Source organism: Eublepharis macularius, chromosome 9, assembly GCF_028583425.1.
Source record: "Eublepharis macularius isolate TG4126 chromosome 9, MPM_Emac_v1.0, whole genome shotgun sequence".
NCBI classification, from domain to species: Eukaryota; Metazoa; Chordata; class Lepidosauria; order Squamata; family Eublepharidae; genus Eublepharis; species Eublepharis macularius.
The window spans coordinates 8,101,592-8,678,307 of NC_072798.1; the positions used below are offsets into that span (position 1 = coordinate 8,101,592).

Here is a 576,716-nt window from a genome sequence, read left to right on the forward strand (position 1 = left end):
ACGGCAGTTAATATCAGTGACTTCAGTTACCCTCAATGTGGTGCCTGCACTCCATTTTATGTCAATGCTACCATTTTGAAGTAACTTCACTACTGCTTTTCTTTATCCCCATCATGCAAGTATGCCAGAGAGAAGCTGAAAGCTCTATGTTATTCATCACCTCAGCAGAGATGCAAATTAATGGAACATGCTGAGTGTTTCCCGAAGGTGGGAGAAATCATTAATTCCTTTCAAAAACAGCCTCAGAATAAACAATCTTTGGAGAATAGAGAAATATTTTAAAATAAGAGGAATATGAGGAAGCATGGGTCATTTCGAGGGGGAATGCACAGGAACGCAGTTCCGGTAGTTCCCCAAAGAGGTCACATGACAGGTGGCCCCACCCACCTGACTCTCGGTCATTTTGGGCCCGTTTCAGCCTGGATTGGGGCTGAAATGGCCCGGATCAGGCCTCTGACGGTGGATCACTCTCCCCCTGAGCAGCGGCCTGATCCTGACCATTTTGGGGTCCTTTTTGGCCATTTTCAGCCCCTTTTTGCCATTTTGGGCCCAATTTCAGCCAATGTACCAATATAACTACAGGGCTCCTGAAACTATATTAGCTTTTCATCTATCAATGCGGCTTGATGGACAAATGAGGATTAAAGACTTCAGGCAAACTTACATAAAGATGAAACCTTGAATTCTAATGGATGTTCTTCAAAGAATATCGTAAGAGACACTCCCTCAGTTGCAGCTGATGGGAATTAGTCCATTATGTAGTAAATCCTTCCCCTCCCCATAGATTTTAATTTTTAGTTAAAATATATAGTTATCTATGATAATGGGAATTATTAAGAGTGCTCTAGTTAGCCATATGCTCAGAAAAAGGCAAGGCAAATATAATTTTGAAAGGGAAGGGAGGGCATTGCCTCAGTTTGCTTACTATATTTACCAGCTTCTTATTCTGCTTAAATAATTACTTCCCCCGTTAAAATTATTTTCGCTGAAATCTGTCTAAATATTTTCATTCATACAAATCTATAAATATCTCTAAAGAAATTATAAGGTTGAAATGCTGAGTTGGTGTTAAATAATTCACTTTTAGAAATTAAAAACAAAAATAATGCTACCATTTTAAAACATGAAGAGAACCCTAAACATATTTACTGGGAAGTCCTATTGGGCAGATACTTTCTCACATGCTCGGGTCATTATTACCAGGTCGAAAAAGCAAATGAACAGAAGGCAAGGTGGTCGTGAGATTGGGCTATAAGTAGCAGCACTGGTATTCTAGGGCCCCAATGTGACAAACATTTTTTAAAAAAAGTTTCTCTGGACTGGTCTGTCATGCTACCATCTCTAACTAAGCTTTGAGCAAGTCAGGGAGGAAGCAATATATGGTCACTCAAAGGGGGCCTAATGCCACAGGTGGGATATGCGGTGGGATTCACACCCCAAAGCCAAGGTGTTCTTGAAGTAAAAAGCCTGGTTAAAGGAGAGAATACAGGGAACTCTTTTATGTGTGGAGGAAGAAAGAGCAATGCTTGTGACCAGAAACCTCCTGAGGTAACTTTTTAAGATAATGCATGTAAGGAGGAGCGGTAATAAAGATCAAAGATAAGCTGAACAGAAACCCCGCTCATGTTTATACAGATTTCCTTCACTTCAAAAAAGATGGGGACAAAGGTGCAGAGGAGAGAGACCAGGATGATCAGGGCCTGGAGACCAAGCCCTACAAAAGGGAAGACTGAGGCGCCTGGGAATGTTCAGCTTGCAGAAGAGGAAGTTGAGGGGAGACATGATTGCTCTCTGCAAGTATTTAAAAGGCTGTCACTTAGGGGAGGGGAGGGAGCTGTTCCTATTGGCAACAGAGGATAGGACTCAAAACAATGGGTTTAAACTACAGGAGGGAAGGTACTGGCTGGACGTTAGGAAAAACTTCTTCATGTTTAATCCAGCAGTGGATGTGGTGGGATCCCCTTCCTTGGCAGTCTTCAAGGAGCAGAAGCATGTGCTGTGAATAACTAACTACACAACATTTCCTAACCTGTACTATACAGTAAGTAATAATGAACAACAATAAATCAAAATAGATATACCAAAGTATGTTATGTACTTTCACTGTTGTTGAATACGCCCACCTTCCGACCACCCTGTTCCCAAAGCAGCAGGAGTCTAGATGCCTGGGTGCTGGGTTGAATCTACAGGCATGCGCACTCTTCCCCGCCTTTCACTACACACACTGGGCTAATGAATTATTCAATTTGTGGACTGAAGGCCATGTGTGACTTTGGCACGGAGTCCAAACCAAAAGCTATGGGTCTGTGCCTTCCCTAAAAACCAGGCTCTTACTCAGAAGCCTAATAGCAGGGAAGAGCACAAACTGTTGTTTCTGTTTAGCAAAGAAGAGGATGCCTCTTAAAAGCTTGTAAGAGAGGGCAAATCCACCCCCACTCCTGACCGACATCTTCCTTCCCACCTCCAGTGGGCACTAAAAAAGGAGCAGGGAAGCAACCAAAGAGATCTAAGTCTTATTTATCTTCCTCCTCCTAACATACTACATGTTTTCAGACACATTGGCCAACTAGCATTGGATGCAATAAAAGCTATTCATAGGAGAACAGACACGAGCAAAGAGACCACTAATTGCCATAGGACAATTGTGTTGGGATGGGGTGGGGAGGGGGGTCACACAGCAATACCTTGTAATATGCTTCATCCTCAGTCTTCTGTCCTGAGACTCATAAATGATTAAAATACCATAAACAACACGAAGGAAAACATACCAAGCTTAAAACTGAAAATATGAACGTTTATTTCATTTCCCCCCCAGAAAACTGATCATATGGACACATTATAAAGTTCTTTTTCATAAAGACATGGGCATTGGAACCCCTCAGTAAGTTTCCCCATACCATGTCTTAAATCACTAATGAATTAAGTTTATAATTAATACACATCTTTTTCCCAGATGCTTCCAAAACTTGTAAACAGTTATCTTTGCTTTTAGACCTGAAGTAACTTTAAGAACACTATACTGCGGCCACTGCCAAGTCTTATTTTAAAAAAAAATAATTCACGTATTCTTCTTTTGCAAAAAGGGAGAGTTAACGTTGTCTCCCTGAGGCGTGGGAGAGTGAGAGCAGCTCCGGTTGTTTGTGCAAGCAGGCGGAGGTGGGACTGGCCCGGGCAGGGCGGCGAGGAAATGCTTGCGCTGCCAGGAGTTGCAGCCTCCTTCCTTAAGCGACAACTTTTTGAGCAAACCGCTGCTGACGAGGAAGTGCCTGTGGGAGGGCTTTGTCCTGGGGATAGAGAAGAGGAAGGGACGGAGGTGAAGGGGAGGGAAAAGAGGGTGTGTTCTTCCTTGATTTTGGCTGCCTGTTTGCCTCCAGGAAGGAGATCCTGAGAAACTGCACCCTGCCAACTCAGCCGCAGGAATCGGAACTGTCTTGGCTGAGCTCGCGATGAGGACGCGACTGGCCAGACGCTGGTCCTGGATTGGTAGAGTGTGCCTCTTCCTCGGGCTCCTGACAGCTGCCGCTTTTGTACTGGAGCTGTCCATCTCCACTTTTCAGGCTGCTTCCTCTGGGAGCGGTGTCACCAGCAGGAGATGGGAGAGGCGCTTCTCTGACAGGGCTGAGAACCCTGAGGAACTAGCCCGGCCCGTGTACGAGAAATCTCCCCCAGATTCCTACAGTCTAGGAGAGTGGGGGAAGCCCGCCCATTTGCAACTGAACCCTGAGGAGAAAAAGTTAGAAGAGGAGCTTATAGAAAAGTACGCCATCAACATCTACCTGAGCGACAAAATCTCTCTGCATCGCCACATCCAAGACAGTCGGATGTCGGAGTGCAAGTCCAAGGCCTACGACTATCGGAAGCTGCCCACCACCTCGGTTGTCATCGCGTTCTATAACGAGGCCTGGTCGACGCTGCTGCGCACGATTCACAGTGTTTTGGAGACGTCGCCTGCGATTCTGCTGAAGGAAATAATACTGGTGGATGACTTGAGCGACAAGGTGTATCTAAAGGCGGAACTGGAGCGGTACATCAGCAATCTGAAAAGGGTGCGTTTGATAAGAACGAACAAGCGTGAAGGGCTGGTTCGGGCCCGCTTAGTTGGCGCTACTTATGCCACCGGGGACGTCCTCACCTTTCTTGACTGCCATTGTGAATGTGTTCCTGGGTGGCTGGAGCCCCTTCTGCAAAGGATTTCTGAGAACGAGAGCGTGGTTGTTTGCCCAGTTATTGATACAATTGATTGGAATACGTTTGAGTTCTACATGCAGTCGGGAGAGCCGATGATTGGGGGATTTGATTGGCGGTTGACGTTTCAGTGGCACTCTGTGCCAGAGTATGAACGGCAAAGGCGGAAATCCAGAATTGATCCAATAAGATCCCCAACAATGGCCGGGGGGTTGTTTGCAGTGAGCAAAAAATATTTTGAGTACCTTGGAACGTATGATATGGGGATGGATGTCTGGGGAGGGGAGAATCTGGAACTGTCCTTTCGGGTGTGGCAGTGTGGAGGCATCTTGGAGATCCATCCTTGTTCCCACGTGGGCCACGTGTTTCCTAAGCGGGCGCCGTATGCCAGGCCAAATTTCCTTCAGAACACTGCCCGGGCCGCTGAAGTGTGGATGGATAACTATAAAGAACATTTCTACAACAGAAATCCTCCAGCACGGAAAGAAAATTATGGAGATCTTTCTGAAAGGAAGCTCCTAAGGGAGCGTTTGCAGTGCAAAAACTTCGACTGGTATTTGAAAACTATATTTCCAAATTTGCACGTGCCGGAGGATCGGCCCGGCTGGCATGGCGCTGTCCGCAGTATGGGTATCTCCTCAGAATGTCTAGACTACAACTCACCTGAACACAATCCTACCGGGGCCCATCTTTCTCTCTTTGGATGTCACGGCCAAGGAGGAAATCAGTTCTTTGAGTACACCTCCAATAAAGAAATCAGGTTTAACTCTGTGACTGAACTCTGCGCTGAAGTTCTAGAGTCAAAGGACTTTGTGGGCATGAGAAACTGCCCCAAAGATGGATCTGCGATCCCAGAAAGCATAATATGGCAGTTTAAAGATGATGGAACTATTTATCATCCTTACTCAGGCAACTGCCTTAGTGCTTACCGTACTCCTGAGGGAAGGCCTGGTGTACAAATGAGGACCTGTAATTCTGCAGATAAAAATCACCTGTGGAGGTTTGAGAAATAGAAAGGGCTGTGATCGGGGAACTGTGCCTTCTGAGGAGTATGTGTCACCACAGACATAACTTCTTGCCAGGTCTAAAATGACTTTATCAATTGTCAACATGAGAACTTCGGGGAACTGTTTATTTTTTTTAGAAGAAATTTTGGGGACATGCCAGTTAAGTGCCTTTTATTCTAAACTATGGTGTTCACTTTAAAAATACCTTTTGCCTTTCAGTAGATTTGGGAGCCTCGGCATCTTGGCTGAAATTTCTTAAGATTAAGTGCAAAGAAGTCACTCCAAGGGGAACAATTTGCACACTGTTGTGGGGGGCGTTACAGAGCCTTGCCGTAAATCTTTAATATTTTTAAAGCAATATTCATAATATATGCCTTTGTCACGTTTTGTTCCAGTGCTGAGGCTGTGGACTCTGGGGAAAGGAAATTTTTTAAAGGTTTAAAATTAGGGTTAATTGTTCTTAACTCACTACTTATGGTGACACTGCAATTAATTCATCATAGGTTTCTTTGATCTGTAATTAAGGTGCCCAATGGGAAGAGCAATTGTATGTTAACCTGGGTGAGAGGGCTGAGTAAACCAGTTGTGGCTCACAGCTGAGGCCTAGTAATTACAAGCAGTGACATTGAAAAGAGAATGAAAAAATCTGCTGCTTGTACCAAAAGCATCTGAGCTGAGACTAATTCAGCCACTCTTTTTTCACGTTGGCAGTTGTTCATGATTCTCTGTATGATCACTCTTGCAGCATTGTTTACATAATTTCCTGCGAAAACTGACTTAAAACCTGTATTGGGGGGAGCAGAAAAGTATTTTGGGAGCAATCTTCAACATGTGCCTTATTTGGAATAGAATTCTGATTTCTTTTTTTCCTGAAACAACTTGAAAACTGTAATTCAGCCTTAGCAAAGGTGATGCTGTACTTCCTCCAATGTCACGCACATGATAAACGTTGGTTTCTTTTACACGGCAATTAAGTGTTGCGTTCCAAATTTGGACCTTGAACTGGCAGGTAATGCAGCTGCAGTTATGTGACAGGAAATAGTCTACAAAAAGGGACAAAGCTTTTGCAGCAAACTTGCAGCCAAATGTCTGCAAGTTTCTGAATTTTGAGTGTTTTAAATAACCGAGTTCCCACTGACATGCAAACTAGCATTGCTTGACTGGCAGAAATTGAGGGATGCAGATGTGCAGCTGGTGGCCTTGGGAGGTGTCACTTGTCTAGGCTTTTGATCTTTGATACATGACTGTCCACCAAATACCTTAACATTATCATTGATCGCTCCCTTTCTAAGCAAAAAAAGTCAGGGTATAAAAGCAGCTTTTCAGATAGGCGGTGTTGTTAGACGAATCTGACAGGGATCTCCATTCAAAGTTCTCCCTGATGTTCATCAGCCGGTTCCTTACCGTTCGATGTGATTTCTTGTGGTTGTGTACCCCTTAAAAGGCTGAGGTAGAAATGTAGGACACGGGATTTTATCCTCAGGGATGGGGAAAGCAGTATAAGAGAGATCGTCTGTTCCAGTTGCCAAAACTTATACTGCGAGTGGAGAGGAGAAGCTGCCTAAAAAAACCCAAAGACTTTTAGATCCCGCCCCCTCCTCCAATCACTGGACTAGATATAAATGGACTTGCAGAATAAACCAAGTGTTGTCATGGGGGGGGGGGGGACTTGTCTGCGTATATTGGATCGCAGTCCAGCTGTACGTTGCTTGTGGCTACAGCCAACTACATCAGTAGAAATGAAGTATACAAATGTCTAGTGATTCTCTCTCTCTCACACACACACACACACGCGCGCACGCCCCAAATTGGTTTTGTTTCGACTTAATTGTTACATCTTGGACAAGTCAGGGTGTTGCATTTTTGTGAATGTTTTCGATACATGGGATCGTCCCTCACTGGGTTCAGAAGAGATGCAGGAGTATCACCAGCTGGCAGTTTCATGTTTTCTAAGGCTTTGTGTGCAAGCAAGTCCTATCACATGTATATGTAAAAGTGAAAGCAAGTTTTGTGCCCCACCCCAGTCCTTGTGTCCAGCAAAAATTCTGGGTTGTTGGTGTGTTACTGGAAGAGCCCTGCTCTTCATTGTAACACTGTGTTTCTCAGATTTCTATATTCCATTTTTGCATAAGTAATTACTCAAAGGGGCCTGGCTTAGGCCGTTGGTTATTATTCTGATAAGCAACAGGATTTTGATAAAGTCGAAATGAGCTCACTTTCAGTGTACAGGGATCCAATCTGGCAGCAGGATTAGAGCCTGGTAGAGCCACCAGGGTAACTCCCCTAAACATTGTGTACTGGGTGCTCCATTTCTGGGAGCAAGTAGGTCAGTACTCTGTAGGGTTGCCAACCTCCAGGTAGTGGCTGGAGATCTCCCGGAATTACAACCAATCTCCAGGCCACAGAGATCAGTTCACCTGGAGAAAATGGCTACTTTTGGGGAGGACTCTATGGAATTATGCCATGCCAAGGTCCCCAGATCTCCAGGAATTTTGCAACTTGGAGCTGGCAACCCTAGTACTCTGTGAATACATAGGCTCTAGTTTCTACTTTAAAATTCCCCAGTCCAATGCCACTTTTTTCCAAGTTTTTTTTTTAATGGGAAAGCTGACATATCTAATCTTTGTAGCCCTTGGAATGCTAATTTCATTGTTTTGTCCTGAGAAGATTAGAAGACTGTCTGATCAATGGTCCATCTAGTCCAGCATTGTTTCCCGCAGTGGTCCTTCAGATGAAGGAGCATAGCAACCGTTAATGTAGAGATATACTGCTTCTGGACATGGAGGCTTCATTCAGCTATCATGCCTCATCACTTTTGGATTGGTCCTGATTTTAACTGCCTTGATCTTAACTGAAAACCCACCTTTTTTGTATTTAAGTTGGGTCCATGCATGTTGTAGCACTGGTATTGGGAGAAGTCTTTTATCCACATCATACATAAGCCCATAAACTTTGATCATAAACTCTCTTGTCCCTCTCCCCAGTCCTAAATGTGGTCCAATGTGGATTATCTACTTTATGAAAAGCCATTGGCTGTCTCTGGACGTAGGCCACAAACAGGTGGGGTTTCGGATGATCCAAAAGACGCAGTTTCCCTGCTGTTTTCTTTCCTGTCACTGTTACTCCGTTTCTAATTTAGCTTGCCATAATTCCTTCGCTGACACGTCACCATGGTGCCTTGAGTAAACCTAGTATTGCCAAAAAAAAAAATCACCTTTACAAGTGTGAATTATTGTAGTCTCATCATCAAGGAAGATAAATACACCTATATATAATTTAGCTATGTAGCCTGAGCGCAAATTTCCATGAGATAGAATTGAAATGATATGTATGCTATGTGCCATGTGACAGTGGGGGAAACAGAACCAAATTGGGGATAGTGGAAAGAGGGCTAATATAGACGGGGATTGCTTTGAATTACAACTGGAACGAAATAGAACGTGCAAGACGTAGAGTAAAAATGAATTCATTTTCTTAATTTTGCCTTAAAAGCACTATGCTAGAAATTTTAAGCAGATGGTACCAGATAGCAATTGGTATCTTTTAGGTTGGTGACCATTCACCAGTTCAAGCGAACGTTTTGCACCTTGTGGGGTTGCAGGTTTCCAATTGTGGCCTAAAATGCCGTGCCTCTTCTGAAGTTGTCTATCTTGCCGTGGGCTCTGTGGACTTCATGCTTGCTCAGAGATCCACTGGACCTTCTTCAGGCTTGCCTAGTTCCACTGTGTATCCTTTGCTTGTCATCTGTCCATGTGTGTTATGGAATAATGATTTAAATCTGTCTTTTGGAAACTATTTTGTAATGTAACATGCCACAAATCAAAGCTGTTATGGAGATAGAATTGTCTTGAAATATTCCAGTTGGTGGTTTTTTGTATCAAGAATGCCCATGAAATCCCATACATCCCATGATCGGTTGGAAGGAACCAGCATGGTTCCAGCTGGGAATCAGAGATCCACGGAATTTGTAACAGAGCAACACCAAGACGCATGACAATCCTTAAAGAAGGTAAAAGCTGGAATGGGCATTAAATAAATACTAGTACCACAAAAAATAGTGGGATGTGTTAAACACACTCCAGAACAATTATTGAGAAATGAAAATTCTGAACTGGCATGCTTTTATTAACACTTTCCCTCCCCCAGCCCATTTCAAATGAATCAATTTTCTTCCTGTCAGCTTTCTTCACTGTCCTACTTTCACATCCATACATCGTCACGGGGAATACCACAGTGTGGATTACCTTTACCCCTAGTGATACATCCTCATCCTTAAGGATCGTTTCCAATTCCTTCATGACTGCCCTTCTAAGTCTCAATCTCCTTCTGATATCTTGGTCGACATCTCCATTTTCGTTGAAGATTGAGCCAAGGAATAGAAAATCTTTAACAATTCCCATTTTTGTCAATCTTAAAATTGTGTAATTCCCCAGTAGTCTTTACGTTTTTCTTCTTGATGTTCAGCTCTAATCCTACTTTGGCACTGTATCCCTTAACTTTCATCAGTAATCATTTCAAGTCTTCACTATTTTCTGCCAGTAATGTGGTGTCATCTGCATATCTCAAATAGTTAATGTTCCTTCCAACAGTTTTAACTCCAGCTTCTTCTACATCTAATCCAGCTTTCATTATTGTATGTTCTACACATAGGTTTAACAGATGAGGAAACCATTCTGTTTCCCCATATTCTGTCCTAACAGCCCTAACTCTTGTACAGAGTGCAGGTTGTGCATCAACACAATCAGACATTGTGGCACATCCATTTCTTTTACCACCAGAATGCTTCCTGCCTAATTATCCAAAGTAGTTTGAACTTATATGTAGCCATAGCAGATGCATCTTTCCTAAATACACTACATAACAAGGCTGATGAAAGATTATTTCCCACTGCTGACTACTCCAGTGCCATAGTGTTTGTCAACTTCCTCCTCCTTTTTCTACCAAAGATCAATTAACAGCTTTCTTTTGTAGGACACCTAATACTGTAGGTTTTCAGCATTCCATTCTTACTATTCAGAGTCACTTTTCAAGCAGCTGCTTCTGTGTAGCTTTCTTAATTTTTCAGCCTTCCCTCCCTGACCCTGTAACGTTCAAGATACAAATACACTCCATTCAAATTTATCTGATCTTTAACCCAGCAGTCTTTAAGCTTTCCAGACTTGAGATCCATTGAGTGGTAAACACAAGAGGGTTATACGACAGGGAGTATAGTAGCTTTGCTCTCTATTAAGGCAAACTAGAAGCAGATCCTTCAATAGAGGATTGCAACCCCATGGAGTCCACTCGGCCAGAGGCAGGGTTTTTTTCAGAGGATTTGGAAGGTCAAAGGAAACCAGAGTCTGGCACAATAAACAGGTTTTTAAATTGTGAAAAACAGGCAATCCACATTACAGCAATGTCTTAAAAGAGGGGGAAAACAAAACATCAATCTCGGGGGGGGGGGTCCATACAGCAGCCAGCACACTTCTGAGCACCTCGCACCCTTCCGTGCAGGCTCTGCCTCCAAGCTCTGCCTCCTGCTCTTTTATACTGGGCCTTTGTTTATTAGGCACAGCTTTGTAGGACCAGGAACACTACGCAATCTGTTAAGTCATGCAGGTCTAGTGCTACCGGCTGCACCTGGCAGTTCCCTTAACCCTTCTCTGGATGGTTACAGGAGCAGGTAATCTTGCAACGATTTACAGCCATGGAATCTAGATACCCACATGCCGGCAGCCAGAATACAGATCACCTGACAACACCTTCTTGGGTGTTCTTCTGCATTTGCACTACTGGTTTCCAAGCCATGGGGTTGAATGTTATCTAAGAACTGAAGAGGTTTTCAAGGAGAATTTGGAATAGACAACAGGAGAGCCATATGGGGATCTAATATGAGCTGTTTTATGCCACAAAAATGCTTTCTATAGGGTGCATTTAAGAAGAACAAGTGAAACAAAAATAAAAGCCTGGGTTTGGTTTTCACAATATACTTCACATAAGCAGTTGTAGCTAAATTGTACTTTGCATCAGCGATAGCATCTAGTTTAGGCAACTGCCCGTGCCAGAAAGTTCTTATTTCACAAATGACAATATTAAGATTTCAAGCTTCAGAATTTTATTAAGCTCAACAAGCTTTTTCCAAAACATGATTGAAGAGCCACGTGCAACAAAATTCAGTATTTCCTGGATGATTAAACATATGAGTTGTGCGGACAGCTTCTGGAAGACCTAAGGACCTTCTTCATTTTGTGCAGCTTGTAAATGGAGCAAGTTTGTTCTTCAGTAGTCTGGGCCTTCTTTTTTCAGCTTACTGTAGTCCACACTGACTGCGTAGAACTAGAAAAAGGAAAGATGTTAAAACAGAAATCATGCTAGTATAAAAGTTACATCTGGTTTTGTGAATATGTGCCATTTCACGCTGCCTTGCAAAGCCACAGGCTGCAGTTACAGATTCATCATTGTGGACCCACTGCAAAAATCCTGCTTTGTTTCCATTTATTTCTAAAGCTTCAATTCTTCTTTAAGTTTGAAAACTGTGGATTATTATGCAGTGAAAGGGCCTTTTGTGAAGGTACTATAACCACTCTCCCTTCAAATTGTCCAATTTCAATGATTTAGACAATGTGCCTCTGTTGGCCCACGGTGGAAGATGGCGAGGACAGCAGCTGCTGCCATGCAAGCCAGATGGATGAAGGGGGGCTGCACAATCATCTCGGCCCCCATACGAGTCACAGTGTGAACTGTAATGACCATTCCTCCCCGCCCCCCGCCCCCCCGGTGTACTATCGGCAGGAGTAGGTTGTATTAATCGCCATCTGGGGGCTGTGTTTTATGAAAATGTGGTTTTATTGTGATTTTAAAATGTGACTTCTACTTGCTGTAACCAGGTCTGAGCCCGCTTTGGGGGAGGGCAAGCTAAAAGCCTAACAAACAAACAAACAAACAAACAAAGAGACACTGCAAGTGGGCAGGTGAAGTTGCCACTGCTGCCATCACTCCCCACAGTCTGGGGGAGAGTCGGCTGGATAAACGGGCAGGCAGGCAGACTGAAGACAGGGACACAGCGGGGTGTGCAGAGCAACGGGGCGGGGGGGGTGAGATTCTACCTCAAATTTCTCACTAGTCCCCAGTAGGCGGGGGCAGGGCTCATTTCGAGGGGGAACACACAGGAACGCAGTTCTGGCAGTTCCCCAAAGAAGTCACGTCAGGTGGCCCCGCCCACCTGACTCTCGGTCATTTGGGGCCCATTTCAGCCTGGATTGGGGCTGAAACGGCCCAGATCGGGCCTCTGATGGGTGGTGGATCACTCTCCCACTCAGCAGCGGCCTGATCCTGACCATTTTCGGCTCTTTTTCAGTCCCTTTTTGCCATGTAGGGCCCAATTTCGGCCCTGAATGGCCAGGATTGGGTCCAAAACAGCCAGGATAGGTGATGTCAGGGGGTGTGGCATATGCAAATCATTTATGCCAATGACACACTTCCGGCGATGGCAAGGGGTGTCGTATATGCGAATGAGTTATGCGAGGGATTCCAAAGGTGGATGGGTAAACAAACTGGGGGGGGGGTGGCTTTCCTGTCCCCCCCCATGAGTCTCATTGGATCCTGCTTGTATATTATATTCCCAATACTTCTGAATGCTAAAAAGCACTGGTATGATCCAGTACAGCAGTGTTTAAACACGAATGCTAACAGCACAATACCAAATGCTAGAAACATTTGCCACATGTTCTAGCAGTCATACAATTTCACGGGGTGCAGATACCATCACAGTGATGTAAAATTCAAGCCACCTAAAAGCAAAATCCATTTCAGCTCAAAAAACGGAAGAAACCTTTTTGCATTTCTTTATAAGATATGTACTATGTCAGTAAAGTTTAAAATGTGCTGTGTTAATGGCCCTGTTCTCCAGAGTGCAGAAAAAATTATATCTATGCTAAGACACTTTGAGGCAGAATCAGAAGAATTAAACAACTAGCTAATAACTGTCTAAGTTTTAACCAATTGTATTAGCATACAACTGCACATAAAAGCTTTGAAGAAATGCACACTAAGTTGACTGTGTCACGGCAGGCATGTTCTCAGGAGACAATCCCTTCTCCCTCACACAAGAAAGCCTTTTTTAAGAGTGCCCACTAACTACAGTTTTTATCAGTACTTTTAAAAGTGTGCCAATTTTTAACATCGTGCGTTGTCTAATTAACTGGGCCACCTTCATAATCAACTAAACACTGTGGCCCTATTAAAAATGCATAATAATATTACCTCACTGTTTCAGTATCTGAAATTAGTTATGTTCTACAGATATTGGAATAATGTTTCCGATCGTGTGATTTCATATATTTGCCAAGAAAGTGTTACTAAAACAACTGAAGCTATTTTAAATCAAGTGTACAGCTTTATTCTTTCCACAAGCCTTGACAGTCCTTTTTAGAAACGCAGCTGGAGGACATCTTTTATACAAAACCAAATAAGGGAGAAAGAGCCGTCTTTGGCAGTGAAGCTAAGATTGCCCTAACTGATAAGCTGTTACACAAGGGCAGCCAGTTTACACTGAATCTGCTTACAAGACATTTTAGTGTGGCTGCAAATCATCTCCTTAGATAATAAATAACCCAAGAAAACATTTTCAGATTAAAGAAACTAGCCCAGTAGATAGAAACTCCACATGAAGTTAGTATTTTTCTGGGTCTTACTATAACTAATGATTAGTTTATATTTGCTTTCACACTGAATACATTTCAACTGTTTTTGCTTCTCTTTCAAGTAAGATTACAGCTGACCCAAACTATGTTAATTCACAAACCGGAAAATCGGTAACAGACCAGAATCAGCTTGGCTAGAAATGCTTATAGTTCAACATGGTGCCAAAGAGATGTCTGACATTGCGAGTTTGACTGAAACATTTTGTCATCTGAGGGTTCTGCCATCTACATTTTTAAACTGGTTCTGATACCAGATGAAATTGAAGAAAATCATGCCAGTTATGTATCAAAGCATGGCATCTACTATTTACTGCTTTGTCTCCAAAAGTGCTTTTTGTAACCCAAATCCCATCAGCAAGACTTAACCACTTGTAATCTAATCTGAAGCAATGTCTGGAAACTGGCCAAAAGAATGAGCATCAACCGGCTGAAGCTAAAGCCAGACATGACAGAAGGGATGTTAATAGGAAATCTACTACTCTAGGAATCAAATGAGCTATCAAAGATGAAACCTGGGGATATTCCAGAAAAGGCAAATGTAATAGCACCTTCTAATATAATGCCAATGTAACAGCAACATTGAGGGAGGGGGATTAGAACTTTGCCACTGTAATCAATGCACCTGTATCCTCTAGCACTGACTATCAAAATGAATTCTGCACACAGAAGATATGCTACTGGTACACACGGTAATGACCACCGAGGAACTACACAATTTTAAAGTTGACAATGAGGGAATTGAAGTTGAAGATTTTCTATTCCTTGGCTCAATCATCAACCGACAAGGAGACTGCAATGAAGAAATCAGAAGAAGACTGAGACTCGGAAGAGCAGCTGTGAGGGAGCTAGAGAAGATCCTTAAAGATAAAGATGTCTCTCTGGGAACCAAGATCAAGATAATCCAAACTATGGTATTCCCCATTGCCATGTATGGATGTGAAAGTTGGACGGTAAAGAAAGCTGACAGGAAAAAAATTGACTCATTTGAAATGTGGTGCTGGAGGAGAGTTTTGCGGATACCATGGACAGTCAGAAAAGACTAATAAGTGGGTACTCGATCAAATCAAGCCGGAATTCTTCTTAGAAGCTAAAATGACAAGACAAAAGCTATTGTACTTTGGCCACATGAGAAGACGAGTCTCTGGAAAAGTCAATAATTCTAGGAAAAGTGGAAGGCAGCAGGAAAAGAGGAAGACCTAAAACGAAGTGGCTTGACTCAATAAAAGAAGCCACATCCTCCAGTTTGCAGGATCTGAGTAGGTCTGTTAGAGTTAGAATGTTTTGGAGGTCTTTCATTCATAGGGTCGCCATAGGTTGCAGGCGACTTGACAGCACATAACACACACACACTAAGCAGGTTTTTCTTATGGACACTGATCTCATGAAGTGGGGGGTTTGGAGGCATCAAGGAACAGAAAAGGCAAGGAGCCTCTCTGTATATATTGTACTTACGAAAGCAGCAGCCCTCCCCTCAGCTCTCTGTCACAGACTTATGCAAGAACAGCGAAGCATAAAATGGGGAGCAGCAGTAAGCTACATTGCTACAGTAGAAAAAGTGGTTTTGTTTTCTAGCCTAACAATTTCCTTTCAGACTAGAGGAGTCATAGGCCTACAAGACAACCAGTCACAAGCTCTGATAGATACTTTGCATCATACCTTGTACTGGTCATTGGGTCCCAGCTTGTTCCAAGGCTCTGGATTATTCTTCTTGTCCCAACTACGTAGAAAAATATGACAAAGTACAGCTACCACTACATCCTCATAAAGAAAGACAGCACAATGTATGGCATAACACTTAGTTGTATGTGGCCTTGGAGACTCGCTAACATAGAGTCCTGTCCACCACCCCTTAAAAGCACGAGATCTCCTGTAATCCAGGCTCTTATGATGAATAGGCCATCTTAGCCACAGTTTAAGATGCCATTCAACAGGAAAACAGTATTTTCACAGATATATTCAATGTTACACTACTTTGTATGAATGGTGGCAGTTTTGACAAAATAAAGCATGATGCTTGAAACTCAATCCTTGTAAGCAGTAAATTGGCTCAAAGGTCCTGTTTAACCTCTATACTTTCTTAATTGGTTATTCCATTTTAAACTGTACATATTTTAGAAAAACATAACGTTTGTTAGTTAATGTATTCTTTACTATACACAAAACATAACTTTTTTACAACTCCGGTACTGCCACAATGAGAATGCTAACCGGTAAGTTTTATGCTACAGCAGACCACCTTCATCTACATCATTAAACAGGAACACCACTTAAAAATCGTATTTACCAAACATCAGGATTGAAAATTGCCAGACGCATGGTGTACAGGGCAGCACCAGTCCCTCCCGCTCCAATGAACAAGAAGAGCGGGATCAACTGCAAGAAATAAAAAGTTGTGATGTTAAAAAGCACATCGGAAAGTTATTGTGTAGCTGTCAATCTGGGAACCATACAATAATACATAATAGTCAACGCATAGGAAATGAATAAATGGAAGCATATAGAAGAATATGGAAAATAGTTAAATGGAAAAGAGCAGCAAAAAAAAATGCCACTCCTGTGCTAGCCAACAATTTGCTAAACCTACCAGCAATCTCAAAGAAGACAGGTAAGAGAAATGAGTTCTGCAGGATTCAGAAGGGTTTCCACACCATTGTTTTCTGCCGGAGGCCTTCCTAATCCGTTGCCATAGATATTTTAGAGATGCCAAACCCTCTAGAGGTAAGGCACCTCACCTACATTTGCATTAAAACAAAGCTTCAGGCTAAAACGTTCAAAGAAATACAGCCATTGTAGTTTTGAGAGAGGGTGGCATCAATAACTCTCCAACAAACCCCAGTTCATAAAATACTTTTGGACACTGAGACCAGCCACCTCAAACTAGTTTGCATTTGCAGCAGAAAAACATGGGGGGGGGGGGGGGACGGTATTTAGACAAAGGCATGTGAGGGAGCTTCCGTCAAGTCAGTCTTCCCTCTTCCACGGGTTTTAGCTAAAGAGTAGAGTGCCCTTAACACACCAGGCCAGCAGCAACGCCTCCTGTTATGGCGGCGTGAGAAGAGTTAACACGTTTTTAAAAGCACGTTTGCTTAGGCGAACTCCAAACGCACGATGATCCGCCACGCTTCCCCCTCAAAAAAGAAAATGACGACAGCAAAGGAAGGGAGAGTGGGAAATCACAAACAGCTTAGGGACTGACTCATTTTCAAGCTGCTTCGGATACGGTTAAGCCGTCCACGTACTGCAGGGAATACAGTGAGCAAAGCCGCCTGCACGGACAACGCAGCACTTCACCAGCCTCCTTCCTCTTCACCTCAGTTAAAGGAGAAGAAATGGAAGGTGCTGGAGCTTCACTGCCCCACAGGGCGGTCGACTTCTTTCCTCTACGGGAGGGGAAGGGTCCAAATCGTTCTAGTTTTCTTTGTATTTCCCTTGGACTAAAAAAGGGAGGGGAGGGTCGTGGGGAGTGCTACAAGAGGACGGTGCCCGCTTCCGCCAGCCCCGCCAACACTCACGCTTGGGTGCTTTTTAGCCTGGCTCATCATGAGGCGGAACATGGCGGCAAAACGACCCGACGCCCCCCAGGCGCTCTTCTCTTCTGCTTCAGTCCCTTTCTGCTATTCTTGAAGGAAGCCCAATGTCACTTGAGGGCCCCTCAAACCTTTACAAGGAAGGCATGTGGGTTGTCTAACGCAGCGCCTGGTTACGCCTTTCCATTACGAAAGCACTCGCTGCCCTGACTCATGCGCACAGACGAATGATATTGTCAGCCTAGGAGCAGGTCGTGAGATATTCGATCCCTAATTAGCCCTGTAAGCCGCTGTTCCCCTTACAACGCGCAGAGAAAACAGGCACTAAGTTAGACGCTCGCAAAGGACACCCGCAACAGGGGACAGCGCATGCTCAATGCAATAGCAAACAAGCAGAAGGAGGCGAGGCGGTGCTGTTTTCCCAGTGCCTTGAGATTGGTGGATTTGTCGCCATGGTGATGGTGGAAGCCAGCGGCCATGTGTATGAGGTGGGTGTTTGCTGAGGAAAGTTGTGACTGGATGATGCTCGGCATGTTGTTAATACCACTTTTGAGTACTTCCAGACGGGTCGCTGTCTTAAGTTAGTCTGTAGCAGTGGGTAAAAGCCAGATCGAGATGATTTTAGACGGATCCTCATGAATTCATATGGTTTTTATATTGAAACAAAGCAAAAAGGCTGTCATTTTATAGATCATGTCCTAGTCTACAGAGAGAAACCAAACAATCACGCATCCACCAATCCATGGCACCGCCACGGTGCAAAAACATGCTTTAAAAGCACAGGTCCTTATGGATCCTCTGGATTTTTACATAGGGCCACCCAAAACCCACCATACAATCTCAGATCATGTCTATTGCCACAAATGGCACCAAAAAAATCGGGACGGGGTAAAAGCCGGAACGGGCCGGAACGGGCACTAAAGAAATGCCAGTGCCACAAAAAACAGTGGGATGTGTTAGAGACACTCCAGAACGATATTTTAGAAATGAAAACTCTGGACTGCCCTGGTTTTATTAACCCGTTCCATGCCAAAAAGCTCCCGGAACATCACAAAACAGCCTGGAACGGGCACTAAAGAAATGCCAGTCCCACCAAAAACAGTGGGATGTGTTAGAGACACTCCAGAACAATATTTTAGAAATGAAAACTCTGGACTGGCACCCTTTTATTAACCCGTTCCATGCCAAAAAGCTCCCGGAACAGCACAAAACAGCCCGGAACAGGCACTGAAGAAATGCCAGTGCCACAAAAAACAGTGGGATGTGTTAGAGACACTCCAGAACGATATTTTAGAAATGAAAACTCTGGACTGCCCTGGTTTTATTAACCCGTTCCATGCCAAAAAGCTCCCGGAACAGCACAAAACAGCCCGGAACGGGCACTAAAGAAATGCCAGTCCCACCAAAAACAGTGGGATGTGTTAGAGACACTCCAGAACAATATTTTAGAAATGAAAACTCTGGACTGGCACCCTTTTATTAACCCGTTCCATGCCAAAAAGCTCCCGGAACAGCACAAAACAGCCCGGAACAGGCACTGAAGAAATGCCAGTGCCACAAAAAACAGTGGGATGTGTTAGAGACACTCCAGAACGATATTTTAGAAATGAAAACTCTGGACTGCCCTGGTTTTATTAACCCGTTCCATGCCAAAAAGCTCCCGGAACAGCACAAAACAGCCCGGAACGGGCACTAAAGAAATGCCAGTGCCACAAAAAACAGTGGGATGTGTTAGAGACACTCCAGATAAATATTTTAGAAATGAAAACTCTGAACTGCCCTGCTTTTATTAACCCGTTCCATGCCAAAATGCTCCTGGAACAGCACAAAACAAGCTGGAACAGGCATGAAATTCCAGTGCCACAAAAAACAGTGGGAAGCAATACAGAGGCTGCTGGAAAAGTTTTTAAACCTGAAATCACTGGTAGTGGCATGCTTTCATTAACTGTTTGCCTGCCAAAATGCTCCTGGAGCAGCATAAAACAGGCCGTAATCAGTTTTGCATGAATGAGTGCAGCAAACAATTAAACAGACAAACAAACAAAGTGGTGGTAACCCTTAAGGAAACTGGAGCTCGATATTTTAGAAATGAAAACACTGTAGTATCATGTTTTTATTAACTCCCTGTTTCAGTTTTATTAACTTTTTTCATATTGAGGTTTTCAAGAAAAAAGATAACACCAATCTCTAAGGCACACCAACCAGCCTAATTGTCAGTCCTTGGCAAGGAGATATCCAAGTTCTCCACAGCAAACACACAGGTGATTTGGTTGAAGTAACTTTTATTAGAGATCTATCAGGTTCACGGTGGTCAGACAGTGGAATTGGCAGAAGTGATGTGTTAAGGGAAAGGAGTGTTAGATACAGGCTAATGTCCCACCCTCAGGGAAGAGGCCCATTGAAAGCCTGGCGAGAAACCCAGATACAAAAAGTACCATAGTTAGACTATAGTGACAGATTGAGCATGAACTCATTCCCGTTCCCAGAGAAGACATTGTTTAGGCTAGGTGCAGCCACAATAGCAGGTGCCACAGGACTCTTCACATACATTTAAGTTTCATCCACAGCTTTTTTGGATGGAAAGGAGAGAGAAAGTTGTGTGTCATCCACATATTGGTGACCCTCATCCAAAATCCCAAGATAATCTCTTTCAGTGGTTTTGTGTAGATCTTTAAAAGCATTCGAGACAAGATGGAAACTTATAGATGCTTGTGTATTTTCTCTTTTTAATTTTTTTAAAATGTATTTTAACACTAGCAACAAAGTCTGTTTTAATAAAATGGGCTCTAAAAATGAAGCACGTTCCGGAAGGACAGGCCACCTTGCCTGGTCTTCTCACCACAGCACGCCCTCCAGAGGGACGTGCCACCTTGCCTGAGTTGCATGCCGTGGCAACACCCTTTGGTGGTGCACCAGGATAAAAAGTGAGTTGTCACCAATACAGCTTGCCTTTTATATAATAGGACTAGCAACAAAGCTCGTTGAGGGAAAAAATACAATGAACTCTAGAAAGGGGAGGGCTGGCAGGTGGGAATTCTCTCCTCCATCACTGATTCCGGCTGGATGAAGATGGGGGGGGGGCAGGCATGGCCACCTCCTCTGCGCCTGATCCTAGCTGAGTGAAGGGGGGCGGGCATCGCCACCTGCTCCACACCTGATCTGGGCTGTGTGAAGGGAGGTGGGCACTGTCACCTGCTCCACTCCTGATCACTGCTGGCTGAAGGGGCGGGCATTGCCACCTGCTCCGTGCCTGATCCTGGCTGGGTGAAAAAGGGGCAGGCATTGCCTCCTGCTCTGCGCCTGATTACACCTGCTCCATGTCTGATCCTGTCCCGGGCTTCCCGCCATGGCATGCTCTCTGGAGGTCTGGCTGCCTCATCTGGGCTTCCTCCACAGAAGTGCCCGCTGGAGGGTAGGAAGTGAGTTGTCTTGAAAACGCTTAGCCTTTTACATAGTAGGATTTGTTTTAATGTACTTCAATGTTTGTTTTTAATGTTTTTCTCTGTTGGCTGCCTCGGGAACCCTATGTTTGGTAGAAAGACAACATTGAAATGTTTTAAATAAATAAGTAATAGTACCCCATAGACCAGTGGCCAGAGGCCAAGGATACATCTCCCAACAGCATCTGTTGAAACCTCTCTTCCCGAAAGGACTTGAATCAGTCTAGCATAGCACCAATCAGGCCCATCTCTGCCAAGTGGTTTGGGAAGATTGTTACCCAAAAGGCTACCTGTGTCTGTACCCCTTAATGAAAGCAGTCAGAGCATGTCTAGGGTGCCGACTAGAACCCACGGGTTTACATAAAGTGGGGATCTATTCTTATATATGCTGCTGTCCTGTGGAGGGTGTTGTTCTTGCTACTGATGGAAACAACAACAGGAATGGGAAGTGGAGGGGAGGGAGAACCCTGGTCTTACTGCCTCCTGGTAACCCCGCTTACACAGTGGGGAATTAACCAAACAGAAGCGTTTATGATGGAGAATGAATCAGACACCACACTGAAAGATCCCCTGGTGATGCAGTAGAGTAATTGCTTGACAGCTGTGGTTAAATCGCTGAAAGGAAACAAATTGAAATAGAACCCAGATAAGATGGAAGTGATGCTGGTTCGGAAGGCAGAGATATTGAAAAAACATTGTGCTTCTCACCTTCAAAGGGGTTCAGTTGGCCCTAATCGACTCAGTTAAGAGAAAATGAATCCAGCCCTGCTGCTTGAAAAGCAAGTTAATGCAGCTGCAAAAGAGGCCTTCTCCCAACTCAGACTATCCTGGACACACAGTAGCCAACCCTGACAGAGCCAATCTGACCACCTGGATTCATGCCACAGTTACACCAAGACTAAAGTATTGCAATGCACTCTACATAGGAGACTCCCGCTGCTGCAGAACAATGCCTCTCTTCAACTACCAAGATCTAGGCAGAGCGTGCATATTACTCCCATTCTGCGGTCACTCCACCAGTTACCCATCAGTTATCAAACTCAGTTCAAGGTCTCTCTTGACTGTGACATGGCCTTGACCTGGCATGTCGGTAGGACTACCTCTTCCTCTATGATCCACCAGAGCAGCTTTGCTCACCTGATCAGGGCTGTCTTCAGATACCATGGGGGAGGGAGGGAGGAAGCTGCCAGGTGTCTACTGAATGTAAAGTCTGAATGCCTTTGTCCTTCACGTATGTGAGAAGCTTTTGTCTTCCACATAAGTGACAGGGGGAGGTAAGAAAACCCTCCAAACCTTGCCTTTGGTGCGCTGAAATCTACAACAGATCCCCTGGCTCCATTTTTTGGGGTTCACTGACCCACAGTTTGCAAACCAAGTGGTTGAAGAAGACCCCATTTGTGCATGTTACCTACCTACCTCTTTGTGGCTGCATGGCAGACAGATGTTTGGGATATAAACTTCCCTGTGTCCCAAATACCTGATTCCAGGTCACAGCATTAGCAAATATGAATGCTGTGCTGTCACAGGAAGGCATTGTCAATGATATCAGAAGGCACTAAGAAGTCCAGGAAAACAAACAAGGATGCAGTTTCCAAATTAGAGGATCAGTGTAGGGCATTCATCAGGGCAACAAAGGATATTAGTCTGCCATGATGAGGGCAACAATCAGACTGAAATGGATCATCTTTATGACGTAGCAACGGGGGTGGACAGGGTTGCCAAAGAAGCCATGGAAAAGGGTTCTTCACCTCCATTGGTCCCATCCCTCTTCCATCAACACTGCCTCATCTGGAGGAGATCCACCAGACAATGGGCTAATATGCAAGTACAAGCCAGCAGCAGGAGGCAGCACCACAGGGAAGCCAAGGACCCTTGCGGCCTGTCTCCCTCGGCTCGTCTTTGCCTCACTTGCCTCATCATTGGTCATCTGTGACTTGTGTCTCTGGTCAAGAGGGATCACAGATGGGGCAAGTGAGGCAAAGGCAAGCCAAGTGAGGAGGATAGGCAGCAGCTGCAGCACCAGGCTTTTCTGCACCACTAGACCACTGGCCGATTCTTGCCTAGCCAGCCTTATTGGCCCTCCTGGCTGCCTGGACACTGACGTGTGTGTGTGTTGTGTGCAGACAAGTGGTACCCCAGGCCACCATCCCATAGGAAATTTTCTCCTAGAGGTCATAATGGCAAACGTGATCTTGCTTAGAAGCCCTTTATCTGTTACATTCTAGAGTATGACATTTGCTGCTTCACCATCCTCAGCCTCCCCAGTCTTACAGTTGCTGACTCCTGCTTGTGCCAGCAGATTTAGGGGTAACCTATATAAACTGTGATAAGGGATTTAATTGTTTTTTAGTCAATGTTTAGTGGATTGTGACAGCCTATGGCTATAGACAATAAATTCTTTTGATACTTGATACAGTAGATTTAGGCTGGCATCAGAGGAAGGCGTGGTTTAGGAAGGGAAGGAACCTCAGAAGGGTTTAATGTCATAGAGTCCCCCCTGTAAAGCAGCTATTCCAGGGGAGCTGATCTCTCTTATCTGGAGATCAGTGGTAATTCCCGGAGAACTCCAGGCTCTGTCTGGAGGTTGCAACTTTACCCAGTCTCCTTCTCTTCAAATCAGCTCTGCTGTTCCCTCCTGTATGCTTGAACCGTCTCTCCAAGCACCTGCTGACACTTTAGTCAAATCCCTCTTCAGATACTAATAATTCATGCAGCTTTCCAACCAAGGTGTCACGAATTTTTGCATCACCAATTCTGTTCACATTAATCCACTGTTCAAACACACACTGTCATGGGCAGGGCCGGCCCAAGCAGGGTGGTTCAAGTCCAAACCTTAATGCCAGAGTCTGAGGGGAGTTCCAAGAGCAAAAGCCAGGTCAAACCGGTGGTCAGAGCACGAGATAATGCCAGGAGTGGGTTCAGAGTCCAAGAGCAAGGTCAGGCACAGTCCAAGGTCAGTTACCAATTGTGTCAGGTCCAAAACCGGGCATGGGCATGGTTCATGGAACACAGAGTGATTGCAGGCAGCAGACACGTTGCTTCCATGCCTGGATGTTGTTTCTGACTGGCTTTTCTAGCCAGGCGTGGTTTTCAGCCAGCTGCTGGTGCTCCATCCTGAAGCTACTCATCGTCGCTCTCCAGCAGCTGGCATTGGCTCAGGAGATGAGCACTGCGCCATCTCTCCTGCAGTTCCAGTCTCTGGCGCTGTCTCCGGTGCCCTCTGGGCATGGGTGAACCTGGGGGGGTGGGGGTGGAAGGCCCTGGCTGTGCTTCCCCTGTGGTGCTGGCAGTCCCTGACTGAGCTTCCCCTGTGGAAGTTCCTGGCTGAGCTTCCCCTGTAGTATTGGGGCTAGAGGGTGCTGGTGTCTCAGCTGCTAGCTGTGAGCTTTGATCAGCCAGCAGCTGCTGCTCCTGATTACCGGCTTCTGCTGAGTCAGGGCTGGCTACTTGGAGCTCCTCTTCTCCTGGGGAATCCTGGCTGGCTACACGAGCCCCTCTCCTCCTGAGGAGGAGTCCTCGCTCTCACTGAGCCCAGACTGGGCCATGACACACACACCCTTCCCATCATTTTTGCACTCACCTTCATTTTGACCCTCTAACTGAATTGGTCTATGGGAAGCAATCCTTAAAGTGAATTCCTTTTTTTGGTTTATTATATATATTAATAGGACATCTCTTAAATATTTCTTTAAAAAATAAAAAACGACTGAAAAAAATAGGACTTTTTTTTATTGTTACTTGGAGCATCCAGCCAGGTAACTCCTACTCACCTGAGGCTAAGTCCCAGGCTACCACCAGATAATTGTTGGGGGGGGAGAAAACCAAAAACATGGTCTGGGTGTGCTTTCAGTCCCGAGTCTGCAGAAAACTCGGCAGTCTGTTTTTTGTGACACTGGAATTTCCTTAGTGCCCGTTCCGGGCTGTTTTGTACTGTTCCCGGAGCCTTTTGGCATGGAACAGTTAATAAAAGGGTGCCAGTCCAGAGTTTTCATTTCTAAAATATTGTTCTAGAGTGTCTCTAACGCATCCCACTGTTTTTTGTGGCACCCGATGTGCCCGATGGAAGGTGGAGTAAGCCTTTGGTAAGAAGGACTGATCAGTCCGTAACACCACCTTCTCCTTGTGGAAGATGCGCAGATCTGGCCTAATAGACAGAGCGCCAAGCTCCGATATCCTGCGCGCCGAAGTTATCGCCACCAGGAAAATGGTTTTAAGTCTCAGCCATTTCAGAGCGATGTCCTTGATAGGCTCAAATGGTGGCTTGGTGAGTGCTGATAACACGACGTTCAGACGCCAGGTCGGGAAACGATGCACCACTGGAGGGTTGAGCAGGGTGGCCCCTCTGAGAAATCTCTTGTTGATGAGACGCGATGGGGATACCGTCAATCTCCTGAACGACAGTACCAATTGCCGCTATTTGTTTTCTCAGTGTCGCTGGTCGTAGTCCCCTGTCTAGCCCCTCCTGCAGAAAACTCTCAAAGTAGTTGAGAGAGCAATCGCTGAAAAACTCCAGGCCTTCTTGGACAATTCTGGTGCTTTGGACCCTTTTCAGTCTAGTTTTAGACCAGGCTATGGGACAGAGACAGTTGTGGTGGCTCTAGTTGATTACCTCCGCCTGAATGTAGACAAAGGCCATACTTCATAGTTGCTCCTCCTGCATCTATCTGCAGCCTTTGAAAAAACTAGACCACACCATAATGCTGAGGTGTTTGGAGGCACAAGAAGGTATCAGGGGATGTGCCTTGGACTGGTTTAAATCATTTCTCATGGGACAAAGTGTTACTATTGGAGGCCAGCTACCCTCAGTATGGGAATTATCTTGTGGGGTTCCAAAAGGCGCAAACTTATCCGCTATGTTATTCAACCTCTACAAAGGCAACCTCTTCTTGGGCAACTGAAGACAATGGGCTTAGAAGGGTGTAAGTCTGTTTAATAACATAAGAGCCCTGCTGTATCAGACCAGTGGTCTATCTTGTCCAGCATCCTGTTTCACACAATGACCAAACGAGTTGCCCCGGAGAGCCAACAAATGGACATGGATTACTAGCCCTTCCTCTGACACTGCCTGCTAGCACTGATATTCAGAAGTTTGCTACCTCCGTATATGGAGGTTCCCTTTACTCACCATGGCTAAGAGCCATTGATATATCTATCTTCCTTGAATCTGCCTAATTCTTTTAAAGCCATCTATGCTTGGGGCTATCACTATACTCATTGGCGATTTTCTTTCCCTTTTTCATCACATGGGATTTGGCCCTAGGTTTCTCGGTACTCTGCAAGCTCTTTATTCATCTACTCAAGCCCAAGTTAAGGCTAACAATCTGAAATCTGGTTTATTTAATATAAATAGATGTACCCGTCACGGTTATCCACTTCCCCCCTCCTTTTAGCACTTGCTGTGGAGCCGCTGGCAGAAGCCCTAAGGCAAAATCCTCAGATCCACGGTATTAAAGTGGGGAACTATGAACATAAGGTTTCACTTTACACTGATGATATTTTAATTTTTACCTCTTTACCAGTTGATTCTTTAGAATCAGTCTCACAAACCCTACCCTTGTTTAGTTCGATTTCAGGTTTAACAGTTAATAAATCCAAATCAGAGTTGTTTCCCATTAATATGACCCCTAGTTCAGTAGCTAGGTTATGAACATGATTTACATTCAAATAGGTTACGAAGAAGGTGAGATATCTAGGAGTTTATATCCCCATACGCTTGAATGATGTCGTTCGGGTAATTTTTGATGAACTTTTCAAATCAGTGCTGATCCTTTTTTCTAAAAAGAAAAAACAAACTTACTCATGGTTTGATAGGATCTCACTGGTTATATCTCTTATTCTCCCTAAGTTTTGTTTCTATTCTGATCCCTCCCAGTTAAAATACTTCCAAGAAAATGACAGCTTTGGGAAAGGGCTCTCAATGAGTTTATTTGGTCTGGCCGCAAACCAAGAGTTGGGTTCCGGACGTTACGTCAGAGGATTAGGTGGTCTGAATGTCCCAGACCGGTCTTTATATCATGCTGCCTCTTCTTTGGCTCCATTGATTCAGGCTTTAAAATGGAATCCAACGGAAGCCTGGATCTCTGTAGAAAGTTTCTTTTCTTTACCACTTTCCTTACCAGTAACCATCTGGTCCTCAGCTAAAAACAGGCCAGCTGTGACTTCCTCCAATTCCCTGTTAGACAACATGCTGAAAACCTGAGATAAATATAGGAAAATCTTAGTTCCAGGTATTTCTCCCCTAACACCTTTCATTAACCAAGATTGGTTTCCCCCAGGAAAGGATTTAAGTGAGTTTAGGGAATGGAAAGACTCTGGGTTATTGTTTATTATTAATTGGATTAAAAATGGGCCAATTCTAGATAAATCTATAGTGAAAGAAAGATTCAGAATTAAGATATCAGGCCTGCCTGCCTGCAAGCCGGGCTGCTGGTGTAAACGAGGGCAATCTGCTTTGATTTCACTTGCTTTAGTTTCATTCGTGAGTCGTGAGTGAGTGAGTGACTGCCTGCAAGCTGGGCTGCTGGTGTGAAGGAGGGCAATCTGCTTTGCTTTCACTTGCTTTAGTTTCATTCGTGAGTCGTGAGTGAGTGCCTGCCTGCCTGCAAGCCAGGCTGCTAGTGTGAAAGAGGGTAAGCTGCTTTGATTTTACTTGCTTTACTTTTATTTGTGACTCCTGAGTGAGTGATTGCCTGCCTGTAAGCCAGGCTGCTGGGGTTGGCTTTCTAAAGGAGGGTACACTGCTTTGATTTCATTTGCTTTATTTTCATTTTTGACTCCTGAGAGTGTGTGGACTGGAGGGGGGGAGAGTGGGGGGGGGTAGAGAGAGAGAGAAAGTGTGTGGGGGGGTGGACTGGAAGGAGAGAGATAGCGGGGGTGGTATAGAGAGAGAAAAATCAATCCACAGATCATGAATACAAATCTCCACAGATCTCCATTTCATCTGAGGCTCAGCTCTACTGCTTTGGTTATCTGCCTAGCATGCCATTTTCCTTCTTGAGTTGCCCAGGAGATGCAGTTGAGGTCTGAACTGTGTTAGAAAGCTCTGTGCTGGCCTAGCAAGTGCACAAGGCAGCCACTTAGAGAGGATTGTAAAGTTAAGTGACTTACAGTGCAATTTTAAGCAGAGTTACTGCAGTCTAAGCCCATCGAAGGGACCTCTCTTTCAGTTTGATCTTTGACACTGCAAGGACAGGGTTGTTCCTTAGTGTGTACTACACTGTGTAGTGACTTTTTTCCTCTGAAGTTATTTTTTGTCATCTTTTGATTGTTATCTGTTGATTGTCATCTTCCAGAAGGGCCCTAGGAATACATATCTGTATTTCTCTGGAGGGAGAAAAAGGGCACTCTGGAGGGTGATAAAGCCTCCCCCAGTGATGTTAGGGGGTGTGGCATATGCAAATCAGTTATGCCAATGACACACGTCTGGTGATGGCAAGGGGTGTGGCATATGCTAATGAGTTATGCTAATGAGTTCCTGCAGTTCTTTTTCTACGAAATGACCCCTGCAAATTATTATTAAGGGTGACACATAAAGACCCTCTGCCATACCAAAAAAACTGGTCTGATTCTTTAAAATGGATTTTCTTGGAATCAGATTGGCAACAGATATGGAACTCCCCTTCCAATAAATCTAGTTGTTGGAATATTAAACTCCAATTTTACAAGCTTTTGTCCAATTGGTATTTAACGCCACATAAACTGAATCAGATGAATAGGTCGTTGAGCCCTCTGTGCTGGAGATCTTGTAAGCAGGAAGGCACGGCCCTACGTATGTGGTGGGAATGCCATTTTGTTCAGGAATTTTGGAGAGTGGTTCACTAAGAGATATCCAACATGGTGGGTCTTTTGTTGCCATACTCCCCAGAATTTCTCCTGTTGGATTTTTGGCCCAACTCTATGCTAGATAGGAATACCAGATCTCTTGTTTCGACATTGGTTGCCTCTGCTCGTTTGGTCATTGCTAGGAATTGGAAATCCCTGGTAGGTCCATTGCTAAAAAATGGTATCAGAAAATCTGGGAGCAATATTTGATGGGTAGGATTATGCATAATCCGTTTTTTGGGAACTTGCATATGGTAGTCCCCTTATTTGAATATGATGAAATATAGAAACCAGTTTTAGATGTTTTAAATGCCAAAGATGTAATCCCCTCAATGCAACAAAGTTTAAATGCCTGTTTATTGTAATTGTTTTTTTAACAATTTGCCAAGAGTTGTTTTGATCATTTCTTTTATGGTTTAATTTTAATTCTTTTCTTTTTTGTATTGTATGGTTTTATCATTTCTTGTATTAAATCTTTTAAAAAAACTATACTCATTGGCAGTGGATTCTACATGTTTTCTTCTGTCCTGAGAATGTTCTCCTGATTATTTCCTCTCTGCACCAAATTTAAGAGTTGATCTGAAGTTGGTTTCTTTGTAGCCATAAGCCTTTTTTAAAGACTAACCAACTTTATTGTAGCATAAGCTTTCAAGAACCACAGCTCTCTTCATCAGATGCATCATCAGCTTTCAAGAACCACAGCTCTCTTCATCAGATGCATCGTCAGCTTTCGCGAACCACAGCTCTCTTTGTCAGATGCATCGTCAGCTTTCGCAAACTACAGCTCTCTTCATCAGATGCATCGTCAGCTTTCGAGAACCACGGTTCTCTTCGTCAGATGCATTGTTAGCTCTCAGAGAACCACAGCTCTCTTATGCTACAATAAAGTTGGTCAGTCTTTTTTTTAAGTGACTTTTATTATTTATATATAACAATATAACGTTTATAACTCTCCAGTAATACAAAATATCAACAGTCTCTTAATACAGAGATATCATTATGTTTATAAAAGTGGTTTGTCGATTACAGAAATATAAAGTTAAAAGATAACCCGTAAAATAAAAGCATTATCGTCAAAATAAAGTTCCACTAAAGCTCACCATAACCCCCACATTTCTACGTCTACAATATATTTTAACTTTGTTAATAAAAGTTTGTTTTTAAATAAAAATTCTAAAAAAGGTTCCCATTTAACATAGAAGTTTGAGGTACCTGTTGGATTAGTTTGAAGATGTAATTTTTCAGTTATTTTCTCCATCAATAGTAGATCCCAGACTTTGTTAAACCGTGTATTAAATGTGGGGACTGATTTAGATTTCCAGCGCAAAGCCAATGATGTTTTAGCTGCATGAAGTGTTGTTATTAAACCCTTTCTAATGGACGGTATTTCCCGAGTTCCCCAAATATCCAAAAAGATAATTTCTGGTTTCATAGGCATCTCTTGGTTGGTTATTAATGCAATTTGAACTAAAACCTTATTCCAGAACTCTGTTACATACTGGCACTTCCACCAACAATGAGCATTATCGCTTATTTGTCCACATTGTTTCCAGCATAAAGGTGGACTTTTAGAGTATATTTTAGCTAATTTCTGTAGTGTAAGATACCAAAAATTAAGTATTTTATATGATTATAGATTAATGTTAATGGGTTGAGATCTAAATAATCTCGAATTCCAGATCTGATTCCATTCAGCTTTTATTGGCTTTAAGGATTCTGTTATCAGCAGTAAGAACAATAGGGAAGTCGCACTGCTCCTTTAAGGGCCATTTACACCTTAAGGTTCCATACCTTAAAAAAGAAAATACATCATATCTCTCTAGCAACCTTTTCTTTGTATTCTATTGATAAATCTACCAGTCCCCCAACACAGTTTTCTTGGACCATCCTAAAAGTGCTCGCTTTTCAAAGGCAGATATACTGCTTTACTGATCACTATGTTGATCTTGCCATGGGATGCAGTGTTAGGACTTTTGATAACATTTGTCAAATTCCTGCCATAATACTGGGAGGTGCTCATGTGGCGGTCTCCCACCAGCACTTCAAAATCTTAAATATCCTAGGCAGTCGCATCTTCAGAGTATTGCACCCGTGGTTAGAATTCTTCTTACAGCTTCAACTCCTATAACAACCAGTCTATATTTTTATATAATAATTGTGTGTGTGTTATGTGCCATCAAGTCGCCTCTGACCTATGGCGATCCCATGCATGAAAGACCTCCAGAATGTCTTATCATTAACAGACTTGCTCAGATCCTGCAAACTGGATATAATAATTAGCAATTCAGAAATAATGGAGGCCAATTTACAAGTTATCTCTCATGGTTGTTTCTAGAAAGCCCTCCCCTCTTCTCAGATTTTACGCTTGTTTGGAGCCCTCTAAGTCATATGGTATTTAAAAGTATAAACACCTTAATTTTTTACAAGCAAATTTGCAAATGTGCCCAGCGTTGGAATATAGGCTGCAGGGGGATTAATGTGTTTACCCAGTGTGACCTGGAAGGGAAACCTGGCAGAGAGCCAATAGCCCACTCTAACTCAAAGCTTGGGAAACTAAGATGTGTTTATAAACTGCTATTGATCAATTGATCAGGTGATTTCTTTTCTAGGCTCAAAAAAAGATTGCCATAACTGGCATAGCCTCTCAGTCTAAGAGTGATTCCGCACACGTTGGATAATGCACTTCCAATCCTCTTTATAGATCGTTCGGAATGGATTTTTTCATGTGCGGAACAAAAAATCCACCTCAAACGATACAATAGGCATAGGAATTATCAGTATGTCTCATTTTCAACATGGCCCCATCTGTGGATACATAAATCTGGAGACTATAGCCATGAACAGACAAAACATATTTTCCTACAAACCTGAAAAATAACCCAGGTTTGCAGAAAAATCTGAAACCTAAAAAAAAGAAACCAAAGCTTGAATGTAATATTATTAGCAGAAGCAGCACTTGCACCTTTAAGAAATGAATGCCCTCTAAAGTGGCCATTGTGGGGGTTGCTAGGCAACCAAATAATATTGCCAGCCTTGGTTTCTGTTCATAAAGGGTGTTTTCCAGGCCTGTTTTGGCCTTTGAAAGAGGACTCATTGGACCTAGGCCTGGCAGCAGCCACTGACAGATCCAGCTATTCACTACTATTCAATAGCAGCCACTGCAATGGTTACTGCATCATTGTGGTGTGGTTACTGTTTCAGACTAGGATCTAGGAGATCCAGGATAAAATGGAGAAAAAAAGAATGATGTAAAGCTGCTTTGGGTCCCCATTAAGGATGGTATATAGGAAGTCAATAAGTAAATATAATTGAAGATGAGGGCAGATAAAAGGTTGGTTAGTGGGTAGGAAGGAGAAGGAAGTAAAAATTATTTTAAAACTAAACAAGGCACAAAATGAAATAAATTGTTGAAACAAGATGAATAAAGCCACCAAACAAATCAATTAATCAAAAGTGGAATGATTGTTGCATGTCCTTAATAGGCAAGAGTGTATGAAAAGGAAAGCAGCTATGGGGACTCGGTGGGATACCGCCACTGCTTGCCAAGGGCTTTTGGTGCCCTTTCCAATGTTGTCATTGTGTGCGTCATGGTATTTAATCCCGTTCTTTCCTGCTGTGCCAAATCCTATACAGCCTCATACTTGTTGTTTTACTCCCTTGTGCATTCCTCATTATTTCATAACTTCTTCCCACTTACAGTCCCAAAGAAGCAGCTCCAGTGTATTCCTTCACAGACACTTAATGGTATAGTAGGATTTATTTCATAACTGCAAGGGACATTCCTTTTCATTAATTTCAACAAATAAGCTAACTCTTTCTTTAAAAACATACATAGCAGAGATGCCTTGAACCTGCAGAGGGAAAACAACAGTTGAAAGGCCAAGGCAACATGCAGGTGTAATCAAGACACACAGAGATGTCAGCAAGCACCATACAAGAGACTGTCATGTTTTCTTTCTTACATACACCCCATTTAATGGTTCCATGTTTTTTTAAACATGAGTTATTTTGTAAAAGCCTTAGCTCTTAAACTGAACAGGTATTATTCCTAGAATTTTATACCCTCATACAATTCATACATGATTTATATCATACCTTTTAACAAAGCTCTCAAATCAATTGCAGTTACTTTATATCCTGATTCTAGATATATTGATGCAGAAGCCCCATTAATTTAAATTGAATGTTCTTCCAAACAAGAACTCTTGGAATCAGGCTGTTAATAATTTGGCTGTATATGAAAACAGCCACTTCAACCATCACTAAAAGAGATGAGCATATTTACTTCCTGATTAATCTGTGTGCAGCAGAAACAAATTGCCAGAGGCTGGGAATAAAACCAATCAGTGGAGACCCTTATTAGGATTCTACTAGTATACTGCTACCTTGTTCTTGGAAGAATATGGCTGCAGTTGGAGAAAGGATATACCTATTCTGTCAAGACTAGGTGTTTCTTCAGGCTTCATACTTAAACTGTATTCAGACACGAACTTCCTTTGTTACTCTGTTTAGGCTTTGGCGTTGATCCCACCTACAATTTTTACAGGCACAGAGTGGTGTTGATTTTAGCCAATTCCTCCACCACCACCCCCAAACTATTCCTGGGGGATCTCCTGTCTCCCAGGAGCAACATTTTGGGGAGGATACTGTAGGAGGGAAGCAACTCACTTCCCCTCCTTGCACACACACAAATTCTATGAGGGATCCGCCCTTTATCTGGCTATACTATATTTCCATGTACTATGGAAAGCACTTTGGGCTGCATTCAAGAAGTTAAAAAGAAAGACTAATATATAAAGAATGAGGCTAATTTGACCATGTTTTCTACATGTAGTGATATTTTTAAAAGTGTTAGAGCATTCAAACATGAAAAAGATCCTCTCCACTGCCAAAACCAGTAGTCCAAAAATAGCTTTGCTGATTGATTCTGCTGAAATATGAACAGCCACAAGCCACTATTTCTTAGATGATCCACTAAGACTTCATCATGTCAAGGAAACGTAGAACAAAAGGTTGGATCCCATGGAAAAGATTCCACAGGAACAAGGCCGGGAAGTAATTTTAGCTGATTCTTTCCCTGCTGCAGCAGCCCTTCAACTCCCCCCTCCGTAGTCCCCTGATCCCCAGGAGCAGCATTTGGGGGGACATTCCAAGCTGCAGTTGGAGAGGGAAGCCACATTTCCATGCATAGAATTTAAATGAGACCCAACCCGAGGGTTTGATAAAAGATACTTTGTGGGCTTTCTTCATTTCCTTAATACATTTTTTTAAGAAGCAGATACTGTTAATCTAAATTTGATATATCTGAATGATACTGCAAATATAATGAAAAAAACCCCACACATCTATATATGTTATTTATTAAAATATTTTATGAAGTAATCATAAAATCTAAGAAAATATATTTAACATTGCTGTAGATCATTGAACTATATATACACTGAGCTCACAGTACAGGATTTCTAGGCAGTATTATGAATTTTAAAATACTATTTCAAGGTATCTTTAAAAATCCTCAGACCTTAACTTTTTGTATACCATTCTTTATGCTATTACCATGAGCTATGGTAGCAGATTCCTAAAAAGAATATCATTACCACTAGTATGAAGTAATGTAAAGAAGGAGTGTCCTTATACAAAGATTTTTAATAGCTGTGTATGTGCTGGATGAATTTTGTTGAATGAATTTGCCATTTGAAAAGGAAGTATTATTATGCTGACATATAATACATTTCATAACTAGTTTACTTTACCTTCTTTCAAGCAGCAGCTAAGAAAAACAACTAAAAGTAGGGTTTTTTTCTGTAAGACTATCATATATGCATTGTTAACATTCACCTGCAAATCCGAAACACATCATACAACTCAGTGAAACTTATTGCTGAGTGTACATACTGTAAAGCTGTAAAATGGTCACTAGAAAACAGAAAAAAGAGTTGAAAATCAGTAGTCACTGATGCGTGTCACCCAATAGTTTTGTCCAAAGGTATCTTCTTATTTTTTTTTAATTAAAGAGGGCCAAAAAGAGAATAGAATGAACTGCAGATCATTTATTTGTAAAACTGATGGAATATAAACATTCCAAGGTGGAAGAAAATGTCAAGCAGAGATTCTTCCTCTAAGGAACTGTACCCTTTTCCTTCTACCTTTGGAAACTCAGCCTTTGGTCTGCATAACAGCTCTTGAAGTAAAAATATCAGGGTTCACATTCCAGACCATCCATTTCTCTTGGCCTAGTGCAAATAATAGTGACCTATGAAATACATGAGATAACCATGACCATTTTTTTTGCCACTTGCTCTTGAATTTCGATTAAAAAGCTCAGGACATCAGGTAGAAATTTAGGGCAGCACTAGGTGTGAAGTTGTTTAATTAAAACTGTCATGCTTTCCTTTTAGCAACTTTACTCTCAAAACAACAGCTTCCCAATTAAATGATTGCTTAGAATGAAACTGCAAGTGTAGCCAAATTTAGTGTTACAGTGCCATCCTAAGCAGAGTTGATCATTTCTAAGCCCACTGACATCAGTGGATTTGGAAGGGTGCAGCTCTACTTAGGCTGGCACTGTTAGCTACACACACCAGTACATGAGAACCTCCTTTGCTAAACAGGTGGTTGGTACTGTCAGGTTTGACACCCATTACTTTTTCATAGTAGTAGTAGTAGTAGTAATGTCCTCCCCCAGTCTTATGATTGGGATTGTCAGCCTGACACCCAACCATTTATTTAGTAAGCCATACATATACCTGTGAACATTAGGTATCATTATCCAGGTAATAGTATTTTGTGTCCTCGGAACACATCTAAACAGGCAATCTTTATGTGAAAGCCTGTTTTTATGTACAGATTGGCTTCACTGTGTCAGGAAGAATATTAAATTATACACAGTATAGTTGAACATAAACTTTACACAGAAGTTTATGTAGAGATTTAAGAGTCTGGGGTGTGGACCAATATGAAATCGAGTACATGAATTATAGAAAACATAATTAGCTATTTTACAGATATTTTTAAAAAGAGTGTTTGATACAACTGATTTCATCCAAACCTATTTTTGCTTCTTACACATCAGTAGCATCTAAATTCACTATGACCCACACTTTAATTCCCAATAAATGCATGCTCTCTTCTTGCTTCATAATAGCCTCACTGAGGCCTTGAATGGAAAACAAGAAAAAAAGGATGCTGCAAAGTGAACATAATTACACTTAAACATAATTTGCTATGATACAGAGAAGAAATTAATAAAGAGAGGAGAAATCTTGACACCAAACGTAGTATCAGTTTTCTTTCCTCCTTGCAATCAAGAGCAGTATCTGGAGATGGTTTCTTTAGTTGTGAAGTTGTTTTAACACATTTCATAACAATAATCCAAGAGGTCTGTAGCAATACATATCAGTCCAAATCTAAACATTTTGAAACATACGACAAGCCAAAATAATGAGAGAAATTCATTTAAGACCCGGTTGCAATTTCTTTGATGCTTCATGATCCTCCAATCAACATGATGTAGCAATATGCAAATGAGTTAGTCAGATCAAAGAAAAACAGTCTATACATATCAACATAAGACTGTCCAATCAAGAACAAGTTTAAACATTTACTAAATAATACTGCTTATATGATTTATAGGGTGCAGGGGATTAAATGTTTAAAACTGTTTACATCTTCTCTAGTTACACTGTTTGCATTGTATCTATTACATTATCAAACAATACTACCAAGTTCAATGTTTTACTAAAAATAACTTTAGTGTCCATATTATGAGTCAACTTTTCCACTTCAAAACATGCAGTTCATGCATCTTACAGTTTTACTGCCATAGTCGATACACTCTGGTCCAATACACTCGCAGCAGGCATTATGAAACCATCGGTATTTTGATGCACCCATAGATTCACAAGAGATCTTGCACTGATGTACTGACATGCAATCATCAAAGTAAACCACTGTACACATGCGTTCTAAATGAAGAAAGTGGAAAAGGGCCTTTAGTTTGCTAAACAAAGTTTAACCATAGATCATTCAAACAACGTCATATTTACAACCCTGTTGTTTAATTCACAGTGAATTCCCAGAATCCCTTTGGTAGCTTCACTCCACTGCCCCAAAGACTGTGCAGTAGTGCAACTATTGTGCACCAATTGTAGTTTGTCTCCTTGTATCACTGCATTATGCATCATCTTGTCTACATATGCTCCAAGCCTTGTTGATTTCAAAGGTTGGACAAAGTCATGTTACAGACCTGATAACTGTCCCTGGCCCTCTAGTTGACCATCTCTGCTCTGACTTAACAAGGGTAAAGATAGATGATGTTATGGTTGCTCCCAGTTGCCGAAAAGCGGCCTCTTCAAGGCTTTAGGCATACCGGGCTTCATTCCAATCCCAGCAACCTCATACCGAGTGCTACAAGGCTCCTTATCTTCCTCTTTCGGCCTGCCATTTTAAAGATGGATATGGCTTGGCTTCCCTTCTGCCTCTCCCTGCTAAAGTATTTAAGTAATATCATGCAGACATAAAACGTTTCTGAACATGCATTTGAGGATCTGGAATAAATTTATATACTTTCAGTGCAATCCTATGGAGAGTTACACTGGAGTAACTCTCCATAGGATTGCACTGTAAATCTAGAGGAAACTAGAAATGCCCAACTTCTGAGTTTCATTTAATGAAGAGTACTCTTGCTGAGAAACATAATTAGGTCAAAGTTCAACATTGGTATAAAAACGGGATGTGTCTGAAGCAATTAGGATTCAGTTTATTCATTACATAAAAAGGGCCAACACACTGTGAATAGCACAAAGAATTATGAACATTTTAATTAGCTAACAGAAAAAGCAGCATAGTACTTTTTTTTTAAAAAAAATGTGTGTTTAATTTTTTTAATTTGGAAAAAATTCTAGCTAAGGGAGAATCTTAAAAGTTATTTAAATCTTGTTAGAATGGAAATTGCGTGAAGAAATATTCCATACCATTTGTCACCTATTCATATAAAAATAAACAATACAAACCTGAAATGTATAGTTCAATAATTAAAACATTTTCTGCTCCCAGGTAAAAATAAACCAAAGATCAAGGTGATTTTTTCCTCTTTCTTGGCATCAAGGTTGTCTTTCAAGAGACGCCTCAGACTACTGCACAATGAATTACAAAATACTAAAGGAGACTGGCAATACCATCCTAAAACTCCTTTCTTAAATCTTACAGAATAGACCCAAGTTGGAGACTGGGTTGCTCTGAAGGAACAAGCCTAAGAAAGTTTACTCAAAAGTATCTCATGGTTTGTTCAATGGTATTTACTCTCAAGAAAGTGTTTTAAAAATTACAATCTAAATGCCAAATTCAGTGTGAGAGAAATTGCTTTACCAAATGTGTTCATCAATTTCTGAGATAACCTTAAAAAGGAAGTGCTCTCTTTCTAACAAGGAATAATGAAACGGTGATATCCATCTTTTTGGTATAATTCCCACCTTTTTTGTTGGTTTTGGTTTCCTGTCACATTATATCAAGAGTACCTATCCCAAAACTCTGGAATAGGGAATCACACTTTAAACCCCTCTTCCCCACATATAAATCACTCTTTTCTCCTCTTGATTTTTTAAAGGCACAGGCCCATTTTAACTTCAATAACATTACCTTTGTCATTGGAGTATGGTATGTGGACATTGTTGTTTGGAACAGAGACATTTTGATGTTGGGGATGGTTCACGGATTCTAAAAATGAGACTAAGTTTTCGTGATGTGATAATTCTTCTGTAATAGGGAAGGAAACAATGTTCCAGTTCAACTGAGTGTCACCTTCCGTGAGCGCCCGAAAGAGGGACGGGATTGGCTCATGCAGTTCTTCAACAGTACTTTTGGAAGTTGGAGGTGTGTCACTGTAATTGCGAGGGTTGCACATCCCTGCAGACAAATTAACATTAAACAAAAATTTAATGGAGAAAAAGCACACAAAAAGCAGCTCTTTAAAAATTATGAGACACTGACTAACATCCTCTCACAGGGATTTACAGAAGCAGTTTCTGAGATGGAAATGTGCGGCAACGTAAATGTACAAATGAGATCCATCACATTTTGTCCCGTTTATATTTTCTCTTAGAATTGACATAACATTTTCCTGTGCAGCTGGTGGGAAGATTCATATCCCACACCCCATATTCAGATGTGTACAATTCTTAACACAGATAGAGAGGCATTCAGAGGGCTAAAGCAAACACTTCCTTCCACTCATTAAGTCTCAGGGTATTCTACAGAAAAGGAGCTTTGTTTGTGTGATTGCTTGTTTTTGCTACTATTTGTAACATTTAGGGTTGGGGCGGGGACAGAAAAACACTTGCATTAAGTCAATTCATCCCATGTACTTTCCTGAATTCCTCTTGTGCTTTTCTGGATTTATTTATAAACAATGTTTGCAAGAAGAAATGCCAAGGCATTGGTCACCTATTTAATCTGGCAAAAAGTAAGGGATACCTTGGGAAGCGGGATGCAGAGTGAACTTAAAAAATATTTCCTTCAAGTGTAGAGTCACTCAACCCTCGTTTTCTTGTGAGAAGATCAATAATAAATACCTTTCTCTTAGATATAAATCAGAATATAATAGGCATAACACTTGTGTTCTGCCTATCAAGATTGTATTTACACAAAGCTTATTTGATCACAATTCAAGAATCTGCCCATCTGCTTCACTAACTAATTTAACCCCCTGCCAGAATTACAAAGATTAACATCACAAGTCACAAAAGAGTAGTAAACCTACATTCAGACATACTAGAGACTGCATATATTTTATGGCATAACTGAACATTGCCGCTTGGGTGCTTCTGTGTTGTATTAGTGATGTCTGCCAATTCACCAAAACCTTGTCCCAAGGGGTCAACCATGTCATGTAGATTCTTTTCTTAAGCAAAACGTGTTCACGTGCACATACCTAGCCTACACTGACAACTGTGGAAACTAAAGGCTAAAGAAGCCGTTCACTTCATTCAAAGACACTGGGCAGAAAAATGTCCAGAGTTTTGTTCTTCTGTGGAAAACTTCCATTTGTAAAGATTAGTTGTTTCATAAAATTAATAAAAATGTATCACACTGCCAGCACAATGTCAGGCAAGTTTAGCATTTTCAGGGTTATAATTAATGTTTTTCAGGTGGAGTATCCTTAGAAACGGTGTGGAACAGTACATGTATGGTTTACTGATTTGTAAATGGGGTGGGGGAATAAAACCCCAAGCACAAATAATAAGCAAAATTTTAAAAATTAAGTTATGACTTAGCCAACACTTCTTAACCAAAGCTTCTGCCTCTCACATGGCAAAAGGGATACTATGATGATCACCAATCTGACGTGGAACTAAAAAGTGATGCTACTAAGAGCAACAGGGAAACTGAGGTGCACCAGTTACTTCCATAGATGAGATAAATTCTCTTGAAATAGATGAGTGTACAACAATGTCTGTGGCTATTATACAGAGCTCTTTGGGTATCCTGAAATTGTCGCCTCAGTAGTTTTCAGTGCTTTCCCCCCGCTTTAAATGTATAGATGGTTAATAAAGTACATTTTATGTTGTCTATAGATTTTTGCAGATGTCATCCCAATAAAAATAATTTCCACATAAAGCTTTGAATTTGTTTAAACAACTTTCAAATTTTAAGTACTGTGGGAAGATACAGCCTTCCTCACAACCTGGAGAGAAGGGTACCTTGTACTACAAGATAGAAAACTTGTTAGAAATTAATTTTAGATTCCCCCCTCCTTGAATATTTATTCAAGTTTTTTAGTGTCTAAGATCTTAGGTTCAAAACATATTTGTTGTTTCAAATTTTAAAAAATTATAACTTCATAAAAATCATACCAATATGAGTTATCTAATATGCAAAAGGGACTGTTAGATCTACACAAAGAAACATTCTGCTTTCTGTCAAAGTATTGGCTGTTTTCAGACTGTGGGTCTACTCAGAGTAGAAATATATCCCCAAGTAATATGTATAAGTTTTTTGAAGGTTGGTTTAAAATATTTCAGGCAACAAATATTTCAGTATTTCAGTATTTCAGTACTGGAACATAAAACTGACACAGAATACTTGTAACATTTTGTTTACTATCTGTATCAAAATAAATACACTAAATCAGATCATACTCATTTAGAGCACTTGAAAGTTTTGCAGTTCATATTTTTCCAGAAAAGCTGCATCACTTTTATTTGATCCAAGACTACATAAGACAGTATCAGTCTATTTATTCTACAGGCTACACATCAGATAACAGTTTAGTAAATGAATTAGCTGCATCTGTGACATTTCTAAATTTTTGAAAGGAACTTCATTATTTTAATAATTTGTCTATCCACTAAAGGAAGTAATATTTTTAGTGCAATCCTAAAAATAGTTACTCCAGTCTAAGCCCATTGAAGTCAATGGGCTTAGACTGGAGTAACTCTGCTTAGGATTGCACTGTTTGTAGGAAAATGCATGTTCATGGGATCTGAGGGCCAAGCTACACATGACGAATGACACTTGAACGGCAAGTGGATTGAGTGGAAGGCAAGTGAACAGGGAGAAATACACTTGCCATTCAAGTGTCATTCGTCATGTGTAGCTTGGCCCTAAGTAAGCATAGTCTATGGAACAGGATCTGTAGCTGCACCGAGTGACAAATTTTATGGTGGCCATTCCAATTAGGCGCAAATGTACAACATTATATTTTTCATTTATATCTTAATCACATGTATTGCATATTTTAAACTTTTAAACCAAGTATAAACAAGCCCATTGTTTGTTTTTAAAACATTCTCCATCATGTTTTGACTCTCACTGTAAAATTCAGTTCTTTAATACACATTTCTGTTTTGCATATTTTGAAGCTATTCTTGTTTTGTGCATGCCTACTAATGTATCACCACCAAAATATACCCAGTGGCAAACTGCTAATTTGCAAACTGCTAGTTTGCCACTGGCTAGGGAGGTGGTGAGCTGCCCTTCAGCTGCCTAGGGAGGTGGTGAGCTCCCCTTCACTGACAGTTTTCAAGAAGAGGCTGGACGAATATTTGTCAGAGATGCTTTAGGCTGATCCTGCACTGGGCAGGGGGTTGGACTAGATGGTCTGTATGGCCGCTTCCAACTCTGTGATTCTATGTGTGACTGGTCATCTAATGCTCATGTAAAAAGGATTGTGTTTTATGGAGATTTGTTCCTATAGCTTCTCCCATCAGTCTGCTGTGCCCTTCTAGTCTCCTTATAGAACTCTGAAATACACTATTCAGATGCTCATCAGAAAATGTGGGGAAATTATAGGTATGAACAGATCCATTGGAGCTTTGGAGATATATATATGGTTCGTTAAGGAACCATTTCACAACAAAATTGAGGGACAAACAGTGCCTCTGCTCCCACACCTGGTTTATTGTTCTATCCTTGGTCTTCTGCAGAAACAAAAATCCAAAATGCACTATGGTTATCACGGTCCTTGTGTCCATCTTTTGCTCTTATCCAAGTGACTTTTGTCCAATCTGATTGACGTAAATGCAGTGAGAGCCTGTGTAGCGTAGTGGTTAAGAGTGTCAGACTAGGATCTGGGAAACCCAGGCTCAAATCCCCACTCTGGCATTGGTAGCTTTGGCCAGTCACACGGTCTCAGCCTCTTAGCTCAGAGGGTAGTTATGAGGATAAAATGGAAGAGTGTCGAATGATGTAAGCTGCTTTGTTTCTCTAAATGAGGGGTCTCCTTGTTAGTTGGGGAAACTAGCATTCAAGGAGACACAGTGAGAGGAGTTAACTGCCGGATTGCCACCAATATATACCAAGCTCAAACCAGGTTACATGAGGAACGGGCTTATGATATTCTTATGATATTTTATATTCACAATCTGCTCTTTCAGTAAGGAGAAGGGATATGGTTGCTAACAGTTCCCGCCCCCGCAATGAAGGAGTCACGACTCCAGCGTGTAAGTTCATTGAACTTACATGGAGAGGCAGAAGGCATAGAGGTTCTAGTCAGGGAGGAAAGTGAAGAAGGGGGTGAGGGAAGAGGATTAGGGAGGCAGAGTCATCAACTACCCCCCCAAAAGTGTTTTGGACAAAAATGAAAAAAAATGAATATATATATATATTTTCCTATCTAGCACCATGGTTGCTTTTTCCGTGGACTAGAGCAAGGAAAGGGAATGGGGGGGTCCTATATCCCCCGCAGGGTCTTGCACCCTGACGATAAACAGCTCTTGGTGGTCCCCGGCCCACAGGACAGTCATCTGGCCTTGACCAGAGCCAGGGTGTTTTCAGCCCTGGCGGAACATGCTCCCAGTTGAGATCCGGGCCCTGTGGGACTTGTTACAGTTCTGCAGGGCTTGTAAAATGGACATGTTCGGCCGGGCCTTTGGTGAGAATGGGCCTTTGGACACTTGCTGTGAAGGGTCCTTCTCCTCTGAGGACAGGAGGACATCTGTGGGTGTTTCCCACCGTCCTATCGGGGAGGCAGGAAGTTGAAACTTCTTCCTCTTGTAGGTGGGACCACCCCCTGGTCTTCAGTTCGGGTGACTCCCCTCAGCAGTGTTGACTCCTTCATATAAACTGTAATCTATAACTATATCAACTTGTTAATAACTGAAAACAGAGAAGATAAAACACAACGTGCCGAAGAGTGGCAACTAGGAACAGATGAAAAATCACACATATAGAGAATCAAAGTGGAATCAGAAAATACTGGTATGAGGTCGGTGGTCTTGATAGTAGACGAAGATCCTGGGAGGGCCAGATGTCCTCCTGTCCTCAGAGGAGAAGGACCCTTCACGGTAAGTGTCCAAAGGCCCGTTCTCCCTCTGAGGCAGGACATCTGTGGGTGCTCCCAAAGCAGTCCTTCATCGACCGGGTGGGATCGCATCTTCGTCTTCGACCACATGTTGTAGAACTCTCCTACTGAAGGCCGCGTCCGCCGACGCGTACGTGTGCAGTTGATAGTGTTTAATGAACGTGGATATAGTTGTCCAGGTGGCAGCTTTGCAGATGTCGTCAATCGATGCGTTACGTCTGAGCGCTGTGTTGGTGGCTGCACTCCTAGCTGAATGTGCTGTAATTCCCGGAGGAATGTCCAGCTTGAGGGCTTTGTAGGCTTCCCGAATGCACAACTTGATGTTATAGGCGATGGCCGAGGATGACATGCGTTGACCTAGTTTTGGCGGTGACACATTTATGAACAAGGAATCCGTCTGGAGCATCTTTTCAGTCCGTATTATGTAAGACTTAATGGCCCGACGGACATCCAAATTGTGCCACTCTCTTTCCCTGGGATGACTAGGGTTGGGGCAAAAGGACGGCAGGTTGATCTCCTGTGCCCGATGGAAGGTGGACTAAGCCTTTGGTAAGAAGGACTGATCAGTCCGTAACACCACCTTCTCCTTGTGGAAGATGCACAGATCTGGCCTAATAGACAGAGCGCCAAGCTCCGACATCCTGCGCGCCGAAGTTATTGCCACCAGGAAAATGGTTTTAAGTCTCAGCCATTTCAGAGCGATATCTTTGATAGGCTCAAATGGTGGCTTGGTGAGTGCTGATAACACGACGTTCAGACGCCAGGTCGGGAAACGATGCACCACTGGAGGGTTGAGCAGGGTGGCCCCTCTGAGAAATCTCTTGATGTGTTGATGAGACGCGAGGGGGATACCGTCAATCTCCTGAACGACAGTACCAATTGCCGCTATTTGTTTTCTCAGTGTCGCTGGTCGTAGTCCCCTGTCTAGCCCCTCCTGCAGAAAACCCAGGACGGAATTTAGAGAGGGACCTAGGGAATCCACCCCCTTACGTCGGCACCATCTGTGGAAAGCTTTCCATGCACAATTGCAGACCCTGATTGTGGAGCCTTTTCTGGAAGCCAGGATGGTATCTATGATCTTTGGCGCGTAGCCCTGTCGCTGGAGACGTTGCCTCTCAATTTCCACCCTGTCAGTGACCACCATTCTGGGTGGGGATGACAGATAGGGCCCTGGTGCAACAGATCCGTGGATATTGGCAGACGTACCGGGGATGCCACTGACATCAATCGTAGATCGGAAAACCAGGGACGCCTGGGCCACCACGGTGCCACTAGAATCACAGTTGCCCCTTGCTCCCGGATCCGTTGAAGTAGCTTGGGTATCGTCGGTAACGGCGGGAAGGCGTATAGAAGGGTCCTTGGCCATGGGCATGTGAGAGCGTCTACTCTCTCTGCTCTGGGATGGAAGAACCTTGAGTAAAATCTCGGTAACTGAGCGTTCTGATGAGAAGCGAACAAGTCTACTTTCGGATTTCTGAAGTAGTCCGTCAGTAGGAGAAAGACGTTCCTCTTGAGGGTCCACTCGCCTGGGTGCAGGGTCTCCCTGCTCAGCCAGTCTGCCCGGGTGTTAAGAATTCCCCGGATGTTCTCTGCTCAAATGGAAGAGAGGTTGCTCTCCGCCCATATCAGGATCTGGTTGGCTTCTCTTTGGAGACCTGACGACCTGGTCCCTCCCTGTTTGTTGATGTATGCTTTGGTAGCTATATTGTCCGTACGGATCAAGACGTGGCAGCGAAAGATCCGTCCGCCGAAGTGATGCAATGCCCTCAGGACAGCCTTCATCTCCAGGACATTTATAGGGAGTTTCCTCTCCTTCTCTGACCAGCGTCCTTGGACTGGGATCCCGTCTAAGATCGCGCCCCATCCCGACAGGCTGGCGTCCGTGAAAATCTGCGTTGGATGATGCAATAGAAAACTCTTGCGCTGGCCGAGGTTTGAGTCTTTGGTCCACCAGAGAAGACTTTCTTTTACCGTCCGTGGAACCTGGAGTTTGGTATTTGCTTTCTGTGCAATGTGGAATTGAAACGGTCGCAGCAGGGATTGCAGAGGTCTGGTGTGGAACCGTCCCCAGTACATAGCCTCCAAGTTTGCCACTAGGAGACCCAGCAGTTTGGATAATTCCATTATCGGGGAAGACAGAGATTTGACTACATCCATTACTAGTGCCATGGTCTTGGTTCTCTTTTTCTCTGGAAGAAAGAGACAGCCCTTCCTCGTGTCTATCGTCAGACCTAAGTGTTCTAGCCGTTGCGAGGGCGTTAGAGAGCATTTTGCCCAGTTGACAAGGAACCCATGCCTTTCCAGGAACTGGATGGTGAATGCTGTCTCTTCCCGTGAGGCTTCTGCCCAAGTCGATCTCAGGAGGATGTCGTCCAGATACGGGTGCACATGGATGCCCCTCTCTCTGAGCTTCATTACCGGAACAACTAGCAGCTTGGTAAAGACTCTCGGACCTGTCGCGAGGCCGAAGGGCATTGACCTGAACTGCAGGTGAGTGTCCCCCACGCAGAATCTGAGGAACCTGCGATGGGTGGGAGCAATGGGTACATGCAAATAGGCTTCTGTTAAGTCTATTGAAGTCAAGAACTCTCCCTGCTGTAGGGCTTCCGCGATGGACCGGAGAGTTTCCATCCTGAAGTGTCTCAACTTGATGAACCTGTTTACGTACTTCAGGTCCAGGATGGAGCGCAAATCCCCATTCTTCTTGGGAACAGTAAAGAAGATCGAGTAGACGCCCCGCCCCTTCTCGTCCAAGGGAACCGGCTCGACGGCTCTTATGTCTATCAGGTGTTGTATAGCCTGGGAAGTTATAGCGTGCCTGAGAGGGTCTTTCTTGAGAGGTGAGTGGAGGAACCGTTCCGGTGGGAGGGAGAAGAACTCTATTAAGTAACCGCTTGAGACAATTTCCGAAACCCAGGCATCCGCCTCGGAGTCCATCCACGCCTGCTGGAATAGAAGCAGACCGGAACGTTCAAGGAGTCAGGGCCAGGGTCCCTTGTCATCAGCATCCTGTCTGTTGCCACGAAGACCCTGAGATTTCCCAAATTTTGCGTGGAAGTTTCCTCATCTCGGTTGTCCTCTGGATGAGCCCCAACCGCGCTTGTGTTCTTGTCTGTTCCTAGGTAAAGTGTGTTGGGTTCTGAATGGCTGGTAAGAATATGAATGTCTCGGAGTGTATTTCAGCGAACGTGGGAGGGACTTCTTCTTGTCCTTGGTCTCCACCAGGACCTTCTCGAGGGGGTCCCCAAAGAGTTTTCCCCCTTGAAATGGGTAGGCTAAGAGAATCAGTTTTGCTTGTAGATCTGCAGGCCAGGTTCTAATCCAGAGGAGACGTCTGACTGCGGTGGTGGAGGCCATGGCCCTGGAGGTAAGGGACAGAGAGTCCAGAGTGGCGTCCGCCGTGAAGGTACAGGCCTTGAGAATCCTGTTGGCACCCTCCAGCAGTCGTCTATTGTTGTTGGGGAGCAATTGGATGAGTCTCCTTGTCCATACCACTGCAGCCCGCGACACCGTGGAGGCGATGGCTGACGCTTTGATGGAGGTGGCTAAGGCCTCGTGAGCTCTCTTGAGTATGGCTTCACCTTTCTTGTCCAGTCCATCCTTAATGTTGCCATGTCCATCTTCGGAAAGCAGACCTTGAGACTGCAACGCTGCCACTGGGGCGTCTACGATGGGTACCTGTAACAGCTCATCAGCAAAGTTAGAAACAACGTAGATCTTTTTTAAGGCATGCGGGACCTGCTTACATGCTGCCGGCATGGACCATTCAGCCTTTAGCTGACGCTCAAAAAATTCAGGGAACGGGAACACTCCAGCTTTGCTTTCTGACCTGGGGAAGAATTCCCTGTTCCCTTTGGGTCTAGCCTTGTGTCCCTTAGTCTTTGCCTCCTCCGCCTCCTCGGCTTCATTTAAGTCCAGAGCTGAGAGGGTTTTTGATAGCAGATATTGGAAATCTTCCATCTGAAAAAGTCTATTGGGCTGGTCAGGAATATCACTATCAGCCTCCTGATCATCTTCTGATAAAAATTCCCCACCCTCAGATTCCTCACTGAGGGACTGCTCTTCCTCCCTCCACCTGGGGGATGGGTCTGGCACTTTACTCTGGGGCTGTTTTCTGGCCGCCTTGGTGGGCCACGAGCCCCCCTGGGGAGTTCTACTAGGAGCCTGGGGCACCACAGCGGCTCTGGAGGAGGATGGGCCAGGCTGGTCTGAATTGCAGAGGTCCAATATTGCAGCTCTGACGGAGTCCCTAATAGCCACCAGCATCTCTGGGGATAAGGGAGAGGAAGAGGCAGCAGCACTTACTTGGTCTTCAGGAGTGTCAGCGCTGAGACTCTGTGCAGGAGTTGCTGTCCCGTGTTGCCTATCTCCCGCCGGGAGGTTGGCAAGCACGTCTTTGCGTTTTGGCGGGAAAGCACCGTCTGCGGCTTTTCCTGCCGATTCTGAGTCCCGCGCCACCGCGCCGCTGTCCTCTCTCTTCCTCCTGCGTCCCGCGGCTTTCTCCGGCTCCCGGTCAGTTGTTCGGGGCCGTTTTCTGGCAGGCTGATCTGTAGGTGACACTCCTCCACCGGGGGTCCGATCATGCCTGCGCGGCAAGTCGGAGCCGGTCGGGTCTGCTCCCGCCGCCGGCAGGACGGCTCCAGGGAGGCAGCCCTCAGCCCTCTCCATGAAGGAATCTTCGGAGTCCGATGACTCCCTTGTCTCCATGGAAGCTCTTCTTGAACGAGAAAGCTCTCTCTCTCCAAGATATGGACAGAAGTAAGGTAAGGGATAGAAAAAGAAAGTGAAAGTATAGGTAGCAGAGCTAACCTAAACTAGAACTGCTCTCCCCTGAGGCAGGAAAAGAACTGAAGACCAGGGGGTGGTCCCACCTACAAGAGGAAGAAGTTTCAACTTCCTGCCTCCCCGATAGGACGGTGGGAAACACCCACAGATGTCCTCCTGCCTCAGAGGGAGACCCAGCAAATTGTCCCCTACTGACCCCTCTCATGTACTCTATCATTGGCTGCCCTAGGTTTGCACCATAGCTGTACCCGTGTTATTTAGATAATCTGATGTAGCCTGTATTGTTTATGGCGCCAGTTTTGTACTCTGTATTGTACTGAGCTTTTAAATATTTTTTTAAGATAATTGTTTGTTATTTTAATACATAATGTTTTCCTTTGTTGTTAGCCACCCTGAGCCCATTTGCAGGGAGGGCGGGGTATAAATTTAATAAATAAATGCAATATAAAATAAAACACACTAGCAATAAAATAAATTAATGGAGCAAAATCAAGTAAGATAAACGAGAAGCCACTAATCAAAATCAACTGCAATCAGTCAAAACAATTAAGCAAATGAGTAAGGGCAAAGGATTAGAATGATGAGTACAAATGGATACACACACACACACACAAAATCACAAATGCTAATTGACTTTTTAGTGGAGGCTTCAATGATCACTCCCCCCCCCCCCGCCAGTGTCCAACAACTGGCACTATGAGATTGTAGTCAGAGTTCATGACAAGTAGTTGGTATAAACAGTCCATGCCGAAATCTTGAGGTCCCCACCCAGAGTCCAAATTAAACGGCAGCATGCCAGAGTCTTGCAGCCACCCCCCTAGAAACCAAGAAAACATCTGGAGTGCTGAGGAGAGGGGTGGTGGCTTGCCATGGAAGACTAGGCTCTGCAAGGCAAAGTTCTGAAATCAGGAGGCGGCAAATGGCAGCTTCCTCTCTCTTGGTGCAGGAATGGGAGGGGGCTAACAGAGGGGCTCCGTGCAACAGAAGCTGTGTGATTTTGGCAGGGATCTGTTGGTGAAGATTGGAGACAGTTGGGCTGCCAGTATCCAAAGAAGTAAAAGAAAATCAGTAAAAAGATTGAAAAGGAAAAGTTTTCAAAGGGGACACAAACGGAATGTGAAATGTATTGTTGGGAAAACCCCCAACAACCATCGGAATGTGAAATGTCATGTGAAAAGCTATCCAAAAAGTGGGGCACAGAAATGGATCGCCATGACTGCTCGAGCAAAGGAAAAAGAGGAGGGTCCCAGGAAAAAGCTGGATTTCTTCATGTGGGGGCTCCCAAAAATAAAAGTTAAGGAATAGGAGAAAAAAGCAAAAAGAAAAACAAAATTGGGAGCAGCCGAGGTGGGCAGCCTTGGTTGATTCAAATGGGCAATCTGGCGTTGCACTTGCTGGGTGAAAAAAGATAAGAAAGAAAACTGAGAGTGCCTGAAAAGCAATGATAAACAAAGCTTACACAAGATTAACTTACAACTCCTGGTCTTCTGAAACAACAAACAAAAAATATTAGAAGGGGTGTAGCACCTCTTTCTCTTTAGAAGGCAGGAGTGATCTGGGCGAAGGAAGTTTCCCTGGCAAGGCAGCCTAGGCTAATTGTGGCTTGCTGTGCTATGCCAGATCACGCAGGGTCTCTAACCTGGTGAAATTTTGTGTTGGCAAAGCAAAATGACAAAACTCAGACAGTGTCTTAAAAAACTAGATGAACAAAAGGTGCAAGGGGACAAAAAGAATAAAATAAAGATTTCTGTGTAAGTGGAAGAACCACCTGGTGAAACGCACTCATGTTTTAAGGGGGGAAAAGAGAGTGAAAAATCATAACAAACCATAGTAAAAGGAGTTAATGCAAAAGGGGGGGGGGAAACCTCTTCCTGCTATTTGGGTCAGTGTAAAGGCAAAATGCACGAGTTTACTAGGACAGGAGCTATTCCTCTATCACAGTTCATCATTACACATACTTCTATCTATCTTCATACATACTAAAACCTGATTAATTAACAGTCCCTAGAATACCTTCCTAAATATACAACATTCCTCCATAGTTCCTTTTGCTTAATTCCTCACTCTTACACACATTGTCTGATTCCTTCTTAAGCATCCAATACTAACTCTTCCATGTTCCAACCCAGTCCATGTACTGTCATCCCAGTGTTCCAGGATTTATTGCTGGCATTACATACACAAACAAAAAGAGTAACGGTGGGTGTAGATATGCGCATTTCCCATACAGCTAGCCAACTCAAGAGGTACCACTATTCTTGCAAGGAAGGTCATTGGGAAATAGGGGGGGGAGGGGGGAACAATTCCATGTTTGATGTATTGTCGAAGACTTTCACGGCCGGAGAACGATGGTTTTTGTGGGTTTTCCGGGCTGTATTGCCGTGGTCTTGGCATTGTAGTTCCTGATGTTTCGCCAGCAGCTGTGGCTGGCATCTTCAGAGGTGTAGCACCAAAAGACAGAGATCTTACAGGATGACTCAGCCCAAACCCACCTTCCTGAGTAGATATAAATTACCTGCCAACATCTTCTCCACACTGTGACACTGAGAGATCTCTGTCTTTTGGTGCTACACCTCTGAAGATGCCAGCCACAGCTGCTGGCGAAACGTCAGGAACTACAATGCCAAGACCATGGCAATACAGCCCAGAAAACCCACAACAACCATAATTCCATGTTTCTCCACCAGCCGTGTGAGGTAGACCAGTGGTGAATGCAGAAAATGAAATGGGCAAAAGGAGAAAAAAGGGTCAAAGTTCCATCTGTTCCGCCCCTCTGAATAACAAAACTGAGCAGAGGTAGGGTAAGGGGAGGAGCAATTATGCAAGAGAGCAGAGTGCTCTAAAAAAGCAGAGGAACACATACAAACAAAAAAAGACAACAATTTTACAAATAAAGAGGAGGAGGTTGGGAGAACTCAAACCTAAGTTACTTCAGGGGGGCTTTTCCACCCCAAGGTTGGGTCCATGAGTTGGGACCAACAGGAATACTTCTTACCATATTTCCTATTCGGGTTTATCTCAGCCTCAGAGAGAACAAAAGGAAGAGGCTTTGTCTGGCTTGCAATATCATTGCAAGTGGGCACAGTCACAGTGGGCTGTGTATAACTTGGCTCGACATAGGTCCAGAGATTTGTAGTGGGGGCTTAAGTGATGGGTTCTAAACTCTGTGCATGCTGAGAGGCTAGAATGAATTCCTGGTTTGGTGACAGGGAGGCAGAAACTGAGAGCCAAGCTACAAGTGACAAATGACACTTGCCTGGCAAGTGAACAAACTCACGTGTATTCCTCCCTGTTCACTTGCGCTCCACTTGATTACATAGTGATCAAGTGGAGAGCAAGTGAGTGGCAAGTGAACAGGGAGGAATACACGTGAGTCTGTTCACTTGCCAAGCAAGTGTCATTCGTCACTTGTAGCTTGGTCCATAGGGTGGAAAAACTTGATCATTCACTCCACTGCATTTAACCCTGTTTAGTTCTGTGTCCTGTGCTGAGGGGACATCCAAAGTTTTTGCAGCCCAATGTGGGGCTGCACAGAAGGACGAAGACGATATTGCCCCTCCTCTCTTAATGACTAACTTCTTAGGACTATTTGAGAGCGCCAAGAAGCATGTAAACAGGATAACCCCCCAGATAATATACATTTGGGAGTTCTGAAGAACATGTGACCAGTTGCCACACTGAAGATCTGAGCAATCTTAACGGGTTCATCAGGAAAGGGATTAAAAATTAAACTGCCAGTATAGTCATGCCCTTATATATAAGCCCTTGGTGTGGCCGTGTTTTGAACACCGTGTACAGTTCTGGTGGCCACATCTCTATCAGGGCATTGGAGAACCGGGAAAAATGAGGAAAAGGGAAACAAAAATTTCAACTGTTATTGTTTTTATTATGTGTTACTTCATAAATCAACTCAAGTAGGCGTATGTTGCTTAAGGCTTAAAAATAATCTAAATCAATTGATCAATCCAGCATGGTTACTCTTGCAAGCTTAAATTCATTTTGAAATTAGCAAGAATCAAGGAGGCAAGGTAGGACAGTACAAAGAAAGAAAACATAATTTAAAAAGATGATGTGTATATAGTTCTTGACAGTTGATTTAAAAGGTAAGGATACTGGCAAGTGTGTGCCTGGAATGACTTTAAGTGACAGGAGAGAGAGAGAGAGAGAGAGAGAGAGAGAGAGAGAGAGAGAGAGAGAGAGCGTGCTTGAAGTGGAGTGTTCTGACTGGATGAGACAGTGTGACTCAGGGCCAAGCTACACATGACGAATGACACTTGAACGGCAAGTGTATTTCTCCCTGTTCACTTGCCCTCCACTCAATCCACTTGCCGTTCAAGTGTCATTCGTCATGTGTAGCTTGGCCCTGAGGGGAGAAATTAAGAAGGGCAGAGAGTTTAAATCGTTTTAGGTAGGGCTGGGCTAGGTTGGTAGGGACTTTTTATAAAGTGAGGCAGTTAGGAAAGGAAGTATTAACAACAGGATTAGGAAAGGTGAAGTTTATCGTGTATTTTGAGCTCTGTATGTTTCTTTAAACAAAGTTTGTTCTTATTCGTTTTACTTTATGAATATCATACCCTTAACAGTTCTTCTGTGCTCTTAGTGGTTCTGCTGAAACTTAATGGCTTCAGGGGTAATGCTCATAGTGTCTGGCCTTCGTGACCCAAAGATTTAACTGAACGTGGATCCAGTGATCCAGTGTGACCCTGGTGGCAGGATAATTTGTGGGAATTGAAAGAGACGGGAAAACGGACTGCACTTCAGTGAGGGAAATGTCATACCTTCTTCTCACATGATATCCAGAGATACCAGGAATGACCAAAGAGTTGCAACTTTTTCAGCATTTTTTTTAGCCCTACAAAAGTTCCTGTAGCCTTTCCTTTTTTAAAAAAAGGGAAATATATATGCTGCTATAGGCTCCCGGGGTGATTAATCAATAAATATAAAAATGTTGTAATAATTATTAACAAATTATAACATTAGCAGCATGCCTACAACATGTAAAATAAGTAGATCATAATAAAAACGTATGTTGTCAGTATCTAAAAGAAAGAGCAAAAAAACCTCAACATAGTCTGTTAAATGCCTGGGTGAATAAAATGATTTATGGAATGTGGTGGCACCTACTGTATGAAACCTGAGTTTAAATATAATACTGAAAGTTACCTAACTCATAATTTTCTTTTGACTTGCGTGAAATTAACTCAGTTTTATTCCAGAGACATCAAAATGAAAGAGTCACACATCTAAACTTAATAATGGCACTGGCATGAATTTTAAACATTCAAGATTCCCAAAGATGAAGGTTACTATTTGAAGCAGCTTTGAGAGACAGTATTAAGTGATGAAGAATGAACTTACCAACACAGTCACAGCATTCATCCCAAAGCGTGCCTAGACAAAGCATGCACTCCTTACAACAGGAACAGTTTCCTTCACCTGGTCGGCATTGACAGAGCTCCTAGAAACACACCACAGCATGTCAGAACATTCTGTGTGTTAAATACCAATCAAGACGACAGTTCAAATCATCCAACCAATGCATTAATCAAGTCTTAATAAAGACTGATCTTGCACAAGAAATTCCAAATGGAGTAATGGTAAACGTGCATTTTTACACATACACACTTAAAAATGAAGAGATTTTTTTAAAGATTAATAATTTAATCCACAAATTCTGTTGCTGTGCAGAGCTACAGGAAGATACCTATCATATTCCACATATTCGGGAGAATTAGCTGTATTCTCAATTGCAGCCTGGAATTGGTGCATACTCAATTCTATATCCATGATACCTCATTTCATCCATGCCACAGTGATCTTCTTGTACATGCACCCCAAGAGAAGAGGAGCAGGTTGTACTGCTATATTAATTCACCAATTCTGACCTGCACTATAATAAATTTACAGTGCAATCCTAAGAACACTTTCCTGAGAGTAAGCCCCATTGAACAGACCTGACTAGGATTCTGAGTAGACCTGCTTAGGATTGTTCTCTTAGTTGGGAAAAAACACATATTGCTGGCATTACCGGGCTACCCATTTTAGTTCTCATACATTGCATTACTGACCAAGGCTACAATTCTATTCATACTTATTCAGGAGTAAATACCACAAAACTGTGAGAGAATTAGTTCTGAGCAAACGTGGAAAATGCTGAACATTGTGCCTTGCAAACACTGTGCTCATCAAGCAGCTATGACAAATATTTGCTTACATTTTTCAAAAGATGATAGTAAGGGGGGGGGGGAAGTGAGAGAATAGCCACATACCATGAAGAGACACTGATTTAAGAACCGTTATTTTTACTGGTGCATTGGTTAGTGAACTGTGTTGGTTCAGAGACCATTCATGGAACTTTTTTTTAAAACAGGACTGCCTCAACTCTGCTACATTAGGCACCACAGAGAATTGGCTGTTGTTGCTGTGAAACTCTTGATCATTATTGTTTAGTTATATGCCTACAAATAGAGGCATTATCAAAATCTCCATTTAAAATAAAATAGATTGCCATAATCTATATTTTATAGCTTGGGTTTTTCCATTTGCAATACTAGCTGTATCTTAACATGCAGATTTCCAAGAATATTATGGAAATCAAAGATATCAGGAAAGACACAACAAATAGGATAGCTGAAGACCCACTGAACAAGGCAGTACAAGTGAAGCAAGACATTAAACTGTTGATCTCATTCACATCTGCTGCAGAGTTGCTAAAATAAATATTTATGTATGTTCCACCCGTCTGAATTCTGTAAGGAAAAGCATAATGCATATATGCGGGTGAAAAAATTTAAGAGCAAATAAAGTTGCTTAACTTCCACTTTTCAAGCAGTTCGCTATTGTCTTACAATCTTTAAATAAATATCAGTCTTGTTCTACACGGCTACCCACCCGAAACTACTAACAGAGTTCATTTTGCTTAAGTGCCACTGAAATCAATAGAAAAGTAAATCATGACTAAACTTAAGTTCCATCAATTTCAGCAAGACTTGAGGCCAGTAAGTATACCTAGCAATACATTTCATAAGTGTCATTTTCACAAGTAGCAGCATTCCTGTCTACATATCCAGTACTCAAATTAAATACACACCAGCATGGATAGTGTGTACACTACACTACACTACACCTACATTACTTGTGAGCATTCCTGCAGCTGCTTATTAACGCCTGGACACCTTAACGTTCTGTTCCTCCTCTCAAGGGATGCCTTTATGTTTTAAAAATAAATTTATGAAGTGTATTGCTATCCATACTTCCACAGCCACTTCCTCTTACTTCCGAAAAGTACAGAAAATTATGGTAATGAACTAAAACATTTGGATTTAAAAGGGGAAGAGTGAGGCTGAAAGTGTCGATGCAAGAATTCAAGCGCGATCCTCGTGATCGCTGGAGCTTCTCATGCTCCGCAGAACGAGCCAGGCCACCCCACAAGACCCTTTCTGGCTCACAGACACAGCAAAGGACGTCCACTGACGTTACAAAACTGCGGTTCCGAACTCCCGACCTCAAGCGATCCGCCGGCCTCAGCCTCCCATGTTCAGGCTGGGATTACAGGCGCGCGACACCGCGCCCAGCTAGAATGTAACGTATCTGTATTCAGTGTGGTTCTGTAATGGTTAAACTAGATATGGTATTAGCAGATCAATGTGTTTGGGGGAAATCCTGGTTTAACCACATAGAAACTGGGAAGAGAATCCAAATTAAACCACAACAGGGGCATGCTGGTGACGTGACGAACTTTTCTCCCATCTGTGCTTTACTTCCGTGCAGACTGTTATCTGCCATGATTTTTCCCTACTCAGGCTTGATATAGGAAGTGAGCCCTGGAGGCAGACTTCAGAAAGATATCATCTGGAGGGAGGAATCAGTCCCCCTTACATTCCTGTGTTTAAAACTCTATCCCACCTTTCTATGTGATTGAAGCAAATCTGGGTTAAACACAGAGGTCTACTGTGACTCAGGACAAAGATTATCTGTGCATACTTACATATTTTTACTTAACCTTTGCTATCACTATTGAAATTCCTGCTGGAATTTAACACTTCTGAAACTCACCGTGACAGTCTAAGGAGAATTAAAACCTTCTAAGCCCATTGGGCTTGTGATGGCATTATAAGGTCCAGAAGTAGCAGAAACTTCGGTACTGATTGTAATGGTTCAGTAAAAAGTATGCAAAAACCTCTCCCTTTTACATCTCAAGATGACTCTGCCATGTATAGGAATTAAGCCGAAATTTTCCATTATAACAGGTTTATATATGAGGTTAGTTAACATGGAAATTCCTGATGCAATTTTTAGAGTTACTTTCTAAACATAGAACAAAGAAAAACAAGATGTGTCACAGACAGGTTATTTTTGCTGTTACTCCTCAGCATCACAAATGAAATCTTGAAGATGCTTAGTCTCTCGTATTGGTTAATGACCTTAAAAACTGTTCAAAAAGTAGAATGGACTGAGAGAGAGTTCTTTACTGAAAGAACAGTAATTAAATTATAGTAAAATCAAAAAGAGTCCAGTAGCACCTTTAAGACTAACCAATTTTATTGTAGCATAAGCTTTCGAGAATCAAGTTCTCTTCTTCAGATCATGCATCTGAAGAAGAGAACTTGATTCTCGAAAGCTTATGCTACAATAAAATTGGTTAGTCTTAAAGGTGCTACTGGACTCTTTTTGATTTTGCTACTACAGACTAACACGGCTAACTCCTCTAAATTATAGTAATAATTCTTGGCAAACTTGGCATGGACTTAGGATAGTAAGGTTCAGTCAGGCTTCTGGGTACTATGCTGAGAACAGAGTAAATCTTCAATTCTTTGATGCCCATGAAGATAAAATATCAAAATTCAGAATTGGAGGCTATTGTTCTTTCAGAAACTAATTCTGATTACAGAAAGAAACTTGAATGTCGTATTTTGAAGGATATAGGATTTACAGTGAAAAATGTGTTAACCAGAATGGTTGGGGAACTGTGGCTTATAGTGAACCAAACACAGTGGTTAACCAAGCAGGAACTACTTGCTCCTCCATGCCTGAAAGCAGGCTGAAGAGGAACAGGCAGGTATCTTAGTGGGCTTCTGACCATGGACACCACCATAGGCAACGGCAGGAATGATGCCCATGGGTAGTACACCCAGCTCCCCATCCTGTCAATCATCTGTGTGGCAGGCAGTGATATAAAAGGCAGGGATCCAGTCCTCTAACCCCCCCCCCCCAGTGCACAGCTAATTGGCAATATGAGTGGGTGGCAGGAGAAGTGGTTTGACCATGGCTGGAATGTTCCCACCCACATCTTCTACCCATCCCAAATGCTTTGGGACGGCAGGAGGTGCGTTCTAGCCATGGCCAGAATGCACCTCTCATGGCCCCCACCTGTGTGGCAGGCAATTATTTAAAGGAGCAGGATGAATTCTGGCCCTTTAAATCCCTGTCTACTGCCTCACTGATCTGCAGCACAGAGACAGGGAATGAGGGATATTAGCTATGGGATTATGAGTCCATTCCACTGCTGTTTCTTGAGAGCATGCAGCAGTGTCTGGTGTACCAGTTAACTGGGCTTTTAATGGACTATTTAAATGGCATACTAAAGAATTTCAAAGATCCAGAGGAGTTAGCCGTGTTAGTCTGTAGTAGCAAAATCAAAAAGAGTCCAGTAGCACCTTTAAGACTAACCAATTTTATTGTAGCATAAGCTTTCGAGAATCAAGTTCTCTTCGTCAGATGCATGATACAAACTGTATCATGCATCTGACGAAGAGAACTTGATTCTCGAAAGCTTATGCTACAATAAAATTGGTTAGTCTTAAAGGTGCTACTGGACTCTTTTTGATTAAAGAATTTCAGGTAGCTAATTTTGTCTACAATGTGTAATTATGATATATTAAGACAAGTAGGGGGTTCTGCATACTTGTGGGATTCCTCAGATATATTGAAAAAACGTCACGGTAAATTAACCAAAAAGAGGATCTTCCCCCATAGTTTGATAACGACTGAATACACACCAAGAACATAAAACATCAAGAGCAGCTGAGCATCATTTAAGGGGAGGGAGGAGTGTAGAGGAGAAGGGCACAGACACCCATGAATTCAGATTGATACCACAGAAGAAGAGGAAAGGGAATTTAATGCTTCGACTCTCTCTCAGTTTCATTAAAGCAAAGTTCCAAAATGTCTAGAAATTGTCTCTTATCTGAATGTTCTTAAGATACTAGTTACTCTAATTATGCTTGACTCCCTAAATCTCTGCATGTTGCACAAGCACAATTTGCAAATAAAAGAATACATATAAAGACCTACCTGATGGAGGGCTGAGAAGAATTACTACTCATCTGTGAGATATTTTTCTTTATCAGGCAACAACTCATGTTAAAAATCTAATTAGGCTGTTTATCATAGTGAAATGGGAGGCTGGAGATAGTTCCATACTGCAGAGGGACCCAGCCCCTTCCTCCAGATCCCAAGCTGTTTTATTCCCCCACTCAGGCTCTCCCCCCAGACAAATGCCTCATTTCAACAATAGGCAAGAGCAATTATCCATGAAGTAGACAGGGTGCAAGAACACAGAAGATCCAAGTCATTCTCAGTAAGATCGCTAGAATCTCCCCACGCCTTTTACCATTATGAGACACAATTATGGCTCCATACCAGGATGTCCCTTCTTTAATTATTCTTCTCATACATGTTTTACGAAGAGCACAAGTGAAACAAGTTTTCCCAGTTTCTACTTGCCAGTATCTACTTGCATATAAATATAAGTAAAGGCGCCAGTCAATATATTTTCACACATGAGCAAGCTTTTTGCCTGCTGTTGTGCACAAACATTTCCCCACCTCCCACCATATTACAGTACTGATGTTTTCAGCTTTGTTGTCCTACAGTGAAACGAAGTGAAGATCCCTGGATTCAGTCTTCCCCCTCCCCCTCCTACAGTTATCAGGGTTAATTATATGCAATAGTGTTGTATAGATTGCTCAAAGGAGATGGAAAATTCAGAACAGCACTCATTCAAATTCTTATCTCTAGTTCTCTCAAGTTAGTGACTCCAAAGGATGCCAGGTGAATTCGTTTTATCCATGCAACTCGTCCATCTATCCATGTAGCTCATGCACCATTCATGTACCTTGTCCAAGCACTATATTGCTCCAGTATTATTGAAGTTATAAGTCCTGCCCCCCTCGCCGCCAAACCCTCAAATATCAGGCACAAGATAAAATACAACTTTTTGCATAGTTTATATTTTTACACGGTTTCAGCATCTTGTCAGACAGCGCATAAATTTACTTGAAACAGAGTACTAACAGCTCCAATTATAGTGTCAGTTTTATGAAAAGTCCTGTGGAAGTTAGTCATCATGTGAGGAACATCACAACTGCTAATCAAGCCAACAATGTTTACATCTAATATCTGTATTATATTCAACAGGCACATTGCCAGGCTGATAAAACAGACATTTCTCATTTAGCCCTATATTATGGAAAGCATTCATCTCATACATTACTAGCCCATCATCAACTGAGCAGAATATTCAAGAGTTTTAGTTATATCCTGCTTCCCACAGGCAACATTTAAACTTTCGTCCGAGAGGTCTAGAGATACAGTGCACATTGTTTTCCAGAGGAAAATATGCCATAGATGAAAGCTGATAATATATCAGTGATAACCTAAGAACACTTTCCTGAAAGTAAACCCCACTGAGTAGATCTGAGTAGGATTCCAAGTAGACTGGCGCGGGATTACTCTCTTTGTCTCATGAGCTTCTTATTAAGCTGCATCAGATGCAGAACATACATAATTATTAAGAGTTGCATATTGCTTTACTTTAAAAGAAAGATGAAGTCACAATTTCTTCAGCATATAAATATCTATGCAAAACTATTTACTATTCACTTCAGGACCACTGATTGTTCACGTAAACTGATGCTGCAAAAGCCTGTCCTTGATTTTCTTACTGGTTAATTGCTTATACCAATAGCAAGTACATTTCCTCATACCTGTATTAGGCATTTACTGACATCACTAGCACACAGAGCCTTGTTGCAGCACACTGATGGATGGAGCAAGAAACACAACATCATGCTGACTAGTGCTAGCACGGTGATGTACCACAACCTCATATTCTTTGCGAGCAGGAAATTTCTGGGACCGCCAGACAGCACTGAAATAAGAAGCATCACATGGAGACATTGAGATAGAAGTCTCTTTCATTTGTAGCACACAGTTTTTCTAGAAGAGTTTTTGTTTCTGTGAGTCTTCTATATTCAGCAATATATATGGCAAAAACATATGAAGAGGTAAGTTTACTACTTTTCTGTAGATTTTAAGCTTAAATAATGCATAACAATTTAAATTTTAATCAGAGTACCTGTGCATCACTTGAGTGAGAATTAGCAGTAGCTAAAATAAACGCATTGTGGTTAAATAAAATATTTTGATAGGTTAGCAAGAGAGAGAAAGCCAACAAGGGCCGATTCCAGACGGCCCTCTGCCTCCCGAAACGTTGCGCGTCGTCGCGCGGAAAACGCGAAATATCGCGTTTTCTCGCGCGAGTTTTGCGCGACCTCGCGCAAAACTTGCGCGAGAAAACGCGATATTTCGCGTTTTCCGCACGACAACGCGCGACGACGCGCAACGTTTCGGGAGGCAGAGGGCCGTCTGGAATCGGCCAAGGAAGCAGATGCAAAGATTACTTTGATATATAAATAAATGAGAACATGTTTTAACACAACCCAAATGTATTTCAACACCAGCTGTCTAGATGTATTAATTTACACACAAGGCTTTTGAACGAAGAACTGGATGGGTGTCATGTGATTATAAACTGAGTACTAAGAGCTTATATTAATACAATACACATATATGTGAAGGAATAATTTGATAATGTCCATTTTCTGCATCTGCCAGTTATCCATTTATACTGCAAACTCAGTCCTATCACTCCATCTGCTCCCAAAACTCTGCCACCAATTGATACAGTAAAAACAGCAGAGTACTGAGAGGCACCAAGGAAGTCTTTCCTTGGCAACTGACCAGTAGTTTCTACTGTTCATATTTGATAACTCCCTAACACTGGTAACATTTCATTGGTCAAAACTATGTAGCATTTGGAGCTCACTGAAGAGATCTGGAACATCCAGAAAGGACCTATGCCTTTTGAGATGCTCCCCACTGCTTATAAACACAGCTTTTCTGAGCCAAAGGAATTTTGTCTAAATCAAATAGCAGCATCCAGATACTTTAGAAGAGCATTAAGAAACGTCAAAGAATGTACAGCCTGATAATCTTTGCCAACAACCATTTCAAGCCAGCGTGGTATAGTGGTTAAGAGTTCTGGACTAGGATCTGGGAGGCTGAGGTTCAAATCCCTACTCTGCCAAGGAAGTTTGCTGGGCGATCTTGGGTCAGGTACGCACTCTGAGTCTAGCCTACCTCACAGGATTGTTGTGAGGGGAAATGGAGGAATGGAGGATGATGTAAACCTCTTTGGGCCTCCACTGGAGAGAAAAGTGGAATATAAAGTGAATGAAAAATAGAATTGTGTTCAGATTTGACAATCTACTTATACTGTTGGCTCTGACACACTACTTCCATGAGGGCTTGAGTAGTCCGGTCTCATCTCCTTAGAGAGGCTAAAGACTTTTTACGGTCTGGCAAGAAGGCCAGAAAGTCTTCAATTAAATATAGCACAAAAAAAAAAACCAAGCTGCAATCATAAAAGTCTACTAAAATGCTTCAAATTTCATAACACAGGTAAGTAGGTGTTCCCTTGTCATTAAAAAAAATTCATAAGACACTGTCCCTATTTGAAAATTATTTTCACATCTTTTCACCCATAATAAGAAACCCTACCTACCTTTCACTCACTTCATAGCAGACAGAATGAATCAAATGCGTTCCAAGGGCTTAAGTTTACAGGTTGAAAACATCAAATTTCACCTGAATGTTCACTTTTCCACCATCACCACCCCACTCCCGTGCTAATGATCCTTGGACTATTTTTTTAATGCTGAAGCTTTTTCCAGAGGAGCCTCCAAAGGAAGGGCAGCTGCTGCACTGGCCCAAAGGTACGAACCAGAAACAAGAAAGACGAATACAGCTCCCTACCCCCGGCGAAAGTAGCAAAGGCAGGTCCGCCTAGATGAGAAGTGAAGAAAAGAGAGAAAGGTTCGGCACTAACCCTCCACTGTTACCCTCAACATGGACCAGCATGAAGCACGGACTGGAAGTCAGCCGTTCCCGCACCAAGGGGTTTTTCTCCAAAACAAGAGGATCGACCTAAAACAGAATCCCATTTCACACAAGCCCGAGAACATCAAAAGTCCACAGCATTTCCACGTTCACCGCTTCTTCGCGTTTTCACGAGAGACTCCCCTCCCCATCCCCGCCTTCGGGCTGCTAACTCAGCCCTTCCTCCTCGCTACGAAGGCCTGGACTACTCCAAGTTTTCAGGCGCCCTCTTACTCTGCACTGTAGACAGCCTGGTCCCCAGTTTTGGCTTGCGCGACGACCACAACTGCAGGACCTCAGCAGCCCCTCTGCTCGGCTGCACTCGCCAGGAGGCGGGCGACCTACAGGCACCTTACAGGGACAGGCCCCGGCCCCCGCCTCGCAGCAGCTCCAACCGAAAAGGGAGGCGGGAAAAAAGATGGCCAAACTGTCTCCTCCTTCCTGGCCTCGCATGCACCTCAAGGCGTCTGAAGGGCTCGCCTACGCGGCCGCTTTCCCCAAGCTCTCAGTGCGTACATGGCTGAGACCTGTATTTTAATATTTTGGGGCGGGAAAGTGGGGAGGGAACGCCATGGGGAAGTCCTGCCCCCCTAACTAAAAGAAACTCCTACTAACTTCATCGGCGCCATGGAGCAGCACCTTTTGCGTCCGCGAGGCGGACGGGAAAGGTGGCTCATTTTCCCCGAGACTCCAGCAAAGATGCTCAGGACAGGAGGACTCCACACGTTCGGATCCAGCCGAATTACGTCTTTTAGTATGAATGCTGCTACTCCTGTTCCTTCATACCTCCGCCAAATAAATACTAGAACCTGTTGTAGGGCCAGTGAAGGTGTTTCTTTTCTCCTTCCATTTTCCTGCCTCGTTAGATGCTGGACAACACAAAATATGATACAGAGTGGAATTTAAAATCGCGCATATTTCACGCACTAAAATATATATTCACTCTTCACACAAGATCACGCTTTATAGGATTCTGCTGCACAAGCTTTAGACCCCACAGCAGAACGAGGTGGCAGAATTCTCGGAACGGGCCGGAACGGGCACTAAAGAAATGCCAGTGCCACCAAAAACAGTGGGATGTGTTAGAGACACTCCAGAACAATATTTTAGAAATGAAAACTCTGGACTGCCCCGCTTTTATTAACCCGTTCCATGCCAAAAAGCTCCCGGAACAACACAAAACAACCTGGGAGCTTTTTGGCATGGAACGGGTTAATAAAAGGGTGCCAGTCCAGAGTTTTCATTTCTAAAATATTGATCTGGAGTGTCTCTAACACATCCCACTGTTTTTTGTGGCACTGCCATTTCTTTAGTGCCCGTTCCGGCCCGTTCCGGCTTTTACCCCGTCCCAAAAAAATCAGCTATTCAAGCTTCATAGCGCCGCCACGGTGCAAATACATGCTTTAAAAGCACGGATCCTCATGGATCCTCTTGATTTTTACACGGGGCAACCTAAAATCCACCATACTATCCCAGATCATGTCCATTGCCACACAAATGGTACCACAAATATCAGCGAGCCACTGCTTCGTGGCACCGCCATGACGCAAGAACTTGGTTCAAAAAAACAGATCCTCATAGAGGACTGACAACATCCTCATCTGGATTTGGGCAATCCAAAATCCAACAAGAAAGAAAAAAGGTGTGTGTGTGGGGGGGGGGGAGATCGCAGATCATGTCCATTGCCACAAATGGCACCAAAAAATTCTGCGATCCATCGCTTTGTGGCACTGCCACAGAGCAAAATCTTGGTTCAAAAGCACGGATCCTCATGGATCTTCTTGATTGTTACACGAGGCCACCCAAAATTCACCATACAATCCCAGATCAAGTCCATTGCCATAAATGGCACCAAAAAAATCAGCGATCCACTGCTTCGTGGCACCACCATGGTGCAAAAACTTGGTTCAAAAACACAGATCCTCATAGAGGATTGCCAAAATCCTCATCTGGATTTTGGCAATCCAAAATCAAACAAGAAAGAAAAAAGTGTGCGTGTGTGGGGGGGGGGAATCGCAATTCATGTCCATTGCCACAAATGGCACCAAAAAATTCTGTGATCCCTCGCTTTGTGGCACCGCCACAGAGCAAAAACTTGGTTCAAAAGCACGGATCCTCATAGATCTTCTTGGTTGTTACATCAGGCCACCCAAAATCCACCATACAATCCCAGATCAAGTCCATTGCCACAAATGGCACCAAAAAAATCACCCATTCACTGTTCCGTGGCACCACCATGGCACAAAAACTTGGTTGAAAAGCACAGATCCTCGGGTGGCAGCTTTAAACATGAATTCCAGTTTAAAAAGAAAAGAAGACAAAGGAAACAAATGTTCTGTATATGCCAATGTCTCCATTGGTAAATGAAATCTAGCCTTGACACTCATTTAAGAAAAACCATATAAATGCTTACAAGCTTCAGGGAAAATAAACTTCTGTCTTCCTGTAAGACAGATGATCCGCCAGGCGTATGGCTGAGACGAGCCTAAGGTTTCTTTGGGAATGCCTCCTGACTGGTAACCTATTAGGAGGGAGGCTACATAACCACCAGCACACCCCCTCATATGCGAAATCATAGCGATAACACCAATTGCACCCCCTCTCCTTCCCTTGTCTTTATGATGTTAGGAAGAGTGGAAGAGGCGGCCATCTGGGGTTTGATTGTACATATTGGTGATTCTGACTTTAATGTATTTTAATGTATTTAAATATTCTATTCTTGTATTATTATGCTGTTGTCACCCGCCCTGAGCCCGCTTGCAGGGCGGGCGGGCTATAAATCAAATAATAGTAATAATAATAATAATTGCCGTAACAGAATTCACACTGAGAAACTGTACAAACGCTCACCACATTTTAAGAGCTGTAGTGACCTTTGAGGTCTTCCCACCAGCAAATCTACAACCATATAAATGCCCAGTGTGAGAAGAGCTTCAAGGAAGTCTCATGACTTCCCACATCACCCAATTTCTGTGTATCCAAAAAGGGGTGTGGTGCAGCAGAGCAAGTGGGAAAATCTCTGCCTCTGGTGGAAACCGTCTCTGCCCAAGTTTCAGTGAGAGTCAGCATAGCATAATGGCTAGAGCGTTGGACTAGGGTATGGGAGACGCAAGTCCGAATCCCTACACTGCCATGGAAGTTTGCTGGGTGATCTTGGGTCAGTTAGGCACTTAGCCTAACCTACCTCACAAGGTTGTTGTGAAAATAAGGTGGAGAAGGGGAGGATGTAAACCGTTTTGGATCCCAACGAGAACAAAAATGAGGCATAAACAAAGTAAATAAAAATTAAGAAGTTATTATAATAAAGCTGTACTGTGTCCTGGACAGAGAAAATGCATTTTGGCTGCCTCCTCTTATGAGATTCTAAACATCGCAAGAATCCCACTGAACAGCTCAATTACATGGAAGGAAAATGGCAGCTTATAAACAACTGCATACTTTTTAGAGTTGTGGATCATGTTCCAGAGTCACATGAAGTACATAAAGACATTGTAGAACAGGAATAGAACTATTTTAAAAGAGGTAAATGATGCCTTTACAACAAGAGAGATGACAAGAATGCTGTAATGACTAACAGATTTGGAGAGGTACAATGTGAAGGCTTTGATGCAGTGCTAGGGAGCTAAACAAAGACTTCTACTAGTTCAACCACCATCCCTTAAAACATGCAAGATGGAAAACTCAGCAACTTTGATTCTCTAGGAATGACTTACAGTATGGGATATTTTACTTCCATAATCTTGAAAACATAGGTGGTTAATCTCTGTAATGTTGTATAAAGTAGCTAGAAGTCATGACCTGGAGCTAGGATGGGGCCTGGAGTTCTCCCAAAATGACAACTGATGTCCAGACTACACAGAGGTTTGCCTGGAGAAAAATGATGCTTTGGAGGGTGCAGTCTACGCCCTTATACCACTCAAGGGTATCTCCCCCAAAACCTGCCCTCCAGGCTCCACCCCCAGTAGGGTTGCCAGCTCCAAGTTGGAAATTCCTGGAGATCGGGGGGGGGGGGGGGTGTGAAACCTGGAGAAAGTGGGGTTTGGGGAGGGAAAGGACCTTGGCATGGCAAAATTCCATAGAATCCGCCCCCCAAAGTAGCCATTTTCTCCAGGTGAACTGATCTCTGTGGCCTGGAGACCAGTTGTAATTCCGGGAGATCTCCAGCCACTACCTGGAAACTGGCAACCCTAACCCCCAGGAATTCCCCAACCTGGAATTGGCAACTCTGCTGGGAGCATAATTATTATAACATTAATTCTCCATCAGCAGGAGAAAGTGGCAATTTTCTTTGGCGAGTGACAATTTTACACAAACTGATTTTCTAGTGCACATTTTAATGTAGTATCTCATCATTAGGAAGAAAATAAATACACAAGTATTTAATCTTAATTCTGTTTGGCAAAACAGGTGGACTCCTGTTCACTGTGCTTTACAACCGGTGACTGGGACAAGATTCCCTTCTTTTTCTCAGGAGTAGCAACTATAACGAAAGATTACATCCTGCTTCTAAAGCCCCCTCCCCACCCCAATAAACTGGTAGACAGAGTTAAACAATAGGGGAAGTCCAACCACTGGCATTGCCACAGACTGCCTTTGTGAAAAAATGAGATCATGTACAACTAGCAAAGAACTATCTAGAGTTATCCCTCGTGACTACGTTAGTTGGAAATCAGAAAATAAAACTCTAGTCAGTGGCTTGAGGTAATTTGAGAATGACATTCATCTCAAAAGGCAGGGAAATGTTTTTTTCACCCATGTTTGCTTTTTTGGTTGAGCCACCATCTGCTAATCAACTGAACTGGAAGATCCTGCATGTATGCGTGCGGCACAAACCCACAGAAGTCTGAGGATATTTTTGCCTCTAATTAATCATCCTAGTCCTCAAGCAAATCCAATGCAGTGCTGTAAGAAGTGGCTGTTTGGTTGTGAGCAGCAGACATAATGAGGGGGACAATAGTAAATGGAAATAGTGTTTTTAAAAGTTTCGATTTCCAAACCATTCTGCCAGGTTATAAAAAGGTAAAGGTAGTCCCCTGTGCAAGCAACGAGTCATTTCTGACCCATGGGGGGACGTCACATCATGGCATTTTCTTGGCAGACTTTTTACGGGGTGGTTTGCCGTTGCCTTCCCCAGTCATCTACACTTTACCCCCAGGAAACTGGGTACTCATTTTACCGACCTCGGAAGGATGGAAGGCTGAGTCATATAAAGGAGTGTAAATTAATTGCTGCTTAAAATTTAAAGATGGTGCATAGAGAGCCCTGAGCTGTCCCCCTGCAGCTCAGCTTCCTCCCCACCCCCCAATATGGTTGGATCTGTGGACTCTCGCAATAAATTATATGGTCAAGGAAGCAAGCTGCAGTTTCATGTCCACCAAAAACATAACCAGTTTTTTTTTTTAAAAATCACAACCCATGCCTCCAAAAACACAGACACGTTAAATTAGATGGTGGGGTTGAATCAATAATCCTCACAGTATAAACTTAAGTCCAGCAATGCATGTCTAGATTCTGGAGCAAAAGGCCATACGCACACTCCCATCCATCCCCCTCATTTTCCAAAGTTACCAGCCTGACTTTAAAGGATTAAAAGAAACTGCATTCTAACCAGAAATTACTTTTTCCAATGTCCACTAGAGGGCAACAAGCACACAGAATGTTTCTGTAATTTAAAAAAGAGCATTTGTTCAGATGCTTTTTGCTCATAACACCTGCCTTAAACAATTAACAACCACCTTTACTTATTCCCTTGAAGTACACTTAAATGCTTGCCAGCATGGCACCCAAGGGGGTATTTGTTAGCAGGCAGAAGAGCTATTTGGCCTGGGGACTCATGTTTATAGAGGGCCTCAAATTTAGACTTTTTGTTATCTCCAAATGAGGTTAAATATACCGTCACAGAGATACACTGATAGGATTGAAGGAACAAAATGTTCACCATACAGCTTCAAACTTGTGTCTCACTACCAGGCCACAACACCTGTATACAACATCATATATTAAAATAGCCCGGTGTGTCTTCATTGAGATGGTGCTTGACCCTGGAGATCTTGAACCTAGTGAAAATACAATCTTGTTGCCAAATTGGTTAACATTTCAACCTTAAGTCTTTGCTTCTTTTAAACACAGAACAGATTCCTATTTCATAAACCTCATTAACGGAAACAAATGGTAATTTTGACATGTCTAATGTTTTGGCTAAACCAGAGAGCAGTATCTTTAATTTACAAGGTTGCCTGATAAATATGGTAATGCTTACTTGCCTCTGTTGCATGTTTCTACACCATCTTCTCAAAGCTAAAAAGCCAGCATATCTATTTAAATGCCTAGATAAAAGACATTCTGCTTTTTCTATACTGGGGGTTTTTCAATCTAAGTTACAGAAAAGGAAATAAAGAGGATTGGGAGGCGTCCCAGTTGAAATTGTATCGCTCCATTATTTAATCAGGCAGAGGAACAAAATTGTGACGGTTCCCTGAACTAAAGAGGACTGTACGCACACCCAGTATACAACTACTTATTTTCAACGTGCCCAAATTTTATTGTCTGCCCAAAGCCATCATACAATCCTGTCAGGCAAAGCAGATGACAACCAATGTTTCCATAATACTGCTCAAAATTAGGATGCCTAGTTTAGAGAACTGCAATCTAGACTTTGGCTTCTTTTTTTCCAGATGCCCGTTCCTGAAGTCTGAAATGTGGCATTGGAGCCCTTCACTGGCAAAACTTCATTCCCCCCCCCCCCAGTAACTGTAGTGCGGTATCCAGAGGAATATGATTGCCGCCTTGAGTTTCCTCGTCACCTCTTTTTCTTCTCTTCAGAGGAGTGTAACTTAACCTATCTTCTCTTTCACTTTTGACAGCTACAACAGTTGTATCTTTTTAAGGAAGCTTCTTTGTATCAGAAATTTTTTCAGAGACCAGATTTCTAAATACTTGCTCTGAACTTAATAGGTTTCACCACTTCAGGGTTTTTTGGGGGGGTCTTTGGGGGATTCTGAACTACTGCTCCTTTTCACATGCCAGGCTGATTTTGAAAGTGATTGTTCTATATTTATCAAGCAAATTTACTTTGACCAGTTTGCCTGAAGGCAACTTTGTTCAAATAATTTCTTTTTCTCTCTCTGAAATGTAAAGTATATTACTTTTTCTACTGCAAGACGATTCATCAGAAAGTTTTCTCAAAGCACTTGTCTCTTATGAGTACCCCATACTGTCTCTTTGCCAGAAGAATGAGTTTTGTACATTTTGAGAAACTGCCCCTAAGTGTTTGCGCTTAAGATGTTTTGCACTTAAGATCTTCTGTGTTTCCATGCAATTCCTTTCTCTTCTGGATATGCAAATTTCTCCAGATTTGACTTGCAAAGCTTCCTTCATTCTGCAGGATGGGCTCAGAACATTGGTTTAATTAATTTCTGTTCTCGCGCTTGGTTATTCTTGTCAGTTACTGGCAGGTAGATCCCTAGTTCCCTCACAGCAAACACTCAGATGCATTGGTTGAAGTTTTATTAGAGATCTATACAGTTCATGTTAACTACACAAACTCAAACCATCAGTGCAGTATACATATTATGATCAGTGCAGTATACATATTATCAGAACAGAGCCCCCAGTACACATTAATGGCAGATATGCAATTAGGCAGATATGACAGAGATGCCAGAAAGTTATGTTTATTGTTTGATGTGAGCGACAACTGTCATGAATATTGAGTGGGGGGGGGGCCTATCTGGCGCTGGCTCATAAGCTCAGATTTCGTCTGTCACTTCCTCAGGGGCATTGTTTTCCGCTATAACATGAGATCATGTTATATATGTTATATATATCATGTACAATCTAATTACCAAACAACACAAATATCAGTTACAGACCTGTAGTTCTGATAGAGACAATGATATTTCCATGCTACAAACCATGAAACCTGCAGATTTAAACAATGAGTTGTGTCTAAGTTGCTTCCTTTAACGCATACTGCCCCTCTGAGATAGCTGCAACGTTGCCCTTTTAAGATAGCTGCAACGTTGCCCCTTTAAGATGAACGTAATGTCCAGGGCAAAGGGGATAAAAGCAATTTGCAAGTGTTTTTGGGGCCCGCAAGAGAATGCACAGCCGCCACTATCCGGGTTTTTGGAAATATGACAGGGCGTGGAATTGAATTGGGCGAGGAACTGTTTTCCATCCGTTCTGCTTTTCGCTGCTAACAAGGAGAACCAAAGGATAAAAGAAGATACAATATTGTTCACATGCCCATGGAGAGAGACTTTATGTTGGGACTCTGTTCTTTCCCGGTTTGGTCATTCATACATATGTGGAATTGTTAATTTGCATTGTTGTATAATTGTCACAAGCTAGTAGCACATTGCACTTTGAAAATACTTTTTGATAATTTGTAAGAGTGTGCCTTTCTTTCTCCCGGGAGTTTCTACTCTATTTGCACTTCAGCGCTGTTACGGGAGAAGCCATTGCACTTATCCCCACTGAGACGCACTCTGGCAGAAGGCTGCGGTGTCCCACCAGGCAGCCAGTTTGATGTAAAAAAAATGGGAGGGCGTTTTTCTCCCTTCCCTTCCTCTTGTTTAGTTTGAGGTGCTAAGCGAAGAGTTTTCAGTTCAGCAGGTACTACGGAGCTCTTCTCCGACCAGCCCTGCCCGTCTACTAGCCAGCGGCGAGCTCCAGAGGCGCCGGCAGTGCTAGTGGGGCTTCTCATCTCTCTCCTAGCCCTACCTGACAACCCCCTGGTCAAGGAGAGCCCCAGAGAGGCATGGGCCCTTCCCAGCCCTGCTGTGCTGCCACCACAGCGAAAGCGAGCTAAGTCAGGAGCACCCGGGCGCCCCCGAGCTCTCGTCTCTCTCAGCCGGCAGTGATACAGGAAAAGGCGCCTGTCATGTTTGGGATGATGAAGCCTTGTCAGCCACCCTGGCTCGTTCTAGCAGAGTAACACAAAGCCTCTCACAACTACCCTTCACTTCAGGCCGCCAGCGGAGCGTTACTCCGTCTTGGCAGGCACCGCCTCGCTGCGTCACTCCGCAGGGCCGGCAGTACCTGACCTGAGCAAGATGGCGGCACCCGGCGGTCCCTGAATGATGCGGCTGACTCGGAAGCGGGTCTGCTCCGTGCTGCTCGCTGCCTACTTGCTGTTCTCCCTCTATGCCGCTTACTGCTTGTTTCTGAAACCGCGCCGCGCTGCTGCTTCGTGGGCGAGCCAGAGAGAGAAGCTCGGGCGAGGTAACACCGCTGCGAAGCATCTTCTCGTCTCTCCCCCACGGGATTCCCTTCCGCCCATACACAGAAGCGTGCGGCTGTCCCCGTCTCCGCTCTACCACGGGCGCCGGCTGCTTTTCCGCTCCCTTGCTATTTCCTGGGGGTTAATTCGAGGCGTGAGCGCCAAAAGCAAATTGCTGTTGAGAATATCAGTGCAAAACTTTTCGGGATATTCACTGTAACATTCTAGCGTGTAATATTCTAGTTTATTATACAATGACTGCTTGCTGATATTTAGCTGTTTGATTAATGCTGGTATTGTCAAGGGGCTGCTTTGATGTTTAGATGGCAAGAGAAAGGACTACTGCTATTAGCCAGAAAGAGTAAAATTCCATGAGAAGTCTGTGTATGTCCATTTCCTGCTACATCCAAAATGTTTAATTGGTATTATTTTGGAATCTCTTGCCCCGATTTGCAAGTCGAGTAGGTTTTTATAATCAAGATAAAACCTCTTTTTCTGGGCTTTATCCCATTTGCTATCATTCTTGTGTGAGGTGGATGTGCAGCACCCAAATCTCTGGAAGTCAAAATAAAGGAAATATTTCTATAAATGAAAAAGACACCCAGGTTATGTAGGGAAATCATGTTTAATAGTAATCCAGCCAACCACTGGCTCCTTCAAAGGATGATGGGTAAATTTAGATGAAAGTCTAAAAGCATATCTGAGGGTAATGCAGCCTGTCTTTTCTGAATTACATAACCATAGACATAAGACTGGAATGTGCATCTGAGATTCCAGATGAGTAGCTAATCATATTAGTCTGTGTTAGTTTGTAGCAGCAAAATAAACCAGGAATCTAGTGGCACTTTAAAGGCTAACAAAAATTCTTGCAGCTGATTTCTTAGCATAATCTGAGAGTATTCGTTTTAAAAGCAGAGCCATGTTTTTGCATCTGCACTTGAATGGACACTTGAATATTCATCTAATTTAGGTTAATGGCCTCTGGATATGCAGAAAGCTGTTTCTCTACACAGAAATTATTAATTGTATTAGACAAGAAAATTAAAGGCAGGAAAACAAAATTTGGAATAACAATGCACTGATTTTACAGGTTTCCAGTTTCTTACATGCAATAGAAACTAATACTAGAAAGCGAATGTTTCTATAAACATGTTTTAAAAGCTTGAAAACTTTTGCCAACAGGCAAAGTAAGCAAGTTAGCTCAAACAAACTGATATGTGAGGGCAAAACACATTCTGTAACCCTAATAGCGTCTTTTTTAATTTAAAAAAAATCAGTATTGGCAGAGATTTTTGTATGACAGGATAATGTTCCAAGCAGGGGTTTAATCTTATACACAATTTGCAGCATTTTTCACTTCTCTGCCATATTTTGTGTATAAGGTGAGGCAAAAGAGAAGCCATGTTTTATGTGCTTACCAAATTAGCATTATGAACTGGGTAACTTTAGTACCATTAGAAAGGGCCACATTTCAGCTGCTGCCAACATGTGTTGGAACCAGCCCAATCATTTTCCAACAATGTGAAGTAAACAGGGGCAAGAGACTATGGATAAGAGGGAGAGAGGATAAGATGGAAAGTCTGGGGAGGGGAAGAGATTGCTGAAGAAACACTTTACAGGGAACCATGATTGACCCTGACTTCTTTCTATGTGTTTTTAAAAGCAATATTCCTAACACTTTTAGTAGGTATACTCTGTCTGTAATCTGAAATGTTTAGGGTTCATACTTTACAGAAATCTATGCAAAGTAAACCATGTCTCTTATATCTAGAGCATTTTATTTTGGAAATGGAAGAATGGAACCCTTGGGAAGCTGATGAGCAAAATAGTTTACAACAGAAGTCTGCAAGTAGTCTGCAACTTTTAAAAGAGAAGAAACTGCCGCAGGAACAAACAGATCTCAGAGTACAAATCTGGGGGAAAGCTGCTATTGGTATGTATTTGTATTTTTTAAAAGATGGCGACCAGACCAGACACGTAATCTGGAGCTCCGTGGCTTTTATCTCAGTATATTTTTATTTTACTATTTTACTGTTTTAATTGAGTTTTATCTGAGTCTCCTGGATATATAAGTCTAACTGCACGTTCCTGGGAGCTAACTTGGATAGCTGACAGGGCAGCTATGTGTGAACTCTGAATTTATTGTCAGCTTGACTGCTAGACTTTAAAGGTCTTTTAAGGTATGTATTTGTAATTGATAATGTGAATGTTCTTTCTAAATGTTTGCTTATGCTTTCAGCGAAAACATGCTTACTCTCAAGGTGCTTACATAGAATTTACTTCCTAATAAGTATGTTTGGAATTTAACATCTTGAGATGTGATCCTAAGCACAGTTACTTAGAAGGATATCCTGCTAACATCCATTGCGAAAGTTAATTATCACTTTCTCTTGTGCAATAGGGTATGTTATACATGTTTAAAATTTAATTATATTGGATACCATATGCAGAAATGCTGCTGTATCTGTTATTATGAATCTAACTGATATGAGTTAAAGCTACATATAAAAACACAAGGGATTTCAATTGTATGAAATTGTCTTCGTCTGGTAATGTGTTAGTATCCAATTTTGTTTTAAACTGACTGGATCTTTTTAGGAAAATTTTGCTCCCTGCTTTATGCCATTTCATGTTGTATATATTTCAAATATGCAATTCAGGTATGTATTTCAAACTCCTCAGAAATAAAATGCCACTTGGGGAGATGATTTGGATAGGGAAGAAGCTAAACACATCTACTTCTCCTTTCTCTCAGTTGCCCGAACTTTTCCTGTTCTAAAATAAACAACATTTGATTTATATACCTTCCTTTAGGACAAATCTGTGCCACATTTGAAACAGTTTACAAAGTGTGTTATCACCCTGGGAGGTGGGTGGGGCTGAGAGAGCTCCGAGAAGCTGTGACTGAACCAAGGTCACCCAGCTGGCTTCAAACGGAGGAGTGGGGAATCTAACCCGGTTCTCCAGATTAGAGTCCTGCTACTCTTAACCACTGACCAAACGGACTTAACCACCAAGCTGACTGTCAGCCACCATTACACGTTTGCATGTAATGTAACATTTCTTATGCTTTCAGCGAAAACATGCTTACTCTCAAGGTACTTACACAGAATTTACTTCCTATTAAGTATGTTTGGAATGTGTACATTATTCAAAAGAAATTTTATTTATATTATGTGCCAGCATTCCAGAGATCTGTGTAATTTCCCTACATATCTAGCACAGCATCTAAAAATTGAAAGCAAATCTTTAGAGAGCTGCTTCCTAGAAAAAGGTAGTATTCATCCATCTGACCTTTTAGGAATAGTAGAATGCGCCTTACCGTATAATCTCAAACAACTAGTGCAATCCTAAAAAGAGTTACTCCAGTCTAAGCCCATTGAAATCAAAGGGCTTAGACTGGGGTAACTCTTGTTAGGATTGCACTGTAACTCTTCTGTGCCATCTTCAATACAACTTATTTTCTTGAGAATAAAAGACTTTCTTGTCCTGAAATAATTTTTCTACATGTATGGTGTTATTATGGCTAGACTTGAATATTGTGAAGGAGAAAGAATAGGTATGCCTGTGAATGTGACAAGTTTGTTCTTTTGTAAGAGAATTACAGAAAGCATTTCATTCAGCCAACTGAATATTTCGAGTCATGAAATAGGGTGAAATGGACTCTCCAGCTGGTCTACCCTGTTGACTTGCGATAACTCTGTTTGGGCGCATTGCTGTACGCAAGAAACAGCCCAGCTAGCCACCCCTCAGACGTTTTCTCAGAGCTGTGAAATGCCTGAAGGCTCCTTAGAGGCCTCCAGGATTCTGTCCCTTCAGCACTGGAAGGGTTTGGGTTGTGGCCCACCTTAGAAATGGCATGCAGCTTCTAAGCACTGTGTTAAACATGATGTGTGCAGCCTTCTGAGCAAGGCATAAGTTTAACATGATGTGCCTGAAAGTTGGGTTGCACCTTTTCTTGCTCAGGAAAGGTCTCAGCACAAGCTTAGTGCAGCATTTGAGATTTGTGTGCCAGTCCAACCCACATCCATCCTGATACTGCCCTGTGATAACACAGAGGCTTCTGGGTGGTCTCTTCATTCACTACTGGGTGAGGTAGCTGTGAACTGAGGAGAAAAGCCTGAGACAAGGCAAGCCAATTCTGCCGACAGGTTTCCTGTCCAGTTGTCAACCACTCCTCTTAGAACTAAAGGAGAGGATGCCCCAGAGGCTTCTGTGTTATTTCTGAAGGCTTCAGGGTGACTTCTTCTTTAGATCCAAGATAGACCTTTTCATCCTAGACCTGTAGTGGGAAGAGGCAGCAGTAATGTCCATTGTCTGAGTGGCTTTGCTGAGAAGTAGCTGCCCTCCTGGCTGAAGGAGATGTTCTGCATTGCCAGTTTGTGCAGCCTTCTATATTCCTGGATTCAGGTTCCTTTAGTTGGCTTTACCTTTTCACAGACTTTTTTGTTGACATGAAAATTGTGTTATGAAGGAATCGCTGTGTGTACCTAATTCTTAAATTGTCCGTAATGTTTTCATAGGCCTTTACTTGTGGCAGCATATATTTGAAGGTCTGCTTGAGCCTGCAGATGTGTCTGCCCAGTGGAGAGAAGGAAGCCTAAAAGCAGAAAAATCATTCTTCAGGTACCAGCAGTGCGACACCGCTTGTCAGCTTAGATCATAGTACCTTACAGCCTTCTGAATGTTAATTCTGTGCATGGATGGATAGAATTTACAAACAGAATGTTCATTTAATAGCAAATATGGTAAATAAGACTCTTTATTGTTCGCCTTGCCAAGTCCTGCGGGATATGGGAAGAGCAGATGTTTTATGGAAAGTATGCCATATTCTAAATAGCATAGTATTAGGAAGGAGCGCATGAGAGGAATTGCAGAGGAATGAATAGTGCTATGGACATCTAGGGTTGGTTCCTGTTGAGAAGATCCACACATGAAAGAAGGGAGACAATTTCAGTCAATTCCTCTCAGAATTCGGCTCTCCTAGCCGCGGCTCGCCGCGTAAGCTGGGAGCCGGCAATTGGAGCCCTTGGACGGAGAAGGAGGCAGACTCCCTCCCTCTCCATCCGGGTTCTGGGAAGGGGCGGAGCTTAGCGCTTTTGTGCGCGTTCTGCCCCTTCCCGGCGTCAGAACGTCCAAGCGCTCGGCCCACCCACCTCACCCTGTTTTTAGTGCAGGAATAGCCGGCTGCTATTTATGAGCCAGGTAGGAATTTTTTCCCTCCTTCCCTGATTGGTGTTGAGGAAGGGGTTTTTTTCGCCTACCTTGCACTAATGGCGGTGGTATAAGTATTGTTGGGTTTAGCCGGTCAGTGGTAGCGGCAGGAGCTTTTGGGAATAGGGTGCGGGCTGGTGAGCCCCTGTGGCATTCCCCAAGGTTGGGGAACAGGGTCTGCTGTTAGGGCGGTATGCATGGGCGGCTACCGTCAGGGAGGGCAGACGCCTGAGGGGATCCCCGGGAACAAGACCTAACCTCATGCTTGGCGGCTGGGGCGCAACAGGTGCTTGAGTGGGATCCCAGGGCCTAGCTGGCCGGGTTGCAGCCATTCAGGAGATGGCATACACCCGGGGCATTGGGGGCTCGCCCAGACAGGCAAGGCGGTGGTCAGGTGCTGACCCCAGAGCTTGACCTGTACCGCTCAGTTAGCCCTTGCCGTACGTTATTGTTATGGTCATTTAATAAACGGCCCTTTTATCCAAGCCTGTGTCTGTCTCTTACTTCCAACTGGGGGTACAATGTTTGGCTTGCAGTATTGTATGTAAGTGCTCAGGCAGTATTTGGTACATATCCATGCCCACACTGTGCATTTATTGACTGCATAGCAAATAGGATTAGGCCATTAAGAATTGACATTGGCAGACCACATTTCTGTAGGAGAAATTATATTATGCTTTTGTGTTTCAGAGAACAAGAAATAGCACACAACCCCTGGACACAAGTGAAAGAACAATCAAACAATGGCAGCATTTATATGAAATCTCTCTCTTCTATTCTGTCCTGTCGTATTTTTATAACTGTGCTTATGTTTTTCACAGCTTTATCACAGGTCCATCTGTACTCCCCGGGTACTTCTCAGTAGAATCTCCCAATGTGGTTCTTGTGCTGAACGGCAGAGAAGAAGGGAAGATCTCTTACGCCGCTCAGTGGCTGCATTATGTACAGACATTAGTACAAACTCGCAAGCTGCAGCATGTTGCTGTTGTTTTGCTTGGAAACGAACAGTGTAGAAATGAATGGATTTACCCTTACTTAAAAAACTACGGAGGATTTGTGGAATTACTTTTCTTAATATATGACAGTCCCATGGTGAATGAAGAAGATATTTTCCAGTGGCCTTTGGGAGTAGCTACGTAAGTGTTTTACAATTAAGGAATTGTTTTTAAAAGTAACGTATTACATTTATATATTGCTTTTTTGCCAACTGGTATATGACCTATTTGTTGTGTCTGTTTATTCAGAGATTCAATTAAGATGGAATGTAGTTGGAAAGCTTTGTGCAGTTTCTACTTTATTAAAACACATATCAAACGGTACTAAATTATAGTTAATACTGCCGGTTTTCTCTATAGCTTCTGTGGCAGAGTAGGGATTTGAACTTTGAGTTTCCTAGTTCCTAGTCTGACATTCTAGCCCAGGAATCTCCAATCTTTTTGAGCCTTTGAAATTCTGACACAGTGGTGGGCACAACCACAAAATGGCTGCCACAGGAGGCAGAGCCAACCATAAAATGTCAGAGATTGAGGTTGTTCATAACTGATAGTAACTCTTCAATGTTTTAGGCAGCAGTTTTGTTTACCAGGATGCCTTTTAAAATGAATATATTGTTTTTTAAATTTTTTTTGCATATGCATAGGTTACCTTCAGAGACACAGTGAGCTTCCTTATGTTGCGAGGGCAGCTGCTGCTAAAGCTATTTTTTAAAAATCTGCACAGCCAATCTGAAGCTCTTCCCCACTCACTTTCTAAAAACAGTTGGCAGGTACCAGGAAAGCTGTTGGAGAGTGCCATGATACCCATGGGAGTCACATTGGAGACCCCAATCCACAGTGGCTCTTTTTTACTTGGATGGTTGGTTGTATTATATGCCATAGTAGTAGATGTAACAGTTTATGCTGTACTACTGGATATCAAACAGATGAAGGTGACATGGGTGCTGCTTAATTCTTACTATCTTACTATCTTATAAAAATCTTATAAAAATGTAAGACAAACATACTGAAACAACATTTTGTTTTTTAAAGGAGCCAAGAAAGAATTGGGAGAGGAGGAGGCACGGTATAGCCTGATCTTGTTGGATTTCAGAGGCTAAGCAGGGCCAGTACTTGGATGGGAAACCACCAAGGAAGACTCTGCAGAATAAGGCAATGACAATGGCAAAACCACCTCTGCTTCTCACTCGCCTTGAAAGCCTCCTTGCTGGGGCCACCATAAGTCAAGTGCAACTTGAGTGCACTTTACACACACACAAAAGAAATTTGAGCAGGTCGCCACATCCTTTAAACAGGCACGCTTACAGACAACTGCAAAGAAGTGAAAGCTAAAATCATTTCACCCAACTGCATAAGATTACAAGAAAATGAATGTGGATGAGTCACGGGATTTGCAAAAAGATACAGTGGGAAAATGTGGAGAATGGTAGAAGCAGGTGGGAAGAGGGAAGCATCCTCCTAGGCCCACTGACTTCAATACATTTAGAGGTGTGTAACCTTGTTTAGGGTTTCACTGTAAATCGAGTCTAGCACATTGTAAACTTGCAGCACCAAATTAGAATATTCACTACATTTTTACATGCTGTTTTTCTTTATAATTACAGTTACAGAAATTTTCCTGTAGTTGAACCAAGCTGGTCAATGCTTCACACTCCACGCTTGTACCTGTGTAATTTTTTAGGAACAGTTTATAAAAACTCATCAAGAGAGACCCTAATGGAAGTGCTGAGGCAAAATGAGCTTAATAAGGTCTGTTGGATTTCCACCAGAGAAGAGTAAGTAGTATAGTTTGTAACAAAAAAGTCTACTGTTGAAAATATTTTTATTTACAAAGTTTATACACAGCTTTACCAGTAGTTAGCAGAACCCTGGGTGGCTTACACTAATGATAATTAAACTGATCAATTAAAAACACAACAATATAAACAAACAGCAACACCAAAGTCAATTTTAACATTGCACTGATTTCAAAATAACCAAAAAGAAGTAAAAACAGATCCAATAAAAATCTTGCCTGTTCACAATAATAGGGAAGAGACTTTTTCTCATGCATACTTTTCTTGTCTCCATGAAAATGAGCATGAAGAGAGGGGCCCCAGTAAAAGCTGAATGATCATAGCCAGGTATGGGATAGATGTAGTCTTTCAAGTAGGAATTGTAAGAGTTGATACTGGCACTTGGAATTGTGTCCAGAAACAAATTGTAAGCCAGTGAAGCCGATGCAATACTGAGGTTGTATGTACTGTATATTGTATCTTCTTTGTGGCCTGGATCAACATTATGATTATCTACCTATTTATGTTTATTGTGAATCAGTAAGAAGTGTGAGTAGAGATGGGCACGAACCGAAATACGAACCAAAGTTCAGCATGAACTATGCTGGTTCATGGTTCACGAATCGGCGGTTTGTCAAAACCCCTTTCTGACAAACCGCCACGAACTTTAGGGCAGTTTGTTTGGTTCATTTTTCAGTTTGTCACTACAGACAACTTGGTGCCGATCAATTTCCTAGGCAACAGGGGATGGGCTTTCTGCAAACCTTCTGCTGACCCAGAAATGACCTCCTGCTGACCCGGAAGTGGTGAATTGCTGACCCAGAAGTGACGTTTTCATGAACCAAACGAACCGGTTCACGAAAGTTGGTGGTTCGTGAAATGTGACAAACCATGAACCGCATGGTTGTTGTTTTTTTTCCTGGTTCGTGCCCATCTCTAAGTGTGAGTACACAAACAATGGAAAAATAATTGAGGATGAGAGCAGTGCTTTTCATAGCATGTTTTTAGACACTGGCACCTTAGCATATTCTGCGAGCACTCTAATACCCAGATGAAGCTTTCAGCATTGCTCTTACCTTCAGGGGCACTTTACCAGATTCAGCCAATATTAGAACCTATAGAGAGTCTCTTTTGGACAACAAAACTCTGTATGGGAGTTTCCTAGTGACTCTCCAGGGCCGTTTCCAGTTGGCTTACCTGCCTCCGGAACGTTGCGCCATCTTGCGGGGAAAACGCGAAATATTGCGTTTTCTCGTGCAAGTTTTGCGCGACGTCACACGACGTCGCACAAAACTCGCGTGAGAAAACGCAATATTTCACGTTTTCCCCGCAAGGTGGTGCAACGTTCCGGAGGCAGGTAAGCCGTCTGGAAACGGCCCTGGGTTGGGTTGATCATACATCTTTAAATGTCATACACTGAGAAGAATATTCAGCCTACAAATGCATATACGTTTAACCTGTTTCACTTATGTCTAACATTATCCTGTGTCTATTATCGTTAAGACTGAGCTCCAACTGAGTGCTGTAAAAATTATTTATTGTTTTACGCTAGAGAACGGAGTCCATTTCGGTACTTTTCTCTATTCGCCTGTAGCAGATGCTTTTCTAAGCCCTTTTTTTTAACCTTGATGGGATTAGACAGTGACCTTGTGAAAAGGTTTTCTTGCTGCTTGTAATTCCCTTTTAGAAAACCCTACAGGCATCCCATCTGCCTCTGTACTTTCTTCAGGAAATAACTTGGCCTATTTCACGGATTGTGCTCTTGAATCTCTTATTTTAAACAAAATCAAATTTTTAAAAATTACAGAAATTAATCATAAAGTGATTAACAGCAGAAGAAAAGTGGCTTGAAGGGCAATTATTACTATAGAAAGTATGTGGCTGCTGGTAGTATCTGCAAAGAAATTATTTTCTTGGCAAGTAAAGTTTGAAATGGTAAATATAAACTTTGTTTTTGCATCCTAAAAATGCTAAATGGTGCTTAATTTAAAAAGTGGTGACCTAAATAATGAGATAACGTAGGCCTGTATTTTTTCCAACTTTTCTAAAAGTAGTTACAATGACTTTCTGCTTTCGTTTTAGATCATCCCCTGAAAAGTAAAAGTTGAAAATGTGTTAAGCAGAGAATGTTCTGTAAGCAATTAGAAATTCTGTTCCAAAAATCTCCAACTCCAAAAATCATATAATAAAAAGATGATGATAATACTATGATTTAGAAGATAGCTTCTCAGAACTAGTTTCAGGAAATAAAAAGATAAAGTATAAAATCAAATCTAAAAACTACCATAGTCCATTCTAATATATAGGCAGCAACCAACATAGTTAAATATCAGAGTTTTTCAGAATTGAATGAGTGAGTCTGTAAAGTCACCTTAGAAGCAATCAAGAAATAGTTCCTGAGGAACCAAAGGCACTTAATTTCATAACCAAAGGGTTGTAATGGAAAAGGCCCATTCATAGGTGACCGCCAGTGGCCACCATTCTAGTACAGAGCAACAACAAATTATATGGGATAAAATTCAGCAAGCGAATGGAACATGCGGTAGAAGAACTTTCACAGATATCTTGAGCCAAGAACAAAAATCAAATACGCGCACAGTTTGACATCATGTGCATTCAGACTGAATGAAATCTCTTTGTCTTGTAGCGTGCTCTTCTGTAAATATTGGGAAATATGAGATATTCATTACAGAAATTCAAAGCAGTGTTAGTCTTATGTTTGAATCCTGAGAGTAATATGGATCTTTTGCTGTATTAATCATTTGCCTTTGAAGAAAAGTACATTTTAAGTCCTGTCTTCTGTTTCTAGGTGGTGGCCACAAGAAACCAATGAAAGCCTTCGGAACTATCAAGACGCTTTGCTCCAGAGTGACCTCACGTTATGCCCTTTGGGTGTAAACACAGAATGTTACAGAATTTATGAGGCTTGTTCGTTTGGTTCTGTTCCTGTTGTAGAAGATGTAATGACCCCAGGCAATTGTGGAAATTCATCTATGTACTACAATGCTCCATTGCAATTATTAAAGACCATGGGAGCTCCCTTTATCTTTATTAAAAACTGGAGAGAGCTTTCTGCTCTTTTAGAAAAAGAGCAACGCATGACTTTGCAACAAAAGATTCAAAGAAGAAAAAAGCTCATGGAATGGTATCGGTATTTCAAAGAACAAATGAGACAAAAATTTATTAGTACATTGGAAAGTTCATTTTTACCTAAAGATAAAGGCGGTTAGTTATAATTTTTATGACTTTTCAGTGAGTTTGTGCCAGCTTAAAGAAACAATACAGGTAATTAGAAAACAGTTTCTTCTCAGCAGTTTATCTAACTGCAGGGATGCTCTGTCAATGGAGACCCGGGCCCAGCGGGACATATTATTGTTCCACCGGGCCTGTAAGACAGAGCTGTTCCACCAGGCGTTCGGTGGTTGAAGGGGGCGCTGCCATGTCAGCCTCCCACCTTTGGGGTGGGGGGGTCCTCCCCACCATTGCACTTGGTTAATTTATTTCATTATTGTTTTGTATATTGATTTTAGTATTTTTTTTTGTTTTTATCGATTTTAAACTGTTCACCGCCCAGAGCCCCTGGGATGGGCGGTATATAAATTGAAATATAAATAAAAATAAAAAATAAAATAAGTGTGAAAACATCGGTGACTGAATTGCTGGAATGCTGTGAGAGTGCCAGCTTCCTCTGCCCCATTGTGAAACACCTGTTTATGGATACACTTTTGGGAAATACTACCTTTTCCTGTATTTTTTATTTACTATTTTGTGGTGGAGAGGGATATTTTGCCCTATAAATCTAGTACCATTTAAATAGCAGTTAATGATGGTGTTTATCCCATGCTAAAAACAAGGTCAAACACAATAATCATAAACTGAATTAAGGCAATTTTAGAAGGTCAGGTACTGCTGCTGAGGAATACTTAAGTGTAACTTAAATTTCTTCCATGAGATTTCAGTACCTGAGGCAAATGATGGAACAGTTGAATTGTTTTTCTTAGTAAGGAAGTATTTCCGTATACCTTTCAGTATTTCAAGTATATCCTGAGATATCTGGGTGTTACATCTCTAAAACTGCATATTTATTTGGAGAAGTAAGGTTTGAAAGGTCACTTACTGCCTCAGTCCATGAGATGAGATCATCCAAACAAAGTTGTTTGGCTGATTTAGTTGGAGAGCAGGGGTCTGAGAGCACTCTTTGAAGTTTTTTCCTCCCCAAGGGAGTTTACCACTTCAGGCCTCATTCAAGGGAGGGGGGGTATAAAAATCTAATAAATGAATAAAATAGGGACGATAATAGAAAACTAGAGGAGAAGATGTTGTACTAATTAAGCCAATGGTTCATATTTGGGGATAAGACCTATATTTATTGACACAACTCTCAAACACATATTTAATGCTTTCAGTCTCACAGAACTTGACAGAACTTGTCACCATTCTTGAGTGGACCTACAGTGATAATTGAAATGAACCTTGCCAGGAAATACTGAACAAGGAAAAGTATCAGCAGCCACTTGACAAAGCGGTTGGATGATTGCGTACATCAGGCAAAAGAGAAGATGGGAGTTTACACTCTTTCTTCGGATTCCAAGGACGTCTTTCTGAGCAGAGCTGTAAAACTTCTTCTCAGGAACTTCAGGCCAGCTGTGCTTATCAAATCTCGGTTCTCAGGGTAGAGTAAATAGTGTAACCACAGCAAAGACAGGATCCGTTTTAGACCTCCATCTTGGTTCCGGGATCAGTTTATCTTTGCATGTCACATTACTCAACAAAAGGCAGCCATGAGTAGGTTCACCTAAGTTCTTCATTCTAATGTGAAGCTTAAAGATGCCTCCAGTATCATCAGATCATTAAGGCATCCTAGTAATTAGAATGCTTCTAGCTAAATTAAAGGTCCGGTCACAATAATATTTCCCGAAGAAAAATCTCCTCACTTCATATCGTACTACTATTTGGAATTGCTTATGCAGGAAACTCTGCATATGTGAGTACTGCTGTACTTTATACTATTTAGGTTCCAAGCCATAGTGGATTTCTGAGAATCTGTCTACACAAGACACCTCGGAGCATGTTCATCAAGTGCTGGGAGACGCAATGTTAGCCGGGAAGCACAGTTTTTGAATGACAGTGGAGATCAGTCCTCAGAGGGGTTGTTAATTTTATCTGCCTCCTCGAAGATGGTCAATTTCACCTCTCCAGCCTAAAACTCTGTGGGATTGCAACCAGAGGGCAGTGAGGAATGGAAATGGACTGGAGTCGCCTTCTGCAGCTGACAGAACTACCAGAGAGAAAACTCTCGGGAGAAATCAACCACAACCTTGTAACTTATCACAATTATTTCAAAAGTGCAATGTGCTATAATCATACATCAAATTCATATCCAACAAATTTATATCCATATACAATCATTCATATACATATACAAGAATAACCCAATCAAGAAGAGTAATAAAGTCCAAAGAGAATCTCCTTCAGTATATAACTTCTTTTGCCTTCTTGTAAACGCTCATATGCATGTATAGAAGTAACCCAACCGGAAGCGGCAATAAAGGCCAGAGAAAGATCTTGTTCAATAATGTATCTTCTTTCCCCTTTTTCTTATCCTTTAAACGGCAGAAAATGGAACGGATGGAATACAGTTCCACGCCCTATCTGGGGCCGGCTCAAAAACTCAGATTTCGTGCCTCCACTTCCTCAGGAAAATCAAAAAGAGTCCGGCAGTAGCACCTTTAAGACTAACCAATTTTATTGTAGCATAAGCTTTCGAGAATCAAGTTCTCTTCGTCAGATGCATGATACAGAGACTGATCTCTGTATTTGACCAGTCTCTGTACCAAGCATCTGACGAAGAGAACTTGATTCTCGAAAGCTTATGCTACAATAAAATTGGTTAGCCTTAAAGGTGCTACTGGACTCTTTTTGATTTTGCTACCACAGACTAACACGGCTAACTCCTCTGCATCTATGACCATGGAAAGCACCACTTCCTCAGGGGCATCATTTTCCGCTTTGATTCTTATAAAGTGCTCCTTTCCTCCATCACCCGGACTGTCAGCGGCTGTGCATTCACTTGGGTAGAGGGGCGTTACAGTCCTCCTGACACAGGTCAGCACACATGAGAGCTCAGCACCAGCAATCGGTTGCGGAGAAAGGAGAAACATCGCCAGAGGAGACGCGAGGCAGCTGTTGCAGGTATGATGTATGTTGTGTGCTGCGCTGAGTTGGCCGAGCAAGGCCTCTAAGGTATTTACTGTATTGATTGTAATGCACTATACTGTGTGGAGCTTAAGGTTCAGTCAAGGCTCCCAATGCCTGTGTTCTCATTGGTCCATAATCCCTGCAATATCACTGGTTACGTTCTCAAGGCAGCAGCCAATCGGTCCTCTATAATAAAGACCAATCAGTGGCCTGCCTACTTCATACATTGTATATAGTTTATGCAAATGATGGTATTGTAAAGTATGTGTTCTCATTGGCTATCAGTTATTCTTGGGGTGGAGCTGCTGTATATATATTGAGGGTTTCTGTTCACTCTGTCTATGTGTTCTGTGTTTCTGCGGAATGAAGAGCGGTTGAACTACATGGTGTCTGGACCCACTATTTTACAATGTATAAAATTATGGCTTCAACAGCGTGGCTTCAACACCCTTAGACGCTGACCTGCTGCCGCTGTACTGGACTTACTTCTCTGGCCTGCTTAGACAACTCTGTACAATGTGTGGACTCTGTTTATTAAACTCCGGCATCCTGCCTCTGATAACCGGCCCCTGTTAACTGCCTGAGTTAACTCTGCGTGTGCCGGCCCCTGCCTGAAGCAGAACAGTGGTGCTGACGTAGCCGCAGAGCATCATCACGTCACTGCAGCGCACTGACTGGTCAATCAAATCTCCCTGACTTGCTAGGCCTGAGGGCATAAAAATGGAGTAAAGGGGTTTGCTGTCACTGCTATTGGCATTCTTTTGTTCCTTCTGGTCTTGCTTTGGTTATGGGTGGGATTACAAATTGATCTGAAGATGCCTTGGAGTTTGAACCTGAACACTGACTAAGAATGCTGTGTGATACCTGCAAGTTACCATCATGGGTTGAATTGGCCAAGTCTCTGTCAGTAAGTATAGTCTATTCGCTAGCTTTGTTTTATCAATTCTTTGTTGCTCACTTTATGCACAATTTTAATAAAGTAAAATATTCTTCATAACGGTGTGCTTTTTAAGGGTTGCCAGTTCCCCTTACCTGTAAACCAGGGGGGGGGTGCCTGGTGGGGTGCTTTGTGTACCCAGTTTACCTGAAATAGAACTGGTAAGCAGGTGGGACAGACTTTGGAATTCCCTTCCTCAAGGAAACTCCTTATTAGGAAACTCCCCCCCCCCCCGCAACGTCGACTTACACAATATGCAAGTGTGGATGTCTACAGGAATGTTTGCCTGGGCATGTCTTGATCATGTCTTAGATGTCACCGTGTCTGTTCTATTTACTTGCTTTGGTGTACAGCCGTTTTTTAATATTGATTTTCTTGGATTACTGTATGCATTTTAAACATTATTTTATTGCTTCTTGATACTTAGTATTTGTAATTGCTTTCAGGAGTTGGTAGCATTAATTACTGGTTTAATAGTGGTTGTTTTGTTTTCATTACATCCATAGTCTGACAGAAAAGCAGCACTATTTTTAAAATAAATATTATGATGCCTATACATTGACCTGGGGGCTATCTATACTGGAACGCTGCCTCACTTTCACCTTATTCTATTGAACTTTATACACATTTTATCTGCAGCACTAAAAAAAGGAACTGGGAATCACCCTCAGTGTAAGTTTGTCAAAATTAAATACTAATTTATATCTCTCATTCAGGACACGGGATACTTTAGTGGCTTCCATCACTGCAATACACTGCTTTTTAAATAATGTTTTAATGTAGATGTATTTTTATTATATTTTAATATGTTGTTATCTGCCCTGAGCCCGCCTGTGGGGAGGGTGGAATAGAAATTTTAAAATAAAATATACACAGGCAGGGAATTTCAACTTTATGGCCTGCGACTACCTCTCCATCAGGGGTATGTAATGCTTCATTCTCCCACTATAAAAGTGCTATAAGAACCCCGATCAGAATGTTTATTATTTATTTAGTACATTTCTATCCCAGTCTTCCTCCAAGGAGCTCAGTATTGGATAAAATTTTAAAACAATTTCAAAATTTTGGTTTTTTTAAAAGGCCAGTGTAGGAGTACTAAGAGATAAAAACATTATGAGAACAATAAAAATGACATACATTAGATCCATGAAAGCAGATTTGGAGATATTATTTAAAACAGTCTTAGCAGCATTCTTTGTGAAAAACTTCCCCAGCATTCTATAAATTAGTAACACATTTCAAAAAGCAGCAACATTAAAAAAATCGTGCATAGCCGTATCATAGCATAATAAAATTAGAACAGTGACACCATAAGTAGTTAAGGACATATATAATACTCTTTAAAATAGGAGCAAGAAAGGGTGTCAATAAATTTCGCAACAGCAGTAAAGCAAATGGGGGTGGATTCTGCTTTATTCTTTATTACAAACTGTCAATTTGCTACAAGTTACTAAGGCCCATGCAGGAATCGCTAATAATTATTGTTTGCATAGCTGCCAGGCTACACTGAACTAAGTACAGGAAGCAATAGCGTTTTTGCTATTTGTAAGCCAAACTGCCTTTATCCTATATAAAGAAACCAAATCTAAATGCTGTACTCGGGAAAAAAATATTGCACCATAAAGGGTTATTGACTGACAGTTACAGGTTAACCATCTAGTTTTACTCTAGTTTATGACCTAAGAGAGCAACAATAATGCTGAAGGACCTGTTTTGTCAGGTTTATTGTAGTGGTATCACATTGTGGGAGAGAAAATGCAGAAGGGAATAATGTTGTTCAGCTGTGGCAAAATATACAGTAACAGAGTTATAAATCTCCATTTCTATACCTTGGCAGAATAGTTCTGTAGATGGAAATGGACCCTGAGAAACATACATAAACTTCCATTCACACAATGGGCTTTCCTGTCTTCTTCTTTCCCACTATTGAAGCAACTCCCACGGGTCAATAATCTCTGGAATTCTGACATGCAGGGCTTTTTTTCAGCTGGAACGCGGTGGAATGGAGTTCCAGCACCTCTTGAAAATAGTAGCACGGCCGGTAGCCCCACCCCCTGATCTCCAGACAGAGGGGAGCTAAGATTGCCACTGGTGGAGGGGGCGGGGCCACCGGCCATGTAACCATTTTCGTCGAGGGTGATTTAAACTTTAAAAAACTCCCCTCTTGTTCCAGCTGACCCAAAGTAACATCATTGTGTGGTCCTGGGAGCGTGCACACACTTTGCGCATGTGGTGCCAGTGGTAACACCTCCCACCAGAAGTTGCGCCCAGTGCTGGCAACCCACTGAGTTCCACCACCTCTTTTCCTAGAAAAAAAGCCCTGGTGAGAGGTTACATGAAACGTTGCAAGTGGGTGTGGGGGAGTAATGAGCAGAATCCAGGCACATTCCCCGCTTGCGTGAACCGAAGTATCTCACTCAAGAACTGGATTCAATGGATATTGTACAGTTGCGATCATTCACCCACTGGATTTCCAACATGTGGACTCTACCAAGTACTCCTGCAGATACAAGCTATGAACTACCTCTACATTTTTGTTGTTAAGACAGCCATCTCATGTCCTTCTAAACGTTGGGGAGTGTTTTGTTTACTCACCAGTGTCATTTGGATTTTGGTGCAAATGCAGAAATGTAGTAATTTCGCTTTATCAGTTGGTTTACCAAGTGGTTAAATGCTCACCATGTAAGTCGCCACGTAAGTGGTAAATGAACTGGATTCAACCTTTATGTTAAGCTTATATAGGTATGTAGTAGAAGTCCTCTCTTCGCTAAGGTTTTAGACTCTGGATGCCATATACCACTGAAAGTATTACACTGTATCTTTGATTCACATAAATGAGAAATGTTGCCTCATTCAGAGCTGTATTAAAATGCTGTGGCACTTCAGAATAAAATGCAGCTTAGAAACCTGCCAACTTCGAGCTCTTTATCCTAATGACATCAGATGCAGTATTTCAGAATTCCCCAAAACGGCACCCCTGGGTGCTGTGGTGCTAGGGTTGCAAGGTCCCCCTACCCCCAGGCAAGAGGTTGGAGGCCTGACACCTACCGTCTGATGCCCCTCGCGTGCGCACTCCCAGCCTGCACAATGACATCACTTCTGGGAAGTGACATCTTTGCACAGGCAACATGCCGCCCCAGGAGTGCTCCTGTGCTCCACAGGGGACCAAATCAGCCCAATCGGGCCACTGCGGAATGCGCCCTGCTGTTACACAAAAGTGTTTTCCCCTTGCCCCTCCAATCCGCTGAGCAAAGAGGAGATGAGACAGATAAGGGCTGTTGTGAAAAAAAGTATATTTGCAAATATAAGGTACAGGCTACAAGATGAGCTCAGAATGTACCCCAGAACAAAGGAGCAAATGTTACTTTTAAGGGCTTGTGACATCATTTTGGAGAAACGAAAGTCACATTCAGAATAAGGCACCTGATCTCTTTTACACCTTTAGATTGGACTATTGTCCACCTTTCAGTCTCGCGACAACATCATTTGCCATCCTATTCTTGGTCTCCATAGCAGCATCTTCCTTCATTCCACAATTGGTTACTTTTCTACACAAACTCTCTTCTCCAAAGGGGGAAGGGGGTGGAAATTATAATTCTCCCTTTGTTTCTGGCTTTGCCCTTTTCAGATGCCCTCAGGAATGTTCAGTTATCTATCTTTCCATGTACAGCTAGGGAGAAGAAGGGGAGGTGGCTAAAAGCAAAGACCAGTTACTTTAAAACATAAAGAATCCATCTTATGCTTCTTGCTAGCTTAATATTATTGCTATATGATTAATCCATAGTCTTTACTAATATTTGCTAATCCCACACTGCCACCCAGGAGCAAGCCCTGGGAGGCACATCACACACACACACACACCCCACTGACCAGGTAACGAGGGTGGAAGGTGGGAGTAGGGGATCCGCTGCCCCCAGCAGGGGACTGGAAACCCTACATGGCACCTACCAGACTTTTCAGAAAATGGGAAGGGCCATTGTAAGGCACCCCTTATTATTGGCTGCCCTCGTTCAAAGGAAAGGGGTTTTCCACAAAAAACAAGCAGCAGCAGCAGCCACCGCCAGAGGAAAATCGAGAGGACTGGCTTTCCTTCATTTTGTTTTACTCTCCGATATCTCTCTACTCCCTTGGGCTTTCCTTCCTTTCTATTTCTCCTTATCCCTCTCTCTGGCTTTCCTTCATTTCTTTTTATTTCCTTCTGAAATTCGTTTGCAAAGTGAGGAGCGAGGTATTTAATTCCTTGGCAACTCTACCCAAATGGTAGAAGCCATTTGAGTAGAGTTGCCAACCTCCATGTGGTAAACCTGTCAGGGTCTGTTTGTATGTTGCCTGACAGAACTAACACCATGCTTAATTCTTTAGTTGTTTAGTATTCTTTTCCCTCTAGGCCCCACCTGCGAGGAGCCGTTTCCATGGGAGAAGACACTGTCTTATCTTTTCTACAAGCCGAGTCGACCTTGACTAGTGTTCCCACAGAGAACTCTCCTGCTATGTGAACTCTGGGAGGAGGCTGGGCTCTGAAAGTGTGAAATGTAACAACTTCTAATCTGTACCTCATTCCTAACAAAGCTTGTGTTCAGCTAGGACTGTCTTGGTTCTAGAGTGTGGACCTCTGGGCTTGAATGCTGTCTTTCTAATAAACCTTTTGAAATCAAGAGACTTTGGCTTCTTGCAGAAGGGAAGAAGGCAGACTCTGGCTAACTGGGATGCCACAGCCTGACAAAACCAACAGTGGAAACCACACTGGAGGGTCCAAATAAATAATTACAACAATAAAGTAAATATATGTTTCAGGTGGCTGAGAAGGTATCAAAGCCCATGTCTAGCATGGACTCCTGAAACAGACGACAGGACTTTATGAATAGCGTTGTGTACACCAGCAAAAATTATTAGCCTTGTGTGAACTAGCAAATATTATGCTGCATTCTCTTAAGGCCTAAACCCCATTGATGAGACTTTTATACATCAGAGAGGGGGGTTTGAGCTGTTAAAAATATTTAATTTTGGAGCTGTTGCTACTATAGCTGTGTAAGAATTGTTTTTGTGAAAATTACTAATATATGTATTATTCACTGTATGGAATATAAATTATCGTTCTGTATTTTGGATTAGATTGTTTAATATTTATATTAAGGTTAAAGCTTTGTCATTTGATGAAGGTCACACCATTTTAACAAAATTGTACTGAATGATGAATGTGTCATGATTACCTTCACATTTCCCAGCATATATGCAATTAAGTACATTTGCAGTTATGGTATTGCATCCTACAAAGGCATGCAATTAAAGATAGGTTTTTACACTCTGTTTGTGTACATAGTTCAGGATACCACGTTGTCCTTCAAACACCATATTCGTCTCAGAAACACCTATCGAGTCAGTAGTTTATTAAGCAGCAGCAGTGTGTGGTGCTTGTTAATCAACATTCATGAAATCTCTGAGTGCAGTTCATGGCTCACACCCATTGGCGTTTTTTCTTGACTCAGTTTGAAACTGGGTGAGGACTATGTTTGCATTGCTGTCGTGTTTATAAAAAAATACTTCTCCCATAGACGTAAGACAGATCAAATGTTTACTTGTTCTTAAGGCTCGATTGAAAAATAAAGTTGTCCTTAAGCAAAGATGATAAGATACATATCATCAGGGCTTTTTTTCTAGGAAAAGAGATAGTGGAACTCAGTGGTGGAACTCAGGACTGCACAATGACGTCACGTTGGGTCAGCTGGAACAAGGGGGGAGTTTTTTAAAGTTTAAATCGCCCTCGGCGAAAATGGCCACATGGCCAGTGGCCCCGCCCCCTGATCTCCAGACAGAGGGGAGTTTAGATTGCCCTCCGCACCATGCGGTGCACCATGCGGTGTGGAGGGCAATCTAAACTCCCTTCTGTCTGGAGATCAGGGGGCGGCACCACCAGTCACATGACCATTTTCTAGAGGTGCCAGAACTCTATTCCACCACGTTCCAGCTGAAAAAAAGCCCCGCATACGATCAGAAAAGTGCTTTGACAAATTGTTAGAACCTTGTCAACTGGCATAACGTTCTTGAGAAATCACTTTGTTCTTCAATGGAAAATGTCTTTAAACAAGACCTAAAGAGTCAAGCTCTACGGATTTCTCATCATTGGAAATCGCTGCTGATTCAAGTATGTAGTCACAACACAACCTCTTATCTTGCTCCATTTCTTACTTTCAGATTGCTTTACAGCTGTATTGCACTTTTAGACAAGCAGAGAATTTGCAGATCTACAATGGCCGTCGTCACACGGGCTTTTATTTAGCGCTAAAATGGCGCTATTTCCCGGCAAACACCCACCTTATTCCAACACTGTAGTGATTTTCTCTCTTCTGCTTTGTGCTTGATAGTCGCGCTATTTTGTGCCTCAGTGTGAATGCCTCACATCGATGTATTTCGCCTCGCAACGTCCTATGCCCTCCCTTCAATCCCAGAATCCATTTCTTCCTGCGACTCCCCTTTTTTATTTTATTATGTCCTTATAACGCCATAACGACATAACACAGTGCAAACTTTCTGCTGAAGTAAAAATGACTCAATCGCCATGGCAGAGTCGTCAGCATTGGGGATCACGTCAGACAGGGAGTTTTCTGTGGGCAAAGGGCTATTTATATAATTTCAAAGTTGGAAAAACAAAAGGGTCATAATGTTTTGCTCTAACGGAATGTTTATATGCTGTTATTCCGTTATAGCGGAATTAAACGCCAGAATAATAAAAAAGGGGGGGGGAGCTGCTTCTGCGCAGTTAGAGAGAACAGAACAGAGTGCTTCGGTGTGGACAGCTGGTGGCGCGAAGAGCCGTTAGGTGACCCAAAGAAACGTTACTGTGCCGATAACAGGTAAGACGCTATATGCTGTAAATTTAACGGAAGAGATGCCCGTGTGACGATGGCCAATCTGTGCTATAAATAATCTACAACTTGTGCTTGAACTTGCATATATCATTGTGGCTGCAGTTGCTGTATCCACTGCAGCAGAGAATTTTCTGTTAATGTTTGAATGGCTATTATGGTGAAGGTAACTTTGCTACACTATCATACAAGTCTTCATTGTTGACATTCGTCAAATCCTTAAGACATAATTGTACCCCGTTTACTTGAAAAAGGACTAGGGGTTTTTTTGGGTGGGGAGGTTGGATTGTTGTCATAAAAATGGTGAGTGGGTCATCTTAAATTTGCAAGGGCTATAAACTTCCCTTGGGGGGAAGTTGACATCCAGGGCTCTCTTCTCTTTGGTTAAATACAGTATGTATGTATAAATAAACGCCTATGTTTTTATTTTGGATTGCTTTCAAGGGATGGACTAAGGGCCAAGCTAGAAGTGACGAGGGAAGATTATATGTGATCGAGTGGAGTGTGAGTGGAGCACAAGTGAACAGGGAGGAATACACCTGAGTCTGTTCACTTGCCATTCAAGTGTAACTCGTCACTTCTAGCTTGGCCCTAACTGAAGTGGAAGTCTTTACTGAACTTGAAAAAACATGTTTTAGACCCATTTATTCAGATCTCTTTATCTGTGTCATTCTTTGTACAAATAGATGTGGCCAATATGACTTCCCAGTTTGGCACGCTGTAATTGGATAAGACCACTTGGGATGTGAGATGACTGTCTTCTCCCACAATATTGTAACACTTTTTAAGCCCTTATTTATGAGAGCTACTGCTCAGTTTTGTTCATTTCTGGGGCTGTTAAGCAGGATGCCATGTGAGCGGGAAGCAGAAATAATGGCGGGCTACTGCTGCTTACATAAAAAAAATTGAAAAGACCAGGCAATCGGATCAGACTAATGATGTATCTTGTCAAGCATCCTGTTTCCATCAGTGGTCAAACACATGCAGTGCTTTAAGGAAAAATCCCTCCCCTACCACCCACCCACCCCTCAGCAATTGATATTCAGAAGCACACTTCCTCTGAACTTGGATGCTCTATTTAGCTGGTACAGCTAATTAACAGGCTATCCTCCACAAATTGGTCCAAGCTCCCTTTAAATAGTCCAACATGAGGGTTAGCTCATCAGACTGCTGACATTTCAGAAAGAGTAAGCCCTGGTAACCAGCTCTTCAATAATATTTCAATTGGGATAAGGCTAACTAATAATTAAAAGGTAGAAGCAGTCCCCTGTGGAAGCAGAGTCATTACTGACCCAGGGGGGATGTCGCATCACGACGTTTTCTTGGCAGACTTTTTACGGGGTGGTTTGCCATTGCCTTCCCCAGTCATCTACACTTTACTCCCAGGAAACTGGGTACTCATTTTACCAACTTCGGAAGGATGGAAGGCTGAGTCAACCTTGAGCCGGCTATGTGAACCCGGCTTCCGCCAGGATCGAACTCAGGTCGTGAGCAGAGCAGTACTGCAAGCTTACCACTCTGCACCATGGGGATCCTAATAACTAGGTAGTTTTAAAGTCTCCAAATACCCTTATTTTCATATTTTAAAACTTTTGTTTACACTGAGATGGCAAGAATGGATCTGTTCCCACCTCCATGAATAATATGGCAGAATTTGGGTGCATTGTGTTGTTCACTCCTTGACCTGGGAAAGTCTCTGTGGAATTGTCAGGAGATCTACTTCACATCAAGAGCTGCTCCCAGCACTTTGGGGGCATATAGATTGTCCATTAGGAGGCCTTTTGTACAGAGGAGCCCCGTGGGCAAGCTCTCAGAATTAGTTCCTTAATAAGAAAAGTTAGTATGTATAAAATACCATCCATTCCCAGCCATTAAAGTTGTTACAGGTATAAATGTAAACAAATTCAAGCTCTCCCCTCTTGATTCATTTAAAAAAAAATTTTTTGTAAAAACTGGAACCAGTTTTATTGACACCATATCACAAGGGTCAAGAAAGAAAATCAACCTTGATGTACACAGTTGTAAGTTACACATGTTAAAAGTTCAAGTTCTACTCATATGAACAACATTATTTCACTATTGCCGGATTTATTCTTTTTAAGTAGTTTCCTGAAAAGCTTGCAAACTGCCTGGAATCCAGAGCCCTGCATCTCCATGGGACAGCTACTGCCATATATGTTCCCACCTGGCATAGCTAAGAAGCAGAGGGGGGAATCTCTTGCATTCTGTAAGGCTGTATCACTGGAATGCAGTCCAACTATGTTAAATGGCATACGATACTTAATTCAGGATTTTAAAGTTTAGGTTTAATATACTAATGGTAACACAGCTGAATTCCATGTATCCCCAACAGCTCAAGAAGACGCCAAAGCATTCTATTCTCTGCTGCCAGGTACACAGAACTGATCATTTTAGCTCCCTGTCAGAAAAGTTCATATACAGGTAAGAGTTGCTCTCACTCTAGCAACATGATGTATAAGATAGCATTATTGTATCACATCCGTGTAAGGAAGCAAGTCCCAGACTACCAGCACTGGTGGCTACCACAACAGTGATGAACTGGTTAGGTTAACCCTAGCAACTCTAAAGGCACCAATTTTACTGATCTGAGCACCAATTTTACTAATCATTTTCTTTTTCTTGACAGTTTGTGCTTTCAATAACTACTATTACATTTATAGGGAACATAAACGTTATTCTAAAGAACACTCATATCTACTTTGTTTTCCATTCTTCTTGGGCCATGACTAATCTGTTTCACTACAGACTGTTCTGGACTTTGGCAGTTTAAAAGAAGCAAATAGTATTTGATCATTTGCATACTTCAAATACAACAACTCATAAGAAGATCAACCCACATTAAGAGACGCTCAGGTCATAAAATATGATTAATCAGAATGGCATCTGTACAACAAAAATGTAATCTAAAAATACAAATTGAGATATTCTTTAAAAAGAGTAAATATATTTACATGTAGTTTCACATTGCAATGATTGTAATATACTCGATGAGCAACATTGGCAGAATTTACATCACCTTTTTGCCATTCAAAAATATATTTTCTATTACTTTGACATTCACAGATGTCCTGGTTACAAAAAAAGGGTTATGTTTTCAAAACTTGGGCAAGCTGTAAAATCAGAATGTCAGAAAAAGCACCAAACCCTCAGGGTAAATGGCATTTGGAAAGATACAATGCAACAACATCACACACACACACATAGTAAAAAAGGAACTGGGAGACAATGTACAGTCTCTCTCCACTGCTTTTCAAAGGCACATTGCAACATGTCAAGGGATACGGAGAACAAGTCGTGACAGAAAAGGAAGGTAAGCAATTCAAAAAGTTGTCCGTTATATTGCAGGCCAACATGAAGTAAAGATGTTCGGAACAAAATTCCTGGACTCAGTGAAAAGTATAAAAGGCCCCACATATGCAATGCCAACATTCAGGCTTCGTATTAACATGGCACAAATGTGTGCAGTTGAAAAGTTTTAAAAAAAGAAGAAACAAAGGCTCTCTCTTCCATTAATGGTGATCCAAAGCAACTGTATCCCACCTTTAAGAAAACGTACATACTAAAACTTTCTTTTCCCTCCTCTCGTTATGACTTTCGACTATCATAGTCGGTGACCATTCTTTTGATGTGTGACAGCTTGCTCTTCAGCATCTTGCAGCGCTCCTTTCGGTTCTTATAGTCTGCTGACTACAGGAAAAAAAATGCAATGCAGAGTTACTATGGAGGAGGAAGAAATCATCTTCAGTACTAGGAATGCTAGGGTAAGAATTAGATCCAAGCTACAAGTGACGAATGACACTTGCCTGGCAAGTGAACAGACTCACGTGTATTCTTCCCGCAAGTGGAGGGCAAATGAACAGGGAGGAATACACGTGAGTCTGTTCACTTGCCAGGCAAGTGTCATTCGTCACTTGTAGCTTGGCTCTGAAAGGGATCTATAGCAGCATTTAGGCCCAACAAGCTCAAGCGACCCACATGACCAGAGCTTTGCTACCCTTTCCGTAACAGCTTCCACAGTTAAAGAAACAAGCCTCAATGTTTTTGTAAAAGCCATCTGTGCCTTTAGAATTTTGAGATTGCTGTGGCAAAATATACCAATGCAGAGCCTGATGCATACATGGACTATTTCAGCAAATGTGATGCCGTGTCAGCAGTACAATTGCTGAATAAAGACTAAGGTATTAAAAACAGAGGCTACCCTGCCTGCCTATGAATGCAAACAAGCTTTCAGATCTCAAATGTAATGGGAGAAAAAGCGAAACTTCAGAAGCAACGTTCTTCCTCAGACCTTTAAAAAAATGTGGTGGCTTGTAAAGACATTGATGGGATGAGACTGATGAGGAAAATAAGTATGTCCTTAGTGGAGTAACATTACTGAGGATGGACCTGTTAGATTAGCTGTCACATTACACAGCCCTGCCGTAGCACAATCTCTGTAGGTATTAAGAGCAGAATTTGTACCATACATCTAACATGCTGGAGACACTGACATTGCTATACTAAAGGGTAAGTAGGGGGAAAGACATTTTCCTGACTCTTGTTGTGCCTATGGAATAGCCAAGATCAGAGACTTCATTAGTTTCATTTGTTATATTCTCATCCATCCAAGGACAGTTTATCATAACCACCATAATAGGTTATAGCAGTTTGCACAAGGCAACCCATTAGGCTCAGCAGTTAAGCAGAAACTTGATGCCGTTACCCACATCTAGTATGGGGCTGCCCTTGAGCCTGACCCGGAGATTACAGCTGGCACAAAATGCAGCGGTGCGTGTTATTACAAGAATGCCAAAGAAGGCGCATATAACACCGTTCTTACGCGAGCTCCATTGGTTGCCAGTGGCGTACCGGATCAGATTGAAGGTTCTGGTACTGACCTATAAGGCCCTGTGAGGACTGGGACCAGAGTATCTACGGGACTGTCTCTCCCCATATATTCCCCAGAGGACACTCCGATCAGGGGACAAACAGCTGTTGGTGGTCCCTGGCCCCAAGGAGGTCCGCATAGCCTCGACTAGGGTCAGAGCCTTTTCGGTCCTGGCTCCCACCTGGTGGAACGCTCTGTCTGCTGAAATCAGGGCCGGGCAGGACCTATCTTTTTGCTGGGCCTGCGAGACAGAGTTTTTCCGCCAGGCATATGGCTGAGGCTGGGCCTCCGCCAGCCTGGAAAAAAGGGGTGTATAAATCTTAACCCTCCCTGTGAAGGCTGTCCACCATCCTGTTTTAAATGTGTTGTTTTTAATGAACATACATTTTTAATTTTATTTTTAATATGTTGTTATCCGCCCTGAGCCCGCTCGCGGGGAGGGCGGAATACAAATTTGAAATAAATAAATACTCTAGCCACTAATGCACCATACTGGCCCTCTAATACTGGCCTTAAATACTTAGGGAATTACATGTGCCACTAAAGTGGTACTGGACTAATTCTGCCCAAAAGTGTGAAGTACATTCCAACTGAAGGACTCCAAGACATTCCAAAAGGAATTAGCATCTTGGTTAGACACAATCCATTCTTTCTGAATGAATTCGTCAAGGTGGACCTGAGGTAAATGTTGTTAGATATTGGCCTACAAATCTCCTGTCTAGGGATTATCTCAAAATGCCTAGGGCAATTTTATCCCAATCATATTGTATATGCCTGTAAAAGGTTTATCATCACCTGATAAAGAATAGAAACTTTTAAAACGTTGGGAAGTCAAGACTATAATGTAATGGCGGGATACTGGAATAAGTAATTGCTGTAGTTCTAAAAAACAGAAACTATATAGGTTGGCGTACCACTGGCACAGAGGGAATACCTGTTCAAATGTACATTTCAAGCAAGCATTAAGCCAACTTACTGCTTTTATGTCCTTCAATCTGTTGTATTCTTCAGCAGCAGCCTGACAGAAAAAGGTTTACGTTAGACAGACACACACACTTGCCCAAATCTATTTTGAGGCTAAATTACGAAGACTGTAAAGAGCCACTGCCAGCTCTGGAGACAAGAAGAAGGGGTTATTTGATTAAAATTAAGCAGCAGAGCTGGAGAAACTGCCAGATTCTATACCTGATTGCTGACATGGGCAGAGTATCCGTCTACAGGGATCTGTAGGAAAAGTCCCCTACCCGCTAGCATAAAATTTACTAGCATAAGATTTGGAGATGCCATTACTAGAAGACCTGATGACTCCGTTTCCACACGGCTTACCTTTTGCCGGGATGCAGTGTGTTCTCGCGCAAAATCGCGCGATAACAGCATCTTCCTGGCGCGATTTTGCACGCGAAGACGCTGTATCCCAACAAAAGGTAAGCTGTGTGGAAACGGCCAATCATACATGGTAAGAAAGAGGATTGATATTTGGAGTTAGACGCCTAGAGCTTCCACAACAGAGGTCATCAACAGCAACAAATACTAATTTCTACATGGTTAACTCCCACTCAACCTTCTTATTGACTGCACTAGCTTAGTAAATTCCATCATTAATGATGTCACTTCCTTTATAATTGCAGGTTTGTTATATCAAAGTGCAGCACTCTTTCCTCATTAATACAGAACTTCTCACAACTATATAGCCTAAGAGAAGATTTTACAAACCAGAGCCGTTGAGAATGCTTTATTTCTAGTTGTTGTTTTCAGTGGCAACAACAAAAAGTATTATGAGGGCTCCTGATCCTCAATCCTTATTTTAAACTTTTGGACAGAAGCGTATACAAAAAGGATCACATCCATCATCGTAATTTTCCATCCTACAGCAATTCATTTTACATTTGCATAGAGCCGGTCCCCTCAATATATCAAGCTGTCATTCTACCCCAAGGCAGAATGTTTGTCTGTCCAATGATATTTATTTTTTTGTGCATCGGCAAATGTCCAAACCAGAGGTTTTCCTCTCACCACTGCTAAGAATTTTTTTTAAAGTGGAGACACGAGAGATGGAACCTTGGACTTTCTGTATGAAAAATGTGTGTTCCTCCCTCCTTCATATCAGATTGGAATTATGGATTCATAGCCCTTAATGGGTTCGTTGCAATTAATTATGGATTCATAGGTTTTCACTTGCTAAGTAATCAGTAAGACAAAGCTGAAAAATAAGTAGCCATTTATTTTCATTTACAGAAATTAAAGATCTTTTTTGCCAGGAGAAGCCTGGTTTTAAAAGTAGGTGATAGTTTTAAACATAGGCCGTTTCCACACGGCTTACCTTTGCTCACAGCAACCTGGAACATGGCGCAAAAAACACGGAAGATCACATTTTCTTGCATGAGATTTGTGCGACGTCATGCAAATCTCGCGAAAGAAAACGCGATCGTCAGCATTTTTTGCACGATGTTCCGGGTCGTTACGAGCAAAGGTAAGCCGTGTGGAAACGGCCAATGTCTTAGCTCTTTAAAACCAGCATTTAATACTGCCACACAGACATACCAATGGTCAGTATTTAGCACAATTTTTTCAATGAATTCCAAGATTCCTCGTACTTCCAATCAACAGAATTACCTTATATTCCTCACTGTCCTCACGGTAGTCATCCAATGCTCTATCAAGGCGAGAGAGTTCTTTACTGATCTCGTCAAGCTCTGCTTGCAAGCGTTTGTATTCTTGCAGCCCTGCGTCAAAGTCTCGTTTGTATGTTTGTCTTTGATGGTCTGATGATACAGCTGGATATTCCCTGGATAAAGAGTAATGCAAAATATCATTTTTGTATAAAGGAAATGAAAAATGATAGAACTTTGCTGATTTACAGAGAAATAATATATAATTCAATTGGGAGGTAAATTCATCGCTCAGTTTGTGCCATCGTTTAGGTATAAAATTTAGATGCAAACCTTTTGCTACCCAAACTATCCTATGTCTAGTGTTTATTTATGTCATTTATATCCCACTGTTCTCCCCAGAGGGGACCCAAAGCGCTTTACATCATTCTGTTGTGATGTTGTGAGCTAGCTTAGGCTGAGGATGTATGACTGGCCCAAGGTCGCTTCGTGAGCTTCCATGGTAGAGCGAGGATTAGAACCTGGGTCTCCCAAATCCTAGTCCAACCACTACACCACACTTTCTCTAGCCATAGGAGTCTTCTGTAAAGAAATGTGACTTTAACTTTTGTGCAACTATTTTTTCCATTTAAACATAAAGAGATCCTTTCTTAATAGAAAGGGGTCATTGGCTCCAACTCAAAGCATACAAAAATATGGAAAAATACGGTCAGAGTATTTTTAACTCTGGGAATACGGTTAGCACCCAAAATTGTCTCAGCAACATACTGTTCTGCTCTGTTCTCAGACTGCACTTTGTCTCAGCGTACAGCACCCACTGTATGCTTTTTAAGTGAATCTTATATTCTACATAATCTGATTTGATCAAATGGACTGCAGTTGTATTTCAGGCACACTGTTCTTTCTTAGTGTGGTTACATATTTGAAATACTAGTACAGATGATATTGTTTCAAATCTGTGAATAAGAAGATACTGGAAAGCCAGCTCAGCAATCTAATTACAGGTGTGCATGATGGTTGCAGTTTCTATATTGAGTAACTACTCTATATAGTTATGCATTATTATTTATGACACCTCAAAGAAATATTGAGAATGCTAGGCTTTTCCTTTAGGAAGACTGCCACTTCTAGAGGTTAAAATTAGCACTTTCCGTGTATGAATATAGCTATCCAAAACCACAAATACGTTATGCATTTCAAAGGCGCTTGCTTTTCTTAACTCATCTGAGTAGGGACTGCCAGTGTTTGTTTAATAAGCAATACCAGTTTTGTTTGTGTTGACTGACTGCAACAAGCTGTTGCAGCTCTCTTAACACACAACTGAGTTTCTCAGTCAGTTTCTATAATATGAAGAGTAGGATCTCAGTTCAGTGGCACGTTTGAGACCAAGATTTTCAGGATATAAACTTTCAAGTGTCAAAGCAGCTTTATTCTGTAGATTTTATTACGGACTGCTGATTTTATGACAAGTAACAATTATATTTATTTAAATACTAGGAACAGAGCCTGTTGTAAAAATACAATGGGCTCTAGCAGCGGGACCAAGATCCCGTCACGCCTACAGAGGCAGTGGGAAGGCCAGGTGGGGGGGGGAGGGCTCCCCATGCTGCACCTCAGTCCTTGGTGGCTCCATGGCCCTGCAGCTGCTGTGGAGGTGGCAGGAAGGCCGTGGGGGGCTCCCCTGCACTGCACCTCCCCGCCAGCTCTGCAGGCAGGCCTCTAAGGGGCCGCAGAGGTGACAGGGAGACACAGCACAGTTGCCCTTCCCTGCCAGCTCCACAATTCTCCTTTTATCCTTGCACAGGCACACCTCAGGGTCCTTAGTACGCCTGCGCCAGTATAAGAGGTGAGTCGTCAGGAGTCGGACTACGGCTCACCTTTTATGTTTAAGGATATTGTTGTATTCAATTCCTAGATTTGCTAGATATGCAATTAATGTATCTTTCCTATGTTACTGTATACTGACTTAGAGCGGGACCACAAGTGACGCCTGACACAGGTTGGACACTAGTCAGCTTCCCTCAAGTTTTGATGGGAAATGTAGGCATCCTGGTCTTGCAGCTTGGCTCTCTGACTGCTGTCCAATGGACTTTTTAACTGTCACTTATCCAACATTCCGCCAAGCTGCCTACATTTCCCATCAAAACTTGAGGGAAGCTGGCAAGTGTCCAACCTGCGTCAGGCGTCACTTGTGGTCCCGCTCTTAGATTCTGATCCTGGATTATAATAATAATAAACTGAAGCTGAAACTAACAAGTACCACTTCTTCCTCTTTTATCTCTCCTGTATTTTAAAACTGTCTTGCCAGTTTCAGGATTGATTTTATTACGCTACTGAGTGTTATTTTAGATTTTTTCAAATCTGTTTTATAGTTCTGTAGGGTTAGAGGTTACCACCCCATTTTGCTTCTTGTGCTTGAGGGAAGAGCCACCATTTTGAAGAATGCTGTCGTAGGGGGCAACCCACAGAGTTTTGATTTCTTGTTGTGAGCGTTTTTTTTTACGCAAGCAACATTAGAGAAAACAGATATAGACTTAACAATGCATTCACAGTCCCATCTTGGTTCAATTGGTTTATATTTGTATGTACTAACCTATATGAAAAAAAACTTGTAACTTTGGCTCAGTAGTCGTAACTGTGTTTCCCTTTCATCACCACAGCACTAGGTTCCAATTAACAAGTGGGAAAGGACGCTGTTCTGGATCAAATCTCTTTTAAATGAGAAACTAGGCATGAGGCTACTAGGGGCCTGGATTCCAATGCCTATACTTACCAGTCCCTTTTTATACTTTCCTCTCACCCAGACTTCTGCTACACATAGTGGCAACCCACATGTGGTGAAGCCAGAACCAGGGTCTGATTTTATTTAGGCAGACTGCACACTATCGCTGTGCTAATTCCCCACTTTATGAAGTTGGCCATACCCAGTGCTTTTTTTCTGGGGGGACGCAGGGGGACACGTACCCCTAAACATTTTGTGAATCTAACAGTAGAAAGTAAAAATTTTAAAATGTTGGAATTCCTGCTAAACCAGCTCCAAACATTTAATGGCTATTTATGTGATTTGTTAAGTTTTATGTAGCGCAAGTTGACAACAAAGATGTTTAGTTATATTTAAACTCACTAGGAGCGCTATTTGTCTTACAAAAAATGGAACGTATTTGAGCATCGAACACGCCATCGATATTGCTGGCATAATCGGTGATCGTTAGTGTGCAGACAAATAAAAACAAGTTTTCTCTAAGCCACTTGGAGCTCTGGTAGTTGGAATCTAGCACGGTGATTGGTCAGTCTTGTTGCTACCCCCGATGGCGGTGACCAATATGTGTATTTGTGTATGTAAATTCATGCTTTTTGAAAGGACGACATCTGGCGACGGACACCAAAAGCAAGCATAGGAATCGGGAAGATGTTAGTGAACACAGCCTCATGCCAATCTGGAAGTTCTTGTGAACTGTGTCCTATGAGGTAATGCATGTTCTTGGTAATTTTGTCCATTGACTGCATTTATTTTTTCCGATTTGAACTATAAAATGGTGATTTTCTTGAGTCAAACTGAGAGTACCCCTAAACATTTTTTTTTTAGAAAAAAAGCACTGGCCATACCTGTCCCAGTCTTCTTCCAGTTCATCACAGGATTCCCCTCCAGTGGTATAATCGGCATCATAGCTGTCCGTGTTGATTCTTTTTTGTCTTCCTGCTTGTCTTTTTTGTGCTGGATCCTTAGCTGACCCATTGTAACTGCTGGTATTAGCATACTGAGACTGTTTGGTTAAGGGATCGGGCATCCTATTACAAAATCAGAGTAACAGTTTCTAGTTTCATGTCAAGTCATCACGAATACATAAAACAGTTATTAAAAGAGAAAATGAAGGTTCTTAATTTGTTGGTGCTGAGTTCCTTCTCTGAAGAGTACAAGACCAAAGGAAAGACATCAACACACAGCAATTGCTCTGTGGAATCTGACTAACTGAAGCAATGGCAGCCCAGAAGGCGACGCTAGACAGACCCAAAACTCACATTTTGAAATTCCAATCAACTGATTATTTGGAAGAGTTACTCCGTTTTGATTGCCTCCTAATAAAATGATCTAGTTTAATGACTTGTTGCAAAGATGAATTAAATAAAGATCAGGATTTGCATACTAGAAATACTTGAAGAGAAAACCGGCAGAGAAGGAAACCCAGATGCCTTGTTGCCTATACATCTACAAAATTGAAAACATGTGTTGGGTCACATAATAGTGCAGGTCTAAAATGTGGCTATCCAAGGTTTAGGAACCGTTGCAACACAAATCTGTAAGCCCCAATTACACAAATGATTGGATCCTATGACTCCATTCCATTTTCTTCCTGCACAAGGAGTTGTCTCATCTACTTACAAGAGCGGAAGACACCTTATGATAGAGTAAAGGGTTTCCACTGCTGGAAAATAGGATCCAACCCCAGTTACCAATAAACTTATCCTTCGTTAATACTGGTAACAGAGAAGGCGCTTTCATGTAGAATTATAGGCTTTATCAGGAAACTTGGCCCGGTTACCCAACATGAAGCTCCCTGAAAGACATACAATGCCTGCATTCATTGGTTAGGAATAATGTCCACAGGACAAGTTGTTTGGCACCATTTGCACTTCACTTCCTCACCCCACCCAGCATACCTACAGACAATTCAAGGAGTTGCTTTTGAATATGATCTTTAACTTGCAAGATCCGTTTCAACAAGACTAGTGCGTTAAATCTTTCTGAAATCAGACCTACTCCCAGGTGACTGAAGGTCCTTTCATAAGAATGCATTTTCATTTGTCCTATTTTTATCCCACTCTGCTTCCAAGGCAGCATATAATGTTCACTTTACTCTCAAAACCCTAGGAGGGAGGTCAGACTGAGACGAAAGCTCGGTTAAGATATGAAGTGAAACCAGCAAGTAAACACTAACTATTGTTAGGCTATTCTAACCATCACAGTCCATCAAGCTGATACCTGAAATTATAGTTTGAAGTTGGCCCATGGTTTCAAGTTAAACTGTGGTTAACTATAGTTGTATGTGACATACGAATGCAGACACTGACTTGTTTCCTGATGCCAGCGTCATTCATTCCTTGGCTACAGAGATGCCTAGCTGAAGCAAACTGAGCCAGAATTTCTGGCCCAATATCATCCATTAAGCTTCATGAATGACCCCAGATTTTCCTAGTCCCACATTCTTCTATCAGACTCTCAAAGGACTGCACATACTGGTTGTCACTACAAAAATCTGGAGTTCTGTTAATGTGGTACAGCCATTGTTCAACTGAATATATATTCTAGTTTGTTCATTCAATACAAGGACCCAGAAAATGTAATTGTTACAAACACATAAATCTTACCTGTAAAAAAAACCCTAATTATTCTTGAGAAACTGAAAATTTGTAACCAGAGGGGATGCATATTACCCCATCTCTCAAAGTATGTGGCTGATAACCCCTCATTAGTGCACATCTTTATATAATGCATAGGAGCCGCGTGGCACAGAGTGGTAAGCTGTAGTACTGCAGTCCAAGCTCTGCTCATGACCTGAGTTCGATCCCGGCAGAAGCTGTGTTCAAGTAGCCGGCTCAAGGTTGACTCAGCCTTACATCCTTGCGAGGTCAGTAAAATGAATACCCAGTTTCCTGGGGGTAAAGTGTAGATAACTGGGGAAGGCAATGGTAAACCACCCCGTAAAAAGTCTGCCAAGAAAATGTCATGATGCAACATCCCCCTATGGGTCAGTAATGACTCGGTGCTTGCGCAGGGGACTACCTTTATTTTTACTTATATAATGCATTAAAAGCATAGAACAGGTGAACTATAACATATTCTAGATTTGTATAGAATATAGCCGTAACGACCATAGGCAAAACGTAGGATCCACATACTTGCAGATTATTACCTCTACTAACCAAATAGACACTGGGAAAACTCCTATTGCACACAAGCCATATAGCTGTAGGGCACAATGAACGATATCACACCCAAGGAAAACCAGATGAACCAGTGAGACATTGGAAAACCAAGAATGGTAAACCAGCTTTCTAAATAAAGCTAGACGTCACAAAGGCAGAAACCTGAAATGCATATCTGAAGCATATTGTGGGTCAGATCCAGAACAAGTTTTCCCACCAACAGCACAGATTTTTTTCTGTCCGTTCTGTCCCATTGCCACCTGCTGATCTTCGCAAAGCGATGCTCCTGGGCATAGGGGACCTTGAACAACATGGTAGGGGGCTTGCAGCAGGAAAGGGGAATTGGTAGAAATTGTTCCTTCACTGCATGAAAATTTTGGCCCGTTTCCAACCCCATTTCCTTCTAATGTACCTAAGCTGATCTTAGCTCTCATTCTGACATTCTTCCAAAAACGAACACACACACTTACACACACAAACCAAACTCAGAAAATGAACAAGACCTTAAGTTTTAAAAAGCTGTTTCTTAAAGATGAAATAAGATCTTTTAAAGCCTAAGTCCGCTGAAGTCAATAGGCTTATAAGGGTATATAACTCTGCTTAAGACTGTAAAGCTATTCTATGTTTTATACAATTTGAAAGCATTTGCATACCTTAGAAAGTTCACTATATCATTCAGAATAAAAATAAGCAAGATCCCACATTTCTTTGAGGAAGCTAAATGAATTCTGTATGAGGAAACCAACCACTTAAATGAGATTTATTATGGATTGGCTGGATTTTAAAAAATCCTAATTATTCCACTTACTCCATAGCCAGTGCAGAAACACCAGCAATGTGGTTAAACAATTGTAAACAGGTGGCAGAACTGTGCACTCTAGAGGCAACAGGTCCCCCATATTGCCCCATTAATGAAGTCATTCCTGGTGTGACACGGAAGCAAATTCAGAAAAACTGTTGCCAAATGAAGTGTCTGGGGCCAATTTTCACTGCATCAGCCCCTTGTCACACAACCCATCGCTTCCACATCGTACCAGGAATGAATCTCAATCCCAACACAACATGGAAGAGTCCTGGAGCATGCTCCTGAATTACCAGCCCTGTTCTCACACCTTTCCTTCCCCGCCAGCCAAATGAGAGGGGTGAGGGGTGGAGGCTAGGAGGTAGTTCTCCCTGGGTGACCTGCTCCCACTGGGTGACCTGTAACCCTAGTGCACTTCCCTGTGTCAGCCTTTCTGGCATTCAAATTCCTCACACAAGGCCTAACCTTAATTAAAATAACAACGTAATCAGTGCTGATTCTGTGAACCGAGGCAGATCATGAGAGGGAGGGCAGGAAGGGTTACATCAGTGCTTAGTTCTTGTGGCCCTTTCTGACACGCCCAGGGTAATGCCAATCACCACCTTGGGGTCAGGCAGAAATTGGCCAGAGATCCTGGAGGTTTTTTGCCATCTTCTGGGCATAGAACGGGGTAGCTGAGAATTTCCTGCATGGAGCAGAGGATTGGATTAGAAAACCACAGAGGTCCCTTCCAACTCTAAGGCCTGACCAGTTTCTGTTAAACTCACAATCTGAAAGCGTCCTTTCTTCAGATCTTAGGTTAAGCAGAAACTCTGCTTCACCTTTACTACAGAAAATCATCTTCGCCTGGCCGTCCACCGCCAGCAGCGCTCTCTGGAGGCAGGGTCCGACCACTCACTCGCGCAGGCGCACCGGGATAAATGTGAGTCGGCGGAAAGACGCTAAGAGAATTATGTTATAGGATTATTAGTCTTCTGCTAGATCCCTACCATGTGAAAAAACAGGAGGAGTTTACTTACGGAGTAGATCTGTAGTTATTGTCAGGATAGCCACGTTGCGCAGGAACATCAGAAGTTGAGTAAGCCGCAGAACTAGCAACTCTGTCAGGATAGTCATTTACTGGCATGGGTGATGAAGGCTCTGCATTTATATTTTTCACCTGGAAAGTGGTGCAAAACTACATTAAAATGTGTAGAACAGAACAGGATACCACCATTTCAGGACTTAATGTTTTGACCTAGTAAAGTATTAGACTCTATAAAAGACGGCTGAAATGACAAAAAAATCTCTTAAGAGTAAAAATTGCCTGCCAGCTGTTCACTCTCAGGAACCACATTAAGAAACTGCACCCCAGAAGGAATGATGACTTTTTCAACTGCCAACATTCAGCACCAAAACCGAGGTGCCTGGTACTGCAGAGGCCAAACCTGGGGGAGGGGGCTGGGGGCAGTTGGTACTTACTGCTTCTGCACAGACCTGTTGTGCCAGAAAATGACATTTTCTGGTGCAATGTGGAAGCTACAGGTTGCATCAGGAGACAATTCACTAAAAACTGCTCCCAAAAATTGCTTCCATGCCACACCAGAAAATATTTTCCAGTGCAAAGAGGAAGCACACGTGCACTTCACAAACATGCCCCCCCATGCTTCTCCTTCTTGCTGGCCTGGTGAGCAGAAGCAGGGGTTGGGGCAAGGGATCTACCCCCATCAGTGGGGGGGGGTGGCAACCCCACACCAAAATAAGCCCTAGCTTTGTATAAACTTGAGGCAAAGTCACATTCATGTAACTGTTTCCTTGCTGTTTTTGCAGGGCGAATATTTTATTTATATAGTCCATTATTATCTTTTCTTTCTTCCACGGTCCTTAAGACAGTATATATAGGTAGCCTTTCTATTTTACTCTCATAACTAACACATAAGTTTAGGCTAAACAGAAAGTCCAGCCCAAAGTTACCCAATGAACCAGAGTCCTACACTTCAGCCCCTATACCAAACTGGCTATTCTCAGTCTTCTTCCATGTGAAGAGACCTGAGAATGTAAAGTGATAGCCAAAAGATATGCCACACAGACACACACAATAAAAGCCGTATTTCAGTAACTTGTATTTATCAGTTCTCTCAAGCTTCCCCCCCCCCCCAAAAAAACAGGCACAGAGAAGAAAATACAATTTATTTCATTCTGGCATTTAACTGCTGCCGTAAAACAGCATACACCATTAAGCCCAATTAAAAAGAACCTCAACAACATTGAGCCACTGAAATAAAAACAAACTCCCGTGGTCCAACAACAAAGTCATCACAACAGTTTAATCAACCAATTAAAAGCTGAAGCAAGCTCCAACACAAGCCAAGTCAGTCAACGCAAATGCCCTCAAAAATGGTCATGTATTCACCGTATTTTGTTTTTCAACAAAAATCAGGCAGATCACTCTAGGAAGCGCACACCACAGAGAAGGCACAGCCACACAAACAGCCTAATCTCGACACCAACTGCTGTTGACAAGTGGAGAACAAAGATGAGCTTCATCGTTCTGTATAGCTAGAAACATACATGTAAGGGTCACTCAGCCCACGTTTTTTTTAGAGCTTTGAACTGGGCCCACAGGCAATTAGGTAACAGGAGAAGGTGAAAGCGTTCTGTGCTGGCTGTTGCTTCCAAGACATCTTCAACAATCAAGTCCAGCAAAGAATGACTGCCCTAAAAGCCGAGTGTATGTCTGGCACAAAGATTAACCATTTACAAGCAAAGGAAGATGATAACTGCACCAGAAACTCCAATGAAACACAGCAGTCAGTCAAACCATTGCCACAGCCCAATTCCTGCCTTGAGAGTAACAGACAGACCATTGCAGCTCCGGAGAGGCAGCCCTAATACGGGCCTTCCTCTGGCAGTCAACAGAAGCTATACTTCAGGACAGCGTTCCTGAATGTGGCCCCCATGGGTAATGTGTTTCCTGGAGTCCACACAGATGATTTTTATGAGATAATCGCTGGGGTGTGGAGTGTTGGCCCCAGTGGAGGAGAAGGACAATAAGGAAGGCACTGTTTGCTATCATGTGTAATGATTTAAAAAGGAAATGCACCAGTGAAGGCTGTCATTTTGAGACTGGCCTACATCAGAGCCAGTTTGGTGTCATGGTTATGAGCGCGGGACTCTAATCTGGAGAGCTGGGTTTGATTCCCCACTCTTCCACTTGAAGTCAGCTGGGTGACCTAGTCACAGCTCTCTCAGAGCTCTCTCAGCCCCACTCATCTTACATAGTGTTTTGTTGTGGGGATAATAATGACATCCTTTGTAAACCGCTCTGAGTGGGCATTAAGTTGTCCTGAAGGGCGGTATATAAATCGAATGTTGTTGTTTGTTGGTGGTGGTGTTGGTGGATGGTGTTTGTGGTTGTTATCCCCATGAAGCCATGTTATGGTAACACTCACTACCTTCTCTCAAAATTCCAAAAGAGTCTACAAGTTCAATATGGACAGGGACACCTGCTCAAAGCTAAGATATCAGGCAAAGCCGCAGTAACTTGTCAGTATGAATTCCTCCTCCTCAAAAACTCAAAAAACATACCTGCAGCATGATATAGTTTGTGAACAAGACACAAATAGATCAAGATCAAGAGTAAAAAAGTAGTGTAATTAGCCTAACAAAGAACTGTTTTATATACAGCTGGCTCCTAATCTTCAGTGTTATGGGTTCTAGCTTTGAATTCATACCTGTGTGTCTTCACCTTAAAAAAAATATTCAGACAGAAAAGCAGCACAACTAGTTTTTCAAGATTTATACGAGTATTTGCAGAAGTTTCTTCCAAGGGGGAGAAAGAGAAGGGTTAAAAAACTGTAATTCTGTCACTGTTTACGCCATGTGGCACTAGCCTTAAAGGTCTCCAGTGGTTAGATATAGAGTTTCTGATAGCCTACGTCTCTCCACAGCCTTTGCACAACTTGTCAATGTAAGTTCCCAGGACAGGGCAACAGAAGGTAACACTCCCAAGAAATCATTTCATTGTTAGAACTCTAACTCGAATAATTCTATAGAACTAGCCATGTTAGCCTGTAGCAGCAATATAAAACAGGAGACCAGTAACACCTTAAAGACTAACCATTTATTCTAGCATAAGCTTTTGTCGAGTCAGAACTTGCTTCATCGGGTACCATTACAGTATAAACCCATCAAGCTGATCTACATGCAAAGCAGAGGGGGAGGGGGAGTGTTTCAAAAAAAGGATGGTCCCTACCAAGACTGTGTATTGTTGAAGGCTTTCATGGCCGGAGAACGATGGTTGTTGTGCATTTTCCGGGCTGTATAGAAATCTCTGTCTTTTGGTGCTACACCTCTGAAGATGCCAGCCACAGCTGCTGGCGAAACGTCAGGAACTACAATGCCAAGACCATAGCAGTACAGCCCGGAAAACGCTCAACAACCTACCAAGACTAATCAGTTCATTCAAAGTAGGTGTGACACATTTAGACTACATCCTTAAGATGCAAGAACAGCCATTCTTAAACAAAAGAAAACAGCTTCAAAAATAATTAAACCAGCTTGTTAGTTTCCCCACCATTTTACACTCTGAGCAGGAAAGTCCCACACAGCTCCCATTCTCTCCACTCCCCAACTATATAATGGTCATTACACCATTGTAAAGACAGGGAGTAAGAACACATCAGGATTCCTCAAATCACCTACAGTATAGCTGACAAAACATATACAGCCCCACCCCTGACCCATAACAAAGGGGAGATTGGGACACAAGGAACCAGTATTACTCAAGACTACAAGATCCCTGCAGGATCAGGCCAAAGGTCCATCTAATCCACCACCCCCACGATGGATAAACAGATGTCTCAGAAAACCCATGAACAGCCTCTGTCTCCCTGTTGTTGCTCTTGCCAGCAACTAGTATTGTCCATTAATATGTGTTTTTAAAACCTCCTAAATTAGGGGCCATCTTGTGACATTGCCCATTAGCTGGCTATTTCGAGTGGACTAAACTATAGTGTTGGGCTAGGCTCTTGGAACTCAGACTCAAATCCCCACCTTGCCATAGAAGTTTTGCTGGGTGACCCTGGGCATTCACCTACAACTGAGAGCCAAGCTACAAGTGATGAATGACACTTGAACAGCAAGTGAACAAACTCACATGTATTTCTCCCTGTTCACTTGCGCTCCACCAGTGATCAAGTGGAACGCAAGTGAACAGGCAGGAATACACGTGAGTCTGTTCACTTGCCGTTCAAGTGTCATTCATCACTTGTAGCTTGGCCCTCAGGATAACTTACCTCACAAAGTTGTTGTGAGGATAAAGTGGAGGACACCAGAATGATGTAAACCACTTTGGATCTGTACTGGGGAGAAAAGCAGGGTATACATGACTACAGAATAAAATAATCATCTATAAAATTTAAACTTTCCTTGGGGTTAGGATACTTGGGAGGGCTGGCATACAGCAACAATTAAGGACACACCATTATGATAGCAAACATTGTTCATGGGCTGTTTTGCTGAACATGCAACCATAAAAGTTGTAGCAAGTCATCCTCTTCTTCTATGGTTATTTTGAAACTACATACAAACTCTCCTTTAAAAAGTAGAGCCAGAACATTCACAGCTGGAAACTGCCAATTCAAAACAGACACCTAGAAACACAGACCTGGAAGGTACCCCAAGGGTCATCTAGTCTAGCCCCATGCACAACTCAGGAAATGCACAACACAAGAAATTTGCAGCTATCCCACACACCTAAAACCATTAAAGCCGCTGACTAACGTATCACAGAGGTACAGTTGTCAGGGGCAACAATTAACTGCAGATTCCTATTCGGTGGAAAAATTTAAGTTAGTTCATATGTGAAATTGTCATGAGCGCAAATGAATATGTTGTATTCAGATATCAGTGTACTGCCTCAGCAGACCTTGAAGGGAGAAACAAATTCTGGAACTCCTAAACCTCCCGTGGACACTACCCTTGTGTAACTTTGGTTTAAAAACTACTTGCCGAAAGAAATTAGCTAGTTGAAAAGACTGTGGGCACTTCCTAAAGCAAAAGAATTATAGGGTGCTGTGAGTTTGCTGGGTATATTTGTAACTTTTCTAAGATATAATGATGAAAACACTGCTCACTCAGAAAATTACAAACCTTTCCTAATGTAAACAACAAAAATATCTCCCAAAGTATTAAAAAAATTCATTTCTTTACCCAAAGCCAGCTTAGATAGCAGAAGTTAAACAAGTTTCTATACCAGGTACATACTTGAAGATAGCCACTTAGGCATAACCAAACAAAGAGCCACTGAGATAGTTTATTCACCAGGATTTTTTTTTGTTTGAACAAAAGTTCTTGACTTGCTCCTTTCCTACCTGAGAGAAACATGAGTAAACAACTTCATTAGCTAGTAATGAACACGCCCCGAAACTGTCTCACCGAAACATTTACCTCATATCATTTAAAGCACTCTATGAAGTAGTCAGAGTCTCTCTATGCCAAGGCACCAGATAAAGGTCAAAACAGCCAAAATTACCAGAGTCTTTTAAAAAGTGTACACTGAATACCATATACACACTTAAAAACACAACAGTTCTCAAAAACATACACAGATCTTGAAGTTAGCTAGTTAAACAACCATCTCCAGGCTAAATAAGGTGGGCAGCTTTTTAAGCTTGAGGAAAGGGTTTATAGATGCTAGAGTTGCCAGCCTCCAGGTAGTGGCTAGAGATCTCCTGGAATTACACCTGGGCCGATTCCAGACGACTAACCGGAAGGCGCTTCATGCCGCCATGTTCCGGATCGCGACGGGGAAATCGCGAAATATCGCATTTTGTCGCGCCAAACTCGCGCAAGAAAATGCGATATTTCGCGTTTTCCCCGTCGCGATCCGGAACATGGCGGCATGAAGCGCCTTCCGGTTAGTCGTCTGGAATCAGCCCTGGTCTCCAGGCCACAGAGATCAGTTCACCTGGAGAAAATGGGTACTTTTGGAGTGGACTCTATGGAATTATGCCATGCCAAGGTCCTTTCCCTCCCCAAACCCCACTTTCTCCAGGTTTCACCCCCCCAGATCTCCAGGAATTTACCAAGTTGGAACTGGCAACCCTAGTAGATGCTTGTCATGAGAATAATTCTCACGACAACGCTCATGGTTACATTAGCACAGTTACCTCAAGGAGAGGATGTTTAAGATTGGGATGCAGAAACTAAAAATAAGTTCCCAAAAGGCATAAACAGCAACATAAACCAAGGGACAATTAACTACTGCCTATAGCTCTCTCTCTGCTCATAGTGAACAACTGATCTTGCGTGCTTGTTCTGACTGCAAACTGAAATTTTGCTTAATGCCACTCAACTATAAACTACTTAGCACAAGCATGGCACAATATGGGCTGGGAAAAAGCACCTGCCCTGCCGTCATAGCATAAATTACCCCTACAATTGCTATATCAACATACAGTAAGTAAGGAAGGGGATTAACTGCTATACTTGCACAATATTGCCGCAGAATAATGAATTCAGTTGTTTAAAGACTATGATTTAATGCACCATAACGTAAGACGAGTTCAAAAAAGCAAACGTTGACTCACCCATTCTTCCACATTGGGAGCTTCTTCATAATCTTTTGTGTTATCCCACAGGATATTTATTTTACCATAGCGATTCATCTTATTCCGTGTCTTTACCGCAAAGAATATTATTATGATAAAAGCTATGACAATCAGGAACCCTAGGACAATAGCGATAGCCTAGGAAAGGAACAGATAATCAAGTTTTGTTCCATTTTAAATTCGCCAGAGACACAAAAAATATTCTTAAGACAGGCATATACCTCTCAAGCTAAAAGCACGAGAGCCAGAGAATGGATCAGAATCGAGACCAGCCACAGGGACTTTGGGCAACTGTCTCCTATATGCAGTTCTCACTAATAATCCTTCACAGAATTGTTGAAAGGGTTAAGGGGCCACTGGACTCCTGTTTTAGTCTCTTGAATTTGTTAAGTATTTATATGCAAAGTGCTATAGGAATCAAGCAGCACTTTAGTGCAGGGAGAAATTTCTTCAACATGGGCAATTTCCTCAAGACATCCCGAAGCTTGTCAGTTTGAATTTCAAGAAACCAAGTTTTAACAAGGCAGAGGGAGATAACACATTAAAGGGCTGAGAGTGAGGTGTTCTCCCAGTAATTAAAGGGACATATTTAACTTCCAGCGTCAATTAGCCGTTAACTGAACTCGAGTATTTGAAAATAAGGCACCCTAAGGCAACTTACATTTGTTTAACTGGCAAAAGCCACAATTTGTACACCTGTGAACGATTCAAAAGCACAGCCGTTTTTGAGCTCCTACTCAGAAGTCCCTCACAACAACACAAATAACCCCCAAATATCTCAGAGAAAGGCTACACCTCTGTAAATAGGGGGGGGGGGGTTGTTAATTCCCCCCCCCCGGGCCAGGGCTTTTTCAGTCCTGGCCCCAACCTGGTGGAAATCGTCAGAGGACACCCAGGCCCACCAAGACCTTGCGTCCTTTTGGCGGGCCTGCAAGATGGAGTTGTTCCACCAGGCATATGGTTGACGCCAGTCTTTGACTTTCTGATTCTTTAGGAGCCTCCCTACTGGTCTCCCGCCAGGGGGGCAACAGTCATCTGCCCCCCTATAAGAGCAGTCACCAGGATATTATCAAACTATGGCCCCCACCCACTCTTCTTGGTTCGTTTATACTATGATTGGGGAAACTGGAGGGGGCTGTTTATGAATTTATGTTTTCTGGATTTTAAAATCTATCTATCATCTATCTAATCAATCAAATGCTCATTGAGCATTTTATTGTATCCCGCCCTGAGCCCGTTTGCAGGGAGGGAGGGCTAAAAACCGAATACATAAATAAATATTTGCTTGCTTAGCTCCTGTCCGTTTAATTTTGAAAAAAAGTTCTACAGAAAGGGTTAGTGTTTCATCAATTTTCAGACCTATGATGCATATAAAAGAAGAAGAACCAATAAAGGGGGCATTTTCATCTCATTCTCTTTGGCAAATCCCCCCCTTCCCCGCCCCTCACAAAAATATGCCTCAGTTCTTAAGTAATTTGCAGTGGAACCTTAAGCAGAGTTATAGCCTTTTAAGAAAATGGACTTAGAAAGGTTTCAACTTTGCTTCAGGCAGCACAGTTATGTAGCTGAATAAAAAGTAAACCTCGTTAGAATACAAAGCTTATAGTCAGGAAGCAAACCTATTGAACCAAGACTAATATAACAGCTAGAAGTACTGAGTCCAGCTACTTCACAGCAATGCATTTCAGAATCTTAACTAGAATGCTGAGACAGGCAGGCCGGAACGGAAGATTTCTGACTGGGAGAGGGATCCAGCTAGGACTTCTAAGAGCGGGACCACAAGTGACGCCTGACACAGGTTGGACACTAGTCAGCTTCCCTCAAGTTTTGATGGGAAATGTAGGCATCCTGGTATTGCAGCTTGGCTCTTTGACTGCTGTCCAATGGACTTTTCAACTGTCACTTGTCCAACATTCTGCCAAGCTGCCTACATTTCCCATCAAAACTTGAGGGAAGCTGGCAAGTGTCCAACCTGTGTCAGGCGTCACTTGTGGTCCCGCTCTAAGTCTGCACAGCAGTCTGTTCTCTTTAAATACGACTTTCCACTTTATAATTTAAGTTCATTTATGTCTAGAGATAAACTATAGTAATTTGCGAAAAAGCATAATTCATGAAAGGGAAATTCAAGATCTGCCCACGCCCTCCATTTTCCCTACCATAAAGGGGAGAATAACTGCATTGTTGTAAAAGCTTACAAAACGCTACCAAACAGTGACGGGTACAAGTCAGCCAAATAATTCTGTTCTGTTACTAGTTTTAGCTGTTCCGGCATAGTTATCTGACAACAACCAGACCCAGGTTCGAATACAACTAGAGGTTTTACATTTGGAAATGCTTCAGGAATCACGTTAAGTGTATACCTACCTCCTGAGGCTCCACTACACAATAGTGATATAAATATTGATTCACAAAGATGGCAGCATTTGTAGGAGCATAGTATTGGCTGCAGAGAGTATAAATTTGATTGTAGAACACCGATCCTGAAGCCTGTGCCGTTGGGTTGACGGCCAACACATATACTATGGTAGCAATGAACATCAAGAACATCAAGAGAACGCTTCCTATGATGATTATGAGATAATACTTCGTTGTCCTGGCCATGCTATTCTTGGTAACACTTATTACGAAAACCACCAGTCCAGCAATAAAGCAGAAAGCTGCCATTGCAAGTATAAAACCTTTTGCAGCACGTGGTTCGATATAATTCCCTCCAAGGCCGTAAGCGCTGCCGTAACCACTGCCATAGCCATAGCCATAGCCGTAACCATAGCCGCCTCCGAAACCAGATCCACCGTAGCTAGGGTATCCCATACCAGTCCCCAGAGTACTTCCGTACATGTCTAGGTCCCAAGGTAGTGTGGAGGCAACACAAGCAAAGACACCAACACACATTACGATTATAAGAATGGACATGATCTTGATTATTCCTGGGGGAGAGGTCCATTTGTAGAAATGATGCACTTCTTCTTCTGGGTAGTAGGAATATGCTGGCTGGGAGAACATGGGCTGAGAATGGAATTCACCACCGTATGTGTTATTACTCGGTGCATAATGTGAAGGTTTGCTACAAAGACAAAAACATTTGCCATCAGCTATGAACAGTTATTCGCCTCTTATGCAGAGTATCACGAAGTAACCATTATCTTTCAAAAACGATGCTTGAGATTTTAGATTTTTTATATAATTTGCTACGAAATACCAAATTTACAGTAGGCACTCATGGAGATGGGCCCAGGCTAGCTTGTACAATCTCGAAAGCTAAGCAGGGTCAGCCTTCGAGTCAACCTACAAGTGACGAATGACACTTGACTGGCAAGTGAACAGACTCACGTGTATTCCTCCCTGTTCACTTGCCCTCCACTTGATCAAGAGAACAGGGAGGAATACATGTGAGTCTGTTCACTTGCCTGGCAAGTGTCATTCATCACTTGTAGCTCGACCCTTAGTTAATATGTGGATGGGGGACCACCGAGGAAGTCCAGGGTTGCTACACAGAGGCAGGCAATGGCAAAGCCCCTGTTTGTCTCTTGTCTTGAAAACTCTATGGGGGTTGCCGTAAGTTGGCTGTGACTTGACAGCGCTTTACCTACACATTATAAAGCACATGGGTGGTAGGGGGAAGACATCAACATAAAGCAGGGAATAGAAAAATCAGCTTGATCAGCAGGAGGCCTGCTGTGGGTACTTCAGTCATCCTATCGACCCCAAAGCCTCCTTGCTTCCGAAAGGACCCAAGGTTATAGCACATGTACACAACGTTTGCTTGAAGGAAATCCAGATAAGTCACCATGTTATACTGTAGCAGCAGACTTAAGACTGGAGCCTAATGACATTTTAAAGGCTAACAAAATTACTCCTGCATAAACATCTGCAAGACAGATCTCACTTCATTATATGCAGGAAGTGAACTGATTTATATACACAACAAAAAGGGGTGGTGGGGGAGAGATGTTACAAAAAGAAGACCAATTTAAGATCCAGTCTTGGGGAAGAATAACCAGTTCATTCAGAATGAGACACTCCCTAGTGTTAAGATAGGCAAACCTAAAACCTGATCAGAATGAAGAGAGATAAGAAGAAACAATAGGCAGTTACAGAGATACAGCTGACATAGTAAACACCCCTTACAAATGTAATAACATAAAGAAAACATCTACAATTGAATAAATTTTGTTAGTCTTTAAGCTGATAATGGACTTCTGTTTGGCTTAGTTTGAATTGTAAAATGCTTTGGGGAGCTCTCTGGCTATGAATGCACTTAGAAAGGAATGGAAAAAGAAGAAATGTCTCTCTTTATACAGGCAGATTACACATCAGCATATCTCTAGATCAAGAAATAATGGTAACTTTTCCCTCTGATCACATGGTGTGAAAAGAGAGACTTCCTACTTTAAAAGATACACAACTGTACCTTGGAAAGTACCTGCCTATTTTTTTCATATGCCTCCCTGTGTGGTACTAAATTTCAATCATCCCAGAAGTTCTAACAAGCCAATTTGTTTGTTAGGCTACTGCATTTTAAAAAGGTAATGCAAACAGTCTTTAAAGAAGTAACACAGGTAATGGCAAACATGCACTGGGATGGATCCACTCTGTTGACAGTGGAGTCTTCCTGGATATACTGAACACACCAGGAGGGTAGACTCCACCATTATCAAAGAATAGAAACTTTAGTTCCTGCCCTAATAATATTCTTTCAGAAGACAGGGATGTCCTTGAGAAAATAGTTTTAAGATGCCAATAAGATTAGCAGCTTTACTCATGCTTTTCAGAGTTTTACTGAGATCTCGGGGTATCAAAGAAGGCACCCTTGAGCTGTTCCAAAAGGTGGAACAGGTCATGGTGGGGAAAAAAAGCAAAGCAAAGCAAAACATACCTTGCCAAAGAAGGCAGTGAGCACAGAAGAAGAGTGAATAAGCCATCCTTCAAGAGTGTGTAACAGTGGAGCAGAGTCCTGTACACCACTAAGCCTGCAATCTCCAATAGAGGGCTGGCTCCAAAGGTTCCATTCCACTAACTGTGTAGCCCTATCCTAGTACAAGGAGCCCCTCTCTCAGAAAAGGTGCATTGTATCAAAGGAAGGTCCCAAGCTCTGGAGGATGGTTCCATTGTTAGAGCAACAACTTTTGGATCCAAACCACCATGGATACCTTGTGTTTGGAGATCCAAAAGATGCCTGCTTCTTTACAACCAGTAAAGAATGCAAAGTTTGAGCACCATGCTATCCAGCATAACAGCAGTGACGCCACCTCAGTTTATTCTCCTGGCATTGAAAGCTACATGAATCCGTATCTCTAACAGTGTACACAACTTATCTGCAATAGTTTGAACTGGCAAGAAGAACAGAAAGGTAGATATTTACAATTCGTCAGGTCGATAAGGTGGCGGGCTTTCAAAAGGTCTGGACGACATGGTGGACCGTTAAGTTGAAAGACTTTGTGTCTATAATGGAAAATAAAATTGAATAAGACATTAATTCCATAAATGAAGCCATCTTAGTTTGCTACAAACCTTAGAGATTTGTGAGACACTGCTCACTTCATCAGATGCATCAACAACAGATGCAACAAAAACAGATGTTAGAATACATTTTGTTAGTCTTTAATGTGTCAGTGAACCTCTGATCTAATAAGACATATTTAGTATACCCAATGGAAATATCAATATTTAAAGACTAACTGTACATTTCTAGAGTTAAAAGTACAACTTTGAGAACCCTGCCCAACACAAGACGTTTGACTGCAGAGCCTTCTATCATCATAGATGTTGAAGATGGAAGATCACCTTTTTTGTAATTTGTAGAGCACTGACTAGATTAAATATTTACAATGTACCAAAATCCCACTCTGCAGATTTCCATCACTAGCTTGCTTTTCAAACCATTAAAATCAAGTTGGTCTTCTACTCCTTCAACTTAATACAGGCTTTTCAAGATATGGCAGCAGAAGAAATGACACAAAACATACACTTCTATGAGCCACTCATTCTATAATGAAGACAAGCAGATCTGTATATGCATTTTTGGGGCACATCATTAACTTGATCAGGATTTACTCATGTTCTCTAAACACTACTAGAATCCTTAAATGTCCAGTTTTTTAAAAAAAAATGTGTAATTGTAGCCTTCATATAGGGATGAACTCAAAAATATGACTGCAAATTCACGAACAGTCCCTAAATCTTGTATGTTGTAAACCTATCTTAGGCCTTCAGAAGGACCAACCCAAAGGAATCCGCATACTTATTATGCTAGGAAATTTGGAATTGTTAAAGGTAACAAGATGACCAGTTGTTTTCCAGAAACTATTGTCATGTTGCCAAGACTCCATGGCAATGTGGGGATTTAAAGCTGTTCTGGATCCCAGTCCAACACTCTAGCCAGTTCAGTACAGTATACTGGTTCTGCCTATGGGAGGCAGTGACCCAATGTCAAAGGGACACAGTCACATCAGCATGTACCAGTTGGCTTTCTTCGTCTGCTTATCATGGGGGTGTCAGCAGCATGCCACTCAATGATTGGTGGCTTGCAGTGAGGTTACGCTGAGCTCCAAAACACCTGCTATGCTCTCTGCATATTCTCTCTCTGCAAAAAAAGTATAGGATAGCAGTCCCAACTCTATAGGATAGCAGTCCCAAAGTATAGGACAGCAGTATAGCTAGCAGTCCCAACAATGTGTTGGCATCAAGGTCTTAAGCTTTGACTGTCTGTTATGCACAGCTAAAATATACCAACTAATCACTGTATTCCAAACAAAGTTGCCCTTTTAATAACTTGCTGCCCATGAATACACAGTGAGAAACAACCTCTTGAACAATACCCGTACTATGAATTGAAACACGTTTGCCACAGTCTTGCAATAAAAAAGATTAAAAGGAACAATCAGAGAAGGGGGGAAAATCTACAGCGGGATCACACATTGCAAGTGGTTGTGGTTTCAATCTATTCAACCAGGCCAGACTTACTTGTGGTGTTATTTAGTTCTATAGCAAGTCTATGTATGGGCATGGTTTAAAGGAAACCATACCTTTAGGATCCCCTTTTCCAATTTCAATCCTTCTTGGCCTGGAAGACAAACTTATATAGCTTTCTACTACAATATTTACAATATGTAGCACTTGATGATGTACCCACAGGACTCTTTCAACTCACTAGAAGTTCTGCTCCGTTGTACTCAGCAACCAGATAGAACCAATAAGCTCTCAAACAGTTTTCAACATTGACTGCTTAGTTAGGGCCCTTAACACAGAAACCTTAGGAACCAAAAAAAAAGCAGTGACTTAAAAGGTAAATCATATGTACCAGATTACAGATATCTCAAAAAGGCGTTTTCCCTCCTCACAGCTGATGTACTGAATTGGAACCCGGGTTGGTCCTAAAACGAAGAAATCTGCAGCAGTTCCCTCAGGCAGCATACGTTTGGGGTGCAGCACCATTCTTTCGTCTCTTGAGAATTTGGCTATATTTCTAGATACCTGTTGCTAGGGCAAGTAAAACAGTGACCAAACTTGTGAGAGGGAAGGCAATCTCACAAGAGTTCAGAAAGCCCTAAAGGGCCTATAGGGCCTGTTAAGCTATTTTTTTAAAAACCTGAGATAGCAAAGAGGTGAGAGTGACCACCAAGGGCAGAGGAGGGGACTACTACCACTACTGCCTGGAGCAGAGAAGAAGGAAGCTACATATTTTAATCCAGTCTAGGGACTGTAAATAAAAGCAGTTGCTCCCTATTGACTAATGCGCCTTAAGCAATTGCTATCTTGTGTAAGTGATCCTGGAATGTGCACTTGCTAAAGAAACGTTGGATAAAGTGACACAAGGGCAGCACACCTTTACAGATGGGGGGATGCTTTTTGGTAAAAATTTCGAGTACTAAAGAATACTCATTATCCACCTGATGCTAAAGCCCTCTGAGATCAGTACCCAGCAGCAGAGCTCTGCTTCCAAACACTTTCACAGAGCACAGCCCAGAGGAAACGAAAACCACTTCTGAAAGCAGTAAAGGAAAACTTCTGAGGATGAAAAAAAGCCTAAAAACTTACTAGAGAACAGGCTCCATTTGAAGTGGACTGAGCAGTAGACAAATCATATTAAAATTCACAAGACCACCAATACTGAACCTCTTTTAAGAAATCAAGATAAAATCAGCGTTCGAGGAGTACTGGCATTAAAAACCGGTCAAACCTGGCATTAAAAACCGGTCAAACCTCATTCACATGCAGTACAAATTCATCGGGGATACTTCCTTCAGTTCGCCAACCAACTAACCTTTTAAGACACACGCACCATGGCTCAACCACAGCCCAAGAGAATAACAAAATAGTGACAGCCAGCTTGGGTAAAGTTAATGGCCATCAAAGTGGTTAAAACCCAACCCCTATTCGTCCAGGTTGGGTTTGGAGGTCACAGGAGGAAGCGAGCCCACAAATTCCCACTCCCGAACAAATTTACCTCAGAGCCGGTCTGAAAGTTTTCACCCAACCTGCTCAGCCTCTCTCGTCGCTCTTAAAGAATCACATCTCTTTCTTCTCCTCCTCCAGCAAGCAGGCGCACACGCCACACCCAGGCACAGGGCATGCGCACTGCCTTGCATACCTGGGGAAAGGGAGGGGCGGGAGAGGTGACTACACACAGCCCAACCCAGGCTGGAACGAGCGGGCGAGAGCGCCTGCTTGGAATGTGCGCAGTAGGAGGCACAAAGCGCGCCCCTTTGTTGGCAGGGCGCCTTCCGCCAGCCCCAGGCTTGGGTGTGAGACCCGCTCACCTGAAACCCTCCTGTAGGGAACAAACAGGGCAAGAGGGCGCTTAAAGCGACAAGGACCTGCGTGCGGTTCCGCTCCGGCTGTGCTTCACTCGTTCAATGCAGAGATGATAGATAAAAAAGGAGCCCAGCGGCACCTTTGAGATGGAAACTTTGATTGAAAAGAGCTCTGACTGATGAAACTTCTACTGGAATAAAGTGCGTATCTACTGAAGAGAACCCAAAATGTACTCTTCAGGCATCTGACTGAAAATAGATCTGACTCAGGAAAACGGGAATAACTTTTGCAAGTCTCTGAATTATACTTGGTTTTTGTAGACTGAGATGGTGACCCTTCTGGAAAACTCAGATGTTCTTCAAGAATGAATGTGGAAGAAGAGAATATAACAATAACAACATTCACTTATATAGTGCCCTTCAGGACAACTTAATACCCACTCAGAGCAGTTTACGAAGTCTGATTAGACAAAACCCATCAGGATCCACCCGCCTGATCTGTCTTAAACAGGAAGAAAGTAAAATCAGGATCCACACAGATCCTCATGTTTTTTAAATAGGAAAACCAAAAATGAAACATCAAATCACGTATCACAGCCAGGTCTACGGACTGAAATATAAAAAACACGGATCCAAAAATATTTGGCGCCGCAACGGTGAAAAAACAAATCTGAGACACGGATCCTCGTGAATTCATATGATTTTTATATTGAAATAAAACAAAAAGGCTGTCATATTATAGATCATGTCCTAGTCTACAGAGAGCAACAAAACAATCATGCCTCCACGAATCTGTGGTGCTGCCACGACGCAAAAACATGCTTTAAAAGCACAGATCCTCATGGATCCTCTTGATTTTTACAGGAGGCCACCCAAAATCCACCATACCATCCCAGATCATGTCCACTGACACAAATGGAATAAAAAAAATCAGCCAAACACAGCTTCGTGGTACCATCACAACACAAAAACATGCTTTAAAAGCACGGATCCTTATAGATCCTCTTGATTTTTACATGGGGCCACCCCAAATCCACCATACAATCACAGATCTTGTCCATTGACACAAATGGAACCAAAAAAAATCAACCATTCACAGCTTCATGGCACTGCCACGGCACAAAAACTTGGTTCAAAAGCACGGATCCTCTTGATTTTTACATGGGGCCACTCAAAATCCACCATACAATCCCAGATCATGTCCATTGCCACAAATGGCACCAAGAAATCCAGTCATCGACCGCTTTGTGGCACCGCCACGGTGCAAAACCTTGGTTCAAAAACACAGATCCTCATGGATCCTCTTGATTTTTACATGGGGCCACCCAAAATCTACCATACAATCCCAGATCATGTCCAGTGCCACACATGGCACCAAGAAATCAGCCATTCACCGCTGCCTGGCACCACCACGGCACAAAAAAAAAAAAAAACACGGATCATTACAGATCCTCTTGATTTTTTACATGGGGTCAAACAAATCTCAAGATGAAATCCCGTATCATGTCTATGGCCACAAATTGAACCAAAGAAATTATGCACCTTTGACATCCATGACCAAATAATGCACCGTGTACTGTTGATCCACCACCTTTTTTCACCACTATTACTCCAAACATGGATTCTCGTCATCCTCAGGATGTTTATACATTCCTCACCTTAATTCTTAATGTCTCAGAAAACATCTCTGGGCACAGATTGGACCATAGCAATCACAGATCCAAGTATCTGTGGCAGTATTTTGAAAAAAAATGCCTAAAATTTCCTGCTTTAATGTTGTGATGATTAATTCCTACAAAATCACTGTGCAATAACATACCACATCAAAATCCATGGAGTGATCCCGCAAAACAACAGGTGTAGCATTTCATGCGTACACAACACTTTTTTGAGACTGAGAGCGGGACCACAAGTGACGCCTGACACAGGTTGGACACTTGTCAGCTTCCCTCAAGTTTTGATGGGGAATGTAGGCAGCTTGGCAGAATGTTGGACAAGTGACAGTTGAAAAGTCCATTAGACAGCAGTCAGAGAGCCAAGCTGCAAGACCAGGATGCCTACATTTCCCATCACAACTTGAGGGAAGCTGTCAAGTGTCCAACCTGTGTCAGGCGTCACTTGTGGTCCCGCTCTAAATTAAAATTCATGGATCCTCAAGAATTATTCTTGGAGCACTATTGATATTCACTGTGTAATGTAACAGTAGGGCCACTAGGCTATAGTATTTAGTATGTTGGTATGGGATCTGTGACACCCAGGTGTGAATCCCTCTTCCGCCAGGGAAGCCTGCTAGTCAATGTTGGAGCTCTGTGATTCTTTGGATAATCACTAACAGTCAAGCGCGGGGAGGGGGGGAATAAAGTGGATCATCAGTAGATATGTAACAGACAAAAGAAGTTCATTTTTACTTAATTAATCATGATTTAACTAAGATTTCAGTGCTAGACAATATAATGATTGCTGCTATCTTTGATTTCCTTTGAAGGAGATTAGAAAAAATCATGGAGCAGAGGTCCATTGATGGCTACTAGCCAATAAAACTACAGGGAACCTCTTTATTCAGATAAAGTCACAGAAGTGTCTGCAGTACATGACCAAGGTTTGAGTCCAGGAGTTCTTCAAATAACAAGAGTTTTAGTACAAGGAGGCTGTTATCCTAGTCCTATTACATTGCTTAGTAGAAGTGATGCATCCTTGTAATTACACATAGATCTGTTCAGCAACTATAAGAGTTGCACCATTCTCTTGAAACTTTTTACCCACACTTCAGGCTTTTCCTTAATCATTCTCATCTGTTAGATGACCTAATAATTACCCAGGCATTCTTTACTAAAATATTTACCTTGAAAGCATATGTTTGTTTCTCTTCTTCGAAGGAGCTCACAGGGAGTTGATGAAAAACTAGTAAGTCAAGCTTATGATTAGCTAAATACAATTAAAGATTGGCAAATGTTGGAAGCCAAGCTAAGGTACTTGCTGCCCCAGGTTATAAACCTCAAGTCAGTACCACAAGTGGTAGAACTACTGCTTAATTTTGCTGAGATGTTAGAATACAAACATTTCTGAATACCACTGCCTCCTTCCAATCTCTGTCCGTCCGTCTTCATTTATATCCGACCTTTCTCCCCAATGGGGACCAAATAAGACGTACATAATTTTCCTCTCCTCCATTTCATCCTCCTAACAACCCAGCGGGGTAGGTTAGAGGTTGATTTAGTGTGACTGGCCAAAGGTTACCAGCAAGCTTCTGTGGGAGAACAAGGATTCAAACCTGGGTCTCCCAGATCCTAGGTGTCATGGGCCAGCCTGGGCTGAGTGATATCAGGACTCCTCGGGAGAAGAGGAGCCCTGGCTGCGTAGCCAGCCAGGACTTAGAAAAAGAGGAGCTGCAGAGTTCATGACCAGCACCTGGGGCAGACCAACACCAGCTTGTGCAAATGCAGCAGGTAAACAGAGTTCACAACTAGCAGTTGGAGCAGAGCAACTGGCATCTCACAGTCCTGAGACAAAAAGTGAAGCTCAGCCAGTCACTTCCAGACCACCAGGATCCAGGGATCATTTCGTAGAAAAAGAGCTGCAGGAACTCATTAGCACAACTCATTATCATATGCCATACCCATTGCCATCACTGGAAGTGTGTTATTAGCATAACTGATCTCTATATGCCACACCCCCTGATCTCACCTATCCTGGCTGTTTCGGACCCAATCCTCGCCATTCCGGGCCAAAATTGGGCCCAGAATGGCAAAAAGCGGCTGCAAATGGCTGAAAGGGGGCCCAAAATGGTCAGAATTGGGCAGCTGCTGAGCGGGAGAGTGATCCACCACCTGTCAGAGGCCTAGTCCTGGCCATTTTTGGACCAATCCTGGCTGTTTTAGGCCCGATCCTGGCCATTTTGGGCCCAATCGAGGCCCAAACGGGACCCAAATGGCCAAAAATCAGATGGGCGGGGCCACCTGACATGTGACCGCTTTGGAGAACTACTGGAACTGCATTCTTGCGCATTCCTCCTCAAAATGAGCCTTGCCAGGATCACTTACACCCTTCGAGTGCTGCAGACGGAGAAGACGGGTGGATCTACAGGAAAGACAACACAGTACGTCTCCTCCTAACCCAACACCAAGCTATTCATCAGCAAGTTATTCACTGTTGTAAGGAACTATTGGGTGTGGAAGCAACAGGCCGGAATCCTATTCGTGCTATGACTACTTCACCAAACCTTTGGACCATGCCCTGACTCTGCCTGTGTCTAGCTCTTGAACTTGTTGGTAACTAACCTTTGAACCTCCTGACCTTGCTATTTGTACTGCCCTTGGACTGGACCATAGACAACTCTTGGCACTGTCTTTGGACCAGACTTTGACCACGCTACTGCACTAGCCCACGACACTAGATCCAAACACTACACCACACTGGCTCTCTTTTTGTGCAAAGCAGCATAGGACCAGTCCGTGACAGCAACAACTTGCTGCAATATACTAAAATAATGTCTTAACACTATGTTGAATTTTTGCTCCAGTGTCATTACAAGTCCAGTGAAAATACCTAGTGAGGTTTTTTTACTTTGCTTTTGAACAGCAGGACCCTCCACACACAATAGCACAGGCCGGTGGTAAAAAGAGCAAGCTTAGTAACTATTTAGTGGCTTGAGAACAAAACTATCCTCAAAAATCTATCCTGAAAGCATTTTAATCAGCCAAAAAATGATGTATTGTCGAAGGCTTTCACAGCCGGAGAACGATGGTTGTTGTGGGTTTTCCGGGCTGTATTGCCGTAGTCTTGGCATTGTAGTTCCTGACGTTTCGCCAGCAGCTGTGGCTGGCATCTTCAGAGGTGTAGCACCAAAACTCTTACAGGATGACTCAGCTCAACCCCACCCCTCCTGAGTAGATACAAATGACCTACATCTTTTCCACACTGTGACACAGAGATCTCTGTCTTTTGGTGCTACACCTCTGAAGATGCCAGCCACAGCTGCTGGCGAAACGTCAGGAACTACAACGCCAAGACCACGGCAATACAGCCCGGAAAACCCACAACAACCAGCCAAAAAATGCATTTCAATTTTCCAAACACAACTGTTTCAAACACTATCCCCAGGCAGAGCCAACACATGGGTGCCTTTTTTGGGAGTGATTTTATCTTCAGCAGTTGTCATCATGCCATATTCTTCCACTTAAAGAGTTTTTTTTTTAAAAAAAATATTGAAACTGTATAACACACAAAACATTACTTGATAAATTTTATCATATAACTTTTCTGAGATAAAGTGTGTACCAGATTTCAACTGTAGGGCTGGATTTCGATTTCCATAGAGTAGCTATTGCATCCCTAGCAGCTACGAGTAAAGTTGCTATCAAGTCTTTCCTTAACTTGGGTATATGGGCTTGGTATGTGTCCCATTGGTCTAAGAGAAGAATTTCTGGAGACACTGGAACTACATATCCCGTTATTTGTCAAATTTCTTTTAGGACCTCTTTCCAAAACAATTCTATGTATTGGCATCTCCACCAGCAATGAGCAAAATTCTCTTCCTCTCGACAGTATTTCCAAGAGTTAGGTGAAGTTGAGGACCCCCACCAAGTCCCTAACTTGTATAATCTACCTTCAGCAGAAATTATGAGAGATATTCCTGGACTGCCTTCAACTGTCAATTTGTTCCATGTGCCAAGGATTGGAGGAAAACCTTTACCTTCTTAAAATTCCCAGTAAATGAGTGTTCTAACTTGCCACAACTCGCTTCATATTCATCTACATAACATTCATAAGACATTTTGTCTACCACTAAACCAATTTCATCAGCAAATCTAAATTCCTAATATTTGTCAGACTGTAAATATAATTAACTTACAACATAATTAGATTAACCTGACCTAATAACCTTCCTGCTGTGACTCAACTGGGACATGCCATTGCATTATTATGCATATTTTTAGGATAATGGTGCTAGTGGGACAACCCCTTTGATCAGTTGTAACAATTATAAACTGGACTGGAAAATTGATAGCATACATGCAAATATTCTCTATTCGTCACAAATGGCAGAATTAAAGCTAAGCTATATTAATGTAAACTGCAATAAATTAGTTTGTTACATTAATACAACAAAAGCAATCAAAAACATTTTCGTTGAAGTGATAACATCACAAATGACAATGGTTCCAAGTTTCATCATTATAGAACAACCAAAAATAATGAATAGTGAAGCTTAAATGTAAATGTTGATGTCACAGGGAATGTTTCAGTTCTGATCATATCAGTTCTTGCTCAGAATTTATTTTTGCACATACAAAATATACTTACATTAGAGAAACCTATTCCAAAAAGGCAACAAATGATTGGCAGATACTTATTGAACCTTACACTGAAATGTAAAGTATTACGTCTGTATTATTACTAACCCCTGACTCCTGTTAATTTAATGTTATGTTTCACTAACAGTATAAATGTTTTTAGTATTTTCCTAATTAAATATGGGAGGGTGATAAATCGGGGCTGCTGTTATCCAGGCCTCTTCCTCCTTCGCCTACTCCAGTTTCAGATCTGAAAACCATAAGCCAATATTTTCCCCTGATGGTTCATTACACTGAAATTCATTGCTTTGTGTTACTTATATAAGCCAAAGCCAAAAACAAAACAGTGACTCTGGTAATTACTTCACATCTGTTTGCTAGGTAAACTAATCCATGGACTAAATTCTTTGAATGTCTTAAAAAGTAGGATCAAGAGAGAGATTACAGTAAAAAGGATGTACAGATTAATGCTGCTGACCATTAAAATTTATTTTTGTTTGACCATCATAGGCAACCTTTGTCCAGCAGTCAAAGAGAAGAGAAGCTCAGAATGGAAATCTTTAGAAAGACACACTGGAGGTGAGAGGTATAGGTCAACCCCCATTTTTGTTGGCCTCAGCCTGAATCTATGCCTATACATCTCAATGAAAATGGATTTCATGTGATTTTTGCTGTAATTATTTACCAAAATTGTTATCCAGATTTGACTCATTAAGTAATGAAGTTATTATCTGTGTTTTCTGCTAAGGGTTTTACATAGAGATTGAGTAGCACGGGGGATAGGATTGCATTCTGAGGAACCCCACACGACAAATCTCCCACTGATGTCAAACTGGTGTCGGATGGCAACCCTTTGAGTCTGGTCTTTGAGGAGTGTGTAGCCATGTTGGTCTGTGGTAGGAAAGCAAGATTTTGGTCCAGTAACACCTTAAAAGCCAACTAGCCACCTGAAACTACATTTCTTCAGTACGAGCTATGTTACTATCAGTAAAAAAAAATGGTCACAACTAAAAATCAACACAACTAATACGGCTTGAATTTAGGAGTCAGCAGAAGTCAGGATATTTTTTATTTATTTATCTTTATTTCAATTTATATACCGCTCATCCCCAGGGGCTCTGGGAGGTGAACAGTTTAAAATAAATAAAAACAAGAAAACAATACTAAAATCAATATACAAAACAATAATGAAATAAATTAACCAAGTGCAATGGTGCGGAGAACCCAACCCCCACCCCGAAGGTGGGAGGCCGACATGGCACCGCCCCCTTCAACCACTGAACGCCTGGCGGAACAGCTCTGTCTTACAGGCCCAGCGGAACGATAATATGTCCCGCTGGGCCTGGGTCTCCATTGACAGAGCGTTGGCCCTGGCCCTGGTTGAAGTGAGGCGGGCTTCCTTAGGGCTGGGGACCACCAGTAAACATTTATTTGTTGATCGAAGCGGTCTCCAGGGAACGTACAGGGAGAGGAGGTCCCAAAGATATGCCGGTCCCAACCCGCTCAGGGCTTTAAAGGTAAGAATCAATACCTTGAACTTGATTCGGAATTCAACCGGAAGCCAGTACAGCTGGCGCAGAACAGGTGTGACATGTGACTGGTAAGATATACCAGTCAGGACCCACTCCGCCATATTCTGGACCAGTTGTAGTTTCCAGATCAGGCCCAGGGGTAGCCCAGCGTAGAGTGAGTTACAGTAATCTAGCCTGGAAGTGACTGTTGCATGGATCACTGTAGTCAGGTCCTGGGGCGTCAGGTAGGGGGCAAGTTGCTTGATCTGATGAAGATGGAAAAATGTAGACTTGGCAACCGCCGTGACCTGGGCCTCCATCAACAGGGAGGCATCCAGGAGCACGCCCAGACTGTCCCGTCCAGGGCAGGGAGCTGGATCCCAGCATCTGGCAGCCCCGTCCCAGCTGCAGGACCTCTGCCTTCACTGGGTTCAATTTCAGCCTGTTTCAACCATGCTGTCACAGCCTCCAGAGCTCTGGTCAGATTGTCTAGGGCCGTGTCTGGCCGGCCGTCCATCAACAGAAAAAGCTGGGTGTCATCCGCGTATTGATGACAGCCCAGCCCAAACCTCCGCACCAACTGGGTGAGGTGGCGCATGTAGATGTTAAATAATATCATAAACAAATTGGGATGGTTGGGATTATATTGTCGAAGGCTTTCACGGCCAGAGAACGATGGTTGTTGCGGATTTTCTGGGCTGTATAGCCGTGGTCTTGGTCGTATAGCCAGTCTTGGTCTGTATAGCCGTGGTCTTGCCAAGACCATGGCTATACAGCCCGGAAAACCCACAACAACCATGGTTGGGATTGTTATCTAAAATTAAGTTGCCATTTTGTTGAAATGTTTAGAGGCAGAAGTAGGTATCCGTGGGTGTGCTTTGAATGGGCTTAAATAATTCCTTACAGACAAGACCCAAAAAGTTGTCAGAGACCAGTTGTCACTCATCAGTGTGGGATTTGTACTGTTCCTCAGGGTGTAATCCCGTCTCTTATGCTACTCAATCTCTATGCAAAACTCTTAGGATAAGTCATTCATGTTGTTGAAATTGGATGTTATCAATATGCTGATATTAAAAAAAACAAGGAACATGGTGAATGTTTACACAAATTATAAAATGCTCGTCAATACTACACTGATTCAAAACATATTACATATATACAAGGAAATTCCTAACACCAAACTAAACAAGCGGCAAGTGACACATATTTTTCACACAAGTATATTTACATATATGGTGGTATAAAATATGCTGCTTACACCCCACTCTAATTCATTGCACAATGGATAATGCAACCGAGAACAACCAACAGGAATCTAGTATCATATCTTATTTTGAGTTTTTTTTCATCAGAAGAAAACCGCAAAATTTAAGTCAAATGTGTTTCCCATTGATAATGTTTCCTCTCATGATAGTAATAAAAAATGCTGAATTCAGGGGTTCACTCCCACCAGACAAAATGTCTAAATCTTTGTGTGGTCCTTAACACAGCAGATAACTTGTTTCATGTTGCAGCTGATACCCTGAAATAGGTATAAACATGAACCGGACTTCTAAACATTACACCACATTACAAACGAGCAACATCAACAATGGTCTGTACACACGCATTCTCTGTTGTGGCCTCTACCTTGTGGAACAGCCAATGTGAGGAGGTGCTCAGGAAGGCTTCCATGCTTCAATTATTCCACAAACTATGTAAAAAAAAATTATTCAGGAAGGCACTCATTAAAAAAAGGGGGGGGGAGAATGTGAACTATATCACTTGTGTGTTCTATGTTGTCAAGTTGCTTCCATCTTATGGCAATGCTATGAACGAATGCCCTCCAAAAAGTTTTGTCATTAATAGCTTTGGCTCAGATCTTGCAGACTGAAGGCTATATAGTGCTACTATGTATAGTATATAAGTATTATTGGTTTACTTTACAGAGTATTCTATTCTCACTGACCTGTTTTTATGCTTATGTAAATACCACTTTCTGCATGTTTAACAGAATCAAGTATCATATGCTTCAAGACTGCTGTAATCCCTAGTCCTATAACTGAACTGACTTACACTGAGTAATCCACCACCTTGAGTCTCAGTGAGAAACAGAGAATATAAGTAAAATAAACAGTAAATAATGTACTACACATTATTACAATGTTTCATCTTTATTCTCGACACTTTCATTGTTCAGAAAGTATAGCTCAATAGAAATTACCTGACTGTTCTGGATTTTAGAAATAAAACACTATTAAGAATTAAACAGTCAATAACAACTTGCAACATCAAAACATTTAAAAACATTAACACCATGGGTAAAATTTGTTTCTTACAGGCTAGAAACTCTCTTAAAAGATGAAGAATATGGTATGGTAAAACATTTGCTTATAAATTAAGATTCAGTGTAGACAGGCACATACTGTTCATTAACAAGACTTCCCCTACAGACATACATATTTCAAGACATTTCTACTTATAGTCACCCATATACTGCAGCAGCAATACACATACAAAAGCAGTTATCTACTTAAGGATCTGCTGTTAGAAGTAGAAAGCGATGTCTTTGCTGGGGGAAAGAAAGCAGTAATTCTACCCACTTCCCCATCAGAGATTACAGGACTACCGCAGTTTACAGAACAGAGTATCTCCTCCTGAGCTATTGTCCTGTAATATGCTCAAGATCAGAAAAATATCCTTGACAAGTTCTCAAACAGACTACATATGTGATTGGTGACAACAGGATGAAAATTTACCTCCTAACTTTTAAAAGGTCACAAACTCAACATCCAGAAATGTTTGAAGAATATAGCATAACATTAACCTAATGGCTTTAAAATTCCACACTAAATATGTATGTGTGATATTAATCTCTTCAACTGTCATGAAGGCACATTTTTATAAAATTCAGCAGGATAAAAAATTATTTGGAAGTCTGATCAGCCAGTTCCTTTGCTATTATAGATTGTAGTGTGTGTACAGAAGCAGGCTTCTGTTTATAAATCCCATATACAAAAATTTCCTGTCTACATTATTGCAGGAGCTTCCAGAACTCAATAGCACACAGAGAGATCCTTCACTGGGAACCATGTGTAACAGCCAGGGCTTTTTTCTGGGAAAAGAGGTGGTGGAACTCAGTGGGTTGCCCTCGGAGAAAATGGTCACATGGCTGGTGGCCCCGCCCCCTGATCTCCAGAGTTTAGATTACAATCTCAACTCCCCTCTGCCTGGAGATCAGGGGGCGGGGCCACCAGCCATGTGACCATTTTCAAGAGGTTCCGGAACTCCGTTCCACTGCATTCCTGCTGGAAAAAAAGCCCTGGTAACAGCCAAATGAAAGATAGCTCTGTTCACCCTCACCATTTCACTTTGCCTGATTTGGGGGGTGACATTAGCTCCTTCTGCACTGGGAACATAACTCCGTCCTCACTATCCCAAAAGTTAAGCATGGAATCAACTTGTCCGGGTCCTTTTGCACCTCTCATGTTTGGTCTGTGTGGTGCCATTCCTTAGTCTGCACTGTGTCAAAACGCGTCGAGATCAATGAGTGCTGGTGTTTTCCTCACTGATGCTGTCATTGGTGATGGAATAGCACCAGCCCTTTCTTTCTGCACATGCAATGAATTGATGCATTGTTGGATCAATCTATTTCCTGGATTTCTCCCTCTCGACCCAAAATAAAACAGTGGGAGAGGAAATGGGAAGGGGGAGGAATAGAGAGGAGGGGAAAGGACTGGCTAAATAGACAACAGCAGCCCGTCGCAATGAAATGGGAGGAGGGGCAGAAGGTGGAAGACTAAAAGGCAGAATAAAGAGGATCCATGGGAAAACAGCTGACTGGAAAACAGATTTTTTTTAAAAAAATGTTGGGGTATAAGCACTCCCAGGAAAGCAGTGGAAAAGCTGCATAGTAGCCAGAGTGACTACTCATAGCAGCAAATCAGATGCAGATGGTCATTAAAAAAACACTGCCATATAGGAACTGAACTGGTGAAATTGGCCCATGCAGAAGGGTTATTGTGAAGTTAGGTATTGTTATTCTTAAAGGATGAGGAAGGTTGCATGATTCAGGCTCCCCTGCTCCACTCAAAACAGATGATCAGCCTTACCAAAGCTGACAGCATTGACTATCTATTGGATGACTAGGCATTACACAATTATGTGTACGCAGCAATGCCCGGGCTTGTGTGTAGTTATAGAGAAAGGTGTGGGCTAAATTCACAATATAGTTCTCTCATATTAAATTCATTATTACAACCATACATATACAAAACACCGTTCACAATATTATATTCAAATACAGAAATAAAAACATCTTAAAACAAGAGGAAAGCAAAAGAATACATTTGTATATATGATCAAAAGAACAGGATCATAAAAAATACATAGAAGTAATACACTATTTACACTTTATTCAAGATGATGAAGGTTATTAATAGATTACTTAAACTGTGGATAGTGCTCAATTAGTACTTGGTCTCACAGAAGAATATTTGCACAGCAGTGGCAATAAATAGTTTTTTTAAAAAAAAAGAAAGAAACCCTTATAGGTAAAGTTATGTCGCTACTAACTATTCCAATTCATGATTTTGTCATACTCCTGAATTCTTTGTTTTATGTGAGAAAGTTTGTTCTTTAAGTATTCACAACGTTCTTTTTTCTCCAGAAAGGTAGGATCCTGCAAAACAAAATAAATCAATTATTGTTTCATGCTGGACTTTGGAACGTCAAGTTAGGAAAGTGTGGGAAAATTTCATTGAATTGGATTAGGTATCATTTAAAATGAAAAAAGATCTAGGCAAGACTTTGCCCTTTGTCTTGAGATGTTATTTTCCTTTTTCAACATTTGGTATGGTATATACTAGATCTTATGCCATCAAAATATTGCATGATGCACTCCTTTTTGACCAAAAAAAATCCATTCATAAAGAGTAATTAAATCTGAACTCTGCTTTCTCACATACTGAATAATGCAGCTCGAATCCACTTGCAATGAACTCAGCAATACGTTTGCAAGTGGATTCTCCTATTTCACACAGTAAAATCAGTTGCAAAGTGGACTGAAAGTGCATTATTCATTGTGTGTGAAAGCATAATGAAGCAAATATAAATAGCCCTTTTAAAAAGAACAAATACTGGAATGGATCCTGTTCCCTGGCCTATGACTCTGCTAAGCAATGTTTGAAACGATGGTTGTTGGGGGTTTTCCGGGCTGTATTGCCGTGGTCTTGGCATTGTAGTTCCTGACGTTTCGCCAGCAACTGTGGCTGGCATCTTCAGAGGTGTAGCACCAAAAAAAAAAAAAAAACTTTTTTTGGTGCTACACCTCTGAAGATGCCAGCCACAGTTGCTGGCGAAACGTCAGGAACTACAATGCCAAGACCACGGCAATACAGCCCGGAAAACCCACAACAACCATCGTTCTCCGGCCGTGAAAGCCTTCAACAATACATCCACATCAATTGTTTCGATCCTGTTTCCATTCTGAAAACACACCATGCCGAGGGCAATTCAAACTTTAAAAAACAGAGATCTCTCTGTCTTTTGGTGCTACACCTCTGAAGATGCCAGCCACAGTTGCTGGCGAAACGTCAGGAACTACAATGCCAAGACCACGGCAATACAGCCCGGAAAACCCACAACAACCATCGTTCTCCGGCCGTGAAAGCCTTCGACAATACAATGTTTGAAACCTTCCTCCAAGTCCAAAAATACCTGGCTTACCACCATACCACTGTCAAAACCAACCCCAAAGTGTCTGGTTAATTTCAAAAGACCACCTTAAACAATTAGGTGTTGTCAAACAATTAGGTCAACACATTCGGCAGGTCCCAGGTATCCTCAGAGAGTGCATTCCACAGGGTAGGGGTCACAACTGAGAAAGCTCCTCCCCTAGTGACAGCTACCTAAACCGCCCTGGGGCTGGCCACTGGCAAAAGGCCCCGAGAAGATGACTGAAGGGAGTGTGGGGGGTTATAATGGAAGAGACGATCCTGTAGGTATGAAGATCAGACGATTAAAGACTTTAAAAGTTAGCATCAGTACTTTAAATTGGATCTAGATACTAATTGGTAGAGGCTGTAAAATTAGAGCAATATGAGCTGACTATGTTGTTTTGGTTAGCAACCTAGCAGCTGCATTCTGGACCACCTGCAGTCCCCGAAGCAGTTTCAAGGGAAGCCTTACATAGAGTGAATTACAGTAATCCAGTCTGGAGGTAACTGTTGCATGGATCAATGTGGCAAGGTCAGACCCAGACAAATAAGGAGCTAGCTCGCAGGCCTAACATAGATGATAAAATGCTGCCTGTGCTACCATACACACTTCTTTATCCAATGATAGCACAGAATCCAACCCCAAGGCTCTTTAAAAGAGTCTTCAGCTGTCAGCTGCACATCATCAAGTCTCAGAAGTGACCCTCTAGCTAGCATCTCAGTGTTTCCTAGCCACGTGACCTCCATCTTAGATGGATTCAACTTCAGCCAACTCCCCCTTAATCAATCGACTACTGACTGCAGGCACTGAGATACTGCTGACAGCCCTGCTGCTGGCTGCTTATCCAGTCGAAGGAAGAGCTGAGTGTCATCAGCATATTGATGGCACCCAACTCCAAACCTGACAATTTTGGCAAAAGAGTGAATATATACATTAAATAACATCACTGAGGAGATTTAACCCTGAGGGATGCCACAATTCAGGGAGAACATCTCTTCTCCAACAGCAACCCTCAGAGAGCGTGCCCGATGAAAGAAGAGAAATGCAAAGTCCAGAGGAGTTAGCCGTGTTAGTCTGTAGTAGCAAAATCGAAGAGTCCAGTAGCACTTTTAAGACTAACCAACTTTACTGTAGCATAAGCTTTCGAGAACCCACAGATCTCTTCGTCAGATGCATCTGGACTCTTTTTGATTTTGCAAACTTAAGTGTACTTCTATACAAGGCACAGGAGATCTATAATCAGGATTGCCTGCAGGATCTGTGGTTGGGACCTTCTGTAGTAGAGTAAGAAGCAACCATATGCATGTGTGGTATGCATGTGAAATTGGATTCATGGTGCTGAGCAAGGTTTCTTAACACAATACAAATAAACTGTGTGTTCTGTGTTAAAGACTGGGTGTTTCACAACGTACAAGTAAGTATTGAAATATAAAATTGAAATATAATAATATAAATTGAAATATAATAATAATAATAATATTGTGAATGCTCTACAATTTTTATTACATATTGGAAAGAAAAATAGATAAGACACATCCTTTTACTTTTCATAGACACTCCTTTTCATAAACCCATTTTCTTTTATTTCTCTCCTTTTTTATCAAATTATTTTGTGTAACACATGTAATAATTACAATAAAAATCTAAAATAGAAAAAAAGAACTAAGTGCTTCAGATAAATTATATCTCTAAAGTCATTACCTGCCCACTGCCACAATCGATACATTACAGATTAGATAATTCTTGATACGTCAACTGACTTCGACATGTCTTATTCAAATGAATGCAGATTTAACTTTTCTTAGTCATTACTCTTTTAAAGTGTATTATACCTGAATGGTACTATATAAACAAATAATAGGTATTTCGTAACACTCACGTTCTTTTTCTTTTTATATTCTTGCAAAACCTTTGAAATTCTATCATGTTCCTAAAAGGGGGGAAAAACAAGCATTTTAAAATCTTGTATCTTTAATACTTTCTGTTCAGGCTTTTTCTCCTAAAAAAAGTAACTCTACCACTGAAGTTTGGCGTATCATCCTAAAACAGTCACTGGGTTGTCAGACAAAAGATGGCAAGGATTGGACAGCTGCAAAGTTTGATTATAGACAGGCAGGCATATCAAATGGAATAAAACCATATGGTGATCACGAGTTCTAGTAATGTCTAGGCTGGGCAACTGTTTGTCAGCTACCAAATAGTTTTCTGCTTCTCCCCTGTATTTATTTATTTACATTATTTATAGTCCACCTTTCTCACTGAGACTCAAGGCAGAATACCTAATATACAGTCAATACGATCAACAGGATGGGACATCCAATAAACCATACAATAGGGTCTGGATTGCAGAAGTCTGAAAACAAGCAGATATCTGATACAGAGCTGGAACGAATCATAAGGATTTAAACATGTTAAACAATGGAGAAATTACACAGGCGCATAGATATATCATACAGATCTCTGGTTCTCAAAGAAGGACAAGAGGCCACTGTACAGAATAAGGCCAAATTTATGTATAAATATGCCTTCTTAAAATGCTCATTCTATTGAGTACTTACAAGGGTGTTTCCAGGATGCTGAGGGAGCTTCCTCATCAACGCATCCAGCTCATCAAATTTCTTTAAGACTGCCTGAACCTCAACAGAAAGTTCTTTATATTCAGCAAACTGATCATTAAAGACAGCTTTATAACGGTCTCTTTCCTCATCGCTCCGGATTACTGGATATTTTCTGTAAGAAATACAATAATGAAAGCCATAATATTACCTGTCAGAACAAGATGCAAACGTATGCTTATTTTATGAAAACGTGATTTTTTTAGGATATAAGATAAAAAACAGAGTAATGTGTATCCAGAAGGACATAGACTCTGCCCTGTTTCTACCATGTTCAGCAGAGAATAACTTGACTCATCTGGCCATCCGAGTAATTTTCCAAATTTCTCCCCTTGTCCTTCTTATTCTGCCCTTTCTCCAATTTTATTCCAAAAACCTTTGAGGTCGATTAGGCTAAAATGGAAAGAGAGACTGAATGGTCCAAGATAACCCAGGCAGTTTCAGGGATGGATGGAAATTTGAACCAGGTCTCCCACAGTTGCCACTATCCTGTACACATTGTGCGCCTTGTACATTTTATTTTGGATCTTCTTGTAGCCAGACTAGTGTTGATCTGGGCTAAGGAGCACAGACATTACAACAAAGTGATTGATTAGATTTTTAGTTAATTTCAGCCCTATGATTCTATTATTTCCAACTTTCTTAATATCAGCTAATACAAAGTCAAGACTTACAAAGAGTATTTTTTCTTGATCAACATTTAAAAATTCAATATAGGAAATCATACCACAAGGTATTTTATTGTATAAAGCAAATTCTCTAAAAGGAGAAATGCAAAATTCTTTTAAATTAACTATATTAAATTTGTACACTAAAATCACTCCCCAAATTATAATGAATGTGTATGGAAAAATTCAGTGAGAAATTTAGTAGTACGAGACATTGGTATCTAGATCTAAGATTAAAGAGAATGAAAGAATATCCCAGTCCAAGAGTAAACTTCGTAAGGAATGCTGCAGAGGCACTCACGCTAAGTAGTCCGGCATCACTATAGGCTTGGGAATATGCCCTGCTGGTATATGGCCATTAAGCAGTTCAGGTTTCATTTCCAAAGTTATGTTTTTCTTTTGATTTTTTGCTTCCCTGGGACTGTCACCTTCATCTTCATACTAAATGAAAATAATATCAAGCTTAGTCTTAACACTATATATATATATATATATATATATATATATATATAGATAGATAGATAGATAGATAGATAGATAGATAGATAGATAGATAGATAGATAGATAGATAGATAGATAGATAGATAGATAGATAGATAGATAGATAGATAGATAGATAGATAGATAGATTTAAAAAGAGCTTTGCTTAGCATAGTGAATGGACAAAAATTTACATATTTTATCATTTCCAGATCACTGAGTTCCAAAATCAATTTCTTTTACCAATAATGGATCAAATGTATAATTCCAAGATGATGAAATTAGCAAAAGTAGCATTATGCAAGATGCTTTGTCCATCAACACAATATTAACTTCTCACAATATAGGAGAAGGAACTTTTTGGTCATCCATTATTTTTTGTTTTACGGGAATATATAGAAGACATAAGACACACAGAGACTGGCCATCATCAACTACAGAATAGTGCTTGACAAATCACAATTATGAACATACAAACGGTAGACCAGCAAGGAATCATGGAGGGAGAGGCAAAGACGATGTTTAACTAACACACACAGATACACGCACATCCTATAAGCTCTCATATGTCTGAGAAAGCTGATTTTTCTAACCATTTTTTCTTACCTGCTCTCAACTTTCCATCTATTATGGAGATTTTCAGTTCTCATCAGGCCACAGGAGGTGTTTTTAGGTGCACAAGGTGCATACCTGAAGATTCCCCCAAGCACACAGACAGCCCCTCATTATTTGCAAGAGGCCCGGAAATGCTGGTCTCATCCACATAAAAAATTAAACTTTGCTCAGTGGAGCAGTAGGATAAGGCAGGATCCCTCTCACTGTCAGAATGTGTTTTCACCAACAACTTGATGACAGCAGGCAACGCAGCAATGAGTTGTGAAGCGGAATTCCTTAACTCTACTGGCCTATTTACCATGGCTCCCCTCCACCCAGCACGCACCCCAGCTTCTTCTAGATCTCCTTCTACCGGGACATTGCTGGAAATTACACTGCACTGCCGGCACCTCTGGCAAAAGCCTAGCAGGAAGACAGACACATTTTACCTCCTTTCTTTCCCAAAGTTCCCCTTGGTGGTCAAGAGGGATATTTTCTCACTCGTGTTGCCTTTTGCAGGGAGCTCTAGCAGGAGTGAGGTGCTACTCCTGCAAAAACACACGAGGGAGAGAAAATACCGAGAGAAAAAAGTTGTTGGAAGCCAAAGCAAATCTGTTGACTCCTACTGGAAAAAGCTACAGCTTCTAATGTTTTATCAGTGCACGTCTCAGAAATACCAGCCTCTCCCATATTTTCCCAATCATTCCGAAACTAAGGTAGCTCAGACTCTGTAAATTTTATAAATTTCCGCACACGCACGCACACATGAGTATGTTCACAGACATACTATTCTTACCATTCTTTTCGGTAAAAAAGATTGTGTCTTCGTCTAATAAAAAAAAAAGAAGATATCAACATTAAGCATGTAGAGTGCAAAAACAAAAACCCTTGAAATACAGTACATATGTAACTGTAATTCTCAAAAGTAAATTCATTATTTGTATTGATGGTTGTTGTGGGTTTTCCGGGCTGTATTGCCGTGGTCTTGGGCCCAAGACCACGGCAATACAGCCCGGAAAACCCACAACAACCATCGTTCTCCGGCCGTGAAAGCCTTCGACAATACATATTTGTATTGAGTTAGTAAGATGAGTAATGAAATCATTATTAGTACTGATGAATAAGGAAATATGAATCTTGGTTGTGTACATGTAATTTTGTGAACATATAATACAAATCTCTGGACTTTGGTGTTTGATCCTGAAGCATCTTTCAAAATCTTGAACTTTTTAAGAAGCAGAATAGAGTTTTAGGTGTTATAGCATACTTCATCAAAACTATGAATTTGTGTATTCCAAACCAATACCAAAACACTGAATTAAGCATCTATAGTCATTTAATAATATTCATGACAGCAAGCAACAACTTTCAGAGCATCTCAAGCTGATCCGGCAGAGGCAATCTGGGTGGCTGAAACAGTCCTGGAATGTGGCCCCACCCCTACACCTGATGAATGGCCGGTGCTTCTCTCCCCCCCCCCAAGATGCAGTTCGGCAGGAGACTCACCAATTGGGTCAATTAGGGTTGCTAGCCTCCAGATGGCTGGAGATCTCCCAGAATTGCAACTGATCTCCAGGGGACAGAGATCAGTTCCCCTGGAGAAAATGGCTGCTTTGGAGGGTGGACTCTATGGCATTATACCATTCTGGGGCCCCTTCCATTCCAAAACCCCTTCCTCTCCAGACTCCACCCCCAAAAACTCCAGGAATTTCTCAGCCTGGACCCTGGCAACCCCAGGGTCAATGGTTACGGGGGCAGAGAAGCAGGGCACCAAACCACGCACCTCCGCCCAGCTGTGGTGTCCCCACTGCCTGCCTCTATTTCCCAGTCTTCAGTCTGCCTGATCTCATTGTCCTCTACCCCAAGCAGGATGGGGCCCAGGAGAGGCCCACACAGCCCACTGGGCTTTCTCCTAGTGGCCAATCCAGATGTCATGCTACTACAGTAACTTAGTGCTGCTACGTCAATAGTTACTAACATGCATAATTTGAAAAAAAAAATACCTGCAAGTTAAAAAAAGTCATCCTCACCTCGCAAAAGACAGGGCCAGGGTGACCAACACAATCAAACATTGCAATTTAGTAGAAACCTTTTTATAATGTTATTGTGTGGGCTCGATGGATTTCCCTCGCTTGTCAGACACATACCGACACCAACCAAACTTATGTATTGTCACAGATGTAATAGGTGAGTTCTGATAGCCTGTAGAACGATTCTGTCCTAATTCTGTAGAGAGCGAGCAAGCCTCCATATCTGTTTGATAGTTAGTCCAGACATTTGTCTCCATAAAAACTGTCTATATGATGTTCCTTTAGCTACAAAAATTTCTGCATGTATGTTATCAGCAATACCTACACAATCATTACACCAATTTTATTTGATGGTGTATATGGAACCTAAATCTTTTAATGAGCATGTATTATTTGAGTAGAGAGACCTAAGACACGAAGTGAATGAAAGACAGTAATTTTCAGACCGAGTCTTGAATAAACAATCAGATATTCTGTATCCAAAAGAAGACTTACCTCTTGTTCCAAAAGCTGCCTGTGTTTTCGTGCACTTTCATGCCTCCACAGTTTTAGGCAAATAACCGCACCAATAAGATAAATAATTGTTGTTACAAACAGGAAGATAATTGCCGCTGTCTGTCCTCCTTCTATACGGCAAAATGAGGCATTCATTGGCGTGTTAAATAACGGGTAGTAGCAGAGTCCTCCTCTGTTGGCATCATTTACATAGACTATAGCAGCTGACATGTACAGAATAAACAAAGCAACATTGATCCCAAATTCAGTTAAAGGCCACCAGTGAGAATCCAGGAGAATGGTCCTGTAATACATTGACATGCCAAGAGCTAGAAGGATAATAGTCACAATCCAAGCAAGTCCTGCCACAACAAGAACAAAGGGTGTTTTAGGTCCGCTGTAATAATAGCCTCCATACATACTGCTTGTCCCATAGCCATACGACTGCGAGAAACCATACATGTTGTACCATTCATTGTCTTTGTGAATATAAGCTGTGACACAAGCAAACACAGCTGCTCCTAAGAGTAGTTCAACAACACCCAGGATCCTTAGCAGGCCTGCCCATGATTTCATGTACGAGTATCTCAGATTATACGCTTCTACCTTCTCACTGTAAGCCACAGCTGTTTGAGTTTGCCGCCCCAACGACCCATAGGGATCAGAAGGAATCATGGCTTCGACTTCTTTGTGTGAATTGTAGGTCCCTCCTGATCCTCCATATGGATCCTGGTAAGAACTGGGAACTGAAGTTTGTTTAAGTGTGGGCGATGAGGGTGGAGAGCATTCAACTGCATCAGAAATGGCAGGTATTGGTTTGTCCCATTCAGGGTCATTTTTCTTCCCCTTGAAAAAGTTCTTCCATGAGTCTGGAACAAATTTTCTTACTGGCTTGAGATCAGAGACTTCAGCTGGTTCTTCACTGTCACTTGGATAAAATTCAGGCCCAAAAGGTGGTTGCAAAGGAAGAGGGGGCGGCGGCAAGGGAGCTGCATTCAGTATTTGTCCATTATCCTGAAAATCTCTTTCAGCATCTTCTAGAGAAGGGGAATCAACATACACTTCGTCATAATGCACAGATCTACCAAAATGCCCTGGTCTGCGTTCTGCTGTGTTCCTTGAAGACATTTGCAACCTTTCACCCTGTTTCAGAAATTAAAATAATGCGCAAGATTGAAGGCTATTTATTGTTCCTCGTATGGTTTCTGGCAAACGGTATATAGTGGTGGGAGGGCTTCAAGTGTATTTGGCACAAGAAAAACAAGACTTCAGCCCCCAAGCCTAACCGTTTAAACAAACGTTTTAAAAAACATACATTTTTACAGTCCAATTCCAGGTTTTTAAAAACAGGACTCCCACTAGAACTTGGGCTCACCACGGCTGAGCTACTGAACCCATGAATTGTCCAGGACTTCAAAAGCAACAACAAAGAGACTGACTTCTAGCGTTTAAAGACTGTCCTTTCCACACCACTTTTCCTGCATTGAAGTCACAGCGCTTCCTTTTGGCACTGAATCAAAATTCAGACGTGCAAAGGAAAGCGAAGCTCAAGCCCGCTCCCCTATCACGCCACCCTTTCCCCTTGAAAAAGACAGGAACTTTGACAAAAACACACTCGTTGCCGGGATCTGCCAGGAAAACGAGACCGCCAAATACCTCACAGAAACATGTTCGTGTCGTAGCCTAGAAATTCCGGGTCTTTCAGAAGGCAGGACACCGAGATTTTTTACTCCCTTTGCTTCCTTCCCGTTTCCCTTCCCCTCGCCTGGACAGACACTTCCCTCAGGAACCACCGCCCGGCATGCTCTGTCCTCCCGCCCTCCTTCAGAGGGGCGTGTATCCGTAAGTCCCAGCTCACCTCAAGAAATGAGGCAGACAGAAAAGTCCCTGGAATGGCGGCAGGAAAGCAATTCTATGGCCTAAGGACAGCTTCACAACAGGGTCTCTTCTCGCTAGTTGTGCGCTTAGCTTGACCTTCATCTCACCCACCTGCCCACTATAAGTAAAGGCATACCTGTCGGACCGCCCCCTCCACCTGAAGACGTTTTTTGCTTCCGCTCGCTCGAGAGGACTTTCTCAGCCAAACGTCCCTCCGCCCCCACCGCAGAAACTTTAGAGTGATCTAATTTTTCCCTACCGTGCAAGCTCTTTGTACGTGTTGCGCAGCAGGTGGCCTACTAATGGTAGCAATGTGAATAGCAAAATAAGCTATCGTGGGGAGATTATTTAAAAAGGATTCTCATGAATTCATGATTTTTATATTGAAACAAAACAAAAAGGCTGTCATATTATTTATCATGCCCTAGTCTACAGCCAGCAACAAAACAATCATGCATCCACCAATCTGTGGCGTGGCCATGGTACAAAAACATGGCAATAAAGCACGGATCCTGATTTTTATGTGGCGCCACCCAGAATCTAGCATACAATACCAGATAATGTCCATTGCCACAAATGGAACCAAAACATTCAGCAATCCACCGCTTCATGGCACTGCCACGGCGCAAAAACATGGGTCAAAAGCACAGATCCTTATGGATCCTCTTGATTTTTATGTGGGGCCACCCAAAATCTACTATACAGGTCCAGATCATATCAATTTCCACAAATGGGACCAACAAATTCAGCTATCCACTGCTTCGTGGCACCGCCACGGCGCAAACACAATTCAGAAGCATGGATCCTCATGGATTTTCTTGATTTTTACATGGGGCCATCCAAAATCCACCATGCAATCCCAGATCATGTTTATTGCCACAAATGGCACCCAAGAATCAGGCACCCACCACTTTGTGGCACCGCCACGGGGCAAAAACATGGTTCAAAAGCACAGATCCTCATGGATCCTCTTGATTTTTGCATGGAGTCACCCGAAGTCCACCATACAATCCCAGACCGTGTCCGTTGCCACAAATGGGAACAAAAAATTCAGCCATCCACTGCTTCGTGGCACCACCGTGGGTCAAAAACATGGTTCAAAAGCAGGGATCCTCATGGATCATCTTGATTTTTATGTGGGGCCACCCAAAATCTACTATACAGGCCCAGATCATGTCCATTTCCACAAATGGGACCAACAAATTCAGCCATCCAGTGCTTCGTGGCACCGCCACGGTGCAAAAACTTGGTTCAAAAGCAGGGATCCTCATGGATCCTCTTGTTTTTTATGTGGGGCCACCCAGAATCCACCATACAATACCAGATCATGTCCATATCCACAAATAGGAACAAAAAATTCAGCCAAACACCTCTTCGTGGCACTGACATGGTGCAAAAACTTCGTTCGAAAGAACGGATCCTCATGGATCCTCTTGATTTTTACATGAGGCCACCCAAAATCTACTATATAGACGCAGATCATGTCCATTTCCACAAATGGGACCAACAAATTCAGCCATCCAGTGCTTCGTGGCATCGCCACGACACAAGAACATGATACAAAAGCACAGATCCTCATGGATCCACCGCTTTGTGGAACCGCCACGGTGCAAAAATACTGTTCAAAAGCACGGATCCTCATGGATCCTCTTGATATTTACATGAGGCCACCCCAAATCCACCATACAATCCCAGATCATGTCCATTGCCACAAAAGGGACAAAAAAATAAGCTATTCACCGCTTCGTGGCACCCACGGCACAAACACATGGTTCAAAAGCACAGTGCCTCATGGATACTCTTGATTTTTACGTGGGGCCACCCAAAATCTACTATACAGACCCAGATCATGTCCATTGCCAGAAATGGGAACAAAACATTCAGCCATCCACCGCTTTGTGGCACCCCACAGCGCAAAAACATGGTTCAAAAGCACAGATCCTAATGGATCATCCTGATTTTAACATGGGGCCACCCAAAATCCACCATACAATCCTGATTTTAACATGAGGCCTCCCAAAATCCACCATGCAATCCCAGATCATGTCCATTGCCACAAATGGCACCGAAAAATTCAGCCAGCCACTGCTTTGTTGCATGGCCACGGCGCAAAACATGATTCAAAAGCATGGATCCTCATGGATCCTGTTGATTATTACATGGGGCCCCCCAAATTCCATCAAAAGTCCAACATCACATCCATTGGCAGAAATGGCACCAAAAAATCTAGACATTGACTGATTTGTGGCACCGCCACGGCGCAAAAACAGAGTGATTTTGTAGGAATTAATTTAATCATGACAATGTTCAATCAGGATTTTTTAGGCAGTTTTTTTCAAAATAGTGGTGTCACAGATACTTGGATCTTTGATTGCTATGGTTCAATCTGCGTCCAGGGATGTTTTCTGAGACATTAAGAATTTAGGGTGAGTAATGTACAAAAATCCTGAGGATGAGAAGAATCCATAGTTTGGAGTCACAGTGGTGAAAAAATGTAGTGGATCAACAGTACACGGTGCATTATTTGGTCATGGATGTCAAAAGTGTGTAATTTCTCTAGTTTAATTTGCAGCAATGGACATAAGGGATTTGATCTTGAGTTTTGGTTGACCTCATGTAAAAAATCAAGAGGATCTGTGATGAGCCGTTGTTTTTAAATGTGTTTTAGCACCGTGGTGGTGCCACGAAGTGCTGAGTGCCTGATTTTTTGGGTGCCATTTGTGACAACAGACATGATATGGGATTGTATGGTGGACTTTGGGTGGCCCCATGTAAAAACCAAGATAAAACATGAGGATCCGTGCTTTTAAGCATGTTTTTGCACCGTAGAGGTGCCACGAAGTGGTGTATGGCTGGCTTTTTTGGTTCCAGTTGTGGCACAGGAAACGATCTGGGATTGTATGCTGGATTTTGGGAGGCCCCACGTAAAAATTAACATGATCCATAAGAATCCGTGCTTTTGAACTAACTTTTTGTGCTGCAGCGGTGCCACAAAGGGGTGGATGGTTGTATTTTATGGTACCATTTGTGGCAATGGACATGACCTGAGATTGTATGTTGGATTTTGAGTGGCGCCATGTAAAATTCAAGAGAATCCATGAGGATCTGTACTTCTGAACCAAAGCGGGGGATGGCTGGATTTTTTGTTTCCATTGGTGGCATTGGACATGATCTGTGATTGTATGTTGGATTTTGAGTGGCCCCACATAAAAATCAGGAGGATCCATGTGGATTCATTCTTTTGAACAAAGGTTTTGCACCGTGGCGGGGCCACAAAGCTTTGGATAGCTGGTGTTTTTTGGTGCCATTTATGGCAATGGACATGATCTTCGTCTGTATGGGGGATTTTGGGTGGCCCCATGTAAAAATCAAGAGGATCCATGCTTTTGAATCATGTTTTTGTGCTGTGGCAGTGCCACAAAGCAATCAATGGCTGGATTTATGTGTGCCATTTGTGGCAATGGACGTGATCTGGGATTGTATGGTGGATTTTAGGTGGCCCCATGTAAAAATCAAGAGGATCCATGCGGATCTGTGCTTTTGAACAAAGGTTTTGCACTGTGGCAGTGCCACAAAGCTCTGGATGGCTTGGTTTTTTGTTCCATTGGTGGAATTGGACATGATCTGGGATTGTATGTTGGATTTTGGATGGCACATGTAAAAATCAAGAGGATCCATGTGGATCCATGCCTTTGAACAAAGGATTAGCACCATGGCGGTGCTACAAAGCAGTGGATACCTTTTTTTTTGTGCCATTTTTGGCAATGGACATGATCTTGACCTGTATGAGGGATTTGGGGTAGCCCCATGTAAAAATCAAGAGGATCCATGTTTTTGAACTACGTTTTTGTGCCATGGCAGTGACACAAAGCGGTCGATGGCTGGATTTTTTGTCGCCATTTCCTTTGGTTATGATGTTGGACTGTATGATGGTTTTGGGGAGGACCCATGTAATACTCAACAGGATCCATGAGGATCCGTGCTTTTGAATCATGTTTTGCGCTGTGGTCGTGCCACAAAGCAGTGGCTGGCTGAATTTTTTGGTCCCATTTGTGGCAATGGACATGATCTGGGATTGTATGCTGGATTTTGGGTGCCCCCTTGTAAAAATCAAGAGGATTCATGTGGATCTGTGCTTTTGAATCAAGTATTTGCTCCATGGCGGTGCCACAAAGTGGTGAATGGCGGGAATATTTAGTTCTATTTGTGGATATGGGCAGGATCTTGTAATATATGGTGGATTTTGGGTGGCCCCACATAAAAAGCAAGAGGATCCATGAGGATCCATGCTTTTGGACCATGTTTTTGCAACGTGGTGGTGTCACGAAGCGGTGGATGGCTGGTTTTTTTGTCCCATATATGGCAATGGACATGATGTGGGATTGTAGGGTGGATTTTGGGTGGCCCCATGTAAAAATCTGGAGGATCCAAGAGGAGCTGTGCTTTTGAACCACATTTTTGCGCCTTGGCCATGCCACGAAGCGGTGGATGGGTGAATTTTTTGGTCCCATTTGAGCAAACAGACATGGTCTGGGAATGTATGGTGGACTTTGGGTCATCACATGGAAAAATCAAGAGTATCCATAAGGATCCGTGCTTTTGAACCATGTTTTTGTGCCGTGGCAGTTCCACGAAGCGGTGGATGGCTGAATTTTTTGGTCCTATTTGGGGATATGGACATGATCTGGTATTGTATAGTGGATTCTGGGTGGCAGCACATAAAAATCAAGAGGATCCAAGAGGATCCGTGCTTTTGGACCATGTTTTTGCGCCGTGGGGGTTCCAAGAAGTGGTGGATGGCTGTTGTTTTTTTGTCCTATTTGTGGCAATGGACATGATTTGGGATCATGTGGTGGATTTTTGGTGGCCCCATCTAAAAATCTAGAGGACCCATGAGGATCCGTCCTTTTGAACCGTATTTTGCACCGTGGCAGTTCCACGAAGCGGTGGATGGCTGAAGTTTTTGGTCCTATTTGTGGATATGGACATGATCTGGTATTGTATAGTGGATTCTGGGTGGCAGCACATAAAAATCAAGAGGATCCAAGAGGATCCGTGCTTTTGGACCATGTTTTTGCGCCGTGGGGGTTCCAAGAAGTGGTGGATGGCTGTTATTGTTTTTTTGACCTATTTGTGGCAATGGACATTTTTGGTGGCCCCATCTAAAAATCTAGAGGACCCATGAGGATCCGTCCTTTTGAACCGTATTTTGCACCGTGGCAGTTCCACGAAGCGGTGGATGGCTGAATTTTTTTCCTATTTGTGGATATGGACATAGTCTGGGATTGTATGGAGTACTTTGGGTGACCCCATGTAAAAATCCAGAGGATCCATGAGGATCTGTGCTTTATTGGCATGTTTTTGTGCCGTGGCAGCACCACGGATTGATGGATGCATGATTGTTTTGTTGCTATCTGTAGACTACGACATGATATATGACAGCCTTTTTGTTTTGTTTCAATATAAAAATCATATGAATTCATGAGGATCCGTGTCTCATATTCATGTTTTTTTCACCATGGCAGTGCCAAATATTTTTGGATCTGTGTTTCAATCTGTGGACCTGACTGTGATATGTGATTTGATGTTTCATTTGTTTTTTTCCAAACTACTCAAACTGGGTTATTATGAGAATTGAAGAGAGAAGGGAGGAGGGTAAGCACTCATACCACTCTCACACCATATAATAAAATGCTGGGTATCTAAGAGGAAATCCTAATTATATACACTTTAAATCAATGATTATTAAGATGAGTTAGCCATCAAGCTTTCAAAGTAGAGGGCAGCTCACACAAATGAAATTATATATTTGGTACACATCTCTCATCAATGCTCCTTTTTTTTTAACATGCCCAATTTCCTTATATAGGGGGTTGCTTTCAAAAACATCAAAAATCTCTATAAGAAACAAATACGTGATGCTAGATTTCAATTTAACTTCTAGAGTATCAGTGGCGTATCTTCCACTGGCTTTACTGGATGTAGATTGTACCCTTTTGCTCAAGATCTTGGACAGCTTCTCATTCATTATAAAGGATACAGATCACAATGCCAAAGATGACAATTGCAATGTACAATTGTTGTAAAAATATTTTCCAGCATTTAAATGTTTTGTGACTGGGAAAAAAAAACTCGATTCCCTTCCTTCTCCAGTACATCAACTGTGTTAGGAAGCTCATCCTGGGATACGCTGGAACAATACTGGATAGTGGCCATACCACCATTCTTTGATGTTTATGTTGAGCAGCTATTTGTATATGAAAACGCAGCTCTTCAAATTATCCCTAATACTGTGATAATCCTCAAATATATGGATTTGCCCTACATCATCTTGCCAGTTTTTACAAGGGGTGGTGGTGATTAGAGATGCAGACATGTACATTACTTCTTCCTCACTATCTCTGTTCATAAAAATAAAGCAACATGTTTAACATGAGTGATTAAGGACTACACTGAATATGCAAGCTATTCTTAAAGAGATTATTAATCTTTTTGTAGCAAAATACCTTGCTTAAATGCTATCATAGATTCAGTGATAAGGTGATATTCTGATTACCAGGGTAAGATTGAACTACTGTGAAATGTTTTACAGATTTACAAAATATTTTATAATAGTTTTCCAATATTAAATGCTATTACATGTGTTATGATTTCAACAGTTCTTAAATATTGTTTGGTGTTAAAAGTACTATCAAGTCATAGCTGACTTATAGCACTCCCTCCTGGGGTTTTCAAGGCAGAGACTAAGAGCCAAAACACACGTTAAGAAATACCTAGGTTCAGCACGTGTTCTCTTACCTCAAGGTTTGCCGGGATCTGTAGGTGTCCTGGAAGCTTAAGTTTAGCATTTACAGAGCAGCAGGGAGGGAAATACAGGCGCCTGTATTTCCCTTCCCCTTCCTGCTGCTCTGTAAATGCTAAACTTTAAGCTTCCAGGACGCCTACAGATCCCAGCAAACCTTGAGGTAAGAGAACAAGTTTAGCATTTACAGAGCAGCAGGAAGGGGAAGGGAAATACAGGCGCCTGTATTTCCCTTCCCCTTCCTGCTGCTCTGTAAATGCTAAACTTTAAGCTTCCAGGACACCTACAGATCCCAGCAAACCTTGAGGTAAGAGAACAAGTTTAGCATTTACAGAGCAGCAGGAAGGGGAAGGGAAATACAGGCGCCTGTATTTCCCTTCCTGCTGCTCTGTAAATGCTAAACTTTAAGCTTCCAGGACGCCTACAGATCCCGGCAAACCTTGAGGTAAAAGAACACGTGCTGAACCTAGGTATTTCTTAACGTGTGTTTTGGCTCTAACAGAGGTGGTTTAACATTACCCACCTTGCAACTCTGGTCTTCTTTGGAGGTCTCCTATCCAATTACTTTTTAAAAGCCAAATGTTATTTAACTATATGAAATTTATGCTATCATTTACATACTCTATTCTATGAAATTCATATCCCGTAGTTTTGGGGATATTTAAATAAATTCAAACTCAAGCAAGTTTCACTATTCTCAGATAATACAGTAAAAATTTTCTTTTTAAAGAAGCCAGACAGTATTATGCCCATTATAGTTCCATTTATTTCATCATCACATTTATCTATTGAATTATTGAGTGCACGGCAGCATACGTATTTCACTCTGCTTCATTTTACTCTTACAACTACAAGGTTAGGTTGACAGAGAATATCTGGCCCAACATCAGCCAGTGAGTTTCATCGTCAGTGGAGAATTGAACCTTTGTCTCCCCAGACATAGTCCAATGCTCTAAATACTGCCATAATGACAGTTTTAGGATCAATGGCTACAGATCTTTCCAGTCCAGCTGTTGATACTAAGGAGATGTGTCTTTCAGAAAGGCATGATTGTGCAACGAATCTTCTCTGAAAAAAGCCCATGTTAATTAAGGGAAAGAAAGCATGCTGGTACAATAAAGAAGATACAGACTTGGAAAACAATATTCTCCACCCTATCTTTCATGAGTTTATGTCTGATCATAGATTTAGTTCGTCACAGTGGAAATAGCAGGTTCTTCTGAAAGCAGCTATATGTTCTTGGATTAGATCCCTTACGACAACATTCAGGACATGTTTGTAAGGAAGGCAAAGAAAAGAAGAGAAGATACTTTGCAATATTCTGTATTTGTGCTTTAGGCCAAGGTTCCCGAAGAGTATGAATTAAAACAAACTTATGGAAATTGCTATAGGGAGAAAGATCTGAGCTAAAAATAGTCCATCTGAGCAAAGTCACTTGAATGGAGATAGAATGTGATGAACATCAGCTCAGCCTGGTTGGGCCACTTTCTGAAATAATGTCCATTAGAGACTCGTAGTCAGCATATTCGCTTAGGGACTGTATCATTTCATCTAGCAATTCTTCTCCCAACAGGAATTTTTCAATATGATACACTGATCTGGTTATTCTGTGGTCTGTGATTCGATCCTGTGGGAAGTTGTACGTTCTGATCTTCTCAGACCTCCCTTTGGTTCCGATCTATTCAGAAGATAATATATATTATATATTGTTATCATACATCAGTATTTGTTGAATACTGAAACATTATTTTTCAGAGAAGTAGTTAAAAGTTCCCTTGGGAAAAGATGAAATAATGTAATGTAGCATCATTAATACACATCGTAGTAACCACAAAGAAAAAACCTTGAAGAGCTCGCTGGGGAGGGGGGTGGAGGGTATGGTATCTATGAAGGACCTGGCTTGGCAGTTCAGTGAGACCTTGTTGAAATACAAAGAATCTCAACTTTCATTTAAAATATCAATAAACCTCTATCTTAACTAACATTATTTTGTGTTTTGGTAAAGGAAAGTAACACAACAGGCTACATAGTTACAAAAAGCAAATGATCCTTATGTAATTTAAAAAGCTTGAGAACCATTTAAGAGACTAACCTCCCCACAGCTGAACAGATTATGTGTGGGGTAGTATCTACTTTCAGATATGGACAAAGTAGGGGTAGATTCAATGGTACAGCAGTAACTTCACAACCTACCACTGAATGCAGAGATCTCTGGACTAGGGCACCTCCTGTGCGTGCATGCACACACAGGTCCACAACACTGGGCATTGGTAAGTATGCCCATCCCAGGAGCGAATGATAGAAGGCTCCCACTCATAACTATTCCCTACCAAGGCCAATTTGGCCTGGGTCTCAAATTAAGATGGGGCCTCAACACTTGTTAATTTTTAGGTGCACGGTTAAGTTTCATAACATGTTTTTTATGTCCATTCCTATCAGTGTGACAAATACAGACTCTCGCACACACACACACACACACACACTCAGCTTAGATCTGCAAATTTAAGCAAGTAAGATATAATTTGTTAAAATATAATTTTTGTTAATTGATAAATATTGTTATAGGAAAAGTTGTATCATCGTCTGTACTTTCAAGAATCTCCATTTCTTTTCTGCATTTCTTACTATGCTCCCATTAACTGCCTGAGTTTTCACCCTGCATCTCTGCCTTATCTCTCAACTACTCTTCTCCTCCCAAATTACATTATCATGCTTCCTCACCATACTTTTCACATCAGCCTCTAGAAATATTGTCAAAGTAAAAATTACCTGAATCTTTCGAGCAGTGTCTCTCTTTCTCGACTCTTCTTCAAGTTTGATACTGTATAATTTAGCACGAAGTATTTGCATAGCCATTTCTTTATTCCTGATTTGAGATCTTTCTTGTTGAGATTCAGCTGCCACACCTACAGTGACAAGAAATGTAATGTTAACTGCTTGGGATAAATTTTAGTTATCCTAACCTAAAAAATATAGACAGGATTCTTGAGGCGCTGTTAACCATTTTAGACCTGAATTGGAAAAATGACATACACCGTACAAAGATAAAATGATAGAGGATGGGGAAAGTGTTTCTCAGTATTTAGGAATAAATCATGAGAGACCAACAAGTGTCTGAGTATGAAAACAGATTTTGAAAGAAACTAGCTCACCTGTGGGGATATGGACTATTCGTACAGCGCTGTCTGTAGTGTTTACATGCTGACCACCAGCTCCACTAGCACGCTTTGTTTCAATACGCAATTCTTTGGGATTAATTGTCAGATTTATCTGCAGCCAGAAATGAAACACTGCTTATCCTTTGGAAGTTACTGACCACTGAGCTAATAAATTGTTTTTATTCCAACAAGCAACATAGCATTTTTTACTGGAAGATCCAACACCTTTTACAACAATTGCTCTATACTTTCTGAACACAGGGAGGGGACAAACAGCTGAACTGAATTCAAGTGGGGTCTCTGAAAACAGAATGAGAACAAAAACAAAACATCACACCTCATTTGGCTGTGGTAACACTGCTACTGTCATTGTGCTAGTATGAATGCGGCCTTGCTTCTCTGTTTTAGGTACGCGTTGTACACGATGTACTCCTCCTTCAAACTTCATGTGCCTATAAGCTTCAAGGCCTTCTATACTGGCAGACGCATGTCTCAAACCACCTTAGATTCAAAAGGGGAAAAAACTCTTGAATGTAAGCATGTACTACAATGCAACTGGAAGAGCTTGTTAAACAATTGATAGTGATGCAAAAGATTTTTAGCCGAAAAGGAAAACGTGCCTTTTGTTTTCAATTTTTACTCAGCGTATATTTTGAGGCAAGTTATATTTATTATTTAATATTTATATTTATTATTTATAATTAATATTTCTCTGACCACATTAGAGTGATGTGACGATTCTCACTACAATGAAACTTTAGAAGATCAGATTTCCTGGGAACATTAGCGACTTCTGCTTCTCCACGTCTGAAATCTGTTGCCTTCCCCATATTCAACTGGCTACACCTTTTAAAATGGCTCAAACTCATTTTTAAAGATAACCAATGATAAATCCTAACCTTGGATACAAAGATAGAAGTAGGTTATTGTCCTCTGTTCCCTGTAAATTTCCACTTACATCTATAGAAATGTGTTAAGAAAATAATACCAGATGAAATGTCACTTTGATTTAGGATTTTCATTTATGGGCTGATTCCGCACGCATTGGATAATGCACTTTCAATATCAATCGTTTGAGGTGGATTTTTTGTTCCGCACACAAAAAAATCCGTTCCAAACGATCTATAAAGAGGATTGGAAGTGCATTATCCAACGTGTGCGGAATCACTCATGGTCTACCTTTCTTACTGGGATTAAATGTGGATTAAAGGTATGATAGAGCTATTTTGTTAATCCACAACCTGCCCAAAGAAGAACTTGAGCTACTTACCTATATCACTGGACATATATTCCAGAATTTCAAAATTCCATTTTTTATATGCAGCATAGCGCTGATACATGTCAAACATCTCTGCTGTGAACAGCATTGCTTCTTGCCCCCCAACTCCAGCAGTCGCTTCTAGGATGACATCACTTTCATCTGTTTCTTCTGAAGGAATCAAATGCAACACTACCTGCAACATACAACAGCATGACCTTTAAACTTTTTTTTTTTTACTAACAGTAAATTATCTTTCACCTGACTTGCGTATCTTATTGGAATGGCATAAAGTAAAACCACTAGTACATATGTACATTTATTATGGCAGTTCTTCAGTATGCCTCTGGTATTTGCTAATGTTAGTAACTCTCCTCTAATTCAGCAAATAAGGCCTCCCTCCACCACAGACCAGTTCTAGTATTTACAGCTACACATTTTACATCATTCACAAGTACCATCATTCACTTTATAGCAAAGGGAAACCAGGTTAGGCAGTGCCGTTAGTTGGTTTACTTCAGCAACAACAGGAAGCCTTAAAGCTTCATGCCCCTGCTGCCATTGAACACTTTCATATAACGATATTCCTTAAAATGACGGTGGGACCCTATCTGAATGGTCTATTGCACCTCCATTACCCATCCAACAACCACAGAGTTTCCTCTCCATCACAATACAAGATCTTGGCACTTGTTGGCTCAGAACAAGGGGAGTATTTTTAAAACTGCACAATGAACACCTGTAATTCACTGCTGAAAGATGTGGAGACAATTTGCTTAAAGGGGTAGAGAATTTCAAGAAAAATAGGTCTGTCAGTACTTGTTATCTAAGATAGCTCTGTGACTATAAGCTATAAAATGCTGGAAACAAGGAAAAGTTTCATGCTCTTCTTGAGTATCCACAAGTATCTACCTGGTCATTAATGAAAACAAAATACTAGTCTAAATAGACTAGAATATCTGATCTAGAAAGCCAGTTCTTAAGATTCTCAAAATTATTATATAGAATAAATTTCAGATTGGGGTGTGGCGATTAGAATGTCAGACCAGGATCTGTAAGACTCAGGCTCAAATTCCCGTTCTGTCATGGAAGCTTGCTACGTGACCTCGGTCCAGTCATACACCTTCAGCCTAACCTACCTTAAAGTATAGAGTGGAGGAAGTGAGAACAGTGTAAACCAGTTTGGGTCTTTATTGGGCAGAATGGTGGGATTCAAGTGAACAATGTACTCTACTTTTTTAATAGTCAGATTTGACTGAATTACTCCCATGTCCTCATCAATTTCCCCACAATTCAAATTTTCATCTGGGAACAATAACTGTTCCATGGCAAGTTTCCGTGTCATCTGCTGTGCTAGATTTCTCACCACAGCCCTTAGTTCATCTTTCATACCCCTAAAATCACTTTAAATGTGACTTACACAATATGGATCCCTTGACATACATTTTCAACATACCACCCCCCCCCACCCCACCCCCGGAGCTAATTACCCATGTGACCCAAATATTACTGAATGGAGGGGAGGAAGAAATCAGCTTTGCAGTAGCAACCACACTTCAAAAGGTGGTATACGTCCAAGAGAGAGAGATACTCTATTTGGGAAATATGAAACTCCTCCATTGCTGAATATTTGTTATTAAGGAAACTGTATTAACCAGAAGACTGATGGTTGTTGTGGGTTTTCCGGGCTGTATTGCCGTGGTCTTGGCATTGTAGTTCCTGACGTTTCGCCAGCAGCTGTGGCTGGCATCTTCAGAGGTGTAGCACCAAAAGACAGAGATCTCTCAGTGTCACAGTGTGGAAAAGATGTTGGCAGGTCATTTATATCTACTCAGGAGGGGTGGGGTTGAGCTGAGTCATCCTGTAAGAGATGTAACTAGAAGACTCTCTGTATGCCTTTGTTCACCAGGACGACCACACTCTTTCTAGGGAACATTTATTCATAGAGATTAATTCCTGACCTTTAATATGACAAAACATGGGTGCTATTGATTGTATGGCAGGTATCTTTTCCTCCACTCTGCTGGACAGTACTTGAAAAGTATGATGAGACTGTGTCATGTTATGAAGGAAAGATGAAGTAATGTAGTGACAGCTGTATGTTTTCTTCAATGTGTCATCCAGCCCCAAGACACCGCTCAATGAGAAACACCTATACGAGTATCCAGTGGAGTTTAAATGTACACTACCTAGTTAATTATGGATAATTAGCCACTCCAAAGAGCGAGGATTTGAACCTGGGCCTTCCAGATTCTAATCTACAGCCACTACACTATGTTGACTAGGCAAAATAGTATTTCATATCCCTTCTGACTGATAAAATAGGGTTGCACTTGCCTGTAACTGTTGTCCATCGAGTGTCTTCCATGCGGGCACACATGGGACTGTGCAGGCCAGCTGCGGAGGTTCAGTCTGACAACATTTTCTAGACCCCCTCCCCTCAGTATGAGTTGGCCTTTCCTGGCCAAACCTACATGCAACCAGGATGGGGGGGAGAGTGCTCCTCCTTCAGTCCCTGCAGCTGTCCTGGGACTACCCAGAGGACATGAAGATACAAACACTATGGCTAAACCTGTTAAAAGTTACAATTTAATCCTTGCTCTTCAGCAATGACAAATGAACGCTTACAGGATTGTGAATGAAATACCTGGCGTTTTAATTCTGCTATCTCTTGGTAACAGGAAGCAACTTCTTTTTCTGCAAGCTTCCGCAAATCTTCGTTTTCATCTAGAACAATATAGTCTATTAATTTGTAGCCGCAGGAGTTTATATTTTTTTCATTAACATCACTGCTACAAATACTGTGTTAAACTTCATAGCCACATTCCTGTCAGAAAACATTCATCCTTTGTTGTTTCTACGTTTGGAGCATGTACTAACATATTGCAATTCTGTTCCATGCAGTAAAAGTGAATGCTATGTAGACTGGTCCCTAGCTCCTAAACACATTTATCCCAAAGATCCACGAACATCCATAGGATTGCAGTTTGAAGCTTCGTATCATATTCCTTAACAGATGAAATGAATTCCTAGGAAATAAACCTGACTTTCAACTATGTATGTTTAGGGTAAAAGATATCGTCTGATCCTCTCCTACACAATTAATAGTAAATTTTTGTTTTTAAGGTCTGATAGAAATATTTTTGCCTGCTATATTCTTTAAAATGTGTTTAAATGTTTTTCTTATAAATGTTTTTCAAGTGGCCATTTTCATCCGATTGATCCATCCAATTGATCCATGATAAATTGATAATGGCTAATCTCTTCATTCAATAATTCAGATTGTATTACAGACATCTAATGTGATTACTGCTGACACCTGGACACAATGCGCCTGGTCTCAGTGCTTGGAAATCACTGAAATTTACATTTCATACCACCTCATAGCCCACCCCTGACCCTTGGATCAGTCACTCACTCTCACCCTAACCTGTCCCAATGGCTGTTGGGATGATAAAATGGAGGGAGAATGATGCTGTAACCCCATTTGGTCCCCACTAAGGAGAAAACCAAAGTATAAATATCCCATGAAATAAATAAAGTGATGTGGGAGTGGCCATACAACTACTTTCTCCAGTTATATTCCTGTATCTGTGGAGGCCATCACCTTCAGGTCCTGGTCTGTGAACTTCCGAGAGACACCTGGCTGGCTACTGATGACCACACCATGTTGAATTAGATGGGACTTCAGGTTTTGCCAGACAAAGATAGCACAGACAACGAATTATTATTTAATTAATTGTGCAAATAGGAGATAGCAGATCCATGATGATCTCTAAACATTTTTCTTAAAATTAAAAACAGCTGCAGGAAGGTATAATTTCAGTGGTATACGAAGGCATCATTAATTGATGGATGGCCCTACTTAACAACTGCACATCTATCAGATAATTAAAAGCAAGGGTTCCACAAAGACACATTACCCAAGGCTTGCCGGCCCCAATAAAGAACCTCATTGGTTTTGGAGGTAAAATCTATTTCACGGTGGGGGAGGAGCAGGGACAGCCAGCACATAGGCCAGGACTTTGTACAATATACTCCTCCATCTGCAGTTATATTTATTTTCATTTACTTCATCTATATCCTGTCTTTTTTCATAACGGGGATCCAAAACAGCTTACATCATTCTCCCCTACTCCACTTTATCCTCACAACAATCATATGAGAGGTTAAGTTGAAAATGTGTGACAGGCCCAAAGTCATCTGTGTGCTTCCATGGCAGAGCAGTGATTCAAATCTGGGTCTCCCAGATCTTAGTTTAAAACTCTAACCACTACTGTTGAACAGTAGCAAGTATCTGGACCTGCCTGACTCATGTAAATTGCGCGGTATTAAATCGCCCAATGGTTGCTGCTATCCCTTGCCCTGATCAGCCCTCCCTCAAAGGTCAAAACAGCTATGGAAAGGGCCCTTCCCCTTTACTGAAAAAACCAAAGCTGAAAAGCCTGGTGATACTGTTGCCATCACCTCACAACCCCCACTGAAGGCATTTCTTTCTCCAAGCTGTAGGTGCTACTTTTATTATTGGGGGGAAGGTGAGATGTGCAAACCTTGGGCATCTTGCCCTATTTCATGCACTGGATTTCCACAGACTTGGCAATGTTGTAAATTAGATGTTTTTATATTTTAATCTCACTTGGCAGTTAAGAACGGCTCATGGGAATGTGAAAAACCAATGCAAATTCCATCATGTTGCATGGGAAGAACGTTCTTAGCCGAGGCAGACCAGGACCAGATGGGAGAGTACCTAGCAGCACCCTCTCCCTCTTCAGAAAGTAGCGGGATAGGAGAAATGGGTCTCGATTGGGATGGAGTGAGAAGCAAGCATCACCTGCTGAATTTTTGCCGGGCAGCAAAACCCCCTATATAACACAGACGACTCTGCTGTCATGCACAAGCAGCGGGCAGTGCCCCTGGAAGCAAAAGGCGCCGCCGAGGGCTCACCTTCCTGTGCCAGGCGCTCCGTCTCACGCAGTTCCTGCTCCTTGGCCCCCAAGAGGCGAATCAGCGCTGTTAACTGTGGCCGGGGACTGCTGCAATGCTCGGGCTGTTGCTGCCGCTCCATGAAGCGCTGCAGAGCCGGCATAGCGAACAGTTCGTGCAGGTTAGGCAGACTGGTGAGCGAGCAACAAGTCGGGTTCTGCCAGCCCAGCCTCCACACGAGAATGGCAGAAAGGCCACATTGTCTCCTTCGCCGCCACAACAGACTCGGTACCCGACAGCGCCACATGCCGAGAACAGCCAAGGCCTGGGCTATGAGGAACCCGGTTCCGGTCACCAAGCAAGTAACTTCCGGAAACAAATCCACCGGCTCTTCATTCAAGAGACAGGGAATTAACTAGACACCACCCGCTTCTGGTTCTCATTTGATCAAATGGCATTTTTGGGGCAGAAACAATAATGGACGGCCGCCATCTGCTTGTCCCTCTTGACGATTCACTTTTAAAACAAAAAGCAAGGCAAAATAATGAAATACTTAAAAATAAGTTACAGCTTTGGGAAGGGTTGGCCAAAACCCATGACTGCCACACGGACATGGTCCTGGCCAATTAGTTTAAAAGAATTGGCATGTAGTGCTTACTTTAAACCTTTTATAATTAAAGGAATATTTTTTAATAAATAGCTAAAGTAACTGGTACTTGTTAGTAGGATTTTGTGCCTTCCTTTCCCATGCAGTCAAGAGCCTCTGCACACACATTTATGACTATTGGCCTGAAGATGAAATTATTTTAAATGCAGCATTGATTCTGATTGTTCCCCCATTTTTCTTTATATAATGCTATTTTTCTGGATCTGTGTGGCACAGTTGAGCACAAAATAATAGAATGGTTTTGTGGCATACTAACAAAACAAAAGGCTGTCATATTATATATCATGTCCTAGTCCACAGACAGCAACAAAACAATCATGAATCCAACAAATAGCGCTGCTGCCACAGCACAAAAAAGCATGGATCCTCATGGAAGCTTGATTTTTACGTGGGACCACTCAAAATCCACCATACAATAGCAGATAATGTAGATTGCCACAAATGGAACTAAAAAATTCAGCCATCTACTGCTTCGTGGCACTGCCACGGCGCAAACACATGGTTCAAAAGCATGAATCCTCCTGGATCCTCTGGATTTTTAAATGGAGCCAGCCAAAATCCACCATACAATCCCAAAACATGTCCATTGCCACAAATGGGACAAAAAAATCAGCCATCCACCGTTTCGTGGCACCCCCACAGTGCAAAAAACTGGTTCAAAATCACAGATCCTCATGGATCCCCTCAATTTTTACATAGGGCCAGCCAAAATCCACTAAACAGTCCCAGATAATGTCCATTGCCACAAATGGCACTAAAAAATTCAGCCATCTACCGCTTCGTGGCCCTGCCACGGCGCAAACGCATAGTTCAAAAGCATGAATCCTCATGGATCCTTTGGATTTTTAAATGGAGCCAGCCAAAATCCATCATACAATCCCAAAACATGTCCATAGCCACAAATGGGACAAAAAAAAAATCAGCCATCCACTGCTTCGTGGCACCCCCACAGTGCAAAAAATTGGTTCGAAATCACAGATCCTCATGGTTCCTCTCGATTTTTACATACGGCCTGCCAAAATCCACTAAACAGTCCCAGATAATGTCCATTGCCACAAATGGCACCAAAAAATTCAGCCATCTACCGCTTCGTGGCACCGCCACGGCACAAACACATGGTTCAAAAGCATGAATCCTCATGGATCCTCTGGATTTTTAAATGGAGCCAGCCAAAATCCACCATACAATCCCAAAACATGTCCATAGCCACAAATGGGACAAAAAAAATCAGCCATCCACAATTTCGTGGCACCCACACAGAGCAAAAATCTGGTTCAAAATCACAGATCCTCATGGATGCTCTCAATTTTTACACAGGGCCAGCCAAAATCCACTAAACAGACCCAGATAATGTCCATTGCCACAAATGGCACCAAAAAATTCAGCCATCTACCGCTTCGTGGCACCGCCACGGCGCAAACACATGGTTCAAAAGCATGAATCCTCTGGATTTTTAAATGGAGCCAGCCAAAATCCACCATACAATCCCAAAACATGTCCATTGCCACAAATGGGACAAAAAAAATCAGCCCTCCACTGCTTCGTGGCACCCCCACAGTGCAAAAAATTGGTTCGAAATCACAGATCCTCATGGTTCCTCTCGATTTTTACATACGGCCTGCCAAAATCTACTAAACAGTCCCAGATAATGTCCATTGCCACAAATGGCACCAAAAAATTCAGCCATCTACCGCTTCGTGGCACCGCCACGGCACAAACACATGGTTCAAAAGCATGAATCCTCATGGATCCTCTGGATTTTTAAATGGAGCCAGCCAAAATCCACCATACAATCCCAAAACATGTCCATAGCCACAAATGGGACAAAAAAAATCAGCCATCCACAATTTCGTGGCACCCACACAGAGCAAAAAACTGGTTCAAAATCACAGATCCTCATGGATGCTCTCAATTTTTACACAGGGCCAGCCAAAATCCACTAAACAGACCCAGATAATGTCCATTGCCACAAATGGCACCAAAAAATTCAGCCATCTACCGCTTTGTGTCACCGCCACGGCGCAAACACATGGTTCAAAAGCATGAATCCTCTGGATTTTTAAATGGAGCCAGCCAAAATCCACCATACAATCCCAAAACATGTCCATTGCCACAAATGGGACAAAAAAATCAGCCCTCCACTGCTTCGTGGCACCCCCACAGTGCAAGAACCTAGTTCAAAATCACAGATCCTCATGGATCCCCTCAATTTTTACATAGGGCCAGCCAAAATCCACTAAACAGTCCCAGATAATGTCCATTGCCACAAATGGCACCAAAAAATTCAGCCATCTACTGCTTCGTGGCACCACCACGGCGCAAACACATGGTTCAAAAGCATGAATCCTCATGGATCCTCTGGATTTTTAAATGGGGCCAGCCAAAATCCACCATACAATCCCAAAACATGTCCATCGCCACGAATGGGACAAAAAAAATCAGCCATCCACTTCTTCGTGGCACCCCCACAGTGCAAAAAATTGGTTCAAAATCACAGATCCTCATGGATCGTCTTGATTTTTACATAGGGCCACTCAAAATCCACTAAACAGTCCCAGATAATGTCAATTTCCACAAATAGCACTAAAAAAATCAGCCATCTACCACTTCGTGGCACCGCCACGGCACAAACACATGGTTCAAAAGCATGAATCCTCATGGATCCTCTGGATTTTTAAATGGAACCAGCCAAAACCCACCATACAATCCCAAAACATGTCCATTGCCACAAATGGGACAAAAAAAATCAGCCATCCACTGCTTCGTGGCACCCCCCACAGTGGAAACAATAAACATGTATGAGATCATGTGGGGGGGAACCCTTTGTAGGTTGTAACTAATGCAGAGACCGGTCAGCACAAAGAACCTTGTATATAAAGAGCCCAAAGATGCTTTCAAAGCTGCCAGTTCTCTTAGTTATGCAGATTAAGAACGGGTTAGAACAATGAGAGTTTTCACATTCTTTGTAAACTGGGTCCAGCTGCACAGGTAACAGCAGAATACAGAGAGCAGAATACAGAGAGACAATATAAACATATCCATTCCTCAGCTGGTCAAACTTGGGGTTTTTTAATGGATTCTAGTTATCATAGCTTAATATATGTTAACTGGAAACAATGCTGTTTTGAATGGGAATGACTTGCTGGGAGTACTATCTCTATATACTAGCTGCAGCCTTAGTTGAGACAGGTTTCATGGGACAGCACCCTAAAGGCTTCATATGTAGTGTAATTTTGGAATATTGAAACAAAATACTACTTTTTAAATCATGCTCTCTCAAGGTGACTTAGTTTGAGCCCTTGTTTTGCATTTTTTAAAAGTAAAACATCAAAGTAGAATGATATGGGTTTTGGAAATTAATGGGATTACTTTTAATTACTTTTATAACTGGAATATTTTTATGAGAGACAAATAACCAAAACCTTTACTTTTTAAGTTAATGCAAAGCTGTTCTTTGTTGTTCTTCCACAAATGCACAAAAGGTAGGATCCATGTCCATTTGAATACTACCCTACTGTAATCATTCGCCCTTGCCAAGTAGTCAATGATTACAAAACTGTGGTATTCAAGTATGTGTGGATACAGCAAATGCCATTTTTTTAAAAATAAAAAGACAATAGTTTTTTTAATAGAAAAATGTTATTCAGAAAAATATATTATTCAAAAAAGCAGCTAAGCTACTTTGGCACAGTTGAAATTTTTTTTGTTAACAAAATACAGATCCTCATGAATTCATGTGATTATTTTTATATTGAAATAAAACAAAAAGGCTGTCATATTATATCAATTCCTTATCTATAAACACCACCTAAACAATCATGTACCCACCAATCTGTGGCACCACCATGGTGCAAAAACAAACTTAAAGAGCACAGATCCTCTTGATTTTTACATAGGGCCATACAAAATCCACTATACAGTCCCAGATCATGTCTATTGCCACAAATGGCACCAAAAAAAACAAGCAACCATGACTTTGTGACACTGCCACAGCACAGAAACATGGTTCAAAATCCCGGATCCTCATGATTTTTACATGGGGCCATCCAAAATCCACATACAAGCTCAGATCATGTCCACTGCCATAAATGGCACCCAAAAAACCAGGCAACCATGCTTCGTGGCACCTCTACGGTACAAAAACATGGTGCAAAAGCACGGATCCTCATGGATACTCTTGACTTTTACATGGGGCCATCCAAAATCCACCATACAATCCCAGATCATGTTTCTTGCCACAAATTGCACCCAAAAATCAGGCACCCACCACTTCGTGGCACTGCTAAATGACAAAAACATGGTTCATAAGCATGGGTCCTCATGGATCTTCTTGATGTTTATATGAGGCTACCCAAAATCCACCATACAATCCTAGATCAGATCTATCGTCATAAATGGCACCCAAAAAATCAGGCAACCACGCTTCATGGCACTGCCACGGTATAAAAATATGGTTCCAAAACACGGATCCTCACAGATCCCCTTGATTTTTACATACGGCCACACAAAGTCCACTATACAATGCCAGATCATGTCTATTGCCACAAATGGCACCAAAAAAATTAGGCACCCACCACTTCAAAGCACTGCTATGGCACAAAAACATGGTTCAAGAACACAGACCCTCATGGATCCTCTTGATTTTTACAAAGAGCCACCCCAAATCCACCATACAATCCAGATTATGTCTATTGCCACAAATGGCACCAAGGTAGTCACTGATTCGTAGCACTGCTACAGCACAAAAACATGCTTAAAATCCACAGATCCTCTTGATATTTACAGAGCCACCCAAAATCCATCATACAATCCCAGATCATGTCTATTGCCACAAATGGCACCAAAAAAAATCAGGCACCCACCACTTTGTGGCACCGCCACAGCACAAAAGCCTGTTTCAAAACCACGGATCCTCATGGATTCTCTTTTATTTTTACATGGGGCCACGCAGAATCCACCATGCAATCCCAGATCATGTCCATTGCCACAAATGGCACCAAAACTCAGGCAACCACCATTTCGTGGCACCGTCGCAGCGCAAAAACATGGTTCAAAAGCACGGATTCTCATGGACCCTCTTGATTTTTACCACCCAAAATCCACCATACAATCCCAGATAATGTCTATTGCCAAAGTCAGGAATACATAGAGGCATGTTCATTTTGTGCCCTATGACAACGTATGTCTGAGAAATACCTGTCCATAGGCTTTTCCTTGATAAAGTAGAAAAATAGTTATCTCCATATATGATCTTATCAACACAACCGTATGTATATTTGATGAGGTGTGCTACCAATATTCATCTTAATCCAGAATTATGCACTCAAGTGTTTCTGCCTCTCCAAATCCCTAAAATAACTAGGGCAAAGCAACAAAATGTTTCATTTACAAAATTAAAAAATGAGCAAAATATAAAATCTAGAAAATCAAAACTAAGTCATTGCCATTTAAGACATATGTTGCAACTAATCTGTCTTGCATATTCTGAGACTTGAAATATTTGAACAAAAATGTGCCTGCTGCATTTCAGAAAATTTGTGCTGTAGAATGTATATAGATAGGTATAGATATATATACACACCCCTTTAAAAATGTTCCCTTTAAGTGCCAGCTATTTAAAGTTCAAATAACTACATCTTTATCATGGAAAACAAATTATGCCATAGGATTTGATGAATTGTTTCCTCTTTCTGGTTTTCATTTATCTGAATAAAAATATACATGGAATCTACTATACAGGTCAATGTTTTACACAGATACAGAAAAAATGAGAATGATTTAACTTGTATGTCATAAATGCCTTATGTAAATATCTTGTATCTTTATTGTAGGAGGAACGACAAAAAAGAAATAAGATTTTAACTAAGTCTTTTGTTGTTGCAATCTATTCCACTTTTGCCTTAAAAACACCCTCAAGTAGCCAGGTGTCATGTTTTTTAAGGAGAGGGTGAAGTGTATTACATAGTGAGGTAGCCAACAAAGAATGAATGTAAACATAATCAAATGTAATAAAAACAATCATTTGTATTTTATTAGAACTCCTGGCCGCCTGCATAACTTTCCCCAAGAGCTGGGGCTGTTACGGTACCCTCTGTATTGCTATAAAATAGGGATGTGCACTTCCGGTTTCAGATTCGGGAAAAATATCCGAATCTGGCCCGATTCAGAAATACAGAAGCACAGCTTTCCAAAGCAATTTGGGTTGCTTCGGAAAGCTTTAGGAGCAGCCAGCGGCACTTTGCAAACAGCCAGCAAAATTCTGAGTAACTCACTACAACCACCTCCCTTCCTCCTCCTGTCTGGTAAAAAAAGGTGGGAAGATTGAAAGCTTAAGTTTTCTTGCTGTTTGCCAAGTTACTTGCAAGGTATAAGGTATGTGATGCTGGAAGAGTTTTATGGATATCAAGGCTAACAAAAAAAATTAAAAAGTGGGTTCTAGATCAAATCAAGCCCAAGTTATACCTAGAAACTAAAATAACGAAGCTGAAATTGTTGTATTTTGGTCATAAACTGAGAATACAAGACTCATTGGAAAAGACAATAATGGAAAGAAAAGTGGAAGACAGTAGGAAAGGAGAGCCGCTTTGGTGTAGTGTTTACCATGTCTGGCTAAGATCTGGGAGAACCATATTCAGATCCCCATTCAGCAGTGGAAACTCACTGGGGGGACCTTGGGCCAGTCACATACTCTAATTTACCTTCACAGGGTTGTTTTGAAGATACAACGAAGCCAAATTATATTAGGTGTGACGAACTGCACTTTTTAAAAGCTTAGAAATGCTGTACTTTGAAAAAACAGAGAGCCTTGAATTACAAGCTACTTTAAGGAATCTGATTGGGTAGCATGAGCTGAACATGGAGAGACTAGTTCTGAACTGAATGCTGGGGGGAGAGGAGTCTGATATCAGCCCTAGCTAAGAGGAGTCCTGTACTGACATTTTTCAAGACCCAGTGCTGACTTGAGTAGTTTTAGACTGACAGAACTGGAAAAAGTTGGCACGGAAGTTTGGGGAGTTGGCACAGCCTACCATTCTGGCAAAAAGAATTTCCCTACCCAGTCAAACAGGGAGTTCTTTCTGAAAAGTGAAGATATCCCTGGTCTGGTGTAATCAGAAACTGCCTTTGGACACCTTAAGAGTCAGTTAAAAACTCTTAACAAGTACTGTTGTTTCAAGAAAATTTACTTGGGTACTAGAAAGAGGACAGCAGACCTCTGGAAACCAAAACTATTAACAGAATACTTAAAGTGTACTTGAGTGTTCAGGAAAACATTAGAACAAAAATATATTAAAATGAAGATTTAAGTAATTGTGAAGAGCTTAAGAAACTCTCATTAATCTGGAACATTAGACCTTAAGTCTATGTTTGTACTTACTTTATCTCAGAGTTACCTACATTCAGTTAAATTTTGACCTGCTTTCACCTCTCCCTTCTATGTTAAAATATTTTGTTATTTTGGAATTTGAAAACACCTCTAGTGCCATTTAAGTTGTTTTAAGTCAAAAAAGGAAGGGGGGTGAACCCTCACAGTAAGCTATCTTGGGTCTTCATTGGGGAAAAAATGTGACTGGGGAGAAAGCTGTAGTTTAAATCAAGTAAAAAATATTAACGAAGATAACCTAAAATGAGATGACTTAACTCAAGAAGCCACAGCCTGCAGTTTGCATGACCTGAGCAAGGCTGTTAACGATAGTACATTCTGGAAGGCATTCATTCATAGAGTTGCCGTAAGTCAGGACCAACTTGACAGCACATAGAAGGTATTAAGATGTGCAAGCTTGTCTCCCCCCACCCCCGCTTCTCTCTGCTCAAGCTTTGAAGATGGTTGCAAGACTATCCTTTTCTAAGCAAAAGTTTAGTCTGTAGAGAACAAAATTGTTGGGAAAACTTGCTCCAGAAAGCATTTGAAATCAGGATGGCCTATAGTCCAGTTTATCCATGCTGATTTGATTGTTAATAAACAAATGACTACCAAACTTGTTCAGCCTCCCACCCCAAAGAGTAACAGCTAAAAGCTGTGCTATACTCTATCATCTTAAATAATAAGGTCATCTGGGAAAAGTGCTGACATACCAAAGTGGTTATCAGACTTATTCTAATCCCCAGCACCTGTTCTGAGAGCAGCCAGGCAAAAACCTCTGAGAAGCTCCCAAGATGAGCACAAAAAGCTCCACCCTCATCTAATCTGAAGAGGTATACTGCCCTTGTGTATGGGCACTGTTCTTGTGGTGCAATAATTCTGAAGAGTTTAAGAAACTCTACTTAGTCTGAAACATAAAAGCTAAAGTCTGTTTATGTTGAGTAACCTCAGAATTTTTCAACTCCATTTCACCTCACCTTTCCCCTCTAAGTCAAATAAAATAGTTATTTTTAAAGTGTATCACTACTGTCGGCCACAAGCTAAGTGGACCTACCCTTTTCATTAACACCCTTTTTTCCCCTCACTAAAACCTGCAAATCTCAGAAGCTCCACGACCTTCTTGAGCCAGAACTAAGAATAAAAAAAATAAACCACCCCCCCCACCCCAGAAAATTTTTTCGATAGGTCTCTGCTGTAATCTCCTCAGAGAGAATTTCCCCCTCAAAACAGAAAAGGAATCCCAAAATGGCTGAAACGCGCCCAGCTTTTTCACAACAGGGCGCTTAAAAATTAAAATAAAAACTCTGCTCTTCTCAAAGCGTTTTAAATCATAAGGCTCGTGCTCCGTCCTAATTTTTCTGTCAAACAAACTAGTTCTCTCAGTCAACAAGCGCGGAGCCCATGAGGAAAAACGCCCCAGCTAAACAGACCACCACCACCCACAGAAGAAGCACAAAACGCAACTGAAGAAAAACGACCCGCGCGCTCACAAAAGGCAGAGGAACGTGCCAACCCCGCAGCTCAGAGGGGTGGAGGGGGAAGAGCCTCTCCGTTTCTTTAAAGGGAAAATCCACCCAAAGGCTCTCGATTGTCCCTTTTCACTCTTATATTTCCAAATACGGCATCTGATGCAATCGTTCAGTCGATAAGCCCTTCCAGGAGCAGTTTTAACGCGATTCCTGCCCTCCCCCTTAACCTTCGTTTGGAACAGCCCGCCCACTTCAGCGCGGACCATTGCTCGTTCGGGGTTTCCCTGGTACTTCCAGGGGTTAGAAGACCCGTTAACTGTTTATTTGCTGGACGGGATGGAATGGCATTTTTTGGCACAGGGCAGCCTATAGAAAGAGCTGGAAGAGTGCAGTGCAATGCATGCCAAGGCAACACAGTAGGGTGGCCCCAGAGTAAAAAAAAAAACTTAAAAAAAATCATGGCAGATGTCTGACCTTTCTCCACACCTGCAGATAGTCTAGGAGGGAGTAAAGGTGCCTTGTCTTAGGGTCAGTGTGTGATATGCTCTGGCTGAGACTGGAACAGGGCTTTGTCCCAATTTATTTGTAAGGCATCTTAAAGACCTAATTTAGCCTACAGGCTGGGCAGCCGGGCTTTTTTTCTGGGAAAAGAGGTGGTGGAACTCAGTGGGTTGCCCTCGGAGAAAATGGTCACATGGCTGGTGGCCCCGCCCCCTGATCTCCAGACAGAGGGGAGTTGAGAGTGCCCTCTGTGAGCTCCAGCGGCAGTACATCCAGAACCTGAGACGACAGTACATCCAGAACCACTTCTAGCTGCAGCCTTGTGATTCTGTTTTTGAATACTATTTTATATTTTTAAAACTTCTTGCAAGCAAAAAAGCAGTGCATCATGGAGAAAGGGGCTATCATGGCACATTCTCTAGCACACTATTTTTTTCTAATTGGAGGGTATCCTTTTTTTAACATGGGAACAATAAAAAATGTGACACACATCCCTCTGAAATGTGAAGTAGTACAGTCCACTCTACCTACACAGGATTCTACCACCTCTACTTGTATAGACATCGAAAAGAGTCCAGTAGCACCTTTAAGACTAACCAACTTTATTGGAGCATAAGCTTTCGAGAATCACAGCTCTCTTCGTCAGATGTATCAACTGCCGTTCTCGAAAGCTTATGCTACAGTACAGTTGTTTAGTCTTAAAGGTGCTACTGGACTCTTTTAGATTTTGCGACTACAGACTAACATGGCTAACTCCTCTGGATGTATAGACATAGAATTATATATGTACAGGGTGGCTAATAGTCTGGAGGAAAAAATATATTGTCCCTTTAACAGAGCAGCAGGATTGGAGTTCAGTGGCACCTTAGAGACCAACATGATTTTCAGTGACTGCCTTCCATAATGCTAGTACTTGGGAGCATCTAATAATGGTAATAGAGGTAGGGTAAGAAAAGAAAGTAGGGTTCCTTCAGTTTGACTCTTTCAAGTGCAAAATGACAGGCAAAAAATTGTAGACATGATATATTAATGGAGCAATGGGAAAATATGTGGACAAGAGGGCTGAAATTTACATTAAGCTCCAGTATTAAAGAAAATGTTTACAAAATGATGTATCATTGGTATATGACTTCTGAAAAATTGGCTAGAATGTATAAGGGGGCATCAAATGTATGTTGCAAATGTGCTAAGCAAGAATGGACATTTTTTCATATGTGGTGGACATTGATTTTTGATTGCAGATATAATCATCAATACAGAAGATTTTGAAGATTAAACTTCAGCTGAAACAAGAAATTTTTCTGTTGGGAATAATGGACAGCCAGTTGGAAAAAAGTTTTAGAACATTGTTTTTATACTTTATTACAGCAGCAAGAGTACTTTATGCACAAAAGTGGAAAACTACAACAGTGCCTACAGTGGAGGAATGGTTGACAAAAGTTTTGGAGTTTGTGTTAATGGCAAAACTTACTGCATTAATTAGAGAAAGGACATTAGTTAACTTCTTGTCTGAATTTAAACCGCTAATAGACTTTTTGCATGAAATGGATAACAACGATTTGATGACATCTGGATTCATGGATTAAGAAACAGGAACAATAGAAAAAAGAAGGGTTTTGTGACTAACGGAGAATAAGTGGGACTCTAGAAATGATATATACTTGTTGCGGAGAAAATCGGAACTCAGCTTCTAGTGTAATTTAGGGTTTTCCTTTTTCTTTTCCTCTTAATTTTATAGATATATGTATGTTATGTTTAGAATTGTGTTTTTTCTTGTTCTCTATGTTTGTTGTTTATTGTGTTGTGGTGTGTAGTTTATCTATCTATATAACTGAGTAAGCGTGTTTCAGACAACTCACTTTATACCCTGGTGCACCACCAGAGGGCGCTGCCGCAAAGGAAAGCCCAGGTAACTCACCATATCTCTCCAGAAAACATGTCATGATGGGACGCCCAGGCAGGGAACAGGAGCTGAGCAGGTGGCAATGCCCTCCCCGCGCTTTAACCCACTTGATATTAGGAGTGGAGCAGGTGGCAATGCCCATCCCCTTCAGCCAGCTGGTATTAGGAGTGGAGTAGGTGGCAATGCTTGCCCCATGCTTTAACCCAGCTGGTATTAGGAGCGGAGCAGGTGGCAATGCCTACCATTGCCTTAAACAAGCTGGTATTAGGAGCAGAGCAGGTAGCAATGCCTGCCCCCTGCATTAACCCAGCTGATATTAGGAGCAGAGCAGGGGGCAATACCTGCCCCCCTTCACCCAGCTAGGATCAGGAGCTGAGCAGATGGCAATGCCCACTCTCTGCCTTAACCCAGCTGTTATTAGGAGCAGGTGGCAATGTCCACCTCACCTTAACCCAGCTGGTATTAGGAGCGGAGAAGGTGGCAATGCCCACCCCACCTTAACCCAGCTGGTATTAGGAGTGCAGCGGGTGGCAATGCCCATCCCCCACCGTAACACAGTGGATATTAGAAGCATAACAGGTAGCAATGGCCATCCCCGCCTTAACCCAACTGGTATTAGGAGCAGAGTACGTGGCAATGCCCAGCCCACTTCAGCCACCTGGGATCAGGAGTGGAGCAGGTGGTAATTCCCACCCCTGCCTTAACCCAGCTCGTATTAAGAGTGAAGCAGGTGGCAATGCCAACCCCCGCCTTATCACAACTGGCATTAGGAGAGAAGCAGGTGGCAATGCCCATCCCCCACCTTAACCCAGCTATTAAAAGTGGAGGTAGTGCTTGCTCCTCCCTTCACCCAGCAGGAAACAGGTGGCAATGCCCACCCCCCTTCACCCAGCTGGGATCAGGCTTGGAGCAGGCAGCAATGCCTGCCCCCCTTCACCCAGCCATAATCAGGCACAGAGCAGAAGTCAATGCCCATTTTCCTTTCACCCAGCTGGGATCAGGAGTGGAGCAGATGGCAGTGCCTGCCCCCCTTTACCCAGCCTGTATCAGACATGCAGCAGGTAGCAAAGCCCACCGCCCCTTCATGTTGCTGAGATCAGGTATGGAGCAGGTGGCAATGCCCCCCCCCCACTGGCCAGGGTCAGTGATGGAGGAGGAGGGGATGCCTGCCTGTCCGCTCTCCCCTTTCTAGAGCCCGTTGTATTTTCCCCCACAACGGGCTCTGTTTCTAGTAGTTTAAATAAAGAATTTTTTTTAATACCAAGTGCAGAATGACAGAAGCCCAAACAGGATCCAGTCCTTGAGGCCCAATCCTCTGAAAACCGTGTGCAGAAAAGCCCTAGGATGCAAGATGAATAACGAACAAACGATCAGGCAGAACACACACTCTTGGGGCAAAGAACTTGCAATGCAAAGAGTTTGTTGTTTTGGAGAGGCAAGATGAGTGAGGCTCCAGACCCGTTGTTGGTTCCCTTTGACGACTTCTTGCTCGAGGGCGAGATGGAAGATGTTGGGGCTGTTGGAGGCACCCCACTGCAACCTGTGGGGCGACACAGCTCTCTTTCTTTTGCTGAAGACGTTCACCGAGTGCCCAAGGTGGGCTGAATGGATCGCAGAGACAGTTTATGCAAGGAGCATTGTGCAAAAAGGGTTTTGTGGTATAAATGTTTATCGTGTTCCTAGCAGATTATAAATAGCATGTTTCAGTTAACTACTTTAATCAGCAGTGGCAAGAATGCTAGTATTCTTATCTCTCTCTATCTTGTCCCCAGATTTCATGTCCAGTAAACATTTTATCGGAATATCACAGTGATGACAGATTAGCGTGGAAGAAAAACTGCCACTTGTCATTTTCTTGTTAGGTTTGAAAAGAATTTCGTTCTCTTATTTATTTCATTTTACTTCATTTATACTCTGCCTTTCTCCCCAATGAAGGAGCGGCATCCAGCTTCTCAGGTGCAAGCAACCATAAAACTGGTAAATAGTAGAGTCCAGTAGCACCTTTAAGACTAACCAACTTTATTGCAGCATAAGCTTTCGAGAGCCACAGGTCTCTTCGTCAGATGACGAACACCCTCTGAGTGGGTGTTGTTGTCTTGAAGGGCGAAGGGCCATATAGAAATCGATTATTATTATTAAAGATCTGGCTGTCCACCTGCATAAGGGTTTTAATGTATAACTTCATAACTCTATAAGGTTTATAATTTATAATCCAAGTTTATAATTTATAACTTTCAAATGTTGTGTCCCCCCCGCCCCGCTCAGAACAGCCATTTGGTGCCTCCAGGCAGGCATGAGTAGAGCCAAACTACAAGTGATGTCTTACACAGGTTGGACACTAGTCGGCTTCCCTCAAGTTTTGATGGGAAATGTAGGCATCCTGGTCTTGCAGCTGTAATGGAGAGCCAAGCTGTAAAACCAGGACGCCTACATTTCCCATCAAAACTTGAGGGAAGCTGACAAGTGTCCAACCTGTGTAAGGCGTCACTTGTAGTTTGGCTCTCAGACTTGAGTGAGTACCTCTATGCTAATCTGCTAACAGTAGATAAGAAGAATTTAAGAACCAGTGTTGGCATTATATTTTTAATAAGGAAATGGAACTGGGTCGCTGACAGTCCAATCCTAAATTACTTCAGTCTAAGGCTGTTGATTGCACTGGGCTTAGACTGCAGTAACTCTTCTTAGAATTGCACTGAAATATATTTATAATGCTTTCAACCATGTTAAATAAAAATTTCCAGCATCCCACTTGGACTTACACATTCTCCCAGTGCATACGGAAGCAATCCACATTGCAGTTCAATTTGTCTTATCCCAACACCCTGCTCCTTTACCTCTGCCAGGGCGAAGTAGTGATGAAAATGGCAGAGTAGGATGTGGGAGACTCTAGTTCAAATCCCCACCACGGATTCTTGCTGGGTGACCTTGAGCCAGTCACACTATTTCACCCTAACCTACCTCACAAGGTTGTTGTGAGGATAAAAGGGAGGAGAGGAGAACTTTGTGAGCAGCTTTGGATCCCTATTGGGAAAAACGAGAAATAAAGTAAAATAAATAAATAATACCTTTAAGTGCCCAGTGATGTGTGCTGTATATATTTGATGGTCCATATAGTCTCTAGCTCTATGACACGAAAATAGTGCCTGTTGATTTCTGTCCAGTGGTACCTTAGAGACCAATAAGATTTTCGTAGTGTAAGCTTTCATGGGTCAGATACCCTTTCTGCAGGTCAAATACTAATAAATGTGTAAGAGTCCAATTCCTTTTGGGGGTCAGTTGGCTACCCTAGATCAGTATGTTCTCTTCTGGGCCTGCAACTTATTTTTTTCTGGATACACACTTCATTTTTATACTCAACATAAAATACGGACAAATTCTAATGCATGGATCCCCTACATGGACTCTGCCAACTTTTTTCTTGGTGACCATCAAGTGTTTTTAGAAAATGGGTGGGATGAGGTTGGGCTGTTGTCCAACAGGGTTTCTGATTGGCCATGCCGATTAAAATACATTTTGTTTCAGCAGCAGTTGCCACCACAATGTCAATTTTATTCACTCTCACTGATCTTTCCTGGTGTATTTTTTAAATTACCCCACTTCTTCTCCGTAGTTGGGCTTCCTCTATGGTTTCCAACCACCAGATGGGGGTTGGAGATCTCCTGGAATTACAGCTGATCTCCAGATGACAGGTTTCCTGGAGAAAATGGCTGCTTTGGAGGGTAGACGACCCTATGGCATTATACCTTGCTGGAGTCCTTCCCCTTCCTAAACCCAAGTCCCCAAGCCCCATCCTTAAATCTCCAGGTATTTCCCAAGCAGGAGTTGGTAACACTAGCTTCCTCTGCTTGTGTGGCTCTGCCTCCAATGGCAGCTATTTTGTGGATGACTCTGCCTCCAATGATAGCCATTTTGTGCATGGCTGTGCCTCCCATGGCAGCCATTTTGGGGTTGCACTCACCCCACCCTGTGCCAGAATTCCAAAGGTGCCCATAAGTTCAAAATGGTTGGGGAACCTTGCTTTAGTAGAGGACAAAGCCTTTAGAAAATGGGTGGTATTACTAAAGCAGGATGACACGGTTAACTAAAAACTTTAAAAACCTCTCTTCTTTAGTCATCCACTTATTTACATATAACATAATTCAAAGCATGACGGTATTTCCCCCCCGACTCTGAGCCTATGCTGCTTTGTGGTCTAGTGGTTAGAATGTCTGGTTCAGAACTGACACACCTGCATTCCAATCCCCACATAGCCCAGTGTGCCTTTGATCCTGTCGCTCAGACTACCCGACCTCTTAGGGTTGTTGTGAAGCCAACATGGGGGCAATAAGGCTATGGATACTTCCCTGAACTCCTCAGGGGAAGTGTGATAAAATGGACTTGATTCTCCCCCAATCAGTAAAGGATACAATGGTGTTTTCTGGGTGCTGTTGATAAGCATATGGGGTTCAGAGGGAATGCGGGCCACATCAGGGAGTTCCAGGCTGCCCTTCATTCCTCTTGGAGGATAATATTGGTTCCCATATATTTGAGTCAGTCTGTCTAGCAGTTTCTGCATTGTCCTGTCTACACCCAAGTCCCAAAAGAAACAGCTACCTGGCTCCATTCCACACATCTGGTACCACTCTTTTAGATACGGTTGCCAACTCTGACCTGAGAAACTTCTGGAGTTTGGGGGGCAGAGCCTGGAGAGATGGAGTTTGGGGAGAGGAGAGAGATCAGCAAGAATGTGATGCCATACAGTCTACCCTCCAGAACTGCCATTTTCTCCAAGGGAACTGGCCTGCCTCATCTGGAGAGCTCCTTTGGAGGTTTTTAAGCAGAGGCTAGATGGCCTTCTGACAGCAATGCTTATTTTGTGAACCTAGGCAGATCATGAGAGGGAGGGTAGGAAGGGTAACATCAGTGCTTAGTTCTTATGGCCCTTTCTTACATGCCCAGGGTAATGCCAAGCGCCACCTTGAGGTCAGGCAGCAATTTTCCCCAGACCAGTTTGGCTAGGGATCCTGACAGTGTTTTGCCATCTTCTGGGCATGAAGCAGGGGTCCAAACCTATGGTTCTATGATTCTATGATCAGTTGTAATTCCAGGAGAACTCCAGCCCCCACTTGAAGGTTGGCAACCAAACTTTTTAGGCACCAGGCCAAACTGTTATCTGTTTATCCAGGCTTTTTCATGGAAGGCTTGAACTTTAAGCACCATTGGTATAGCATGCTTTAAGCCTGAAAACTGTTCAGTTAATTTTGAGACGCTCAAAGAGGTGTTGGATTTTTTTAAAAAAATGCTCTGGCTGGGTTTTCAATGCTGGGTTTTAATTAACAACTTTAAAGTTTGGTGTTCTTATGTTTTATATGGTAAGGTATCTCTGGCTGGTTTCCTGGAAAGGCAGGTGAAAAAAATTCCAAAGAAATAAATAATTTGGCCAATCCCAAAGGTTGAGAACGTATGCTGAAAACACAAAGTACTGTGGGATTAACTCTCCAAAGAGACTTGGGCGGAAATGTCCACTTCTGGCTAAACTTAACCACAGGTACATGCCATTTCCTCCAAATTGCTGCTAAGCTACATAACGCTTGGGCAGAAACAGGACTTCCTGGAAGAAGGCAGCTAACATCTGAGGAGAACCCTTCACGGGTTCTTGAAAGGCTAGGGGAGTGTTCGATAGTGTGACTAAACTGGTAACAACTCTTAGATAGTTATCAAAAGACTTTCTTCTCATCTGCCATTAGTCAGACCGCAAGCTTTCAGTCAAGAAGGGAAAACTCCTGTCCTTGCAAAATCCATTGGGGGTTGAGAAGACATGAATAGCTTCGGGTTAGGATTGCTCATTTTGATATGGAGAATTTTCAGATCCATTGAAGGAGCTGCTGGAGGTAAGACCCAACCCTATTGCTATTGGCACCCAGCAAATAAAACATATGCAGTATATTCTAGATGCTTTAGATTTCAGATATTGTTCCAATGTTGTTTAGAGTAAGTATCTTATCATGGCTAGCGTCGGGCTAGAGTTTGGGTTTCAAATGTCAAGAAGCTCTCCGGGTAACCTTGGGCCCTGCATTCTCTCTCAGCTCAACCTACCTCACAGGGTTGTTGAGAAGATAAAACGGGAAGGGGGAGGAGGATGAATACCGCCTTGAGCTCCTGGGGCAGGGCAGGGTAAAAATAAACCTTATAGTAAGGGAAAGAGAATACAGCTTCCAGAACTTCCATTTTTAACAGTGTGTGAAACTGGCAACTTTTCCCATCCTGACGATGGGTGCTCTGACGCTAGAAAGCTCATACCTTGGAAATATAGTTGGTCTTTAAGATGCTACTGGACCCAAGTCTTGCTCTTTCCCCATCCCTGTAGCTCCAGAACAAGGAAAGCCTCCTTTGTGGCATCTCTCCTTGCCATACCAGCTGTTCTCAGATCTGGCACATTTGTCAAAGGAACTGGTAATTCTTGGTGGCACAGCCACCTTCAAGGCAGTCTAGAGGGCTACCAAACTCACCTTTCAGAAACGGGCAATCATTTTATCATTCTACTGCGCCTTTTGCTCTTAAATTGCTGGTTGCCACCCCCGTTTTCTATTTGTTCTTGCATGTTTTATAACACTATTTTAAATTCTTAGTGTCAACCAATTTGAGAACAGTTGTGCTGGAGAGCGGTATACCAACACTGCTAATAAAATAAGTCTCGATCTACCAAATGCTTACCCTTCCTTCTTCCAAGGAGTTCAGGATAGTATAAATTGTTCTTCCTCTTCCACTTTATCCTCATAACAGTCTTGACAGGTAGGTTAAATAGGAAACATCTAGTCTGCTGTGAATGACAGCAGCTCTACAGGGTGCTAAGTGGAAGAGGGACTTTACTATCCAAGATCCTTTATCTAGCACTTTACTACCAGAGATATTTTACCCAGCACTTCACTATCCGAGATCTTTTACCCAGCACTTCACTATCCGAGATCTTTTATCTGGCACTTCACTATCTGAGATCCTTTATCTGGCAATACAGCACTCCAGGGTGCCAGGTGAAAGAGGGACTTCAATACGCAAGATCCTTTATTCAACATTTCACTACCCAAGATCTTTTATCCGGCACTTCACTATCCGAGATCTTTTATCTGGCACCTGCTATGCAAGTGCTCTTCCACTGTCCCATAGCCCTTCCCCAATGGAAAATGGGTGGGTCCAAGATCATTTGGTGAGCTTCATGGATTAATATGTATTGGAATCACAAATTGAATTGGGTACATTTATTTCTTGGGAGTGGTGTTTCATGTGTATATAAATAGTTGCTTCTTTCTTTTCTGCTTGAGAGCTACCTATGTGATTTTTATCCTGCCTTTCCGCTAAGGAGCTGACAGTGAGATGCATGGTGCTTTCCTCCCCCTTGTTTTGTCTTCACAACAACCCTGTAAGGTAGGTTAGAATTATCTAGTGCAACCCACTGAGTGTCATGGAAGTGTAAGAATTTGAACCCAAGTCTGCTAAGTCATTCAGACTCTCTAACTACACCAACATCTTGGCTTTGTAAAGTCTTCTTTGTTTTACACGTTGTTCTTGTTTTGTTCTAAGCCTCTGTAAGTCTATGGAAAACAGGATACGTTGAGGCTGACCCTAACCCCTTGCAGCAAGATATCCAGGCTCTTGAGTAAATGGGTTTTATTTAGATAATCAGGCTTTGCCATACATATGTCCATAGGATACACAGAAGTAGGGCTTTTTTTCAGCAGGAACGCAGTGGAACAGAGTTCCGGAACCTTTTGAAAATGGTCACATGGCTGGTGGCCCTGCCCCCTGATCTCCAGACAGAGAGGAGTTGAGATTGCCCTCTGCGCCGCTTGGCAACATGGAGGGCAATCCAAACTCCCCTCTGTCTGGAGATCAGGGGGCGGGGCCACCAGCCATGTGACCATTTTCTCCGAGGGCAACCCACTGAGTTCTACCACCTCTTTCCCCAGAAAAAACTGCCTGCACAGAAGCAAAATAAAGGCGTCTGGCTGTACACAGGCTCCTTGTTAGGAATGACGCATTGAGTATATGATACATTATATCTATCCCTCTACATGTTCCCCCCACCCTCATAGTCCAGCAGAACCTAATCAGTAGCAGGACGGAAGGAGCTGTCCCAAGGCCGCTGCAGCGAGCCATCCGAGATAAGGGCTCCTCCGTACTGGAATCTGGAAGGCAACAGGGAGCAGGTGCACGAGGCTATTGCAACATATATCAAAGCTGGGTAACAATATGGAGGGACTGTGGGCAACGGACCTGACAGCCTCCTTGGAAAGCCCTGGTGGAAAAGCTGAGCGTTGCTCATTATTTTTATTTATTTCAAAGTGCAGCTTGACCGTCCCCTACGCCTCCCTGGATCAAGAACTGGTCTCTGCTATCCGAGATCCTCTACTCTTGCAGAAAAAAAATATGAGGGGTATCCCACATATCACAAAAATCCAAGGCCAGGAGTTGTGGATGGACGCAGGCTTGAGATGTCCTAGCAGGAGCATGGGGTGGGGGGTAGTTCTCATGTGCCTGGGCTGGGAGTCTTGGGGGTGGGATAGGACAGTGAAAGGACTTTCTTCCGCTTGGGAAAATTATACTGTGTAGATGAGCACTGTGTTATGCACATCTTCCAAGCCCAGTGTATGCACAAAACCCTTTAAGAAGTGAGGGGAGCTACTTCTTCATCCCCTAAAAGCTTTGAAAGAAACAGGCTCCAACAGGGCCGTATTAACCCATGGCTGGACCCCTAAGCTTTCAGGTATTTTGGGCCCCCTCCAGCACTTCAGTCTTCCACCCCACTACAGCTGAAAGCCTGACCCTGGTACAGAAGGTACTAGAACACCGTATGTAGCCCTATATCCATTTTGAGGGTCTCCTGAAGACTTCTATTCACAATTTTTAAATATATTTTTATTGTATGAGTAGAATTCTTCAGGAAAGCATATTTGGGGGGTATAACTGTTCAATACTGTAATATTTTGAAGATAATAAAATTTTTATTTATTAAAGAATATATAATTTATAAATAATTGTTTTAATAGAAGAGACAATTTGTTTCACTTCAATAAAGAAGCAGTTAATTATCTTATTAATAGAGATTATACAAGAGAATCGATTAATTGTAATTTATGTGAGGGTCTGCCTTATATTGATGGGCCCCTAGTGCCTGCGGGGCCCCTGGGCTTCAGCCTTATGAATAATACGGCCCTGGGCTCCAAACAAGACAAAGCTTTTCCTTTTCCATGTGAGAATCCCCACAGGTCTCAGCTTGTAGAATTACACAGAAACCGTCTTTCTGTTCAGTTGTCATGTTTTTTAGAGTTAAGAAAGCTGAAATACCAGGATTCCTGATAGGCTAGGAAGCAGAAACAAGGCATATTTTGAGACAACAGACAACATACACACAGAGTGACTGTTCCACATATACATCTCATCTCACCAAGGCTGTGTGCTCCCTTCTGGATTTTCCTGTTAGATCCCATCAATGAAATCCTAATCAGCTCTCCTGGACTACATGCTACAAATAGCCTAATACAAATGGTCACTCAGCCTACAATAGGGTTGCTATGTCCAGACTGGGAAATTTCTGGAGATTTTGGAGGTGGAGCCTGAAGAAGGCAGGGTTTGGGAAGGGAAGAGGCCTGAGTGGGGTATAATGCCATAGAGTCCACCCTTCAGAGCAGCCATTTTCTCCAGGGGAACTGGTCTCTGTTGCCTGGAGATCAGTTGTAATTCCGGGAGATCTCCAGCTACCACCTGGAGGCTGGTAACCCTGGCCTACAGTTATCACAAGGTGTGAGCGTATCACCTGAATGGTTTAAGGGTTTGGGTTTCTTTCCCTCCTCCACACCTTCTTTCTCCAACCTAGCAGCAGGTTGTGGCTTTTGCAGCTACGCTGTACTCGAAATAATTAACCACACACCTTAACCGCAGATTAGAAAACGAAAGAATTGCAAGATGTAAAAGTGCTCAGTGAGCAATGTCCCGTACAACTCAGACACGCTTCTGTTAAGACTTCAAACGTTTCTTTCAAGCAGGCGGTATATGGAAATCTCCTTTTGTCTGGTTCTTGAAACTCACTACCTTTTTATACTCAGCATTCCCTTCCCCCTAGCTCCAAAAACCACAGCCAACATGAGGGGCAACTGAATTAAATGACTCAGAAAAGGTTCTCAGAACAGAGCGCAAAAAAAAAAAAGTTTATACTCTTCAATCTTGTTGCATAACTTTGGAGGTCGAGGCGAATATAGCATGCCTCTTCTGTCTCCCTGAAGTTACATACCATGGATTGGAACCTCTTTACAATTGTTTGAGGGACAGATTTGGGGTTATTCTGTATGGCCGCTTCAATGTGTGACAGCCTAAGGTAAAGGCCTAACTTTTCTGTCTGACTTTGTACAATGTCCTGTTTAGACTTTGCACTAACCTGTGGAAGCCAGTCACCTGTTCCTAGTTTGTACCAGTTTTGTCCAGTCCTTCCTCCCAACAAAGCTCCCAGAAGAGTAGGTGGGTCCCCTTCCTCACTTTATCCTCACAACACTCCTGCGAAGTAGGTCAGGAAGAGTGAGAATGTGTCTGGCCCAAGGTCACAAAGCAAACTTTGTGGCAGGTTTGAATTGGTTTCTCCCATATCCTAGCCCAACACTCTAACCACAATGCCACACTGGCCTTTGTTATTGACGAGTTAAAGAAGCTTTGAGGGCATTTTAAAGAAGCCACTGAGCCCATAAATGGTGACATGGGCTTTACCAAATTCATATTTAAATCAGGCCCCAGAGCCTGGTTTATATGAGCAAGACAACAAGGTGGCAGGATGCACTGTGCCCCTACGTACCTGTAAGCAGAGGAGAACATTTGGGAATGCTTCCCTATGTTACAAGCTCCCTATACATAGAAAACCAGCACAGCAAGCAAGGAGAGGGGAAGAGCTTTTCTTCCTGCCATGATAGTTTTCATTTGCTTGGAGTTTTTTAAGCGCCTTTCTTTAAGTCCAGAGGTGTTAGCTGTGTTAATTTGCAATTGCAAAATAGCAGAGTCCAGTAGCACCTTGAAGACTAACCAACTTTATTGTAGCATAAGCTTTCGAGAGCCTCAGCTCTCTTCATCAGATGCAAATTTATTGTCACATAAGCTTTCGAGAACCACAGCTCTCTTCGTCAGATGCAACTTTATTGTAGCATAAGCTTTCGAAAGCCACAGCTCTCTTTGTCTGATGCAACTTTATTGTAGCATAAGCTTTCGAGAACCACAGCTCTCTTTTTCAGATACAACTTTATTGTAGCATAAGATTTCGAGAACCACAGCTTTCTTCATCAGATGCATCTGACGAAGACAGCTGTGGTTCTCCAAAAGCTTATGCTACAATAAAGTTGGTTAGTCTTAAAGGTGCTACTGGACTCTTTATTATTTGATATCTTTAAGTGCCTCATTCATCGGTTTCTTCATTTTTATCCTTCTTCCAAGGAACTCAGGGCAGCAAATATGGCTCCTTCACCCCTATTTTATCCCCACATCAAGGCAGGTCCAGCTGAGAGGTCCAGCGGGAGAGTGATCCACCACCCGTCGGAGGCCCAATCTGGGCCATTTTGGCCCCAATCCAGGCTGAAAAGGGCCTAAAATGGCCGAGAGTCAGGTGGGCGGGGCCACCTGACATGTGACCTCTTTGGGAAACTGCTGGAACTGCGTTCCTGCGCGTTCCCCCTCAAAATGAGCCCTGCACATGCTGAAAATTACTCTTCTTGTTCCAAAATAGAAAAGAGCCCAGTAGCACCTTTAAGACTAACCAACTTTACTATAGCATAAGCTTTCGAGAATCACAGCTCTCTTCATCAGATGCATGACTTCTTCTTGTTCCGTTTCTGATGTTCTACTTGCATACCTCTTTTTTACTTCATTAGACAAATGTCCACCTCCTCCCACTGTTGAATTTGCTAAATCCTTTGCGAAGTCATATAAGGTGGGCACGATAGTGAAGTATGAATGCGTAGAAGGGTACAAGAGAAAAAGCGGGGAGGCCAGAAACATTCAGTGCCGCTTAAATGAGAAGGGTTTCGCCCAGTGGACCACTGCAGCATGCACAGGTAAGGAATTGCATTTCAAAGTACATCTTGGTATTCCGTCCACCCCTTTGGAGTCAACTGGCAGGATTGTTACAGATTACTTTTGGGTGCCAAAGAGAGGTCCCCTCCATTGTGGCCACCTCCCTCCCTCCTAATTGTAGCTTTTTTCAACCCCAGTTTTGGCCAGCTTCCCTTCCCAGTGTTACTACCCCACAGGGGTCATTTTGTAGAAAAAGAGCTGGAGGAACTCATTAGTATAACTCATTAGCATAACTCATTAGCATATGCCATGCCCCTTGCCATCACCGGAAGTGTGTCATTAGTATAACTGATTTGCATATGTTTGGGACCCAATCCTGGCCATTCAGGGCCAAAATTGGGCCCAAAATGGTCAGGATCGGGACACTGCTGAGTGGGAGAGTGATCCATCACCCATCAGAAGCCCAATCCAGGCCGTTTCGGCCCCAACCCAAGTCGAAACGGGTCCAAAATGGCCGAGAGTCAGGTGGGCGGGGCCACCTGACATGTGACCTCTTTGGGGAACTGCCGGAACTGTGTTCCTGCACTTCCCCCCTCAGAATGAGCCTTGCTATCCCCCTTTCCCACCCTCGCCAAGTGTGATTTCACTGGAGGGAATAGAATTTGACTTCTGAGAGGAAGTCTGAGTGTGAGAGATTAATCTATCTAATTCAGGCAAGCTGCGTGGAAAGGCCTGAATGAATCTAAGAGCGGAACTACACGTGATGAATGACACAGGTTGGACACTTGTCAGCTTCCCTCAAGTTTTGATGGGAAATGTAGGCATCCTGGTCTTGCAGCTTGGCTCTCCGACTGCTGTCCAATGGACTTTTCAACTGTCACTTGTCCAACATTCCGCCAAGCTGCCTACATTTCCCATCAAAACTGGAGGGAAGCTGACAAGTGTCCAACCTGTGCCTTTTGTCACTTGTAGTTCCGTTCTAAGTCTGTGTGGAATTTATTCTCTTAAAGAAGACCTGTGTGGAAAATTACTTTGTGTGAAGGAGCCTATGAAAAAAACTTGAAGATCAGATAACTATCTTTGAAACCACCAGGCTTAAGAAATAGTGTGAAACCAATACACTTCATGTACTAATAAGGGGGAGGGGGTGGTTGTTCACCCCAGAGTATATGGGATTTCTATATATCCCAGTCTTATCCTCAGGGCCACATAGTCCCTTGATGGAGCCTAATGCTTGGGAACATTATTCAGGAAAAAATTAAATTAACTAGTTTGGAATTGAATTCCTGGTGCCAGCATTACCTACCCAGAGGGTGAAATAACAAGAAAGTGTAAGGAATCCATGCTGGTGTGCCTAAAATATTTGTTTAGATCACCTTCCTTTGCTTTTTTCTTTAAAAGGTAGCTTACAAAGTTAAACCATACAAATTAAAATCTCGTCTTAAGAGCCATTATAACCAACACATAAGCAAATGATTCAAACAATTAAAATCAAAATTTAAAGAGAGCCAGTTTAGTGTCGTGGCCCACAGTCACCGAGCCAGCAGAGTGGGGAATTGAACCTGGGCCGTTTCCAGACGGCCCCCCGCCTCGCGAAACGTCGCGCGTCGTCGCGCGTCGTTGCGCAGAAAACGCGAAATATCGCGTTTTCTCGCGCGAGTTTTGCGCGACGTCGCGCAAAACTCGCGCGAGAAAACGCGATATTTCGCGTTTTCTGCGCAACGACGCGCGACGACGCGCAACGTTTCGCGAGGCGGGGGGCCGTCTGGAAACGGCCCTGGTTCTCCCAGATCCTAATTCAACACACTATTCCCATATCCACCCATTCTTGTGTAAAGGAAAGAGAAAACACAGTATGTGGGCGAGGGAAGTTAAACCCTAGCCCTTCTCATACTTAGTGCCCTGCGCTCCACTGCTTCAGGCTTTTTCCTTCCAGCCCAACTTATTTATGGAATCAGAGTTATGTTAAGAGAAATTCTTAATGAAAGATAGGGAAGGGAAAGTAGGATTTCAGTCCTCTCATCCATATACTCCATTATCTGAAAAGGAAAAAAAACAACCCAAAACCACCCTGCCTGTTTTACAAATGAACAATCTTGGTGTCCTATTTCAAAGTTGTAGCTTTCTCTCTGTCCTTCCACCAAATTTCAGGTATTGTATTCAAAAGGAACGATTCCCCAATCAAGCAATCTCTTTCATTGAGGAAAGTTAGTTCCCAGCAACTAGCAAGTAATCACCTTGACCAAAGATGGTCTATCAGGGGCTGAATTAATACCTATTCTGGCACCCTGGCAGCAAAGCTAAGTAGCCCTATCAGCCAGGACTCTGCATATCTTATTTTGTGATTCCACAATCACATCAAGCAAGCATTCAGTTGTCATTGGTAATAACCGGCGATAGTACTGTCTTCCAAAAGAGCCATCACCACATCCAGTGGCAGTGAGTTCCACAAGTCAACTACCCATTGTGTGATGTACTCCTGATACCTCTAATGGACTTGTGTGTTAGCTTAGGAAACAGGGCTGACACTCAAATAGGGTTGCCAGCTCCAAGTTGGGAAATTCCCGGAGATCTGGGGCGTGAAACCTGGAGAAGGTGGGGTTTGGGAAGCGAAAGGACCTTGGCATGGCATAGTTCCATAGAGTCCACCCCAAAAGTAGCCATTTTCTCCAGGTGAACTGATTTCTGTGGCCTGGAGACCAGTTGTAATTCCAGGAGATCTCCAGCCGCTACCTGGAGGCTGGCAACTTTATACTCAAACCACTACACCGCTGGCCTGGTGATCTCTTGGGACAACTTCTCAACGACAGCAGTTGTCAATAGCACAGTATCTGCCTTGCCTAGTGCCCTTTGCTTTCCACAAACCCAGCCATGCTCAGCTCTCTTCTTCCTACAGACAGCCCTGCACTGGCACTAATTGGGCCAGAATACCCACTTTGCTTATAGAAACGGGTTGCTTCTTTTTTCCACACAGTTGATCCTACACTGCGTCTTCCTCCTGAACCTGAACAGCTCACAAGAACAGAGGATGGGAGTGGCAGTTTGGACAGCCCCCCAACTACACTTCAGCCACATAGGAAAGGTAAAATCATGTACTCTTCATTTGTCTTTGCTGTGCTGACTTTGGAAGAATGCTAACACATTTGAGAGCAAAATTCAGGTCCGGTAGCACCTTAAAGACCAGGGCATGAGCTTTCAAGAGTCAGAGCCCTGTGGCGCAGAGTGGTAAGTGGCAATACTGCAGCCCAAGCTCTGCTTGCGACTTGAGTTCAATCCTGGCGGAAGCCAGGTTCAGATAGCCGGCTCAAGGTTAACTCAGCCTTCCATCCTTACGAGGGCAGTAAAATGAGTACCCTGTTTCCTGGGGGTAAAGTGTAGATGATTGGGGAAGGCAATGGCAAACCACCCCATAACAAAAGTCTGCCAAGAAAACGTCATGACTTGGTGCTTGCATAGGGGACTACTTTTACCTTTTTTAAGGAGTGGAAAAAAGGAAGGAGTCCTCATAATCCAGGCAGAGAGTGGGAGGGGTACATTGTTTATGGAAATGTTCTTGACACTGTATGGAAATGCCTGCCCTTGTCCTTGCCGCTGATTGTACTAATCTCTGATCAATCGCTGATTGTACATAGTGTACTAATTGTAATGTACACTATGTAATCCGCCTTGAGTCTCAGTGAGAAAGGCAGAATATAAATGACAAAAATATGTAAAATAATAAAAATACCCTGGAAATCTTGTTGGTCTTGAAGGTTCTACTTGACTTGATTCTTTGTTCTTTTGATGACGCTTCTTGAAGGTTGCATCCACACACTATTGTATTATCATGGCATTATAGCAGTCATTTTCAACTGAACAAAACCAATCCAATTGGTTTCAGCAAGAAATGGCTGAAACTCAACAAATGTGCAGTATCCAACAATCTGTGGCTGCAGCTCTATGTTTCCTGCCAGTTTATTTTGCTCAAATTCCATAACCTCATCAGGGGCTACTGAGATCTAGTTTCTCCTTTTCTAGTTTCCTCTTTAGTTCTCATCCTTTTGCATATGCATACAATGCCACAAAAAGTGCAGGCAGAAAATTTGGAAGAGACTCCTTGAAATGACACATTGAAATCTGAAGGGGGGAGTTAAGCATCTGGAATTCAGAAGAAAACTCAAAGAGGTATGGGACCAAAAGTGGCAAACATTGCCTGCACAGAAAAAAAAAACTTCTTTAGAATAGAGTAAGACCTGGTTTGGCTCTAAGGAGCTGAAGGCAGCATGCATAGCTCTTCCTTCTTTTCCTCACAACAATCCTATGAAATAGGCTCAGTATCCGAGCATCTCCTTTGCATGCAGAAAATCTTAGGCTCAGTAAAAAGGACCAGGTAGTACGTGGCGTGAAAGATATCTACTGGAAACTCTGAAGAGCCACTGCCAGTTAGAGTAGATGGTACTGACCTGAATAGATGAAAATATGAACCATATTACAATGTACGGTTTCACAGAAAACATATATCCATTCCTCATTGAAACATAACATCTTTCTCCCTTTCACCTGTTTCCCATAGATTTCTGTGGAGTCATCAAAGTCCCAAAGCATTCCAGGGCTTTGTGGGCAAACTACACAGTGGGGCAGCAACTGCAATACCAGTGCATGGATGGATACCAAGCAAGGCCTCCCATCTCTAAAATGAGCACGTGTCAGTATTCCGGTGGAACAATTGTTTGGTCCAAGTTAAGTCCATGGTGCACAAATGACACCACATCTTTTGTCGAAGACACCACATCTGTCAAAGAGGTCATCACCCCAGAAAGAGGTAAACTGTGGATTCGGATGAGCCATAATTTAGTCACAGAAAGGCACATGTGTTGTCCGAGATCCTGGAGAGCCGCTGTGTGGCTCAGTATATAATTCTGAGGTCGATGCAGAGCTCATTTTGAGGGCGAATGTGCAGAAACGCAGTTCCGGCAGTTCCCCAAAGAGGTCACATGATAGTTGGCCCCACCCACCTGACTATCTGCCATTTGGGGCCCATTTCGGCCTGGATTGCGGCCAAAACGGCCCAGATCGGGCCTCTGACGGGTGGTGGATCACTCTCCTGCTCAGCAGCAGCCCGCTCCTGACCATTTGGGGCCATTTTCAGCCTTTTTTTGCCATTGGGGGCCCAATTTCGGCCCTGAATGGCCAAGATTGGGTCCAAAACAGCCAGGATAGGTGATGTCAGGGAGTGTGGCATAGGTAAATCAGTTATGCTAATGACACACTTCTGGTGATGTCAAGGGGCATGGCATATGCTAGTGAGTTATGCTAATGAGTCCCTCCAGCTCTTTTTCTACAAAATGACCCCTGGGTAGATGAATCAATGGCCTGATTCAATATGTGGCATTTTCTTGGATTTTCTGAGGAGGTCACAGTTCCGTGGCAGAGCAGCAGCTTTGCAAGCAGGAAGTGTCGGATTCAGTCCCCAGAGATCTCAGGTATTTGGTGTTAGATAAGAGACTTCTCTGATCAAGACTCTGGACAGCAGCTTCCAGCCAGAGCAGGTGATAGCAGTTGCTGGGTTCCAGCTCTCAGATAAGTCACAAGACCCTACGAAACCGCCATGCTGTTGCTTTTTGGAAAAGTTTGTGCACATGCACAAGAGTGTCAAACTTCTAACCTTCCACAGCCCACAGTCATAAAGATGCTAAGGGGCAGGGTGGGGGAAAGCCCATTTTGAACCCTAACAAGGGATAAGAGAGCTCTCTTCTTCAGAGAGACAAACATACAGATATGGGATCTATTAAAACTAACTGAGGGTGGGTTAAATACACTTCGTTCATAAGATAAACTATGCTTGTGTTCATGTTTGCAATGAAAAGTTGCAAACCTGAGAGTCAGCTTAAATACATGCTAGCTAGTCTAAATGCTAAACAATTAATTGCCACACTGCCGCCCTTATGCATTAAACTCTCTCGTGCTTGCAGCCTTTTGTTTCGTGTGTATTCGCTATGCTTAGTGCTTTATAGGTCATCTCTGCCCCACCTAGTGTGAGCTCTGCTGGAGCCTGGTTTTGAATTGTACTGCAGACTTATGTCTTATTTATTTATGCTTCTGCACAGCCTGTTTAGGTATCCCATGTTATTTACTGTAGCCACATGCATCTTTATGATAGTTTTGCATCTATGGTTTTCCATATGTATTCATGTGCCTGCACCTGATCCGAGACATAAAAATGTGCATCTGATTTGAGACATAAACATTGTTTGAAGAACTGCTTCTATAGCTGCTAAGTAAGAAAATGGCTATGTTTTTTTTTTCTCCTTTACTTTTTGTCTCCCGTCCATTTTTTGGTCGTTGAACGAACAGCAACTTTATTACTTGAAGAGGGCTGTCTTTATTTCATAAAAATCTTGCACAAAGGAACATTACATATTGCATATATGTAGACACAGACTTAAAAGATCCCCGCACTAGGGTAGAAGTAGGAGCCACTGGTGCTTGGCATGTCTATTCCCTGAGAAACATGGGTTTCACACTCTCTTTTTGCATACATGCTCAGATGAGCAGTAGGACAACAAAGCAGATGGGAGGATTCCTTTTTAGCACAACCAGATATAGTACGTGTGCAGGTGTAGGAACTTTGCGTGGCTGGTGTGCACAAGAGAGAGAAAACAACAAACTTACACTCAGAGCCTTGGGTAAGCTTTAGAAAAGAACCAAGAGTTCTTTATTGCAGTAATGCCATACTTGATAGGAAAGAGGAAAGATAAATCCCTATCTATATATCGAGTCTAAAAATGCCAGTGGATGAAAAAATGAGTCCCACATTGATCATGCAAGATGGTGAGGAGAGAAGGGGGATTGTGATAAAGAGAGGAAGAGGAGGTGTCATGAGGAGGAAGTCCCAAGAATAGCAATTGACACATCAAAAGATAGTGCCAGGGCTGTAACGAGTAAGCAGATCTCTGACTTCTCTATAATTCTAACTTTCTGGTTTGCCCCTCTCTGAAACCTGTGGAAGGGACAGCAATAGTCTTCCTCTTCCAACAAAAGATGTGTCCCGAGTCTGGAAAGCTTGGAAATTAACAAGCTAGATGGACCAGTGATGTGCCTTGTATTCTTACATTCATCTAGCTTAGCCTGGCCCCTCAGCATCTCCTATCTTAGGTAAAAGAGCTAGGGGAACTCATTCTAGATAGCATTGGACTTACAGCAGAAGTCCTCAATTTTGGGGGTCCTGCAGGCACATTTGGCATTTTGAGGGTGGGGTGAGAGCCACCCCAAAAATGGCTTCCACAGGAGGAAGAGCCAAACTCGAAATGGCTTCCACAGGAGACAGAGCCAAATGGAATACCTCTGTCCTCACACCTCACAGGAAAAAGGAATGCCTGAAGGGGAAATGGAATCACACACTGACAGAGGAAAGCTCAAGTGCTTACCAGTCCTCCTGACCAAAGGAAAGGAATTCCTTTCATTTGAATGAGGAAAGCCAGTAACAAACCCTGCCTTCCAGTGGCCTACCACCACTTTCTGAAAAGCTTGGTGGGTACCAAGGGAAGTACTGGTGGGTACCATGGCACCCACGGGCACCACTTTGGGGAACACTGGACTAGACAAACCTGTGGTCGATTTAGTATACGGTAACTCCTTAGCTATATACATTGGATGAAGAGGCTGCTTGATACTGCTGGTCCCTACACACAGCTCAGTCCTAACCCATCCAGCTGATGCCGGATGAGCTATATTTCAAGAAGCTGCTCCATGAATAAGTGTCAGCCCTGGCATCTGAGAGCCAAGCTACAAGTGACGCCTGACACAGGTTGGACAGTTGTCAGCTTCCCTCGAGTTTTGATGGGAAATGTAGGCATCCTGGTTTTACAGCTTGTCTCTCCATTACAGCTGCAAGACCAGGATGCCTACATTTCCCATCAAAACTTGAGGGAAGCTGACAAGTGTCCAACCTGTGTCAGGCGTCACTTGTAGCTTGGCTTTGAGAGGCTTTGCCTAGTGTTTGGAAGCTTGCGACAAAAATGGCTGATGTTCCTTTCTCTCTTTAGGCACGTCAAATGTCTCTGATTTGAAAGATGTGGGTTCTCGCCCTTCATACGACACCAGTTTTGCCACCGCCTCAGGTACAACGAGACGCAGTTGTCGGCAGTTTTTGCTCCCTTATTTCAAATTCTTCTCTCCTCTGTTTTCTTGCCCTTTTTTACCTCACGAGGATAATAGGAATGTGTGTTCCAAAAGTCAAAACCATGCAGTGGTAGAAGGATTAAGGCCCACCCTCATCCTCTCTGGAAAATCTGAATTTAGTCGGCTCGCATCTGAAATTTACTCTTTCAGAACACCCATTTCAGTTATGGATTCTCTCAACATTTTATCTGTTTTGACCCTCTGTAAGAAGTTCTTGATGAGAAGTGTGAGGGAAAGCCTTCAAAGCCCCAGTGTAGTGAATTTATTTAATTCACATCCAATCAAGGCATTTATACCAATTAACTTCATGAGATTTTTTTCTCTGAGCTAAGTGGCAACAGATACCCTATTGGATCTATCTCAGACAAAGCCCACTAAAAAGAATTTTATATTTTTTATAGAACAATGATTGATTAATTAATTCTGCATTTGGCCTGTTATCCAGCAAGCAAAGAAAAACTTTCAGCGAGTTAGTAATTTTTATTGAAATAAGATATAACTCTTTTAATGAAAAAGGTAAACAGAGATGCAGGTTGAAAAAATACATGCAATGAAAATGAAGTCTCTTAACATTTCTCAAACCTAACTGGTGGCATACAGTTTAAAGAGAAGTTGCAGCTCTCTTTGAACACTGTGATGTTTTAAAGACCAATACACAGACTCACACAAAAATATCTCACCAAATCTTTTCTAAGAATTTCTTCAACGGAAGCCTAATCAGCTCATTGCATGGCACTTTTTGTAGAAAAGGTGACAGCCACAAACTTAGATAAATCTTCATAATTTTTAGCATGTGATTGTCCTGTAAATAAAATGATTGGTCTCTGTAATGATTATAAGATAAGCAGCGCAAGTCCACAAAGATATATCTCGTAGTGTTCATTAATTCCTAGAGCAAAATTTAATTCTACATGCAATTAAAAAGCTGAATCTACGCAGTTTCTTTAACAACACTAATTGGCTGTCCAAGATAAAAGCAACGCTGTGCAGCTCATACTGACGATTTGGTAAACTTTTTAGAGGTAAATAAACGTCACAGAAACATAACATGATTATCATGAGCAGGGTTTTTTTTCTGGGAAAACAGGTGGTGGAACTCAGTGGGTTGCCCTCCGAGAAAATGGTCTCCTGGCTGGTGGCCCTGCCCCCTGATCTCCAGACAGAGGGGAGTTTAGATTACTGTCCGCGCCACTCAGCGGCGCGGAGGGCAATCTCAACTCCCCTCTGTCTGGAGATCAGGGGGTGGGGCCACCAGCCATGTGACCATTTTCAAGAGATTCCGGAACTCCGTTGCACCGCGTTCCTGCTGAAAAAAAGCCCTCATCATGAGTACATTTTATTTAAATCAAACATATGTGAATTTCTTCTCTTTCTATGCGACTGAGGTGGTTCCAGGTTTAAGCACAAAGAACTGCTGATCCTCTCTAAGGAACAGAAACAGTCTGTAGAGAAAGCCCAGAAATAAAGTACATTCAGACAAATTATTTCAGTTTAGCAAGACTAAAGAGTAATCCTAAAAAAAGTTACTCTAACCTAAGCCCATTAATTTAATTGGCTTAGACTGGAGTAACACTTCTTAGGATGAGACTGTTCAACTGAGAGCCAGTTTGGTGTAGTGGTTAAGAGCACGGGACTCTAATCTGGAGAGCCGGGTTTGATTCCCCACTCCTCCACTTGCAGCCAGTGAGTCACAGAGCCAAGCTACAAGTGACGAATTACACTTGCCTGGCAAGTGAACAGACTCACGTGTATTCCTCCCTGTTCACTTGCTATTCACTTGCTCTCCACTTAATCAAGTGGAGCACAAGAGAATGGCAAGTGAACAGGGAGGAATACAAATGAGTCTGTTCACATGCCAGGCAAGTGTCATTCGTCACTTGTAGCTTGGCTCTCAGCCCCGCCTATTTCACAGGGTGATTGTTGTGGCATACTTTGTTGTAGCATACTTTGTAAACCACTCTGAGTGGGCATTAAGTTGTCCTGAAGGGCGGTATATAAATCAAATGTTGTTGTTGTTGTTGTTGTTGTTGTTGTTATTATTATTAACTCTTTTCCTGCTGTTGCTGTGGGCAGCTCCACTGAAAATATTTATCACATGTAAAATGTGGAGAATGTGATTTGTTTTTAACATGCTGGGACCCACGTTTCTGGATATTCCCAATGTGTATTCCCATGGATGTTTAGAAATATGGATCCGGAGGTATAGAGAAAAAAATATAGTTTGGGGACCGTTTTCCTTCACTTGTCCCATTCAGGCCTCTGAGCAGTTAACACTTCAGTACATAGAATGTAGTCGTAATAATGTACTACACAGTTCAGTATGTAGCATTTAATGATAATAAATGCATTAATAAAGCACAAATACTGATTCACTAGGTAGGTAAGTAGACTTCCTATTTGGCGCTGTAATCCACTGCCCTGAAGTAGGCATCCCTTATGGATCAATAACAACAACAACAACAACAACAACAACAATAAAATTTGATTTATATACTGCCCTTCAGGGCAACTCAACACCCACTCAGAGCCGTTTACAAAGTATGTTATTATTATCCCCACAACTGTGACCCAGCTGGCTTCAAGTGGAGGAGTGGGGAATCAAACCCTGTTCTCCAGATTAGAGTCCCGCTGCTCTTAATCACTAGCTCTTCAGGGGCCCTCAGCCTTGTGGAGCCCCAAGGAAGTTTGCCCCTTTCCCTTCATCCCATATTGTTCATGTGAGGAGATCCCAGTGGGATATTTTGAGGAGGTATACGTTCAGAGAACCAGTATGGTATGGTAGCTAAGAGTGTTAGGATGTTAGAGACACAGGTTCAAATCCCCAGTCATCCAGGGGAAACTTGCTGCATGACCTTGGGCTACTCACCCTCAGCCTAACCCACCTCACAAGGTTGTTATGAGAATAACATGGGGGAGAGGTGAACAATGTAATCTGCTTTGGGTCCCCATGGGGAAAGGCAAGCCATATGTGCAGCAAATAAATAAATAGTCCCCTGTAACAATAAGCTGGAATAAGCCAAAAAACATTAGGAGAAATTAATATGGCAACATTACATCAGGGGGCGCCATAAGTCAAGTCTGACTTGAGGGCAGGATTTCATTTCAACATCACCTGTTATTCCAGCTTCATATTACAAGGGACTATTGTTTATTTATTTACTTCATTTAGACCCCACCTTTCTCCCTAATGGGGGCACAAATCAGCTTACATCTTTCTCCCCCCCCTTCATTTTCTCCTTACAACTACCCTGTGAGGTAGGTTAAACTGAGAGTATGCAATTGACCCAAGGTCACCCAGGGACCTTGCATGGCAGAGTGAGGAGATTTGAACCCAGGTCTCCCAAACTCTAGTCCAACTATCTAACCACTACACCATACTGGCTCCAAGGTGCCTGCTAAACCTGAGACGTAATTTCAACTGAGAGCTAGTGCCATGGCCATCCAGTTAGCTTCATGGCAGAGCTTGGATTTGAGCTGAGGTATCTCCTGTCACACTCCAGAGCTCTGGCCACTTATATACTCTGATATATATTTAAATTGCTTTATGTCTTAGCAGCTGTTTTTGCAATCGCTGTGGCTTCCACAGTTGTCATTTGATGAGAAGGAGTCTTTAGCAATCTGTGGTAAGTATCCATTAATGGTGCCTTTTATGTTTTAAAAACTTCTGTGACAAAGCCCTGAGGTGGTAAAATGGACAGTACTACTTCATACGGCAAGTGAAGGATTATAATACTGAATATTGTCTCTGCATTAACATCTCTTTGCAAACAGAAAGTTGACTAAGCAGGGAGGAAGGATCTTCCCCCTTTCTTTACCTGCTGTGCTAGTTTTCTATATGCTGGGCATTTTTAACATAAGGGAGCATTGCAAACTAGGATCCTCCATGATCTTCCACCAGCAATCTAAACATTCTACCTCTTGATTCTCTTGCATGTTTGAACCATTGAAAGGCACTCCATCAACCGGAAGTGTGCTGCCTAGCCATCCCAACATGCACTGCCACATATTCGGCACCAGCATCAAGCAGGAGTCCTGTGGTATCTTAAAGACTACACTTATTCCTGCAGAGCTTTCATGAGTCAGAACTCAGGTTGCCATCTCTGGCTTAGGAAATTCCTAGAGATTTGAGGGTGGAGCTTGGGGAGGGCAAGGTTTGAAGAGGGAAAGAACCTCAGCAGATACAATGCTACAAAGTCCACCCTCCAAAGCAGCCATTTTTTCCAGGGGAAATGATCCCTGTAATCCAGAGATCAGTTGTAATTCGGGGGATCTCCTGGTCCCATCTGAAGGTTGGCAAATCTAGGCGATTTCCACACTACTCACCTTCAATTGGAACGCCACGGAACGTTGCGAACAAAACCTGGAAGATAGCATTTTCTCGCATGAGTTTTGCGCGATGTCGCACAAAACTTGCACAAGAAAACGCTATCGTCCGTGTTTCTTTCGCAACGTTCCGTGGCGTTCCGATTGAAGGTGAGTAGTGTGGAAACTGAGAGCTTACTTCATCAAGACACATGGCATATGTTAGGCAGATGCATTTACGTTAAAAAGGTGTAAACAACAAATGTGAGGGGGGAATTTTAAATTTATACATATATTTTAGGTTTCATGCATCTACAATGTTTTTTTTTCTTCATTTGGCCTCTGTTTTCCACCCAAACCATTTAATTTCGTAGTGTCTGAGCCCATTGGGGGAAGAAGTAGCTGAATTTAGAAAATCTGCTGCAACTTGTTCTGAATATGTGTAATAGAGAGGAATATACATCTAGTGGACTCAATAAAAATAAAAGAGTCATAGTTAAGGCCTGGTCTATGCAGGAAGCAGAATGAGGTGGCAGAGTACTAAGGCACTTAGGGTGGCCAGCCTCCAGGTGGTGGCTGGAGATCTCCCAGAATTATAACTGATCTCCAGGCCACAGAGATTGGTTCCCCTGGAGAAAATGGCTGCTTTGGAGGGTGGACTCTATGAAAATATACCATGCTGAAGTCCTTTCCCTCTCCAAACCCTGCCTTCTCCAAGCTTCACCCCCCCCAAATCTCCAGGAATTTCCCAATTTCCTAATTTGGAGCTGGCAACCCTACAGGCACTAGATTGGACTGTATGTACCACACTGAACTGCAAGGGGGGGCTGGTATTATTTGAAGTTCCCCTACAATAATAATTCCCTGTAAGTGGAAAACAGGCACACCATGCAAAAGCTAGATTGTTTCTCCCTGATGTGCAATTTTTTTGTTTGCAGGGAGTTTTCTTTTTTTTATTTTACCCGGAAGAGCATTAAAAATGTGACTGTCTGGAAGCTCTGACCCTTGAAAGCTCAAATCCTGGAAATCTAGTTGGTCTTTACGGTGCTGCTGGACCCAAATCTTGTTCTCCTCACCTACACCCTGAAGTGGGCCAGCCCTTTCAAGCTCCTTAGGAGTGTAACACCTCGTTCTGCTTCATGTTGGTATTTGGACCAATACACCTGCAAATGATTTTTGTCTGTTTTGATAATACCTGGATTCTGCTGAAAAAAGAGGGATGCATCTGCCAGGGGAAAATGGGGCCAAGGTACAAGTGACGAATTACACTTGCCTGGCAAGAGAACAGACTCACGTGTATTCCTCCCTGTTCACTTGCCATTCACTTGTGCTCCGAGCGCAAGTGAATGGCAAGTGAACAGGGAGGAATACACGTGAGTCTGTTCTCTTGCCAGGCAAGTGTAATTCGTCATTTGTAGCTTGGCTCTTAGCTACACAGTTTGGCTTCAATAGACAGCTCAACTAAGCATTACATCAGAAATCCCTGACCCAACTCGGGTCACACGTAACGTTTAGTTGATCCCTGACTTCGTGTATCCCTGTACTTTGTGTACCTTAAATTCATCTCCAGAATTGTTAATATGATGATGATCAAATGATTCCTTCACTCTTGGGAGTAGAAGAGATCTGTGAATGTGAATTAACACCATTTATTACTTCTTGCTTGCAGGAACTGGAGCATAATCTAACCATGCCTGTTCAATTTTAAGCAAAGGAATTCTGCTGTGACCGGATTGGAATCACAGCTTGAGTCATGTTCTTTCCTTCCACCTGCCTTCTTTATTATCATTATTTTTTTTAATATCCAGTCTGATGAAAAGTTCCGGTGCACTCAAAAGCTTGAACAGCTTTGTGTCATTTTTGTTGGTCTCAATAAAAAGTTTTAAGAGGATTGTGTTCATGTTCGATATACAAAGTGATTTCTCTTAACACCACTTCCAACCTAAAAACATATGAGAATACAGAAGAGAACATCAAAGATTGTTTTTTGGAAATAATTGTTGCTATCCATTTTTTTTTACATTCTATAATTTCATGTATTGCTATAGAGTAAAGTGACTGAGGAAAACCTACATAATTGATCTAAAACAACAATTCATCTAAAATAGAAAAGATGTAAGAGAATGAAACGTAGAAGCCGGTGTCCTGCCATAGGAAGAATGAAATGATATAATTATTTAACTGACAGAGGTGTCAGTTGTGCAGTACTCTTTGGAGTGGCCATAGCCTTGAAAAATCTTCACAGATTCTATGCAGAATTCTAGGATTGCTGACTCCATGTTGGAAAATTCCTGGAAATTTGGGGGTGGAACCTGGAAAGGGCAGAGTTTAGAGAGGGACCTAAGAAAGGTATAATGCCATAAACTCTACCCTCCAAAGCCACGATTTTCTCCAGGGTAATGATCTCTCTCTTTCTTCTGTAGATTCGTTGTAAGTCTGGGAAAACACCGGGCTCCACCTGGAGGTTTGCAACCCTGCAGAATTCAATAGTAAAGAGTCCAGTAGCACTTTTAAAACCAACCAATTTTATTTGAGGATAAGCTTTCGAGAACCACAGTTCTCTTCATCATATGAGCCACAGTTCTCTTCGTGCATCTGACAAAGAGAACTGTGGTTCTCGAAAGCTTATGCTACAATAAAGTTGGTTAGTCTTAAAGGTGCTACTGGAATCTTTACTATTTTGCAACTACAGACTAACACGGCTAGCTCCTCTGGATCTGCAGAATTCAGTAAATTTGTGAGGTACAGCCTGCAAGATATTGTGGGCATTGAGAAATCTACCCTTGGAATAGCTGCCTATGCAGTCCTTATCACAACTTTTTATTTCTTTTGGTTGAATTATGAAGTCGTTTTTTTAAAAAAATGGGTAGGCCTTCAAGTCTGTATATCACACTGCCTTGTCAAGGGTTAGCCCTGTTGAATAGCTTTGGTAGTCTAGCAAGTGGCCAGCCAGTTATTGTTAGATATAGCAATAGTTTGAGTTTTTGTACCCTAGAAAACCAAAAGGACCGTTGGTTCCTATCGGAACAATGCTGCCAGCTATGCTCTACTGCAGAGAGCTTGCTCTCTAGGCCGCCACCTTCAGAACAAGGAAGCGAATAATTACTAAGGACAAGGCCTTTTCTAGGGCAGCCCCTTGACGTTGAAACTCCCACAGCTGTTCACCTGGTACCTGCAAATGTATTGAATGCAGGTGAATATGTTTGTCTACTTTCAGGCTTTTATCATTATTAATGTAGTTATTGTTCACTGGTTTGTGGAAGTGGGGTTCTTGACATGCACACACTTTTTTCTGTACAGTTCTATGTTGTGGCATGATTTATAAAGTATAAGATATGCTGATTTTCTTGTGTGTTCCTAATTTTAAGTGCATTTTGAAACTGATAATTCTTGCTGTCAACAGAAGCCGTGCAACAGATAGGAGTGTTATGAGGACTATGAATCATTTAAATAAGTAAAGTTAATATTTTGATGTCTCCTTTGAGACCCTTTAGGGTCAGAAAAGGCTCTGTGTGTACTCTTCAAAGCCTTCCCACCCTTTCCTCCGAGCGTACTGAAGACCAGTTGAAAAGGAAATGGTTCTAGTCCCTCTTCTCTACCTCTCCTTTGCGGCTCCAAAGATAGTTGTACAGTGATGAGGGAAGTGAACTAGGACTGGGGAAATGCAGATTCAAATCCCCATTCAAACATGAAGTTCATTTGGCCCAGTCACACCCTCTCTACTTAACCTGCCTTGCAGGGTTGTTGTGAAGATGAAATGGAAGAAGGGTGAACTAGGTACATTATCCTTGGTATGCAAGAAACAAAATACCTCTCAATGTGATACCTCCCTGTCCTACGCTTGGAGGGCTGGATGTAGGAGAGAGAGACAGAGAAAGAGTACTCTCCAGTTATCTGAGATGAGAGGCTCTGTATTTATGAGCAGGGGGTGATTTCTGAGTTGGCCTACTCTTACCTCCATTCGGCATACGTCATGTTATAGTTCAATACATCATGTTGAGGGCCATCTGCAATGTGCTTAACAGTCTTTATTGGGCTTGTGCATGCAATAAAGGTAAGCAAGGGAACTCTGTGTGTACACTGGAACATTTGTGCTTGCAAACGGTTGCTGGGGAAATACAGGGAGGGAAAATGTTTATCTCCAGTTAGGACCTGGAGATTTCCCAGAATAACAACTGATCTCCAGACTACAGAGATGTTCCCCTGGAGAAAATGCCTGCTTTGGAGGGTGGATTCTATGGCATTGGAGGGTGGAATCTATGGCATTATATCCCACTGAGATCCTTCCAATCCCCCCCCAGTTTCCACTCCCCAGATCCCTAGGGATTTCCCAACCCAGAGCGAGTCACCCTAATCCAGAACAGAGAGAGCTACTGTAGCTTAATGGTTAAGTGGTTGGGTTGCAAATTAGCACTCTGCTGGTTCAAATCCCACTACTGCCATGAGCTCTGCAGGTGGCCTTGGGCAAGCCAGTCTTCTCAAGGTCTCTCTCCACAAGACATCTGAAATGTGAAGGACACATTTTGGGAGATGCAGTGGTAGCTAGGAAGGGTAGTTTAAAAAGACAGAGTCAGCCTCAGGGCAAAGGCTTTGCTATAGACTGGAGCTGTGAAATGCCAGAAGGGAAACTTCAGCCCATTATAACCTTTCCAGGTCCAAGCCTGGCTCTGGAAGGCAGCTCCAGCCCATTTCCATTCCTCGCTGCCCTCTGGTTGTGCTCCCACACAGTTTAGACTGGAGAGGTGAAATTGACAGAGCCTTCCTGGAGGCAAAGATGAAATTAACAAATCCTCTGAGGAGCAATCTCTGCCTGCTCTGTCTTTTTAAACGACACATCCTGGCTAACATTACATCTTCCTACACTTGACAAACTCACGCAGAGGCTTCTTGTATAGAGAGACTCTCAGCCCCAGTTCCCTTGCTGTATTGTGAGGATAATAATAACACTGACTTTAGCCACTGCTCTGAGTGGGGAACTAATCTGTCTAGAAGAGCGATATATAAGTGTAATAATTATTATTATTACCTGAAGCACAGGTCTTTTTTTCTGGGAAAAGAGGTGGTGGAACTCAGTGGTGGAACTCAGGACCGCACAATGACGCCACTTTGGGTCAGCTGGAACAAGGGGGGAGTTTTTTTAAAGTTTAAATTGCCCTTGGTGAAAACGGTCACATGGCCGGTGGCCCCGCTCCCCCGATCTCCAGGCAGAGGGGAGTTTAGATTGCCCTTCATGTCACTGAGCGGCGTGGAGGGCAATCTAAACTCCCCTCTGCCTGGAGATCAGGGGGCGGGGCCACCAGCCATGTGACAATTTTCAAGAGATGCTGGAACTCCGTTCCACCGCGTTCCAGCTGAAAAAAAGCCCTGCTGAAGCATACATTTTTAGAATGAGATTGCCTGAGTTTAACATACACTTAGCTGCTGCAGTACTGCTTGATAGACATGGCCAATGCCCTATTCCCGGGGACAATCACTGTGAAACAGGGAGATGCCGTTCCGATTATACAGCTCCGCAAGTTTCTCTTCCAGCTGCCCCAGAGTGAGCTGTTCTACCACGTCCTTATCATTTGTGGCAATGATGGCCCAGGATCTTATGTGGTTGTTGTCTATGAAACAACAGGCCGCAGACCAGAGGTGGCTGGGTTTGTTGACCCTCCCTCTCGCTATGTAGTTATTCCCTGGCACTGCTCCCACTAGGGCAAAGGTTTCCTTGCATCCTTGGGTGTTGCTCATCATTGTCTGTTGCTCATAGTTATTCCAGGTGCCGCCGTTGAGTTTGATGAATTGCGGCACAATGTTGGTCAGGGTGAAGGTGGACTTTTTGGCATCCAGATCTGGCTGGTGGCTGTTGGGGTTCAAGTGGCCCCTGTTGTAATTGGTCAGGTTCTTGTAATCTTTTAAGATAGCCTGACTGTTCCAAAGCTCAGCCTGCGTCGCACGGGATTTTTGCAGTAAGGCCCCTTCTGAAGTCATTTCAGGTTGCAACGATAAATCGACAAGCTGTGAAGGACACAAGAGACACAAAAAGCCAGAGTTGAATTAGCTATCTGGAAAAAAAATTCTAGATAGGTTCCTTGGGGATTTCCCTCTGGTGTAGTTGGAGTCTGTACCGAAGTTGCCTCTTTTTTGTTTAGAGTTGAATTAGCAGCAAAAGAGAGAGACGCTCTTTCACAGACATTGCCTCTAGTCGTATTAATTTGATCTTTATTGCATACACAAGTTCATTCCCTTTAGATTTACAACAACCCATGAGGGAGGCCACACATAGAGAGTGTGACTGGCCTAAATTCACTCAGTCCCCTTCCTAGCTGAGGGGAAATGTGTTAATCCTTCGCAGGGGTCATTTTGTAGAAAAAGAGCTGGAGGAACTCATTAGCATAACTCATTAGCACAACTCATTTGCATATGCCACGCCCCTTGACATCACTGGAAGTGTGTCATTACTATAATTGATTTGCACATGACACACTCCCTGACACACTATCAGGGACAGCCACACTATCCTGGCTGTTTTGGACCCAATCCTGGCCACTCAGGGCCAAAATTGGGACCAAAATGGCCAAAAAGGGGCTGAAAATGGCCAAAAAGGGGCCCAAAATGGTCAGGATTAGGCCGCTGCTGAGCAGGAGAGTGATCCACCACCCGTCAGAGGCCCTATCCGGGCCGTTTTGGTCCCAATCCAGGCCGAAACAGGCCCAAAATGGCCGAGAGTCAGGTGGGCGGGGCCAACTGTCATGTGACCTCTTTAGGGACCTGCCGGAACTGCGTTCCTGCATGTTCCCCCTCAAAATGAGCCCTGATCCTTCGTGTCTGCAGTATTCATCCAAAACTCAGACCATCGTACCATGCTGGCAGTGCAATCCCGAGCAGAGTTATGTCCTTCTAAATCCATCGAGGTCAATGGGCTGACAACAGTGTAACTCTGCTTAGGATTGCGATGTGGACCTTTCAGCGCTTGCAGTTCTGAACTAGGTACTCAGGATGACTGTAGTGGTCAGGTAGGTTCATATGGGAGTAGCCGGTTCTTCAGGAATGCTAGTCCCAAATGGTATAGGCACAGAGATTGATGCCTCCTAAAAATGTAAACAGCTCAACAGCCAAGAGCCATCAGGAACTACAGCGTGGGAAAGAGGGCTACTCTTTCTCGGAGTCCGGCACAGGGTCTGCTTGTTCGCAGTTTCAGCTGGCACTGGGAACAGGATGATCCTGGAAGTGACATCACACCATCACTGATGGCCGTCCCCCACGTCCCTGCCCGGCCGGACTCCCCACCCAGGCCAGGCAATTCCTGAAGAGCTGGCATGCCACCCAGAGCTCTCAAGAGCCAGACGTAGTCCCCAGGCTGAAAAACTAGCCAGCCCTTGTGCTAAAGCAAACAGTATCTTCTTTTTTCAAGATGCTACAACCCTCTGCATTGGGCCCCAACTCTTTGTCCTTTTCTTCAAAGCTCTTCCGGGTCTTGCTCCAGCTTTCAACTTGTGTATCTGTTTCTCTCTCGAGATTTTCATTCCTCTGCCTTCAAGAGCCCAAAGGCCTCCCATTCCCTCCAGGGACCCCAGCCTTTCTCTCTTGCTGTCTCACATGGCTGCAACTTCCCCCCAAAACAATTGTGTGACCACCTCCCTTCCTCCACCCACCTCTTCTGGCTCCAAGCTCACTTTTTCAGTGAAGGTTTGGGCACAATTCCTTAGCCCACGACCTCACTGTGCGGAAGGCTAAATGGAATGAACACATATTCTTCCCCTGTTTAATCACATGTCCAACTCCCTGCCACCTCTTGATTGCTGCCTCTTTCTCATTGTTTTTCACTTGTAAGCTGCTCGGGGCAGGGGTGTTGGACTCTGGACAGAGCCAGGCACACACACAATCTGATGCCTTTCCCCCTTCCTAAGAGAGCAGGGAGGGAAGGAAGATGGCATGGTATAGCTTGATCTCATCAGATCTCAGAAGCTAAGCAGGGTTGGTACTTGGAGGGGAGGCCACCAAGGAAGGCTCGGCAGAGGAAAGGAATGGCAAGCCATCTCTGCTTCTCGCCATGAAAACCCCTTGCTGGGGCCACCATACGTCGGGTGCCACTTGTGGGCACTTTACACACACACACACACACACAAGAGGGCAGGGGAAGACAAATCTTCCACTATTTCAAACCACTTCAACCCATCTTACCTGGGGTTCCACCATCCAGTTATTTGGTCTCTTTGCCGTCCCAGGGTTGTAGATATAGGCAGAGTAGACAGGGATGCGTTTGTCTTTGTTATACAACGTGGCATAACGATATTGGTTTTTGTAACGCTGGCAGATCCGTGCAGGGTGCGTGGGCTCAAGTCCAATTCCTGGGGGGGTCTCCTTGAAGAAAAACTGGGGGCACGTTTCTTCAAAAGAAGTTACCACCTCTGCATTCCCCGGTGTGTTATGCCAGCACGCAGAGATGAAGAGCAGAACCAGTAGCATCATGTAGGCTGATGGCTAGAGTTTTGAGATAGGCAATAGGCTACAAATTCAATAATGTACTGCTTCTGAGAAAGGGGGCATGTATTTGGGCCAGCGAGTGGGCCTGAGGGAGCTGCTGTAGCATATTGGTTAATTGGTTGGATTGCAATACAGCATTCTGCTGGTTCGAATTCCACTACTGCCATGAGCTCAGCAGGTGGACTTGGGTAAGTGGTTGGGCTGTAAATCAGGACTCTGCTAGTTCAAATCCCACTACTGTCATGAGCTCAGCAGGTGGCCTTGGGTAAGTGGTTGGGTTACAAATCAGCAATCTGCTGGTCCGACTCCCACTACTGCCATGAGCTTAGCAGGTGGCCTTGAGTAAGTGGTTGGGATGCCAATCAGCACTCTGCTAGTTCAACTCCCACTACTGCCATGAGCTTAGCAGGTGGCCTTGGGTAAGTGGTTCGGTTACAAATCAGCAATCTTCTGGTTTGAGCGGCAGGACTCTAATCTGGACAACTGGGTTTGATTCGCCACTCATCCACTTGAAGCCAACTGGATGACCTTGGGTCAGTCACAGCTCTCTCAGAGCACTCTCAGCCCCACCCACCTCACAGGGTGATTGTCGTGAGGATAATAATAACACACTATGTAAATCGCTCTGAGTATGGCATTAAGTTGTCCTGAAGGGCGGTATATAAATGGAATGTTGTTGTTGTTATTAAACTACCAGGTATGTTTGATTTCTCACATGGGAAGAGACCGTACGTAGGACAAGTGCTGATTGCTGAGAATTCTCAACACTTCTGCAGGGAACAGTTGGAGGGGATTATAGAGACTCTTGCCACCTTTCTGTTATTTCTCTGCTTCTTTTAATTCTCCTTTGGTGGATAATTGTCCAGACTAGGGGCCAAGCTAGAAGTGACGAGTTACACTTGAATAGCAAGTGAACAGACTCACATGTATTCCTCCCTGTTCACTTGTGTTCCACTTGCACTCCACTCAATCACATAGCTTGGCCCTAGTTCAGACAGGGAGGAACAGGAAAAGCCAGTAAAAGACAAAGTAAGGGCCAAGCTCCAAGTGGAGAGCAAGTGAATGGCAAGTGAACAGGGAGGAATACACGTGAGTCTGTTCACTTGCCAGGCAAGTGTCATTCGTCACTTGTAGCTTGGCTCTCACATGTATTCCTCCCTGTTCACTTGCCCTCCACTCAATCAGTGGAGGGCAAGTGGAGCGCAGATGAACAGGGAAGAATACATGTGAATCTGTCACTTACCGTTCAAGTGTCATTTGTCACTTGTAGCTTGGCCCTCTGTGTATAGAGAAAAGGGGTTTGGAGAAAGGGAGCTAAGGGCTCTGGGTTCCATTTACGCAGATCGGAGGGCTGTATATTATCTTAAAGAGATGCTTCACTAACGAGCTCGGACCACAGCTTTCACCACGATGTTGCCTTACGTCCTGTCTGTTGCTTTAAGTATGCGCTCTTATTGTTTAAAGTATGATCTTGCTGGGTAGTTCTGTATAGTCTAACGTCAGTCCTAGAATTGATTATGCTCTGTTTCAGCATTTCTTCAACTCTGTATTGGATTCTTGCTAATGCTATGTCTTTGTAAACTTGCATTTATTTATTTAATGGCATTGTTTATGGAAATGTCCTTGATATTGGCTGTGCTAATCTATGTAATCTGCCTTGTGTCTCAGTGAGAAAGGCGGGCTATAAATGATATACATAAAAAAAGTAAAAATAAATTTACACATTGGAAAGTCTTTGTGTTTGTTGAGAAACCATGGAAGGGGCCATAGCGCAATGGCACAGCATCTGCCTGGCATGCAGAAAAACTCAAGCTTAATCCCCAGCATCTCCATTTTAAAAGGACCAGGCAGTAGGTGATGTGAAAGACCTTCTCCTGTGACCCTCTTGTTGCATGACTGAATGGACAACACTGACCTTGATGGACCGATGGTATGATTCCATACAAAGGCACTTTCATTCATTCATTCATTCATTCACTCACTCACTCACTCACTCACTCACTCACTCACTCACTCACTCACTCACTCACTCACTCACTCACTCACTCACTCATTCATTCATTCATTTTATTTTTAACCCTTCCTCCCCATGGACAGGCTCAGGGCAAGGTACAATAAAACGCTCAGTAACATTAAAAAATATATAAATACATTTAAAAATCCAAAAACATGAATACATAGAACAGCATCTCAAAATGGCGACCAAATTCCCCAATCATAATATAAACATAAAGGGGTGGGTGGGGCCACAGTAAATAATATTCTGGTGACTGCGTTCATGGGGGGGGGGGTGATGATTTTGTTGCCCCCCCCACCGGTGAGAGACTGGTAGGAAGTCTCCTAAAACAATCAAAGGATGGCCTCAACCGTATGCCTGGTAGAACAGCTCTGTCTTACAGGCTTGCCGAAAAGACATGAGGTATTGACGGGCCCAGGTGTCCTCCAACAGAGAATTCCACCAGGTTAGGGCCAGGACTGAAAAGGCCCTGACCCTGGTCAAGGCCAGACAGGCTTCCCTGGGGCCAGAGACCACCAGTAAGTTCTTGTTTGCTGATCTTAATGCTCTCCGGAGTACATAAGGGGAGAGACGGTCATAACCATCTGGTGACTTTTCTCTGTCTCCCCTCCTGCCATGCTTATCTTTCCTGGGGGAGCTAAATTTTGCTGGGATTGAGGGTTGAGAGGAGGATCAGGAATAAATAGGTGCAAAGCAGGGATCAGATAAGCATTGATTAATAATGGAAAACTCACCAGCTGCTCAACCTCTCTTCAAGCAGCCTCCGGGGGAAATTAAAAGACCATTCATGTAATCGGCTGCTTTTTGTGTGAAGTGTGTCACGTGTGGTGAACACTCAACAATCCAGAACACAGTCTTCAAGTAGATGACCTCCACGCTATCAGCCCGATAGTGGACAGCTTTGCTGCCAATTGGGCCAAAGTTCAGAGACCTACAGTGGCCCAGGGGCCTGGCAAACCAATCCAGGAGGGCTGAATTACTAATAACATTGGGATTCTCTCATTGGACCACAGAGAGTATCTTCATGTGGATCGGGGCCTTGTTGCTGGGGAAGGAGGGTTTATCATGGAACAAGCGCATCAAGCCTGGGGCATGGCTTAAAGGCCCAGGTTTGTTCAGCACTTCTGTGCTGTGGGAGACCCCTGGTGAAAACTGCTTCATGTTCCAGAATGGAAGAAGGGTGAGGTAGAAATTAAAAATGTATTCAAAATACTTATATCATGATGGCCATTTCCGCACACGTTGAATAATGCACTTTCAATGCACTTTAGCAATCCTTTGGAAGTGGAGTTTTTGTTCCACACATGGAAAAGCAGTTCCAAATGTTCACTAAAGAGTATTGAAAGTGGATTATCCAACGTGTGTGGAAGCAGCCGCAGACTCCAGAATCTGCCTAAATAAATAAAACCATGCCTGCTTTGTACCAGGCATGCTAGAGACCCTCTCTTTACATAATTAGAGTTTTTTCCCTACTCTCTGCATCTGTCTTGTGGGACAAGAAATCAAGGTGAGAGCTGGAAGATGGGAGGCAAACATGGGCAGGTGAATTACAAAGAGACTGGAAGCAAGCAAACCACAATATGGGAGAATTCAGGGACAATCATGACACAGCAAAGCGACAGAAACTGAAGGACCCAGCCAGATATAACCAAGGAGTTTTAAACAGGAGCCGTTCATCGGCCTGACCTGAGAAGCTGACCTGACCTCAAGTGAGAGCCAAGCTACAAGTGACGCTCGACACAGGTTGGACACTTGTCAGCTTCCCTCAAGTTTTGATGGGAAATGTAGGCAGCTTGGTCTTAAAGCTTGGCTTTCCGTTTAATTGTTTTACAGAAACAGACACACACCCAGCAGAGGGGAAGGGGGGCGCCCGGCAAGAGCCCGACGCCTGCAATCCCCTCCCAACCGCATGTTCTCCCTCCCATAGACTGCCACTCTGTAAACTTCAATTAAACGGAGAGCCACGCTGCAAGACCTGGACACCTACGTTTCCCATCAAAACTTGAGGGAAGCTGACAAGTGTCCAACCTGTGTCAGGCGTCACTCGTAGCTTGGCTCTGTGCCTGAGTTTCAAAGCCAGGAATTAGCTCAGAGACTCTAGCACACATATAGGCAAAGAAATATACACATGTGCAAGCATCCCATGACAGTCACACTCTTGCACTGATACCCTTGGAAAGGCTAGTCCCAGCAAATTGCACTTGGGAATCTGTATTGAGTTGAGGTTTTCTTAGCAGTTTGAATGGAAATTATATGGAAGGTTTCTGATAGTCACTGTTATGAGTTTTGCAATTGTAAGAATGCTGGTGGTGGGGCGGGGCTGCTTCTGGGGCCAAGCCATTGTTCCAGACAGAGGTTCCCTGAGTTCAGGAGGGGCCATGGCTCACTGAAAGAGCCTCTGCTTTGCATGCCGAAGGTCTCGGGTTCAATCCCTGGCATTGCCAGTTAAAAAGGAGCAGGCAGAAGGTGATGTGAAAGATGTCTGCCTGGCCTGGCAGCAGCTATCCAAGATTTGCTCAGTGGTACAGCATCCACGTAGCTTGCAGATGGTCCCAGGTTCAGTCCATGGCATTCCCAGTTAAAAGAATTAAGTAACAGGTGATGGAAAAGATCTCTCCTTACCTGAGAACCTGAAGAGCTGCTGCCAGTCTGAGGAGACAGCACTGACCTTGAGGGACAGATGGTCTGATTCAGGAGAAGTCAGTTTCATGTGTGTTCGAGCCTCAAGGAAACTGCCTTGCAGAGACAGAGACCAGGCAAGGTTCCAAGCGGGCGGAGCGGTGCAGAAGAGTGCATTTGCATAAGGACAAGCTTTTATTAAGGGCTGACCTTTTCGGAAGGCGGAACAGATGGATTTATAGTGCCAAGCAAATCATACTTAAATATAGGCAAAGAGCCAAGGTGTTGACACATCACACGTCAAACCACGTGTCTTTTCCAAAGCACGGATCTAAGGCTTTCCTCCGAAATAGAGCCATATACGCCCTTCTAAGCCCAGAAGGGCGTACCTTTGTTTAGGATAGTACTGTATGCCCCTCTGTATAAGAGCAGCCGGAGAAGGAATAAAGGGCTCCATGCATCTCTGTTTCTAAAAAGCAAAAGATCACACATGAACATGACCACTGGTTTCCTTCACAGCCTTATATACCTGTCTAATGAGCACATGAACACATGAAGTTGCCTTACATCGAATCACACCCTCAGTATCGTATCGTATCGTATTGTATCGTAGGTAAAGGGGGGTGCAAGCACTGAGTCATTACTGACCCATGGGGGGACGTTGCATCACGATGTTTTCTTGGCAGACTTTTAACGGGGTGGTTTGCCATTGCCTTCTCCAGTCATCTACACTTTACCCCCAGGAAACTGGGTACTCATTTTACCGACTTCGGAAGGATGGAAGGCTGAGTCAACCTTGAGCAGGATGGAAGGCTGAGTCAACCTTGAGTCGGCTATCTGAACCCGGCTTCCGCCAGGATCGAACTCAGGTCGGAGCTTGGGCTACAGTACTGCTGCTTACCACTCTGTGCCTGGGGCTCATAGTAGAGTAGAGTAGAGACAGGCAGAGCTCTCTAGGATTTTCTGTATAGACCTTTCACATCACCTACTACCTGATCCTTTTAACTGGCGATGTCAAGCATTGAACCTGGGACCTTCTGCGTGCCAAGCAGATGCTGTGCCGCTGAGCCACAGCCCCTCCCATGAAGACCCATGTCATTCTTCTGACTCTAGTCCACAACGATTTGTGCAGGAGTAAAAAAAGGTTAACCTTCAAGGTAACACCAGAGCCTGTTTGATTTTTTTCCTGCAACAAACGAACACCCTTTTGGATTCACTGGCTAGGTCGTTGTTCTTCAACTGTCATGTGTTGCGAAAAAGCAGATACTGTATGGGAGGGAGGGATCATAGTGGTACTTCTCAAGCGAATGCCCCCTGACCTTCGGAACGAAACAATCCCAGCACCAGAAATAGTTGCAGGTGGGTAGCTGTGTTGGTCTGTAGAAGAAGAGCAAGATTTGGGTCCAGGAGCCTCTTAAAGACCAACTAGATTCCCAGGGTATGAGCTTTCGAGAGTCAGAGCTCCCTTCAAAAGCTCATACCTTGGAAATCTAATTGGTCTTTAAGGTGCTACACTGTGGTGATAGCCCTAAACCAGAGCAATTTTTACAAAACTTCTGTTCCTTCCTCTTAAGAAATCACGGTCAGCTTCTAAGACATGATCCCACAAGCCCCTTTCTCCTTCCTTCTTGACAAAAGATTTCAGATTATAGAAGTATTGAAATATCTGTTCCTGAATAAAACATGCCAATGAATGTAGGTAGAATATGCGCACTTGAGTAGATGTTCAGTCTAAGGATTGTGATGGTAAACTATCATTTCTGATTTTTATAAAATCTGTATGTAGTTTACACAAATTGTAGGTTTTCTTCTTTTTCTTTTTTTAAGGATGGGAGTAAACCTGTGTATACTTGGAGTGCTCTCAACAATTTTATGCCCCAAGCCAAAAAAATTGTTACAGGATTCCCTGCCTGCAAAAATTTGACTGCTCCTTTGTGGTCCAGAGGCTCCATGTACATATAAAAGTGTACATATACCTCTTCTAAAAGGTAAAGGTAGTCCCCTGTGCAAGCACTGAGTCATTACTGACCCATGGGGGGACGTCGCATCACGACGTTTTCTTGGCAGACTTTTTTCGGGGTGGTTTGCCACACTTTACCCCCAGGAAACTGGGTGCTCATTTTACCGACCTCAGAATGATGGAAGGCTGAGTCAACCTTGAGCCGGCTACCCGAACACGGCTTCTGCCAGGATCGAACTCAGGTTGTGAGCAGAGCTTGGGCTGCAGTACTGCAGCTTACCACTCTGCGCCACAGGGCTCTTCTACTGAAAGGAATAACAACAACATTCGATTTATATACCGCCCTTCAGGACAACTTAATGCCCACTCAGAGCGGTTTACAAAGTATGTCATTATTATCCCCACAACAAAACACCCTGTGAGGTGGGCAGGTCTGAGAGAGCCCTGAGAGAACTGTGACTAGCCCAAGGTCACCCAGCTGGCTTCAAGCGGAGGAGTGGGGAATCAAACCCAGCTCTCCAGATTAGAGACCCGCGCTCTTAACCACTACACCAAACCAGCTCACCATACTGAACGCAGACCCCTAGCATGCAACAGAGCTCCGTTCATGTGTTGCCACCTGCTTTGGAACAGACCTTCAGATGTACATTGCAGCCCGCTCTGGGCAGGACAGGACATTTGTGGTGATATACAAACCTCTTCAGAATATAATACATTACACAAAATGCAACAAGGCCAGTGCCATTAAACCAGTTTATTACAATAAATGTTCTGATCCTCAACAAAACAGAAGCCCAGTGGCACCTTAAAGGCTAAGATTTATTCCAGTATGAGCTTTTGTGAGGCGTCATCAAACTTGTTCGTCTTTAAAGTGCTTTGTTTTGCTACAACAGACTAACACAGCTATCTCTCAGAAGTTCTAATCCTGGCCAGCGATCTCAGCAGTTGCCAAGTTTATCAGAAGGAAACAATAATATCCTGTGGGCAGAATCTGTCTTAAATAACACCTCTTGTGGATTCCAGTCCCTCTATCTTCCCCCATCCTTCCACGTCCTAAAAATCTCTCTTATTTGACTCTCTATCACCTCTCCTTTTTAGATCAGATGCAAATAACTTTTTAGAAGAGAAGGAAATTGCTTTACCTTGTGGAAGGTTTACCTTGGATTGGTTGACTTTGCCTTCAGGGGGAGCACAGAAGTATAAGATATTGACTCTGGGACTGCTTAAATACATTCTGGAAGGGTAGCAAGTTATCGAATGTGATTAACTTCCTCAACTGGTTTTTTTGAAGAAATTTCTCACGTGGGTGGAATTGCTGTCCAAATCAGAATGTGGTTCTTCTGTAGGAATTTCTCAAGGTCAGATTCTTTTCCTGTAATGGACCCATCCAACTGGTTCATGGGATAATGATACATCTTGAACGTCTGTTGGCACTTTGGTGAGAAACAGCCCAGATGAGCTGGCAGCTGGAAACCAAAAGTATATAGTCACAATCGATCTTTTTCAGCCTTCTGCTTTATCTCAACCCTGAACTGGAAATGTGACAAACATTGTATATCTGTGATCAACTATAACGTAACTTTTCTTAACTAACATGGTGCTCCTGAATAGTTAATACTGGTGCTAGTCTTTCTGTCTGTCTGTCTAATAAATTTCTATAATGTCCTACCTGTAAGGAGCTTAGAGAGCTACAGATGGTACTCCTTTCTCCATTTTATCCCAAGATCATACAGCAAACTTCCATGACGTAGGGCCGGACTAAATGATACATCGTACACAAGAATGGACATGAGTTTATACTTACACGTGTTCCACTTTTCTGTGCCTCTTCATATGACCCAAAAGCCACACACCTTTCAATCGTGTGCCCACAGCATGCAAGCAGTAAAAAAGAGAAAGAGTCCAGTAGCACCTATAAGACCAACAAAATTTGTGGTAGGGTATGAGCTTTCGTGAGCTACTCTTGATCTTCTCTACGGCTACAGACAGACTAACACGGCTACCCATCTTGATCTATCTCCAGAGGACACACGTGTGTTTGTTTCTCCTCCGAGTGTTTGATTAGTCCCATAGCACACTTGGATTTTGAGCATGCGCACACTGTTTTCAATGAAAGTAGTGGAGATTTATAATAATAACAGTGTGATTATTTGAGCTTGGATCTCCCTTAAAACCTAGTCCAACACTCTAACCGACAACACATTGTCTCCCTTTAATTCCCCTCCCCTCAGGATTTTCTCTGTTGGACACTGACAGCATTACCCCTTATTGGGGTAGGGGGAGAGGACAACGGAAGCAAAACAGCTGGAGGAATTGGATTGTAGGGAGAAAATGGCTGTGTGTGCTGAAGGCAGAGTTTGACTCAGGATTTTGGGGGGGGGTGCTTTTGAGTGAATTATCCTGAATGAACCCCTATAACCCTTTGATGTCTGAAGAAGGGAGCTCCAATTCTTGTTGGTCTCTAAGAGCCAAGCTACAAGTGACGCCTGACACAGGTTGGACACTTGTCAGCTTCCCTCAAGTTTTGATGGGAAATGTAGGCGTCCGGTCTTGCAGCTTGGCTCTCCATTTAATTGAAGTTTACAGAGAGGCAGTCTATGGGAGGGAGAACATGCTGTCGGGAAGGGATTGCAGGCGTCGGGCTCTTGCTGGGTGTGTATGTGTGGGTTTCTGTAAACTTCAATTAAATGGAGAGCCAAGCTGCAAGACCAGGACGCCTACATTTCCCATCAAAACTTGAGGGAAGCTGACAAGTGTCCAGCCTGTGTCAGGTGTCACTTGTAGCTTGGCTCTAAGGTGCCGCTGAACTCAAATTCCCCTTAACCAGAAAGTGATGAGACATAAACATGGAAGGGGGAATGGGTACATTTTGCAAGTCTTGGGGACGGCAGGTCAGTCACAAGGAATATTTCTTCCTCCCTGAAGCTCAATGACAGTCACAGGATGCCCTGAGAGCTTCTGCTGTGGCAGTGACTAGACTCCAACAGGCTTAGCTTCAGCAAAATGGCTGTATTTTATGCCTCTTCCAACCATGCCCTGGCTAGGCCATAGGGAATTCATATCGATGGTTAGGCAAGCTAGTGTGGTGTAGTGGTTACACTGACAGACTAGGATCCGGGAGGTAAAAGGTAAAGGTAGTCCCTTGTGCAAGCACCAAGTCATTACTGACTCATGGGGGTGGGGGTGGGGGGGAACGTTGCATCACGATGTTTCGGGGTGGTTTTGCCATTGCCTTCCCCAGTCATCTACACTTTACCCCCAGGAAACTGGGTTCTCATTTTACCGACCTCAGAAGGCTGGAAGGCTGAGTCAGCCTTGAGCAGGATGGAAGGCTGAGTCAACCTTGAGCCAGCCATTTGAACCTGGCTTCCGCCAGGATCGAACTCAGGTTGTGAGCAGAGCTTGGGCTGCTGTACTGCAGCGTATCACTCTGTGCCACGGGGCTCTTCAGGATCTGGGAGACTTTGGTTTAAATCCCCTCTCTGTCATGGAAGCTCACTGGGTGACTTTAGGCCAGTCACACACACTATCAGTTTCACAGTCTAACCTACCTCAAAGGGCTGTTGTGAGTATAAAATTGAGGGAGGGGGACAATATAAGCCACTTTTAGGTCCCCGTTGGAGAGAAAGGCAGGGTATAGAAAAATAAAACAAGTAAATTAAGCTGCTCATAATATCATTGTGCCCAGTTCTGCAAAGGGGGGGGGTCCAAAGGAAAGTGAAATTAGGGCTTTTTTTATTCAGATAGGAGGGCTGTATTGTACAGAGGGTATCTCAAAAAGAAGCTTCACTAATGAGCTAGGAACCATAGACTTCATCTCTATGTTGGCTTACGCCCTCTCTGTTGCTCTAAGTATGTGCTCCTGTGTACTACCTGTGCTTTAAGTATGCTCCTACTGGGTAGTTCTGCGTTGTCGAATGTCAGTCCTAGAATTGCGTACGCTCTATTTCAGCATTTCTTCAATTCTGTATTAGATTTTTACTAATGTAATATCTTTGTAAACTTGTATTTATTTACCCTATGGCATTGTTTATTGAATTCTCTTTGATACTGACTGTACTAAACTTATGCTATGTAATCCACCTTGAGTCTCATGAGAGCCAAGCTACCAGTGACGCCTGACACAGGTTAGACACTTGTCAGCTTCCCTCAAGTCTTGATGGGAAATGTAGGCATCCGGTCTTGCAGCTGTAATGGAGAGCTGAGCTGTAAAACCAGGACGCCTACGTTTCCCATCAAAACTTGAGGGAAGCTGACAAGCGTCCAACCTGTGTCAGGCGTCACTTGTAGCTTGGCTCTGAATGAAAAAGGTGGACTATAAATGAAATAAATAAAATAAATAGATGCTTACAAAGTTGGCCTCCCTGTGCCTTGGTGGCAGACCATGGAAAGCAGTGGGCATCCTGACATAGTGAAAGGACTGCAACGGTGCCAGGAGACGGGCAAACTCCTGAGTCTGAAAATTGCGTGTGAATTGGTGCGTCTCCTTCCCCCACCCTCCCGATTATAGACAGATCTTTTGCGTGTTCATGCTGGATGGTGAATTGGGGAGGCCATCACAGGCAACTGTAAAGCTCCTATAAAGCTCCTAAAAAGAAAAAAAAGTCCTCTAAAAGTCATCTCAATAAACTAAACAATAAAAAATGCCAGCTGCCCATTGGCTGTAGCATTGCTTTTGCTTCTGCTGCCCGAAGTACTGCAAACAGAGGCAAGTTTACTTACAATGCAGCCTGCACTGGGCGTTTCCCCCCCCCTTAACATCTTTTGTAATGAAAAGGGACTCACCGAGGGCCAAAGTAAATAAGAAGACTTTAACAGTCTCCCAACTAGTTTTTAAATGGCAAAGCAGCTTTGAACATTCTCTTCCTGCTGTTTTAATATTTATAGCAACCATTGCCTCAAACAAATCTTTGTCAAAAATCTCTGCATCATTTTTGATCGGCAGGGGGGTGGGGGGAGAGCTGCTTGTGAAGGAGGATTTAAATTAGACAAATGGCAGTAGAAGACAGAGATATAGGGTTTCCAACTCTAGCCTGGGAAATCCCTGGAGATATCGGGGCAGAACCTGGGCCGGGGATTTGGGAGGAATTTGTCCTAGATTCTATGGTATACCATAGAGTCTGCCCTCCAAAGCAGCCATTTTCTCCATGGAAACTGATCTTTGTAGTCTGGAGAGTTGAAATTTTGGGATTACTCTAGGCCCCACCTGGAGATTGACTTCCCCTACTCTTCCTCTGCTTAAACCAGCCCTCCCAGGGTTGCTTTTCAGATTTTTTTTTAAAAAAACTCTTAACAGGAAATTCACCTACTTCTCATGTATTATCTAATTTGGGTGTTTCTCTGTGTTTTAAAAAGAAAGCAGAATAATGAGAGAAAGCCTGAAATTTCCCCTAGAGGGTTGTTTCCCACAGTCTGCACTTGCTTTAGCCCTCCATCAGAAAAACATTCGTGAGGATATGTTCATTATAACGCGAGAACTCTTGAATTTAGGGTCCCCCCACAAGATTGCCAGCTGTGGGCTTGAACGTTTATGGCAAATGGGGAGCGGTGCCTGTGGAGAAGGGAATTTAGGGAGAGATTTTTGACTAGAGGCTCTGAAACTGCTATTTTCTTCAGGGGGGGTACTGATTTCCCGCCCCCCCAACCAAGCTAATACTTGGCTAAGGAATCAAAACCTGAAAACTTATAGCTGGGAAAAGAGATAGATTTGATGGTTGTTGTGGGTTTTCCGGGCTGTATTGCCGTGGTCTTGGCATTGTAGTTCCTGACGTTTCGCCAGCAGCTGTGGCTGGCATCTTCAGAGGTGTAGCACCAAAAGACAGAGATCTCTCAGTGAGAGATCTGAGATCTCTGAGAGATCTCTCTGAGAGATCTCTGCCTTTTGGTGCTACACCTCTGAAGATGCCAGCCACAGCTGCTGGCGAAACGTCAGGAACTACAATGCCAAGACCACGGCAATACAGCCCGGAAAACCCACAACAACCATCGTTCTCCGGCCGTGAAAGCCTTCGACAATACAGAGATAGATTTATTGGTATAAAAATAGGTCTACAGGCAATCTAGAGTTCCCCGCCACCTGGAGGGAAAAAAATGTCCTGTCCATTTAATAGAAGTTTAATGGAACATTATTTACCAGGTGATGTTATTTACCTCCATGCCATGAAAAGCTTCCGCTCCCTGTTTCACCACATTAAAATTCTAGTATAGGGACAGGACATTTTTCTCCAGATCTGTTGGCAATCCTAGGCCAAGAAGTTGTGGTTAAAAATGGGCAGAGTCAGTTACGGTAAGACCCTCTGGTAAAAATATCTGGAAGCAAGAGAAAAGAGAAGTTAGGCAATCTGTGAGTAAACTGGCCAAGATGTCCATGAGGGTCTTTTGCATGAATGTCTGGGGAACCAGAAGGGATTTATGCCAATTAATAATTTATAATACAAACCGCAGCTCGAAGCATCATGCAAATATAGTCTGTAGGAAGATGGAACAGGAGAGATTAGGAATTGCTCAGATCTTGTTTACGCTTTTGCTTCATATGCAAACGTGAAAGGAAGCCTATCTGAGATAACAATGAGCATTGTGCGTGACATTTCGGGTCTGATATGTTTTCTTTTTGCATTTTTTTCTGATTTTGTAATCCTAGTCCTATTGCATGCTTTGTTGAACGTCTCATGCTATTTGACTGCATTGTTTTGCACTGTGTAACACACTTGGAGTCTTAGTGAAAAAGGTGTGCTATAAATATAGCAAATATAATATACTAGCATCAAAGCACGTTGTGTTTAACAACACAACGGGGGCGTGCCAGCCCTCTAGAGAAGCCTGCTGTGGGAACATGCAGTGAGCCAATTTCGGCCTGTTTGAGGTCGAATTGGGCCCATTTGGGGCTGAAATTGGCCTGCTGTTGAGCACAGGATCACTCCAGGTGTGCCCTGGCAGTGCTTCCACTCTTGAAAATGGCCTCTGGAGGGCCAGGCCGCCTGCACCGGGCCTTCCTGCCGTGGCAGTCTCCTTCAGGCTGGGCTGTCATGCTGAGCCTTCCTGCACAGCCGGCGGCCACTCAGAGGCCTACCACAGGCGCACTCGCAGGCCCCTCAGAGCCGAAACAGACGAGACGAGTTCCCTCAATTCAACCTGGGTTGAATTGCCTCAAGGTTTGACGGGAAATGTAGGCATTTCTCCTTCCCGTCGCTCAGAGGAGGAGAGGGGAGGAGGAGGGCTCCTCTCGCCTGGCCGCCGCCGTTCCCAAGCGCGAGGGACTTGAGGAGCCTGGAAAGTGGCGGGGGATGCTCTTAGGCTGGGGCGTGGTGGTGGCGGCGCTCTTGCTGCCGCCGCCCCCCGCCCCCCGCCCCCGCCTCTTCCTCTCTTCCTCTCTTGCTGCTGCCGCTCGCCGCCGCCGCTGCCTCTCTCGCCGCTGGAAAAGGAAGCCGAGAGGAAGGAGGACGAGAGGAAGAGGCTGGGGCAGGGGGGCGGGGGGCAGCTGCAGCAAGAGCACTGCCGCCGCCACGCCCCAGCCTAAGAGCATCCCCCCGCCACTTTCCAGGCTCCTCGAGTCCCTCGCGCTTGGGAACGGCGGCGGCCGGGTGAGAGGAGCTCTCCTCCTCCCCCCTCCTCCTCTGAGCGACGGGAAGGAGAAATGCCTACATTTCCTGTCAAACCTTAAGGCAATTCAACCCAGGTTGAATTGAGGGAACTCGTCTCGTCTGTTTCGGCTCTCAGAGTGCGTCTGCACCAGGATAAAAGGTGTGTCATCACCAATACGGTTTGCCTTTTATATAGGAGGATATTTATATAGTAAAAATGTTTATATCCTGCTTTCTTTTCTTAGAGTCAAGGCGGCTTACAATGCATCAGCAAGCGGCAAGGACACAAAACCTCACAGTCCAGGCATGGTTGAAATCTCTACTTACTTTCACATACTACTTCACAGGGTTGTTCTGAAGAGAAAATGGAGGAGAGGAGAACAATATAAGCCACTTTGGGTCCTCATTATGGAGAAAAGTGGGGTATAGATGAAGTAAAAGAAGTTTAAAAATAAAGAAAATCAGCAAAATTTAAAATGCACAGAATGAAAAGGCAGCCAAATATGCCGAAACACATTACACTTATTTCAGAATGCTGTTTCAAATAAAAGAGTTTTACATATCTTCACAGAGTTTAATAGAGTTCATAAAGAAACAGAGTTTTGGGTGAATCCTACGGTGTTGTTCCGAAGTGGTGATGTCACTTCCAGGTTAGTGCTGGAATTGACCTCTTAACATTGGCACAATGTTGATCTCTCTACCATTTTGCTCCTGCTGCTCTACAGAGCATCAGCGGGGGCCCGGGCATGACAAGCAGGAGGACTTCTGCCAAAGCAGGAAAACTGTCGCCGCGGAGAGGCCCTCCCCTTTCCCTCCTTCCTTTGCCGGCCGGCCGGCAACAATATTCCCTTAATTTTTTTTTTAAACCGGGCGCCATTTGCGCAGTCGCACGTTTGCACAAATGCACAAAAGCACACAAAAGTCGACGCTGCATATTTGCATACCTGCATGTTTGCGCATTTGCGCAAAACACGTAAAAAAAATTTAAAAAACAAAAACAAAATGCGACCCAATGAAGGCCCCTGATGTCAACTGTGACGGGGAGGAAACAACCAATCCTGGGTACCTCAGTTGGCCGTGCGAACATCCGGAAGCGGGACAGCACGGCACGCTGCGAGACAAAGCGGATGGAGACGAAAGTGAACGCGTGGCTGGTAAGCGATTATTTCTGCAGAAAAACTGCAATTTCTGGCCATCTGGAATCGGCCCTGGTATCGCTATCGAAAATGTAGAACACGAAGGTCCCCTCCATACCCATTCTGGTGGGCCATTTTAAAGCACAGGATCCATAGCTGCAGAGATGATAACTGAACTTTTGACATCCCCATAGACTTTTTTCTTCCTTTAAATGTGGACCAACTGGCCCAAAGCAGAAAGAGGAAAGCCTAGATGCCATACCATGCCATGAAACCCAGCTGCTTTCTATATTCTCAACCCATAGCTACAGGAGCAAACCTCAGAGCCGAACTAGAAGGGACGCCTCACACGGGGAGGACACGTGTCAGTTTCCCGCAAGTTTTGACGGGAAGTGTAGTGAGTGCACAGGCAGCGGCAAGCAAGGGGAAGCGCCAGCTCGTGCACCTGATGTACGGCCCCGAACATCGTCCCACTGACAGCCATGAGCAGCTCTCGCAGGCCAGAAACCAGCCGGGCTGTCATTGCTGAGCCGAGCCATTCTGCTTTGGGCTTCCTTTGAACCGCCACCCTCCACCCTCCTGAGCCTTCCAGAACGGCGGAGCTGTGGCCTCCCTGCGCGACTGTGTTCAAGCTTGAGGGCAGCTGGACAGAGGCTTTGCTCCCCCGAGCCCGGAAGAAGAAGGGCGCTCAGGAAACCCTTGGTGGCACCCACGCCAAAGCCTTATGCTCAGGAAGGCGCCACAGCCCTGCCCTGTCGCCCTTCCAGCCCAGCCCCAGAGCTCTCACCCCTCTGCCTGAAGGTAGGCTGCAGGAGTGTAGTGGGTGAGGTGAGGCTGGCCCTTCGCTTCCCAAGCCACTGCCCCGGGCAGGTTGCACAGGTGGAGGGGCAAGTTCTCGTGTACTCACTACACTTCCCATCAAAACTTGCAGGAAACTGCCACGGGTCCTCCCCACATCAGGCGTTACTTCTAGTTGGGCTCTCAGTATGACCGTGGATGCTGACTTCCTCCTTGGAATCCCTGAGAAAACCAGACATGCTCTCTCTGAAGCAATTGACTGGCCAACCGTTAGCTTCGGTTGGTATGCTTTATTCCAGCGGGCAAGGTGCCATGACGTGTTTTGTATGCTTTTACTTGATTATTTGCTAATATAGTGTGCTCTTGTGCTCAACAAACCAATTTGATCCCAAAATCTAAACTGGGATGAGTGAGATTGGTCTTATTTATTTTATTTTATCAAATTTATACCCCACCCTCCCCACAAACGGGCTCAGGGCAGCTAACTACATATATTATACAATTATTCTTATTACAATCCTGAAGAGAACCTGCAGCGCTGCGGCCTACTCAGTGGAGGGGAGTACCGTGCTACGTCATGTAACAGGCAACTTATTCATCCAACTAGATTTATTTATCTAGTACATTTTTCTCCCCTTCTACCTCTAAGGAGTTCTTCTCCCTTCATCCCTCTTTGCCATGGAGTTGGTATGGTCAGGGTGGTTCATGTGATTCTCCCATCCTTCATTTTATCCTCACAACAGCCCTGCAGGGTAGAGTAGAATAAGAGAGAGTGGCAGGCCAAGTGAGTATTTCAATCCAGGCTTCTGGTCTTAGTCCAACACTAACCACTGACCACCTTTTAGCATTTCAGGCGTGCAGCGCGGCAAACCATGATCGCACATCACTTGCTAGCTTGCCAACTCATCATGAAGTATCCTGGTATGGCCTGTTATTTTGCCTTTCACAGGAATCTGACCAGAAAAAAATCCTCAGTTTCAGATTTCCACGGTAGGAAGTTAATGACGATCATTTCCTAATATCTCAGGATTGTTGCTAAGGGCACAGGAGCAGAGGCCAGTAAGAAAAGCTTGGTGACCAGCATCACCAGTGACTGTGTGTGAAGCTGAAGAAGAATGTAAAGCCAGCAATTCTTTTTTATGGACAAGTGAATTGTATGTTTCTGAGCAAGCTGTAAACACACTGGGCATGGAAAAGTGCTGACTTTGCTCAAAGCAATCAAATGTGCATATATGAAAATGATCTCTCAGTTTCCCTTTCTCATGTCCGAGGAACTGAGGAAATCCCCGGAGGCTTTGTTCAGGTGACAAAGCATTTTTGGATGGAAATGCAAGCTCATTTGCATATTGTTCCTCGCACATGCTCTGCTGGCAGGAGGTCAAAGGAATTTGCCCGCTTCTGGCTTCCCCGTGTCCTATGCCTGTGTTTCTCACCATTTTCTGGGGTTTTTTTGGTTTCTGCGATCACAGTGGTCAGAGGAGGTGATGGGGGGGAACACAAGTTCAGCTCAAGTGTGATTCATTCCATACCCTGCAGAATGTAAATTTTAAAAGATTTGGACATCAAGCCAGGAAGATAACAAATACTGTATGAGCTATAAAGTCACTCCAAAAAGTCACTTTCCCAGGAATACAAGAAGAGCCCAGCTGCATTAGACCAGTGGTCCATCTAGTTCAACATACTGTTTCACAAAGCAGCCAACCAGTTGTCCTGTATGGCCAAACAAACAGGTCACAGAGGCTGAGGCCACCCCCTTTTGCCCCCCAGCACTGGAATTCAGAGGTTTACTACCTCTGTATATGGAGGCTGCCTTCAGTCACCATGGCCGGTAGTCGGCGATGGAACTTTCCTCCATGAATCTGCCTAATCCTCTCAAAGCTATCAGTGTTGATGTCCGTCATATCTCCATTGGCAGTGAATTCCACAGTTTAATTACTCATTGAGTAAAGATACTTTGGAAATCTAGTTGATCTTTAAGTTGCTAACGGACCCAAATCTTGCCTATCCTGAAACTATTTCCCCTCATGAAGTTTGGGGTTATGGAAGAGAGGGGAGAAAAAGCATCCTCTATCCTCAGTTTGGTGAAGTGGTTAAAAGCGGCAGGACTCTAGTCTGGAGAACTGGTTGTGATTCCCCACTCCTCCGCTTGAAGCCAGCTGGGTGACCTTGAGCTAGTCACGGCTCTCTGGGGCTCTCTCAGCCCCACCCACCTGTTTTGTTGTGGGGATAATAATGACATACTTCGTAAACCACTCTGAGTGGGCATTAAGTTGTCCTGAAGGGCGGTATATAAATCGAATGTTGTTGTTTCTCCACACCACACATAATTTTATAAACCACTATTGTGACTGCTCCTAACAGTCTCTTTTCTAGACTGGAAATGCCCTCTAGCCTTTCCTCACATGAAAAGCGCTCCAACCCGTTAATCATCTTGGTGGGCCTTCTTTGTACTTTTTCCAGCTCTGCCATATCCTTTTTCGGTTATGGCAAACAGAACTACAAATGAGACCACACCATAGCTTTCTTCTGTCAGGCTATGGATGACAGGATACCGCAGACAAATCTCTGGCCCATTTGCATTAAGACACCAGTACTTAGTCAAATGGATTTTATTCAGAAATCAGTTCATTTCAATATACAGTTCCATAGGTCTACTTAGGAGTAATATAAACATCTAAGCAGCTCGAGATTGACCAGAATGACGACACGAGAAAGAAACAGTTATAACACTAACAAAGAGCAAATCAAAGTACATCAAGCCTCTGTTTACAAATACTGGCATCCAGCATCCAGCACCAAGCACTGAGCAGTAGAATCAAAAGTGGCATGGATGGCTGGGCAGAGACATACATGACATATACAAGGACATTACAGTACTGGCCATTTTATTGTCAGTCCCTTTCTTAATAATTCCTAATATGAAGTTTGCCTTTTGTACTTTTACTTTGAGACAGGCTGACATTTTCGAGCTTCCTACTACAACCCTAACACCTCTTTCAGTCTCTACACGAGACACCGGGGAGCGTGCCCATCAAGAGTTGGAAGATGCAATGTTAGCTGGGAAGTGTAGCTTTAAATGATAGAGCCAGCGGAGATCACTCCAGAGGGGACGGATTCTCTCACAGCCCTCCGCTGCCTATGGCATGCCAGACCGTCTCTCCTTCTGGAGCTTTTACCCTGCCGCCTTCACTGCTTAAAACTTTGCATTAAACTAGCCTTGACAGGGCAAAGTCTCTAGAAGGGGACATGCCAGAGGCTGCAGAGGGCTGTGAGGGAATCCATCCCCTTTGAAGCAATCTCTGCGGGTTCAGTCATTTTAAACTATGCTTCCTGGCTAACATGGCGTCTCTCGAAATGTGAAGAACACGTGTCAAAAGTATTGTGTAGAGAGACTCAGCTAGTTTAGACTCCATCAGCAGATAATTAAAATTAGGATTTGGCATAGGGTTGGTATACGGGCACCTGTACCTTGTTTTCCTTTTTAAGGATCTCTGACTCCCTTGGCCCTCAGGTTTTCTCAGACGGCCCTCCTTCACTGCGCTATTCTCATTCTCAGGTTCTGGCCCTCTCCCACCAATACATATCACAGCATCCTCTATGGATGGATTCGTTCTGAACCAGAATCTCCCTAGCTACTGTGGGCTTTCCCCCAGAAGTTAGTTTTAAAACTGCTCTGGAGGGCTGGATCTAGGGTTGCCGGCACCCAGGGCAACTCAAGTCCGGTCTGCTTGACGTCATCACACAGGCGGAGCTTGCTGCGGAGTTGGCGGAGGCAGAGCAGAGGGCTGGGAAGTTGCTCGCACCATTTGCCTGCCCCGCAGGACAGGGGGTGGCCGGCTGTCCCCGCAGACAAAAGGCACGGGCACGGGCGGCCTCCCAGCCCCCCCGCGCTGCCTTTTGCCTGCCCTGCAAGACAGGGGGCGCGCAGCAAGCCGGCTACCCCTTGTCCTGCAGGGCAGGTGAAAGGCGCGGGCGGCCTCCCAGCCCTCTGCGCTACCTTTTGCCTTCACAAACAGTCCACCCGCCTCTTAACCACCCCCACTTCCTTATTTCTTGCCTTTCTGGAATACCATCCCTCTTTGCCAAGCAATTCTTATTGTCCCAACTCTGTCCGAGGCATGCCCGCACCCCCGTCCAGATTAGTTTTTTTTTTTAAAGGGTGCTTTCCTAGCGCTATTGCGCAATCCCGTTTCAATTCCCAAGCGGTTTGGGAAGTGGTGTTGTAAAAAGCCTGTGGAGGCATTGGGGGGGGGGCACCATTTTTATTACAGTGAATAAAGTTTTACTGCTGAAGGACAGCCTAGGTAATTTTCGATAAGCGGAATGTGGCTGCAAAGGTTGACTCTTTCCAGGTTTTTTTTTAAAAAAATTAATTATCAGTGTAGCAAAAAATTGCTATCTTATAAATATAGTTGAGCAGTAACACAGTAGTCTGTGGTAATTGGCCATGCAAACACCTGTGTCCTACCAATGTCCGCAATCTTTTTCAGTGACCCATTGTGCTCTCCTGGGGCAATCTGACCAACAGAAAATGCTACTTCAGTCTCGCATGGCCTGAGCATGCGATGCAGCATGGTGTTTTCTATGAATCGAATGTATTTGCAATACAGCGGAAAATCGATATAGCGGAAATCTCTCATTAATTTTTTTTTTAAAACATCATGTCATCATTGGTGACGGTGGATCTAGACCCGCCCCGTATCCCGCTTTTCTCCCAGGGATGTGAACAAAGCATAGTGCGACACTGACTCAGTAAGAAAGGGAATGTGAACACAGCCTGGGACATTGCAGGATAGAATCCAGCGCAATAAATGCGCAGGAAAACCGGAAGGTAGAGAAGTGTGGATACGGCCCAGTAATACCTTTAAGATTAACCAACTTTATTGTAGCATAAGCTTTCGAGAACCACAGCTCTCTTCGTCAGATGCATCTGACAAAGAGAGCTGTGGTTCTTGAAAGCTTATGCTACAGTAAACTTGGTTAAAGGTGCTATTGGACTCTTTACTATTTTGCAACTACTGACTAACACGGCTAACTCCTCTGGATCTACTCTCAAATTAAGTGATGTTTACTTTTGCATAACATGCAAAGGCTTGCATTTTCAGGGTGTAGATCACAATGGGTAGCCATGTTAGTCTGTCTGTAGCAGTAGAAAAGATCAAGAGTCCAGTAGCACCTATAAGACTAACAAAATTGGTGGTAGGGCATGAGCTTTTGTGAGTCACAGCTTACGTCTTCAGATTTCATGAGCTGTGACTCACAAAAGTTCATACCCTACCACAGATTTTTCTAGTCTTATAGGTGCTACTGGACGTTTGCTCTTTTCTATTGTTAGAGTGGGTTTGTGAGGGTGTGTTTTTGCAGAAAGCTTAAACAGTTTATGAGCCACTCTTATAGAATGTATGTGAATTCCTCCTAACTGTTCATACAGAAAGGAATGTAAAGGAAATACATTCACCATGTGAGTAGCTTTCTGGACAAGGTAGGGTTTTGATTTGTATAACAAATATGGTTGCCAACCTCCAGTAGAGGCCTGGAGATCTCTGGACGCTGACCAAGTCCTTGAAAGTTTCCCTGTCCGTTCGGAAACACTCTACCCACTGGCCGTTGTCCCAAGTGGTTAGAACAATTCTTTCCCACCAATCACGACTGCGTTCACGTACCCAAAATCTTCTGTGCACCTTCATGCTGGCCAGGGCATGCCAATGTTCAAGGAGCCTCCTTCTTCTTGCCTTCCCAATGCGGCTGTCAGAGAGGGCAGGTTTTTCAGAGGAGAGGAACAGTCTTGCAGCCGCTCTTCTCCTACAACGAATGGATCGCAGGTGTGCCTGGCACATTGTCATCGTGCTCTGCAACATAAAATCAACCAGCTGCACCAACAGAAGAAAAAGTTCTCTCTGTGGGGCCATGGTTGAGTCTTCCGAGATGAGGATCATGACAGACAGAGCGGTTTTTCAAGCCAAAGGGCTATTTATGGTAGTTGAAATTTTGGAAAAAAATTGGCTCGACCAATATTCTTACCACAACATAGGCGGGAAAACTCAGCTGCCTATCACACGCCACTTTGGGGTTGGACTAGCAATAAGCCAATATCGAGAAATTGTGATATAGTGAAAATAAACGGGAAATTTTTTTTAAAGAGGGGGAGGGACTTTCACACACCCCACCCCGGTTATGGAGACACCTTGATTTGACGTCAGAGAGTGCTTCTGGATGAACAACTGGAAGCACGAGCATACGAGATTTGATGACTGAATCTGTTCTGATGCCGATACCTACGAAGATGCTATTTGGTGAAAAACTGACGGAATAAATGGCTGTCTGACAACAGCCCCTCTCATTCAAAATTATGACCAGATGGTATTTGACACCCCTTCAGCTCCACCATGGCCAAATCGACATGTCTCGAGTTTGCCGCTCCCCCCCCCCCCCGCCCATTAATTGCTTCTCAGAGGGCTGTTCACATACTCTTACCTCAATCCCGCCATTCTCTCGCGTCTGTCACGTTGCGCCTCAGACGAGTTTGTCACGCTTTCTAACGCTTCTCTTGCGCAGTTCTCACCATGGATGTGGACAAATATAAGCGGTTCACAAAGAGACCGCCCCCTTCAAAGCACCCCACTTCCTTGTTTGCCGCCTCTCCGGAACACTATCCCGCTTTTCCGTGCAATCATCTAGTTTTTTTACTCTCTCTGCAGCATGCCTGCCTGCCCTTTCCTTTTTTAAAAAAAAAGGGTGGCTTTCCTAGCGCTATTGCACAATCCTGACCATCAAACTTATTCGGGGCGGTCAAAAATACCCTTGGAGACATCAGGGGTGGCTGTCATTTCCATTTCAGTATGATTGTTTTGCTGCTGAAGCCTCGGTATTATCAGTGGATGCCAAATTTAAGGTTTTTTAACTAATTTTGAAATGTCCGTTATATCGGAAATCCATTATTCTATAATTACAGTTGAGCGTCAAATAATTAGTCTGCTAAGTTGCCACGCAAACACCCGTGTTCCCCCAACATCCTGCAATCTTTCCCAGTGACCCATTGTTCTCTCCTGGGGCTCTATGACTATCAGAAAACACTCCTTCGTTGTGCCGCTTATTGCTGAAAGGTTTTTCCTTTTCTTTCTGCATCGCTAAAGCACAATATCGTAGGGGTTTGGGGAGAGGAGTGGGAAATTTAACGGGCGGAAATCACCAATTGAGCATGTGCAAGTACAGAAAAGGAACACTTCTTGTCATCTCCACATGAGAATCACTCGATGGTGATGCAAACATGCAACAGTGGTAACAAATACATCCTAAGATGCAATACTATGTGGGTGTTCAGTGATGGTCTTTCTTTTTCCCAACAGAAAATGAGTACCCCTGCCATGATGCTCAGGAGGGCCAGATAACTGAGGAGAATGAGCAGTCATTGCCACTGGGAATCAGGCAAGGTTAGCATTCTCCACTGATCTGGTCTCGGACACCTCTCACACAGTTCAGTGTGGGTGATTGTGATTGTAATGGGGAAAAGTGACAGACCCTAAGAGAATCCCATTCCCGCACATGACCCCAGTAGGAGTGATCCCAAAGCAACATGCATCTGCCAATGTCACAGTCTCTACCCCCAAAATCTCCAGTTATTTCGCAACCTGGAGTTTGCAACCCTTAAAAAGCTTGTGTGTGTGTGTATGTATGGTGTCTGTCCCACTGTATCATGAGCTCCCCATTTCAAAAAGTGAGGATAAGCAACAAATGCAGTTACATGTGCACACATGTGCACGCATGCACACACCATTTATATTGTGTTTCCAGCAAAAAAGGTCTCCCACAAAACTTAACTCAGGGTCCAGTAAAGACCATTTTTGTTAAATTACTACTTCAGCAACTAAAACTAGGGCTCAGCCGAATTCAGATGTGTTCTCTTCACTTGCATGTAAACTTATCATACTCGATTACAGCCCAGAGTGATAAAGATCCCCATGCTACTCTAGCCTTTCCACTCTATGATTACTTGGGGAAAGAAAGCTGGCACCTACTAAAATTCCCTATAGCAAATTTTTATTCATTTGAAGCCTCTGAAGTTGGGGTGTGTCATGGCAAGAGTGATAGTGTCTGGACAGATGAGAAACAAAACAGCAGGGTGGGGGGAGAAAGTAAAAACATGAACGGACAACCTACAAAGAAAGAGTAATGAAAGAGTAAGGACTCTTACTTTAGAAGACTGCCAAACCGCCTCTTTTCAAAAGGTTGATCCAGCTGAACTTTACAGTCTGGGTTTTAGTATCAATATGTCACCTCGCACAGTGCTTAGCAAGAATTTATTTGCTGAGGCATCTGCAGATGTGAACGGATGCTGGCTCTGGAAACCTACAGAGTTCTAAAGCAAGCAATTTGGAAAGCAGGGTGAAATATTAACAAACTATTGATGCTTTTAACACGCCTCTCTCAAACGAGGACCTACAGAGTTATTATAAAACCATAATAAAACAGAAATTATAATTGTAGCAATACTAGTAACCAATATTAAAAAGGCCAGAAGATTAAGAGTCCAGGTTCACAGATGTGGCTGTTTATTGAAACCATGCCCAAATCGTACAGGAGAGGTATTTCAAAAAATCAGAACTAGAATAGCTGTCTTTAACTGTTATCTGTATGTGGAGTATCAGTTAAATTGCTGTTCACCTTTAACCTGAGTTTCCTGACAGAACTATGATTGTTTTAGATCAACTGGGGGAAGGGGGAGAAAGCCCTGAATTTCCTTTCCTAAGAGGGGAAGTAATAAAAGGAATGACAGGACTGCCCATTGGAAATATTGGGAGCCAGGAATGGCTTTTTACTTGCATGGGCTCAATTGAAATATATTACAGCGCAAAAAAAGTTGCAAGGAAAATGCGGAATGGGTTTTCCATAAAGATCTCTGCGCCCAGACAGACTACTGTGGGACTGGAATGACAGCCTCCAGAGTGGAATGATGGTGTCCAGGAATAGAATTAGTTCTTTGCGACTGGAATGACAGGTTGGAGGCAGGAATGACAGCCCCAGGGAATAGGATCAGCACTCTGGGACTTGGAATGACAGCCCGCTGAGTGGAATGACAGTGCCTGGGAGTAGCAGAAGCATTCTGGGACTAGAATGGCAGGTCCCAGACTGGAATGACAATCCCTGGTAGTAGCATGTGTGTTCTGGGACAGGAATGACAGCTGGAGTGGAATGACGGCCCCTGAGGGTAGTAGATGTGTTCTGGGACTGGAACGGCAGCCCCCAGAGTGGAAGGACAGCCCCTGGGACTAGCAGAGGTGTTCTTAGGTAGAACACCTCTTCAGGGTAGAACGACAGCAACTTGGAGTAGAGTCAGTGCTCTGCGACTGGAATCACAAATAGTAGACTGGAATTAAATACTTTACATTTTAATGGATATTTCTGGAAGGTGGGTAGCTATCACCAAATCAGCTCCACTCACTAATTATCATGCCTGTCTGCTCTTCAGTTTCCTTTCAAATTTATGAGGTTGATGCCAGCCACCTCCTCTATTTCCAAGTATAAATCTTGCCCTTGTCCCCCTTCCGGTTCCAGTATCCAGTTCTGCAGCCTTCCAGAGCTCCATGTTGCCATTACATGTCACACCCTGACTGAGTTCCTTGCCCGTTTTTGCCCACTCTGTTGACCACCGACTCAGAGTACCCCTCCATAGTGTCTGTGGACAATCTCATCTTGCACTCTAGTTCAGGGATCACCAACCTTTCGGCAGGCACCTTTGTAATTCTGACACACCATGATAGGTGCAGACACAAACAACTGCTGCAGCAGGTGGAGGCAGCCAAGAAAGGATGGCCACAGTGTACCTTCAATCACACAGTGAAGATCCTTATAATGTGGTGACAGCTGCTGCCAAAGGAATATTTTTAAAAATCTGAATAGCCAATAAGAATGAGACCGGTCTGAGACCTGTCATTCCTGTCCCAAAGCACAGATTCTACAGCTGTGAACCCATAATTGCACTTTTGAGGCTGTCATTCTACTCCCGGAACACTTCTGCTAGGGCTATCATTCCACTCTAGGAGCAGTCATTCCAGTCCAAGAAAGCTTCTGCTAATCTCAGGGGCTGTGATTCCACTTGGGGACTGTCATTCCAGTCCCAGAACATTTCTGTTAACCCCAAGTACTGTCATTCCAGTCTGAAGACATGTCATTTCAGTCCCAGAATCCTTCTGCTACTCCCCGAGGCTGTCACTCCACTCTGGGGGCTGTCATTCCAGTCCCAAGGAATTGAGCCTATTCCAAAGGGCTGTCATTGCACTCTGGGGTCTGTCATTCCAGCCCCAGAACACTTCTGCTATTCCTAAGGGCTGTCATTCCACTCCGAAGGTTATCATTCCAGTCCCAAACACCTCTGCTACTCCCCGGGGCTCTAATTGCACTCTGAGAACTGTCATTCTAGTCCCAGAGCACAGGTTCTATAGCTACACACAGTCATTCCATCCTGAGGTCTGTCATTCCAGTCCCACAGTAGTCTGTCTGGGCCCAGAGACCTTTATGGAAAATCCAGTCCACATTTTCTTTGCAACTTTTTTTGTGCTGTAATATGTTTCAATGGAGCCCATGCAAGTAAATTGACATTCCTGGCTCCCATGATCTCCAATGGGTCTCTCAAGAGTCTCCCATTATCTCCAATAGGCAATCCTGACATTCCTTTTAGTACATTTCCCTATGAGCAGTGGTCATATTTAAGGCAGTCCCAAGCAACGCAAATTACTTATCAGAGTCTGAGGGCTCAGCCGGCTAACAGCTTGGCAAAGCAGGCAGGAGATGAGGCAAGCAGAACACCCAAAGCTCCAGAGAGCGCAAAGGTCCCTGGAACAATTTCCTTCCCTTCTGCAAGGGGTCGATACAACTTCAAGGCATTTTAGATACTCCTCCAAAGGAAACTACATATCCCAGAATGCTCGGCAGCCCAACCCAGAGCCCGCTGAATTCTGGGACACCTTCATTTCCGGGTATTATGAAGTTCATTTGAAGGCAGAGACCGGCCACAACGAATGACACGCTTCGCTTCTGCTTCCTTGTCGTTGCCACGGAGACGGACGCTGCTTGGAATCAGGTCTTCCGGCGGCGTAGCTGACAGAGGCTGTTGCCTAGGCAACGCGAGGCAGTTGAGGCCTGGAGCCGGGATGGCTTCGGCAGGGCCCGACATTGCGGATGGTGAGTTCACAGCTGTCATTTATGGCCTGATCCGGGTCGGTCGCTTCACGGAGGTGGTGGGGATCCTAGACAAAGCGGAGCAGAGGAACGGCCGCTCGCGGGCCCTGCTCTCCTTGCAAGGCTACTGCAACTACCAGCTGCAGGACTTCGTGGCAGCAGCCGAGTGCTACGAGCACCTGGTGGCACTGCACCCAGAGCTCCATGAGTACCGGCTCTACCACGCGCAGGCCCTCTACAAGGCTGGGCTGACTGCAGAGGCGCTGCGCGTCACAGCCCCCCTCCTCGATACCCCCGCTTTCCAGAGCCGGGCCCTGCGCCTCCAGGCGGCTGCCCACTATGCCCAAGGCGACCTGTCCAGCGCCAGGGCCTTGGTGGAGCTCCAGCAGTCGAACGCCATGGAAGCTAATGCCGTGGCCAGCGAAGACCCTTCAGAGGTGCTGGACGCGGAGGTGAACATGGGCTGCCTGCTGTATCGCGAAGGGCAGCATGCCGAAGCGTGCCGCAAGTTTGCATCCGTCATGCAGGTGCTGGGCTACTGCCCTGAGCTGTCGTACAACATGGCGCTCTGCTACTATGCCACCAAGCATTATTCTCTGGCCTTGCAGCACCTCGCGGAGATCATTGCCCGTGGCATGCAGCAGCACCCAGAGCTGAGCGTGGGCACGAACACGGAGGGCCTAGACGTCCGCAGTGTGGGCAACACGCTGCTTCTGCATCGTACTGCCCTGGTGGAGGCCTTCAACCTCAAAGCTGCCATTGAGTACCAGCTGGGCAACCTGCAGGCGGCTCAAGATGCACTCACTGACATGCCGCCCAGAGCTGAGGAAGAACTAGACCCAGTGACCTTACATAACCAGGCACTGATGAACATGGATAAACGGCCCACTGAAGGGTTTGAGAAGCTGCAGTTCCTAATGCAGCAGAACCCCTGCCCACCAGAGACGTTTGGGAACCTGCTGCTTCTCTACTGCAAACACCAGTACTATGACCTGGCTGCAGACGTACTGGCAGAGAATGCTCACCTGACTTATAAACTGCTCACACCTTACCTGTACAATTTCTTGGATGCCACGATCACCTGCCAGACTGCCCCTGAAGAGGCTTTTCACAAGCTTGACGAGCTGTTGGGAGTTCTCACTGAGCAGCTGAGGAAGCTTACCAAGGAGGCGCAGGAGGCTAAAAAGAATGAAGACGAGGAGGCTATAAGAAAGACACTTAGTGAGTACGATGAGACGTTGGAAAAATACATCCCTGTCTTCATGGCCCAGGCCAAGATTTATTGGGACATGGAGAATTATCCCATGCTGGAGAAGATGTTCCACAAGTCGGTGGAGTTCTGCAAAGATCACGATGTGTGGAAACTTAATGTGGCTCACGTGATGTTCATGCAAGAGAAGTACAAAGAGGCCATCGATTTCTACGAGCCTATTGTCAAGAAGCACTATGATAACCTTTCGCAGGTCAGCGCCATCGTACTGGCCAATCTGTGCGTTGCCTACATCCTGACTAGCCACAATGAAGGGGCAGAGGAGCTCATGAGGAAGATCGAGCAGGAAGAAGACCAGCTGTCTTACCAGGAGCCTGAGAAGAAGCTCTACCACCTTTGCATCGTTAACCTAGTCCTGGGGACACTCTACTGTACCAAAGGGAACTTTGACTTTGGCATCTCAAGGGTGATTAAGAGCTTGAACCCTTATAACAAGAAGCTGGGCACAGACACTTGGTATTATGCGAAAAGATGTTTCCTGTCACTGTTGGAAAACATGTGCAAGCACGTGATCATGATGCGTGACCCCGTCATTCACGAATGTATCCAGTTTTTTGAGCACTGCGAAATGTACGGGAGGGATATCCCAGCTGTGATCGAACAGCCTCTCGAGGAAGAGAAAATGCATAGTGGGAAAAACACGGTTACTTATGAAGCCAGGCAACTGAGGGCACTGATGTATGAGGTTATTGGGTGGAATAAGTAATTGCTGTAGCATGGCCATACACAGTGCCTGGGCATATTGTATCTTGAATTAATCACTCGATTTAAAATACTATATTTTGTCTTTATTTTCTTGTTGCTCATTGGTAATGGTTGAAACATATCAAAATTATACAGAAACGAATGTGTTCTCCATCACAGAGGATATTAAATATGCATATACATCAATATTTGATAGTCAGATTTTTATAGAAAATACTATACTAGCTTTGTATATATCCTTATGAAGAATTTAAGATTACTTATCTGTTTTATGGGGGTGGGGTTTCAGCTGTTTTATTTGTAAAATTTCAGTTCTGCCCCTGGAAATGTTGGTTAAAGTTTATTGGTTCTCTCTTTTAAGGAAAATATTTTGGTTTTGTACTGCAGACGTATTTTAAAAATGTAAGAAAAATAAAAAAGTTTTTAAAATATTGTACAAGGCGGTGGTGCCTTATTGTTAGTGTCTTATTACATAGGAATGAAAATAAATCTCATGTTTCAGTTTTATGTATATCCGTTTGGGGAGAGATTCGTTATTGCCTTTATCCCCAAAGAAATTTATTATTGGAATCAGCTAACTGAAAAGAGAGACGATGGTTCTGATATAGAGGAAAGGCTGTGGCTCAATGGCAGAGCATTTGTTTAGCATGCAGAAGGACCCGGGTTCAGTTCCTGGCATTTCCAATTCAAAGGCTCAGGTAGTACGTGATGCGAAATACCTGTACCAGAGATGATGGAGAACCACTGCCAGTCGGAATGCTGACCTTGATAGACCTTGATAGACCAACAGTTTGATTTGTTCAGTGCTGTCCACATTTAGAGTAAACCCTATGCAAGTCAGTAAGATTTACAGGATCAAGCTGCAGTTTTCTGCGAAGGTCTCCACTGCTCCCCCCTCCGCCTGTTGGCACATGAGTATATAACATCTGTATGCAGGCTTTATTTCTGCTTGCTTTTCTTCCATGTTGCTATAGTGGGTACTGATGAGCCACACAATGGCATACAGAAGCACCAATTTGTTCTCCCCCAAGGAGGTCAGTTTTCTGCTACCACTCTGCTGCAGCCTACAGAGTTCTTGATGTGTGAAATACAGGCAGTACTGAGTGAATAAAACAGCTCCTGGGTACAGCTCTCATTCCCTAATAAGGCACTCAGAGCGGGACCACAAGTGACACCTGACACAGGTTGGACACTTGCCAGCTTCCCTCAAGTTTTGATGGGAAATGTAGGCAGCTTGGCGGAATGTTGGACAAGTGACAGTTGAAAAGTCCATTGGACAGCAGTCGGAGAGCCAAGCTGCAAGACCAGGACGCCTACATTTCCCATCAAAACTTGAGGGAAGCTGACTAGCGTCCAACCTGTGTCAGGCGTCACTTGTGGTCCCGCTCTGAGATCCTGTTATCTCACCTTGCTCAGCAAGGAGAGGAATTGGCTTCTGCCGAGAAGCGTTCATACACTTAACAAATGAATTTACACAAGCGCTGAGCGCAGTGATAGCTGAAGACGTTCAGAGGGGTCAGCAGGGCACGGCTCACAATCCTCAACCTTTAAATAGTGTTCCTGGGAATGAAAACTTTTTGCCTTGTTCAAATGCAAAAATCAATGCATTGCATTAGAGAGCCTGTCTTCTGGAGACTTTAAAATAGGTTGTAACCTATCGATGACTCCGGCGTTACAAACATGGGTGTACAGAAAAGATACTGCCTTCCATGTAGAGGCAGAAGTTGTAGATAATATAATAAAAATATTTGATTTATATACTGCCCTTCAGGATGACTTAACATCCACTCAGAGCAGTTTACAAAGTATTTCATTATTACCCCACAACAAAACACCCTGTGAGGTGGGTGGGGCTGAGAGAGCTCCTAGAAGCTGTGACTGACCCACAGTCACCCCGCTGGCTTCAAGTGGAGGAGTGGGGAATCGAACCCGGTTCTCCAGAGTCCTACGCTCTTAACCACTACACCAAACTGGTTCTTGATGCTCTTCTATGAGACAGAAATGCTTAGGGACTGCAACTGGAAAGCAGGGCCAAGGTCTTGTTTATCTGGACTTGATGCAAACAGAGGCCACCTACACACATCATCCTGTCCTATACAACTAGTCTTAATCATGAGTCGTGGTGTTATTTGGGGAAATCTGTGTGTCTCTTGGGATAACTTGGGTTTCCCTACAGGGCAAATAGTGCCTCTTGAGTCTGTTTCAGGGTGGGAAAATTGTGCCGGGGAATGGCTTAAAGTTCCTTTTTCACATGCACCAGGTTCTTAATCTAAATCATCCACCACAAACACAGGAATTGGGGAGACCCCACACATGGTAGTGGGCTGTGTTATCGTTGACACAAGATAGAGCCCCAGACCCAGCCTGCATATTCTGTAATGTGTGAATCTCTACAGAGGCAAGTCACTCAAAAGGGAGTCCTTATAATTCAGCCTGTATCGTCCTACTCACCCCAGACCAGCAAAGAAATCCACATACATAGCTGCGGAATCAGTGGCACATCTGAATGGGTATTCCCTAAACCTCGTTGACAGTGATGTAGGCATTCTCTTCCTCTGTTCTGCACAGCTGCTTCGCTCATCTGAACAGGGACCTCTGCAGGTGCCGCCCTCCCTATGGGCAAAATCAACAGTTGCCCATAAATATGCTTTATCTGTGGTGACTCCCACCTTACAGAATTTCCTGCCTGAAGAGATCAGGAAGGCTCCCAGTTTCCTGGCTTTCAGCAAACTATGCAAAACTAAAATAGATCAAGAGGACTTTTTTACACAGGTAGGAGGGCTGTAACAAAACGGTTCAAAAAGATGCATTCGTAAAGGGATAGAGACCATAGACTATACTACTGTGTACTGACTATTGCTGTAATTATGCTCCTATTAGTTAATTTCGGCATCATTTAATATGTTTAATTGTTTATGCTTTGTTTCACCTCTGTGTTGGATTTCTGCTTGTTCTCAAATTTCTTCGATCCGAACCCTGTTGCTTTGTTTATTGGATGTCCCAGCCATTGATGGTATTGACTTACACTGTGCAAGTCCCGTTGAGTCTCAGAAAGGGACTCAAGGTAAATGAAATAAATCCTGTAAATACTACAGAAGAGTCTGACTATGACTTTTGATGCAGATAAACATTCCCATCCCAGGATATTTGTTGTTGTACAGAAGGGAGAGGAGCAGTGCGTAATGTGTGAGCCCTGCTGTAATTAGGCTTGGCAGCACTGTTTGAGTAAACGCCAAAGGTTTTTGAGGGCAGTGCCTGGGGAGCATGGAGTTGGGAGGGGGGTTGTGACATCACTTCTGGGGGACACTCTAGGAATTTCCTCTGATCTCTATGGTAAGGAACCCTAGCTGCATGGGGTAATTTTCTGCCCATTTTTTCCTCCCGCTTCTCAGCTTCTTGAAGGTGGTGGTTTGGGGCTGAGGACAGGTTTGCCTGCTGTGAGTGGACCAATAGCTAGAAAGTGAAAACACACGAGTAGGAAGCAGTTGCCAATTAACAAATTCCAGGAGTTGTTAAAAAGTCCTTTTTACAATCGAGCGCAGCGCTTATTTTTCAGGTGGAGCCGGTGAAAGCCACAGGCACGTCAGATCGCCCTACGCACTGCGCCGGCTTGACTCCGGTGTTTCATCGGATGACATCATCAGGGGCAAAAGAACATCCACCGTACAAAAAGTCCATAAGTAATGTCATTTTCAAGCACCAACCAGTCAATTATCCCATGCAGAAGTCAAATGAATTACTGTTGGCGTCGGTATGTTACTGTAATTGTTTGAAATTTACCTTGCAATATTATGTTGACTATCTGAGCAATGTTGACTATATATGAAGATAATATTTTGTGTTTAATAGATGCCTTTGACTCCTTGAATTTGTTAATTGGCGATTGCTTCCTACTCGTGTGTTTTCACTTTCTAGCTGTTGATTTTGAGTAGGCACCTCCCTTTCTTGGCAAGCCTCGGCAGAAGCCAGTTAAATGTCATGTCCGAAGGCAGCCACAGTAAGTCAGACCCCACAAGTGCCAGATAACAAACTTTTGTTGTAAATCTAGTAGTATACGGAGCTCATTGGAAGACCCCATCCTTAAGAACTGTCATTGCTATTCTAGAACACTTCTTTAGCATCAGTGTTTGTGTTTATGTAAAATGCTGGCAAGTTTCAGCTCAGTTCTTTCAAGGAGAGAAATGGGCAGAGGTGGTTTGCCATTCCCTGCCTCTTCATAGCAACCCTGGACTTCCTTGGTGGTTTCCAATCCAAGTACTAACCAGGGCCTACCCTGCTTAGCTTCACGACTGGAGAACCAAGGTTGTTGTGGGTTTTCCAGGCTGTATTGCTGTGGTCTTGGCATTGTAGTTCCTGACGTTTCGCCAGCAGCTGTGACTGGCATCTTCAGAGGTGTAGCACCGCAATACAGCCCGGAAAACCCACAACAACCATATATATGAACTATTACCTACTATTGTATATGGTCTCTCATAATTATGAGAGGATTTTGAGGGAGCAAAGAACAGCTAAAACAATGCCTTAAAAAGCATTTCACTAACCCTACAAAAGAATATTTGGGAGGGGGGGATAATTCTGGGTCTTCATAACTAATATAACACGTGTTATCCCCATATTTTCTCCTATAAAAAGCACAACTTGGGGGGTATATGTCAGGTTCAACTTTATTGTAGCGTAAGTTTTCGAGAGCAACAGCTCTCTTTGTCAGACGTAACATTATCGTACCATAAGCTTTTGAGAGGCACAGCTCTCTTTGTCAGATGTAACTTTATTGTAGCATAACTTGCAAGAACCATAGCTTTCTTTGTCAGACGCAACTTTATCGTAGCATAAGCTTTCAAGAGCCACAGCTGTCTTTGTCATTAGGAACTTTATTGTAGCATAAGCTTTCGAGAGCCACAGCTCTCTTTGTCAGATGTAACTTTATTGTAACATAAACCATGGAAATTTGACATTTAGAGTTCCCCCTTGTTCTTTGGCCTTACTCCTCCAAAATCTTAATCCCTCTATATATATTATTTAACTATTCCATGCTATTGCAGAACTTTTTTTTGTGAGATTGAATATTATACCTTCTATGGGTTTTAGAATGGTTTAATAGCAACCCATAAGAAGAAGAACTCAGCATTTAAATACGTTTTGAAGAGAGGCAATTTTTCTGTTTCATCATCTACGGCCACATGCACTACATAGGGAGATGAAAGTGTTTTCCACACAGGAATGAATGGGTGTTATGCTTTCCCCATTGCTGCTGCAGCTAATCAATAAGATCTTACAAATGCCTAGTGTCTCATCAAAGCTATGCTGCTGTGAGAGCAGGGCTGCTCCGACTGTAACATTGGTATACCAATGCAATGTTCAAGCAACATATACATCTGTCTGTGTTATACATGAAACAGCTGAAAGGTCAGTTTAAACATGATGAAAGAGCATGCGAATAAGATCCTACCTGCCCTTGTCACATTTATACCACATTTATACCAAGTCTAGGCCTATTTCTGTGAAAGAGAGTGCTTCACGGACCTAGCAATGACAAGGAGTTCAGATCAATGGCTTTCTGGTTTCTTCCAGGGCTTGGAATCTACACTTGAATAAGAATCTCTCCTCCACCCCAGTCTTTGAACTAGATTTTCCCATGGTGCTTGGCAATATAGATCAAGGAAGGAACTGTTTAGAAACAATAATTAAATGTCATCTGGAGTCAGAGGCTTGGCATGTGCATAAGGAGCATGGCACGCAGAGGTACTCAAAGCCTACAGACTCCTCTACAGTTGCTCTCAGAAAGCGAGGATGGAGGAAGAAACCTGAGAAATATCCATTCTTTGAATGCAAGTATGCACACGGAACCAGATGGAGGCCTTCATTAGAAGTGGGCTGATCAGTACTGAGATGCACTTCGTCATATAGTTCCTGAACAGAAAATGAGTGAAGAAGGGGAATGATGGTTGTTGGGGGTTTTCCGGGCTGTATTGCCGTGGTCTTGGCATTGTAGTTCCTGACGTTTCGCCAGCAGCTGTGGCTGGCATCTTCAGAGGTGTAGCACCAAAAGACAGAGATCTCTCAGTGTCACAGTGTGGAAAAGATGTAGGTCATTTGTATCTACTCAGGAGGGGTGGGAGGGGGGTCCTGAGGGGTGGGAGGGGTCCTGAGTAGATACAAATGACCTACATCTTTTCCACACTGTGACACTGAGAGATCTCTGTCTTTTGGTGCTACACCTCTGAAGATGCCAGCCACAGCTGCTGGCGAAACGTCAGGAACTACAATGCCAAGACCACGGCAATACAGCCCGGAAAACCCCCAACAACCATCGTTCTCCGGCCGTGAAAGCCTTCGACAATACGAAGAAGGGGAATATCTGCTTATTATGCAGCAAGTCCTGGGTTCCCTTCCCTTCCCTAGTACCTCCAGCTAAAAGAATCAGGTAGTAGATAAAATAAAATACCTCCGTGTGACACCCTGCAAAATCTGTACCATGGACAGTACTGATCTTGATAGACAAATGGCTTGTCCCAGTATTATGCAGTTTCATTTGACATGTTTTTTGACCTTAATAAGCTCTGTATGTGTGTAAGGGAGGGGGCTTGGATCAGGAGGATACTGCACCACGTTGGCTTGGCTTCCTAATCCAAAATGTTTCTCTGGGCTGCAATTAACCTAAGAGTGCCCATTGTCTTTCCCTATCAGGCATAAAAGTGGGGGTAGGAACAAGGGAAGCAAAGAGACAAGCACCTAGTTATGGATCACTGTGTCCTCTGCACAATCATGATTCATTTGCATTGGACTGGATATTTGGGGTTTTGCTGACCTTTGCAATATGTTTTGACAAAGACTGATGATACTAGGCCAAAATTAATTATAGTCTTGCATGCATAGCATTTTACCTAAAACATGTTTTAGAAAAAAATAGCAGGCCACATTGAATAGGCTATTTTTTATTTTTTAAAGAGTAACATACAGATACTTTGTTTGAATGGCTATTGCAAGCAATAGGTTCTTTCTAAATTACAGTAAGAAATTTCTGATTGTAGTTCCAGGGGGAAAGGTCTGTGTTTTCCAGTAGTCATGGGGTAGGGCCTATTTTTGGAGCAATCTCTCATTTGTATCATACTCTTCCTGTAAGGAATTTAAGGCAGCATTCCAGGTTCTCCCCTCGTCCAATTTTTCTTCACACCAATCTTATTAGGTAGAGTAGGCTAAAAGTAAGGCTAGCCAACTTCAGTTCTAGCCCAATACCATGATCAATACATCACTGTTGATCTGTACTGGGGGAAAAGATGTTTGGATCTGTCTTTATTATGTTGTAACAATCATTCTGAAAAAGGCCCATGTTTTCCAGATCCACTAATTCTTCAAGCAACGTGTATCATAGCTCTGGGTTATCTACACACTACACTATCTGGCCTTAGCCAAAAGTAGTGCTAGGACACTTGCCTTTAGGAACTAGCGGTAATATTTTGTTAGAATCTTCAAAAATGGAATTGTTTTTGAAAACGGTGTTGTTTGTTACAACGGAATTGTTACAAGATCAGTAAAGTTAACAAAGAAGTTTCTGTGTTTAAGTTTCTATATACAAATCTTGTCTGGAGACGAATACTGTACTTACAATGTAATTACTCAAATGGAAGACTAGGTTTTTTTCCAGATACGCCATACAAGTTACAGTTACGGTTGTGGGTTTTCCGGGCTGTATAGCCGTGGTCTTGGCATTGTAGTTCCTGATGTTTCGCCAGCAGCTGTGGCTGGCATCTTCAGAGGTGTAGCACCAAAAGACAGAGATCTCTCAGTGTCACAGTGTGGAAAAGATGTTGGCAGGTCATTTATATCTACTCAGGAAGGTGGGGTTGGGCTGTTGTTATATCCAACAATTAAAAAATGGGGCATAACATTTTTAGAGGGCATCATCTTACATTCAGGGTCACCTTCCTTTCAAGTAAATGCAGCAATTCACTAAAAGAATATGATCTAAACAATAAATGTTTGCAACTGTCTGTGGAAATCATTCTATTGAATGTTGTAGGAGTGTCTCATCCCTCTAGAACACTACATGTCTCTCTTTGCAAATAATAATAAAAAAAGAATACACCCCTGCAAATGTTTTCCAGTAGGTGTGTGGAGGTGGGGGTGGGGGGGATTTTGCTTTGTCATTTAGGGATCATCCCAAAAGATCAACTTTGTACAGTGCATTCCTAATTATGCTTTCCTGGGAGCAAGCCACACTGAGAAGACTTGAGGAGAATTCTAAATAGAATCATTTAGGACTGCACTGCTAAGCAACCAATGCTTTCTAATGGCCACTTGAAAACTATTTTTGTCATTTAGAAGAAAACAATGGATTCCAACAGGCATTCTGTGTCATTCATTTTACCATGTTCTAATTTTATACTAATTGAGAATACTGGTTTGGACTTAGTGTTCATCACAAGAATTAACATTTGTCTGACTGCTAAGGAACTTCAGAACCCTAGACTGAAATACAAACAGCTCAGAGTCATAATTCAGAATTTGATGTGTTGTGATAGTATCAGAACAGAATTGGGGAGACCAGGGTTCAAATCCCCATGGCTCAGCATAACCTACTTCAGAGGATAATAAATAGCTCAATTCTAAACAGGTCTACTAGTCTGAGATCCAGAGGAGTTAGCCGTGTTAGTCTGTAGTAGCAAAATCAAAAAGAGTCCAGTAGCACCTTTAAGACTAACCAATTTTATTGCAGCATAAGCTTTCGAGAATCACAGTTCTCTTTGTCAGATGCATGGAGGGCCAACAGAAACTGGTCTTGGTGGTGGTGCTGGACTCTTTTTGATTTTGCTACTACAGACTAACAAGGCAAACTCCTTTGAACCTTTACACAAGCAAACTGATCCCCACATCAAAAGGAGCTGTCTGCATCTCCATAACAAAGGAGTTGTTTACATCCCTCCTCTCCTCTATATTTGACCAGTTTCTGTTGGCCCTCCATGCATCTGACGAAGAGAACTGTGATTCTCGAAAGCTTATGCTACAATAAAATTGGTTAGTCTTAAAGGTGCTACTGGACTCTTTTTGATTCTACTAGTCTGATCGATTGAGCTAATCCTCAGGAATGCATTCTTAACTCTGGGGTAGAGAAATCCCTGGAGAGTTGGGGGCAAGCCTGGGGAGCGTGAAGCTTGAGTAAGGGAGTTCAGAAGGGATGCGATGCCATACAGTTCATTCTCCAAAGCTGTCATTTCCTCCAAGGAAACCGATTCGTGTAGTCTGGAGATCAGTTATAATTCCAGACAGTTTCAGGAGGGTAGCCCTGTTGGCCTGAAGTTGAAGAGCCCAGTTGTAATTCCCCAGTCTCCATCTGGAGATTGGCAACCCAAAAGTGGACTTCTCTAACGCAGCTGCGACCACAATACATTGATTTTCTCGGCCTGCTTCTAATACCGGCTTCCTTCCAATCCACTCACGCCGGCAACACACACCTTGAACTGGAAAGAGGAAATTCAGACAGCGCCGGCTCTCCATTGGCAAACTATTGTCCCGCCCATCTCCTTCATTGGATGGAGAACGAAAGGAGACGGCATTATGTGAGTGATAGGCTGCTTGTCCAATCAGGACGTACATTAAACCAAATCAACGTTCCGAATGAGAGCGCGTCGAAGCCAATGAGGGGTGGAGAGTTGCCGGGGTTTAGCAGGGGGCTTTCGGTAAACAAGCCCTGAAACTTGTGCCTTTGAGCTGGGCGGACGCAGCGGTGCCAGGCTGAGGGCAGCCTTGAGATCGTGTCCAGCCAAGCCGGGTAAGAGTTTCCTGCAGTCGCTGTGCGGTTCGTAAGGAAAAGAAGTTCTTGTTCTTCTACTGGCTTCCTGGAGTCTTTATGGGTCGTAGATGCAGAGGAGTTAGCCGTGTTAGTCTGTGGTAGCAAAATCAGAGTCCAGTAGCACCTTTAAGACTAACCAATTTTATTGTAGCATAAGCTTTCGAGAATCTGTACCAAGCATCTGACGAAGAGAACTGTGATTCTCGAAAGCTTATGCTACAATAAAATTGGTTAGTCTTAAAGGTGCTACTGGACTCTTTTTGATTTATGGGTCGTGGGATTTTATTCCCCCGGTTGAATCGGTGAGAAGGGGTGCAGGTGGTGAACCCAGGCCGTGGTCGCAGAGAAGGGGGTGCCTCGACGTGAAAACTCTCTGTTCTGCGAGGGGATCCGTCTGCGGGCCTATCTGGTCGGGTGGTAACGCCAGATGCGAAGGCTTCCTCTTTTTAGAAGTGATGCTCAGATCAGCTGCTCTGTCGCCCGGGCCTCTCCTCTCCCTACAGCTCAGGAAGGCTGTCGGCTTAGCTCTTCCGGCTGAAAGGAAATTCGAGCATTTCAGTGAACAATTTTTATTGTTTTATAACCGAGGAAGTGGGGAATCTGTTGCAGGCTGGACGTTTATTCCATTGTGGCACAAAATTTGTATAATGTGCGATAGAAGGGAAATTGTGTTTGGCCCTCCATGCATCTGATGAAGAGAACTGTGATTCTCGAAAGCTTATGCTAAAATAAAATTGGTTAGTCTTAAAGGTGCTACTGGACTCTTTTTGATTTTGCTACTACAGACTAACATGGCTAACTCCTCTGGATCTGTGTTTTAGGTGGTAGCCGTATTGGTCTGCAGTAGAGCAGCAGGATTGAATCCTGTTAGCACTTTAAGAGACCAACAAGATTTTCGGGTGTAAGCTTTTGAGAATCAAATGTGAAGAAGGAAGCTCTGACGCTTGAAAGTTTACACCATGAAAATCCTGTTGGTCTCTAAAGTACCACTAGTCTCAAATCCTGCTGTGATGTAGGTGCCTGATACGGGATCTCGGAGCCGTCGAAATGTGAACTTAACTTCCCTCTTCCTGGGATAGTCACGTTTTCGAGCTGCAGGTTTCTGGTGTTTAAATTGCCTGTCTGGAAAGTGTGATTAGTTGTGGCTTGTGTCCATGTGTATGATCATGTTACACTCTACTGTTCTACAGTCTGTCTGTTAATTCTTTTGTAGAAGTATATTTGTATTGCATAAGCAAAATGCAATAGTTGGAAAATCACATACAACATACACAGATTTTAGTTTGTATACATAACACACGTTCTAAGATTGCAAATAATAATCCGTAATAATGTGGTATTCTCCAGTGCCCAGGGATATAATGTACCATTTGTGTGGAAAAGTTATGGGATGTGTTGCTGTTTTTCCCCAAGCCATCATAGGTTCCTTTATCCCAGATTCAGATTTTGGAATGCTTCAGTTTTGTAGCGTAAAAGCATATACCTGACATTATATTAAGAGTGATAGTTTTAATTCCCGTATATTTGACTGCAAGCTGAAGAAAACAGTTAAAAGCTCTTTTGTTACTGATTGGTGGTTTCCATCTTTCTTTCTAAACAAAGAAATAAGAATTTAAATTTGCACCTGGTGCCTCAAACCTACTGATTGCAGTGAAACATGTAAGTGCATTTTGAACGGTATCTTTGGATTGCCCTTTCTAAACTTTGCCTGGCACTCATTACGAAGTAAGCAGGGTGGCTTGTTTAGTGGTGTTTCCCCCCACTTAACTGAGTAGGTGTATAGTAGGACAGTAGTGATGAAAGTGGTGAGAGTTAGCCTGAGGTGAAGGTACAACAATAGTATGAGAGCAATTTTTACAGACTGCTGAAGTCACCCCAAATGTGGCCTTGATGTCGTGTTAAGCTGCACGAGCACAGCACTTGATTTTTCAAAAAAAGAACAAGCCTATGTAGGAGTCCTGTCTTAAAAGGAAGCCACTTATTAATCTTAAATGAGAGGGAATGACCTGCAGTAGTTTATTAATGAGTGTGGCTGACCCTCTCAGTTCAGAGTTATTTTTCCCCCTATTAAAGAGGCATGGCCAAACATGACAAAGGTGGTCCTGAGGTGGGGGAGACGCAAGACCAGCCGCACCTATGAGTTCCTCCCTCATTGACTCCATGGTGGGGAATGCCCTTTCAAAAAACTCAGCCTTGTCCTCTGTGGAGAATGAGATGGTGGTGTCTGTATGGTATATTATACACTGGCCTCGCAGCTGAACCCGTGTTGGCTGAAGCCCCCGACACCTCTGGGTTTCAGAGACTGCACGCAATGTGCGAAGGGGCCACGTGGTGTTTAATTCTGCCACAGTAGGATGCCTTAAGCATTTGACATAGCCTAGGCACTTATTTGCTGCTTCAGAAATTGTTGAGATGCTTTCAGACAAAGGATCAGGTGGACCAACTTGCTGGACTCCCATAGGACCAAGCTAGTCCCTATGTTGATTTTTGCTAGTACAACTGAGTAGAATAATCAGCAGATGTAGCACAACATACACACCTGTGTTCTTCAGCAAGTTTATGCTCCAGCAAGATTCCCTTTCTTCTCTGTCTTTTAATGCTGAGTACAGACATTACTTCCTTTAAAGATCTGGGAGCTGTTTGAAAGAGATCAGTGCACAACGGTATATTCTCTCCATGGACAACAGGTATTTGTATTGTTTCAAAAATGTGCAGGACTTATTTGACCAAAGACAACATTCAGACAAATGTTTTTTTTTATCATGGGGCACAAAATATCCATATAGTCACTTTTAATTCTCTCAAATCTAGTTATATTCCAGCATAAATTAAGACATAGACTAGAGCTCTCATTGTCAAAAGTGGAATCAGCTTAGTTCAAAAGTGGAATCAGCTGCCTAGGGAGGTGGTGAGCTCCCCTTCACTGGCAGTTTTCAAGAAGAGGCTGGATGAATACTTGTCAGAGATGCTTTAGGCTGATCCTGCACTGGGCAGGGGGTTGGACTAGATGGTCTGTATGGCCCCTTCCAACTCTATGATTCTATGATTGTCAAGCTTTGTACATTGCTTGACACAGTGTGTATGTTTTGTGTCACATTTCATTCCCTATTAGTTGTGCATTCTAATTTTTGCCTTTAAAGTTTTGCATTGGTTCTTTGCTGAGAAAATGCATGCCTACATAATGGGAGCAAGAGTCCAGTTCATACCCTACCACAAATTTTGCTAGTTTTATAGGTGCTGCTGGACTCCTACTCTTTTCTACTGCTACAGACAGACTCTGATCTAGCTACATAATTGGAGTTATATCTGAAACATAAATAACAGATCTCTTCAGGGAAAGAAAGTTAACTTTTAGAACACTGCTTTTTTATATAGGCTAGATTGTTTTGTTCCATTTACTTCGAAATATTTGTGCACCCTACTATGGACAAAAGTATAGTTTAAAGACAGAATGTTAAGGAGATAACTGGTCTGGTGGCAGATCTATCTGACTTAAAGGAAACAGAACAAGAGCTGGCTTTATCAGGGGGAATGAGATTATTGTATTCTAGAACTAATTATCTGAGCTGAGAATATAATCTGGGACTTTCAGTAGCTTTTTACATTTGGGACTGGGAAGTGGTACCCAAAGTAATAACTGGGCTAAACAAAATCTGTAGAGAAATATTCAGAATCTTCGAGAAGGACATCTTGAAATTTATTGCTTGTGGGACAGCTCCAGTGCTTGTGTTGTCATCAGTTCCCTGATTCAAAAGATCTCAGCAATAGCGTCCAGGGTTTGTCTTCCTGTGAATGTGCGCATGTTATGTTCCAGGTATATCTGCAGATATTTCCAAAAGGGCAGATATGTTCTCAGATCAACTTTGGAGTTTGCCTTGATACCAGGTGTGTTAGGAACCCAGCGAAAGGGGGAGAGATGCCTAGATGCTGCTCCATCTCTTGATTCTCTGGTTGTCTCCCACCCGGCACTAAGGCCACTTGCAGCCAGCTGTAGTCAAGTGCAGAGCACAGCATTGTACTACTTCTCTCCGTCAGTTTCCTGAAAGGATATGGTTGGGATGTGCTTAGAAGCAATTACGGCATACCCAGAAGCAGTAGGGGCACTGCTGCCCAATGAAGGAAGCAGCAGAAGTGAGCCTAGGGTGGTTGCCAGGCAATTATCTCTCTGCAGTGCCTTGTCTGGTTACCTTCCCTGCGCTTTCTGCTTCCTGGAGAGAAGCATAACCAGCTGGCTTCAGTAAAGAAAGCAGTAGCATCCGCATTGGAGGAGACCGCAGGGGGGCATAGATAGGGGCCACATCCCCGGCAGTAGTAGCATTTCCTAAATGGCTCTCTGTATTAGCTATCTACATTGGGTCCTGTTACAATTACAGTGCAGAAAGTACAATTACAGGACCCAGTGGCATCAACTACACTGTCTCTGGCTCTTACAGCTGCTCATCCTCCAATCTGATATATGCCCTCATGTGCCAACAATGTCCTTCTGCTCTGTACATTGGACAAACCAGCCAACCTCCACGCAAAAGAATAAATGGACACAAATCTGACATTAGAAATGGCAACGTCCAGAAACCAGTGGGAGAACACTTCAATCTACCAGGACATTCCATCAAAGACTTAAAGGTCACTGTAGTTCAACAGAAACCTTTCAAAAACAAAATCCAACGGGAAGCTGCTGAATTGGAATTCATATGCAAATTTGACTCTGTCAAGCTGGGACTGAATAGGGACTATGAATGGTTATCTCATTATCACAGGTAACTGATTTCCTTTACAGAGGCGGGGTCAGGGGGAATCCAGTGGCACCTGATGTGGGCTTTCGAGGACCACAGTTCTCTTTGTCAGATGCATCTGGTGGGGAGGGCTGTGGTTATCAAAGGCTTGTGCTGCAGTGGAATTGTATGGTCTTGGTGGTGCTGCTGAACTCTTTTTGATTTTGCCACTACAGACTAACACGGCAAACTCCTTTGAAGCTTTACACAAGCAAACTGATCCCCACACCAAAAGGAGCTGTCTGCATCTCCATATCAAAGGAGTTGTTTACATCCCCCCTCTCCTTCTCCCCCCCTCCCCTCCCCTCCCCTCTATATTTGACCAGTTTCCTTCTGCCCTCCATGCATCTGACGAAGAGAACGTGATTCTCGAAAGCTTATGCTACAATAAAATTGGTTAGTCTTAAAGGTGCTACTGGACTCTTTTTTATTTTGCATTAGCTATCTGTGCCGTATCTGGAGCTGATGCATCACTCCTCATAAAATTTGCAGCGTTGCCTCCCTGCAATAGTTGAGCTTTCTTTCAGGAAATTGTATGCACGGATGCATCTGGCCACATGCGTTCCTCATTTGTAGCCACAAAGTTTGATCAGAAGTAACTGATGGAAGTGTACGCAACATGGCTTCTCTCCTATCCCTTTCAAACCTCAACCAATCATTTGTCCTCCTTCAAAGGCAAGATTTGTTGCAGTAATCCTAGGGGGGGGGGGTGCATGTGGCAGGGATTGGTACAAACTGCTCGGTCAGGACTCCGAGCCTGAGCAAGAATTTTGAATGTCTCTGTGCAGAAAGTACTTTTTCATAAGTATTAAATCATTTGAAATCAGGTTTGTCTGCCTCAGGTTCTCAGTGGAGTTGATGTATGTTTGTGAGGGGGGGGTGGGATAATCTCCTTGCTTTACTGAGGGAAACCAGAAAAAAATTGGAATATGATAATCCACGTTCTGTTTTAAGATTAAATGTAAAATGGCACAACTTTGTTTTATGTGCCCCTCTTCCTAAAATAGTGTGCGGCACAAGAGGCAGCTGATGTGGCTGTTACTTATTTTTTTTAATGCCTCATTTCATGAAAGCATATTTGTTCTAAGCCTTCACATACAAATGCCTTGCCTTACTGTCCTCCAAAGCCATCCTTTTTCTTAGAATTAACATTGCAGATATGAATGTTTTGCAATTTCTTTGTTGTATGACATAGGTACATGTGAGATGCAAGTTACCTCTACGCTATGCCTGCAGCATGCACCCTTATTTAAGAAAACCAGTCAAAAATCTATTTCAGTTCTCTGATGCATTATTTTTTTCTTGCACTGAAGTCTGAGGCATTTTATTTCTAAACTGCTTTTTCTCTCAAAAAACATAATCCTATTATATCTAGCGCAAACATGGCTTCACAAAAGTGACCTTGATGGTCCTTCATGGTCTCAGATGAGAAATCATATGCTAAATGCAGCCATTAAAGGCATGGGGGTGGGGGAGACATTAGAGGAAGTGAGGCATCCGGAAAAAGTTATCACAGAAACTAGAAGGTGGAAAAGTACTGCTGGTAGTGGGCTCATACTTGCCTTGTACACTGGACTCTGGACACCAGGCACTGGGAGTGAGTGAGCCATCATTTTCATAATTGTAGCCCATTTCTGCTTTTCTGTCGAGGCTGGCTTTGTTCATGCAATGTATCTAAGAAGTGAAAAGGGTGGGACTATTTGGTAGAGAAGCGGGCTAGGGGATCCAACAGGAAAGACTTAAACAGAATCAGGGAATCTCACTGGCCAAGGGTGGAAAGTGCCATCAAATCGCTGCTGACTTATGGTGATCCAGTAGGGTTTTCAAGCCAAGAGATGTTCAGAGGTGGTTTGCCACTGCCTGCCTCTGCGTACCAACTGTGCACTTCCTTGGTGGACTGCTGTCCAATTTCTAACCAGGACTGACCCTGCTTAGCTTCCACGATGTGATGAGATCACCCTAGCCTGGGTCATCCAGCTCAGGGCCAAGTGTTACTAGGGTTCTGGAAGTCTCTTAGAGCGGAACTACAAGTGACAAAAGGCACAGGTTGGACACTTGCCAGCTTCCCTCAAGTTTTGATGGGAAATGTAGGCAGCTTGGCGGAATGTTGGACAAGTGACAGTTGAAAAGTCCATTGGACAGCAGTCAGAGAGCCAAGCTGCGAGACTAGGATGCCTACATTTCCCGCCAAAACTTGAGGGAAGCTGACAAGTGTCCAACCTGTGCCTTTTGTCACTTGTAGTTCCGCTCTCAGACATGTGGTTAAGCACATTGGTTCAGATTACTGTTGTTGTTAAGTCAGGCATGGAAAGCTGGGCACAAACACCAGGGAGCTGGGCCAGAAGAGCATGTGCATGAGCAGTTACTGCTTCGTTCTTTCTCTTACACTTGCCTACTTGCGAACCTACCTGTCATCTTACAGTGCTGTAGGTCAGCCTCCATCCAGTGCCAGGTGAAAATCTCACAGCTGTTCTCACTCATTCTGTATTGCTTGGTTGGCAGTCATGCTTTGAACCCAAGCAAGTGCTTTGCAACTTCTAAATGGCTTCAAGTTCTCATTATTTTTCACAACCGTGCCTTGTGAGTGGTTCAGGATCTCAGCCTGGGATATGGGGGACACCGAGTGGCTGTTAGGGAGCCACCTCAGAGCGGAACCACAAGTGACAAAAGGCACAGGTTGGACACTTGTCAGCTTCCCTCAAGTTTTGATGGGAAATGTAGGTGTCCTGGTCTTGCAGCTTGGCTCTCCGACTGCTGTCCAATGGACTTTTCAACTGTCACTTGTCCAACATTCCGCCAAGCTGCCTCCATTTCCCATCAAAACTTGAGGGAAGCTGACAAGTGTCCAACCTGTGCCTTTTGTCACTTGTGGTTCCGCTCTCAGTGTCCTGTGGAGAACTTCAGTGGGGAGTTTCTATGCAGAGTCTGTTTTGCTGTCCTCTGGGCCCTCGCTGTGTGATAACTCTTGCCAGCTGATGCTCACCAAACCAAATAAATCTCATATTTTGCTTCCGAGTGTGGCAGCTTCTAAAGCTTTATTAATTTATAGCAGCAAATTTTACTCAACAGTTACAGTTCCAGAGCAAAATTCTGTGTGTAAATACTGCCAGTTGTAGTGTCTCTGTAATGTCTATTTTATACGATGACTGGAAACCGGGTTTGGGATTGTTAGTTTCAGGTGCACCGTTGTTTCTTACCTATCTTTTCTTCCCATTATCTTGCTTACTGTTTAAAGGTGTTTGTGAGTCTTTGATGTAGCCTCAAAAGTTTTTCTGTGAGGGAGCATGATCACCTTCATGAACAACTCTGACAGCGAGGAGGAAGCCTGCGACGAGAGGACATCCCTGATGTCAGCGGAGAGCCCCCTTGTACCATCTTACCACGATGGCGTGCAAGCACCCGAAACAGCCGAAACTCACACACATCGGGTAGGTCTGCCTTATGTCTGGAAAGAAATGCCAGTTTTGAGAAAATGCTGATCACTACGTGTGGGGAAGGGTCTTCCTACGTCAACATTGTCGAATTATGTTCTCCTTGCAGAAACGGCACACTAGCAGCAGTCACAGCTCGAACAAAGCTGAAGACGGCAGCGCGTCTGACTTAGAAAGAGCTCCAGTTGGACACGTCCTGGATAACGAAGAGGAAGAGTTGACCTTAAAATATGGAGCCAAACATGTGATCATGCTTTTTGTGCCTGTCACGCTTTGCATGATTGTGGTTGTTGCGACCATAAAATCGGTGCGTTTCTATACTGAAAAGAATGGGCAGCTGTAAGTAATGCTTGACTAATCCTAACATACTAAATCGGACATGTGATCTGTATCTTATTGCTGTAACACCCAATACAAAAACCCTTCTTGCATTTGATGCCATGTACTTGGGGGGGGGGGGAGAAAGTGAGGGGAAACTTTGAGATGGAATTTTGAAGGAGCTGGGTGTAGCTTTTGCTAAACAATATCAGCAGATTTGATAGAATAAATATGTAAGGTTTCAGTTACTAAGGGTGAGAGGGCACGAGTGTCCGGAAAGAGACACTATGGCCATTTCCACACACATTGAATAATGCACTTTCAATGCACTTTCGCAATCCTTTTGAAGTGGATTTTTTGTTCCACGCATGGAAAATCAGTTTCAAATGTTCACTAAAGTGTATTGAAAGTGGATTATCCAACGTGTGTGGAAGCAGCCTATGTAAGACTTCTCATGATTAATCACTGTGAGTCCAGACCATCTGTAGGAAGGATAATACTTCTTAATGAGATGCATGGTTTGTGTGAAGAACTTGACAGTGGCTTGCAAACAGTGAAGAATCGTGGAATCTTCCACCCTCTCGTCTTGTTGATCTATTTCATTTTTGAATGCGTCAGTTCAATTCTGTTATCTCAATGAATATTTAGTCTTGAACAAAATAACATTGCTTCAAGGTTTTCCACACTGTGGGCAAATAGTAAATATGCCTTAGTGTTTCAGGAAGATATCCAGAAATCATCTATGTGGTGTTTCCATCACTGTTCCCGTAATAATGGTGAGGCAGAATGTGATGAACAGGACTGGCTGCAGCCACCTCTCCTGAGAGACAGCCAATGGGAGCAGGAGGAATGCTGAACCAATGAGAGTTAGAGACCATTGGCAGAAAAAGAGGGCCTTTTACAAGTGATGCCGTACACAGGTTGGACACTTGTCAGATTCCCTCAAGTTTTGATGGGAAATGTAGGCGCCCTGGTTTTACAGCTTGGCTCTCCATTACAGCTGCAAGACCAGGATGCCTACATTTCCCATCAAAAATTGAGGGAAGCTGACAAGTGTCCAACCTGTGTACAGCGTCACTTGTAGCTTGGCTCTTAGAGACAGAGCTAAGCTACGTGAGGTGGAGCATGTGAAGGGAGTGGCAATATTAGCTGGGAAGCTGTGTTTTAAAAGAGATCAGAAGGCTTTGTCTATCCCCCCCCCGTCTCTCTGTCTCTGTCTCTCTCTCGAGATGTTGTTGATTAGTGCAACTCTGGTAAGATGGAGAAGTGGATAGAGTAGACACTGGGAGTAAAGGAGGCAGCATCATGAAAGTGGGTTTGTGATGTATGTGGAGGGAGTGAGAAGTCAGCTAAGGGCCAAGCTACAAGTGACGCCTGGCACAGGTTGGACATTTGTCAGCTTCCCTCAAGTTTTGATGGGAAATGTAGGCATCCTGGTTTTACAGCTTGGCTCTCCATTACAGCTGCAAGACCAGGATGCCTACATTTCCCATCAAAACTTGAGGGAAGCTGACAAGTGTCCAACCTGCGTCAGGCGTCACTTGTAGCTTGGCTCTCAGTTCCTTGGGTATCGTGTACTGAAATACAAACGCCTCTTCCATCCCTTTTTAGTGATAAAAATGTAATAGTATATAAACTGGCAATCTGCTATCTTTTAATGATATCCCAAAAGTCTGATGCTAGAGGAGGGGGCTGTTTGTGGTAGGATCCATTGCAAGGTCAAAGATTACCATTATTACTGTGACCTTTCTGTTTTGATCTCGGATGTTGGGTTCAGTGTTACTGCTGCTCTGTCACACAATTTACAGGGCTAAATTTGTCTTGATGGAAAAGGTGTTCATGAAACCCACCTTTTATACCAATGTTGTGGCTCTCTTCCAGGATTTATACCCCATTTACTGAAGACACACCCTATGTAGGCCAACGACTCTTGAACTCTGTGTTGAACACCATCATCATGATCAGTGTGATAGTAGTAATGACAATCTTCTTGGTTTTGTTGTATAAATACCGTTGCTACAAGGTAAGGTTGATGAATAGGCCTCTCAGCTGATGAATATTTTGAATTGATTGGCTTTGGTCTTTTGCCTGATTTTTCAGAAACAGATGAAATTTACAGGAGTGTTTATAATAGACTTCTGTAATTAACTAAAGGCAGAGGTGTAACCATTGTCACAGTGGGCACTTGCAGTCTGCCTTATGTGCATACGGACATACCTACCTCCGAATCAAATGCTAGTCCAGCCATCTGTTTTGCCTCTTGCATCATGTTTTAGATGGACTATGCATTATATCCTCTAATTCTGAAGTGCAGCCAGCAGGATGGAGGCAAACAAAAGAAAGCAGGAGGGTTTAGCATGCTGGGGCAAATCTCAGATGCGCAGGGGGAAAAAAAACCCCTTCCTTTACTCTCTCAATAGGGACAACCCCCTCCAAAATAAGGAGAAGGCACGCATGCTGCCACAGTCTACTGCCACCTTGAGGGCAGAGCACAGGCTCAAGCCCAGACTTTGCCTAGAGGCTGTTATACTGAAGAGACGTAGTTTACAGGTTACTTCCCTTTGGTGCAGAACTGAGGTTCCTTAGCACTGAGAGCAGAACCACAAGTGACAAAAGGCACAGATTGGACACTTGTCTGCTTCCCTCAAGTTTTGATGGGAAATGTAGGCATCCTGGTCTTGCAGCTTGGCTCTCTGACTGCTGTCCAACGGACTTTTCAACTGTCACTTGTCCAACATTCCGCCAAGCTGCCTACATTTCCCATCAAAACTTGAGGGAAGCTGACAAGTGTCCAATCTGTGCCTTTTGTCACTTGTGGTTCTGCTCTGAGAACAGCTCTGAAGAATCTCTGTGAGAGGTCCATACGGTGAAGAGACTGACGGAGGAAGGAGAAATGCTACCCCCTAGATCCTTATCTGTATGACTCGGTGTGGTTTGACAGGCTTTAGCTATCCAGGGAGAATTGCAAAGCTGGTGGAGAAAGAGGGAGATTCCCAACCCCTTACGATCCCCCAAATTAGGCACTAATTTTGATGCATTATGCATTCATAGTTAAATTCAGAAAAACTGCTGCAAAACCCTGAGATTAAGTGGAATGGAAGTGTGTGGGTGCTAGCCAATAAATGTTGCCCCCACCCAACTTTCCCCCCAGTTTAAACTGAAGCTACGTGTTCTTCTTCAGAGCTTGTTCTGGGGTAGAAAAATGTTTGCACTAAACATGCTGAGAGCTCTTTCAAAGAGCCTTTGCCACTCTTAAAAAATTGCCTGTATTCACCCTAAAAATTATTTGTGTGACTTCCAAAATTATGTTGTAATATATTATGTAGCTACTATGTTTAGGTTCCAAATTAATGTGTTCTTTGTTGAACTAGATTTGCTTCCACAGACAAGATCTTCCGACTCAAAGTGCTGCCCAGTTTTCCTTTTTGGCTGTAGCTACTCTTAATGAGAGAGCTGCATTGCATTCAGATAGTATGTGGCATGATATGCTAGTCATACAGTACCTACATTCCTTTTTCAAGAATTTGGAAATGGCTTCTTGGAGCTTCAGAAATGGAAGTAGTAACCTAGTGATTAGGAGGCAAAAGGGGCAAATATCAGTTCTTACTCTTCTTTTGCATAGATTGTAGTGGCAAGGAAGGGGGTACATAATGACTTTTGTTGAAAGCAGTAAAGTCAGCATTCAGGATGGATGCAGAATACAGTAGAGACTTCTGAATCTAATTATTTTTATAGTTGTCCACAACCTTTTAAGTAATCCAAATTTGGGTCAATAAGAAAGTTGTTTCCATGGTTATTGCACTGCTGTAAAATTCTGTAAGAGTTTCTCTCCCTCCCTTCACAAATGAAAATAATTATGTTGACCAAATGAATTTCCCTTTATTCCAAAGTAGGCCAAGAGATTTTATTATACTGAAGCATGAAATTGTTGTTCTTAAACAAGCGGACACAACTTAGTAACCTATTGAGCTGTATGCAGCCCATCAACCTTATATGGCGTAGCAGTGCAGAGGCTTGGCATCATGCTATCAGTCTCAGACTACAACACCCTTGCCCTGATGTGTGGTGGGTGGGCTTCGTTTAGCTGGGAGGGGGTCACATGCAGGCATATTCATAAACAATAGGTAACAATTGGCAGGTTCCTATTAACAGCATGGAGAAGTGTGGCGATTGTGGCTTTTTGGCAGACTTAAAAAGCTTCTATGCCAGATTTGATTTTAAGAGGCAGCTCATGAGGCCTTGTTAATTGCTGGTTTCTTATGATCTCCAGGGACCTTCCCAAGGAATTTTAACGAAGGAAAGATAACCAGATGTCCTAATATTTAATCAAGGAGTTGGAAGAAATGCTTTTGATTTTTTTTGTATAAAATGGAATGAAATCCTGCCCTCAAGTCATAGTTGACTTATAGTGACCCCTGGTGGGGTTTTCATGGCAAGAGACTAACAGAGGTGGTTTGCCATTGCCTGCCTCTGCAATCTTGGTCTTTGTTGAAGGTCTCCCATTCAATTACTAACCTATAACACAAGACAAAATACAAGCCTTAGCTAAACTTTAGTTTAAATGGTAACCTACTGAGGGATTTATAGTTGAAGAATAAGATTAACAGTGCAAGCCTGAACACAGTTACACTCTTCTATGTCATTAAAGTCAGTGGGCTTAGACAGTTGTAACTTCGCTTATGGATTATGCTTTAAAGCTTGAGTCCTGTGTATGTTTACATCGGTGTGGTTACTTCCAAATAAACATTTCACGTTTTCTGCGCGACGACGCGCGACGTTTCGCGAGGCGGGGGGCCGTCTGGAATCGGCCATGGTTAGGGTCAGGTTGAGAGATAAATCTATTAACTAACAATTAAGTTATATGTTCCAGCCAAGAAAATATTGAATAAAAGTGGGCTTGTGAGAGAGAGAACTGAGGGAATGTATCTAAGCTGTAGGAATGGGAAATTTAGAGATATATCTGCATGCTATGGTGGGGGAGTGAAAAAGAGGAACATGACAATATCAAAAGAAAACTGGTCAGGTGCTGTCGTTGGATAGTGACTGGCACCTGGTTTATGTTAGACTGTTCACTGTTTTCTGAATAAAACAATTAAGCAGCATCTCTGCTTTCTTTTCTTTTCAGCAGTAACAGGATTGCTGAAAAGAAAAGAAAGATGGCTGTCCTTCCCCTTGCAAAAGTATTTTATCCCTACTCTGATCAGATCCAATTAGATGATGATAACAGTGATAACATTTGATTTTTATGCCACCCTTCAGGATGACTTAACAACCACTTAGAGCAATTTACAAAGCATGCCATTATCCCACAACAAAACACCCTGTGAGGTGGGTGGGGCTAAGAGAGCTAGAAGCTGTGACTGAGCCAAGGTCGCCCAGCTGGCTTCAAGTGGAGGAGTGGGGAATCAAACCCAATTCTCCAGATTAGAGTCCTGCTGCTCTTAACTATTACACCAAACTGGCTGTCTGTCAGAAGCAGTCTTTGGAACTAGTCCTGAAACTTCAGATGGTACAGAACGTAACAGCAAGATTGACTGGCATAAACTACATAGGACATGTATTGTCAGTTTTAAAGGAACTATATTTCTGCCAATTTATTCCTAGGTGCAATTGAAAACTAACGTTTAAATTCTAGGTGCCAAGTAAATACTTTCCTTTGTATAGGCTTTGTATTTATTGTTCTTTGTGTCTTATTTTAGTTGGCCTGTGTTGAAATGATTTTACAATACTTAAAAAAAATGCCCCATCAAAATTGTTTGTTTGTGCCTTTTATGCTACTATTTTATTCTGCTATTGTGGCTGTTGATTCTAGTGGTTTTGTTACACATTTTAATGTTTGGGGACGTGTTTCTGGAGACAAAGCTAATAAGAAACCTAAATCTAATTTTAAAAAATGGTCCTCTCACCAAGAATATCCTTTCATTGAACAGTTTATTCATGGCTGGCTGATTCTCTCATCTTTGATGCTGCTGTTCTTATTCACCTACATCTATCTTGGGTAAGTGAGGGCCCCTAATGGTTAGGTGTTTTAGCAATTTCTTAAACTTTATTTGACGAATTCTCCTAAGCTTTTGCCCCTTGAGGTACAAAGGTAGGGATCAGTGGTAGTCATCTTGCATGAACAACAGAACGTTTAGAAGGAAAGAGTATGTGCCTATGTCATCTTTTTGCTTTCTCTTAATCTTAGAAATTGCCATTGCTTTCCTTGTATTAATAAAACACTTTTAAAAAATCTGTATGAATAATTAATACCCTCATGTGACAGTATGTAGCAATTTCATTCATTTTATAGACCAGTTATTTGTATGTAATGAGATTGGTCAGCTTTATCACTTCAGACAGGAAAATGGATGAGGATTTCCCATATAGCGGAGAGTTTCCCCCTAAATGTGTTGAGACCAACAGAACAGTGGCTTGGAGGTAAACAAGATTTACTGGGCTAGATAGACCAAAAGTTTGAAACGATAGGTTCATTTATCCTGCAGTTATCAAACTGTCACTGCTGAATCAGGCCAATTGCTACTTAACCCCTAATGTATACATGAAGTATCACTGGGGCATGAGATCTTGAGGTGGGAACAAAACCAAGTAGTGAAGATTTGCATGTGTGAAACATTCATCATTGATTGAGATATGAAAGCTCTTTCTACAGTACTCAAATAACCATATTTTCAGTAGCGATAAGGTACAGGTGGGGAATTAGCATCCACAAGCAAAATATGAGAAATCTTTTTTGTATGTGCTAGGGAGGTGTACTTGGGCTTCTAAAAGTCGCTGCATGCTTCAGAAATTTGAATCAACTGATTTAGCCAGGAAAATCGATTCCCATACAGTTCTAAATAGAGTTATACCCTTCTTAGTCAATTGAAGTTGAATGGTTTAGAAGCGCAGAACTACTTAGGATTGCACTACCAGTGTGTTTTTGAACAGACTTTAATGGCAACTTGTGTCACATCCATAAAATTGCAAGGCACTTAATGCTGCTGTTTTTAGCAGGAGACTAGACGTCCTGGTAAAGACTGAACATATATTTGTGATAATACTGGGTTAAGCGAGCGTTTGCCTCTATTAAAGTGCCTTAAACAACCAGAGAAAGATGAAGAGAGGTGAGGCACAAACATCTTAGAGCGGGACCACAAGTGACACCTGACACAGGTTGGACACTTGCCAGCTTCCCTCAAGTTTTGATGGGAAATGTAGGCAGCTTGGCGGAATGTTGGACAAGTGACAGTTGAAAAGCCCATTGGACAGCAGTCAGAGAGCGAAGCTGCGAGACCAGGATGCCTACATTTCCCATTAAAACTTGAGGGAAGCTGACTAGTGTCCAACCTGTGTCAGGCGTCACTTGTGGTCCCGCTCTGAGTCTCCCTCCTTCCAACTCATTTTTTCAGTGTATCTGTATTGTCTCAAGGTGACATGGTAACCTCCCTACATTCCTCACAGGGAAACTCAGTGTAGGTTATGGGGACACAGGTTGTCATTGGAAATGCCTTCTTGCCTCTCATGTAGCGTCTCTGTCCATATTACACTGAACACGTGTATTGCCTGCAAGTACACGTGCAACCTGTTTGTAAGAAAGAGCCAACACTTGTTCACTTTACTGATGAAACTGGGGTCCAGTACTTGGATAAAAGTGGTGTTTAATTCACAGAGTCAGCTGTGCATGTGTTGAATGAAACTTGAGCATTACTCAACACATACATAAAGAAAAAATCAAATGTAACTTGCATATGTGTTCTCTGTAACTTGTAAACAGGACTAGTATCAATGGTTGTTGTGGATTTTCCGGGCTGTATAGCCGTGGTCTTGGCATTGTAGTTCCTGACGTTTCGCCAGCAGCTGTGGCTGGCATCTTCAGAGGTGTAGCACCAAAAGACTGCGAGTGTCACAGTGTGGAAAAGATGTTGGCAGGTCATTTATATCTACTCAGGAGGGGTGGGGTTGGGCTGAGTCATCCTGTAAGATCTTGTACATCTTACAGGATGACTCGGCCCAACCCCACCCCTCCTGAGTCCACACTGTGACACTGAGAGATCTCTGTCTTTTGGTGCTACACCTCTGAAGATGCCAGCCACAGCTGCTGGCGAAACGTCAGGAACTACAATACCAAGACCACGGCTATACAGCCCGGAAAATCCACAACAACCATCGTTCTCTGGCCGTGAAAGCCTTTGACAATATATAGGACTAGTATCATTTACACTCTGTTATGATGTGATAGCATTGTGCATTTCTCTATCTATTGTTTGGCTGCTGCTTTTTTAAAAAAAATATTCAGTTTAGTTAGCCAAATAATAATTAACAACGTAATAGTGTAACAACACAATACAAATCAACAAGCGAATATGACAAGGCTATCTCAGAAGTCTAAAACATTGACATATTGATAAAATTATTGAGAAATAACATAACTTTTAGTACAAAATATACCTTACTTTGATTTAAGGTAACAAAAAAAAATATAGGTGTTTAGGAGGATGAATTTCATTGACAATTAAGAATTCAAAAAATGGAAACCATTTAGATACATTGGGCAGAGGAGTGCTTGATTAATAGTTTCTGAAATCTTTCATTGAATGTAAAAGTCCCATAATCTAATTAACCACCTATCAGTGGAGAGGATTTTGGGTGATTTCCAGTGGGATGCCAGCAAAGACTTGGCAGCCATCAAAAAATTACAAATTAACTCTTTCCTTATATTAAGGATGTCTACAGTCTCCCATTGGTTCAGAAAAATTAGTTTGGGGTTGAGGGGGATTGAATATCCAGTGATCTCTTGTATATTCCTGAGGATTTCCTTCCAAAAATTCTTGATGTAGGGGCAGGCCCACCAACAGTGGCTGTTTTGTTAGCAAAATCAAAAAGAGTCCAGTAGCACCTTTAAGACTAACCAATTTTATTTTATTGTAGCATAAGCTTTCGAGAATCAAGTTTTGTTAGCTGGTCGCTACTTCATGTGCTTCTTGGCTAATCTTTTTGATTTACGTTCCATAGTGAAGTGCTAAAGACCTATAACGTGGCTATGGATTACCCTACGTTGTTCTTCGTCATTTGGAATTTCGGAGCTGTTGGGATGATTTGCATCCACTGGAAGGGGCCCTTGCAGCTCCAGCAAGCCTACCTCATCATGATCAGTGCCTTGATGGCTTTAGTTTTCATTAAATACCTGCCAGAATGGTCAGCTTGGGTCATTCTAGGAGCCATATCTGTTTATGGTATGTCTATAAGGACAATTTCTCTTTATGCTTCATATGACATTTCCTTAATATAGGCAGAGAAGCTAACCTAAATGAATGTTTGCACCAGCAGTATTGCACAAAGTCCTTTTGCATTCGTGTATCGTTTATACCACATCCGAGAAAGCATTACTATTTGTGTTCCACTTAAGAGTCAATTTCAGATTTCAGTATGTGTTGGGGGAAGATGAGAAGGGAGTACCTTTGCACCAGTGTGATTCACAATACTCTTACTTACCTGGCGCTCTTCTGGGTTTCTTTCCAAAAAATCAAACACATCAAACGGTATCCAAATCTGTTGCCTGAGTAGGTTGTCTTGCTCCACCTAATGTTGGAGTTGGCCATAAACCTTTTACTTGCATAACTGCCTAGTTGATCAAGAAGCAACAAATCACAGAAGTGGGCAAGAAGTCCTGTACATTGGAGCGATTTTGTAAAATACGTTACCTATAGGTACATTTTTGAGACACTCTTGGAGAGACAGCCTACTAGAAAAATGATACAAAAAGAATGCAAAATACTTGTAATCGCCTTTCCCCCCATCTTTTCCCAGACTTGATGGCAGTTTTATGTCCAAAAGGACCACTCAGAATGTTGGTGGAAACAGCGCAAGAAAGAAATGAGCCCATTTTCCCTGCGCTTATTTATTCCTGTAAGTAAAACATGAAGTTCCTCTGTGCGTGCATGCATGCATGCGTGTATGTGCTGTCCCCACACCCTAGTATGAGAACTAGTAGTAAATTATCAGTCAGCTATAACAGTACAAAATAAGAAAAACGGGTGTATGTCAGAACAGGAACACTTTTCCTGACAACACTTTGAACATAGCCTGCTTGTACATGGGCACACCTATTTGCACCATAGCTGCACCTACAAACACAGAATGTAACATTTAGCACAAAATTCAGCTTTCTGACAATAAAATTGATTTGTGTGCTTCAGAAAATGCTGAAAGGAAGTCGTTTTGACACCAGCTTCCTGCTGTAACTTTGATATGGTGGAAGCTTGCCTTCTCCAGCCATATTTGTCTGAAGAGTCTTGAAGGAACAATGGAGAAAGCATCTATACAAAAGCTTCAGTTGCATTATAGTTCATAAGGCAAGGCTTTTTTTTTTCCGTGCAAAGGAATATTTGTCACGCCTGGGTCAGATCTTTCTTGCCTCTGATACCACTGTGTCATCTCAAAGGCCCCAGTACCGTCAGACTTTCTTGCTTTGTATCTGATTTTGGCTGTAAGAAGGAACTAGTGTGATTTCTCCTCATTTTTAGAAGAGGGGAAACACAAATGCATCACATCCCCAGTAGATTTGTTTGTTTATCCTCTAAAGAACACTTATTTGTTAACACAGAAGCCTAAATGAGAGGCTTCAGTTTTAACAAAAAAAGAGAGAAGACATTGTTTACAAAACCATTCTGTTTATCTCTCTAGACTAGAGTTTCTTGGTTCTCATTGTAGCAGATAGTAATCCACCAACCCATGTCTGCCTTCATTTCTGCACTCCCCCCCCCCCATAAATAGTTTAAACACATGACCTCTTTACAACCCTCCATAAACAAAAAAGCTGCTACAAGGGGAGGGGGGGGTCACACATTTATACAGATTGAAAAATACAGTTTGGGTAAGGCTTTTAAAATTAACTTTTTAATATTTATTTGTGCAAAGCAAAAAAAGTTACAAACATAAAAGAATGCTGGCAAATCTACACAAACTTCTAGAAAAGGTCTCCAAATATTTTAAAATGAGTCCATACACAATTGTTATCTGCATATGACATGTTCAAATATTGATAAGTTTATGAGGTCTTCAATCCAGTGAGTTACAGGATGTGGGTTTTTGTCTTTCCAATAAGTCTTTTAGCGACTGTAAGGGCGCGGAAGGTCCAGGAGACAGGCAATTTAAATTTAGTTTAAAATTACATAAACATCCTCAGAAATACAAGTAATGACTTCCTACCCAAAGGCCCAAATAACTTGACATGTCCAAAGCATACACTTAAGAGAAGCATTATGTACCCCACCAGCAACTGGACATGTACTTAATCTTTTACTAAAAAAGTGCTGTGGTGCTCAATACATCCTAAACATAATTTTTTTGCTGAGTAAGTCACAGCTTAAGATCCGTGGAAGCAACAGTTAGGAGGCTTAAAGCCATGGCCGTTTCCAGACGGCTTACCTGCCCCTGGAACGTCGCGCCATGTTGCGGGGAAACCGCGAAATATCGCGTTTTCTCGCGTGAGTTTTGCGTGACGTCGCACAAAACTCGTGTGAGAAAATGCGATATTTCGCGGTTTCCCCGCAACATGGCGCGATGTTCCGGGGGCAGGTAAGCCGTCTGGAAACGGCCCAAGTCCCATTGCTTTGGCAGAACTGGATGATCTGGCTCACTATTCCATTCATCTCTGAGACACTGCATATCATATTTGTTAACCAACATCAAATATTGTAGGTTTTGTTTTCTGTGTTGATTCAAATAGAGTTTCCGGAAGTGGAGGAGATTCTGAAACACCCAAAGCCGCCGGCCATATTTAAACAGCAACAAAGGCTGCAATTGTACATATTGTTTTCAGCAATTCAGTGTTTGATACGTCAAAATTAGTTGCTCAAGTCACTGATTAGAGTCATTTCTCCTCAACAGCTGCTATGATGTGGACGGTAGGAATGGCAAAACAGTGTCCAGCACGTAGAGGATCTGCTCCACAAGCATGGGATCCAGGTGACCTAACCCCCACTTAACGAAGAGTTGTTGCACCTGGCACGTGTCCTAAAGCATGTGGCATTCTGCAACAATCTTCTTGCAAGGTGGCTGCTGTTCACTTGTGCAGGACAAGGCCATTAACATTAATAGAAGTTTTGCAGGATGTGCTAAGCTCTGTTGGACAAACCAGGGCTTTTTTTCAGCTGGAACGCAGTGGAACGAAGTTCCGGAACCTCTTGAAAATGGCCACATGGCTGGTGGCCCCGCCCCTGATCTCCAGACATAGGGGTGTTTAGATTGCCCTTCGCACCGCTGAGGGGCGCGGAGGGCAATCTAAACTCTCTTCTGTCTGGAGATCAGGGGGTGGAGCCACCAGCCATGTGGCCATTTTCTCTTAGGGCAACCCATTGAGTTCCACCATCTCTTTTCCCTTAAAAAAAGCCCTGGGACAAACTGTGTGTTACATTTGGTTGTTCCATTTGGTTCTGTACTGGGGTTGCTTTTTTCTGGAATAGAACAACAGAGATACAGGGTTCTCTCTCTCTTCAGCTGTATTCCCACTGAAATATTATATATTTACTTCATTTATAGTCTACCTTTCTCATTCAAGGCAATTTTCAGCTAAAAAGTGATGCACTAAGATTGGTATAAGGCATACAACCCACAGAAATTGGAAACACTGCACTTAAAAACACAGTATAATACAGGCAGTATAATCCCTAGTGGTTGTTATCCCTGGAAACAACTTTAGAGTACCTGCACTTATTAGCAACACTCTGATTCTCCGTTCTGTTTAAAAAGATACATGTAGGGGAAAATATCTGAAGATTCTACCAAGGACTGTTTTCTCAGGGGATTAAGTCTTCAAGGTGTCATCCCTTGGGGAAGAATTACACCTTTTGACCCACACTGTGCAGGAGGAAACGGTGGGTACATTGTGCGGGGGGGGGGGGGGGTTAAGGAAGAATGGAGCATGAGTTACTGCATTACTCTGCACAGGACAAAGCGCAAGGACGATGTATCAGTACTGAAGAACAGCTTCCCTAGAGAGAGAGAGAGAAGAGAGAAAAATCGGAGGAAGATCTCCTCCTCATCAGAGGGCCCCCATTTTTTTTTAAAGGAGTAAATTGAAGTGCTAATATTGAATGACTTTGTCTTCCTAACCCCACCCCTCACCCCGGTGCCCCAATCCCATATGATCCGTTTGTGTGGGGAAATCAGCGGATGTACAAGAGAACCGTGACAGTTCTTCATACGTTGAGCCTGAAATTCCAGAGATGAGAAATTCAGTGGCAAACCATCCAGTCACATCTTCCTTGGAAGAAACAGAGGAGGAAGAAAGTAAGTGAGGCATTTAATGTCTTTTTGTAGCTGGTATTCTCTTATACAGGCTTAGAACAAATACGCTTGTTAATACCTTTGTTCTCTAATGTCCTGAAGGGAGTGTGTTCTAAAGTGCCTGTCAGTTTGCAGTGATCACTAGGACAAGTCTCTTGCACAAGCTTCATAGAATCTATGAGAAATTGTACAAAATACATCAAGCCTTGGAGGCCATCTTTGACTTTTTCCTCAGAAGCTATCATCCCACTGGCAGATATCATTCTCAAGCTTTACCAATTCAAGTCATATAAATATCAGTGTTAAAATGCAGGAGTGAGTCTGTAATGATTCCAAGTAAATGTGTGCATGTATTTTTAAATGCTTGATGAGATAGGTGAAGAGTGGGGGGTGAAGGAGATGGATGAGTGAGTGATATGATTGGTTGATGACTGAGAGTGTGGGTAGAGTGAATGCAGTTTGAGACTGAGAGGGGAGAGAAAAGTTTTCAGTCAGAAGAAGGCAGGCTAGCTGTGTGCTGCCTGAATATGTTGAAGTGTTTATGAGAGAAATATAACCTGTGTGGAACCTGGGCCGTTTCCAGACGGCTTACCTGCCTCCGGAAGGTCGCCCCATGTTGCGGGGAAAACGCAAAATCGCGTTTTAAACGCGATATTTCGCGTTTTCCCCGCAACATGGCGCGACGTTCCGGAGGCAGGTAAGCCGTCTGGAAACGGCCCTGAACTGAGCATGTTTGTGAAAGGACACTCAGTCCGGGAAAGAGAGGCCAGCTGTGTGAATGAGAATAAATGAAGTAACTTTAAGAACCGAGAACTACGTTTATGAAACCGATATGCTTCTTGACTAAATAAAAGTTTATTTTGTTTTGTTATATCCCAGAGTAGCTGTCGTTGCTATATCCCATTCCTATCCTCAGGGCCACATAGAACCACGAAGGAGCCTGACGCTTAAACACATTACCAAAGGGAAAATTTAAATAAAATATTTTGGAATAATATATTCCTGGTGGCAGCAAACTACCCAGAGGGTGTAAGGGGAAGATTAAAGGCAAAATCTACCCCAAAGAAAGTAAAGGTCGTAACAGAGCCCATTGTGTGGCATGAGTTAGCTTCTATATACTCTCTGTTCCAAGACAGTGTATTGGTTTTCCATTTGCTTCTAGCCTGCGTTGCGTTTTCTCCTCCCCCTAGCCAGGGCCGTTTCCAGACGGCTTACCTGCCTCCGGAACGTTGTGCCATCTTGCTGGGAAAATGCGAAATATCGCATTGAGAAAACACGGTATTTCGTGTTTTCCCCGCAAGATGGCGCAACGTTCCGGAGGCAGGTAAACCATCTGGAAACGGCCCAGGTATGTTCATACAGAATGTTTGATTCCCCTCACACCACCCCGCTAGGTTCCTGAAATTCCATATGTATTGTCTTTTATTGGGCTTGTAGGAGAATCTCCTTTTAAAAGACAACCCACATGAGCACAAAGCTCTCCTGAGCCATGTCCCACTTTGTGTACTCGCACTGACATCCAGTTGTCTTTCCCCCATTTGTCAGTTCAGTGTGCTGTCTTGTATCTGTTCCATTTGTGATCCAGAGGACAGCCTCTCTTGAGATAAGCCAGCATGCCAGCTTAGAGCTTGTTGTGGGCTCTGTTTGGCCAGTGTGGTCATATGGCAAGAGCCTGTGCTTTTTTAGTGGCAGCTTCACTGATGTGGAATAGGCTGCAGGGAGAAGTATGGAAGGAACTCTTACTCTAGGCATCTCATAGGACCAATACAGCAGTTGGCTTCTGCAGAGTTTGATCTGTTATGGCTATTGAGTACCAGTGCTCTTGCTTTTCCTGACTCAAAACACACGAGACGAAATACCTAGATTCAACTCGTGTTCTCTTACCTAAAGGTTTGCCAGGAAGTGTAGGCGTCCTTGCAGCTTAAAGTTTAGCATTTACAGTGCAGGCGTCCTTGCAGCTTAAAGTTTAGCATTTACAGTGCAGGCGTCCTTGCAGCTTAAAGTTTAGCATTTACAGAGCAGCGAGGAGGGAAGTGCAGGCGTGGGGCGCCTTTCCTCCCACTCCCAAGGTGCATCACGGCATTTCCCCTTCCCCTCACCCGGCCTGGCCCTGCAGAGCGATGCCTGGCTGCACTGGGAGACTTTAAGCTGCAAGGACCCCCGCACTTCCCTCTCTGCTGCTCTGTAAAATGCTAAACTTTAAGCTGCAAGGACACCTGCACTTCTCCCTGCTGCTCTGTAAATGCTAAACTTTAAGCTGCAAGGACGCCTACACTTTCTGACAAACCTTTAGGTAAGAGAACACAAGTTGAATCTAGGTATTTCATCACGTGTGTTTCGACTGTTAGAGGGATGGGCTGTGGCTCAGTGGTAGAGCATCTGCTTGACATGCAGCAGGGCCCAGATTCAGTCCTTGACATTTTCAGTTGAAAGGACGAGGTAGTAGGTGATATGAAAGACCTCTGCCTGAGATCCTGGAATGCCACTGACAGTCCGAGTAGACAGTACTGACATTTAGACACTTTCATTTTTAAAAATTAAACATACAAAATGTATATAAAATATGACAGCAATAGTGTGGAGTCTACACATAAGCATCTGGAAAAAGTCTCTAAATATCTAAAAATAAGCCCCCCCCCCAACAACTATCGTCTATATGCCATACATTCAAATATTAATAACTTCATCAAATTATGGAAGTTGGGCATTGTTCTCCCCAGCGTTGTCATAGGAGTTTTTTAGCTACAGTTAAGGGCCTGGAGGACCCATTTTCATTGACCATCAGTTATACTCCAAGAGAGAGACGAAAAGTACATAAACATTCTCAAAAATCAATGACTATTCTAATACAAAAGTTCTGAGTATTAAGTTCCTCCCCCAAACCCTGAATAACTGGAGATGCCCAAAGCACGTACTTAAGAGACACGTCTGATAAGTTACAGCACCAAAAATTAGACACTACACATTCCCTTGTTTAAAAAGGTAATGTGGTGTCCAATGTACTCTGACCAGTTTTTGGCTAAATTAATTGTAGCTCACCGATTTGCTGAATAAATCACAGCTCATTTTTAGGCGTTATCAAAACTGGATGATCTAGCGCCTTATTCTATTCATTCTTGAGACTCTGAATATCATGTTTGATAACAAACATCATATATTTAAAAACAAATACTGTAGGTTCCATTTTCTGTATTGATTCAATGAGGGTTTCTGGAAGTGAGGGAGATTTTGAAACAGTGCTGCAGAACTATTTCTGTGTGTTGCTTATGTTTTTAAATATTTATTGTGTTTTTAAATTGTGAAATGTAAATTTTAAACTTATTAATGTAATCCACCCTGAGCCTGCTGAGGGCAGAATAGAAATTGAAAGTAAATAAATAAAACCATATTTAGATACCAACGGAGGTTGTAGTTGTAAATATTTTCATTCAGCAAATCATATCTGGACCTTGACTGAGAAAATGACAAAAACTTTTCAAAGCCTAGCAGTGGATCCAGACCAAAAATCCTCCTATCTGCCCAAGCATTCCATAGTGGGAAAGATTTCCTCCCAAATTTTAGATCTGGATTGGCCTGTAATATTAATTTAGCATGTGAAAATAGGTCAAATTGATATTATCGTGACGTTTTGCGCCACAGTTCTCTGACTACAAGAATTGCAGGAGCAACAGGATCCATTTTAGCATGAATATACCCAATAGATAGTACTGACCTTGACTGACCAAGGGTCTGATTCACTATAAAGCAGTTTCCTGTGTTTATTGATCACTTCTGTTGGTTATAAGCTACCCTGAACCTGAGGCAAGGTGGAGGATACATCTTTAAATACATTGTGACATCAGCTCTCCCAAGGCCTTGGGCAGAGATCTTTTCCCAGTCTCTGCTCTCCATGGTCCTTCTGATAGGAATGCCAGTGACTGACACTATGCAGACCAAATATATGCTCTGCCGTGGCTGCTATCTATGTGACCTGCACCCAAGGCCGGCGCGCCCGTAGAGGCCAAGTAGGCAGTGGCCTCAGGCGCGAGGACCCTGGAGAGGCGCCGGAGGGGGTGTCGGGGTGGAGGCGCACGCCGTGGAGCTAGCGTGGCTGGCCCGCAGCTGCTGCAGCCAGCCAGCCCTGTGCCACCGCCACTGCTGCCACACGCCCCCAGACGGGCGCAGCAGCCACAATCCGCTGCTGGGGCGGTGTCCGGAGCCCGGAGCAGCCTCCTCTCACTGCCCCAGCCATCTGCAGGCAGCTTGCGCTGCACAGTGCGTGCAATGATGTCATCGCGCGATGACGACTGATGTCATTGCGTGTGTGTCAGGGATTCGCTGTGGGCACCAGAAACCCTGGCGTTGGCAGTGCCTGCACCAGCTATTCATACCTTATTCCTGAAGGAGATCTGATTTGGAATGAATCGGCAACTTATGTATTTGTATCCTGTGGTGTTTGTCTACTGTAATGACCATTGATGATGATAAACTAAGAGATTTCTGATGTAAACGTTGCCCATGGAACTTGTAACGAAAACAAGGTCCAATCCAGCGCATGGCAATATTCCTAGGGATTATTGTATTGGTTTGCGTGGAAATTGAATGTGTTAAATTATGTGTTTGGATCAGTATCTCCAACTTCTCCAAATTGAGGCACACTTTTCTGAATTAAAATTAGGACACATACTTCAGTCTTATGTCCTAGAAGATTTAATTTTACTGCATCTGAGACAACTGTTTCAGGAAGCCCACACAACTGTTACAGGCATGCTTGTCCTGAAAACAGGTGATTCTGCTGCCTTTTGGCAATGAGAGTAAATGGATCCCAATCACACCTGATGCAGGGATGTGGCCGGACACTCTGCTGCCTGTGGAGGATGATTGAAGGGAGGCAAGAGCAGAGCAGTCATGCAGAGTCACAGCAGGCTTCTTCCTCTGTGGCTGGGTATTTCAAACCCAAAGGGGCCTTTAATTATTTAACGTGTTTATCTCCAACTCCCACAGAATGCAAAGGTACAGTTGTCAGTATAGCTTGGTTAAATCTTGAGTATTTGAAGATGGAATTGGAAATAGGTTCTGTGCACTTAAAAGTAACTTTGGGCAAGACCTAGCTCTTTGCTTCATAAGCGTAATGGGGATATAAATGCATATTGATGGCAGTTTTCAAAGGAGTCTGCCTTCCAATAAACCCATTTTCTCCAAAGAACTGTCTCTATAGCAGTTCTGGGGGAGATCCAGGCCTCACCTGGAGCTTGACAACCCTAAGTCAATGAAGCATTCTTAACAATTTGGCGCTAAATATACGAATCTGGGGCTTTTCGTGTTATTTTTCCTCATATGCTTTTAACCCACCCTTACCCCCAAGGAGTGGTTCTGCTTTGCATCCAGACAGTGTATCCCCTGTCAGCCAAGAAGCTCACAAAGCAATCTGCGCCTGGCCTTCTCTTTCAGTCACATCTTGCTTTTCTGTGTGTGTGTGTGTGTGCGTGCGCGCGCGTGCGCGTTTATGAATTTTGGCTTTTTATCCACTTTTCTCATTCAGACTTAGGGCAGTCTACAAATACAGCGATTTATCAATTAACAATTTAAAAAATAAAATAAAAAACCCAGTCATGGTGGTGAATGGCTTCCGCAGGGGAGTAGGGCAGGGAAAATGTTAGAGGGGCTAGGAAAGCTCTGGACTTTCTGTCCACTCAGCAGCCACCCTGGCTTTGCTGTATTTCCAAAAAGATCATAATAAAGCAGGTTTTGGAGAGATCACAGAAAAGCCACGAAAAGGGCTGGAACGTGGCATGTAGAAGCTAAACTGCAAAGGCAAAGCCCCTCCAGCACTCCCTGCTGAGCGACTGGTTTGTTGATCTGGCCTGCCTCATCTGGTATGAATCCTCCCTCCTATTTTTTTTTAAATGGAGGGGCTATGAAGTAACTCAGGACTGACCAGCAGCAAGAGATTAGTGTGTTGTGTGTGTGATTTTGTTTTTAAACTTCAATTTTTATGTCTTTCAATAGGAGGTGTCAAGTTAGGCCTTGGAGACTTCATATTCTACAGTGTGCTTGTGGGTAAAGCAGCAGCCACTGCTAGCGGTGACTGGAATACAACTCTGGCTTGTTTCATAGCCATCCTCATAGTAAGCAGAATTATAAAAATCTATATGTTGCACATTGACATGTGGTTGGAGTGGTATAATTTTTAGAGCAGTGCTCGGTGACGTGGTGCCCACTGACGCTTTGCCTGGTGCCCCCTTCCTTCTTACCCAAGGCATCTCCTCTCCAACTCCAAGGGTCAAAGCTGGCTTTCTTCCACATTAGAGCAGGAAGTGCTTCTAAAGGACCCAAGGAGGTATCATGTGTATGTCTGCAGGGAGCAGCCATTTGGAAAATGGCTACCTCCATCACAGCAGGACACTTGGCTTGGAACCTCCCAATATTTTATGACTGGCCCCAGACACCATGGCAGCTATTTTGTGGTAGGTGTGCTTCACACAGCAGCCAGCTTATGGTTCAAAAACTCCCCACAGGTTCAACAAGTTTGGGGACCTCAGATTACTGTGGAACTAGGATAAGGGAGACCCGGTGCAATCCCTTGTAAGCTCTGGAACTCACCGGGTGATCTTTAGCCAGTCATGTACCCTGCCAGCCCCACCTACCTCACGGGATTCCCGTGATGATAAAATGGAAGTGAGGGACACCCTTAGCGCTCTAAGCTTCCTGGAAGAAGTAGAAGCTAAAAATATGTCAGAAGTATCTGCTCAGAAGCAGGTGGCCAGTGACTGAGACAGTGACATTGGCCACGGGTCCACCCTGTGGCTGCCATTTAAGGAAAACAAGATGCTGCCTGAGGCTTTCTAATGGACTTTATTATTGGTTTACTTGGAGCACCACTCACCTAGATTAGGAAGTAATTGGTAGTTGCTGAGTGTAAATCTATGTACAAACCAACTTGTATTGTATTGTATTGTATTGTATTGCATTGTGTCCCTCCATACCTTTTGTATATGTACTGTGAATGTTTTTGATAGTTACTGTTTACTATTGCTTGGAATACACTTTACCTTGACCTTACTTGGTTTGAACCTAAATTGATTCATTATCACTTTATATACTGGCTAAATATATTCTTTATAGTGCTTTGCTGCCTTCCCTTAAAAAAAAGGAAGTGCTACCCCCTTGTCTCTTTTCCTCCATTGCCGTTTTAGAAGCATTTGTAGTTTTTTTTTCTTCTGGAAGATCCTTTTTCTTCCTAGTGTACCTTTGGCTGTGGTGCAGCTAGAACACAAATTCCCTCAGATTTCAACCATAGCATGGTACCATGCTATCAAGTTTAGATCATCACTTTGTGAACGTAATGCTCTACTGTCCTTACTGCAAGTAGTAACTCAGCCCAATTGACTCAAACCTTGCTATACTAAACCTGAGCCTAAATTTCAGGGATTCACTGAAAATTTCTGAAAACAGTATGATATCGGTTACTTAAAAAAGATTGGGCTATACTAAAACTCCAAGCAGATCGGAAGTGCTCTCCTATTTACTTCCATTTATCTTATCAGAAAATGTTTGAGCTATCTAAATACTTCATTTATTTAACAGTTCCAAAGAATCGTTGCTCTTTCTTGTTACTTAGATGTAATACATTACCTTCTGCTGAGATGAAGAGCCGTTTTAGTAGAATCCCTCCTGAGAAACATTTCTGTACTTATTGTAAAGATCAAGTTGACTCAGGGCCAAGCTACAAGTGACAAATGACACTTGAACAGCAAGTGTATTTCTCCCTGTTCACTTGCCCTCCACTCAATCTACTTGCCGTTCAAGTGTCATTCGTCATGTGTAGCTTGGCCCTCAGTTGCCCGTATCCTTTTTAGTTTCCCCCATTATATTTAACTTCATAACCAATATTTAACTCCCTGGAATGACCAGCTACAGAATATTTCAGGACAACAGACATTAAAGGCTTTATTGTCAGGCAAGATAAAAAAAGGGTGCATGTGATTTAGCCATATTTACCTATGCAGTTATAAATTATTTATAAAATACTTTGATGTATGGCTTGTCAGCTGTTCAGTTACAGGGAAAGGAAGGATGTAATTTAAAAAAAAATCACTGTGAGGTCCTGATCCAGAGCGCATGTGGTGCAGCAACCCCTTGGATCTTTTCAGGTGCCAAACAGCAATGGGGGGCTGTTTTTGCAACTGAAAAGGTGTGTGTGTGTGTGGCGGGGGGAACAAGAACTCATGGGGCTGCCACTCCACACAAATACTCTGGATCACGGCCTTGCAGCCATTTTTCTTAAAATGACCAATGCTTCTAAAATGGCAGCAGTAGCCACAGGATGGATCCGTGGCCACTATCACTTGTAATTTGGTCCCCCCCCCCCACGAAACCTGTGTTTGGACTATAGCTTATTACTCTGGGACTGCGGTGAAGAGGCTTGTGTCCATCACTGGCTGCCCACAATTGAGATGTTCTCTCCAGCTGACTTGAAAATGCTCTAAAACAGGTACACAAGGCCAAGTTGAACTTTCACATTCACAATTTTGATTTTATAACAAAGGCAGCATAGCCCCCACCTGATTACCTTTTGAAGCGCATTGTACTTAGAAAAGCAAACTGAGATTCAGATCATATAAGCAAATAGGCTGGTGACCATTTTCTTTTTCTTTGCAGGGCTTGTGTTTAACTCTTTTATTGCTGGCTGTATTCAAGAAAGCATTACCTGCCCTTCCGATCTCTATCACCTTTGGCCTGATCTTCTACTTCTCAACAGACAACCTTGTGCGACCTTTCATGGACACGCTTGCATCTCATCAGCTATATATTTAAAAAAAGGAGGGGAGGAGGAAGAGATGCTGATAGGATCCTGTACTTTCTTTGGGGTAGATCTTTCTTTTAATCTTCCCCTTACACCCTTCTGGGTAGTTTGCTGCCACCAGGAATATATTATTCCAAAATATTTTATTCAAATTTCCCCTTTGGTAACGTGTTTAAGCGTCAGGCTCCTTCATGGTTCTATGTGGCCCTGAGGATATGAATGGGATATAGCAATGACAGCTACACTGGGATATAACAAAACAAAATAAATGTTTATTTTTCAAGAAGCGTATTGGTTTCATAAAAGTAGTTCTTAGTTCTTAAAGTTACTTCCTTTACTCTCATTCACACAGATCTCTTCTAAGGCTTCACACACAGTTAGCCTCTTTCTCTAACTCAATATTTGTCTCACAGAAATGCTTAAAACTCCTCAGGCAGCACACAGCTAGCCTCTCTTTCTCTGACTCTCATTCACAGAAATATGAAACCTGCTCAGGCAGCCCACAGCTCGCCTCTCTTTCCCTGACTGAGTGTCCTTTCACAAACATGCTCAGTTCAGGTTTCACACAGGTCATATTTCTCTCATAAACACTTCAACATATTCAGGCAGCACACAGCTAGCCTCTCTTTCTCTGACTCTCATTCACAGAAATATTAAACCTGCTCAGGCAGCACACAGCTGGCCTCTCTTTCCCTGACTGAGTAATTTCACAAACATGCTCAGTTCAGGTTCCACACAGGTTATATTTCATAAATACTTCAACATACTCAGGCAGCACACAGCTAGCCTCTCTTTCTCTGACTCTCATTCACAGAAATATTAAACCTGCTCAGGCAGCACACAGCTGGCCTCTCTTTCCCTGACTGAGTAATTTCACAAACATGCTCAGTTCAGGTTCCACACAGGTTATATTTCATAAATACTTCAACATACTCAGGCAGCACACAGCTAGCCTCTCTTTCTCTGACTCTCATTCACAGAAATATTAAACCTGCTCAGGCAGCACACAGCTGGCCTCTCTTTCCCTGACTGAGTAATTTCACAAACATGCTCAGATCAGGTTCCACACAGGTTATATTTCATAAATACTTCAACATACTCAGGCAGCACACAGCTAGCCTGCTTTCTTCTGTCTGAAACCTTTCTCCTTGCATTGATCCAGAGGAGTTAGCCATGTTAGTCTGTAGTAGCAAAATCAAAAAGTCCAGTAGCACCTTTAAGGCTAACCAATTTTATTGTAGCATAAGCTTTCGAGAATCAAGTTCTCTTCGTCAGATGCATAGTACAGAAACGGTTCTATGCATCTGACGAAGAGAACTTGATTCTCAAAAGCTTATGCTACAATAAAATTGGTTAGTCTTAAAGGTGCTACTGGACTCTTGGATCTTTCTCCTTGCACTGTCAGTCTAAACTGCATTCACTCCACCCACACTCTCAGTCATCAACCAATCACATCACTCACTCTTCCCTCTCTCACCCCCCACTCTTCACCTAGCTCAAACCAAGCATTTAAAGACACATGCACACATTTACTTGGAATCTTTACAATCTTCCTCAGGAGCCTTGCTGGGCAATGGGACAATCTTAAATGGATGAAATTCCTGTGGGTTTTATACTTAGTGCCATATATTTTTCTGGGAAACTTGTAAGAGCAAGTATATGAACCTCCCTGAAACTTGACAGCCAGGCCTTTCAGATGCCGGTGCTAGAACTTGCTGCAGCCTCATCCTAGAGCTGTTTACTGAGAGCCAAGCTACAAGCGACGCCTGACACAGGTTGGACACTTGTCAGCTTCCCTCAAGTTTTGATGGGAAATGTAGGCGTCCTGGTCTTGCAGCTGTAATGAAGAGCCAAGCTGTAAAACCAGGACGCCTACATTTCCCATCAAAACTTGAGGCAAGCTGACAAGTGTCCAACCTGTGTAAGACGCCCCTTGTAGCTTGGCTCTCAGAATGGAGCCCCCCTCCCCTGCTGAGGTCAGTAGGGCTTGCTCCCAGGGTTGCAGACTGATTGCCATGAGCTCCTTGGGTGGTACCTAGCCTTTTAAGTTGGTGTCTGAGTCAAGCAGGAAAAGGTTTTGAGGAGGGTGTCTCTTGCAGCATGCAGATAGTGTGCCACGGAGAGAGGAAGGAATTTGCGATTTTAAAACGGTCGGAAGTTGTTTGTAGCTGTCCCACCCCAAAATCAAAATCCAAAACCAAACCGCAATCCACGTAATACCTTTATTTGGACCAGCTATGATGGCACAAGTGTGCAAGCTTTTGCATTCGCCAGATCTATTCCTCAGGCGAGATCTTACAATATAAGAATTTTAAAAGGTGGTGGGGAAACAAATATTTTTTAGATGTTGCAACAGAAACACCTATTGACAGCCCAGAGGAAGACGCCCTTTGTTTTGAGGAAGAGGCACCCACAAGCGGTGCAAATTGTGGAAACAAGGGGTGAGGGGTGTTCAGTTTTAGAACATCCGTTAATTGCAAGATGATGTAGAATGTGCACGCTCCTGTTGGTGGGAAGCACCCTGAAAAATCGCAGCAACATCACAGCGACATCATTGATTTGGAGCTGGATGTGCAAGGGTGGAGGGCACCTTCCTTGGAGGGGGGGGGCGGGGGGAATGACAGGTCTCTCTTACCTCCCTATCTATGAGGTTACAGTTTGTGTGAGTGTGGGGGAAAGGCGGTGTCACGGTCATAGGATCATTGATGGGCTGTGATTCTTCAAGAATCTTTCATCGTTCTCTTGTTCTCAGGAAAGGTTGAAACCGCATTATCTAATTGGTTGGACCCAAAGGAACACATATTTGCATAGAGCCAGGCTCCATTCACGGTGGCCATTATTGTCCCTTTTTCCAAAAAAAAAAATCACTAAATTCTAACCAGGTTTAGATGAGAACAGAATAGTTCTCTCGAACAGCTCACATTAACAGTATCCTTAATTTAAATGATTCTGTCAATCTGTGCTAATCTCTTCCTTGAAATGTGCACATCCTTTGGTGGTGGCGGAGCATGGGTTTTCACAATCAATATTGTGATCGAAATCCGGCAAAACCGCGCTTCCGAGTATCCGTAGAGGAGATTCTGGGAGTTTTTACCCACTATGAGTGTAGGTAGTCGTGAGGACTCTTCTAAGTCTCATAGAGGGAGGGGAGGATGGGAGCTGCACCAGAGGGATGGGCATAGGGCAAAGGCTGAGGAGAAACTTGTGAATGGCTCCAGAGTGGAGCAGAAAGGCAGCCAACGAAATAAGTGCCAGTGCCTTTAATAAGCAAATTAGACCACCACCTTGCCTCCAAATGTGTAGGGGCAAGCTGTCTTTGGTTAGGAGGAAAGCATAAGCTTTCAAGAGCCACAGCTCTCTTTGTCAGACGTAACTTTATCGTAGCATAAGCTTTCAAGAGCCACAGCTCTCTTTGTCAGGCGTAGCTTTATTGTAGCATAAGCTTTCAAGAGCCACAGCTCTCTTTGTCAGGCGTAGCTTTATCGTAGCATAAGCTTTCAAGAGCCACAGCTCTCTTTGTCAGACGTAGCTTTATTGTAGCATAAGCTTTCAAGAGCCACAGCTCTGTCAGACGTAGCTTTATTGTAGCATAAGCTTTTGAGAGCCACAGCTCTTTCTCATTAGGAACTTTATTGTAGCATAAGCTTTCGAGAGCCGCAGCTCTCTTTGTCAGCCGTAACTTTATTGTAGAATAAGCTTTCGAGAGCCACAGCTCTGTTTGTCAGATGTAACTTTATTGTAGCATAAGCTTTCCAGAGCCATAGCTCTGTTTGTCAGACGTAGCTTTATTTTACCATAAGCTTTCGAGAGCCATAGCTCTTTGTCAGACATAGCTTTTTCGCAGCATTAGCTTTCGAGAGCCACAGCTCTCTTCCTCAGATGCATTAGTTGGTTAGTGCTGCTGGACTCTACTGCTTTGCTACTAAAGACTAACGGCGCTGACTCCTTAGATCTGCTGAACTCGCCACCCTCTCTCCTCCCCCCCCCCACCCCTTCCCTGCAGCCGCATTGGCGGCTGGCCGTCCTATCGGCGTAAAATGGAGCTCACGACTCCAAACGGAAGCTCTCGTCTGTGCATGTGTCACTCTAGGCTCCACTCTCTATGGTCGCCCGGCCGAACCTCCACGCGGGCGCGCCGCGATTGGTCGAAAGCAGGGCGTGACGCGCCAGCTGCCGTGGCGCCCGTTTCTTGACCTCCGGCCCGTTCCGCGATGGGTCCTCTCGGGCGGCAGGGGGCGCTGCCCGCTTCCCCGCGGCCGTCTGCAGGGGCCTGGGCGATGGGAAGCGCCGAGTGGTGGTTTCGGGCTGAGGCGGCGGCGGAGGGGGGCGGAGCGGGCGCCTGGGCCGCTTCTTCCTCCTCCTCCTCCTCCTCCTCCTCCTGGGCCGCGGTGGGGCTCCGCCGTGCCCGCCATGGGGATCCGCAAGAAGAGCAACAAGAACCCGCCCGTGCTGAGCCATGAGTTCGTGGTGCAGAACCACGCCGACATCGTCTCCTGCGTGGCCATGGTCTTCCTGCTGGGGCTCATGTTCGAGGTGAGGCGCTGGAGCGGGCGCTCGCGGCTCCCTGGCCCCGGCGAGCCTCCCGCCCGAGAGCCGCCGCCGCGGAACCTTTCCTCACGCCCCCCTTCCCCCGTCTGGGCGCGTGTGAAGGGTGGGCGAGGGGATGCAACGCTGCCTTCGCCTCGGGGGGCGGGGGTGTTCTTTCAAAGGCAAAGATCCGGAGGAGTGAGCCCTGGGAGTCTGTAGTTGCAAAACAGGAAAGCGTCCACTAGTACCTTTAAAACTAACCAACTTTACTGTAGCAGAAGCTTTCGAGAACTACAGCTCTCTTCGTCAGATGCACCTTTAAAACTAAACAACTTTACTGTAGTAGAAGCTTTTGAGAACCACAGCTCTCTTCGTCAGATGCATCGTCAGATGCATCTGACGAAGAGAGCTGTGGTTCTCGAAAGCTTCAGCTGCAGTAAAGTTGCATCTGACAAAGAGAGCTGTGACTCTCAAAAGCTTATGCAACAGTAGAGTCGCATCTGACGAAGAGAGCTGTGGGGGCGCAGCTGGCCAGAGGGGCCTAACTCTCCTCCCACCCTTCACCCTGACCATCTGGCCACTTGCGGGACCTTTTGGAGCCCTCCCTGAGACAGAACCCTTTTCTCAGAGACAGCTGTGCTGGCTGTCTCCGGCTTTCCTCCCTGGAGTTTTGCCCTTCCGCTGCTTTCCCCGATGACCGAGGCTGGAGGCTGGAACGTGAGAAAGGGGAGGTTGGGCACAGGGCTCCCTCCTCCCTGCTGCTCCCTGCCGGCTGAGCAGTTCCAGGGCCCGGCAGGGTTACGTGGCACTCGGAGCGCAAGCACGGCGGGGAGGGGGGCAGGCAGTCGGGCTCGTGGCTTGTAGGGCGGGAAGAGGGAAACCTACAGAGGGGATGGTCTTTGGTTGGGTTGCCAGCCTCCAAGTGGTGGCTGGAAATCTCCTGGAATTACAACTGATCTCCAGGTGGCAAAGATCAGCTCCCTTGGAGAAAATGGTGGCTTTGGATGGTGGAATCTGTGGTACTGTACCCCAGTGAGGCCCCTTCCCAAACTCTGCCCCTACCCCCAAAATCTCCAGGAATTTCCCAGCCCAGACCTGGCAACCGCCAGAGATGGAGGGAAGGGCTGCCAGGGCCCCTCTCCTTTGTGTACCAGGAGCAGAACTACAAGCCCCATGGGGCTATGTGGCAGGCAGCCCCTCCTCTCCCCCCTGCTTCAGGGAAGGTGAAGTGGACGATGACGTGTCCACAGAGAACCATCAGTGGACTGAAGGGCTTCCATATGCTGTAGGCAGCCGCTAATTCTTCTCCATCCCCAGGGCTTGCACGTATCCCCCCCCACACACACACACACAAACACACCCCAGAAACGCATGTTTTGGCTCTGGATTGCAATCTGGGTTAAAAGAAAAAAAAACACTTTTGGATCTGTTAGGAAATAGTTTATGATTTCTCACCCCTACATCTACCAGCTAGGTGCAGGTTGTGAATTGGAGGCAGGGAGGGACATGGAAGGCATCTGGCTTTAAGCTTTGCAGGTTTCACATGTGGGACTGCTCCAGTGTGAAAGATTTGAAGTCAGAAGCCTTTTTGCAGTGTTACTGCAAAAGTGCTAACCCTCGTTCTTTAGAGAAGTTCTGAGCAGCAGGAAAAATTGATATGCTTTAAAAGGACTTAAATCCACAGTACTTCTTAAATTCCATTTGAAGGCTTGGTTAACTGCGCACAAGGGGATTCTCCATCCTGCAGTCAGGATGGAGAAGGATTCTCCATCCTTCTTCCCTTTGTTTTTCTACTGTACACTTTTTATATCTCAACAAGGACTGCTTAGGGAACTTCAATTAGTAAAATTAGACAGTTAAAATATCGTAACCTTTAACTACAAAGTCTCATTATAGCTTCTCTTCCTTGAAGCCCTCACAACAGGTCGATAATAATACCTCAGATAATAATCAACAGGTCGATAATAATACCTCAGATAATAATCAACAGGTAGATAATACCTCACCAGGTAAATAATAATAACATACTTCTTAAACCGCTCTGTACGTTAAGTTATCCTGAAGGGTGGTATATGAATCGAATATTATTGTTGTTGTTGCTGTTATTTATCAACTGCTCTTGAACTCATAGTGACTGTTGGGACAGGGGGAGGGGCAGCAGGTCTCTCCCTCTGTGGGGGGGCTTGTTAGACTCCACATATACTTTTAAAAGATGTAATTTCACGGACTGGTTGAAATAACTGGCTTGCACGGTTATCAATAATTAGTATATTCACTGCAATGATTTAATTGCTCTATTCATGTAAATAAACCACTTGCCTGGTTGTCTTGGGGCAAGCAAAAATTTTCTTCCCGCTGGTGTCATAAGGAAGCTTTATAGACATGATGCTTTGGGGAACGAATGACTGACATGGGGGTTGAAGGATGGCCTGGCTTCTTTTAAGCATCGTTGGAATGGTGATCTGAGCAATTACCTGAGTATTTTACTGAACCACCAAAGCGTTATAGTAAAGAGTCCGACTTTATTGTAGCATAAGCTTTCGAGAACCGCAGCTCTCTTCGGCAGAGCTCCATTCCATGCAGCTGACGAAGAGAGCTGTGGTTCTCAAAAGCTTACGCCTCAGTAAAGTTGGTTAGTCTTAAAGGTACTACTAGGCTCTCTTATTTTGCAACTACAGACTAACATAGCTAACTCCTCTGGATCTATGACCAAAGCATTTTTGTCTGTTCCCTGTGTTGAGTATTCTTGCGTTCCAGTTAGTTAACCAAATTGTATCTGCCTCAGGTTATATGTGGTTCATTCATATAGGCTAAAAAAACATCCTGTTCTTTTGTCCCTATAGCATACTGCTTCTGTGTCATTAGGCCCTTTCAAGTTGCCCTTTCAACCTGGTTGTTATCTGTTGCTGCCTCAGCTTCATGCAAGACAATGTTAAGGGATGCTGGTTTCAAATAAATTTATATCCATTTATGAATCCTATGTGAATTGTGACCATTTGAAACAGTGCTTCTTTTTCTGATCTTGCCACCCAGTTTTTTAAAAATCGTTGTAACTTTAGTGCAATAGTGTCAATGCGCTACTATAATAACACCCTACTGTATGTTTTATTTATTTATTTATATTGTATTTGTATTCCGCCCTCCACGCGAGAAGGCTCAGGGCGGATGACAACATTAAGAACATTTAAAACATTTCATATTAAAACCTTTAAAAGCATCATACAAAATCTCATACAAAAATAGCAGCACTTTTTTCCCTGATGGCAGCAATACAATTAATGTATTGTCGAAGTATTGTCGATTAATAACAATTAATAACAATTAATAACAAATAATACAACAGTACAACAATATAGCAGCAGCTTAAGAACAGTGGTGGGCAGCTTTCACAGGGAGGGGGGGTAGATGTTGTATCCTCCAGCCAGCGGAGGCCCAGCCTCAGCCATAAGCCTGGCGGAACAACTCTGTCTTACAGGCCCGGCGGAGAGATAGTAGATCCTGCCAGGCCCTGGTGTGATGCCTCCGTCCGTTGCTTTAGTGTTACAGTTAAAATCACTATCCATTCAAAAGGGGTGGGAGGAATGCATTGGAAATGAGCAGGAAAATAAAAAGCGGTGCCATTTGATGTTCCAAATAATGTAGGGAATCAGAAGTGCACAGAACACATGAGAATGGGAGACAGGGGCTTTTAAAAAAATGGCTTGGCCCCACATTGCAAATGAGACATAAGCAGCTTGGCGTGGAAACGGTTTTTAAAATCCATTAGCGACCAGCAGGCACAGCAGTTGTGTCTGAAATGGCATTTTTAAAATCTACTAGCAACTAGCAGCCAAAATGGGTTACAAAGGTGTGAAAAGTGCCTTAGGCTGTATTGGGGGCGGGAGGGTTCTTGTAGTAGTGGTTTATTTTGCTTTGTTTTGTTTCAGGTTACAGCAAAAGCAGCTGTGGTCTTTGTTACGCTTCAGTACAATGTTACCATTCCTGCCACAGGTAAAATTCAGACTAGATACTTGGATGTTTGTCCTATAAAGTAGGTCATGTTAACATTGCTAAGATGTCAGGTTGTGTCATACTAGCAGTGGCCAGTTCTGTGATTTTTTTGGCACCCACAAATACCTTTCCATGAACCAAATGCTACATTGGCCCAGCTAGTGGGCCAAAATAATTTGTAGACTTTGGTGCATGTTTCCCTGCCTGTTCTCCAAGGAGCTCAGGATTGTATACAATGTTTTGTACTCTTCCATGTTATCCAAATGACAGCCCTGTGAGGTTGACTAGGCTGAGCGGGTAATGCCCCAGTTGGGATTTGACCCTTGATTTCCCATATCCTATCCCAAACTCTTAATTGCTACAAAACATGAAATGCAGGCAAAACATAGTTCATAGGGGCAGTTTGTCAGTAACAAGATATGACTTTGATCCAGATGTGTCCCTTTGAGAGCTAAAGACTTGTGGGGTGTCCCTGCAAATTTCATCTTTGCGTAACTGAGACCCAGTTTGGTGTCGTGATTAAAGGCACGGGACTCTAATCTGGAGAGCTGGGTTTGATTCCTCGCTCCTCCACTTGAAGCCAGCTGGGTGACCTTGGGCTAGTCACAGCTTCTCAGAGCTCTCTCAGCCCCACCCACCTCACAGGGTGTTTTGTTGTGGGGGTAATAATGGCATACTTTGTAAACCGCTCTGAGTGGGCGTTAAGTTGTCCTGAAGGGTGGTATATAAATTGACTGTTGTTGATGATGATGGTGATGATGATGATGATTGCCTTCTGCACATTCTCGAGGGTGAGTGCCCCAGACTCAGAGTGGACTTTAAGGAGACTATGGGAGGCTGCAAGAAGTGAAGGTGGAGCCCATCAGTTCCACAAGCTCATCTTCATTATACCTCACTCACAGTTTGTAGATCCAAACATTCACTTTGTAGCCTGTGGGCCGTGTAGCGAATATCGGACATCGGGATCAGTACAATTCATCCACTTGTAAACTCCTGCTGCTCTGATACCGAAACCAGGTTTTGAGTCTGAGGTCTGTGATTTCAGAGGGTTGATTAGTTTTAATATTATAAAGGACTGCAAGGACTGGGTTGAGTTCTGATTATACTACCCGTGTTGTTTACTGACCAGGAATAAAGAGCATAAATTATCTTTTGTAACTTAGCACAAAATGCTAGGTGTAAACTAGACTGAGGGTAAGGTTAAAAAAAAACTCTTTAAATTTAATTTTTTTTTTTTTTTAGAAGAACAGCCTATGGAAACAGCCACACTCTATCACTACGGCGTCAAAGATCTGGCTACTGTTTTCTTCTACATGCTGGTAGCAATAATTATACATGCTATTATTCAAGAATACATGTTAGATGTAAGTATTTTCTTTTGGGGACTGTATAAAGTACACGACTGCCATTGTAACTAATGGCACAGAGACACTTGTAGACTTCAAAACTTTAAAAAGAGTACCTAACATGCCAGATAGGCTCTTGCCAAAGTTTCGTGCTTATCAATAACCTACATGACTCTTCCTTTTAGAAAATTAACAGACGAATGCACTTTTCCAAAACAAAGCACAGCAAATTCAACGAATCTGGACAGCTCAGTGCATTCTACCTTTTTTCCTGCGTTTGGGGAACCAGCATTCTTGTGTCTGTGAGTATTTTTATAGAACAAAACCTGATAAGGTTTCTTAATCCAGTGTAATTCTAGTTCATGTTGTCACTGATCTAAATTTGTATCAAAAGTAGTGTGCGGATAATTTCTAAAGGGGATTAAATAAGGATATATGAGGCATAACTGATTGCATATACTTTCTAGGCTGTATGTGTGAGGCTGGGATGGGATCACAATGATTGGCAGCCTGAAGGATTCTTACGAGTCAAACTATGCGCAACCTCTTTGTCTTGATGACAGTCTGGGAACTGGGCCGTTTCCAGATGGCTTACCTTCTGCCGCTCCATGCCACAACGTCGCGGCTCGTGCCGGGGAAAACGCGAAATACCGCGTTTTCTCGCGCGAGTTTTGCGCAACGTCGCACAAAACTCGCGCGATATTTCGCGTTCGCCCCAGGACGAGCCGCAACGTTGCGGCATGGAGCGGCAGAAGGTAAGCCATCTGGAAACGGCCCTGGTCTCGTTCAACTATCAAGTCTTGCAACCTCTCCTTCAGTGTGTTGCTTTAAAAAATGTTGTTTTCTTGCGGGAAAAAATAGTCACAATTTGGTTACATCATTTGACAGGAAGGTTTGCATTTTATAGCTGATAAAAAGTACCAACATTTTGTAATTTCAGGAGAACTATGCGTCTGATCCAACCTCACTCTGGAGAGACTATCCACATATATCGATGCCGTAAGTCTTTTTGAAAAAATTTATCAGGGGGGGACTTGATTTAAATCATGATTTAAATCACTCGTCAATAAGACTAGATTTGAACAGAAGAAAATAAAACCCGAATCTACATGGATCCTCACGGATTTTATGTTTTTTTAAAAATAAGATAACTACAAATGAAACATCAAACCACCTATCGCAGCCAGGTCCACGGATTCATGAGGATCTGTGCTTTGAAGCAGGTTTTAATGCTGTGGCAGTGTCATGAAGCGATGGATGCATAATTTTGGGGCGGTGCCATCTGGGGAATGGACATGATATGGGACAGTAGGGTGAGTTTGGGGTGATATCATATAAAATCAAGAGGATCTATGAAGATCCATGCATTAAAAGCATGTTTTGTGCACAATGGCAGTGCGATGAACTGGTGGGTTCATGAGTTTTTTGGGTGCAATCTGTGGCAATAGACATGCTATGGTATTGTATGGTGAGTGTGGGGTGATCCAGTTTAAAAATTGAGAGGATCCATTAGGATCCGTGCTTTTGGAGCATGTTTTTGTGCCATGGATTAGTGGATGCGTGATTGTTTGGTTGCTCTCTATAGACTAGGACATGATCTATAACATGACAGCCTTTTTGTTTTGTTTCAATGTAAAAAACATATAAGTTCATGAGGATGCGTTTAAAATCATCAAAATGCGACTTTAACGCATTCCAAATTTAAATCATGGTTTTCTCCATAAAGACTCATTCTTACTGGTATAATCTTAATATTTTCAACCAGATGAAGGTTTCATTTTTAGAATAACAATTTTTCAGATTACTTTTATAGTTATATCAAAAAAATTACTGATTTGCTTATACTATTAGAAACACATCATAGATAGTTCACCTGACAATAATTTCATAATTATCTATCTCCAGTTTAATGAGTTAATCGTTCATATTTGGACAACTTTTCTGCTGTACTTGGAGGAAAAAAATAATTGTTACCTTAATAACAATTTAAATAGTTTTATTTAACTGAAACAGTAACATTATAGCATATGTATTCTTGTATTTGCTTAAACATCCATGTTTGTTAACTGATGTGGTTGACCAACCTGAAGATCCTGCCTGTTCAAACTTGTTCTTTTTGTTGTCTTTATCACAGCACTTGTCATGATGCTGTTTCATTCGGGCTACCAGGCCTTGCATTTCTTTGTTGCGGTGTTTGCATTTTGCATGCATGCCTGCCTTATCGATAGGTAGAGGAATTGCATTAAAATATTCCCAAACGGGGTTATGGCATGCTGCTATTATAGGTTTTTTCCTCCAGGGAAAGAATATGATAAACCTCAGGCTATACACACAAAGATCCAAAGACTTGTAAAGTATTCTACTCAAAAAGTTTCACTTTAATTTTTATGGCTTGCCCCTTCCTCCTCCCACTTGGCTTTTTGGGCAGATCTCTTCTGCTCCCAACAATTTTCTATTCATTGAATTTTTTGAAACTTAGCACTTAGGAGGTATGGTGTTGATTCTGTGTATATATAGATTTGCAAAGGAACAATGAGATTAAGGTCTTTTTCTCAACCCTGTATGTTTATTTTATAACAATTTTTCTGTGAAGGGCCATGTGATCTCTGCAGACACAAATTCACATTTTAGAGAACTGTAAAAAAGCAAAAACCAAGCATCTGTGATATCTTCTAGATAGAAAAATTGCCCAGTAATCTTACATGCTCTGGAAGAGCATGACATTGTGAATGGATTAATGGAATTCATTTATCAAAAAATTTAAACACTGCATGAATATACAGCCTCATACTACATAATTAAAAACTAATCCTTATTTCATGATGAATAGCCTTAGGACTATAATGCATCTTAAATAGAAAACTTTCTTTAGAAAGCCTTTCCCTCAAAAAAACATTTTATTAAAAAAATCCTATTTAAATTGAAAAAAACCCACGTTTTTTATTTTAAAAAAATCATTGATTTTTATCCACCCTGTTATCAGATCAAATAAACTGCTTAAAGTTAATAATAATAACAATAACAACAACAACAACCGATTTATATACCACCCTTTAGAACAACTTAATGCCCACTCAGAGCGGTTTACAAAGTATGTTATTATTATCCCCACAACAACAATCACCCTGTGAGGTGGGTGGGGTTGAGAGAGCTCTGAGAGAGCTGTGACTGACCCAAGGTCACCCAGCTGGCTTCCAGTGGAGGAGTGGGGAATCAAACCTGGCTTTCCAGATTAGACTCCGCGCTCTTCACTGCTACACCAAACTTGCTCTTTGGTGACTCTGTATTAAGATACTGGAGAAAATGTCTTGTCTTGGTTTTCTAATGTAAGTTCCAGAAATTCAGTTTATCTGCACTTGTATTGTGTAGCCAGCAGTTGCCATCATGCCATCACTCTTGAATCTGCTGATTTCATGAGCGATGTTTCAGATTAGGCTTCAGTGTAACATCTCTTGTGTTAACAGACTCTTCCTTGAAATATTTATGTTTGAGTTTTAAAACTTGTTGCATTATGCAGGTTTCAAATGAAGTTTTTCTACATCTCACAGTTGGCATACTGGTTCCATGCTTTTCCAGAATTGTACTTCCAGAAGACGAAAAAAGTAAGCAGACCAAAGTTTTCTCATTTATTTAGCTGGTAAAGAGGAACTTGGAAACTATTTTTAAAGTAGCTGATTACAAGCAGCCTGTTCACAGATGGCCGTCTTTTAAAGCCCATGTCGGATCTGTGTTTTTTAATACTGCCTGGTGCAATATCTTTTTAACTTCATTAATAGTTTTCTCTGATGTTTTACGTGGTTGCCTTCAGAAAAGTAGGAAAGATTTTAGTGAGTTGCAGTCCCTGTGGCGCAGAGTGACAAGCCGCAGTACTGCAGCCCGAGCTCTGCTCACGACCTGAGTTCGATCCTGGCGGAAGCCAGGTTCAAATGGCCGGCTCAAGGTTGACTCAGCCTTCCATCCTTCTGAGGTCAGTAAAATGACTACCCAGTTTCCTGGGGGTAAAGTGTAGATGACTGGGAAAGGCAATGGCAAACCACCCCATAAAAAGTCTGCCAAGAAAACGTCATGATGTGACGTCCCCCCATGGGTCAGAAATGACTCAGTGCTTTACCTTTAGTCCCTGTGAGTATTTATTTGATTTATATAGAAACTGTGTATATCACCTTTCCAGAGGCTTACTGAAGTTGGCTAACAAATGTTTAAAAAGCTACAATATCACAGAAACAGTAACTTGAAAATTGTAAATAATAAAACACTTGATAGCCTAAAAACCATGATCATAAAGCAATACTCAAGACTAGAAGCAGACTATAAAAATCTTAAAGGTGGAATACATCATACTTTTTGAAGGAGGTGTCAAATTAAATTGAACACATTAGTTTTAAGGGCATGCTTGTCTTAAAGATTTGCATGCAAAAAAACTTAATCAGTTGACCATGCAGTAAGATTGTGTGGTTGTAAAAATTCCAGAAAGATCTAGTAGAAATAACAGAATGCAAAGTAAATTAACACTGTAGTGGTTGGACAGTGTCCAGCAATTGGTAGTTGCACTTGATGTTTCCTTGTTGTGCTATTTTTTGTAGGAAGACATTCCTCGACAACTTGTTTATATTGGGCTTTATCTTTTCCATATCTCCGGAGCTTATCTGTTAAAGTAAGTGACTTGGACGAACTTTGATGCACGTGAACATGACTGACTTACGTTGTCTTCATTTCCATGTACGAATTGTTGGATACAGATAGGATTATTAATAATTGTAATGCTGTTAAAACAAAATACGTACTATGTAGTTTTTGAACACTTCGCCAGCTTACATTTCTTCCCTTCCCTCTCCTTTAGTAAAAACAAACAAAATACAGGAGTTGATGCTCAAATCTGAAACAGAATTATGTGGTAAACTTACCAACTAGTTTCGTTGTGCTGTATCATGACTCAAGGGAGATTTCATATTACAGTGTGGATTTTCTAGAACTATTAAAAGCAAGCATGGCAATCAAGCTCAAATTTAAGTACTGGTTGTAGAATGTCTCTTGAATTTTATTTTATTTAACAAAATTTATATCCTTTCTGCCCTCACGTGCCATCAAAGCAGCCATCATTAAATTTCTATGGCTACAAAGTGCCATCAAATCACAGCCGACTTATGACAATCCCATAGGGCTTTCGAAACAAGAGACAGAGCTAGTTTGCCATTGCTTGGCCTTGTGTAGTGACCCTGGGCTTCCTTGGTGGTCTCCTATCCATATACTAACCAGAGGTGACCCCACTTAGCTTCTGAGATCTTACAAGATTTTATGTATTTGATTTGATTCCCCACCTTTCTCCCCATGTGGGAATCCAAAGCAGCTTACGTCATTCTCCTCTGTTTTATCCTCACAACAACATGGTAGAGCAGGGATTCAAACCTGGGCTTCCCAGATCCTAGTCCAGCACTCTCACCACTAGGTCAAGGCTAAATTTCCATAGTAGGTTTATCATCCTAAACAAATAGTGCAATAAAATATATTTTTGCATTCTCCCATCTTTGGCAATAAATGTTTGAGTTACAGTGACCTGTAACTATGTCATAAATTAATATAGTATATTTCAATCGGATCTTGTCAGTCGGTGTTTCTCATTGTAATTACAAGCTGAATAGAACTGTGCCCTGAATGAGTATATCTATTTTGATATCTCGGCATCCAGTGAAGTTACTGCAATATAAAGAAGCGGAATGCCCAAAAGGGAAGTGAAAACCAAAGTCAGTTGACCAATTACCATCTTGCTTTGCTTTTCTTTTTTAACAGTTTAACCCATCTCGGGCTGGTTCTCCTTGTGTTGCATTACTTTGTGGAATTTCTCTTCCACATCTCTAGACTGTTTTATTTCAGTGACGAAAAGTACCAAAAAGGGTAAGTACATAGAATAACTTATCACATAAAAATGTGCTTCTGGAAATACCAGTTGCCTGCCCAGGTGGTAATTGTTCAGTTTGGTAAAACCAGAGCTTTTTTTCAGCGGGAACATGGTGGAATGGAGTTCCGGCACCTCTTAAAAATGGTCACATGGCTGGAGGCCCCGCCCCCTGATCTCCAGACAGAGGGGAGCCAGTTGCGTGGAGGGCAATCTAAACTCCCCTCTGGCTGGAGATCGGGGCAGGGCCACCGGCCATGTGACCATTTTCGCCGAGGGCAATTTAAACTTTAAAAAACCTGCCCCTTGTTCCAGCTGACCCAAATTGATGCCATCATGCAGTCTTGAGTTCCACCACTGAGTTCCACCACCTCTTTTCCCAGAAAAAAAGCCCTGGTAAAAACTACATTGTATGTCACTATGCATTTTTATTTAAAAACATAAGGAGCGTTTATATTCAAAAATGTAAGGAATAGCAGATGCTAATGCTGGACTTGCTTCATCCTTCTAGATTTTCACTTTGGGCAATTCTATTTGTGTTGGGAAGACTTTTGACCTTGATTCTTTCTGTCCTCACCGTTGGATTTGGCCTTGCTAGAGCAGAGAATCAAACATTGGATATTAGTACTGGAAACTTCAATGTGCTGCCAATCAGGTAAAACAGAGAAAGGTTTATTGTTTATCATTGGCTATTGTCCCCTGTAGTTAATGTGATTTCCGTGTTCAAATGCAATGTCCTTCTGCATTCTACTTGCTTGGAGGGCAACACTGTTTATATTTCTGGAGAGCCCATAAGCAAGAGCGCACAGTTCGCTGCTTGGCTAAACGGATGCTGCCAGATTGAAGCAAGCGTCTCTCTTACAGTTCTTTAAAACAGGGAGTCAGTCTAAACCTCCTCCGTAGCCAAAAACCTGTAGGAGGAGATGAGATTTCTTTTCATGAACCAGAGATGAATCAAACCTAAAATCTCTTGATGGCTTTGAACTTGAACCAAACTCACTTTTTCCCGTTTACAGGTTCAGCTGAACTTCAAGGCAACCAAGGGACTTTAGATTGAGGTTCAGTAATGGTTCGCAAGAGTAAAAAGAACCTCTGAACCCATTTGTGGGCCAGGGTTCAGGTCACTTGACTCCCTGCTTATAAATAATCATTTGACCTAAACTAGATTTGTTTGAATTGTGTTGCCAGAATATGACACATTTTTCTGGGTAGGTCTTGAAAAATTCTATCATAATGTTATATGCTGCGCAGATTATGATCTGCTAACTGTCTAGCCATATGGTATTTGCCACTGTGGTATAGGGAAGAATATCTTGTGTTCAGTTATTTGTACCACAGTACAAAATGGACAGTGATAAGTAGCTCTCAGAGTATCAATAAATGTTACACTGCTGGTTAGAGGATATGATGTTATCTTCTGACATAACAGCATAGCTTGGGAGTGGCCTGTGAAAGGAAGAATTCCCCATTATGGTGAGTTCAGAAAATGCTTTTCGTGTTACGTACTCCTATGCTATTATGGCCTAATACTGGGCTACCGTAGCTTTGCTCTGCCACTGTTAAGCCTGTCTTGACTTGTGCAGTGATAAAACCTTTAAAATGGTCTGTCAGGAAACCTCTCTCCAGTGGGAACAGATTTCCCGAGCCTTGCCACCTCTAGATTTAGATGCTTTCAGGAATCGTAACAGTTTCTCTTCATTTGTAGAATCAGCGTGTTGGCCTCCATCTGCTTAACTCAGGCCTTTATGATGTGGAAGTTCATTAATTTTCAGCTGAGAAGATGGAGAGAACATTCCTCACCTCCTCAACCAGTAAAAAAGAAGTTCGTAGCGGCCAAAGGCAAGCTGCCTAAAAAAGAAAGAGGTTTGTGCTTCAGTAGTTTATTCTTCATTTTTGGAAGAGGGAAGGGGCTTGAGAGTAATGCAAAATTGCAGTACTTTTAGTTGTGTGGATTGGCCTGCTGTGACCTTCTCTGAATTCAAGAAAGATGCTTTTATTTGGTCATGTGGTTAGATATTGGTTAAACACATAGGAAGAAGTATTAGCATCTCTAAAGCGGTGGCATCAGATGTGTGGATCATATTCACCCTGCCTAAGTTGATAGTTAGCTGCCAAAAGCCCGGTTTATTGACCAAAGGGTTTTGTTGTAACGTAAATGTATTTGCAGTTTTGAGATACCGGCGTTACATGAGCTTTAATAATTTTTGTATGTTCTCCTGCACTGATTCTGGCAGATCAAAGACCCAGGATTTAATATTTAAAAGGGAGAATACTGTGGTATTTCCCCATGACAATGAAGAAAGCTTACAGGAAGAACGTTTTGTTAATTTGAAATGTGGTGCTGGAGGAGAGTTTTACGAATGGACAAACCCCCCCAAATAAGTGGATTCTAGATCAAATCAAACCTGAATTCTCCCTAAAAGCTAAAATGACAAAATATGAGGCTATCATACTTTGGTCACATCATGCAAAGGACAAGACTCACTAGAAAAGACTACAACAGTAGAAAAAGAGGAAGACCAAACTTGAGGGCATGACTTAATAAAGGAACTAAAGCTTTCAGTTTGCAAGACTTGAGCAATACTGTCAATTATAGGTCATTTTGGAGGGCCTTCATTCATAGGGTTGCCATAAGTCAGAAGCAACTTGACGACACACAGCACATACTACTGCGCCTTCCTATTCAGCAGACAGCTAGCTCCAGGGAGGAGGAGGCTTCCACCCCTCTTCTACACAGATCCTAGATTTCTTTGCTGCTCGTGGCCAGCAAGAACAGTGAGCTGGGCTCACTGGAAGGTGTGCGTCTACTCCCCGTGCTGCAAATGGAGAAGCGTTTTACTCGTGTTCTTTATTCTGAACCTTGACTTTTTAATTGATGTTTCTAAATGTATTTCTTAGGAAAGAGTTATAAGCATTTTTGCTTTTGATATTTGGGAGAAAGTTTGCTGACCATTTGTGTGTTTTCTTATTTGTAGAAAATGGAATAAATGGAACATTAACTTCAAATGGAGCCGACTCGCCTCGTAGCAGAAAAGAAAAATCCTCTTAAAACAGAACTTTATTAAGTTAATTGACTAATATCCCCAAAGAGAACTGCTTTTTATGTTGGAAAGTCCTTCAGCACCTGAGTTCTTACTGTTGACAAACAAATAAAAATCAATGGTTTTCGATTATTGCTACCATAATGGTTTTTGTGCAACTTTTTAAAACATTTTAACTGAAAAAGGGGCCACCTTTTACTATCTTTAAAAAAATGAGTATTAATCAAAATTCACTTGCCAAAAATAGTAATAGTCTGCCATTCCTTCCAGCTTTACAATTGTGATGTAGCCCATTCCAAAACTGTTACGAAGTTTGTTTGAGAATTTGACGTTTAAAGTAATACCATATCTGTTTTTATATATTCTCTGATGCTTAAGTGTATGTTATGATTTTACAGCTCAGAACAGAATTTGTAAAGCGCCAAAATAATCATTACTTTGTAGGTGATTCCTACGGTGGTTCAAGAAATTCCCTTATTAAAACACAGTTAGACTGACTGAAATGTTCCAGAGTATATATGTGTGCGTGTGTGTGTTGTCAAGGAATCCGTTGTGTATATTGTGGGTATTGTTGGGATCAAAGTTTTTGTGGTATAGGGCATCCTACCATAAGAACCGGCCACAAAATAAGTTTATATCTTAAAAACATACTGAGTTGCTCCTACAGCCGTTTTTAATTTGGCATGGTAACTTCTTGGTTTTCTTCAACCTGATTTTGCTGACTCTCAGCTCTCTTGATGCAGCCAGTGAGATCTGGATTCCTTGAACCCTGATGTCTTCAGTACAATTAGGAGCAGCACATAAAACACCCAAGTATGTGTTGCAAGCGCTGACCTGCATGGCCCAGACTAGCGCTCTCTCATCAGATCACAGAAGCTAAGTATGGTTGGCCCTGGTCAGTATTTGGATGGGGGGTCCACCAAGGAAGGCCGGGGTTGCTATGCGGGCAATGGCAAACCACTTCTGAACGTCTTCGGCCTTGAAAACCCTACAGGGTTGCCTTGAGTCAGCTGTGACTTGATGGTGCTTTCCACCACCATGTGTTACAAGAGGTAGTTGCGAACGAGTTGATGGTACTAAAAATAACAGTGCTGCTTGATAAAGATCCCCCAGTGCAAGGAAAGTTATGTCAACCGCCATCTCCCATTTATTCCCCAGTCCAATAGCAGGTAGCATTGCCAAGGGTTTATCTCAATGTTGATATTTCTGTGGTGGGTAGGGAATTGCCTGACTACAAAAAAGCATCTGACTACAAGGAGCATAAAGAGTATGGTATGAAAACAATAAGTTGGAACGACTGATTGTGAAATATATATTGTTTTTTCACCGTCAAAATATTAGTGGGATAAACCTCAGTAAGAATCTCACTTGAGGATTATCTTGCTTTAATTACACTATATGTGAATATGTATCAGGTAGAATTCTTAACAGATGAAAGCTGTTATAGAGCACCAGATGATCAATGCTGAGGAGTAACAAATGGCTTGGCCTGACTATATCCTTTCACTAGATTTTAGCCGGCTCCAGATAATTGCTTCCGCGTGGAAGTTAAGCGTAGTGCTTCCACAGGACATTGCCATGTATAGGAGGGAAGCGTTCTCTGAAGGGCTGCTAAAGTTCCCCAGCTTAGCTAATTTACTTTATTCACACAGTTAGATAGCCTTTAATTGGAGCAGGGACAAGTAATGGTACTATAATGGGGGTTTCGTAGCGAGCCTTGACAATCTGACCCAGATCTCTGGGTATTGCTGCGTTAGGGAGGAGAGAAGGTCAGAGCAGTTTCCACCTCTGATCTTTGAGCAGGGAACAAATCCCAGACTTTTCCATGCGTCCTTTACTTGGTTTTAAAAATAATACAACAATAAGAGTCGGGGCATTTAATAGCACCACCCCCATACCGTCGAAACAAGATCTTATATACTCAGTTAAAAGTAAGTCATTTTTCTTAGCGATATGGTGTCTTGTTGTATGGTTTATTTGTGCAGAAGGGTCCAGCATCAGCCATGCCAAAGAAGCCACATAGTCCATATAAGGGATTGGAATGTGAATGACTTACAAAATTACTATTATCTTCTATTCCTTTCTAACCTTCCCCCCTGCGATAGATTTGGCAAATTAACGTTCTGTCCCTATGAAGTGACGGACAGTGCCACTATCTTGAGCATACATTCCAAACACTCAATAATCCCAGTATATGGACTCCATGCCTTCAGGTTTCTCACAACCACCCTGTCAGCGTCCTTTGGCGCTAGTATGTTCATATCTGCAGGTTCTCAAGACAATACTTTATTGCACTCTGGACTAAGAGTGTGGTGTTTGAATGTTTTCCTAGCTGGAACAACTGGATTACTTTGTTCAGTTGTGTTTCGTGTAAAGCTTTTGTTAATTTTAGCTTCTTTTTTCAGCCTAAAGCGGAGTTTTATGAAATTCAAACCTCACGAAATGGTTCCAATAAAATGTAATGGTAAATGTATACGTTTTCTTTCTACAAATGAGACCGTGCCTGATTTACATTCCTGGAAGGATTTTTTCGAGATGTATTGGGATTAACGAGTTTGATAGACTATTGTTCCTTTAATGTACATTTCTAATAAATTCTTAATAAAACAATGACAATGTGTCTCCTTTATGTTTTGCCTAAGAATGGAGAGCTCTAATATGATCACCAGAACATAGCTGTTTAATTGCGGGGGTGGGGGGGGCTGTAAAAGGCAAATGAAACTTTAATTTGTTACTATTGTACAATTTGTAACCTATATTACGTTCAGATAGTAAATACTTGTTTTACAAGGTATTTAGAACTGGAATTAACAACTGCTACTTCCTTTTGAATGATCATCTGATTAGTCGTGTCTTAAGTGTCTTGCTTCTCTGGGAAGACTTTAGTGTTTTCTATAATGCCAAATCTGACTCTAGATTCCGAAAGTGCCAAAACACAGATTTGAAGTTCCACTTGCGATAATTTCCCCCTCCTTTTGTCATTTTGTATTGTGAGCTCTGTAAGTAGTTGAGTGCAAATGAGTGTTGACACTGCCTTAGCGTCTAAGGAACATACCTTGGCATGTATATTTTGAGAACTGGAATTAGGCATGAGGGCCTAACAATGTGAAAAGTAGCCATGTAAAGCAAAGGCTTTGCCTGCTGAGAATTCTGAAGGTTCCCCAAAACCTGAGGGAAAGAACTTGAGGGCTTGACACAAACAAAGGTCTTCGCTGCCTGTATTTTTGCTTAGCAATGAATGGTCTGGAGCAGGGCTTTTTTTCAGAGGGAATGTGGTGGACTGGAGTTCCAGCACCTCTTAAAGGTGGTCACATGGGTGGTGGCCCCACCCCCTGATCTCCAGACAGAGGGAAGTTTAGATTGCCCTCGGCGCTGCCAGCGTGGAGGGCAATCAACTCCCTTCTGTCTGGAGATCAGGGGGCAGGGCCACTGCCCATGTGACCATTTTTGCAGAGGGCAATTTAAACTTTAAAAAACTCCCCCCTTGTTCCAGCTGACCCAAAGTGACGTCATTGTGCGGTCTTGAGTTCCGCCACTGAGTTCCACCACCTCATTCCCCAGAAAAAAAGCCCTGGTCTGGAGTAAATTACCCACTAACCAGTAGTAAACCATGGAGAAAGAAAGATGGACAATTTCCTGCTTCCTTATATTTTCATAAGTGGCCCTCTGTAATGATTTTATGTCTGTCTTTAAATGCTTGGTGTGATACAGATGAAGAGTGGGCGTCAAAGAGAGGGGTGAGGGTGAGAGATGATTGGCGGGTGAGGGAGGGAGATGATTGGCTGATGACTGAGAATGTGGGCGGAGTGAAGGCAGTTCTCAGTTACTGAGTGGAGAGAAAAGAGTCAGTCAGGGCAAGAGAGGCAAGCTGTGTGCAGCCTGAGGGTGCCTGTGAATTTCTAAAAGAAATTAACCCGTGTGGAAATATGAACTCTGTGTGTCAGAGAGAAACCTGTTCATTCTGTTTAAAGCAGCCAAACTCTCTGTGCGCCTGAGAGAAAATCTGTGTATTTGAGTGAGAAATTGATACCTGAAGCAGGCAAACTGTGTGCAGCCTGAGAAAGTTTATGAAGATCTGAGTGGTTGTGCCTATGAAAAGAAACTTTGGGAACAGATAACACCTTTTGAAACGATCAAGCTTAAAAAATAATATGAAACCAATGTGCTGCTTGTAAAAATAGAAGTTTATTTTGGTTTTATCTCAGAGTTATTCCTATATCCCATTCCTTTCCTCAGGGCCACATGGATCCACGAAGGAGCCTGACGCTTGGGCACATTATTAAAGAGGAAATTTAAGTTATTTTGGAATAGAATTCCTAGTGGCAGCATTCTACCCAGAGGGGGCAAGAAGAAAAGACTTAAAGGCAAAATCTAACAGAGGAAAGAAAGGGGTCATATAACACCCTCTGTTAGTCATTGCCACAAGACTCCTGTGTCCTGCTGCCATAGACAATTTGTTTGCTTACAATCCATTGTGTTTGCCTACAACCCATATTTCTCAGGAGAGCTTTCAAACTCCTCAAAAAGCTCAGTTTGGCTTTGTGTAGCTGCTTAGCACAATAGTGTACCATACATGCCATCAAGCACACCTATGAAGTAGATCAGGACTCAACAAAACTCAGGTTATCACAGTGCCTAGAAATTTAAGCAACAATTTTATCATACTGTCTTTGTGATTAATGCAAAACTGATTAAAATCCGAATGTTTTGTTGCATGAGATAAAAATGCATGTGCCTAAAGTTCTTGTTTATATATTTATGTTCAGTGGTGGTAGATGAATGCATTTCTTAACCAGTTGGCTTTTCTATACTGGCTTCAAAATTCAATTAAATATAACTTTCTAAAGCAATAATGAAGTTACAAGGAATCTGGGAGAAGTTATATTAAGATTAGGTTAGCTTTTTGTTGTGCTAACCAGGGTTATCCCACATTTATATAACACTTCTGTAATAGCTTTAATTAAATTATGAGAAACTGAGGAGCTGGGTTAGGATTTTGGTAGTAGTAATAATTAAAAAATAAGGTCATTAAAATACAAACCCCTTAAGGCTGAAAAATGAGTCTAGCTCTGAATTTTTGTGCTAGCTCTTAAAAGCCAAAGGAAATTTTCAAGGTTTGGGTTAGGCCTAGGGGTGGGGGGAGATACCCACTTTTCAAATTCCCACTTTTATTGTTATGACTAGAACTCTCGCTGTGCCAACTTTTAATACCCATTTTTTTATTCATTGTTCTTCCCTTGTATCCAGTCTCAACTGTTTTTAAACTGATTTGCAAATGGTTTTATATGTACTGGTCACAGACTGTAATAAACCTGACTTGATACCCATTTTTCTCAAATATCAAACTACTTTTGCATTTCAGTTAGCAGGAAATCTTGATCCTTCATTTATTAAACTATGTATAGTCAGTCTAGAGTAATGATTGTTCATTGACAGCTGGTTGCCACCTTCCAAATGCTTGAGGCAGAACAACACATGGACACCACCTCACAACCAAAATCGACAGCCAGCCAGAATAAATGAAAAAAAAGTAAAGTAAGCCCCTTATTGTTCCAGGTGGTTAGAATTTGTGACATTACGAATATACTGATGTTTGTTTTTCTAATTTAAGACATCTTAAAATGAATCAATGCCACTGGAAGAACGCCTGTGTCCCTGTGGTGATGGGAAAATAGAATCACTAGAACATGTCATCTTTGACTGTAAAATACACATGCAACTACAAGAAGTTTACATAAGGCCTATACTTTCTGCCCATCCGGGAAGACATAGAGCTTTTCTACTTTCAAAAATGCTCTCGGATAGATATATAAGGTTGCCAAGTTTGGCTGGATGGCAATAAAGAACAGGAGATCGTTCATTACCAACTAAAGACAGTTCTGTTTTATGGTATCTGGTTTTTATGATAAACTCAAATTTAAATTTTAAACATTTTAAGGCAATGTAAGGCAATGTAATCTACTACGTTACTGAGGTATCTTTTAATCCGTATTCTCTAGTTTATTTCTGTAACACACTTCATTCCTGTAATTTTCTTGCTGCTGTAATAATAGATTTGATTTGATTTACCCAAGCTACAAAAAAAGAAAGGAGGATGGGTTACAAAAAGAGGTAGGAAAGCCCAGTTTCCCAGAAGCCAATGTGTAACTTACTTCACACAGCACAGATGAAAACAAGATCTAATCAAAGAAGTAAACAATCTACTCAAGTATGGGTTTTGGAGACCATTCCCAGCTGTTAGGATTTCCAGGGTGTGCGCTTTCAAGAGTCAAGTTCTCTTCGTCATATGCATGGTACAGAAACTTGTCAAATATAGACCATGCATCTGTACCATGCATCTGACGAAGAGAACTTGATTCTCGAAAGCTTAAGCTACAATAAAATTGGTTAGTCTTAAAGGTGCTACTGGACTCTTTGATTTTGCTACCACAGACTAACACGGCTAACTCCTCTGCTTTCAAGAGTCAAGCTCTCTTCATCAGATACAATGGCTGATAAATTAGCAAAGCAGGATGAATGTGAATAAATGTTCTTAAATCCCTTGGGGAAATAAATCCCTTGAAGAGCACCACCAGACACAGCACAGTAGCACCACAGAAGAGACAGATATTGGAGCTATTTATTCATTTCTTTAGCAGAGAGGCACATGCATAAACATGCAAAACAAATCTATTAAAAAAAGAGAAAACTTACTTTTATTCAACTAGGTTAACGTCTATTGTAGGTAGAGGTAGATAAAAGCCCAATCTAAAGAATCCATTTCCCTGGCAGCATCATGGGGGAAGCAGGGCTAACCCTTGTTCTCATGCTGGACCCACTAATTTGACACAAAAAGACACCAAGCATTTTTAAGAAAAAGAATCTCTCTTATTATCCTCACCTTTCAGAGAACTGAGCTGCAAAAGGGCTAGAAGATGCTACAGACAAATGCGGGACGGGGTGGGATTGGGTTGCTTCTTGTAAATCCCTTCTTCCCTGTGTTGCCTACTATCCAAGAGCACTATTTTGCACAGACGGTTTGTATTTTCAAAGATCCAGAGGAGTTAGCCGTGTTAGTCTGTAGTAGCAAAATCAAAAAGAGTCCAGTAGCACCTTTAAGACTAACCAATGCATGCATCTGACGAAGAGAACTTGATTCTCTAAAGCTTATGCTACAATAAAATGGGTTAGTCTTAAAGGTGCTACTGGACTCTTTTTGATTGTGTATTTTCAGAGCTCCAAGGAGGAGCCAAATTCACTGTCTCCTTTACCTCCTGCTCACCTCCACTTTTTTTATTTGTAAAGGTAGAAATTGTGTGCCTAAACAAATTTCAGTCCATACTGCTGGGGAAGGTGGGAGTTTTTGAGAGGCAGAAAAACAGACTTGGTTGTTTCAGGCGGTCTGTAATTGGTCTGAAGGAGAAGAGCAAGATTTCGGGTCCAGCAGCACCTTAGAGACCCACTAGATTTTCAGAGTGTGGGCTTTCGAGAGTCAGAACTCCTCAATCAGAGGAGTTAGCAAAATAGTAAAGAGTCCAGTAGCACCTTTTAAGACTAACCAACTTTATTGTAGCATACGCTTTGGAGAACCACAGCTCTCTTGGTCAGATGCAACTTTATTGTAGCATACGCTTTGGAGAACCACAGCTCTCTTGGTCAGATGCAACTTTATTGTAGCATACGCTTTGGAGAACCACAGCTCTCTTGGTCAGATGCAACTTTATTGTAGCAGAACCTTTGGAGAACCACAGCTCTCTTGGTCAGATGCATCTGACCAAGAGAGCTGTGGTCCTCGAAAGCTTATGCTATAATAAAGTGTGTTAGTCTTAAAGGTGCTGCAGAGCTCCCGAAAGGTGCTGCTGGACCCGAATCTTGTTCTTAGACTTGGTTGTGTTTCTGCAAAACGTCTTGCCTAGATGGTGTTTCTTTCCCACCACACTGGTTAGTCCGAAGAGGGTGGACTTGGAACTTGGATTGCCTTCCTTCCTCTGCAGCCTCTGTTTCCCCTCCGCAGACCCTTCCAGTAGCCCCCTCCCTCGTTCTCCTCTTCCTAGTATTCTCATCCTTGCACAGAGCTGCTTTCCCAGCTTCTCCCTCCCCTTTTTCCCTCTGGGTGGAAATCAAATGCCATTGGCCCGGGTTGGGCTCCGTCCCGCCCTCCTCGGCTGCCTGGCCCTGTGTGTGCACACGGCGAGGCGGGGAAGCGGCTTGCATCAACGGCACGGAGCTTTCCCCAGCATCCACCTCCGCTGCTTCTTTCTTGTAGCCCCCAAGAATGAAATTTGGGACAAAGGCAGAGGAAAAGAGCGCTTAAAAGGCATCCTCTCGGGCTGAGCCCTTGATAAAGCGTTCGGGAGGAGTTGGTGTCAGGGCTCCAGTGGCGCAATCGGTTAGCGCGCGGTACTTATACAGCAGTACACAGCAGAGCAATGCCGAGGTTGTGAGTTCGAGCCTCACCTGGAGCACATGTCTTTTGGGACCCCTGGCTTTTGAGCGGCGTCCGTGGGGCGACATCTGTTCGCTTGCTGAGCTGCAAGAATGGCCCGGCCAACATATCACAAACATGGATGTGGCGAGACAGAAAGGCAAAAGCAGTCAATATAGGGATACAATAGGAAGATGCAGAGGCAATCCCTTCAATCGTGTTTATCCTATTGGAAGCTACTGTTGGATCACATCCTAGCATTAATACATTACAGCCAAGGTAAGCTTGTTAGTCAAGTAAAACAAGAAAAATGCCATATTAATATATTTTGCAAGAAGTATTTGTGATCTAGCCTTCTAAGACATCCGTTGTTGAGTGGTGTGGAAACTGTACCATACAGTCCATATAAGCACTTCTTTTTTTCCTTTTTAAAATTTTATTAGCAGATTACAAAGTTAAAATGAAAAACTGAGTCAAGAAAACAGTATAAGCTATACCATAAGCAATGCAGCAAGTATTTAAAAGGCAAATTTTAAAACTGAGGTGGTACAAACAGGATAATATAAACAGCAAATGGAGCAACAGATGACAACCCTATTCCTTACATGGAAATGCCGACCTGACCTGAGTTTACTATAACCTTATTCCCTTTATAGAAATGCCCAGGGTTTTTTTCCTGGGAAAAGAGGTGGCAGAACTCTCAAGAAGGAAATGAGGAAGAAACACATGGGATTCTTTGAAATCATATTATTTTCAAGCACTATTGCCGAGTATTTTCAAGAGGTGTTGGAACTCCGTTCCCCTGCGTTCCCCCTGAAAAAAAAGCTCTGGAAATGCCCTTGTAATAATTTGAAAACAATGCAATACAAACAAGATAATGCATACAATAAACTATAAGCCATGCAAACTGTGGCTCACACAGGCTATGTTTAATATATGGATAAGCTTTTGCCGCCCACTTGCAATATAGGTGAACACAGCTAACAATTTTCTTCTTTTAACTACTATTTTTCTATTTGAAGGGAAACGGGGCAGGGGGAGAGGAAAGAAAGAAGGATGTTTATTTGCAGCTGGTCCAAAAGCTCGTATGCTACTGCTGCGTTCCCTAATGAACAGCTTACTAAACTCTTTTAACATGATATATATGGAATATACAGCAATATCTATTAGTGCACATAGATTAGCGGAGAGATTGGAACTGCATTATCAAAGGAAGACGCGTGTGATAAAATCACAGTCTGGGATAGACCGATTTGACATAGAATCTGAAGAAGTCAGAGGAATATTCAACATTTATAATTCTCAGGGTGTCCTGAGGTAGAGGCTGGCTGAAACTGACAGTGGAAATCTTAAGATCTCAGCGCTCTTTTACTGAAATCCATCTGCTCAAAGTTGAGAATCAGATTCACTATACAGGTAACAGTGTTGAATTCTATGCAATATAAGCACTTCTAAAAACCATTGAAATGAACAAAAAATCAAGCAGATGTTAAAGTTTATTTCTGCTTTTCTCGCTAAGACTCAAAGCAGATTAGGCAATGTAAGTTAACAAAATCAAAAGGACGTGACATCAAAATCAAAAGAACGGTGGTTCTCAAAAACGTATGCTACAGTAAAGTTGGTTAGTCTTAAAGGTGCTACTGGACTCTTTTACTATTTACTCTTTTTACTATTTTACTATTTAATTTTACTCTTTTACTATTTTGCTACTACAGACTAACACAGCTAACTCCTCTACATCTAATAAGCAATGCAGAGCAGAGTCACCTGGGCTCAGGAGCACATGGTCTGCAGCTGCTAGAGGAGGTAAGGGCTTTTTGCCTTTCTTGGCTGTGGTGGGTTAAGCTGAGAAGCTAAGGGTGGTCCTCTCTAGCTTTGGGGCTTTTTGTGTGTACTTTTGTGTTGATTTGAGTGTAGTTTTGAGGCTGAGTGTGTTTGGGCTTGATTGTGTTTGAGGGTGAGTGTGTTTGTAAGGCTGCTGGGGGTTGCTGGAGTACAAGCCACACACCCCCTTTGTGCTCACCTCCTGTGCTTAGCAGGAAGTGACCTTTTGCATTGAAAAGGCAACTGCTGGGCAGGGGCGCGAGCCTTTGGCGCGAGCTAAAGGGCTCTTGGCCTGTGGCTCTTAGCCGGGGGATCATAGCCGTTTTCTTTCCTCTTAGTGTGTTATTCCTAAAACAGATTAATGAAGTCAGAATGCCAGCAGGGGGTTGGGGGCTTTCCAGTGTATTGCACTGAGTGTCACATGTATGACTATCTGCCTTCTGGTCAGAAGTCCTGGATGTGTGCTCGCTGCAAGGAGCTCCTGGTTCTCAGGGAACGAGTACGTACCCTTGAGGCCAAGGTGGCTGACCTGGAGAAGCGGAGACAGTTAGATAGGCACGAGGACAAGATTCTCAGGGACAAGATAGATGTGTCCCACTCTAAAAATGGCAGCATTCTTGTTGTCAAGGAGAATGAGGATCTTGTGGAATCAGGGCACCGTACTGAGGATAAGGGGAACATGCCCTCAGAAGGGACCTCTTCTTCAGTTGGTGAGCAGGTTTCCCTTCGCATCAAGGAACCATCCCTGGGTGGGGCGGGAGGGAGGCTCTTGGTAGTTGGTGATTCGATCCTTAGACAAGTAGATAGCTGGGTGGCACAACCGCGTTCTGACCGTATGGTGACTTGCCTGCCTGGTGCGAAGGTAGCGGACATTACGCGTGTTATAGATAGGCTGGTGGATAGTGCTGGGGAAGAGTCAGCGGTCGTGGTCCATGTTGGAACCAACGATGTTGGGAAATGCAGTCGTGAGGTCTTGGAACAAAAATTTAGGCTGTTAGGCAGGAGACTCAAGGCCAGGACCTCCAAGGTAGCCTTCTCAGAAGTGCTACCTGTTCCACGCGCAGGGCCAGAGAGACAAACGCAGATCAGGAGTCTCAATGCGTGGATGAGACGATGGTGTAGGGAGGAAGGGTTCAAGTTTGTTAGGCACTGGGATTCTTTTTGGGACAAGCGGGAGCTGTACAAGAGAGACGGTCTCCACTTGTCCCGAGAAGGAACCCGGCTGCTGGCACTTAAAATCAAAAAGGTGGCAGAGCAGTTTTTAAACTAAATGCTAGGGGAAAGCCGACAAGAGATAAAGTGTTCAGGATGGTTCATCTCAGAGAGATGAAGGGCTAGGTATAACACTTCTGCAGGGAGATAGATTAGAGTTGTCAACTGAGATGGAGACAAACAGTGCAGATGACCTAACTACGTCTCGAGGCAAAGTGTGTCGGGGAAGTTACAGGTGTTTATATACAAATGCTAGAAGTGTCCGAGGTAAAATTGGGGAGCTGGAATGTTTAGTGTTGGGCGAATCCATAGACATTGTGGGCATATCAGAAACTTGGTGGGATGAGGAAAATCAGTGGGACACGGTGATTCCTGGATATAAATTATATTGGAAGGATAGGGAGGGAAGGGTTGGTGGTGGGGTGGCTCTATATGTCAGAGAAGGTATACATTCCAGTAAGATTGAGAAGGTAACTGAATTAGATTCGCTTCTGGAAATGCTATGGGTTGAAATTACGGGCCCAAATGGAAACTTAACTGTGGGAGTTTGTTATCGCCCTCCAGATCAGAAAATAGAGGATTATAAAATGATGACAGGATTAAAGATGGCTGCTAAACAAAAAAACTGTGTTGTAATGGGTGATTTTAACTACCCACACATTGACTGGGCCAATGGGTGTTCGAATCGGGGGAGAGAAAGTGAGTTTCTAGACTGTCTCAATGACTGTGCTATGGAACAGATGGTTACAGAACCTACTAGGGGAGAGGTGATCCTGGATTTGGTCCTCAGTAATGCTGAAGACCTGGTGAGAGATGTAAATGTGATTGCACCACTTGGGAACAGTGACCATAATGTTATTGAGTACAACCTATGTATAAATAGGAAATTGCCAAATAAGACCAACACAGCCATGTTTAACTTCAAAAGGGGTAACTTTTCTGATATGAGGGGGTACGTGAAGAAGAAACTGAAAGGGAAAGTAAAAAAGGTCAAAACACTTGGGGAATCTTGGAGACTATTTAAAACTACAATCCTGGAAGCTCAAATTAAATATATACCGCTGGTTAGGAAAGGCACAAATAGGTTTAGGAAAAGGCCAGCATGGTTAACAAGCAATGTAATAGAAGCTGTAAAAGGTAAAAAGGATTCTTTTAGGCAGTGGAAAACTAGTCGGAGTGAGGTTGATAAAAAGGAGCATAAGCTGTGGCAAAAAAAGTGCAAGTCTGTGATCAGACAGGCAAAAAGGGAATATGAGGAGCATATTGCAAAGAACATAAAGAAAAACAATAAACAATTCTTTAAATATATTAGAAGTAGGAAACCAGCTAGGGAGGCAGTGGGGCCCTTGGATGACCAAGGCGTAAAAGGATTACTAAAGGGTGATAGGGAAATGGCCGAGAAGCTGAATGCGTTCCTTGCTTCTGTCTTCACTGTGGAAGATAAGAAGTGCATGCCCACTCCGGAAGCACTGACTTTGGGAGGGGTTTTGAAAGACCTGAGTCACATTGAGGTGACGAGAGAGGAGGTTATGCGACTGCTAGATAATTTAAAAACTGATAAATCACCGGGCCCAGATGGCATACATCCAAGAGTTCTGAAAGAACTCAAGTGTGAACTTGTAGATCTCCTCACAAAAATATGTAATCTGTCATTAAACTCTGCATCTGTTCCTGAGGACTGGAAGGTAGCTAATGTTGTCCCCATCTTTAAAAAAGGTTCCAGGGGAGATCCGGGAAATTACAGGCCAGTCAGCCTGACGTCAATACCGGGTAAGTTGGTGGAAACTATTATCAAAAATAAAATTAGTGGGCACATTGATGACCAAAAGCTGATGAGGAAAACTCAGCATGGGTTCTGTAAGGGAAGATCTTGTCTCACCAATCTGTTAGAGTTCTTTGAGGGAGTGAACGAACAAGTGGACAAGGGAGACCCGATAGATATTGTTTATCTTGACTTCCAGAAAGCTTTTGACAAAGTTCCTCATCAAAGGCTCCTAAGTAAGCTCAGTAGCTATGGGATAAAGGGCCAAGTCCTCTTGTGGATCGAAAACTGGCTAATTAATAGGAAACAGAGAGTGAGTATAAACGGGCACTTCTCACAGTGGAGGGTGGTGAGCAGTGGGGTGCCACAGGGGTCGGTATTGGGTCCAATGCTTTTTAACTTGTTTATTAATCTAAACTGTTTATTAATCTAAACTTATTAATGATTTGGAATTGGGATTAAGCAGTGAAGTGGCTAAATTTGCAGATGACACGAAATTGTTCAGGGTAGTGAAAGCCAGAGAGGATTGTGAGGCACTCCAAAGGGATCTGTCGAGGCTAGAAGAGTGGGCATCCATGTGGCAAATGAGGTTCAATGTAGCCAAGTGCAAAGTAATGCACATTGGAACCAAAAATCCAAAATATAAATACAAGTTGATGGGGTCTGAACTGGCGGAGACTGACCAAGAGAGAGATCTTGGAGTCATGATAACTCACTAAAAACGTCAGCACAGTGTGTGACTGCCATAAAAAAAGCTAATGCTATGCTAGGGGTTATTAGGAAAGGGATTGAAAACAAATCAGCCAGTATCATAATGCCTCTGTATAAATCGATGGTGAGGCCTCATTTGGAGTACTGTGTACAGTTCTGGTCGCCACACCTTAAAAAAGATATCATAGCACTGGAAAAAGTACAGAGAAGGGCAACTAAAATGATTAAAGGGTTGGAACACTTTCCCTATGAGGAAAGATTGAGGCGCTTGGGGCTCTTTAGCCTGGAGAAAAGACGACTGAGGGGAGACATGATAGAGGTTTACAAGATAATGCACGGGTTAGAGAAGGTAGAGAAAGATGTGTTTTTCTCCCTTTCTCACAATACAAGAACTCGTGGGCACTCTATGAAATTATTGAGCAGTCGGGTTAGAACAGATAGAAGAAAATACTTTACACAAAGGGTGATAAACACATGGAATTCGTTGCCACAGGAGGTGGTGGCAGCTACAAGCATTGCCAGCTTCAAGAGGGGACTGGACAAATATATGGAGCAGAGGTCCATTAATGGCTATTAGCCACAGGAGATAGATGGTATTCTCTTTGTGGGGAGGTGGTGCTCTGTTGTCTTGGTGCTGGAAGGAAGGCAGTGGGAGGGCTTCTGGTGTCCTGGCCTCACTGACAGTCCTTTAGATGTCACTGGATTTCTAGCCACTGTGTGTGACAGAATGTTGGACTGGATGGGCCACTGGCCTGATCCAACATGGCTTTGCTTATGTTCTTAAGTAGCATTACAAAACTTTGAAACAAAGCAAAAAAAAAACCCTCCTAGACATCAAACCTTAGAATTTTAAATGGTGTTGAATACATCAAGATTGTGTTTTTTGTTTCTCTTATAATGATGATAGAAATCATTTGAGATGATAGAGATATTTTCATGCATCAATAGCTCTGTAGCAGCTGTTTGTTAGGTCATGTATTGATCAAAAATCACTGCCACAACTAAATTTGTGAAGTTCTAGAGAAAGCTGTAGTTACTTGTAAGTAGTTTCAGGTAGGTAGCTGTGGGTAGAAGAGCAAGATTCAAGTCTAGTAGCACCTTAAAGACCAACTAGATTTCAGGGTACGAGCTTTTGAGAGTCAAACCTCTGAAAAAGGGATATAGGAATGACATTTTAAGCTGATGATTGCATTGATTTAGGATTACAGCTGAACATCAAGAAGACAAAAAGAATTACACAATTTTAAAGTTGGCAATGAGGAAATGGAAATTCAAGATTTTCTGATCCTTGACTCAATCATCAACCAAAAGTGGGACTGCAACTAAGAAAACAGAAGAAGATTGAGACTTGGAAGTGCAGCTGTGAAGGAACTAGAAAAGATCCTTATAGATAACGATTTATCTTTGGTGACCAAGATCAAAGTAATCTGAACTATGGTATTCCCCATTACTATTTATGGATATGAAAGTTGGACAATGAAGAAAGCTGACAGGAAGAACTTGATTCATTTGAAATGTGGTTCTGGAGGAGAGTTTTGCAGATACCATGGACCGCCAAAAAGACAAGTGGGTTCTCGGACTGGTCAAATCAAGCCTGAATCTCCCGAGAAGCTAAAATAACAAAACTGAGGGTATTGTACTTTGGTCATATCATGAGAAGACAAGATTCTCTGGAAAAGTCAATAATGTTAGGAAAAGCAGAAGGCAGTAGGAAAAGAAGACCTAAAATGAGATAGCTGGACTCAGTAACAGAAGCCATGTCCTCCAGTTTGCAAGATCTGAGCAAGTCTGTTAATGATAGGACATTTTGGAGGTCCTTCATTCATAGGGTTGCAATAGGTCAGAGGCAATTTAACAGCACATAATAACACATGCTTGAATTTCAGTGAGAAAAGCAGATTATAAATGAATACGTTTGTTAGAAGACCCATTACGCTTCGGAGTAAGCATCCGTATGGGGAAGCCCTTTTACAATAAATATCAAACTACATTAAAATAACTGACTCTGTTTTAAAAGGTGTGTGTGTGTGTGGGGGGGGTAAAACCGGAAAGAACTGGATCAAATCTTTATTTTCTATTTCTGCCTGGAGATAGCCTTCCTCCCAATTGCTGAATGTTCCATATTGCAATTTTGCCGTACAAGGGAGTGTTTTTTTTTCTGATTTGCTTTTCACATAGCAAAATAGTAAAAGAATCCAGTAGCACCTTTAAGACTAACCAACTTGATTGTAGCATAAGCTTTGGAGAGCCACAGCTCTCTTCCGTCAGATGCATGACGTCAGATGCATTTCACATAGCAGACATCCCAGGAGCAGGTGCTGTGTGCATGGAGACCCCATAGCTGTGAATAAAACTTCTTTGTATGATCAGTTATCATTAGTTTATTTTACCGGTACACACAGATTTAGTTGATAGACCCCTAGGAAGCAAAGCAGTTTATTACAGATCTTAAAACTGGTAAATTTTTCATGCCTAAATTTAGCTGCTTTGGGTCTCTGCATTTAAATTTCTGCCAGGTACCATGAAAAAAGATGTCAGTTCTTGCTAGGGAGAGAGGAGTAAAGGCCATTTATTATTATTTGTGTATTTGGTGGAATGTAACTGTTTTATGCCATCTTGCTCATAAAAAACCTGGGTGTCACTGCTTATCAGCATCACTTCTGCATCTAACATCTAAAGCGCTACCTAGAACTACACCAGGATTTTACATCCCACCCGAGGCTCCTTCCTGTTCCTGTTTTTTTTTTTAATTTGCAGAATCCAGCCCGAATAAGAGTTCTGCAGAACTTGGAAGCTTGCATACTGTTGTGTGTCATTCAGAGGCCACAAAGACCACAGCCTGAAGGAGAAAGATGTACTTTAAGAACTTAAGCAGAGCCCTGCTGGATCAGAACAATGGTCTATCTATCTAGTGCAACATCTGCTTTCACACTAGCTAACCAGTTTGCCCTGGAGGGCCAACAAACAGGGCATAGAGGCTAAGCCCCGCCCCCCAATATTGCCTCCTAGCACTGGTATTCAGAGATTGACTGCCTCTGAATATGGAGGCTTTCCTTTGGTCACTGTGGCTAGTAGCCATTGATGGACCTAATTTATTCCCACGTGAGTTTTTTCCCTTCTTTTATGTATGACTCACCAGAACTCATGCAGGAATAAATGCGATTAGTCTTTTCACGTCTCCCCCACCCAAGCCTACTGTTTTCTTACCACAGTCTAATGTGGCTACAGGGGTTGCCAATCTCTAGGTAAGGTCTAGAGCATCCCAAAATAACAACTGATCTGGCCACAGAGATTGGTGCACCTTGAGGGGAAAAATGGCTCTTGGAGGTAGGCTTGCCAACCTCCAGGTGGTGGCTGAAGAGCTTACAGAATTACAAGTGTCCTTTTGCCCACCGAGATTAGTTCCCCTGGAAAAAAATGGCTGCCTTAAAAGATTGACTCTATGGCATTACACCCTCCCCTTCACAAACTCCACCCTCTTCAGGCTCCGCTCCCCAAATCTCCAAGAATTCCCCAACCAGGAGCTGGCAACCCTAGCTGAGCTTTCTCCAACAAATCCTGCCTCCCCCCGGCTCCATCCCCCAATCTCCAGGAATTTCCCAACCTACAGTTGGCAACCGTAAGCCTTTCCGCACAGGAAAGGCGGCTCAATACGGAGAAGGGAGAGGGGAAGAGCCAAGGGGCGGGGCCTGGGTGGAGGTTGGACACGCGCCTTCAACCAATCAGCGACGCCGGTGCCACTGAGGCGACGGCCGCGGCCGTTGCGAGGGAAGCGGGTTCTGCGGCCCGCGCAGAAGGGGCCGGTTGGTGGGCGGCCGTTGGGAGCGGCGGTTGGCGCCCGGCCGGCCTGTGTGTGTCTCCGGCGGCGCCGCTGCCGCCTCCCGCCGAAATGGACGCGGCCCGGGCGAGTTTTTTCCGGGCGGCCCCCGCCGCCCTCAGCGCCGAGACCGAGGCGGAGAGCCGTCCAGGCGGAGGGGGCCCGCTCGCCCTGCCGGCCGCCTGCGGGGGGTGCGGGCAGCGCCTCCAGGGCCGCCGGCCCAAGCTGCTGCCCTGCCTCCACTCGCTGTGCCGCCGCTGCCTGCCGCCGCCGCACCGCTACCTCCTCCTGCCCTCGCCCGCCGGCCGCCCCAAGGACGCGCCCCTTCAGCCGGCCCCGCCCTCGCCGCTGCGCTGCAAGCCCGGTGAGGCGGCTGGGCTGCCCCTTCGCAGCGCCGGCCCTACGTTCTGCTGGGGGAGGCGAAGGCAGAAGAAGGGCCCTGGGGAGGGGAGGAGGGAGGGGCGACGGGGGGCCTGGCTTTGGCATGGAGCCCCCCCCCCTGCGGTTGCCAACCCCAGGTTAGGAGATTCGGGGTTGGAGTTTGGGAAGGGAGGGGCCTCAGCTGTAATCCGCCTTGGATCTCAGTGAGAAAGGTGGGCTATTTAATAAACACATTAATATGATTAATAAATAAATTAATAGCATCTAGTCCAACCCCCTGCATTGAGGTGGAAGTTGAACTAGATGACCCTGGAGTCCCTTCCAGCCCTATGCTTCTAATAACAAAGAGTCAACTCTACAGAACACCTGTTTTCTCCAGGGGAACTGGTGTCTGTTGTCTGAAGATCTGTTGTAATGCTGGGAGATATCAAGGCAACACCTGGGGGTTGGCAACCTTGGCATTTCAGTGCAGGAAACCCAGCCGGGTTGGGAAATTCCTGGAGATTTGGGAGTGAGTGCACTCTCCAAAGCACTCCTTTTCTACAAGGGAATCAACCGATTTGATTTGATTTGATTTATACTCTGTGCTCCCCACAAATGGGCTCAGGGTGGCTCACAACATCCATAAAATACAATCAATAAATCATAAAACTATAAAATCAGTAACAATCTTAAGACAGTCATTAAAAAAGTCCAGGCGCCTTATCCATAGGCTACTTAGATAAACAGTCGGGAGTCCATATGTAGACCATACATATGGGCATAACTCATGGCAGCCCCAGAAAAAGTGGTGGTCTTAGCCTGGAAAAGGTCCAAAGATCACAAGGCTGCATCTTGACCCATCCAAATATCATGGGCTCGGACCCATGGTGGAGCCCCTAGTGAGCTCCACCCATCTCAAACAACTCTGGCCTCCTTCAAAGTCTACACAGATATCCAAGCTGTTTAGCCTGAAGGGTCAGTTGAAACTCCAGGAGACCTCCAGGTCCCCACCTGGGGGTTGGCAGCCCTGTGCCACACCCCAGGGAGGGAGGTAGTCAGAAGTGGGGAAGCATTCTTTAGACATCTTGAGGGGGGAGAACAAGTCACTGGGTAGAGCATGGATGTCCTTGCTCTGTTTCTTGGAAAGGATTCCAGGCTGCAAATCTTGGGTATGACTTTGCCGGGGAATAGCTTGTTCCTCTCAGTGGAGTTATCTTCTGAGTAAAAAAGCATAGGTGTGGCTGGGCTATTATTGGCAATGTGTGGCATGAACTTGGGCCAGTGAGAATGGACCGATCTAGGAGGGTTCTTTATAACAGAATAGGATTGTGGGGAGCAGTGGTGTTTATTGTTGGTATTGCTTGTTCTTATTTCACTGGTTCCCATACTTTGTAATCCTCTTTCTGTATTTCTTACAGTTTCAGGTAGGTAACCGTGTTGTTCTGCAGTAGGACTGTTGGTTTAAGTCTGGTGGCAAGTTAGAGACCAACAAGATTTTTAGGGTATTTAACACTTGAAGGCTTATATCATGAAAATTTTGTTGGTCTCTGTCGTGCCCCTGGACTCAGGAACAGGAAGATTCGGTTTTTCCGCATTGGAATTTTCAAAGTGGGAAAAAGAATTGGAAATAAGCGATTTCTGAAGCGGCAAGCCACTTCAGAAACCACTTATTGCCCTGCTTCAGTATGCTCCGTGTCAGACTACGGAATCCCAGTTATCTAGAGTTCGTCTCCCTGCATCTTGCAAGAAGCACAAGGTTTCTTGGTTTCAAAAGGTTTATTGAAAGACTATGCTCAGGATACAGGTGTCCATAATCCAAAGGCTGATGAGACCCTTGGCTGAACGAAAGCTTTGTTGAGAATGGCATGTAAAAGGAAAGTTACAACACTTCAAACACCCATTCCCAGCCTCCCCCCAGTCCTGTCTGCGAAGGCATGAGAAGACGTAGACATCAAGGTCGTTGGCTGGACTGGACAGATAAGGCTCTTCGCTCGCATGGATATGAGCGGCCTGGGCAACACCTGGGCCTGGAGGGAGGAAAACTAGACAACTACTGATTATAACACAAGTTAATATGGCATTACTCTGGCTAGAGAACTGACATCCTGACACTCTGTAAAGATTCGGAGCACACTGAAACTTCCCACCCCACTGCTAATTTCACCCGATGGGAGGGAGAGGAGGGAGTTCCCTCCTTCCCCTCCCATCAGGTGAAATAAGTGGCAGCAGGACTTTCCCGCTTCAGCTGGCTGGTGGGGCGAGAAGGGGGGGGGGTCCTCCAGCCAGCTGAAGTTTAAAGGGCCCTTTCCCTGCTGTGCAGGGAAGCACAAAAAGGGCCCTTTCCCTGCCACTTGAGCGGCAGGGAAAGGGCCCTTTAAATGCCAGCTGGCCCACAGGGAGGGCCATTTCTCAACTGGGCAAGCAGTAGTGTTAACTTTTAAAATGCTTTATAATTAAAAATCACAATATTTAAAAAGAATATAGATCCTAATCTGCAGTACAGTTTAAGATGTTAATTTACATCAGGTTGCTGGAGCAAGCTTTTCCCAAATGACGATCCACCACTATTTTGTAGTAGCTTCCTGTTTGTGGCTTGTATTTTTTCAGGATAGTTTCAGCATGTTAAATGTTTCTGCATTCTTGTACTGATAGCATACTTCTACCTATGATATTTATATTTGCCAAGTGTCTTTCTTCAGTGGTTTCATTGTATTGATGCCACAGAAAACTGACAGATGTAAACTCTTCTTCCTTTCCTAGCTCAAGAGAAAAAAATGAGGTACTGCTTTATGAGTTTGAGGAAAGTAAACGAAAAGTAATAACAGTTTTAATTTCATTATCACTCCAGCTCGTTATTGAATGTTAGTAAAAGAAAAAAGCAAATACACCATAGACAAGTCTCGCCCCAATTCAGGACCAGCTGCATTTTGTGCTAGGGTTGCCAGGTCCCCTTACCCCACCCGTAGGGCATCCTTGCAGGTGTGCTCCCGCAGTGGCACAATGACATCACTTCCGGGAGTGATGCACAGGCACAGGTCATTGCACAGGCCCTGGGAGTGCCCCCAGGCTTCATGCCAGGCCGTTTTGGGCTCCAAAACAGGCCAAATTGACCCGGTGCAAAGGCAGGGAGCACTCCTAGGTCTTGCATGATGATGTCACTCCTGGGAGTGACTGACAACCCTATTTTGTACATGGAGGGGCTATCGTACCTTATTTTTCATTTCCTCTGTGGGCAACTTAGCTAAGCACTGGGATTGTCAGTACTTCACATTTAGCTCTTCGATACAGTTGCAGCACAACAGCCTTGACAAATATAGATAAACAGACTATATTTACATATGTAGGGTAGAATATTTTTCACAGAAAAATACAGCATCACAAACTTACTAACATTTTTTGCCCAGCCTACAACTTTTTTTCCAAAACTTTTTCCATATATTTAATTATTATTACTGAATCACAGTGTGATTTCTGAGTTGTGGATATATACATTTTCAAAGAACCACATTTGTACTGAGGTTTTCTGTAACTGTCACGTCTTTTAGTAACCAGTTGAAAGTAGAGGCCTTAGTTAGCTGTCTTCTATTTAAATAAAACATTCCTTCTTAAGAATTTTCTTCCATTAAACAAAACTAATTTCAGACTTTGTCTTTGGATAATTTGTGGCTGAGGCCACTAGCACAGTGTACTCCTTGCAATTAGCAGGTAAACTCAGGAAAATTACTTCTGAAATATCAGTGGAGTAACTCCGTTTATAGATTTGTAGGCTTGATAATTTCCCCCATTCTTTTTTTCCTACCAGTTGCGGTTGTTTGCTGCCCAGTTTGTGGCCAGGAATCTGCCGAAAGACACATTATAGATAACATCTTTGTGAAGGATACTACTGAGGTTCCTAGTAGCACAGCAGACAAGTTAAATCAGGTGAATGTGTCTATTGGATTCTCACCGCAGTAAATAGTTTTTTAAAAATGCAAATCTGATAAACTGATGGTTACACTAAATAAACTCACAGATGGCACATAAGTCTCTGGATCACATCTGTGGTTCTCCACATACTTAAAGTGTTTTGATTCACTTCCTGTTTTACCTGTTTTGTAATGGCACAGAGTGTTGGGTTCACTTAAAAGCATTCAACAGAATTGTGTGTGCGTGAAAAATTTGAGACTTAGACAGGCGTGCACGTTGCTGGTCCTCATCTAGCAACTGCTGCTACCTGCAATGATGTCATACTACTACAAAGATAATTTTCTGTCAGTATAAATATTTTAAATGTTATGAATTAATTAAATTCCAGCATTTAACACCCGGCATATTCATTGTGCAGCTTAAAATAAGTTTTCGGACTAAAAAAATACTAAAATGGTGTTAAAAGATAACCCCCTTAATAAAATGCTTGGGGGAACAGAAACATTTTGGCCTGACATCTAAAGAGAGCAGTGTGGGCACTAGGTGATCTTTAAGGAGAAGGGCATTCCACGAGCGAGAGGCCACTACTGAAAAAGCCCTGTCTCTTGTTGCTACCGACCTCACCTCTAAAAGCTGGAGCACAGAGAGCAGGACTTGTGAGTCCCATCTTAACTTCCGTGTTCCCATATTTTGACAGGTTTGTTCAAGCTGTGAAGACAATGCAGAAGCCAATGGGTTCTGTGTGGAATGTGTGGAATGGCTGTGTAAGACCTGCATAGAAGCTCATCAGAGAGTGAAATTCACAAAGGACCATCCAGTCAGACAGAAAGATGACGTATCTTCAAGTAAATGTTTTCATTCACAGTTCAAATCTACTTGGGGCCTTTCTCAGAAGCCTAAGTTCTTTATATGGATATTTTGTTTCTTATTTATTTTTATTTATGTCATTTATAGTCCACCTTTCTCACTGAGACTGAAGGTGGATTATACAGTGTGAGATTAGTACAATCAGTATCAAGGACATTGTCATGCTGTGCCAAGGACATATCCATAAACAATGCCATAGGGCGAATAAATACAAGTTTACAAATGCAGAGTTGAAGAAATGCTGAAACAGAACATAAGCAATTCTAGGACTGACATTAGACAACATGAAGCACAGGGAGTACATACGTAAAGCAACATACAATATGTACAGTGACATAGTGGTGAAGTATGGTTCCTAACTCATTAGCAAAGCATCTGAGACCCCCCCCCCCCTACAAAACAGCCCTCCTATCTGAGTAAAAAGCCTTTTTGAATAACTTGTCATTACTGCAGGAGTAAATTCTACTGGATCATGCTTCACTTTTCTGTTTTTGATTTGCCTTTTGACCACAAAAACAAGCCCCCAAACTATACACAAACAGCATAAAAATAATAGAAGCTGTAAAATATCTAGGGAAAATCTAACTCTCTCAACAATACCACCATAAAAATACAGCCGGATTTGAGTCCAGTCAGTGGCACCTTAATGATGAACAAGGTTTGCAGCATATAATCTTTTGAAACTCGAAACTCCCTTCTTTAGAAAGTTAACCGATGGAACCTGACCATGCAGAATACCCCTGAGAGATCCTGAATGATGTTCTGGGCGGGACTAGGTAGAGGCTTGGTTTTTCTTTGAGTTAGAGTCTCTCTACACAAGACATCTGACGTGTTTTTCAAGTGTCGGGAGATGTAGTGTTAGCCAGGAAGCAAAGTTTTGAAAGACAGAGCCAGTGGAGATGGCTTTGGAAGGGACGGATTCTGTCACAGCCCTCCGCTGCCTCTGGTATCTCCTTTTCTGGAGCCTTTGCCGTGCCAAGGCTTGGTTAATTCAAAGTTTTAAGCAGCAGGGGGGGGGCAGGGTAAGATCTGGAAGCAGAGACAGCACGTGTTCTCAAGGTGAAATCTACCACTGTTTACTCCTTGCCCATCTCTTTAATTTGATATTAAGTTGCATGATGCAATGTTAGAGGTATAGAAATTCCTGTTGAAAAGTTTGCACCGGAGAAAAGAAGGGTCCTTTTCATGTTTTCCAGATTTTGAAAAGCTGAGAATATAAGATTCCTGCGCTAAAAAAGCAGATGTGTTCATAAATACATTATTTCTCAACTATAACAAAAAGCTGATATATGTATTTATTCCTTTGTTTTCTAGAGGCTGTTGATAAAACTTGTCAACGACCAGTGTTCTGCCCTTATCATAAAAAGGAGCCCCTGAAGCTCTATTGTGAGACTTGTGACAAATTGACATGTCGGGATTGTCAGTTGCTGGAACACAAAGAGCACAGGTACAAAACTAAGCTGTGTCTTCATAACTAATAAGTTATTTTTTCTTCCCTTATCATATTGGATAATCTGTTCATCATTTCTGTTAAGCATATTTATCAAATAGAACTAAATTTCCAGTTTATGGTTCTACACTGTCACTGCTACGTCTTGGTTAAATGTTATAGAAATAACTACAAACCCCGATAGGGTGCTCTCCTCTGATTAATGACTGTATACTGTAACTGGTATTGCAATTGAAAGAGAGCTGGTAGCTTGGATGAGTGGTGTGAGCAGCAGGGTGGTGGACACGGAGAGTGGTCGGCATGGGACCAGGGATCCCGGTCCTCTGGGGACGAGGGAGGTATGGCGGTGGGACCCAGGGAAGGATGAGAAGGACACGGAGATATGGTGAGGTTCGGTGTCCTTCTAACCTGCGTCCCATCCCAAGGCATGTTGGGTGTGGAGCTAGGAAATATAGCCCCCATTTGACACTGATGTTGTGTAATGCCAGGTCCATAAATAATAAGACCAGAATATTGCACGATTATTTCGTGGCAAATGATGTGGACCTGGTATGCATGACCGAGACCTGGGTGAGGGAGGGTGAGAGGGTTGCTCTGAACAAACTGGCCCCGCCTGGTTTCTCTGTCCTTCATCAGTTCCGAACAGGAGGCCAGGGGGGAGGGGTGGCGATTCTTGTCCAAGAGTCTTTCTCCTTCAGGCCGCTCCCTGTCCTGGAGATCCCCGGCACTGATTGTGTAGGTCTCGTGTGGGGTGCTGAGGAGAGTTTAGCCATCTGTGTGGTGTACCGGCTGCTTAGCGCACCAGCAGATACCTTGCCATGTCTGCTAGAGGTGGTGGCTGGATGGGCCTTGGAGCAGTCAAAACTATTGGTGGTGGGTGACTTCAACGTCCGTGTTGATGACGACGCCTCTAGTCGAGCTGTGGACCTGGTGTCCTCCATGGCCACACTTGGACTCTCCCAGATTGTTTTGGCCTCCACACATCAAGCAGGCCACACACTGGATTTGATCTTGGGGATGGGGATGGGAGTGGTACTGGAAACAACTGAGTTGGTGCCATGGTCAGAACACGTGGTCCTGAAGGCTCGGCTGGATATCCCACCCCCACCCCCATAAATTAAGTAACACTAACTATTCTGTCTGTTACAAAGACACTGTATGCCAGTCAACCACTTTTGCTGATGGATGATCATATGAGTAAAATCCAATTTTTAAATCCTTTGCTAGTTGTTCCACAAGATTTTCACCCAGTTACAAACCCAATTGTTGTCATCAATGTGGTCTTTCACTGCCTTTTACTACTACTTCTGTTAATATTAAAGAATTATCATTTATATGATACTTAACCCCAAACATGTCCACTGTTTCTATGAACCATATTCCAAATTAATCTGGAGTAAGTGAGGCAAATTTGTTTTTTATTTTCATACATGAAAGTTATGTGTTAACATCCATCATTGGGGAGAGCGATATATATACGCACACCCCGATCATGGAGTATTCTATTATTTTACTATTTATTGCTGTATTACTGAGACATTTAAACAACAAACCATCTTTCACTTCTCTCCTGCTGGATTAGAAAGAGTTTGTTTATCTTTATTAACACCAACTAAATTTCAAGGGACAAAAAATGGAAGAAAAACAAGTTAGTAAGTTCCCTTAAGATGATATGATAAAAATTTAGGACATAACGTTCTTAAATTTTCTTCCGAATTAAAAGGCATGGCATATTTCCTTCAAAAATGCTTCTAGTGAATGTAGACTCAGCAAAATTTACTGCAAAAGATTCTTTAGATTGGGCTAAATTGTTATATGCTGTAAAAAGCAACAGGCTTACTGTACAAATACAGTGTATGGTAGTCACTGGCAGCTTAATACTGATGTATCCAAGCAGTAATGTAGTATAACTGAAGCATAGTCTTCTCTGTCTTCACGCTAAAGTGTGTGTGTGTTATGTGCTGTCGAGTCGCCTCCAACCTATGGCGACTCAATGAATTGAAAGATCTCCAAAACATCCTATATTACAGACTTGCTCAGATCGTGCAAACTGGAGGGACATGGCTTCCTTTACTGAGCCCAGCCATCTTGTTTTAGGTCTTTCCTGGCATTATTGACTTTTCCAGAGAATCTTGTCTTCTCATGATGTGACCAAAGTACGATAGCCCTAGTCTTGTCATTTTAGCTTCAGGCTTGATTGGATCTAGTACCCACTTACTTGTCTTTTTGACTCTCCATGGTATCTGCAAAACTCTCCTCCAGCACCACATTTCAAACGGATCAATTTTCTTCCTGTCAGCTTTCTTCACTGTCCAACTTTCACATCCATACATAGTAATAGGAAATACCATAATTTGGATTATTTTGATCTTGGTTCCCAGAAAGACATCTTTATTTGTAAGGATCTTATCTAGCTCCTTCACAGCTGCTTTTCCAAGTCCTCAGTCTTCTGATTTCTTCATTGCAGTCTCCTTTTGGTTGATGATTGAGCCAAGGAATTGAAAATCTTGAACAGTTTAAATTTTCTCATTGTCAACTTTAAAATTGTGTAATTCCTCAGTAGTCATTACTTTTGTCTTCTTGATCTTCAGCTGTAATCCCCTTTTGGCGCTTTCTTCAAGTCTTCAATATTTTCTGTCAAAATTTTGAGCATCGCTTGCTTGCATGGGAAAGTAACGCGATAGTACAGTAGTTGCTGCACTCTTTGGCATCCCCTTTCTTTGGAACTGGAATACAGACTGAGCATTTCCAGTCCATGGGCCATTGTTTTGTTTTCCATATTTGTTGATAGATTCTTATTAAGATTCTGATGGACTCTGAAGTGACAAGCTTATAACTTATAGTTGTGGGTCCTATTTTATACATTTAGAGTGAAATCCTAAGCAAAGTTACTCCATTTTGTGCCCATTGTATTTTAGTATTTCTTATTCTTATAAACTGTGGTAGATAATGCCCTTAAGTCATAGCTGACTTATGGCGACCCCTGCTGGGGTTTTTATGTTAAGAGACTAACAGAGGTGGTTTTCCATTGCCTGCCTCTGCAACCCTGGTCTTCATTGGAGGTCTCCCATTCAATTCCTAACCAAGGCTTAGCTTGAAAAACAATTGAACTAAATTTTAAAAACAATTCCAACATATTTCAAACTAGTTCTAAGATTTTTTCAAATGATAAGTACTTTCTCAGAACAGCCTGATTTTTTTAGTTCTTCTGAAAAAGCAGACATTTTAAACATAATATGGCTAACTGTTATGTGCGTCATTTTGATTTTTACCTTTTACAAAAATTCAAATGGACTGTTTTTCAATAACCTGAAAACTATACATATGCTACAAATTAACCTTGAGTTTAGGGATAGTACGCCACACAATTTTAAGAGTTATAATTATATGTCTAGATCAGACTATTCGGTTAGCCACTCCACTAATATGAGATGATTTCATAATACAAATTGCTAACATTTACCAAAGGAAATTATGCATACCAGTGGATAGTATTAAATAATACAAAATATAACAGTAAACAATAACTATAATCAAAATTGAAAACACTTGCTAACATGTGTCTTGAGTTATTTTAAGCAGATTTTTCTTTTAACTATTGGTGCCCTAAGGCCACCATCTTTTTTTTTTTTTAGCAAGTCCACATGTAGTCCTTTTATCTGCTTGGTTTATTATTTTTATCTTATTGCAGGTACCAGTTTATAGAAGAAGCCTTTCAGAATCAAAAGGTGGTAATTGATACGCTTGTTACAAAGCTGATGGAGAAAAGTAAATACATAAAATATACAGGCGAGCAGATCCAGAATAGGTATTTATCCTGTTTTGCAGTAGTAAAATAGCACTTGATGAATGATGGCAGATTGGATTTAGTAATTTTATTTTTATTTACTTCAAACATTTCTGTGCCACCTTTTCACCCAAATAGTGTCCCCAAGGTGGCAAACAAAAACATTTAAAACATTAAAGCAGTAATGTGCAAAGAATCTTCCAGGCTTGATTACTTACAGAGCAATCCTAAGCAGAGTTACACCGGTCTAAGCCCATTGAAATGAATGGGCTTAGGCTGGTGTAACTCTGCTTAGGATTGCACTGTTAGTGATTATTACCTGTGGTTTGTCATTTACGTCTGAAACATGCTGTTGTATCTATGCTGTTTATAAAAACCTTTTAAAATGTTGTTTTAATTTAGGGCAAAAATTGGGAATCCTCTATCCTAAAATAGCATACAGTCTAAAAGTAAAAAAGAGACTAAACAAATGGGAGATGTAGCAGGAATAAGCAAATAAATACATTCACATTTACTGTTTTTAAAACAGTCAAGCACAATTTTATGAGAGAGAAAATAGATGATTATATGAGAAGGAAGAGATGGCTTGATATGTTTTTAAGAAGTAATCGGATAGATACGTTCTGAAAGATTTGATAACACAAGCAGCAAAGGAAGCCAATTTTCCGGTATTTTTAAAAACAGGCCATTTTAACATAACTACTTTATGTATTCAGACAGATTTTGTTTCCTGAGATTAATGCCGCTTCTCCCGGCAGTGAGCAGAATGTGAGAGAAACTATTTGCAGCAAAAAGTCCCATTAAAATTGATAGAATTGCAGCTGTGATCCAGCAAGGGCGCACAGTTTAGTTGAGACTGAATTTTCCTGGATTGTCTTACAAGAAGCTCCGTCGTTTTCTTTTGCTCACTATATAAAATAGCATATCTACATTGTTTACATTTTACAGGATCCTTGAAGTGAATCGGAATCAAAAGATGGCAGAACAGGACGTTAAAGTTGCCATTTTTACATTGATAGTAGAAATAAGTAAGAAGGGGAAAGCTCTGTTGCATCAGCTAGAGGTAAATTCCTGTCTACTCAGGGCAGTAATAAGGTCCTACTCTGACACATCATAGATGAGTTTCCTAATAAACAGTGAAGAATTCTGAGATATTTAAAAACATCAATGTAAAAATCAATATCTGCTAGCACAGCTTATACATTTATTTATTTATTTACGTTATTTATAGTCTGCCTTTCTCACTGAGACTCAAGGTGGATTACATAGTGTGATCTATGGCTTGGGCATTGAATTAACAACACAGTAGGATATTGGATCGCAGAAATTTGAAAACAAGCACATATCCGCCCTGAGCCTGCTGGCGTGGGGAGGGCGGAATATAAATCTAATAAATTAAATTTTAAAATATCTGATACAGAGCTAAAACAATACTGAAACAAAGCATAAGCAAGCAGAAATCTGATCCAAAACTAAAACAAAATTTCTGTTATTCTTTCCAGCACGTTTCCACTTTTTCCTAGTCTGTGTTCAGTGGGATATTTTGATAAGTTGTCTGAAGTGTGCTTTCCAGAGATAACTTAGTATGTGTGGGGCACAGCTTCATGCATAGAAAAAATACATCAGAAGCCACCCTGTTTCCCAGGGTATAAAGCTATAAAAAAATTCTAGACTTTAATAGAAGTTTTAGATTTCATCAAGATATAAAGGTAGCTGTGTTGCAATAGAAATAGTAATTTATGGAAGAACATCGAATATTGAAATCCTAGTATTCTTTGATAACTATCATCTTATAATTACCATAGTGTCTGAAATAGGGAGCTTTGACGCTTGAAAGCTTGCACTCTGAAAATCTTGTTGGTCTCTAAGGTGCCGCTGGACTAAATGTTCATGGTAAATGTTGTATGTTCATGTAAATGTTGCATCATTGAAAAAGTTCATGTAAATGTTGCATCATAGGAAATGTACAAATTAGTTGCTTGAATGTTATTATGCAACAGAAAAATTGTCTGAACAAGGAATACCTAGGGAGCCATAAGGTGTTAGAAAACAGAGGGTTTGAATTCAAATCGGTTATTAAAAGTGGACGGCTGTTTGCTAATTTGAAATGGAGATTGACCTCAGTACGGTGACTTGAGTTAGCAGCTAATTGTCACTTTTGGAAATTCATCTGTTCTTGTGTCTTTCCTTGAAAATGGTGTGCAGCTGTTGAATCTGCAACAAGGATTAGCAAAAGAGATTACAACTTTTTCTCTCTTGCAGTGTCTGGCTCAGGAACACCAGATGAAGCTTCTGCAGCAACAAGAAAAAGTGGCCAGGCTCTCTAAGCAGTTGGAACATGTCATAAACTTTTCAAATTGGGCTGTTTCCAGTGGGAGCAGCACAGCTTTGTTATACAGCAAACGGCTGGTAAAAATACAGCACTATTTCGCTTTTGTCTAGGATGGCAATAGTCATGGGAAGTTGATTACATTTTGAGACCTTGTCAATACTACAAGAAAATCATGCAGATGCAGAAAAGCTAAGGGCAGGTTGGGGCAAAAGCTAATCGCTGAAGTTGTTACTGCTGATGATAGTTTGAACATTAGGAGTGGGTCAAAAGCGAATAAGAGTTGTTGAGACAGTAAAGCATTATGAATTTGATATTTACGTTTGTAAATTTATGTATAAGTACACTTGGTGAAGAGCTGAGCTATGTTTCCTTGAAAGAGACGGTGGGTTTCCTACCTCATAATGCATAGTATATGATCATGTCAGAGGAACTAATTCACAATGTAACATCCTGGAGCTTCCTATACTAGGAATGTATGTTACATTGGTCATTATAGCCCAGTACAGATGACCCCCACTTGTAGACATTGACTCAACGTGCCGGGGGGAGAGCGGGTACAAGCGTGCTGGTCCTGTCTTAGTGTGATTGACTGATTATCTGCAGATTGTGACCAAGTGGAGGAAACAGCCATGCGTACTTCCCCCTCCCTTCCATGGTGATAAGCAATGCTTTTTTTAGAGTGCTGTTGATCGCGGGAGAGTGTATGTATGAGCATATGATCAGGCAACTACCAGGAAGGTAGCAGGGCCAGCGCACCTGTGTCTATTCTCCCTCCGTGTACATTGTGAACACGCACAGGAAAGAAGTGTTACTTGTACTTGGTGTGTGTATGGGGGGGTGGGGAACAGGCATAAAAATTATATGATACATTATTTTTTTCATGGGGGATTCCAGCAATAGTGAAATGGTATGATGAAATATGGTGATTCAATGAGAAACTATTTGTTTTCACTTAGTAAAATTAACTTAAGATACTTTGATGGGGAAAGTTAGGTTCTTTGTTTATAGCTTTTCTCGTCTATTTATTGGCCTATGGAAAAATACTGAAATTTCAAAGTTACTGTTGCATTCTTCATTTTATTTTAGATTACATATCGGTTGCGATACCTCCTTAGAGCAAGGTGTGATGCCTTACCAGTGTCTAACCCCACTATTCAGTTTCACTGTGATCCTGGCTCCTGGGCCCAAAATATTTTCAACTTAGGTATGGCAAATTTCTTACTTGCAGCTTGGTTAGTGATGAAGATGTTACCATGTCTGTCATCTGAATAATCTGTCGATTATTGTTTAAGTGTCTTGTGAATGGTTAGAGAGTCTAATAAGTGTGTAATTTGCTTCTTGTTTGTGTTGTTGATAATCCTTAGAATAACGGTGTGTGGAATATAATTTCTAAGTAGGAAAATGTGTGTTCTTGTATGTATAGTGAATGCACAAATTGTTGTGTACCCATGAGGAAAGATGTCCCAATTGGTTGAGGTTTCCCACAGTGTATTTGCTTGCCACAAATGATTACATGCACTCAGAGTGCATGCAGCTTCCTATGTGGAAATGATTGCATGTGGGAAATTTATCATCTGTGTGAAAGCACTTAAGAATTTAGCAGAATAAGAGGATGTCTGTCAGATAGTCAGATATTTTTATATAAACATCTATTCAGGCCCTGACTATTAGTGATGCTGGTCTCAACAACTGGATAGAAGCATATTTGGATAACCTATTTTCACAGCAACAGATTAGTTTTTGAACTAGAAATTTGGCAGGCACATCGATGCCAGTTTGTCAAAGAGTATTGCCTAGTACCAAAAAAAGATATAGTGTAAACCTTAACTTGTAAATAATGAAGAAATTATTTTTATCCAGGTTCCCTGGTAATTGAAGATAATGAAATCCCACCACACATGCCTAAAAGCCCTGTGATGGAGCCAAACATACAGCCACAAAGTGGCATCAAACCTTCAAATCAACTATCCAAGTTCCCAACACAGATCAGTTTAGCTCAACTGAGACTTCAGCACATGCAGCAGCAGGCCCTGGCTCAGAGGCAGCAGGCGCAACGGAGGTCAGGTCCTGTGGGTCTCCCAAATCCTAGAATTGCAGGGCCCATGGACCAGACTCCCCCACCACCACCGCAGGTAAATTAGGGCAAGACCAGAGTAGAGGATCCCTATACTTTGCGCAAAGGGAAAGCTGAAGTCAGCTGAGTGATGAGTTTCGTGCTTTTAGCAGAATTGTATGGAGACCACATTATATAATCATCAGTGTTTAAAGATCAGTGCCCTCTATTGAATTCCTAAACACTTATATACTCTGTAAGGGGATCTTTTGTAAAACTGCTGTGTAGCTTTCCCTTTTTGGCTAAGCAGGCTGTGAAACTGAATTAATGGGCTACATTGCATTATGTTTAGGGCAAATCACATAGTTCTGTAATCATTACAACTCATGAGGTTTCAATGACAATCTTGGAAAACACTTAACTCTTAACTGATAAGATTGCTTTATCTTTCCAGCAGCCCCTTCCACATTTAGTTAACTTTCAGGTTCACAATCCCAAATCAGATGGCTCAGTTCCTCATCCAGCCGCAAGGCCCAGTCTGCTACAGATGGCATTCTTGGCACAGCAAGCTATTAAACAGGTAAACTGTTCATATCATTTGCAAACCCTCCTCCCTAACCCTGCTAGCCTGAACTCTTAATAGTTGAAGAGAGTTACTGGAGAGAACACCACAGTTAGGAATACTGTTTATTATTTTTCATAAAATAAAAATGGAGAGGATATCTTTTGACTGAACTGAAAGGCAAATTTAAGAGATGTTGTCATACAGTGTTCTGAAGCCAAAACAGAGGGGATGATAACAACTCTAAGCAACAGATTGAGTAACCAGAAGGTTGCTATAAAAGATATGCTTACAGAATGTACTGTCTTAATAAAAATCTTCTCAAATGCCTTATTTATTTATTTCAAATTTCTATTCCGCCCTCCCCACGAGTGGGCTCAGGGCAGATAACATATTAAAATACAATAAAAAATTCATCTACATTAAAACAACAGTACAATACACATTTAAAACAGGATGGTGGACAGCCTTCACAGGAAGGGTTAAGATTTTATACACCCCTTTTTTCAGGCCGGCGGAGGCCCAGCCTCAGCCATATGCCTGGCGGAACAGCTCTGTCTTGCAGGCCCTTCCGGGCCCTGATTTCAGCAGACAGAGAGTTCCACCAGGTGGGAACCAGAACCGAAAAGGCCCTGGCTCTAGTCGAGGCTCGGCGGGCCTCCTTGAGAAATATGTGGTATTTAAACCTCCCTGTCAAGACAAAGTTCTAAATGATTAACTCAGGTTGTAACTTGACCAAACGTGTTCAGCAAAAATGCGTTTATTTGTGATCGCATCAATCAGTTTACATACAAGAAAGACATATATGTATATTTTTGATCAGTTAAAATCCTCAGTGAACACTATTTGTTAAAATGGTATCCACAATGCAAAGTCTTCCAATTAACATATCCCCAAGTGTCAATAAATAATATCATAAAACCTGATCGGATGTAGCTCATTCTTCATATGTACATATCTGACTTTAGCAAGGAATGTTTGTTTTTTTACATGTTTGCTCTTTTGTAGTGGAAAATCCACAGTGGACAAGGTTCTGCTGCGCCCTCAAATGCCAGCAGTACTACTACAACTGCCTCTAGTCCCACTAGTGCTATTGAATACGATGAGAAGACACTTGATCCACCTGTGATAGATCTGACTTCAGCAAGAAGTGGTTCCTACACACTACCTTCTCTTCCTGATGTATGATGGATATTTTGCTTTCTGAAAAGATGTATTACTTTTGGTGACTATGTATTGCATCGGTAGATTAGGAACCTGCTAGCTTACCTGCAAAATAGACCAGTCCAGAAACCTTTTCATTGTTTGTTGTGTTCTAACAGTTACTTCTGACTGTAACAACCAGTTGATTCCTGTTCAGCCCTGAATCCTGAGAAGAGAGCAAGCGCTCATTTTTAGGTGGCTGGTTTCTAGTCTTGCAGTATATTCTGGCATTAGAATATTCTTTGGGAAATTCTAACCTTAAACTAACTTGTGCCGATTTCTTCAGTTGATGGATATACTCCAGAAGAGCATCTCCAAAGCTGCTCTTTCCTTATTCTTAAAAATTCTTCCCTGGAGTTATACAAATATGTCTCTCAGGCCTGTAGACTGGAGACTTGTAAAAAAGTAACAGTGGTATTAATTGGGGCCTCATACACATATGTTATTGTTTAGCACTGTATGCGTTTTAAACATTTATAATATGCATGACTAGCAAATAAGCATGCATCTTGCCAGGTTGTGTTCTGGGTGTGCTAAATGTGCTAATGCTGTAAAGTTATATTGTATTCATTAGTGTGCTTCTGTGGCCCTAGAATGAATTGATACGTTGCTAGCCGATACGTAATCCTGTGTCACGGCTAATTTGATAAATTCTAAGCGAGGATGTGATTCTATTCTACATATCTTAAGTGCTTTCATCCTTTTTTTAAAAAGATGGATTGCTCAGAAGCTATTTCCATGGGTAGCGTTGCCAGGAGAGATGGAATTTTGGAGCACAACCAATCCAAACACGCTTCACACAAAACTGTCCAGTCCCCAAATTCATCAGTACCATCTCCAGGCCTTCCAGGTATAGATGCTGCTATTCATACAATGCTAAATCTTTCGGTAAGCACCAACAAACAAGTGACTGCCAAAGGCTTACAGTTTAGCAAAATAAACCGTGGGGACAGGCAAAAGGGAGGAAATAATTAAAGTAAATTGAGCACATTGATTATAGAGGGGTTCTGTTTCTGGTTTCCCAGATGAAGAATCCCTTTTGAGGGAAAAGCCTCATAAAAGAGAGATTTCTGGAAGCTTTTTGAAAGAGGGAGAGCAAAGCAATACAATGTAGATGAAAGAAGAAAAAATATTACCGACTCTTAAGGAGAGGCAAGTGGACCGGAGACACAAATGTGTGCAACTTAAGTAGAGTTTCAGGTGTAAAGAATTAGAAGGATGGAGAGCACACACTGGAGAATGACAAGATATTGTTGCTTGTGGGGGGATCAAGAATATGTATTGATTTAAAAGTAACACACAGTATCTTATACTGGTTGGGATGACTGAGGCAGCCATTGCCAAAAAACAATAAATCCTAAAAACCAAGGATTGTGGAGCAGATTGAAGACAAGCAGTTGGAAGAACAGAGGAAATAATATTGCAATAACCAATGCATGAAATAAAATTTGCTTGCTTTTATAAAATGAATTACGCAGCCTAAAGTACCTCAAGAGATTCTTGTTCAGGCTTTTCCTTGGAAGCTTCCAAGAAGAGATCTCACATACTTTCTAGATGGCCTGTGTTCTTGCTGTAGAGGTGAAATGCATTGAATCGAGCAGTTCTGTCGATTGCAATGAAAGAATGAAGCAGTCTTTCACCTGAAGCTTTTAAAATCTTTCATAATCATGAAGACATGCTTTGAGAATAATGCTGTGGGTTGTAAGAATTTTCCTAGGGTGCAACCTTGTTAAGCCTATGGGCGCTTTGGGAATTTTCAGAAAAAGAGTGGATACTGACACAAGCTGGGCCAGTCACAAAACACTGAGAGATTCCAAGCTCAGGGCTTACCTACAACAGTGGAAGCTTCTGACATATCAACATAAAGGCAATGCCTCTGGGCTCTTCTAAAGCACAACCCGTATAGAGAAGGCACAGAAAAACCAGGACCAGCTCTTTGGGGAAAAGAAGTTGCTTGTTTGCACTTTCCAAAGAAAGGGGAGGGTGTGATTTTTATGAAGCTTGAGGGAGAGGTTGCCAAGCCTAGGAAGGTCTGTGTCTATGACCGGGCTAAGGGTGCATGGGTGTAAAGTGCCTGTCCAGGATAAGCACTGCTTTGTTAGTCAGCTAGCTGGAAGCGACCTGAAGCTCTCTTTTTCCCCCTGTTCCATTGAAGCTCCTTCCAAAGTAAAATCCAAACACACAAGCAAGTGGTTGCCAGGAAACACATCGGTGGGCACCATTATGTTGGATGTACAGTTTGATTTCCACTCCCTTAATTTGTAATGTGAATTTGGTCATGTGAGATAACAGTTCTTATCTTTGTCCAGGGATGCCCCTCACATTCACCTTCCCTCTCTTCTCGAGCAGAGGAATTGACACGCACAAGATCTCTTATGTCCTTTGATTTGTATTAAGGGGCTGGTTTAGCAATTAATACAATTGGTTCTACTAAAATACAATCCTCTGGTCTTTTGGGAACTTAGAAGGGGAAAGAAAGTATTTTGTGAAGGTTAAAGAAGAAGGTCAAATCTGTTGCTTTTGAGGATAGGGTCATCCCCACAAACCTTAGGGGCGACCCCCCATTAATTACCCTCTGCTTAGATGTAGGTGTTAGATTGCATTCTCCAGGGCTATTCATTGCTTTGATTCGCCCATTTCTAAAAAAAATTCCCCTTAGGAATTAACTGGCAATGAAAGAGTTTTGGTCACATCAAGAAATATAAAATCGAGGCTTGTCACAGAGCTTTGATGTTGAGAAGTCCCAGCTATTCTATTGCCACATATTGCTGTGGTGGCCCCTACTTTGTCCTATACACCTGCAGAGGTTCATCAGTCTAGTGTTGCTCTTGCTGGTCTATATCTGTGGGAACTGAGGCTGCAAGTCCGAGGTCGAGAGCTTCATCTCAAGCCTTCAGCCAGCTTTGCCTTTTAAAGCTGTACCTGCAGCTTTAGACTCCATTTTAGATCCTGTCGGGTAACTTCATTAAGGGGAAAATAAAAAGTGTTGGACTGTGTCTTTCGCTCAAATAATTAGATGCTCTAAAATATAACAGGAAGTGTATAGCAAGATTTGCTTCTAATTTCTTTTTTGTTGATGACTTAGGGGCAGTTATTATTTCTGGCCCTCCTCCTCCAGTTTGTTCAGCAAGTGCCTCCAGTGTTGGAAGTCGAGGCAGGTAAGCAGACTGTCTAGGAAAAGATGCTTGAAACAAATGTTATCTAATGAGTAAGTTTTCCATTATCAGTATTGAGATCTAACAGGTAATTTTGCTTTAAAGGGGGTGGGAAAGTCTGTGCCTTTGGGGTTTGCTATAAAAACCATCAGCAATTAAAAAGGCCAACTTTGTACTGCTTTTGGTTAGTCCGATAGTGATTTTATCAATAGATTAATCCTCCCATACTTTCCCTATGTATGTACTTAATCTTTTGGAATTTAGTTTTTATTGTGGTCCTTAATCTATGGGTGCGTTATGCTGGAGGTAAAAATACTGGGATGGTGATGGTGTTATGTAGGCGTATCTTGAATGAAAAGAATTGGTGGTCAAGAAGCCTGATTCAGTGGATGCCTGCGGCATTTATTTATTTTATTCATTTTATCATATTTATATCCTGCCCTCCCCGTGAACCAGGTATAAATTTGCTATAGAAAATACAATGCTCTAGGCTACGAAAATTGCGCTTGGAAATGCAAATATGTCAGATAAATGCTGGAAATGTAAAAAGCATGAAGGATCATTGTATCATATGTGGTGGACGTGTGAAGTAGCTAGACAGTACTGGGGAGATATTTTAGAAGTAATAAATGAGATTTTGCAGACCCAAATAAAGAAGAACCCAGAGCTATTGCTACTGAATTTAAGTATGGAAGTTGTTCCTATGCAATACCGAACATTACTATTCTACCTGACGACGGCAGCAAGACTTCTATATGCGCAGAAATTGAAGGTGCAAGAAATACCAACTATTGAAGACTGGATGTATAAATTGCTGTACATGGCAGAAATGGACAAAATGACAAGAAAGCTGAGAGATCAGAACCTGGCAGAATTCTTTACTGATTGGGGAAGACTGAAAACATATTTAGAAAAGAAGTGGGACGTGAAAGGGGAACTATGGCAATTCGAAAATTATTAGAATGTTTTTTTTTATTGGAAGAGATGGAATCTTTACCATATGGAGCGAAGTATTAGCTAATTGTTAGCTTAAATTTAAGTGGATTTGGAGTTAATAGATATTGATAAAATTAATAAAGTAGATATTTTATTTAATTGTTAGCTTAAATTTAAATATATCTGAAGTTAACAGATAGTAATAGATAACAGATTTTAAGTTAATAATAATAGATCTGAAGCTAACAGATAGAGCTTAGCTTAACAAAGCAGAATGTAAACATGATATAATGAGTTATAGAAAAAGGGGATAGATTAGGAATAGATTAAGATATAGGGTTGGAAAGCTGTTGGAAGTCCTGAAAAAGGGGGGAGGGAAAGGGTGGGGTAAAATGATATTGAGATGTTATTTGAAAGTTGTATGTATTAATATTCTCACCTAATAATTTTTTTTAAAAAAAGAAAATACAATGCTCTAGTAATAGAAAAAGTTATTCAGGGCCATGTTTGTGAAGATAATTAGTAAGAAAATTTTGTGCAGACCAGTAAGAAGAAATTACATACATTTTGATGAAAGCTAAGCTTTCTTCTGAGAAAGCCTAGAGGTGTTTCACCAGGCCACCAATCTCATAACAGTTTATAAAAATACTACTGATTTATTAGCATTGTTTGTGGATAATAGTCCAATATTCTCATACACTTCACACTTGTATCTGAAAATAGTGTTGTTGTGTTGCTCTTGAGAAGATCAAGGACATGAATTAGTAACATTTATTTGTTCTTCCCTCTTTCCCCCCACTGCATCTTTTGTGTATAGCTCTCATTCTTCTAGCAGACCATCAGGTGCTGATTCAACCCAGAAAGTACCAGTAGTTATGTTGGGGCCCATCAGAATAAAACAAGAGTCTGGCGTACCAAGTGAGAACGATGATTTCCCAGTTGTAATAGTGAAGCAGGACACAGACAAAGAATCCCGTAGCCAAAATGTAATCATTGTTATAAATAAACTACTCTGAGTGTAGAAGGGTAATTTTAATTTATTGGGAAACCAGATAAATTCTATTTCAAGGCTGGAAGTATGATGGGAATTGAGTTCTTTAAATTGATCTTAGAACAATCATATAGGACGATGGTTGTTGTGGGTTTTCCGGGCTGTATTGCCGTGGTCTTGGCATTGTAGTTCCTGACGTTTCGCCAGCAGCTGTGGCTGGCATCTTCAGAGGTGTAGCACCAAAAGACAGAGATCTCTCAGTTTCCACACTGTGACACTGAGAGATCTCTGTCTTTTGGTGCTACACCTCTGAAGATGCCAGCCACAGCTGCTGGCGAAACAGGAACTACAATGCCAAGACCACGGCAATACAGCCAGGAAAACCCACAACAACCATCGTTCTCCGGCCGTGAAAGCCTTCGACAATACAATCATATAGGACCTATGCTTAGGGGTGTGCACTTGAAAAAAATGTGGGTTTCCTGCTTTGAGTTTACCCAAAGCAGGAAAAAATCTGGAATAACCTTAAACCTGAAGCAGCAAGCAGCTTCAGGTTCGGGTATTTAAGCTGCTTTGGTATGCTCTGTAAATATTCCCAGCACAGGGAAGCTCAAAGTAGCACTACCCAGGCTTTTTCATCCCATGGGAGGGGGGAAGAGGGAACTTCTTCCCCCCTCTCATCAGTGAAAAATAGGTAGGGGAGCTTTGAAAGCAGCAGCAGCAGCACTTCTCTTGTTTGCAAATGGCAAGGAAAGTGCCGCTACTGCTGCTCTACACAAAGCTTCCCAAAGTGTTCCTAAACGCTTCGGAAAGCTTTGCTTCGGGATTCCCTAATCGGCTCAGCAATCCTGGGGCCAATTTGGGAACTCTGAATGTATACAATTCAGGCCCAATTCAGGTTAAAATCCCAAATGGGAAACCTGAAGCACGCACCCCTACTTGTGCTATTTATGTATTCAGTTAGTTTATTTAGAAGAAATGTTTGTTCTTGAACACTTGAGATCTAAATGCTTGGGTTTTTTATATTGTAGGTAGTTTCTAAAAAATGTAAAAAAAAAACGTGTTCTAGTATTTTTAAAAATGCATGTGTATAAAAATAGTAGTGTTACATTTTTCTCAAACTGTGCTCTGGTTTTTCCTCTGTCCCGCAGACTGTTTTTTCTAGAAATTTACCTACCTCACTGGTGTTGAATACAAATCATAATCACTCCTCTGAAGAAAGAGTTTTGAGAACTGAAGCAGCAGATAGTACAGATGACCAGCTATCTAGTGGCAAGAGAACATGGATAGCGGCTGCTCATATTGAAGGAAATAGAAAAGATGAGGATCCCAATGAGGACTGGTGTGCAGTGTGTCAGAATGGAGGAGAGCTGTTGTGCTGTGACAGATGTCCTAAAGTGTTCCACCTTTCTTGCCATGTTCCCGTACTCAGGAATTTTCCAAGGTACAAAGAACAAGAAACTGAGGTGGACTCAAACATCTCACTCTTTGGGCGTCCTCTTTTAAAACTCTTCATAGATGAAAATGTTTCCCTGTACCAGACAGTACAGGTAACCAGAAATCCGTTGGCAGAGGAACACGGCTTGTTACCTTAATGGGGGAGGTCTCTTTGCGAGTTGGGGAAGTTATCTGTCAAGAAGATGTAGTGAGAGGGGGTGAGTGGGAAATCTCTTATCTATGTATACTGAGATTGTTCCCTTAGAGAATGCTCAAATAAACAGGCTGATGTTCTACAGGAAAGGTTTCTTTATTAATAGAGGAGCAAAAGGCAAGCATACAGAAAACCACACACAGCATATACCCAGAACTAAGAAAACAATGAGGAAAGGGGAAATCAGTGTCGGGGAGAAGAGCAGTATTTACCAGTCTTAGAGAAGGGGTCCGTGGGAGAGCAGCAAAATGACCAGAAGCCCAAACAAGTTTGAGGGTGTATGGATGGGTCCCAGAACACACGCACTCTGAGCACATGCTTGGACAGACTGGTTATAGAGCGAAATGTACCCTACGGCAAGGTGGATGTCTTGCTCCTAAAAACAATACCTTAATGGCTTGTCCGGAGGTGGAACAATATGTTGGGAAAGGTGCGATATGACTATCTGAGCTGGACTATAGGTAAAAATATTGCTTGATGACCTGGTAAGTACTTGGCAGGAAGGCTGTCAGGCATGCTGAATAGCAATGATTAGGTAAGTACTAGAGGGGAGATAGGGGATTGATGATGCTGATTATTAGGTTGGGAGTCTCCTCAGGAAGCCTTATTATCTCTGCTGCTCTCTGGGGGCATGGGGCTGCCGGCCAGTCATTCCCCCCTGTGACTCATGGCTTGGTAACTTTCCAGTCTCCAAGCTGGCTAGCATCCACTCTGCCTAGGGCCAGGCAGTGCCTAGGACTTCTGGCAATGGGTTTTTGTTTCATATCCATTAACTGCCCTTTTAGCGTGAGGGAGGGGTTTGGTTGCTAACAAGATGGGGTGGAGGAACCTAGGAGCTTTCAGAACTCAGGGGAACGCACACTGAGTTTTGTCTGTCTTCTGTCCATTTACTTAGTGGAGAGTGGATTTGCTCATTCTGCCATGATTTGTCCAACCCACAAGTAGAATATGATTGTGATAGCCCAAGTCATATGTCTGAAGAAAGAAGAAAACTGAAAGGCAATATTGGACTATCACCTAAAGATCAGAAGGTACGAACACAACTTAATTGTATTACATTCATTTTGTAATTTTGAGTGGTGGTGGGGGAGGGGGAATGAAGTCAGAAACAATAAAAAATGATAAAACGGTTTTTTTTTTAATAGACATCAAGAATGTGAGAATGCACCCAAATGACAGCTTGCCCCTATACATTTGTTTTGGCCGTGTACATCATTCTTTTGCAGTTTTGATAAGTGTATTATTGAACACATGCTATAATTTCATAATTGCAAAAATATGGTTGTACCTCTACCTTGATAGTGTACTCTGGTCACCCCTTTGATAAACAATAAAATGATTTACAACTCTTGAGTTAAAGCTGTGCCTTACTCTGACAAACTATTTTAACACTTTTTAGTTTCATTTATACAAAACAGCTTTCACGGAGAACTAATATTGGGCTTCAAGCATGGAGTATTCAGCTGCACTGTGTACATTTCCTTCATAGTTTTAGGGAATATACTCCTTAACCAGTAAACAGCAGAATTGGAGTCCAGTGGCACTTGAGAGGCCAACAAGATTTTAAGGCTATAAGCTTTTGAGAGTCAGAGCTCCCTTCTTCAGATAACCAGTGAAACATCTTTCTCTTTGGGATGCACACACTGTCTACTCAAAGTCCAGTTTCTCAATATGTATAGAAAACATGTTGATATCAAAGATTTTTATCAGGGGAAGCAGGAAAAGAATCACACTATGAAGACTACAGAGCATTTGTAGGTGTTCATGTTGATGTTTTGAGTAACTCCGATCTTTTCTGTTGTACAGAGGTGTGAAAGACTACTGCTGTACCTTTACTGCCATGAAATGAGCCTTGCTTTTCAAGAGCCTGTCCCTCCCACGGTATGGCTGTCACTTTATTATTTGCTGTTAAGCGTTTCGTAATATAAATTGGCACCCCTCGTTAATCAAAAAAACGGTTATGAGTGCTGTGAATAATTCCAGCAGGGGAGCATTGATACTATGTAACATGTCATTGAATCATGGCTGGGTTTTTTTTCCCAAGTCATTGTTAATACAGTCATTCCCTAAACTGGATATTTGGTTTCCCAAAAACATTAATTGAGGTAAATACCCAAAACTGAATTACTTACTATCTTTATACTGAATGTCATTCAAGTCAATTCTAGAGGGACGGCTGTGTTACCTTGAATAGCTTTGTGCTAGAGAATGTTTTAGTACCAACCTGTGTTCTCTTTTAAAAAAACAAACAGCTGTTTAGCTTGGATCAATGAAATTACAAAAGGCTAGGATGTCTTTTCGGAAAAGGCAAGAACTGAAATGGTAGTGTTGTCCCTTGGTTTGTTAATTTATATACGTACACATAGAAAGTAATAAAAAGGCATATGCAGAATTTTGTTTGGGAAGTTGTTAAGGAAAAATTGTTAAAAGTACTCTGTGTTCAGATTATATTTCCCTACAGCCATCACCCACAAGTAATCAAGACTCCAAACAGTGATCCATAAAGAATTAATAAGCTTTATTTACAATAAAACCCAGATGCTATGCTCCAACATATGCATAAAAAATCAGCCACAGCAGAGTCTTGTATACTTTCCAAAGTTAATTGTTTACAGAAAAAAGATAAAATTGTTATACAAAACTAGATACATAACAATTCTTAGAATCAAATTTTTCAGGAGACATGGCACCAATACAGGCCCGATTGACAAGACAGTAAGCTCTCTCTCTAATATAAACATGCTCCATATCTGGTGCCACAAAGGAACTGTGGGTGTCTTCCCGAGAGGGAGGAGCTTATTCAAGCTGAATTCTTGAGTACAAAGTCAAAACGAGAGATAATGTCCTTGCAGTAGGGCTTTCTGACCTTACTTAACCACACTGTCCGAAGGAATCTGCTTAAAAGGAACAACTTTTGCCTTCTGTGCGAAAGGTTTACTCCAATAAATGCTCATACATAGGTCTTTTAGAGTAGGGGTCATAGAAATTCCCTAACAGAAGTAAATTGATATTAATATCAGTGTAAAATAAACTCCAGGTCTAAAAATTAATAAAGGTAAATTTAAACTCTCTCAAAAAGATGAAGGTACTCAGAGTGAGTAGGTCCCACTGCCCCATTCAAGTAAAGTAGGTCAAAGACCTACACAATTTTTTTTAGTTCCAAGTATATAAAGAAGACCAATTCCAGAAATCCAGAACAAATGTAATAAAAAGAATGACATATTTACCTCTATAAGCCCACTCAGGATAAATCATATCAAGAACAATGTGTATAGTCACACAGAATCCAGAAGCATCTTCATGTACCAATATATCAGAATAATAAGCGAATCACAGTATCCAAGATACACAGATCCCAGCATTTTAACTCAGCAAATATTTCTACCCACATACATCTAGTCTATTCCCTCATTAAAGCTGGATTGGACTAGAAGCTTCAGTGTAAAGATCCAGAATGTGTCTCTTCTTCAGAAGCTGTTACATCTACAGGCCAATCACCTGGAGACTTTCAATAACTTGGAATTTCAGCTGCTTATCTGAATGACTCAAGGCCACAAAGTATTTAACAAGCAGAACCCACAACTTCTTTAATCTGTTGCAGGTTCTGTGCTCACATATGCATGTTTTCACTGGTCTTGTGGTCATACCTACTTACATAAAACTACAATGGCACTGTACATTGTAAATCACACCTCTAGAATTATAATTTACAAAGGAGTTTATAGAATAACTTCTAGTTTGAGATGAACCCTGAAATACATTTGTTTTAAGGCACAGACAGCACACTGAATATTTACCACAAGGAAAATTGCTCCTTGAAATTCCCCTTCCCTGTATTAAAGTTTTATCTGGACTTGGTTCTTTTAATTTACACCTGGCCAACTTATCTTTAGGGTTCCTGGTACACTTAAAGGTGAACAACAGGAGAGACTTACCCCTGGTAATCAAAAATGTCTTGCGAAAAGCCTAAGGCCTCATCCTGTGTGATACAGGTTTACAGTAAGTTCACATCCAAAGTCACAAAATCTCAGATTGCACACTATTAATCTGGTTCAGAAAGTCGGTTGTGTCCTTCAGATTATGACCCAGTTTTAGGAATGAAAATTCCTAAGTGAACCTTTCTAATTTCCTAGAAACTGAAAGTAAAAATAAAAGATTTGGAGTTGCTTCTGAGAATATTGCTCTATTGCTTTTAGGTGCCTGGCTACTACAAAATCATTAAGAAGCCAATGGACTTGTCAACCATCAAGAACAGACTGCAAGCTCATCATCCGTCATACACAAAACCAGAAAATGTTGTGGCTGATTTCCGACTGATTTTCCAAAACTGTGCTGAATTTAATGCGGTTAGGAAATACTATAGTGTGTTTATGTATCTTTCTAGGGAAAGGCTGTTTGTGTCAGAGAGAATCTGATTTTGAAATGCTACAATAGTGTCAGAGGGACACAGCTTGATTTTTTTATATGAGTTAATTACCAGACCCCCCCCCCCTTCATAATGTCGGGCCAACCTCTTGTCAGGGATCTCACAGAGACTGTTGGCAACCAAGTGCTGAAAATGGTTAGTGGTGGTGGTAATGAGGCTGCAACAGGTAGAGATCAGGGAATACTTTCTTCTAGTAAATGTTTGGAAATGCTGTATGAAGAATAGTCTGACAGTATCAAAATACAGAAAATATATTAACTGGGAAACTAAAATAAACTATAGTCTCAGGAGAGTCAGATGCATCTGACGAAGAGAACTGTGGTTCTCAAAAGCTTATACTACAATAAAGTTGGTTAGTCTTAAGGGTGCTACTGGACTCTACTATTTTGTAACAAAAGAGCTGTCAGTGTTGTGTCCCTCCCATCTCCTGGGGGGGGGGGGGGTTGAAAAGTTGGGATCATGTCTCAAGTTGAAATATTCTGCTAAAACAACATTAAGTGCATGTGTAAATTACATCAGTAGTCTTTGACTATTAATTTCAAAAGTCTGTTTGTAATATCCTGGTACTAAAAATGTAAAAACTTGACATATTGTTATGTTGAATTTGCCTAACAGCCTGATTCAGAAATAGCAGAAGCTGGCATGAAACTGGAAGCCTACTTTGAGGAACTTCTGAAGAATATTTATGCTGACAAAATATTCTCCGTCCAGCCCTATTACCACGCTGAAATAGGTAATCCGGACTTAAAAGACAAGTTGGATGATGACTTTGTACAGCCCCCCAAAAAACGCCACAAATTGGAACAGAGGGACTTTTTAAAATGAACTGTTTATATGTACTGTTAAGTTCCTTGGTATTTATCAGCATCCACTTCCTGGAGGAAATTTTGAGATGACTTCTACATCTGTGGACCCTTACTGAGATCCATACTTTCTTATTAGTACAGATATACTAAGAATTGAAGTGTGTAGGAGACCTTATAACATTTCTATAAAAATGAATCCTCCTTGGAAGCTTATTATACCCCACAATAGAGTGAATGTTGTTCAAATCTTTTATTTTAAAAAGGTTTCTTAAAAGTTGCAATTGAATTTAATGGTTTTTCTGTCAAAAAATGTGACCCCCCCCCCCGAGATATTTATCTTCCAAAGGCATGTGACTGGCCATACTTCAGTGCCTATGCATAACCACTGGGGATAGGAGGTGGAGGAGAAAAAACATAATTTGATACTGACTGCTAAAATGAATTGTAGTTGCCCTTAGAGAGTTACTCATACACTGAAATGTACACTGAAGTGGAGGAAATTAATTAAAATACTTTGAAAAATATTTCAGTGTTTCTTTTATTTTCTTTTATCGTATTTATATTGCGCCCTCCCCGCAAGCAGGCTCAGGGCGGATAACAACATTAAAACATTTAAAACATTTCATTAAACATAAAACATTAAAAACATTGTATAAAGATATTAAAAACAGCAGCACTCTTTTCTTGGTTTTCGTATTTTGGACATAAGAAATTTTATACCAGTGATTAGTTTCTTGCGGCTTAACATTTAGAAAACTTAATTCCGTGTCTTCTACAAAAAGATTGTTATCTCCTGTTTTCTATGTTGTGCCTACCGGGTAAACTAGAAGTACACCCCCTTGCTTTTCTTGAATGAGCAGATTAAATTTTCTGTATTAAACTGGCTTTCATTAAGAACATACTGACAAAGAAACTACCCAGTAGGATTATACAGCAACAGATAAACCAATGGAGTAAGGAAATTTGCCTTTTAAGCCTCTAAGGTTTTATAGAATCCTGGAGCAGTGATTTGAGTGTGAGGAGTTGATTTCCCAAATGTTAATCTCCAATGCACACATACGCTTTCTCCATCTTGAAACCATGAGAGCAAGACATGCTCTTATCTCCATCCATCCTAGTTTAACCAGCTAGTTTAGAATATTATTTCTATCCTATCCTGAATGTAGTTCCTTGTAATAATGGGTCCATATATCTTTACCAAAGATAAAGTGTCACCCTATGAACTTCCCTGAGCTGCTAACACATAGTGCCACTGTGCACTCTGCCTCAGCCCCCCAAAATCTGGGCAGATTATTGTTCTTGGACCATTGAGAACAGTTGGGGGGATAAACATGGAGATGAAGACGTTGGTGCACAGCAAGGAACAGATTGTTCCTGATGTCTTTTGCCGATGACACTATAGCTTTGCAAGTGTTTGGGCAACTCATGAGGAAATGCAAGAAGCCAGCAAAGGTACTGAGAAGGCATTTCCCAGAAGAAAATGTCATGGTGCTCTGCCCTGCATAGCTACTTGCTCTCCCCTCAACTAGTAGAGTTATTCGCATTAACCAGATGCAAGCAAACCTGCCTCATGTTCGTAATTTGCACAAGTCACAGAATTCTGTTTTATGTGTAGTACAGAATACATTCAGCCTTCATTGTGAGGCACTTTTTGTGCACTTCTAGGAATACCAGTAGATGCCTAAGCACTGCTAACTTGAACGGGGATTTGCAAGTGCTTGGGCCTCTATCCTTGTGAGAATAGCAACACTTCGTTTATTTCATAGTAACCAATTTGCAAGATTATATAACAGGTCATCAAACAGGATTAAGGTTTTCATATCAAAAGGCACTCTGTTCCGACTGGCATCCTCTGACATTCTTTGCTGGCACAAATGCCCTTCAGAGAGCTGCACATTGAAATAATCTAATTTGAAGTTCTACAAGTTGCTCATCATCTACATAACTGTCCTTTTATATGTGAGGTGCCCATTGGGATCAAGCCACTTCATCTCTGTCTCAGGGCCTCTCCACCCATTATGGATTTTCTACCCACAAGTGCCTTCTGGGCAGGAAACCATACAAAATTTGAATTGGATGGGATCAGCTATGAGTTCCCAGCAAGTTTACAGCAGGGAAAAACCAACGTGTAAGATTATTAAACGAAGATGCCTTGCAGGTAGGAAATGAGAAATCTTAAGTCTGATTTTGCCCAAGTCAGGCTAAAGCTAAAATCAGATGTAGCAAGAGAATTACGATTCCCTTTCTCTACTGTGTTTGACTATTGCATATATTCCCCTATCCCCAGCTATTTTTAATTATTTTTCCCAACTGGACTGTGAAAGTAATCCAATGGGAGGAAAGGGTATTTATAGAGGAGAGTCACCTGGTGTGGAAGGGATTAAACCTTATTTCCATCACACCCCTCCTCCTGTTCATCCTTGCATTGCCTTTATCTGCAGGCTTGGAAACATGCATTTGCTAAAACAACATCTAGTTCTGCTCTGTAACATGTGCTTTGCCCCCAATTCCTTATACAGCTGACAATCCCTTCAATGTCAGTCTGTCTCAGCTCATATGCTAGATCAAGATTTCAGCAGAGTCTAAACAAGAACCTGCAAGCCTTTAAATCAACTACCAGGCATTTGAATTAGGGGCAGGGCTGCCACCTTTTAATATGACGGACTATGGACAGATGGGCCCTTGACTATTTTTGTGGGGTAAAAAAAAATGAGAAGATTGTGTTTTAAAATGTGACTATAAACCCAAGATGATACATGTAGCATCTCACCCACAATAAAATTGTGTCTGAAAACACCATGATCATCTTTGTTATGAAATACGGAGTTTGGAAACTGGTCTTGGTCAGTCATTCCAGTCATTGGAACCTGTCCCTATTTTTCCCTTTGGGGAAAGCTTTATTAAAATATTGTTTGTCTGAGTTGCCGGAGTTCCCCTCGTTCTGATTTTTGCTCTCTTCCCTTTGTCTCTAGCAGTGTTCCTCTTGATTCTGATAGAAAAGGCATACATGAACAGTGTGGCCCCATGGAGTGCATAGCTTGTCCTTCCACATATAGCAGTTGGTCTGCTTAATTGTTGACAGACTGATAACAGATCGCAGAACAATTATATATGGGTCCCACAGTCCTTCCCCTAATGGTAGCGCTTTGCCTCAGCCCAAGAAGTCTTTCATTGATGGCACCTTTTGCATCAGCAGAAGGTTCTGTGGGCAGGGCAGCATGGATCCATAGGACCCAACCCTATTTTATTTATATTTAGTATAGTTTAATCCTGCTTTTCTCCAGATGGGAACCCAAAGCAGCTTACAAAACATAAACTTTAAAGCAAACTTTAAATTTACAAACACAGTCTACTTGAATATCTTCTTAAAAATATATTAAACCTGTTAGTTCATTCTTGCTACATTTTATTATAACAAAGCATGTTTTAAAAGAGCGATTATACATTTTTAAAAGATATTTTTATTTTTAACAATAGGGGGATACAAAAAGAAAAAACAAAAGTTATGTTTACAAAAAGATTAAAGGTACACATTACAAGGACTATTGAAATACTACAACTATATTACATTTTTCGGGTATATAAGAAAGTGATTATACCTTTTTCATACATATGGATATCTGTGTTTAGGATTGCCAGGTGTCCACCACTGCAGGCCACCCTCCTAGCGGTTTGCCCCTTTGCCCACTGATTATGGAATGTGGCAAGCTGCCTGGTGAGGCCCACCACTGTGGACACCCTGGACAAACAGAAGTCTTGTTTACCTTTTTTAAACAACGTAATTGTAAATGGGTCAATTTTACACGTTTACAGGTCAATTCTATGTCTAAAGATTTTTTTAAAACAAATTTTTTTACAAATTTTCATTTGTACACTGTTCTCCCTGGGACGCAAAGATTACAAGTATGATAAAAAACAAAGTGTAAAATGTTCATATTACAATTTTCATCTGACTATAGTGATAGCTGACACACTTACCTTGAAGCGCATATGTTGAGAAGATGGAAGAACAATGGCTGCGCACAGTTCAGTCGCCTTCCCGGGGTTTACTGGAAAACATTCAGAGGGAAGTAGCATAAGCGTCTTCTAAACAGGGATGGGATTTTGTGGTTTCCCCATTGCTGGTGTGGCTGCAGATAAAGCATAGCAACAACAGGGTTTTCCTGCAGCTTCCATGCCCAAATGCTCCCCACCAGAAATAGTAACCCCTCCCAGCCCAACAGGGTTTTTGCATTTTTTTTAAAAAAGCACTAAAATATTGATGGTTGTTGTGGGTTTTCCGGGTTGTATTGCCGTGGTCTTGGCATTGTAGCTGTGACACTGAGAGATCTCTGTCTTTTGGTGCTACACCTCTGAAGATGCCAGCCACAGCTGCTGGTGAAACGTCAGGAACTACAATGCCAAGACCACGGCAATACAGCCCGGAAAACCCACAACAACCATCGTTCTCCGGCCGTGAAAGCCTTCGACAATACACTAAAATATTGTTATACTGTAGTACCAATAGTTGTAGCAGTTTCTCCGAATTCCTGGGTGGGGTTGCCAACTCTGGGTTGAATTCCTGAATATTTGGGGGTGAAGCCTGTGGAGGCCAGGTTTGTGGCAGGACCTCAGCAGGGTGTAAAGCCATGGAGACCACCGCCAAAGCTGCCATATTCTCCAGCAGAGCTGATATCTAGCCTGGAGATCAGTTGTAACTTCAGGTCCCACCTGGAGGTTGGCAACTCTAACTCCATTTTTTTAAAAAAAGTAAGTCTAGAAGAGAAAGTATTTTTCTTATAGTGATATGGATATACCTTTTTCCTTATATCTCTGCTTACTAACAAAAGCTGCAATCCTAAGGGCACTTTCCTGAGAGTAAGCCTCATTGAATACTAGAGAATGTACTTCTGAGTAGACCTGCTTAGGATGACTTTCAAAGGGTAGCTTTTTTGGTCTGCAATAGAAGAGCAAGATTTGGTTCCAGTAGCACCTTAAAGACCAAAATGTAGTCTGCTTTGGGTCCCATTGGCTATATATGAAAATTTTATTTTTATAATTATTATAATTAATTTTATTTTATAATAATAATTAATATAACATTCGATTTATATACCGCCCTTCAGGACAACTTAATGCCCACTCAGAACAGTTTACAAAGTGTTATTACCCCACAACAATCACCCTGTGAGGTGGGTGGGGCTGAGAGAGCTCCAGAGAGCTGTGACTAGCCCAAGGTCGCCCAGCTGGCTTCAAGTGGAGGGGTGAGGAATCAAACCCAGCTCTCCAGATTAGAGTCCCGCGCTCTTAACCACTACACCAAACTGGCTCTATAATAATAATAATAAATAATAATAATTTTGATGTATTGTCGAAGGCTTTCACGGCCGGAGAACGATGGCTGTTGTGGGTTTTCCGGGCTGTATTGCCGTGGTCTTGGCATTGTAGTTCCTGACGTTTCGCCAGCAGCTGTGGCTGGCATCTTCAGAGGTGTAGCACCAAAAGACAGAGATCTCTCAGTGTCAGGATAATAAAATAATAATTTTATGCATATATATATATATATATATATATATATATATATATATATATATATATATATATATATATATAATGATTTATATTTTTGATTGTATACATATATACACAAATATATATACAAATAAAGATATGTATCTATACATACAAATACATATAGTTTGTGTGTGTGTACACATACATACAGAAAATATGAGGACATGGAATCTATCTATCCAAAATTAATAAATTACAAAATAAAATAACGTGGACACAGACTGGACCTGCAAATTGACGGTGGGTTGGCAGGGGCCAGGTTTAAAGCAAAATAATCAGGAGGGTGTCGGTTGATCCAGCGTTGCCTCTTTTCCAACCAGGATCAATTCCCACACGCTGCGCTTATCTAACCTGCGCCTGCGCGCAACTCCTTCATAAGGAGGAAAATGAGGTGCGGCGAATAACGGCCACCGGCGCAGGCGCACTCCTGCCGGCTCGCCTCAGAAAAGCGGAGGGCGTCCCAGATACGGAACCGCAAATAATAATAATACTGTTGGTCAGGCGCGTTGCCTTTCGCCGCTGTTTTTTTTTTCCGTTTGAGGTGGGTGCGCGCGCAGCCTCTGCTCGACCGTTGGGCGGCGGTTGCGAGCGGAGCGGAGGCGGGCCCGCCTTAGCCGCTTCCTGCGCCGCGCCGCGCCCCTTCCGCCCGAGCCGCTCTCCCTCCGCCTGGCTGCGCCCGTTGTCAGGGCGGCGGCCGGCCGGCGCGATGTCGGACAAGGAGTTCATGTGGGCCCTCAAGAACGGCGACCTGGACGAGGTGAAGGGCTACGTCGCCAAGGTGAGGCGCGGCCCTCGCTCCCTCCTCGCGGGGCCGGTTGAGTGAGTTGGGGGCGAAGGCGAAAGCCCGGCTCCCGCTGAGCGAATGGGCGTGTGTGGCCGGGAGGCCGGCAGGGAAATGGCTTCTCCCTTCCACGGGGCTGGAAAGCTCCAGCTGGCCGTTTCACGCATTGAGCCTCTGCGAAAGGGACGGGCTGCCTTTTGCTGAGGGGGGCGGTGGTTGGGCTGCTGCTTCGAAGGCCACCATCGTGAGCTCCGCCGTGGGTAAGCCGCTCGGCCCGGCTCCCCGGCTGTATTGCGGGGACAGTAATAATACTAACTCGTTTACTGCTCTGAATGTGCCACTCATCTGTCTAGGAGAGCAGTATATAAGTGCAGCTATTTTTCCTACTACTAGCTTCAGGTGGGTAACCGTGTTGGTCAGCAGCAGAGCGGCAGAATTAGAGACCAGTGGCACCTTAAGAGACCAAGAAGATTTCCAGAGTATCAGCTTTGGAGAGCCAGATCTCTCTTCTTCAGCTGCATTCAGCAGTGGAAATATGTAGGGTTTTATACTCTTTCCACATTCTGATTGAACAGACTCCTACATGCTTCCAGTTCTAAATGTATGTGAAATGTCCCAGAAGCTTTGTGTCCCAGAAGCTCATTCTCTGGAAATCTTGCTGATATCCATGGAGGCCTTCTGCGTAGAATTGCACCAAGAGTTACTAATGTTAATGAAAGCCTTTTCTCCCTTGGAGTTAGTTTCAGGTAGGTAATAACAACAACATTCAATTTATATACCACCCTTCAGGACAACTTGATGCGCACTCAGAGTGGTTTACAAAGTATGTTATTATTATCCCCACAACAATATCACTCTGTGAGGTGAGTAGTGCTGAGGCGAGCGCCAGAGAGCTGTGACTAGCCCAAGGTCACCCAGCTGGCTTCAAGCGGAGGAGTGAGTCCCGCACCCTTAACCACTATACCAAACATGGATAGCCGTGTTGGTTGCAGTAGAACAGTAGGGTTTGAGTCCAGTGGCACCTAAGAGACCAACAAGATTTCCAGGATACAAGCTTTTGAGAGTTTGAAGAAGGGAGCTTTGAGTTCCAAAAGTTTATACCCTGAAAGTCTTGACTCTAAGGTGCCACTGGGCTCAGATCCTGGTTTTCCAGGCTAGTTGGCAACCCTGGCAGGTGTCCATCCCACAGGAGCATGCTTTTGTTATTAGAGGCAGGTTTACTTCAGACTGAACCCATTGCACTCAATGGCAGTTATTTCTGAGTCCCCATGTACAGGATTGAGCTTAGAGAAATTCCAGAATGTCCCATTGTAGTTCTGTGCAGGTTTACTCAGAAGCCAGTCTTAGTTACTTAGAAGTATACAGCTGTGCTCAGTCCCAGGTAAGTGCGTAGGCTGTTAATCTGTTACAGTAAAGCCTGGATAGAGTCTTAATAGCCCCTTAAAGTCTGAAAGGTTTATGATGGCATGATTTTTTTTTGTGCATGATTTTTTTTTTGTAAACCAGAGTCACTCATTTAACGTAAGCAGCATATGTTACATTGGCAGGTGTATAAGAAAGAAAATGCATGTGGAGTGGGGGGAATTTTGGTAGGTTCAGCTTGGCTTGTGAGTTGCGAGGAAAGCTGCACCAGTCTCTGTGACGCAATGATAGTTTATAGAAGTTTATAAGCTAATGCATACTGCAGAAGAAAGGAAGAGAGAATTGTTTTTGCCTCAGGGCTATAAATTTAGGTCACTCATAAGATACTCAATTAACAACAGGTGCAGAACAGCCGAAAGGGAAGTTCTCCGTCACATGCTGCTGCTGTAAGATGTGAAAGCTTCTGGGTTAGTACAAGAGGATGAGATTTGTGGAGGCAGAGTATTAGCTATGAAGGCTAAATAGAACCTCCATGTTCAAAGGCAATATACATCTGATTGCTAGGTTGTCAGGTACCTGGAAAAATCCTGTCCTTTTAACAGAGACTTAATGGTATGAAAGGTTTATTGTATTTAGCCATAGGCCATTACAAGTCACAAATAACAAGAATAAAAACAGAAACCTGTGCTCGAATGAAATTGATGTGACACAGTCAAGAGACTTAATGGGGGTGTTATTTATCAGGTGATTTCATGTACCTCTGCGCCATGAAAAGATTCAGCTTCCAGTTTCTACAACATTAAACTTGGAGGAAAAAGTCCTGTCCTGTGGGCATCTCCTTATCTTATCTTTATTTTTATTAAGGGCTTTCAAAAATAATTCAGTGAACCCACTGCTTTCTCTGCATCTTTAAGTATGCTCCAAAATTTATTAAATGTTTGATGAGAAAGAATACTACAGTTTTACACTGTTGAAGGAAAGGCATTACGCAAATGCTCAGTGGTGTCTTCTTACAGGATTCTATCAAAACAAACTTCGGAGCTGATCCTTGGTAAAGTCTTGGAAAGAAAGAGGCAATTAATTTCAGTAGCCATGCGTCTCTATTATGGCAAAGCTGAAAAAGGGATATTGTACCACCTTAAATGTTTAACGGCAGTCCTAAGTAGATCTACCCAGAATCTTGTTTGGGTATATTCACTGGGGCTTTTTCCCATGAAATGTGTTTCTAGGATTGCACTGTCATAGTTAAAACCTATTTTATCAGATTCATCAACTCAGTCTTCACTGAGCAGCAACAGCTGTGCCTGTGAAAAACAAGTGCAAACGCTGGAGTTAAAACTAAGACCATGGTATGCAAAAGGTATAGTTTGTGACATTTCTGTGCTGGACTCAAGAGTACAAGCAGAGGTGACCATTCACAGCAACCACAAGGGTGCTTGTGTAAATTCCTGTGAATATAATAACCTGCATTGTTAAATCCTTATTCAGCGATTTGGCTACAATGAATCTGTTAAATGTGTTTGTGGTACCATAATACTCTCCTTTGTTTATAAGGAAAGAGAGTACTTCTTCCACCCATTAAAATGAATTCCTGTTGTTTTTTTTTCCAAAACTGCAAAATCTGCTCATAGGGGAGGAGAACTGACATCTCCCCACGTTGGCTGCTTGTGACATTTTAGCTTCTCCCACAAGCAGCAGGTGGGAGAGCTGTGTGCTCAGCAAACTGGTGCCCCTTTTTGTGGTTCAAAGTCTCTCTCTCCCCCTCCCTGGTTGGAGCAGTTGTGTGCTGAGCATGTGTTTTAACAACATTATGAAGATTGCTGACCCTGTCAAAAATCTCAGCTGAGTTGGGTAGACTTTTAAGTCTAATTGTATTGTATAGAAAACAGGTTCGAGTAGCTGGATTTTTTTTAAAAAAAATCATTCCCTGGAGTTGAGCTGTCAGTACGTTCCCGATGTTCTCGAGTATCATGTCTTCTGTTCTTTGTGCCCTGTGCACTCTGGCATTGAAACTGCAGCACAACAGACCCTATCAATTTCCAGTTCTCAGTAAGGCCTCATAATATCTGTGTCTGCTGATCTCCTGTTCAACTTTCCATAGACAGCAACTCTGGATCCTCTTCCTAATCCTCCCCTCATCACAATCGTCTTCTCCCTGGGTAGTTTTCCAAGCCCTGTCCTTTCCCCCCTGCCCCAGCTCCCGATGTTTACAAGCGTTGTGTTTGCATGGCACATCCACTGGCTACTTTTCTGGCATCTTTGACTGTGTGGGTAGCTGTGGGAGCGTAGAACTGAAATGCCCTTTGTGAAGGCCACATTCCAGTTAAGATAACACGACCAACTTGTCTCCATTCTGCACATCTAGTGCTTGAAAGTCCATCAATTGATTTTACAGCTCAAGTTGGATTAATTTGGGGGTTGATTGGGTTACTGTGATCACTTCAGCGGATGAGCCTTGGGATGCGCTTGGCGAAGCATATGCCCTTCAATCATTGTATGAGCGTTGGCGCTGGCTGCCAGAAGGCAAGAGGCCCAGTCTGCTGTTTGCAGGGTCACGTTTGCTTTCATCTCTCTTCAGAAGCCTACCCAAGGCAGCATTCACGGCATCTTTGGTGTTCTCTTTCCTGTTCTTTCCCTCGGGCAAGTGTCTCATTACACCTCTGTCCTGGGTAATTGCACATGACAGAAATAAGTTCCTAAGTCTGCTTGTCAGGTTTGTTCAGGTAGCTGGGATTCATATGTTCAGGGAGCATCTTTCTATTTTCTCCCTACACATCCGACTTTAAACATCCTGACTCCTTCACCTCTCAAGTCTTGAAAAGCCCCAGCTCCTGGAATAACCATGCCTTTCTCTGGAAGAAAAGTTTTTTCCCCACAGCTCTTCTGGTTCCATATTAGGGGTGTAAAATGCAGCATTTTGTATACACTTGCAGTGGTGTATGCTGGTTCTTTCGTGCCATGCGGTACTAAGTTGCTGACTTCAGAGAGCTTGCTGCTTTGGCCTTACAGCATCTTTCCCCTAAGTAAATACAGCTGTCTCAGAATCTCTCTCTGTGTATATGAGAACCAACTATTGGGCCTACTGGCAGGCTCCTTCTCCCTCTGAGTCGGAGGACATCCTGGGTTTTCCCTCTGTCCAATCAGGGAGGCAGGAAAGTTGATCTTTCTTCCCCTTCCTGTCTGTATGTGGGAACACCCCCTGTACTTCCAGTTCCTTTCCTGCCTCAGGGGAGAGCAGTTCACCTTAGGCTAGCTCTGCACTGCCTTTACTACTTTCTACCCTGTATCTTCTATTTACACTCTTTCTTCCTCTCACCCCTTTTATCTACTTTATTTCTGCTTTCTACTTCACTTTTATCCTTTCCCCTTCTCCTATATCCTTCCTACTTGGGACGGCCTAGGAGAAGATTGAAAGCTGAAGCCAGAATGGCCTCTGTGGCCTCGTCTGATTCAGAGGAGAGCTTCATGGAGAGGGCGAGCCACCCCCCAGGAGCTGTCTTACCGATGGCGGGGGTGTGCTCAGCCGGCGCCGGTTTGCCTTGCGAGGCTGAGCGGCTCCCCGGCGAGAAGATGGCTCCCGAGGAAGATCGGCCCTCAAGGAAACGGCCCCGTCTCCAGCAGAGGGCGCCGCAGAGCTCTTCATTCCAGCAACAAGAGGCCCCGAGCAACAGCGACGACGCAAATTTCTTTTCGGCGGCAAAAGACGGCGCGGCTAGCGTTTTCCCGCCAATGCCAACCGACGCGCTTCCCAACCTCCCGGCGGGAGAAATGGGACAAGAACGCGGCTTCGAAGCCCAGAACAACCAAGTAAGTGCCGCCTATCTCTCTATGCCCCCAGAAGTGATGGGTTTCTTACGGCAGACTATGAGGGAGGAGATCGTGGCCCTGCGTAAGTCTGAAGAAGCACAGTCTTCCCAGCCGTCTTGCTCCAGGGGACACAAGCTTCCCAAGGGAGACCCGATATCGCTGCGCCTTGGCCCACCAAGGCAGCTAGAAAGACCCAATCTAATGCTACTGGGGGGACAAGGGGCTGGATAGAGGACGTCCCTTCCCCTAGTGAGGACTCTGAGGGTGGAGAATTCCTCTCTGAGGAAGAACAGGAGGATGAGTCTTCTAATACTGAACATCCGAACAGGCTGTTCCAGATGGATGATTATCAATATCTCCTTGCAAAGACCCTATCTGCCCTCGAACTCCAAGAGTCGCCCAGGGGGGAGGATGAACCATCTCCTAGGGACCCCAGTATCAGACCCAAGGGGAATAAAGAGTTCTTCCCTAGGTCAGAGGAGAGAACCAAGGTCTTTCCCTTCCCTGAATTCTATGAGAGACAATTAAAAGCTGAATGGGCCACGCCATCTTCTTGCAAACACTTCTCTAATAATGTTAAGAAGTTGTATTCTCTCCCCAGTTTTGCCACTGAGCTGTTGCAGGTTCCTGCTGTGGACGCACCAGTAGCCGCTTTGCAATCTCACGGCCTTCTGTCAGAAGACGGTCAAGGGGCAATTAAAGACAGCCTGGACAAGAAGGGTGACATTGCCCTGAAGCGAACTCATGAGGCGCTCGCCATGGCAATTAAAGCGTCGGCCATTGCATCTACAGTTTCACGAGCGTCAGTGGTCTGGACCAGAAGACTGATTCAATTGCTGCCAGACAACAGCAAACGTCTCCTGGAGGGAGCAAATAGGATGTTGAAAGCCAGCACCTTCACGGCAGACGCCACTCTTGATGCGATGTCCTTCTGTTCCAGAGCTATGGCATCTACCACTGTCACTAGACGTCTGTTATGGCTCAGAGCGTGGCAGGCCGACATCCAATCCAAGGTCATATTGTCAGCCTACCCCTTCCAGGGGAAGAAGTTGTTTGGAGACCTACTAGACAAAATACTGGTGGAGACAAAGGACAAGAAAAAAGCCTTACCTCGACATCTCAGAGGGAACGAGAGACGACCTTTTCGCTTCCAGTCTTTCAGAACGAGCCATACCTTACCCAGACCACGACAAGAGACCAAGAGAAGCTGGTCCTTTCCTAGATCGCAGTCCCGCAGAGGTGCCTTTTCGTCCAGACCTCACAAGCCATCGGGACCCCGGAGCTTCAGGTCAGACGTGGAGGACAAAGGTCAGAAGCCCTGACTCGAAGGAGGCCCCGGTGGGAGGGAGACTGCTTCTTTTTCGCCAGCAATGGGAGACTTCCCAGGTGGACGCCTGGGCTATGGAAGTGGTGTCGTCTGGCTACTTAATAGAATTTTACTCTCTTCCACCGGAGCGGTTCCTTATATCTCCTCTCAAGAAAGACCCAAGCAGAAGAGCAATAACCATACAAGCTGTGCGTCACCTACTGGATATCAGAGCTGTGGAGCCGGTACCACAACGCGAGAGGGGAACCGGGGTATACTCCATCTTTTTCACGGTCCCCAAGTGGAATGGAGACTGGAGATCCATCCTGGATTTAAAGTTCGTGAACCAGTTCATCAGACTGCGACATTTCAGGATGGAGACCCTGCGTTCCATCGCGGAGGCGTTGAGACGGGGAGTACCTGACGTCTGTGGACCTGACAGAGGCCTATCTCCACGTACCCATTGCTCCACCTCACCGACGCTTCCTAAGGTTCTGTGTCAAGGGCATGCACTTCCAGTTTCGCGCCATGCCCTTCGGCTTGGCAACAGCGCCAAGGGTCTTCACGAAACTGCTAGTTGTTCCGATTGTCCGACTGCGAGAGATGGGTCTACATCTACACCCCTATCTGGACGACATTCTAATACGGTCCAGTTCTCGAGAAGGGTCAATCAACGACACGCTCCTAACGATACAGACCCTGGAACAACACGGCTTCCTGATCAACAGAGCCAAGTGTTCTTTAGAACCGTCTCAAAGTCTAGAACACTTGGGACTGATAATCAATACGCGTCAATGCTCCTTCTTCCTCCCGGAGGGGAAGATCAAGAAAACCAAACAGTGGACAATGAACATCATCAAGCAACGCCGGTCCTGCATCATGGAGCTGACCAAATTGTTAGGTCTTCTCGTGGCCAATTCGGAAGCCATCTTCTGGGGGCGCTTTCATTCCAGACCTCTACAAGCTCTGCTACGGCCCTACCAGCACCATATTGCTCAGAAAAGAACCATCAAAATTCAAGTGCCTCTATCGGTCAAGAACAGCCTTCGATGGTGGACCATCGTGCTCAACCTTCGACAAGGCAAAAGTTTCCTGACTCCTCAGCCCATCCAGGTTTTCACGGACGCGAGCCTCTCAGGATGGGGCGCATCATTGAATGGCCTACCGGGACAGGGCCGGTGGTTGCCAGCAGAACGCCAACTTCCCATCAACGTGCTAGAGTTGAGGGCAATCCATCTGGCCCTCATTCACTTCCGGGAACATCTGACCTTCCAACATGTTCTCATCCGCACGGACAATGTGGCGGCGAAATCATACATCAACCGGCAAGGGGGTTCCAAATCCTCTCGTCTACAGAAGGAAGCGCACAAGATCATCAGCTGGGCGGAGGACAACCTTCTATCTCTGCAAGCGGAGCACATCAGGGGAGTGCTCAATGTGGAAGCGGATTGGCTGAGTCGAGAGTCGTTACATCCGGGGGAGTGGTCTCTCAGCAGAGAAACGTTCACACTGCTAACGGATCACTTCGGCACTCCAGAGGTGGATCTTTTCGCGTCACCGCAGAATCATCAAGTGCCGAGATTCTTCTCCAGATACTTTCACCCGGAGGCAGAGGGCACGGACGCCATGACATCGCCATGGCCCAGGGGCCTGCTGTATGCGTTTCCCCCTCTTCCGATTTTACCGAAACTTCTGAGAAGGATCCAGGATCAAGCAGCCACAGTGATCCTAGTGGCTCCTTACTGGCCCAGGAGACCGTGGTTCTCGGCCCTGCTGTCGCTATCGACCCACTCACCATTCCGCTTGCCAGTGCTTCCGGATCTGCTTCAACAGGGACCGTTCTGGCATCCTCACCCAGAATGGTGGTCTTTGACCGGATGGAGATTGAAAGGCGGTCATTACTCAGTGTAGGATATCCAGCGCGTGTCGTGGACACCATGCTTTCCTCAAGAAAGAGATCTACGAATAGGATCTACAATTCCACGTGGAAAGCCTTCGTACGGTGGGGAAAACGCAAGAAAATTGACCCTATGTTCCCGTCTATACGTGACATCTTGGGGTTTCTACAAGAAGGCCTAGACAGGGGATTGAAGCCGCCCACCTTAAAAAAGCAGATTGCGGCAATCAGCACGGTGCTTCCAAAGGTGGAGTCGTCCACCTTGTCCACTCATCCTCATATTAAGAAATTCCTGCGGGGAGCCACCTTACTGAACCCCCCTACGGTGCATCGATTCCCAACCTGGCGATTAAGCGTTGTCCTCAAGGCTCTTACCAAGCCACCCTTCGAGCCCGTACGGGACATCCACCTCAGGTGGCTGAAATTAAAGACTGTATTCCTAGTGGCCATTACATCGGCACGTAGGATTTCTGAGCTGAGCGCACTATCAATTAGGCCGGATTTATGCATATTCCACAAAGAGAAAGTGGTTCTCAGGTCGGATCCAACATTCCTCCCCAAGGCGTACTCGAGATTTCATCGAACGCAAGAGATTATACTTCCTTCTTTCTCACCTAATCCTCAGCATCCAAGAGAAAGAGAGTGGCACACCTTAGATGTGCGCAGAGCACTCAAGACCTACATTATTAGGACTGAACACCTACGTAAGACGGACTCCTTATTCGTCAATATTGCCACGCCTAAGGTAGGACAGAGAATGTCTTCATCGTCCATTGCCTACAGCATCAGGACATGTATTGGCGAGGCATACAAGGCTCTTAAGTTGGAAGTTCCGTCAGGTATTACGGCTCATTCTACCAGGTGTGCAGCCACCAATGCGGCCTTCAGACGGTATGCCTCCATAGAAGAGGTCTGCAAGGCAGCCACCTGGTCTTCTGTTTCGACCTTTATCAGACATTATCAGTTACACACGTACTCGTCATCGGATGCAGCATTTGGTAGAAGAGTCCTGCAACACGTCATAGAGGACGAAGATCATCTCCCACCCGGATCTTGAAGGGACTGCTTTGGGAGCACCCAGGATGTCCTCCGACTCAGAGGGAGAACGGCCCCTTGGATACTCACCGTGAAGGGTCCTTCTCCTCTGAGGTAAGGAGGACATCCTGCCCTCCCGAGCTCTTCGTCCTCTGCCTAATTGTGTACTAATCTGTTCCTACTCTCCTTCTACCGCTGCATTAACAACCTGACTTCTGTTAATATTCCCTTGTTCTAACAGTTTCTAGTTAAAAAAGGGTTCATAACTAGTCATAGTCTTGACAGTTCTTTATTTGAAAGTTTGTTCTCGTTTCAGTAATAGTTATCTAGTAGAGTGACTGAATTGATGACTGCTGTGGGGAGACCTCTGGATCTGGAAGTACAGGGGGTGTTCCCACATACAGACAGGAAGGGGAAGAAAGATCAACTTTCCTGCCTCCCTGATTGGACAGAGGGAAAACCCAGGATGTCCTCCTTACCTCAGAGGAGAAGGACCCTTCACGGTGAGTATCCAAGGGGCCGTTCTGCTTGAGGGGGAGGACATGCTAATACATTTGGGTACTCCTTTCCAGAAATTAGACTGAGCTTTCTGACTCTAAGAGGGAGGGAGTGATCGACTTTTAACATTCAAAGACTTCTGCAACTGGTAATAGTCAATAATGTGACTTGTTTGTTTGAGACCAATATGATCTTTGGGAAAGCTGGCATTACTAACAGCAATACTTTAAGCAACAGGGAGAGATTGCATAAAAAAACATCATGGAACTGTTTGAGTTGACAGATGGTCTGCGCACGCACACATGCGCGCACACGCACACACCGTAAATTATTGTAAGTTAGCCAGTAGTGACCCCAATGAGAAGAAAAAGTTGGGTGGGTCTAGGATGCCCTCCTTGGTCTCAAGCAGAAGTTATTACTTCATTGTAAGTCCAAAGTTCTATTCTTGTTAGAGTGGCAAAGAATATTCTGATACATTTAGCATGTCACCAAGTCAGATTCTCAGTGATGCTACCTCTGACAGAGGTTTGAGAGGAGGAGGACAGAGAGCCTGCAGAATGCCATGCAAACACTGAGTTGAAAAATGGTGGCTAGCAGAAGGTTATTTGAAAGAAGCCCTGATCAAGAATCTCATGGCTGTTCTTGAGTGTGAGAAACCTCCAACTTGTGGTAGGACTGGAGCTGACGCTGCCACCTTCCTGTATGAGTTATTCAACCTCAATCTTTGTGCCAAACTGTCCTGAAGGAAGTGAAGATTTTGCCACATGAGTCTACCAGCAGATGTTTCCCTGTGCACCACCTAACATCCACCTCCCAAGTGAAGTCATATATACATATAGGATGTGCACAGACACAGTGAGGACAGTGTGTCTTTCTTCCTATAAACACATGAAGCTGCCTTCAAAACACTGGTCCATCAGCATCACTGCTGTCTTCTCAGTTTGACAGCAGCTCTACAGGTTCTTTCTGACTTGATCTTTGCTGGAGATGCCAGGGATTGAACCTGAGATCCTCTGCACACTAAGCAAATGCTCTGCCTTTGTGCCACAGCCTGTGAGAAGTCTTCTGAACACAACAGCTGCCACTCATTCTCTACGTGGTTAGCTGGATCTGGGTGGGAGATTAGGCCCTGAGTTAGCATGTTGGGAGATCTATGCTACTTCCAAGGAGAGCTGTCAGATCCACAAGGCTATAAAACCAGATTCTTCTGACCACAAGTGCCACACACATCATTTCTTCTCTGGTCTTCATCATCTTGGACAATAAAGGGATTAGAAGGAAGGCATGCAGAAGAAGTGAAGGCCAAGGAGCCAAGAAGGCATTTGTCTGTTCTAATTGATGGTACTGGAAGTGAGAGAAGAATCTCTGCAGCTTGTTTTTCACCTCGTGGGAGAATAGATCCACCTGGGGATGTCTGTAGTCCATGGATATTCCCTGGAATAGATGTGGACTGAGAAACACTGTGCTTGATCTAGTGTGCTCTGATTGAACCAGTATGCTTCTAAATTCAATTAACCCTTGATGTGTTCTGCTCTTAAGGACTATAGGGGAATAATCTCACCATATCTTGTAAACTAGATTTTGTTCCCCTCATCTATGACAGCTTCCAGATGTAGAATAGTCTGAGGGGGGTGGGGAGAGATGGCTTTTTGGAAGATGGATAAGGAAGCCATGCAATTCAAAACACTAAATAGTAGACTGCAGATCATACAGAGTTTTGGATTTTCTGGATGGTCTTCCAGGTATGGGTGGAAATCAGCGTGTTTCATCCAAAGGTTTGCCACTATAGAAATAAAAACATTGGTACAAATTCTGCAACTGGAGGCCAGATCAAAGGGCACTGCTCTTTGGCAACTCAGAAAGCCACATACCAGTGAAAGCAGCCTGTGTGTAGGGAAGACCAGAACTTTTAGATAAGATTCTGTCAAGTTGATGGATATCATAACACTTCCTGGCTGGAGGGCACCCACAGTTAATTTCAAAGTTTCTAGTTTGAACCTCCTATTCCTCACAAAGCTGTTGAAGAGTTTGAGGTACAGGATAGCTTGCCAACTGCAGTTTCTCTTGGAAATTGTGGGGAGGAAAATGAGCAGGTATTTCACAATTGCTGATACCACGGCACTATGTCTGTTGCGTTGATGATTCCCAGTAGATGGTTGATCACATCTAATTTCTGTTGTTTCTTGAAAGGACTCTGAAACGTAAGGGACATGAATCTGTCTTGGAGTTGAGACAGATAATATTGTGTATTGTTGTCCCTTCCTAAAAAGATAACCTACATATAGGGTAGAGGAGGTCTTGAGGGCCATAAAGAAGGGGTGACTAGACGAAGCCCGTTTATCTTCAGGGAATCTCTGAATTACTTGCTGTTTAGGAGTGCCTGGTAGTTTGATGCTGTCTTTTCTAAGAGGTTTCTTGATTGCGCTGCTTTTAACTGTTTCATTTGCCACAAGAAAAAGACCCTCACGCTCGGCATATAATGGGAGCCACTGTGTCCCAGTCACTCACTGCACCATTCCTTAATCCTGTTGCCATTATTTACGCCTTTGATAAGTTCTCTTGTCAGCACCAGGTGTCGGTATTGCACACTATGATTTTGTGGCTGAAATACTGTTCTGCAGTGCCCTCTTTCACTGTTGAATCATGGCTTATGCCTACACGCTCTCTCACCCCCCCCCCCCAAGCTTTGCGGCTTTGGGGCTCATCGACATGCAACTTGGCTGGGCTGTCAGCATGTTGCTAGCAGATGATGTTTTTCTTCGGTGCACACGCTTCTTATTTTTGGACTTGCTGTTTGCTTAGAATGATCTGGGCTGTTTGTGAAGATGGTATGTTTGCCTCTGAAAAAGAATGAATGTAAGACATTCTCCTGAGTCCTAAAGTTGAGGCTAAGCAGCATGGCCTGAAGGTGGGAAGGGTGTAGCTAAAAATCCTCCTAGTGCATTTAATCATTTCAGAAAGCCATTGAAAGACTATTTCCAGAATATCTAGTTCATATATAACTGTTATGGTGGGAAGAGCAAAATGTCAATGGTGCGACCTCATTTGGAATACTGTGTACAATTCTGGTCACCACACCTCAAAAAAGATATTATAGCACTGGAAAAAGTGCAGAAAAGGGCAACTAGAATGATTAAAGGGATGGAACACTTCCCCTAGGAAGAAAGGTTAAAGCGCTTGGGGCTCTTTAGCTTGGAGAAACGATGACTGAGGGGTGACATGATAGAGGTTTACAAGATTATGCATGGGATAGAGAAGGTAGAGAGAGAAGTATTTTTCTCCTGTTCTCACAATACAAGAACTCATGGGCACTCAATAAAATTGCTGAGCAGTCGGGTTAGAATGGATAAAAGGAAGTACTTCTTCACCCAAACAGTGATTAACACATGGAATTCACTGCCACAGGAGGTGGCAGCTTCAAGCATAGACTGCTTCAAGAGGGGATTGGATAAGTATATGGAGCAGAGGTCCATCAGTGGCTATTAGCCAGAAGGTATAGATGGAACTCTCTGTCTAGGGCAGTGATGCTCTGTATTTTTGGTGTTTGGGGGAGCAATCAGTGGGAGGGCTTTTAGTGTCCCTTCCCCACTGGCAGACCTCCAGATGACACCTGGTTTTTTGGCCACTGTGTAACATAGAGTGTTGGACTGGATGGGCCATTGGCCTGATCCAACATGGCTTCTCTTATGTCCTTTGCTAGGCTGGTAGCCATGCAAAATACATTCAGTAGACCTAGTGATGCTGAAAAATCTAGGTGCCATAATCTAAATAGCAGCCAGGAAAGATATGAGAGGTTGAAAGATAATGGGGGGGAAACACAAAACTGTATCATGGCTAACACTTTGAAGAATGTGTTTCTTGGGTAAAAAAATGGCTTTGCTACCTTGCCTGAATTGCTGTAAGATCTCTGAAATGAGTATTGGATGCAAGGGGTGGGACTGCTGATGGCTAGTTTGAGAAATGATTTAACCAACTCATCCTTGTTTTAAAATGTAGCTTTGAGGTCTAACTGCCAGTTCTTCCTATTGAAGGGTGAAGATGTGAATCGGACACTGGAAGGTGGGCGGAAACCTCTTCACTACGCGGCCGACTGTGGACAGCTTGAGATCATGGAGTTCCTTCTGCTGAAAGGGGCTGATATTAATGTATGTTGTCTCAATCGAACTGGGATAAAATTCTGTGTGAATGGCTAACTGGAGTCAGTTTTGGGGAGATCCTCTTCGATGGTAAAGCCATTATTTAGAAGACCCACCTTGTAGGGTAAAGGTATCATCTTTTGTTTCGATGTGAGTTTTGCAGGCATATGTGTCATTTCAAAACTTGGTTTACTAAAAGAGATGGTGAAATGAGTTACATGCAAGAAGCATCAGTGTTTCTTAAGACACTTGGGGCTCTGATCAGCTACTCCATATTCAGTCTTTGGTAATGGTGACGGACTACTTCAGGTAATTGAATAGAACTAATTGGATTAATCTAGGTGACTCCAATTAGTTTGATTGAACGGTACATCAAAGAAGCTGTGTGAATGCCTCCCCCCTCCCTGCCACCTTCCTGGCTTCTGTGAATAAATGCATTGCCAGAATGGCTTGTGTCAAACCAATAACAGAATAAGTTGATCTGATGTATTGTTAGCATGCCAGTATATAATGCATGGTTCACATCATCTTGGAATCCTGTTTGTAGCACCCTGGTGGCCTGTATGGGCCATGATTTCCACCAGTTGCCTTCCTCTGCAAACCTTCAGTCCCCATGATTATTTCCTGTCTCCCCAGGAGCAAAGTTTCAGGAGGTTCAGTGAGCTGCGGCAATATTGGGGGGGGGGGGCGGGAATTAGTGGAAACCTCCCTTCTCCTTTCCAAACCATTCTGTGTATTTAAATGTCCAGAACGTGTGCTTGAACATAGGCAGTTTTTAATTTGAATTAAGTTTCGGAATACATGGCAGTATTAAAACTTTATTAAAGTAGTCTACTCTGTATGGATATCTGAACATTTTTAATCAGGCGTGGCCTTTCTTTTTACAGGCTCCAGACAAACACAGTATCACTCCACTCCTTTCAGCAGTCTATGAAGACCATGTGTCTTGTGTGAAGTTGCTCTTGACAAAGGTGAGAATTAGAGGGCTTTGGCAGGATCTTTTTAAGGCCTCCATCAAGCCATAAGCAGCTCTGTTAGTGAAGCCAGAAACAACAGGTTTATAAAGCAAGAAGACAATTTATTATAGTTAGTGCTGAGTGGCCTCATTCAGAGACCACTGTATCGGTTGTAGCCACTTTTTGTTGGGTTTGTTGTTGTATGAATGAGCTAGCACCCCTCCCCCCCGGCAAGTGTTCAGGGGAGCAGCAATGCTTGGTGTAAAGAACATCCTGATACCTTCTTGGGTACATCCCTAGGAGTAGTTGTGCTGGATCAACAACCATCCATCTAGTCTAGCTTCCTGTGTGGCAATGAGGTGCCTCCAGAGGCCAAAGCAGCAGTCTCACTATAAAAGACCATCCATTTTACAATACACCTCTTGACTGTAGTTGCTGGAACAGCCTGTGCCCGTGAATTCCGGGACAATGGAGCTCTTGTGTTAGGAGCAGGGCCCTGTTAGTTGTAGTGCTCCAGGTGCGAAACACCCTTTTGTTAAGTATTTGCCTGCCACTGAGCATTTTGGATTTTTGGTGGTTTTCTAAGTTTGGCTGTCTCTCTCCTCTGTTTGAAACTGGACTGGGATACACTAGCCCGGGTTTTTTGTATTTGTTTTTTTTGGTAAATGTAGTTTATGTAGTCGGATATTTTCCAGAATTTAAGGAATCTGCTTTTTCTCATTTTTAATACCGTTTATTATCATGCTGCTGCTAATCTTTTATTTTTAATGCATTTTTGATGTTTTGCTGTGATTCATTTGCTGTCTGAAGAATTATTTGATACAAGTTTGAGGTATAAATACCTGAAAGAATGTTCTTCCCTTCCGGTTGTGCTTTACATATATTTGAAGATGTTAACAGTGGCTATGCATAGTTGGCTGTGGCACTTAGTAACTGCTAAATGGTTTCACATTTTAAGTATTATATAGCTCCAAGTGGGTGTAAAAAGAATTATATGCAAGTCTGATTTTGTAGGTCATGTGTAGGTGGAATGTTTGAATTCCACTGTTTGCTGTCACATGGAATTTGAGAGAGAGCCTTGCCAAAATGGACCCAAGAGCCTTTTTTTTTCTTATTAAAATGTTTCTATGCCACTTTTCTTCTGAGAAGGAACCAAAATGGCTTCAGAAACTTCCAAAACAGAGCAAATAAATGTTTAAAAGACGGACAACAAACAACAGAAATAAGACCTTAGACAGGTCCTCGTCTGCTGAGTTTTCTAGACCAAAGGCAGTGCACCTTAGGCTGAGTCAGGAGTCAGAAGCCCCTATGTCCAGTCTAAGCCCATTTTAGGCATCACGTTTTGGCCAGACTGGAAAGGTTTAGAGATTGAGCTGTGGTTATAAAATTGAGCCTTGAGTTTCAGTTGCTGGTGACAGGCTTGGCAGCAGTTGGGGTTTTTTAGAGCTAATTACAGATGAGTATTCAGGATAAAAAATGTTGAGTATCAGTGCTGATAAATGACTTGGGCTCAATTCAGCCTGCTTTTACACTATGAAAAAGGGAGACGATGGGCGAACCACCATTGAGGATACGCAGGGAGCAGCTTAGAATATAGCCATATGGGATGAGGCCGAAGTAAGGAGGGCAATTAGGTCAAAAGAAATGGGAAAGCTGGCTGGATCCAGAACTATGAACACCAGTGTGCCTATGCTGTAAATGTAGGATGAAACTTTGTATGGGACGTAAAATATGAAGAAGTCATTATGCATTACGAGACTTGTATAAGCCAAGTAAAGATGAGTGTAGTTCTTCTCATGAGAAACTACTGCTGGTGCGTACAGCTGGACCTTGTCTTCAGAGTGACAGCGGCTCTTTTCCTCTTTTGACAGGGTGCTGATAAGACTGTCAGAGGGCCAGATGGACTAACTGCCTTGGAAGCCACCGACAATCAGGCCATCAAGGCTCTCCTCCAGTGATGAACGGACTGCGATCTCGCGTCTCTCCTGTGGCCTCACACTGCTGCCTGTCTGTCACTCTTTGTATCTTCTAGCTTCTTCCACTAAGGATGGGGGGGGGGGGAAACCATCACAGCACACCTACTTTGTTAGGGTTCCTCTGAAAAAGAGAGAATCCATCTGGCGAGAGTAGAAATCCATGTAACTGATGTCTCCTTAGGACTGCTATTTTTCAAGGCACCCTTTTCTCATACAAGTGAGACTGAACATCTGCCAGGAAAAGGGAGAAGAATGTGATCTGAAAGGCGGCCTATACACTTTTCTAATTCTCCTCTGAGAAATTTTTCAAATGGAAGCACTATTCCGTGCTTTCTTGCTTTATTAAGGCAGTGAAAACCCAGTGCTTTTATACCTTCATTTCAAATCAAGGCAGTTGGGGCAGCTTCAGTAGAACTGCGTCCCTGGGCCTTAGATAAACCTTGAAATACCAACATTTGTTAACAATGTCCCAATATTTAATAATTGGATGCTGTGTTAACTCTTGACTGTTTTAGCAAAGAACACACTGAAGAATCATGTGTGTGTTCCGCTACCCAAGACTTTATACTCGAGAAGCAGCCAGGTTAGCACGTGGTGCCTCATCCTGGGAAAAATAATGCTCTTGTAAGGTCTCCGATTGGATATTCCTTACTTCTGCATCATAAAAGATACTGAAACAAAGAGGCGGCTCCAGACTCATTGGCGCTAGAGGATGCTTGCTTTGCCCTTTGATTTCGAAGGAAACGTCTTAATTAGTAAGCAGAAGTGGCTCTCAGTCCTTGGGGCTGCTACCGTTCTTTTAAAGAGAGCTGGAATATTCTTTCTCCAGCTACAGCCTCACCACATTGATCTTAGCTGTGCTGCATGCACCTTTGGGATGAGAATCGATTCACTATTTTAGCACTGTATTTAAAAAACCAAAAAAAAAAACACAGTACAACCGGTCTCAGTGGTCAAGTACAGGCTGCAGTTAGTGCCCAATAAAGGAGGTTGGTTTATACGGGTCCCGTCACCGCCATATTGCAAGGTAGCTTTCGTGGGACATTCATTTGTTATTTTTCGTGTTAGGCTAAGGTTTGGTTGGCTTGGCCAGTAGAAAGAAAGCTTGGATGCTCTTGCTCAAAAATATGGATAAAATTTGTGCCGCATTAACCTTCCTGGTAAGAGTTGTCCTGACTTGACATTAAGAGCTGCGATAGCCTCCAAGGTACATGCAGTCAGGTTTTGTATACATATTTATAGTACCGAGTGTACCTTTTTGTATTCTTAAAGCATTTACTTTCAGAGAAAAATCAAGCAATTGATTCACCATTCTAAAAAGAAGTGAGACTATTATCTGAAAAGTCTTTGTGATCCTTGTGGAACTGGTAGCTAGTATCACAACTCCAGTGGTGCTTTGTTTCTCTCATCCCCAATACCACATTTAAGCAGAGGAGCTGCTATGAGGGGAACAAACAGTTCTCTAAGTAGAAGTCTTATAAGTTGAGCCCCATAATCTCTCTCTGCTGTTGGTGCAGAACCGCAGTGCAGCAGACTTCGTATGTGTACAGTCTGTGCAGACTTGTCTTCATCTCGATCTTTCTGTGCTACAGGAAAGGTGTTGGTGAAGATGCTGAGCAGTAAGCAGATATTTCATGTTTTGATGCCGCTCTAAAACTTTGGCTTGAATGGGTGGATTCTGTACCCGAAGGTCTCCTAACCTGGAATGAAAGGAAGCCATTCTGATTGATGTAGCATGGGCTAAATTCTAAGGGTGCTTCACAGCCGGCTGCCTTCAACTGTAGTCCTTCGGGTACAGTCTCAGGCCGCTTGGATTTTCTTTCTAGCAGTCCTGCACCTGGCTCTTCAGGCACTGCTTCTTTCATTGTGGTGTAGACATCTCAGTTGTTTTCTTCTTCCACATCTTCATTTCTCCAACGGTAGATGCATTCTGATGACTTCCCAACACATGGCCAGACTCATCACAATACTCTTTACTGAAGTAAAATATTCTTCTTTTTGCAATGTATAAAAGGTCCAGCCGTTGATTTCTGGCCTAAACATTACGAGTCTAGTTAACTTTAGATTCTTCTGCTTAGGGCATGGATAGCCTATAATCTCCACTTAGGGGAAGGGAAATGGGCCTGCTGTTTTCACACACTGACTCTTAAGAGGTGGAAACTCTTGATGTGAGAATACCTCTTCTAAGTAGTAGACTTTGGGGTGGTTGAAGCTAACAATCCAAATACCAAACCTCTGGCAACAATATACGGTCACTTCCTTTCAGATTCCACTTTAAACTTAAATGTTTTTGCAGTCTAAAAGCTTTCTGCTCCCGTTTGTACAGGCGTCGCTTTGCTAACGTAGTTTTTGTTCTTGAACGCAAATGGATAGAAGACGCTGGCAAAAGTGGACTGTCCTCAGTCGAGCAGTTGCCACTTTGCATGCACTGCCCCCTACCAGTCTTCTGATTTATACATGGAGAAACAGTCATAACTTTCTACCAAACGAGGGAAGCAAAAGAGTGCTTTGTGCATTTTGATATTTGATCTTCTTCCAGGACAGTAAACTGTTTTCCTAGTGTTGGGCTTATTATCATGGTTCACACACCTTCGAATGCTAAAGGATGCTGTGTTTTAAGTTTGTGTTGCAAGAATGAATGGAATAAATTTGAACTGTGTTCTGGAGAGAAGTGGAGCTCTGTTGATTTCTCTGTCATCCCTCCAACCGTCACTGTTGTCTCATCTGGCAGTCTGCAGTAACTCAGCTTTTGTAGAACTGCAGCTAGTCAACTGCTTTCTTCCTTAAGATTGTTTTGTAGTAGTCAAATAGAGGGAAAGGCCCACATTCCAGAAGAAATCATTTGTTGACCACTGGCCATTGAGCCTAAAACCAGCGTTAGCTTCTGAAGGGAGCACTGATTCACCTTGCTGCCTTTGATGAAGAATCGTACTTGGTGTCAAGGATGCCCTGTTTCCCTCTGTGCCTTCATCAAACCAGCCCTGTAAAGGTTTCCCAAAAAGACCAAATTTTCTAGGGCAAGATCTGAGGAATCCGGTGTACTTTACCTACACAACGAGACCCCAGTTTTAGGTGGGTTGCTGTGTTGCTCTACAGTAGAGGAGGAAGACTCAAGCCCAGTAGCGCCTTAAAGACCAACAAGATTCCCAGGGTTTAAGCTTTCAAGAGTCAAGCTCCCTTGCTATTCTTAGTGAGGCCATGTGTAAGCATAATTTGGAGGTTGGAAGCCCCTTCCAAAGCACTCCACTGCATCCTCAGAGCGGGGGGCGGGGGGGATGCTGTTTTAGGACGGCACAATCTTTCAGTAAACCGGTGAAGAATCTCCTGCCGTGCTGATCGGAGAGCTTCCTGCAAATGCTTCCAAACACACTTTCCATTCTAAATACTTGGTTAACTGAAGTCCATCTCTGATGTGTCATTGAGGTCAGTTAGAAGGAAAAAATGAATGCATCTGAAATGACCCTGCTTTGAATAATTCCGGAGGATTATTTGTGTTAATCTGTTAGCGAAAGTATACAAGAGCTGAGTAGTGTAAAAATTCAACATTTATTTCCACGAGCTTTTGTGAGGCAGAGCTTGCATTCTCAGATGCATAGAAGTGTGTACAACCATAGACTTGATTAAATACTGGAGGGGTGGGGCTTCTGCTGGTTATTTAACCTACCCTTGATGTACACTTCTATGCATCTGAAGAAGTGCGCTTGGAGTCACAAAAGCTGGAATAAGTTTTGTCAGTTTTACTTGAATCATGAGTGAACCTGCTGTTAGTCCTTTCACTTTTAACACAAACATCTCACATGGTTTTTGTCCATGCAGGTCCCAGGATTCCCAGCATAGCTGTTAACAGTTAGAGGGGTGCCCTCTTTCATCAATGAAAAGGCTGGATGGATCCAAGCCCCATGTGTGGAAGGCATTCTGAATTGTGAACTCGAAAGAGTTCTCTCCGGTTTCCTGGTTACTCTTTAACAGAGAGGGCATTCTGGGTGCAGGCCGCTTTTCCTGCTTCTGAGCGCAGGATTCGGCTTAAAAAGGAATACTGTTCAACTTTTCCAGCTAGCAAAACCACCGATTTAGCCCAGCGGTTAGTGTGGTATAATGCTTTAAGAAACATTGGAACCTTGCCAGACTATGCAGTCGTATGTGCTGTAATTCTATGAAGCATTGGAAAGCCACAGAATATGGGGTTTTGTATAGATTTCAGCATACAGAGCATGCCAAGTTTTGTTTTAAGATAAACTTCCTAGTTAACTGAGCTTTTATATGAATTGGTGTCTAACATTGCACAAAAGCATCACCAACCAACTTTTAAGCTCGAGGTGAAGAAAAGGATTTTAGTTGCGAAGGGCAGAAATTGATGGCCCCTCTGTACCTTTAGGTGGGAAGGTGGCATGGTACAGCCCAATCTTGTCAGATCTTGGATGGTGGAAGAAAACCAAGGAAGACTGGAGAGGAAGGCAATGGCAAATCATCTCTGCTCCTTGGAAACCACTTGCGGGGGGGGGGGGGGGTTCACCCTAAGTCCGTTTTGACTTAACAGCACACACACACACATGGCATTTTCATATTCTCCACAATTAGCCAAAGCAGTACATATTGTCCTAAAGTCATTTATATAGGCCCCAACTTCTGCTCTTAACATAGGCAACCTTTTGTAGCACATGAGAAAGATGGGGGGTCTTCCAACTAAGACCAAGGTTGCAGAGGTAGGCAATGGTGAACCAACTCTTGTTAGTCTGTTGCCATGAAAATCCCACCAGGGGTTGCAGTAAGTCAACTACGACTTGAGGGCAGGATTTCATTTTCTACCAGACTCGGAGCACCCCTCCTACCTCTGGTGCTTTTCTGCCAAAATGATTGCATAAGCAGGAAGAAGGGGTGCTACTTCTTCCATGCCACTGCCCACTGGACACCCACCCTCGCCCCAGATACTAAGGTTCCAGAGAGTTCACTGGGGGGCAGGAGGGACATGTACCTACACAGACAACCACTTGAAGAACAAGTTACAGATAAGCGTAACCCTGTTTTCATTGTGGTTGGTTTGCAGTCCCACATTGGGTAACTAGCAAGCTCACTTACAGTGCAATCCTAAGAAGACTTATTCCAATCTAAGGTCATTGATTTCCCAACAGTTGCTCACTGGCCCATATTGGCATTCACCCAGAGGTGCTTATAGAGAAGTAGAGAACGCTCTACAAAAGTACCTGCAGAAAAGCGGCAAGGAGAAAACAGCCATGCTAGGGGAAAGGGTACTGAAGAGTCATGCACTCAAGGCAGGGTGTGATAGCCTCTACCGAAAGTACTTAAGAAGCAGATCTTAACTGGAGGGCTGGAGAGTATGGGAGCAGATGAAACATCGGGTGCCTTGGCCCCACGCCATTTAGGACTTTAAAAGGTAAGCAGCACTTCTGAGTTGTGAATTCAATTTTAAGCACATTGCAATCACTCTGGCCCTCCATGGATCTTCAAATTATGTTTTCAATGGTCAATACTGTTCACAGCTAAAGTGAAACTGTTAAGAAGCATAACATTTAAATTGTAGGTATAGCAGATAAATGATATATGATCGGTTGCAGTGTAAAATCCCCTTCAGCCATGGTACCAAGCTATCAAGGATTATTCACAGGTTGCTGCATTTCTCTATGGCCTCTCTATTCTCATTCCCCCCACCCCAACAAGGAGGATCCAGATAACTTCTTATGAGAATTTTTTTTAATGTTTGCATGATATTGCTGGAGAACAGGAGGAAAGATTTATAATAGATACCTATAATAGCATGTGATTGCCAATATTACAGTAGGACTTCCACCTTAGTACGTCTTCATTACATTTAAGGGAAGGAAAACCCTTTCCCAATCCTAGTTTATCATTCAAAGAGGTAGCCATGTGTTATAGCAAGAATGCCACAAAAGGCCAGTGGCATCTTAAAGACTTAACATTTATTTCACTATGAGCGTTTGTGAATCACTCCTCAATTCTTCTGTGACTTGTGAAAGCACATATTGGAATAAACGTTGCTTGTCTTTAAGATGCTGCTAGCCTTTTGTCTTATTCACCAGCTCGCTTTTAAAAATCCGTCCTCATCAGTGAGATTTGTCCTGTGAGGTTCAACAGGGTGTAGCCCTATTCCCCCTTGCTATTCAACCCCGTCAACATGCTGATGACATCCAGCTTTATCTCTCTCTATTCCAATCTCCTGGAGATGCGGTACAGGTCTTGAGCAGCTGCCTGGCTGCTGCGGTTAAATGGCTGCTGTCACTCCCTTGGGCTAGGCAGACTGAAGATCTTGCTGACTGCAAAACTGAGGTGGTGTTTTGTTAAAATCTGATTTTTCAGATCTTCAGGTACAATTGAGATCACCTTATCCTATTTTTGTGATTCATGGGTTTTATTTTGAGATTTCTGGACTATGCGTGTTCTGAACAAATACCAACTGTCTGTTGAACGTTGAGTGGTTCTCTTTTTTGCTGGCAGATGCGGATCCACTGATAAACACATTCTGTTGCCAAATTTTTGGCAGCAGTGGTTTCTCAAGGCATCCTTATGAGGGTTTTTTATTTTTGTCTCGGTAAAATTTTATATGTATATTTTAATACTTATAATTTGATGTTACAGTATTTTATAGATTTTGCTCAAGAATTTGAGAGAGCTTATTAATAAAGGAAGGCTAAGAGCAAAAACTGAAACCAAATCCCAACAAGACAGAATAGTAGAGTCCAGTAGCACCTTTAAAACTAACCAGTTTTATTGTAGCATAAGCTTTCAAGAACCACCGCTCTCTCGTAAAGAGTCTACTGGACTCTGTACTTTTTTGCAACTACAGACTAACACGGCTAGCTCCTCTGGATCTACAAGACAGAGGTAACGGTGGTGGGAGCAGACGAGGTCTTGAAGGACATTTTGCTTCCCACTTGCAGTGGGCTTCAGGTACCCCATGTCAACTCACTTATAAGGGAGTAGGGGTTATACTGGACCCACCATTCTTGCTGGAGAAGTGAACGCAGCTGCAAAAAAGGCTTTCTTCCATCTTCATCTAGCCCAAAAGGTTCCCTATCTTGACTCCGCCACGTGGATCCATCAGTAACATCGCAACTATTGTAATGCACTCTGCATTAGTCTGCCCTTGAGGTCAACAGCTCAGTTATTATCAGAAGCTAGGCTGAGCATGGATGTTATGCTCATTTTGCAGTCGCTTCATTGGCTGCCCATCAGTGACCGAGTTCAGTTCAAGGTACTGGTCATCACATACAAACACCCTTCACGGCGAAAACTTCCGGTTTGGGATTCATGGAGGTCTAACGCAGCTCCACTTGCGGAGCTGACCGGACTGCCGTTTTAATCGGCCGGTGGGGTGAAAATAGCCCGCGGCCGACTGCTCTCAGGCGGGGAGCAGGCAAAGAACGCTCAAGACCCTAGGGTGAGTTAGATCTCGGACGAGGGGGGGCTCTACACAACGGGTCCCCTCCCGATCCTTGAGGTCCCACCTTGCGACGGGTCGGCTACAATCTCTGCGGCAGTTTTGGGGCCAATTCGGCTGGCATAAGACCTACATACCCAAGCTTCGATTGGGGGAAGAAACTGAGAGGAGAACTTAAAATCGAAACAGCGATTACAACCCGAGAAAAGTGAAGAGAAGGTAAAGATCATTATCTTCTGATACGGGACAGATTGATAAAAACAGAGAGGAAAAAAAGTAGATTTTTAAACTGCAACAGACTAGCGAAAAGGAGGGGAAGACTCGGCAGGAATTGTATTTGAAAAGAGACTAAGTTTAAAGAAGTTATTAAAGAAATCGGACTATTGTTTTGAATACCTGTGGCTTTGGAGCTGTGAGAAAAAGACACCATCGCGAGATCTGCTGTGGGAAGACGGGAGACAGGAAGTGCGTAATAACAATAGAGCGGCTGGAGAGAAGCGGCCCTTGCTGGAGGGCAGGAAGTAGGGAATCGCCATTTTTGAAAGGGGAAGGGTCGCGGCTTCAGCGGAAAAGGAAGTAGGCCATCTTGGATTACAAAATCATAGAGAAACCATAGAGAAAAGACGCCCGACATTTTGGACTCTTTAAAATTTAATTTTTGCAAGAAGACCGGGACATTTAAAACAGAAAAACGTTAAATTTTACGCCACGGAGTTAAGGAAGAGAGCGGATTCGTGGGAGCGAGCTAAAGCAAGCCCCACGATGTCAAAAAAAGAGTGGCAATCGGCAATAGAAAACCTGGATAAAAAACTTTTAGATATGATTAAAGAACTTAAGGACACGAAATTGGAGCTGATAAAAGAGGTTAAAGAGGTTACACAGACAGTAAAATCGGAGCTGTCAGAAGTGAAAAAAGGTATGGAAACAATACGAAGTGAATTACAAGGAACGCAGCAGAGAGTTAAAACAGTAGAAGACGCGATGGAGAATTTAGCAGACACGCAACAAACAGAGATGAGATTGGTGAAGGGGAGAATGTCAGTTGCAGAAACTAAACATATGGAGAAGCAGCTACGTTTTCGTGGCTTGCCAGAAGTGGAAGGAAAGTCAGCGCAAGAACAGATGACTGAGGTGTTGGCTGAATACCTGGGGAAGGAGGAGGAGGAAGTTGTGGCTATCCTAGATGTGGCATACCGTGTGAATTCGAGAATAGCAACCCAAAGGAAACTACCAAGAGATGTGATTGTGCAGTTTACAACACGAAATATGAAAGAGAGGATTGTGACAAAACAGTTTCAAGATCCATTGGAGATTGATGGCAAGACGATCATTATAATGAAGGAACTGCCCAGATCAGTGTTATTGGACCGGAAAAAATATAAAGTGCTAATTCAGATTTTGAAGGACATGAAAATCAGGTACAGATGGGAGTTACCGGAAGGAGTGTCCTTTGAGTTTGGAGGGGCCAAAAAACGCATCAGATCTGAGCGAGAGATGGAGCGATTCATTAAGGACAATGAAAAAGACTTACCAACAAGATCATGAATATGGAGTGTAAAGTATTATCTTGGAATGTAAATGGACTAAACTCACCGAATAAGAGGAAAAATATTTTTCACTGGCTACTAAAACAAAAATGTGATATTGTTTGTTTGCAAGAGACCCATATTAGAAAACAGGATGTAAAATATTTAAAATCCGGAAAACTGGGCAAAGAATTTGTAGCGGCCTCCAACAAGAAAAAAAGAGGAGTGGTGTTGTACATAAAAGAGGAGCTACAGCCAAAATTTGTTATGAGAGATGTGGAAGCCAGATTTGTAGCAGTGGAATGTATTTGGAATTTAAAGAGAGTGTTGGTAGTCGGACTCTATGCACCTAACGGTGCAAAAGAAAGCTTCTTTGAGGATTTAAGGAAGCATCTAGACGATCTTGCATATGACCAGATAATTCTTGCTGGAGACTTCAATGGAGTGACAGACTTGGAACTAGACAAAAAGACTACAACGGCACAAAAGAAAAGAGGACTATTACCAAAGCTTTTTTTTGAGTTGATTCAACAAGAGACTCTTGAAGATGTATGGAGGAGAGAATATCCTAAAAGCAGACAGTTTACTTTCTATTCTGCAAGGCATTTTACGTTATCAAGAATTGATATGATCTGGGCCTCAAAAGACTTAGCGTTATGGACTAAGGAGGTAGAAATAATGCCGATGGTAGGCTCAGATCACAACCCAATTATGTGGAAATTTGGAAAGAGGAGAAAAAGGAAAGCATGGAGAATAAATGAGGACTTGTTACAGGAAAGAGAGAATATGGAAATATTGAGAAGAGAGACAAAGTTTTTTATACAATACAACGTGAATAAAGAAGTACCAACCAATAAAGTTTGGGATGCTTACAAGGCGGTTGTAAGGGGCATACTAATGGATTTAAATGGTAGAGCAAGAAAGAAGAAAGAGGAGAAAAGACGAGAGATTGAGGAGAAAATAAAAGCCAAAGAAATACAGCTAAAAAAGAGACCAGGGAAAAAGAAGGTATACCAGGAAATTAAAATACTTCAAGAACAGCTAATAGCAATGAGCAACAAAGAATTGGAGTGGAATCTTAAAAGACTGAACCAAAAAGCGTTTGAGGGTGCTAATAAACCTGGGAAGTACCTGGCATGGCAATTGAAGAAGAAAAGGGAAAAGAAAATAATAAATAAAATTTGTGAAGATAACAAAACGTATTTGGAGCAGACTACCATTAGTAGAGCCTTTTATAAATTCTACGCTAAGTTGTATAATAAAAAAGAAGTAAACAAAGAATCAATAGCGTCATATTTGGAGAAAACCAAACTTCCAGAAATCTCGGAAGCTTGGAGAAATAAGTTGAACAGTGAAGTAACTGACGAGGAAATAAGTAAGGCAATACAATCTGCAAATTTAGGAAAGGCGCCAGGGCCAGATGGACTTACGGCTAAATTCTATAAGACAATGGCTAATGAACTGGCACCATTCCTAAAAGAGGTGATGAATGGGGTTTTAAGGGATCAAAGGATTCCAGACACTTGGAGTGAAGCGAATATATCATTGATCCCAAAAGAGGGCCAAGACCTGACTAACGTGAAAAATTATAGACCTATATCGCTACTCAATAATGACTATAAAATTGACTTCCTGTTTGGGATCCATGGAGGTCTAACGCAGCTCCACTTGCGGAGCTGACCGGACTGCCGTTTTAACCGGCCGGCGGGGTGAAAATACCCCGCGGCCGACTGCTCTCAGGCGGGGAGCAGGCAAAGAACGCTCAAGACCCTAGGGTGAGCTAGATCTCGGACGAGGGGGGGCTCTACACAACGAGTCTCCCCCCGATCCTTGAGGTCCCACCTTGCGACGGGTCGGCTATAATCTCTGCGGCAGTTTTGGGGCCAATTCGGCTGGCATAAGACCTACATACCCAAGCATCGATTGGGGGAAGAAGCTGAGAGGAGAACTTAAAATCGAAACAGCGATTACAACCCGAGAAAAGTGAAGAGAAGGTAAAGATCATTATCTTCTGAGACGGGACAGATTGATAAAAACAGAGAGGAAAAAAAGTAGATTTTTAAACTGCAACAGACTAGTGAAAAGGAGGGGAAGACTCGGCAGGAATCGAATTTAAAAAGAGACTAAGTTTAAAGAAGTTATTAAAGAAATGGGACTATTGTTTTGAATACCTGTGGCTTTGGAGCTGTGAGAAAAAGACACCATCGCGAGATCTGCTGTGGGAAGACGGGAGACAGGAAGTGCGTAATAACAATAGAGTGGCTGGAGAGAAGCGGCCCTTGCTGGAGGGCAGGAAGTAGGGAATCGCCATTTTTGAAAGGGGAAGGGTCGCGGCTTCAGCGGAAGAGGAAGTAGGCCATCTTGGATTACAAAATCATAGAGAAACCATAGAGAAAAGACGCCCGACATTTTGGACTCTTTAAAATTTAATTTCTATAAGAAGACCGGGACATTTAAAATAGAAAAACGTTAAATTTTACGCCACGGAGTTAAGGAAGAGAGCGGATTCGTGGGAGCGAGCTAAAGCAAGCCCCACGATGTCAAAAAAAGAGTGGCAATCGGCAATAGAAAACCTGGATAAAAACCTGGACAAAAAACTTTTAGATATGATTAAAGAACTTAAGGACACGAAATTGGAGCTGATAAAAGAGGTTAAAGAGGTTACACAGACAGTAAAATCGGAGCTGTCAGAAGTGAAAAAAGGTATGGAAACAATACGAAGTGAATTACAAGGAACGCAGCAGAGAGTTAAAACAGTAGAAGACGCGATGGAGAATTTAGCAGACACGCAACAAACAGAGATGAGATTGGTGAAGGGGAGAATGTCAGTTGCAGAAACTAAACATATGGAGAAGCAGCTACGTTTTCGTGGCTTGCCAGAAGTGGAAGGAAAGTCAGCGCAAGAACAGATGACTGAGGTGTTGGCTGAGTACCTGGGGAAGGAGGAGGAGGAAGTTGTGGCTATCCTAGATGTGGCATACCGTGTGAATTCGAGAATAGCAACCCAGAGGAAACTACCAAGAGATGTGATTGTGCAGTTTACAACACGAAATATGAAAGAGAGGATTGTGACAAAACAGTTTCAAGATCCATTGGAGATTGATGGCAAGACGATTATTATAATGAAGGAACTGCCCAGATCAGTGTTACTGGACCGGAAAAAATATAAAGTGCTAATTCAGATTTTGAAGGACATGAAAATCAGGTACAGATGGGAGTTACCGGAAGGAGTGTCCTTTGAGTTTGGAGGGGCCAAAAAACGCATCAGATCTGAGCGAGAGATGGAGCGATTTATTAAGGACAATGAAAAAGACTTACCAACAAGATCATGAGTATGGAGTGTAAAGTATTATCTTGGAATGTAAATGGACTAAACTCACCGAATAAGAGGAAAAATACTTTTCACTGGCTACTAAAACAAAAATGTGACATTGTTTGTTTGCAAGAGACCCATATCAGAAAGCAGGATGTAAAATATTTAAAATCTGGAAAATTGGGCAAAGAATATGTAGCGGCCTCCAACAAGAAAAAAAGAGGAGTGGTGTTGTACATAAAAGAGGAGCTACAGCCAAAATTTGTTATGAGAGATGTGGAAGCTAGATTTGTAGCAGTGGAATGTATTTGGAATTTAAAGAGAGTGTTGGTAGTCGGACTTTATGCACCTAACGGTGCAAAAGAAAGCTTCTTTGAGGATTTAAGGAAGCATTTAGACGATCTTGTATACGACCAGATAATTCTTGCTGGAGACTTCAATGGAGTGACAGACTTGGAACTAGACAAAAAGACTACAACGGCACAAAAGAAAAGAGGACTATTACCAAAGCTTTTTTTTGAGTTGATTCAACAAGAGACTCTTGAAGATGTATGGAGGAGAGAATATCCTAAAAGCAGACAGTTTACTTTTTATTCTGCAAGGCATTCTACATTATCAAGAATTGATATGATCTGGGCCTCAAAAGACTTAGCATTATGGACTAAGGAGGTAGAAATAATGCCTATGGTAGGCTCAGATCACAACCCAATTATGTGGAAATTTGGAAAAAAGAGAAAAAGGAAAGCATGGAGAATAAATGAGGACTTGTTACAGGAAAGAGAGAATATGGAAATACTGAGAAGAGAGACAAAGTTTTTTATACAATACAACGTGAATAAAGAAGTACCAACCAATAAAGTTTGGGATGCTTACAAGGCGGTTGTAAGGGGCATACTAATGGACTTAAATGGTAGAGCAAGAAAGAAGAAAGAGGAGAAAAGACAAGAGATTGAGGAGAAAATAAAAGCCAAAGAAATACAGCTAAAAAAGAGACCAGGGAAAAAGAAGGTATACCAGGAAATTAAAATACTTCAAGAACAGCTAACAGCAATGAGCAATAAAGAATTGGAGTGGAATCTCAAAAGACTGAATCAAAAAGCGTTTGAGGGTGCTAATAAACCTGGGAAGTACCTGGCATGGCAATTGAAGAAGAAAAGGGAAAAGAAGATAATAAATAAAATTTGCGAAGATAACAAAACGTATTTGGAGCAGGCTACCATTAGTAGAGCCTTTTATAAATTTTACGCTAAGCTGTATAATAAAAAAGAAGTAAACAAAGAATCAATAGCGTCATATTTGGAGAAAACCAAACTTCCAGAAATCTCGGAAGCTTGGAGAAATAAGTTGAATAGTGAAGTAACTGACGAGGAAATAAGTAAGGCAATACAATCTGCAAATCTAGGAAAGGCGCCAGGGCCAGATGGACTTACGGCTAAATTCTATAAGACAATGGCTAATGAACTGGCACCATTCCTAAAAGAGGTGATGAATGGGGTTTTAAGGGATCAAAGGATTCCAGAAACTTGGAGTGAAGCGAATATATCATTGATCCCAAAAGAGGGCCAAGACCTGACTAATGTGAAAAATTATAGACCTATATCGCTACTCAACAATGACTATAAAATTTTTGCGAAGATATTGGCGGAGAGATTGAAGGGGTGGCTCTCGGAAGTCATAGAGGAGGAACAAGCAGGCTTTTTGCCAGACAGACAAATAAGAGACAACTTAAGGACAACTTAAGGACAGTGATCAATGCTATTGAATATTATGACAAGCGTTGTGACAAAGAGGTTGGTTTCTTCTTTGTTGACGCTGAAAAAGCGTTTGACAATTTAAACTGGGACTTTATGTTTGCCACTATGGAAAAGCTACAATTGGGAGAAAGGTTCATCAGAGCGATTAAGGAAATTTATAGAGACCAGACTGCAGCAATTGTGGTGAATGATGAATTGACCAAGAAATTGACGATAAGTAAAGGAACAAGACAAGGTTGCCCGTTATCTCCATTGTTGTTCATTTGACATAATGTTAATTGTAGAGGACCCATTGGAGAACATGCCAAGAGTGATAGATAAGATCAAGGAGTTTGGAGACTTGGCAGGTTTCTTCATTAACAAAAAGAAGTCAAAGAGTAATGTTTTTGCTACAGACAATACCAATCATCAGAGACTCCAAACAATTTGAAAAATGGCAGAGGAAAATATCAGATTTTGTTTGGGCAGGCAAGAAGCCTCGAGTGAAAGTGAAAGTTTTACAAGATGCAAAGGAAAGAGGCGGAATGCAACTGCCCAATCTGAGACTTTATCATGATGCAATCTGCCTAGTTTGGTTGAAAGAATGGATGACATTAAAGAACAAGAAACTATTAGCCCTAGAGGGATATAAAAAAATATTTGGATGGCACGCATATTTATGGCATGACAAAGTAAAGGTCAACTCGATGTTCCTGCATCACTTTGTTCGGAGAAGTTTATACATAATCTGGAAGAAGTACAGAATTTATCTACAAGAAGGAACCCCTTTGTGGGTGGTTCCATATGAGGTGATAGACCCGAGAGCTGTTGATAATGAACAACAATGTTTAACGTATAAAGAAATAACTAAAACTGAAGCATCCAAACTTAGAATAAAGACACAAGAGGAACTATCACCTAACTACGATTGGTTCCAGTATAGACAGATCAGAGACTTATATAATTCGGACTCTGTAAAGGGAGGTATACGAATAGAGAATTCGGAACTAGAGCAGACCCTTCTTAAAGAAGATAAGAAAAGAATATCCAAGGTATACCAAGTACTGTTGAAGTGGTATACCGAGGATGAGATAGTTAAAACACAAATGGTGAAATGGGCTATAAACTTTAATAAAGAAATAACAATGGAGGCATGGGAATACTTGTGGAAAACTACAATGAAGACAACGACATGTATTAATATCAAAGAGAACATTTATAAAATGATCTATCGTTGGTACATGACACCAAAGAAGATTGCGCTAGGGAATTTGAATACTTCTAATAAATGCTGGAAATGTAAGAAGCATGAGGGCTCCCTCTATCATATGTGGTGGTCGTGTGAGGTAGCCAGGCAGTACTGGGGTGAAATAATAAGAGAAATGAGTGAAATTTTACAATTTCAAATTAATAAGAACCCAGAACTCCTGCTACTGAACTTGGGAATGGAGGGAATTCCAGCCCAACACAGGACGTTGATATTTTATATGACAGCAGCAGCTAGACTTTTGTATGCGCAAAAATGGAAAGTACAAGAAGTGCCAACTATTGAAGATTGGACTTACAAATTGCTGTATATGGCTGAAATGGACAAGATGACAAGAAAATTGAGAGATCTGGACTCAGGGCAGTTCAACACAGACTGGGAGAAGCTGAAACAATACCTGGAGAAGAAATGGGAGGTGGGAGGAAAACTGTGGCAGTTTGAGAACTACTGAAGTATTGAAGTAGAGGGGGGAGACTTTACCGGGGGGAGAAGAGATAAATGTGAATTAATAAGCAGTCAGATTAATAGATTGACATATATATAGATATATATAGGTTAACAAACAGAACATAGAGAAAATAATTAATTATAAGGACTAAATATAAGGAGCGATTAACTAACAATATTTTCTTTTTTTTCTGACAAGTTTTGTACCAAACTGAATGTCTGAAGATATAGATGGGTCAAATTGATTGACTACGTGAGGAGAGATATATAGAACTATTATAAAAAGATAGAATGAGTAATATATATAGAGAATAAGTCAAATTGTTTGATATAAACGAATGTATGATCTATATGGTTTATGATATATAGAAATACCTGAAATTGAAAAATTGGGATAAATTGTTTATCTAAGATGGAAACAAAGGCTTACAGTTTGGGCATATAATGTTAAAAATAGTTAAGGATGTACTGCTTAGAATAATGGAAAATATATATTTGTTTTAGATAGAGGAAGCTAATAAAAGTAAGGGAAAGGGGACAAAGGGTTGGAAAGCTGTTGGAAGTCAACAAAAAGGGGGGGGAAAGGGAGGGGGTTAGAGATGAAAAAATTGGGGAAAATTGAATGTAAATGTGGAAATAATGGATTCTAACCCAATAAAAATTTTTCAAAAAAAAAAAAATAATGACTATAAAATTTTTGCGAAGATATTGGCGGAGAGATTGAAGGGGTGGCTCTCGGAAGTTATAGAAGATGAACAGGCAGGCTTTTTGCCAGACAGACAAATAAGAGACAATTTAAGGACAGTGATCAATGCTATTGAATATTATGACAAGCGTTGTGACAAAGAGGTTGGTTTCTTCTTTGTAGACGCTGAAAAAGCGTTTGACAATTTAAACTGGGACTTTATGTTTGCCACTATGGAAAAGCTACAATTGGGAGAAAGATTCATCAGAGCAATTAAGGAAATTTACAGAGACCAGACTGCAGCAATCGTGGTGAATGATGAATTGACCAAGAAATTGACGATAAGTAAAGGAACAAGACAAGGTTGCCCGTTATCTCCATTGTTGTTCATTTTAGTATTGGAGATTCTGATGATACAAATACGTCAAGATGAGGAAATTCGTGGAATAAAAATAAAGGACTATTCATATAAGGTCAGAGCATTTGCGGATGACATAATGTTAATTGTAGAGGACCCATTGGAGAACATGCCAAGAGTGATAGATAAGATCAAGGAGTTTGGAGACTTGGCAGGTTTTTATATTAACAAAAAGAAGTCAAAGATATTATGTAAAAATATGACTAAGCAGAAACAACAATTATTAACGGAAACAACGGACTGTGAAGTAACAAGTAAAGTGAAATATTTGGGAGTCGAATTAACTGCAAAGAACATAGATCTATTCAAAAACAATTATGAAAAACTATGGACTCAGATAGAGAGAGACTTGATTAAATGGAATAGACTGAATTTGTCATGGTTGGGTAGGATTGCAGCAGTTAAGATGAATGTGTTACCAAGAGTAATGTTTTTGCTACAGACAATACCAATCATCAGAGACTCTAAACAATTTGAAAAATGGCAGAGGAAAATATCAGATTTTGTTTGGGCAGGCAAGAAGCCTCGAGTGAAAGTGAAAGTTTTACAAGATGCAAAGGAAAGAGGCGGACTGCAACTGCCCAATCTGAGACTATATCATGATGCAATCTGCCTAGTTTGGTTGAAAGAATGGATGACATTAAAGAACAAGAAACTACTAGCCCTAGAGGGATATAAAAAAATATTTGGATGGCACGCATATTTATGGCATGACAAAGTAAAGGTCAACTCGATGTTCCTGCATCATTTTGTACGGAGAAGTCTATACACAATCTGGAAGAAGTACAGAATTTATCTACAAGAAGGAACCCCCTTGTGGGTGGTTCCGGATGAGGTGATAGACCCGAGAGCTGTTGATAATGAACAACAATGTTTAACGTACAAAGAAATAACTAAAACTGAAGCATCCAAACTCAGAATAAAGACACAAGAGGAACTATCACCTAACTACGACTGGTTCCAGTATAGACAGATCAGAGACTTATATAATCCGGACTCTGTAAAGGGAGGTATACGAATAGAGAACTCGGAACTAGAGCAGATCCTTCTTAAAGAAGATAAGAAAAGAATATCCAAGGTATACCAAGTACTGTTGAAGTGGTATACCGAGGATGAGATAGTTAAAACACAAATGGTGAAATGGGCTATAAACTTTAATAAAGAAATAACAATGGAGGCATGGGAATACTTGTGGAAAACTACAATGAAGACAACGACATGTACTAATATCAAAGAGAACATCTACAAAATGATCTATCGTTGGTACATGACACCAAAGAAGATTGCGCTAGGGAATTCGAATACTTCTAATAAATGCTGGAAATATAAGAAGCATGAGGGCTCCCTCTATCATATGTGGTGGTCGTGTGAGGTAGCTAGGCAGTACTGGGGGGAAATAATAAGAGAAATGAGTGAAATTTTACAATTTCAAATTAATAAGAACCCAGAACTCCTGCTACTGAACTTGGGAATGGAGGGAATTCCAGCCCAATACAGGACGTTGATATTTTATATGACAGCAGCAGCTAGACTTTTGTATGCGCAAAAATGGAAAGTACAAGAAGTGCCAACTGTTGAAGATTGGATTTACAAATTGCTGTATATGGCTGAAATGGATAAGATGACAAGAAAACTGAGAGATCTGGACTCAGGGCAGTTCAACACAGACTGGGAGAAGCTGAAACAACATCTGGAGAAGAAATGGGAGGTGGGAGGAAAACTGTGGCAGTTTGAGAACTACTGAAGCACTGAAGTAGAGGGGGGAGACTTTACCGGGGGGAGAAGAGATAAATGTGAATTAATAAGCAGTCAGATTAATAGATTGATATATATATATAGATATATACAGGTTAACAAACAGAACATAGATAGAAAATAATTAACTATAAGGATTAAATATAAGGATTGATTAACTAACAATATTTTCTTTCTTTTTGGTAAGTTTTGTACCAAACTGAATGTCTGAAGATATAGATGAGTCAAATTGATTGACTACGTGATGAGAGATATATAGAATTATTACAAAAAGATAGAATGAGTAATATATAGAGAATAAGTCAAATTGTTTGATATAAATGAATGTATGATCTATATGGTTTATGATATATAGAAATATTTGAAATTGGGATAAAGTGTTTATCTAAGATGGAAACAAAGACTTACAGTTTGGGCATACAATGTTAAAAATAGTTAAGGATGTACTGCTTAGAATAACGGAGAATATATATTTGTTTCAGATAGAGGAAGCTAATAAAAGTAAGGGAAAGGGGACAAAGGGTGGGAAAGCTGTTGGAAGTCAACAAAAAGGGGGGGAAAGGGAGGGGGTTAGAGATGAAAAAATTGGGGAAAATTGAATGTAAATGTAAAAATAATGGATTCTAACCCAATAAAATTTTTTTCAAAAAAACAAAAAAAAAAACAAACACCCTTCACGGCCTTGGACCTGCATATACGCGGGACGGCCTCTCCTGCTAGGCTGTGCCCTGACAGCGTCTTCCAGCTGTTCAGGGCCTTTTATAGCCGCCACCTTGAAAATGGGCAAAGTCAACCACTGCCCATACATGTGCATTCTCTGTTGGGGTCCCCCGCCTTGTGGAATGGCCTACCTGAAGAGGTCAGGAAGGTGCCCACCCTCCTGGCTTTCCACTAAATAGATAAAACCAGATTGTTCAGGAATGCATTTGTCAGAACTAGAATTTTCTTCTGCTCTGTTTCAGCATTTCCTCAGCTCTGTATTGGATTTCTGCTTGTTTTCAAATCTTTGCCAATTTACATTTATATACCCTATTACATTGCTTATTGAAATGTCTCTAGATCCAGAGGAGTTAGCCGTGTTAGTCTGTAGTAGCAAAATCAAAAAGAGTCCAGTACTTTTGCTACTACAGACTAAAACGGCTAACTCCTCTGGATCTATGACCATGGAAAGCACCGCATTCAGCCGAATGGAGAGGAAATCCATCAACCTCATGAAGAAACTGGCACAGATACAAACAGACATCATCTTTCTTTCTAAATGCAAAAGACTGGACATTCTACCCAAGGGACTTTGTGTGAGGAATCCATTGAAATCCACTTACTACACAGACTACAGTGAGAAACTATGCAACACCTTATCCAGGAAACTCTTAAATACTGGACTCTTTTTGAAATGTCTCTGTAATTGGTTGCATTGACTCACACTGCATAATCCACCTTAAGTCTCTGAGAGAAAGGTGGATTATAAATAACATAAACAAACAAACCCTATAACAGAATGGTTCAGAAAGTCATTTTATCAAGGGAAAGGGACTGTGGATTATACCACTGTGTATACGGCGTATCTCGTTTGCTATATGTATGATCCTACCATCTTCCTGCTTATTCTGCTTTGTGATCTGCATCCTGTATTATGTCTAATATTGATTCAGATTTCTGCAATACTAGTAGATTGGTTATTATATCTTATTCTGTTGATTGCTTTGATTTGCACTGTGTAACATGCCTCCAGTCTCAGTGATAAAGGACATCTATAAATACAGAAAATAAAAAGGGGGAACGGAATTCCATTCTGTCCTCTTGTAATACCTTGATGGGTTTGCTTGTAATTAACCTAACTTGCCCTCCAGCGTACAGTGACACATTTTTCTCCCAGTATGTCCCCGAGTACAGTATGGCAGAAAGCCTGCTTTTAACCCACTGAGGCCCATTATTGCGCCTCCCCCTGCAAAAAAGTTCAAGAATGAAATATAGATCTATAGGTGGCATGTTAGACTGAAATGTGGTGCTGTGATTTGGACACCAGGCTGAGACTGTCAACGTCCTCCAATCATGGGCCGTTTTCACGCTGCTTACTGGCCACAGAACATTGCACCAGAAAGACGGCGTAACACAGGTGAATAATCAAGCAAATGTATTGTTTGAAACAAACTCTGGTCCCTGCCTACCTTTCTCAGGTATAAAAGGTTTCCTTCTTATCTTTTAGCACGCAAAGGAGAGAGATCTAAATTGGTTCTTCATTCATTGTGGATCTGATTAAGGAATAGGGTGATGACTGGCCACAAGTGAACGAGGACAAAGTCAGTCCCCTTCGTAATTGTGTAGAAGAGACTTGACTTTATGTGACAAGCAGGACAGACAAGCAAATCACTGGTCTTAAAGGAACTCTTCCTCAGGTCTTGAGCTTATTGGAGGTGGGGAAATTAGAATGCTGGCAAGACCCCGATGGTAGCAAGCTGAAAATAGTCCCTGTTTGTAGATTAGTGCCCTGACCTGGATGGCCCAGGCTAACCTGACCTCAGAAACAAAGCAAGGTCAGCCTTGGTGAGTACACTGATGTGAGACCACCAAGGAAGTACAGGGTCACTATGCAGAGACAGTCAATGGCAAACCCCCTTCCATCTCGTCTTGAAAACCCTCTAGGAGCACCGTGAGCCTGCTGTGACTTGACAGCACCTCTCAGATTAGCAATGTGGCAACAAAGCCCCAGACTGGTGTTCGGTTTGCCACCTTTTAAAGTGGTTCCTCTAATGGTCTCCTTAATACCACTGTCATCACAAATATCCCATAATGGTTTTAACCACCATACCATGAAAAGCTGGAACGGGCCACTTTTAGTTTCTATTGAGTGGTAATTGTCAGTGGGCCGAGACTGTCTCACTTCTCCTCTCCTGTAGCAGCCCCAAACGACTCCCTACATGCTGCTCCTAGAGGACAGGGGACCCTCACGGATGAGGTGTAGCTGTAGATCTGCAATGAGAAGGGAAATTGGCAAAAATCACACTGCCTTTCCATGACTGGGAATGTATGTGAGATCCAACCTTATCACAACCAATAGCCCACAAATTAGCAGGCAAGCCTTTGGGTTCCCCAGAATCCTTCCTCTGGCTGGATATCCAGTTCAAAAAGAGAGGCTGGGGGAAGGGTTAAGACAAAAACAGGAATTAAAAAATGGCTGTCGCGATGCACTGGCTCCTTCCAAGCGACTACAGGAACACACTGTTTCCCCAAAGTACAGTAGATTCCTATAGTCACCCAGAAGGTACATCCCAACAGTAATCTTTGTCACTTCGTTTAGCATCACGCGGAAATGTTTTAGACTAAAAGGTCATAGATATAAAAGGCAGCCTAACATCTGACTGTACCTCCTGCATTTCGTAGCTATTTGACCCAACTTTTTTATTCTAGTTCATAAAATGCTTATACTATAACGCAGCTGTTAAGTCTTCACAATGACATTTGATTCTGTTTCCTTTCAACATATCCTCTTCAGCAAGGCAGGCCTTTATGTCTCCACAGTAAACCTGAGCACATACAATCCTGTACCCAAACAATCCAACTGGTATACATCCCTGCAAAAGTTGAATTCTACTACTTGCAAAAAATGCAAAACACAAAAAGAATTTTGCGTAATTTGTTCTGCCTGCTTTAGCAGTGTACATTGTTCAACCTTGGAAACTGGGCAGGAGCCCAATCTTGAAAATCGAAGCACAATCTTATTAAGGCAGCAGTTGGCTAGCTGCAGTTCTACAAAAGCATTGAGTTATTGCAAACTGACAGGTCAACAATGAGGGCTGGGGAGGATGACAGAGAAATGAACAGAGCTACACATTTCTCCAGAACACAGTTCAAGTTTATTCCATTCATTCTCGCAACACAAACTTAAAACACAGCATTCTTTAGCGTTCGAAGGTGTGTGAACCATGATAATAATAAGCCCAACGTTGGGGAAATAGTGAACTGTCCTGGAAGAAGATCAAATGTCAAAATGAACAAAACACTCTTTTGCATCCCTCATTGGGTAGAAAGATATGACGTTTCTTCATGTATAAAACAGAAGACTGTTCTGTGGAGGCGGGGGGGGGGGGGTCGCATGCAACGTGGCAACTGCTCGACTGAGGACAGTCCACTCTCAACAGCTTCTTCTATCCGTCTATCCACTCATTTAGCATTTGCGTTCAAGAACAAAAACTACGTTAGCAAAGCGACGCCTGTACAAACGGGAGCAGAAAGACATTGAGTTTAAACTGGAATCTGAAAGTGACTGTATATTGTTGCCAGAGGTTTGGTATTTGGATCGTTAGCTTCAACCACCGCAAGTCTACTACCCAGAAGAGAAAGAGAAACAAAGCACAATTTGAATTGTGGTACTAGCTTCCAATTCCACAGGGATCACAAAGACTTTTCAGATAATAGTCTCACTTTTTTTTAGAATGGTGAATCAATTGCTTGATTTTTTTCTGAAAGTTAAATGCTTTAAAAATACGAAAAGGTACACTCGGCGCTATAAATATGTATACAAAACCTGACTGCATGTACCTTGGAGGCTATCGCAGCTCTTAATGTGAAGCCAGGGCAGCTCTTAATGAGGTTAATGCGGCACAAATTTTATCCACGTCTTTGAGCAAGAGCATCCAAGCTTTCTTTCTACTGGCAACTCCAAGCCAACCAAACCTTAGCCTAACATGAAACCTAACAAATGAGTGTCCCTAGAAAGCTACCTTGCAATATGGCAGTGAAGGGACCCGTATAAACCAACCTCCTTTATTGGGCACTAACTGCAGCCGATACCAGTCCGCTGAGACCTGTTGTGCTGTGGGGTTTTTTTTGGTTTTTTGAATACAGTGCTAAAACAGTGAATCGACTCTCATCCCAAAGGTGCATGCAGCACAGCTAAGATCAATGTGGTGAGGATGTAGCTGGAGAAAGAATATTCCAGCTCTCTTTAAAAGAACGGTAGCAGCCCCAAGGACTGAGAGCCACTTCTGCTTACTAATTAAGACATTTCCTTCTAAACCAAAGGGCAAAGCAAGCATCCTCTAGCGCCAATGAGTCTGGAGCCGCCTCTTTGTTTCAGTATCTTTTATGATGCAGAAGTAAGGAATATCCAATCGGAGACCTTACAAGAGCATTATTTTTCCCAGGATGAGGCACCACGTGCTAACCTGGCTGCTTCTCGAGTATAAAGTCTTGGGTAGCGGAACACACACATGATTCTTCAGTGTGTTCTTTGCTAAAACAGTCAAGAGTTAATACAGCATCCAATTATTAAATATTGGGACATTATTAACAAATGTTGGTATTTCAAGGTTTATCTAAGGCCCAGTTCTACTGAAGCTGCCCCAACTGCCTTGATTTGAAATGAAGGTATAAAAGCACTGGGTTTTCACTGCCTTAATAAAGCAAGAAAGCACGGAATAGTGCTTCCATTTGAAAAATTTCTCAGAGGAGAATTAGAAAAGTGTATAGGCCGCCTTTCAGATCACATTCTTCCCCTTTTCCTGGCAGATGTTCAGTCTCACTTGTATGAGGAGGAAAGGGTGCCTTAAAAAACAGCAGTCCTAAGGAGACACCAGTTACATGGATTTCTACTCTCACCAGATGGATTCTCTCTTTTTCAGAGGAACCCTAACAAAAGTGGATGTGCTGTGATGGTTTTCCCTCCCCCCCATCCTTAGTGGAAGAAGCTAGAAGATACAAAGAGTGACAGACAGGCAGCAGTGTGAGGCCACAGGAGAGACGCGAGATCTCAGTCCGTTCATCACTGGAGGAGAGCCTTGATGGCCTGATTGTCGGTGGCTTCCAAGGCAGTTAGTCCATCTGGCCCTCTGACAGTCTTATCAGCACCCTGTCAAAAGAGGAGAAGAGCTGCTGACACTCTGAAGACAAGGCCCAGCTGTACGCACCAGCAGTAGTTTCTCATGAGGACTACATTCATCTTTACTTGGCTTATACAAGTCCCATAATGCATGACTTCTTCGTATTTTACGCCCCATACAAAGTTTCATCCTACATTAACAGTGTGTGCACACAACCGTTCATCTTAAACATACTTAAATTCACAGTTCTGCATCCAGCCAGCTTTCCCATTTCTTTTCACCAAATTCCCCTAAGTTTGGACCCATCCCATATGACTACCCCCCATACCAATTTTTTTTTAATATTCAGCTCTTTAGCAGTAATTTATTGCAACCAACTAGATGGAGCTGTAAGTCTTCAAAAACAAGCCAACCGAAACCAGGAAGTTAGAACACAATTTCAGGCATTTATAACCAAATCTCTGTCCAATAGGTATCGGGGTGACCAGATTCGGATCAGAGGTGAATCTCAATAAAATATCAACTCAACCATCATTAATAACAAAATAAAAATCTACAAAGACTGCCAAAAATGAGACAAGGAGTAACTGGAAACCAAGACCTTCCTTATAAGCAGAAATACCCAAGGCACCATTAAAAACCATAAAATCAGTGGGACAACATACTTAGGACAACAGTTTCAGAGGGAGGGAGAGACAGAAGAAGCACAAGAGGTGTTTTCACCTGGTGTTCCACACCTGGATCGCCACAACTAAGAGGCCCTTGTTCCTCAGGGTGACCCAAATGATGAGGGTAGATATAAGGAAGAGGATTAGTGCTTCAACTACCAATTTGAACTGGGACAGAAGCGGATCCACAGCCAAGAAAATTTACTGGGATAATAAGCTTGGTTAAGTGTAGAAGGGACTGGAGTCTTTTAAGAAACAATGTTTTTCTACTTAGAAGAGTTAATTTTCCTTGTTCTTTCAGCAAGCAGTGGTTTAAATATTTCCAATTGCTAGCCTTAAGCAAAAGTAGACTCATTCTGGCAACAGCAGACTGAGTGGTCAAAGGTACAAGAAGAGCAGAGGCAGCATACAAAATGCTTACCGGAGAACACACACCATCATGGAGATGAGGGCTTCAGCATAGATAGCCATGGGGGCCCAATCCTACTCAGAGGTTACTTCTGACACACTTTGTTGTGTATGGAATCTTACACAGAACCCGTTTTTAAGCAGATCCATCATGCTGGTATTTATGGGCACAGGCTGTTCCAGTGACTACAGTCAAGAGGTTTATTGTAAAATGGATGGCCTTTTCAAAATGGAACTGCTGCTTTGGCCTCTGGGGGCACCTAGCTGCCTCACCGGAAGCTAGACTGGATGGATGGTTGTTGATCCAGCGCAGCTGCTCCTAGGGAGGTTCCCGAGAAGGTGTCAGGATGTTCTTTACGCCAAGCATTGCTCTACCACATTGCTACTCCCCCGAACACATGCAGGGAAGAAAAGGGTGCAAGGTAATAGCACAAAGACAAATCCAACATAAAGGAGAGCAGCAGCAACTGATACAGTGGTCTCTGATTGCGGCCACTTAGCACCGACCATAATAAATTGTCTTCTTCTCGCTTTATAAACCTGTTGTTTCTGGCTTCACTACAGAGCTGCTCATTCACTAGCATGTCCTCCTTGCCTGATGGAGGCCGTGAAAGGATGATGCCAGAGCCCCCCTATGAGGCAGTCCTCTAATTCTCACCTTTGTCAGGAGCAGCTTCACACAAGACACATGGTCTTCATAGACGGCTGAAAGGAGTGGAGTGATACTGTGTTTGTCTGGAGCCTGTAAAAAGAAAGGCCATGCCTGATTAAAAATATTGAGATATCTATCCAGAGTAGACTGCTTTAATAAAGCTCTAATACTATCAGGCAGTTATTCCGAAACTTAATTCAAATAGAACACTGGCTGGCGTACAAGCACACATTCTGGAGACTTAAAAACACAGAATGGTCTGGAAGGGAGGTTGGAGGTTTCCACTAATTCCCCCCCCCCCCCGCTTCAGCATTGCTGCAGCTCACTGGCCCTCCTGAAACTTTGCTCCTGGGGGGGGGGGGGCGGGGTCCAGAGGAACCACTCTCAGAAACAGTCATGGGGATTGAGGATTTGCAGTGGAAAGGGAACTGGTGGAAATCATTGCCCCCCGCCCATAAATGCCTTTCGTCTTGAGATGTGTGGCTGCATATGGGCCACCAGTGTGCTGCAAACAGGATTCCAAGATGATGGGGACCACACATTATACACTGGCATCCTAATGATGAAGCAGATCAATTTATTCTGTTATTGGTCTGATGCAGGCCATTCTGGCAATGCATTTATTATGTACCATCTCAAAAGCTGGGGGAGGAGGCATTCACACAGCTTGTTTGATGTGCAGTTCAATCAAGCTAATTGGAGTCACCCAGATTAATCCAATTAGTTCTTTTCAATTAACCGGGCTAGCCAGTTACCACCAAAGACTGGATAAGAGACATGATGCTTCTTTTATGTATACTCATTCCACTATCTTTTAGTAAACTCGGTTTTGAAATGACACACATGCCTGCAAAACTCACATCGAAACAAAAGATGGTATCTTTTCGCAGGGTTTTTTTTCTGGGAAAAGAGGTGGCGGAACTCACAAGAAGGAAATGAAGAAGAAACACATGGGATTCTTTGAAATAATATTATTTTCAAGCACTATTGCCGAGTATTTTCAAGAGGTGTCGGAACTCCGTTCCACCGCGTTCCCCCTGAAAAAAGCCCTGCCTTTACCCTACAAGATGGGTCTTCTAAATAATGGCTTTACCATAGAAGAGGATCTCCCCAAAACTGACTCCAGTTAGCCATTCACACAGAATTTTATCCCAGTTCGAGTGAGACAACATACATTAATATCAGCCCCTTTCAGCAGAAGGAACTCCATGATCTCAAGCTGTCCACAGTCGGCCGCGTAGTGAAGAGGTTTCCGCCCACCTTCCAGTGTCCGATTCACATCTTCACCCTTCAATAGGAAGAACTGGCAGTTAGACCTCAAAGCTACATTTTAAAACAAGGATGAGTTGGTTAAGCCATTACTCAAGCTAGCCATCAGCAGTCCCACCCCTTGTGTCCAATACTCATTTCAGAGATCTTACAGCAATTCAGGCAAGGTAGCAAAGCCACTTCTCAGCTCAAGAATCAGGAAGAATGGTGAAATTTTTTAACCCAAGAAACACGCTCTTCAAAGTGTTAGCCACAATACCGTTTTGTGTTTCCCCCCATTATCTTTCAACCTCCCGTATCTTTCCTGGCTGCTATTTGGATCATGTCACCTAGCTTTTTCAGCATCAACAGGTCCACTGAATGTGTTTTGCATGGCTACCAGCCTGGCAAAGAACGTTTTGCTCTTCCCACTAAAACAATTATGTATGAACTAGGTATTCTGGAAACAGTCTTCCAATGGCTTACTGAAATGATTAAGTGCATGAGGAGGTTTGTTAGCTACACCCTTCCTACCTTTAGGCTACGCTGCTTAGCCTCAAGTTTAGGACACAGGAGAATGTCTTACTTTAATTTTTTTTCCAGGGCAAACAACTGATATTCACAAACATCCAAGATCATTCTAAACAAATAGCAAGAACAAAAATAATATGCATATGCACCTAAGAAAAATGTCAATTACTAGCATTGTGCTTTTTGGAGCTGTTCTTTTTATATTTCTACTACACACTTCCAGGATAAGCTTGTCTAGGTAAAATTAACATTTAAATTAAAAGAAATGCTAAACATTCCTGAAAGTGAAACATGATTATCAAAGCACGATTTATACTGATAAAGCAGTATATTCTAAAATTCTGAAACTTGAAAGATTGTACCACATTAAAATATTCCAGCATATCCCCTGCTTCTAGCATAACTCCCCAATCCCTTAAAATTGCAATGAATACATTTAGTGATAATCATGCATTTTAGCAATTTTAAATTTATAATTAATTTTAAAATAATTAAAATAATTTTAAAAGTATTGTTTAAAATACTAATTACTTTCTTTTGTGGAAAATAAGCCAATTGTGTCAAGTAAGCCAACTATCTTTGCTTTGGGTTCTGCTTTTTTTGCCTTTTCCCCCATGGGTCAGTAATGACTCGGTGCTTGCACGGGGGGACTACCTTTACCTTTACCTCTATTATTCCACTAAAAAGTTATGTCTTGGAAAACTATGTCAGTAAAACTGTCAGAGAACACTCATCAGCATCAATGCCACAATCCCCCAAGTATTGTGGCATTGAATGCACACCTCTTGATCTGATATCTATTCTTATTCTGAACAGCAACAGAGAAACAACAGTCACGCACCTTCCCCTCAACTTGTGACTGCTTACGAGCCTGTTTCCGTCCAATAATAATCCCGCTGCTCTTACAATTATGCATAAACTGGTACAAGAAATCTGTGTTAGCATTATCAAAAAGAGTCCAGTAGCACCTTTAAGACTAACCAATTTTATTGTAGCATAAGCTTTCGAGAATCAAGTTCTCTTCGTCAGATGCCTGATCAAAACAGTTAACATTAGAAACCCTAAGAAATCAAAATGAGCACATTCATTCTAAGAAAACTTTCTTAAAGTCTGCAACTTCATGGAGAGGTCAAAAAAATGAAAATTTGGATCCAAACTAAAAGGTTTCCACAGAAGTCTGATATTTGACTTATAATCAGGCTCAGAGCAGATGACAACGTAATAAATATGTATAATAAAAACATCCAGTAAAAACACTGATATCATATAAATACTATATAAAACATATTAGAGCAGCACACAATGCAGCCCACATCACATGTTGGGAGAGCATCTTTCTGTTTCTGCCTTCACATTGGACTTCAAACATCCTGAGTCCTTCACGGCTTAAGTCTTGACCCCCCCCCCCTCCGCCCCTCAAATGATTATGCCTGGAGGAAAAGTTATGTTCCCCATAGGTCCATTTTGTACCTTTTCTGGTTCTGCAATATTTTTCGACAAAAAACAGCACTCTAAAATTCAGTGTATACGCTTCGGTGCCGCATGATGCTATGCTGGCTTAAGGGAGCTTGCTGCGTTGACCCACAGCTTCTTTTCCCTACGTACTTAGACCAAAGTCAGAATCTGTTTATTAAAATTATTCCACCACCTGGTGGTTTCTAGTTACCTTGAGGTACTAGAAGACTTCTGTGGAAACCTTTTAATTTGGATCCAAATGTTCATTTTTTTGACCTCTCCATGAAGCTGCAGACTTCACCACTATGTTGCCTTATATATCATCTGTTGCTTGAAATATGTACTCCTAGATACTACCTGTGCTTCATGTTGTCTAATGTCAGTCCTAGAACGGATTATGTTCTGTTTCAGCAATTCTTCAACTCGTACTGGATCCTTACCAATGCTATGACTTTGTAAAATCCTATGACATTGTTTATGGAAATGTCCTTGATACTGACTGTACTGATCCCACACTATGTAATCCAACTTCTCAGTGAGACAGACAGACTATAAATTACATAAATAACTAAATGAATCCCAGCTACCTGAACAAACCTGACAAGCAAACCTAGGAACATACTTCTGTCAGGTGCAATTATCGAGGACAGAGACTTAATGAGACATTTTCTTGAGGGAAAGAACAGGAAAGGGAACACAAAAGAAGCTGTGTACGCTGCCTTGGGTAGGTTTTTGAAGAGCGATGAAAGCAAATGTGACTCTGTGAGTGGCAGACTGGGCTTCTTGCCTTCCTGTAGCCTAGGGATCCCCAACCTTTTTGAGCTCTGACACAGTGGGTGGGCACAGCAAGAAAATGGCTGCCACAACATGGCTGCCACAAGAGGTAGAGCCAGCCACAAAATGGCTGCTACAGCTTGCCTTCAGTCAGCTTGTGCTGTGGAAGCAGCTTCTGCCAAAGCAATGTTTTTAAAAACCTGCACAGCCAATAGTCAATCAGAAGTCATGCTTGGCATAAGCCCCACCTGGCGAGCACCAGAAAAGATGTCAACAGGTGCAATGGTGCCCGCAGGCACCACGCTAGGGACCCCTGCAGTAGCCAGTGTCACCACTGATACAATGACTGAAGGGCACATGCTTGACCCGGCGAGTCCCAAGGCTCATCCGAGCCACAACACAGGAATTTCAACGCTGAAGTGATCACGGCAAGCCAATCAATCCCGTTAATCTAACTTGAGCTGTAAAATCAACCGATGGACTTTCAAGCATTAGATACGCAGAATGAAGAAAAGTTCGTCACGTTATCCTAACTGGAATTTGGCCTTCACAAAAGGCATTTCAGTTCTATGCTCCCACAGCTACCCACACAGTCAAAGATGCCAGAAAAGTAACCACTGGATGTGCCATGCAAACACAAAGCTTGTAAACATCAGTCCCTGGGAGCTGGGGCGGGAGGAGGACAGGGCTTGGAAAACTACTCCAAGAGAAAAGGATCACGAGGAAGGAAGGATTAGGAAGAGGATCCAGAGTAGCTGTCTACTGAAAGTCGAACAGGAGATCAGCAGACACAGATATTATGAGGCTTTACCGAGAACTGGAAATGGATAGGGTCTGTTGCGGTGCAGTTTCAATGCCAGAGTGCAAAGGGCACAAAGAACAACAGACATGATACCAGCAGACATTGTGAACATGCGGACTGAGGTGCAAGGATGGAGAAGGGGGAGTAGGGGAAAGAAGAGAGGCATGGGAGCTGGGGCGGGGGGGGGGAGAAGAAAGAGGAAAGTGAATCCTAACAGAGGCAGAGGGGAGACAGAAAGGAAACAGAGCTGGATCCTTGCAGGGGGGAGTAACAAATTGGGAAAGAAAGGCAGAGCAGGTCTCCAAGGGTGGAGGAGAAATAGTGGGAGCCGGCAAGGGAGCAGACACAGTGCACCTTTACATTACATTGGTGTGTTTTCAGAATGGAAACAGGATCGAAACAATTGATGCGCATGTTGAAAGAGTCACAACTCTCTGGAAGGCATTTAAGTAAGATAAAATACTGCAGGGTGGCCGTTACTTCCCCCATAACTGACAGCATTATCAGACACAGGTGATCTGGTTCTATTAGGCCTGTGTGAAGTAGGACTAAAAGCAGCAAGGATACAAAAAGCAGCAACTGTATGTTCATCACCCAGTTGCCCAAATCAGAGACAGAGGGAGAGATACAAGAGTCTGATTTTCAACAGCAAAAAGGGGCACCACCTGAATATACTGAGTTGCCTCCTACTGGATCAGGTCACTGCTCTATCCAAATTAGTACTGTCTGGAAGCAGTTCTCCAGTCTCAGGGAGAAGTCTTTCACCTCACTCACAATCTTCCCAACCTTTTAACTGCAGTAAGCGGGGACTGAACCTGGGACCTTCTGCAGGCCATGGAGCCACGGCCCCTGCCCAGGACAGCACTCTGCCATCTGTTGCCTTCCTTTCTACAGTTTCTTTTCCTAAAATTGTTCTTAGCGAAGATACTGGAGGTAGCTTCAGTGGGCACAAGGCACTTGGGGGAAAAGCAAAAATGAGACAAGCAGTCAGCGGTCGCGGGGGGGCGCGGGCGATTACTCCTCATCTGTGAGCTGATTTTGCTGTTGAAAAGAGAAACCAGACACAAAACCTAATCTTTCTACATGATTAGGACTAAACCCAAAATGGATGTCATCATCTTCAATTTGGTCCCTGCTAATAACAAAAAACCCTTGCCTGTTTTAATCTCTTTCTTTACTTACTTTATAACCCACCTTTCTCTCCTAATGGAGACTCAAAGCAGTTTACTGCATTCTCCTCTCCTTTATTTTATCCTCACCACAACCCTGTGAGGTAGTTTAAGTGATTGGCCCAAGGTCACCCAGCAAGCTTCCACAGCAGAGCAGGAACTTGAACCCAGGTCTTCCAGATCCTTGTCTGACACTGCAACCATTACTCCTGCATCTAGCAGTTCCAGGCCATCAAAATATTCACTGCACCAGGATCAATGACCTGGGTTTCATGGGCAATTCACTGAACTTTTAAAGTGCAATTCATTCCTATCTAACCAGAGCTCTGAAGCTAGGATTTACTCATTGACCTTGAAAACACGACACTGTACCACTGTCCTTTGCCCTCTTCAATAAGCCTGCATGGCCTTTTTCTAAACTTACATATAGCATTACTCTTCCAGTGGCAGGGAGTGCCACAGATCAGCTATTTATCACCATTTCAATAACACTTTGGGAAAGAGGTGGTGGATCTCCTTTGGCTTCCACCCTTGTGCTTAATCGCCCCCTCTCGAATTCTTTAACGAAGATCTACAGCTGGGCCGGAGAGTGGTGTGATTGTCACTGAAGATGACAATCTGTGATGTTCCTCTAGACCTCTTCATATAAATTAATTTTGAGTCATTGCCCAGTGAGAGTACAGGCTTTGCATGCAGAAGGCCTCAGGTTCAACCACAAGCATCTTCCACTCAGTCAGCGGCACTGAACTAGATAGACCAATGGCCTGAGATGCCAATCCCTGAGTCTGGCAGGTTAAATTACTTAAAAAGCAGGTTTTGTCTTTAACTCGTTGTCCTGTTTTTCTTACTGGTTTTAAAACAACACATGCAGCCCACAAATAGGAGGAAACAGAAATAGCCCACTTAATCTTTCAGACACGTGATAGTCTAGATCCACCCGTGCTAGTCTGTAGCAGTCAAATTAAACAAGAGTCCAGCAGCATCTTTGAGAACTAGTTCGAGCAGCTGTTTTTCTTGAGCCAGAACTCACTTCAGCAGATGCCTGACATTTGCCTAAAATCAGCCAGGCGGGGCTTTCCTTTATCTTGCAAAAATAAAAGCATCCACCTAAGCACTCTTCACACATCAAATGAAGAGGACTTAGGTTGAAATAAGTTCTGGTAGCCACTGGACCCCTGTTTTATTCCAAAGACAAGGTGAAGGTGTATCAGTTATCACTGATAGGCTATGAATGACAGCTAGGGTATGCATTAAACATATAACGTAAGGTTGGGGTAAGAGTTACTCCTTTGAATGCTGGGAGTATCTTTAACAAAAGAGTTTTCAAGTGGGAGGGGAGAAGAAAGTTGAATAAAGAGGAAAGAGTCCAAAATTTACACTGCGACAGCTTATAACTGTAGTCATTTAAGTCCACTTTTCTCATGGGACCCAAGGCAAATTACAAGTATGATTCTGAAAAAAGCTTTTCAGATAACCAGTAAGCAGATTACAAAATATGGTAACATTTGAATCTAACACCAAAGATTTCTAATACAAAATAATGCAGTGGAGCTGGGATTGTACAACAGAGGGGAAAATAGAACACATGCAAATATACTTTCAGGTGGGTAGCGGTGTTGGTCTGGTAGTTGCATTGGAACAGCAAGATTTGGGTCCAGCAGCACCTTAGAGAACAACAGGATTTTTTTCAAGGCTGTAAGTTTGTGAGAGTCAAAACTCCCTTCATCCAGAGATGCAAGGAAGAGGGGAGATCCTCAAGGTGGGAGGGGATGTTGTAAAAGGTGTCAGTATGCAAAATGCAGCTCCAATCGATTTGCATTGTACCCTTTGCATCCTGACCTCCTCCTTTGCAACTCCACCTTCTGACTGAGTTATAAGGGGCTCAGGGATCTCCACTCCTCCCTGTAGCTGAAGATTTATTTATTTATTGTATGTTATTTATATTCCGCCTTTCTCACTGAGACTTAAGGCGGATTGCATAGTGTGAAACTAGTACTATCAGTGGCAAGGACAAGGGCAGGCATTTCCATACAGTGTCAAGAACATTTGCATAAACAATGACATGGAATAAAAGAAAATAAGTTTACAAAGATATAGTATTAGCAAGGATCCAGTATGGGGTTGAGGAATTGCTGAAACAGAACATAAGCAATTCTAGGACTTACATTGAACAACATAAAGCACAGGCAGGATATTTAAAAGCAACAGATAGTATGTAAGGCCACATAACGGTGAACTCTTATGTTCTCTAACTCATACCCTGAAAACCTTGTTAGTCTCTAAGGTGCCCCTGGCTCAAAACCTGCAGTTCACGTGCTCAAGGCAACAAGATGCTCAGCAAAGGAAAGACTTCATCCCTACTAAGGGCCACGTGCTGGGCTGAAGCACCACAGGGCAGCTCCCATCCTTCTGCCAGAATGCCCGCCTGAACCCTTCTGTTCCTCGGCTGGGTTCAGAAGGAAAGACGGCTGGGCCTCTACCTGGAAACCCCCCTCTCAATGGAAGCCCCCATCGAACGTCCCCCACCCGGCCAGCCAGGCCCGCTGCCACACACCCACGGCCGCCTCTCGCTCGGGTCAAAGATCGCCGCGGGAGGCTGGCGAGGCGGCGCTGTAACTCGTCCCACAAGAGGGCCCCCGAGCATGTGCAGACTGCCCCGCAAGGCGGCCTTCTCATGCCTCTGGGATGCCAGAGGATGAGGGTTGCCAACGTCAGCTGGGGAAATTCCGGGAGCTTTAGGGGAGGGGCCTGGGGGAGGCAGGAACCTCGATGGGGTCTAAAGGCATAAAGTCCGCCCCACAGAGCAGCTGTTTTCTCCAGGGGAATTGAGCCATGCCGTCGGGAGGCCAGTTGTGATTCCGGGAGATCTCCAGGCTTTACCTAAAGGTTGGCAATCCAAGAGTAGATGAAAAGGCCCACCCCTTCGGCGCCTCACCTTGGCGACGTAGCCCTTCACCTCGTCCAGGTCGCCGTTCTTGAGGGCCCACATGAACTCCTTGTCTGACATCGCGCCGGCCGGCCGCCGCCCTGACAACGGGCGCAGCCAGGCGGAGGGAGAGCGGCTCGGGCGGAAGGGGCGCGGCGCGGCGCAGGAAGCGGCTAAGGCGGGCCCGCCTCCGCTCCGCTCGCAACCGCCGTAACCGCCGCCCAACCGCCGAGCAGGGGCTGCGCGCGCGCCCTCCTCGCAGTCTCCGGTTGAGGTCCTGCCCCTCGCTTCCCGAGCGACCAATCGAAGCGTCTTTTCCCGCTCCCCTCTCGCTGTCAATCACCACGCTCGAGCGGCAGGAGGAGCTAGCGGGTCTCGCGCTCGTCGCCGTCACGTGAAACAGCCGAGGGTGGAGAGGGGCGGGGCGGCAGCTGTCACGTGACTGGGGCAGCTGCCGGAAGTCGCGCGCCTGGGGAGAGAAGGGGGGAAAGATGGCGGCGGAGCGGGAGCCCCCTCCGCTGGGGGACGGCCGGCAGAGCGAGGCGGAGGAGCTGGAGGACGGCGAGGACCTCTTCACCAGCACCGTCTCCACGCTGGAGGTGAGCGCGGGCGGGGAAGAACCGGCGCTCCTCGGGCCCTCCCTCCTGTCACTTTTCCAGACCCCCCAAGTTTGGCTTTCCCCGCTTCCCTTCCCTCTTCCCGCTTTCTCTTGGCCGCCTTGCTTCCCCTCCTCTGCTTTCCCCTTTATCCCGGTGCCCCAGTGGGTCACTGGTCCCTTGCGTCTTCCCGACTCCCGCTTCTCCCTGTCCGCAGCTGCCTCCGAAGGAAGAGGCTCCTTCATCGGGGCTCGAGGGATTTGTAATGCAGGAGGCGGCGTGGTGTACTGGTTAGAGTCTCAGCCTAGCCTCTAGGTTCGAATCCCCGTTCTGCCGCGGAAGCCCCCTCGGTAACTGTGGGCCAGCCGCACACTCTCAGCCTAGCCTACCTCGCAGGGCTATTGTGAGGTTAAAATTGGAGAGTGATGTAAGCCGCCTTGGGTTTCCTTTGGCGAAGTATAACTGAAGTAAATAAGTAAAGAGGGAAGTTTTAGTATAGTGGTTAAATGGTTGGCTTGGGTGGCCTTGGGTCAGCAGGTGGCCTTGGGTAAGCCCCTCCTCTCAGCCCAGCTCCCCAGCTGTATTGTGGGGATAACAACACTGGCTTTGTTCGCCTGTGTGAGTTCAGCACTAATGTGTCTACAACAATAGCATATAAGCACGGTGCCTCGTGTTCCTATATTCAGCTTGTGGGGAGTTCCTCTTTTTTCGTGTGTGCAAGTTTCGATGTGGGCTCTGCGAGGAGGGGGGCAGCAGTACTCCTCTCTCCTGGTTTCCCTTCTATAAACAAAACTTTGAAGTGAAACAGCCCTGTTCGTTTTCTTTGTTCCTTATCAATTTAAACTTGTTCAGCATTGTTTCCTAACTGATAGGTGGTGTAGTATAAGGCTTAGAGATTCAGACCAGGCTTTGAGAGACCCAAGTTCAGTACCCACTCTGCCCTACGAGCTTGCTGGATGATGTTGGGCCAGCTGCGCTCATCCTAATGTATCTTACAAGGTTGTTGTGAGAATAAAATGGTACAGGAGAATTATGTAAACCATCTTGGATACCCATTGTGGAGAAAGGAAGGGTGTTTACTCTATTGTCTGCCCTTTTCATTGAGACTCACTTCTTCCCTTCAAATTAGCTTTCATGTTTGTTTAAACAAGCTGTTGCTAATCCTTGGAGAATTTGAAGGCTTTATGTGAGTTTTAAGATGAATTCAGCACCTTTAATGTATGCAAAGCCAAATGCTCGCTCGTCTTTATTTAGCGAACTTTATCTTGTCTTTTCTCTCCGCAGCTCGGGGTGGTGTACATCATTTCCCTCTCACTAGAAAGCTGTAAGCTAAGTTAGGTTTAGAGTGACTGACCTAAGGTCACCCAGTAAGCTTCAGCCAGTTTGGTGTAGTGCTTAAGAGCATGGGACTCTAATCTGGAGAGCCGGGTTTGATTCCCCACTCCTCCACTTAAAGCCAGCTGGGTGACCTTGGGCTGGTCACAGTTCTCTGGAGCTCTCTCAGCCCCACCCGCCTCACAGGGTGTTTTGTGGGGATAATAATGACATACTTTGTAAACCGCTCTGAGTAGCCATTAAGTTGTCCTGAAGGGTGGTATATAAATCAAATGTTATTCATGGCAGAGTGGGGATTTGAACTTGGCTCTACTAGATCCTCGTCTCACACTTACCCCTATACCACACTGTAGTAATGTAGTGACTTTGTTAAATTGGACGTTTTGTATTTCCTGTGACTGTCCTGAGTTTGTTTCTCACATATTCTCAGTGAAAACTATTGGCACAAAATTGATGAGGCATTCCTGTTTTTGTTGGAGGAAGTTCCTGCCACTGAACTGTGAAATAATAGGGTCAGGCTGTTTAGGTCATTTCCATGCTATGACAGTGATAATGTGCTAGGCTTTTGTGAAGGGAGATAAGACTTCAGGAAAGTTGTGCATGCTACAGCTATACACGAGGAATAAAGGCTTCAGGAGGCATTTGACATGTCTATTCTTTGCCTTTCTGAATCATCTAAACAATAAACATAGCTGCTTCCAATCACAAATATAACCCTAAACATTAAATTGGCACCAAATGTAGAAAGTATTTTTGATTAGTGTAATATAGTGCTGATCAAGCAGAACATCCTGTAATGGGAGTCTGTAGGAACTGAATGTGTTATAGTTGATGTATGGTAACCAAAGGTAGTTTTGCATTTCTGTGGCATAAAATTACAGATTAAATTCAGAGTGATATAATAGCTGAATTTATGATTAATGTTAGTCTGTGCACTCTGTCTTTTTATAAAGCAGACTTGAGTTAGAGGTTGTTAAGATGAAAGCACTTGGAACTACAGGAAACAATATGTGGCAGAATGGAATCGTGCCTCCGATGTAATTAATCAGTCAGCAGTATCGCTTGAGTGTAGGGATTCAGGGCGTGAGATGATCTCAGGTCTCCAGGTTTAAATCTCAGCCTTGCCGTGCCGTCACTGCACAGCTGTAGGCAAGCCACCATCTGTCAGCCTCACTTCTTTTACGTTTTGGGGAGCCCTTGCTAATTAAACTATTCTGTGGAGTGGTCTGGCTTGGTTCAGTGACCTTGCAATACTGACCTGCTTTACTGGACTATAGTGAGGGATTATTGAAATAAGGAAAATGGAGAGCTCTGAGCAGTTAATATATTACTGTTTTATCTTCAAAACACTGTGCTGTGCGTCTCCCCTGGTGCTTTGGAAGGGAGTTGGCCAGGAATGGCCATGTGGTGTACCAGTAGCACACTTGGATAGAAGAGAGAGGCAGATTTTGTAAAATTGGATGGGGATATTTTCACACTCTGGACTTGCACTGAGAAGACTTACCCGGTGGTATACTTCAACTGCCTTGTCAATAAGAAGTATGCATAATCTGTTATAATGCAGTTCATATGCTATCCTGGTATGAGATGGCCTCCAGGAGGTGGAACTATGTTTAACTGCATGGCCAGTTTGTACGAAGAGCTCCTCATGTAATTCAGGTCATGAGCAGCCACTCTAGGGAATTTCCTGAGAGCGTGTGGCTTCTGCAGCTCGGTTGCTCTTGCCTTAAGCCACATGGATTAGCCCCTTCATGCCAACTGTGTCTCTTGAGTGCACATCCTACATGCATAATAACAGTTCATTTGCATACCACTCTTCTGGACAGATCACTGCCCGCCAAGAACAGTGGAAAAAGTAACTGTTATTATCCCCACAATACTGCTGGGGAGCTGGGGCTAAGAGGGGTGGCTTACCCAAGGCCACCTGCTGACTGACAGTAGTGAGATTCGAACCAGCAAAGGGCTGCATCACAGCTCAGTTACTTAACCGCTATGCTAGTTCCCATGAATAATCAAGGGTTCAAAATCAGGATTATACAATGGAGTACAAACCTGGTTTCCGCTCAAGAAGCAATTGTTAAATTATCTTAGTCCTAACAAGCTGTAATTTAAATGATCTGGTTTAGGAAGTCTTCAGCCTTTGTGCACAAAGTGAGGGGGAGGAAGCAGGTGAGAATTAGCTAGGCTGGATTTCGACATGAGCAGACCAGGTTTTGTTCATGATGTCTAAAATGATAATCTTGGTTTATGAGCCAACACTTAAAAAGTGTTGCAGGTGTGAGTGGTGGTGGAACGGACCTTGATACACTATTTATTAGTTTATTTACTTCATTTATACCCCCATTTCTTCTCCCATGGTGACCAAAGTGGCTTATATCATTCTCTTCCATTTTATCCACACAACAACCCTGTGAGGATAGGTTAGAGAAAGAGGGTGACTGGCCCAAGCAAGCCTCTATGACAGAGTGAGGATTCGAATCTGGATCTTCTATATCCTAGACCAACACTCTTAACTACTGTGCCACGCTGGCTTTGTGGTGGCCAAGCCCTAAAGTTTTGTTTGCTGGGAAGCCAGCTACTAAACATTTGCCTGAGTTTGGCTCACTTCTTAGTCTTCTTTGTATAACAGCCTCTGTGCACTGTGTTGCAATCGAACGATTCTGTTAACGCCTGTGATCTGTTGCAAGGTTTCCTTCAAAACTGCTTTGCACGGTTGGAAGCTTATACAGTTTCTGTAATTGGTAATTGCTTAACAATTCATAGTCCAATCTCATGCAAATCTACCCAGTGGCCCACTGTGCTGCTCAATGGAACTTACTCTAAAGTCATTGTACATAATTGTAGCTTTAGAGTGCTCGCATAACGAGATCTGCCAAAGAGCATTTGATCTACTTGTGAAGCAGAGCCCCAGTAGCACTACCGGGCCTTTCATAAGGTGAAATGGCTGCTTTAGGTAAAGTTCAGAACCAAAACGGAATTACTGTTTCAAAAACTATAAATATTAAAATGACCATTTCATCTGAGTGATCCGTATGAACCAGGAATATATGCTAGTATTATAGAGTGGAAGTATGTCCTATGAGATCCCCTAGAACAAACGCTGATGATTAATGTTTCCTTCGGATGTTATCGTGCAACGGGTAGGAAATGGAAATTGCTGACATCACTGCTTTTACATGCTGTTTTTCTTGTTTTGCACTTGCGTTGGACGATAGCGGTATGAAATGATGACAAGGAATTTCAGTGCTGATATTTTGCTTTCCAATTGTCTGCTCCTTTTTAACAGTCAAGCCCGTCATCTCCAGAACCGGCCAGTCTTCCTGCCGAAGACATCAGCACAAATTCTAATGGTCCTAAGCCTGCAGAAATCATTCTAGATGATGACAGGGAAGATCTTTTTGCTGGTAATTTTCATCCTTTAAAACATTTCCAGTCGTTTTTGTGCAGGTGCTTTTTTTGCATTTAGCTGCTTTCTGTGATGTGCCATTTCTGTACAACGTTTGGACTCTGGCACAGGAAGACGAGTAATGGAGTAAATTTTTAAATGGCTTTCTGGAACAAGTGCCTTCAAGCAAAGGAGGAGATCATAAGTGGATTGATCTCAGAGGATATAATCTTCTTCTGTATGCTAGGAGTGCCGCAAGCTTCTAGACTAGCAATTGCCTGAACAGTCATATATAGTTTTGCTTTTAAACCTACATTTCTCTCATTGAAGAAAGAAGGCCTGATGCTTCATTAATGTATAGCTGGCCTCCTTTAATAACATAATAATAACATTCGATTTATATACCGCCCTTCAGGACAACTTAATGCCCACTCAGAGCGGTTTACAAAGTGTTATTATTACCCCACAACAATCACCCTGTGAGGTGGGTGGGGCTGAGAGAGCTCCAGAGAACTGTGACTCACCCAAGGTCACCCAGCTGGCTTCGTGGAGGAGTGGGGAATCAAACCCGGCTCTCCAGATTAGAGTCCCGTGCTCTTAACCACTAAACCAAACTGGCTCTTAACCACTACACCAAACTTTATTCTTCTATATGTATGCTGCATTGACGGAGTGACAAACTATAGCTAGGTACCCAAGAACGCTATATTATTTGGAAGAGTGCTCAGGTAATTATTAGACCATGTGCGGCCCTGTCAGAGTTTATGGCTTCCTTGATTTCCTTCTGCCTTGATTTCTCCAGTTTCCTTTGACACTAGAGCCAAACAGGGCTGTGTAGAGAGGCAGTGCTTGGTTGGCTGCATGTATTGCTCAATTAGCTTGATAATTAGCAGATTGCAGAACTTGCATAGCTTCATAGTTTGTCTACCCTGCCCAGGGCTTTTTTTCAGCTGGAATGTGGTGGAACGGAGTTCCAGAACCTCTTGAAAATGGTCACATGGCTGGTGGCCCCGCCCCCTGATCTCCAGACAGAGGGGAGTTTAGATTGCCCTCTGTGCCGCTTGGTGCTCGGCGGCGCGGAGGGCAATCTCAACTCCCCTCTGTCTGGAGATCAGGGGGCGGGGCCACCAGCCATGTGACCATTTTCTCCAATGGCAACCCACTGAGTTCCACCACCTCTTTTTCCAGAAAAAAACCCCTGACCCTGCCTATCTGGCTCCCAAGCCAGTTTACAGTGTTATGAAGACAGTCTTTAAAAGACAAATAAATAAAGCCGCAGGCTTTTCCTTTTCCTTTGTAGCGCTGTTGGAGATCCACAAGTGATGCTTGAGCTGCTGATGTCATGCTAGTCTGTTTAGGGTGCGCGTAGGCTCTTCCCCAGAAGGCTAGTTGGAGAGCAACCATAGCAGCTGATTTCAGTCATCGTTGGGCAGGATGGGGCTGCTCACAGCTATCCCTCGTCCTTCCGTGGTGCTGCTGGGGAGATGAATGACCATTTGCTGGAGCACTTCTTTCCAAGCTGTGGGTTGCAGTGCCTGTGAAAGTGGGTCCTGGGCTTTGGCAGTTTCATTGCTTTGTGAATGTCTGTTTTACATGGATGGGTCACCATACCAAAAAAGTTGGGAACCACTGCACTGGAGCGTCAGGGGTGACAATGGGCCCACATGTCCTTCTACACACTTGTCTGTGACTACTAAGAGTTCCTTCTTGCGGCTGGGTTAGAACAAGAAACAGAATGTATTGTCGAAGGCTTTCACGGCCGGAGAACGATGGTCGTTGTGGGTTTTCCGGGCTGTACTGCCATGGTCTTGGCATTGCAGTTCCTGACGTTTCGCCAGCAGCTGTGGCTGGCATCTTCAGAGGTGTAGCACCAAAAGACAGAGATCTCTCAGTGTCAACTGTGGAGAAGATGTTAGCAGGTAATTTATATCTACTCAGGAAGGTGGGTTTGGGCTGAGTCATCCTGTAAGATCTCTGTCTTTTGGTGCTACACCTCTGAAGATGCCAGCCACAGCTGCTGGCGAAACGTCAGGAACTGCAATGCCAAGACCACGGCAATACAGCCCGGAAAACCCCCAACAACCAAAGAAACAGAATGTTCACCTCAGCTCAGTGGGAAGCAAGCATCATTCCTGAAAACAATCACCTTTTAGAAAGGTTACAAAACTTCTTTTCAGAGCAGCAGTGGGATGTTTTACAGTACCTGCTTTTAACCGGGCTATCATTTCTATGTGGAATATTTCAGACAATTGCTTTTATTCTAGTGTCACATTGATTGCTTTTCTGCATTGTGTTTGCATTGTGTGTGCTACCTTGAACATGACAAAGATGGGATATAAATTCTGGTTAAAATAAAAGGCAATGGTCTTTGCTGCCAAACTCAACAATTGTTTGAAGAACGTGAAAACGTGAGATTTGATGGCAAGGTCTAGAGAACCCCAGAGGTCTGGTGATGGCATGGCACTTACTTGCCAGAGGGGGCCCCCCTCCATTACTGTCTTGTCTTTGTTGCAGCAACTGTTGGGTTCTGGATCATGCTAACAAATGCACAGAAGTTTGCTGTGCTTAGTCTTTTTGAGATAGGTAAAAAGACTTGTAACTAATGAAGCAAATCTCTATCACTTTATCCAGAGCAGTTAGCCATGTTAGTCTGTAGTAGCAAAATAGCAAAGAGTCCAGTAGCACCTTTAAGACTAACCAACTTTACTGTAGCATAAGCTTTCGAGAATCACAGTTCTCTTCGTCAGATGCATTGTCAGAGAGAGCTGTGGTTCTCTAAAGCTTATGCTACAGTAAAGTTGGTTAGTCTTAAAGGTGCTACTGGACTCTTTGCTATTTTTCTATCACTTTAAGTGTTCTGGATTTTGATTCTACATAGCAGGAAGCTGAAAATAAATGTAAAAAAATCTGAAGGATTTCCTGTCTCATTTAATCACATGTTTGTATCAAAATGCTATGTAATATGTATATCCATTCATGGCTGCACTTGTTAATTATTTTTTGTTTAGAAGCCACAGAGGAGGTCTCTCTGGATAGCCCAGAAAGGGAACCAATACTTTCTTCAGAATCTACTCCTGCCGTTACTCCAGTAACTCCTACTACACTAGTAGCGCCCAGAATGGAGTCCAAAAGTATAGCAGTCCCTGTGGATTTTGATAGATCCAGAGAAGAGGTATTTCTCAATGCATTTTCATTACAACATAACATTTGTGCAACTGAGCTGAGTTTTGATGAAAATTTGGAAGTAAGAACTCACATAATGGATTCACAGGAAAATACGTTAAGTTCAATTTTTTGAACTTAATGTTGAAATTTGTAAGGGATCTACAATTTCCAGAAAGTATAGATTTGCAGGGAAATTAAAATATATGCAGTACTTTGTAGTTATCTGTAACAGCATTATATAACTGTAATGTGTGGCATAGTCTTCTTGCAGTAAAATTGCAACTACTCCCAGTATTAGAGTGGGCATTGTGAAATGCTGTACCCTGTGCTACCTAAGCAAATATATCATAGTTGTAAAGCTCACCAGAAGAAGAGAAACAACTCACAAATAAAATAGACCCTGCACATGCATTTCATGAAGATGGCAGCACCTTTTAGCTGCAGAAATGAGTTTTGGGCTTGAAAGTTGTGCAATAGGTCTGCAAAAAATACACACATGATTATATTCTAACACAGTAGATGATATTGCATAAAAATTTCCATAGTGCACATGCTGAGTGAGTAAAACCTGGTCTGAAGCATTTTATTCATTCGAAAGAGAAATATTTCATTGACATTTTTATTGTTCCCCAAATTTTTGTGGAGGAGACTTTTTTTTCCTGGCCTTGGTGTATCTGATCCATGACAACTTTCAGAGTCCCTGCAACTGAGGCTGACACTGGTAATTTTTGAAGGTATCAAACAACTCTTTCCATTCAGCTAAGGATTCATCAAAAGCACCTGTCAAAATTATTCTTGGAGGCTTTCAAACAGTATAGCAATGGCTTCATGATGTTTAGTGAATGCAGTTATAATTCAAATATGCTCCTTAGGTGGATGGACTTTGTTCACGCAGACAGCTCTGATTGCCAGTAACTTTGCCAATTGTTTAGACTGACAACTCCACAGCAATGAAAATGCTTCCTTTTAAAATGCTGTGCGTCTCTTCGAAAAGACAAAACAGTCCAGGCATTACTATTTTTCTCCCCTGTAACTTGCTTAGCATCCGTTCTGTTTTTATTCTCTTGTTTCACAGTATCACTGTACATTTGTGTGAATGTGTGAGAACCAAAGTGTACTTCAACAGAAAAATGTTTTATAATATAGCCTTAGTTTCCCTGTTCAACAAGATGAGGAAAGGTTTTGCTAGCCTTATTCAAGGCAAGCGTCTTCCCCACCGTTCTTACGATATATTGGTCAAAGTGTAACAGGTGGAAAACTCCATGGTCAGATAAGTGACAAATAGTCTTTGGGTTGTGATACTTGCCTTCTGGGTATGATGGTAACGCTGGGACCTAGGCCTCTGTGCGGGTGCTGCAAATAATTATATTAAAATTTCAGCCTCCACTTTTTCCTACTGTCTGAAAATCACTCATGTTTTGGCAGTGAGTAGGCCTGGTGTTTGTACCCACGAATTATGTTTCTTGGTAAGTAAATCTTCCCCTTGTAGTAGTTTGAGCAACAATGGGATCTATGCTAAGAGATAGTTTAAAATAAACTTCTCCTGCCTTTCTAATAGGAGTGACATCTGAGAGATGCTTTTGATGAAGCTCCACCGTCACCATAACCTCTTTGGGCTTCTAGATAGGTGCATGGTTGAATATATTACTAACCAGAAGCATGTTGTGTGCGCTTTCAGACTTTGTGACTAGACAACACTTTAATATTTATCAGTGAACTTGCTGATCACACTGTGTCGTGTCTTCCTAGATTGAAGAGGAGGCCAACGGGGACCTGTTCGATATCGACATTAACGTGTCTGATCCAGAAAAAGTCGGTGAGTCAGAAAGCAGCAAGTTGTAGAAATTGTTCTTGCATTCTTACTCTAATTTTCAGGTGGTTATAAAAAAGATTTGTACATCTAGCAAGTTACTTGTCATTTGAGTAGTTCGTACATTCTTACTCCAATTTTCAGGTGGTTATAAAAACAATTTGTACAAAATAGGAAGTTACTTATCATTTGAGTAGTTAAGTGTCCAAAGAAGTAATGACGGGCTGATCTGTGACTCCTCTATTTGTCTCTTTAGGAGATGGTATGAATGCTTATATGGCCTACAGAGTAACAACAAAGGTAACCTCTTTTGACAGCAGAATTTGAACTTTTCTGTATCAATGCTGAATATTTTAAAATGGTGTTTTTTCTTTTTAGACTAGTCTGTCCATGTTTCATAAAAACGAGTTCTCTGTAAAAAGAAGATTCAGTGACTTCCTTGGTTTGCACAGCAAATTAGCTTCAAAATATCTGCATGTCGGGTACATTGTGCCTCCAGCTCCAGAGAAAAGTATTGTAGGTGAGCTCTTCTCTTGCTGTTTTAATGCTGGAATGTTCGTTTGGTGCTTTTGCTATTGCTCCAGTAACTGTTCATCTGTAAAACTAAGCTAGGAAGGAAGAACGTTGAATTCAGGGATGTGTTCTCTCCGAAGGAAAGTGCAATTAAGTTAACAAACAATATATTCTCCGTTTTGCTACCTTTCATGCTTCTTGCTTAGACCAAACCTATTCAGTTTTCTGTAGGTAAACTGTGAGCCTGTTTAATTGTAGTGCACAGAGTTTGAAAATATTTCCTCTAACGTAAGAGCAGCTTTTGGTAGCTTCATTTGTAGTTTCTCTAGGATTATCTAGACATTGAAGCAAACCATTAATTGTCTAATTTTTTAGACAGTTGCATGAGTAAAACTGAGTATGAATTCTGACCCCAAAAGTGTGTGTCATGGTGAACCGTAGGCAAGACTCATTGGATAATATATAACTGTGTAGGTTGACTAATGGAGGATCTAACTGATAATAAATGTTTAACTTGCAGTGTTGGTGGTAGACGCAAACATAAATAAAATCCTGGCGTCTCAACTGCGAGCAACCAAATTTCCCACTGACTGTAAGCTCCCTTCCATACACCCCCCCCCGGTTAACTTGAAGATCAGGTAGCCTTTGCCAGTAAAACCAGTTCTGTTGCGTCAGACGAACCCGTCCTTGTTCAAATGCTGCTTTTGAAGGATGTTGAAAAGATTCCTTATTAAACCTGATCAGTTCAGTTCAGCCCACATGACTAACGCATGTTGGCCTCTACGCTTGGAATCACATTCTTTGAATGAGTTCTGACCGTGCCGCACACAGACTCTTCAGTGAGTGACTGTTTAAAAGCTGGTGCTCTTTTACGGAAGAGCTTCAGTTGAAGAAGCTGTATTGAAGTTTAGATTTTGGCTGTACCTTTAAGTTCTTGGAATCATACTTCTGAACGAAGCATTTAGAAGATAATTACTTGGTCGATAGTCTTATGCTGTGATGAGACATTAATAACGTGCTTCTGATTGGTAGATAGTGAATTAGTCTGAAGGATGAATTTTTATACATAAAACACATGGTGTTAAGAACAAATCAGACGGGAGGGGGGGGGGTCTGTTTTGTCCAGCATCCCCATTTTGCACAGTGGCAAACCAGTTGCCCTGAAGGACCATCAAACAAGGCCTTCTCCTTACTTGTGGAAGTCATGTGGAAGTCATGTGGAAGTCATGTGGAAGTCATGTGGAAGTCATGTGGAAGTCATGTGGAAGTCATGTGGAAGTCATGTGGAAGTTCCCGTTAGTCAGCAAGGCTAGTCAACATTCATGGACCTATCCTCCTATGAATCTTATCTACTCCCTTCTTAAAGCAATCTGTGGTCATGGCTCTTGCTACATCCACTGGCAATGAATTCCACAGTTTACTCATTGGTTAAAGAAGTACTTCTTCGGAGCCAGAAGGATGGAACGGTTCTTTCTTGCCTGTCCTTTTCCACTGCACTCCCTTAAATACTGTTCCTGGGGGTGGTGGATGGTGAGTACCTTAGGAACAGAATGATGTGACATGAGAACTGCAATGGGAAGAGGCTATCAGCAAAAAATCACTGCTTCTCATGCCAGTAAAAGTGCTTTTGGGACCGTAAGGTTCAATATGTTTTCAGAAGACGTCCCAAGACTAATTTGATTACACAGAACTGCTTTGAGAGCACTGAACCATGTGAAAATCTCCCAAGTAGGCATTGCTTATTTCTTTTCCATTATGATTATCCTTCTTTCCAGTTATCGAATTACCTCTTGCAACAGAACACCCTTCTTCAGTCCTGAAGCTTTCCCCCAAGGGCATGCCCGAGATAGGCTCGGAAAAAATCTCTTGGAAGAGTATTTGTTCATTTGTAACCTACCTTTCTCATTGAGACTCAAGGCAGATTCAAAATATAATTCAGTCCGACAGATAAGACATCCAATAAACGATGCAATGGGACTGTGAATACAGAATTAGAAAGCAGCAGCAAGTACTAGCACTGCTTGGCTTCTGCCCAATCTCTTTGACCTCTTTTTACAAGTAACAACATAATGTGACAGGAGCTTGTTCTTGAACTGTAATGTGGGAGGTAATGAATTTCCTTGCAGTATACGCCCATACTGTCCTGTAAATGTTAACACTAATGGAATCCAGGGTTCTAAATAATAACCACAAGCATTCTTTATTCTTTGCCTCCCAAATCTCATCTCACTCTTCAGTTTCTCCACTTAGGTGTATGGTAGGAGACCCAGTACTTGGCCTAACCCGTTGGAAATATTTCTTTGAACATACAATGATCAATGCTTTATTTGACATAAGTTTCATATTACTTTAGTTGATGGCTGGTGATTTTTGTACATGGAATTTGATAGTTGTGTATGTAGGATTGAAATGTATTTATGCACTGATTTTTGTATGAATTATAGGGATATTGTTATTATTGATATATGCACACAGTCACTTTACATTTAATGGTATGAATTATAATTTAAAAAAACTTTTACAAAATTCTATATTTAAATATTCCCTAACTGATTAGTGTTATATTGAATTATTTCATTGAGGAATTGATGTCCCTATGCCTTCAGTTGTGGTTTAAAAAAAGGATAAAGGGCAGGCTAGGTTTTATTGGAGAGCAGAGCTGCCAACATCAGTTTTTAAAAGTCTTTTTGTAACTTTCGCATGTTTCGCATACACTTTGCAACGATCTTAACAAAAAATTGTTATCAAAATGTAAAAATAGTTTATTGCAACTTTCTTCGAAGGCATGACCAAGGTAAAAGTAGGCAAAGAAGATTTATCGTCAACAGAATTTGTAGAAAAACGAAGAGCGGCACTAGAAAGGTAACTTATCCTTCTGATTCATAAATGAATATACGGTATACTATTTATACTGTCCTGTGAGATCTGAGCTTAAAATATTAATGGCATAACAAAAGCATCCTGTTAAAAAGCCATCAAAGCTGTTTCTCAGTTCACAGCTTTGCAAAACTAAATTGCTGTTACCGAGAAGGTCAAAATTCCATGTTCACCTATTGGAGTGCTTATAAATGGAACTGGAGGCACAGAGCAGATAGACAGATACCGGAAGTGAAACGTCTGTATGCTTTTCTGGCAGAACCAAGTGTGACTTTCAAGAAAGCAAGTCACTGTTAAGTCTTTGTTCCTAGCTGTGCTCCTCCAGCTATGAAAAGGATTTCCACAAATCTCTTTACAAGAATCTAGAAAGTTTGCTATGCTGTTCTGCCGAGCTAGTTCAAGTCCTTTGTGTAATGATGACTGCCATGTAAAAAACATTTTTAGTAAATTAGACAATAGAAAATTTGTCTGGCTTTAGCTCTGGAAACCTTTAGTACTGTTCTCTTGACTGGATTCCTTCCCAGTATAGTGTGGTTGCTCCCAGTGTTTCTTCCTTACTTCTCAGGACTGCTTTTAGTTTTTGTTAGAGATTGAACATGTCTTGCATGTCCTCTGCTTTAAAGCCACTCCTCCTGTATTTAATACAAAACAAGTTTTATTGGGATTTTGGTTTACTTTTCGGGTTATTGCTGTACTTCTGTTGGGCTCCCAAGCAGAAGACAGTCTATCGCTATACATTGTTCATAATTGGCTCCTACATTATCTGTTCTTCGGCCTCTTCATTACAGCTGACTAGCTCTGCCCCTCCAGCCCTCACTGGACCGAAATTAATGGAATCAAAATCAATTAGAGGTGCACTGTGATAAATCATGCTTAAATGTTTGGGTGGTAGACTCCATATAGAAAATGTTCGTTGTATGACAAGACTCAGACCACAAAAATTGCTGAGAGCAAGAAGCATGTTACCAGTGGGATATAAAGTATGGTGGTTTTGTCGCTCACCTGATACCACGTGGCTGGTTTGCAATTCTGGGTTGAAGGCACAGATGTACTTGCGTCATTCTGTTTCCTGCTTTTTTGGCCAGGAAAGAGCTGGTGATCAGCACCTGTTTCTTGCTGGCTCATTTGGTGGCATTTGTCTCTGTTTTGTTATGGCTAACCAAATATGCATCTGGTTACTACCAGCAAGGCAGATGGCTGAAAGGAGAGAAACATCCTCTAAATCTAACCCATAGATTTTAAAACTGTTGTCCTGCTAGTGAAATGCTGTAGTCCCGTGTTCGTTCAGCGGATAACAAATGTTTTTGCAGTGCTCTCAGGAACACTAAATGTTGTTTAACTTTTCAAACCATAGGTATCTACAACGAACAGTAAAACACCCAACCTTGTTACAGGATCCTGATTTAAGGCAGTTCTTGGAAAGTTCTGAGGTATATTAATTCTCCTATTTGTCTTTTAATATACAGTGGTACTTGCATAAGGAAGCCTCTTACACATTAAAATCTAGCTCTTCTATGCATAACACTTGAATTTACACTCTCAGTGGACTTTTCCCAATTTGAAATAATTCAGCTGGCATCTGCTTTAATGCAAGCGAGCACCTTTTCTCCCTGACATTTGTAACCGAATCGGAATGCTCTTTTACATCCCTGTCTTCAAAACCCCCTGGTTCCGGAAGTGGACGCTTTAAGGCTGGGTTTTTATAACACAACAGCACCACAAAATAGCTTGCATTGACTGTCCACCATGCCCTCATTTGTCATGAGTAGAGGACTTTTGTTGGTGCTGTTAATCAGGCATCTTTCATATGTAAGGGTAAACTTGAATTTTTATAATCCATCCAGGTCTATGTGGATGTATAGCACCTGCTTCAATAATTGCCTGCATCCTGTTTTATTGGACATTGCTTTTGCAAAGAGTCCAGCAGCATCTTTAAGACTAACCAACTTTATAGTAGCATAAGCTTTTGAGAACCCCAGCTCTCTTAATCAGATGCATCCTCAGCTTTCGAGAACGTCAGAGGCATCTGACGAAGAGAGCTGTGGTTCTCGAAAGCTGACAATGCATCTGATGAAGGGAGCTGTGGTTCTCAAAAGCTTATGCTACTATAAAGTTGGTTAGTCTTAAAGGTGCTACTGGACTCTTCACTATTTTGCGACTATAGACTAAAACGGCTAACTCCTCTGGATCTGTGCCTTTGCAAAATAGCTGTATTAATCATGTTCACAATCTAACAGTGTCATTGTGTGGTACTGTGCTTTGTTAACGCCGATCTTTTTTATTTCCTGTTTAAAAAGCTGGAACTTTCAGCACCATAGCTGGAACTCCATTAATTCTTTGTGCCTTATCCACAGCTTGCCTGTGTGCCATTCCATCTTCCTGCTGCCCCTTACCATTTCCATGCTAAGTAGGGAAGGTGGAATGGCATGTGTAAATTATCCTTAACGGTCACCGGTGTGTGGTTTACGGGGTGTGGGGGGACGCTTCCTAGTAGAGGGGATGGTATGCATGAATCCCTATATTGCTGCTCCCTTTACCTGAGCAGTTGCTCAGGTGGGGGTAATTTAACTGTGTTGAAACACTCAGCTGCATCTGAGACTGTAATTGGTTGTGAAGCCACTGCTGTTTGCTTTTGTGAAGACACTGCTGTTTGCTTTTGGAGCACAGTGGTAGATTTCCAATGTTTGATGTTTGTGAAACATCTTACATTAACCTAGTGATGTATTTTAGAATTTGCGCTTAAGTTTTTGAAGTTCTTGCATTTGTGCTTTTGTTCCTTTGCTGTGCTTTTGCACCTGTAACTTGCACAACATAGAAGAACACAGTTCTTGAAGCCCATGCTGTTGTTTTTGCTGTACCTGTAGTATTGTAACAACTTTGGCAAATATTCTCTGTTACATCTAAAAAGGTGCAAAAGAAAAGTGAATCTTTTTCGTTTTCCCCTGAGAATGTAAAAATGGTAAATTCCATAAATCTATAAATATATAGGGGGTGGGGGTGGGGAGACACTACATTGTTATCAGTCCCTTTGGTGCCCAGTTAAATCTCCAGTTTTAAAAATCAGTTTTTGTTATTCAATTCTAGCTGCCGAGAGCAGTGAACACCCAAGCTCTGAGCGGAGCAGGAATATTGAGGATGGTGAACAAGGCTGCCGATGCTGTTAATAAAATGACAATCAAGATGAATGAATCGGATGCTGTAAGAGCTGATTCCCCCCCCCCTTTCAATGAGGAAACAAATTAACAAAGGTCAACAGTTGCATTTTAAGACTAAAGAGACCAAAAACTGTATTTTAACTCATTTTTGGCTTGGGTTCTCAATTGCGTTCGTTTGGCCATTGCGTGTGTATGGAGTTAATTTGTTTCCTTAACAAAGAAAAGTCTGCAAGGGTAACATAATTTGTAATGGGTTGATTCTTTCGCTTCTTGCCAGTGGTTTGAGGAAAAACAGCAACAATTTGAAAATCTGGATCTGCAGCTTCGGAAGCTTCATGGCAGCGTAGAAGCCTTGGTCTGCCACAGGAAAGGTCAGATATCTCCTCTCAAGGTTTCAAAAGTTAGCTCTGTGAAATATAGGCACCAGATCTAAAAATTCCTAATTTGTTTAGCAAAGGAAGTTCAGCTTTATGTACAATCTCAGCATAGGAGAGCATAGTAATGGTGAAAAATATAACAGAGGTAGTTTTGGGGGATGAGAATGCTGCAGAGTTTACTGGTAGTTCTCTCTGAGAAGGTAGCTTCCCAAAGATTATTCAGAATGGTACTGACAGGTTCTGCCCTAGGCGCTGTCCTGTGAGATGCCGTCCTGCCTGACTTCTGCCTTAAAGGACCTTCAGGGAATATGCGGGATCCCGCTCTGTGAAAGGAGGGGGGTATACCTCACCCTCACACCCTCTCAGTCCACTTGCAGGTCCCCTCAACCTGACATTGTCCCAGCTGCCTTCCATGGCAGCTGTCCCCATCCAGCCGTCGCTCTTACTCCTCCTCTTCATCTCCTTTCCTCCATCTCCTCTCTGCTGTTCTCTCATTCCTTCTTTCTCCTCCACTCCATCACACAACCCACCACACCCTCTGAGTGGACTTCCCTTATATCCTGTCCCTCATTCCAGGCTCCACCTGCCAGGCCACACCCCTCTTTTGCCTCTTAGCATTGGCCTAGGCTGCCTCAAGCAGTTGCACCTGGGGTAGCTAGTTTGGCTGCGCTGGACAGCTACAGCTGTGCTCTCTTGGCTGGCTGCCAAGCCTCCTCAGCTCTGAGCTTCCAGCAGCCTCAGCTGGTCTCTTATTACTCCCTTCCTCCCTGTTTGCAGCTTGGGCCGTGGCCCAGTGTTGTTTCTGCTGTCCTGCCGGTTAGGTAGCTGGCTGGCTGAAGGCTGGCTGTCCCTGTTTCTTGTGCCTTCTCCCTCTGCCCTAGCCCCCTCCTGGCTGTCCTTATTCCCCCTGGCAGGGCTCTTAGCCTCCCACTGGAGGGTGTGGGGCTGGCTGGCTTCCACCTGCTCCTTCTGACCCTCTGGGGCTTGGGTGCTTCTTTCTCTCCCTTGGGTGCTGGCAGGTTCTGGCCCTGGGGGTCTGTTGGGGTGGCTGGGCAGCTGCCTCCTGACTGTCTCCTATCCCCTTCTCCTGGCAAGTCCAGGGGCTGAGCCACAGACTCTGGACAGGTACTTCTCTTCCCACCAACATACAAACACGGTTTCTTCCTTGTTTCAGAGCTTTCAGCCAATACTGCTGCCTTTGCTAAAAGCGCTGCCATGTTGGGAAACTCTGAAGACCACACGGCTTTATCAAGAGCTTTGTCGCAGCTGGCTGAAGTGGAAGAAAAAATAGACCAGTTGCACCAAGAACAAGCCTTTGCTGATTTCTACGTGTTTTCTGAGCTGCTCAGTGATTATATTCGCCTTATTGGTGCAGTAAAAGTAAGCCTTGTTAAAGATCTACCTGGTCTTTTTGCAAGAGAAAATTTATACATTTGCGCAATTTAAGAATGCAAATATAGTACAGCAGTAAAACAAAGCAAAATCTCTAATAACATAACTGAACTTGTCGTGTTGTCTAGGTTAAGCTCCAACAAGGATATGGTGCCCTTTTGAAATAGCTTAATATGGAGGTGGGGGGACACACCTACCCACAGAATCCAAATTTACTTAAAGATGTCTCTAGATTCCAGGTGTGTTGTGACAGCCCTTTATATATGATGCTAAGTGAAAGTCAAATCACAGTTTAATATTTACATGGTGTCTTTCAAAGAGAAATATCTGCCTGATTTCTAAAGGGACCCATCAGCCTTTTTGATTGCTGTGCTGTCCCACTTTTTAGGGTGTGTTCGATCATCGAATGAAATGCTGGCAGAAGTGGCAAGACGCTCAGGTCATGTTGCAGAAGAAGCGAGAAGCCGAAGCTAAACTTCAGCTTGCCAACAAACCGGACAAGCTGCAGCAAGCCAAGGATGAAATCAAGGAGGTAAACTGGCATCGGGGAATGCAGTGTGTTTTGTAGGCTGTATCTGCTTCTCTCTTCATTCATTGGGTTTAATGCATCACTTTGTAATGGTTGTGTGATTTTAGAGTGATGAGTGATTCAGTACTGTGGTGCATAAGTTGTCTGCATGAATTCTGAAATGTATCGTGTCACTCTGATTTAGGAAGTGAGTAGGGAAACTTTTAAAGCAAATGGGAAAGTAGTGTGTAAGGCGAGTTTACTGTGGTATACACTTTAGTGCTTATTTCCAAAATACAATAATTGGATCCTACAGCTAAGCCCAGCTAAATGCATTTATTAAAACAGCATGGTAGGATCCAACCCATTGAAATTTATAAAACTATGATCCGCAATCACACCAATGTTTTACTTAATGATGTGACGGTTCTTTCTGTGTGTGCATGCGCGCATGTGTGTATGTGATGGCATAACTTCTATAAAACTGTCAAATGTTTTGAAGTTACCATAATCTATACACTCTTTCTATCATGCTTCATTAAGGAAATTGAAGAGGTAGGGTAACTTTCATATTGCTGTTTTCCTATTCTGGCTGTTGCGTTAGCGCAGAGTAGTTAGATGTTACGCTGATAATTTATGTAAGAAATACTGTGTTAGTCTTCCATAAAATTAAAAAAAGAATTAGCAAAATAGTTTCTCTTATGATGGAAATCCTGTGGGCTATATAGTAGCTGTGTAAGTAGCCGTCCTTTTTGAGCTGGTATACATGTAATGTTCTATATTGCTTAAGTATAGTTAAGGAACTGTTGGAATATACTATAGGATAATAAGTTTCTCTCTGGGCTTAATCACATGGAAGCATTAAACTGGCACATAGTAAGACAAGGATAGTTCCACCTTAACCAGAGACCACATTACTCCAATCCAGTGTGTGCCGTTAATTAACCATGCTTGAATGGCAGTTGACATCAGTGGCAGTGCCATGCTTAAGTGGGTATAAGGGAGGGGGACATTCCTGATCCAAGTTGTATAAGCTAGAACTCTTTATGTACCCTGATGTGGAGCCAGGGCCTGCACAGATTGCAGAACAGTCCCAGGAAAGCTGTCATTGTTTGCACACACACCAGTGTGCAGGATTAAATTTAAACTGGATGGTGTAGTGGCTTCAAGTTCATGATGGGCATCTGTTAGAAGTGGCTGCTGTGGGCAATTACCATATTCTATGCCATAGCCAAATCCACACTGGTGGCTACTGCTCATGGTTTGCCACCTGCTTAGAATTGCTGTGAAGCCATTATGTCGCTGTATCGTTGGCCCCCCTAATCCTTTGGTCTCCAAGACTAAGCATTTTGACATGTGAACTCTGACTAGCAGAGCTCAGGATCTCCTGTCAGCTCAGACTCAGTAATCTCTATGACTGTGCCGTGTATTCATACGGTGGTGGTCTCCTTTGATGCACACGGATGTAGCAGCCTTCCATGAACGTTGTGGAATGGGACTTTCCCACTTTGCTGTCCTGTTGCAGGTCTTAGATACAACCAGTCTGCAATTTGTAACTTGTGGAGCAACAGTGGAAATATTGTCGAAGGCTTTCACAGCTGGAGAACTATGGTTGTTGTGTATTTTCCGGGCTGTATCGCCATGGTCCGCGATACAGCCCGGAAAATACACAGCAACCAACAGTGGAAATGCTACCCTCCTTTCCCAAAACGAGTATAATTAAGTATTTGAGGCTGTGCTCTTGGATACGTGCCCCATCTTCCTGTTTATGGCAGCTGCCCACATGTTTGAAAAGTCTTCCTGGTGGCATTGTTGGATGCTTTGTGTAGTCAGTTTATTATACATTGTAGTTGCTGCATGAAAAATACCATCATTCTTCCATGGAAGAGTTTTTTTATAGAATCAGCAATCCCAAATACTTACTGAACTTCAGGTGTGGATGTTGAAGGTACTTTCAGGGAACTGCTATTATGTGATAATGCCAAGCATTGAGGTAGTTTTCCAGCAGCTTGTTATATTATTCCTGACAGCCTTTTTCAGATTTAAGCTTTATACTGTAATATTCATTAATCTGATGAGAAACTTGAATGCTAAATTTGGTAATTGGTCAGTTACGTTTCTCTTGCTATTGCTTGCTTCACAGTAACATCTAAGCAGTAAAAAAACTGCTCTGAAGATTTGAGCTGTATCCTTATTTCCACACATGGGCTTTTTATAGAACTCTCTGACAGCACCTCAATGGCTGCTTCCACACACGTTGGATAATGCACTTTCAATGCTCTTTAGTGATCATTTGGAACTGGATTTTTGTGTGTGATAGACATTCTGCACACATTGGATAATGCACTTTCAATGCACTTTAGCAATCATTTTGAAGTGGATTTTTTTGTTTCACACACGAAAAATTCCATTCCAAATGTTCTCTAAAGAGGATTGGAAGTGCATTATCCAACATGTGCAGAATCAACATGAAACAAAAGATCCACTTCCAAAGGATCGTGAAAGTGCATTATCCAATGTGTGTGGAAACGGCCAACATGTGTTTCTAAAGTTTCTGTACACGTTTTGTTTATACGGTATATATGATGAACAAGTTTTCAAGTTCAGCTGAACTTCACAAGACCCACTGTTGGAAGGCATACCTGTTGGCATTATCATTGTAAATACTGCTGCATGCGTAGGATATCGATTTAGTATTTTGTTCCAAATTAGTCACATATCCAGTAATCATTGCAGTGATCCTCTAAAAGTAGCTCAAATATAGTGCAATGAAATATTGGAGCGGGGGGAGGGGGCACATCCGATTGAGAGCTTTTCTGTAGCTACTCCGTGAGTTGCTGAGACTTGTGAACCAGGGGCTTCCAGATTTATGCCACAATCTTTGTTGCATTAGTTTTCATTTCCAGAGAAAAGCATAAAAGCATCAAATTATTACTTTGACCTGTCTTGGGGCATAGGAAATACTTTTGAATTTAACCAGTGTTAATATTGTTGAGAGCTGTAGAATGTTGCACGAAGTAGAAAGTCTTACTTTTTTTTTCTCCTTTAGTGGGAAACAAAAGTTCAGCAAGGGGAACGGGATTTTGAACAGATCTCCAAAACAATACGTAAAGAAGTAGGAAGATTTGAGGCATGTATATTTTTAAATACTCTCATTCTTTAAGTTTGCGTCAGATGTGTTCGTTATATAGTAGGTTAATTGTTTCTTGCTTTCACAAATAGAAAGAACGTGTGAGAGATTTCAAAACTGTTATAATCAAGTATTTGGAATCGTTAGTACAAACACAACAGCAGGTAAGCGGATTTTTCAGATATTTATAATTCATTTTATAAGTTACTTGGCAGTTTGTTTACAGAGTTAGAGATGAAAGTCAAAACCCAAAGTTAATGGATAGTCAGAAACAAACGAAGCAAGACTGGCTTTTTAAAGGCATTGACTAGTATTTCTGCTCTACAGCTCTAGTTCTAACTAGGGGTGTGCACCCCGAAAATATTCGGATTTCCTGCTTCGGTTTTACCCGAAGCAGGAAATATATTCGGAAATACCCAAAACCCGAAGCAGCAAGCCGCTTCAGATTAAGGTATTTCAATCACTTCGGAATGCTCTGTAAAGATTCGGAGCATTCCAAAGTGATTTACGGGGAAGCCCCCAACAAGCAGCTGATTCAGGGGTTTAAATGCCCCTTTCCCTGCCGCTGCTCAGCCTGAAGCTTCCCAAAGCATTGCGAATGCTTCGGGAAGCTTTGCTTTGGGACTTCCAAATTGGGGCCAGCATGCTGGCCTTGATTCGGAAAACCCGAAGCTTTCCGGATCGGAATGCAAATTGGATTCCCGAAGCACACAACGCTAGTTCTAACCTGCATGAAGAAGTTTATTCCTTAAATTTTGAAATAAAACCCTGTAAAAACATTTTTTTTTTTACAGAGAGGTCATTATTTTTTCTCCTGTTCTTAGTATAATCGTATGATTAGCTTATGCCAATAAATGTCAGAACACAGTTGCATAAAAAAAAGTTTGTTACATTACCAGATTAAGATTTATTTGTATTGTAACTTCCTCATGTTCTCTTGAAAAGAGAAAGGAAGCAGCTTATTGCGGGCCTCGTTTATATGCTTCTGATGTAAATGAAAACTTGTACCGTCTCCTAAAAATAATGCCATTGTGATGCTTAAAAGATGCAAGGCCCTGCTATACTAATAAAGCAAATTAATAGTACTGCCTGTATTTATGACTGGCTTCATTCTTTTTTCCCTCCAAGCTGATAAAATACTGGGAGGCGTTCTTACCTGAAGCCAAAGCCATCGCCTAAGGAGAAGGTCTATTTCAGATACGAAGAGTCTCTGGGTGTTTGTCCTGACTGAGCTAAATTCCACCGTGAAATCGCTTTAAAATCATCCAAATAAACCACTATATATTTTATGAATTATCATGTGGCTTTTTATATACTACAGCATTTTATCAACAGCTGCATGCCCTGGCCCTCTTGGAAGCGGACTGTGGCATGGCGTTCTGCAATACTTGCTGAATTGAACACTATCGTGTCTTAATATTTGCACTAGAAGGGTGCAATGCAAGGCCAGAAAGTTATTTTTGTTCTTTCCAGTATGTCCGTTCTGTCGATCTGATCTTTATGAAACAAATTGCATTTATTAATGTTCACATACACATTCCTGTACATAATCAAGATTTTGTGATTACAGTAATAAAGGGATGTACCTTGTGAAACATTAACCATTTGTTTTCTTTATTTCCTGGGTGGTTTAAGCAAGCTTGTAGCACTCGGTTGCATCAGTTATACCCACCCAAACTGGATTTTTGCAGATTTAATTTTACGTTTTTTAAAAGAATGTGAACTCGTGGAAGAAAAATCTGCTCTCACAAATGAACTATGATTTTGAGTAAAACTGTTTTGCAAGGCTGCCATAGCCCCCATGCAGTGACTTTGTGTTGAAAAGAAACTGTCAAAATAATTCTGCACCAAATTATGCAAAGTAGGATATACAGATATAAAAAACCTGCATGAGTATGTATTATGTACTCTGAGGCTTTTGTATCTGGAATTATAAAATGTCGAGTTTATAGGTTAAGAGCCATTGTGGCCCCTCATTCTGCCATGGAAGCTGGCTGGGTGACCTTGGGCCAGTCGTACACTCTCAGCCTAACCTGCCTCAGAGGGTGGTTGTGTGGATAAATGGAGGCAGGGAAAATACTTTGGGTCCCTATTGGGAGAAAGATGGAGTATAAATGAAGTATTTTTTTCCAGTTGGTAAGTATGGGAAGCACCCTGACGCGGATAGCCCAGGTAAGCCCAATCTCGTCAGAAGCTAAGCAGGGTCAGCCTTGGTTAACTGGATGGGAGATCTCCAGTGAAGACCAGGCTCACAGAGGAAGGCAATGGCGAATCACCTCTGTTAGTCTCTTACCATGAGAACCCTGCCAGGGGTCACCATAAGTCAGCTATGACTTGGGGGCACTCTCCACCAAGTATGGGAAGCAAGAAGGGAGATCGTGGCATGTTAGAGTGACCTGGAGGAGTACAGTCACAAGTCACTTTAGCTTCCCTTCAAACAGTGTAATGTTATGATGGTTGTTGTGGGTTTTCCGGGCTGTATCGCCGTGGTCTTGGCATTGCAGTTCCTGACGTTTCGCCAGCAGCTGTGGCTGGCATCTTCAGAGGTGTAGCACCAAAAGTGTAATGTTATCTTTACATGTTCAGCTACACATGGAACAACTGGAGTTAAACCGTTACTTTTGTGTTTGTGTGTGTTTTAAAAGCCAGCTTCAAGATTTTAGGCTAGTTTTTACGGGCTTCCGCATATGAAGAGTATCTTAAAAGAGAGCAAGGTTTCACTTCAAATATTAAGTGCCAAGTCCATCTAAATAGTATGACACTAATGGGGGGGGGGTGGGGAGCAGGTACTATTTAATAACATCCAAATTTTTGGTAACTTATTGAGAACTGTGTGGGTCCAAGCCCCGCCCCAGTATCCTACTTCAGATGCTGAACAGAGCCACCCACACAGGCAGGCAGGAGAGAGGCTTGACCCTTTTTAAAAAATTTAGGCTAAGAGTTCTACCTTCGCCAAAGCCCTGACTCTCCAACCCCTGGCTTCGTCTTTGGGGTGGACTCACCTCTCAGTCAGCAAATGTAGACATTACTGGAATAAAAAACATTTTTATTAGTTTTTAAAAAGTGTTTGCAAAAGCATTCAGCTCTCAACAAGAAAACAGGTACAGAAAACAAGTAACCAAGCTGTTGCTGAACTAAAATTCTGTCTAAAACTTTAAAAGATGACTGACTTAAGCATCACTAATTGATGTCCAAAAGATGTCCATCTTACCCATGTGGTAGCATGCAGGCCCTCTCCACGCTGAGTTGCTGTAGCATGGAGGCTTGCCAAGGCGAAGAAGAAGAAAGGTAAGTTAGAGCAGGGCTTTTTTTCTGGGAAAAGAGGTGGTGGAACTCAGTGGGTTGCCCTTGGAGAAAATGGTCACATGGCTGGTGGCCCCGCCCCCTGATCTCCAGACAGAGGGGAGTTTAGATTGCCCTCCACACCACCAGCCATGTGACCATTTTCAAGAGGTTCCGGAACTCCGTTCCACCGCGTTCCTGCTTAAAAAAAGCTCTGGGTTAGAGCATCCTGAAAGGCCATCTTTTCAAGCCCTCAAGTGTGTTACCAGGCAACTATGGAGCCAGTCGGGGTTCAGCAACTAAAATTATGTACATACAGGGAGGATCAGATAAAGAACTTCTCTGAGACTGATCTTCAAAGCCATTCACTTGGCGCTCGGTGACTGCTTGCGGGAGTTTTTAATTAACAGAGACTGGGTGCTTCAGCTAGGCCTGGCCCTGCAAGCACTTAGCGAAGTGAACCAGCCTGAATCAATGTTCAGCCGTTCTAGCTGGAATCCCACATTTCAGTCTCAGTTTCCAGACAAGAACCAATGAAGAAAACCCAATAAACATGAATGACTGTACGGAATTTTAACCTTGGGGGGAACCGCTGCCTGTTTGATTGACATGAAGTTGGTTGCTTGAGATGCAATTGGTACCATGCTGCAGGCCAAAGTAAATTATTATTTATTTGTTATTTATATTCCGCCTTTCTCACTGAGACTCAAGGTGGATTACATAGTGTGAGATTAGTACAATTAGTGGCAAGGACAAGGGCAGGCATTTCCATACAGCGTCAAGAACATTTCCATAAATTTCATGGGGTAAATGAATAGAGTTTAAAGAACATTTCCATAAACAATGTCATGGGGTAAAAATATTAAGTTTACAAAGATATAGTATTAGCAAGGATACCATATGGGGTTGAGGACCTCCTCAGGCAGGCTGTTCCATAGGGTAGGGGCACCACAGAGAAAGCCCATGTACGGGCTGCTGTTGATTTCACCCATGTACAGGCTGGCACCTGCAAGAGACCCTGTTCAGATGAGTGAAGCTGCCATGGGGGAGAGGTGGTCCCGTACATATGCTGGACCAAGGCCGTGAAGGGCTTTGTATGTAATAATCATTACCTTGAACTGAGCACGGTAACTGATAGGTAGCCAATGGAGTGACTGTAGGATGGGAGTGATGTTCAAGCTCCTGCTCGCTCCTGATAAAAATCCCCAAGATACCGAGTAACAAATGAAATGTACTGTCTGAATTCATTATATAGCTGACGCAAAAAATCCACAGAAGTTGTTTTATTTTTCATAAGAATATCCCCGCTCTCACCATCTGCACTAAATGCAAAACAGTTTTTGTTGAGAAGTAACAAGATTAGCTCACGTAGCACTCTTATTCATGAGATGACCTTAATGGTGCCTCATACATCAACTATTTTCCAGAAGATTTAGCTGTACATCAGAGATTCCTGTTGGAGCAACTTAACAACCACCAGTTGTCGTCATGCATTCTGATGCTTTGTTACCTCGCTGATGCTCAGCGGCTCAGGACATGCCTGTGTCTTCTGAGCAGCATCCCCCAAAGTGGTACCCACCTCACATTTCAGGAAAGTGGGCAACGCCGCTGCCTGTATGTGCTTTCTCTGGTAGGTGGGTCTCGCCCTGAAAACATCCATTGCTGGAGAACTGCTCAAAGGAATTGTCCTCCCCACAAGAGGAGAGCAAGCTAGCCAGACAGAAGAGTAAAAGAACCACAGATGCAGCTAGCTGGAAAAATGGCAAGCTCGCCACTGGTTGGTGATGTTTTACTCCGCATTCTCCTTTGCTGGCTTGCTCTCCTTGGCAATCTCTCTCACCTGAGCTGCCTTCATGCTGGGGAAACAGAAGGCAGAGGATGTGCAGCTGCGAGAGGCGTCCTGACAATGCTGGCTGGCTTTTATTTTTATTTCTGTCATTTATAGTCCCATCTTTCTCGCGGACACTCAAGGCAGATTACACAGTGTGAAATCAGTACAATCAATATCAAGGTCATTCCCATAAACAATGCCATAAGGTAAATAAATACAAAATACAAAGACGTAGCGTTAGCAAGGATCCAATACACAGTTGAAGAAATGCTGAAACGGAGCACAAGCAATTCTAGGGTTGACATTAGACAACACTACATAGGAGCCCCGTGGCGCAGAGTGGTAAGCGGCAGTATTGCAGCCCAAGCTCTGCTCACGACCTGAGTGTCAGGTTCAGAACGCTTTCCTTGATGTTATAACCAAAGAGACTCCATTTTAATTCTTTTAGTATTCTGAGTGTTTTATTCACAGGTGCCAAGACGTTCCCTAGCAGCTATCTCACAGAAGAGGAATGTTTTGACTACAGCTTTGCCAGCCTTGGGAAACTTTCGCTTTCTCAGCTTCAAGCGGATTGTTTTGAGAACTATGGGGGGAGGTTGGGCCTGCTGGGGTTTGATACTCTGTACCTTGTTCTATGCCTATCATTCGTAACAATACACGTGTACCAGCCCGGATATTGCATCTGGGCCAGTGGACTATAATGGTTGCCTTTTTCAGTAAATCTTTTGAAAACAACGGACTCTTATCTGATTGCAGAAGGTAGTCTGGATACAACTGTTATTTAGCCACAGATCTGACACTGAGTTCGATCCTGGCGGAAGCCGGGTTCAGGTAGCCGGCTCAAGGTTGACTCAGCTTTCCATCCTTCCGAGGTTGGTCAAATGAGTTCCCAGTTTCCTGGGGGTAAAGTGTAGATGACTGGGGAAGGCAATGGCAAACCACCCAAAAACAAAAAAGTCTGCCAAGAAAACATGATGTTTGGAGGTCTCCCATTCAGTTACTAACCAAGGCTAACCCTGCTTAGCTTCTGAGATCTGACAAGATCAGACTCACTTGGGCTACCCTGTAAACTGGGAAGAGCAAAGGAAAAGAAAAAGGTTTCCAGGTGTGTTCAGTTTGATGTTAAAGCAAAACGCAAACGCAGTCTTTCTGGATGAACCTATTTTGGCACAACACAACCCTGACTGGGTCCTTAAGAAGAATTCAGGCTCAGTTAGTTGTAGACAGAATGCGAATGGTCCCAGTGGCCTGGGGGAAAAGTGAGACCAGAAACAGTTTGAAGGAAACTGGTTGCCAACTTCCAGGAGGGGCCTGGAGACAACCCCCCCCCCCGAATTACGGCTGAGCTCCAGACTGAAAGATCAGTCCCCCTGCAGAAAATCCCCTGGGTACTCGTTTTACCGACCTCGGAAGAATGGAAGGCTGAGTCAACCTTGAGCTGGCTTCTGCTAGGATCGAACTCAGGTCTTGAGCAGAGCTTGGGATGCAGGGTGTTTTGTTACAGGGTGGTTTGCCATTGCCTTCCCCAGTCATCAACACTTTATACCCCCAGGAAACTGGGTACTCATTTTACCGACCGCGGAAGGACGGAAGGTTGAGTCAACCTTGAGCAGGCTACCTGAACCCGGCTTCTGCCAGGATCGAACTCAGGTCGTAAACAGAGCTTGGACAGCCTGGAGATCAATTGAAATTCAGGGAGCTCTCCAGCCCCCACCTGGAGGATGGCAACCCCAGCCTGCTGAATGCCTGCCTTCAGCCCGCTCTATCGTCTCTGCCTGGGACCATCTGTGCAGGCTTGGGCTAGGCGTCGTGCGCCCCTCCCCATGGCTTTTTCCTCATCTCTCCCCACCCACTTTGGGCACAGTTCTTGGCGGAAGTGCCTCTGAGATGCTTCAGCTCAGCTTCCTGAAGGAGCACAGAAAAGCCGGCTGGTCAAGCCTCGGAGTTTGCGCAGGGTGAGCGCCCTGGAGGAGGAGGAGGGAGGAGGAGGAGCTGCTGCGGGAGCGGGGTCAACTCCAGCATGGGAAATTCCGGGGTGCTTTAGGGAGGGGGGATTTGGGGAAGGTTTTACCTAGAATCTATGGTATACCATAGAGTTTGCCCTCTGAAGCCGATGTTTTCTCTAGGGGAAATCAGCTGTGATTCCAGGGGAACACCAGGCTCCATCTGGAGATTGGCAACCCTATATTGGAAGGGAGGGGGAAAGGGTTGGTTTTCTCCCCTTAATGAGTGCTTGGACAACCTGGGCTTCACACCCTATTTACATAGGAGAGAATAAAAGAGTTTATTTATTTATTAAGGATTTTATTTATGTATTAAGTTATTCCCTCCTCCAAGGAGCACATTCGCCCCTCCTCCATTTTATTCTCACAACAGTGCTGTGAGGTAGGTCAGGGTGAGAGTGGCTGTCCCTCCCAAGGGTGATTTGAACTGGGGTCGCCCAGATCCTAATTCGAAACCTTAGCCTCCATCCATGGGTGTGATGTAGGGTTGCCAGTTCTGGATGAAGAAATTCCTGGAGCTTTGAGGACAGAACCTGGGGACCGGGGAAAGAGTGCAGCAGAGATGTCATTTCCCCCAGAGAAACTGATCTCTGTAGCCTGGGGATGAGTTCTAATTCACAGAGAACCCCACTTCGAGCTTGACAACTGTAACTTGATGTGTAAATTGCCAATACTGTATATGTGTGTGTAGGGGGGGGTGAGCGGGGGGGGGGGGTTTCTAAATCACAAGGATCAGTATTAATTGATCCAGGCTTTTTGTACATGGCAAACCACAAATTGCTGAATTTGTGTTCCGCTTGTTACGTGAATTAACAGTGGCTATTTAGGGTGGTGGTGGAGAGTGCCCTCAAGTCACAGTTGACTAATGGTGAACCTGGAGCGGTTTTTATGGCAAGAGACTAACAGAGGTAGTTTGCCACCACCTGCCTCTGCAACCCTGGTCTTCATAGGAGTTGTCATGGCCCAGTCTGGGCTCAGTGAGAGCGAGGACTCCTCAGGAGAAGAAGAGCTCCGTGTAGCCAGCCCTGACTCAGCAGAGGCCGATCAGAGTTCACAGCCAGCAGCTGAGACAGAACCACCTGTAATCCCCAGTCCTAACAACACAGGGGAAGCCCAGCCAGAGACTTCCAACACCACAGGGGAAGCCCAGCCAGGGGCTTCCACTCTTCCAGGTTCACCCACGACCAGAGAGCGCCGCAGACAAAGGCGGAGGCTGAAGCTACAGGAAAGACGGCACAGTGCTCACCTTCTGAGTAACATCAGGATGAAGCCCCAGCAGCTGGCTACAAACCACTCCTGGCTATAAAAGCCAGCCTGGAGGAAGCACCAGGTACGGAAGCAAGGTGTTACACTGCCTGCAACTGCTCTGTGTAGCTTGCTCATGCCTGCCTCGAGACCTGAGGCTGTCGGTAGCTGACCTCGGACGGAACCTGACCTAGCCTTTTGGATCCTGGACTCACCTCTGACGGTTGCCTCGTGCTCGGATTACGGATTGGACTTGGCTTTGGAATATCGGACTCCCCCTTGGCGTTTGTGCGAGTGCTCTGCCTGTGGACTACCAGCTTGGGCGAGCCCAGCCCGTGACAGGAGGTCTCCCACCCAATTACTAACCAAGGCCAACCAAGGGTTAGCTTCTAAGATCTGATGAGATCAGGCTCACCTGTGCTATCCAGGTCAAGGCAGCTATTTGGGGTCTTTGTATAAAACTCCATGTAAAAAACCATTAAAATCCTTTCTTCAAATCTGTGTTTTCCCATAATGCTGGCAAAGTGCTGGATCCATGATTTCTTTGACGCAGTAAGTAAGTGAACATGGATGTGATGTATGCTTTGATGTTGAGTATCAGGGGAAGCTGTGTAAAAAACCACACAGAGGACCTGGTTGCAACCTACGGGGTGAGGGGAGGGCGGCATGGTTGCTGCCATCTTACTCGGGGCCCAACGGTTCTAGAAGCCTCTTGCTGGGCAGCGCATGCGGTCCGATTCAAACTCTGACCAGCCACTCATGGCCTGCCAGCTGGCTTTGCAAGCAGAGGAGGCTGGCGACAGACCTGAGAGGCACAGTTTAATTTAATTTAATTGATATTTACCCGCCCTCCCCGCAAGCGGGCTCAGGGCCGGTTACAACACTGTAATAACAATAAAACAATTTAAAATTCAATACATAGAAGTAAAAACAGTCAGAATATCAAGTTAAAACCAGGATACCCAAGATAGCTCTCAACGTTTACCATACACCCCATCGCTCAAGTTGTTATAGGGTAGGGCAAGCAGAAGATAGATGATGTCAAGAACAGGTGTACCACAGATCACAGCAGGGGGAGGTGGTCGGACAGTTCGCCCAGGCCTCAGTCACGCTCACAACCATAGGCCTGCTACACTTAACCCTGCTGTGCCCTGGATAGCCCAGGTAAGCCTGATCTCATCAGATCTCAGAAGCTAACCCTTGGTTGGCCTTGGTTAGTAATTGGATGAGAGACCTCCTATGAAGACCAGGGTTGTAGAGGCAGGCAATGGCAAACCACCTCTGAGTCTCTTGCCATGAAAACTCCATCAGGGATCGCCGTAAGTCAACTCTGACTTGAGGGCACTCTCCACTCCACCATGCTCAGCAACACAGAGCCAAGCTACAAGTGATGCCTGACACAGGTTGGACACTTGTCAGCTTCCCTCAAGTTTTGATGGGAAATGTAGGCATCCTGGTCTTGCAGCTACAATGGAGAGCCAAGCTGTAAAACCAGGATGCCTACATTTCCCATCAAAACTTGAGGGACAAGTGTCCAACCTGTATAAGGCGTCACTTGTAGCTTGGCTCACAGTTAACCAATAAACTGAAGTTTTACTTAAGCCTGTGTCTGGATTCACAAGTTGCACGTGGGTACACTCTCAGAGAGAACCCAGAGGCTGAAAAGGCTCAGGGAACAAAAGAAGAGGAACTTTCCTTCTGCCTAAGCTCTGGTGTGGCTATGGTCAGCACCCAGAAATAGAACTGGGGGTGTGTGTCTTGGTTCATGCAGAGGGTGACACTCGGGACAAGGAGACTAGTAGTAGGTGTCACCCCCCAGTCTGAGCCAAGGCTGCTTGGATCTAAGACAGAATGTGACGGGTCCAAAGGCCCCTTTGGAGCCACATGGGTGAGGCAGAAGAGAGCCCCGTGGTAGCAAAATGTGCTTAGCCGGCTTTGGTCTTGAGTCTGCATTCACTGATGCATAAATAGACTTGCATGACCTAAATCCCTGGTGTTATCTTTTTAAGCATAGTCCTGCTGAAACTTACAGACAGCAACTCCCGGGTTTCATGTGGGGAAAACTGAAACGCCAAAGAAACACTTGCCACAACAGGCCCCGGACCCTCCCAAGACTGAACGTACCTTCCTCCTTCTAAAGTACAGGCTTCAGGCAAAGATTGCATGAGGTCTGAACAAACTCATCTGGAGACCAAAAGATTGGTTTTACAAGAAGAACGAGAGGACAACAGACATTTAACAACATCCAGCCCTAGAGCGTAATGCCGACTACAGCCTCCAAGCTGGAAAACGTCCAGGCTAGAGCACAGCAGGATTGGATCCTAGTGGCACCTTAGAGGGCAGAGCACAGAATCAGGAAATCAACAGAAAAGGCACGGTAAGACAGAGCTGTTTCACACGCCACGCTCCCTTTGCCAAAGGCCCATGCTCTCTGGCTTTGCTTGGTCCTTGGCACATGTGGGGTGTCAGAATGTGGAAGCCATGGCAGGAGGGAGGGTTCCAAGGTTGCCTGGTAACAGGGTTGCATAAGGTCTTTGAGATTTTTGTATGAGTTTAATCTGAATTGAGGCTGTATTTGGGCCTGTAATTGTTTTTAAACTAATTTTTAAATAAATAATAATAATAACAACATTCAACCTTTCCTGTCTCATAGGACAGCACTGCTATGCCTGGTCCAAGGAACAACCTAAAGACTCACTATGAGAAACCGAACACTGGCACCAGGGTAGAGGCAATGATGCGTGAGAGGAACTTGGTGCTCTCAGAAAGCCAGTCTCATTCCAAGCACTCTGCTCCTGCCACTGCCCCCTTACAGGATTTAACCAAAGAGGACGCTCTGAACCCATCTTTTGTGGCTACTGTCCTGCGATCCTTGCTGGCTGTTGATCTTTGGGCCTCCAAACAGTTGGGGGTGTACGCTAGAGAGGATTCTGCTTGGGCTAGCGCACGGCTGCTCATGAAGGCCATAGAGATCTTGGGAGATGGTTACCCCTGGCTAGCGGGCACATTGTGCGGCCTCTACATAACCGACAGCCCAACTGGGAGAGAGGTGCTGATCAACTTGCTCTTCGGTAAGAGCTCCCCGTCTTCTTGATCCCCTGCCCCAGAAGTCCTTTCTGTTAACTGTACTTCTGATTCCCTTGATTTTGTCCCACCACTTCATTGTTTTAATACCTTGTTTTTCTATCGTTACGTTGCTTTATTTAATTGAGAATTGCCTCGAGCAGAACTAAGGCAACGGCATAGAAATGTCCTAAATAAATACTATAGCATTTGGCCCCATTGTTAGAGGATCTGGGAGCATCAGATAAATATTGTCCCCTCCTCTTGTCCCTTCCCTTATGTGCAGTCTATGGGAAGGATCTCTATTTATAGTGCCTATACTGTTCCCCAATCTGAAGCGGTCCATATCTAATTAGAAAAGTGTTCAAAAGCCAAGTGTCTGTGAGAGCCAGTTTGGTGTAGTGGTTAAGAGCGCGGGACTCTAATCTGGAGAACTGGGTTTGATTCCCCACTTCTCCACTTGAAGCCGGCTGGGTGACCTTGGGTCAGTCACAGCTCTCTCAGAGCTTACTCAGCCCCACCCACCTCACAGGGTGTTTGTTGTTGTGGGGATATTGTAAAACACTCTGAGTGGGCATTAAGTTGTCGGGCGGTATATAAATTGAATGTTGTTGTTATTAAAAGCTATCAGAACTGCATGGGTTTGCAATAACTAATATTTAAAGTGTTACGTTTTTAAAGGTATTGGAGGTGTCGGGGATGTGTTTTATTTGCACACAGTTATTTTACACACTGTTAAGATAAATTCAAGTAAAATTTGATCAGTGGGGGAATGGGTAATGAAGAAAGGTGTAACACGGAGTAGCGGGATCCAGGAGATTCCAGGTTTGAATCCCCATTCTGCCATGAAAGCTCACTGGGTGATCCTGGCCAGTCACACTGCCCAACCTACCTCACATGGTTGTTGTGAGGATAAAATGGAGGAGAGGAGAATGCTGTGAGCTGCTTAAGGTCCCATTGGAGAGTAGGGTAAAGGTAAAGGTAGTCCCCTGTGCAAGCACCGAGTCGTTACTGACCCATGGGGGGACATCGTATCACTGGAGAGTAAATGAAGTAAATATAAATAATGCAAACTAGGAGAGAAAATGAAAAACTTTCTTATTCTGAAGCTGCAGTATCTCCCTGTAATAATTCATAGTGCAATTCTATACTGGAATAACTGAGTTTTAGCCTTGCAACAGTGAACTAGAACCTTGGTTTAATCTTTGACTACACATAACCACTGAAATTCTGAAGTACTGAAATTCTGTTAGGGGTTGAAGAACGAGCGCTATTGAACAAATTTGGGTTCCTAATACTGTGAAAGCAACTATAAATCTTTAACAGTATGTCAGTATACTGCTTTTAAAAAATACAAAGTTTTCAGTTACGACAAAAGCAAGCATAAAAACTGAATAATCCCATCTGTAAATTTTCACCATTATTCAAATAAGCCGATAGTCTAGTGTATTAAATTAAAGCATTGTTAGGGAGATCATACAAAACACAATGCTAAGTATATAGCCATAATATAAAACAAGAACTCTCCATTTTCAAGGCCTTGATAGTTGTGATTAAGTAGTGACTGTATCTACTTCAAAGGAATCCCTCCCTGAAGTAGGTCTAGCAATATCAGGGACTTTTGTTAATATATAACAAGAATGGTGACCATTCTTCAAAGAATTTTTGAAACTAGAAATCTTAAGCAGAGTTACTCCAGTCTAAGCCTATTGAAATTAATGGGCTTAGACTGGCATAACCTTGTTTAGGATTTCACTTTCTTAGGATTTCACTGTGGAAGTACCCTTTCGAGCATCATGTATCATGTGCTTTCAGTGGCAAGAACTCCCTTGCGTCCAACAAGTATGTGCTATCTTTTGGTTCAGACTACGGAAAGTTTGCTCCATTGCAATCCTAAACAGAATTACTCCATTTATTCTGGGCTTAGAAGGGTGCGACTTATTTTTGGCCTTCACTTCTAGACTCCTGAGGCTAGTTGCTTATGATCTTGCTCTTTTAACAGCATTTGAAATCCTTTTATCTGTTTGTCTCCCAGCTCTGGTACTCGATCTGATTTTGGTGGGAGTGCTGAAAGGGCTGGTGAAAAGAAGGCGCCCAACCTACAATGAGACGGATATGTTCATCACCATCTCCGTAGACAAATATTCCTTCCCGTCAGGCCACTCTACCAGAGCAGCCATGGTCAGCAGATTCGTTCTTGAAAATCTTACACTGGCTGTCCCTCTGCAAGTCCTGGTGGTACTTTGGGCCCTTGTTGTGGGGATTTCCCGCGTCATGCTGGGCAGACACAATGTGACTGATGTGCTCTTCGGACTGGTCATGGGCTACATGCAGTACAGCGTGGTGGAGTACTTCTGGTTGTCCCCTGCCACGGTTCCTGCTCTCTTTACAGCACGGAGCGAGTCCAAATGCTTAGCACACAACTTATAAAACTTCATCAAGCTTTACCGGGCAAGCAAGACTTACGGACGGAACCAGCACAATTCATTCCGAGTGGCGCTATGACCCAGAAGAGTAAGTGGGTGTTACCTTGTTCACTGAATGGACACAAACTTGCCCGTGCAACTGTACAAACCATCCAGTTGTAAAACTGGACACTGGAATTTTAAAACATTTCTGAAGCTCATTATCCTCTTGTACTCTGAATATTTTTTTCCTAGTGAACTTATGCTTAGCAGCACTCTGTGTGAACTGCCAATCAAACAGTGTGCCTGTAGCACAAACACTACCTTGGTAGAGTCTCAACAGATGGGATAATAATAATAACAACAACAACATTAGATTTATATACCGCCCTTCAGGATGACTTAACACCCACTCAGAGTGGTTTACAAAGTATGCCATTATTATCCCCACAATAACAAACACCCTGTGAGGTGGGTGGGGCTGAGAGAGCTCTGAGAGAGCTGTGACTAGCCCAAGGTCACCCAGCTGGCTTCGAGCGGAGGAGTGGGGAATCAAACCGGTTCTCCAGATGACAGTCCCACGCTCTTAACCACTACACCAAACTGGCTGGATAGATGGAACCTTTATGAAACAATTGTGTAGCAGATATTTAGTGCAATCCTCAAAGTCGCACCCTTCTAAGCCTGTTGACTTCAGTGGACTTAGAAGTTTATATCTCTGCTTACAGTGAAATCCTAAGCAGAGTTAGGTTTAGACTGCAGTAACTCTGCTTAGTCCATCGAAGACAACAGGCTTAGAAAGGTGTAACTGTGCTTAGGACTGCGTTGATCGTATGTGCAAGGCCTGCTCTCATCCCGACCAGTGCTGGCAGTAGCTTGGTTTTTAAACTGAAACGATGCCATCACTCATGGTTTTCTCACCTAATGCCAGGATCACATTTTCAAGGTGTCTTTGCCAGACACTCTTCTGTGAATTTTAAAAATTTGATTTTCAGATAGGTTTTCCTAGACCTTGCTCTTGCCAGCCTTCTGTAATGAATTTGCTCAGGGCTTTTTTTCTGGGAAAAGAAGTGGTGGAACTCAGGACCGCACAATGACGTCACTTTGGGTCAGCTGGAACAAGGGGGGAGTTTTTAAAAGTTTAAATTGCCCTCGGCGAAAATGGTCACAAGGCCAGTGGCCCCGCCCCCTGATCTCCAGACAGAGGGGAGTTTGGATTGCCCTCTGTGCTGCACGTCATGGAGGGCAATCTAAACTCCCCTCTGTCTGGAGATCAGGGGGCGGGGCCACCAGCCCTGTGACCATTTTCAAGAGGTGCCGGAACTCCGTTCCACCGCATTCCTGCTGAAAAAAAAGCCCTGGTTCTGCTCATACAACTCCCTTCTAATGCATCTTTGTTAAAGTATCTGAGCAGTTTGTGGTGTGGGCAAAGCAGGTAGCCTGGCTATAGACTAATAGACCCCCACCATTTTCTGCAAGCTAGCGGGGTTCACTGTTACAGGAAGAAGCTGCCTGTTTTTATCGGCTGAAGGCAAAGCCAGTCCATTTATTTATTTGTTTGTTTATGTCATTAATAGTCCGCCTTTCTCACTGAAACTCAAGGTGGATTACAGAGTGTCAGATTAGTACAGTCGATATCAAGGACATTTCAATAAACAATGCCATAGGGTAAATAAATGCAAGTTTCCCAAGATATAACATTAGCAGAAATCCAATACACAGTTGATGAAATGCTGGAACAGAGCATAAGCAATTCCAGGACTGACAATAGACAACGTAGAACTACCCAGTAAAATCATACTTGAAGCAAGCGGCATGATATAAACATAGTCTATTTCACCCAGAAAACAAGTGGTATAAAACTGCTGCAAATGTCCACACAACTAACAGAAAGCCAAGCCGGATATTCTATATGTATCTGGAAGGTGGATGCTGTGTAAAAGAAGAGATATTGTTTGCATTGTTACGTAGAAAGTTTCTGAATATCTAGAAAATACTAGAAATGTTGCAAAAGCCTAAATACGCAGTGCTGACTTAAGGACAGTAATTTTTTTTATTTTAAAAACATGAAATGCATTATGTATAATAGCATTCATGCACATGTTATAGGGGTGTGAGTCTATGTGCGTATAACATACAGTACTATTGTGTCAATTTTATATACACATACACACATCATGCACACTTTTGTGAAACAACAGTTACATGTTTTTCAAATAGAAAAGAGCAAGAATCTTGAAGCACCTATAAGAGTAACAACATTTGTGGTAGGATATGAGCTTTTGTGAGTCACAACTCACTTCTTCTGATACAGCTAGAATGTGGAATCAGCTGCCTAGGGAGGTGGTGAGCTCCCCCTCACTGGCAGTTTTCAAGAAGAGGCTGGATGAATACTTGTCAGAGATGCTTTAGGCTGATCCTGCACTGGGCAGGGGGTTGGACTAGATGGTCTATATGGCCCCTTCCAACTCTATGATTCTATGAGTCCATCTGTCCTTATATCTTGGATAGCGGAGTGATTTCAGATGCTGAATGACAACAGCAGGTAAATGACAATTGCTGGTGAATGACAATAGCAGGTGTGATTGGATTGGGTGGGGTATGCAGAGGGGTAGTAGGTGTGAAGAAATCAGCATTGGTAATGAGACAGGAAGTCCAGGTCTCAATTCAGTCCTGGTGAATGCATCGTCTTGAGTTTCATGATCAGTTGCAATTCAGTCTCTTAATGGACATAAGTCTGATGTCAGAAACCACAACATTCAAAAACCAGTGGGGGAACATTTTAACCTTCCAGGACAATCAGTTGCTGATCTAAAAGTGGTAGTTATCCCGCAGAGGAATTTCAAAAGGAGATTAGAGAGACTGTGGAATTGTATCTGATATTTTGATATCTGATAGTGTATCTGATAACAAAGCTACTGTTTTGAAGAAGGAAATTGATTAATTGAGTCAAATTGAGGCGATCAGAGATTAAGTTCTAGGACTGCTATTCAGACTGAAAACTAACACATCTCCAGGGCTGATGGCATACATCCAAGGATTCTCAAGGAACTCAGATATGAAATTGGTAATGTGCAAACCAGTATAAGTAACTTGTTGCTAAAATTGGGCTCCATGCCACATGACTGGAAAGTGGAAAATGTCACAGCAGTTTTTAAAAACGGGATCTATGGAATTACAGTCCAGTTAGCCTAACATCTGTTCTAGGAAAATAAGTAGAAACTGTTGAGTTATTCAGCTAATTGGGAAACACTAAAGTCTGCTGAGATAAAATCAGCATGGCTTCTGTAAAGGGAAGTCCTGCCTCACTATCCTTTTGCTGTTCTCTGTGCAGGCTAGCAAGTATGTGGATAAGGGAGATCTGGTCTTTTGTAGGTGGTACCAATGAAGGAAGAAAGTCCAAAAGTACCAGGAAGGCGGCGGGGAGCAAACAGAGTAATCTCCTTTCCTGTCCTCCTTAATTCTAGTTTGGTGGCACAATGAGTCTTCTTCCTCTTGTGTTGGCCGCCAAGGGTGGTTGTGGGGTGAAGTGCGATGGCAGTCCTCCGGGTTCAGTTGTGGAAAGCAGCATTGGGTGCGGCTCGGGGGCCGCAGGGAGTCCCCCCACTCCCCCCAATTCACCTGTGTGGGCTGTGGAGGAGGCCAAAGAGGTCTTTGCGCAGGGGGGAGAGAATCTCAACTTTTTGAGGAGGGGTGGGTGGGCGATGGATCCCTGGAGGAATGGTATGTGTGTTATGAACCACCTACCAAACCACCTACAAAAGACAAAGGAAGAAAGTCAGCATAAAGAATTTATAAAACTTATCTAGACTTGTCTTACGCTTCACCATGCAGGCTTACCTGTTGGATGTCTTCCTGGTTGGAGTTTCTACTGCACTGTCCAGGGGGTCACCAACCTCCTGCCTGCCGTTTCAAGCGCTGATTACAGCCACTCAAACCCTTAGGAGGTCTCCTGGGAGGATGGCTTACCCCGTTCATTTGAGACTCACCAGTCTCTGGGTTTCTTTCACCTGGGGGATTCTGCACACAGTTGGTCAGATACTCAAAGACACAAGACTTTATACAAACAGATGTTTTATTAACTCGGAGGAGTGGATGCAGATGGCAGGAACCACTCCCTTTAAGGCACAAACAAGAGGCATTAAAAAAACAGACTAATCTTTACTAGTGCTATCTAACTAAAACATAAGCTTGCTAACTTGCATTTCTGAAGAGGCTTGAGGCTACTACTCACAAATCCATAAACCATGCCAGGCAGGTAGTCATCTCAGGCCTGACCTGGAGCAAAGTCTCTCACATGCTAACACAGCCTGGAATGATCCAACAACATCTCAGTGCATGTGTGTGGCGTAGTTCCCTGTTAACAGTGAGGAGCCATCTTTTCAAAGATTGCCAGCCAGTCAGAGGCATCTTGTAATCAGCGTTGCTAGGCTGAGAAGGCCTACGTGTAGAGCCAAAGCTCTCTTGTCTCTCAAGGACACTCTTTCTAGGCACCAGCTCCAGGTTCGATTAATTACTGAGCTGCACACTCCACTCCTGGGGTGTGAGGCCAAACTGGGCCTGTAAGAACTTAGAAACTTAAACCAATATACGCAAATGGGCTCACTATGGCTTTGCTAGACATGCACCTGTTGAACTTCTAATATTTATTGTGCATGGGTTTGGAATAATTAATGTTATTTATGAGATAGTGATAACTTTGTTCACACATATTCATGTAGACCTGATATTATGTTCAGAATTATTTATTTTGTTTGGAGCGTCATCACTTTATTGTTTATTGCTTATTGATGAGTAGTATATATTTTTATTGCTTATTGTTGAGTGGTATATCTCTTGCCATCCTCCATGTGTGGTTTTCCACTCTCTGGATTGGTCTTATTTGTCGGGAGGAGCCTCTTTGTTCGGTTGTCTTTACAGGATGGAAGGTGGGCAGATGTTGGCCCAATGCGCAGTTCACTTCTTACAAACAGCTCAGCCAGCACAAATGATTACAAAACCATCTGGAGACCATAGAAATGAGTTAGAGAAGATTCACCTCCAGCCGGGAGGTCTACTCCATGCAGTTCTGTTTTGGCTGGTTCCAAGAGGGTATTTCACTAACTATTATGTGTACATTATGTTATGAACGCTGTTCATTTTTATACTGCCAAGTGCAGCTATTTTAAAAATCACTTTCTGCTGCTTGTTCCTTCTTAATAAATAAAATTGATGTCTTAAATAAGGACCTGTTCCCTTCTTTCTGATTTGTTTTTTTACACAGGTTGGTAATGGGGCTGTGCTAGAAGGAAGTGGTTGTAAAGCGATAGTTTGGTAAAAGGATAAGAACAGTTGACTGGGTATGTCTACAGTTCTTTTGATGTAGATACATGTCTTTTGATGTAGATATGCTCCTACTGGGTAGTTTCTGCACCATTTAAATATGTTAAATAGCTCATGTTTTATTTCAGCACTATATCAGAATTCTATTTGTTCTATTGCTTTGTTCTTCTTCCAAGGCATTTGGGAAAGGCCTGACCAAGGCCATCTGCTGTAACCATTGCCAAAGACTTGAGCTCTTTTGCCTTCCATGAGGACATGGCAGACTTTCAGTGCAATCCCAAGAAGAGTTGCTCATTTTCAATGGGCTTAAACTAGAGTAACTCTTCTTAAGATTGCACTGTTTGTCAATTGAAATGTGTGCATGTTAAAATGAAAGGAAGGAAAATCTAAGTGCTGCCTTGAGTCATACTGAGAAAGGCAGATCATAAATAACATAAATAAAACTGAATGAATAAATAAAGTATCCCACTTAGACATGCTTCAAAGATCACAAAGACAGCTGGAGGAGATGCATGCATGGATTTGTAACATGCGTATCTCTCTTATTGGATGTTAATGGTGGAGACCCAGTTTGGTGTAGTGGTTAAGAGTGTGGGACTCTAATCTGGAGAGCCGGGTTTGATTCCCCACTCCTCCACTTGAAGCCAGCTGGGTGACCTTGGGTCAGTCACAGCTCTCTCAGAGCTCTCTCAGCCCCACCCACCTCCCAGGGTGTTTTGTTGTAGGGATAATAATGACATACTTTGTAAACTGCTCTGAGTGGGCATTAAGTTGTCCTGAAGGGTGGTATATAAATTGAATGCTATTATTATTATTATTATTATTATTATTATTACTCTTAATACATTTGGGTTAGCTGCATAGTCAGCCCTCCTGTTTTCCTCCCCAAAAATAGCGCGTACACACAAACACGTTGCATTAAGCTTTTACTTGACAGAAGGGTTTTTTTGAGGAATCAGAAGGAAAGAGTGAAAAACAGACACCTAAACAAATAAGCAACCATGATGTGGAGACAAGACAGTCGTTCCATCCCCATTTCAGACCAGTCTCAACATTTACTGTGTCAGGTGACAAATGAAGGCGATGGGATGGATCCAGAGTTGAGCCAGCCTCATCGGATAACATTAACCTTGGATCACAGGGCGGCGTGACATTGTGGTCAGTTGTTTGGGTGTGTGTGGTCTTGAACAGACAGAGTGTTACAAAAAGAATTTTAGATGCAGATCATGCAAAGCAATGATTATAGGACAGGAAAGCAGTTCCTAGCTAGAAAAGGCTTCATCCATAAGGGCTAACAGTGGCATGAAAGAGGCACGGTTTACAGAGGGGCAGATATGGACGCTTCTCCTTTGTCTCCCTGTTTTACAAGGATGTAAAGTAATAACAAAGCCAGGCAGAACACGAGAGAGCAAAGCAGCTAGGGGAGCGCTTGCTCTGGTCTTCCTTCCTCTAACACACAGTTGACTCTCAGAAGACAACTCAGCAACGGCAATGGTTAAGCATGTGAGAAGAGTTTGGGCTAGTAACAGGAACTGTTGAAAAGGTTGATGCTCTTCTTGCCATACAGAGGGGCAAGTTGCTGCTCCAGTTGCGACAGGGTGCGCTCTGTTACTGCTGGTGGATTATTCGGGTCGTTGCTTGCAATGACGGCCCAGGACACCCTTTTGTTTTGGGCATTCACACAGCAGGATGCCGACCAGACATAGCTGGGGTAATTGACTCTCTTATTTATTAAGGTCTTCCCCGGCACGGCTCCCACCATGACGTAGACTTTAGAGCACCCATACTGAGCCGTCTTCTGCGACATGGTCTGAGTTTCATAATTGACCCAGGGCCCTTGGTTGAGTTTGTTGAACTGGGGCACAATGTTGGTCAAGGTGAACGTGGCGGCTTTGCTGTCATCTGTGTTATGATGGACCACGGGGTTCAAGTGGCCTTTATCTACATAATAAGGGGCCGCTGCATAGTCGTTGAAAGTGGCCTGGCTTGCAGCAATATCTGCGGGAGGAATGGTGCTCTCTCGCTCATCTTCCATGTTTTTGTTAAGGTTGCTGCTCACAAGCTACAAAACAGATAGAAAATGTGATTGAGACAAGTCCCAGGTCCAAGAATGTCCCCCTAGAGTGTCTCTGCTGGTCAGCCATCAAAAAAGGCTTGGAACTGAAAGAACATATAGCATGTACTTCCCTTACATTGTTTAAATCTGGATTTAAAAAAATCCAGCATTTCTTAAGAAATGTCTCCTCTCGCATGAATGTTTTTAAAATCTTCCACTGTGGGTCTAACCTCCAGCAGTTCTTTTTCTATGGCAGTGCAGGTACTACTTATACAGGAAGAATCAAACCCTACTTCTAAAAATGTGTAGAGAACCTCTAAAGACAATGTAATATAGTAGTTAGAGTGCTGGGCTAGGAACTTGGGAGGCTCAAGTTAAAATTGTCACTTCTATGGAAGCTTGCTGGGTGTCCTTGGGCCAGTCACACACTCTCAGCCTGACCTACCTCAGAGGGTTGTTGTAAGGATAAAATAGAGAAGGGGAGAATGATGCAGGCCACTTTGGGTCCCCATCAGGGAGAAAAGCGGGGTACGGATGGATGGGTGCCAGGCATATGGAATATACTGATTTTAACTTGTTTCTAATGTTGATTAGAAAACTTAGTTTTCTTACATAGTTTGTATCCCTGTAGAATACTGTCCTGACCTGGATGGCCCAAACTAGCCCAATTCCATCAGATCTTGGAACCTAAACAGGGTCAGCCCTGGACAGTGTTTGGACGGGAGACCACCGAAGAAGTCCGGGTTTCCTATGAAGAGGCATGCAATGGCAAATCACCTCTTGTTATGATCCTTACTTTCTCTAGGGTAGATTTTGCCTTTAATCTTTCCTTTACACCATCTGGGTAGATTGTTGCCACCAGGAATATTATATTCCAAGATATTTTATTTAAATTTTCCCTTTAGGAATGTGCCTAAGCATCGGGCTCCTTCGTGGTTCTATGTGGCCCTGAGGATAGGAATGGGATATAGCAATGACAGCTACTTTGGGATATAACAAAAACAAATGTTTATTTTTTCAAGAAGCATATCGGTTTCATAAAAGTAGTTCTTGGTTCTTAAAGTTACTTCATTTAAACTCATTCACACAGATCTCTTCTAAGGCTTCACACACAGTTAGCCTCTTTCTCTAACTCAATATTTCTCACAGACATGCTTAAACTGCTCAGGCAACACACAGCTTGTCTGCTTTTCCCTGACTCAATGTTTCTCTCAGACTTTCTTAAATTTACTCAGGCTGCACACAGCTTGCCTGCTTTCTCTGGACTATTATTCACAGAAATGCTAAAACCTGCTCAGGCAGCCCACAGCTGGCCTCCCTTTCCCTGACTGAGTGTCCTTTCACAAACATGCTCAGTTCAGGTTTCACACAGGTCATATTTCTCTCATGAATACTTCAGTATACTCAGGCAGCACACAGCTAGCCTGCCTTCTTCTGACTGGCTATTTTGCTCTCCCCTCTCAGTCTCAAACTGCCTTCACTCCGCCCACACTCTCAGTCATCAACCAATCATATCGCTCACTCATCCCTCTCTTTCACCCCCACTCTTCACCTACACCACACCAAGCATTTAAAGACACATGCACCCATTTACTTGAAATCATTACTCCTCTATTCAGGGCTTTTTTTCAGCTGGAACGCAGTGGAATGGAGTTCCGGAACCTCTTGAAAATTGACACATGACTGGTGGTGCCGCCCCTCCGTCTGGAGATCAGGGGGCAGGGCCACCAGCCACGTGACCATTTTCGCCAAGGGCAATTTAAACTTTTAAAAACTCCCCCCCTTGTTCCAGCTGACCCAAAGGGACGTCATTGGTCCTGCGAGCTTGACAGTACTTCCATCGCTATAGAATACTAGGTAATTCAGTTACCAAGATAAGCACTTTTTTAAAAAAAATGAGAACGCAGCCTGCTACCCAAAGGTTGGACTAGATTTTGCAGTACATGTAGAAATTGATTGCCAGATGTCAGGAATCCTGGTTGTAGAACATGGAATTAGAGGATCAGACCCCAAGTTACAGCAGATGTGCTGTTCTTGGATCAGTTTGTGTGTGAAGTCCTCTTACCTGGGGCTCTATCATCCAGTCGGTAGACCTGTCACCCGGGGAAGGGGTGTAAAGGTATGCAGAGTAGATGGGAATGCGGTTTGTCCTGTCGTACATCGTGGCATATTGTATAACATTCTTGTATGTCTGGCAAATCCTGGCTGGGTTGAGCGGCTTCAGGTTATCGTCAGGAAGTTTTCCGTCCAAGAAGAAGCTGGGGCATGAATTAAAACTGCTCACCACCGCACAGTGCCCGACACTTACAAACGATGCACAAATGAGGAACAGGAATGATAGCAACATTGTGGAGCTGTTGAGAATGAGAAAGTGGCATAAAAAAGAGATGTCAATAAAACAATCAGGAATGAAAATATTTCATCAATGGAATTTGCTAGCTGCCTGAAAACACAACATCTTGGAGCTGTTAATCTGTCCAGTTTTATATACCTTTTAATGCATAAATTGAAAAGAGTCCAGTAGCACCTTTAAGACTAACTAACTTTACTGTAGCATCAGCTTTCAAGAATCACAGTTCTCTTCGTCCGATGCATACACAGCGGACGAAGAGAACTGTGATTTTCGAAAGCTTATGCTACAGTAAAGTTGGTCTTAAAGGTGCTACTTTTTTCGATTTTTGCTACTACAGGCTAACACGGCTAACTCCTCTGGATCTTTTAATGCATGCAACCCACGTTCTGACATGGTCTAGTTTGGCCCTTTCAGGAACCACAAAAAGGGAGAGGTAGGAATGTAAGTGTTAAAACAGAACTTATTAACAAGCCATTCTGAGAACATAACAGGAACCATGTCAAGATGTTGAAGAACAAAGGAATTTGCCCAGTCAAGGGTAAACACAATGGGATAAAGAAATGGACCCAAGTACTCAGTCTGAGATAGCGATATGCTTACCTGTGCAGCTTAGCTGCAAATTCTTCCAGTAGATGTGTGATGTCCTCCAAGAGTCTTGAGAAGAATGAAGTTTGCAGAGAAGAATCACACCCGTTATATAGGCGCATCACCTAATCAAAACGGAGAAACCACAAATATCTTGCAATCACCTGTAGAAAAGCATTTGGAAACAGCCGCCTGTGAGTGCACAGTTACATTGGGCAAATGACGTGACTTGTTCTTCTTACATCACACAGTTATCCCATCTTTTGAGCTAGTGAGAATTCTTCTTCCTTGGAAGAGCCACCTTTCTGGGACTCAAAACAGAATTTCTAAGGAATGAGTTTTTTCATTCCTTAGAAAATCACAAAAAAAGAAAAAGAAAATCACACATTAGATGATAGAATTAGTAAACTTGAAACGTTTTCTTTTTGCTTACATGGAAGCCATTGTTTAACTATGATCTTCACAGGTATTGCAAAAAATTTTTTGTACCTGATGTGCTCGTCACACTGAATTTTAGTTTACTTTTTTTGCTGGTTTTGTAGGCCCCCGAGTGCATTGGTTGAGTTCTTTTATTGAGGGACATTTCCCCCCCTGTTAGTCTCTATATTTATTGTTTGGGGGGGACGGATTTAAATGGTCCCAAATGATCAGTCCAAGATACAGATATATTTACCCAGGCAGATTAGCTGCAGAATCTTTCTGCAAACGTGTGATATCCTCCAAGAGCCTGGAGGAGAATGATAGTTAATCTTTGTAAATAAAAAATGTTTCTTTACATGAATATGAATGTCCTTGTTGTTTGCAAATCTGTCTCCCATGTCTTTGGAATCTGTCAGCCACCAACAGGTATGCTGACAGTAAAACAGTCTGTCATATTTTTAAAGTTACAGAGCAGGAAGGAATTGGATGAAGATTATAGTCTTGGTTTGCAGTACTTGTCTATGAAACTGTGCAGCAGTATTGTGTGTTGTCTGCCTTGGAATGCTAGAATTCTGTAATGTCTATTTATTTCTGTAGAGAAGAGCTAGAGCCCAGTAGCACCTATAAAACTAACAAAATTTGTGGTAGGCTATGAGCTTTCGTGAGCCACATACCCTACCACAAATTGTGTTAGTCTTATAGGTGCTACAGGACTCTTGCTCTTTTCTACTGCTACAGACAGATTAACATGGCTACCCATCTTGATCTATGTATTTATGGGAGCCTCTCTGGTACTCTGTCATTCTCTCCTTACCTCAGACTACTTACTACTTGGGGAAATGGAGATTCCATACATTTTTGGCATTAGGATCGCTTAACCATTGGTTAAGAGGTCCTAATTTATAAGAGCCCCGAGGCGCAGACAGAGTGGTAAGCTGCAGTACTGCAGCCCAAGCTCTGCTCACGACCTGAGTTCGATCCTGGCGGAAACCGGGTTCAAATAGCCAGCTCAAGGTTGACTCAGCCTTCCATCCTTCCGAGGTCGATAAAATGAGTACCCAGGTTCCTAGGGGTAAAGTCTAGATGACTGGGGAAGGCAATGGCAAACCATCCCGTAACAAAAAGCCTGCCAAGAAAACGTAGTGATGTGATGTCTCCCCATGGGTCAGTAATGACTCGGTGCTTGCACAGGGGACTACCTTTACCTTTAACATTAGTATACAGCGTGAGATCCAGAATGCAAGATGACGTCAATTGATTCAAGGTGAAGCACACGATCCACTGGTCCTTCTAGTGTACTATCATTTTCAGTTGCTAGCAGCAGTTCAGTGTACACTTCTAGTGCTCTTAGCATACACACTGGGAGAATGCACTGCGTGTGATTGCCTCGATACCCACCATTTTGTCCACATTGGGCATACGTGTGCATATAGTAGCTTCAGCACATGCGATTAGAATCTCTGGTATATTTACTGAAGCTGGAATCTATGCACATTTCCCAGTTTGGACACAATGGCGATTGAATGTATCAAGATGACAGCTTGTAGCGCACTCTCCTGGTTGGTATGTGTGGCAGGAGAGCTTGAAATGTAACATCCGAAGAGGGCTTCTTTGGATGCAGAATCTGCATTGGCAGGCTTTCTCTTTCCTCTGTGCACGATGCTGAAGTTATGGATTTATAACCACCTAGCCCTTTGTCCTTTGGTGGGGTTTATTGATTTGCTTGTTTGCTTGTTTAAAATATTTACACACCCAATTCTCTCGCAACCAAATCAAGACCCAGCAGCGGCCACAGTAGCCATTGCAAGGTGGAATGGCCACTTCTGATCACACAACCTCACACTTCTTGCAGTGGAGCGACCCGCTGGCTTCCGAATGACCAGCAGTTCTTGCCTAATGTGCAACCGTTTCTCTCTGCAGCAATCGACCTTTACTGAAATAAGCAACTGATTTTGCACATGCATCACGCTCCTGCTACAATAAACAAGCCCGTGATATAGTTAACAATTACAGTTATCTAATAGGAAGGAAGAGGAATCATTTACCAATCTAGTAGGGCTCTCTAGACATTTGCAGTTCTTTCGTACGCTGGATCCAATAAGGCTCACATCTCCTAATGAGAAACTTCCAGTCTCTCCTACATGGTTGTTTTAATATCTGCTCAGAGTGGTGATGTTACTTCCTTTGGGGCTGAGTCCACGGGTCTTTGGCAAAGTGAGCACGCAGAAGGATGTGTCCTTGGCATCTCCAATGAAAGCATCTCAGAAGGACGCTGAAGGATAGGAAAGGCCCAAGAGAACAGCTGCCAGCCAGAGTAGGCGATACTCTGCTAGATGGACAAAGGGGATGACTTGGTATAAGTCAGTGTCATAAGTTCAAGGTGGATCCCCTTAGAGGAGAGGCTGTGGCTCTGTGGGGTAGCACATGTTTTATATGCACATGGGCCCAGATGCAAGCCTTGAAGTCTCCACTGAAAAGATCTGAGAGGCTGGAAAAGACCTTCTTTGCCCGACACCCAAGAAAGCTACTGCCAGCCACAGAAGCAATAAGGAGCTGGATCAGGGGGTTGCTCTAGATCCAAAAGTGGCTCTGAGTGGAGCCAACGATGGCTTTAAAAAAGAAAGGTAAATCTTTCAATTAAGGTATATTGGAAGGGTAAGGTAGAGGTTAAGAATAACTTTTATGCAGGGGTGGACTGGCCATTTAACTTCCAAGGAAATTTCCTGTGGGGAGTCACTGCTAGGATTGCCAGTAGGGGGCCCGCCGGTAACAAACTCCCAGGGATTTGCCCCCTCGTCTGCTGATTGCCCAGCGTGTGCGTGCTCCCAAGTGGCGCGGTGATGTCACTTCCAGAAGTGATGTCATCGAGCCGACCATGGGAACATTTCTGCGCTTCATTTGGGGCTGATTCAGCCCCAGGCAGAGAGCAGGAGTGCTCATGCGGCTGGTGTGATGTAATCACGCTGGCTCCGGGGCACGTGTGAGCGGACTTCACGTAGTGCACAAGGTAAGTGCCAGGGACTCTGCCCTCCCGACGGGAGGTGAGGAGTACCTGGCAACCTCAGTTGCTACGTCCCCTTACCCTCCCAGTGGGAGGGGAGGACCCAACACTTACTGGTAAGATTTTCTTCACACACCAACACAATGATGTCATTTCCAGGAGTGACATCACGGCACTGGCCACGGGAACGCTCCTGTGTGCTGCACAGAGGCGATTCTTTAAGAATTGGCCTGTTTGGGGCCCAAATCAGCCCCAAGCAAAGCACGGGCGCCTTTTCACAGCCAGCATGATGACGTCACTTCTGGAGTTGACGTTGTTGCACCCTGTGGGAAGCGTTCCCATGGCAGGCTTACCAGGGAGGTATTTTGCCTCCCGAGCCCATTTCTCCTTGCCTTTTCTCCCCGCCAGCCAGGTGAGTGGGGGGGGGAGGCTGGGAGCGGGGGATCTCCCACCCCCACCGGGGAACTGGCATGCTAGTCACTGCCCTAGAGGGCCACTGGGGCACCGCAAGCCGAGCAAAGCCTCAGCCAATTTGCCCAAGCCTTTGAGGCCTCATCAGCAGTGGCAATTGCTGTCATCCCCTCACCAGCAGTGGCAGTCGGTGTCAGCTCAGCAACTGTGTCCTCCTGCGCCGTTCCTAGTTTGGGGGATGATGCAGTGGGTAAGCTAATGCTCATTGTCGGCCCCACTAAACTGAGTGGCTGTGCAGTGTTGCTTTGTGGAACCTCCATGTTCAGGGGAAGCCACCCTCTGAAGCCAAGCCGCGTGAGGTTAAGCACGGGGAGAGGCTTCGGCCGGCATTCCTGAAGTTGTGTGCCTTCTGGGGCCTCTGTGGAAAATGGGATGCTGGACTAGATGTAGCTACATGAGGATTTGTAGCTCTGCAACCCACTTGTGGTGCTTAGGGTTGCCCAGGGCTGGCGCCAGGGTTTCTCACGCCTGAGGCAGCTTCAGGCCTGCTCCTGCCCCCTTGCACGTGCGCACAGGGCAGCTGGGTGGGAGAGCTGGGAGGCTGCCCGCTCTGCTGCTGCTGGCGTACACTCCCAACCAGGCATGGCGGGTGGCTGGGAAGGCGCACGTGCATCCTTCCAGCCCTCCTGGTCCGTTGCTCTGAGTGCCGCCCCAGACGCCTGCTGCGCCTGGCCCATTGCAGACAATGATAAATTGAAGTTGTCAAACTCAAGCTTACAAAATGTGAGTCAGTCCCAAAGATGATCAAGATTGGAGTCCAGTGGCACCTTAGAGACCAACCAGATTTTCCAAGGGTCTACGCTTTCGAGAGTCACAACTTCCAAGATATCTGAAGAAGGGAACTTTGGTAACTGGTATCCTCGGTCATAGAATCATGGGGCTAGAAGAGACTTACAGGGCCATCTAGTCCAACCCCCTGCACAATGTATGGAATTCACAACTAGCTCCCCTTCCCCACACACACCCAGTGGCCCCTGCTCCATGCCCAGAAGATGACAAAACACCTCCAGGATCCCTGGCCAAACTGGCCTGGGGAAAATTGCTTCCTGACCCCAAAGTGGCAATCGGCATAACTCTGGGTGTGTAAGAAGGGGCCACAAGAACAAAGCACGGATGTAACCCTTCCTGCCCTCCCACTCATGATCTGCCTAACTTCACGATCTCTTTTGCCTGGGTTGTAGCTAATTGCAGAACGTGATTGTTGCTAATTGGAGAGGATCTGTTGTTGCCTGAGGGCGAAGGTACAAGTGACGAATGACACTTGAACAGCAACTGTATTTCTCCCTGTTCACTTGCGCTCCACTCAATCCACTTGCCGTTCAAGTGTCATTCGTCACTTGCAGCTTGGCCCTCAGGCTGACTGCTGGCCCTGCCCTTTGCTGGGTGACTGAATGGTATCTGAAGAAGGGAGCTTTGACTCTCGAAAGCAGCAGGGGAGATCCACACAGGGGTTTATGCCCACGTGGTAGCCCATCGGCTGCCACTCCTTGGTTTCCTCCCCTCAACTTCTGGCTGAAGCAGTGCAGTGGTTCATTGGCTGGCAGGTGGGTCAGCCGATACTCAGGAACCAATCCTTATGCATCGTCAAAGCCCCACAAGCTGTGTGTGTATACCAAATAAAGTTGTGGCCTCCTTTTTACTCCAACCAGCTGTGTCTGTGGGTTTTTGTTGCCGTGCCTCCTCCCCTCCTCTGCCCATTAACGCTGAGCTGCAAGTGCCCACTTGCCCAGAATTGTAAAGTTTAATCAAAAGGTTTTGGTGAAGGGGCTTGTAAAGTGAAGTCCAACGCACCATGTGCTCTATAATACAACTATATATAGCAAATATACAAACCTGATCTAGAGGCCCCTGGGGCCCTGAGGCCCCCAGTAAACATACTATAACCTCAACCACAGTTCCATGGAATTACTTGGTATAAGTCCATAACTTCAGCATTGTGCACAGAGGAAAGAGAAAGCCTGCCAATGCAGATTCTGCATCCAAAGAAGCCCTCTTCGGATGTTACATTTCAAGCTCTCCTGCCACACATACCGACCAGGAGAGTGCGCTACAAGCTGTCACTTTGATACACTCAATCACCATTGTGTCCAAATCGGGAAATGTGCATAGATTCCAGCTTCAGTAAATATACCAGAGATTCTAATCGCATGTGCTGAAGCTACTATATGCACACGTATGCCCAATGTGGACAAAATGGTGAGTATCAAGGCAATCATGCGCAGTGCATTCTCCCAGTGTGTATGCTAAGAGTGCCAGAAATGCGCAAGTGTGCAATGAACTGCTGCTAGCAACTGCAAATGATAGTACGCTAGAAGAGCCAGTGGATCATGTGATTCATCTTGAATCAATTGACATCAAATTGCATACTGGATCTCATTGCTCTATACCAATGTTAAAGGTAAAGGTGCAAGCACCGAGTCATTACTGACCCATGGGGGGACGTCGCATCACTACGTTTTCTTGGCAGGCTTTTTGTTACGGGATGGTTTGCCATTGCCTTCCCCAGCCATATACACTTTACCCCCAGGAAACTGGGTCCTCATCTTACCGACCTCGGAAGGATGGAAGGCTGAGTCGACCTTGAGCTGGCTACCTGAACTCGGCTTCCGCCGGGATCTAACTCAGGTTGTGAGCAGAGCTTGGGCTGTAGTACTGCTGCTTACCGCTCTGCGTCACGGGGCTCTTATAAATTAGAACCTCTTAACCAATGTTAAGTGGTCCTAATTCCAAAAATGTATGAATTCTCCATTTCCCCAAGTAGTAAGTAGTCTGAGGTAAAGACAGAATGACACAGTACCAAAGAGGCTCCCATAAACAGCATATTCATAAATAAATAGACTATACAGAATTCTGGCATTTCGAAGCAGTCACCCGCAGAGTTCCAAAGGCCAAAGTTTATGACCAAAGTTTATGACCCTCATCCAATTCCTCCTTGCTCTGTAACTCTTTCTAAAAATATTACAGAATATTTTGCTATCAACCCACCTGCTGATGGCCGTCAACTTCCAAAGACACGGGAGACAGATTTGCAACCAACAAGGAAATTCATAGTCATGTAAAGAAACGTTTTCTGTTTACAGAGATGAAATATCATTCTTCTCCAGACTCTTGGAGAAAGATTTGCACATCTGCAGAAAGATTTTGCAGCTAATCTGCCTGGGGAAATATATCTGTACCTTAGACTGACCATTTGGGTCCATTTAAATGCCGCCCTCTTCCCACCCAATGCACATTAAATGTAGAGTGACAGGGGATAATATGTCCGCTAATAAAAGTATACACCAATAGACTCTGGGGCCTATGAAACCAGCAACAAATAACCAGAAAGGCCAGAGGGGGAAAATGCTATTAAAGAGAGGCTGGTTAAAAACAAGATCCTGTTACTAGGATCTGGGCTGGAGAGGCTTTTGGCTGGGTGCTGGCCGCTGCGGACATGCTCCAGGAGCTCTGTGGATTTCTAAAAAGTTTGAGAGCTGTGAAGATCATAGTTAGTCAATGGTCTCCACGTAAGCGTTTATCTCTGATAATTCTGACTTATTGATTGTGTGGTTGAATGAAAGAAACCTCTTATTTTGACCCAGAGAGCTGGCTCTCCTAGAGAAGAAGGATTCTCACTAGCCCCAAAGATGGGATAGCTGTGTGATGCAAGAACAGGTCACATCCTTTGCCCAATGTAACTGTCCACTCAGGCGGCTGTTTCCAAATGTCTTTCTACAGGTGATTGCAAGATATTTGTGGTTTCTCCGTTTTGATTAGGTGATGCGCCTATATAACGGGCGTGATTCTTCTCTGCAAACTTCATTCTTCTCAAGACTCTTGTGAGGACATCACACACCTGCTTGAAGATTTTGCAGCTAAGCTGCACAGGTAAGCGTATCTGGATCTCAGACTGGCCACTTGGGTCCATTTCTTTATCCCATTGCGTTTACCCTTGACTGAGCAAATTCCTTTGTTCTTCAACATCTTGACATGGTTCCTGTCACATAGTCAGAATTGTTTATCAATACATTCTGATTTAATACTTACATTCCTACCTCTCCCTTTTTGTGTGTCCTGCAAGGGCCAAACTAGACCATATTAGAATGTGGGTTGCATGTATTAAAAGGCATATAAAACTAAGCAGAGTATAACAATCTCAGGGAAGAACATGATGGGTTTTTGAAGCTTACCAGCTGGTGTGTGCATGCTAGAAAACAACAACAAACTTGCACTTTGCTTAGATTTAGAAAAGAAATTAGAGTTCTTTATTATAGGATAGGAAAGAGGAGGGATAGATTCCTATCAACCTATCTAGTCTAAGGATGAGCATGGATTACAGGACAAGTCCTGCATCCATGGTACAAGAAGGAGAGAAGAGATAGTTGTGTGACAAGGAGAGGAAGAGAAGAATTGTATGTCCCCTTCTAAAATCTGAAGCATTAAATCCTCCTCTTCTAACAGCATGAAGCAGACATATAAGGCACTAGGATAGAGAGGATTTATTTTACTGATGAATGAAAAATGGGAGGGCTGGATGAATGCTAAACCTCTGCCTTTCCTTTTTGCCAAATCCCTGCAGCTACTCTTCTTCTGGCTCAGCCACTAAAAAGAAGCTAGAAATGTGGTTTTTAAAAGAATTGGATCTGGGTTCTATGGACCCAATGGCAGCTGGATCTAAGGAACCTGGACCCAATTCTTTTAATACCCATACATCTAGTTTGGCCCTTTGGGGAAAAGATCCTGGGACAGGACTCCAAGGGGAAAGTGGCAGGCAAAGCAAGGATAAGTGTCCCCTCTTCCTAGCCGCCAGTTCTCCGCTTTGAACTGCCTCCTTGCCCTGCCACCTGTCATCTCATGGAAGGGACCTTCATTTAAGACTCATTCCTGCAGTTATTTGATGGCAAGCCATCCCTCCTTAAAAGAGCTGTCAGTTTTTCATGGCAAATAATTGCAGGATTGATATTTGGAAATAGTCGCTGAAGCTTCTGATAATTTGGTGACCCTAATGAAATTTCTCATGGAGCTTCCTCCATTTGATATCTAAAGGACTCTCTGTTCTGATCTGAAATGGACAGGAAAAAATCACACTGCTGAGTGCTGACCCTTCTTACAGCTTTCTATAGCTGTCCTTAAGATGTTCCACATGCCCCTCCAACTGTAGCAGTAGAAAGAGTCCTGTAGCACCTATAAGACTAACAACATTTGTTGTAGAGTATGAGCTTTTGTCAGTCATGGCTCACTTCTTCAGATGCAGATGGAATGTGAGTCCATCTGTCCATATCCTGGTAAGTGGGGTGATTTCAGATGCCGAATGACAATAGCAGGTGTGATAGGATAGGGTGGGGTATGCAGAGGGCTGTTGGGTGTGGAGAAAACAGCACTGGTAATGAGACAGGAAGGCCAGGTCTCGATTCAATCCAGGTGAATGCATTGTCTTGCGTTTCAGCATCAGTTGCAATTAAGCAGTCTCTCTTTCTAATCTCCCTGTGAAATTCTCTCCAACGGTAACTTTCTTTTCATTGCGTTGCCCATTATCCTTCTGTTATTATCCGCTTAAATTCCTCTTAAGCAAAGTATAATGTCATACACATGATTAAAGTTGTGTGGAAAAAGTTCAAGAAGTGAACTCAGCTGCCATCTCTTATTCAATGGTAACGTAAGAATCCAGGGAACTCGCCAGTGATGGAAGGGGAGTCATCAAACGATATATAAGATGGTTAGTTGGGGGAAAGATCAGACTTCCTGGCACCAGGGATGGTTGTTTTTCCTTGGCATTCTGTTTGTCCATTCATCTGTTCATCATCCATCATCTATTTGTCTGCCCATCTGTCCATCTATCTGTCCATTCAGACACTTGCCTCTCTGCCTGTTTATAACAACATTCAATTTTTATACTGCCCTTCAGGACAACTTAACACCCACTCAGAGTGGTTCACAAAGTGTGTTATTATTATCCTCATGACAATCATCCTGTGAGGTGGGCGCGGCTGAGAGAGTGCTAGAAGAGTTGTGACTGACCCAAGGTCACCCAGCTAGCATCAAGTGGAGGAGTAAGGAATCAAACCTGGCTCTCCAGCATGAAGGGGAAACTGTGGTCTTTGGAGAATTAGGGGAGATAGAAAATTACTTAAGCTTAAAAAGGGGTATATTTTACTGTATTTTATTGGATTAGTATAGTATATTTACAGGGGAGTATAAGTAGGAGTAATAAGGTTATAGGGAGTATATGTGAAATATAGATAATATAGTTAATTGGTATGTAAGGAATAGTATGTTACATATATATATGTAGTTTTTTTCTTTTTTAAAGTTAGTATATGTACCTATTATTACTTATATAATTTTTATATTTTTAACTAAGATAAGCAATATAGTTAGTGTAGATAGTTAAGATAAGTAAAGAGATTTGATTAGTATGTATAATATAGATATACATTATAGATTTTAAGAATTTATATGATATACTTTTTAGATTAAGTTGGGTATGGAAAACTGCTGGGAGTCACCAGAAAAAAAAGGGGGGGGGGAAGGATCGGGAAAATGCAATGGGGTGGATAATGATAATGATTTTTATGTTTCTGTTTGTAAACCCATCCAATAAAAAGTCTTTAAAAAACAAACAAACAAACCTGGCTCTCCAGATTAGACTCCTGCCCTTCTTAACCACTATGCCAAACCATTACACCAAACTATTTGCAGATCTCACCTGTAGGATGTAAAAGAAGCATACCTTGTTTACACACACACACACACACACACACACACACACACACACACACTGTGTGTGTGTATAGGTAGAGAGAGGGAAATTAGGATTTTGTCTCAGTATTTGGATTTCTTCTCTCCCCTTACTGGCCATTCTGCCTGGTCAATATATGAGCATTATGTTGCTCACTTGCTTTCAATGAAACAAGAGCTTCCATTCCCCTATCAGGTGCCTCCACGCTGATGAAGGAAGGAAGGAAGGAAGGAAGAAGGAAGGAAGGAAGGAAGGAAGGAAGGAAGGAAGGAAGGAAGGAAGGAAGGAAGGAGAGGCAGGTGACAAACATATCCACTGCCTCCCACCCCGTTCATGATCCTTGTTATGCTGAATGGCTTGGATGTCCCAATGTGATAAGGAAGGGGAGCGGGCATGATTGACAACAGAATCTATACATTGGCTTCAATGGGCTTAGATGGGTGTAATTTTGTTTAGGATTGCATAGTGAGTGTCACACACTGAATTGTCATTTGCACGAGTAGGTGCACAGATGACCGCACCCGATCCAGGCTTCCTCTCCATTCTGAGATCATTACCTTCCATTTCAGAAAAAAAGTTTTCCTTTGAGCACTGCTTAGTGGAAGAGTCTGATCTAACAGCAACATTGATGTGTGTTTGTGCCTTTGATGTTATCGACATTTGATCAATAGCTCCAGGATGTTGTGTTTTCAGGCAGCTAGCAAATTCCATTGGTGAAACATTTTCATTCCTGATTGTTTCATTGACGTCTCTAGTTTATGCCACTTTGTCATTCTCAACAGCTTCACCATGTTGCTACCATTCCTGTTCCTCTTTTTTGCATCGTTTGTAAGTGTCGGGCAATGCGAGGTGGTGAGCAGTTTTAATAAATGCCCCAGCTTCTTCTTGGATGGAAAACTTCCTGACGATAACCTGAAGCCGCTCAACCCAGCCAGGATTTGCCAGACATACAGGAACAAAGTGTTCTATGCCACGATGTATGACAGGACAAACCGCATTCCTGTCTACTCTGCATACCTTTACACCCCTTCTCCGGGTGACAGGTCTACCGACTGGATGATAGAGCCCCAGGTAAGAGGACTTCACACGCAAACTGATCCAAGAAAATCACGTCTGCTGTAATTTGGGGTCTGATCCTCTAATTCCATGTCCTACGACCAGGATTCCTGGAATCTGGCAATCAGAGCTTGATTTCTATACGTACAGTCTTTGGGTAGCAGGCTGACTTCGCTCTCATTTTTTTAAAAAGTGTTTAGTATCTGAATTACCTAGTATTCTATAGTGGTGGAAGTCCTCTCAAGCTGTGGCTGACTTATGGTGACCCCCTCATGGGGATTTCAAGATAAGATGAACAGAGGTGGTTTGCTATTGCTTGCCTCTTCTTATGAACTGGACTTCTTCGGTGGTCTCCCGTCCAAACACTGTCCAGGGCTGACCCTGTTTAGGTTCCAAGATCTGATGGTTTTGGATAGCCTGGGCTATCCAGTTCAGGACAGTATTCTATAGTTACACAAACTTTGTAATAAAACTAATCTTTGTAATCAACATTAGAAACAAGTTAAAATCAGTATATTCCATATGCCTGGCCTCCATCCATCCATCCATCCATCCATCCATCCATCCATCCATCCATCCATCCATCCATCCATACTTTGCTTTTCTCCCCAATGGGGGACCCAAAGTGGCATGCTTAATTCTTCCCTTCTCCATTTTGTCCTCACAACAACCCTCTGAGGTAGGTTGGGCTGAGAGAGTGCGACTGGCTCAAGATCACCCAGCAAGCTTCCATGGCCGAGTGGGGATTTGAACCTGAGTCTAGCACTCTAACCACTACACTACACTGTCTTCCTACAAATTTCTAGAGACAAAGTTTGATTCTTCCTGTAGAAGTAGTGTTTTCACTTCCATGGAAAAAGTCCTGCTGGAGGTAAGGCGCATAGTGGAAGGTCCCTCCACATAACCTCTAAACATTTTAGGAACATGCATGCTGGACGAGACGTTCCCTAAGAGATGCAAAGGGGATGAGGTCTGGATTTTTAAATCCAAATTAAAACGATGCATGCTACGTTGTCTCTTTGATGGCTGACCAGCAAAGACTGTTCTCCAGAACAGAGACTCGCTAGGGGGGACATTCTCAGAGCTGGGACTCTCAACCACATTTTCTATCTGTTTTGCAGCTCGTGCGGAGCAACCTTAACAGAAACATGGAAGATGAGCGAGAGAGCACCATTCCTCCCGCACAGATCGCTGCAAGCCAGGCCACTTTCAACGACTATGCAGCAGCCCCTTATTACGTAGATAAAGGCCACTTGAACCCCGTGGTCCATCATAACACAGATGACAGCAAAGCCGCCACGTTCACCTTGACCAACATTGTGCCCCAGTTCAACAAACTCAACCAAGGGCCCTGGGTCAATTACGAAACTCAGACCATGTCGCAGAAGACGGCTCAGAACAGGTGCACTAAAGTCCACGTCATGGTGGGAGCCGTGCCGGGGAAGGACTTCATATCAAATAAGAGAGTCAATTACCCCAGCTATGTCTGGTCGGCATCCTGCTGTGTGAATGCCCAAAACAAAAGGGTGTCCTGGGCCGTCATTGCAAGCAACGACCCGAAGAAGCCACCGGCAGTAACGGAGCGCACCCTGCGGCAACTGGAGCAGCAGCTTGCCACCCTGTATGGCAAGAGGAGCATCAACCTTTTCAACAGTTCCTGTTACTAGCCCAAACTCTTCCCGCGTGCTTTGCCCTTGCTGAATTGTCTTCTGAGAGTCGAATGTGGTGTGGTAGTGGAAGACCAGAGCAATGGCTCCTCTAGCGTCTCTGCTCTCTGGTGCTGTGCCTGGCTTTGCTATTGCTTTAGATCCTTGCAAAACAGGGAAACAAAGGAGATGAGTCATATCTGTCCTACTACAAACCATGCCTCTCTCATCCCACTTCCAGCCCTTAAGAATGACGACCTTTTTCCAGCCTGAGTCGCACTGGAAGCATTTTCTAGCTAGCAACAGCTTTACTGCCCTGTAATCACTGCACTGCAGCAGCTGCATCTAAAAAATTCTTTTTCTAACTTTATCTATTCAAGACCCCCCCCCCGAACAACTGGCCACAATGTCATGCTGCCATGTGATTCAAGGTCACAGTTATCCGATGATGCTGGCTCGATGCTGGTTCCATCCCATCTCCTTCATTTGTCACCTGGCACAGTAAATTTTGAGACTGGTCTTAAAAGGAGATGGAACAACTATCGTGTCTCCAAATCACATCTTGGTTGCTCATTAGTTTAGGTGTCTGGTTTTCACTCCTTTTCGATGCTAAAAAAACCCTTATGTCAAATAAAAGCTTAACGCAATATGTGTGTGTTGTGTGTATGGGCTATGTTTGGGGAGGAAAACAGGAAAGCTGACGATGCGGCTAACCCAAAAGCATTCTGAGTGTTTAAGAGTTTCACCATTAACATGCAATAAAAGTTACAAATCCGTGCAAAATCGAAAAGAGTCCAGTAGCACCTTTAAGACTAACCAACTTTACTGTAGCATAAGCTTTCGAGAATCACAGTTCTCTTTGTCAGATGCACTTCTGACGAAGAGAACTGTGATTCTCGAAGGCTTATGCTGGTTAGTCTTACAGGTGCTACTGGACTCTTTTCGATTTTGCTACTACAGACTAACACAGCTAACTCCTCTAAATTCATGCATGCATCTCCTCCAGCTGTCTTTGCAATCTTTGAGGCATGCTTAAGTGGGATAGTTTATTTATTTATTTTTATTTTATTTATGTTATTTATAGTCTGCCTTTCTCATTAGGACTCAGATTTTCCTTCCTTTCATTTTAACACACACACATTTCAATTCACCAAGTCTGCCATATCCCCATGGAAGGCAAAAGAATTCAAGTATTTGGCAACAGATGGCATCAGATGGCCTTGGCCAGGCTGTTCCCAAATCACTTGAAAGAATGGTTGGGACATTCAATAAACAATGCAATATGGTATGGATTAGAAAACAAATAGAATTCTGATACAATGCTGAAACAAAACACAAGCAATTTAATATATTTAAAGGATGTGGAAATTACCCAGTAGGAGCATGTCTATATCAAAAGACAGTACCCAGTCAACAGTATCCCTTTACCAAGGCATCTCTTTGAAATCATTTCCTTATAGCAATCCCTTTTACCAATCTGCATAAAGAAAAAAATCAGAAAGAAGGCAACAGTTCCTTATTTAAGACGTCAACTTTATTTACTAAGAAGGAACAAGCATTGACACAATTCTGATGGGCAAACTGGAAGACTGTGGACTGGACTATAGGATAGTTCAGTGGATAGGGAACTGGTTAGAGGACCGCACTCAAAGAGTGGTGGTCAATGGGATTTCATCAGAATGGAGGGAGATGTCCAGTGGGGTGCGCAGGGCTCGGTTGTGGGCCTGGTACTTTTCAATATTTTTATCAATGATCTGGATGAAGGAGTGGAAGGGCTGCTCATTAAATTTGCTGATGATACCAAATTGGGAGGAGTAGCAAACACCCAAGAAGATAGAATTAAAATTCAACAAGACCTGAATACTCTGGAGAAGTGGGCAGCTGTGAATAGGATGCAATTCAACAAAGACAAGTGCACAGTATTACATCTGGGCCACAAAAATGGGAAGCACAAATACAAGATGGGGGATACACTTCTGGGAAGTAGTATATGTGAAAGGGATATTGGGGTAAGAGTGGACTGTAAACTAAATATGAGCAGTCAGTGTGATGCGGTGGCAAAAAAGGCTAATTCAATCTTGGGTTGTATCAAAGGGGCCATAGCGTCGAAATCGCAGGAGGTCATAGCCCCTCTCTATACTGCCTTGGTCAGGCCACACCTGGAGTATTGTGTGCAGTTCTGGAGGCCTCACTTCAAAAAGGATGTGGCCAATATCGAGAGGGTGCAGAGGAGAGCGACGAGAACGATCAGGGGTCTGGAGACTGAGCCCTACAAGGAAAGGCTGAGGGCCTTGGGAATGTTTAGTTTGGAGAAGAGGAGGTTGAGGGGGGACATGATTGCTCTCTTTAAATATTTGAAAGGCTGTCATTTGGAGGAGGGCAAGGAGCTGTTCCAGTTGGCAGCAGAGGGTAGGACCCGAAGCAATGGGCTTAAATTACATGCACAAAGGTACCGGCTGGATATTAGGAAAAACATTCTCACCGTCAGAGTAGTTCAAAAGTGGAATCAGCTGCCTAGGGAGGTGGTGAGCTCCCCCTCACTGGCAGTTTTCAAGAAGAGGCTGGATGAATACTTGTCAGAAATGCTTTAGGCTGATCCTGCACTGGGCAGGGGGTTGGACTAGATGGTCTGTATGGCCCCTTCCAACTCTATGATTCTATGAAGCAGCAGAAAGTGATTTTTAAAAACTTTCACTTGGCAGTATAAAAATGAACAGCATTCATGGCATAATGTACACATAATAGTTACTGAAATACCCTCTTGAAACCAGCCAAATGGCTTTTAGAGAGGAAATCTGCAAAACAGAACTGCATGGAGTAGACCTCCTAGCTGGAGGTAAATCTTCTCTAGCTCATGTCTATGGTCTCCAGAAGATTTTGTAATTATTTGTGCTGGCTGAGCTGTTTGTTAGAAGTTAATTGTGCAGTGGAGATGAGAAAAAGGATGAAAAATTGGTTGATACAGAGAATTATGTTAGGAATGTGTTTCTAAAGAACTCTTCCTTTTATAGATTCCAATATTTTTGCAAGAAGATGGGGATATACTGAGCCAGAGGCATTCAAGTGTCAGTTTAGCCGCAGTCTTCTTTTAAAAATTATTCTAGAAATATATAAGCACCACTTAGATTTTACACACACACGCACCCACGTACACACGCACACACCTCATTTGACCAAGTCTACCATGTTCCCAAACAGTGAATGGCACCAATATGAAAGGCAAAAGAACCCAAATATTTGGCAACTGATAACACCTAATGGCCTTGGTCACGCCATTCTCAAACCCTTGGAAGATGCTCCACAAGCCAGGCCCCTTCAGAAGAACCAGATAATCCACTCCAGCAGGGGCTCATCAGTCCACAGGTCCTGATTACCAATGGAGGTGACACACCTGAAAGGAGCTGATTGAATGCAAGGTCTGAAGACCAGGACTTCCCTTTTAAGGATATTCAGTCTGCAGAAAGGTGCCAGGGCACTGGCGGGATAAATGGGTTTGGCCAACGTGAAAAGTTGGGAGTAGTAGAGTAAATCCGCGGCAAGGCTCTGTTACCTGTCCATGGTGCTGAAATGCATGTATCTTTTCAGTTTGGTTCTAGGTTCAAACACTCTAGGGGTCGCACTACAAATGACACTTGCCTGGCAAGTGAACAGACTTGCGTGTACTCCTCCCTGTTCACTTGCCATTCACTTGCGCTCCACTTGATCAAGTGGAGCCCAAGTGAATGGCAAGTGTGCAGGGAGGAATACACGCAAGTCTGTTCACTTCCCAGGCCAGTATAATTCGTCACTTGTAGTGCGACCCTAGGTAGCATTTGGCCTACCTAGGGATTATTTACTCTTTCTGGCACTCTGATCCTTTACTGCACCTGGCCTGTTAAATCCATACAATAGTCTTTGTCCCACCCAGTCTGGACACAATGTTATTTTTCAACTCTTGTTTAATTTCTAGTTTAATAAGCACCAACACTGCTTAATTAATGAACGCTTTCTTTCCCAGAACTGAACCATCAAAGGTGGTTTTTTTCCATAAATCACAAATGACTTACGGCAACTCTGTAGGGTTTTCAAGGCAAGAGACAAACAGAGGTGGTTTGCTATTGCCTGCCTCTGCATAGCGACCCTGGACTTCCTCGGTTGTCTCCCATCCAAGTATTGACCACGGCCAGCCCTGCTTAGCCCCAAGCTCTGACAAGCTCTGGCTAGCTTGGGCAATGCAGGCTGCTACAATTAAGTGCCATTGAGTCACAATTGACATGCTAACCCTGCGTGGGGTTTCAAGGCAAAAAGATAACAATTGAAACTCCTTGGGAGTGTCTGAGAAGTGTTACCCCTTCCAGAGACAGTTATATTACAAGCTTCTGTAAAATTAATAACTCTTAAAGTAGTATATAAAGCCTCAAGAATAGCCCTGAGATTGGAACTTCAGTGCAGATTGAAACCACGAAACTGGAGTTGGCCAGTTACAGGGAGGTCCATCCACCATCATTCTCCGGGGATTTCCAACAGCGAAAGGAATGTAAGCATATTGCTTTCTTGCACCGATTCTTCTGTCGATGTGGTTTTCTTCTGTAGACTACGTGAACTGCTTAATAAAATTTATTTTCCTTCATTGCCTCTATATCAGAGGAAAAAGAATAATTGCCCCATGGTAATAAAATGGGTCTCGCCAGAAGCCGGGGTAAAGAAAATAATGTCAGGAGAGGGATATGGGGTAATTGAGGTCCCCCCACTAAGTCCTTGCAGGTTCCCCAATACCCAGGCAGACCTGGACTAGTGGCTGGCACCATACAACTGGGAGTGGACCAATGGGGCTGGCACCATAAAACTGGGCTATACTGCCCCTGGGTGAAGGCTGATGGGGGAAGGAGGGGAAGTTGAAGACAAGGGCAGATAAAAGTAGGTTGGCTGCTGGGAGGGAAGGAACAAAGGAAGCAGGACAAGAAAGGCTGTGGGGACTCTCAGGGGAGGAAAAGAGGAAATGGGGGTGGGGGGTGGGGGAAATGAGATGCCACCAACAAATCTTTGAAGATCCCCCTCCTGTCAATATATCTAATTCACAACATGGTCCCCTCTGTAGATAGTTAAATCCAGAGATTGGAGCCATGAACAGACCAGACAGATTTTCCACAAACCTGAGAAAAGTCCCAGGTTTGCAGAAAAATTTGACACACACAGAGTTAACCTCCTCCCCCAAAATAATAGAAGCAGCACCTGTACCTTTAAGAAATGAATACCCACAGAGATCCCAGTGGCCATCGTGGGGGATACTTCGCATCCACAACAATATGGTCAACCTTCAAACCTTGCTTTCCGTGGGTAAAGGCAGGGGAAGGGCCCTTTCCTGGGCAATTTTGGCCTCCCAGTCCACCCCTGCTCCACTCCCTTCTGCTCTTGCGGGGAGGACTCACTGGGTCCAGGCCCAGCACCACCTAGCAGGTAACTTGCTACCACACAATTTGCATGACTCATCCAGGTGTGGCAGCAGCTATGGGATGATGTAATGTATCCAACTCACCTGAGCTCAGCAACAGCCTCCATTCAACTTGAATAACTTGACTGGGGCTGGCAATAGCCATCCCAAATCTCATAACAACAACAACAACAACAACATTCTATTTATATACCGCCCTTCAGAACAACTTAACACCCATTCAGAGTGGTTTACACAGTATGTTATTATTATCCCCACAATAAAACACCCTGTGAGGTGGGTGGGGCTGAGAGAGCTCTGAGAGAGCTGTGACTGACCCAAGGCCACCCAGCTGGCTTCAAGTGGAGGAGTGGGGAATCAAACCCGGCTCTCCAGATTAGAGTCCTGCCGCTCTTAAGCACTACACCAAACTGGCTCTCATCTGAACACCTTCCTGCCACACAGCTGTTTGCGACTTGATCACTTTTCCCAAGAAGAGGCTGCTGGGGGAGGGAAGGAGGGACCGCTGACAGCCAGCGTGGTGCAGTGGTTATAGTGTTTGACTAGAATCTGGCAGACTCAGATTCGAATTCCCACTCTGCCATGGAAGCTCACTGGGTGACCTTAGGCCAGTCACACACTCTCAGCCTATCTCATGGGGTTATTGTGAGCATTACAGAGAGGAGCAACTTTGGGTCACCACTGGGGAGAAGGTGGGCAAGGCTGGGAAATCAGGCATTGCTACACTTAACCCTGCCCTGGATACCAATTTAGCTGCCCTGACCTGGATAGCCCAGGTGAGCCTGATCTTGTCGGATCTCAGAAGCTAGCAGGGACAGTCTTGATTAGTACTTGGATGGGAGACCTCCAGTGAAGTCCAGGGTTGCAGAGGCAGGCTGTGGCAAACTGCCTCTGTTAGTCTCTTGCCAGGAAAACCCCACTAGGGGTCACCATAAGTCAGCTATGACTTGAGGGCATTCTCCACCCCCACACTTCTCTCTGTCAAAAATTTCCCTTATTCCCAGTAATGACAAAGAATCCAGCCACACCTGATGGATAGATTCTTTAATCTACTTTTACAAGTTCTCCACCTCTTAGCCATTGGCACCGTACTTCCAGTGTTTGACACATTGCTTCAGCGCTGCAAAAATGAAACTCTGCCCCCTGTGTGCTGATGGAATTCTTTTCTTGTAAATTCTGCAATCCCTGGGGGGTATTTTTCAATCATCCATTGCAAGGAAGAACTGATCCGTTCTGACCACAAACTCCCACACAGCACAGGCAGGGAGGGGGGGCTCGCTGCCTTTGTAGCTACTGAAAGTTCTTTCCTAACAGCGGAATTGTTTCTCACATTTGCTGAAACAAACGACTTGAGTTTTCTGGGCCACCCCATTCCTGCATGGGTGCACATCAGCCTGCCTCCAGATCAACCTTTCATGAGAGGAGGGGTGGTATCATGAAAGAATCATGGGTCGGTCCAGTTCTCTATGGATGCGGCGTGTCTGCTGCAGTTTCATTGATTGGCCCAAGTTCCGGTATAATCATAGGCAGAAGATCTTCTCTCCATCTGTTTTCAGATGAATTTGCAATTGGCATTTTAAACTGGGTTTGCATTTGTGGATTTGAACTGCATTTAAATAAGGAACGGACTCTGACTTGGAGGAAGGATACAACTGTGTTCAGTTGGGTGGCAGCATGTTCAGTTGGGTGGCAGCAGGTGTTGAGAAAGACCTTCCTCAGCTTGAGAGCCTAAAAATGTAAGCCGAATCTAACCTGCGGTCCATCTAGTTTAGCATCCTGTCTCTCATAGTGGCCAACCAGTGGAGGGCCAAGGAACATGTCACGGAGGCCAAAGACTTCTGTGGAGGTGACCTTCCAGTACTGCCTCTAAACATAGAAATTCTCTTTAGTTACCATGCCTAATAGCCACTTATGGACCTCTCCTCCATGAACATGTCTAAACCCCTTTTACAGCCATGTATCCCTGTGGCCATCACTACATCCTCCAGTGACGAATTCCACATTTCTTTTCTTTTTTTCATGTGGAATTTTTCTTTATTTAAACTATAAACAATAACATAAAAGCTACAGACAATAAATACAGAAGGTAAAAAAGACAACATTCTAAAAAGAAGATGCACTAACAATACATAAACAAGTAAAAAAAGGGGGGGGGAAACGCTTAAACTAAACTACAGATTGAATTCCCCTTTTCCCCACCACAAATATGGATCATTTTCAGAATCTCACTTATTCTTTTAAACATAAGAGCCCTTTTTCCCTATGGTTCATGATTTTAATCTATAAATCCAGATGTCATCAAGTCATTATCCATTTCACGTAAAAAGTCTATAAACGGTTTCCATTCAGTCCAAAATGTAACTAATGTCTTTTCCCTAAACAGTGAAATGTGGCGGTGAATTCCACATTTCAATCACTCGGACCCTGGAGTTCCCCTCCAAGACTCTACTTAACTAGAAGTACCAAAAGGCTTGTGGCATAAATCATTACATGTGCTTCAACTCTGCTCATATGTATAAAAAGATTCCGCTGCAACTCCTACTAGCCAATGGCGGCCATCTTGCAAGGAAATAAGAGTGAGTTGTATTGCTATCAAACAATATGCATGCTGTTATAAAGAAAGTTAATGTTTATTGAGATAGTAAAATAAAGTGGCCAAAATACATTTAGAGATTGGAAAGTCCAAACTGTATATCCACCATTAAAACGATGGACCACTTAGAGTAGTGAAATAGCAAAGAGTCCAGTAGCACCTTTAAGACTAACCAACTTTATTGTAGCATAAGCTTTTGAGAGCCACAGCTCTCTTTGTCAGAGGCATCGTCAGCTTTTGAGAACCACAGCTCTTTTCATCAGATGCATCATCAGAAAGCCAGTGTTCTGACGAAGAGAGTTGTGGTTCTTGAAAGCTGATGATGCATCTGACGAAGAGAGCTGTGGTTCTCGAAAGCTTATGCTACAATAAAGTTGGTTAGTCTTAAAGGTGCTACTGGACTCTTTGCTATTTTGCTACTGCAGACTAACATGGCTAACTCCTCTGGATCTTGAAGACAGCTAGATTCAGAACACCATTCATTTTGGCTTAGCAATGCAAGGTTTGAGTGTAGGCAAAAGGCAGGAGAAAAAAGAGGGAAATTTTGCAAGATCCAAAAGGTTGCTCTCCCAGCAGAAAAGCACATTGCTGTTCGCTCAAGACAGGATAACAACCTGGTGCAAGAAGATCAACACACATCGTGTGCAGAATGTCCTTCAGCTACCCAGGGTAGCTGTTTCCACATTTCCTTCTACAGACAATTGCACAATATTCCTGAGTGTTACGTTTATAAAGTGGGGACAATTCCTTTCTGCAAACATTCTTCTTGAGACTCTTCAAAGACCTCATACATCTGCAGAAAGGTTTGGCAGGTAAGTGTGTTTGGATCTCAGACTGGCTATTTGGGTCCATCTGTCACTGTTTCTGTTTAACCTTGCAGTCGCTGACTCTTTTGTTCTTCACCAGCTTGGGCCATATCCTGCTGTGTTCCCTAACTCATTTGTTAGCTTGTGCCCATTTAGTGCTTAAACTTGTTGGGATTTAGCAATTGTTTCCGTTTCAGTCATGAAGAGTTAAACTGTTTGTGTTACTAAGTTAGTAAACTTATTTGCATGTAACAACTTAGGCCTCGAATAAGGATTCCCACCAAGGAAAGGGGCGTCACTAGTCTTAATGAAATAGAATTAGGATTTTCTATTGGGCAACCTGTTGGGGGGGGCAATTAAGTGAAACTATATACTGAAGTTTTATTGATATTTTTCTCAGAGTTACTTAGTTACACACAGCCTCTCAGTCTAGCAATATGTAGTCAGTCTAGCAATTTCTTATTTTCATCCAATGTAACCATATTTTTATCTTTTATGTAGTAAAGTATTCTTACAGAGCTATACTGGAGTATGTGTCTGTTCTCATTCGTTCCAATGTGCAATCTTTGCCCTCTGCTAATTAAGTATCAATTGCCAACAAAACTCCGACCCATTTTTTTTCATTCGTGTCCTCCAAGAATTAAACTGAACCATACAGCTGCAGATTCATTTCTTAAATGTGGGACAGGTATAAAGCAATGGGGCACAGAGGATTTATTTTATAAAAAATGGTAGATGGGAGCGGATGTTAATCTTGCTTACTGCTTTCCTGTCCACCCCCCAGCAATTTTTCTTCTAGCTGGGTGCACAAACTAGAAATGAATCAGGTGAGCGGAAGCAACCCCGATGAAGGATGCCAGGGAGAAGTGGTGGTTGAAGCAATGGCTGAGCACTCCGTTCTCCTCTGCATCAGTACACACGCAACCCACCAAAGGGGGAAATAGCATTCCCAGGACCATTTCAGGTTGGAAAGCGGCACAGGGGGGGAAGGCGGACGCCCCTTCACACCTCGATCCTGATCCAAATTAGGTCCCCGCACACTTTATTTATTTTATTTATATATTTCATATTTCTATTCCGCCCTCCCTGCAAGCTGGCTTGGGGCGGAAAATAACATTAAAATACAATTAAAAATTCATCAACATTAAAACAACAGTGTATTAATACACATTTAAAACAGGATGGTGGGCAGCCTTCACAGGGAGGGTTATGATTTTATACACCCCTTTTTTCAGGCCGGTGGAGGCCCAGACTCAGCCATATGCCTGGCAGAACAACTCTGTCTTGCAGGCCCGGCGAAAAGATAGTAGGTCCTGCCAGGCCCAGATTTCAGCAGACAGAGAGTTCCACCAGGCGGGAGCCAGGACCGAAAAGGCCCTGGCTCTAGTCGAGGCTAGGCAGGCCTCCTTGGGGCCAGGCACCACCAACAGCTGATGGTCTCCTGATCGGAGTGTCCTCTGGGAAATATATTGGAAAATATTTCTTGTGACCCGTTCCTGCCGTCTGACTGTCAGAGTGAAAATCAGGGCAGAGGAACCCCAGACTACACAGGTTACAAAATGTAACATGTAGTTTGGCCCTTTTCAGAGGTGTGGACTAAACTGTTATGAACACGTAATAAAAATGAAATCCTGCCCTTAAAGTCATAGTTGACTTATGGCAACCCCTGGCGGGCTTTTCGTGGCAAGAGATGAACAGAGGTGCTTTGCCATTGCCTCCCTCTGCAATCCTAGTTTTTATTTGGAGTGGTGGTGGAGAGTGCCCTCAAGTCATAGTTGACTTATGGCGACCCCTGGTGGAATTTTCATGGCAAGAGACTAACAGAAGTGGTTTGCCATTGCTTGCCTCTGCAACCCTGGTTTTCATTGGAGGTCTCCCATCCAATTCCTAACCAAGGCCGATTTTGCTTAGCTTCTAAGATCTGACGAGATCAAGATCTCCTGGGCTACCCGTAAATAAATATCAAGGGGAGCGCATTGGATCAATGCTGCTACCTTGTTCCTTTTTTTCCCTTTCTCATTTTTAGCTCCAGCCAGTGGGAGGGCATAATTTAAGAACAATCCCCCTGACTTGTTTTTCAGTGCTTGTCTTGGTTGTTATCCTCTTTTTGTCAAAGTTTTTAGAATGTTGTGTTTCAGTCAAGGTCTTTAAAGTCTGGAAAATATAGTTGGCAAAAATGGGTGTTTGCGATGGTTTCATTCCCCTCTCTTCTCTTTTTCTTTATAAACAGCTCAGCAATGTTGCTGCTGTTCCTGTCCCTCGTTTCGGCATCATTTATCATGCCTGGAAACAGCGAGGTGGTGCAGAGTTTTAATACATGCCTTGACTTCTTTTTGGATAAGAAGCTCCCAGATGAAGCTCTGACGCCGCTCGACCCAGCCCGAATTTGCCAGACATACAAGAACAGGCATCATTTTGCCACAATGTACGATAGAAAGAACCGCATTCCAGTGTACTCTGCTTATATTTATAATCCTAAAAAGGGTGACAGAGGGGAATACTGGATGATAGAGCCCCAGGTAAGTGGACTTTGCTGCTGCCTAATCCCAGAATTCAAATAGAAGAAAAGGACCGAGGGAGGCAGACGCATGTCCCTGGGGAGGGAGCTCCAAATTAGGCACATGTTATTCTCGGCATGGAACAAGGGTCACTGGGTGTGTGGGGCGGGGAGGGGAAGGTAGTTGTGAATTTCTTGCATTGTGCAGGGGGTTGGACTAGATGACCTTGGAAGTACCTTTCAACCCCATAATTTTATTATTCTATTCCTACAATCCGCCAATTAAAGAGTGAAACATGGTTAGTCTGGCTGGATTTATGCTTGATAACCATCACCATTGCTTTGTTTCCAAGATGCTTAGAGAGCCATTGCTTCATAATTTGTTCCAGGTTGCAGTTTCCCAGATCCCCCCACCCCTCCTTTTGTAGATTGGGTCAACATCTGCCCACTTTCTGTCCTGTGGCACTATACACATCCTCCAGTGCTTATCAAAAGCGATAGATGTGCTGAGAGGATAGCAGCAACTTCTTTTAGAATCCTGGGATGCAATTCAGACGCATGAGAAAACTTGAAATGAGTTCAGGGTAACTCGGTATTCTCTGATCAGCCCTTCAATCCGGAGCTGCAAATGTGTCCCTTTGTGGTTCACGTCACTTTTGCAAGGTTCCATACGGTGGCAAAATAGGAACTAACCAGGTCTTAGGTGGTAAGATTTCATTATCTCTCCTGAGCAGCAGGCCTCCCATTTCCTTCCTTTTACTTTGAACGTAACTGAAAACGCTCTTTTTGTTGTTCTTAGTAACCTTTGCCAGCTTCTAATCATTTCAAACGTAAGCTTTCCCTCTCTGGGAATTGCCTCCAGATGTCTCAAGTGACCTGCCTTTCCTTCCATCTCCAATACAAGCTCTTTTGAATTTTTGGTTCATCACAACTTTTTCTGCAGCCACACTGGCCTCCTCAGACAACTCCCATTTTTCTTTGCCATTGGCATTGTTTCTGTCTCTTTAGTAACTATCTTTTCAAGAACTCCTATCCACCTAGGACGCCTTTCCCTGGCGGGTGATTTAACCACCTAACAGTTCTCTAAATTTATTATGATCGGCTTTTCCAGGGGTCATTTCTTAGAAAAATAACCGCTGGAACTCATTAGCATAACTCATTAGCATATGCCATGCCTTGACATCACTGGAGGAGTATTATTAGCATAACTGATTTGCATATGCCACACCCCCTGACTTCACCTATCCTGGCTGTTTTGGACCCAATCCTGGCCATTCAGGGCCGAAATTGGGCCCAAAATGGCAAAAAGGGGCTGAAAATGGCTGAAAAGGGGCCAAAATTGGTCAGAATTGGGCCACTGCTAAGCAGGAGAGTGATCCACCACCTGTCAGAGGCCCAATCCTGGCCATTTTGGGACCAATCCTAGCTGTTTTAGGTCCAATTCTGGCCATTTTGGGCCCAATCCAGGCCCAAACGGGCCAAAAATGGCCAGAAATCAGGTGGGTGGGGCCACCTGACATGTGACCTCTTTGGAGAACTACTGGAACTGTGTTATTGCACATTCCCCCTCAAAATGAGCCCTGGGCTTTTCTAAAGCTCAAGGTACTTTTAAAATTTTTTATTCACCATTAGCTTCCCATAGCTTTCACTTACCAAAGTTCCCACTAATTGTGTTTCATTGGCCAAGATTTCCTTGTTACTTTGGATCAGTTGAAAGATAGACAACCCCTCATTCTTTCCTTGAAAAGAAGAAGGAATTAAAGAATTTTACTGGACTTGCCACACTTACACAGCAGTCCTAAGCAGGTGAGTATCATTTTATTCAATGGGGCTTATTCGTAGGAAAGTGTTCTTAGGATTGCAGCCTTTGTGAAGACCAGGGCTTTTTTTCAGCAGGAACGTAGGGGAATGGAGTTCCAGAACCTCTTGAAAATGGTCACATGGCTGGTGGCCCCGCCCCCTGATCTCCAGACAGAGGGGAGTTTACATTGCCCTCTGCACCGCTGGAGCGGCGTGGAGGGCAATCTAAACTCCCCTCTGTCTGGAAATCAGGGGGCGGGGCCACCAGCCATGTGACCATTTTCTCCGAGGGCAACCCACTGAGTTCCGCCACCTCTTTTCCCAGAAAAAAAAGCCCCGGTGAAGACTGTTTCTCAACAGATACGAGGGCAGCTTAAGTCTCCAATTATTATTCATTCATGCTTCCAGAAACATCTGCAGTTTGTTTCAGGAAAGCATCATCCACATTCTCTCCTTGGTTTAGTAGTATCGAGACGACTCCAGCCACAATATTGTTTGTTGTTGTATTACTTTTTTTACAAAATATATCCTTCAATTGCTATCATCCAGAGATAGAAGTCATCCTACCAACTCTCAGTTGAAGCTCATAAGCTCTAGTATTTAGCTTCTTGTTCTAGGAGTTAAATGTTATCTTATTTCCTCATACTCTGACCATTGGCACATAGGCAGTGACAGCCACGACTCTTGTATGCCAAGATCTTTCCTGTCATTTTACTGTGCAGATTGTTAGATGCCAGGGCAAGCTGCAGTTTGTTTAGTAGAAAACAAGTATCTTTAGTATTTAACTTTCCACTCACCTTCAGGCTTATGTCTCCAAGCCCCACAGCATTCAATTGACAGGCCTCTTGTAGTGCACTCCTAAGGATACTTTCTTGGGAGTAAGCCCCCTTGAATAAAATGAGTAGGATTCTGAGTAGACCAGCCTAGGATTGTTCTGTTCATCAGCATCACCGGGCTTCCACCAAAAACATTCTCCTCACTCCGCATGAGGAGCAGCCCATCTCTCACCAGAAGTCCTTCATCACGGAAGCTTAAGTTGTTGCCCCGGAAAACAAATCTCTCTCTCTCTCCACATCTCTTTGTGTGCAGCCCTCTTCTTCATACAGGAAGAGTAGACAAGGGCACTGTTTGAGCCCAAATGTTTTTCATCTGCCTCCCTAGAGCCTCACAGTCAGTTGTGGTATAGTCCTAGCTGTACCTGGCAGTGTCATTTGTTCCCACACTCATAGATCCAGAGGAGTTAGCCGTGTTAGTCTGTAGTAGCAAAATCAAAAAGAGTCCAGTAGCACCTTTAAGACTAACCAATTTTATTGTAGCATAAGCTTTCGAGAATCAAGTTCTCTTTGTCAGATGCCTGGCATCTGACGAAGAGAACTTGATTCTCGAAAGCTTATGCTACAATAAAATTGGTTAGTCTTAAAGGTGCTACTGGACTCTTTTTGATTTTGTTCCCACACTGATGAGCAAAAAGGGAGGACAAACAAATACTTGACTGATCCCAGCATCCTGGATGTCTGGCTAGTTGTTTTACGGTGTTTCAACTCCCCCCCCCCAAATTCTTACTTTTTAACCTTTGAGGGCATCACCAAGACAGCAATTAAAGAGAACAGGAAAAAAATCTCAGGACCCTGACTTGCTGAAGAAGCTCTTGTTTAGTATCTTTCCTAAATGTTGACGCAACACAACAGCAAGGCATTGCTCATTCACAGTTGTTAATGCCCTCTTACTAAAATGCACAAGAAGGTAACTGAGAGCTATGAGATACCATAGGAATAGGGTTGCCAGCTCCAACTTGGGATATTCCTGGAGATCTGGAGGGTGAAACCTGGAGAAACCTGGAGAAAGTGGGGTTTGGGGAGGGAAAGGACCTTGACATGGCATAATCTCATAGAGTCTATCCTCAAAAGCAGCCATTTTCTCCAGGTGAACTAATCTCTGTGGCTTGGAGACCAATTGTAATTCCAGGAGATCTCCAGCCACTACCTGGAGGCTGGCAACCCTACATAGGAATTAAATTCATGGAGGACCATAGGGAAGGTTGTCAGGCTTCCTGGACCTCCTTTGATGGCTGTGCAGCAGAAGTTCTCCTTCTGGACTTCAAGGACCTGGTTTTGGTCCAGCAGAGTATTTGACCTGATAAGCATAGAATCATAAAGTTGAAAGGGGCCTTACAGACCATCTAGTCCAACTCCTGCCCAGTGCAGGAACAGCCTAAAGCATCCCAGACAAGCATCCGTCCAGTCTCTCATTGAAGACTGCAATGAGGGGGAGCCCACCACATCCCTAAGCAGCCGATTCCACTGTTGGATTACTTTTAATTAACCATTTTTATTTGTGCAGCTTGCAAACAGAAGCTATGGTAAGAACATGGAAGCTGAGGAGGAGAGCAGTATTCCTGCATCAGAGATTTTTGCAAGCCAGGCCACTTCTTCTGACTACGAAGGTGCCCCATTATCCGTCCTCCAAGGACAACTCAACCCCACAGTCCATCAATCAGACGAAGACAGCAAAACTGCTACTTTTATCCTGACGAACGTCGCACCACTTTCCAACAATCTCCTCCAAGGGGCATGGGCAGAATATGAATCAAAAACCATGAAGAACAAGAACAATCAGTTTGGGTGCAGTAAAATCTACGTCATCACAGGGGTGGTGCCTGGAAAAGACACCTTAGCCAATGGCAGGATCAATTACCCCAGCCACATCTGGTCGGCAGCCTGCTGCGTGCTTGAGAACAACGCCAGGACGTCCTGGGGGGTCATTGCAGATAATGACTGGGACATTAGAGAACCTACAGTCATGGAGCTCACGCTGGGAGAACTGGAGCTAAAGCTTGCTGGGCTCTACAACAAGAACAAAATTGACCTTTTCCACAGTTCTTGTTACTAGCCCCCAAACTTAAAATGTGCTTTGCCATCATTAAGCTTTTTGTCCTTAGTGTTGACTGTGGTATGATAGCAGGGTGGGTGGGAACACCAGAAATGACACCTCCTCCGTCATCTCCTGGCAGGATCTCCAAGGTTTTTAAACTCTGTGTGAGACAGTGCAGTGTAGTGGTTAGAGTGCTGGACTAGCATGTGGGACATACACATTTGAATCCCCACTATGGCCATGGATGATCTGGGTGATCTTGGTGATCTTGGGTGATCTTGGGCAAGCCACTCTCATCCTAACCTACCTCACAGGGTTCAGAATATAAAAAAGACCAGTGGGATGAGAGCAGGAGTTTGTCTAGTCCAGCATCCTGTCTCACACAGTGGCCCATCAGGTGCAACAGAGAGCCGAACCACACGATACGAATTACATGGGAATGACACGCAAATGCGCTTACGCGTTTTCCAACGTTGCTTTCACCTACACGCGCCAGGACTGCTGGACCTCCATTGAACCCATGCTCATGTTGGCATGGGGTTTCTTGGCATTCCTCCAAGACACGGGAAGGATATCCCATCATGCATCTCCACTTTGCGCATGCTTAATCCATGTTCAGAGAGCACAGTGGAAAGAGCTGCCGATGGGAAGTGGAAGATAAAGGAAAAATGGACACTCTGCATGGCCGACTCACTGATCGTGACCACGTCCACTCACCATCGTGGCTACACTGGAGCCAAAAACTTTGGACGGGTGCCTGGACCAGGACGCGTGCTTATCGAGGGAATCCTGGACATGGGCAGTTGAGGTAAAACGCGATTCCTGACACTCACTCAGTCTCGAGTAATTCGTATCGTGTGGTTCAGCTCAGAGGGTTGACACCAGGGCACAGGGACGGAATCCTTCCTTTGCAGTTGCCTCATGGTACTGATATTCAGAGGTTTACTGGCTTTAATGGGGATGTTCCTTTTAGCCACCATGGCTGGTAACCACTGACAGAGCTATCATTCACCATAAATCTACACAGGGGCATTATAATATTGGCCATTTTATTGTCAATCCCCCTGCAGAGATTGCTTTCCCCCCTGCTGCAGCACGCTGGATTGACACTTTCATTGAGCTGTCCACTATGACCCCAAGGTCTCTTTCCATTTCAGCAAGTTCAGATCCCGTTAGCATATACTTGAAGTTGGGATTTTTTGTTCCAGTGTGCGTCATCTTACAATTGTCTGCAATGAACTTTATTTGCCAAGCCTGCTTGCCCAATTTGTGATGATCCTGCTGGAGCTCTTTACAGTTGGCCTTGATTTTCACCATCTTGAAAAGTTTTGTGTCATCTGCAAACTTGACCACTACACTGTTTACCCCAAGTTCCAGATCACTTATTAACAAATTAAATAACACCGGCCCCAATACCAATTCTTGCGGCACCTCATTGCTTACTTTCCTCCATTGTGAGAACTGTCAATTTATTCCTACTCTCTACTTCCTGTTGTTCAACCAATTTTTAATCCATCAGAGCACCTGTCCTCTTATCCCAGAACTGCTAATCTTTCACAGGAGTCTTTGGTGAGGAACCTTGTCAAAAGCCTTTTGAAAGTTCAAATATATAATGTCTACAGAATCTCTATTATCTGCATGCTTGTTCACTTTTTCAAAGAACTTCAAAAGATTAGCGAGGCAAGACTCAAGACGCCGCAGCATATATTTAAAGTTGGGCTTTTTTGTCCTATTGTGCACAACTTTACACTTACCCACAGACAACTTGGGCAAATCCACACACCCTCGGAGTGTCCCGGCGTTGTGCTAAATGTTTGCTAAACACCCAGAAGTACAGCGTCTTTCTAGCGCGAATCGCGCTAGAAAGACGCTATACTTCCGGGTGTTTAGCGAACATTTAGCACAACGACGGGATGCTCCAAGGGCGTGTGGATTTGCCCCTTCATTGGCCATGTTGTTGCCCACTTGCCCAATTTGGATAAATCCTTCTGTGGCTCTTCGCAATCTGCTTTGGTTTTTATCATCCAGTTCGGTATCATCTGTTTCCCTTGAGAATCCTAAGAACATAAGAACATAAGAACATAAGCAAAGCCATGTTGGATCAGGCCAGTGGCCCATCCAGTCCAACATTCTGTCACACACAGTGGCTAGAAATCCAGTGCCATCTAAAGGACTGTCAGTGAGGCCAGGACACCAGAAGCCCTCCCACTGCCTTCCTTCCAGCACCAAGACAACAGAGCACCACCTCCCCACAAAGAGAATACCATCTATCTCCTGTGGCTAATAGCCACTAATGGACCTCTGCTCCATATATTTGTCCAGTCCCCTCTTGAAGCTGGCAATGCTTGTACCTGCCACCACCTCCTGTGGCAACGAGGTGTATGTATGCCAGCGGACTTGGAGATGTATTCATTTTCAGTTTGCATAGCAGTCCTCGAACTTAATCTTTGGTTACCTCAATTTGACCCAATTCATCAATGTCCTTCCCCAAAACAGCAACCCCAGTGTGTAGGTAGGTTGCTGTGTTGGTCTATCGTACGGCAGTAACACTGGAGTCCAGTGGCACCTTGGAGACCAACAAGATTTTCAGGGTATGAGCTTTCAAGAGCCAAAGCTAACTTCTTCAGATACCAAGAAGGGAGCTTTGACTCCGAAGACTCTTAAACAAAATATAACATGCTTTATTAAGTTTAATTCCAAATCAACCTAGAAACTGATCAAAACAAATCCTACAGGATTAATACATATTTTTACAATATATTACACTCCATCTCTACAGTTCAATTGTATTTGTGAAGTCTTTTCATTACCGTTAGCCTATTATTTCTATGTCTACGTTGTTTAATTTTGATGATCATTTTCTTTTCTCGCTATTTTGGGTCCTATCTTCCTAAACTATAATTAAATTCTTATTTTGTATTTTAATTCAATCCACCTATTAAAGGGGATCTATCTTTGTTTCCAACCGTGTCTGTTTTTTTCTTTTATTAATTCTGTTAGCGTATCCAATTCTGCAGTCTCCAAATTTTTTTCTATCAGTTCTTCTTTTGTTGGTATATCTGTGTTCTTCCAATGCCTGGTGTATACTATTCTTGCTGCCGTTATTATATGAAGTATCAAATATCTTGTTTCCCTATGCATCCCTTCCAGTATAATATTTAGTAGAAGCATATCAGGTTAAAAGGTATAGTCTTGCCTAATGCCTCTTGCAATAGTTCATGTATCATTTCCCAATATTTCATCGCCTTTTTACACAACCACCAAGTATGAAAGAATGTACCTGTTATATCTTTGCATTTCTAACACTTGTTGGACATTTCCAGATACAGTTTTGCTAATTTTTCTGGTGTCACATACCACCTGTAGAACATTTTGTATAAGTTTTCTTTAAATGTGGCTGATTTTGTTATTTTAATATTTGTCTTCCATATCTGTAGCCATTGTTCTAGATCTATACAATACTCCAGGTTTTGCTCCCACTTTACCATGTAGTCTTTTACTATTTCATCTTCTATTTTCAATTGTTTTATATAAGAGTAAAGTTTTTAAATTAATTTTTCATTTGTTTCCAGTAACAATTTGTCAAAGGGACACCATTCCACGTAGAATCCTTGTGATTTGTCTTTGGCAAATCTGGATTCAATTTGCGCTCTTAACCAACAGCCTATATTCATATCCTGTTCTTTTAATTCTTCTATTGAGTTTAGGTTTCCATCATCTCCTAAAAGACTCTTGTTATACCATACAATTCTCCATTCTCTCCCTCTCTCATAAACACCAGCCTTTACAACTGGAATCGTCTTGTTTCTCAGCTGTGAGACATGTTGCTTCAGCCATACAGTTGATGGTAAGCCACACCTTAGCTGCTTCCACACACGTTGGATAATGCACTTTCAATACTCTTTAGCGAACATTTGGAACTGCTTTTCCATGCGTGAAACAAAAAATCCACTTCCAAAGGATTGCTAAAGTGCATTGAAAGTGCATTATTCAACGTGTGTGGAAATGGCCCTTGATGCATTCAGGGTTCCCTCCTCCCCATTTCATACCTACCTGCTCAGGATGAGATCACTTTGGATTTTATCCCCAAGGCTTCCCTGGAAGAAAGTGGGCAGCAAGAAACACATCTACTGACTCCATGGGATTGTTGACTTACTGGATTGTTTGTTTTATTTGGTTACCAGAAAGAGTGAGATGTGAGATAAGAGACTGCCAGGAAGGAACAACCATGTAGATATTAAATGGGGTGTGTGGGCAAGCTGTTACCTGAATTGGTCTCCTTGCAATAAGAGAATTGTGGGAGGAATTAGCAGCAAGGAAAAATGGCTATGCGAGAGGCAGTAACTACGGGATCTTTTTCATCAATTTCTATGGGTCCCTTCCAATATAGCAGATGACGCTTGTGATTTAAATTCAAAGAGCAAACTTTTATTGAGAGGAAAAACACATGCACACACAGGAATAATTAATAAAATGGTTACATACACACACAGTCCTAGGAAGCTAGTCAGAAGTTGGAATAGAGTGAGGGAGGGCAAAGTATATCTACCTATCCTGAAGGGTAGCCCAGTCCACGGAAGAAGAGAGTACCTTCAAATGCCAGCATTCTCGGCCAGGAGAACAAGAGGCTTGAAATAACCCCAACGGAGCAGCACTTTGGATACAATAAGTGTGCATGATTTGAATGGGGCCAGGGCACTACTCTTATAGGGTAAAATGTGCCCTTAGGTGGGAGAGTCCACCTAGATGTTGGAACAAAGGTCCCAATGGTCAGTTCCTGGGAATAACAAAGGTTTGATTACCTTGATTGCTAGCTGCCAGGGTGTGTGAAAGAGAATGCGAACTCTCTCCTGGCACTGCACAAAAGGGGCAGTTTGTTAATGAAGTGCACCGGAGCTAAATTGATGAATTTAGTTGGGGGATGTACTTTCCCAGGAATTAATTATAAATGCTTATGAATGCCAGTTGGTTTTCTTCTCAATCATGGACAGGAGATCTCATCATGGAAGGAGGGAAAGGAATGTGTTAAGTGAGGTGACTCTGCGAGACCTTTGTTGCGCTGGATTCCTTTAGGGGCTGGGGAGACTGCAAAATGAATCACCGCTGGTCTCTCCGCATTTACATGTGGCATTCCATTCATGCCTGGGTCTCCTGAATGGGACTCAGCAACTGCTAGCTGGAATTCCCCTGGCTGCAATACAAACTGCCATTTTAATCCAGGGGCCTTGTGATTTCATATCACAGGTAGCCATATTAAATGGCTATTAAAGATGGCGGAGGCCAGGCCGATTGCTTACAAAGCCAGGCAGAGGTGTTACAAGAGAAGAGGCTTGAAAGTTCTCTGAAATGGAGTTCACATATCAAAACATTATTGTCCGCTTCTGCCATGGGGGCAGCAGTGCCCCTCCACACTCACTCACTCACTCACTCACTCACTCACTCACTCACTCACTCACTCACTCACTCACTCTCTCTCTCTCTCTCTCTCTCTCTCTCTCTCTCTCTCTCTCACACACACACACACACACACACACACACACACACCATCCACTGCCCTCTACCTGCTGGGGCAGCAGTACGCCTTTCACAGGCGCCAAGCGCCAGGGCTGCAGTAAGTCTGAGAAGTGCGGGCAGCTCATCCCTGGACAATTATAATGAAATGTACAAGCTTAGTATACAATATTGGTCTTCAAAGGACAGAGAATGATATATTTCTTTCCATTCTGAGAATTGTCTGTTCAGTTCCTCCCCTTTGCCTTGTGCTCTTCACCATTCCATTCAATACATATCAGGGTCCTTGCCCAGAATTCAAAAGTTTAATCAAAAGGTTTTGGTGAAGGAGTCACCAAAAATAAAAGGGATGGGGGGGGGGATGATGGTAGAACTGAATGCTTGTAAATATACAAACCAATTTAGGTCAATTGTTAAACTTCCTCCTCCTGGGGTATTTTTTATTGGGCTATTTTTTATTGTTCCACGGCAAACACATACGATTAACTGAAGGAGCAGCCAAAGGGTAATTGGCATTACTATGTCTACCAAGTGTTCCTTGGGTTCTGAATTGCCTGATAGGGGGCCTTAAGTAAACATTCTGATATCTCAGAAAACCAACAGAACTGCACAGGCCACTTAGAGGAGCAAAACTTGCCATTGCTCATAAATCATACAGGAGATAAATTCACATATACACCAGATGCTCCTTGGAAATGTGAAGCTCCTTCTCGGTGTCCTTCAGTAAATATTCTATAATCTCCACCACAGTTCCATGGAATTGCTCAGTACACCCAAATGAAACCATGACTACGTCCTCGCCCCATCAGTCAAATGGTATAAATGTTCCTCTAAGCTGTACTCCCAGTAGCATTTTACTTGCAGGTTTTTGAGGTAACAGCTTAGAATCAACTTGCCAACAGCTCACAGGGCACGGTAAGTCATTGATGACTAGATTTATGGTTTTAAAACTGAAATCTTATTTAATTGGCTTGGATCCGTACTGGTAGGATTGTCAACTCTGGGTTGGGAAATTCCTGGAGATTTGGGGTAAGAGCCTGGGGACGGAAGGGTAGAGCGATGAGAGAGACTTCAGCAAGAGTCCACCTACCAAAGCAGCCATTTCTTCCAGGGGAACAGATCTCTGTATCCAGGAGATCAGTTGTAATTCCAGGAGAGCTCCAGGCCTAACCTGGGGGTTGGCAACTCTACTTACAGGGCTAGTTCAAACAGCAATCTTGGATATGTGTAGGTGCCCATCACACAAGAACCAAGGAAGCTATTTTGAATGGTATGGCTGTGACTCAGTCATGAAATGTGCTTCAAATTTGGACTGTATAAACTTAGTGTGGCTTCCCCTGTAGTTTGCTGAGAATTCTCTGTTCAGATATCTCTAAACATCACTTGGTTTACTTCCACATAGAGATTTAGCTCTGCCTCACATACCAAGCTGCAGGAGGGATTTTGTGTATGGGGTAGGAAGGAACTTCTATGCAACATAGGCAAGCAATTGCCCACCCTCCCAACTTTCCCTTGCTTCACTATATTTCTTAGTAAACCTGTTTATATCTTTCCAGAAAGGCTATACTCAAAGCAGGTTTGGTTGCTATGTGGATGGGAAGGTGTGGATTTTGACACTTCCCCGCTCACATCAGTGCCATTTCCCCAGCTCTCCCGTTATGCCTACCATTTCTCCCCTCCAGCTGGGCAGTCCAGTCTTTTTGCTAGCTTATCAGTAGTTTGCTATAGCATCAGAACACTATAGCGATTGTTATATTGCTATTGCATCAGCGCACTATAGTGATTGCTATATTGCTATTGCATCAGCGCACTATAGTGATTGCTATATTGCTATCGCATCAGAACACTATAGCGATTGCTATATTGCTATAGCATCAGAGCACTATAGTCATTTACCTATAACCAACCCTGTAAAAAAGCCATGAAACATATTCCAGTGGTGGTGGGAAAAGAAGAATGTCCTCCCGTGTGGACATCTGTTGCATTCACAGCCTCAATGAATGCACAATGTTCCTCCATATGGAAACATCCTTACAGAACTACAGGTTCCTTGCAATCAGGAAATGAGTTTCCACGCATTTATTTTTATTTATTTGTTCTACTTCATTCATATCCCCCTAGGCCTCGAATAAGGATTCCCGCCAAGGAAAGGGGAGTCACTAGTCTTAATCAGGGGTCATTACATAGAAAAAGAGCTGGAGGCATTAGCGTAACTTATTAGCATATGCCACACCCCTTGATATCAAGTGTGTCATTAGCATAACTGATTTGCATATGCCACACCCCCTGACATCACCTATCCTGGCTGATTTGGACCCAATCCTGGCCATTCAGGACCAAAATTGGGCCCAAAATGGCAAAAAGGGGTTGAAAATGGCCACAAAAGGGCCCAGAATGGTCAGGATTGGGCTGCTGCTGAGTGGGAGAGTGATCCACCACCTGTCAGAGGCCCGATCCAGGCCGTTTTGGCTCCAATCCAGGCTGAAATGGGCCCAAAATGGCCGAGAGGTAGGTGAGCGGGGCAACCTGACATGTGACCTCTTTGAAGAACTGCCGGAACTGTGTTGCTGCACATTCCCCCTCGAAATGAGCCCTGGTCTTAATGAAGTAGAATTAGGGTTTTCTATTGGGCAACGTGTTTATTGGAGCGGGGTGCAAATAAGTGATGCTATATACTGAAGTTTTATGGCTCTTTGTCTCCTTTGCTTTCTCACTCTCTCTCACTAGCTTTTCTAGCAAGATGTAGTCATTGGTTGTTGTGGGTTTTCCGGGCTGTATTGCTGTGGTCTTGGCATTGTAGTTCCTGACGTTTCGCCAGTTGCTGTGGCTGGCATCTTCAGAGGTGTAGCACCAAAAGACAGAGATCTCTCAGTGTCACAGATCACGGCAATACAGCCCGAAAAACCCACAACAACCATCGTTCTCCGGCCGTGAAAGCCTTCGACAATACAAGATGTAGTCAGTTTAGCAATTTCTTATTTTCCTTCAATGTAACCTTTAGTAAATGTATCCTTTAGTAAAATATTCTTACAGAGCTACACTGGAGTGTGTGTCTGTTCTAATTAATTCCAATGCGTAATCTTTGCACCAACTCTGCTAATTTCTAACAGCATCGAATGATTTGGTGAATAGTGTAGGGTAACTGGGTCAGGGGAAGGGCAGCTGGGTGTAAACGAGATTAATTCAAGGTGAGACAATTGGTTCTTGGGAGACCCTTTGTCCTAAAATAACAACCTATCTCTTGAGTGCGGGGGGCGGGGGAGGTTGTTAGCTGGCAGCCGCTCTTCCCCACACTGTTCCAGATTTGTCTCTGGCTGGCATCCATTCTGAGTCACTTGGGGCCAGGCAGTGCATTACATTTATGATATTTCAGATGATAACCTGCCCTCAGAGAGAGGAGAGGGTCTCACTGCCAATAATTCCCCTCTTCAGGGCTTTTCTTCAGTGGGAACGTGGTGGAAAGGAGTTCTAGCACCTCTTGAAAATGGTCACATGGCCGGTGGCCCTGTCCCCTGATCTCCAGACTGAGGGGAGTTTAGATTGTCCTCTGCGCAGCGGTGTGGAGGGCAATCTAAACTCCCCTCTGTCTGGAGATCAGGGGACAGGGCCACCGGCCATGTGACCATTTTTGCCAAGGGCAATTTAAACTTTAAAAAAATCCCCCATTGTTCCAGCTGACCCAAAGTGCCATCATTGTGCGGTCCTGAGTTCCACCACCTCTTTTCCCAGAAAAAAAGCCCTGCCACTCTCCACAATGAAGGAAATACAACATGGGCCGTTTTCACATGCCTGCAAACCCTCTGGAAAATCGCACAAAATTCATGGCATGATGGTGTCTTCATACACCGATTTCCCATCATGATCCCGTTTAATGTCACGATGATGGCCAAAATCATGCCATTAAATGGGATCCTGATTGGAAATGCACTATGAAGACGCCATCGTGCTGTGGGTTTTGCACGATTTTCCGGAGGTTACAGGCATGTGAAAATGGCCTTAGTCGTATGACGAGAGCCAGTTTGGTATAGCGGTTAAGAACACGGGACTCTAATCTGGAGACCTGGGTTTGATTTCCCACTGCTCCACTTGAAGCCAGCTGGGTGACCTTGGGTCAGTCACAGCTCTCTCAGAGCTCTCTCAGCCCCACCCACCTCACAGGTCCAGAGGAGTTAGCCGTGTTAGTTTGTAGTAGCAAAATCAAAAAGAGTCCAGTAGCACCTTTAAGACTAACCAATTTTATTGTAGCATAAGCTTTCGAGAATCACGTTCTCTTCGTCAGATGCATGGAGGGCAGAAGGAAACTGGCTAAATATAGAGGAGGGGAGGGGGGGAAGGGGGGAAGGAGGAGAGGGGGGATGTCTCCATAGCAAAGGAGTTGTTTACATCCCCCCTCTCCTCCTTCCCCCCCTCTCCTCCTCTATATTTGGCCAGTTTCCTTCTGCCCTCCATGCATCTGACGAAGAGAACGTGATTCTCGAAAGCTTATGCTACAATAAAATTGTATGGCATGGTTAGTCTTAAAGGTGCTACTGGACTCTTTTTGATTTTGCCACCTCACAGGGTGATTATTGTGGGGATAATCATGACATACTTTGTAAACCACTCTGAGTGGGTGTTAAGTCATCCTGAAGGGTGGTATATAAATAGAATGTTGTTGTTGTTGTTGTTATTTTACTTAAATGGAGAGGCCACTAGGATGGAGGTCTCTGGACAGGAGAGAAGAGGAGGAGGGAGAGGCGGGGTAAGAAAAGAGGAATAGGGAAAGGGTCGTCAACTAAAGCAAGTTAACTACAGGCTTGTTTTTCCCTCATGGACTCTAAGAGGGCTGTAGCTAGCACTGAAGTGGGCTTCTTATCGTTCTGGGTCATGTCTACCCTAGTATTTCTAAGCTGGGCCCAGATCACTGGGTGATACTCATCCTATGCAGGTGGCTGGGTTGTGAGAGGACAGGGCTGCTCTGGAAAGTTTTTCACCTGATTGGGAGCTGAGGGCCGATTCTGATCGGGAACACCCGGGTTGTACTTTGGGGGTGGGCTCTTGATTGTCATGGCAACGGTGAGCAGGGCTGGAATCAGGACCATTGCACTGGTCCGTCCAGTTTCGGCTACCCTCTCTGTTGCCATTCTGCTCACGATTCTGCCCTGGCCTGCACAAGGCTGAGCAGATCAATTGCTTCTGTTGGTCCTATACTGGGAATGGGGCCTGCTATTGGCATACATTACTGTAATGATTTTAAGTAAATGGGTACATGTGTCTTTAAATGCTTGGTGTGATATAGGTGAAAACAAGTGGGGGTGAAAGAGAGGGATGAGTGAGGGATATGATTGGTTGATGACTGAGAGTGTGGGCGGAGTGAATGCAGTTTGAGACTTAGGGCCAAGCTACAAGTGACGAATGACACTTGAATGGCAAGTGTATTTCTCCCTGTTCACTTGCCCTCCACTCAATCCACTTGCTGTTCAAGTGTTATTTGTCACTTGTAGCTTGGCCCAAAGTTACAGCAGGGAATTCCCAGAACACACCAAATTGTGTTCTGAACCCTGGGTGGGCAAACTTTAGTGAACACATTTGCTAGGGCAGGCAAAACAAAGTATTTCTCAGAGCACAGAAGCAGCTTGTGGAACCCACCGCCACAGGACGCTGTGATGACCAGAAGATTAGACATCTTTAAAAGGGGGTTGGCCATTCATGGAGGACATGTCCACAGATGGATTCTAGCCATGGTGGCTAATGGGACCCTCCATTTTGAAAGGGAAGGCTCCTCTGAATATCAGTCGCTTAGGGTAGGTTTGTCTTAAGAGCTCCTGGAATTAGAACTGATCTCCAGGCTATGGAGATCAGTTCCCCTGTAGGAAATGACAGCTTTGGAGGGTGGATTCTTTGATGTTATACACTGTTGAGGTCCCTTCTTTCCCCAAACCCTGCCCTCCTCAGGCTGTACCCCAAAATTAACAGTTATTTCCCAACCTGGGGCAAATCCACACGCCCTTGGAGCATCCCGGCGTTGCGCTAAATGTTCGCTAAACACCTGGAAGTATAGCGTCTTTCTAGTGTGATTTCTGAAATCGCTATACTTCCAGGTGTTTAGCAAACATTTAGCGCAACGCCGGGATGCGCCAAGGGCGTGTGGATTTGCCCCTGGATTTGGCAACCATACCCTCTATTGTCACGTAGAATGTAACTGAAAAGGGCAGGGGGACCCATCTGGGTCCTTGTCACATCTTTGTAGTTCCACCTAGTACTAAGAGAAAAAGGTTACTGAGAGCCCTCCACTTGTGGAGCGCAAGTGGAGGGCAAGTGAACAGGGAGGAATACACGTGAGTCTGTTCACTTGCCAGGCAAGTGTAATTCATCACTTGTAGCTTGACTCTAAGAGAATAAGCATTTTCAGAGGAGAATTCGTTTCGGAATACGCGTTCTTACTCACCTGTTGGGAGAAGGACAACGTTTCCTTGCAGTCATTGTTTCCTTTGTTGCTTTTGAAAGAGAACCACCTTCAGAAGAAAATTACTGTGGATCTGGCACAGTCACCTGTTTTGAAGACTTATATTCATGTCAATTTTCATTGACCCAGAGGCTGGAATTATGTTACTCTGAGAGACACTTGCTAGCATCACGGTCGGATGTTTAATTCACTGTTGTTATGTATGATGGGTATTTGGTTAATCCTTATATTAATGATTGGTTAATTCCTATATAAATATTTTTGTACTGAATTACTGATTGGAACATTCTTCATACATGAATTTCCATTAATGGTTGTTCATTGGGGATTTCATTCCCTGGGAAGCCTTTTGGGTATTCTAGTATATTTTCCCTTTGGGAACACCTCTGTTGTCTTGTACTGGAAGGAAATGGAGGACAATGTAGTTTCATTTCACTCCTTGCTGATTCTGATGGCTTAACACCGGTAATAAAAATGGGTAATAAAAATGGGTTACTGGACAAGCCTTCCAGGAGGGAGCCAAAACAGGCAAGGATTTTTTTCCTAAAGAAAGTCTTAGATTCAGGAAAGGAACAGAAGAGGGTAGCCGCAACATTGATCAGAGGGAGGGGAAGGCTAGATTCCACCTCTTTCAGCTGCCTCTGAATTTCTCCTTGCAGATATTAGGAGGCAAGTGTGGAGACTTCTACTTGGTTAGAAAAGAAAAACAAAGAACCTAAGGAATCTGAAGTGTGCTAAAAGAGTTTGTGGAAGGTTAAATAGACTTCAACCCTTCCCAAGGGTGGTTAAAAGTCTTGTAGACAGCTCCCGTTTGTTTACACATGTCTCTGCTGGGATCCCTTCAAAGGTGTTCCTATTCCTTCCATTTCAGGTCTAATAACACGATATCTTCTTTGCAGGTGCAAAGTGCCTCCATCTACACCAGCCTTCGGTGTTCCGTGCATTCAACAGCTTCACAATGTTGCTGCCTCTCCTCTTCCTCATTTCTGCATCATTTCTCATTCCCGGGGACAGCGAGGTGGTGCAGAGCTTTAATAAATGCAGCGGCTTCTTCTTCAAGAAGAAGTTCCCTAGCGATGCTCTGAAGCCATTCAACCCAGCCCGGATTTGCCAGAGATACCAGAACAAGTATGTCTTTGCCACGATGTACGACAGGACCAAACGCATTCCAATATACTCTGCTTATATTTACAATCCCAGACCAGGAGAGAGAGCAGTAGACTGGATGATAGAGCCTCAGGTAAGAGGACTTCTCAAGTACTTGATCCGGGAACAGCAGGCCTCTTTGGTCTTTGATAATTTTCTGAAAGAGGCAGGGTCTTTGGGATTAAAATTCTGTCACCAGGACTGCTGAGATCTGGCATACAGCGCTTAATGTCTGTACATGGGAACCCAGCATAGCTAAAAAGGGGGGGGGGGACTGTAAGGCCAATGTGAAAGTGGTGGTCCAATTCCCCAGTCTTTCATTTTATTTTGGAAAATGCATACCTTGTCTTTCTTTTTGAATTATGTACCATTTTGTAGTACTACAAAGCAAAGAAACAAAACCAAGGGGCTTAATCAGTGTCAGAAACCAATTTCGTTAAACCTTTGTTAATTATTACTAGTCATGATGGATATCTACTCCCTCCAGTACCAGAGGCAGTTATATCAGTTGCTGGGGAGCACTGAGCGGGAGGATTGATTGATTGATTAGGCTTCTGCCCCGCCCTGCTTGGGGGCTTCCTAGAGGCCGCTGGTCAGTCACTGTGTGAACAGAATGCAGGACTAGATGGGCCTTTGCTCTGATCCAACTCAACTCTTCTTCTGTTCTTAAACATGGCACTGGTGTAGCTGGTGTGAGCAGTGAGCTAGGACGTTAGTGCCTAAAATCTCCCCTCAGCTCCAAAACCACAATGTGGAGTTAGCTTTTCTCTCAGCTGCCATATTGGAGGAATAATGCAGGCGACTTTAAGGGGTGTTATCAGGACTTCTGAGAACATAAGAAGAGCCCTGCTGGATCAAACCAGTGGTTCATCGAGTCCAGTATCTTGTTTCTCACAGTGGCCAACCAGTTGCCCTGGAGGGCTAAGACACAAGGCATGGAGGCCTAGGCCTTCCCCTGATGCTGCCTCATACCACTGTTATTTAGAGGTCTGTTGTAGACATGGGCATGAACAGAAAAAAACCCAAACATGTTGTTTGTTGTTCGTTGCCATCCATGAACAACAAACAACGAACACTGACGAACATGATCCTGTCACGAACATGTTCTTTGTTTGTTGTTCGTGGGGGCCAGCAGGCTCTCCTCCAGCCATCAAGATCCCTACTGCACCACTCCCAGAGACCCTACCTGAGCAGGCAGCAGGAAATGTACCAATAATAAATAAGAGCTTGGCCCCAGAGCCTGGCAGCAGCCCTGGAAGGGGTAGATCCCTATCCCACCACACACAAAGAAAATTCAAGCTCCAATGCACTCTCCCTGTCTCTCTCTCAAAATGCCAACAGCAACTGTCTCTTCCTCACTGTCTGCAAAACCAGAGCTGGGACCTCCCCTCCTCCCTGCTCTTTGCTTCCTTGTCACAAATTTGGAGCTCCACACTTGAAAGGAAGACCTGCCTATCAAGCTAAACTGGCTTAGGTTTCCAGGGTAACAGCAGGAGTTCAGACAGAGTTCAGACAATCCCTGCCTGAGTTGCCATAGGAATTGATTGAAGGTGCCAGACTGTCTGGCTTGACGAACAGCAACGAATGAGGCTTGCAGCGTTTAGAATGGGGCCTCACAAACAGCTTGTTCGCGAACAGCCGAACAGGCTGTTTGTGGGCTTTTTTTGTGTTCGTAATGCTGTTCATGCCCATGTCTAGTCTGTTGCCTGAGAGAGTAGCAATTGATGGACGTCTCCTCCATCAATCTGTTTAATGCCCGCTTCAAGACATCCATCATTGAGGGCATTTATATTCACCGGCAGTGGATTCCACAATTTAATAGCTCATTGGGTGAAGAAACATTTCCTTTCGCCCATCCTGAGCCTATTGCCCATCGGCTTCATTGTATATCCCCAAGTTCTAGTATTATACCCCATGCATAAGACTGTGTCAGTGAACAAAATAACTTCAAAAATGGTAATTGTTGTGACCAGCATTGTAGAAAAGGCCCAGCTCTGCTACACAGCTTACAGTGGTGACACAGCTTACAGACCTGAAAAACCACAACATCTTATAAAATATCTAGAAGGTTTTGAGTTGAACAACAACAATAAAAATGAACACGGTATTTTTCAGGGACTGAGGTGAGCCAAAGGAATGAAATACCTGAAGGGCCAGAGAGAGGAGGGGACAGTGTAGAGTTGGGAAGCAGAAGTTGGAGGACCTCGTTTTGGTGTGCAAGATTCAAATCTGGGGGGTGGGGGTGGCCTCTATCCTGAGATAAATTAGCACTTTTTCTCCTGATTTTCAGCTTGCAGATAGAAGATACCGTACAAACATGGAAGATGAGCGAGAGACAACCATTCCAGTGGCAGAGATTAAAGCAAGCCAGGCCACGTTCAATGACTACGCAGGTGTTCCTTACCCTCTAGACAAAGGCCACTTGAACCCCGTGGTCCATCAAGCCGATGATGTCAGCAAAGCCGCCACGTTCACTTTGACTAACATTGTGCCGCAGTTCAGCAGACTCAACCAAAGGTCATGGGCGGAATATGAAACGCAAACAATGGCGACGAAGAAGAATCAGTTTGGATGCAATAAAATCTACGTCATCACTGGAGTGGTACCTGGGGATACTTTCATCGCAGGAGGCCGGGTCAATTACCCCAGTCACGTCTGGTCTGCCGCCTGCTGTGAGATTGATAAAAACAGAAGGAAGTCCTGGGGGGTCATTGCAGACAACAACTGGGATATACCGCCTGGCGTGATACCTCCAGTCACAGAGCGCACACTGCGGCAGCTGGAGCAGGACCTCGAAAGGCTGTTTAAAAAGAAGAGAGTGGACCTTTTTAGCAGTTCTTGTTACTAGGCCAAAAGCTGCAAATCGGCTTTCCCATCACTGAGTTTTCTGCTGAGAGTTGACCGTGGTATGCTAGTGAGAGAAATGAGGCCTGCTGAAGCAACAATACCTCCGTCATCTCTGCTCATGTATTCTGCAGGGCCTTTTTACTGTCTGCCCCACTGGCAATGCTGTTCCTATCATGCCACTTTCCACTCTTAAAAATGATGTGACCTTTCTCCAGCCTGTGTAGCCTGAGAGAGAAGGACGGGGAAGCTTTTTCAAGCTAACTACTGCTTTCACGACATATATTTGTTGATTTGCATAAATTACAGCTATCTTACAGCACTTGGAAAAATCCTCTTTCTAATATGCTATCCAAGACCACACAAACCTGGCAACCATGCCATGCCTTGTGATCCAATCTAAATGCTGGAACAGCAGAATTTGAGTCCGGTGGCACCTTAGAACTCAACAAGATATTCAGGTTATACGCTTTTGCGAGTCAAAGCTCCTTTCTTCAGTAGGGAGCTCTGACTCTCGAAAGCTGAAACCCTGAAAATCTTGTTGGTCTCTAAAGTGCCACCAGACTCCAATCCTGCTGTTCTACTGCAGACCAACTTGGCCACCTACTGGAAACAATCTAAATGTTACCTAATTTCTGAGGCTGGCTGGGTTCCAGATGTCCCCTCTTTCTTCTTTTACTCATGAGCCATCTCAAGTGAGATTCTCAAGAGGTGCCATAAAAACCACCTCAATAAATCAAGAAACAGGTATAGCAAGTGTGTCAATTTGTAATAGGCTCTTATTGGAGGGATGAAATGATCATTGCCTCAAAAATACTGTCATGGTGGGTCATTCAGATACCATTTTTCTTTTCTTCAGGTGCTAAAGGGCATTCAATCAAATAAAAATCTTAATGCAACATGTCTGTGTATGGCGTGTTTTGGGAGGGGGGATGTGGAGGGTTGTAGATGGGGGTAATCCTAAAATGTTTTCATACCATTCTGTGCTTTTGTGAGCCTGATGTTGCTTTTGAGAAAGCTGCAATAGATCCAGGACTTGGGCAGAGTCCCTGCTGAGAACTTGTGAAAACCTCCTTTCTCAGGGGCTGTTGCGCAAGGTTGGAATTTGAGCGCTCTTCATGTTATTAAAGTTATGGCTGCTGAGAAACCAGAATGCAGTTTCTCTTCCCCAAGCAGTGATATGTTCAGAATAGCAAGATTTGAGTCCAGTGGCACCTCAGAGACCAACCTGATTCCCAGAGTGTAAACTTTCGAGAATCAGAGCTCCCTTCTTCAGACAGGAGTAGGAATGGGGATCCCTGAGGCCTTATATCCCAGCCAAAGATGGGTGGGCGGTTACAAGGGAGGGTATCAGACCAGAAAGGTACAATTCAGCTTGATTAGAGCAGAAATTAATCCTTATTTGAAAATGTGATGCTGGAGGAGAGTTTTGCAGATACCATGGGCAAATAAGTGGGTTCTAGATCAAATCAAGCCTGAATCCTCCCTAGAAGCTAAAATGACAAAACGTAGGCTATTGTTCTTTGAGTCACATCATGAGAAGACAAGATTCTCTGGAAAAGTCAATAATGCTAGGAAGAGTGGAAGGCAGTAGGAAAAGAGGAAGGCCTAAAACAAGATGGCTGGACTCAATAAAAGAAGCCACGTTCCCACTCCTTGTGTGCCCAAAAGTGATGTAGACCCATCACGGGTTGCTTGTAGCTTTTGGGCACAACTCTATGTAGTTTTACCCAATAAAAGAAGCCACGTTTCCTTCATAGGATTGCCATTGGTCAGAGTTGACTTGATGGCACATAACACACAGCCTAACCTACTTCTCAGGGTGGTTGTGAGGTGTGAGGATAATATGGAAGCAAGGAGAATGATGCTTTGAGTTCCCACCACGGAGAAAGAGAGTATGTAAATGAACTAAATTAAGAATCTTGTGGATTCTCCATCATGTAACTGGGCTGTAGGGGAGAGGCCACCTGGGAGGTGAAGATGGGGGCAGACAAAAGAGGGTGGGAAGGACTGAAGGAAGCAAGAAAAGGGAAGAGGCTATGGAGGGAAGAGAAGGGAAAGAGGACATGGTGGCAGATGGGAAAGTGAGATGCTCCCAAAAGTCCCCCACTAGTATTATTAAAATATTCATCCCTCCAGCATACAGTTGCCAGGTAGCCATTGAGGGCAAGCGAACTCCTCCTCGCTTTCCACATCCCTCTGTGCTCACTGAATGGAATGTCAGGAGGGAAATGGGAGCGGATTGAGGTTGCACAACGTGGCGATGTCACTTCCAAGTGAATATCTGGATGTGACATCACGATATTGAATGACTGTCTCGGAATTCCTCCACAGAGAATCTCTATGGTAAAGAATTCCTAGACCATGGGTCGGTGTGGTGACGTCACTTCCAGGTCTTCATCAGGAATTGTCATGGCCACATTGTTCAATGTCGCTCTCCCCATTCCTTGTCCATGCAAGCTCCCAGGATTGCCAAAGGCAGGTCTAGCATCCCTTTTCTAGAAGGTATTAAGTTGAAGGGGGGATACTGTTCAAGTCTGAAATCTTGGAGTCTCTCATTAGTGTTACCTGAAGTGGTCTTCTTGCAATAAATATGATTTATGGGGGAATTAGCTAACAAGGAAGACGGCTATACAAGAGGGAGTAACTGGGATCTAACACCTTTGTATCACCTTCCCACAATAGAACAAGTGAGTCTGGTGCCTAATATGAAACAATAACTTTTATTGAACACAAGAACTTCATGCACATACACACCAATTACTGGGGAAAATAATTACACACACACACACACACACACACACACACACACACACACACACACACACACAGAGTCCTAGGGAATGTAGCCAGAAATTGGGGATAGCGAGAGGGAATAAATATATCTACCTATCCTGGAGAAGGGGGTCCAGTCCGCAGTGAGGAGAGAGAGAGAGGCTTCAAATGTCCAGCGTCCTCAGCAAGGCAAGCGGCTTAGAGCAAACCTCAAGGGAACAGCACTTGTGGATCTGGAAACATATTCAAAGGAAGAGAGGCTTAGGGAAGAGACACTAAGGGAGCAGCATCCTTGAAGCTTGCATGATTTGAATGAGGCCAGGGCTCAACCTTTATAGGTAAAATGTGCCCTGAGGTGGAGGAGAGTTCTCCTAGCAGTTCGGACAAAGACTCCAATGGTCAGTTCCTGGGTTTAACAAAGGACTTGATTGCCTTGATGGATAGCTGCCAGGGGGTGTGAAAGCAAATGCAAAACTCGTTCTAGCACTGCACAAAAAGGACAGTTTCTCTGATGAAGTACACCGGAGCTAGGTTAAGTGTTTTTAGAGAGGGGGTACATTGTGCCAGGAATGACTATCTATACTTATGAATGCCATTTTATTAGCTCCTCAATCATGGATGGGAGATCTCATCACGGAAGGAGGGAAAGGAATGTGCTAAGTGGGGGGTGACTCTGTGAGTCCTTTGTTGCTCTGGGCACCGGTAGGGCTGGAGGTGGCAGTAAATCCAATCAAGCCGTGGTCATTCCGCAATCTAGAGCAGCATTCCTTGCATGCCTGGTTCTCCCGGGCGAGATGTAGCAACGTCAGAGGCTCCCTGGTGGCCATACAGTAGCCATTTTAAACTCCAGAGGCTTGTCCACTTTTAATATCACACGCAGCTGTATAAAAAGTGCTGTACAACAGGTGGAGGAGGCCGGGCTGACTGCTTACATTAGTGGCTGTTGAGAAGGCAAAATATTGTTTCACCATTTATTTTCTTAGAACACTGAAATACACAAATCATCCTTTGAAGGGCAAAATTATCTCTTTGCAGAGAGGAATTAAGCTCAGGAGGAGGTGGGGCCATTAGGTAGGGGTTGGTAGAAAAATGGACACCAAATTTCACTAACCCTAGTCTCTGTTTTCAAGAATTAATTACAAGCCGTCCTCTGGCTGCTTGCCTTTTTGAAATGTGCACCTCTAAGCATGCCCAGAAAGCCTTTTACTCATTAATGAATAACCACTGCCAGGTTACTATCTTCACCTGGGATAAGAGATGGCTGGGAAGGAACGACTGTATAGAGGTGGGGTGTGTGGCCAAGCAAGGCAGCAGTGCTTCAAGAAAACAGACTGGAAACAGATTTACCATTGTTTAATATGGTTCTCCCCATAGTAAACAATTGCAATAAATTGTGTGTAACATCAAAAACCTCTGCAAGGCCAGAAATTATAAAAAAGTACATAAAAATATAACAGAAAAGGACAAAGAGAAATGAAAGAGAAATCTTTCTTTTGAAAGCAAATAAGGTAATGACAAACCACCCTGTAAAAAGTCTGACAAGAAAACATCAGTAATGACTTGGTGCTTGCACAGGGGACTACCGTTACCTTTACCTTTAAGGTGAATAAATGGCTACATATTTTAAAAAGTGAATTCAGAAAAAGAAAATCCACTCCTCATAACAACATGTTGGGATCTTGTGTCCTATGATCAGTCATGAAAGAGTTAAATTGTTCTGTTTATTTAGTTAGTCAACTAGTTTGCATAGCTCCACTTAGCTGTCCAGTTAAGGTTCCAACTATAGAAAGGGGAGTCTTTATGCTTAATGAAGAGATCTAGGATCATCTATTGGGCAATTCGTTTATTGGGGGGGCAATTAACTAGCAACTTATACTAAAGGTTTATTGCTCTTTGTTCAGTTCAATTCTCAGCCAGGTCTTAGCCTTAAGTCTTCAGACAGTATTGAGTTCTAGTCTGACCACCAAGATGTAGAGAGACAGCTATTCTTTATTTTCTCATCAATGTACCCTAATATGTTAAGATATTTTCTAGAGCTAAGCCCTGGAGTCTGTTCTTATATTCTACTGTGCACTAATTTACTCTGCTACTTAAAACCCAACACAATGCTAGCCAGAGAGAGAGCCATTTGTCAAGTGAATGAAGAGAAAGCCTGAGAGGAAAGTTATATGGCTTGATTTAAATGTGACCCTGGCCAAGACAAGAACAGTCTCCCAAGAATTCTTGGCAGTCAAACTGTGTTTTATTCAAACTAGATACCTGCCCAATGCAAAGCAGCTCCGGGGCATCCTTGACCCAAGTTTAATCTCACCATGCACAGCTATCTATCTATTTATTTATTTATTTATTTATTTATTTATATTCCGCCTTTCTCACTGAGACTCGAGGCGGATTACACAGTATGAGATTAGTACAATCAGTATCAAGTACATTTCAATACAGTATCAAGGATATTTCCATAAACAATGCCAGAGAGTAAACAAGATGCAAGTTTAAAAGACATAGTATTAGCAAGAATCCAATACAGAGTAGAAAAAATACTGAAGAAGAACATAATCAGTTCCAGGACTGACATTAAACAACATGGAGCACAGGTGGTACACAAGAGTACATAGTTAAAGCAACAGATAATATGTAAGGCAATATAGTGATGAAGTTTTGCATGGGTAGCAAGTAAAGTTACCAACTCTGGGTTGAGATATTGCTGGAGGTTTGGGGACAGAGCCCAGGGAGGCTATGGATCGTGTGGGGGGGGGGAGGGAACTCAGCAGGATATATTGCCACAGATTCTCCCTCCGAAGCTGCCATTTCTTCAGAGGAACTGTCCTCTGTCTTCCTGAGATCAGTTGTAATTCCAGATCTCCAGGCCTCACCTGGAGGTTGGTGTCTCTAGTAGCAACCCCATTGATGCTTTGGAAGAACCAATTCCTGCATGAGAGAGTGATTTCCCCTCCGTTAGCATCGCATTTTAATCAGGCCTGAGTACAGATAGACTAAAGAGAGAATTTTTATTAAAGGTCAACCAACCCAGAGTTGGTTTGAAAATGGGATCCAGTCTGTGATGTATTGGGCTCAGGGCCTCTAATGTATTCTGGCTCACCTTCCCCAGCATACCTGCGAACAACAGGGTTTTCCAAACTAAGGGGGGAGGTGTGTTGTGTACTGGGCCAAGCAAGACCTCTAAGGTATTTAATGTATTGATTGTAATGCACTATACTGTGTGGAGCTTAAGGTTCAGTCAAGGCTCCCAATGCCTGCGTTCTCATTGGTCCATAATCCCTGCAATATCTCTGGTTACTTTCTCAAGGCAGCAGCCAATCGGTCCTCTATAATAAAGACCAATCAGTGGCCTGCCTACTTCATACATTGTATATAGTTTATGCAAATGAGGGTATTGTAAAGTATGTATTCTCATTGGCTATCAGTTATTCTGGGGGTGGAGCTGCTGTATATATATTGAGGGCTTCTGATCAGTGTGTCAGTGTGTGTTGTGTTCCTGCTAAATAAAGAGCTGTTGAAGTACCTCATGTCTGAACCCACTATTTAATACAGTCCAAAGAGCAAAAGAGCCAATCTCATCTGTCAAAGCACAATAATCTAATCCATTGTTGCTACTGATGCAAAGAGCAGTTGTACCTGCTACACCACCAAAGGGGCAGCTTGGAGACTTTCACATAACCCTGTAACTAAATCTCTGATTTTGCCATCTGTAGCCATAGCAGCAACCAGCAAAATAGTACCTAATACTGGATATGATTGTGATTTGGGTTTAGAGCACATGATTTGGGTGAGAGATCACACAGAGCCACTCTCAGAGCCAAACTACAAGTGACGAATGACACAGGTTGGACACTTGTCAGCTTCCCTCAAGTTTTTTTTATTAATAATTTTTTATTGGATGGGTCAATATATAATCAAATTCAAATACAAATGCACTCCATTTCAATACCCCTGAATATATTTCCCCACCCCCTCCCCTCTCCCCTTTTCAATAATGACTTCCAACAGCACTCCAACCCCCAATTGTTAATAATACCTTATTACTATATTAATACTATTCTTTTCGTACTATTAGTAAAGATCTTAGTTATATCTTATCTTACTTAATTTCTTTAAAGCCCCTCGAAAGACCATAATTGTCCCTTAACATCCCATTTCTTTTCCACATATTTTTTCAACTTTTTCCAATCTTCCAAAAATGCTTCTGGATCTTGCTCCTTCAAATTTCTTGTTAGTTTGTCCATTTCAGCCATGTGCAACAATTTCCTTGTCCACTCTTCAATTTCAAGTATTTCTTCTCTCTTCCAGTACTGAGCATATATTATTCTAAGCTGCTGATATCATATAATATAACAATATCTTATCATTTCTATTAACATCTTCCAAATGCAATGATAATAACAACATTTCTGGATTTTTTGCAACCTTATAACAAAGTATCAAAGACATCTCAGTACATATTTTGGTCCAAAAGTCTCTAGCCTTACGACAAGTCCACCACATATGAAATAGAGAACCTTCATGCTCCTTACATTTCCAACACTTATTGGATAGCCGTTTGTTGGCTATGGCTAATTTTTTCGGTGTTAAGTACCATCTATATAACATTTTATAGCCATTCTCTCTAATACTGGTACATGTTGATATTTTTAAAGTATTTTTCCATAATTGTTCCCATGCTTCCATCGTTATTTCATTATTACAGTTTATAGCCCACTTTACCATTTGCACCTTAACTGTTTCATCTTCTGTAAACCACTTCAATAACAATTTGTACATTTTAGAAATTATTTTACTATTTCCTCCCAACAATAATTCTTCTAATTCTGAATTCTTGGTTCTAAAGCCTGTTTTTCTTTGGTCTGAGTCAACTAAGTCTTTAATTTGTCTATATTGCAACCAACCATATTTAAAAGGCAACTTCTCATTTGGTTTAAACTTTAACTCAGTCATTATCTGTTACTTCTGTTAAATCTTTGAGGGTAAGCCATTCCTTTCCTTTATATTCTAAGCTTCCCTCAAGTTTTGATGGGAAATGTAGGCAGCCTGGCGGAATGTTGGACAAGTGACAGTTGAAAAGTCCATTGGACAGCAGTCGGAGAGCCAAGCTGCAAGACCAGGATGCCTACATTTCCCATCAAAACTTGAGGGAAGCTGACAAGTGTCCAACCTGTGTCAGGCGTCACTTGTAGCTTGGCCCTCAGTCAAAGGAGGAGGCATGGCCTGGAGGGACCAACTGCACAAATGGAACTCCCATTGGTCTATCAAGGCCTGTATGGTCTGCTCTGATTGGCAGCAGTTCTCCAGAAGAGGTCTGTCATATCACCTGTGGAGGTGTGAGCATTTTGGTGCAAGAGGAAGGCCACTTGGCCCTCGGCTCTTAGCCCATGGCTTGCAGCCTGTGACCCTGAGCAACCTAGCCTGGTAGATCTAGGATGAACTCAGTAACCGGAGTTCTGGTTCATGATGAATTTTGTTTGTTTTGTCTAAATTCCTGTTTCTTTATCAGCTGCTCTCAGACCCAAGAGGAAGAAAAGGGGAACAGAGTGTCTTAATTAAATATATAAATCTCTAAAGTGCCTTCAAGGACAGAACAAATCACCCTCTCTTTGCAGACACACCCTCTTTTTAATATCTAACATTATGCAAGGAGAAAGAAATATATTCGCACCTGATGCAGCCTGTTGATTCTTAAATTGCTGCCATTAGATTTTGACAGTTCCTTCTGCATTAGCACTTCTGACCACCTTTAGCTGGCCTCCTAATTACTCGTCCCTTTCCGACTTATCTGTGGCCAGCCACAGTCTGCGGTTACGCCTTGCTGAACTTCTCTTTTCAGTTCATGTTCAAATATTATTTTGTGCTCCCAGGCCCAAACTGCTGAAACACCCAAATAATAATCCATTTCTTCTATTCCCTCTTTTAATTTCCCGTTTTTAACATTGCATTTTAATTCTTCTATTCCCCCCGTTTTATAATGAACATAAACCATTCATGCAGTTAATTATGAAGGGACAGGGCTAGAGAATTGGCTCCCAAGGAGTTGATGTAGGAATAGAGCACTGTGCGCTTATTTAAATGTTCAGGGTGAAGGGCTGGATACTTGTATAGTTTATCCGTGACTGATTCCGCACACGTTGGATAATGCACTTCCAATCCTCTTTATAGATCATTTGGAACGGATTTTTTCATGTGCGGAACAAAAAATCCACCTCAAACGATTGATAAAGTGCATTGAAAGTGCATTATCCAACGTGTGCGGAATCAGCCTGTGGCTCCTGAAATGGCTGCTCCCTGCAGTGGGTGAAGATTCTATTCTGTTCTGTCCGTTGTAAAATGTCTGTTGATGAAACTGCCTCTCTCTCTCCTGTACATGAATGTTTCTCTCAGTTTATTATTTATCTTATTGTAAATAGTTCTTTAACTAAACTTATCTTAAATTACATTTCTTTCTTGATGTACTTCATTGTGTACTCTGCTACACACACTCAGATGTGTGGAAAGGTGGTATATCCTTCATCAGGTGAGTGATGGGATATTCTCCATTCTGAGGAGTCACAGAGATATCCCCCTCACTGCACAGAACAAATCACCCTCTCTTTGCAGACACATCCTCTTTTTAATATCTAAGGCTATGCAAGGAAAAAAGAAACATATTCCTACCTGATGCAGCCTGTTGATTCTTAAATTGCTGCCATTAGATTTTGACAGTTCCTTCTGCATTAGCATTTCTGACGACCTTTAGCTGGCCTCCTAATTACTCACCCTTAGTCACCACGCCATAGTCTGCAGTTACACCTTGCTGAACTTCTCCTTTTTGTTTGTGTCCAAATATTTCTTGCCCCCAGGCCCAAACTGTTGAATCACCCAAATAATAATCCATTTCTTCTATTCCCTCGTTTAATATCCCCCTTTTACCATTGCATTTTAATGATTCTATTTCTCCCCTTTTATAATTAACATAAAACATGCATACAGTTAATTATGAAGGGACACGGCTAGAGAATTGGATCCTAAGGAGTTGATCTGGTACTTTCACTATGGTTATGTTAGAAATGGTCCCTCTAGGTGTCCTTTTAGCATCACTTTGATCTGCCACTATTATCCTAAGACATAAAAGCCAAACCGTATTGCCGACGACTCACTTTTTATCCCTGCACATGCACAGCGGTACAAAGTGAGCAGGGGCAAAAAGATGCCTTCCCCACCGCCTCCACAGGCCCAGAAAGGCCCAGCGAAGGCCCGGCATCAGGCCTTCTTGCTGCATCAGGACTTTGACAGGCCCAGGAAGACCCAGGCCAGTGAGAGGAAAACCCAGCACCATGGTGCCGAGCATTCCCACTGTCCCTGCCACCTGCCAAGGAGCCCACCATTGAGGAGCCTGCTGTGGTGGGTCTGTGTGGCCCAGTGGCCTGCTGTCGCATGGGACTGATTAGACCTGTGGCCTGCTGAGGCATAGGGCTGCCCGGCCTGTTGGCCTGTTGCAGTGCAAACTAGCTTGTTGCGGTGTGGAGGCGTGCTGCTGGGCTAGGGTTGTCAGGTCCCTTGAATCTCCCCCCTGTGGGCCTGATTCAGCCTGAAATGGGTCCGTTGTGGGGCACGGGAGCAAGCCACGGCAGGGCATGGGGGTGGGCCACGCCACTGGCCAGGTAAGTGGGGTTAGGGGGAGGAGGTGGGAACAGGGGATCCCTCACCCCCGGCGGGGGGTTGGCAGCCTTAAATAGTTTTAAATACATTAAACAGTTAATACAACTAAAACCATAAAACATCCAAAACTGCACAATTAAAATACAGATATATACATATACATAGCAGCACTGAATCCAACCGACCAACCTATGACCATCTCCAGAGCCTCGTAGCAGGGAATGATTACTAGATGGGGGTGTTACTAGTAGAGAGGGCATTGAACCTGATCCGGTACTTCATTGGCAGCCAATGCAGCTGGCGCAGTATAGGTGTTACATGTGCTCCAGGACTTCCGTCTTCATAGGATTTAATTTCAGTTGACTGTTTCAACCAACCAGTCACAGCATTGAAGGCAAGCACCAGGACATCTGGGGCCGAGTCAGGCTGACCATCCATCATCAGGTATAACCAGGTGTCATCTGCATATCGATGACACCCAAATGACACCCATCCAGTTACCAACCAGTGTCGAACCTCCCGTTCCTGGGCAAGGTGATTGAGTGGGCGGTGGTGGTACAACTGCAGGAATTCCTGAATGATGCTGTAGTCCTGGACCCATTCCAGTCTGGTTCCCGGCCTGGCCATGGGATGGAGACGGCCTTGGTTGCCCTCACAGATTACCTTTGCAGGCATCTGTATCGAGGCGGGTCAGCGCTGCTTGTGTTACTCGATCTCACAGCAGCGTTTGATACAGTCGACTATGACTTGTTGGTCAGCTGCCTCGCCGATGTGGGGATTAGGAGGACAGCCTTACAGTGGTTGGTCTCCTTTCATCAGGGTCGGGGACAGAGGGTTGCGCTTGGGGGAGATCTATCACCCCATCACCCTCTGGTGTGTGGGATTCTGCAAGGGGCGATAGTCTCCCCGATGTTATTTAACATCTACATGCGCCCCCTTGCCCAGTTGGTGTGGAGGTTTGGGCTGGGCTGTCATCAATATGCGGATGACACCCAGCTTTTTCTGTTGATGGACGGCCGGCCAGACACGGCCCCAGACAATCTGGCCAGAGCTCTGGAGGCTGTGACGGCATGGTTGAAACAGAGCAGGCTGAAACTGAACCCGGTGAAGATGGAGGTCCTGCAGCTGGGACGGGGGCTGCCAGATGTTGGGATCCAGCTCTCCGCCCTGGATGGGAAACCAGTCTGGGCGTGCTCCTGGATGCCTTCCTGTCGATGGAGGCCCAGGTCACAGTGGTTGCCAAGTCTGCATTTTTCTATCTCTGTCAGATCAGGGAATATGCCCCTTACCTGACGCCCCTGACCTGGCTACAGTGACCCATGCAATAGTCACCTGCAGGCTAGATTACTGTAACTCACTTTATGCTGGGCTACCCTTGGTCCTGATCCGGAAATTACAACTGGTCCAGAATGCAGCAGCGCGGGTCCTGACCAGTATATCCTACCAGTCACATATCACACCTGTCCTGCGCTGGCTGCACTGGCTTCTGGTTGAATTCCGAATCAGGTTCAAGGTATTGGTCTTACCTTTAAAGCCTTGAGCGAGTTGGGACTGGCATATCTTCGGGACCGCCTCTCCCTGTACATTCCCTGGAGATTGCTTCAATCAGCGGATAAATGTTTACTGGTGGTCCCTGGCCATAAGGAAGCCCACCTCACTTCAACCAGCATCAGGGGCTTTTCAGTCCTGGCCCCAGCCTGGTGGAACGCTCTGTCAATGGAGATCCAGGCCCAGCGGGACATATTATCATTCCGCTGGGCCTGTAAGACAGAGCTGTTCTGCCAGGCGGTTGAAGGGGGCGGTGCCATGTCGGCCTCCCACTTTTGGGGGTGGGTGGGGGGTTCTCCCCACCATTGCACTTTAATGCATTTGGTTAATTTATTTTATTATTGCTTATTGTATGTTGATTTTAGAATTATTGTTTTCTCGTTATTATTGATTTTAACTATTGTTCACTGCCCAGAGCCCCTGAGGATGTGCGGTTTATACATTGAAATCGAAATCCAAAGGTCCACACCAACTGGGCAATGGGGCACATATAGATGTTAAACAGCAATGGGGGCAGTATTGCCACTTGTGGGACACCACACACCATAGGTTGGTGGGATGACAGTCTCTTCCCAAGCGCCACACTTTGTCCCCGACTAGGAGGCCAACCACTGCAAGGCAACTTCGCGGATCCCCATGTCAGCAAGGCGGTGGGTCAGAAATTCATAGTCGAACATATCGAACGCTGCTGACAAATTCAATAATATCAGCAGCGCCAATCCGCCTCGATCCAGGCATCTGTGGAGATCATCTGTGAGGGCAACCAGCAATATCTCTATCCCATGCCCAGGCAGAAGCCGGACTGGAAGGGATCTAGAGCTGAGTTTTCATTCAGGAACCCCTGCAGCTGTTCTACCACTGCCCGCTCAATCACCTGTCCCAGGAACGGGAGGTTCAAAACTGGGCAGTAACTGACCGGGTTGGTGGGGTCCAAGGATGGCTTCTTTAAAACAGGCCTCACCAGGGAAAACTCTAAAGCTCAGGGACAAGTTGACCATGGCCTCCAAGTGACTCTGTACTCCATCAGCACTGGCCTTTACCAGCTACGACGGACACGGGTCTAGGAGGCACGTGGTGGGTCTCACTGCTCGCAGGGTCTTGTCAATCCCATCCCTGCAGAGTGGACTGAAATGTTCAAATGTCGGCCCAGAAGACGGCAAAGGGGTTTCTAGTTCAGGTACTGTATCAACTGTGGCTGGCAAATCATGGCAAAAAGACAAGATTTTATCAGCAAAAAAGCCTCCCAGAGCCTCATAGCTTATGTCTGAATTCAAAATCTGATGGTCTCCATCTGTCAAGGAGGTCAACGAAAAACCACATTAACTAATTTTGCTGGAGGCTGCATAGAATTTCTTCACAGTCTTCACCGCCACCTCATAGGATTTCTTAAGTGTCCTATAAGATGATCTTGCTTCTTCGTCATGGGATCACCGCCACACTTGCTCAAGTCATCTTAGCTCCCACTTCTTCCGATGTAGCTCCTCTGTGTACCACGGAGCCCTTCAGACCTGAAGGCGAAGAGGGTGACAGGGAGCGATCTCATCGATGGCTTTGGAAAGCCAGCCTTGCCAGTCCTCCAACAAACCTCCGTAGAGCATTGGATCCCATGTAGCATTCTGGAAGCCAATTGGATCCATGAGTCTCCATGGGCGAGCACAAATCAGAAATTGGGACTAGGGCTAAACAACTAAAGGGGCATAATGCTCAGGCAGGTTTTAACTCCAGGACCTTTCTTTTGTTTGTCTCTGTGTTTGTGATATTTTATACCCCCTTCTCCCTATGGGGACCTGAAGTAGCTTACAATATTTTCCTCTCCTCCATTTAATCTTCACAACAATCCAGTAAGGTTGGATATGCTAAGAGAAGGTGAGTCTCTCTACATGTTACTAAGTACCTTGGGACGCTCAAGTGCAGGATTGTATGTGTAGTCATCAATTCACGTTCTTGCTCTAAGCACGTGAACGCCACTTTCACAGGAGCTCCCTTTGTGTGGCTGCATCTGCAAGAGATTCCAGAGGGCAAAGTGCCACCCTGGAGCAGACCCCCAGGCCGCGTACGAAGAGGCAGATGCGGCGCTTCCTGGGGCTCGTCGGCTACTACAGCAAGTTCATCCCTGGAGAACAAAGGCTCCTTTGAATTGCCAACTTACATTTCAATTAATGGTGGTGGGAATGGGGGAAACTGGGATACTTTTAGCAGTTGAGGAGGAACTGATACAATGTACTCACAGGGAGCAAACTGAAGTGTTTCTATATGAGCAAGTGCACAGAAAGTTGGAGAGGGGTCACGTGAAATGAAGTTCGCTTGAGCATCCCTAGGGACTTAGAGCCAAGCTACAAGTGACGCCTGACACAGGTTGGACACTTGTCAGCTTCCCTCAAGTTTTGATGGGAAATGTAGGCGTCCTGGTTTTACAGCTTGGCTCTCCATTACAGCTGCAAGACCAGGATGCCTACATTTCCCATCAAAACTTGAGGGAAGCTGACAACTGTCCAATCTGTGTCAGGCGTCACTTGTAGCTTAGCTCTTAGTAACATGTAGAGAGACTCTAAGAGTAACTGGCCTCATGGTCACCCAGTGAGCTTCCACGACAGAGCAGGGATTCAGGCCTGGCTGTCAGAGATGCTAGTCTGATATTCTGGCCTTTCCCAACAGAAAATGAAATAATTCTCTACAAAATGCCAAAGGGCTGCGGGAGAATAATATTCAGGCACTCTTAAGCCCCATGTCTTCATGCTACAAAAAATAAGATCTCTTGGAGGGTCTAAATAAATGGACGCCAAGATTAATGAAATCTCTGAATACCAAGAATGCAAAAACTGCACATGTGCAGAAAACTTTTGCCTTTTTACACAGTAACAGCACTTTCTATCTTCCTGCTGTTAGGGGATAAATTCTAGGTCTGAGAAAGTGATTTGCAGGCGGGGATAATGTAGAAATCTCCCATTTTAGAGAGACAGAGTGAGATTCAGGTGAATGTTTTTCACAGGCACAAGGACTTCTACTCTCAAAACGCAATGGAGTATACTTAACTCTGTTTGGTACAGCTGATGTGAGGCAAATGAATAAACTTCGTATTTCTTGGCCATTTTATTTGGCATATGTTGCCTGTGAAACAAATGAAGAAATGGATATACTTGATAGGGGAAGAAAGGGAGAAGTAACTCAGCAAGCCCTTTCTTTCAAACTTAGGGTGATCCCAAAGAAATGTCGCAACATTTCATAAACACTTCTGCTGAAATCTTGCTCAGTTCACCTCATTCCAGATAAACAGTAACTACGTCACTGATCTCCATTCAAATGGTATATAAGATGCTCTAGTCTTAAAGTAGAGGACCACTTCACTAGCAGGATCTTTGAGGAATCTTCAGGTTACAACTGATTTGCCAGAACCTATCAGGGAAACGGTAAGCCATTCGTCACTTGACTTGATTTTAATCATGGCAAAGTTATTTAATTATGCCGGATCCTTACTTCAGCAGAGTTCAAGAACAAACTGTGGTGAATCCAAACAGGGCATTACTACTATTACTCTATTATGAATCCATATTGGGGTTTTCTACACTGGGTTTTTGATGCAGCTCAGCATCTTTATCAGTCCCCCCTCCCCTCCCCTTCTTATTGTTTGCTGGTTATTGCTCTCTTGGTTTTACCCACTCTCAATTCCAGCCCAGTTATATGTATTCTCAGACCTAAAAAGGTAAAGGTAAAGGTGCAAGCACCGATTCATTAATGACCCATGGGGGGATGTCGCATCACGACATTTTCTTGGCAGACTTTTTACGGGGTGGTTTGCCATTGCCTTCCTGAGTCATCTACACTTTACCCCCAGGAAACTGGGTACTCATTTTACCGACCTCGGAAGGCTGGAAGGCTGAGTCAGCCTTGAGCAGGATGGAAGGCTGAGTCAACCTTGAGCCGGCTACCTGAACCCAGACAAGCAAAGAATGGCCGTTTCTGCTAAGCACAGTAGAAGCAAAAGAGGAAATTTCCTGAACCCGGCTTCTGCCAGGATCAAACTCAGATCGTGAGCAGAGCTTGGGCTGCAGTACTGCAGCTCACTACTCGGTGCCACGGGGCTCCTGTTTTCAGACCTACACAACCAATACTGTCAGTAAGGGAGAAGAAAACCAGATGCAGTTAAGAAGTCTAGTTTTTTCAATAACCTGTTGCAGAGAAGGACCATAGGTTAATTGCCACAGACTTTTTACAGGGTGGTTTGCCATTGCCTTCCCCATAAGGTTGCAAAAGGAGAAAATCCAGTTATAAAAGTGCAAGTACCAACATTACCACTTAATTTGCATGTTGTGAGGGGCGAGCTATCCCTTGTTTGAAGCTAGGCTGGCCTTGAAAGGGGAGGTGGGAAATAGCAGGTTTTGGGGACCCATCAGGGACTTTTGCAAAGAGCCCTAGAATCACTCAGACCCCCATGTTTTTCAGGCAAGGAGATGCAGGCAAGGAGAAAACATTAGGCAGGATTCATAACACAACGTTTGATTCTTCATTCCTTCTTATCACTCCTTGCTCTACTTTCTCCTCCATCTTCTTCATCCCTATTTATTCTGCTTCATCTTTCCCATCAAAGATCACAGACTCCTTAATGGAGCAAATTTCTAAACACCAACAATGAAAAAAACTTACAACTATTAAGACACAACAGCGCCACATTTTATTTTATACTGTATTTATTTTATATTGTAGTTAACTATGCACAAAAACCCACATTTCTGCATTGAGAACTTCAAAAGTGCTTTCTAAATAGAAAGGAAATGAAACCTCAAAACCAGTTCTTCAAAGTTCTTGGACAGACAAACTATGGGGTGTCCCTTGGGTGAAGTGGCTGCTTTATGTGAATGTGTGCGTCTTAAGTACATAACATGGGGCACTTCATACACATGAATGTGTGCTCAAGGGACTTAAGTACATGTTATAACGTTTATGGTTCTGCCATGCGTCCATTCTGGGTCCCTTCAAGCAGACGTGCTCTAGGAGTTCCCCGCTGAAACTCAATTGCTCAGGCAAGTGGAAGCTTGCTTTGGATCAGGACAGCAGCACATGCTGAAATGCGGCATAAGCCCCCGCTGTGCCATTTTGCCAAACTGAAATGGCCCCCAGGCAGGTGATATTTACCCCAATATGGAAGCCCATCAGAACACTACATATCCTCAGCAAGTCAAATCACAGTCCACTGGAGTGATCTCAATTTGGAAAAAGAGCACGAGGGGCAGTTGAAGCCTCCTCGCCACATGAGCCACGGTTTCAGTCTGAATTGGGTCCCTCTCTCCTGGTAATCAGGGAATTCCCAGAACACATCAAATTGTGTTCTGAACCCAGGGTGGGCAAACTTTAGTGAACACATTTGCTAAGGCAGGCAAACCAAAGTATTTCGCAGAGCACACAAGCAACTTGTGGAACCCACCGCCACAGGATGCCGTGATGACCAGAAGATTAGACATCTTTAAAAGGGGGTTGGCCATTCATCAAGGACAGGTCCATAGATGAATTCTAGCCATGGTGGCTAATGGGACCCCCCATTTTGAAAGGGAAGGCTCCTCTGAATTTCAGTCGCTAGGTTTGTCTTAAGAGCTCCTGGAATTAGAACTGATCTCCAGGCTACGGAGATCAGTTCCCCTGTAGGAAATGACAGCTTTGGAGGGTGGATTCTTTGATGTTATACACTGCTGAGGTCCCTTCTTTCCCCAAACCCTGCCCTTCTCAGGCTGTACCCCAAAATTAACAGTTATTTCCCAACCTGGATTTGGCAACAATACCTTCTATTGACATATCCAATGTAGCTGTAAAATTTATTTTTTTTAATTCACTACTGGAAGGAAATGGAGGACAATATAGTTTCATTTTACTCCTTGTTGATTCTGATGGCTTAACAACGGGAATAAAAAATGGTGGTACTGGGCAAGCCTTCCAGGAGGGAGCCAGAACAGGCAAGGATATTTTTTCTAAAACAAGGAAGTCTTAGATTCAGGAGAGGAATTGAAGACGGAAGCAGCAACATTGATCAGAGGGAAGGCTAGATTTCACCTATTTCAGCTGCCTCTGAATTTCTTCTTGCAGATATTAGGAGGGAAATATGGAGACTTCTTCTTGGTTAAAAAAGAAAAGAAAAACAAAGAACCCAAGGAATCTGAAGTGTGCTAAAAGAGTTTGTGGAAGATTAAATATGTCCCAGGAAAGACATCTACCATTCCCAAGGTCATGGATCCAGAGGAGTTGGCTGTGTTAGTCTGTAGTTGCAAAATAAAAAGTCCAGTAGTATCTTTAAGTCTAACCAACTTTATTGCAGCATAATCTTTCAAGAACCACAGCTCTCTTCATTAGATGCATGTCAAAGAGAGCTGTGGTTCTTGAAAGCTTATCTATATATATAATTGAGTAAGCATGTTTCAGACAACTCACTTTATACCCTGGTGCACCACCAGAGGGCGTTGCCACAAAGGAAACCCCAGGTAACTCACCATATCACTCCAGAAAACATGCCATGATGGGACACCCAGGCAGGGAACAGGAGCAGAGCAGGTTGCAATGCCCTCCCTGCACCTTAACCTGGGTGGTATTAGGTGCGGAGCAGGTGGCAATACCCACCCCCCACACCTTAACCCAGCAATACTCACCCCATGATGGCATAGACCATCATGTTGTCTAGAAGAACTTGAGCAAACATTCCTTCAAACATACAGCCGACGGGTTGTATGTTTGAAGGAACGTTCAGCTCAAGTTCTTCTAGACAACATGACGGTCTATGCCATTGAATCTGTCAATGAAAGAAAAAATGGTTAATTGTGTGGTTCTCACCACTTGGACTTTTTACCATATGAACTCTGTCTTCACCAGTTGAATATTGTGACTCTGTATTAATTGTATAATAACATTTGCCTTTGCACCTTGCACTTTGCATATTTAAAAAACCTTTTAAAAAACTGACAAATTATTTCATGAAATCCTTTCCCCCTGGGTTGTATATAGATATGGTATTAGGAACGGAGCAGGTGGCAATGCCCACCCCCCTTCAGCCAGCTGGTATTAGGAGTGGAGCTGGTGGCAATTCCTGCCCCCCCTAACCCAGATGGTATTAAGAGCAGAGAAGGTGGCAATGCCCACCCTGCCTTAACCCAGCTGGTATTAGGAGTGCAGCAGATAGCAATGCCCATCTCTCACCTTAACACAGAAGATATTAGAGGCATAACAGGTGGCAATGGCCATCCCCGCCTTAACCCAGCTGGTATTAGGAGCAGAGTAGGTGGCAATGCCCACCCCCCCCTTCAGCCAGCTGGGATCAGGAGTGCAGCAGGTGGTAATGCCCGCCCCTGCCTTAACACAGCAGGTATTAGGAGCAAAGCAGGTGGCAATGCCAACCCCCACCTTATCACAACTGGCATTAGGAGTGAAGCAGGTGGCAACGCCAACTCCCGCCTTAACCCAGCTGTTAAAACTGGAGGAGGTGGCAATGTCCACCTCACCTTAACCCAGGTGGTATTAGGAGCGGAGAAGGTGGCAATGCCCGTCCCCCCTCAAGCAATCTCAAGCCTGGCTGGCATCTTGAAAAGTTCTTATCATCCAGTGGGACTAACTGGGTTAAGGAAAACGACTTCCTGGTTAGCCCACAGACAGCATCCCTTTGGAGTTTCCCTTTGGGACTTGTTCTACATTGGACATTTACAACTTTAAATTTATAAACAGTGGTTTGAGGCTGTAGTGATATTGTTTATTTGTTTTCAATGTTTGATTAATTGCTTTGACTCCTTTAACAATATTGCCACTGTGCTATTTCACTGTGTCAGTGTATTCATGCTGATTTCTTGATTTTTCCTTCACATGTACTTTTGTACCAGTCGTGCTTGCTCCTCCCTTCACCCAGCAGGGAACAGGTGGCAATGTCCACCCCCCCTTCACCCAGCTGGGATCAGACTTGGAGCAGGCAGCAATGCCTTCCCCCCCTTCACCCAGCCATAATCAGGCACAGAAGAGAAGTCAATGCCCATTTTCCTTTCACCCAGCTGGGATCAGGAGTGGAGCAGATGGCAGTGCCTGCCCCCCTTTACCCAGCTTGTATCAGACATGCAGCAGGTAGCAAAGCCCACTGCCCCTTCATGTTGCTGAGATCAGGTATGGAGCAGGTGGCAATGTCCCCCTCCCTTCACTGGCCAGGATCATTGATGGAGGAGGAGGGAATGCCTGCCTGTCTGCTCTCCCCTTTCTAGAGTCTGTTGTATTTCCCCCCACAACGGGCTTTGTTTCTAGTGCTACAATAAAGTAGGTTAGTCTTAAAGGTGCCAGTGGACTCTTCCCAAGAGTGGTTAAAAGGCTTGTAGACAGCTCCCGTTTGTTTATACATGTCTCTGCTGGGATCCCTTCAAAGGTGTTCCTATTCCTTCCTTTTCTGGTCAAATAACACGATATCTTCTTTGCAGGTGCAAAGTGTCTCCATCTACATCAGCCTTTGGTGTTCCTTGCATTCGACAGCTTCACAATGTTGCTGCCTCTCCTCTTCCTCATTTCTGCATCATTTCTCATTCCCGGGGACAGCGAGGTGGTGCAGAGCTTTAATAAATGCAGCAGCGTCTTCTTCAAGAAGAAGTTCCCTAGCGATGCTCTGAAGCCATTCAACCCAGCCCGGATTTGCCAGAGATACCAGAACAAGACTTTGTTTGCCACGATGTACGACAGGACCAAACGCATTCCAATATACTCTGCTTATATTTACAATCCCAGACATCGACCAAGACCTGTAGACTGGATGATAGAGCCTCAGGTAAGAGGACTTCTCAAGTACTTGATCTGAGACCAGCAGGCCTCTTTGGTCTTCGATGATTTGCTGAAAGAGGCAGGGTCTTTGGGATTAAAATTCTGTCACCAGGACTGCTGAGATCTGGCATTCAGAGCTTAATGTCTGCACATGGGAACCCAGCATAGCTCAAATGGTGGGATGTAAGGCCAGTCTGATAGTGATGGTCCAGTTCCCCAGTCTTTCATTTTATTTTTAAAAATGCATACCTTGTCTTTCTTTTTGAATTATGTTGGATGTAGCAATATATATAAAATGAAAAGAAAACCAAGGTATCTAACCAGCATCAGAAACCGATTTTGTCAAACGTTTGTTAATTATTGGTTCACTAGAAACAAAGCCCGTTGTGGGAAAAAATACAACGGGCTCTAGAAAAAGGAGAGCGGACAGGCAGGCATCCCCTCCTCCTCCATCACTGACCCTGGCCAGTGAGGGAGGGGGCATTGCCACCTGCTCCGTACCTGATCTCAGCAACATGAAGGGGCGGTGGGTTAACTATCTGGGTTAAGGAGGGGAGCAGGGTGGAGATTGCTGCCTGCTTGGCTCCTGATTGTGACAGGGAGAAGATGGGGTGGGCATTGCCACCTGCTCAGTGCCTTATTCCAGTAGGTTGAAGGGTGCAGGCACTGCCACCTGCCATATTTCTTGTCCCAGGGGAGGTGTACATTGCCACTTGCTCCACTCCTAATACCAGCTGGGTTAAGGCAGGTGCGAGCATTGCCACCTGCTGTGCTCCTAATTCCATCTGGCTGAAGGGGGGAGTGGGCATTGCCACCTCCATTTTTAATAGCTGGGTTAAGGCAGGGGATGGACTTTGCCACCTGTTTCTCTCCTAATGCCAGTTGTGATTATGTGGGGGTTAGCATTACCACCTGCTTCACTCCTAATACCTGCTGGTTTAAGGCCGGGGCGGGCATTACCACCTGTTGCACTCCTAATACTATCTGGGTTAAGGAGGGGAGCAGGAATTGCCACCATCTCCACTCCTAATACCAGCTGGCTGAAGGGGGGTGGGCATTGCCATCTTCTCTGCTCCTAATACCGGCTGGGTTAAGGTGGAGAGTGGACATATCTACCTGCTCTGCTCCTGATCCCAACTGGGTGAAACGGGGGAGGGCATTGCCCCGTGCTCTGCTCTGAATATCATCTGGGTTAAGGTGGGGGGCCGGCATGCCACCTGCTCTGCTCCCAATAATGCAACCAAAAATGGGGGAGAGAAACCCGGTTAGTAGATTACACTAAATACAAAATGCTGGGAATCCAACAATTAATCAAATTCCACTATTTAAATATAAATACAAAGTGCAAGTGCAAAACAGTGTAAACAATGTGCAGTAATCATAAACCGATATAAATATAAATGTAGTTATAGTTTCAGTTCATCAATGTCCGTATTCAAAATCCATAAATAACCCACAATGGGAGATCCAGAGGTAGGAGAAAGATGTGCCAGGGTGCCAGGTAGATAGCAGGTAAGTAGACCACAGACCATGTAGGTAAAGGATAAATGTGCCAACGGGCAGATGCGTGCATAAATTTCCCAGTTCCCGTTTCGTGTTGGAGACACTTCTTCTTGGGCACAATAATCATGGACTGTAATAAATTAATGAGTCTTTAAAAATCTTTAAAAATCACAATGATCAATATACAATGATATTCATTAAACCCATTACTCACAAGGCAAAGTTCTCCTGGTCACACACACTCCTTGATCATATCTTTTACTAAGAGGTTATTCACGGACAGGTGCTTAGTAGGGCAGGAAACCACTTTTAACAAGACCAATTAATTAAAACAATAAGCGTATCCCCAGTCTTAAAGGGACTAATCACTTGATAAGCATGCCGAAGTTAAACATACAGGGATCAAGTTACACAGTCATGTAATTACGCATACATCCTGTGAAACACTCAAAACACTGCTTATGAAATCTAACCTACAGAAGGAAAGGAATTGTCAGTGTTAAAATGCTGGCTCATTTCTAGCATGGAAAGAAGAAAGAAACCATTTCCTGGTTCAGACCCAGCAGGGCCAGGCACTGTAGTTCAAAAATCCGCTTGGTCTCTAGTTGCAGCAGTTTCCTTTTGGCAACATCGCTGGGAGAGGATTCCTGTAATGAATCCAGCACAGAAACACACAAGCTCACTAATGTTTTAATGAGCTGACAAGTAATGCGTTACCAAAAGTGCTTCTTGAACCCTATTTCTAATCCTAGAAATATGCTCTTGGATTCTGATCTTTAAAGGGCGTGAAGTACTGCCCACATAATAATGCATGCAACTACACCGAATCACATATACTACATGAGACGTCCTGCAAGTGGAAAAGCCACCTGCTCCGCTCCTCATACCAGCTGGGTTAAAGCGAGGGGCAGACATTGCCACCTGCTCCACCCCAAATAACAGCTGAGTTAAGGTGGAGGGTGGGCATTGCCACCTGCTCCGCACCTAATATCAGCTGGGTTAAGGTGGAGGGTGGGCATTGCCACCTGCTCCGCACCTAATACCAGCCAGGTTAAGGCACGAGGAGGGCATTGCCACCTGCTCTGCTCCTATTCCCTGCCTGGGCATCCCATCATGGCATGTTTTCTGGAGTGATATGGTGAGTTACCTGGGCTTTCCTTTGTGGCAGCACCCTCTGGTGGTGCACCAAGGTATAACGTGACTGAAACACGCTTTCTCAATTATATATATAGATTACCCTCATTAGAGCACAGTACAAAGCAATTGCCCGGAATGCCAGAGTAAAGGCCAGTGGGCCAGTTATACCCTTCTCACTCCTCCCCTTTTTTGAGTAGAAGTCCGTTAGTCTTGGTGGACGGTTTCTTGTGGGAAAGCTGGCAGAGGAAAGAGATACAAGCACTAAGGTCATTCGGCTGGTTCCCAGGCACCTCAAGATAAGACAGCTGAGTACAGGATAGCAATAACATAGAAAACAGCAATAGGCCAGCAGAACTACAAACTATCTATCCCTCCATCCCCCACAGTAAAAAACAGCACTGAGTCTGGCAGGCAGGTCACAGGCCTGCTTGACATTCTGCCTCCCACAAAATCAACCCTCCCTTGGTTTCTCTGGGTACTGTTTGTGAAAAGCATTGACCATCCTACTAGCTCTAACATCCCCCGCTTTAACCCATTCTTGGTGACCCTGGGCAAAGTGTTTCCACCAAATGAGATAAAACAGATTTCCCTTTTTCCGTTTTGGGTCCAAAATCACTTCAACTTCATGGTGAGGCTGTCCATCCACCATTGGGAGGGGGGTCCTTGGTCTGGGTGCAACCTGTCTGGATCTGGAACTTTAAGAGGCTACAGTGAAAAACGGGATGTATATGTTTTAGATTCTTGGGTAGGTCCAGTTTGACAGTTACACCATTAATCACTTCGAATATTTTATACGGTCCCACAAACTTCCAGCCGAGCTTTTTGCTCGGTTGCTCTCCTCTTAGATTCTTTTTGTTGGCACAAATACTTGGTCCCTGAGTTTTAGATCCCACTGGGGAGAATGTTTCCTGTCTGCCTGGTTTTTTTATAATCCTCTTTGGCTTTTTCCAGAGTCCTTTAATCACGTCCCATTGTTTTATTATTGCCTTCCACCAGCTACTGAGATCCCTCCTTCTCCTTTCCCTTTCTCTGGAGGAATGTCTTTAACGAAGGGCAGTGCTTTGCCCTCAAACCCTTGGATGATTTTGAAGGGGGAAGCTCCTGTAGCGCTGTGGATGCTGTTGTTATAGTAATACTCAGCTAATGCGAGGTACTCAGTTCAGTCATCCTGCTGGTAATTGTTGTAACATCTTAAAAATTGTTCCAAAATCTGATGAATTCTTTCTGATTGCCTGCCGGTCTCTGGATGATAGCAAGATGATAATCCCTGGGTAATGCCAGTCACCTCCGTTAGTTCTCTCCAGAATTTGGCAATGAACTGTGGGCCCTGATCCAAAATTACATTATCAGGAAATGAATGGAGCCTTACTATGTGTTGCATGGATAACGCAGCTAGTTTCTTGGCTGTGGGCAACTTAGTGTATGGGATGAAATGGTCTTGTTTTGAAAATAGGTCCACCACTTCCCATATCACTGTTTCCCCCTTACTTGGGGGGAGGTCTGTGATAAAGTCCATAGAGATTATGGACCATGGTCGGAGGGAGAGGGGTTCTAGTGGCTGTAAGAGTCCAGTCGGCTTCCCCCACCCTCTGTTTACCCATCAAGCAAACTTGGCAAGTCGCTACATATTGTGACACATCTTTCTTCCTTCCGGGCCACCAAAATTGGCGTTGCACCAGGTTCAAAGCTTTCAGGTAGCCAAACTGTCCAGCCAACTTGGCATCATGACAGCTTTTTAATACTTCCCCCCAGCATCCTTGTGGGATGTACATTTTTCCACTTCTCTATCAGCAGCCATTCTCTCCCCTCTCTTGTGGCTCAGCCAGCTCTCTCCCCTCTTCCTTCTGCAGCTTTAACTATTTCCTCCCACTCTGAGGGGGAAGAAGGAGGGTCCTCCACCCTCTGGGCTTGGCTCCTGGTGATGACAGCCCCTCCCAGCTGGGCAGGGGAGAACGTTGTATCCCCCACCTCCTCCCTTTGACTGTCACGTTGGGGGAGGTGAGACAGCGCATCAGCCAGGAAATTTGCCTTCCCAGTGAAATGTTTGAGTATAAAGTTAAATCGGGAGAAAAACTGCTTTGCTCCCAGCTTAAGGGGCTGCTTCGTACCCAGCTTACGGGGCTCTTGCAACGCCTCCAAGATTCTATGATCAGTCCACACTTCAAAAGGCACCTTGGCTCCCTCCAACCAATGTCTCCAAGTGCAGAGGGCTAGTTTAACGGCAGCCGCCAGGAATGCCAATTGCCAGGAATGCCAGAGTAAGGGTCAGTGGGCCAGTTATACCCTCCTCACTCCTCCTCCTTTTTTGAGTAGAAGTCCATTAGTCTTGGCGCTCATTTCCTCATGGGAAAGCTGGCAGAGGAAAGAGATACAAGCAGTGTTGTATCCAGTAAACGCTAAAGCACACCACCATCTATATTCCACTTTATGTAGCATAACTAAGCAGATCTCCTCAGAAGTAAGTCCCATTTTATTTAGCAGGGCCTACTCCCAGGAACGTATCTTCAGCTGTCTAATCAGTGAATCATGAGATAATTGATAAATAAATCATTATGTAGATCCAGAAACCTAATTTAAGGATTCCATGTTTGGGCCATTAGCAGAGTTTAACGTTTGGCATAGGAAGCATGATTATAGGTGGTTGTAAGCTCATTCTGCTGGCTGGTGTGTGGAGAGAGCTGACAGTGAGAAACTTTTCTCCCTCTCTCATAATGCTAGAACCTGAAAGAAGAAGCGGGAGCTAAGATGGCTTGAGAGAGTATGGCGACAATCTCGGGACGAAGAGGCAAGATCATCTTATAGGACGTTTATGAAAGCCTATGAGGTGGCAATGAAGGCTGTGAAGAAAGAGTTTTATGCAGCCTCCATCATGTCAGCTAGCTCACGCCCGGCAAAATTGTTTAATGTGGTTCGGTCACTGGTCTCCTTGCCAGAAGGAGGCCATCAAATTTTGAATTCGGATAATAGCTGTGAGGCTTTTGGGAGCCTTTTTGCTGATAAAATCTTGTCTGTCTGCTGCGACTTGCCAGCCACAGTTGATTCAGTGAATGAGCTAGAGACGCCTTGGCCGTCTTCAGGGCTGATACTTGATCATTTCAGCCCACTCTCTGGGGAGGAAATTGACAGGACCCTGTGATCAGTTAGGCCCACCACATGTCCCTTGGACCCATGCCCATCGTGGCTGGTAAAGGCCAGTGCCGAGGGGCTACGGTCCTCGCTGGAGGCCATTGTTAACCTATCCTTAGGCTCTGGAGTTTTTCCTGGGCCATTAAGGGAAGCTATGGTGAGGCCTCTTTTAAAGAAACCATCACTGGACCCCACTGACCTGGTCAATTACCGCCTGGTTTTGAACCTCCCGTTTCTGGGAAAGGTGATTGAGCAGTCGGTGGTGGAACACCTGCAGGGCTTCCTGAAGGATGTCTCAGCCCTAGACCCCTTCCAGTCTGGGTTCCGTCCAGGACATTGGAGACATTGCTGGTCTCCCTCACAGACGATCTTCATACGATCTTCTGGATTGAGGTGGCTCGGCGCTGCTGATATTATTCGATCTGTTGGCAGCGTTCGATACAGTTGTTTATGATTTTCTGACTCACCACCTCGCCAATGTGGGGATACGTGACTTGTCTCTTTTCTCCATGGTTGAGGACAGAGGGTGTCATTTGGGGAGAAATTGTCATCCCACCACCCTTTGGTGTGCGGGGTCCCACAGGGAGCAATACTTTCCCCTTTATTGTTTAACATCTATACGCACCCCCTTGCCCAGTTGGTGCGAAGTTTCAGACTTGGGTGCCATCAATATGCAGATGACACCCAGTTGTATCTGATGATGGCCGGCCAGCCTGACTCAGCCCCAGATGTCCTGGAACATGCTTTTGCAGCCGTGACTGGTTGGTTGAGGCAGAGTCAGCTGAAACTGAACCCGATGAAGATGGAGGTCCTGTACTTGAGCCACGGAGGATTAGGTTTGGGACTGCAGCTCCCAGCCCTCGATGGGGCACCATTAGTGCCAGTTCCAAGGGTTAAGAGCCTGGGGGTGATCTTGGATGTCTCCCTGAAAATGGAGGCACAGGTCACAGTGGTTGTCAGGTCCTCTTTTTCCCATCTGTGGCAGACTAGGCAACTTGTCCCTTACCTGTCAACCCGTGACTTAACTACAGTGATCCAAGCAACGGTCATCTCTAGGCTAGATTACTGTAACTCGCTCTACGTGGAGCTGCCCTTGAGCCTGACCCGGAGATTACAGCTGGTACAAAATGCAGCGGCGCGTGTTATTACAAAAGTGCCAAATAAGGCGCATATAACACCATTCTTACGCGAGCTGCATTGGTTGCCAGTAGAGTGCCGGATCAGATTCAAGGTTCTAGTATTGACCTATAAGGCCCTGTGAGGACTGGGACCAGCGTATCTACGGGACCGTCTCTCCCCATATATTCCCCAGAGGACTCTCCAATCAGGGGACAAACAGCTGTTGGTGGTCCCTGGCCCCAAGGAGGCCCACCTAGCCTCGACTAGAGCCAGGGCCTTTTCGGTCCTGGCTCCCACCTGGTGGAACGCTCTGTCTGCTGAAATCAGGGCCCGGCAGGACCCACTATATTTTTGCCAGGTCTGCAAGACAGAGTTGTTTCGCCAGGCATTTGGCTGAGGCTGGGCCTCTGCTGGCCTGGAAAAAAGGGGGTGTATAAAACCCTCCCTGTGAAGGCTGTCCACCATCTTGTTTTAAATGCATTGTTTTTAATGAACATGATTTTTAATTGTATGTCATTGTATTTTTAATATATTGTTATCCTCCCTGAGCCCGCTCGCGAGGTGGGTGGAATACAAATTTGAAATAAATAAATAAAATAAATAAATAAATAGAAGCCAGGGTTGTGCACTGAAATGACGGGGTGGGAGCAGAAAAGAGCAAGAGTCCAGTAGCACCTTTAAGACTAACAAATGTTGTTATCTTATAGGTGCTATTGGACTCTTGCTCTTTTCTACTGCTACAGACAGACTAACTTGATTACCCAGCTTGATCTATCTCCATGGAAGAGGTGGGAGATTCAAGACAGACAAAAGGAGGTACTCCTTCACTCATCGCATAGTTAATCATGGGATGCGGTGATGGCTACCAAACTTGGAAGGCTTTTTTTTTAAAAAAAGGACATATCCATAGAGGGTGGGGTTATCTACTATTCACAATGGGTATCTACTACCTTCAGTACCAGAGGCAGTTATATCCGTTGCTGGGGAGCACTGAGCGAAAGGATTGATTGATTAGGCTTCTGCCCCGCCCTGCTTGGGGACTTCCTAGAGGCTGCTGGACAGCAACTGTGTGAACAGAATGCAGGACTAGATGGGCCTTTGTTCTGATCCAACACAACTCTTCTTATGTTCTTAAATATGGCTCTGGTTTAGCTGCTAGGGATATTATTGCTTCAAATCTCCTCTCAGCTCCGAAATCACAATGTGGAGTTAGCTTTTCTCTCAGAGCGGGACCACAAGTGACGCCTGACACAGGTTGGACTCTAGTCAGCTTCCCTCAAGTTTTGATGTGAAATGTAGGCATCCTGGCCTTGCAGCTTGGCTCTCTGACTGCTGTCCAACGGACTTTTCAACTGTCACTTGTCCAACATTCCGCCAAGCTGCCTACATTTCCCATCAGAACTTGAGGGAAGCTGGCAAGTGTCCAACCTGTGTCAGGCGTCACTTGTGGTCCCGCTCTCAGCTGCCATATTGGAGGAATAATGCAGGCAACTTTAAAGGCTGTTATCAGGACTTCTGAGAACATACGAAGAGCTTGACTAGATCAAACCGGTGGTTCATCTAGTCCTGATACTGATCTTGTTTCTCACAGTGGCCAACCAGTTGCCCTGGAGGGCCAAGACACAAGGCATGGAGGCCTAGGCCTTCCCCTGATGCTGCCTCGTAGCACTGTTATTTAGAGGTCTGTTGCCTCAGACAATAGCAATTGATGGACGTCTCCTCCATCAATCTGTTAATGCCCTCTTCTAGACACCCATAATTGTGGGCCTCACTCCATTGACTGGCAGTGAATCCTACAATTTAATTGGTTGTTGGGTGAAAAAGTTTTTCCTTTCATCCACTGTGAATCTATTGCCCATCAGCTCCATCGTATGTCCCCAAGTTCTAATATTATACCCCAAACATAAGGCCGTGTTAGTGAACAAAGCAACTTCATCAATGCTAAGTAACTAGCAACACCAACACAGAAAAGACCCTGCTCTGCTTCATCGTTAGTGGTGACACAGTTTACAAGCCTGTAAAACCACAACATCTCATAAAATATTTTTCTCTCCAGAAGGTTTTCAGTTGAACAAGAACAACAATGCACAAAGTATTTTTCAAGGACTGTGATGGACCAAAGGAATGAGATTGGAGGGGACAGTCTAGGGCTCAGCAGAAGAAGTTGGAGGACCTGGTTTCCGGGTTTGTGTATATTTGTGTGTGTGGGGGGGGTTTCTTTCCTGAGAGAAATTAGCACTTTTTCTTCTGATTTGCAGCTTGCAGATAGAAGATACCGTACAAACATGGAAGATGAGCGAGAGACAACCATTCCAGTGGCAGAGATTAAAGCAAGCCAGGCCACATGCAGAGACTACTCAGATGATAGTTATCCTATAGACAAAGGCCACTTGAACCCTGTGGTCCATCAAGGTGATGATGTCAGCAAAGCCGCCACTTCCACTTTGACTAATATTGTGCCCCTGTTTAAAAGACTCAACCAAAGGTCATGGGCGATATATGAAACACAAACAATGGCAAGGAAGAAGACTCAGTTTGGATGCAATAAAATCTATGTCATCACTGGAGTGGTACCTGGGAATAAATGCATCGCAGGAGGCCGGGTCAATTACCCCAGCCACATCTGGTCTGCCGCCTGCTGTGAGATTGATAAAAACAGAAGGAAGTCCTGGGGGGTCATTGCAGACAACAACTGGAATACATCACCTGGCGTGATACCTCCAGTCACAAAGCGCACACTGCGGCAGCTGGAGCAGGACCTCGAAAGGCTGTTTAAAAAGAAGAGAGTGGACCTTTTTAGCAGTTCTTGTTACTAGGCCAAAAGCTGCAAATCAGCTTTCCCATCACTGAGTTTTCTGCTGAGAGTTGACCGTGGTATGCTAGTGAGAGAAATGAGGCCTGCTGAAGCAACAATACCTCCGTCATCTCTGCTCGTGTATTCTGCAGGGCCTTTTTACTGTCTGCCCAACTGGCAATGCTATTCCTATCATGCCACTTTCCACTCCTAAAAATGATGTGACCTTTCTCCAGCCTGTGTAGCCTGCGAGAGAAGGACGGGGAAGTTTTTTCAAGCTAACTACTGCTTTCACGCCGTATATTTGTTGATTTGCATACATTACAGCTATCCTATGGCACTTTAAAAAGTTCCTTTTCCAATATGCTATCCAAGACCACACAAACCTGGCAACAATGCCATGCCTTGTGATCCAATCTAATTGATGGAACAGCAGGATTTGAGTCCGGTGGCACCTTAGAACCAAACAAGATTTTCAGGTTATACACTTTTGTGAGTGAAAGCTCCTTTCTTCAATAGGGAGCTCTGACTCTCGAAAGCTGAAACCCTGAAAATCTTGTTGGCTTCTAAAGTGCCACTGGACTCCAATCCTCCTGTTCTATTGCCGACTTACTTGGCCACCTACTGGAAACAATCTATATGTTACCACCTAATTTCTGAGGCTGGCTGGGTTGCGGATGTGCCCTCTCTCTTCTTTTACTCATAGAGGTGCTATAAAAACCACCGAAGTAATTCAAGAAACAGGTATAGCAAGTTCATCAATCTGTAATAGGCTCTTATTGGAGGAATGGAATGATCGTCTCAAAAAATTCTGTCAGGTTGCTCATTCAGATAGCTTTTTTGCTTTCTTCAGGTGCTAAAGGGCATTCAGTCAAATAAAAATCTTAATGCACCATGTCTGTGTATGGCGTGTTTTGGGAGAGGGGATGTGGAGGGTTGCAGCTGTGGCGGCTGAGAAACCAGAATGCAGTTTCTCTACCCCAAACAATGATATGTTCAGAATAGCAGGATTTGAGTCCAGTGGCACCTCAGAGACCAACCAGATTTCCAGAGTGTAAAGTTTCGAGAATCAGAGCCTTCTTCAGACCTGAGTAGGAATGGGGATCCCTGAGGCCTTATATCCCAGCCAAAGATGGGTGGGGGGTTACAAGAGAGAGCATCTGGCAGCAATGCAGCTTGATTAGAGCAGAAATTAGCATTTGTAGTGGGATAAGAATCCTTATTTGAAATATGGTCCTGGAGGAGATTTTTGCAGATACCATGGATGGCCAAGAAGACAAATCAAATCAAGCCTGAATTCTCCCTAGAAACTAAAATGACAAAACTGAGGCTATCGTTCTTTGAGTCACATCTAGCATTATTGACTCTCTGGAAAAGTCAATAATGCTAGGAAAAGTGGAAGGCAGCTGGAAAAGAGGAAGACCTAAAACAAGATGGCTGACTCATTAAAAGAAGCCACGTCCTCCAGTTTGCAGGATATGAGCAAGTCTGTTAATGATAGGACATTTTGGAGGTCTTTCCTTCATAGTTCGGAGGTGACTTGATGGCACATAACACACAGCCTAACCTACTTCTCAGGGTTGTTGTGAGGATAATATGGATGCAAAGAGAACGATGCTTTGAGTTCCCACTGTGGAGAAAGACAGTATGTAAATGAAGTAAATTAAGAACCAGTTTGTCAGCAGGAAAAGTTCATTTTGGTTCGTTGGTTCGGGTTCGTCAGCGGCACCAAACCACGAACTGCTGGTTCATTAATTTTTTTTGGTTTGTGCCTATGTCTAGTAATGATTATCCAAAATGATTATCCAAAATGATTCTTTTCTTTGCAAATCTGCCATTTTATTTTAAATTATAACAACAACAACAATATTCAATTTATATACCACCCTTCAGGACAACTTCATGCCCACTCAGAGCTGTTTACAAAGTGTGTTATTATTTTCCCCTCAACAATTACTCTGTGAGGTGGGTGGGACTGAGAGAGCTCGGGGAAGCTGTGACTGACCCAAGATCACCCAGCTGGCTTCAAGTGGAGGAATGCGAATCAAATCCTGTTCTCCAGATTGGAGTCCCACTGCTCTTAACCACTACACCAAACTTACTTCCTCTAACTACAGTTTCTCTCACCATGTTACCCAAAGGGAACTCAGTTGAGAGTTGTGGGGAATTAGCAGCAAGGAGAAGGCAGTGAGAGGCGGTAATTGAAAGATCTCCACCAATGTATAAGTGGATTGTCCCTCCTTGAGAACTTTTTCCAATGTCAGACATATGTTTCAACCAAAAGGGGATTTTTAAATTGAAAATAACAAGTCATCTATGGCATTCAACACACATTCAAAGTTAACTAGAAAGCAGTGGTGAAAGTTGGATAGAGATTGAGGGATTGGGTGATATTTACCTATCCAGATGTCCAGGAGAGAGGGGCAGTATTGAGCACCTTGTGCTTCAAGGCGGAAGGGCTCGAACAGTGGCTTGAGGGTGGATGCTGGATCCAAAGTATGCACAAAGTCCAAGGCAGAGGTGGATTACCCAGGCTCAAGATTGCATTTTCTACCACAAAAACAAAAGCTTGAGTGGTTGTTCCCAGGGTGGGACAAAGGATTGCGAAGTTGTCCCTGGGGCAAGACAAAGAGCTGGCGAACTGTCACCGAAGTGGGACAATAAGCTGGTAAACTGTCTCCGGGGTGTGACAATAAACTTAGGATGGTATGATTGGGTTTTTCCCAGGTGGCACTAAAGTTATCAATTATGACTGACAACCTGCAAAGTGGACAGGTGAGGCTATCAGTTCTCGGAATTGCTTAAGAATAGGGAAGTGGTTAAGGTGAGATTGATAGGGCGGGTTGCATCGATTAATTCAGGAACTCCAGGAAGGCCCTGTTGTATCTGGATCCTTAGCGTGCCTCCAGGGTGTGGGAAGGGGTGAGCTGGCCTTGCCTGTTCTTCCCATATTTGCATGTTCCATCTCCCAGGTGGGATCTGGCTGGCTGGGTGGCTTGCTTGCACAATTAAAAAACAGAACAATGGAGAGAAAAGTCTCCTTTAATGTTTCTCTGAGGCCTTCTGAAAGTCTCTCTCTGGCTTACCATGCTGCTGCTGCTGCTGATTTTCAAAGGTTGCCCCCAACTCTGCTATGTTGTTCTCTTCCCAGATGGCTTCTCTCTCCCCTTTTGTGTCAGAAATCCAAATTTCCTCAGAAATCTCTATTCCTTCAGGCTCCCTCCCAGGGACAAAATATCTTCCCTCCCCTAAAGTCCAACAGAGAGCTCTTTGCTTTAGGGAAAATATGATTAAGGAAAGAAGGAAGTGGGAGGCAGAAAATGCATCGGCGGGCACTATAGTGTCCAAGGGCGCCATGTTGGGGATCACTGAACTGGAGTACATTATCCATCTACGACTTACTCAGGTTAAAAAATAAAGTACATTTTCTTTGATCAAAAAGAGTCCAGTAGCACCTTTAAGACTAACCAATTTTATTTTATTGTAGCATAAGCTTTCGAGAATCAAGTTCTCTTCATCAGATGCCTGATCCGAACTGGTCAAATACAGAAGAGGAGGGGAGGGGAAAGAAGGGGACATATATCACAAGACGACAGGATGCAATTAGTGTGAAGGCAATCAAAACATTCCTTTGCTTGTAAATGTAAACATCTCCTTTTGGTGTGGAGTCAGTTTGCCGTGTTAGTTTGCCGCAGTGAAGGTATACAATTCCTATGTAGTATAAGCCCTCGATAACCACAGCTCTCCCTGCCAGCTGCATCTGACAAAGAGAACTGTGGTCCCCGAAAGCCCACACGTACTCAGGCTGAGATAATTGACAAACAAAGCCCACACCAGGCATCTCTGGGCTCCCCCAGACCACGCCTCTGTAAAGGAAATCTGTTACCTGTGATAATGTGATAACCATTCATAGTCTCTATTCAGTCCCAGCTTGACAGAGTCAAATTTGCATATGAATTCCAATTCAGCAGCCTCCCATTGGATTTTGTTTTTGAAGGGTTTCTGTTGAACCACAGCGACTTTTAAGTCTTTGGTGGAATGTCCTGGTAGATTGAAGTGTTCTCCCACTGGTTTTTGGACGTTTCCATTTCTAATGTCAGATTTGTGTCCATTTATTCTTTTGCGTAGAGGTTGGCTGGTTTGTCCAATGTACAGAGCAGAAGGACATTGTTGGCACATGAGGGCATATATCAGATTGGAGGATGAGCAGCTGTAAGAGCCAGAGACAGTGTAGTTGATGCCATTGGGTCCTGTAATTGTATTCCCTGGGTAGATATAGGGGCAGAGCTGGCATCTGGGTCTGTTGCAGGGCCTGGTACCTGTGCTGGTGACCCTGCTGGCCGATTCATGATTGTAAGTGAGAAGTTGTTTAAGATTGGGGGGCTGTCTGTAGGCAAGGAAAGGTCTTCCACCCAGGACTTCTGAGAGAGAGGTATCATTTTCCAGGATGGGTTGTAGCTCCCTGATGATACGTTGGATGGGTTTGAGCTGGGAGCTATAGGTGACAACCAGTGGTGTTCTGTTGTTAGTTCCTTTAGGTATGTCCTGGAGCAGACTGTTTCTGGGTACTAGTCTGGCCCTGTTGATTTGTTTCTTCACTTCATTTGGTGGGTACTGTAGTCTAAAAAATGCTTGTTGTAAATCTCTTAAGTGTGAGTCTCGGTCGAGAGCATCGGAGCAGATACGGTTGTAACGTAAGGCTTGGCTGTAGACAATAGACCGAGTGGTATGTTTAGGGTGGAAGCTGGAGGCATGTAGATATGAGTATCGGTCTGTTGGTTTCCGGTATAAGGTGGTATTTATTCGTCCATTATGTAGTTGTACAGTGGTGTCCAGGAAGTGTACCTGTTGTATAGAGTGGTCCAGGCTTAGGTTGATAGTAGGGTGAAAGTTATTGAAGTCCTGATGAAATCTCTCAAGGGCTTCCTTCCCATGGGTCCAAATGATGAAGATGTCATCCAGGAATCTTAAGTATAGTAGTGGTTCCAGTGGATGGGAGCTGAGGAAGCGTTGCTCCAAGTCCGCCATGAATATGTTAGCATATTGCGGTGCCATGCGTGTGCCCATGGCTGTGCCATTAACCTGTAGATATAAGTTGTCACCAAATTCGAAGTAATTGTGAGTGAGTACGAAGTGACAAAGTTCAGTGGCGAGGTGTGCTGTGGTTTTGTCCGTGATAATATTCCGTATGGCTTGCAGTCCATCTGCAAGCCTCTTCTGTATTTGACCAGTTCGGATCAGGCATCTGATGAAGAGAACTTGATTCTCGAAAGCTTATGCTACAATAAAATAAAATTGGTTAGTCTTAAAGGTGCTACTGGACTCTTTTTGATTTTGCTACTACAGACTAACACGGCTAACTCCTCTGGATCTATGACCATGGAAACCATTTTCTTTGAGAACTCTATTTCATGTTTTGCCAGTGCTTTCTCAAATTTTAAAACGGTTTTGCATTCGTATAGGAGTGCAGACCTATGAAGTCACAGCATGATGTGCTGAAGTCACAGCATGATGTGATGTGTCATACAGCACATCATACACTCTCCAGGGAAAAGGGATTAGCTTATGGTCATTCTATGAAGTTTTTGTCGGCTTAATTGGTGTACTTACATTCTTGCCTCAAGAGATGCTGCAGCGCATAAGACTGTGAGGGAAAATGACGGAGGGGGGGGGAGGTGCCAATTCACCAGCGCCTTAATGGTTAAAAAAGGAGCTCCCCGAGTTACATCCACTTGAAAATCACTACCTGCAGCCTAGGAATTCATTCCCTAATTCCTAGTGAGTTGAGATGAAGGGTTGCTGGAGTGAGGAAAAACCACTCAACAGAATGTCTGAAGTCTTTGCCTTTAAAGAGCCAGTTTGGTGTATTGGTTAAGCACACGGGACTCTGATCTGGAGAAACGGGTTTGATTCCCCACTCCTCCACTTGTAGTCAGCTGGGTGACCTTGGGTCAGTCACAGCTCTCTCGCAGCTCTCTCAGCCCCACCCACCTCACAGAGAGATTGTTGTGGGGATACTTTGCAAACCGCTCTGTGTGGGTGTTTAGTTGTCCTGAAGGGCGGTATATAAATTGAATGTTGTTGTTGTTGTTATTTTCATTATTCCCTCAGATTTATTTAGATCCTCCCAAGACCTTTTTTTTTCGTAGTGAAAAGTAGTGGGGCTTAAGACTTTCTCCCCCTCCCAGTTTTTGGGAGGCAACATCAGAGGAAGGCCTCGGCCTCCATGCCCTGTTGTTGGTTCTCCATAGCAACTGGTTGGCCACTGTGTGAGAGAGGATGCCGGACTAGATGGACTACTGGTGTGATCCAAAACAAGCAATATATATGAGGGCAACACAGAGAAAAAATAGTATAAAGTCTTATTGAAAAAGTAACAACAAATGTATAGTCAATTAAAGTCCCACACCTTTGGAGGTGCTTGCTTTTCCACCAAAGAGCTTCATGGTGGTGATTTATTGCGACTCCTGAGGAAGACGTTTTGAAACAAGTTCTTTGCCTGGCTCCTTGTAGAGTCGCTGGGGTCTTGCGCCCCCAGGGTTTCTTCCTGACACCTGTAAAAAAGAACATAAGTACCTTTAATATGAAAACAATTTGATGACTTTACAAGCACTCACCTTGTACTCCATTACTTTGGTTGGTTATAGGGCTGCCAGACCCCCAGTGGGGGCGGGGGATCCCCTGCCCCTGCCCCCACTCCCACCCCCGCCCCTACTTACCTGGCCAGCGGGGGGGGGGGGTGCGCACCTTCCATGCGTGCGCCCCTGCGGAGCTGCAACCCCCCCCCCGCGCGCACAGCAGCCACCAGGATCGGGCCTGTTTTGGCCTGGATCGGGGCCACTGTGGAGCACGGGAGGGCTCCTGTGCTCCGCAGGGGCCCAAAATGGACCCAATCCACATCAAAACGGGCCCATTTTAGCACAGATCAGGCCCGTTTTGGGCCGCTTGCGTGGAATGGGGCCGTTTTGGGCTGCTGCGAAGGGCAGGAGCATTCCTGCCCTCTGCAGCAGCCCCCAACAGCGCGATCCAGGGGCTGCGTGATGACATTACTTCCCAGAAGTGACGTCATCATGCTTGCAGGAATGCACGCGCGCACGCGCACCCCCCCTCAGGTAAGAGCCAGGCCCCAATCTCCCACTGGGAGATTGAGGGGGCCTGGCAACCCTAGTTGGTTGTATTGGTCACCACTGCCTGTTCTGATTGTATTACTATATGTTGCACTTTAATTGACTATACATTTGTTGTTACTTTTTCAATAACACTTTATACTATTTTTTCACTGCGTTGCCCTCATATATATTGCTTGTTTTGGGACTCCCTTGAGGGTTGCTCCTGTTGCTTTACTGGTGTGATCTGGCAGGGCTCTTCTTATATTCTTCACTTTTTGTAGTAAGGGGCTCTGGACTGGAGTTTAAGCCAGCCTCGGCGTTATACCTTCTTTACCCTAATCATAGATTTGTAAGCAGGTAAGGATAGTCACCTGAAAATGGTTATTCATCAATGAGAAAAAGGCATTCTGTTTCATGCCCAGAGGCACACCTTTCACACAGGCTAGCGGCCACAAGATGGCTTGCCATTAATGATTTAAAAAGCTGCTAAGCTGAGTGCCTCCCATCCTGTGGTCCCACCTCCACCTCCTGAGGTAAATTCGCCTTAGCAAAGAGAGATTTTTGCCCTTTAAAAGCTGATTTGTGTATTTCAGTGTTCTAGGAAAAGAAATAGTGAAACAGCATTTTGCCTTATCAACAGCCACTAATAGTTAAAACGACTCAAAAAGATTTCAGACTTGCTCTGCACAAAAAGTTAGATCCCCAAAATTTTTGGTTGGTGCTATGTCCAGCCCTGAATGCCTGGATCTTTCAGTGTTCTGAAAATCCCAACCATAGTATGACCATTACAACATAAAGCATCTTTTAAGATGACCTCCATTTACAACCCTTCTGGACCCCCCTTCCCCCAAAGGACGCTGCACAGAGAAACAAACAAATACTATTCATTAAGATTTTATTTGACTGATTGTCCGTCAGCATCTGAACAGAGGAAAGAAGAAAAAAAGATACCACAATGTACAAGTATATGGAGAGGAGGCAGTCACACCACCGCCATCCAGACCAAGCCTACAACTTGATCTACTAGGTTACAAGTAACATGTTGTAACATTCAGACTGGATCACAAGCTATGACATTCCTGTCCATTTGGATGTAACCTTGGATACATAGAGAAGGTAAGTTTCACTAAGCTCTAGAATTCACACGCAGACCAATGATTATATGGCCTTGAAGGAATAACTAGCTAGAAATGCTTTCCCATTCTCCCTCTCCAGTGCTATGCAGGCTGGAGAAAGGTAATCAGATTTAAGGGCAGCGAGTGGTATGATTGAGGCATGGCTTCCTTATTCTCGTTGTCTTGTCTTCTTTGGCAGAAGAACCCATCAGGAGAGCGGGGGGCGGCAGCTTATAGCTTCTGCAGGGAACACGCACCCCGCTATTAGACCGCAATCAGCTTTTGGGGAAGGGGGGACCTCATTGATGGGAAATTGCATTTGAAGCTTTTGGATTAGTAGCAAGAACGATGGAAAAGATCGATTTTCCTCTTATTATACAAAGTGGCAAGCTGTAGCTCCAGGTCTCTCAGGGAGTATGGGGTGACTACAGGTGTATCTGTGTAATTATTTTTTGCAAGGACACCCCAAGACTTCCTGTTGTTGCTCCCAATCACACAACAGGCTGCAGACCACATGTGGCTGGGATAATTGACTCTGCCTCCTGCTATGAAAGAGGGCCCGGGCACTGCCCCCACCAGGACATAGGTTTTAGTGCACCCATACTGAGTTTGGTTTTCTGCCATTGTTTTAGTTTCATATGTTGCCCAGGGCCCTTGGTTGAGACTTCTGTTCTGGGGTACAATGTTAGTCAAGGTGAACGTGGCAGCTTTGCTGACATCATCAAACTGATGAACCACGGGGTTCAAGTGGCCTTTGTCCACATAAGGAGGGGCTGCTGCGTAGTCATAAGTAGTGGCCTGGCTTGGTTTGATGTCTTTTATAGGAATGCTGGTGTCTTTCTCAATTACCATGTTACTGTCATAGCTGCTTCTTACAAGCTGTGGAGGAAGAAGAAACCGTGTTAGCTACTCTCAGATCAGACCCCCCCATCTTACAACAACAACAACAACAACAACAACAACAACATTTGATTTATATACCTCCCTTCAGGGCAAATTTAACACCCACTCAGAACAGTTTACAAAGTATGTTAATATTATCCCCACAACAATCACCCTGTGCGGTGAGTATGGCTGAAAGAGCTCTGGAAGAACTGTGACTGACCCAAGGTCACCCAGCTGGCTTCAAGCGGAGGAGTGGGGAATCAAACTTGGTTCTCCAGATTAGAGTCACACTGCTCTTAACCACTACACCAAACTGGCTCTCTTCACCAAAGCCTGTGGTCTTCATCAAAGCCTGGGTGGCTCAGCTGTCGATGGAAAACCCGGAAGCTCTAGAACTTCCCCTCTTCTCTCTGGTTCTTAAGGGATTTTGTTCCTGTTGCAACCCCTGACATCTTTCCTGTGCATTTTGCCTCTTCAATGTAATACCTTTTGGAATAGGGATACCAGCCCTGCCTCTGGCAATCCTGGGAGTTGGGGGGGCAAAGGAATGGGGAGGGAGAGCACTGTACAATTTGGCCATGTCGATTCCTGATGAAGTCTCGGTAGAGACATCACTACATTGATCCATGCTCTAGGAATTCTTTACCATAGAAGTTCTCAGTGTGGGAATTCCTAGAAAGCCATTCAGCATGGTAATGTCACATACAGATATTCTCCTGGAAGTGATATTGTTACATCACGCAATGTCATCCCCCTCCCATTTCCCCCCTGCCACTCCATTCAGCGAGCATGGGGGTCTTTCTCAGGTGTGTAGAAAGATCTGTCTTGTCCATTTGTGGTGGCTCCAGTCTCCAGATTTAAGCATCCACTGATCAGGGCCGCTTGGCTATTAGTATATAAGATTGTGGTTTTGCCTTTTTGTTTGCTTCTAAGTTGTTTGGAAGAAGCAGGGTACAAATAATAAAACAAAACAAACAAATGTATAACAAAAACTTGATGGCGTAATACTTCTTTACTACACTTCATCAACAGAAAGGAGAGCTTAAGAGCTTCATCATGTTGGGGACAATTAGACCCCAATCCCTTGGATGTAATGGGTTTTTTTTCCTTCCCCATTCATCTTAATGGACATCTAAACCCCTTTCCCATTCAGTAAAACCATGTTGAGAGGACATGAAACACCATGGAACAACGAACTGGCTTTTCAGTATATCTGATACTGAATTTTGAATAGTACAAAATTTCTATAAGAAAGATAAGGTAGCATTTTAAGAAAAACAAGTGAATGAGAAGGAAAGGGTCTCAGTCCACCGTCACAAGTTTTGTGGCTAATGCTTGTACGGCCTTAAGTTGATCTCTACATATAGATATTAAGCCCTGAATGCCAGATTTGAGGATTCCTAGTGATAAAACATTGACTCAGAAAGTGAGGCCCCCATTTATAGCAAAGTATAGTAGTCAGGCAGGACTGACGTTCTTGGAAGAAGCCCCTGAGAAGACCTCTTACCTGTGGCTCTATCATCCATTCTCCTGATCTTTGACCTCGGGCAGGTTGATAAATATAAGCAGAGTATGTTGGAATGCGGTTTGTTTTGTCGTACATTGTGGCAAAATAATATTTGCCTTGATACTTCTGGCAAATCCTGGCTGGATTGAATGGTTTCAGAGCATCATCTGGGAGTTTATTGTCCAGGAAGAAGGAAAGGCACTTATTAAAAGATCTCACCACCTCCATGTTCCCAGGAGTCAGAAGTGATGCAGAAATGAGGAGAAGGACCGGCAGCAACATCCTTAACCTGTTTTTAATGAGAAAAAGACATGACAGAGAGGTGTAGATAAAATCATACATTCGTATTTTCACAGCCTCCCCTCCCGCAATGGAATTTTCAAACTCTCAATTGAAACTATGACATCCTGGTGTCACTGATAACCGGACGGTAACAGCAAAACCACATGCACTACCACATGGCAAGGCAATTTTAAAGATAATCACACTCCCCCATCAACCAATACTAAAATGACTTCTCTACACTGGAAGCTCATAAGCACGTTCAGCTATATTCCGTCTAGTGTATGCTCCTGAACCAAGCTGGGTCTCTTTCCTTACCTTGACGGGGCATCCACATGCCAGCAATTCAGCAGGGTAAGGCTCTTACTTTGGAGGAAACCATGGGTCTCCTTGCTACCTCTTTTAGCAGGCTGAAGAGCCCAGTGGAGGAAGAATGGGTCTTCCATTCAGATTAAGTAAGAGCAAAACAATGACTATGCAATGACTTGTGTGAAGTAACCAAGTAGGGAAGGGGAGAAATCAAATGATGCATAATTATTTCTACTTCTTACTGGAGCAGGGGTCACTGGGGCAGTCGGTGGAAGGGTAGTTGTGAATTTCCTGCATTGTTCAGGGGGTTAGACTAGATGACCCTAGAGGTCCCTTTCAGCCCCTATAATTCTATGCATCACTGACATGGTGATCAGTGTAGCAGGCAATACTGAGATTGCTTAGCTGCAGCCACACAATAGCAAGGCTGACCCCTAAAGCTTACACCTTAATACATGAGCAGAAGTGTTCCTTTCAGCATGGACAGAAACTTTCCCATCTTTCAGTATTTCCGCACGGACCAAAGGCCGTCTAGTCCAATGTCATGTTTTCCCCAGTGACCGAACAGACGCCTCCAGAAGGGCTACACTCAGGGCACAGATGGCATCCCTTCATTGCCCAGCCCCAGCTGAGGTTGCCAACCCCACCCTGAGATGTTTCTGGAGATTTGGGGGTGCTGCCTGTGGAGACAGGAATTTGGGGAGGGATATCACCTAGAATCTATGAAATGCCACAGAGGAAAGAAGGAAGAAAATTGATTCATTTGAAATGTGGTACTGGAGGAGAGTTCTGTGGACAACCTGGACAGCCAAAAAGACAAGTAAGTGAGTACTAGAGCCAATCAAGCCTGAATGCTCCCTAGAAGCTGCAATGACAAAACTGAGGCTATCGTACTTTGGCCACATCAGGAGAAGACAATGTTCTCTGGAAAAGTCAATAACTCTAGGAAAAGCAGAAGGCAGTAGGAAAAGAGGAAGACCTAAAATGAGATGGCTGGACTCAATAAAAGAAGCCACGTCCTCCAGTTTGTAGGATCTGAGCAAGTCTGTTAATGATAGGACATTTGGGAGGTCTTTCGTTCATAGGGTTGCCATAGGTCGGAGGCGACTTGACGGCACATAACACACACACACACAACAGAGTCTGCTTTGTGAAGCTGATTTCCTCCAGGGGGTCTGATCTCTGTTGTTTGGGAATCAGTTATAATTCTGGGAGTTCTCCAGGCCCCACCAGGAGGCTGGCAACCATGCCCCAAGCAACTGATACAGAGGAATCTACCTTTTCAGAAGGAAGGCTCCTATTGGCCAGCAGGGCTAGCGCCCATCTAGGGACCTGCCCATCAATGGGCTATAACCCCCTTTTAAAGTTTTCTAAGCATCCTGTGGTGGTGAGTTCCGCAAGTTGTCTGTCTGCTCTGAGCAATGCTTTCTTTTGCCTGCGGTAACAAATGTGCTCACCCTGGGTTTGGACAGGCAAACGGGTTCTGGGAATTCCCTATTGCAAGTTTGATTATCAGGCGAGAGGGGACCCGATTCAGATCTGGACTGTGGCACAGGCGGAGAGGAGGCTTAAAAGTTCCCTCGTGCCTTTTTTACAACTTGAAATGGCACCAGTGAGCTGCTATTTGACCAGCTGGGGAAATTTCGCATCCTGATGGACTACATGTAGTTTTCCAGCCTAGGCTGAAAGAAGGGGTGCAAGGTGGGTGGCAGCTTTAGCACCTATAACTGCATTTCTCAGCTCCTTCTGCAAACTTTAGGGGAAGCAGCATCAGTTAATCTATGGCCTTCTTCTGCACTGGGTTATTGAAGCAACCAGGCTTCTTAATTGTATCTGGTTTCCCCCTCCCTTACTGACAGTACTGGTTTGTGGGTTTGAAAACAGGGGTGGGGGTGGGGAACAGACCTTGAAGATGTAGGGAAAAGCAGGAAAGCAACAACCAGCAAATGATAACCAAGCGGGGAAACTGACAGTTAAGAAGCTGAGTTGCATCAAAAACCCGCTGTAGAAAAGGCTTATATGGATCCATAGTAGAGTAATAGTAGTAATGCAATGTTACTCCGCTCTAAGCCCTGTTTGGATTCACAAACACACAAATTACTCCGGAGAAATACTACAATTCTGATCATACATTTTTAAAGAAATTTTTATGAATTTTAAAGTGCAAGGTGAAAATTGCTAATAGTGTGCAATCGTGAGTATTTACAAAAATTGTAGTAAGTATCTTTCAATACCAAACTAACCATAAGCCAGCATATTGTTTGGATTCACTACAATTTGTTCTCGAACTAGGCTGAAGTAATTAAATAGCTTTGCCATTATTAAAATCTAGTCTAATGAATGGCTTACCATTTCCCTGGCAAATCAGGTACAAGCTGACGATTCCTCAAAGCTCCTGCTAATGAAGTGACCTTCCCCTTTAAGACCAGAGCATCTTATATACTATTTGAATGCAGGTCAGTGACATAGCAGGGTGGGCAGCACAATTTTTCCATGAAAATGTTTTTGAAATGTTGCGACATTTCTTTAGGGTCACCCAAAGTTTGAAAAAAAGGGCTTGCTGAGTTACTTCTCCCTTTCTTTCCCTTAAGTATATCCATTTCTTCATTTGTTCCACAGGCAGCACATGTCAAATAAAATGGCCAAGGAATAGGAAGTGTAATCATTTGCCTCACATCGGATCTACTAAACAGTATATTAAGTATACTCCATTGCGTTTTTGGAATGGAAATCCTTGTGCCCGTGAAAAACATTCATCTAGATCAAACCCTGTACCTCTAAAATGGGAGATTTCTACATTATCCCTGCCTGTAAATCACTTCATCTGACCTAGAAGTTATCCTCAAACAGCAAGAAGATAGAAAGTATGGTCATTGTGTAAAAAGGTAAAAGTTTTCTGTACACGTGCAGAGTATTTGCAGTCAGAAATTTGATTATTCTTGATGTTCATTTATTTAAACCCTCTGAAATACCTTATGTTTTGTATTGAGGGGCATAAGAGTACCTGGATATTATTCCCTCACTGCCCTTTGGCCTTTTGTAGTGAAGGACTTCCTTTTCTGTTGGGAAAGGTCAGAAGATTAGACCTCTGCCATGGATGCTCACTGGGTGATTTTGGGGCCAGGCACTCTTACTCTAGCCTACCTCACAGCCTCTCTTAGCGTACCCTACCTTACTGGGTTGTTGTATGGAATTACAACTGGTCTCCAGATGACAGAGAGCAATCCCCCTGGAGAAATGGTGGCTTTGGAGAGGGGACTTTATCGCAATATATCCTGCCGAGCTTCCACCTCTTCTCAAACCCAGCCTCTGCCCTCACATCTCCAGGTCTCACATATCACAACTCAGAGTTGACAACTCTAGTTGCTACCCATACAAGAGCTGTGCTCGCATCATCCAATTTGGGTCAGAGATACCCTGGAGCTGCTCTGCATTGGGCAGGTGTCCAGTGTGAACAAGACACAGTTTGACTGCCGAGAATCCCTGGGAGACTGTTTTTGCCTCAGCCAGGGTCTCGTTTAATTCAAGCCATATAACTTCCCTCTCAGGCTTTATTCATTTGACAAATGTTGCTCTCTCTAGCTTGAGTTGCTATGAGGAGTCGATTTTCTTTTGATGAAATTTAAAGGCATAGCCATTGATTCCTCTTATTCTCCTTTTCTTTTCCAGAATTTCTCTTTAATTTCTACTTGTCATTTTTTCTTGTACCTCTATGTATCTTTTTGTTATGTCTGACCTTACATCAGTTATTTGATGTTGTGCACGTCACAGGGTGGTGTTCTCACAGAAGGGCAGGAAGATTTGGGAAGACACTGCTTGCCTCTGAGCATGTGCAGAGCGAAATTCTGAAATTTTGTAGAGCCTCCCTTCCTACCCCTCCTCTCTCCAAATTTCTCTTCTGAATGATTCAAAACAGACTCAAACAGATTGTTGGCTTTCAGGGAGAAACGGAATAAATTTGGCTATTTATAAATGCCCCCCCCCACCGGCTCCTTTGGCACTTGAAAGGATGCCTGAGAGGAAACAAGATCATGCAGCCCTACCAATGTACAGGCCCTCACAACATTTTTTAAAGGCCAAATTCTTCACGAATTTGGCATCAGAGGCCGCAAGTGATACTTGTGGCTGCTGTAACTCCTAGTTTGGCTCATGGGCTTCAGTTTAAGAGAGAGAGAACTTCATTTTGGGCTGATAGCCAGTGTGACGTAGTGTTAAGAATGTTGGACTAGGATCTGGGTTTAAAATATTTTCTTTCTTTTGTTCAACTTCCTCAAACATGGAGACTTCATAATGTGTCCATGGACCCTTATAAGACATGTTTTTGCAGTTATACTGTCTACTGGCAAACTGCTTTTGCATCCGCCCGGTGTGGACTATTATGTTTCAAATGATTACAAAATCTGTATTTGGAAATAAAGCTTCAGTAATCTCAAGGTTTGATAAAAGTTTTGGACTTCGCTGGAAGTACCAAAATAGGACCTCATGGTTTCTGAGGGGGAAAAAATCTGGGTCTCCAAGTTAAAGTCTCTGCAGTGCTTTCTATGTAGCCTTCTGGGTGGCCTTCGGGCAGTCTTTCTCTCTCAGTCCAGCCTACCTAACAGGGTTGTCGAATGGATAAAACATGGGGGGTGGGGGTGGGGAGAACTATGTATGCCATTCTGAGTTCCATGGAAGAAAGGCAGGATAAAATGCAGCAAACAAAGCAATAAGAACCTTTAGAAGCATATTTTGGAGGAGTCACCAACTCATAATCAAGCTGTAAAAAGCAACATTATTTCTTTCATTTCTTAGCCAAGGGGACCTTATATATACAGACTCATTATTTAGAGTTCTGAAATGTTACGGTTCTTATTCTTGCAAAAGATTTAAGGAAAAGAAGTGTTTTAGTAAATCTATCAATGTTTCTTAAGCAGAGCGGGAAATGGGGCACTTCACATCCTTAATTTGAGGGGATTTCCTGCCCCGATGGGAGATGATGGACTTGCGATTTAATGCCTATATTTATTCAGGTATGCAATGGGGAGGGATTCCATGTAGGCAAAAGCAAAAAAATACCATTTGAAAACAAATCCACAAATCCTCTAACCAACTTTTACCTTCACAAATAGAATTTAAAATACGAAATTGGGTGTATTCAACAAAGAGGGATGGGAAACTGAAGTGGGACATACATGTATAAACACTCCAACTTAGGCCATACCAATAAAAAGAGAACCGGAAAGTTATTCTCTGAGCCAAGCTACAAGTGACGAATGACACTTGCCTGGCAAGTGAACAGATTCACGTGTATTCCTCCCTGTTCACTTGCCATTCACTTGCTCTCTGCTTGATCACCACACAGGGAAACAAATACGGTGCATTAAGATTTTATTTGACTGATTGTCCTGCAACATCTGAATTCAGGAAAGGAGCAGAAAAAAAAGACACCAGAGTGTACGAGTATTTGAAGAAAAGACAATGGTGCCACAGCCTTCCAGACCAGACCTAAAACTTGATCTAACAAGTTACAAGTGGATGGAACAGGGTCAAATCCACATTCACCCATTACCCGCATGTTTATCGGATATCTTCCGTTTGCCTCCAATCCGTGATTTTTTCCTCTTCGTTCACATTCCTGCTTCCAATCTGTCTTTCTCGCACATCCCTCTGGTCACACAGCTGCTCGAAAACCACTTTTGGGGGCGGGACCATTTTTTCCCGCCCATTTTTAAAAAATTTTTTGAGCACACTTTTCCGTTATTTCGATCTTGCCTTATAAAGAAACATCATTGAAGATAATGATGCCTCTCTTTCCCCCACTGACAGCACTGATGGTTCTCTCCTGTTTCTTTTTTGGAAATTTGGAAGCATGTGGGAAGCTTTCGTGGGCATTTCCTATGCAGGACAGTTCAGTGCCTGAATTTTACTGAAGTTTCACTTCCTTGGAGTGTCATTATTTCGATATTTTGTAATTTCGATATTACAGTAATATAAAATTAAAAAAATAAAAAACAGTTAAGACGGAAGTTTCGCGAGTCCGTTCTGAGGATGGATTCACCCCAAAATGATTTTTCAAACTACCAGATTTGATTCAGAAACAGCATAATCAATAAATCCAATGCTATGAAGTCAAAAACAGTCTTTTGCAGACTACGGAGCACTTGCAAGTTGAATCAGCCAATAGGAACTCTCGGAACGGCCGGAGAGACAGGAAGGGGGGTGGTTTTTAAAAAAAACGCGTAAATTGCGCATTGGCCCGTTCACGGCCACTGTGAAACTCCCGTTGAAAACCTGTGACCACATATTCGGGAGAAATGCGAATGAAATGCGTCTGTTTAATGAGGTAATGTGACCGGCACTCGGGATTGCGTGGGGAATGCGGGGAACATGCGACTTAGAATGAGTAATGTGGATTTGCCCAGTGGTAGCCCTGGTGCCATGGCCTGGCACAGGGACGGTGCCAGAGATTCTGGTACCCGAGGCGGCGTGCACACACTCTGTGCGTGCACGCCACGGACTGCGTGATGACATCATCGCAGATGTCATCACGCGTCACAGGGGGGCTGGGCAGCTCGCGGAGCCCCGAGCACAGAAGCTTCAAGCTGCTGCTGGGGCGGCGCGCAGATGCTGCTCCGTGTGCCGCCCCCGCAACAGCTCATGGCTTCTGCGCTCAGCTGGGGCAGAGGAGCGCGCAGCAGAGCTGGTGTGGCTGGCTGCAGCAGCAGCAGCTCCAGCCAGCCAGCCAGCCCCATGCCGCCGTCGCCACATGCCCCAGCCGAGCGCAGAAGCTGCGAGCCACTGCTGGGGCAGCGTGTGGAGGCTGCTCCATGCACCACCCCAGCAACAGCTCACGGCTTCCGTGACCGGCTGGGGTGGAGGAGCACACAGCAGAGCTGGCATGGCCAGCTGCAGCTTCTGCTGCAGCCAGCCAGCCAGCTCCGTGCCGCCACTGCCACGCACCCCAGCTGGGCGCACAAGCTGCGAGCCGCTGCTGGGGCAGCTCCCGGAGGCTGTGCCCGGCTTTGGTGTGTGGCGGCGGTGGCAGCAGCACGGAGCGGGCTGGCTGGCTGCAGCAGTAGCTGCAGCCCAGTCATACCAGCTTCACTGCGCATGCCTCCGCCCCCGACACCCCCTCCGGCACCCCTCCAATGCCCGCGCGCCCGAGGCCACCGCCTACCTGGCCTCCATGGGCGCGCCGGCCCTGGCCTGGCACCAAAGGGAAGGACAGCAGATGGCTACCAAATTGGCCTGGATCAGCTCCACATCAGTGGAGCTCTTTTTCTTTCCATTTTTTACCCTAATCTGCATAGCACGAGCTTTTGAGGCAGCCGGGGGCTCCGAAGCTGAAGGAGTCTCCTGCCTCCTCAAACCCATATGTGCACGCCCGCATGGACATTGCCAGCCTTTTTTTTGCATTGTGCATAAAACCACACAGAGATGTAATGCTCCTTCATCTTCACATCTCCTTCCATACCACCGAGGGAGACGTGTGCAGGCTCCCCCAGTGTCCCTGGGGCTGTGGATTGCACATGGAGGCCATGCTCATGCCACACAAGTCCTCAGAGTTGTGCAGGATCCGGCCCTACTAGTACAGCCTGACTGCGCAAGCCACCTAGGTTGCCCATGTCCTTCTCATGGACAACCCTCAAGATTCTCCAGAATAGGATTTAGTTGCCATCCTATAACCTCTGGAGAGAGGGCTTCAGGTTGCACCCCTCAACGGTTAACATCGTCTCCATTTCTTGTTCCACGCTTCCATACCTTAGCAAAATAACAATTGCAATTTCACCTCTGCAAACCAAGAGGCGAACATTTTCTTATATTGATGCTCACTCCCTTTCTCCCGCCTGACCAGCTCCTTACTTTTCTCTCCTGGTTAATTTTTTCCAATAACTTCCTACAGACAAGACCACTTGGACAAATGTATCGGCATCTCCAAGCTTTTACGCTCCCCTGTGCGTGATGCTGAGGTCCTATTCGTGCAAAGCCTGCAATTGCCAGGGTATTGTTCAACCGCAAAAGCCTTTGCAAGGTGGCCCAGTCAATTCTTACCAACCAAAGATGAAACAGAAGTGAAACTAGATGTCTAGACATCTCAAGTATATACTGTGGAAGAGGGAGAGGAAGCGTGGTGCAATAGTATGAATAAAAGTGATTCCCACCAATTTTCTGGCAGCCAACTATACCCAAGAAAGATATAGTATATAAAAAACCCACAAATGATACCATGAACAGCAAAAGACCAAGCAACCATATCATTTATGAACACAACCAGTCAATTTCTTCATTTAAACCTTTAGGCACCAGAAGGTCTCCTTATTCTTCAGAAGCTAGAACAGTTGTGAAGAGCGCACCCGCATTTTCGCTGTGAACCAGAACATTTCCTTATCAGTGTGTGTAAATGATATGGTTGTTTGTCTATATAAGGTCAATTTCCTAGATACCATTTTTTAATTTGGCATATTTTTCTATTTATTGTAGATTCATGGATAGGAATAACACAACTCCTACTTATACATATTGCCCTTACTTTATTTCATGCTGTTCCGGGGCAGAATTCTAATGAATCCAGTCCATGTTGTCTTAAATTTCAGCTCAGCATGAGTAATTTTATTCTAATAAATGAGTTATTGGGGGAGAATTCTACCCTGATTTGTCCACAAGCAGGCCATTTGATGCTAGATACAAGATGTTCTTATCAGACCCCAGTTTGAATCTCTACTTGGCCAAGAGGCCTTCAAAGTGAACTTGGACCAGTCAGTCTTGGCCTTAAACTACCTTACTGGGTTGTTGTGAGGGCAAAATAGAGTAGTTACTGTGTAAGCATCTCTCACTGTGACTTACAGCAATCATCTTAGCTCGTTCATCTTGCCTGTTGAAAGTTCTATGTGGAGCTCCATTCTAGGCAGAATATCAGCCACTTGAAGCACTTTAACACGTATCTATTTTTATGCACTCTTCCTCTAAAGAGCTCAGGGAAACATACATGATCGTTCCCTCATGTTGTCCTCACAACAACCCTGCTAGGAAGATTAGGGCGAGAGTGCCTGGTTACCTGGAGCACCTCAGGGCTGAAATGAGGATTGAATCTAGGTCTCTTGGGTTCTGGTTCTATAACTATTGTCAGGCTATGGATGACAGGATACAGCAGATAGATCTCTGGACCATTGCAGCAAGACACAAGTTCTTGGTCAAAATGGCTTTTATTCAGAAATCAGATCATTTCCGTATACAGGTCCATAGGACTACTTAGAAGCAAGGTAGACATCTAAGCAGCAAGAGTAGAAGTTGATAGGAATTACATCATGTGAGATAAACTTCTTTTTTAACGTTCTAGTTTACTGCTTTCTCCCCCCTCCCAACCGTAAACAATACTTTGGCTCTCTCTTGGTGTGAGAAAGTTTCACACATTTGTGATATCACGTTGAGTTACTAGGAAGCAAGACACAGCACTGTCTGGGAATGAGCACAAGGTCATAAACACTGGAAGCTGTTACAGTCCAACAGATAAACACCTGTGAAAGCCTGAGAAAAAATAGTTATAACACTAGCAAAGTGATATTGAGCTATAGCAAGATACACTGTGTTCAGCAGAACAGAATCAAAAAGAGGAAAAGAGGAAGACCTAAAACAAGATGGCTTGACTCAATAAAAGAAGCCACGTCTTCTAGTTTGCAGGATCTGAGCAAGTCTGTTAATGAGAGGATGGTTTGGAGGTCTTTCCTTCATAGGGTTGCTCAGGGCTTTTTTTCTGGGAAAAGAGGTGGTGGAAATCAGTGGGTCACCAGCACAGCGGGAAACTCTTGCGGGAGGTGGTACCCCTGGTACCACATGTGTGTGCCCAAAGTGCACGCATGCTCCCAGGGCCAATGACGTCACTTTGTGTTAGCTGGAACAAGGGGGGAGTTTTTAAAAGTTTAAATCACCCTCAGCGAAAATGGACACGTGGCCGGTGGCCCCGCCCCCTGATCTCCAGACAGAGGGGAGGTTAGATTGACCTCTGCGCCACTGGAGCGGCGTGGAGGGCAATCTAAACTTCCCTCTGTCTGGAGATCAGGGGGCGGGGCCACTGGCCACGTGACCATTTTCAAGAGGTTCTGGAACTCCTTTCCACCGCGTTCCAGCTGAATAAAAGCCCTGGGGTTGCATAGGTCAGAGGCGACTTGAATGCACAGAACACACAATAAGGCTCAAGAAAAATGTCCGTTCCTTTTGCCAGACTTCCCCACGGTGTCATAGACTTTCATGAACAAATCAAACAGCTGTACAAATAATGTTTGCAGAAAGACTGGAGGACTCTAGCATAGCTGGAGATGTTAAGCTTTGCCTGCCTTCCGGTCCTCTTGAACAAGAAGTGCTTTGTGAGCTACTTGCTGGACATGGTTATGTTACTGGACCTCTGTGGCCTGCTGCATCCAGAACTGGAACGGCGGGCCCACCCCCAGGAACATGCCAGTACTGCAGAGGATGGTGTTTTCCCTCCATTACCTTGCAGCTGGGGCATATCATGGAACTGTGGTGGTCCACTCCCAGGTGTCATACTCATCCGCCATCTGGTCCTTCAGATGCTCCTCCATCTATAAGCCCACATCATCTTCCCTACCATGGAGGAGATGTGCAGGTTCTCCCAGTGTCTCTGGGCTGTGAATTGCACCTAGGTTGCCAATGTCCTTCTCATGGACGTTCTTCATGATACACCAGAAGAGGGTTTAGTTCTCTTTGTTGGAAAAGAAGGATTCAGCGCTGTCCCTTTCCTTAGGTTTCAGAGTGGGACAAAGAGTTAGAAAAATAGAGAGGTCAGGGCACTCTGTTTACTGTTTACTGCTCTGACTGTCCTTTGAGATGTAGATTGCTATTCTCAGGATTTCCGCCTCCTGACTTCCTCCCTCTCATTTCTTCTCTTCCTGGCATTGTTCCAGGCAACACCTCTCTCCTTCTCTTCCCTCCCTCTTGGCAGCATGGATACAGGCCCTGTCCTGGCATCCATGTCCATCCTTAGATAGGTAGTTAGGATCTTTCTCTCTTCCTTTCCGATCAGAGTATGGAGTTCCTACAATAAAGAACTCTCATTTCTTTTCTAAATATAAAGCAAGTCTATGATTTATTATTTTCCCTCCTGCACACACACCAGCCAGCAGAACAAGCTCACAACCACCTATAATCATATTTCCCATGCCAAATGATAGACTCTGCTAACAGCCCAAACATGGAATCCTTTAATTAGATTTCTGGGGCCTACCTAACGATTTATTTATCACCCTTCCTATGCCCTGTGGAGACAGGACCTTGGATTGCACCCCTAAAGGGTTGACAATCCTTACATTATCTCTTAAAGACATAAGAGAATACAAGAGTTTTTTGGTTTGTGTGTGTGGGGGGGGGAGGGTTTGAGTTGGTTTGTAGTATAATAGCATAGTACCCAAGCTTCACAAAAGTATTTGAATAAAATGAAGCATGTTGATGCCAAAAACTGATGAAGTGAATTTTGAAATGTAACATTTATCGAAGAGATTTTAAAAGGAAAAGATTGTAGTGCAATAAATAAAGTGAAAAATACCTACAACCTTTTTTTTTCTACTGAAGGACCTCTTTGTAGATCTCACTGGTGGTTTCCCCCCACTTTGGAGCCCCCACTTTGAGGAGAAGCTTGTGGGCTTGGAAGCCAGGAGGGTTGAGCATGTTGAGGAACTCCACAGGTTCGTGGACCGCATCATCCATTTGCACCACTGAGTCCACAGATCTGTATTCCATTTCTGCCCCTTCGAGGGAGTTAAGTTGTGTTTCATTGATGATGGCAGCCTTGTCGTTCTTGGGGGTCAGTGGCACACTTGCACAGCCCGTCCATGGACTTCTTTTGTGATAGTGATGATATCAGGGTATATTGTGGCTGTTAGATCTGCTAGGGTCATTTTTACTGTGCCCAAGCCTGCAGGAATGGTCACTTGGGACTTGCTGGTACTTGCCCACTGCTGCTCAGTGCACTGCAGGACTACGATGTGCATATTTCTTTGCCACATCTCTAAGTTGCTTCCTCCTTTTAGCATCGGTATATCTTGCAAAACGTCTGCCAGGAGGCTTCTTGGGGGCAGTAAGAGGTGATGGCTACAAGAGGTGTGAAGAGGAGTTGGACTGAGGGAGGGGTGGTGTGGTGGGCCCTTTGACAAGTTTATGTGAGAGGTTCGCATTGAAATGACCCCTAGAAAGGTCATGTACCATCTTCTCATGAACATTTAAAAACTCAGCTGCCATATTGACTTTTATATAAAATCCCTTTTCAGGACTCTTGTACTGTCTTTCTTCAACTGTCTGCAGTTTCCTTGACCTAATTTTTATCTCAGAACACAGTTCCACAGCTGACCCATCAGTCTGCCAGTCACACAGGAAACCCAGGCCCCACAGGGAGATTGGCAACCCCGAGAGGGAAGGTGTATTTTTACCTCAGGACACATTCAATGACTGGGAGTCACTGAATGTGTCCTGAGGTACTGCATGTGTCCTGCATGCTATTTAGAATGTTGGGATGATGACCAATCAAGGCTGCATATGCAAATGTCCTCAGGGAAGAGTGGCAGTTGGCGGGCAGGGAGGGGAGGGGAGGAGCACCCTGCCAGCCACACAGGGAAGCTGTATCCCTATGGGAAAACACATTTTACTCCTTTTTACCCCCTTAGGGGGCAAATTTCTTTAAATTTCTTCTTAGTGAGCCTCTATATCACAAAAGGAATGTTCTCCCCAAATTTCACGTTTCTAGGTCCAGGGGTTTGGGCTGGGCGTTGATGAGTCAGTCAGGACACTTGTCTTTATATATATAGATTTGTGTGTGTGGTTTTGAGAATGAAATGTGCCACAAATTTGGACACATCTACTATATAAATATGAATAGTTAAATTATCAGGCCTTTCGTTATAGTTTGCGGAGGATGCTAAGAATTATCCATTCAAATATCCCTAAACTCTTCCTATAGAACTGCAGCACCCCCCTCCCCAAGTTCTCTAGGGAAAGAGAATGACTCCATGGACAAGAGTTTAATTCTGCCGTGCAGATAAGCATGAAATATTTCTGATTATGGCCTCAAAAACCAGAGTTCTAAATAGAAAGGAAATGAATCATCAATGCAGATTTTTCAAACTTAGAAAGACCAAGCCACTAGATCTCATGGAAGTGGCTCCCTTGTACAATTATCAATGCCATCCTAAACAGAGTATCTGCTTCAGTGGATTCAGTTTATGATTGCACTGTTAGCATCTCTTATGTACCTTTTGCACAAGAACATGTTATTCATGTGCCAAACTATACTTTACAATTTTTCACATGTTGCATTTAGGATCCCCCAACCTCTCTTGAGTTCTAAATAGAAAGGAAGTGAATTGTCAATGCTGACTTTTCAAAATTTTTAGACAGACCAAGCCACTAGAACTCATGGAAGTGGCTCCCTTGTGCAATCACCAGTGCAATCCTAAACAGAGTTAAACCCTTCTAACCATATCAGTGGGTTCAGATTAGGATTGCACTTTTAATAGTCTTATATGTACCTAACCACCTTTTGCACATGAACCTATTATTTATGGCCAAACCATATAGTTTTTGACATGTTTTGTCTCAGTTCCCCCAAACCTGACATTGAATGAATAGGTCACATGTTCCCCAACAAACATGAGGACTTTATAATGTGTTAATGGACCTTTATAAAATATGCTTTTGCTCTGCAGTTATACCATCTAGTGGCCAACTGCTTCCCCTTCCACCACATGAAAAGGCTGTAAGTCAAATGATTACAAAATTCGTACTTGGAAATATGCAGCTTCTGCAATTTCAAAGTTTAAGTTTCGAACTTTGCTGAGAGAACCTAAATAGAACCTCATGGTTTTTGAGGAAAAGAAATCTGGGAATCCAGATTTAAATCCCTGTAGCTTTCTGGGTGACATTTGGGCAGTTTTTCTCAGTTTAGCCTACCTAACAGGTTTGTTGTGCGAATAAAACATTGAAGGGGAGAATTACATATACTATCCTGAGATACTGGGAGGAAAGGAAGAATAAAAATGTACCAAATAAATCAACAATTTCACTTTAGAAGCAGCTTTTGGAGGAGGAGACAGCATTTAATTCATTTCTTAGTGACAGAGGGCTTTTTATATTAACTGGAATTATCATTGAATTTGCAGGAAACGGAAATGTTTAGGTTCTTACTCATGCAAAGAAAAAGAAGTGCTTCAGCTAAACTACCAATATTTCTTAGGCAGAGAGGGGAATTGGGCACTTCAAATCCTTAACTGGAGGTTATTCTCAGCCCCCTTGAAGTCATGTGATTTGATCCCCATATTTATCCAGCCATTGTTTCCTGGTTTCATTTGTAAATGGAATACACGTTGGCTCTTTCTTACAAACAGATGTACATTAGGGGCGGTGTGTGTGCGGCAGAATTACCAGCAGGCAAAAGAAAGAAAATACAATTTGAAAACAAATCCACAGATTCTTTTACCCTTCACAAATAGAACTTGAAGTACAAACTGGGTTGATTCAGCAAAGATGGACGGGAAATCAAAGTAGGACTCACATGTAGAACAACTTAGGCCTCACAATTAAAGAGCAAACCAGACATTTTCTCCGGCCTTCTGAAAGTCTCTCACAACCTTTCTGTAAGCTGGCTCGTTCTCTGTGGTGATGCTAATCTTGGTACTGCCATAGAGGGTTGCAGCACTCTCTAAACAGAAAATGCCTCCTTCTCCTCAGGTGTCCTTCTTGTCCTTTACTCTTCATAAGTCTTACTTTTCTTCTTATTTCCCGCAGAAATCTCTCTCCTTTCTCTGACATCCCCTACAATTACGAATCCCCCTCAGAGACAAATAAATAACCCATTTCCCTCACAAACCCCATTCACATATAATGCATATCTAGCCAATGCCAAATCTCTCAAAAGTGTCACCAGTAACAGTGATCATAAAGGCAGGGCTGGATCTGTCAGCAGCAGGGCTTTTTTTTAGCAGGGACGTGGTGGAAAGGAGTTCCGGCACCTCTTAAAAATGGTCACATGACCGGTGGCCCCGCCCCCTGATCTCCAAACAGAGGGGAGTTTAGATTGCCGCTTGGCAGCACGGAGGGCAATCTAAACTCCCTACTGTCTGGATATCAGGAGGCGGGGCCACCGGCCATGTAACTGTTTTCGCCAAGGGCAATTTAAATTTTTTAAAAACTCCCCCCGTGTTCCAGCTGACCCAAAGTGACATCATTGTGCGGTCTTGAGTTCCACCACTGAGTTCCACCACCTCTTTTCCCAGAAAAAAAGGCCCCGGTCAGCAGCATACCCAATTGCACTGCATATTAAAATTTGATATCATTACATTGCAATTTGCAAACCAGGAGGCTCACTTTTTCAGAACTCATGCTGCCTCTCTTTCTCCAGCTCTTTGCTTTCTTTCCCTGGGCAGGTTTTTCAAGTACCTTCCCACAGGAAAGACCACCTGGACAAATGTATCTACATCGCCAAACTTTTTCACTGTCCTTTTGCGTGGTGCTGAAATCCTCCTATTCTTTGCAAAGCCTGTAATCGGCTATTTTTCAGCTGCAACAGCCATCGTGAGGAGGCCCAGTCAGTTCTGACCACGAATGTTGTCTCATGCAGAGAATGATAGAACAGCCACCGGGGACTTCATCACTACCACAACTTCTTCCCTAACAACTCACCTCTCTGATATTGTTGAGGTGGTTATAGCCCAGTTATAGCAAACTTTTACATGGGACATTTTGAAAAAACAGCTCTAGAATCAGTATCCTATAAACCTACAGTCTGGTTCCGGTTCGTGGACAACAACTTTATCATTTGGAGCCATGGTGAGGAAGAATTGATGGAGTTTTTAAACCACCTCAACAATATCCACCTGAACATACAATTCACCATGGAGAAAGAAATTGAGGGTAAACTCCCATTTCTAGATACTTTGGTCATCCGCAAAGAAAACTTTCAGTTAGGTCACAAGGTCTACAGGAAACCAACTCACACGGATTGGTACTTACACAAAAACTCCAATCACCACCCTTGACAGAAAAGAGGCATAATAAAAACCTTAGTAGACCATGCAAGATGGATATGTGAACTGCACCTTCTCAAATTAATCATCTAAACCATGCACTTCAAGCAAATGGCTACTCCAGAAATGAAATCTGAAGAGCAATTAAACCAAGGATAAATCAAATAACTAAGGAAAAACAGTCTCCCACAGGAAAAGTGTTTTTGCCATATATCAAAGGAACCACTGATCAGATGGGAAAGCTTATGAAAAAGCACAACTTACAAACAGTATTCAGACCCACCAGAAAAATACAACAGATGCGACATCAGCAAAGGACAATAGAGACCCCCTCACCTCTGCAGTAGTATACTACATACCCTGCAGCTGTGGACAAGTTTACATCGGGACCACACAGTGTAGCATCCAGACAAGAATAAAAGAACATGAAAGACACTGCAGACTTGACCAACCTGAAAAATCAGCAGTGGCTGAACATAGCCTAACTCAAACAGGACACAGTATCTCATTCCAGGACATCAAAATACTGGACAACACTTCCAACTACTTTGTCAGATTGCACAGGGAAGCCATTGAAATTCACAAGCATAAGCACACCTTCAACAGGAAAGAAGAGACTTTAAGAATGAATAGAGCATGGTTTCCAGTCCTGAAAAACACCAGGTTAACAAAACACTCTATACCCGACAATAGCCCTGCAGATAAGATTAGCATATCAAGCACCAATCCACATGCAAAAGAACCTCCTCAGGATACAGTGAAGCATTAGCATTCCATTAGCATTCCACACCCTGGGAAACTCTTACAGGATGACGCAACCCAAACCCACCTTCCTGAGTAGATATAAATTACCTGCTAACATCTTCTCCACAGTTGACACTGAGAGATCTGTCTTTCGGTGCTACACCTCTGAAGATGCCAGTCACAGCTGCTGGCAAAACGTCAGGAACTACAATGACAAGACCATGGCAATACAGCCCGGAAAATACACAACAACCATTGTTCTCCGGCCTTGAAAGCCTTCGACAATTTACTGTCTTTTCTCTAATCAGTGTAGTAAGTTTAGCTATAGCTACAAGTTCCAACACCTTCACCAACAATTCCTCTATTGTAAGCCATAGTTTGGCCTGTTTCTCTGGAGACATATACCAAGGATACATCATCTTATAAAAGTTATTTTTTTAAGACTCAAACTTAATGAATTTCAACCCTTTTATCCAAGTATTTTCCCACTGTTCCATTCATATATCTAAGATTTTTAGCCCATTTAATCATAGATTCTTTCACTTGCTCTTCCTCTGTCTCTGGGCCAAGCTACACATGACGAATGACACTTGAACGGCAAGTGGATTGAGTGGAGAGCAAGTGAACAGGGAGAAATACACTTGTCATTCAAGTGTCATTCGTCATGTGTAGCTTGGCCCTCAGATTTCAACAAAAGTTGGTACATTTTGGCAATAACATTATCATTTGCACATAATTCTATCTCAAGTTCAGTATTAAATTGCTCAAAATCATAATGCCCTTTATCTACTTTAACTAGGGCTTTTTCTGGGAAAAGAGGTGGTGGAACTCAGTGTGTTGACCTCGGAGAAAATGGTCACATGGCCAGTGGCCCCGCCCCCTGATCTCTAGACAGTGGGGAGTTTAGATTGCCCTCCGTGTTGCCAAGCAGCACGGAGGGCAATCTAAACTCTCCACTGTCTGGAGATCAGGGGGCGGGGCCACCAGCCATGTGACCATTTTCAAGAGGTTCCGGAACTCCTTTCCACCGCGTTCCAGCTGAAAAAAAGCCCTGGGGTTGCATAGGTCGGAGGCGGCTAAGCGGCAGCCAGCTAAGCGGCAGATTTCGTCAAACGACTTCCTCAGGAGCTGGAGGATCATAACACCTGGGTGTGGTGAAAATGAATTTGTGGTTTCAGGTGCTATGATCCTCCAGCTCCTGAGGAAGTCGTTTGACGAAATCTACCACTTAGCCGGCTGCAGTTTGAGCTGTTGTTGTTGGATCCTCATATGGAAATGTGAGATGATACCTGAAAGAAAAGAAAAGAAAGTACAGAACACAGTTAATTATACAAATTGATCCACCCATTGGACAATTGCCCTGTTCCTGAAACTGCTGGAGTGGGGCATTGAGTCCCCTGTTTGGACAGATTCAAAGGATTTTGGACATATTCGGAATGTTATTATGAATGTATTAATGCACTTTTGCACACTGTACTATTATTGAATACATTACATTGCTATTGTCCTACAATACAGATATATTTTCTCACTTCCCGGGTGGTTTTCCACTTTTCTGCTGTTGATCTTTACCAGGGATTGCCTTGTTGTTTTGCAAGGCCCAGAGGAGGCAGGCGCAATTGGTGTGAGGAGCCCACTCTTCTTCTCTTCCCCCTCCTGGGAGAGGGGCCATAGGCATTTGGGACCCCCCAAGTACAGGGCCCAGGGCAGCTGCTCCTTAGCCTATTGGCGAATACCACCTCTGAACTCACACGCTGTGCGATGCATGCTACTCCAGAGGGCAGGGTGAGGCTAAAGAGGAATAGCAAGAGGATAAAAACCCTATAGCTAGAGTTGCCAGCTTAAGGTTGGGTAATTCCTGAATATTTAGATGGGGAGGGGAGGTATAATGCCATAGAGTCCACCCTCCAAAGCAGACATTTTCTCCAGGGGAACTGAGTTCTGTGGCCTGGAGATCATTTATAATTCCAGGAGATCTTTTAAATCTTTAATAACCCATTCACTTCCCACAGTCCATTTGTAGTAATCAAGACTGACAAATTTATAACTCGATATATATAGTCTTAGTGTTGCAAGATGTCTACTCGGAAAGACATGAGGAAAAGAGAGAAGTTTGACCAGATTTCAGAAAGTTGCTCCTCCCAGCAGAAAAATAAATTGCTGTTGGTTCAAGAGTTTGATTCCTCATCTATTCTACATTGACGTATTTTTTGTTCATTTGATATTTCTGAATATATTGACTTTTGTTCTATTTCATGTTCTTATAATCTCTGTTTGGTTTATTTGCAATGTAACTTTCTTGCAGGCAGAATGATGTTTGTGTGGGAATTATATTATTGTGTTACCACTTTGTGGATTCTTCACATTTTGAGTACACCCTGTGATCAATAATTATTTGTTTATAAATAATTTAGGATCGTGGTTTTCCTTTGTGGCCTCTGGTATTGAGTATTTTTTTAAAGAAGTAAATAGAGACATGAACTCTGAGTCACAAACGCTCATGTTGAAATGAATTAGGCTGCCCTTTAAGGTGCTGTCTTCTGTGTAAACAATCCAATGGGTTGCTGCAAGTAATGTGTGCCCACAAGTAGAGATGGGCATGAACTGGAAAAAACCCGAACCATGTGGTTCATGGTTTGTCAAATTTCACGAACCACAAACCATTAACTTGCACGAACCTGCCCCTGGTTCGCAAACCGGTTTGTTTGGTTCGTGAAAATGTCACTTCTGGATCAGAAAATTGTCACTTCTGGGTCAGCAGAAGGTCTGCAGGAAGTCCATCCCCTGTTGCCTAGGAAACTGATTGATTGTCTGCAGTGACGAACCAAAAATGAACCAAACGAACCAGCCTAAAAGTTCGTGGCGGTTCATCAGAAATGGGATTTGATGAACTGTGGTTCGCGAACCACGAACCGGCCTGGTTTGTGCTTAATTTTGGTTCGTATTTTGGTTCGTGCCCATCTCTACCCACAAGCTCAAAAAGATTACTGTGTTTTGCCTTTATGCTTGCAAAGTGCAACGCAGAAGCACAGACCAATGGCAAAGGGCACAGGAGGCTGCCCAAGGCCCGTGAGGCATCTACAGATCTAGCTCTACTCTAAAGATTTGCAGGTTGCTGGATAAGGTCCACCTGCGAGTTCCTGCAGACTCCAGGCTGTTGATACAGTGGCTGGCACTCCTATAAATATATTTTGTCAAGTTCTGGCTGTTGTGTGATTGACAGCTCTGACAGTGCACCCCCTAGAAGGGCACACCCTGTATCAGCCCAACTGCTAAGAAGGATCTCCTTTAGAGAGCTGGTGGGTGCCAGTGTTGCTCTGGTACTGGGTACTGGGACTGGATACTGGCAAGAGTAGAGGCACGTGTCCACAGCAAAGAATTCCGGAAGACTACTGTTCTTGGCTACACCAAGGCAGTTTGTTGTAGTGGTTAAGAGCAGCAGGACTGTAATCTGGAAAGCCAGGTTTGATTCCCCACTCCTCTGCTTGAAGCCAGCTGGGTGACCTTGGGACAGTCCCAGCTCTCTCAGAGTTCTCTCAGCTCCACCCATCTCACAAGGTGTTTGTTTTTGTGGGGATAATAAATAACATACTGTGTAAACCGCTCTAAGTTGGCGTTAAGTTGTCCTGAAGGGTGGGATATAAATCGAATTCTGTTGTTATGTTGTTGTCAACGTGTAGCCAGAATGAATGTCACTGAACATTTTGGCCCTTGAATGACGCTTTGTGTATTTCACTGTTCTTGGAGCTATATTCTGCCTTCTCAGCAGAAGCAAATGGTTAAGATGTGAGAGGCCTAGATATCAGACTCGTACAGCATCCAGAATCCCTTGGTTGGTAACAAGCCTCGAGCCGTTTTCATACTGCTTACTGGCTACAAAACATTGTGCCAAGCTCCCGGAATGACAGTGTCTTTTTGGTGCGATTTTGCGCAAGAACTGCAGTTCTTGTGTGAAATCACACCAGGAAGACGCTGTCATTCCGGGAGCTCAGTGCAATGTTCTGTAGCCAGTAAGCAGTGTGAAACCGGCCCATCTCTGGATCCCTAGATCTGTATCTGCTTTCTCAAAATCCTGATCAAAGTTTGACCATCATAAGCATAAAATGACATGGACGTTACCTCCATTTACATCCCTCTCAGCTCTCTCCCCCTCCCTCCATGATACTGCAGAGAGAAACGAATATGGTGCATTAAGATTTTATTTGATGGATTGTCCTTCAGCATCTGAATTCAGGAGAGAAAAGAAAAAGACAGACGAGTGTACAAGTATTTGGAAGAAAGATAATCATACCATCCCGTTCCAGACCAGTCCTAAAACTTAATTTAACAGATTACAAGTGGATGGAACAGGAGGATTTTGCTGTCCTGCCAACATCACTAAATATGTTGCAACATTAAAATAAGGCATGACATTCCTGTCCATTCTGATGTAACCTTGAATACTTCGAGAGGGTTTCTCCTTATCTACAGACTTCATGCAGAGCAATGATTAGATGGCATTCAAGATGTCGCTAGCTAGAAATGCTTTCCCATTCTCCCTCTCTAGTGCTATGCAGGCTGGAGAAAGGTCATCAGACTTAAGGATGGAGAGTGGTATGATTAAGGCACGGCTTTCTTATTTTCATTGTCTGTCTTCTTTGGCAGCAGAACCCATCAGGAGAGCAGAGGGGGGCGCCTTGTAGCTTCTGCAGGGAACACGCACCCCGCTATTAGACCACAATCAGCTTTTGGGGAAGGAGGGAACTCATTAATGGGAAAGTGCATTTGAAGCTTTTGGATTAGTAGCAAGAACGATGGAAAAGGTCGATTTCCGTCATATTATACAGAGTGGCAAGTTGTAGCTCCAGGCTTCTCAGAGGGTACTCAGTGACCACAGGTTGATTGGTGTAACAATTTTTTGCAAGGACACCCCAAGAGTTCCTGTGGTTGCTCCCAATCACACAACAGGCTGCAGACCACATGTGGCTGGGATAATTGACTCTGCCTCCTGCTATGAAAGAGGGCCCGGGCACTGCCCCCACCAGGACGTAGGTTTTAGTGCACCTATGTTGAGCTTGCTTTTGCGCCATTGTTTTAGTTTCATACACCGCCCAGGGCCCTTGGTTGAGACGTCTGTTCTGGGGTACAATGTTGGTCAAGGTGAACGTGGCAGCTTTGCTGACATCATCAAACTGATGAGCCACGGGGTTCAAGTGGCCTTTGTCCACATAAGGTGGGGCTGCTGCGTAGTCATAGGTAGTGGCCTGGCTTGGTTTGATGTCTTCTATGGGAATACTGGTATCTTTCTCGATTTCCATATTACTGTCATAGCTGCTGCTTACAAGCTGTGGAGGAAGAAGAAACCGTGTTAGCTACTCTCAGATCAGATATCTCCCCCCAGACCAAAATCAGGTTCTCTGGGTCCCTCTGTTTCTTCCAGGCTTTTGTTCCTGTTGCAACCCCCAAGAACTTCCCTGTGCTTTGTTTCCTTTTAACTCAACACCTTCTTGAGTAGTGATGTCAAGCCTGCCTTCAGCAATCTGGGAACTTAGGGAGAGGATGCATCATGCAATATAGCAACATCAATTTCTAATGAGGACCTGGAAGTGACATCGCCACATTTATCAACATTCTAAGAATTCTTTACCACAAAGATTCTCAATGGGAGAATTCCTAGAGAGTCGTTTGACATGGTGATGTCACTTCCAGGTCTGCACCTGGAAGTGACATCACCACATTGCACAACATCCTCCTCCCCATCTTCTCCCTGCCACTCCATTCACCTAGGACAGGGTGGGGGCCTCTGGCAGGCTGGAGGAAGTTTGTCTGCCATCAACGACCAATTGACAACCTTATTCTGGAGGGATGAATATTTTTAAAACATTGTGATGCTACCATTGTTTGATATAAGCAATGTACAAATAATGAAACAACATAAACAAATTAAATATACAACGGACACTTTCTGGGGTAATGCCTCTTTACTATGCTTCATCAACAGAATGGAGATAGTGTTAATCCAGAAATTTTGTGAGAAATAGCCAAAAGGATATTCTGTCATCGTATTCTGATCACCAGTCTGATCTTTGTGATATCGTTGAGACATCTCGTTTTCTGGTTTTTACTGATACAGAATACTACGTAATTTATATAATTAGATAGGCTTCCTCAACAGAGCAGAGATAGTGCTAATGACAGCTTCATCATGTTGGGGTTGATGCCTTGGACGTGCTAAGGTTTTTTTTTTCTCCCCATCCTCCTTAACAGGCATCTGATTCCATTTCCTATTCAGTAAAACCATCAAAAGTTTTCCAAATATGACAAGAAAGAGAGCATCAAAACACCACAATGCAATGAACTGTCATTTCATAAGGCAATATGTGGGGTATGAAACATCAGAAGAAAGATGTTATGTATTGATGCCACTTTAGAGCACATGACCACATGCTATGGCTGTTTGGGGATAGGGTGCCCAATGGTCAGGTGTCCAAATTTTCTCTCCACAATACCCATTGTTCAGCCTGGAGGGCAATCTCAGGGCCAAACTACAAGTGACGAATGACACAGGTTGGACACTTGTCAGCTTCCCTCAAGTTTTGATGGGAAATGTAGGCAGCTTGGCGGAATGTTGGACAAGTGACAGTTGAAAAGTCCATTGGACAGCAGTCGGAGAGCCAAGCTGCAAGACCAGGATGCCTACATTTCCCATCAAAACTTGAGGGAAGCTGACAAGTGTCCAACCTGTGTCAGGCATCACTTGTAGCTTGGCTCACAGATGTAGGTGATAAAAGGCCTAACACTTGCACCCTTGAGGAAAGACTTCAGCTTGCAATGATAGTGGCAGAGATAAAATCCAGATGGTACATGTGGTCAGGTGCCAAAGCATTTAATGAGGCCAAAGTCTGCCAAATTAGAGACAAAAAAGGGGATAGTAATTTTATCAGATGTGTTCTCTTGGTGTGAAAAGCCTCTTCCGCTAATGGAAATCTTGGACATTGTTGGCTATGAATTATAATCAATAGGGACAACTGGAAGGCATTCAAAATGATAGCCTGAATTATTATTGTCATAATGTAACTGAAAGAGAGAGGAAGAAAGTCTGCATTACTACTTCATAGTTGAGGTGAGATATGAGGCCCACTTCCCATTGACATTCTCAGGGCTTTTTTTCAGCTGGAACGCGGTGGAACGGAGTTCCGGAACCTCTCGAAAATGGTCACATGGCTGGTGGCCCCGCCCCCTGATCTCCAGACAGAGGGGAGTTGAGATTGCCCTCCGCGCTGCTTGGCCATGTGACCATTTTCTCTGAGGGCAACCCACTGAGTTCCACCACCCCTTTTCCCAGAAAAAAAGCCCTGGACATTCTTATTTATTGCATGAGGAGAGCTCCTGAACAACGACAACAAAGAAGAAAAGGGGGGTTGTAGGGAAAGGTCCCCACAAACTCAACTCAGCTACACCAGAAAACAAAATAGAGGGGTTAAGTTACAACCTAAAATAAAATCTATTTAGAAAATATTTATTATAAATGTGCACATATATAGGTTAAAAACAAATTTAAAACCTAAGGGCTGAATGGCAGGCTACATACATATGCTAAAACTTGTTAGAACATATCAAATATACAGATGATGGTACAGTGCAATGATCAATATAAACAGACCATGGTACAGTACAAAAACGGACCAGACGCATTTCGGCCCTAAGGCCTTCCCCAGTGGTCAAATGTAAACTATATATAATCAATCACACCGACACATATAGAAACGAATCATGAAATGCTCCCGGTGTTTTATCCAAAACTGCAACAGAAGACGGGGCGGGGGGTGGGGGGGGAGAATTTTTTTAAAAAAATAATAAAATGTAATCAACCATTATGTTCCAAAATTATTTTAGGTAAAATGCTATATCAAAATTTACCTCTAATATTGTGTAATAAAGTACAATTGTGGCAGCAGACTCAGTCTGTGTGATTGATCATTGCACTGTACCATCATCTGTATATTTGATATGTTCTAACAAGTTTTAGCATATGTATGTATCCTGCCATTCAGGTCTTACGTTTTAAATTTGTTTTAACCTATATATTGCACATTTATACTTTCTAAATAGATTTTATTTTAGGTTGTAACAACCCCTTTTCTGAAAGCTCCATGTAAGCAGAACCGTGTGTAGGTAGAACAAAATTGACTCTCCAAAAATTCTGTGGGAAATGGCCAAGAGGATATTCTGATGTTATATACAAGGGTTATATCTATTGTATGGCTTAAAATCAATTTCTACATATAGACATTAAGCCCTGATTGCCAGATTTGAGGATTCCTAGTAATAGAACATTGAGTCAGAAGATGAGGCCTCCATTTATAGCAAAGTATACCGGACTGGCAAGACTGATGTTCTTGGAAAAAGCCCCTGAGAAGACCTCTTACCTGTGGCTCTATCAACCATTCTCCCGATCTTTGACCTCTGCCAGGTTGATAAATATAAGCAGAGTATGTTGGAATGCGATTTGTTTTGTCGTACATTGTGGCAAAGTAATATTCGCCTTGGTACTTCTGGCAAATGCTAGCTGGGTTAAACGGTTTCAGAGTATCACTGGGGGCTGTATTATCCAAGAAGAAGGAATTGCAGTTATTAAAATCTTGCCCCACTTCGGTCTTCCCAGGAATCAGAAATGATGCAGAAATGAGGAGGACAGGCAGCAACATCCTTAACCTGTTTTTAATGAGAAGAAGACATGACAGAGAGGTGTCGGTAAAATCATACATTCGTATTTTCACAGCTTCACCTCCCACAGTGGAATTCTCATACTTCAGGCTCTTCATTGAAAATATGAAATTCTGAAGTCGTTGATAACATGAAGATTACTGCAAACACACCAGAACAAACATGTGTTAAGGCAATTATAAAAAAATCACACTCTCTCACCCAGGGCTTTTTTTCTGGGAAAAGAGGTGGTGGAACTCAGTGGGTTGACCTCGGAGAAAATGGTCACATGGCTGGTGGCCCCGCCCCTTGATCTCCAGACAGAGGGGAGTTTAGATTGCCCCTCGTGCCGCAGTGCGGTACGGAGGGCAATCTCAACTCCCCTCTGTCTGGAGATCAGGGGGCGGGGCCACCAGCCATGTGACCATTTTCAAGAGGTTCCGGAACTCCGTTCCCCTGTGCTCCCCCTGAAAAAAAGCCCTGCTGTCACCAATCAATGCTAAAAAAGGCTGTTCTAAACTGGAAGCTCATAAGCATGTTCATCTATATTCTGTCTAGTGCATGCTACTGAACCATGCTGGCTCTCTTTCCTTACCTTGATGGGGCATCCCCATGCCATCAATTCAGCAGGATAAAGATCTTAACTAGGGGGAAGGCAATGGGTCCCTTTGCTACCCTCATCTCCCTCTTTTAGCAGCCTGCCAGAACCCAGTGGGGAAAGAATGCATCTTCATTTGGATTGGGCAAGAGCAAAGCAATGGCCTTTTTTGCATGGGCGATTTTTGCCGCATTTGGCCCCATACCCCTTCGGGGTTTTCTTCCAAATTCCAGACGATTAAGTTCCTCTTCAGATTTCAATGCAGAATTTCAAGGTTTCTCTTTCCAAGTTTTCTCCCTGCGCAGAAAAGGTACAGGCAGAAAAAGTGGAAAATAACCAAATTTGATTTGGTATTCCTTTTTCAGTTCGATAATCCCAAATTTCACCAAATCAGGTCTTTTAAAGGGATTACTTAACCTGAATTGCATATTCCTGTTTTGTTCCTCTTGAGTCACATGCACAATTCAGAATAGCTTCCCTGGGCTCTTGTGCCATGAGCACCCCTCGTCCATGCTCAAGGATACAGTACGCACTAGTACTGTAAGGTTCTAAGACAATTAAATAATGTTGCAGTTTTCAAACCATGAATCTAGGAAATAATAACTTACTGTTTCCTGAAGAGCTATTGGCAACTTGGTCGTTAGCAGATGCCTCAAAACCCTGCAAGTAAAATGATACTGGAAGTTAAGCCTAGAGGAACATTTATACCATTAGACTGATGGGTGATGATGTAGTCGTTGTTTGATTTGGGCATATTGAACAATTCCACAGAACTGTGCTCGAGTCAATAGAATGTTTACCCAAGGGCCCCAGTGAAGAAACTCACAGTTCCAAGGTGCGCATGTGGATTTATCTCTTGCATGATTTAGGGACAGTGCCAAGATTTGCTCCTCCAGGTGGGTTGTGCAGTTCCATTGAACACTGTTTTTTGAGATACTGGAATGTTTGCTAAGCATTCCTATCAGGAAATTCAAAGAACAAGAGTCCAGTAGCACCTATAGCACTAACAGAATTTGTGGTAGGGCATGAGCTTTCACGACTCACAAAAACTCATACTGTACCACAAATTGTGCTAGACTTATAGGTACTACTGGGCTCTTGCTCTTTTCTACTGCTACAGACAGACTAACATGGCTACCCATCTTGATTTATATTCATTCAGATCACCCTTTGGCTCCCCTTCAGGTAATGATTCTACATGGTGGCCATTGGAATGATAAAAAACATAACATGGTCCGGGAAGTCAAAGTATAATAATTGATCTAGATTTGTATATTTACTATACTTCAGTTCTACCACCGTTTTTGGCAAACTCCTTCACCAAAACCTTTTGATTAAACTTCACAATTCTTGGCCTGCAGACAGGTCTTATGGACTGATAAATGGTCAAGAACAGGAAGCAGAGGGGAGGAACTGGACAATTCTCAAAATGGAAAGAAGTATGCGTAGTATTTTCTGTCTTTTGAACACATAGGGAAGTTCTTGGATAGGTTTGAAACTTGAGGTCCACGAAATGCCTCAATGTGTGGCTTACCGTCAAGAACATGGCCAAAGTGGTACGGCTCATAGCTGAGACAGAGGATAATGTCCAGGGTCCACAGACCAGCTCCTTGGCTTACCTGTAGAAAAGGGCAGGAGACCCCCGGGAGACAACTGCCCAGCTGCCTCGACAGACAGTTGTCCAGGGTGGAACAGTCACCCCAGCAGTAAAGTCAGGGGGCCAAGAGGCTCCAGAGAAGGCAACACAGCTAGCAGCAAGTGTGGGAGGGGCCGAACCAGAGGGAGAAGCCAGCCAAGGAAGTGCAGCCATGCCCAGCACCACTGGACAGGCAGCCCAGAGGCTGGCAGCTCAGGAGCAGGGCCAGGGAAGTGCAGCCACGCCCAGCCCCAGTAGACAGGCAGCCCAGAGGCCGGCTGGGGTGGCACCTCATGAGCAAAGGCAGAGATGGCCAAGGTGCCTCACCTGGAAAGGCCCTACCAGCCCAGTCCTGCAGGAAAGACTGAAGGAGAAAGGGGGAGAAAGGAAAGGAGGCACACCTGGAGGAAGCCTCAGCTGGGACACATTCGCATTTAGCCCCACCCTGCTAGAGAGGCAAGGAAGGCCAGGGGGAATTAGTGAATGGGCAGGAACACCTGAGAGCATACACAGCTGGTCAGCATCAGGAGAGGGAAGGAGCTTGGAAGGAAGGGCAGGGGCAGCTAGAGGGAACCCTATAAAAGCTGACTCCAAAGCGTGCTCCTGGTGGGTTGTGTAGGAGTGATGGAGTGGAGTGGAGCATGAGAGGAAGCAAGGAGGAGAGTTGATGAAGGAGGAGATGGTGGAGATCAAGGGGGGTGAGTGGTGCAGGTTGAGCAGGCCAGCGAGTGGACTGAGAGGGAGTCTGGGCGAGGTATACCGCCCCTCCTTCCACAGAGCAGGGCCCTGCAGCATCCCTGCTACCCCTTTGATGTCAAGGCTGGGCAGGCTAGCGCCCCGCCCAGCAGCATATGTGGCAAGCCCTGACAGATAACTCCAATTGTAAGTCTAGTGGGCATGAGAGAGGGAGAGAATGGAGAATTGTATGGTAATGAGGGAGATATACATTGTTGTTCCAAACTACAAAATTTTTTCTTGAGCTCTTTTTCACGCAAATGGTTGGGAAAGGATATTTGCAGTCCCATCCAAGCCAGAGATACACATTTCTAAGCCTGCTGACTCCAGTGGAGTTAGAAAGGCCTGACCCTGTTTAGGATTGACCTGTTGGGCAGCTTCCTAGAGATGCTGCTAAGTGAGTAATAACATGGCGCATGAAACGAGGGGAAGAAGCCGAAGGAGCTGCTGGGGGAGAATTCAGCTTTGGTTTGTCCACAAACTGAACCCCTGGTGCCAGATGCAAGGTGTTCTTATGAGACCCAGCTTTGGGTCTCCACTTGGCCCTGAGGCTTTCGAGGTGACCCTGGGCCAGTCACTCTTGGCCTTCAACTACCTTACTGGGTTGTTGTGAGGGGGAAATGGAGTAGGGAGTACCGTGCAAGCATTGTTAGCCAAACTGCTCTAAAGATGGGGAATTAATAAGCCGTAGACTAGGATTAAGGGATCAAGACCCGTGTATACCAAAGTCAGTAATCCTGGATTCCGCCCAATAAGAGAGGAGACTAATATTTCAGTGAATCAAGGCTTTTACTTAACAATCTTGAGTATACAGAGTACAAGAAACACACACACATTCACTACAAGACAAGGAAATAAAAGGTGGGAAATTTAGAGACGGTTGCATTAGCAGGAAGGTCGTTGTTTGGGCAATACTCACTTATCCATGGAGGAGCAGAGATTCCAGCAGCGAGGGTGCTTAGTGTAGTGGCCAGCACTACACTAGGTTAAGCATAGTAGAAGTAAGACAGAGGGAGAAATGGGGGTAGGTAGGGGAGGGGTCTGAGCATCCCCCTTATATAGTCAATTTCAGCCCATAGGCTAGACCTGGAGTGGGCTTCTGCCCTGTCCGATGGTCCTCAGGAAATGTAACAAAAGTAAATAATGTGCCATCCAAGTGAGATAAAGGAGGTCCGGACTGGGTACTTTGGAGCTTAACGTTTGTGTTTGTGACACCTCAAGAATAACAAAAGGGACAGGAGGAAGAGAAGGTGAGGGGAAGGGCAGATGAAAAGTGATCTGCGTTTTATGATTGTCCATTGCTTGATGAGTGGAAGCAATTATCTCAATTGTAGGATTACCAGGAGATCCCGAAGGCCTTTTGTTCCCGGCATCTCCATACCAAGAGGCCGATCTGGAAAACAGTTCATGTTAAGATACTGCCATATCATGGCTTCCACAGGAAAAATAGTTGTCGTTTTAAAACAGGGACGATGGCTTCTCTCTCTTCCACTGCTAGTCTTGGTTTCTGTATGGATCTCAACAATCTACTCAACCAACAGCACCTGCCGACAAAGTATGAACAATGTCACAAATAAGTAATGGAAATAAAGTACGGTTGATGCAAGAATTTTGCTATCAATTTTAAAGTGCTCAGTGCCAAATAAATATTTCATACAAAAAATTCAATTATATAGTCATTACAATACATGAGTTACAAATACAAAAGGTAAGTATCTACCATGTCCCTTTAAGGGAATCCAACAGGGAAAAACTTTGAAATGTCAAGGTTACGTTTGTTCTTAACATGAAGCCCTGGAGGCTCCCTTGTAAAGTGTGGAGTAATGTTCCAACATACAGTCTGTGGTGGACAAAGGAAACAACCCGTTGGGGCTGGTAGTCGGTGTATGACTGAAATTAACAAGGTTCGTTCTTCTCTCTTCTTTCAATCAGGTGGATATCAAGGAAGAACGGAGAACCCGCTGGGGCCTCTCCCGGCCCTACAAGCTGCCGGCTTGAACACTCAGCTTGTATCACAGCTCATTCCATTTCCTCAGGGGCCAATCTTGTTACCACCAATACAAAAGCCACAATCAATCAAGGAAAAATTTACATGCTGTATTCAGCGCACATCAGGGCTGTCTCAGCAATGGCTGGCATCTTGGCAAGCAGGCATGTTTCTCTGAGTCCAGGGTGGTCATTTCAGCAATTTTGCAGAGGGCGGCCACTTGTGGATGCTGCTGGCTCAGGAGCTGCTCTGCCAGTTCCTTAGCTCTCCCTTCTTCATGCATTGCATTGGCCGCACCACCCAGTTATGCACTGTTCCCACATAAATTCCATGCCCAAATTAAAATGAAAGGGGCTCTGGGCAACGGCATCTCTGTCTTTAACTTACAGGCGTCCTTTGAGCTCTTACACTTTGCCTGTTGAAAATTCTGTCTTGAGCTCCATTCTAGTTAGAGCATCAGGTGCTACAAACACTTCAGCACATACCCATTTTTTGCCACTCTTCCCCTAAGGAGCTTGTGGGAGCCTACATGGTTGTTCCCCCATGGAATGTCAAATGTAAATGCAGAGTGACCAGAGGTGATTAGTTTACTTTCCTTTCAGCTCCGGGTGGAGCCAGAGCAAGACAGGTCTCGCTGTGTCATCCCACTTAGCACATTCCTTTTCCCTTCTTCCATGATGAAATCCCCAGCCTGAGATTGAGGAGAAATCAATTAGTACCAATAAGTCTTTATAATTCATTCCTGGGAAAGGTACATTCCCCACCTAAATTCATTAACTCAGCTCCAGGGACGTCAATTTAAAAACTCTTCTTTATGATTCCACAGGAAAGCAAAACCTTACCCTTTTGTCCCACCCCGGCAGCAAGTAATCAAGGTAATCAAACTTTTGTTACTCCCAGGAACTGACTGTTGGAGTCTTTGTTCCAATGGTTGGGAGGGCACTCCTGCCTCCACACAAGCTTTGCCCTATAAGAATAGGGACCACTGCCCCATTCAAACTGAGCACGTTTATTGGATCCAAAGTGCTGTTTTCTTGGGGTGCCTTCCCTAAGTCTCTCTCTCCCTGGCTGAGAATTCTAGCATTCCTCTGCAGACTTTCCTGCTCTCTGGATAGGTAATTTTCACCCTGCAATCCATTCCACTTTTACCATTGCTTTTCCTAGGCATCTTGGGTGTTTGTGTGCAATCTTGTCTGTGTCTGAATTTTTCCCTTTCAATAAAAAAAATATGCTTCAATTAAGATCACCGGCCTTGTCTGCATCCCTGGGAATGGACCCGTAAATTACTGGTGGAGATCCCATTGTTACCCCTCTCATGTAGCCGTCTTCCCTGCTGCTAATTCCCCGCTTACTCACAGGAGTCATAGTTATGGGCTATCTGGTCCCTCAACTTCTTCTGGATGTGATGCTCCTCCATCTGCATGCCCACATTGCCCTCCATACCTCTGAGGGAGACATGTGCAGGCTCCCACGGTGTCCCTGGGGCTGTGAATTGCACATGGTGGCCATGCTCACTCCATATAAGTCCTCAGAGTTGTGCAGGATTCCGCCCTATTAGTACAGCCCGACTGCACGAGCCACCTAGGTTGCCCATGTCCTTCCAATGGACATCCTTCAAGATTCTCCAGAATAGGGCTTAGTTGCGAATGCGGTCCTATTCACTTTGGAATCAGGGCTTCAGGTTGTACCCCTTAATGGTTAATAGCCTTATGTTATCTCCTGAGAACATAAGAGCCCTGTGGGATCAGACCAGAGGTCCATCTAGTCCAGTAATCTGTGTCACACAGTGGCTAACCAGTTACTTGTAAGTTGTTATTATCACAAGACATTGTGTAGTAGTGTTCAAAAGACAGAGATCACCACAACTACCTGTTTATATGCTGAGAACCAACTGTCCATTAACTCCTCCCCTCTTGAGTATAAGTTAAACTGGCTGATTTATATGATTGTATGGTTTATATAGTTTATGATATATAGAAATATTTGAAAGTGAAATAATGAAAAATGGGATAAATTGTTTATCTATTATGGAAAAAGGGACTCATAGTCAGGGTACAGAGTATTAAAAATAGTTAAAGAAGTATTGCTTAGAATAAAGGGAGAATATATATTTGTTAGATAGAGGAATATATAAAGAGTAAGGGAAAAGGGATAAAGGGTTGGAAAACTGTTGGAAGTCAACAAAATGGGGGGGGGAAGGGAGGGGGTTAGAAATTGGGAAATGGGAATATTGACTGTAATGTGTAAACATTTGATCCTAACCCAATAAAAATTTTTTCAAAAAAGAAAAAACTCCTCCCCTCTTTTTGTTCTTTAACCAGTTACCAGTCATTAACAAGACTTGTTCACTTGTCCCAAAACTGTGAAGTCCATATACCGGATGTGATGTTGGGTAAAGTAACCCAACCCAATGAGTACCCAGAAAACTGGGTACTCATTTTACCAACCTCGGAATGATGGAAGGCTGAGTCAACCTTGAGCCGGCTACCTGAACCCAGCTTCCACCAAGATCGAACTCAGATCGTAAGCAGAGCTTGGACTGCTGTACTAATAAATGTACAAACCCAGTTTTGGTTCAGTGTTTGTACTTCCTCATCCTGGGCCATTTCACTGGAAAAATTCCTGTTTGCTTTAGGAACAATTAACAAAAGATATCAGTATCGAAGAGACACTCAAAGCGTGAGATGAATCAAGAGGCACAACTTGGAACTTTGAATGTTCAGCTGGGGCCCTTAAGAAAACATTCCAGGATCTCAGAAAGTGTTTGAAGGAATTGTACAGCCCACCTACAGAAGCAAATCACCATGTTATTGCCCATAAATCAGAGGGCATGCATGAGTGCATGGGTATTCCTAGGAACCCTGTAAGCTATTTACTTAGAGCCAAGCTGTAAGTGACGAATGACACTTGCCTGGCAAGTGAACAGACTCACGTGTGTTCCTCCCTGTTCACTTGCCATTCACTTGCTCTCTTGGAGCACAAGTGAACAGGAAGGAATACACGCGAGTCTGTTCAGTTGCCAGGCAAGTGTCATTCGTCACTTGTAGCTTGGCTCTCAGTGGCCTGAAGGAGGAAATGCAACTGCAAAAATAGTTCGTTCCCTGAAACTGTCTCACATGTTTCCAACCATTAGGTCATTGTCCATGCTTTAAATGGTATTAATGTCACTGTAGTATTAAATCTCAATAGCACTTTATGGGTTCCATCTTCCAGATGAATCCTGGAGATCTCCTGGGATTACAGCTGATCTCCACATTACAGAGATCAGTTCCCTTGAAGACCAGGCCTGCTTTGGAGGGTGGGCTCTATGGCATTAGACTCTGCTGAGTCTCCCCCGCACCTGCCCCTTCTCCAGGCTCATTGCTCCAATCTCCCTGGAACAGGAAACCCTATTTTACTTGCAACGTTTTTGAGTTATTGGCTTACAACCAACTTGTCCACAGCTCCTGGGGAAACAGTATGTCATTAAGTAGTAGATTCAGTGGCTTACAACTGAAAAATTTAATAATCGATCTGTATGCTTACAGTGCTGGTCCAAACAGCAATCTGGAAATTATGTACGTTCTTTGGGCCAGAGCAAAGCAACTTAAAAAAAAACTTTTTATTAACTTTAAAAACAACATACAATGCATAAACAAGAAAACAAATTATACAATGTTAAAGTCAACTATAATACAAGAAAAAACAGATAGCTTATAATATACTACCAGTTTTCAAATATCATATTAACAAAGGAAAAAGAAGATTTGATTAGAGAATTGCAATATACCTAAGCAGAGAGGGAGGTTCTTTACAGTTTGTATGAAACCTAACATATTGCTCAGAAACACCCTGAGACAAACAATAAATGCTTTGGAGGGTGTATATCATTGGTTAATAAGTAGTCAAAGAAAGGGAGCCATTTTGCCATAAAATCAGTTTCTTTTGGAAAATGCTGAGATTTATAAATAGAATCATAAACCTTCTCCTGGATATAATAATCCCAGACTCTAGAAAACCAACTGTCGATAGATGGGATTTGGGGGGACTTCCAATTAGCTGTCAAAAGGAATTTTCTGGCCATTAGGAGGTTATTAATTAATTCTTTCCTAATAGCAAAGCAACTTTATTTTGAAATTTGTGTGTGTGGTTTTGAGAATGAAATGTGCCACAAATTTGGACACATCTACTATATAAATCTGGATAGTTAAATTATCAGGCCTTTCCTTACAGTTTGCTGAGGATGCTAGGAATTCTCCATTCAAATATTACTAAACTCCCCGTACAGAACTGCAGCCTCTTCTCCCCGAGTTCTCTAGGGAAAGAGAATGACTCCATGGACAAGAGTTTAATTCTGCAGTTCAGATAACCATGAAGAACCCACATTTCTGATTATGGCCTTAAAAAACTAGAGTTCTAAATAGAAAGGAAATGAATCATCAATGCAGATTTTTCAAACTTAGAAAGACCAAGCCACTAGACCTCATGGAAGTGGCTCCCTTGTACAATTATCAATGCCATCCTAAACAGAGTATCTGCTTCAGTGGATTCAGTTTACGATTGCACTGTTAGCATCTCTTATGTACCTTTTGCACAAGAACATGTTATCCATGTGCCAAACTATACTTTACAATTTTTCACATATTGCATTTAGGGTGGGCAGGGGGTTGGGCTAGATGGTCTGTATGGCCCCTTCCAACTCTATGATTCTATGATCCCCCCCCCAACCTCTCTTGAATTCTAAATAGAAAGGAAGTGAATTGTCAATGCCGACTTTTCAAAATTTTTAGACAGACCAAGCCACTAGATCTCATGCAATTGGCTCCCTTGTGCAATCACCAGTGCAATCCTAAACAGAGTTAAACCCTTCTAACCATATCAGTGGGTTCAGATCAGGATTGCATTTTTAATAATCTTATATGTACCAAACCAGGCCACCTTTTGCTCATGAACCTGTTATTTATGGCCAAACCATATAGTTTTTGACATGTTGTGTCTCAGTTCCCCCAAACCTGACATTGAATGAATAGGTCACATGTTCCCCAACAAAACATGAGGACTTTGTAATGTGTTGATGGACCCTTATAAAATACTAGAAACAAAGCCCGTTGTGGGAAAAAATACAACGGGCTCTAGAAAGGGGAGAGCAGACAGGCAGGCATTCCCTCCTCCTCCATCACTGATCCTGGCCAGTGAAGGCGGGGGGGACGACGACGGACATTGCCACCTGCTCCATACCTGATCTCAGCAACATGAAGGGGCAGTGGGCTTTGCTACCTGCTGCATGTCTGATACAGGCTAGGTAAAGGGGGGGAGGCATTGCCACCTGCTCCTGATCCCAGCTGGGTGAAAGGAAAACGGGCATTGACTTCTGCTCTGTGCCTGATTATGGCTGGGTGTAGGGGGGCAGGCATTGCTGCCTGCTCCAAGCCTGATCCCAGCTGGGTGAAGGGGGGTGGGCATTGCCACCTGTTCCCTGCTGGGTGAAGAGAGGAGTAAGCACTACCTCTTGCTTCTCACCTGATCCTGACAGGCGAATGCAGGCACTGGGCTTTGCTATGTGCGCCCTTCCTTACCTCAACTGGGTGAAGGGGGTGCGGGCATTGCCAACTTATCTGCTTCTGATTCCATCAGGTTGAAGGGGGGTGGAGATTGCTGCCTGCTTGGCGCCTGATTGCAACAGGGAGAAGATGGGATGGGCATTGCCACCTACTCGGTGCCTTATTCCAGTAGGTTGAAGGGTGCGGGCACTGCCACCTGCCACATTTCTTGTCCTGGGGGAATGTATATTGCCACTTGCTCCACTCCTAATACCAGCTGGGTTAAGGCAGGTGCGGGCATTGTCACCGGCTGTGCTCCTAATTCAAGCTGGCTTAAGGGGGGGATGGGCATTGTCACCTTCTCCATTCCTAATACCACCTGGGTTAAGGTGTGAGTGGGCATTGCCACCTCCACTTTTAATAGTTGGGTTAAGGCAGGGGATGGGCATTGGCACCTGCTTCTCTCCTAATGCCAGTTATGATAAGGTGGGGATTGGCATTGCCATCTGCTTCGCTCCTAATACCTGCTGGGTTAAGGCAGGGATGGGCATTACCACCTGCTCCACTCCTGATCCCAGCTGGCTGAGGGGGGGGGCAGGCATTGCCACCTGCTCTGCTCCTAATATCAGCTGGGTTAATGCAGGGGGCAGGCATTGCTACCTGCTTTGCTCCTAATACCGGCTGGGTTAAGGCAGAGAGTGGACATATCTACCTGCTCTGCTCCTGATCCCAACTGGGTGAAATGGGGGAGGGCAGCCGAGTTCGCAAGCCCCTGAACTGCTGAATAATTTTAAAAAATTATCAGGCCGGGCTGCACAGCTCAGAATTACTGGCAACATGAGAAGATGGTTTTCACATGAGAAACATATCTGTATGTACGGGAGCGTTCTGCAGTGGAGTGGTTGGTTCTTAACTAAGAGTACATCACAATTGCACAATAAAGCTTCCCTTTAAAAAAAAAAATTATTCGGCTGCCTGGTGGAGTGCGCAGGGGATTGCGGGAGTCTTGGGTGGGGAAATCTCTTCAAACTGAACTGAAAAATTAAAAAGGGGTGATGGGCAAATTGTGAAGTTGCTGGTTTTATGTTAGAAGAAGTCGTTAATACTCATTCGAAGCCATTCACATGAAAGCCGTAAATGCCGAAGTGAAGAATCACAAAGCGGAGCGGATGGAGAATGGGCACAACGTGACAAACCGGAATAAGGTGAGAATTCTGCGGGAGGAAGAACAAATTTAGCACTAAATTTATGGCTGTGTGAAAATGGCCACCAACTGGGACCTGCAGATCTCCCAAAATTACAACGAATCTGCCAAAGACAGAAATCAGCCCCCACCCCGTAGAAAATGGCTGGTTTGGAGGGTGTGACATTATGCCCAGCTTGAGGTCCCATGCCCCAAACCTTGCCCCCCCACGGCTCCACCTTCCACATCTCCACCCCTAGAACACCAAGAGCAGAGAAGATGGAAAGCCCAGGCAGAAGCACAGCCATGACAGTGGAGGGCACGTGGCTGCCTCTCTACTGACCATGAGGCATCTATAGACCTAGCTCCACTGTAAGACTTTGCGGGTTGCTAGACAAAGTCCATCTTTGAGTGCCTGAAGACTCCGGGGTGCTGATGCAGCAGCAGGCACTCCTATAAATAGCTTTTGTCCAGCTCTGGCTGTTGCGTGATTGACAGCTCTGACAGTGCTCCCCCTGGCCCTGGTTGGACAGGGCACACCCTGTATCTGGGTGCTATCTACTCATTGGCTGTGTGTTGAAAATGATGATCTCCTTTAAGAGCTGGTGGGTGCCAATGCTGCTCTGGCACTGGGGTACTGGCAAAAGTAGTGGCACGTGTGTCCGCAGGAAGGAATTCTGCAAGGCTACTGCTCTTAACATGCAACCAGAATGAGCGCCACTGAACATTTCGCCCCTTAAATGATGCTTTGTGTATTTCACTGTTCTTGGAACTGCATTCTGCCTTCTCAGCAGCAACAAATGGTGAAGGTGTGAGATTCAAAGCTATCAGACTTGCACAGCATCTGCACAAAAAGGTGCCTTCCACGAACTCTCGGTTGGTAACAAGCCCAGCTCTGGATCTCAAGATCTGTTTCAGCTTTCTCGAAATCCTGATCAAAGTTTGACTATCAAAAGCATAAAATGACATAGGCATGTTTTTAGATTACCTCCATTCATATCCCTCTCAGCTCTTGCCCCCTCCCCACACGACACCACACAGAGAAACAAATATGATGCATTAAGATTTTATTTGATTCGTTGTCCTTCAACATCTGAATTCAGGAAAGAAAGAAAAAAGAAGAATAAGAGTATACAAGTATTTGGAGAAGAGACAATCGTACCACCCCCAAAATCACTAAATAAGTTGTAACATTAAGGTTGGATCAGAAGGCATGACATTCTTGGCAATTCTGATGTAACCTTGAATCCATCGAGAGGGTTTCTACTAAGCTACAGATTTCACGTAGAGCAATGATTACATGGCATTCAAGGCCCCACTTCACACAGCACACTTTAAGCCAGCGATGCTGAGCATTTTCGCCGATGTGCTGAAACAGCTTGGGGTCCCATCATTCCGCCCTGCAGGACCTCAAGGTGATTTGGTGTCTGCTGACAAGTTGACATGTGTCTGTTTGGAGCCACATTTTGTGGGGGCTGAAGCTGATGTCATTTAAAAAAAATTTTTTTTTGCATATGTGGTAATGTTGCAATGTTGGAGCCCCAGCCCCATATTTGCTGATTGGGCTGTCCCATGCTCACTGGAGAGGCAATTGGTGGCAGAGTTCTGGGGGAAAACATGTACTTTTTGTGCTTGTTTGACTTCTATTTATTTTTTTTAAAAGCCAAGCCAGGAAAGGGTTAAATGGCCACTTCCCCCTCCCTCCCTGCATGTTTGAGGCTTCTCTTAATGCCAAAGAGGAAAAACGGTTTTTCACTGCCATTGATGAAACAAAGCTGGAGGGAATGAAGCAGCAGCATTTTAAAGCCAGCTGGGAATAAGCTGCAACATTAGGACTTGTTCCTGGCTTTGAAAAAAAATTAAGAGTGTGTGTGCATACCCGGGAGGAAGGAATTAAATGGAGAAGCAGCCTTACGACTCTTACCTCACTTTACTGATAAAAATTGCAAAAAAGAAGTTCAGAGCTGAGGAGGGTGGGAATGGTTTCCGGCAGACAGACCAGTCAGCTTCTGGGGGAAGAGGGGGGCACGAAACGTAGAATGGGAGTTTTTGATTCTGCACGGACATAATACACGCCAGCAACGACTGGGCAGCAGCTTCCTTATTCTCATTGTCTGTCTTCTTTGGCAGCAGAACCCATCAGGAGAGCAGAGGGGGGCGCCTTGTAGCTTCTGCAGGGAACACGCACCCCGCTATTAGACCACAATCAGCTTTTGGGGGAGGGGGAACCTCAGAGATGGGAAAGGGCATGTGACGCTTTTGTATTAGTAGCAAGAACGATGGAAAAGGTCGATTTCCTTCTTCTTATACAGAGTGGCAAGTTGCAGCTCCAAGCTTCTCAGAGGGTACTCAGTGACTACAGGTCGATCGGTGTAATTATTTTTTGCAAGGACACCCCAAGACTTCCTGTGGTTGCTCCCCATCACACAACAGGCTGCAGACCACATGTGGCTGGGATAATTGACTCTGCCTCCTGCTATGAAAGAGGGCCCGGGCACTGCCCCCACCAGGACGTAGGTTTTAGTGCACCTATGTTGAGCTTGCTTTTGCGCCATTACTTGAGTTTCATATGTTGCCCAGGGCCCTTGGTTGAGACTTCTGTTCTGGGGCACAATGTTGGTCAAGGTGAACGTGGCAGCTTTGCTGACATCATCAAACTGATGAACCACGGGGTTCAAGTGGCCTTTGTCCACATAAGGAGGGGCTGCTGCGTAGTCATAAGTAGTGGCCTGGCTTGGTTTGATGTCTTTTATAGGAATGCTGGTGTCTTTCTCAATTACCATGTTACTGTCATAGCTGCTTCTTACAAGCTGTGGAAGAAAAAGAAACCATATTAGTTACTCTCAGATGAGATACCCCCCCAGACAAAATCAGGTTCTCTGGGTACAGCAGAACAGCCTGTGGCACTCCACCATTGATGGAAACCTGGGAAGTTCTAAAACTTTCCCTAGTCGTTCTGTTTCTTCTGAGCTTTTGTTCCTGTTGAAACCCCTGAGAACTTCTCTGTGCTTTGTTTCCATTTAACTCAACACCATATCGAGTAGTGATGCTAGGCCTGCCTCCAGCAATCCTGGGTACTTGGGGAGAGGATCCATCATGCAATATGGCAACATCAATTTCTAATGAGGACCTGGAAGTGACATCACCACATTTATAAACATGCTAAGAATTCTTTACCGTAGAGATTCTCAATGGGAGAATTCCTAGAGAGTCATTTGACATGGTGATGTCACTTCCAGGTCTGCACCTGGAAGTGAGATCACCACATTGCACAACATCATCCACCCCATCTTCTCCCCGCCACTCCATTCACCTAGGAGCCAAGCTACAAGTGACGCCTGACACAGGTTGGACACTTGTCAGCTTGCCTCAAGTTTTTATGGGAAATGTAGGTGTCCTGGTCTTACAGCTTGGCGCTCCATTTAATTGAAGTTTACAGAACCCCCCCACACACACCCAGTGGGGGGGAAGGGTGGCGCCCAGCGAGAGCCCGACACCTGCAATCCCTTCCCGACCGCATGTTCTCCCATAGACTGCCGAACTGTAAACTTTAATTAAATGGAGAGCCAAACTGCAAGACTAGGATGCCTACATTTCCCATCGAAACTTGGGGGAAGCTGACAAGTGTCCAACCCTGTGTCAGGCATCACTTGTAGCTTGGCTCTAGGACAGGGTGGGGGCCTCTGGCACGCTGGAAGGGGTTTGCCTACCATCAACGGCCGATTGACAACCTTATTCTGGAGGGATGAATATTTTTAAAACATTGTGATGCCACCATTGTTTGATACAAGCAATGTACATATAATGAAACAACACAAATTAAATATATAACAGACACTTTCTGGGGTAATGCCTCTTTACTATGCTTCATCAACAGAATGGAGATAGTGTTAATCCAGAAATTTTGTGAGAAATAGCCAAAAGGATATTCTGAGGTTGTATTCTGATTGCCAATCTTTGTGATGTCGTTGGGACATCTCTTTCGCTGGTTTTTATTGATATAGAATACTACGTAATTTATATAATTAGATAGGTGTTTGAAGAAAAAATGAATAAGAAACAAGGAACTCAGCCTGCCATCCCAGAAGTTTGGGGTCTATCCCTTGTATGGCCTAAAATCAATCTCCGCATATAGACATTAAACTCTGAATGCCAGATCCTAGAATTCCTAGTAGTAGAACATTGACTCAGAAAGTGAGGCCTCCATTTATAGCAAAATATACTAGACAGGCAGGACTGACGTTCTTGGAAGAAGCCCCTGAGAAGACCTCTTACCTGTGGCTCTATCATCCATTCCCCAGATCTTTCACCTGGTGCAGGTCGATAAATATAAGCAGAATATACTGGGATGCGTTTTGATTTGTCGTACATTGTGGCAAAGTAAAAATTGCCTTGGTACTTCTGGCAAATCCGGGCTGGACTGAGTGGTTTCAGAGCATCATCTGGGAGTTTATTGTCCAGGAAGAAGGAAAGGCACTTTTTAAAAGATGTCACCACTTCCATGTTCCCAGGAATCAGAAGTGATGCAGAAATGAGGAGAAGGACTGACAGCAACATCCTTAACCTGTTTTTTAATGAGAAAAAGACATGCTAGGTATAGATAAAATCATACATTCGTATCTTCACAGCTTCCCCTCCCACAGTGGAATTTTCAAACTTCAGACACTTTGTTGAAAATACAACATCCTGGCGTCATTGATAATGTTGCACATATTTTGTACCTTATAGCCCAATTGATAAAGAAGAACACACAGGAGTCCTACTGAGGGAAATAAGCATAGGCCTTTTTATTTGCTTACAAGCAAAGGAAGAACAGCATAGCCACCAGGGCCGAATCCACACTTCCTTTTTGTTCTGTTCAAGCAGATACTTGCACGCTTTCCCATTCCGCATGTTCCCCGCCATCACCGCGCCACCTTTCCGTACCACCTGATAATGGCGGAAATCTGTTTTTGCCTGGCCCTTTTTTTTTTAAAAAAAAGGGCTTTCATAGCGCATTTGCAGAATAAAGAAAGGTCGGTATACTGGAAAACCTACTTTGTGAGCAACAGGGTTTCCGGAGAATGTTTTAATGTGACAAATTATTTTCAAATTTGCCCGCCATAACAACCAGCCAATTGTTAGAAAGTGGTCTGTGAGGAGCAAAAAAATGGGCCAATCAAAGCTGAGGGAGAGGGGACGTTGCCATTTCTTACAAGTCGAATATCGGTATAGCGCAAAATTAACTTTTTTTTTTTTAAGGGAAGTGACGTGCGCCGTCAACGCTGATGACGGAGGAGGGAACCGCCCACTATAATGCTTTACTCAGTGGTGTGTGAAGAACTGATTGCGCCACGAAGACGTACGAGGAGGGTGAATGTGATGATGCACAGCATGGTAGCGGAATGAACCCAACTGCCATGACTGTGCAAGATAAGCGGATGGTGAGTGCGTGTGGATTTGGCCCAGGAAAAGCTCCTTGAACTGACCGGTTCTTCAGAGCTATAATGCTACAGTACAAGCATTTATACTCTTTTGATTAATTTATAATTATAATATTTGTTATTCTATTGGCTTCGGAACTACTGTGGTCTCCATTGGCTCAAGTGGGCTACCACCTCTCATGATACAAATGTCCAGGGGTATTCTTATTGGAAGAAAAAACTTAGGTCAATAGCACAATTACAATATTACCCGATTGGCATCGCTTATCTTATCTGTCCCTGGTCTATCTCTGGAAGGAACATCTCTCTTCGCAATGGCGCCCGAATGTCACTTCTGGCAGCCTTGTAGATTTCAAGCAGAGACTATTTCTCTGGATTCCATAGGAGGGGAGCCCTCTCCCTCCCTGTGGAATGTGCTCAAATTTACATTCAGCACCCATTCCTCTGCTTTGTGGTTTCCTTTCAGCCTTGAAAGTTTCTGTTTATCTAATTA

General features: G+C 43.5%; 19 protein-coding genes and 1 non-coding gene across 31 annotated transcripts; 13 read left to right on the top strand and 7 right to left on the bottom strand.

Moving 5' to 3' along the window:
• The first annotated feature begins 3,368 nt into the window (after positions 1–3,368).
• GALNT4 (polypeptide N-acetylgalactosaminyltransferase 4) lies at positions 3,369–6,162 on the top strand. The gene has a single exon (XM_054989312.1). It carries the CDS (start codon positions 3,447–3,449, stop codon positions 5,196–5,198), a length of 1,752 nt encoding a protein of 583 aa, XP_054845287.1. The 5' UTR covers positions 3,369–3,446; the 3' UTR covers positions 5,199–6,162.
• Positions 6,163–11,269: 5,107 nt separating this feature from the next.
• Positions 11,270–17,536, bottom strand: LOC129335377 (cytochrome c oxidase subunit NDUFA4). Its single transcript, XM_054987812.1, has 4 exons — positions 17,386–17,536; positions 16,158–16,246; positions 15,530–15,590; positions 11,270–11,507 (listed from the first exon to the last, which is right to left on the bottom strand). The coding sequence occupies exons 1-4, from the start codon at positions 17,425–17,427 to the stop codon at positions 11,451–11,453; spliced, it is 249 nt and encodes an 82-aa protein (XP_054843787.1). The 5' UTR covers positions 17,428–17,536; the 3' UTR covers positions 11,270–11,450.
• A 14,863-nt stretch (positions 17,537–32,399) lies between these two features.
• LOC129336163 (twisted gastrulation protein homolog 1-like) lies at positions 32,400–62,966 on the bottom strand. Of its 3 annotated transcripts, XM_054989195.1 has the most exons (6): positions 62,698–62,773; positions 62,414–62,511; positions 60,231–60,394; positions 53,602–53,701; positions 38,298–38,564; positions 32,400–36,625 (listed from the first exon to the last, which is right to left on the bottom strand). In XM_054989195.1, exons 2-6 carry the CDS (start codon positions 62,433–62,435, stop codon positions 36,444–36,446), a joined length of 735 nt encoding a protein of 244 aa, XP_054845170.1. In that variant the 5' UTR covers positions 62,436–62,511; positions 62,698–62,773; the 3' UTR covers positions 32,400–36,443. The 3 variants fall into 3 exon arrangements, with proteins under 3 accessions (XP_054845170.1, XP_054845171.1, XP_054845169.1); XM_054989196.1 differs by lacking the exon at positions 62,414–62,511 and having other exon boundaries at positions 62,698–62,803; XM_054989194.1 differs by lacking the exons at positions 60,231–60,394; positions 62,414–62,511 and having other exon boundaries at positions 62,698–62,966.
• An 8,556-nt stretch (positions 62,967–71,522) lies between these two features.
• LOC129335968 (ribitol-5-phosphate xylosyltransferase 1-like) lies at positions 71,523–83,233 on the top strand. 3 transcript variants are annotated; one of them, XM_054988886.1, is made up of 6 exons: positions 71,523–71,688; positions 73,458–73,619; positions 76,210–76,312; positions 77,722–78,036; positions 79,500–79,670; positions 82,480–83,233. In XM_054988886.1, the coding sequence occupies exons 1-6, from the start codon at positions 71,544–71,546 to the stop codon at positions 82,898–82,900; spliced, it is 1,317 nt and encodes a 438-aa protein (XP_054844861.1). In that variant the 5' UTR covers positions 71,523–71,543; the 3' UTR covers positions 82,901–83,233. The 3 variants fall into 3 exon arrangements, with proteins under 3 accessions (XP_054844861.1, XP_054844863.1, XP_054844862.1); XM_054988888.1 differs by lacking the exons at positions 71,523–71,688; positions 76,210–76,312 and having other exon boundaries at positions 73,578–73,619; XM_054988887.1 differs by lacking the exons at positions 71,523–71,688; positions 73,458–73,619; positions 76,210–76,312; positions 77,722–78,036 and adding an exon at positions 79,003–79,383.
• A 12,374-nt stretch (positions 83,234–95,607) lies between these two features.
• On the bottom strand, positions 95,608–124,019 carry LOC129336051 (occludin-like). 2 transcript variants are annotated; one of them, XM_054989020.1, is made up of 10 exons: positions 123,931–123,947; positions 123,374–123,468; positions 120,847–120,926; positions 117,849–118,548; positions 115,464–115,622; positions 108,912–109,051; positions 104,772–104,954; positions 101,170–101,341; positions 99,533–99,574; positions 95,608–97,376 (listed from the first exon to the last, which is right to left on the bottom strand). In XM_054989020.1, exons 3-10 carry the CDS (start codon positions 120,894–120,896, stop codon positions 97,275–97,277), a joined length of 1,548 nt encoding a protein of 515 aa, XP_054844995.1. In that variant the 5' UTR covers positions 120,897–120,926; positions 123,374–123,468; positions 123,931–123,947; the 3' UTR covers positions 95,608–97,274. The 2 variants fall into 2 exon arrangements, with proteins under 2 accessions (XP_054844995.1, XP_054844996.1); XM_054989021.1 differs by lacking the exon at positions 123,374–123,468 and having other exon boundaries at positions 123,931–124,019.
• Positions 124,020–135,288: 11,269 nt separating this feature from the next.
• Positions 135,289–146,705, bottom strand: MARVELD2 (MARVEL domain containing 2). Its single transcript, XM_054987694.1, has 7 exons — positions 146,636–146,705; positions 144,622–145,764; positions 142,893–142,925; positions 141,323–141,462; positions 140,297–140,468; positions 139,618–139,668; positions 135,289–136,701 (listed from the first exon to the last, which is right to left on the bottom strand). The coding sequence occupies exons 2-7, from the start codon at positions 145,747–145,749 to the stop codon at positions 136,591–136,593; spliced, it is 1,635 nt and encodes a 544-aa protein (XP_054843669.1). The 5' UTR covers positions 145,750–145,764; positions 146,636–146,705; the 3' UTR covers positions 135,289–136,590.
• A 7,339-nt stretch (positions 146,706–154,044) lies between these two features.
• Positions 154,045–172,341, bottom strand: LOC129335384 (peptide chain release factor 1-like, mitochondrial). 3 transcript variants are annotated; one of them, XM_054987825.1, is made up of 8 exons: positions 172,158–172,341; positions 162,662–163,156; positions 160,365–160,444; positions 157,730–157,913; positions 156,797–156,960; positions 156,454–156,571; positions 156,071–156,207; positions 154,045–154,979 (listed from the first exon to the last, which is right to left on the bottom strand). In XM_054987825.1, the coding sequence occupies exons 2-8, from the start codon at positions 162,945–162,947 to the stop codon at positions 154,764–154,766; spliced, it is 1,185 nt and encodes a 394-aa protein (XP_054843800.1). In that variant the 5' UTR covers positions 162,948–163,156; positions 172,158–172,341; the 3' UTR covers positions 154,045–154,763. The 3 variants fall into 3 exon arrangements, with proteins under 3 accessions (XP_054843800.1, XP_054843802.1, XP_054843801.1); XM_054987827.1 differs by lacking the exons at positions 160,365–160,444; positions 162,662–163,156 and having other exon boundaries at positions 172,158–172,254; XM_054987826.1 differs by lacking the exons at positions 160,365–160,444; positions 172,158–172,341 and having other exon boundaries at positions 162,662–162,748.
• A 7,904-nt stretch (positions 172,342–180,245) lies between these two features.
• IL15RA (interleukin 15 receptor subunit alpha) lies at positions 180,246–200,980 on the top strand. Of its 2 annotated transcripts, none has more exons than XM_054988812.1 (7): positions 180,246–180,410; positions 186,420–186,602; positions 189,536–189,643; positions 191,114–191,362; positions 194,586–194,660; positions 198,275–198,344; positions 200,693–200,980. In XM_054988812.1, the coding sequence occupies exons 1-6, from the start codon at positions 180,338–180,340 to the stop codon at positions 198,316–198,318; spliced, it is 732 nt and encodes a 243-aa protein (XP_054844787.1). In that variant the 5' UTR covers positions 180,246–180,337; the 3' UTR covers positions 198,319–198,344; positions 200,693–200,980. The 2 variants fall into 2 exon arrangements, with proteins under 2 accessions (XP_054844787.1, XP_054844788.1); XM_054988813.1 differs by having other exon boundaries at positions 198,278–198,344.
• A 3,347-nt stretch (positions 200,981–204,327) lies between these two features.
• LOC129335411 (endonuclease domain-containing 1 protein-like) lies at positions 204,328–215,324 on the bottom strand. Of its 3 annotated transcripts, none has more exons than XM_054987859.1 (3): positions 215,231–215,324; positions 207,190–207,489; positions 204,328–205,023 (listed from the first exon to the last, which is right to left on the bottom strand). In XM_054987859.1, the coding sequence occupies exons 2-3, from the start codon at positions 207,475–207,477 to the stop codon at positions 204,478–204,480; spliced, it is 834 nt and encodes a 277-aa protein (XP_054843834.1). In that variant the 5' UTR covers positions 207,478–207,489; positions 215,231–215,324; the 3' UTR covers positions 204,328–204,477. The 3 variants fall into 3 exon arrangements, with proteins under 3 accessions (XP_054843834.1, XP_054843835.1, XP_054843833.1); XM_054987860.1 differs by having other exon boundaries at positions 215,247–215,278; XM_054987858.1 differs by lacking the exon at positions 215,231–215,324 and adding an exon at positions 212,132–212,351.
• Positions 215,325–234,736: 19,412 nt separating this feature from the next.
• On the top strand, positions 234,737–237,133 carry LOC129335975 (tetratricopeptide repeat protein 30B-like). The gene has a single exon (XM_054988906.1). It carries the CDS (start codon positions 234,750–234,752, stop codon positions 236,751–236,753), a length of 2,004 nt encoding a protein of 667 aa, XP_054844881.1. The 5' UTR covers positions 234,737–234,749; the 3' UTR covers positions 236,754–237,133.
• Positions 237,134–246,402: 9,269 nt separating this feature from the next.
• Positions 246,403–277,404, top strand: LOC129336286 (presenilin-2-like). Its single transcript, XM_054989412.1, has 11 exons — positions 246,403–246,521; positions 254,550–254,742; positions 254,855–255,084; positions 256,945–257,086; positions 260,994–261,061; positions 264,058–264,278; positions 264,853–264,951; positions 266,935–267,012; positions 268,216–268,335; positions 274,321–274,439; positions 276,973–277,404. Exons 2-11 carry the CDS (start codon positions 254,599–254,601, stop codon positions 277,126–277,128), a joined length of 1,377 nt encoding a protein of 458 aa, XP_054845387.1. The 5' UTR covers positions 246,403–246,521; positions 254,550–254,598; the 3' UTR covers positions 277,129–277,404.
• Positions 277,405–281,424: 4,020 nt separating this feature from the next.
• Positions 281,425–298,524, top strand: LOC129335559 (translocating chain-associated membrane protein 1). Of its 2 annotated transcripts, none has more exons than XM_054988210.1 (11): positions 281,425–281,650; positions 285,571–285,634; positions 286,880–286,998; positions 287,166–287,282; positions 287,921–287,979; positions 290,498–290,582; positions 291,564–291,634; positions 292,768–292,872; positions 293,385–293,528; positions 294,579–294,736; positions 295,849–298,524. In XM_054988210.1, the coding sequence occupies exons 1-11, from the start codon at positions 281,528–281,530 to the stop codon at positions 295,920–295,922; spliced, it is 1,119 nt and encodes a 372-aa protein (XP_054844185.1). In that variant the 5' UTR covers positions 281,425–281,527; the 3' UTR covers positions 295,923–298,524. The 2 variants fall into 2 exon arrangements, with proteins under 2 accessions (XP_054844185.1, XP_054844184.1); XM_054988209.1 differs by having other exon boundaries at positions 281,427–281,650; positions 286,877–286,998.
• A 5,740-nt stretch (positions 298,525–304,264) lies between these two features.
• TRNAI-UAU (transfer RNA isoleucine (anticodon UAU)) lies at positions 304,265–304,358 on the top strand. The gene is made up of 2 exons: positions 304,265–304,302; positions 304,323–304,358. It is a non-coding gene; the product is annotated as a tRNA-Ile (tRNA).
• Positions 304,359–313,716: 9,358 nt separating this feature from the next.
• Positions 313,717–342,656, top strand: LOC129335793 (transcription intermediary factor 1-alpha-like). The gene is made up of 21 exons (XM_054988590.1): positions 313,717–314,008; positions 315,426–315,431; positions 316,768–316,822; positions 317,766–317,928; positions 318,611–318,758; positions 320,095–320,227; positions 323,922–324,038; positions 324,966–325,080; positions 326,280–326,426; positions 327,436–327,553; positions 328,210–328,481; positions 328,857–328,982; positions 329,973–330,146; positions 330,882–331,017; positions 333,253–333,325; positions 335,076–335,244; positions 336,401–336,693; positions 337,796–337,931; positions 338,707–338,781; positions 341,097–341,246; positions 341,942–342,656. Exons 1-21 carry the CDS (start codon positions 313,717–313,719, stop codon positions 342,149–342,151), a joined length of 3,108 nt encoding a protein of 1,035 aa, XP_054844565.1. The 3' UTR covers positions 342,152–342,656.
• A 5,599-nt stretch (positions 342,657–348,255) lies between these two features.
• On the top strand, positions 348,256–368,110 carry LOC129335745 (myotrophin). The gene is made up of 4 exons (XM_054988539.1): positions 348,256–348,463; positions 362,403–362,516; positions 363,395–363,478; positions 365,335–368,110. Exons 1-4 carry the CDS (start codon positions 348,392–348,394, stop codon positions 365,419–365,421), a joined length of 357 nt encoding a protein of 118 aa, XP_054844514.1. The 5' UTR covers positions 348,256–348,391; the 3' UTR covers positions 365,422–368,110.
• Positions 368,111–387,834: 19,724 nt separating this feature from the next.
• On the bottom strand, positions 387,835–400,764 carry LOC129336157 (myotrophin). The gene is made up of 4 exons (XM_054989186.1): positions 400,459–400,764; positions 392,719–392,832; positions 391,551–391,634; positions 387,835–389,845 (listed from the first exon to the last, which is right to left on the bottom strand). The coding sequence occupies exons 1-4, from the start codon at positions 400,528–400,530 to the stop codon at positions 389,759–389,761; spliced, it is 357 nt and encodes a 118-aa protein (XP_054845161.1). The 5' UTR covers positions 400,531–400,764; the 3' UTR covers positions 387,835–389,758.
• Positions 400,765–400,892: 128 nt separating this feature from the next.
• Positions 400,893–424,293, top strand: SNX2 (sorting nexin 2). The gene is made up of 15 exons (XM_054988415.1): positions 400,893–401,048; positions 405,667–405,784; positions 408,774–408,937; positions 410,680–410,746; positions 410,997–411,040; positions 411,119–411,260; positions 414,037–414,115; positions 415,485–415,560; positions 417,215–417,328; positions 417,563–417,656; positions 418,837–419,042; positions 419,443–419,586; positions 422,612–422,692; positions 422,785–422,856; positions 423,821–424,293. Exons 1-15 carry the CDS (start codon positions 400,941–400,943, stop codon positions 423,869–423,871), a joined length of 1,560 nt encoding a protein of 519 aa, XP_054844390.1. The 5' UTR covers positions 400,893–400,940; the 3' UTR covers positions 423,872–424,293.
• An 8,600-nt stretch (positions 424,294–432,893) lies between these two features.
• On the top strand, positions 432,894–436,706 carry LOC129336107 (polyisoprenoid diphosphate/phosphate phosphohydrolase PLPP6-like). Its single transcript, XM_054989111.1, has 3 exons — positions 432,894–433,430; positions 433,707–434,124; positions 436,152–436,706. Exons 2-3 carry the CDS (start codon positions 433,719–433,721, stop codon positions 436,544–436,546), a joined length of 801 nt encoding a protein of 266 aa, XP_054845086.1. The 5' UTR covers positions 432,894–433,430; positions 433,707–433,718; the 3' UTR covers positions 436,547–436,706.
• A 17,423-nt stretch (positions 436,707–454,129) lies between these two features.
• Positions 454,130–460,796, top strand: LOC129336099 (endonuclease domain-containing 1 protein-like). Its single transcript, XM_054989098.1, has 4 exons — positions 454,130–454,235; positions 454,486–454,596; positions 458,230–458,518; positions 459,625–460,796. The coding sequence occupies exons 3-4, from the start codon at positions 458,237–458,239 to the stop codon at positions 460,168–460,170; spliced, it is 828 nt and encodes a 275-aa protein (XP_054845073.1). The 5' UTR covers positions 454,130–454,235; positions 454,486–454,596; positions 458,230–458,236; the 3' UTR covers positions 460,171–460,796.
• A 21,736-nt stretch (positions 460,797–482,532) lies between these two features.
• Positions 482,533–492,502, top strand: LOC129336167 (endonuclease domain-containing 1 protein-like). The gene is made up of 3 exons (XM_054989203.1): positions 482,533–482,573; positions 489,003–489,343; positions 491,540–492,502. Exons 2-3 carry the CDS (start codon positions 489,062–489,064, stop codon positions 492,095–492,097), a joined length of 840 nt encoding a protein of 279 aa, XP_054845178.1. The 5' UTR covers positions 482,533–482,573; positions 489,003–489,061; the 3' UTR covers positions 492,098–492,502.
• Positions 492,503–576,716: the final 84,214 nt, after the last annotated feature.

Coding starts and splice junctions, on each gene's coding strand:
- IL15RA (XM_054988812.1), top strand. CDS start 180,338: ATGAATAGCTTCGGGTTAGGATTGCTCATTTTGATATGGAGAATTTTC. Junction 189,644..191,113: donor ACTTCAGCCACATAGGAAAG/GTAAAATCATGT, acceptor TGTTTCCCATAG/ATTTCTGTGGAGTCATCAAA. Junction 191,363..194,585: donor GGTCATCACCCCAGAAAGAG/GTAAACTGTGGA, acceptor TTCTCTCTTTAG/GCACGTCAAATGTCTCTGAT.
- GALNT4 (XM_054989312.1), top strand. CDS start 3,447: ATGAGGACGCGACTGGCCAGACGCTGGTCCTGGATTGGTAGAGTGTGC.
- LOC129336099 (XM_054989098.1), top strand. CDS start 458,237: ATGTTGCTACCATTCCTGTTCCTCTTTTTTGCATCGTTTGTAAGTGTC. Junction 458,519..459,624: donor ACTGGATGATAGAGCCCCAG/GTAAGAGGACTT, acceptor TCTGTTTTGCAG/CTCGTGCGGAGCAACCTTAA.
- SNX2 (XM_054988415.1), top strand. CDS start 400,941: ATGGCGGCGGAGCGGGAGCCCCCTCCGCTGGGGGACGGCCGGCAGAGC. Junction 415,561..417,214: donor AGTTCTTGGAAAGTTCTGAG/GTATATTAATTC, acceptor ATTCAATTCTAG/CTGCCGAGAGCAGTGAACAC. Junction 422,693..422,784: donor AAGAAGTAGGAAGATTTGAG/GCATGTATATTT, acceptor TTTCACAAATAG/AAAGAACGTGTGAGAGATTT.
- LOC129335975 (XM_054988906.1), top strand. CDS start 234,750: ATGGCTTCGGCAGGGCCCGACATTGCGGATGGTGAGTTCACAGCTGTC.
- LOC129336157 (XM_054989186.1), bottom strand. CDS start 400,530: ATGTCAGACAAGGAGTTCATGTGGGCCCTCAAGAACGGCGACCTGGAC. Junction 392,833..400,458: donor TGAAGGGCTACGTCGCCAAG/GTGAGGCGCCGA, acceptor TTCCTATTGAAG/GGTGAAGATGTGAATCGGAC. Junction 389,846..391,550: donor TGAAGCTGCTCCTGACAAAG/GTGAGAATTAGA, acceptor CTCTTTTGACAG/GGTGCTGATAAGACTGTCAG.
- LOC129335384 (XM_054987825.1), bottom strand. CDS start 162,947: ATGTGGCGCTGTCGGGTACCGAGTCTGTTGTGGCGGCGAAGGAGACAA. Junction 160,445..162,661: donor GGAGCGCCTGGCACAGGAAG/GTGAGCCCTCGG, acceptor ATATTGTTCTAG/ATGAAAACGAAGATTTGCGG. Junction 156,572..156,796: donor TGTTACCACAGCCAAATGAG/GTGTGATGTTTT, acceptor TTCTGGCTGCAG/ATAAATCTGACAATTAATCC.
- LOC129336051 (XM_054989021.1), bottom strand. CDS start 120,896: ATGTCGTCCAGACCTTTTGAAAGCCCGCCACCTTATCGACCTGACGAA. Junction 115,623..117,848: donor GTGTAGTGGAGCCTCAGGAG/GTAGGTATACAC, acceptor TTCCTTTCCTAG/GCTATCGCTATTGTCCTAGG. Junction 104,955..108,911: donor AATAACTACAGATCTACTCC/GTAAGTAAACTC, acceptor ATTTTGTAATAG/GATGCCCGATCCCTTAACCA.
- LOC129335745 (XM_054988539.1), top strand. CDS start 348,392: ATGTCGGACAAGGAGTTCATGTGGGCCCTCAAGAACGGCGACCTGGAC. Junction 348,464..362,402: donor TGAAGGGCTACGTCGCCAAG/GTGAGGCGCGGC, acceptor TTCCTATTGAAG/GGTGAAGATGTGAATCGGAC. Junction 363,479..365,334: donor TGAAGTTGCTCTTGACAAAG/GTGAGAATTAGA, acceptor CTCTTTTGACAG/GGTGCTGATAAGACTGTCAG.
- LOC129336286 (XM_054989412.1), top strand. CDS start 254,599: ATGATCACCTTCATGAACAACTCTGACAGCGAGGAGGAAGCCTGCGAC. Junction 261,062..264,057: donor TTCACCTACATCTATCTTGG/GTAAGTGAGGGC, acceptor TACGTTCCATAG/TGAAGTGCTAAAGACCTATA. Junction 268,336..274,320: donor AGAAACAGAGGAGGAAGAAA/GTAAGTGAGGCA, acceptor GTCTTTCAATAG/GAGGTGTCAAGTTAGGCCTT.
- LOC129336167 (XM_054989203.1), top strand. CDS start 489,062: ATGTTGCTGCCTCTCCTCTTCCTCATTTCTGCATCATTTCTCATTCCC. Junction 489,344..491,539: donor ACTGGATGATAGAGCCTCAG/GTAAGAGGACTT, acceptor CCTGATTTTCAG/CTTGCAGATAGAAGATACCG.
- MARVELD2 (XM_054987694.1), bottom strand. CDS start 145,749: ATGTCTTCAAGGAACACAGCAGAACGCAGACCAGGGCATTTTGGTAGA. Junction 142,926..144,621: donor GGCAGCTTTTGGAACAAGAG/GTAAGTCTTCTT, acceptor TTTTTTTATTAG/ACGAAGACACAATCTTTTTT. Junction 141,463..142,892: donor CTTTTTTACCGAAAAGAATG/GTAAGAATAGTA, acceptor ATTTTCATTTAG/TATGAAGATGAAGGTGACAG.
- LOC129335377 (XM_054987812.1), bottom strand. CDS start 17,427: ATGTTCCGCCTCATGATGAGCCAGGCTAAAAAGCACCCAAGC. Junction 16,247..17,385: donor AGGCTAAAAAGCACCCAAGC/GTGAGTGTTGGC, acceptor TATTTCTTGCAG/TTGATCCCGCTCTTCTTGTT. Junction 11,508..15,529: donor GACCCAATGACCAGTACAAG/GTATGATGCAAA, acceptor TCCTTTTTCTAG/TTCTACGCAGTCAGTGTGGA.
- LOC129335411 (XM_054987859.1), bottom strand. CDS start 207,477: ATGATGCTACTGGTTCTGCTCTTCATCTCTGCGTGCTGGCATAACACA. Junction 205,024..207,189: donor ACTGGATGGTGGAACCCCAG/GTAAGATGGGTT, acceptor TGTCCTTCACAG/CTTGTCGATTTATCGTTGCA.
- LOC129335559 (XM_054988209.1), top strand. CDS start 281,528: ATGGGGATCCGCAAGAAGAGCAACAAGAACCCGCCCGTGCTGAGCCAT. Junction 285,635..286,876: donor TGTTACCATTCCTGCCACAG/GTAAAATTCAGA, acceptor TTTTTTTTTTAG/AAGAACAGCCTATGGAAACA. Junction 286,999..287,165: donor TTCAAGAATACATGTTAGAT/GTAAGTATTTTC, acceptor TCTTCCTTTTAG/AAAATTAACAGACGAATGCA.
- LOC129335968 (XM_054988886.1), top strand. CDS start 71,544: ATGATGCGGCTGACTCGGAAGCGGGTCTGCTCCGTGCTGCTCGCTGCC. Junction 76,313..77,721: donor GCAGAAAAATCATTCTTCAG/GTACCAGCAGTG, acceptor TGTTTTTCACAG/CTTTATCACAGGTCCATCTG. Junction 79,671..82,479: donor TGGATTTCCACCAGAGAAGA/GTAAGTAGTATA, acceptor TTCTGTTTCTAG/GTGGTGGCCACAAGAAACCA.
- LOC129335793 (XM_054988590.1), top strand. CDS start 313,717: ATGGACGCGGCCCGGGCGAGTTTTTTCCGGGCGGCCCCCGCCGCCCTC. Junction 316,823..317,765: donor TTGAGGAAAGTAAACGAAAA/GTAATAACAGTT, acceptor CTCCGTTTATAG/ATTTGTAGGCTTGATAATTT. Junction 325,081..326,279: donor CTCTGTTGCATCAGCTAGAG/GTAAATTCCTGT, acceptor TCTCTCTTGCAG/TGTCTGGCTCAGGAACACCA.
- LOC129336163 (XM_054989194.1), bottom strand. CDS start 62,916: ATGCGAGGCCAGGAAGGAGGAGACAGTTTGGCCATCTTTTTTCCCGCC. Junction 53,702..62,697: donor CAGGCTGTCTACAGTGCAGA/GTAAGAGGGCGC, acceptor GTGTGTTTCTAG/GAGCTCTGTCAATGCCGACC. Junction 36,626..38,297: donor ACCATACTCCAATGACAAAG/GTAATGTTATTG, acceptor TTCTTCATTTAG/AACGCATGTGTACAGTGGTT.
- LOC129336107 (XM_054989111.1), top strand. CDS start 433,719: ATGCCTGGTCCAAGGAACAACCTAAAGACTCACTATGAGAAACCGAAC. Junction 434,125..436,151: donor GCTGATCAACTTGCTCTTCG/GTAAGAGCTCCC, acceptor TTTGTCTCCCAG/CTCTGGTACTCGATCTGATT.